The sequence below is a fragment of the Thalassophryne amazonica genome, chromosome 2 (genome assembly GCF_902500255.1).
Source record: "Thalassophryne amazonica chromosome 2, fThaAma1.1, whole genome shotgun sequence".
NCBI classification, from domain to species: domain Eukaryota; kingdom Metazoa; phylum Chordata; class Actinopteri; order Batrachoidiformes; family Batrachoididae; genus Thalassophryne; species Thalassophryne amazonica.
Genome location: NC_047104.1, coordinates 39,587,014 through 40,060,691, shown reverse-complemented (window position 1 = coordinate 40,060,691; position 473,678 = coordinate 39,587,014). Strand labels below are relative to the sequence as shown.

Below are 473,678 nucleotides of genomic sequence, written 5' to 3'. Positions count from 1 at the left end.
CCAAAGCAACAACAAAAAAAAAAACAAACAAAAAACAATCAATAGTAGAAATACAGCATACATGTTTGAAGACGAGTGGGAAGACTAATTCATGTGTCATCCAGCGGAGACATATCAGGAGTATCACTGAAAAGGTGCGGGTTCTGTTATAACAACCAATCATCATTTGCACAAAATTTTGCAAAGTTTTTACAGTTTTGAATCACACTGCTAACAAGAATGTCACGAACATAAGTGTACATGCCATGCTAGTGTCCCAAACGTCCGCGCGCGCTTTACTTTATGGCAGAGCATGAAGGCTGCTCATGTTCTGCTGACATGCGGCTCAGCTCTAAACAATCACCATTCATCCACACTGGTTTCCCAACCATCAAAGGTTTCACGAAGTGCCGATGTCTTGATAGAATTATGACTTGGCAGCACAATGAGCATTGCATGATAATTACAGCTCAGCCAATGACAGGACTTGGTTATGTTGATGGCTATAATTTAGCTTTGTATAAAATGAAATGATCATGACAAAGATCCATGAAAATATGCAATAGGTGACAGGGATGCTAAATGTAGAATGCAGTTTGTCTATGGAGACAGCTCATAGGCTGCGGCAGTGCTCTTGAATGAGGACACAAGAAGTATAGATGTTGGGAGGAGCCAGCTAGCAATGGCAGGACCTTAGATGGAGACTAGCGAGGCAGTGCTCTGTTATTAGACTGTCTACAGCTCTCTGCTGCCAGGTTTTCAGTCTGAAACATAAGAGAGAGGCACTGGAATGGGGATTGTCTTATTGCTTCTGTGTGACTTAGAAAAACTGTGGGAAGGTTTTTGTTTGGGCCAGGGGTGTAGGTTTGCATATGGACCATAGGGACAAGTCACAACCAATATTTTGGGATGGCAAAGTAGTCCCTACCAATATTTAGCATTTTTGTTTATATAACAAAATCATTCACTATTTTTTTGCGAACTCGATACTATAATTTTAGTCGTCACGTTTTGTGTTTTCGACGTGCCAGAATGACAGGGTTACCCATGTTGCAATTTCATTGGCTCACGTTCTTCTCACATGGACGTAAACAAAGCGCATCTCGTGGCAGGCAGTGCTTAATTTGTAAAGTGGGAGGTCCCGGAGCGCAGAGGATGGGTGGCTCCGGTGCAGTGTTGCCAGATGTACGATAATTATCGTATTTGTACGATAGTTTTGCCATCTGTACGATGTACGATCTATAATGGGAAAAAACCCAATATGTACGATAATTTCAGTTGGTTGCCCAAACACGCATCTCTCTCTGACACCCAAGAATCATTTTGTAGGCGTTGCACTCAGGCGGCATCAAAGACACACCACACACAGGGCTGCTGCTGGCTTTGGGCTGCCGGGACAGTCATTTGAAAGCCCGCCCCCTCCCCATACAAAGTAATGAGTTCCCATCCAATCTCTGCAGGACAGGACAGGAAGATTCCCCAACCAACATCTTTTTTTTTTTTTCGAAACTGTATTTCAACAAATGCAATAACAAACGAACAAAACACAAGAGCAAAGAGATATACAAGAAAAAAAAAAAAAAAAAAGTTCAAGTTCCTTATGGAGGTGTCAACATTTTTTCTGTGTTCAACAAAATCTGCACAAGTGGCCATGGCATCGGATGACGACAGCGACCTCGAGGTTGAATTCGACTCTTTCTAGTCTGGTAATTAACACATGTTTGTGTTACTTCACAGTCTGGTAGTGCATTTGCTTGTGCATTTGCGTTCTTTTTGTGCCATAGTTTCCCCATTAATATAATTACTGTTTAAAAATGTGACATAAAATTCTTTGTAAATTTAAAAAAAAAAACGCTAAAATAGCTACGTTGTATACGTTTTGTTTGTGTACGATAATTTCTCCAAAATACGATAATTTTGAGGTTTTGGTACGATAGTTTCATATTTCATATCTGGCAACACTGCTCCGGTGCAGAAAAACAAGAAGGGCGGGGGGGAGGGGTTGCGAACAATGCTGTGCGCCACACTTAAAATAAACTGCACACCCACACAAACACGCACACACACCTTCACAAATGACACTAACATCCTGCCTTTTCCTTAAAAAATACATTTATGTTTGCTGTCTGTCTATGTACTTTTCTGTCACTTTTGCGCTCTTTTTCATACTTTTCCCTCGTTTCAAAAGTCACCGAACGCACTTTACTGTAATATATGCAACATATAGCACACTGTTGGAAAGCACGGGTTCTTGGCTTGCTGTCAGTGTTGAAATTTTTCAGAGTGAGGGCTTACATGAGAACTTACGGTAATGAGAATCAGCGGCGCACTAGTGTGAAACTTCCGTGTTTTTCCTCTGCGTTATGACATCACAGGCTTACGTTTACCGTAATACACCATATATATAATTGGAAATCCCTTTTTTTTGGCAAATTAGGTTGCCAGATACCTACAACTGCATTATTGATGAAGAGAATAAATTATACATCTTGTTTGCAAAAACTTTTTTTTTTTTTTGTTAGCTCCACAAGTATTTTTTTTTTTTGTTGTCTACTGGTGGCAGTAATTAAACCATTACTTAAAAAGCCATCACTTGACCCAGCTATCTTAGCTAATTATAGGCCAATCTCCAACCTTCCTTTTCTCTCAAAAATTCTTGAAAGGGTAGTTGTAAAACAGCTAACTGATCATCTGCAGAGGAATGGTCTATTTGAAGAGTTTCAGTCAGGTTTTAGAATTCATCATAGTACAGAAACAGCATTAGTGAAGGTTACAAATGATCTTCTTATGGCCTCGGACAGTGGACTCATCTCTGTGCTTGTTCTGTTAGACCTCAGTGCTGCTTTTGATACTGTTGACCATAAAATTTTATTACAGAGATTAGAGCATGCCATAGGTATTAAAGGCACTGCGCTGCGGTGGTTTGAATCATATTTGTCTAAGATTACAATTTGTTCATGTAAATGGGGAATCTTCTTCACAGACTAAAGTTAATTATGGAGTTCCACAAGGTTCTGTGCTAGGACCAATTTTATTCACTTTATACATGCTTCCCTTAGGCAGTATTATTAGACGGTATTGCTTAAATTTTCATTGTTACGCAGATGATACCCAGCTTTATCTATCCATGAAGCCAGAGGACACACACCAATTAGCTAAACTGCAGGATTGCCTTACAGACATAAAGACATGGATGACCTCTAATTTCCTGCTTTTAAACTCAGATAAAACTGAAGTTATTGTACTTGGCCCCACAAATCTTAGAAACATGGTGTCTAACCAGATCCTTACTCTGGATGGCATTACCCTGACCTCTAGTAATACTGTGAGAAATCTTGGAGTCATTTTTGATCAGGATATGTCATTCAAAGCGCATATTAAACAAATATGTAGGACTGCTTTTTTGCATTTACGCAATATCTCTAAAATCAGAAAGGTCTTGTCTCAGAGTGATGCTGAAAAACTAATTCATGCATTTATTTCCTCTAGGCTGGACTATTGTAATTCATTATTATCAGGTTGTCCTAAAAGTTCCCTAAAAAGCCTTCAGTTAATTCAAAATGCTGCAGCTAGAGTACTAACGGGGACTAGAAGGAGAGAGCATATCTCACCCATATTGGCCTCTCTTCATTGGCTTCCTGTTAATTCTAGAATAGAATTTAAAATTCTTCTTCTTACTTATAAGGTTTTGAATAATCAGGTCCCATCTTATCTTAGGGACCTCGTAGTACCATATCACCCCAATAGAGCGCTTCGCTCTCAGACTGCAGGCTTACTTGTAGTTCCTAGGGTTTGTAAGAGTAGAATGGGAGGCAGAGCCTTCAGCTTTCAGGCTCCTCTCCTGTGGAACCAGCTCCCAATTCAGATCAGGGAGACAGACACCCTCTCTACTTTTAAGATTAGGCTTAAAACTTTCCTTTTTGCTAAAGCTTATAGTTAGGGCTGGATCAGGTGACCCTGAACCATCCCTTAGTTATGCTGCTATAGACGTAGACTGCTGGGGGGTTCCCATGATGCACTGTTTCTTTCTCTTTTTGCTCTGTATGCACCACTCTGCATTTAATCATTAGTGATCGATCTCTGCTCCCCTCCACAGCATGTCTTTTTCCTGGTTCTCTCCCTCAGCCCCAACCAGTCCCAGCAGAAGACTGCCCCTCCCTGAGCCTGGTTCTGCTGGAGGTTTCTTCCTGTTAAAAGGGAGTTTTTCCTTCCCACTGTAGCCAAGTGCTTGCTCACAGGGGGTCGTTTTGACCGTTGGGGTTTTGCATAATTATTGTATGGCCTTGCCTTACAATATAAAGCGCCTTGGGGCAACTGTTTGTTGTGATTTGGCGCTATATAAAAAAATTGATTGATTGATTGATTGTTCTCTCAGGTGTAGGCCTATAGAATAGATTCGTGATTTTGGGTGCAATTTTGTTATTTAAGCTATTTGTTTGTTTGCCTACACACTTAATATTGTAAATAAAGTCTTAAATTATTCAGCATTATGTCGTCATATGTTATGTATTATGCTGTACTTGTGCGTCTAATGGTATGCGTGGGTTAGGGGGTGATGGTGGTGAGCAGGGGGGCCGGGTGGGGGGGGGGGGGTGGTATTGTCCCTACCAAAGCTGAGACCAAACCTACGCCCTTGGTTTGGGCTCATATTTAAAGACCTTGTTCTGATTTTTATCAGTGAGTCTAACATAGAGTCAAAAGCCTTTTCAAGAAGTGTAGAAGCAGATGACTGAATATGCAGTCACAATGAAGTTTGTAAAGTGTTTAAAAACAACTCAATTGACATTAATCTTGGGAATCTGTGTTTTGTGCTAGAATGCCAAAAACATCGAGTAAGTAATACTGAAACATAGATGGTGTCAAACACAATGAGCTATTTGAGTTCATCCACGACAAATCATTTCACCCCCAACATGGCCCATTTAATGTTCAGTAAAACCACACAGCACATTCACAAAATGCTGATTTTATGTCTGAATGCCTGCAAATCAGCTAAAAGGAAGAGGAAACTCTATGATCATATCTACCACGTTCTTTCATTCACACTCATCTCTCAGGAATTTGGTCAGTTGTAAGCAGGTAAATATCATGTTTCATGAAAGTCCCTGATACCGCCTCTTCCTTCTCCATTTTGCTTCAGTACACATGAGACAACAAAAAGACAACCTGTATTGATGGGTGCCCTTTCTAGGACTTCTCATTAAGATGTTTGATGCAAATGACAGTAGAATAACTTTAATCCTAAAACCAGTTAGTAAGAGAGAGTTAATTCCCTGTAAGCCCATTAGGAAAATCACAGAAATAGCTAGAAAATACTTAATTTTCACAAGCTTATTTTTTGCCTTCAAATGAGTTCAAAGCAAGAAAACAAACATGCAGCTCTACAATCACAGTTCATCACATATCCACTTGTTGACATAATTTATTTTCAACAACTTGCATGTCCTTTATCTTTTAATATGTCTTTTATTCTGATTTAAAGCATTTGTATAAAAGCTGGGACACTGAAAGACTGTCTTCCTGTCCTGACTACTCCTCTTTAAACCAGTTACGTTAACGATTGTTGCCTGGTTTCGTGTTTTTGGCTTCGAGTTGTACTAACCAGTTCTTTTCCTGCAGGAATCCTGCACCACCTAAAGGAGACGTTCACCCACGTCCCCAGCTACGACATGAGTCCAGCCATGCTCAGTATGCTGATTCGAATGATGTTGGCTCAGGCTCAAGAGTGTCTGTTTGAGAAGACTGCCCTGCCTGGGATCAGAAACCAGTTCATCTCCTTGCTCAAAATGGCCCAGGAGGCTGCTAAGGTAGATTTCCAGCCTCTTTAATACTAAAACATGTGATTGACAACTAGTAAGACAGATTTAAAGGACATTCACTGTGATTATCAGTATACTAAGTGGTATGTACAGTAGCTTTCCCTTGAATGCTTACAGCAAAGGTTTTGTAATATCTGCACAGACCACTGTGTCTAAAAGTGGATATCAGCCTGTGCCATCATGAAATGACATTTCTTTGTCCTACCCAACTAAAAAAATAGTTTTCTATGTTCCTAAAACCAACTCTTCTCAATTCAAGCATAGATGATAACATAGTAAGTTGTCATGTGCCCACAGTTTATCTGCCTAAATGAAGCTGAGACTGCCTGACCCAACTAGCTTGTGAAAAGTCTATTAACACCATAGGCCCACTCACTTGCTCAGCTATCACTGTTTACCTATTATAGCTATCGAATATAAATCATATACAAAAGGAATAGTTATTTGGTAGATCACCAGCACAGTCATCTGCTCAGCCTTCACTTCAACCTTCACCCTTTTTTAAGATGAGCACTCCTGATGAGTTCCCTAGGAAGATGACATGGGGAAAAATATCACCTTGTTGCAGAATATTTCTCAGACTTTCTCAGTTGATGCTTCAGAGGGCTCTGGACTATGGACCGCACTGTGGCAGGTTAAACCAGTTTTCTGAGCAGTCAATCATCAACTTTCCCTCTGGGCACAGTTCCGTTTCTGGGCATCTGATGCAATGTCTTTTGTGTCTCTGCAAATCCAGATGATGTAGCTAGCTCTTCCATGCTTACTTCTTCCATTTACCATTCCTGTGGCTTGGCTTGACATAGTAATTTCAAAAGGGATTCCATTCCTAGGCATGAATTGTGTTCCTACAATCATTACCCCTTTTGTTTATATCCACAAAGTCTGTCCTAGCTGCATTCATGTTCCCTGTATAAGGTATAGGGCAGCGCAGTCTTGTTTGGGGTCAGCCACTAAAGGGGTAAAATATGACACATGTGACGTATTTGCTCTACTTCCGGGGTACAAACCACGGCATTTTCAATAGTGTTTTGGGCAAATTACACATAAGCAAAGTGAAAATGCAAAGAAAAAGTAACGATGCGGTGGGAAAGTGGACATGTTTTGCAGTTTGTTTATGATCCGGAGCTCAAATGTGTGCAGGCGGTTTTGCAGGTGAGAGAACGGAGCTACTCTGGTTAGCTGTGTAGGCTAACACTTACCGACACGACATCTCCCACCTCCTCGCCTTTTCTTCTCCACCAGGAACCGGGAAAAAAACTGTTTGCAACTGCTTCGGTGGTTGCATCCGAAAACAAAACCGTACATCATTTATCCGTGTGAAGCTATGTTGTGTATTTATTAAATGGAGGTTCCCGTAAGTGGTCAAATCCTGCGATATCACGGAGGGTTCAAACAAGACTATGGTCTCCTATTGTCTTCCTAAAGCTAACCGGACTTAGCATAAAGCTACCCAACATTAGGAATGAAAAACTTAAGAAAAAAAGGCTTAAGGTTGCTCTTCTAGGGCCACCCAAAGCCAACTAGCTAATATACTCTAGTTAGCATCAAGAACTTGTCATCAACTTATTAAAAGCACAATTAAATAGCTTTAATCAACAATGCAGACAGTTTGCTAACAAGCAAACCCAGCTACCAGCAATCTGTGTGGCCTAATTTTCTTCTAACCTAGCAAGCCAACTAACAAGAAGAATCGGAAATAAACAAGACCAACTAACAGTCTGAAAGTTACTTTGCCAGTACGAACTACAACCCCTGGCAAAAATTATGGAATCACCGGCCTCGGAGGATGTTCATTCAGTTGTTTAATTTTGTAGAAAAAAAGCAGATCACAGACATGACACAAAACTAAAGTCATTTCAAATGGCAACTTTCTGGCTTCAAGAAACACTATAAGAAAACAGGAAAAATAATTGTGGCAGTCAGTAACGGTTACTTTTTTTAGACCAAGCAGAGGGAAAAAATATGGAATCACTCAATTCTGAAGAATAAATTATGGAATCACCCTGTAAATTTTCATCCCCAAAACACCTGCATCAAATCAGATCTGCTCGTTAGTCTGCATCTAAAAAGGAGTGATCACACCTTGGAGAGCTGTTGCACCAAGTGGACTGACATGAATCATGGCTCCAACACGAGAGATGTCAATTGAAACAAAGGAGAGGATTATCAAACTCTTAAAATAGGGTAAATCATCACGCAATGTTGCAAAAGATGTTGGTTGTTCACAGTCAGCTGTGTCTAAACTCTGGACCAAATACAAACAAAATGGGAAGGTTGTTAAAGGCAAACATACTGGTAGACCAAGGAAGACATCAAAATGTCTCAAAAATTGAAAATGCACAACAAAACAAATGAGGAACGAAGGGGAGGAAACTGGAGTCAACGTCTGTGACCGAACTGTAAGAAACCGCCTAAAGGAAATGGGATTTACATACAGAAAAGCTAAACGAAAGCCATCATTAACACCTAAACAGAAAAAATCAAGGTTACAATGGGCTAAGGAAAAGCAATCGTGGACTGTGGATGACTGGATGAAAGTCATATTCAGTGATGAATCTCGAATCTGCATTGGGCAAGGTGATGATGCTGGAACTTTTGTTTGGTGCCGTTCCAATGAGATTTATAAAGATGACTGCCTGAAGAGAACATGTAAATTTCCACAGTCATTGTTGATATGGGACTGCATGTCAGGTAAAGGCACTGGGGAGATGGCTGTCATTACATCATCAATAAATGCACAAGTTTACGTTGATATTTTGGATACTTTTCTTATCCCATCAATTGAAAGGATGTTTGGGGATGATGAAATCATTTTTCAAGATGATAATCCATCTTGCCATAGAGCAAAAACTGTGAAAACATTCCTTGCAAAAAGACACATAGGGTCAATGTCATGGCCTGCAAATAGTCCGGATCTTAATCCAATTGAAAATCTTTGGTGGAAGTTGAAGAAAATGGTCCATGACAAGGCTCCAACCTGCAAAGCTGATCTGGCAACAGCAATCAGAGAAAGTTGGAGCCAGATTGATGAAGAGTACTGTTTGTCACTCATTAAGTCCATGCCTCAGAGACTGCAAGCTGTTATAAAAGCCAGAGGTGGTGCAACAAAATACTAGTGATGTGTTGGAGCGTTCTTTTGTTTTTCATGATTCCATAATTTTTTCCTCAGAACTGAGTGATTCCATATTTTTTTCCCCTCTGCTTGGTCTAAAAAAGTAACCGTTACTGACTGCCATTTGAAATGACATAAGTTTTGTGTCATGTCTGTGATCTGCTTTTTTTATACAAACTTAAACAACTGAATGAACATCCTCCGAGGCCGGTGATTCCATAATTTTTGCCAGGGGTTGTAAGAGTGCTATACTGTATTATGATCATACAATTACAAACATGCCATATAACAAGAACCTACAATAAACAAGTTCCACTAACAGTCTTAAAATTAGTTTGCTAGTTGCTAAAATAACAATTTTAATGAATGAAAAGACTGTTCAGTGAAATTAGCAGTAATGTACTATATTTATTTATTCATTCACTCATGACTGTTACAGTTAGAACCCAAAAGGACTAGGTTGGACTTTGAAATGCAGACAGCCACACTAAGAGGGATAAGGTGCCAATGCAAAAAGGTTTTAATGTTCAACAGTTCAGTGAAAAATATGACAGTGACACAACAACTCCCAATGTGAACGGTTTGAAAAATCCTACAGACAATATGAAAAAAAAATCAAAACGGCTTCAACAGACAAAGTGACCAAATAAATGATGTAGAAATCCAAAAGACGTCTGACACAGTGAAAACAAAACCCATGAGATAATCCAAAAATGCTTCAAAAAGACAACGTGAAAAAATTAACACAGAGAAAATGGCACTACTCAAAATTACCAGCAAGAATGGAAAACTTGGTGTGGAGGTGACGAGAGACAGCGTCACAATAGACCAGCAAGGAAGAAGCAAACTCCTGTGAGTAAAATACAATTCAGCTGATAACAGTGAGCTGTGAGGATACAATGAGGGCGAGGCAGCACGGGGGAACTTAAAGTGAACACGGAAGTCACACGTGAAAACAACCATCCCGAATAAGTGAAAAACAAACATTAAGAAAACATGAAACTCTGGTGAACTGTAATGAACAGAAATATAATAACGCAGGGGGGAAGAAAAAAATGAAAGACGTGAAATACACAGGAGAAAAACCCAACCAGAGCCTGAGGGGCGGAGCTTATGAACCACACACATTCACAGACACACCCATGCATGACGAACAGGTGACAGGAGTCACAACAGTTCAAAACACACACACGCAAGACATGGGAGGGAGAGGATGGCAGACCCACGTATGCTCACATTCACACGTGCACAGAGGACAGAGGAATGACACACACACACACACACACACACACACCACTGACAGCAGGACGACAGGAACACAGACAGATGACATGATTCGCCCACACGAATGACCAAGAGATGGTAACTGCACGCATCCCCCCATCACACACCCACCTCCATACACACTTGGGACAGAGAGACACAATGAGGATCGGTTCCACACGCAGGGACTCAGACATGACAGAAGGCAGATGCACATAAAGAGAACATAAAAACACCGTCAACCGAACTGAACCCCAACTTATGACTATATTATGATCATAAAACTGCTAACATGTTGGTAAACACGTGGGAAGATGAATTCCCTAATGTAATCAAAATAATATGATAAAATTAAAAGAAAACTATATAAAAGTGCAGGTGTCACATAAAATACAAAATGTACATGAAAAATGTTACAAATTCTTATTGCTAATGTAAGGATTTTTTTTTCTTTAAAGTTATGACTGGTATGACTGCTCTTAATCTAAGTGCATATTTAGAGCTCAGTTCTAGCTGGCTGTAGAAAGCAGCAGCAAATTTACAGACTTTATACTCCCATTCCTGGAGATTGGTTATGTTGAAGGACTGATTGGCCCTCTGGTCTCAGTATGGTATCTTTAATGTGAATGCCAAGTAATAATGATACTCCAGACTTGGATTCTTTACTTGGAATTAGATCAGTGCCTGTACATGTCATCTCAGTAACTAAACCCTTATTTTCCTACCAGGTCTCAGACGTCTACAACCAAGTCCACCAGTCCATGATTCAGACACCAGTCAAAGACCATGTGCCGTTGTTCTGGTTCACCATGTCTCAAGTCAAAGCCAACCACTACCGCTCCATGGCTCACTTCTTTGTAGCTTCAGCAATGTTGGACCACCAATGTAAGACATACTTATATTTACAAAGCACAGTCTGCCCAGCAAAAGGCAGAGACTGGAAACTGAGCTCAGTTCCTTGTCCGGTAAATGAGGCCCATAGAGCTGGGGCTTGGATGGAACGGAATAAAACGCAATATGACTTAATACGGTTTTGACCTGTCATTTGATCTTTTTCTCATTCATGTCATATTGTCACCTCTTGATTCTCCTCTTTGCCTTGGGGCACTTTTTGAAGCATCATAGTAACTTCTTGATCTGTCTTTGTCAATCTTTAACAAACTGGGTATATGTCGTTGTTACAGCCAACATCTGCAGCAGTTTTGAAATCGGGATAAAATTTTTGGGCTGTACATAAATTTCATCCCGTTTTGCAAAATCTTTGCTAGTGCGTGATAACTTCTGGGTGTTTGCAATCTTAACAGCTTCAGTCATGTTCAAACATCTGTAAATGGGGTATTCCTAGTGAATATGGCTAGAAGCTTGTGGTTGTGCTCCATCAGGGTTTAAATTTGAAGCAGAAGCAGCATTTGTTCCGGTTCTGGCTGAGGTGCAGCTCTTTACTTTTGTTTTTGAGTGGGTTGCCAGGTCTGCACTTTATAAGTCATTCAGTTGCCATGTTTGCACTTTATAAGCCAGCCTGTTAAGATGCATGCCAGAGTAAACCATTTCATGCTGTTTTTGCACTTTTTTGGATCGTGGGAGATTGTACTAGCATGGTGCCCCTGTGGAATAGGTATTACATGCTGAATGCTTTGACCCTGTAAACAAAGATTCAAATGTCAGTTCAGACTGTTGGTAAGTCTCAGGTGTGCCCATTACAGTTACTCTATTACTGTTACTTTAAGTCCCCTAGTTACTCTCAAGTTAGATAACTAACTTTACTCAATTCCCTGCCTCAAGTAACTTATTACTTCTGTATTCAGCTCAGTGGGATAAGGAGTTGGGCTACCATTATGTAGAAATGGGTTCAATTCCCAGTTACACTATGGTCTATGTTCTTGGAAAAGAGACTTCATCTACATTGTCCCAGTCCACCCAGTTGTAAATGTACCTGCAATGCACTGGTGTCCTGTCCAAGGAGAGACATAGACTCTCATCCGCTTCATGCTACAGAATACAGGGATAAGCACCAGCACCAGTGGGTCTTGGTGTCTATATAGGAGTTACTTCTCAATATTTATTTTTGCCAATCAATGTCTATAACTTTGAAGTTGTCTTTGATCAGTTATCGAAGGCAAGATCTACCCCTTGACCCAGATGTACACCAGAATTTAATTAACTCTTCTTTGTTCCAGTATCAGCCAACAAGTTTCATTGAAATTAGTTAGTGTCGGTGACACCAAAAAATGTGCACAAATACAAGTAATCACTAAAAATGAAATGTTTTTTTTTTTTAAATCCTGAACAATAAAAGCCAAAGTACGCAGGTGAAGGATAAACAACAGCTGTCTGAAGCCTGTGCTCGATTTCAGCCCTCAGCCGCGGTTATATTGTTGCAACATCATCGGGAGAAGAGGACCTGCTGATTCAAGCCCAAATCAATTGTAAACACAGCGGAGGTCGAGCTGTTTTTGTACAGTTTTTTTTTTTTTAGCGTGGAGCTTTTTTTAAGTCCAGTCTGAACGTGTGTCTGAATAAGCTGTGGGGGACACAGCATTATATGTTTGAGGCTTATTCAGATGACAATGAGGGAGATGAAGCCTTGGAGGAAAACCTTCAGTCTGACAACAGTGATGATATTGGCAGAGTTCAGAACACAGAATGGTGATTATAAAATAAAGAAATAAATAATGCAGGCAATTTCGGCATGTAGGTAACTTTTTTTTGCCAGCTCTTTCGTCGTAATCAACTGATTTAAAAAAAAAACAAAAAAAAAAAACAAAACAGTTTTACCATCTGTGACATCAGAAAAAAATGATGAGGAAGTGTAGATTTTTATTTATGATTTTTTTTTTTTTTTTTTTTCTGAGAAACTGGTACATACATTTCAAATCTGAAAAAATATCACAAGGGACTGAAAATAGCAGCTTTTTTTAAATAAATATTGTTTTCTTCTTGAATACAGTTAGTGTACCGTACGCTAGTAGCATAAAGGTGTGTTACACATAACCAAGACGCGTTACGAATGTCATTTTTCTGTCATTCGTGACACATTCCTGACATTCTTAATGTGACTTAACGCATCTGAATGGGTTTCTTAATAGTGCATGTTGGTGCGTGATATTCTTGATATTCGTGGAGCATGTTTTTGCCTGTCAAAAAATCCTCCACGAATGTCACACACCACCCTCATTTCGTCTCATGTCGTGGAGGTCGCAACTGAGCGTATTGATCCATCTTGATGAGTAGTGATCCTTAATAGAATGTGACAACGTTTGTAGTGGTTCCTGTGATGGTTCTTGGAGCCCAAACTGTCACACGTTATTACGAAGTGACACGGAAACTGTCAAGATTTGACAAGACTTGTAACGCGGCCCCACATTTCACTGCGAGCCACGACGAATTAGTTTTCTGTCACGTGCGCACAATTAAACTCTGCTCCAAATATCGTTCCACAGTTCCTGCTGAAGCTCCTCAGGACGCTCCTGCAGGTGTTCCACCTGCTGTTGTAACCGATGAGCGTGAGAACGAGTCCGAGCCAGAGGAGCGAGAGGAGACTCACGTGCAGCCAGACATCTCTCCACCTCCTCCAGTCCGGCGGAGGAAGAAGCGTGCGCACAATTAAACCCTGCTGCACCGGATTCAGTTTGATTGCTGACACCAAGTCGGCTAAAAGTCTAATTTCAGTGCTCTTCAGCGCGTTCCTGCAGGTGTTCCACCTGCTGCATGTGCCTGATGTTTGGGAAAATGCGCGAGACGAGAGCCGCATGAAGCCACACATCTGGCTCTGTCCGTGTCCTCCTCCTCCTCCTCTCTGCACCATTCCATGGCACAGAGCCCAACTATGCATGCAGTCACAAAGTTCTTCTGAAAACTGGAGTGATCTGAATTCAGAACTTAATGCGCTGTTACGCGCAATAGCGCGCAACAACACGGAACACTATTCTTGACCGTGCGTAATGGTTCCTGATAATTCTCCAGCAACACGTGCCATTAATCGTAACGTGTGGTAACAGGTTGCAGCAGTTCCTGAGGACACCTGACGCCTCTGCCCCGAATAATCACATTTGTGATCAGCGGCCAAGAATGTGTACTTCGTGGCATTCGTGACTTTTTCGTCATTATGTGTAAACACAGCATAACACGTTATTATTAAATATTAAAACCATTCACACATGGAGTAAATAATATAGTCTTAACTGTCTGTTTCAGTGAGATCATCTTTATTCTGATAAAAATGTCTGAAAATAATTTAATTTGTTGTCCTGGCTCAAGAAAAATCCATGATGGTTCAAGTCTCTGCTGTACCAATCCAGGACCAACAGTCAACAACAGGTGTAATCCATTAATTGTGTCTGCGACTGATGGTTCGAGTCTCTGCTGTGAATGGATCCTCTTGTTCCACAGTGAGCCGCTTTGCGCTGCAAGTTAAAAGCTTCTCAGTCCCTCATCGGGTCATAACATCTCAATCTTCGTGCGACAAAATATCCCATGATTCACAAAACAATAAAATAATGTGTGAATACTCAGTTTTGCCTCCGTGTCGAAGCTGCAGACACCGTGCATGTGCGCTCGTCAATATAAGTGTTCCACCTGCCAATTAAAGGTATTCTGTCGACGAGAATTAACCGTTCTGACACCGAAAACACCATGCAGTTCCATCCCGAACCACTCGGTGGAAACGGGGCTGACAGTAGTCTGTAAAAATCCATAAATGAATGGGACTATTAAGATAATGGATCCGGCGCTGATATCACTTCCTCCTTCTTCTCCAATGTCGGGACTCACCAGGAAGTTCCTGGTTTTTAGTGCCGCGCAGCTCAAAATCCGAATATTTATCTCTTCAGTAACTGTGCAACAGGAAAAGATAAATTTCAAACTGTTGTTTAATTTCGAGTCTTAAATACTCAAAAAACATTACATATCGTGTCACCTACACTTTAATGTCTTTTGGAGATATCCTGCTGACCAACAAACAAACAGATAAACTGTAACAAAAAAAACCTAATCTCCTCAGTAGATGCAGCTGAACTGTACAATAGGAACCCAGCCCCTTTGTTGTTGTGGTGCAGGTGAATGAATTATTAATTAATTAATAAGCAGAGTTTTGTTCTGAAACAAATCTCAACAGTGCATCTGTTTTTTGCCTATTTATCAGTGACAGTGATGATTGTCATTATGCAGCACTAAATAAGGAACAGCAGTGCCAGGGAAGGAATCTGTTTCTGAACATTGTTGGTAGTCAGGATAAAATATCTGTCTGTCAGATGCTCTGAGCTTCAGTTTGTACTGTACACAGAAACATAATATGGCTGAAGTTGACTAAACATGTGGAGGCAGCTGGAGGTACATCTCACCCACAAAAACACCAAGTAGCTCAGCAGCTGTGGTGATGTGCCGCATACTGTATCACCACCAGTGATGCCGGTAACGCGTTACTTAGTAACGCGTTACTCTAATCTGACCACTTTTTTTAGTAACGAGTAATCTAACGCGTTAATCTTTCCAAATCAGTAATCAGATTAAAGTTACTTCTCCATGTCACTGTGCGTTACTATTATTTTTCATTGTGGGTCGATAGCAGCATTAAACTTGGTCCGTGGGCAGGGGGTCGGGGTTCGACTGAACTGCCCACTTTAAGCGAGCTGTGAGCTTTTCATCCGCGTTTTTTTGCAGCTGCTCGACTCGTCCTCACCTCTTAAAGCGCGGTGATCAGCATACCTGCACTGAGCTTTACAAAGACATTTTTATACTTTTTTTCCTCCTTTATTTAGAATTCTGAGCTGAGCCGCTCTGTATCTGGTCGTTAAAAACAGCTGATCCTCCGCGACGTGTCAACAACTAACACTATTTTCCACTCAAATGCACCTAAACTCTCTTTCTGAGGACCACATGATGTGAAAACGCAATAAAACTTTCTTACCTGTAAATCTGGTCATGTTTTCTGCATAAATAAATGTAATCCATTCTTTGTGCTCAAACGCCAAAGCAGGGGCGAATCCAGATGGAATGGGGGCGTGGGGCAAGGATGTGCCCCCCTCACAACACCCCTAGATTAAAGGTCCAGTTTTGAAGCCGTTTTTTACTACAACTACTAATATTGCTTAAAATAATAATAATTTCGACAAGTAAAATGTTTAGAGAGAATTTAAATGTTAGAAAAATGTTAGAATTTAATAGTTACATTTATAAAAAATGTAGGTTCGAAATTGCAAGTTTTACTGTTACAGTGCTGTCAACAGTTAAATATGAGGTCAAGAAAGAGGTCTTTATTTTACTTTTTATAAAACAAGTATTTATTTTCATTGAAGTCAAGAAAGGGTGACTATAAAGTGAATTTTGGCAAAACAGGTATCATTGTCATGTTGAGGTGGCAGAGGGTTGTTGTCGACAGCTGGGAAAAGTAACTAAAAAAGTAACTAGTAATCTAACTTAGTTACTTTTACAATTGAGTAATCAGTAAAGTAACTAAGTTACTTTTTCAAGGAGTAATCAGTAATTGGATTACTTTTTCAAAGTAACTGTGGCAACACTGATCACCACACATGCTTTATTAAATGCACTTTATTTCTCTTGTTCTTACCACAACCCAGTCATTCTGAACACCTACTGGACCGAGTGTAGTGTTCTTATTTTCATGCACAAGCCCCGCATTAGCTGGGGAAGTGTGAAAGTGCCACGGTACATCTCATTTGAGACATTCTGGAAAACTCAGACTGCTTCTTTAATGTAAATGTTGAGTGCAGTGCAGGCTGTCAGGTGACGAGCCTGAAACACTGGGCGGTTACGTAACGGCTATTTGAGCAGCCACTTTCCCTGTGGTAAAGAGAGGTCATGTTTCCAGGAACTCTGGTAGGAGGCCGAAAGACAACAGAGAGAAGGTTAGAGCGGGGGAACATGAGTGAAAGTACTGTGGCATACCAGGGGCCTCTCAATGCTGTTTGCATAATCAAGTGGCATGATGGGTAAAGTGCATTTGTGAGAGGGCCAGCAACTGACCACCACAAAGATGTTCACTTTAGAAATCATTAAAATAAGTTGATGCAATGATTTTTCTCAGTTTTATGTCAATTTAAATGGAATACATGTGGGGTTCTTTTAAGACCTCTGACCAGGCTGCAAAAGAAATGGCGAAAAAGAATCAGAATAATAAGAAAATATAAATAATCATTAATAAAAATAAACTTGTTCTGTTAAAACAATGCAGGACTACTGTGACTTGAATATTTGTACAAGAAAAAAATTTAAAATTGGAAGCTGTTAAACTGAAAGTGAGATTCACAGGATTATGTGACGGTACGGGTGATTGTTGGAATTTTCACTCTGTGCTGTGAAAGAGAGACGACTGAGAAACGAGGCACAATGGTACAAAAGAACTTTGAATTTGGCAGCTCATTAACAGATTCCTGTGTGAATGAGGAGAATATTGTAATTAACCACAGAACTGTAGAGAGGGGACTCAGCCCAGGAACCCGAATCAGGAACAGATGAAGGTACAAACAGCACTTGGTAAACAATGCTTCCTCTATAGAGCCCATCAGTCAGATGACTTGAAACCGCCTTTTTAGATTTACCAGTTAAACCTGCTCTGCTGTCAACAGAACTATTACGTAAAGGCGACACTTTACAGGAGGTTTTGTGTGCACTTTTATTTTGGTGACCATGTCCATTAAATGATGATATACATCAGATGGTCTCTTAAACCACCCAAAAGAAACATAATAGCTTTCAGTTATTGTTGCATTATAAGTGATCAGTCAGTTTTAATAAGTGCAGTCTTGTAGATATCCATTGTGTAGGATTTTTGTTAGTTTGTTTTTTGTTTTTTAGTAATATGTGAAACTGAAATACGAGGTCTGTCAATAAAGTATAGGTCCTTTTTAATTTTTTTCAAAAACTATATGGATTTCATTCATATGTTTTTACATCAGACATGCTTGAACCCTCGTGCGCATGCGTGAGTTTTTCCACGCCTGTCGGTGACGTCAATCGCCTGTGAGCACTCCTTGTGGGAGGAGTCGTCCAGCCCCTCGTCAGAATTCCTTTGTCTGAGAAGTTGCTGAGAGACTGGCGCTTTGTTTGATCAAAATGTGAGACACATCGAAGTGGACACGGTTCGAAAAATTCAGCTGGTTTTTGGTGAAAATTTTAAACGGCTGATGAGAGATTTTGAAGTGATACTGTCGCTTTAAGGACTTACCACGGAGCGGGATGTCGTTCAGTGCTCCCAGGCGCCATCGTCAGCCTGTTTCAAGCTGAAAACCTCAACATTTCAGGCTGTATTGATCCAGGATGTCGTGAGAGAACAGAGAAGTTTCAGAAGAAGTTGGTTTCAGCGATGCATTACTAAAAAAATATGTGCAATATCATATTTTCGCTTTGTAAAAATGACAGATTTGCCATTAATTTCGATAAACTGTCCAGAATTAGTTGGTTTTAAATGAAACCATGAGTGAAAGGTGCTTTGCACTTCATGTCTCCTGCCCATTGTCTGAGTATTGGCATATTGAAAATAAATGACATTTTTTTCTTCTTTGCAATAGCAGCTGGGAGCTGGTCCGCCCTCTTCTACTGCGGGAGGACTGAGCTTCTGACAGCGGTCTGGTTATTGCAAAACACATGACAGGAATTAACATGTAGGATTTTAGGTTTTACAGATGTTTCTGACCATTAAGCTTTACTCACTATGCCAGAAAAAAAAATGTTAGCAGACTGAAAGTTAGCAAAACTAAATTTTTTAAAGTTAGCTGAAAAGCTAATCTGTTAACAAAAAATATTAGCTTCGCTAATTGGTGGTTAGCGGATTAACGGAACAGTGCCCACCACTGCTTTTGAGTTTCGAAGCTTCTACTGGTTACGTTGTCTGTTTGCTTGACTGTAAAGAAATGCAGACAGTTGTAAAGGTTCTTAATGGCGTTTAAGTGATTTTGGTTGATCAAATGAAGCTTGATTTCAGTTTGCAAAATATCTGAGAAAACTGGGAACAACAAAACAAGTAGCATTTTCCATTTCATCAATCACATTATGCCCCTCGATGGCCTCTTGCTCTTTTTAACATTTAAAAATATTGATTTGTCCTTGATTTATTGTGTTGTCCATGTGTTCAGTGAGTCCCAGTGATGATGAAGACCAGCAGGAGAAGACCTTGTCGCAGGTTTATGATCATCTTCCTGAGGGACATTCGCCTCTGGACATCCTAAAGAATATAAATGAGCGCCAACGTTTTGGTAAGAAGACTGAAAATCATCTGACCCTGCACAACGACTCAGAATCTCAGTGGCTGCTAGCAATCAGGCTTGATGTTTCCTTTCTTTACTAAATATATCATCCTGCTTATCCGGTATTTGTTTAGGTAAAGCTCACATTCGTCGAGCTATCCTGGGTCACGAGGAGGCGCTGAGGCTCTACAGTCTGTGCAATAACTTGGACAAGCTGGAGATCCTGGAGGAGATTTTAAAAGCCAGTCACCAGCGCTCGCTCAACAAATACACAGAAAATAGCGATGAGGATGAGTTCACAGACTATGTGGAAGCGCCTGACATCATTCGTGAGTCTTACGAGGTTTTTAGTGATAGCACTTTCACTGCTAGCGGAAAGGAATGATTGATACTTTTCAGAACAGTTGTCAAGTTTACTCAAGTCTCCTTAAACTGGGGTGACCAAACTTGTTTTTCATGTCCTGTCCTGGCTGACCTGTTTTTTTTTTTTTTAGAAAGTGATGAAAATGTCCTGGTTTTCATTGTTTTTTCATCTTTGAGGATCTTTGAGTAAACTTCAAGTATCATTTGAGTATCTCATTGCCAGGCCGAGTGTCCTGGTTTTCGGTGATCAACATGTGGTCACCCTACCTTAAACTAATGCTGAGGTGGCAACTCTTGTTCCAGTGGTTAACACAGATGACTCATCTGTCATCACAACAAACACATCACAAGTGACTCTAATGCCAAAGAGGACAGTTTTTCTTTTGTATGAGGTGTGTTCCAGGGAACAATAAAAGCCTCCTTGCCATTTTTATACCTTTATTTCCAAGTATGATGTATTGTTGACACTGTCAACCTGTGTCTGTCTCTCCACAGTCACAGCTGTGGTTGTCACAATAAATGCTGACAATGATGCCCCCCCTTCTTTTCACAGCTAAAACCGACCAAAAAGCAGAGATGGAAGTTCCTGTCACCACAAAGGTGAAAGTCACCGACTTTTTCCAGAGGCTGGTATGTGGGTTCCTAACCTTCTTCCACTCACATTATGGTTGTTTTTCATATGATGGTTGGTTCAGATGTCACACAAATTATCTCTGGATTTGTTGTTGTATGTTTGGCTACACCTTGACATCCAGAGGTATTTTTGTTATTTCTGAACACAGCCAACTCCAGGATGAGTTTCCCGGAAGCTTGGGCACATTTGGCCAGCAGGTTAACCAAAGACTCAGTTTCAAGGCTTCCTCGACTTTCATCTAAAGCACGTTTCAATGCTAACTCATAACCATGGATTGAGGTGCTCCATCTTCATGCTGTGGACTCTACCTAGAAGCAAGATAAAAAATTGCCATTGCAGTTTAGCTCTACTGTCATGGGATAATAATCTCTAATGAAGTCAGTATTGATGATTGTAATTGGCTCCAATATTCCTGGTTTAGTCCATGAAATACATTTAACCCCATGGACATTTTAATAAAGTATGATGATACTTATTTAATCACTGTGACTTCAGCTCTCTAGAGATTTTGCCACGATAGTACTGCCATTGTTATTACCCATTGTCCTTTGTAACTAAAGCCACCTTGACACTTGCATAAATTTGATCCCCACACTGGCACGCCATCTTGCGTGCCAGCGAGTAAACTCATCATAAACTGTTGTAAACTGTGCAAGGCCCTGCGTGCAATGACACGGGTGCCAGAAATTTTGAACATTTCAAAATTTTCTTTGCGCACTGGCACAGTGAATCAAATTCATGCAAATGTCAAGGTAGCTTCAGGTTTGAGGGCTCAGTGATGTCTGCTGTTGGCGATGGCTGTGGGGGGGTGTTATCATGCTCCATTGTTCCTATTGTTTTTTAAGGTCATGGTAACGGCTAAGACTGGTGACATAGCTGATTGTTTGCTTTACCAACAAAGATGTGAATCACTTGACATCAGTGTTTCTTGTGTAAAAAACCAAGAAGTTGTAAACTGTGCGCGGCTGCGTGCAAGTGCGCATAGAAAATTTTTAATTGTTCAAAACCTCTGGCACGCATTCCTGCTGTGAGCTACACGTGAACACTGCACAAACTATTCAAACACATTGTCACTGCGAGTCTTTGCGTCAGCGCAGCGCATCACAGTAGAGCTCATCTGAACAATTATGACGAGATGTTCAATCAGTACTAAACATAATTTTTCATGTACTCATGAGTAGGAATGAAAATGCAACTGTTTTACCAAGCCATTACAATATAAATATTATAAATAATTACCTTTGAGACAATTCCAGATGCATTCTCCACGTCATGAAGCACACGAGAAAAGCAGCAGCTGTAGAAAATTCCTCTGTGATTACGGAGCAATTAGAGGTGGTTTCTTCAGCCAAGTTCTGAGACCAAATGATTAATCCGCTGAAATTACTTTGTATAATGCCTTGTCCAGTGGCACAAGGCGCAGCATCCAGCAGAACAAAGCAATTCGCGTTGGCACAACAAATTGCACGGCAGTGCAGAGGTTCAATGCGTGCAAGTGTCAAGGTGCCTTTACGCTGAAGCCTATTGATAAGGCCCTCTGAAACAAGGCCCCAAAATAGGGAGTTTATCATTCCTTTCATCCAGCATTGTTTCTAGAGGAAGAGCAGTTTGGAGTATTAAGGATTTGATGGGTCAGAATTGAAGGACAAACATAACGTGAGAAATCTCTGAATAAGTAAATGGAATAAGTAAGTATTTTTATACAGGCCCTGAGGCCCTTTAGTGCTTTAGGGCCATATTTGAAGCTTCAGGTCCTAGCTACACAAACCCTGGATTATATAGCTTGAAGAGGATGAGAGTTTACGATTCCACCTGGATGGGACGCCAGTCCATTGCAGATTACTTCCCAGCAAGCGTCAGGTCTGTGAGCATGCCTTGGTACAGTGCATCGTGGGACCGATCACACCCTCCCTTGGGTACGAGGTGGCAACCACCGAGGCAGACAGCTGCTCCATACCTACTTCAAAGTAACCATCTACCTGCCCCAGTCAGGTGAAACATTGGAATTCCTTTGTCCTTCTCCAGCCACTACAATTTTCAACACTGAAGCACCCGCATGCTTGATCACTCCCAGAGAAATGCTCTACATGTCCAAAATGTCATAGCTGATGCTCCCTCACCCTTCAAGTGATACTCCTCATCTGCATCGCCCTAGGTAACCGCTGCTTTAACACAGTCATTCCTGCGGCACTCAAGGATCCTTCAAATAAACCAAGTACCAAAGACATCTTCTTGTCTATAAATGGGTACCAGCCAAGACCATACCCTTTGACAGATGGTTGAACTGGGATAATATAGATGAAGTATGTTTTCCAAAGACATAACTGGGCAGAGTCACTGGGAATCAAACATGTTTTGTGGCCCAACTCCTATGCCATCAAGATCTTTGTTACCGACAAATCCACCTCTCTGGTGCGAATTAATGAAGCGGATGTACGTTGCATCCAGAAAGTATTCACAGCGCTTTAATTTTTTTCACATTTTGTTATGTTACAGCCTTATTCCAAAATAGATTAAATTCATTTTGTTCCTCAAAATTCTACACACAATATACAAATAATGAATGTTTATGAGTTCATTGGAACGAATATTTAATGCGGTGAAAGCTGGAACATGTTCCAGCTTTCACCGCATTAAATATTCGTACCATTGAAAGAATTTAAAAACATTCATTTGTTTTATATCATGGCTAAAATAGATCCTTGTCATTTGATATTTTATTAATTTATAAACAACAGAAAAGGGACTTACATTTTGGTGTTCCACTGCTGCTAAAGTCCAAATTGTGACATGTAGTCCAGTGATGCTGTGCACTGACTTCGGATGTCCATTAAAAAAAAGACTTTGTGTAGTTCCTCAGTCCAGCCAAAAATCATGTCAGCTTTTCATCTGAACAGTTCTTCATGCATCCAGACGGTTTACAGCGGAGTTGGGGTGTGTGTGTGTGTGTGTGTGTGTGTGTTACAATAATTAGCAGCATCAGTTAGCTCGTTGTCCCCCGTGCGCGCACACACACACACACACGCAACCGTGTCGGCACTTGTGCATGCGTGTACTACCAAAAAAAGAAGAAAAAAAAATCACATTAGAAATTAGTCCAGCTTTTCATTCTTTCTTCCTGCTAACAACTTCCAGACAGCGCAGTAGATTTGTTTTGTGTGTGCAAGTTCAGTTCATTGGACATGATTTGGAAAGACACACACCTGTCTACATATGAGGTCCCACAGTTGACAGTACATGTCAGAGCACAAACCAAGCATGCAAAGGATTGTCGATTTTCACTCTGTCAGAGTGACAGCATTCCTCTGTGGAGAGAGGAGAACCTTCCAGAAGGACAACCATCTCTGCAGCAATCCACCAGTCAGGCCTCTGTGGTGTGTACCTTGCTTGCTGTACAGGATCTGGACCTGCTGCAGCTCCAATGAGGATTTCTCATAGGCTCGGTCCATGATTTCCTCCAGGGAGGAGAAGCTGGAGGAGATTGGCTCTACACCACCTTGCTCCATGCTGTTCAGCTGTAACACAACACAGGACACTGAGTTGTGTTACAGCTGAGTTCTGAGTTATTTTCATTAGTTACTTCATCCAAACCATCAACATGTCTATTAGACCCCATTCCTACCAGGCTGCTCAAGGAAGCCCTACCATTATTTAATGCTTCGATCTTAAATATGATCAATCTATCTTTGTTAGTTGGCTATGTACCACAGGCTTTTAAGGTGGCAGTAATTAAACCATTACTTAAAAAGCCATCACTTGACCCAGCTATCTTAGCTAATTATAGGCCAATCTCCAACCTTCCTTTTCTCTCAAAAATTCTTGAAAGGGTAGTTGTAAAACAGCTAACTGATCATCTGCAGAGGAATGGTCTATTTGAAGAGTTTCAGTCAGGTTTTAGAATTCATCATAGTACAGAAACAGCATTAGTGAAGGTTACAAATGATCTTCTTATGGCCTCGGACAGTGGACTCATCTCTGTGCTTGTTCTGTTAGACCTCAGTGCTGCTTTTGATACTGTTGACCATAAAATTTTATTACAGAGATTAGAGCATGCCATAGGTATTAAAGGCACTGCGCTGCGGTGGTTTGAATCATATTTGTCTAATAGATTACAATTTGTTCATGTAAATGGGGAATCTTCTTCACAGACTAAAGTTAATTATGGAGTTCCACAAGGTTCTGTGCTAGGACCAATTTTATTCACTTTATACATGCTTCCCTTAGGCAGTATTATTAGACGGTATTGCTTAAATTTTCATTGTTACGCAGATGATACCCAGCTTTATCTATCCATGAAACCAGAGGACACACACCAATTAGCTAAACTGCAGGATTGTCTTACAGACATAAAGACATGGATGACCTCTAATTTCCTGCTTTTAAACTCAGATAAAACTGAAGTTATTGTACTTGGCCCCACAAATCTTAGAAACATGGTGTCTAACCAGATCCTTACTCTGGATGGCATTACCCTGACCTCTAGTAATACTGTGAGAAATCTTGGAGTCATTTTTGATCAGGATATGTCATTCAAAGCCATATTAAACAAATATGTAGGACTCCTTTTTTGCATTTACGCAATATCTCTAAAATTAGAAAGGTCTTGTCTCAGAGTGATGCTGAAAAACTAATTCATGCATTTATTTCCTCTAGGCTGGACTATTGTAATTCATTATTATCAGGTTGTCCTAAAAGTTCCCTAAAAAGCCTTCAGTTAATTCAAAATGCTGCAGCTAGAGTACTAACGGGGACTAGAAGGAGAGAGCATATCTCACCCATATTGGCCTCTCTTCATTGGCTTCCTGTTAATTCTAGAATAGAATTTAAAATTCTCCTTTTTACTTATAAGGTTTTGAATAATCAGGTCCCATCTTATCTTAGGGACCTCGTAGTACCATATTACCCCAATAGAGCGCTTCGCTCTCAGACTGCAGGCTTACTTGTAGTTCCTAGGGTTTGTAAGAGTAGAATGGGAGGCAGAGCCTTCAGCTTTCAGGCTCCTCTCCTGTGGAACCAGCTCCCAATTCAGATCAGGGAGACAGACACTCTCTCTACTTTTAAGATTAGGCTTAAAACTTTCCTTTTTGCTAAAGCTTATAGTTAGGGCTGGATCAGGTGACCCTGAACCATCCCTTAGTTATGCTGCTATAGACGTAGACTGCTGGGGGGTTCCCATGATGCACTGTTTCTTTCTCTTTTTGCTCTGTATGCACCACTCTGCATTTAATCATTAGTGATCGATCTCTGCTCCCCTCCACAGCATGTCTTTTTCCTGGTTCTCTCCCTCAGCCCCAACCAGTCCCAGCAGAAGACTGCCCCTCCCTGAGCCTGGTTCTGCTGGAGGTTTCTTCCTGTTAAAAGGGAGTTTTTCCTTCCCACTGTAGCCAAGTGCTTGCTCACAGGGGGTCGTTTTGACCGTTGGGGTTTTGCATAATTATTGTATGGCCTTGCCTTACAATATAAAGCGCCTTGGGGCAACTGTTTGTTGTGATTTGGCGCTATATAAAAAAAAAAATTGATTGATTGATTGATTGATTGACACGCAACACACAGCACATGGTCAAGACACAGTACAGGGTCAACACGCACAAAACCAATACTCACAGAAAACAAAATGATCACATGGTAAACATGCTATACAGAGGCTAAACACATAGTATCAACATGCTAAGCCGCTGGTGGCCAGTAAGACCGCTGGTGCTCGCATGAGAAATACTGAGTGTGTGTTAAACACACCTTTGGCAATAAATTCACCAAAACTAGCTTAGATTTCTCTAAAGTTAGTTCAGTGGATAAGGAGCTGGATATAGACCCAGATTTGATTCTAGCACAAGCTCTGTCCTTGGCCAAAACACGTAATCTGCATTGCTTCAGCCCCCCCCCCCCCCCCCCGCCCCCCAGCTTCTTTCTGTGAGGCACACAGAAAGAATAATAAGGCTGTAACACAACAAAATGTGGAAAAGTGAAGTGCTGTGAATACTTTCTGGATCCACTACAGGAGGTTTGTATGTCACACAGAATTGATTGTGAGGATTGGTTCAGATATTTCCTTGTCATATGTGTATTACTGGAAGATAAAAGAATAAAGCAGTTGAAAAAGAAACATCAGACCTGTTTGATATCAGCTCTGTGTGATGATAAAGGATTATTAACCAAGCAAGCGAGGCTAACAATTTATTATATGGCTATTATATAAACATGCAAACCTACGGTATCACCCAAAAATGAAAAGTAGTGATGGTTTTGGGCTCGTAGTCGGACCTCTTCGCTTTCTTCACCTCCATGAACTACTTGCTAACAGACAGTCTGATCGTTAGCTGGTAAGTTTTCAATCTGTGTGTTTTTTCCAATGCTGCTTAAAAGGGAAAAACTACAGAGGATCTTCAGACAGCACAAAATCCCAGTTTACTTTAAACCGGTTAACACCTTGAGACAGAAATTAGTTCACCCTAAGGACAGGATCCCTAGTTACAAACAGAGCAATGTAGTGTATTCTATCAGATGTCAGGAAAACTGTAACGAACACTACATAGGTGAGACTAAGCAACCTTTACACAAAAGGCTATACCAGCACCGCAGAGAGGGCACCAGTGGACCTCAGTCTGCAGTTCATCTCCACCTTAAAGACACTAACCACACGTTTGAGGACAAGGAAGTTAAAATATTAGCCAGAGAGAAGAAATGGTTTGAGAGAGGGGTCAAGGAGGCATTCTTCGTGAAACGTTTGAAACCCAGCCTTAACCGGGGAGGGGGTCTGAGACACGCTTTATCCCCTGTTTACAATGGGGCACTCAGGTCAAAGCAGTTTCAGTCTTTTGTTCATGGTAATGAGTCATTCACGTCATCAGCAGAGTCGTCAAGGGAGCCATCAGGAGAGAGACAGCTGCCCTGTCACTAGGAGGGTGCTAACTACAGCACAATAGGTGCTAATTAGAGCTATTGTTTAGTCACCAGCCTATAGCAGTCTGCCTCTCGGTAGGAGGGGTCTGGTTAAGTTTAAAACTCCAGCTTTTGTGACTTCTTGATTATTCTTCTCTACAAGAGTCAAGAGAGAAGTCAGACCACCAGAGCAAGAATTTTAGCTGAGGAAGCTTCTGCGATTTGAAGCGAAACGTCCTCGCGTCAAGCAACCTAGTCCAGTTGAAGATTCAAACTTCTCTACGATGGAAACCACCTGGACAACTGAGAGCCTACACAGAAACAGATGGAAAAGCGCTATATAAATGCAGTCCATTTACCATTTACATTTAATTATCATCTCTGTATTATGATTTGTAGTTGTTTTCTAAGCACAAATGGTAAACATTTAGCTTGAACTGTCCAAAAAAATACAATTCTATGACACATACACAAAAATAAATAAATAAAAACTCATAAAAATGAATCATCACCAATTATACACTTCCCCACGACCCGGTCCCGGATAAGTGGTTGAAGATGACTGAGTGAGTGAGTGAGTGAGTGAGTTATACACTTTCATGGTGGAGTGGAACAGAGAAGGATTTTCTTACAAAGAAAAGGAAAATTTCAGCTATTGGTTTCCAGAAGTCACAAGGAAAACATGGTCCTACTTAGATTTGTTCATTTTTTATCATTACTCTTGTTATGAAAAAAACAATGTAGATTTTAGTCATATTCAGATGGCCTGTTATATGTAAGAACATGTATCCAACAGGATTATCATGCTGGATTTTCAGTTTTCACACACACACACACACACACACACACACACACACACACACACACACACACACACACACACACACACACACACACACACACACACACACACACACACACACACACACACACACAAGTTCTCCTATTTAGAAAGATGAGAGGTCTGTGATTTCCATTATAGGTACACTTCAACTATGAGAGACAAAATGAGAAAAAAAAATCCAGGAAATCACATTGTCAGATTTTTAAAGAATTTATTTGTAAATTATGGTGGAAAATAAGCATTTGGTCAATAACAAAAGTTCAACTCATTACTTTGTAACATAACTTTTGTTGGCAATGACAGAGGTCAAACGTTTCCTGTAAGTCTTCACCAGGTTTGCACACACTGTAGCTGGTATTTTGGCCCATTCCTCCAATGCAGATCTCCTCTAGAGCAGTGATGTTTTGGGGCTGTCACTGGGCAACATGGATTTTCAACTCCCTCAACAAATTTTCTATGGGGTTGAGGTCTGGAGACTGGCTAAGCCACTCCAGGACCTTGACATGCTTTTTACGGAGCCACTCCTTCGTTGCCCGAGTGGTGTGTTTGGGATCATTGTCATGCTGGAAGACCCAGCCACATTGCATCTTTAATGCTCTCACTGAAGGAAGGAGGTTTTGTCTTAAAATCTCATAATACATGGCCCCGTTCATTCTTCCCTTAACACGGATGAGTCATCCTGTCCTCTATGTAGAAAAACAACCCCAAAGCATGATGTTTCCACCCCCATGCTTCACAGTAGATATGGTGTTCTTGGAATGCTACTCAGCATTCTTCTTCCTCCAAACATGATGAGTTGGGTTTTTACCAAAATGTTCTATTTTGGTTTCATCTGACTACATGATATTCTCCCAGTCCTCTTCTGGATCATCCATATGCTTTCTGGCAAACTTCAGATGCGCCTGGACATGTACTGACTTAAGCAGGGGGACACGCCTGGCACTGCAGGATTTGAGTCCCTCTCTGCATAGTGTGTAGCCTTTGTTACTTTGGTCCCAGCTCTCTGCAGGTCATTCATCAGGTCCCTTCATGTAGTTCTGGGATTTTTGTTCACTGTTTTCATGATCATTTTTACCCCACGGAATGATATCTTGCGTGGAGCCCCAGATCGAAGGAGATTATCAATGGTCTTGTATGTCTTCCATTTTCTTACAATTGCTCCCACAGTTGATTTATTCACACCAACCGGCTAGCCTATCGTAGATTCACTCTTCCCAGCCTGGTGCATATCTACAATTTTCTTCCTTGTGTCCTTCAACAGCTCTTTGGTCTTGGCCATGGTTGAGTTTGGAGTCTGACTGTTTGAGGCTGTGGACAGGTGTCTTTTATACAGATAACGAGTTCTATCAGGTGCCATTAATACAGGTAACAGGTGGAGGACAGAAGAGCTTCTTAAAGAAGAAGTTACAGTTCTGTGAGAACCAGACATCTTGCTTGTTTGTAGGTGACCAAATAGTTATTTTCCACCATAATTTACAAATAAATTCTTTAAAAATCCTACAATGCGATTTCCTGGATTTTTTTTCTCATTTTGTCCCTCACAGTTGAAGTGTACCTATGATGAAAATTACAGACCTCTCTCATCTTTCTAAGTAGGAGAACTTGTACAATCAGGGGCTGACTAAATACTTATTTGCCCCACTGTATATCACAGACTCTACCAAACCTACATCCATATTAACCCATAATTCTCTACACTCAGGGCCCGCTGTCATTCTTCTCAGCCAAGCAGCACTGGACTGCACCAAGGACAGTACGGCTTACAACACAAGATAGAGACCTGGGCTTCACCCTGAAAGGAGAACCACCAGTCCAAGTGGTTTCACTGGATCCCCTCTGCCCAGCTGCTGTGAGTTAATCTCTCTATTCCTACCCACTGTTTTCCTCATCTAGTCATAAAAATCAATTTGTGGAGTTATGAAATTTGGTCAGGATATGTAATCCATCACAGCAAACATCATGCGAGGATAAATTTTTGACAAAGGTCAGCCGAAAGTATTTTTCACACTTTGAAGATATCTATCTATAAAACAAGATGTGTGTGTGTGTGTGTGTGTGTGTGTGTGTGTGTGTGTGTGTGTGTGTGTGTGTGTGTGTGTGTGTGTGTGTGTGTGTGGCTCGTATATCTGTCTGACTCTTTGTCAGATCAACCTCAGCTTTTAGATGTGGCTTGTGCATGGCACAATGATGTGCATCCTTTATTCTGAAACTTTTTAGGATTAATTTTCAAAGCCATTATTTTGATTAACATTTTAACATTCGTACTTCCAAGATGCCGTGGCTCACTGACGTTACTGGTAGCAAAGTTGAACAACATCATATAGTTCATGTTGCTCACACCATTTCACAATAAAACATTTAAAGCCAGCATCTCAGCAAATACTTTTATGATGAAACACATGCTGTCAATGTTCCTTGTGACTGAGTTAAGTTGACAACACTGAGGAGACGTTAGCTAAAATCCATTTTTTGATAACATCGTCAAATTTCTTACGATTTGTACAGTGTTTCAGTAACTACAGTGAGGAAAATAAGTATTTGAACACCTTGTGATTTTGCAAGTTCTCCCACTTGGAAATCATAGAGGGGTCTGAAATTTTCATCTCAGGTGCACGTCCACTGTGAGAGACATAATCTAAAAAAAATCCGAAATGACAATGTATTATTTTTCAATAATTTATTTGTATGTTACTGCCGCAAATAAGTATTTGAACACCTGTGAAAATCAATGTTAATATTTGGTACAGTAGCCTTTGTTTGCAATTACAGAGGTCAAATGTTTCCTGTAGTTTTTCACCAGGTTTGCACACACTGCAGCAGGGATTTTGGTCCACTCATCCATACAGATCTTCTCTAAATCTTTCAGGTTTGGAGTTTCAGCTCCCTCCAAAGATTTTTCTATTGAGTTCAGGTCTGGAGACTGGCCAGGCCACTCCAGGACCTTGAAATGCTTCTTACGGAGCCCCTCCTTAGTTGCCCTGGCTGTGTGTTTGGGGTCATTGTCATGCTGGAAGACCCAGCCATGACCCATCTTCAGTGCTCTTACTGAGGGAAGGAGGTTGTTTGCCACAATCTTGCAATACATGACCCCATCCATTCTCCCTTCAATACGGTGCAATCGTCTTGTCCCTTTTGCATAAGAGCACACCCAAAGTATGATGTTTCCATCCCCATGCTTCACAGTTGGGATGGTTTTCGTGGGGTTGTTCTCATCCTCTAAACATGGTAAGTGGAGTTGATTCCAAAAAGCTCTATTCTGGTCTCATCTGACCACATGACCTTCTCCCATGCCTCCTGTGGATCATCCAGATGGTCACAGGTGAACTTCAAACGGGCCTGGACATGTGCTGGCTTGAGCAGGGGGACCTTGCTGCCCTGCAGGATTTTAAACCATGACAGCATCATGTGTTACTAATGTAATCTTTGTGACTGTGGTCCCAGCTGTCTTCAGGTCATTGACCAGGTCCTCCTGTGTAGGTCTGATCTTTCTCAGAATCATCCTTACCCCACAAAGTGAGATCTTGCATGGAATCCCAGACCGAGGGAGACTGACAGTCATCTTGTGTTTCTTCCACTTTCTAATAAATAATCATAACAGTTGTTGTCTTCTACCAAGCTGCTTGCCTGTTGTCCTGTAGTCCATCCCAGCCTTGTGCAGGTCTACAGTTTTGTCCCTGGTGTCCTTAGACAGCTCTTTGTTCTTTTGTATGGTGGACAGGTTGGAGTGTGATTGAGTGTGTGAACAGGTGTCTTTTATACAGGTAACAAGTTCAAACAGGTGCAATTAATACAGGTAAAGAGTGCAGAATAAGAGGGCTTCTTTAAGAAAATGAACAGGTCTGTGTGAGCCAGAATTCTTGCTGGTTGGTTGGTGTTCAAATACTTATTTGCAGCAGTAACATACAAATAAATTATTTTAAAAAAAAAATCATACATTGTGATTTCAGGATTTTTTTTTTCTTTAGATTATGTCTCTCACAGTGGACATGCACCTAAGATGAAAATTTCAGACCCCTCCATGATTTCTAAGTGGGAGAACTTGTAAAATCGCAGGGTGTTCAAATACTTATTTTCCTCACTGTATATAAGCTGATTTTCTCACAATTTGTACATTGTTTCATTAAGTACATAAGCTGAATAAAATCTTATATTTGCTGTGAGTTACTGATTATACTGATTTGCTGTTTTAAATATTCAAAATGTTCTGTTTAATTTTGTCTGACTCTCTTCCAATAACCTGTTTAATTGGAATAATTTTATTTTCATATAATTGACAATAAAACAGATTTTTTAAACAATATGAAATACTATATTAAAATAATAATATAATATAACATAAGTACACCTCTTTGTACATCCCACCTTCAAACACAGCCTCACAGGACTGTCCATGCCAAGTCTACTTAAGCTCACAATTTTCTGTAGGAATACAAACTTCCTATGGGCACTCACTGCACTAGTTTTATTTTAACACAAATATTGTAAAAAAATGAATAACTTGAATAACAAGTGAATAACAACAACAACAAAAAAAAGGTTAAACTATAACTGAAGATCAAATTGACCTATTCCTTAAAAAAAAAATTGTGCTTGTTCCTTGTCCTTTAGAACAGTGGAAGCTTTTCAACATCTACAAAAATATGTAAGAAACTTTGTTAATGTTTGACCTAGTGTAAATATATTTCAAAAGCCAGATACATACTGTGTCTTGGTCATTGTTGCCACTCCATATTTTACAGCAGGATCAGCAGGGAGGGGTTTTGGTTACATACAGAGCCAAATGTTTTGAATTCCCTGAATTGCTTACATATTGAACAAAGGAACATTTGTTTAAATAATTCTTTGAAAGGGCTGAGACTAGCACCAGGCCCCAAGAATCATCATATGCTCTCAACTGTGCAGTCAGAATTTTGGTTCTGCTTCTGAGAACTCTGGTTACAGTACATTGTAGCAATGTGTAGCATGACCTGTCTATGTGACCGTGTCAATCAATGCAATACCGTATCTATTGATATACGAGCTAGCATGCATGCTAACATCACAACAGTAATAAAGCCCCATTTTCACTTTCACAAATATGTGCCCCAGAAGTTGAAGGACTAAATATTTTCTATACTTTACCACATCTTGTAGGGTGTCTTCATTAACCATGGTGGGGTTTCAAGATGTTTGAAAATGGCACCCCCATTTTTAATTATGACACACTTTGGTAATCCCTTGCATTTCTGTGGCACTTGTAACATTGTAGTACACACCATGACATCACCAGGAGGTTGTGCTAAAGTTATGCTACAGTACGCTACAGTTGTATTTGCTACAAGTCCAAGGTGTTACATCGTCAAACTGCATGCCAGATCACATTTGTCAGCAAACCTAGTCTTCATACACTGGTTTGTCACAGTTGAAGACCATGACCTTCTGGGAAGTATACAGTTGTATGTAAAAGTTTGGGCACCCCTGGTAATTTTCATGATTTTCCTTTTATAAATCATTTGTTGTCTGGATCAGACAGTTAAATATATCATATAGCAGACAAACACACTGATATTTGAAAAGTGAAATGAAGTTTCTAGTATTTACATAAAATGTGCAATAATTATTTAAACCTAATTAGGCAGGTGCATAAATTTGGGCACCCTTGTCATTTTATTGATTTGAATACATTTAACACTAATTATTGGAACACATCATTGGTTTGGTAAGCTCATTGACCCTTGACCTCCTTACACAGGTGAATCCAATCATGATAGAGTATTTAAGGTGACCATTTTCAAATGCTTCTCCTCTTTGCATCTCTTCTAATGAGTGGCAACATGGGAGCCTCTAAACAACTCTCAAATGACCTGAAAACAAAGATTGTTCAACATCATGGTTTAGTAGAAGGCTACAAAAAGCTGTCTCAGAGATTTCAGCTGTCAGTTTCCACTGTGAGGAACATAGTGAGGAAATGGAAGACCGCAGGCACAGTAGTGCTCTCATGCTCTTTGGGCAGGCCAAGAAAAATATCAGATAAGCTGAAGCAAAGAATGGTGAGAACAATCATAGTCAATCCACAGACCTGCTCCAAAGACCTATAGCATGATCTTGCTGCATATACAACCCCTGGCAATAATTATGGAATCACGGGCCTCGGAGGATGTTCATTCAGTTGTTTAATTTTGTAGAAAAAAAGCAGATCACAGACATGACACAAAACTAAAGTCATTTCAAATGGCAACTTTCTGGCTTTAAGAAACACTATAAGAAATCAGGAAAAAAAAATTGTGGCAGTCAGTAACGGTTACTTTTTTTAGACCAAGCAGAGGGGAAAAAAAATATGGAATCACTCAGTTCTGAGGAAAAAATTATGGAATCATGAAAAACAAAAGAACGCTCCAACACATCACTAGTATTTTGTTGCACCACCTCTGGCTTTTATAACAGCTTGCAGTCTCTGAGGCATGGACTTAATGAGTGACAAACAGTACTCTTCATCAATCTGGCTCCAACTTTCTCTGATTGCTGTTGCCAGATCAGATTTACAGGTTGGAGCCTTGTCATGGACCATTTTCTTCAACTTCCACCAAAGATTTTCAATTGGATTAAGATCCAGACTATTTGCAGGCCATGACATTGACCCTATGTGTCTTTTTGCAAGGAATGTTTTCACTGTTTTTGCTCTATGGCAAGATGCGTTATCATCTTGAAAAATGATTTCATCATCCCCCAAACATCCTTTCAATTGATGGGATAAGAAAAGTGTCCAAAATATCAACGTAAACTTGTGCATTTATTGATGCACAGGATTGCGAGCTCTTGCTTGCCTCTACTGGTGGTTGGCTCTCACTGCGGTATTGTATCACTTCCTGTTCCGGAGCACAGCGGTGTTTTGCTGTATCTGTTAGCTGTTTAATCTGCGCAGTTAGATTGATCTAGTAACTAGATAACGATTTGTTTCACAGTGTAATCTTCACGTGCCTTAACTAAAGCACTCCCTCTGCTGAATCACCTCTAAATTATTTACACATTATTCACTTTGTGTGTTTTTAGGAATCCGCTAGCTTAGCGCAGCTACTAGCTCTTAGCCGGTTTAGCATGGCGGCTTCTCCTGTCTCTCCTGCACTTTTCTCCTCTGGGTGTGAAATGTTTAGTTATTCCTCGGCCTCCTTTAGCAGTAATGGTACTTGTAATAAGTGTAGCTTATTCGTAGCTTTGGAGGTCAGGCTGGGCGAATTGGAGACTCGGCTCCGCACCGTGGAAAATTCTACAGCTAGCCAGGCCCCTGTAGTCGGTGCGGACCAAGGTAGCTTAGCCGCCGTTAGTTTCCCTCTGGCAGATCCCGAGCAGCCGGGAAAGCAGGCCGACTGTGAGGAGGAAGCGTAGTTCTAAACAGAAGCCCCGTGTACACCGCCAACCCGTTCACATTTCTAACCGTTTTTCCCCACTCGGCGACACACCCGCCGAGGAACAAACTCTGGTTATTGGCGACTCTGTTTTGAGAAATGTGAAGTTAGCGACACCAGCAACCATAGTCAGTTGTCTTCCGGGGGCCAGAGCAGGCGACATTGAAGGAAATTTGAAACTGCTGGTTAAGGCTAAGCGTAAATTTGGTAAGATTGTAATTCACGTCGGCAGTAATGACACCCGGTTACGCCAATCGGAGGTCACTAAAATTAACATTGAATCGGTGTGTAACTTTGCAAAAACAATGTCGGACTCTGTAGTTTTCTCTGGGCCCCTCCCCAATTGGACCGGGAGTGATAATTGGCAAAGCTTCTGGGGAAAACCTGGTCTTGTTAGGAGAGACGGCATCCATTCCACTTTGGATGGAGCAGCTCTCATTTCTAGAAATCTGGCCAATTTTCTTAAATCCTCCAAACCGTGACTATCCAGGGTTGGGACCAGGAAGCAGAGTTGTAGTCTTACACACCTCTCTGCAGCTTCTCTCCCCCTGCCATCCCCTCATTACCCCATCCCCGTAGAGATGGTGCCTGCTCCCAGACCACCAATAACCAGTAAAAATCTATTTAAGCATAAAAATTCAAAAAGAAAAAATAATATAGCACCTTCAACTGCACCACAGACTAAAACAGTTAAATGTGGTCTATTAAACATTAGGTCTCTCTCTTCTAAGTCCCTGTTAGTAAATGATATAATAATTGATCAACATATTGATTTATTCTGCCTTACAGAAACCTGGTTACAGCAGGATGAATATGTTAGTTTAAATGAGTCAACACCCCCGAGTCACACTAACTGCCTGAATGCTTGTAGCACGGGCCGAGGCGGAGGATTAGCAGCAATCTTCTATTCCAGCTTATTAATTAATCAAAAACCCAGACAGAGCTTTAATTCATTTGAAAGCTTGACTCTTAGTCTTGTCCATCCAAATTGGAAGTCCCAAAAACCAGTTTTATTTATTATCTATCGTCCACCTGGTCGTTACTGTGAGTTTCTCTGTGAATTTTCAGACCTTTTGTCTGACTTAGTCCTTAGCTCAGATAAGATAACTATAGTGGGCGATTTTAACATCCACACAGATGCTGAGAATGACAGCCTCAACACTGCATTTAATCTATTATTAGACTCAATTGGCTTTGCTCAAAATGTAAATGAGACCACCCACCACTTTAATCATATCTTAGATCTTGTTCTGACTTATGGTATGGAAATTGAAGACTTAACAGTATTCCCTGAAAACTCCCTTCTGTCTGATTATTTCTTAATAACATTTACATTTACTCTGATGGACTACCCAGCAGTGGGGAATAAGTTTCATTATAAGTGAGATAGAGTATCTCGTCAATAGTTTTACATCCTCATTGAAGACAACTTTGGATGCTGTAGCTCCTCTGAAAAAGAGAGCTTTAAATCAGAAGTGCCTGACTCCGTGGTATAACTCACAAACTCGCAGCTTAAAGCAGATAACCCGTAAGTTGGAGAGGAAATGGCGTCTCACTAATTTAGAAGATCTTCACTTAGCCTAGAAAAAGAGTCTGTTGCTCTATAAAAAAGCCCTCCGTAAAGCTAGGACATCTTACTACTCATCACTAATTGAAGAAAATAAGAACAACCCCAGGTTTCTTTTCAGCACTGTAGCCAGGCTGACAAAGAGTCAGAGCTCTATTGAGCCGAGTATTCCTTTAACTAGTAATGACTTCATGACTTTCTTTGCTAATAAAATTTTAACTATTAGAGAAAAAATTACTCATAACCATCCCAAAGACGTATCGTTATCTTTGGCTGCTTTCAGTGATGCCGGTATTTGGTTAGACTCTTTCTCTCCGATTGTTCTGCCTGAGTTATTTTCATTAGTTACTTCATCCAAACCATCTACATGTCTATTAGACCCCATTCCTACCAGGCTGCTCAAGGAAGCCCTATCATTATTTAATGCTTCGATCTTAAATATGATCAATCTATCTATTAGTTGGCTATGTACCACAGGCTTTTAAGGTGGCAGTAATTAAACCATTACTTAAAAAGCCATCACTTGACCCAGCTATCTTAGCTAATTATAGGCCAATCTCCAACCTTCCTTTTCTCTCAAAAATTCTTGAAAGGGTAGTTGTGAAACAGCTAACTGATTATCTGCAGAGGAATGGTTTATTTGAAGAGTTTCAGTCAGGTTTTAGAATTCATCATAGTACAGAAACAGCATTAGTGAAGGTTACAAATGATCTTCTTATGGCCTCAGACAGTGGACTCATCTCTGTGCTTGTTCTGTTAGACCTCAGTGCTGCTTTTGATACCGTTGACCATAAAATTTTATTACAGAGATTAGAGCATGCCATAGGTATTAAAGGCACTGCGCTGCGGTGGTTTGAATCATATTTATCTAATAGATTACAATTTGTTCATGTAAATGGGGAATCTTCTTCACAGACTAAGGTTAATTATGGAGTTCCACAAGGTTCTGTGCTAGGACCAATTTTATTCACTTTATACATGCTTCCCTTAGGCAGTATTATTAGACGGCATTGCTTAAATTTTCATTGTTACGCAGATGATACCCAGCTTTATCTATCCATGAAGCCAGAGGACACACATCAATTAGCTAAACTGCAGGATTGTCTTACAGACATAAAGACATGGATGACCTCTAATTTCCTGCTTTTAAACTCAGATAAAACTGAAGTTATTGTACTTGGCCCCACAAATCTTAGAAACATGGTGTCTAACCAGATCCTTACTCTGGATGGCATTACCCTGACCTCTAGTAATACTGTGAGAAATCTTGGAGTCATTTTTGATCAGGATATGTCATTCAATGCGCATATTAAACAAATATGTAGGACTGCTTTTTTGCATTTACGCAATATCTCTAAAATTAGAAAGGTCTTGTCTCAGAGTGATGCTGAAAAGCTAATTCATGCATTTATTTCCTCTAGGCTGGACTATTGTAATTCATTATCAGGTTGTCCTAAAAGTTCCCTGAAAAGCCTTCAGTTAATTCAAAATGCTGCAGCTAGAGTAGTAACGGGGACTAGAAGGAGAGAGCATATCTCACCCATATTGGCCTCTCTTCATTGGCTTCCTGTTAATTCTAGAATAGAATTTAAAATTCTTCTTCTTACTTATAAGGTTTTGAATAATCAGGTCACTTGTCTTAGGGACCTCATAGTACCATATCACCCCAATAGAGCGCTTCGCTCTCAGACTGCAGGCTTACTTGTAGTTCCTAGGGTTTGGAAGAGTAGAATGGGAGGCAGAGCCTACAGCTTTCAGGCTCCTCTCCTGTGGAACCAGCTCCCAATTCAGATCAGGGAGACAGACACCCTCTCTACTTTTAAGATTAGGCTTAAAACTTTCCTTTTTGCTAAAGCTTATAGTTAGGGCTGGATCAGGTGACCCTGCACCATCCCTTAGTTATGCTGCTATAGACTTAGACTGCTGGGGGGTTCCCATGATGCACTGAGTGTTTCTTTCTCTTTTTGCTCTGTATGCACCACTCTGCATTTAATCATTAGTGATTGCTCTCTGCTCCCCTCCACAGCATGTCTTTTCCTGGTTCTCTCCCTCAGCCTCAACCAGTCCCAGCAGAAGACTGCCCCTCCCTGAGCCTGGTTCTGCTGGAGGTTTCGTCCTGTTAAAAGGGAGTTTTTCCTTCCCACTGTGGCCAAGTGCTTGCTCACAGGGGGTCGTTTTGACCGTTGGGGTTTTTACGTAATTATTGTATGGCCTTGCCTTACAATATAAAGCGCCTTGGGGCAACTGTTTGTTGTGATTTGGCGCTATATAAATAAAATTGATTGAAATTGATTGATTGATGTAATGACAGCCATCTCCCCAGTGCCTTTACCTGACATGCAGCCCCATATCATCAATGACTGTGGAAATTTACATGTTCTCTTCAGGCAGTCATCTTTATAAATTGGAACGGCACCAAACAAAAGTTCCAGCATCATCACCTTGCCCAATGCAAATTCGAGATTCATCACTGAATATGACTTTCATCCAGTCATCCACAGTCCACGATTGCTTTTCATTAGCCCATTGTAACCTTGATTTTTTTCTGTTTAGGTGTTAATGATGGCTTTCGTTTAGCTTTTCTGTATGTAAATCCCATTTCCTTTAGGCGGTTTCTTACAGTTTGGTCACAGATGTTGACTCCAGTTTCCTCCCATTTGTTCCTCATTTGTTTTGTTGTGCATTTTCGATTTTTGAGACATATTGCTTTAAGTTTTCTATCTTGACGCTTTGATGTCTTCCTTGGTCTGCCAGTATGTTTGCCTTTAACAACCTTCCCATGTTGTTTGTATTTGGTCCAGAGTTTAGACACAGCTGACTGTGAACAACCAACATCTTTTGCAACATTGCGTGATGATTTACTCTCTTTTAAGAGTTTGATAATCCTCTCCTTTGTTTCAATTGACATCTCTCGTGTTGGAGCCATGATTCATGTCAGTCCACTTGGTGCAACAGCTCTCCAAGGTGTGATCACTCCTTTTTAGATGCAGACTAACGAGCAGATCTGATTTGATGCAGGTGTTAGTTTTGGGGATGAAAATTTACAGGGTGATTCCATAATTTATTCCTCAGAATTGAGTGAGTCCATATTTTTTTCCCTCTGCTTGGTCTAAAAAAAGTAACCGTTACTGACTGCCACAATTATTTTTCCTGATTTCTTATAGTGTTTCTTAAAGCCAGAAAGTTGCCATTTGAAATTACTTTAGTTTTGTGTCATGTCTGTGATCTGCTTTTTTTTCTACAAAATTAAACAACTGAATGAACATCCGCCGAGGCCGGTGATTCCATAATTATTGCCAGGGGTTGTATGTGATATATTAAACTGAAATTGCTGATCCAAACAACCAGTGACTTATAAAAGAAAATCATGGAAATCATCAGGGGTGCCCAAATGTTTACATAACAATTGTATCTATGAAAGTAAGTACAGGGCTTCAGTTCAATGCAGAAGATGATGACAAAGCCACTTAAACATGGGAACCCAGTTAAATTTGGTCAGGTTAAAAATCTGACTAAAAAAAGAAAAACATAGGGACCCAGTTTCCTGTACAGGGATTAAGCCTAGTTCTAGATTAATTCACATTTTAATCCAGGATTTATTGAAATATCTTTGTTAGATATGGATTAAAATAGTCTCAGACTTTTCCTAGTCTTGAGTTAAATAATCTCCTGTTTTGAAGAAAGACTAGAGCTTATTCAGGTCTAAATTAAGATTTAAATTAAACCCGGCCAGGGGCAGGTTTAACTTCAGAGTAAAGGCTGAATGCTTCACTGTGCATGGTGAAAATGGATTACCTTGACTACATCAATGACACTGAAGACCATCACCAAGACCAGAATGAAGATTTCTCAGAGACAGAAGTAACCCGCTTTGATGAATTTGATGATACAGATTTCCGTGTCAGTTTTCGTATGTTCAAAGACAATGCATCTGAAATCATTTGTTTGCTTCAGACAAAGCTTTCATGTGACTCGTGAAGGGGAACTCCTATAACTCCTCCCTTCCAAGTATTTATCACCTTGAGGTGAGGAGCAGGTGGAAGTTTCCACCATGAAATAGCAGATTTGTGTGGTGTGGGTGAATCAGCTGTATTCAAAATAGTGCACAAAGTCTGCAAAGTAATATGTGACCAGAGGAAGGATTACATCAAGTTCCCAGATGCTGTTGATCAGACCACGTACAAGATACAGTTCTATGGACATGGGTACTTCCCTGGAGTAATTGGCTGTATTGATAGATGTCATGTTCCCATTAAGTATCCTTCAACTGAAGATGCTGAACTGTCCAGGAATTGTAAAAACTGGTTTTCAATAAATGTACAAGGTGTCTGCACTCCTGATATGCAGTTCTCCAACACTGTTGCCCATTGGAGTGGTTCAACACATGACTCAAGGACTCTTTGTGTGCTCAGTTTGAAGCAGGAGAACACAGTGGACTTCTACTTGGTGACAGTGGTTATGCACAGACACACTTCTTGTTTACTCCTTATCTGCATCCAGTCAGACCTGAGCAGCAACACTACAACAAAGCCCATATCCACACCAGAGCGCTAGCAGAGCGCATATTTGGCATCTGGAAGAAGTTTCCAATGTCTCAGGAATACGTTATGTTTTGAACCAAGAACATACTGTATTGTCATCGTGGCAACAGCAGAGCTTCATAATGACCTCTGACAGCATGGTTGTGTAGACCCACCAACTGAATATTACAATCACCCACATGTGTCCATGCCATGTGTCCATGGCAGAAATAGCCAATGACACAACCGGACACACTTACAGAAATAGCTTTGCTTTGCAGCACTTTTCATTAAAAAAAAAGAAAAGAAAAGAAAGAAACAGAAGAATACATTGAGTGATCCACAAGTGATCTGTTTTTTTCATTTTGCTGTATACATTACATTTTTTGTTTTCTACATCTGTATCTATGTATCATATTTTGGAAATAGTGAAAATGCAGAAAAGAGATGAAGATGGTTAATTTCTGAATACATTTTAGTCGAATGTGACTGCATCATAATGTTTTCAAATAACAAAAGGCACAGAGGGCAGCATTGTTGCACAAAACACTGTCCTGCTGCTGCTGCTTCATGGCCTTCTCCATCTCTTTGATGTCCAACTCAACATGAAAGATTTTCATCTTGAGCTCATGTTCTTTTAAATATTGTAGTTTACGCTCATGGAACTCTAGTGCAAGTTTCTCATGCATAGTCAGTCTTTTCACTCTCGTCATGCTGCCTGAAATGGAGTTACTGGCTGCTGCTGCCACAGATGAAGAGGGCTGATTTTCTCCACTCTGTTCACACTCCTCTGACACCTGATTCAACCTTATGGCATCTTTTTCTGGAAAACAATTCAAATATTAGACATACGACTTCAATAGTAGAGGCCATGACATTTTTTTTATCAGCGTGCAACAGATAGTACTATTAGGGAGTAACCCTGTTGTGTCTGATGATTTGTGGACGTTCATGCTGGATTTTACGGTTGTAAATTGAGTTTTACCGGCGTTGCCGGTAGAACGGATATTTGCAACTGTGACCCAGCATGAATGTCCACAAATCATCAGACACAAGGGGGTTATTCCCATTCTAATCCAATTCCATTGTTTCCACAGTTTATTTTTCTGTCAGTAATTCGGTGGATGAATTGTTGTCAAAGGGTGTGGTCGGCTCATCAAAGCTTACTGTAGCAACAGCGTCTTCATGCCAAACTGGAAATTCTGTGAGCAGACCCACAGCTTTCTCCATCTTGTCAGCTGCATTGAGTTAAATCCACAGTAAATCCATCAATCAATCTAGTTAAATCCATTGAGTCCATGCATTTCGGCATTGTCCTCGCTGCACTAGTTTCTGTCACTCTTAGGTGACAGCGTGATTGTTGACACCTGCACAGCAACGCGGTCAGGCAGAGTAACATCAAATGTGAAATGGTTGTAATATTTTGCCGCCGTCCATGCACTATTTTATAGTCTGAAATCTCACACAATTAACCGATCAGATTCGTAGAAAAATGTAATTGGATTAGAATTAGGATTACCTGCTCAGGAAATATATACATTATATCAAATGAGTATTCAAGTGTTTCCCCACCTGAACTGTCCTTATGATCATCATCTGGGATACCTTCCAAGCGTTGTTGGCTTTCAATTATTCCCGTCAACAAGTCTCCCAGGTCATCGGTCTCTGGTCTAACTGGGCGTCCCCCACCTGTCTTGAAGCGCTCCCTTTGAGCAGTTGCTGTGGTTTTCTTTAACTGCATCTTAATGTTTTTCGTGTGTGTGTGTGTGCGCGCCTCATGAGAAAACATACATGTAATAGTGAGTCATAAGTAAAATCAAGCCGACATAAAATTAAATCTTACCTGAAGTTGTTGGAGGATCTTATTGGTAACATTTTCATTTGAATTATATTCATTTGCAGTCACAGTCCATGTATTTTGTTTTTTCATTTCTGCTGCTGAATCATGTATCTTCGATTGCAGGGTACTTTGAAATTATTTCCTTTAAAAGCATCTTCTCACTTTCACTAAAGTTTTTAGAACGCGCTCTTTTCCCTTTCCTCCATGCTTGATCATTGGTCAAATTCCTGTTACTGTTCCACACACATGCAGCTAAAATTTATACTAGAATTATTCCACCCCAGGTTTTCAGAGCACCCTCACCTTTGTACCATGTGCACATTAGTTAATCTTATTCATCTTCCAACACATGATCTGACTGGTCCTTGATTACCTTAGTCTGAGACTCTGTAGTCTGGAACTAGTAAATCTGAAGTTAAATAACATCTCAGAAAGCAGCTTGATTAATGTGGAGTAAGTTAAACCAGATTAGTCTAGTCCTGGTTTTATTTAAACCCTGTATGGGAAACTGGGCCAAGAAGTACAACATAGCTCTGAAACTTGCATCAAGCCCAAGTGTGACATGAACCTTACTAGCAACTGCAGTGGAGCTACGTACAAGTTGCCCCAGGTCACCATTCTCATTGCTAGTTAATGACGCTCTGTAAAATAATGTTATTGGTTGAGGTTTTATGGCCTTGTTTAAGTGACGAGCAAGATACTCAGCCAAATGCTTTATTACTTGAACCCTCATTTAACAGCTCATTAGAGACTACTGACATCTACTGGTCAAATGATTTACAACACAGTTACTATGACATAAGGTGGAGGCCACAGCAAATTTTCTTTGCACATTTAACACAGCTCACAATTTTTGGAGTCATTCTTGTCAATAGATAGTACTTTGTTCATCTTTTTTGATAAAGATGTATTTTCATGCATGTCTGTATCTTACATTTTTGTTCTATGTATTTATTAAATACAGAATATTATGTAGTATTTGTGAATGGTCGGTTAACGCTGTAATGATTAAAGATATGTTTGCTATCCGAACAGTTTTTTTTGAATGGAAATGGAGAATTGATAATATATGGAATATGTCAAATTCAAACCATACCCAGCCATACAAATGCATGAAAAGTTTTCAAAATGTTTCATCCTTAACATGAAACCCCTTGGATTAATCAGAAATGGGGAGCACTGGTTAATATGGGTCAAGTTATCAGATATAACGAGCTGAGCTCATGTGCACAGATCTTGAATTTAGTCTGCAACAGTTTCAAGTGTTGTGCTTTTGCTACAAATATTTTGCTAAGTAGTTTATCAACTGTAAACCTTTATCTGGGGCAGTCAGATTTAAGAAAAAAAAAAAAAAAACCCTGCTCTTTCTATTGCTCTCTGCTAAAATAATGTTTGTCTTTCTTTTTTCCCAGGCTAACGGCCTGAAAGAGGGTGACTACATTGTTTCTGTAGGCGACACAGACTGTAAATGGATGGGCCTGAGTGAGGTGATGCGGTTGTTGAAGGACGTGGATGAAGAAGGGATTGACATCCAGGTGGTCAGCACAGTGGACAGCAACTCTCCGATGGTATGTCACTGTCTTATTCTTATTGGCCACAGGAGCAATCTGTCTGGTTTCCCAGATGAGACACGAAATGTGATTTTAAACTCAGATGACTAAACTCATTTCTTTTGGCTTTTCCCCTTTTGTTGATTAACTTATTTCAGCAGTGATGTTCATGTCTCTACGTCCTCCGCCTTTGAGTCTGACAGACTTCTGGGAAGCTCTTACGGCGTGAGACGGTCACTGGCCACAGGTGTTTGGCATTGAAGATCCAAGTGTTTAGAATCCTGGTTTGTCCTATCTCGCTGTGAGACTTGGACGCTTACCTAAGGTTGCTTCTGTGACACTAGGTCTCTTCAGAGGGTCCTTGAGTACCATCAGAATGACTGTGTGTCAAATGAATGGTTACGTAAAGAGACAGATGGGTCGTACCACTTGCAGTGTGAGAAGATGTCAGATATGACATTGTGGTCATGTGACGCGTTTCTCTTGGGTTGATTCAGCATGCAGGTGCCTCATTGTTTAGCATCCCACTGGCCAAGGGACGCCCACATTTCACCTGCTTGCAGCAGATGGATGGCTGTGTTTGAGAAGTGGGGATGAACCAGTTGTCGGTCTGGGTGGCTGGCATCCAGGACTGAAGTTGAAAAATAAATTTCATAATCTGGTTATTTAATAACATGGGTGTAAAGCAGTCACAAGAACCTACTTAAATTCTACTTTTCTCTTTCCATGGGTTGATACTGATCCTTCTTCCAATGGCCATCCTAAGTGGCTGTTCAGTTAAATAAATGCTAAAATTTCTGACCTCCAAACTCTAAATACCACCATACATTCCTCTTTTTCTTTTTTTTTTTCTTTTTTTTCCACCAGCCTACAAAGAGTGCCACCTTCTCAGGAAACCTGCCTAAGACTTACTCCATGATTTGCTTGCCCTTGGATGAAGAAGATAAGAACTCCAAATCACGCAAAGTGAGCAAAAAGCCATCTTTCATCAGCTGGGGACTGAAGAACAAGCTGAAGAGTGTGAGCACGCTCAGTCTTCCCACAGCGGAATCCTCTGGCACACTGCCCTGGAACAAACCCTGTCCCACGTTCCCCGTTTCCAGTTCTTACAACGACAGTGCCCTCTACTGAGCTTACTACAGTGGTTTCTTTACAGTATGTATTGAGCCTACTCTGACTACACTACAGTATCAGTCCTGTGCTGTACCCATACTGGACCTGCTATGATGATTGTACAAAATCAGCGCCCCTTGGTTTTCCACTGGAGTACTCATGTATATCACTTGTACGTCACAAGTGCAATGATGATACTTCTATCAGCTATTTTGGAGAGTGGAAGTACCAAAATGTCTACCCCTGTCTGTTGTGGTTGGGTATCTGAAGTGGACTTGATTTTACACCAAACATGTCAGGAAGACTTTCTGGGCCAACCAGTATGCGTACAGCACAGTACAGCTGTACTGCGGAAAAAATACAGCAGTCTTCACTGCAGACTGTAAATGAGTTTTACAAAGAGATCCAGTGATGGTTTCTATGTTACTGTTTTATGGCTTCAACTAATGATTGTGTTCATTATGGATGACTGTCACTCATTCGTTGTATTATTTTATTATTTGAAAACACTTTTTTTTTTAAGTCAATTTCCTCTTCCTCTCACACGCTAAGTACATGCATTCCACTTGCAGACTTTGTCTATCCAGTAGTCCATTTGGAATGATCAAAAGAAAAGTATCAAAGTCAGTCATTTTCCTTGATTATGACTTAAAGGGATTTGATTATCAAAATGGTAATGCTTTATATTAAAGTTCTTCTATTAAGCATCAGTTAATTAGTAATAAAGCTCTTATGACTTCATGGGTGCTTATTATGTGTTAACAAGATATTTACAAGTGTTAATGGCATAATAAGCATGTTTATTTACATAATTAGACATTCATAAAGGCACGTTAACCTTTTGTAAACTCTTTGAGCATATGAACAAAATGCTTCTGAGTTCCTTATAACTGTTTATAATATTCTAGACACATTTATTGAGTTAGTAGATAGAGGTCCTCAGTCATCCTGGTAAGCAATATCTTAAAATTTTATTCTACAGCAACCAAACTTCTTGTTGGTCTTCAAGCTGACCTATTCTCCCCCCCCCCCCCCCTCATCCAAGTAGTTTCTTCCCTTTTTGTATTTTATTTATTGTTATTTTTTTAAATAATTAATTTTTGCAAACTTACCAATCACTTCAGTGTTTTACCATGAAGGGCTTTTTAAGCTTCATTGTGATGAACACAATTAATTATGCACTACTAACATTTAACTAAGCTTCATATAGCTATGGCTCTGAGTAAACAGCTGCACATAATCAACAATAAATGTTTATAAGTTATGAACACTTGTATAGTCTTATTAATGTAATCATGTTAATAGGCATTTTATTACTGATTTTATCATTTTATTTTATTTTATTTTATTAAAGGATGTAGTACAACTGAACTAATGCTTATTGCAAGGCCCTTAATCTAAAGCAGTACCATTGAAATAGTTGCATATTATTTTCCAGTTGATTAATTGATTAATCATTTGAACTCTAAATGTCTAGTAATTAAGAGTTCTTCTGTAGAATATAACTGCCTTTGTTAATGTGCAATTTGAAGGTACTCCTGTTGTGTATGTGAGCTGAGTATATTCGTTTCATGTTTAATATGTGAAGGATTTGATTGTTGCCATAATATCTTTGTGCTTATTGGGTATTGATAAGTTTTAAGGTATGGAAAACGGTTTCTGAGTATGCACATGTAATAAATGTATTTACAGTCTGTTAACAGTGAATTAGGGAAAACGACAGCTGATTTTGTTTGCAGAGTTGATAAATGCAGTGTGCTGTAAACTGCTAAAAACGTATATACACCGTGGTCATGTATTCTCAGTGTTGTATTTGCAAATGTAAATACTGGTATTTTAGTACCAGCTATGTCACAAACCCAAATGCCTTCATGCTTCTGGTGTGCCAGGATTTGCAATTTTGCAATACATTTGTGACTAACCTCAATATTTCACTGACTTCTGGCCTGGATATGTCACTCCTTCAGGCAGTCTGTCCATTTGTAAGCGCAGCACTCCGGTAACATGAATCATGCTGTGGATAACAGTTCATGTGTCTTCAAAGGGAAGAATGTGGACAGACTGATGACACTCCTGAGTAATACCTGGCCGCCGGTCAGTGAACTTTGGTCAAAGCTCACAGGCAAATTTCTAGTCATTGTCTCTACCTGTGTTAAAGTTACATCACATATTTTACTGACACTCTGCAGTGTTGGTCTATTTCTTTTACTGACACTCTGCAGTGTTGGTCTATTTCTTTATCTACAAAGTAGATTCTTGTATTCTAGATTCTTGTACACATTTGATATTTATGTAAAAATGCAGAAAAAAATTGTAGCTATAAGTGGTAGGTTTCAGAACAATTTGTAAATGGTCAAATTGTGAATTTTGCACGTTTGATTTCATGGAATGTATTTTACTCGTACGTATGTATTGGTACATTATTTCTATGTAAACGTATTTTATCATGTAAATGTCAGATTATAAATGGTAACAGAGGAAATGTTACTTGTTGTTTTACATGTAATTGTCATTCATTCTTATTTGTGAAGGAAAATGTCACAATTAGTGCACCGTCTTCGTTTTCTAGAGGCGTCTATAACCTACACGTTGTAGACTTTGAACTTTGTTTTTCTGTACCTGATTTCCTAATGGTTTCAGGAGCATTTTCTTTCTTGCACACTGTGGTACATATTAATTCTGGTGTGACTGATTTATTATGTATTCTTGGTCATGTGAAGAAAAATCAAAATAAAAGAAGGGATAAAACATCTCCAGATCCTTTTTTATGACTGTTATTAACTTGGTGTTTAGAAGTAGAAGGGTAGAACATGTTTTGTAAGTCACTAAACAAAGCCAAGCACACGAAACACTGAACCTGGAAGAGTATCCACTTTGCTGATCTTTCCGAAAGAATGTTTTACATTGTACAGCACGGTGGCTTAGTGCTCAGCACTGTTGCCTCACAACGAGAAGGTCATGGGTTCGATTCCCACCTGTGGCCTTTCTCTGTGGATTTTGCGTGTTCCCCCGAGTTTGCATGAGGTCCCTCTGGGTGCACGGCCTCCTCCCACATCCAGTGACACGTTAGGTGGATTGGAAACTTTAAATTGTCTGTAGGTGTGCGTGCAGTTGTTATATGTGGCCATGCGACAGACTGACATCCTGTCCAGGGTGACCCTTTATTGGACTAAGAGGTTGAAGATGTGTGTGTGTCTGTGTGTGTTTTACGCTGGTCACAAAACTAAAGTGTAAATAAGGTCAGCATCCATTAATCATATGATGTAGCCCCATTTTCTCAACCGATATAGTGAGGAAAATAAGTATTTGAACACCCTGCGATTTTGCAAGTTCTCCCACTTAGAAATCATGGAGGGGTCTGAAATTTTCAACTTAGGTGCATGTCCACTGTGAGAGACATAATCTAAAAAACAAAAATCCGGAAATCACAATGTATGATTTTTTTTTTTTTATTCATTTATATGTTACGGCTGCAAATAAGTATTTGAACACCTACGTACCAACCAGCAAGAATTCTGGCTCACACAGACCTGTTAATTTTTCTTTAAGAAACCCTCTTATTCTGCACTCTTTACCTGTATTAATTGCACCTGTTTGAACTTGTTACCTGTATAAAAGACACTTGTTCACATAATCATACTCCAACCTGTCCACCATAGCCAAGACCAAAGAGCTGTCTAAGGACACCAGGGACAAAACTGTACAAAGCTGGGATGGACTACAGGCAAGCAGCTTGGTAGAAGACAACAACTGTTATGATTATTTATTCGAAAGTGGAAGAAACACAAGATGACTGTCAGTCTCCCTCGGTCTGGGATTCCATGCAAGATCTCACTTTGTGAGGTAAGGATGATTCTGAGAAAGCTCAGAACTACACAGGAGGACCTGGTCAATGACCTGAAGAGAGCTGGGCCCACAGTCGCAAAGATTAGTAACACATGATGCTGTCATGGTTTAAAATCCTGCAGGGCAGCACTCAAGCCAGCACATGTCCAGGCCCGTTTGAAGTTCACCAGTGACCATCTGGATCAGGGGTTGGCAACTTGTTCCAGAAAGGGCCAAGAGGGTGCAGGTTTTCTTTGCAGTCACTGATTCCACCGGGTGATTTCACTGATTATCACTTTGAGCAGATGGAACCAGTTAATCAGTGAAATCACCCGGAGGGTGCAGGCCCTTTCTGGAACAAGTTGCCCACCCCTGACTGGATGATCCAGAGGAGGCATGGGAGAAGGTCATTGGTCAGATGACACCAGAATAGAGCTTTTTGGAATCAACTCCACTTACCATGTTTAGAGGATGAGAACAACCCCAAAAAAACCATCCCAACCATGAAGCATGGGGGTGGAAACATCATACTCTGGGGGTGCTCTTCTGTAAAGGGGATAGGATGACTGCACCGTATTGAAGGGAGGATGGATGGGGTCATGTATTGCGAGATTTTGGCAAACAAGCTCCTTCCCTCAGTAAGAGCATTGAAGATGGGTCATGGCTGGGTCTTCCAGCATGACAATGACCCCAAACACACAGCCATGGCAACTAAGGAGGGGCTCTGTAAGAAGCATTTCAAGGTCCTGGAGTGGCCTGGCCAGTCTCCAGACCTGAACTCAATAGAAAATCTTTGGAGGGAGCTGAAACTCCAAACCTGAAAGATTTGGAGAAGATCTGTATGGAGGAGTGGACCAAAATCCCTGCTGCAGTGTGTGCAAACCTGGTGAAAACTACAGGAAACGTTTGACCTCTGTAACTGTAAACAAAGGCTACTGTACCAAATATTAACATTGATTTTCACAGGTGTTCAAATACTTATTTGCAGCAGTAACATACAAATAAATTATTAAAAAAAATAATACATTGTGATTTCCAGATTTTTTTTTTTAGATTATGCCCCTCACATGCACCTGAAATGAAAATTTCAGACCCCTCCATGATTTCTAAGTGGGAGAACTTGCAAAATCGCAGGGTGTTCAAATACTTATTTTCCTCACTGTCATTTGCATCCATTTTTACCAAAAATGGAGCACAAACTAAAATTGACCTTTGTCACCATTTTGGCCATTTTTACCCAATAACTCAATAACTTTAGTCTGTAGATTATACAAAAACTACAACTTTTTGGAATATATATGATCAGACAAATACTGCGCATCCAGAAAGTATTCACAGTACGTCATTTTTTTCAACATTTTGTTATTTTACAGCCTTATTCCAACACGGAGTAAAATTTTTTCCTCAAAACTTGACTCACAACACCCCATAACAACAACACGAAAAGGTGTTTTTTTTTTTTTATTCTTGCAAATTTATTAAAAAAAAAACTAAGAAATTGCATGTACATAAGTATTCACACCCTTTCCTCAATACTTTGTTGATGCACCTTTGGCAGCAATTACAGCCTCAAGTCTTCTTGAATATGATGCCACAGGCTTGGTGCACCTATCTTTGTGCAGTTTTGTTCAATCCTCTTTGCAACACCTCTCAAACTCCATCATGTTGGATGGGGAGTGTCGGTACCCATGTTGTGTCTGGCCCCGCCATGCCTTGTGCAGTAACTTTTTTGTTCCACCAGATGGCGCCCTTCTGTTTTCTGCCTGTAGTATTTTCTGTTGTCTACTAGATGGGGCTCTTTATGTTGATGATCTACACACCCCTTATGAGTTATGACTGATTACCTGAGACTATTTAACCCTATAAAGCCCACCCTGTGAAATAATTGTCAGAAAATTCAAATTTTTTGAAACAAGAGTCTTTATTGGACCTTTTAATAGTTATCAGTGGTGGGCACAGCTAACCAAAAAGGTAGCTTCCATAACCATCAATCAGAGAACTGAAAAGTTATCTTTCATGGTGATATACTGCAAAAACTATATATATCTTTATTACAGATAACCAATAACTTTCAGTATTGATTCAGACGCGGGCACATCAGATTACACTGCCGGCTTCTGATAAACCAGTTTCACTTTAAGCACTGCAGGGACTGCTGGGTAAATTCAAGGATCACAAACACACAAGAACACATGAAAAATTAATGAAAAAAATAAAAATAAATAAATAAATAAAACCCCAAACACTGTCATCATCTTTCAAAAGGAGTAATAGAACTGACCACCGGGCCACCTACCTGGCTGGTGACTTCTTGCTGAGATTTTACAAAACCTTAACTCCTGGCACCCATAGTCATTTGTTTAGATGCGATGAAGTAATTCAGTGTCCTTTAGATATTTAAATAATTCTTTTTGCATGATGTGTGATGGGTTTCACAACAGATTTCCAAGGGACAAGGGACGGAAACACTGTATCATCCAAAGTGAACCTGAACTACACAACCCACAATGCTCCCTGCGTTGACCGGCCAATCATTATTGGAATAGCTGAACTGTGCCCACGACTGATATTTATACAATAAATATTATTTCCTTTGTACTCCAGTGTCCAGCTCCTGCATATGGGTCCATAGTCTGCTCGGTTCGGTTCCACCCGAACCTCTAACCATGACAGAAGTATCAGGCTATAACATGGACCCAGCGGGAGGCGTCATCCAGCAGGCACTCGCTCAGCAAGGACAATTCCTGGGGAGAATTCAGCAATCTGTAGAAACCATGGGAACCCAGGTCCAGAACCTCTCAGCACAGGTCACGCACTCTTACACCATAGTCTCACAACTTGCTAACCAAATCAGTCAGGCAGATGCACGCATTGCTCAGCACACACAGCTAGCCACGCAACTCTCAGATCCATCCACATGGTCCACTCAGGGAGATACATCCGCACCACAAATAGGTCCTCCGTCTGCGAGCATTTTGTCCACTCCTGAGCCATTCATTTGCCATCCAGAACCATTTGCGGGTTGTGCAGAATCCTGTGTGGCTTTCCAGATGCAATGCTTGCTTGTTTGTTTGCAGCACAGCACCCTTCACAGTATGCTTCCGATAGCAGCTGTATAACTTGCACCACTAATCTGCTGTGCAGAGATGCATGCACTTGGGCGAATGTGCTCAGGGATAGTATATTCCAAGTGTTTAATAACTTTTCTGATTTCTCTCGCGTGTTTCGACTCGTTTTGATCATCCCACTAAGGCCTTGTCAGAGTTGTTCAGAGTTGGACCTAAACAGAACAACTACTCAGTTTACACATACAGAAAGAGACACTGAATTTCTTTGTCCTGTACAGGAGAGGACAAACAAGAAGCTCCTTCAGAAAGAACTGTCGTCCGTCCTAAAGGTCCTGCCCATTTTCCTCTCCTTTTATTGAATATCGTTACATACAGCATATAGGAGTGACAATATCACAAACAATGGAAAGACACAAAGTCTGGTCTGACATTGATATGAAAACTGTTATGGTTTTTGAGCCCTCAGTCTCCTAAGCTTTCCATAACAATGTCCAGCCCTTGAACCATGTTCCAATTACAATGCTCTTCTTCAAGGCTGAACCATTAATCAGAAGTACACATCTGCGATTAGCCAAACATGACCCTAGCCAACCAGTCTGACATTCTAGAAAAACAGTCTGCACATTGAATGGTCAAAGATCATCTGCTCAGTTTGACAGTCTTAATGATCACTTGAACCATTCAGCGTATATGATTGCTTTTGACACTAAGTAATTATTTAAAGGAATAATGGTACATGAACTTTCACACATGCATATACGTATATATGAAAAATAGAGAACAGAATCAAAGACATGATTACAGAGAGTACATCGAAGTGAAGACATTAATATTTGATAATACATATATTGACAATATAGAGAAAAACCCTGTCATTCTTCCCCCCTGTTTATCGAATTTAATATCTACACGCCTAACATCATCGTAGAATCATCAAAAACTTACAAACGGTGTACTTAACCACCAGTATTCCCCGTCGGGACGGGGTGACATAATTCAGTCTCCGATAGCAATCACGCAACACAGTAATGCTCCAGCAATAAGCCATCAACTGTGGTGGAAATCATCCGTTGAGCCATTGATCAAGCAAGAGGAATCATACAACAAATCATAACATGTAGTAAGTCAATTCATTGTTTTCCATCAGATACATACCCGTAGAACACCATTTCTTTGTCAATCGAACAGTCTTAAATTAAATCATGTCATTGAGTTTCAAAATCTTTGATTAATAAATAGTGGATTGGTACGATCCCGATAACCTGCATTATGAATTATTAATCCTCTTTCGTTTTTTTTTTTCTCTTTTCTGTCTCTAAGGTTGAATAATGGTTGTACTGCAGTGTTGTAGTTATTGCCCTATACTTTAGCACCATAAGTCAAATAAGGCTTAATAATAATGTTGTGTGAAGCGCCTTGAGACGAGTTTGTCGTGAATTGGCAAACTCATATAAATTAATAAATCTGAATTTGAAGGCGCAATCAGTGTGCAACACAGAGTATGTAGTGCTTTCTCTTGACTATGTTGGATATGTGCTGTCTAGTTGATCCTGACATCGATGACCACCCCAAACGACTTGTTCTCTCTGACAGGTTCTACATTTACTCCCTGTATGTTTAACTGTATTTGTTCATCCTTTTTATAGTTTCCAAATAACATTATTTTAGTTTTTTAGACCAACTTAGTGACAGTTTGTTCATATCGAACTGAACCAACTCTTCAACTTTATCATCTTCGATCCCAGATCATCTAATAATTGTTACGAATTATCTCCTGGACAAAATAAGTTTGTATCATCTGCAAATTCGCTCTAAACAGATCTGAGACTTTACATAAATCATTGATATACAATATGCATAACTTGTAACTTTGGTGCCTACACAGAACCCTGAGGAACTCCACAAACGACACAAACTCTATGTGTTTATTAATCGCTTCTATTGCACCTTAACCTATATTGACTATCATTAAGCAGGTTGCGTTGTACAATAATCTGTTATTGCAAAGTTTTTCTGCTGTTTTTGAGAAGACATGCATATAGTTAGTAAAGATGCTTGTCACCAAATTTGAATAAATGTATCACTTCCTTCTGGTCTGAATTGTAACATGGTTCATATATTTTTCATACCACCACACAGTAAATGCCACAATCACAGCAGTAATTGTCAAAATCATCTAAGGTTGCGTAATTTGCAGCATGCTCTGGTAGCAAAGCTCTCCATAGCTAAAACAGTATTTTGAACAACCTGTTGCTATGTCTCTCTCTCTCTTTTTTTTTTTTTTTTTTTACTTTTTTTCCCGTCCCCAGGGGCAGGGAGAGAGGGAGAGACAACAGTTCTGGTCTTGAAGATGTCTTCTTTCTTTGGTGACAATTCAAAAAGTTCAGTTTGTCTGGGCTTAGGGGCTGAAGGTAACAGTTCACAGTCTCAGTTCTGTTCAGCAAGGGACTGAGGGAATCTGGAACTCTTTTTATGTTAGTTCCCTTCAGCTGTAGTGCATAAATCTGTACTATCATCAGTATGTGTAAAGCATGTTGCAAGTGGAATTAAAATAATGTGTCATGTACTCTGTCCTGTGCCCTGTTCTTGATGTTTTCTTTAAACACAGGTGCACAGGAATAGAACAGGATTGTCTCCCGTTCTCAAAGATGAAGTTTTGTCTGCTTCTTTTCTCCTGGTCTGGTCACGTCAGTGCTCTTATTTCAAGCCTGTAGTACGTCTGCTTCTAATCCTGGATTATGTGGACAGGATTCTCCTCGGTTGTAGCTGGTTTCTCATCTGCTTCAGGATCCTGGCGCCTGCTTCAATCTCTGGTCTTTGTCTTTGTTCACTCCTGGTCACTCTCTGTCTCTGTTGTGATGCGCTTCCAGCCGTTACTGGCCTATAGGCCATCAGCCGTCACTGTTACACGTCGCTCCCCTTGTCTTGTTCGGGATCTTTCAGGTATCTTTGTCTTTTACAGTGGGATAGATGCACCCAAGATGACCTTTCTGCAATTTTCAGTGGGGGTGGTTAGCAGCACTTGGAATGGACCTTCCCACCTTGGAGATGACCAGTTCTTCCTCTGGTCTTTGTCTTTATCAACACCCAGTTGCCGATCTGGATCTGACCCTCAGGGTCCTGCACAGAAATAGGAGCATCTGGTATCGTGTTAGAATGTATAACATTCTTATGGGACAATCCTCATCTCATGTAATCAACTAATTCCTCATCCTCACTATCAGGCCCAGCTATCTTCTGTAAGTCTGGTATTCTGTAGGGCCTGCTTAAGGCCAGTCGCTAGTTTGCTAGCAGCTTGTCATGAGCTGGGTGTTATATGCATGTACAATTTCACCAAATCAAAAAAAAAAAACAAAAACAATAAACTCAGGTTTTATTTTTTCTTCCACAATGCATTTTCCTGAGCTCACTTTTAATTGTCCCATTTGTTCTTTCCATTAAACCTGCACTTTGAGGATAGTAAGCACAATGTGTTTTTTTCATTTATTTTCAAATGTTCTGTCAAATGTTGGGTGATCTTATTTACAAAATGATTGCCATTATCACTGTACATTGTTTCGGGTAGTCCATGTCTTGGAGTTATGTCTCTACAAAGTATCTTCGCCACTGTTAGAGCATCTGCATGTCTAACAGGGAACACCTCTACCCATTTGCTATATGCTTCAATCAATACTAGGCAATATTTTTTCCTTCACATTGGTTCATTCAATAAAATCCATTTGAAACGGGTATTGAGGTGTTGTAAATTTCCCTCGTTTTGGTCTCTCATTACCCTGTGAATTGTGCTTCGCACAGATTAAACATGCTCCGCAGTAATGCTTTGCATATGCCTGAAATCCAAATGTCACAAAATGATTATTAACCAGTCCAACCATTTCAAAATTGATTGATTGGATGAATGATAAGAATTGATTAACATCGATTAATATGTGCAGGCCAATCTTAATATGACAATTCACTTCCCGACAATGATCCAATATTCCAATTAGATCAATACACCGCCTTACCATGTAGGCATACGGGCAAATCTGACCCCACCATAGTACCCCAGTGCCATCCCCCCATGTCCTAGTGAGTCAGAGCGTCACAGAGACAAGGTCGAGTAATCGTGACTGGGCCTGCCTTAGGTTGTCCCAGGGTTTAAGATGGGATCTTACCCGTCATGGGCTCGCAACCTTCCATACTGGGCAGGGGTTCCAAGGGGTGGGGGAACACCCATTAAGAGGTGTCATGTCAAAACAGTTTTAATTGCACAGAACATTAAACATACAGGATCATTGAAAGTGAATTGAAGTATCTTTTAGCAATTTATCCCAGAACAGATGATTCTATTCTATTAATCCCAGAGTGGATCTGTTGGATTAATCAATGCTTAAACACCAACAATAAACAGAATAAAAATAATGACAGAATCGGATACACAAACAATACTTGGTTTGCAGGAATAACTATGGGTCAGAATGGACGATAATAAAGTGAAAAGTTGTCCAACAATCTCTATCCTTTAAAGCCTAACTTAATCTGCATGTATCAAAAAATAATTATAAGCACTTCATTGGTCATCAATGCTTTATGAAAGCCTGCAGCTTCTTGTTTGATTTGCTGCAGGGGTTAGTTGCATCACTTAAGAGTTCACATTAGTTCAATCAAAACACAGGATGATCAAAATATTGAGTTCTCATTATTTGTTGCTTCTACATTGCTGTCAATTCACCCTCACCAACATTAATGTGTCTAACAGGAGCTCTACATGTTACAATAATCAGCCCAGTTTTACTGTTCACACACTGTACAGCCTTTTGCTCTGCTCTTCGGCTGGAGTGATAAATTACACTTTGTTCCCAAAACAAATCACGCTTCAAGAAATAGAACACTGAATGTATTTGGTAACGCCAATGCAACGTAATACAAAACAACATTAAAGCTGGATTTGATTACATCAAATAACATCTCTCTAAGTAACAGTAACAAACACTTTTAACACTAGTATCAATTACATGTAAACCCCTGTATTTCATGTGTTAAAGCACAACAAAACATTGCTGCAGTGTTTCTCAAATCCTCCCTCAAGTTGTGGGGGTGTGGAGGAGGAGGAGGAGGAGGAGGGAAGTGAGCATTTAGAGCTTCCCTCAGCAGCTGTGTGTGTACACGCTCCTCCTCCAACACCCCAGACCAAGAACAGAATACCACAACTGCTACAACAACCCAACTCTTCTCAAATAAAAACCCAAAAAACGTCCACAGGTCCAAAAAAGACCTGTTACATTACACGCAACATATTATACACACATGTAGACCCGTAGACCTCAACGGAACTATTAAGTACAGTGAACTGATAGGAGACGTTTGTTTTTTTTTTTTTCTTTCACCAACCTTCTGTCAGGTTGTTTGGGACCCGGAGGTCAAGAACCAGGTATGCAATCACAGTCTCACAATCAGTTTTTAATAGTCCTCAGAGAATCTACCACAACCACTGCTCCCTTCTGTCTGTTATGTGCCATCAAAAAATTAGTGGATCAGTCAATCACAATTTTTCAATCTTTTTTAGCAGTATTTAATATGTATACCGGGGAACTAATTCATAGAAATGTTTTATAACCCAAAGTCGTTATTGCCTACATGAGCCTGTTTCCAGACGAGTTCATGAATACCCGCTGGAACTCATTGATCTAAGTGGTCAGTTCCACAGGAGCTCATTCATGATTACTGAAGCAAGATTAGCCAAATACCGCAATGTTCAATTGAAGCAATCAATCTGAATTTTCTTCTCATTTTGTTTTTTTTTTTCCAGACAGAAAAGAATCACCTCACACAAATTTCAAAACAACACACAAAAAATATATCACCCAACAATAAACCAATCATTAATGGAATATAATCTTGATCAGCTTTGCTTTTTTTCCTCCGCGGTGGTCCCAGCCACATGCGCAAACGTGCACGTAAAGAAAAACAGTCTCACCCGTGATCACACTCTGTCACCACCGCTGCAGTCCATATGCCTTCACCCCGGTAAGCGTCGACCCATTAGGGAGGAGACCCGTCACCCAGAAAGGGTCTGCAGGAACTGATTCCCGCGCTGCGGCCGCAGACTCCACGGGCGTTCTCTGTCACGGGCCGACGAGATTCTGGTCTGTTGGCATCCGGCTCCGAAGGACCAAGATGTCAGAGTTGTTCAGAGTTGGACCTGAACAGAACAGCTACTCAGTTTACACATACAGAATGATCATGCAAGAGACACTGAATTTCTTTGTCCTGTACAGGAGAGGACAAACGAGACGCTCCTTCAGAAAGAACTGTCGTCCGTCCTAAAGGTCCCGCCCATTTGCCTCTCCTTTTGTTGAATATCGTTACATACAGCATATAGGAGTGACAATATCACCAAACAATGCAAAGACACAAAGTCTGGTCTTACATTGATATGAAAACTGTTATGGGTTTTTGAGCCCTCAGTCTCCTAAGCTTTCCATAACAATGTCCAGCCCTTGAACCGTGTTCCAGTTACAATGGTCTTCTTCAAGGCTGAACCATTAATCAGAAGTACACATCTGCGATTACCCAAACATGACCATAGCCAACCAGTCTGACATTCTAGAAAACAATCTGCACATTGAATGGTCAAAGATCATCTGCTCACTGTTTGACAGTCTTAATGATCACTTGAACCATTCAGAGTATATGATTGCTTTTGACACCAAGTAATTATTTAAAGGAATAATGGTACATGACTTTCACACATGCATATACGTATATATGAAAAATAGAGAACACAATCAAAGACATGATTACAGAGAGTACATCAAAGTGAAGACATTAATATCTGATAATACATATATTGACAATAGAGAGAAAAACCCTGTCAGCCCACACCGCTGCACAACATCTCTTAGCCCTGCGCCAGGACCGCCGAAGCACGGCGGAGTATTCGGTCGATTTCTGCATTCTGGCTGCGGGGTGGGCTGGGATTTCACTGCGCTGAGGAGTATTTTTGTGAAAGGGAGGCACAGGGAGAAAAGCAGTGGGTCCAATATATCCAGCTCCATTCGGGCTTCTCCCCGTGCTCGGTCAGCGCCGTCTGCTCCCCCCTCCACTGGGACGCCCTGCTCCAGCTCGCCAGCAACCCCTGCTGACGAACCAATGGAACTAGGTAGGGCCAAATTGACCCCAGATCAGCACACTCGGAGACTGGCAGCCGAAGAGTGTCTCTATTGCGGGACTAAAGGACATGTCCGCACCCACTGTCTGGTATGGCCAAAAGACAGGGCTCAATCGTAGATGCTGGGGTACGAATGAGCCAAGCCAAAGTCACGGGTGGGTCATCTGGTCGCACTCAAGTCCCAGCAACGATCCTGTTTGGGACCTCATCAATTTCCTTTTCTGCACTTGTGAAACACCGGAGCCGAGGGCAATTTCCTCAGTGAGCAGGCGCTTGATAAGGCCCGGATCCCACTGTTCCTTTGTTTGAACCACTTTCTGTTGCTTCTCTTGACAGGACCCAGCTCTCCTCCGTGACTCATCAGACCAAACCGATCACTTGATTATTTCTGGAAACCACCGTGAGGTCATTCAGTTCTTTGTCATTCCATCTTCCTCATCTGTTTTGGGACATCCATGGTTTGTTAAGCACAACCCCTGGATAGATTGGCCTTCCCACAGAGTTGCTCAGTGGGGAAATCCTGCTACCATGGGTGTTTACGATCCTCGGTTCCGCCCAGCGTAACCGCTGGTGAGAAAGTCTTTCCTCCACCAGATTTGTCATTAGTTCCACCTGAGTACCATGACCTTGTGGAGGTGTTTAGCAAGTACCGGGCCTTGTCACTCCCTCCGCATCGCCATACGACCTTGCCATAGCTCTCCTTCTGGGCGCTGAGATACCATCCATTCGGCTGTATAATATCTCGCGCCCGGAACGACAGGCTATGGAGACATATATCTGGGACTCACTGGTGGCTGGGCTGATTCAGACTTTGTCATCACCCGAGGGCCACAGGCTTCTTTTTTGTGGAGAAGAAAGACGGCACGTTTCTGTCCATGGCATTGATTTTTGGGGGCTAAACGACATCACAGTTCGCAATTGGTACCCCCGCCCCATTTACTCGATTCAGTGTTCAGTTCTTTTGCATGGGGCTAACCCAATTCACAAATTGGATTCTCAGAAACACTTACACCTGGTCCAGGTACGGGAGGGAGACAAATGGAAGACCACATCAACACCCCCATCGGGCATTTTGAGTATTTGGTGATGCCTTTCGGGCTGACAAACACGCCCGCCACCTTCCATACTCTGGTGAATGACGTCCTCCCATTACTTCCTTAAACCGTTTCATATTCGTCTACCTCAACAATATACTGATATTTTCACCCGATGCCGATTTCAAGCCTTCTTCAAACTCAAACACCTTCTTCTCTACTGCACTAATTCTGACACAGCCAGATCCAGAAAGACAATTGTTTGTGGAGGTAGATGCCTCGGAGTTAGGGATAGGGGCAGTTTTGTCACAAACCAAACCTGACGACAACCGTATGCACCCATGTGCCTTTTTTTTCTCGACACCTTACCCCTGCCGAAAAGAATTACAATGTAGGGAATAAGGAGTTGTTAGCAGTTAAGGAAGTACTTGCAGTGTGGAGAATTAGCTGGAGGGGGCTGGCAGTTCCGTTGTGGTCTGGACTGACCACAAAAACCTTCAATACATCTGATCCGCTAAAACGGTTGAATCCCGCCAGGTCAGGTGGGCACTCTTCTTGCCTAATTTAATTTTACCATTACCTACCAACCAGGGAAACGTAACAGTAACCTGACGCCTTATCAAGAATGTATCAACCTGACTCCACCAACAACATCCCAGAACTCGTATCCATCCTCCCACAGAACTCCATGGTAGGAGCTCTGACCTGGGAGGTTGACAGGAAGGTCCAAGAGGCCTTAAAAAACGCATCCCGATCCCGGTGGGGTCCCCCAGGCTGGATCTTCATGCCTCCCGAGGCCCGCTCTGCAGTCACCCAGTTCCATCACACCTCCAAGCTGTCATGCCACGCTGGCTATCCATAAAACTACTGGCTTAATCCACCGCTGCTACTGGTGGCCTGAGATTCAAGGCAGACCGGTGGAACTTTGTGCTTGCTTGCACTGTGTCTGCCCATGGTAAATCACACCATCAATGCCCTGCAGGAAAACTACAGCCTCTGCTATTACCCGGATCGACCCTGGTCCCACATTGAGTTGACTTTGTGACCTGGAATTCCAACCTCCCAGCAGTTCACCTCCATTCTGACCATTGTGGACCACTTCTCTAAAGTAGCCCACTTTGTACCTCTGGAGAAACTGCCATCAGCCCATAGAGACCACTCGACCTCATGGTCCATAATGTCCTCTGGCTGCATGGCATCCCTTGAGACATTGTGTCTGATAGGGGGCCTCAGTTCTCCAAGTGTGGAGGTGTTTTTGCGAAGCCATCAGAGCCACCCCTAGTTTGTCTTCTGGGTTTCACCCCCGGAACCAGCTGACAAACTGAATGCACTAATCAGGACCTAGAAAGCGTCCTGAGATGTGTGGCAGCTGAACAGTTGGCCGGGCTGGAGCTCCTTCCTTCACTGGGTCAAATATGCCCACAACACTCAGATCTCATCTGCCATCGGTTTATCACCCTTTGAAGCGTCAGTGGACTATCAACCTCCGCTCTTCCCAGAGCAGGAAGAGGAACTCTCTGTCCCCTCAGTACAAGAACACCTGCAGCGATACCGGCAAATATAGAAGCAAGCCCAGTCAGCCCTGAAGGAGACTCAGGAAAGAACCTAGCACCATGCAGACCGGAGCGGCCCCGGCCCCAGACTACCAACCTGGGCAGATGGTCTGGCTCTCATATAAGGACATACCACTCCAGACCGAGTCTCCCAAGCTAACCCCGACGTTATGTCTGGCCTGCCATGCCTTGTGCAGTGATTTTTTGTTTCCACCAAGATGGCGCCCTTCTGTTTTCTGCCTGTAGTATTTTTGTCGTCCACTAGATGGGCTCTTTGTGTTGATCATCTGCACACCCATTATGAGTTATGATTGATTACCTTCACCTTCACCTAAATTCTGGGGTCTTTTAGTGAAGCTTAGGGCTAGTGGCCGGCGATCACCTTAGTATTTCTTCGTGTTTTCTTGTTGATTAATGCTGGCAAATTATACAGTATTTTTTTGTCTTTCTGATGCCTGATTCTGTTTTTTCTCTGTTTAAGGTGCAGCTCCATCCAGAGATGGGAGTTGTGTTTGTGTTTGGCGATCCTCCTGTCTGTGCACAACAGCAATTCTTGTAATTCGTCCGTGAATTGTTCTGTGAATTATTTCTGTAATTTAAGTTTGTAGCATGGCCCAAGCAGGAGGGTCACCCCTTTGAGTCTGGTCTGCTTGAGGTTTCTTCCTCAGAGGGAGTTTTTCTTACCACTGTGCTCTGGGGGTTGGTAAGGTTAGACCTTACCTGTGTGAAGCGCCTTGAGGCAACTCTGTTTGTGATTTGGTGCTATATAAAGGAAATAAATTGAAATTGAATTGAAATTACCCGAGAGACTATTTAAGAACTATGATTTACTTGATCCTTTGCCATATTACTGCTGTGACTTCCATGTCAGTTTGCTCTGTGCCTTGCCTAACAAACTGTTTTGCCAACCCTCTGTCCTCACCCACGCTCCAGACAGAGATCAGAGGATTTATCTTGACAGCCTCACCGCGACCTTGAACACGTCTCCAGCTGTTGTGCTCAGACGCCGACGCGCCCTGCAGCTTATGCTCAGGTAATACCTGCTTAGCTCCTATTCCTACATTTACGCAGACTGCCTTCTCCGCTTGTCCAGAACCACTCTGGTACTACCCTGTGCGTACCTGAACCCTGGTACTGGCTCTCTGCTCCACGCATCCGGCTGTATCTAAAACGCCAATTAAGTCTGCCTTTATCACTGTGAAATCCCACTCTTGGATTCCTTTAAGACAGTGACTGTGTTTGAGAAGAACAATAAAGAACTGCATAAACCTTGATACCAAACAGTTGTGAACGATACTCAGTTGTATCCTGTGCTGCTTAACTGAAGCCATACTCCCCTTGCAGCGCTTGACCTCTGACCTTGGAACACCCTGAACTATGAACAATTTCTAAATTATTACAGACATTATTTTCCCACATTTATATGCGCTCCTGTTTGAACTGTGACTGTTTACTCCAGCGTGTTTTTGTGCGCTCTACTCACCCCTTTGTATTTTCCTCCTTAGCTCCGGGAACCTGAAGCTGTGTCCCACCTGGCCTCAGGACCCTTTCCTTTTGAGTGCCATTATTTCCCTTAAAGGCTGGCTCAGGAACCTGCAGCTCCTTTTTACTGGTAGAGGGTGGGCCACTATCCACATTGCAGGAAAACCCCAGCGCAGCATCTTTTATTTATATTTATACAATAAATATTATTTCCTTTGTCCTCCAGTGTCCAGCTCCTGTATTTGGGTCCATAGTCTGCTTGGTTTGGTTCCACCTTAACCTTGAGCCATGACAGCACAGCCATTTTCAGATCTCTCCAGATATGTTCAATCAGATTCAGGTCTGGGCTCTGGCTGGGTCACTCAAGAATATTCACAGAATTGTTCTGAACACTACTCCTTTGATATCTTGGCTGTGTGCTTAGGGTCATTGCCCTGATGAAAGATGAACCGTCGCCCCAGTCTGAGGTCAAGAGCGCTCTCGAGCAGGTTTTCATCCAGGATGACTCTGTACATTGCTGCTTTCATCTTTTCCTCAATCCTGACTAGTCTCTCAGTTCCTGCTGATGAAAAACATCCCACAGAATGAGGCTGCCACCACCATGCTTCACTGTAGGGATGATGCCCTGCTTCATCCAAGCATGACACCTGGCATTCACACCAAGAGTTCAATCTTTGTCTCATCAGACCACAGAATTTCAGTTTCTCATGGTCAGAGTCTTTCAGGTGTCTTTTGGCAAACTCCAGGTGGGCTGCCATGTGCCTTTTACTGAGGAGTGGCTTCCTTGTGGCCACTCTAGCATACAGGCCTAATTGGTGGGTTGTTGCAGAGATGGTTGTCCTTCTGGAAAGTTCCCCTCTCTCCACAGAGGAATGCCAGAGCTCTGACAGCGTGACCATCCGGTTCTTGGTCACCTTCCTCACTAAGGCCCTTCTCTCCCAAATCACTCAGTTTAGATGTGCAGCCAGTTCTAGGGAAAAGTCCTGGTGGATCTGAACATCTTCCATTTACTGATGAGGCCACTGTGCTCATTGGGACCTTAAAAGCAGCAGAAATGTACCCTGCACCAGATTTGTGCATCAAGACAACCCTGTCTCAGAGGTCTACAGACAATTCCTTTCACTTCCTACTTGGTTTGTGCTCTGACATGCACTGTCAACTGTGGGACCTTATACCAGGGCTGGGCATCTTGTTCCAGAAAGGGCCAAAAGGGTGCAGGTTTCTTTGCAGCCACTGACCACCAGGTGACTTCACTGATTAAAATCACTTTGAGCAGATGGAATCTGTTAATCAGTGAAATCACCTGGTGGAATCAGTGGCTCCAAAGAAAACCTGCACCCTCTTGGCCCTTTCTGGAACAAGTTGCCCACCCCTGCCTTATACAGTGAGGAAAATAAGTATTTGAACACCCTGTGATTTTGCAAGTTCTCCCACTTGGAAAATCATGGAGGGTTCTGAAATTTTCATCTTAGGTGCATGTCCACTGAGACATAATCCAAAAAAAAAAAAAAATCCGAAATCACAATGTATGATTTTTTTTTATTTATTTATTTTTTTTACTAATTTATTTGCATGTTACTGCTGCAAATAAGTATTTCAACACCTGCCAATCAGCAAAAATTCTGGCCCGCAAAGACCTGTTAGTCCGCCTCTTAAAAAGTCCACCTCCACTTATTATTCCAAATTAGCAGCACCTATTTGAGGTCGTTAGCTGCATAAAGACACCTGTCCACCCCACACAATCAGTAAGACTCCAACTACTAACATGGCTAAGACCAAAGGGCTGTCCAAAGACACCAGAGACAAATTGTAGATCTTCACAAGGCTGGAAAGGGCTATGGGGCAATTGCCAAGCAGCTTGGTGAAAAAAGATCAACTGTTGGAGCAATTATTAGAAAATGGAAGAAGCTAAACACGACTGTCAATCTCCCTCGGACTGGGGCTCCATGCAAGATCCCACCTCGCGGCGTATCAGTGATCCTAAGAAAGGTGAGGAATCAGCCCAGAACTGCATTGGAGGAGCTGGTCAATGACCTGAAGAGAGCTGGCACCACTGTTTCAAGGTTACTGTGGGTAATACACTAAGACGTCATGGGTTAAAATCATGCATGGCACGGAAGGTTCCCCTGCTTGAATCTGCTCAAGTCCAGGCCCGTCTTAGTTTGCCCAGGACCATCTGGATGATCCAGAGGAGTCATGAGAGAAAGTATGTGGTCAGATGAGACCAAAATAGAACTTTTTGGTCTTAATTCCACTCACCGTGTTTGGAGAAGAATTGAGTACCATCCCAAAAACACCGTCCCAACTGTGAAGCATGGGGTGGAAGCATCATGCTTTGGGGGTGTTTTTCCTGCACATGGGACAGACGACTGGGGGCCATGTATTGCAAGATTTTGAACAACCTCCTTCCCTCCGAGCATTGAAGATGGGTCGTGGATGGGTCTTCCAACATGACAATGACCCGAAACACACAGCCAGGCTAACCAAGGAGTGGCTCTGTAAGAAGCATATCAAAGTTCTGGAGTGGCCTAGCCAGTCTCCAGACTGAAACCCAATAGAAAATCTTTGGAGGAAACTCAAACTCTGTGTTTCTTAGCGGACAGCCCAGTAACCTGGTTGATCTAGAGAAGATCTGTGTGGAGGAATGAGCCAAAATCCCTGCTGCAGTGTGTGCAAACCTGGTGAAAAAACTACAGGAAACGTTTGACCTCTGTAATTGCAAACAAAGGCTACTGTACCAATATTAACATTGATTTTCACAGGTGTTGAAATACTTATTTGCAGCAGTAACATACAAATAAATTATTTAAAAAATCATACATTGGGCCTCATGTATCAAAGTTGCACACTTGTGGCGTAAATTTACGGTGTAAATTTGAAGTACACCAAAGTTGGCGTGACATGTATCAAGTGCACACCTGCCCATTTCCAGCGTACGCCCGACGTGACCTTGATAAATGCGGCGGGTGAAAACAATCGTAATTATAATAAACACGCCCATAAATATTCAGACTCCGCTTTAGACACACCCTCATTTTACAACATGGAAGCCAGGAAGACGGCAAAGAAAAAGAACTCCACCAATCACGACGCGTGCCAATAGAGCGTCAAAAGCGGCCGTCGTATCAATTGTTTTGTAGTATAATCAAAAAAGTGTTACAGTGGTCCCTCGTTTATCGCGGGAGTTACAATCTAAAATAGCCCGTATTACGCGAAATCCGCGACATAGTCAGCGTTATTTTTTACAATTATTATAGATGTTTTAAGGCTGTAAAACCCCTCACTACACACTTTATACTTTTCTCAATCAGGCATGAACATTTTCTCACTCTTCTCTCGTGTGTAAACACTCTCAAAGTTCAAACCTTAGTAGAAAAATAAGACCAACCTGTTTTCAGGCCCAAACATTTGTTTGAGAAATAAAAATAGAACATTTTCCTATAAATAATTATGATGGCTTGTAGAACTAACCAATTTAATTTTAACGATCAACCTACAAGGTTGGACAAATAAGAAATTATTAATAGTGACTGACCAGTATTTTACAGTTCCTCTGATCGCGCCTCTTCATCCTGACGCCGCGCCTTTTCCACTCACACCTCGCTGCAGGTGTCTTTTTCCGAGTGAAGAACACAGTTATGAGTAGTTGTTGGCGCTCTTTTTTCTTCTGGGCAAGAAGATTCTTATAAACAGACACGCAGAACACAATGCACTGTAAATGCATGCCACAGACTTTACAATTGCAATGTTTCCTTTTGAGCTCCCCAAACGGGTGCACAGGAGGTGCTGTCTGGCAGCTCCCTGTGGCATTCGGCACATGCCAGCAGCAGATGACGTGCCTGACCATGGTGAATTTCCCTCAAATGTGATCAGACTGTTTTGAATGCTGTTTAGACATGGTGAGAATATTTGGAACGCAGATATTTTTCCACCACGTCTGCACCTCAACTTTTTTGAACATGAGCTAAACATTCGGGCCGGCCACAGGAACTTGCCCAACTGTATGGAATGCCCTTAGATTGCATTCAGAGGTTTTTGAATGCAATCTTTTTACCACTCTACCATGGAGAGCATCCTCACATACTGCCTTTGCACATGGCTGCACAGGGACAAACAGGAAAGAGCTCCAGAGGCTTGGGTGCCCTCTACCCACACTGAGGGACCTTCATGGCTCTTACTGTTTCAGGAGAGCCAACACCATCCCAAAGGACTCATCCCACCCTGGCCACTCTCTGTTTGAGCTACTACCATCAGATGGTACAAGCCATTAAAGCAAGTACTACAAACAGATTGAAAAACAGTTTCTACCCAACTGCTGTTAGAGTTTTGAATGCCACTGGAACCAAATAGCCATGTCACATGTTACAATTGAGTGCAATCCACAAATTTGTATATACTTTTCTCTTTATTTTTATATGTGCAATCTCTTTTTTGCTACTGCATCCTTATATTTTATTTGCTCTTTACAGTTATGCCTCACATTCACCCATTCACACACACACCGATGTCAAGGTGCTGCCATGCAAGGTGCTCACCACACACCGGGAGCAACTTGGGCATTAAGGACCTTGCCCAAGTGATTTTCCGGTCAGGCTGGGGTTTGAACGGAGGATCCTGTGGTCACAAGCCCAATGCCTTAACCACTAGGTCATCACCTAGTCATCTAAAATCATATAATGGATTTTGTCTGTTTTATACATATGACAGATTTTGATTATAATGGACAAAATTCTCTCTCTCTCTATATACATATATACAAGTAATCTTATTATATTGTACTTAGTATTCAATGTTACGTGACAAACTAATCCTATTCAGATCTGTCTGTTTACACTCATACAATGACGACGACGTCCCACCCGGGGTGCCAGTGACTTTATTGTGCGGTTCACAATGTAAAACAGAAAACAGAAGCAGCCTTCAGTGAGTATCGGCTTTCTGTGCTGCTATCTTGACCGTCTTCTGCTTAATGACTGAGCTTGCTTCCTGCTACAACAGGATTCCAGCGCCACAAATAATACAGTAACTAATAATCAGAGGTGTCAAGTAACGAAGTACAAATACTTCGTTACTGTACTTAAGTACACTTTTTAGGTATCTGTACTTTACTTCTTATTTTTCTGCCTACTTCTGACTTCTACTCATTACATTTTCACACAAGTATCTGTACTTTCTATTCCTTACATTTTTAAACAACACCTCGTTACTCTTGGCTTCAGTTTAATGTTTATATATATTATATATATAATATATATATATATCTATATATTTCACGTCATGTGCGCCTGTAATCAACTTTTCTGCAGCACGGCTTTGCTTTGAACCGTGAACCCAATCGAAGCAGTGGTTCGCAGATTGAATGCTTCGACCTATTGCTTCGTTTATTCTTTCTTTCGCTTAATTTTCCCCCGCTAAAATCCTAAAGAGCATACTTTTGAGTATTATTTACCTTTTCTACGTTAAACCGACCTGTTATGGTCTTCTGAAACAGCTGATAGATGTATTTTATAACTTAAAAACGGGAGCGACGCTAACGCGTTAGCATGTCTATGGCATTTTCAATGTTAAAAGTTAGCATTAAGCAGTTGCAGCTCTCATCACGTTCGGGTGCATGTTTTCAAATTGTAATATTTCTTAAATTTATTTTTGTTTATAATCAATAATCTAATGATTATTATATATAATTTTAGATAAAGAGGGAAAAAGAACCTGAATAGAAACACAACAGAAAATATAAAAGCAACTAACAATGAACATACATAAATACATACATACATAAATGTTTCCTGTGAACACCTAGTGACTCTTATACCTCCACTTCATCCCTGTCTTATTTAATGATGGTCAAACCATATTTTCAATGTGTTAATTTCTTCAGTGATTTCCTCCAGAACTATCTGCCAAACTAGAAAACTGCTGCATCCTTGTAAGAGCAGAATACTACTGGAATGAATTTGAATAAGGAAAAGTTGTGTTTTTTTTTTCCTTCACTAAATGGATGCTGCACTCACTCCAGTTTATTGTCTGGAATAGTCCCAGATTGCATTTCAGAGCTTCTAGAATTGAAACATTTTCGTGCAGGTGGTGTTGGGATTAATTTTGGGTTTTGGGTCTTGGGCCACATGTAGAACGAATCAGATTTTAAATTAAGCTTTCAATTCATATAGTGGCATCTACCTTTTTTTTTTTAAAGGTTACTTTATACTTTAAGTAGGTTTTGGAGCACATACGTTTTCACTTTTACTTGAGTAGAGGTCAAGTTGATACTTCAACTTTTACCAGTGTTTTTAAACTGCAGTATCTATACTTCTACTTAAGTAACAAATGTGTGTACTTTTACACCACTGCTAATAATGTATTACCGTTAAGCAATAATGCAACCATTACTGTTCTACCGTTAAACACACAATGTACCTACTAAACTGCTCATATTAATCATTCAACATCTCACTTACTGAATTTTTCCTTCCCACTGTGGCCAAGTGCTTGCTCACACAGGGGGTCGTTTTGACCGTTGGGGGTTTTTGTGTAATTATTGTATGGCCTTGCCTTACAATATAAAGCGCCTTTGGGGCAACTGTTTGTTGTGATTTGGCGCTATATAAATAAATTGATTGAAATTGATTGATTGATGTAATGACAGCCATCTCCCCAGTGCCTTTACCTGACATGCAGCCCCATATCATCAATGACTGTGGAAATTTACATGTTCTCTTCAGGCAGTCATCTTTATAAATTGGAACGGCACCAAACAAAAGTTCCAGCATCATCACCTTGCCCAATGCAAATTCGAGATTCATCACTGAATATGACTTTCATCCAGTCATCCACAGTCCACGATTGCTTTTCGTTAGCCCATTGTAACCTTGATTTTTTTCTGTTTAGGTGTTAATGATGGCTTTCGTTTAGCTTTTCTGTATGTAAATCCCATTTCCTTTAGGCGGTTTCTTACAGTTTGGTCACAGATGTTGACTCCAGTTTCCTCCCATTTGTTCCTCATTTGTTTTGTTGTGCATTTTCGATTTTTGAGACATATTGCTTTAAGTTTTCTATCTTGACGCTTTGATGTCTTCCTTGGTCTGCCAGTATGTTTGCCTTTAACAACCTTCCCATGTTGTTTGTATTTGGTCCAGAGTTTAGACACAGCTGACTGTGAACAACCAACATCTTTTGCAACATTGCGTGATGATTTACTCTCTTTTAAGAGTTTGATAATCCTCTCCTTTGTTTCAATTGACATCTCTCGTGTTGGAGCCATGATTCATGTCAGTCCACTTGGTGCAACAGCTCTCCAAGGTGTGATCACTCCTTTTTAGATGCAGACTAACGAGCAGATCTGATTTGATGCAGGTGTTAGTTTTTGGGGATGAAAATTTACAGGGTGATTCCATAATTTATTCCTCAGAATTGAGTGAGTCCATATTTTTTTCCCTCTGCTTGGTCTAAAAAAGTAACCGTTACTGACTGCCACAATTATTTTTCCTGATTTCTTATAGTGTTTCTTAAAGCCAGAAAGTTGCCATTTGAAATTACTTTAGTTTGTGTCATGTCTGTGATCTGCTTTTTTTTCTACAAAATTAAACAACTGAATGAACATCCGCCGAGGCCGGTGATTCCATAATTATTGCCAGGGGTTGTATGTGATATATTAAACTGAAATTGCTGATCCAAACAACCAGTGACTTATAAAGAAAATCATGGAAATCATCAGGGGTGCCCAAATGTTTACATAACAATGTATCTATGAAAGTAAGTACAGGGCTTCAGTTCAATGCAGAAGATGATGACAAAGCCACTTAAACATGGGAACCCAGTTAAATTTGGTCAGGTTAAAAATCTGACTAAAAAAGAAAAACATAGGGACCCAGTTTCCTGTACAGGGATTAAGCCTAGTTCTAGATTAATTCACATTTTAATCCAGGATTTATTGAAATATCTTTGTTAGATATGGATTAAATAGTCTCAGACTTTTCCTAGTCTTGAGTTAAATAATCTCCTGTTTTGAAGAAAGACTAGAGCTTATTCAGGTCTAAATTAAGATTTAAATTAAACCCGGCCAGGGGCAGTTTAACTTCAGAGTAAAGGCTGAATGCTTCACTGTGCATGGTGAAAATGGATTACCTTGACTACATCATGACACTGAAGACCATCACCAAGACCAGAATGAAGATTTCTCAGAGACAGAAGTAACCCGCTTTGATGAATTTGATGATACAGATTTCCGTGTCAGTTTTCGTATGTTCAAAGACAATGCATCTGAAATCATTTGTTTGCTTCAGACAAAGCTTTCATGTGACTCGTGAAGGGGAACTCCTATAACTCCTCCCTTCCAAGTATTTATCACCTTGAGGTGAGGAGCAGGTGGAAGTTTCCACCATGAAATAGCAGATTTGTGTGGTGTGGGTGAATCAGCTGTATTCAAAATAGTGCACAAAGTCTGCAAAGTAATATGTGACCAGAGGAAGGATTACATCAAGTTCCCAGATGCTGTTGATCAGACCACGTACAAGATACAGTTCTATGGACATGGGTACTTCCCTGGAGTAATTGGCTGTATTGATAGATGTCATGTTCCCATTAAGTATCCTTCAACTGAAGATGCTGAACTGTCCAGGAATTGTAAAAACTGGTTTTCAATAAATGTACAAGGTGTCTGCACTCCTGATATGCAGTTCTCCAACACTGTTGCCCATTGGAGTGGTTCAACCATGACTCAAGGACTCTTTGTGTGCTCAGTTTGAAGCAGGAGAACACAGTGGACTTCTACTTGGTGACAGTGGTTATGCACAGACACACTTCTTGTTTACTCCTTATCTGCATCCAGTCAGACCTGAGCAGCAACACTACAACAAAGCCCATATCCACACCAGAGCGCTAGCAGAGCGCATATTTGGCATCTGGAAGAAGTTTCCAATGTCTCAGGAATACGTTATGTTTTGAACCAAGAACATACTGTATTGTCATCGTGGCAACAGCAGAGCTTCATAATGACCTCTGACAGCATGGTTGTGTAGACCCACCAACTGAATATTACAATCACCCACATGTGTCCATGCCATGTGTCCATGGCAGAAATAGCCAATGACACAACCGGACACACTTACAGAAATAGCTTTGCTTTGCAGCACTTTTCATTAAAAAAAAAGAAAAGAAAGAAAGAAACGAAGAATACATTGAGTGATCCACAAGTGATCTGTTTTTTTCATTTTGCTGTATACATTACATTTTTTGTTTTCTACATCTGTATCTATGTATCATATTTTGGAAATAGTGAAAATGCAGAAAAGAGATGAAGATGGTTAATTTCTGAATACATTTTAGTCGAATGTGACTGCATCATAATGTTTTCAAATAACAAAAGGCACAGAGGGCAGCATTGTTGCACAAAACACTGTCCTGCTGCTGCTGCTTCATGGCCTTCTCCATCTCTTTGATGTCCAACTCAACATGAAAGATTTTCATCTTGAGCTCATGTTCTTTTAAATATTGTAGTTTACGCTCATGGAACTCTAGTGCAAGTTTCTCATGCATAGTCAGTCTTTTCACTCTCGTCATGCTGCCTGAAATGGAGTTACTGGCTGCTGCTGCCACAGATGAAGAGGGCTGATTTTCTCCACTCTGTTCACACTCCTCTGACACCTGATTCAACCTTATGGCATCTTTTTCTGGAAAACAATTCAAATATTAGACATACGACTTCAATAGTAGAGGCCATGACATTTTTTTTATCAGCGTGCAACAGATAGTACTATTAGGGAGTAACCCTGTTGTGTCTGATGATTTGTGGACGTTCATGCTGGATTTTACGGTTGTAAATTGAGTTTTACCGGCGTTGCCGGTAGAACGGATATTTGCAACTGTGACCCAGCATGAATGTCCACAAATCATCAGACACAAGGGGGTTATTCCCATTCTAATCCAATTCCATTGTTTCCACAGTTTATTTTCTGTCAGTAATTCGGTGGATGAATTGTTGTCAAAGGGTGTGGTCGGCTCATCAAAGCTTACTGTAGCAACAGCGTCTTCATGCCAAACTGGAAATTCTGTGAGCAGACCCACAGCTTTCTCCATCTTGTCAGCTGCATTGAGTTAAATCCACAGTAAATCCATCAATCAATCTAGTTAAATCCATTGAGTCCATGCATTTCGGCATTGTCCTCGCTGCACTAGTTTCTGTCACTCTTAGGTGACAGCGTGATTGTTGACAACTGCACAGCAACGCGGTCAGGCAGAGTAACTACAAATGTGAAATGGTTGTAAATTTTTGCCGCCGTCCATGCACTATGTTATAGTCTGAAAGCTCACACAATTAACCGATCAGATTCGTAGAAAAATGAATTGGATTAGAATTAGGATTACCTGCTCAGGAAATATATACATTATATCAAATGAGTATTCAAGTGTTTCCCACCTGAACTGTCCTATGATCATCATCTGGGATACCTTCCAAGCGTTGTTGGCTTTCAATTATTCCCGTCAACAAGTCTCCAGGTCATCGGTCTCTGGTCTACTGGCGTCCCCCACCTGTCTTGAAGACGCTCCCTTTGAGCAGTTGCTGTGGTTTCTTTAACTGCATCTTAATGTTTTTTCGTGTGTGTGTGTGTGCGCGCCTCATGAGAAACATACATGTAATAGTGAGTCATAAGTAAAATCAAGCCGACATAAAATTAAATCTTACCGGAAGTTGTTGGGGATCTTATTGGTAACATTTTCATTTGAATTATATTCATTTGCAGTCACAGTCCCATGTATTTGTTTTTTCATTTCTGCTGCTGAATCATGTATCTTCGATTGCAGGGTACTTTGAAATTATTTCCTTTAAAAGCATCTTCTCACTTTCACTAAAGTTTTAGAACGCGCTCTTTTCCCTTTCCTCCATGCTTGATCATTGGTCAAATTCCTGTTACTGTTCCACACCATGCAGCTAAAATTTATACTAGAATTATTCCACCCCAGGTTTTCAGAGCACCCTCACCTTTGTACCATGTGCACATTAGTTAATCTTATTCATCTTCCAACACATGATCTGACTGGTCCTTGATTACCTTAGTCTGAGACTCTGTAGTCTGGAACTAGTAAATCTGAAGTTAAATAACATCTCAGAAAGCAGCTTGATTAATGTGGAGTAAGTTAAACCAGATTAGTCTAGTCCTGGTTTTATTAAACCCTGTATGGGGAAACTGGGCCAAGAAGTACAACATAGCTCTGAAACTTGCATCAAGCCCAAGTGTGACATGAACCTTACTAGCAACTGCAGTGGAGCTACGTACAAGTTGCCCCAGGTCACCATTCTCATTGCTAGTTAATGACGCTCTGTAAAATAATGTTATTGGTTGAGGTTTTATGGCCTTGTTTAAGTGACGAGCAAGATACTCAGCCAAATGCTTTATTACTTGAACCCTCATTTAACAGCTCATTAGAGACTACTGACATCTACTGGTCAAATGATTTACAACACAGTTACTATGACATAAGGTGGAGGCCACAGCAAATTTTCTTTGCACATTTAACACAGCTCACAATTTTGGAGTCATTCTTGTCAATAGATAGTACTTTGTTCATCTTTTTGATAAAGATGTATTTTCATGCATGTCTGTATCTTACATTTTTGTTCTATGTATTTATTAAATACAGAATATTATGTAGTATTTGTGAATGGTCGGTTAACGCTGTAATGATTAAAGATATGTTTGCTATCCGAACAGTTTTTTTGAATGGAAATGGAGAATTGATAATATATGGAATATGTCAAATTCAAACCATACCCAGCCATACAAATGCATGAAAGTTTTCAAAATGTTTCATCCTTAACATGAAACCCCTTGGATTAATCAGAAATGGGGAGCACTGGTTAATATGGGTCAAGTTATCAGATATAACGAGCTGAGCTCATGTGCACAGATCTTGAATTTAGTCTGCAACAGTTTCAAGTGTTGTGCTTTTGCTACAAATATTTTGCTAAGTAGTTTATCAACTGTAACCTTTATCTGGGGCAGTCAGATTTAAGAAAAAAAAAAAAAAAAACCCTGCTCTTTCTATTGCTCTCTGCTAAAATAATGTTTGTCTTTCTTTTTTCCCAGGCTAACGGCCTGAAAGAGGGTGACTACATTGTTTCTGTAGGCGACACAGACTGTAAATGGATGGGCCTGAGTGAGGTGATGCGGTTGTTGAAGGACGTGGATGAAGAAGGGATTGACATCCAGGTGGTCAGCACAGTGGACAGCAACTCTCCGATGGTATGTCACTGTCTTATTCTTATTGGCCACAGGAGCAATCTGTCTGGTTTCCCAGATGAGACACGAAATGTGATTTTAAACTCAGATGACTAAACTCATTTCTTTTGGCTTTTCCCCTTTTGTTGATTAACTTATTTCAGCAGTGATGTTCATGTCTCTACGTCCTCCGCCTTTGAGTCTGACAGACTTCTGGGAAGCTCTTACGGCGTGAGACGGTCACTGGCCACAGGTGTTTGGCATTGAAGATCCAAGTGTTTAGAATCCTGGTTTGTCCTATCTCGCTGTGAGACTTGGACGCTTACCTAAGGTTGCTTCTGTGACACTAGGTCTCTTCAGAGGGTCCTTGAGTACCATCAGAATGACTGTGTGTCAAATGAATGGTTACGTAAAGAGACAGATGGGTCGTACCACTTGCAGTGTGAGAAGATGTCAGATATGACATTGTGGTCATGTGACGCGTTTCTCTTGGGTTGATTCAGCATGCAGGTGCCTCATTGTTTAGCATCCCACTGGCCAAGGGACGCCCACATTTCACCTGCTTGCAGCAGATGGATGGCTGTGTTTGAGAAGTGGGGATGAACCAGTTGTCGGTCTGGGTGGCTGGCATCCAGGACTGAAGTTGAAAAATAAATTTCATAATCTGGTTATTTAATAACATGGGTGTAAAGCAGTCACAAGAACCTACTTAAATTCTACTTTTCTCTTTCCATGGGTTGATACTGATCCTTCTTCCAATGGCCATCCTAAGTGGCTGTTCAGTTAAATAATGCTAAAATTTCTGACCTCCAAACTCTAAATACCACCATACATTCCTCTTTTTCTTTTTTTTTCTTTTTTTTCCACCAGCCTACAAAGAGTGCCACCTTCTCAGGAAACCTGCCTAAGACTTACTCCATGATTTGCTTGCCCTTGGATGAAGAAGATAAGAACTCCAAATCACGCAAAGTGAGCAAAAAGCCATCTTTCATCAGCTGGGGACTGAAGAACAAGCTGAAGAGTGCGAGCACGCTCAGTCTTCCCACAGCGGAATCCTCTGGCACACTGCCCTGGAACAAACCCTGTCCCACGTTCCCCGTTTCCAGTTCTTACAACGACAGTGCCCTCTACTGAGCTTACTACAGTGGTTTCTTTACAGTATGTATTGAGCCTACTCTGACTACACTACAGTATCAGTCCTGTGCTGTACCCATACTGGACCTGCTATGATGATTGTACAAAATCAGCGCCCCTTGGTTTTCCACTGGAGTACTCATGTATATCACTTGTACGTCACAAGTGCAATGATGATACTTCTATCAGCTATTTTGGAGAGTGGAAGTACCAAAATGTCTACCCCTGTCTGTTGTGGTTGGGTATCTGAAGTGGACTTGATTTTACACCAAACATGTCAGGAAGACTTTCTGGCCAACCAGTATGCGTACAGCACAGTACAGCTGTACTGCGGAAAAAATACAGCAGTCTTCACTGCAGACTGTAAATGAGTTTTACAAAGAGATCCAGTGATGGTTTCTATGTTACTGTTTTATGGCTTCAACTAATGATTGTGTTCATTATGGATGACTGTCACTCATTCGTTGTATTATTTTATTATTTGAAAACACTTTTTTTTTTAAGTCAATTTCCTCTTCCTCTCACACGCTAAGTACATGCATTCCACTTGCAGACTTTGTCTATCCAGTAGTCCATTTGGAATGATCAAAAGAAAAGTATCAAAGTCAGTCATTTTCCTTGATTATGACTTAAAGGGATTTGATTATCAAAATGGTAATGCTTTATATTAAAGTTCTTCTATTAAGCATCAGTTAATTAGTAATAAAGCTCTTATGACTTCATGGGTGCTTATTATGTGTTAACAAGATATTACAAGTGTTAATGGCATAATAAGCATGTTTATTTACATAATTAGACATTCATAAAGGCACGTTAACCTTTTGTAAACTCTTTGAGCATATGAACAAAATGCTTCTGAGTTCCTTATAACTGTTTATAATATTCTAGACACATTTATTGAGTTAGTAGATAGAGGTCCTCAGTCATCCTGGTAAGCAATATCTTAAAATTTTATTCTACAGCAACCAAACTTCTTGTTGGTCTTCAAGCTGACCTATTCTCCCCCCCCCCCCCCCCCCCCCCCCCTCATCCAAGTAGTTTCTTCCCTTTTTGTATTTTATTTATTGTTATTTTTTTAAATAATTAATTTTTGCAAACTTACCAATCACTTCAGTGTTTTACCATGAAGGGCTTTTTAAGCTTCATTGTGATGAACACAATTAATTATGCACTACTAACATTTAACTAAGCTTCATATAGCTATGGCTCTGAGTAAACAGCTGCACATAATCAACAATAAATGTTTATAAGTTATGAACACTTGTATAGTCTTATTAATGTAATCATGTTAATAGGCATTTTATTACTGATTTTATCATTTTATTTTATTTTATTTTATTAAAGGATGTAGTACAACTGAACTAATGCTTATTGCAAGGCCCTTAATCTAAAGCAGTACCATTGAAATAGTTGCATATTATTTTCCAGTTGATTAATTGATTAATCATTTGAACTCTAAATGTCTAGTAATTAAGAGTTCTTCTGTAGAATATAACTGCCTTTGTTAATGTGCAATTTGAAGGTACTCCTGTTGTGTATGTGAGCTGAGTATATTCGTTTCATGTTTAATATGTGAAGGATTGATTGTTGCCATAATATCTTTGTGCTTATTGGGTATTGATAAGTTTTTAAGGTATGGAAAACGGTTTCTGAGTATGCACTGTAATAAATGTATTTACAGTCTGTTAACAGTGAATTAGGGAAAACGACAGCTGATTTTGTTTGCCAGAGTTGATAAATGCAGTGTGGCTGTAAACTGCTAAAAACGTATATACACCGTGGTCATGTATTCCAGTGTTGTATTTGCAAATGTAAATACTGGATTTAGTACCAGCTATGTCACAAACCCAATGCCTTCATGCTTCTGGTGTGCCAGGAATTTGCAATTGCAATACATTTGTGACTAACCTCATATTTCACTGACTTCGTGGCTGGATATGTCACTCCTTCAGGCAGGCTGTCCATTTGTAAGCGCAGCACTCCGGTAACTGAATCATGCTGTGGATAACAGTTCGTGTCTTCAAAGGGAAGAATGTGGACAGACTGATGACACTCCTGAGTAATACCTGGCCGCCGGTCAGTGAACTTTGGTCAAAGCTCACAGGCAAATTTCTAGTCATTGTCTCTACCTGTGTTAAAGTTACATCACATATTTTACTGACACTCTGCAGTGTTGGTCTATTTCTTTTACTGACACTCTGCAGTGTTGGTCTATTTCTTATCTACAAAGTAGATTCTTGTATTCTAGATTCTTGTACACATTTGATATTTATGTAAAAATGCAGAAAAAAATTGTAGCTATAAGTGGTAGGTTTCAGAACAATTTGTAAATGGTCAAATTGTGAATTTTGCACGTTTGATTTCATGGAATGTATTTTACTCGTACGTAGGTATTGGTACATTATTTCTATGTAAACGTATTTTATCATGTAAATGTCAGATTATAAATGGTAACAGAGGAAATGTTACTTGTTGTTTTACATGTAATTGTCATTCATTCTTATTTGTGAAGGAAAATGTCACAATTAGTGCACCGTCTTCGTTTTCTAGAGGCGTCTATAACCTACACGTTGTAGACTTTGAACTTTGTTTTTCTGTACCTGATTTCCTAATGGTTTCAGGAGCATTTTCTTTCTTGCACACTGTGGTACATATTAATTCTGGTGTGACTGATTTATTATGTATTCTTGGTCATGTGAAGAAAAATCAAAATAAAAGAAGGGATAAAACATCTCCAGATCCTTTTTTATGACTGTTATTAACTTGGTGTTTAGAAGTAGAAGGGTAGAACATGTTTTGTAAGTCACTAAACAAAGCCAAGCACACGAAACACTGAACCTGGAAGAGTATCCACTTTGCTGATCTTTCCGAAAGAATGTTTACATTGTACAGCACGGTGGCTTAGTGCTCAGCACTGTTGCCTCACAACGAGAAGGTCATGGGTTCGATTCCCACCTGTGGCCTTTCTCTGTGGATTTTGCGTGTTCCCCCGAGTTTGCATGAGGTCCCTCTGGGTGCACGGCTTCCTCCCACATCCAGTGACACGTTAGGTGGATTGGAAACTTTAAATTGTCTGTAGGTGTGCGTGCAGTTGTTATATGTGGCCATGCGACAGACTGACATCCTGTCCAGGGTGACCCTTTATTGGACTAAGAGGTTGAAGATGTGTGTGTGTCTGTGTGTGTTTTACGCTGGTCACAAAACTAAAGTGTAAATAAGGTCAGCATCCATTAATCATATGATGTAGCCCCATTTTCTCAACCGATATAGTGAGGAAAATAAGTATTTGAACACCCTGCGATTTTGCAAGTTCTCCCACTTAGAAATCATGGAGGGGTCTGAAATTTTCAACTTAGGTGCATGTCCACTGTGAGAGACATAATCTAAAAAACAAAATCCGGAAATCACAATGTATGATTTTTTTTTTTTTTATTCATTTATATGTTACGGCTGCAAATAAGTATTTGAACACCTACGTACCAACCAGCAAGAATTCTGGCTCACACAGACCTGTTAATTTTTCTTTAAGAAACCCTCTTATTCTGCACTCTTTACCTGTATTAATTGCACCTGTTTGAACTTGTTACCTGTATAAAAGACACTTGTTCACATAATCATACTCCAACCTGTCCACCATAGCCAAGACCAAAGAGCTGTCTAAGGACACCAGGGACAAAACTGTACAAAGCTGGGATGGACTACAGGCAAGCAGCTTGGTAGAAGACAACAACTGTTATGATTATTTATTCGAAAGTGGAAGAAACACAAGATGACTGTCAGTCTCCCTCGGTCTGGGATTCCATGCAAGATCTCACTTTGTGAGGTAAGGATGATTCTGAGAAAGCTCAGAACTACACAGGAGGACCTGGTCAATGACCTGAAGAGAGCTGGGCCCACAGTCGCAAAGATTAGTAACACATGATGCTGTCATGGTTTAAAATCCTGCAGGGCAGCACTCAAGCCAGCACATGTCCAGGCCCGTTTGAAGTTCACCAGTGACCATCTGGATCAGGGGTTGGCAACTTGTTCCAGAAAGGGCCAAGAGGGTGCAGGTTTTCTTTGCAGTCACTGATTCCACCGGGTGATTTCACTGATTATCACTTTGAGCAGATGGAACCAGTTAATCAGTGAAATCACCCGGAGGGTGCAGGCCCTTTCTGGAACAAGTTGCCCACCCCTGACTGGATGATCCAGAGGAGGCATGGGAGAAGGTCATTGGTCAGATGACACCAGAATGAGCTTTTTGGAATCAACTCCACTTACCATGTTTAGAGGATGAGAACAACCCCAAAAAAACCATCCCAACCATGAAGCATGGGGGTGGAAACATCATACTCTGGGGGTGCTCTTCTGTAAAGGGGATAGGATGACTGCACCGTATTGAAGGGAGGATGGATGGGGTCATGTATTGCGAGATTTTGGCAAACAAGCTCCTTCCCTCAGTAAGAGCATTGAAGATGGGTCATGGCTGGGTCTTCCAGCATGACAATGACCCCAAACACACAGCCATGGCAACTAAGGAGGGGCTCTGTAAGAAGCATTTCAAGGTCCTGGAGTGGCCTGGCCAGTCTCCAGACCTGAACTCAATAGAAAATCTTTGGAGGGAGCTGAAACTCCAAACCTGAAAGATTTGGAGAAGATCTGTATGGAGGAGTGGACCAAAATCCCTGCTGCAGTGTGTGCAAACCTGGTGAAAAACTACAGGAAACGTTTGACCTCTGTAACTGTAAACAAAGGCTACTGTACCAAATATTAACATTGATTTTCACAGGTGTTCAAATACTTATTTGCAGCAGTAACATACAAATAAATTATTAAAAAAAATAATACATTGTGATTTCCAGATTTTTTTTTTTAGATTATGCCCCTCACATGCACCTGAAATGAAAATTTCAGACCCCTCCATGATTTCTAAGTGGGAGAACTTGCAAAATCGCAGGGTGTTCAAATACTTATTTTCCTCACTGTCATTTGCATCCATTTTTACCAAAAATGGAGCACAAACTAAAATTGACCTTTGTCACCATTTTGGCCATTTTTACCCAATAACTCAATAACTTTAGTCTGTAGATTATACAAAACTACAACTTTTTGGAATATATATGATCAGACAAATACTGCGCATCCAGAAAGTATTCACAGTACGTCATTTTTTTCAACATTTGTTATTTTACAGCCTTATTCCAACACGGAGTAAAATTTTTTCCTCAAAACTTGACTCACAACACCCCATAACAACAACACGAAAAGGTGTTTTTTTTTTTTTATTCTTGCAAATTTATTAAAAAAAAAACTAAGAAATTGCATGTACATAAGTATTCACACCTTTCCTCAATACTTTGTTGATGCACCTTTGGCAGCAATTACAGCCTCAAGTCTTCTTGAATATGATGCCACAGGCTTGGTGCACCTATCTTTGTGCAGTTTTGTTCAATCCTCTTTGCAACACCTCTCAAACTCCATCATGTTGGATGGGGAGTGTCGGTACCCATGTTGTGTCTGGCCCCGCCATGCCTTGTGCAGTAACTTTTTTGTTCCACCAGATGGCGCCCTTCTGTTTTCTGCCTGTAGTATTTTCTGTTGTCTACTAGATGGGGCTCTTATGTTGATGATCTACACACCCCTTATGAGTTATGACTGATTACCTGAGACTATTTAACCCTATAAAGCCCACCCTGTGAAATAATTGTCAGAAAATTCAAATTTTTTGAAACAAGAGTCTTTATTGGACCTTTTAATAGTTATCAGTGGTGGGCACAGCTAACCAAAAAGGTAGCTTCCATAACCATCAATCAGAGAACTGAAAAGTTATCTTTCATGGTGATATACTGCAAAAACTATATATATCTTTATTACAGATAACCAATAACTTTCAGTATTGATTCAGACGCGGGCACATCAGATTACACTGCCGGCTTCTGATAAACCAGTTTCACTTTAAGCACTGCAGGGACTGCTGGGTAAATTCAAGGATCACAAACACACAAGAACACATGAAAAATTAATGAAAAAAATAAAAATAAATAAATAAATAAAACCCCAAACACTGTCATCATCTTTCAAAGGAGTAATAGAACTGACCACCGGGCCACCTACCTGGCTGGTGACTTCTTGCTGAGATTTTACAAAACCTTAACTCCTGGCACCCATAGTCATTTGTTTAGATGCGATGAAGTAATTCAGTGTCCTTTAGATATTTAAATAATTCTTTTTGCATGATGTGTGATGGGTTTCACAACAGATTTCCAAGGGACAAGGGACGGAAACACTGTATCATCCAAAGTGAACCTGAACTACACAACCCACAATGCTCCCTGCGTTGACCGGCCAATCATTATTGGAATAGCTGAACTGTGCCCACGACTGATATTTATACAATAAATATTATTTCCTTTGTACTCCAGTGTCCAGCTCCTGCATATGGGTCCATAGTCTGCTCGGTTCGGTTCCACCCGAACCTCTAACCATGACAGAAGTATCAGGCTATAACATGGACCCAGCGGGAGGCGTCATCCAGCAGGCACTCGCTCAGCAAGGACAATTCCTGGGGAGAATTCAGCAATCTGTAGAAACCATGGGAACCCAGGTCCAGAACCTCTCAGCACAGGTCACGCACTCTTACACCATAGTCTCACAGCTTGCTAACCAAATCAGTCAGGCAGATGCACGCATTGCTCAGCACACACAGCTAGCCACGCAACTCTCAGATCCATCCACATGGTCCACTCAGGGAGATACATCCGCACCACAAATAGGTCCTCCGTCTGCGAGCATTTTGTCCACTCCTGAGCCATTCATTTGCCATCCAGAACCATTTGCGGGTTGTGCAGAATCCTGTGTGGCTTTCCAGATGCAATGCTTGCTTGTTTGTTTGCAGCACAGCACCCTTCACAGTATGCTTCCGATAGCAGCTGTATAACTTGCACCACTAATCTGCTGTGCAGAGATGCATGCACTTGGGCGAATGTGCTCAGGGATAGTATATTCCAAGTGTTTAATAACTTTTCTGATTTCTCTCGCGTGTTTCGACTCGTTTTGATCATCCCACTAAGGCCTTGTCAGAATTGTTCAGAGTTGGACCTAAACAGAACAACTACTCAGTTTACACATACAGAAAGAGACACTGAATTTCTTTGTCCTGTACAGGAGAGGACAAACAAGAAGCTCCTTCAGAAAGAACTGTCGTCCGTCCTAAAGGTCCTGCCCATTTTCCTCTCCTTTTATTGAATATCGTTACATACAGCATATAGGAGTGACAATATCACAAACAATGGAAAGACACAAAGTCTGGTCTGACATTGATATGAAAACTGTTATGGTTTTGAGCCCTCAGTCTCCTAAGCTTTCCATAACAATGTCCAGCCCTTGAACCATGTTCCAATTACAATGCTCTTCTTCAAGGCTGAACCATTAATCAGAAGTACACATCTGCGATTAGCCAAACATGACCCTAGCCAACCAGTCTGACATTCTAGAAAAACAGCCTGCACATTGAATGGTCAAAGATCATCTGCTCACTGTTTGACAGTCTTAATGATCACTTGAACCATTCAGCGTATATGATTGCTTTTGACACTAAGTAATTATTTAAAGGAATAATGGTACATGAACTTTCACACATGCATATACGTATATATGAAAAATAGAGAACAGAATCAAAGACATGATTACAGAGAGTACATCGAAGTGAAGACATTAATATTTGATAATACATATATTGACAATATAGAGAAAAACCCTGTCATTCTTCCCCCCTGTTTATCGAATTTAATATCTACACGCCTAACATCATCGTAGAATCATCAAAAACTTACAAACGGTGTACTTAACCACCAGTATTCCCCGTCGGGACGGGGTGACATAATTCAGTCTCCGATAGCAATCACGCAACACAGTAATGCTCCAGCAATAAGCCATCAACTGTGGTGGAAATCATCCGTTGAGCCATTGATCAAGCAAGAGGAATCATACAACAAATCATAACATGTAGTAAGTCAATTCATTGTTTTCCATCAGATACATACCCGTAGAACACCATTTCTTTGTCAATCGAACAGTCTTAAATTAAATCATGTCATTGAGTTTCAAAATCTTTGATTAATAAATAGTGGATTGGTACGATCCCGATAACCTGCATTATGAATTATTAATCCTCTTTCGTTTTTTTTTTCTCTTTTCTGTCTCTAAGGTTGAATAATGGTTGTACTGCAGTGTTGTAGTTATTGCCCTATACTTTAGCACCATAAGTCAAATAAGGCTTAATAATAATGTTGTGTGAAGCGCCTTGAGACGAGTTTGTCGTGAATTGGCAAACTCATATAAATTAATAAATCTGAATTTGAAGGCGCAATCAGTGTGCAACACAGAGTATGTAGTGCTTTCTCTTGACTATGTTGGATATGTGCTGTCTAGTTGATCCTGACATCGATGACCACCCCAAACGACTTGTTCTCTCTGACAGGTTCTACATTTACTCCCTGTATGTTTAACTGTATTTGTTCATCCTTTTTATAGTTTCCAAATAACATTATTTTAGTTTTTTAGACCAACTTAGTGACAGTTTGTTCATATCGAACTGAACCAACTCTTCAACTTTATCATCTTCGATCCCAGATCATCTAATAATTGTTACGAATTATCTCCTGGACAAAATAAGTTTGTATCATCTGCAAATTCGCTCTAAACAGATCTGAGACTTTACATAAATCATTGATATACAATATGCATAACTTGTAACTTTGGTGCCTACACAGAACCCTGAGGAACTCCACAAACGACACAAACTCTATGTGTTTATTAATCGCTTCTATTGCACCTTAACCTATATTGACTATCATTAAGCAGGTTGCGTTGTACAATAATCTGTTATTGCAAAGTTTTTCTGCTGTTTTTGAGAAGACATGCATATAGTTAGTAAAGATGCTTGTCACCAAATTTGAATAAATGTATCACTTCCTTCTGGTCTGAATTGTAACATGGTTCATATATTTTTCATACCACCACACAGTAAATGCCACAATCACAGCAGTAATTGTCAAAATCATCTAAGGTTGCGTAATTTGCAGCATGCTCTGGTAGCAAAGCTCTCCATAGCTAAAACAGTATTTTGAACAACCTGTTGCTATGTCTCTCTCTCTCTTTTTTTTTTTTTTTTTTTACTTTTTTTCCCGTCCCCAGGGGCAGGGAGAGAGGGAGAGACAACAGTTCTGGTCTTGAAGATGTCTTCTTTCTTTGGTGACAATTCAAAAAGTTCAGTTTGTCTGGGCTTAGGGGCTGAAGGTAACAGTTCACAGTCTCAGTTCTGTTCAGCAAGGGACTGAGGGAATCTGGAACTCTTTTTATGTTAGTTCCCTTCAGCTGTAGTGCATAAATCTGTACTATCATCAGTATGTGTAAAGCATGTTGCAAGTGGAATTAAAATAATGTGTCATGTACTCTGTCCTGTGCCCTGTTCTTGATGTTTTCTTTAAACACAGGTGCACAGGAATAGAACAGGATTGTCTCCCGTTCTCAAAGATGAAGTTTTGTCTGCTTCTTTTCTCCTGGTCTGGTCACGTCAGTGCTCTTATTTCAAGCCTGTAGTACGTCTGCTTCTAATCCTGGATTATGTGGACAGGATTCTCCTCGGTTGTAGCTGGTTTCTCATCTGCTTCAGGATCCTGGCGCCTGCTTCAATCTCTGGTCTTTGTCTTTGTTCACTCCTGGTCACTCTCTGTCTCTGTTGTGATGCGCTTCCAGCCGTTACTGGGCCTATAGGCCATCAGCCGTCACTGTTACACGTCGCTCCCCTTGTCTTGTTCGGGATCTTTCAGGTATCTTTGTCTTTTACAGTGGGATAGATGCACCCAAGATGACCTTTCTGCAATTTTCAGTGGGGGTGGTTAGCAGCACTTGGAATGGACCTTCCCACCTTGGAGATGACCAGTTCTTCCTCTGGTCTTTGTCTTTATCAACACCCAGTTGCCGATCTGGATCTGACCCTCAGGGTCCTGCACAGAAATAGGAGCATCTGGTATCGTGTTAGAATGTATAACATTCTTATGGGACAATCCTCATCTCATGTAATCAACTAATTCCTCATCCTCACTATCAGGCCCAGCTATCTTCTGTAAGTCTGGTATTCTGTAGGGCCTGCTTAAGGCCAGTCGCTAGTTTGCTAGCAGCTTGTCATGAGCTGGGTGTTATATGCATGTACAATTTCACCAAATCAAAAAAAAAAACAAAAACAATAAACTCAGGTTTTATTTTTTCTTCCACAATGCATTTTCCTGAGCTCACTTTTAATTGTCCCATTTGTTCTTTCCATTAAACCTGCACTTTGAGGATAGTAAGCACAATGTGTTTTTTCATTTATTTTCAAATGTTCTGTCAAATGTTGGGTGATCTTATTTACAAAATGATTGCCATTATCACTGTACATTGTTTCGGGTAGTCCATGTCTTGGAGTTATGTCTCTACAAAGTATCTTCGCCACTGTTAGAGCATCTGCATGTCTAACAGGGAACACCTCTACCCATTTGCTATATGCTTCAATCAATACTAGGCAATATTTTTTCCTTCACATTGGTTCATTCAATAAAATCCATTTGAAACGGGTATTGAGGTGTTGTAAATTTCCCTCGTTTTGGTCTCTCATTACCCTGTGAATTGTGCTTCGCACAGATTAAACATGCTCCGCAGTAATGCTTTGCATATGCCTGAAATCCAAATGTCACAAAATGATTATTAACCAGTCCAACCATTTCAAAATTGATTGATTGGATGAATGATAAGAATTGATTAACATCGATTAATATGTGCAGGCCAATCTTAATATGACAATTCACTTCCCGACAATGATCCAATATTCCAATTAGATCAATACACCGCCTTACCATGTAGGCATACGGGCAAATCTGACCCCACCATAGTACCCCAGTGCCATCCCCCCATGTCCTAGTGAGTCAGAGCGTCACAGAGACAAGGTCGAGTAATCGTGACTGGGCCTGCCTTAGGTTGTCCCAGGGTTTAAGATGGGATCTTACCCGTCATGGGCTCGCAACCTTCCATACTGGGCAGGGGTTCCAAGGGGTGGGGGAACACCCATTAAGAGGTGTCATGTCAAAACAGTTTTAATTGCACAGAACATTAAACATACAGGATCATTGAAAGTGAATTGAAGTATCTTTTAGCAATTTATCCCAGAATAGATGATTCTATTCTATTAATCCCAGAGTGGATCTGTTGGATTAATCAATGCTTAAACACCAACAATAAACAGAATAAAAATAATGACAGAATCGGATACACAAACAATACTTGGTTTGCAGGAATAACTATGGGTCAGAATGGACGATAATAAAGTGAAAAGTTGTCCAACAATCTCTATCCTTTAAAGCCTAACTTAATCTGCATGTATCAAAAAATAATTAATAAGCACTTCATTGGTCATCAATGCTTTATGAAAGCCTGCAGCTTCTTGTTTGATTTGCTGCAGGGGTTAGTTGCATCACTTAAGAGTTCACATTAGTTCAATCAAAACACAGGATGATCAAAATATTGAGTTCTCATTATTTGTTGCTTCTACATTGCTGTCAATTCACCCTCACCAACATTAATGTGTCTAACAGGAGCTCTACATGTTACAATAATCAGCCCAGTTTTACTGTTCACACACTGTACAGCCTTTTGCTCTGCTCTTCGGCTGGAGTGATAAATTACACTTTGTTCCCAAAACAAATCACGCTTCAAGAAATAGAACACTGAATGTATTTGGTAACGCCAATGCAACGTAATACAAAACAACATTAAAGCTGGATTTGATTACATCAAATAACATCTCTCTAAGTAACAGTAACAAACACTTTTAACACTAGTATCAATTACATGTAAACCCCTGTATTTCATGTGTTAAAGCACAACAAAACATTGCTGCAGTGTTTCTCAAATCCTCCCTCAAGTTGTGGGGGTGTGGAGGAGGAGGAGGAGGAGGAGGGAAGTGAGCATTTAGAGCTTCCCTCAGCAGCTGTGTGTGTACACGCTCCTCCTCCAACACCCCAGACCAAGAACAGAATACCACAACTGCTACAACAACCCAACTCTTCTCAAATAAAAACCCAAAAAACGTCCACAGGTCCAAAAAAGACCTGTTACATTACACGCAACATATTATACACACATGTAGACCCGTAGACCTCAACGGAACTATTAAGTACAGTGAACTGATAGGAGACGTTTGTTTTTTTTTTTTCTTTCACCAACCTTCTGTCAGGTTGTTTGGGACCCGGAGGTCAAGAACCAGGTATGCAATCACAGTCTCACAATCAGTTTTTAATAGTCCTCAGAGAATCTACCACAACCACTGCTCCCTTCTGTCTGTTATGTGCCATCAAAAAATTAGTGGATCAGTCAATCACAATTTTTCAATCTTTTTTAGCAGTATTTAATATGTATACCGGGGAACTGATTCATAGAAATGTTTTATAACCCAAAGTCGTTATTGCCTACATGAGCCTGTTTCCAGACGAGTTCATGAATACCCGCTGGAACTCATTGATCTAAGTGGTCAGTTCCACAGGAGCTCATTCATGATTACTGAAGCAAGATTAGCCAAATACCGCAATGTTCAATTGAAGCAATCAATCTGAATTTTCTTCTCATTTTGTTTTTTTTTTCCAGACAGAAAAGAATCACCTCACACAAATTTCAAAACAACACACAAAAAATATATCACCCAACAATAAACCAATCATTAATGGAATATAATCTTGATCAGCTTTGCTTTTTTTCCTCCGCGGTGGTCCCAGCCACATGCGCAAACGTGCACGTAAAGAAAAACAGTCTCACCCGTGATCACACTCTGTCACCACCGCTGCAGTCCGTATGCCTTCACCCCGGTAAGCGTCGACCCATTAGGGAGGAGACCCGTCACCCAGAAAGGGTCTGCAGGAACTGATTCCCGCGCTGCGGCCGCAGACTCCACGGGCGTTCTCTGTCACGGGCCGACGAGATTCTGGTCTGTTGGCATCCGGCTCCGAAGGACCAAGATGTCAGAGTTGTTCAGAGTTGGACCTGAACAGAACAGCTACTCAGTTTACACATACAGAAATGATCATGCAAGAGACACTGAATTTCTTTGTCCTGTACAGGAGAGGACAAACGAGACGCTCCTTCAGAAAGAACTGTCGTCCGTCCTAAAGGTCCCGCCCATTTGCCTCTCCTTTTGTTGAATATCGTTACATACAGCATATAGGAGTGACAATATCACCAAACAATGCAAAGACACAAAGTCTGGTCTTACATTGATATGAAAACTGTTATGGGTTTTTGAGCCCTCAGTCTCCTAAGCTTTCCATAACAATGTCCAGCCCTTGAACCGTGTTCCAGTTACAATGGTCTTCTTCAAGGCTGAACCATTAATCAGAAGTACACATCTGCGATTACCCAAACATGACCATAGCCAACCAGTCTGACATTCTAGAAAAACAATCTGCACATTGAATGGTCAAAGATCATCTGCTCACTGTTTGACAGTCTTAATGATCACTTGAACCATTCAGAGTATATGATTGCTTTTGACACCAAGTAATTATTTAAAGGAATAATGGTACATGACTTTCACACATGCATATACGTATATATGAAAAATAGAGAACACAATCAAAGACATGATTACAGAGAGTACATCAAAGTGAAGACATTAATATCTGATAATACACATATTGACAATAGAGAGAAAAACCCTGTCAGCCCACACCGCTGCACAACATCTCTTAGCCCTGCGCCAGGACCGCCGAAGCACGGCGGAGTATTCGGTCGATTTCTGCATTCTGGCTGCGGGGTGGGCTGGGATTTCACTGCGCTGAGGAGTATTTTTGTGAAAGGGAGGCACAGGGAGAAAAGCAGTGGGTCCAATATATCCAGCTCCATTCGGGCTTCTCCCCGTGCTCGGTCAGCACCGTCTGCTCCCCCCTCCACTGGGACGCCCTGCTCCAGCTCGCCAGCAACCCCTGCTGACGAACCAATGGAACTAGGTAGGGCCAAATTGACCCCAGATCAGCACACTCGGAGACTGGCAGCCGAAGAGTGTCTCTATTGCGGGACTAAAGGACATGTCCGCACCCACTGTCTGGTATGGCCAAAAGACAGGGCTCAATCGTAGATGCTGGGGTACGAATGAGCCAAGCCAAAGTCACGGGTGGGTCATCTGGTCGCACTCAAGTCCCAGCAACGATCCTGTTTGGGACCTCATCAATTTCCTTTTCTGCACTTGTGAACACCGGAGCCGAGGGCAATTTCCTCAGTGAGCAGGCGCTTGATAAGGCCCGGATCCCCACTGTTCCTTTGTTTGAACCACTTTCTGTTGCTTCTCTTGACAGGACCCAGCTCTCCTCCGTGACTCATCAGACCAAACCGATCACTTTGATTATTTCTGGAAACCACCGTGAGGTCATTCAGTTCTTTGTCATTCCATCTTCCTCATCTGTTTTGGGACATCCATGGTTTGTTAAGCACAACCCCTGGATAGATTGGCCTTCCCACAGAGTTGCTCAGTGGGGAAAATCCTGCTACCATGGGTGTTTACGATCCTCGGTTCCGCCCAGCGTAACCGCTGGTGAGAAAGTCTTTCCTCCACCAGATTTGTCATTAGTTCCACCTGAGTACCATGACCTTGTGGAGGTGTTTAGCAAGTACCGGGCCTTGTCACTCCCTCCGCATCGCCATACGACCTTGCCATAGCTCTCCTTCTGGGCGCTGAGATACCATCCATTCGGCTGTATAATATCTCGCGCCCGGAACGACAGGCTATGGAGACATATATCTGGGACTCACTGGTGGCTGGGCTGATTCAGACTTTGTCATCACCCGCGGGCACAGGCTTCTTTTTTGTGGAGAAGAAAGACGGCACGTTGCGTCCATGCATTGATTTTTGGGGGCTAAACGACATCACAGTTCGCAATTGGTACCCCCGCCCCATTACTCGATTCAGTGTTCAGTTCTTTGCATGGGGCTACCCAATTCACAAAATTGGATCTCAGAAACACTTACCACCTGGTCCAGGTACGGGAGGGAGACAAATGGAAGACCACATTCAACACCCCCATCGGGCATTTTGAGTATTTGGTGATGCCTTTCGGGCTGACAAACACGCCCGCCACCTTCCATACTCTGGTGAATGACGTCCTCCATTACTTCCTTAACCGTTTCATATTCGTCTACCTCAACAATATACTGATATTTTCACCCGATGCCGATTCAGCCTTCTTCAAACTCAAACACCTCTTCTCTACTGCACTAATTCTGACACAGCCAGATCCAGAAAGACAATTGTTTGTGGAGGTAGATGCCTCGGAGTTAGGGATAGGGGCAGTTTTGTCACAAACCAAACCTGACGACAACCGTATGCACCCATGTGCCTTTTTTTTCTCGACACCTTACCCCTGCCGAAAAGAATTACAATGTAGGGAATAAGGAGTTGTTAGCAGTTAAGGAAGTACTTGCAGTGTGGAGACATTAGCTGGAGGGGGCTGCAGTTCCGTTTGTGGTCTGGACTGACCACAAAAACCTTCAATACATCTGATCCGCTAAACGGTTGAATCCCCGCCAGGTCAGGTGGGCACTCTTCTTTGCCTAATTTAATTTTACCATTACCTACCAACCAGGGAAACGTAACAGTAAACCTGACGCCTTATCAAGAATGTATCAACCTGACTCCACCAACAACATCCCAGAACTCGTATCCATCCTCCCACAGAACTCCATGGTAGGAGCTCTGACCTGGGAGGTTGACAGGAAGGTCCAAGAGGCCTTAAAAACGCATCCCGATCCCGGTGGGGTCCCCCAGGCTGGATCTTCATGCCTCCCGAGGCCCGCTCTGCAGTCACCCAGTTCCATCACACCTCCAAGCTGTCATGCCACGCTGGCATCCATAAAACTACTGGCTTAATCCACCGCTGCTACTGGTGGCCTGAGATTCAAGCAGACCGGTGGAACTTTGTGCTTGCTTGCACTGTGTCTGCCCATGGTAAATCACACCATCAATGCCCTGCAGGAAAACTACAGCCTCTGCTATTACCCGGTCGACCCTGGTCCCACATTGAAGTTGACTTTGTGACTGGAATTCCAACCTCCCAGCAGTTCACCTCCATTCTGACCATTGTGGACCACTTCTCTAAAGTAGCCCACTTTGTACCTCTGGAGAAACTGCCATCAGCCCATAGAGACCACTGACCTCATGGTCCATAATGTCCTCTGGCTGCATGGCATCCCTTGAGACATTGTGTCTGATAGGGGGCCTCAGTTCTCCAAGTGTGGAGGTGTTTTTGCGAAGCCATCAGAGCCACCCCTAGTTTGTCTTCTGGGTTTCACCCCGAGACCAGCTGACAAACTGAATGCACTAATCAGGACCTAGAAAGCGTCCTGAGATGTGTGGCAGCTGAACAGTTGGCCGGCTGGAGCTCCTTCCTTCACTGGGTCAAATATGCCCACAACACTCAGATCTCATCTGCCATCGGTTTATCACCCTTTGAAGCGTCAGTGGACTATCAACCTCCGCTCTTCCCAGAGCAGGAAGAGGAACTCTCTGTCCCCTCAGTACAAGAACACCTGCAGCGATACCGGCAAATATAGAAGCAAGCCCAGTCAGCCCTGAAGGAGACTCAGGAAAGAACCTAGCACCATGCAGACCGGAGGCGGCCCCGGCCCCAGACTACCAACCTGGGCAGATGGTCTGGCTCTCATCTAAGGACATACCACTCCAGACCGAGTCTCCCAAGCTAACCCCGACGTTATGTCTGGCCTGCCATGCCTTGTGCAGTGATTTTTTGTTTCCACCAGATGGCGCCCTTCTGTTTTCTGCCTGTAGTATTTTTGTCGTCCACTAGATGGGCTCTTTGTGTTGATCATCTGCACACCCATTATGAGTTATGATTGATTACCTTCACCTTCACCTAAATTCTGGGTCTTTTAGTGAAGCTTAGGGCTAGTGGCCGGCGATCACCTTAGTATTTCTTCTGTTTTTCTTGTTGATTAATGCTGGCAAATTATACAGTATTTTTTTGTCTTTCTGATGCCTGATTCTGTTTTTTCTCTGTTTAAGGTGCAGCTCCATCCAGAGATGGGAGTTGTGTTTGTGTTGGCGATCCTCCTGTCCTGTGCACAACAGCAATTCTTGTATATTCGTCCGTGAATTGTTCTGTGAATTATTTCTGTAATTTAAGTTTGTAGCATGGCCCAAGCAGAGGGTCACCCCTTTGAGTCTGGTCTGCTTGAGGTTTCTTCCTCAGAGGGAGTTTTTCCTTACCACTGTTGCTCTGGGGGTTGGTAAGGTTAGACCTTACCTGTGTGAAGCGCCTTGAGGCAACTCTGTTGTGATTTGGTGCTATATAAAGGAAATAAATTGAAATTGAATTGAAATTACCCGAGAGACTATTTAAGAACTATGATTTAGTTGATCCTTTGCCATATACTGCTGTGACTTCCATGTCAGTTTGCTCTGTGCCTTGCCTAACAAACTGTTTTGCCAACCCTCTGTCCTCACCCACGCTCCAGACAGAGATCAGAGGATTTATTCTTGACAGCCTCACCGCGACCTTGAACACGTCTCCAGCTGTGTGCTCAGACGCCGACGCGCCCTGCAGCTTATGCTCAGGTAATACCTGCTTAGCTCCTATTCCTACATTTACGCAGACTGCCTTCTCCGCTTGTCCAGAACCACTCTGGTACTACCCTGTGCGTACCTGAACCCTGGTACTGGCTCTCTGCTCCACGCATCCTGGCTGTATCTAAAACGCCAATTAAGTCTGCCTTTATCACTGTGAAATCCCACTCTTGGATTCCTTTAAGACAGTGACTGTGTTTGAGAAGAACAATAAAGAACTGCATAAACCTTGATACCAAACAGTTGTGAACGATACTCAGTTGTATCCTGTTGCTGCTTAACTGAAGCCATACTCCCCTTGCAGCGCTTGACCTCTGACCTTGGAACACCCTGAACTATGAACAATTTCTAAATTATTACAGACATTATTTTCCCACATTTTATATGCGCTCCTGTTTGAACTGTGACTGTTTACTCCAGCGTGTTTTTGTGCGCTCTACTCACCCCTTTTGTATTTTCCTCCTTAGCTCCGGGAACCTGAAGCTGTGTCCCACCTGGCCTCAGGACCCTTTCCTTTTGAGTGCCATTATTTCCCTTAAAGGCTGGCTCAGGAACCTGCAGCTCCTTTTTACTGGTAGAGGGTGGGCCACTATCCACATTGCAGGAAAACCCCAGCGCAGCATCTTTTATTTATATTTATACAATAAATATTATTTCCTTTGTCCTCCAGTGTCCAGCTCCTGTATTTGGGTCCATAGTCTGCTTGGTTTGGTTCCACCTTAACCTTGAGCCATGACAGCACAGCCATTTTCAGATCTCTCCAGATATGTTCAATCAGATTCAGGTCTGGGCTCTGGCTGGGTCACTCAAGAATATTCACAGAATTGTTCTGAAACTACTCCTTTGATATCTTGGCTGTGTGCTTAGGGTCATTGCCCTGATGAAAGATGAACCGTCGCCCCAGTCTGAGGTCAAGAGCGCTCTCGAGCAGGTTTTCATCCAGGATGACTCTGTACATTGCTGCTTTCATCTTTTCCTCAATCCTGACTAGTCTCTCAGTTCCTGCTGATGAAAAACATCCCCACAGAATGAGGCTGCCACCACCATGCTTCACTGTAGGGATGATGCCCTGCTTCATCCAAGCATGACACCTGGCATTCACACCAAAGAGTTCAATCTTTGTCTCATCAGACCACAGAATTTCAGTTTCTCATGGTCAGAGTCTTTCAGGTGTCTTTTGGCAAACTCCAGGTGGGCTGCCATGTGCCTTTTACTGAGGAGTGGCTTCCTTGTGGCCACTCTAGCATACAGGCCTAATTGGTGGGTTGTTGCAGAGATGGTTGTCCTTCTGGAAAGTTCCCCTCTCTCCACAGAGGAATGCCAGAGCTCTGACAGCGTGACCATCCGGTTCTTGGTCACCTTCCTCACTAAGGCCCTTCTCTCCCAATCACTCAGTTTAGATGTGCAGCCAGTTCTAGGGAAAAGTCCTGGTGGATCTGAACATCTTCCATTTACTGATGAGGCCACTGTGCTCATTGGGACCTTAAAAGCAGCAGAAATGTACCCTGCACCAGATTTGTGCATCAAGACAACCCTGTCTCAGAGGTCTACAGACAATTCCTTTCACTTCCTACTTGGTTTGTGCTCTGACATGCACTGTCAACTGTGGGACCTTATACCAGGGCTGGGCATCTTGTTCCAGAAAGGGCCAAAAGGGTGCAGGTTTTCTTTGCAGCCACTGACCACCAGGTGACTTCACTGATTAAAATCACTTTGAGCAGATGGAATCTGTTAATCAGTGAAATCACCTGGTGGAATCAGTGAAAACCTGCACCCTCTTGGCCCTTTCTGGAACAAGTTGCCCACCCCTGCCTTATACAGTGAGGAAAATAAGTATTTGAACACCCTGTGATTTTGCAAGTTCTCCCACTTGGAAAATCATGGAGGGTTCTGAAATTTTCATCTTAGGTGCATGTCCACTGAGACATAATCCAAAAAAAAAAAAAAAATCCAGAAATCACAATGTATGATTTTTTTTTATTTATTTATTTTTTTTACTAATTTATTTGCATGTTACTGCTGCAAATAAGTATTTCAACACCTGCCAATCAGCAAAAATTCTGGCCCGCAAAGACCTGTTAGTCCGCCTCTTAAAAAGTCCACCTCCACTTATTATTCCAAATTAGCAGCACCTATTTGAGGTCGTTAGCTGCATAAAGACACCTGTCCACCCCACACAATCAGTAAGACTCCAACTACTAACATGGCTAAGACCAAAGGGCTGTCCAAAGACACCAGAGACAAAATTGTAGATCTTCACAAGGCTGGAAAGGGCTATGGGGCAATTGCCAAGCAGCTTGGTGAAAAAAGATCAACTGTTGGAGCAATTATTAGAAAATGGAAGAAGCTAAACACGACTGTCAATCTCCCTCGGACTGGGGCTCCATGCAAGATCCCACCTCGCGGCGTATCAGTGATCCTAAGAAAGGTGAGGAATCAGCCCAGAACTGCATTGGAGGAGCTGGTCAATGACCTGAAGAGAGCTGGCACCACTGTTTCCAAGGTTACTGTGGGTAATACACTAAGACGTCATGGGTTAAAATCATGCATGGCACGGAAGGTTCCCCTGCTTGAATCTGCTCAAGTCCAGGCCCGTCTTAAGTTTGCCCAGGACCATCTGGATGATCCAGAGGAGTCATGAGAGAAAGTTATGTGGTCAGATGAGACCAAAATAGAACTTTTTGGTCTTAATTCCACTCACCGTGTTTGGAGGAAGAATTGAGTACCATCCCAAAAACACCGTCCCAACTGTGAAGCATGGGGGTGGAAGCATCATGCTTTGGGGGTGTTTTTCCTGCACATGGGACAGGACGACTGGGGCCATGTATTGCAAGATTTTGAACAACCTCCTTCCCTCAGAGCATTGAAGATGGGTCGTGGATGGGTCTTCCAACATGACAATGACCCGAAACACACAGCCAGGATAACCAAGGAGTGGCTCTGTAAGAAGCATATCAAAGTTCTGGAGTGGCCTAGCCAGTCTCCAGACTGAAACCCAATAGAAAATCTTTGGAGGAAACTCAAACTCTGTGTTTCTTAGCGACAGCCCAGTAACCTGGTTGATCTAGAGAAGATCTGTGTGGAGGAATGAGCCAAAATCCCTGCTGCAGTGTGTGCAAACCTGGTGAAAAACTACAGGAAACGTTTGACCTCTGTAATTGCAAACAAAGGCTACTGTACCAAATATTAACATTGATTTTCACAGGTGTTGAAATACTTATTTGCAGCAGTAACATACAAATAAATTATTTAAAAAATCATACATTGGGCCTCATGTATCAAAGTTGCACACTTGTGGCGTAAATTTACGGTGTAAATTTGAAGTACACCAAAGTTGGCGTGACATGTATCAAGCAGTGCACACCTGCCCATTTCCAGCGTACGCCCGACGTGACCTTGATAAATGCGGCGGGTGAAAACAATCGTAATTATAATAAACACGCCCATAAATATTCAGACTCCGCTTTAGACACACCCTCATTTTACAACATGGAAGCCAGGAAGACGGCAAAGAAAAAGAACTCCACCAATCACGACGCGTGCCAATAGAGCGTCAAAAGCGGCCGTCGTATCAATTGTTTTGTAGTATAATCAAAAAAGTGTTACAGTGGTCCCTCGTTTATCGCGGGAGTTACAATCTAAAAATAGCCCGTATTACGCGAAATCCGCGACATAGTCAGCGTTATTTTTTACAATTATTATAGATGTTTTAAGGCTGTAAAACCCCTCACTACACACTTTATACTTTTCTCAATCAGGCATGAACATTTTCTCACTCTTCTCTCGTGTGTAAACACTCTCAAAGTTCAAACCTTAGTAGAAAAATAAGACCAACCTGTTTTCAGGCCCAAACATTTGTTTGAGAAATAAAAATAGAACATTTTCCTATAAATAATTATGATGGCTTGTAGAACTAACCAATTTAATTTTAACGATCAACCTACAAGGTTGGACAAATAAGAAATTATTAATAGTGACTGACCAGTATTTTACAGTTCCTCTGATCGCGCCTCTTCATCCTGACGCCGCGCCTTTTTCCACTCACACCTCGCTGCAGGTGTCTTTTTCCGAGTGAAGAACACAGTTATGAGTAGTTGTTGGCGCTCTTTTTTCTTCTGGGCAAGAAGATTCTTATAAACAGACACGCAGAACACAATGCACTGTAAATGCATGCCACAGACTTTACAATTGCAATGTTTCCTTTTGAGCTCCCCAAACGGGGTGCACAGGAGGTGCTGTCTGGCAGCTCCCTGTGGCATTCGGCACATGCCAGCAGCAGATGACGTGCCTGACCATGGTGAATTTCCCTCAAATGTGATCAGACTGTTTTGAATGCTGTTTAGACATGGTGAGAATATTTGGAACGCAGATATTTTTCCACCACGTCTGCACCTCAACTTTTTTGAACATGAGCTAAACATTCGGGCCGGCCACAGGAACTTGCCCAACTGTATGGAATGCCCTTAGATTGCATTCAGAGGTTTTTGAATGCAATCTTTTTACCACTCTACCATGGAGAGCATCCTCACATACTGCCTTTGCACATGGCTGCACAGGGACAAACAGGAAAGAGCTCCAGAGGCTTGGGTGCCCTCTACCCACACTGAGGGACCTTCATGGCTCTTACTGTTTCAGGAGAGCCAACACCATCCCAAAGGACTCATCCCACCCTGGCCACTCTCTGTTTGAGCTACTACCATCAGATGGTACAAGCCATTAAAGCAAGTACTACAAACAGATTGAAAAACAGTTTCTACCCAACTGCTGTTAGAGTTTTGAATGCCACTGGAACCAAATAGCCATGTCACATGTTACAATTGAGTGCAATCCACAAATTTGTATATACTTTTCTCTTTATTTTTATATGTGCAATCTCTTTTTTGCTACTGCATCCTTATATTTTATTTGCTCTTTACAGTTATGCCTCCCTCACATTCACCCATTCACACACACACCGATGTCAAGGTGCTGCCATGCAAGGTGCTCACCACACACCGGGAGCAACTTGGGCATTAAGGACCTTGCCCAAGTGATTTTCCGGTCAGGCTGGGGTTTGAACGGAGGATCCTGTGGTCACAAGCCCAATGCCTTAACCACTAGGTCATCACCTAGTCATCTAAAATCATATAATGGATTTTGTCTGTTTTATACATATGACAGATTTTGATTATAATGGACAAAATTCTCTCTCTCTCTATATACATATATACAAGTAATCTTATTATATTGTACTTAGTATTCAATGTTACGTGACAAACTAATCCTATTCAGATCTGTCTGTGTTACACTCATACAATGACGACGACGTCCCACCCGGGGTGCCAGTGACTTTATTGTGCGGTTCACAATGTAAAACAGAAAACAGAAGCAGCCTTCAGTGAGTATCGGCTTTCTGTGCTGCTATCTTGACCGTCTTCTGCTTAATGACTGAGCTTGCTTCCTGCTACAACAGGATTCCAGCGCCACAAATAATACAGTAACTAATAATCAGAGGTGTCAAGTAACGAAGTACAAATACTTCGTTACTGTACTTAAGTACACTTTTTAGGTATCTGTACTTTACTTCTTTATTTTTCTGCCTACTTCTGACTTCTACTCATTACATTTTCACACAAGTATCTGTACTTTCTATTCCTTACATTTTTAAAACAAACAGCCTCGTTACTCTTGGCTTCAGTTTAATGTTTATATATATATATATATATATATATATATATATATATATATTTCACGTCATGTGCGCCTGTAATCAACTTTTCTGCAGCACGGCTTTGCTTTGAACCGTGAACCCAATCGAAGCAGTGGTTCGCAGATTGAATGCTTCGACCTATTGCTTCGTTTATTCTTTCTTTCGCTTAATTTTCCCCCGCTAAAATCCTAAAGAGCATACTTTTGAGTATTATTTACCTTTTCTACGTTAAACCGACCTGTTATGGTCTTCTGAAACAGCTGATAGATGTATTTTATAACTTAAAAACGGGAGCGACGCTAACGCGTTAGCATGTCTATGGCATTTTCAATGTTAAAAGTTAGCATTAAGCAGTTGCAGCTCTCATCACGTTCGGGTGCATGTTTTCAAATTGTAATATTTCTTAAATTTATTTTTGTTTATATATCAATAATCTAATGATTATTATATATAATTTTAGATAAAGAGGGAAAAAGAACCTGAATAGAAACACAACAGAAAATATAAAAGCAACTAACAATGAACATACATAAATACATACATACATAAATGTTTCCTGTGAACACCTAGTGACTCTTATACCTCCACTTCATCCCTGTCTTATTTAATGATGGTCAAACCATATTTTCAATGTGTTAATTTCTTCAGTGATTTCCTCCAGAACTATCTGCCAAACTAGAAAACTGCTGCATCCTTGTAAGAGCAGAATACTACTGGAATGAATTTGAATAAGGAAAAGTTGTGTTTTTTTTTTTCCTTCACTAAATGGATGCTGCACTCACTCCAGTTTATTGTCTGGAATAGTCCCAGATTGCATTTCAGAGCTTCTAGAATTGAAACATTTTCGTGCAGGTGGTGTTGGGATTAATTTTGGGTTTTGGGTCTTGGGCCACATGTAGAACGAATCAGATTTTAAATTAAGCTTTCAATTCATATAGTGGCATCTACCTTTTTTTTTTTTAAAGGTTACTTTATACTTTAAGTAGGTTTTGGAGCACATACGTTTTCACTTTTACTTGAGTAGAGGTCAAGTTGATACTTCAACTTTTACCAGTGTTTTTAAACTGCAGTATCTATACTTCTACTTAAGTAACAAATGTGTGTACTTTTGACACCACTGCTAATAATGTATTACCGTTAAGCAAATAATGCAACCATTACTGTTCTACCGTTAAACACAGAATGTACCTACTAAACTGCTCATATTAATCATTCAACATCTCACTTACTGAACACAATATTTAGATGCAGCAGATTTTAAACCTTTTGTAGCAGCTGCTTCCTGTTTGCCATAACCTCTGAGCTTATGATTTATTCACAACAAAAGTACAAGATAAGGCTACTAACATTGTAGCACGGCTCTCAGCCGGCCGCTACGGCAGGCACCACACACACTGTTAGCAGCTGAGGCTAGCAGTAGTTAGCTGCCTTATTCCTGGACGTCGACTACATTCAAAATATATAAATATAGCACCACAACTTACAAATAAACTTAACAGAACTGTAGGGGATGCTTGTGCACTTTGCTCACCTGCAAAACAGAAAATAGAAGCAGCCTTCAGCGAGTATCAGCTTTCTAAGCTGCTATCTTAACCGTCTTCTGCTTAATGACTGAGCTTACTTCCTGCTACAACAGGCTTACAGCGCCAGTCAGCTTCATTACAAAGCCAATACTGCCACCTTCTGACGCAAATGGGTATTGCCCTACGATTACTTCAGGTAAAACAGGTGAGTCTACAAGTGACACAAAGCATTTTAAACTATATTAATGAAACATAAGGGTGGGTGGACCAAATTAATTGCAAGCACTAATAAAGGAATCATACTGGACATAATTTGAACAATTTGAACTAATAACATGTCCAGGGTGCCACATCTGCAAAGAAAGTGCTATGCGAATAGTTCATTTTTAATTATAAAAAAAAAAAAAAAAAAAATGCATAAGGTATGGGTCTACTGTGGAAATAAGGCACAATTTTGTGACTTTCTATTTCTCTCTGATAATACATATTTTTAAGCTATTGTAATGATGTAGTGTTTCCACTCTTATTTTTAATTTTATTTATTTATTTTTGTCTTGGCGAAATAAGATCAATCAGTCAATCAAGGTGCTTTGATTTTATTGACCTAAGAATACAAGCAGTTAAAACCTGAGTAGACAGACAATTATAATAAATATGTTATTACTAACGTCACACCGTGGCTGGAGAAAGTTTCAGTAAACAGAATGACTAAGACGAACTTCGCCCCCTGTTGTCGACAGCGCTGGTTGCTCCGTAGGTCGTTGCTATGTGAATTTAAACACTTCCCTGATTTGTCGTGCAATTCACTTTCAGCCAATCACCACTAAGTTTACAGAGAGGCGCAGTCTGCGAGAGGAAGCGTCTAGTTACTGAATGCCTGTTGCCTTGTCGTTGAATTTTCATTGAGGAATGAAAACTGCTTTTTTGTTTTTGTTTTGCAACATGTCTCGCAGACGGCCTTAAACAGAACGATCTGCCAATCGAAACATAAAAGTTTATGTTTTTTTTAATAAAAGGAGGCACAATGTTTAAATTCAGCTTCAGGAGGAACAAAGACAAAGAGTTTGTAAGTTGACATCTGTTTGAATATGTATATGTCGCGGACATGAACGAGCGAAGCTCTTCAGCATCTCACCATGTCATTTATGTCTAGTGATGGGTTTTGATAAGATTTTATCGATATCGATGCCATTATCTATTCCGCTTATCGATCCGATTCCTCATCGATTCCCTTATCAATAGCTCTTGTGAATTTTCTGTGTACTGAAAGTAGGCTTTACAGGTTTTCTATGTCAACAACATTTTATTGAGTTTTAAAGTAAATAAATATGAAATTGGTCCCTGGATCCTTGATCTCTGGACTTAAAATCTACATGGTGGATCCTTGATCTTTGGACATAAACAGAAATTAACAAAATCTGTAGTTTTTATCAAAATCATTTCCTTTCAGGCATTAATGACATGAATGTTACTCCATACCTCTGAGGTGAGTTCAGCCGGCTGCATGTCAGCATCAGTTTAATTCATAAAGAATGCAGAACGTCTCAAAGAGGTGTCATTTGATTTAAAACGGCGATTTGCTTTGAGGTTATTAATTCCGGCCGGACTCTGCCTTTACTCGAACTTACTCACTCTGGTAAAGTTAGAACGATATTCACAGATTCAAAGTTCACGGTTCAATAGATCTTAAGAGAAACATTGTAGAAAAACAAACACTAGTTTCTAACCTCAGGAAGGTAGACAATGAGCTACAACCTTATTTTTATCCATATGAGCCGTGTATTGAGCTGAAAAATAACACTGATCTGAACGGGCAAACGGCAGAGAAACGGAAGCTTAGGGACCGTCGACAAAGTGCAAACACGAAAAAAGGACTAAAGAAAATTATTGAATAAAGCACTGTAATAAGGAGTGATATCACCAAATTCACTGCACACATCAGTTGTGTTCTGCTCAGTTTGAGAAAACGTCATTGGGAAAAACTTTTCAATAGCATCAATGTTATGGTAAGATGTAATCAAGGTCACTGCAAACAGCAGTGAGGTCCTGCTGGTTATACTGCAGCACTCGGTTTGGAAAAAAGGTAATTAAAATTTTTTTTATGTACTTTATTTATAACTTGTCATTTTAAAAGAAACAGAACACAACACACACACATATCCTTCTGTTCCCCCCACCCACAAAGCCCTCCCACCCCAAAACAAGACAAACAAACTGAAGGGGGGGGGTGGAGATTTTTTTTATTGTTTAATTTTTTTAATAGCATCAATGTCATAAGGTGTCGTGTCACCAAATTCACTGCACACAACAGCAGGGTTCTGCTGATTATACTACAGCACTCACTTTGGAAAAAAGTAATTTTAAAACATTTTAGAAAATTTTTCATTGTTTAAATTTTCAATAGCATCAATGCCATAAGGTGTAGTGACACAAAATTTATTGCACACAGAAGTGGTGTGCTGCTCTTTATACTGCAGAACTGAGTTTGGAAAAAGTAATTTTAAAAAATTTTGGAGATTTTTTTTATTGTTTAATTTTCAGTAGCATCAATATCATAAGGTGTAGTGACGCAAAATTTACTGCACACAACAGTGCCGTCCTGCTGATTATACTACAGCATTCCAAAATTTTTTAAAATTACTTTGTCCTATTTGAGTGCTGTAGCATAATCAGCAGGACACCACTGTTGTGTGTTGTAAATTTTGTGTCACTACACCTTATGACATTGATGCTATTGAAAATTTAAACAATGAAAAAATTTCCAAAATTATTTTAAATCACTTTTTTCTAAAGTGAGCGCTGTAGTATAACCAGCAGCACCACACTGTTGTGTGCAGTAAATTTTCTGTGACTACACCTTATGATATTGATGTTATTGAAAATTAAACAATGAAAAATTCTCCATTTTTTCTTAAATGACATTTTTCCAAACTGAGTGCTGTTGTAACACCAGCAGGGGACCACAGTTGTATTCAGTGAATTTGGTGACACCACACCTTATAACATTCATGCTATTGAAAATTTAAACAATGAAAAATTTTCCAAAAATTTTTAAAATTACTTTTTTCCAAAGTGAGTGCTGTAGTATAATCAGCAGGACACCATTGTTGTGTGCAGTAAATTTTGTGTCACTGATGCTATTGAAAATTTAAACAATGAAAAATTTTCCCAAATTTTTTTAAATTACTTTTTTCCTATTTGAGTGCTGTAGTATAATCAGTAGGACACCGCTGTTGTGTGCAGTGAATTTGGTGACACCACACCTTATGACATTGATGCTGTTGAAATTAAACTTTAAAAACATTCTCCCAAATTTTTTTAAATTATTTTTTCAAACTGAGTTCTGCAGTATAATCAACAGGACACAACTCCAGTGTGCAGTAAAGTTTGTGTCACTACACCTTTTGACATTGATGCTATTGAAAATTTAAACAATGAAAAAAAATCCCCCCCCCCCCCCTTCAGTTTCTATGTCTTGTTTTGGGGTGGGAGGGTTTGGGGGGGGGGGGGACAGAAGCATATGTGTGTGTGTTGTGTTCTGTTTCTTCTAAAATGAAAAGCTATAAATAAAACACAGAAACATTTTTTAAAATTACTTTTTCCCAAAGTGAGTGCTGCAGTATAACCAGCAGGACCCCACTGTTGTTTGCAGTGATTTTGATTATATCTTACCTTTTAACATTGATGCTGTTGAAAATTTAAAAAATAAAAAATTCTCCAAAGTGTTGGGAAAGTGTAGGAACACGGACCCACAACAGGGGGCGCAAATGAACGGACAATGGAGAAAGTCAAATCACAAAGTTTTACTGTTGTGAACTCACACAACAAACACAACAGATTACAAATACAGCAGTAACCGAATTCCAAAGGTGTCGTGTGGGCAGGCTCGACGATAGGAGACGTCTGTCCGAGTCGAACCGGAACCACCCGATTTCCTCTGCCACCGAACCCCGGGGATACTGGAGCCGCCAAGTCCCGAACCCCAGGTGGCCACTGCCTCCGCTCGTCGGATCCGGTACTGCTGGCAAGGAACAGAAACAGTCAGGTGTGGGTGCGGTTGCACCCAGCAACACACAGGGTGGAAACACCACCTCCACCTCTTGTCAGGAAAATACAGGTGAGTGCAGGAATGTGAGTACTTATCCAAAATACAGTCTCCTGCTGTCTTTTCTCTTTCTGTGTAAAGGCAAAAAGTATTTAATGGTCAAAAGATGATCTGTTTGGCTGGATACGTTACCTCCTTGGTAGAGCGATATCTCGGCAATGAGGTGGAGATGCCGTCCTGCTGATATACCTCCCTGTTGATTGATATCAGCTGTCTCGTCTCAGGTGATGGGTGACGGCTGTCACCCTGGCTGCTCCTGTGAGGCGGCAGCGCCCTCTGGTGCCTGGAGCCCGCACTCCAGACAGGGCGCCCTCTGGTGGTGGTGGGCCAGCAGTACCTCCTCTTCAGCGGCCCACACAACAGGACCCCCCCCTCAACGGGCGCCTCCTGGCGCACGACCAGGCTTGTCCGGGTGGCGACGGTAGAAGTCGGCCAGGAGGGCCGGGTCCAGGATGAAGCTCCTCTTCACCCAGGAGCGCTCTTCGGGGCCGTACCCTTCCCAGTCCACCAGATACTGCAAACCCCGGCCCATCCGTCGGACGTCCAGGAGCCGGCGTACAGTCCAAGCCGGCTCGCCGTTGATGATCCGGGCAGGAGGTGGTGCCGGACCCGGAGTGCAGAGGGGTGAGGTGTGATGAGGTTTGATTCTGGAAACATGGAACACTGGATGAATCCGCAGTGAGGCCGGAAGCTGAAGCCTCACTGCGGCAGGATTGATGACCTTGAGAATTTTAAACGGACCAATGTATCGTTCCTGTAGTTTTGGGGAGTCCACTTGTAGGGGAATGTCCTTGGTGGACAACCACACTTCCTGCCCAGGACGATACGTAGGAGCTGGGGTCCGCCGCCGGTCTGCATGGTTCTTCGCCCTCGTCCGGGCCTTCAACAAAGCAGAACGGGCGGCACGCCACACCCGACGGTACTTCCGTAGGTGGGCCTGGACCGAGGGCACACCGACCTCTCCCTCGACCACCGGAAACAACGGGGGCTAATACCCCAAACACACCTCAAAAGGGGAGAGGCCGGTGGCTGATGATACTTGACTGTTGTGGGCGTACTCGATCCAGGCCAGGTGGGTACTCCAGGCCGTCGGGTGCGCGGCTGTCACACAACGTAGGGTCTGCTCCATCTCTTGGTTGGCCCGTTCTGCTTGCCCGTTGGTCTGGGGGTGATACCCGGACGAGAGACTGACCGTGGCCCCCAGTTCCCGGCAGAAGCTCCTCCAGACGTGCGAGGAGAACTGGGGACCGCGATCGGAGACGATGTCTGATGGTATCCCATGCAGACGGACGACGTGGTGGACCAGGAGGTCCGCTGTCTCCTGGGCCGTTGGTAGCTTCGGGAGGGCCACGAAGTGGGCCGCCTTGGAGAATCGGTCCACTATCGTGAGGATGACGGTGTTCCCCTGGGACGGCGGGAGGCCCGTGACAAAATCCAGGCCGATGTGAGACCAGGGGCGATGAGGCACGGGCAGCGGCTGTAGCAATCCCGATGTCTTGCGGTGGTCGGCCTTGCCCCTGGCGCAGGTGGTACAGGCCTGGATGTAACCCCGGACGTCGGCCTCCAGGGACGCCCACCAGAAGCGCTGCCGGACGACTGCCACGGTTCTTCGCACCCCAGGATGACAGGAGAGCTTAGAACCGTGACAGAAGTCCAGAACTGCAGCCCTGGCTTCTGGTGGGACGTAGAGTTTGTTCTTCGGTCCGGGGTCCGGGTCTCGTGTCAGGGCCTCCCGGACGGTCTTCTCCACGTCCCAGGTGAGGGCGGCCACGATAGCGGACTCCGGGATGATGGGATCCGGGGGATCCGACGACTCCGTTTTGACCTCATCTTCATGTACCCGGGACAAGGCATCCGATCTTTGATTTTTGGTCCCGGGATGATAGGTGATCCGGAAGTCAAAACGGCCGAAGAACAGTGACCAGCGGGCTTGCCTGGGATTCAGCCGCTTGGCGGTCCTGATATACTCCAGGTTCCGGTGGTCAGTGAAAACCGTGAATGGCACGGACGTTCCCTCCAACAGATGTCTCCACTCCTCAAGAGCCTCTTTCACCGCAAGGAGCTCTCGATTACCGACGTCATAGTTCCGTTCGGCTGGGGTCAACCTGCGGGAAAAATAGGCACACGGGTGAAGGACCTTATCGGTCTTCCCGCTCTGGGACAGCACGGCTCCTATCCCTGAGTCCGAGGCGTCCACTTCAACCACTAACTGGCGACTAGGATCGGGCTGCACCAGAACAGGTGCAGACGAGAAGCGCCGTTTCAACTCCTTGAACGCGGCTTCGCAACGATCCGGCCAGGTGAAGGGGACTTTTGGTGAGGTCAGGGCTGTCAGGGGGCTAACTACCTGACTGTAGCCCTTAATGAACCTCCTGTAGAAATTAGCAAAGCCTAGGAACTGTTGCAACTTCCTACGGCTTGTGGGTTGGGGCCAGTCTCTCACCGCCGCAACCTTGGCCGGATCAGGAGCGACGGAGTTGGAGGAGATGATGAACCCCAAGAAGGACAAAGACGTGCGGTGGAACTCACACTTCTCGCCCTTCACAAACAGCCGGTTCTCCACCAACCGCTGCAGGACCTGACGTACATGCTGGACATGGGTCTCAGGGTCCGGAGAAAAGATGAGTATATCGTCTAGGTATACGAAGACGAACCGGTGCAGGAAATCCCGCAAGACATCATTAACCAACGCTTGGAAAGTCGCGGGAGCGTTTGTGAGACCGAACGGCATGACCAGGTACTCAAAGTGACCTAAGGGGGTGTTAAATGCCGTCTTCCACTCGTCTCCCTTCCGGATCCGAACCAGGTGGTACGCATTTCTAAGATCGAGCTTGGTGAAAATCTGGGCTCCATGCAGGGGTGTGAACACTGAATCCAACAGGGGCAACGGGTATCGGTTGCGAACCGTGATCTCGTTCAACCCCCTATAATCAATGCATGGACGAAGTCCGCCATCTTTTTTGCCCACAAAAAAGAAACCTGCGCCCATCGGGGAGGTGGAATTCCGGATCAACCCGGCAGCTAACGAGTCCCGGATGTAGGTCTCTATTGATTCGCGCTCAGGCCGTGAGAGGTTGTACAGCCTACTGGACGGGAACTCACTGCCTGGAACCAAATCAATGGCACAATCATACGGACGGTGGGGGGGAAGAGTGAGAGCCAGATCCTTGCTGAACACGTCGACAAGGTCGTGGTACTCCACCGGCACCGTCCCCAGATTGGGCGGGACTCTGACCTCCTCCTTAGCTCGGGAGCCGGGAGGAACCGAGGAACCTAGACACACCCGATGGCAGGTCTCACTCCACTGAACCACTACCCTGGACGGCCAATCAATCCGGGGATTGTGCTTCAACATCCAGGGAAATCCTAAAACCACACGGGAGGTGGCCTGAGTCACAAAAAACTCGATCACCTCCCGGTGATTTCCTGACACCACCAGAGTTACAGGTGGTGTCTTATGCGTGATCGGAGGGAGTAGGGATCCATCTAGTGCCCGAACCTGTACAGGCGAGGTAAGCGCCACCAGAGGGAGCCCTATCTCCCTGGCCCATCTGCTGTCCAACAGATTCCCCTCAGAGCCCGTGTCCACCAGTGCTGGGGCCTTCAGGGTTGAGTCCTCATAAAGGATCGTGACTGGGAGTCGTGTGGCAATGTGGGTGTGTCCCACGTGAATGTCTCGGCCCACCCCTAGCCCAGTCTCTAGGGGCGGGGCGTTGGAGTTTAACCGCTCGGGGCAGTCCCTCATATGGTGCTCTATCGCACCACAAACAAAACAAGCTCTGTGGGCCCGTCTCCTCTGTGCGTCTGGTGCCCTAAATGTTGCCCTACTCGTGTCCATAGCTTCGTCAGCAGGGGGAGCTGTGGCCCCACGGAGCGCAGGGGCCGTGGAGCGTGGGGAAGGCGGAGCGCGGTCGGAACCGGAAGGGAGAGGGACAGCGCGTGCCCGGCCACGCCCTTCATCTCGTTCCCGCCGACGTTCTTCTAACCGGTTGTCTAACCGTATGACAAGATCGATGAGCCCATCTAAATCCCGCGGTTCGTCCTTAGCCACCAGGTGCTCCTTAAGAACCAATGACAGTCCGTTTACAAAGGCGGCGCGGAGGGCAGCGCTATTCCAGCCGGACCTCGCAGCCGCGATGCGGAAGTCGACTGCATAGGCAGCTGCGCTCCGACGCCCCTGTCTCATCGACAGTAGCACAGTTGAAGCGTTTTCTCCTCTATTGGGGTGATCGAACACGGTTCTGAACTCCCTCACAAACCCATCATATGTCTGAAGGAGCCGTGACTTTTGCTCCCAGAGCGCTGTAGCCCAAGCGCGTGCCTCGCCGCGGAGCAGGTTTATTACATAAGCTACCTTGCTAGCATCAGCCGCGTACATAACTGGACGCTGTGCGAAGACGAGCGAACACTGCATAAGGAAATCCGCGCACGTCTCCACACAGCCTCCGTACGGCTCTGGGGGGCTTATGTATGCTTCCGGGGAAGGTGGGAGGGGTCGTTGAACGACCAGTGGAACGTCAATGTTACGCACGGGGTCTACGGGAGGGAGAGCTGCAGCGGCGCCCGGAGGGCGCGCTTCCACCTGCGCGGCGAGAGCCTCCACCCTGCGGTTCAGGAGGACATTCTGCTCAGTCATTAAATCTAACCGAGTCGTGAAAGCGGTGAGGATCCGCTGCAACTCACCGATTACCCCTCCTGCGGACGCCTGCGCGTCCTGTTCTTCCATTGGCCGTTCAACAGCCGGTTGACGCCCCTCGGGATCCATGACGTTGGCCGAGATATCCTGTTGGGAAAGTGTAGGAACACGGACCCACAACAGGGGGCGCAAATGAACGGACAATGGAGAAAGTCAAATCACAAAGTTTTACTGTTGTGAACTCACACAACAAACACAACAGATTACAAATACAGCAGTAACCGAATTCCAAAGGTGTCGTGTGGGCAGGCTCGACGATATGAGACGTCTGTCCGAGTCGAACCGGAACCACCCGATTTCCTCTGCCACCGAACCCCGGGGATACTGGAGCCGCCAAGTCCCGAACCCCAGGTGGCCACTGCCTCCGCTCGTCGGATCCGGTACTGCTGGCAAGGAACAGAAACAGTCAGGTGTGGGTGCGGTTGCACCCAGCAACACACAGGGTGGAAACACCACCTCCACCTCTTGTCAGGAAAATACAGGTGAGTGCAGGAATGTGAGTACTTATCCAAAATACAGTCTCCTGCTGTCTTTTCTCTTTCTGTGTAAAGGCAAAAAGTATTTAATGGTCAAAAGATGATCTGTTTGGCTGGATACGTTACCTCCTTGGTAGAGCGATATCTCGGCAATGAGGTGGAGATGCCGTCCTGCTGATATACCTCCCTGTTGATTGATATCAGCTGTCTCGTCTCAGGTGATGGGTGACGGCTGTCACCCTGGCTGCTCCTGTGAGGCGGCAGCGCCCTCTGGTGCCTGGAGCCCGCACTCCAGACAGGGCGCCCTCTGGTGGTGGTGGGCCAGCAGTACCTCCTCTTCAGCGGCCCACACAACACAAAGTTTTTCACAATGACATTTTCCCACACTGAACTCTGTAGTATCGTAAGCAGAACACCACTAATGTGTGCATTGAATTTGGTGATATCACTCCTTATTACAATGATTTAGTCAATAATTTTCTTTTGTCCTTTTTTCGTGTTTGCACTTTGTCGACGGTCCCTAAGCTTCTGTTTCTCTGCCGCTTGTCCATTCAGATCAGTGTTATTTTCTCAGCTCAGAAGAAGGCTCATATGGATAAAAATAAGGTTGTAGCTCGTTGTCTACCTTCCTGAGGTTGGAAACTAGTGTTGTTTGTTTTTCTACAATGTTTCTCTTAAGATCTTTTGAGCTGTGAACTTTGAATCTGTGAATATCTTTCTAACTTTACTCTGCAGAGAGCGGCGCAGCGTTTGGAGCTGTGCAAACGGAATGAAGGATGATTCTTGTTTCTTGCCTCCAACAAGACAGGAGTCCCAGTTTGTGACTTTAATCCACACAAAAGTGACTCATGATTGACCTTTTAAAATGGCTTTGCAAGGGGTTAAGAAGGGGACTTGCCACTTCTGAAAAGCAGCGAAGCAATGAACCAACGAAGCAGTGGGTCAGAGCACTGCTTCGTTAGTTCAAGCTTCAAGAACACCCGCTGCAGAAGCAGTTGTTTACAGACCCACTGCAGGGTCTGCAATCAACATAGAGGAATTATCATTTTCCTGAAAACACACTCAGAAACAACGGCCGTTCTGAAGGACTGATAAGGGAATTGTTGAGGGCCCCTTCACACATAGTGCGAATTTGGTCGATTTGCACTGAAAGTGCGCATGAAGCAGGAATTGTGTGCAAAACGTGATTGTAGCTGCCTCGTACACCTGTCGCTACAACTATTTGCACACACCAGTGGCTGAAAGACAGAGTGTGCACTGTGCAAGCCCATCGATCCCTCTCGCGGCAGGTGTCGGCCAAATTCCAGGTGACACACACGAACATCCAACACTGCTCCTTTTGACTTAAAAAATGTGTGGCTATTTGCACTAACATGACAACAGTCAGCAGACAATCATTGTTGAGCTGGCAGTAAAGTGCCCCACGACTGTGAAGTTCCCTAGTGCATATGTGGCGTGCCAGAGTGTCGGCTCCCCCACAACACATGTGCATGTGTTTCGTGTGCTCCCCCGCTCCCCCAACATGTGTATGTGTGGTTTGCACACCCCGACCCCCCCAGGCAGGCGAGGCATATCTCATCTGATCACAGAGTGACATCTTTGTCTGTTCACTGACAGGACAGGGGGCATAGCTGGCTGCCCTTAGCTGTTGAGACATCTCTGGTTCTGGACATCACAGTTGCAGCACACGTCCTGTATTTTGATTGACACCCGCATATGTGTGCTTATGTGGAAATACATATCTCTTTTACGATGGGAGGAGAAACGGACCGTCAGTACGTTTGGACATGCAGCAGGCAATCTGAATGTCACATCTGACAGGACTCGCGTGTCGGGCCATGAGGGCTGTGAGCGGTGTGCCGCAGGACCAGGACAACCCAACAGTATGAATGGACTGCATTTATATAGCTGTTTGGTCAGTTATCACAGCGCTTTTTTTCTTTTCTTAGAAAATACATTCATCTGCTTGTTGATTTTAGCCATTTCACGTTCCTGTTACAAGACAGTGATCGTAGTGCAGTGGCAAAGTTTTCATCTGATAATCATAGCGTGCGGGTTCAAATCTGGTGATTGGCATCTTTTTTATTTAAACAGGGTTATTTAACTACGGGGTTTCTGTATTGCATCCCCTTTTATGTATTATTTATATCAACCCAGTGATATTCACTAATTATACAGCTGGTTTTTATTTCATTTTCCTCCACATCAGTGGAGCGATGTGGTGCACCTTGTCCCATGGAACAGAGTGCGAGCAGCTGCAGCAGCTCGCACTCTGTTCCTGCTCGAAAGACACCATCGTGTGCACGAATCGCCGCACTGGCACCATGCATGCCTCCCCGTCAGCACGATGTTTCATGGTGCACTTATACGAGTTATACCACCTTGAGTCACCCTGAGTTGTACATATTCACACTATGTGTGAAGGAGCCCTGAGCAAATAGGCTATTGATGTCGGTGGATCGAATCATTTCGTGCCATTTCTGGTTTGCGGCTTCATCTACCATCGGTTTGTGGCTTTTTATGGCTTTTTACGACAATGCTGGCCAGTTTGTGGCTTTTTCTCCACTGGGGGTAGCCCGACAATGAATATATTATTTGTAAGATATTTCTTGTAGTGTGTAAATTCTCATCCAATCAGAAAGTCAGTACCTACTATGTCATTCACAGCATAAGCATATGATTAACATACCAGTGCAGTGAAACGTGAACAATTACTGGCCACCACTTCAAGTGGGACCATTGCAATGCATTCTGGGTAAAATGTACTGGTCAATAAATGTGTCCTTATTCCTGCAGATTGCAATACTTTATGCTACTGCTGTGGAGAACATGTTAAAATGTCTTAGTTTCTTGTTAAAATTATGTCCGTAGGTGTTTTTGATGTCTAAATTCTGAAACAACATGACACCATAAGTGAGTGGTTGGGTTGGATTATGAGCTTCAAAATGCTGAGCTTCATGCTGATGGAATGCAGTGATGTTGGAATAATCCCAGAAATTTCTCTTGCTTGTTCACAAGAAGCAAACAACCTAGCAATTGGCATTTTTTCAGGAGTCTGACATGTTCTGTGTTTCAATCTTCAAACTAATGTATCACTCCATAAAAATGAAATCTTTTTATTTTATGGAGTGATATATTATTGTTTAAATAACTTCATGTTTTTTTTATAAATTTTTATGGAGTGAGATGTTACGTACATTAGTTTACGTTAGTTTGAAGTTATTTATACTCCATAAAACAAATTTAAACTTTTTTGTGATACGTTAATTTAAATAACTTTTAGCTAGTGTATCACTCCATAAAAGACATGGAAAAACGTTTATGGAGTGATACGTTAGTTTAAATAACTTTGTGTTTTCATATAGTGTTTTTATGGAGTGATGCATTTGTTTACATTACAACCCCAATTCCAATGAAGTTGGGACGTTGTGTGAAATGTAAATAAAAACAGAATACAATGATTTGCAAATCCTCTTCAGTCTATATTCAATTGAATACACCACAAAGACAAGATATTTAATGTTCAAACTGATAGACTTTTTTTGTTGGGAAGGTGTCGTGACACGGACCCACAACAGGGGGCATTAATGAAGGGACAATGGAATAGCCAAAAAGTAACAATTTAATGTTGTGAAGCGCACAACGAAGTACAGACAAATACAAATATTGCGGAATATCAATCAGACACAAGGTGACGTGTGGCAGGCTCGAAGATAGGAGACGTCTGGTGCGAGAAGAGCCGGATCCCACACAGCTTCCACCACCAACGGATCCGAAGAACACCGGAGCCACCAAGCCCTGCGCCACAGGTGGCCACTGTCTTCAGCAGTCAGACCCGGTACTGCTGGCAGAGAACAGAAACAGTTCTTGGATGAGTGTGAGTTCGCACACTCAGTAATCCCACAGTCTGTATACAGTTAGGAGGGAGAACCTCCACCTCCAATAACACACTCAGACAGCTCCTGAGACAACCACTTATCTGGGTGGGGTGGGAGGCGAAGCCGTCGCAGTCCACACCAAACGCCAACTCAGCAGACAAGGAATCAGTCCCAGGAAAACGGCTGCAAGAGAGATCAGACTAATGCTCGATTAAGAGTCAGCAGAGAATTACCTGTATGGTAGAAGATTTCTCGGCGAGGAGGTGGAGTTGCAGTCCGGCCTTTGTAGTGGTGGTGATGAGTGACAGCTGGTGTTGATAGGTGACAGCTGTCACATCCAGCGGCTCCAACGCCCTCTCGTGCTTGGAGCCCACACTCCAAGCAGGGCGCCATCTGGTGGTGGTGGGCCAGCAGTACCTCCTCTTCAGCGGCCCACACAACAGGACCCCCCCCTCAACGGGCGCCTCCTGGCGCCCGACCAGGTTTGTCCGGGTGCCGGGCGTAGAAGTCGGCCAGCAGGGCCGGGTCCAGGATGAAGCTCCTCTTCACCCAGGAGCGTTCCTCGGGGCCATACCACTCCCAGTCCACCAGATACTGGAAGCCCAGACCCTTGCGACGGACGTCCAGAAGCCGACGCACGGTCCATGCCGGCTCCCCGTTGATGATCCGGGCAGGAGGCAGTGCAGGTCCAGGGGTGCAGAGTGGTGAGGTATGGTAAGGCTTGATCAGTGACACGTGAAAAACAGGATGGATCCAGCTTCACTGCGGCCGGGCTGAGGACCTTGGCGATGGGAAATGGTCCGATATACCTGTCTTTCAGTTTCTGGGAGGCACACTTGAAGCGGAATGTCTTTTGTTGACAACCACACCTCCTGCCCGGGCTGGTATGCAGGGGCCGGGGAACGCCGGCGGTCTGCATGGGCCTTGGCCCTCGTCCGGGCCTTCAACAGGGCAGAACGGGCGGTCCGCCACACCCGGCGGCACCTCCTGAGGTGGGCCTGGACCGAGGGCACACCGACCTCTCCCTCCACAAATGGAAACAATGGGGGCTGGTACCCCAAACAGACCTCAAACGGGGAGAGGCCGGTGGCTGACGACACTTGGCTGTTGTGGGCGTACTCGATCCAGGCCAGATGAGTGCTCCAGGCCGTCGGGTGTGCAGAGGTAACGCAGCGGAGGGCCTGCTCCAGCTCCTTGTTGGCCCGCTCTGCCTGTCCATTCGTCTGAGGGTGATACCCGGACGAGAGACTCACGGTGGCCCCCAGTTCCCTGCAGAAACTCCTCCAGACTTGAGAGGAAAACTGAGGGCCACAGTCTGAGACGATGTCCGCTGGTATCCCATGCAGACGCACGACGTGGTGGACCAGGAGGTCTGCTGTCTCCTGGGCCGTAGGGAGCTTCGGGAGGGCCACGACGTGGGCCGCCTTGGAGAACCGGTCCACTATCGTTAAGACGGTGGTGTTGCCCTGGGACGGCGGGAGGCCCGTGACAAAGTCCAGGCCGATGTGGGACCAGGGGCGGTGAGGCACCGGTAGGGGCTGGAGGAGTCCTGAAGCTTTCTTGTGGTCACCCTTGTCCCTGGCACAGGTGGTGCCGGCCTGGACGTAGTCCCAGACGTCGGCCTCCATAGACGCCCACCAGAAGCGCTGCTGGACCACTGCCATGGTCCTGCGCACCCCGGGATGACAGGAGAGCTTAGAACCATGACAGAAGTCCAAAACGGCAGCTCTGGCCTCTGGTGGGACGTACATTTTGTTCCTCGGGCCGGTTCCCGGGTCCGGGTTCTGTGTCAGGGCCTCCCGGACGGTCTTCTCCACGTCCCAGGTGAGAGTGGCCACGACAGTGGACTCGGGGATGATGGTCTCTGGGGGGTCTGACGACTCGGCCTTGGCTTCCTCTTCATGCACCTGGGACAGGGCATCCGATTGTTGGTTCTTGGTCCCGGGGCGGTATGTAATCTGGAAGTCAAAGCGCCCGAAGAACAGTGACCAGCGGGCTTGCCTGGGGTTCAACCGCTTGGCGGTCCGGATGTACTCCAGGTTCCGATGGTCCGTGAAAACCGTGAAGAGCACCGTCGCTCCCTCCAACAGGTGTCTCCACTCCTCAAGAGCCTCCTTCACCGCCAAGAGTTCCCGATTGCCAACGTCATAATTCCTCTCAGCCGGGGTCAATCTGCGGGAAAAATAGGCACAAGGGTGGAGGACCTTATCGGACTCCCTGCTCTGGGACAGTACGGCTCCTATCCCTGAGTCAGAGGCATCCACTTCCACTGTGAACTGGTGAGTAGGATCGGGCTGCACCAGAACTGGTGCAGTCGAGAACCGGCGTTTCAACTCCCTAAACGCGGCTTCGCACCGATCCGACCAGGTGAAGGGGACTTTTGTGGAGGTAGGGCTGTCAGGGGGCTAACCACCTGATTGTAGCCCTTAATGAACCTCCTGTAGAAATTCGCAAAACCGAGGAACTGTTGCAGCTTCCTACGGCTTGTTGGGTGGGGCCAATCTCTCACCGCCGCAACCTTGGCCGGATCAGGGGCGATGGAGTTAGAGGAGATGATGAACCGCAGGAAGAACAAAGAAGTGCGGTGGAACTCGCACTTCTCGCCCTTCACAAACAGCCGGTTCTCCAACAACCGCTGCAGGACCTGACGTACATGCTGGACATGAGTCTCAGGGTCCGGAGAAAAGATGAGTATGTCGTCTAGATACACGAAGACAAACCGATGCAGGAAGTCCCGCAAGACGTCATTAACCAATGTTTGGAACATCGCGGGGGCGTTTGTGAGGCCGAACGGCATGACCAGGTACTCAAAATGACCTAATGGGGTGTTAAATGCCGTCTTCCACTCGTCTCCCTTCCGGATCCGAACCAGGTGGTACGCATTCCTAAGATCAAATTTAGTAAATATTTGGGCTCCATGCAGGGGCGTGAACACCGAATCCAACAGAGGTAAAGGGTATCGGTTGCGAACCGTGATCTCGTTCAGCCCTCTGTAATCGATGCATGGACGGAGTCCGCTGTCCTTCTTACCCACAAAAAAGAAACCCGTGCCCATCGGGGAGGTGGAGTTCCGGATCAACCCGGCAGCTAAGGAGTCCCGGATGTAGGTCTCCATTGATTCACGTTCCGGACGTGAGAGGTTGTACAGCCTGCTGGACGGATACTCAGCGCCCGGGATCAAATCGATGGCGCAATCGTACGGTCGGTGCGGGGGAAGGGCGAGTGCCAGATCTTTGCTGAAGACGTCAGCAAGATCGTGGTACTCACTTGGCACCGCCGTCAGATTGGGGGGAACTTTGACCTCCTCTTTAGCTGTCTCACCGGGTGGAACCGAGGGTCCTAAACACTCCCGGTGGCAGGTTTCGCTCCACTGCATCACAACCCCAGACGGCCAACCAATCCGGGGATTGTGTTTTAACACCCATGGAAAACCCAAAATCACTCGGGAGGTAGAAGGTGTTACATAAAACACAATCTCCTCCCTGTGATTCCCAGACACCACCAAAGTCACTGGCTGTGTCTGGTGTGTGATTAATGGAAGAAGGGTGCCATCTAGTGCCCGTACCTTCACAGGGGAAGGCAGAGCCACCAGAGGGTGCCCTACTTCCTTTGCCCATCTGCTATCCAGCAGATTCCCTTCCGACCCCGTGTCCACAAGTGCTGGGGCGTGAAGGGTTAAATCCTCACTAAGGATTGTGACTGGGATTCGTGCTGATTTACGGGGTTCCCCCGCGTGCGTGTTGTGGCCCACCCTTAGCCCAGTTCCTAAGGACGGGCATTGTAGTTTGACCGTTTGGGACAGTTCCTCTGTATGTGACCACTAGATCCACAGAAAAAACACTCCCCATGGGCCAGCCTCCTTTGTCTGTCATTTGATTTCATTTTGGCCCTGCTCGTGTCCATAGCTTCGTCAGCAGGGGGAGCTGTAGCCACACGGGGCCCTCTGGCTGTGGAGCATGTGGACGATGGCACCCTTTCGGACCCGGAAGGAAGAGGGACGGCCCAAGGGCCGCTGCCGGTGCCTCATCGCCCCTGGTCCCACATCGGCCTGGATTTCGTCACGGGCCTCCCGCCGTCCCAGGGCAACACCACCATCTTCACGATAGTGGACCGATTCTCCAAGGCGGCCCACTTCGTGGCCCTCCCGAAGCTCCCAACAGCCCAGGAGACAGCAGACCTCCTGGTCCACCACGTCGTCCGTCTGCATGGGATACCCTCCGACATCGTCTCTGATCGTGGTCCCCAGTTCTCCTCACACGTCCGGAGGAGCTTCTGCAGGGAACTGGGGGCCACCGTGAGCCTCTCGTCCGGGTACCATCCACAGACGAACGGACAGGCAGAGCGGGCCAACCAGGACTTGGAACAGACCCTCCGCTGCGTCACATCCGCGCACCCGACGGCCTGGAGTAACCATCTGGCCTGGATCGAGTATGCGCATAACAGCCAGGTGTCTTCTGCCACCGGCCTCTCCCCATTTGAGGTGTGTTTGGGGTATCAGCCCCCGTTGTTTCCCGTGGTGGAGGGAGAGGTCGGTGTGCCCTCGGTCCAGGCCCACCTGCGGAAGTGCCGTCGGGTGTGGCGCTCCGCCCGTTCTGCCTTGTTGAAGGCCCAGACGAGGGCGAAGACCCATGCAGACCGCCGGCGATCCCCGGCCCCTGCTTACCAGCCCGGGCAGGAGGTGTGGCTTTCCACGACGGACATCCCCCTCCAGGTGGACTCCCCAAAACTTCAGGACAGGTACATTGGCCCCTTCAGGATCCTCAAAGTCCTCAGTCCTGCCGAAGCTCCAACTCCCGGCTTCACTGCGGATCCATCCAGTTTTCCACATGTCCCGCATCAAACCTCACCACACCTCACCCCTCTGTGCTCCCGGACCGGCGCCGCCTCCTGCTCGGATCGTCAACGGGGAGCCGGCTTGGACGGTGCGCCGGCTCCTGGACGTCCGTCGGATGGGTCGGGGGTTCCAGTACTTGGTGGACTGGGAGGGGTATGGACCCGAAGAACGCTCCTGGGTGAAGAGGAGCTTCATCCTGGATCCAGCCCTCCTGGCCGACTTCTACCGCCGACACCCCGACAAACCTGGTCGGGCGCCAGGAGGCGCCCGTTGAGGGGGGGGTCCTGTTGTGTGGGCCGCCAGAAGAGGAGGTACTGCTGGCCCACCACCAGAGGGCGCCCTGCCTGAAGTGCGGGCTTCAGGCACTCAACATCATCTCACTCCATAAAGACCAGACGTCATCTCCACCTCGTTGCCGAGATATCATACTTCATAGGAGGTACTACTGTCAGCCTTTTTTTGAGATTTATAAATCTGTGATTGTGAGTGTTTGCAGGAGAACCGGTCGTTTTGGTGGAGGCTGTGCATGACGGCGCTCCTTTTCCTCTGAGACCACTGCAACGTGTTGAGTGAGAGGTGGAGGTGGCATTCCCATCGTTGTTGTTACTGGGTGTACACACACCCACACTTGACTGTCTTTGTTCTTCGCCAGCAGTACCAGATCCGACAGTCGGGGACGGTGATCACCTGGGAATTCGGGACTTGGCGGCTCCAGTATTCACCAGGTTCTGGGGCGGCGGAAATCGTGTGGTTCCGGCTCTTCTCAGGACAGACGTCTTCTATCCTCGAGCCTGCCCACACGTCACCTCTGTGTATTGACTGTTATGATATTCTGTGATTGACTGTATGTTCGTTGTGCACATTCACAACATAAAATTGTTATATTTTGGCTCATCTATTGACCGTTCATTTGCGCCCCCTGTTGTGGGTCCGTGTCACTACACTTTCCCAACACAAATCATTGTATTCTGTTTTTATTTACATTTTGCACAATGTCCTAACTTCATTGGAATTGGGGTTGTATTCGCAAAAAAATTTTCCTTCACCTGTCTGGCTAATAATTTCCCCATTTTTTCCCCCCGCCTTCATTCAACCTATAAAGAGCATATTGTGCTTTTTTAAATTATAGATAGCAAGTAAAGAGTATTTAAGCTTACAGATTTCTTGAAATTTTCTATTAGAGAAGTGTTTTGACAGGTCTAATTCCTTATCTTTGATCTCCTTCTCCAAATCTTTAATCCTGGTAACATTCTCCCTTTTCATTTTAGTGGGTTGTGCTTTAAATCCATCCATCCATCCATTTTCTTCCACTTTATCCGGAGTCGGGTCGCGGGGGCAGCAGCTCAAGCAAAGCCGCCCAGACCTCCCGATCCACACACACCTCCCTCAGCTCCTCTGGGGGAACCCCAAGGCGTTCCCAAGCCAGCCGAGAGATGTAATCCTTCCAGCGTGTCCTGGGTCTTCCCCGGGGCCTCCTCCCAATGGGACGTGCCCGGAACACCTCTCCACCGAGGTGTCCAGGGGGCATCCGGAAAAGATACCCGAGCCACCTCAACTGACTCCTTTCGACGTGGAGGAGCAGCGGCTCGACTCCGAGCTTCTCCCGAGTGCTATAAATTTTCCTCTTATGTATGCCTTTGAGGCTTCCCACACAAGTAGTTATTTCTTCAGTACTAATAATAATGATAATAATATCAATAGTAAATAAAAAAGAGAAAGGAGGAAGATAAATATTTTGTGCTTTAAATGTCTGTCTGCAACCATTTGTAATGAAAATGTTACCAATTTTTGGCTCCTTATAATAACCACTTATTACACTGTACCTGCCTGTTTTGAACACATATAACACTCCAGTATAACAGTGCAAACTGAACTTGCACATAGAGTTAAAACAAAAGGTGTTCGGCTGCTATAACTCAACCGAAGTCCGAGTGCTGAACACTCCTTGCTGTTTAAAACAAAGAAAAGAAAAAGAAAGGGAAAGGGTTGACACACATAAGGTCCATGGGATTAACGCCACTCCCATGGAAACCCCTCTGTGTCAGGGAAACCCTTTGATTGGCCTGCACAAGGGTCGCTTCAGTTCAGTACAAAACGCACAGTGTTGTATTGGGTATACTGTAAACTGCACCTCACCTCACTCCGTTCATCTTAGGCCATATCTCCTCCTGATCATTGCCCATTAATGACTTTCTTCGCAGCTTCTACAGTATTGCAACTCACATTTTTCCTCTCCATTTTAAAGTGCAGCGTTGCAGGGAAAGCCAGCGTGTATCTAATGTCAAGTTCATGTAATTTGCTCTTCACCACTGTGAATGCATTCCTCTTCTGCGGAACAGAAATGCACCGTTTTTCCCAGGTGAATCCTTGCCTGCCTTGGCTGCATTAATCACTGCATCCCTCGCAGATTGCCTCAAAAAGCAGATCAGCACCAGTCTTGGAGGTTTATCTGTATTCAGCATGGGTGCCACTTGCCTGTGCACCCTCTCTATCTCCATCTCCCCGCCACTTTCAACACAGAGTCCCTCTACCAGAATCTTTCGGACGCAGTCAAGCAGCATCCCATTAGTGCCAAAGGTTTCCTTTAGTCCCACCAACCTCACGTTACCTCGTCTGCTTTGGTTTTCGAGGGCCTGCACTCGGTTCCACAGTTGTTTTGTCTGTTTATCCTTGCTCCCTTTGTCCTCCAGCGACTGCTCTGACATCTCCTCCAGGTGTGCAATACACTCCTCGGCCTCATCCAGCCTCTCCTGCTTGGCCGTCACCGTATTATTCAGCTCTGCCGTTGTTTGTTTAATCGAGGAAACGTCAGTTTCAACATTCTGCAGCGTTGTTCATCTTTGAATTTTCCGCAAATCGCTTTTCCAAACTATCTGACGTATTAATAGGTGAAAGGGAAGTGTCAGCATCGTCGTGGTCAACATCGTCATGGTCAGCTTTGTGCGCTGGCTTTTCCGGGTAGATGAGCGAGTAGGATTTTTGAAGTACTTCGATGTCACCATGTCTTCTAATCCTTTTCTTGACCAAGAGTATTCTATTTGAGCAATTAAGGTACTCAGTGAGCAGTACATTACTTAAATGTATGTGTTTTTGCAATAATAACTGCAAAAATAGCATGTGCGGGACAGGAGTTGTCCTAACTCGCAGCCATCTTGGATGCTGGACCCACCTGACTCTGGCTGGCTTCAGTTTTCAAGATCCTGATTTGTTCCAGAAGAACCACGTTCTTTTGCTGAACAACAAAAATAAATAAAATGGTAAATGGACTGCATTTATATAGTGCTTTTCCATCTGAATCAGCCACTCAAAGCGCTTTACAATTATGCCTCACATTCACCCCAATGTCAGGGTGCTGCCATACAAGGCGCTGACTACACACCGGGAGCAATAGGGGATTAAAGACCTTGCCCAAGGGCCCTTAGTGATTTTCCAGTCAGGCGGGGATTTGAACCCAGGATCTTCTGGTCTCAAGCCCAACACCTTAACCACTAGACCATCACCATCATATGCATCAATTATTTCAGTTCACATAAATTAAAGAAAATGAGAGGCATAATGGAGGATCTGACACCTGCCTTCAGTTTCTATCAAGCTGCCAAAACTGTTCCCGGCAAGCCCAGCTGTTTTGTATGATATTACATGATTTAAATTGACATGAAAGATTACACAGATGACACAATAAAACAAACGCTTATTTCCATTGTGGTTAGGGTTAAAGCATTTTTGATGAGTATGAGCATGATACAAGTAAAACTCAATATCTGTGCACGTGCTGAAGGAAAATTCTCATTGGCTAACTGACTGTCTTCACGCTCTGTGATTGGCCAGTCACACACAGTGCCCGCCCCTCCCTACACACGTCTCTGCAGCCACTCCTACCTGTCTCTCACTCTCGCAGAGATATACATACACAGACAGGAAGTAATCTCTCTGTACATTGTTATTGTGTTTGTTTTATGTAAAAATGGCAGAAGCTCAGGTCATTTCACTGTTATTTTCAGTGGGAGTTGCTGTGAGCTGCGATTGCTTCCTGGTCATGTTGTTTGGGGAGAAAGTGAAGTTTGCACTTTAACGTCCTGTTTATTGTCCTTTACAACACTGTTTGTTCTCTTTGTTCCAGAGTAATATATACAAGATGTCTGAAATTCGGTTTGCGTTTATTAAATTCCAAGCAGGTTAAACGTAGCAGACACAGATCATTTGAAATATTTGTTTTAGCAAGTTTTCAGACAACAATATGTTTCCAAATAAAAATACAGACAGCGACGGATAGTATTTCAAAAACTCGTATGTTGAGGTTCCACTACAACTGTTGACATTGTTTTGTTTGGACCCGGAAACAGATTTATCACGTGATGCGTGACGTCAGAGCTTAACAACAGGATTAAAATAATCAAGTTATAGCCACTATATGAAGCTATAGGTCTCCATTAGAAGCCTCAAACTCACGGAATGGTAGAACGTACCTGGCAGAACGTCACATTTCGTCAAATTATCTGGTCCCTTAGTTGGTGTTTAAAGGCTCTATAAAAACAATATATTACTTGTTATAATCTGATGAACTAGGTTTATTGATTTTTGTCATTGTTTTGGGGGAATGTACACTATTGTTTGTCTGGTTGTGTTTGGAATTTTTTTTGTTTATTGATTAAGTAGAGAATCTTGAATCTTCAACTGGACTGGGTTGCTTGACGCGAGGACGTTTTGCTTCAAATCGCAGAAACTTCCTCAGCTAAAATTCTTGCTCTGGAAGTCTGACTTCTGTCTGACTCTTGTAGAGAAGAATAAAACAGAAGCCACCAAAAGCTGGAGTTTTCAACCTAACCAGACCCCTCCTACTGAGAGGCAGACTGCTATAGGCTAGTGACTAAACAATAGCTCTAATTAGCAACTATTGTGCTCTAGTTTTCTTCTGTTTTATTCTTCTCTACAAGAGTCAGACAGAAGTCAGACTTCCAGAGCAAGAATTTTAGCTGAGGAAGCTTCTGCGATTTGAAGCGAAACGTCCTCGCGTCAAACAACCCAGTCCGGTCGAAGATTCAAGCTTCTCTACTATGGAAACCACCTGGACAACTGAGAGCCTACACAGAAACGTTTATTGATTAATTTATACTGTTTGTGCTTGGCGTTTGCTGTTGTATGTGTGTGTGTGCGTGTTTGTGTTCGTGTGTGTGTATATATATATATATATATATATATATATATATATATATATATATATATATATATATATATATATATATATATATATATATATATATATATATATGTTTATAAGCTTTTGCTTCTGCCCACACCCTTTTGGACACACAGGTTCACTGTTCACTATTAACTGTTTACTGTTAAATTGTCCTATTTTTGAGTTTTTGTGTGATTGTTGAGTCTGTGTGTCAAACAAATTCATTCATTCATTCATTCATTCAGAACAGTTTGGTAGAACAGAATGGCTTACCAGTTCAGCCTACAGATGGCAGCAGTGTACAACGTTTGTGCTTTGAACATGACAAGGGGACTTTCTGCTTTGTATGACAACATTTTATTACATTATCTTGAGATTGGTTATCAATACACGGAGCTTGGGAGGTAGGGGGCATAGTAAGGTATGTTTACCACTGTGTTACATCACCTTTCTGTCTAACAACACTCAATAAGCATTTGGGAACTGAGGACACTAACTGTTGAAGCTTTGTAGGTGGAATTTCCCATTCTTGCTTGATGTACGACTTCAGTTGTTCAACAGTCCCGGGTCTCCATTGTCATATTTTGCGCTTCATAATGCACCACACATTTTCAGTGGGCGACAGGTCTGGACTGCAGGCAGGCCAGTCTAGTACTCGCACTCTTACTTTGACGCCATGCTGTTGTAATGCAGAATGTGGCTTGGCATTGTCTTGCTGAAATAAGCAGGGACGTCCCTGAAAAAGACGTTGCTTGGATGGCAGCATGTGTTACTCCAAAACCTGGATGTACCTTTCAGCATTGATGGTGCCATCACAGATGTGTAAGTTGCCCATGCCATGGGCACTAACACACCCCCATACCATCACAGATGCTGGCTTTTGAACTTTGCGCTGGTAACAATCTGGATGGTCGTTTTCCTCTTTTGTCCGGAGAACATGGCGTCCATGATTTCCAAAAACATTTTGGATTCATCAGACCACAACACACTTTTCCATTTTGTGTCTGCCCATTTCAAATGAGCTCGGGCCCAGAAAAGGCGGCAGCGTTTCTGGATGTTTTTGATGTATGGCTTTCGCTTTGCATGGTAGAGTTTTAACTTGTATTTGTAGATGTAGCGATGAACTGTGTTAACTGACAATGGTTTTCTGAAGTGTTCCTGAGCCCACACGGTAAGATCCTTTAAAAAATGATGTCGGTTTTTAAAGCATTGCTGCCTGAGGCATCGGAGGTCATGAGAATTCAGTGTTGGTTTTCGGCCTTGCTGCTTACGCATAGAAAGTTCTCCAGATTCTATGAAACTTCTGATTATATGATGGACTGTAGATGATGAAATCCCTAAATTCCTTGCAACTGAATGTTGAGAAACATCGTTCTTAAACTTTTGGACTATTTTTTCACCCAGTTGTTCAAAAAGTGGTGATCCTCGCCCCATCTTTGCTTGTGAACGGCTGAATCTTTTGGGGATGCTGCTTTTATACCCAATCATGACTCTCACCTGTTTCCAATTAGGTGTTCTTTGAGCATTCATCAACCTTCCTAGTCTTTTGTTGCCCCGTCCCAACTTTTTTGAAATGTCTTGCAAGCATCCATTTCAAAATGAGCAAATATTTGCACAAAAACAAAATGTCTATCAGTTTGAACATTAAATATCTTGTCTTTGTGATGGATTTAATTGACTATAGGTTGAAGAGGATTTGCAAATCATTGTATTCTGTTTTTATTTTCATTTTACACAACGTCCCAACTTCATTGGAATTGAGGTTGTATGTTACAAGGCTACAAATACCTCAATCCTCGCAGGTTTTCAAGCAACATACTCGTACATTTTTAATACAATGGTCTTGAACCTAGAATAGAAAATACTTGGTTTTTGGTAAGAAGACAGATAAGACAGATAGTTCTATTCTGTTTGGGAAGCTAACATTAATACACACTTTTGTTTAGAATCAGCATCTGAATCAGAATCGCCGTTATTGTCATTGTAATTTGCATTGCAACAAGATTTGAGTGCAACTCCAAAAGGTGCTTTTCCGAGGTGCGAGTAATTGTTAGCCAAATAGAAGATAATAAAATTTAACAATAAATTATTCAAAGTATATGTACAACTAAATAAAATAAAATGTGGACCAAGTAAAATGTAAAACGAGAATTATATTCAACTGTGGGATAATATTGCACGGGGAATATTGCACATGGTTTACAGATATTGCACAAGAAACTTGAAAAGTGCAGATTAGAGAAGTTTGTTATTGTTCAGTGCAGTGATTGCTCTGGGGAGAAAGCTGTCCCTGAGTCTGTTTGTCCTAGTTTTGATTGACCTATACCGTCGGCCGGAGGGTAGTAGGTCAAACAGGTGGTTGCTGGGGTGTGATGTGTCTTTGCAGATGCTGGCAGCTCTGCTGAGGTAGCGAGAGCTGGCAATGTCCTCCAGGCTGGGCAGAGAGTAGCCAGTGATCCCCTGGGCCGTTTTGATCACCCTCTGCAGTGCTCTCCTGTCTGCTGCTGAGCACCCCCCGTACCACGCTGTGATGCAGTACGTCAGGATGCTCAGTGGTGGCTCTGTAGAACAACACCAGCAACTTCTCTTCCAGATTGTTCCTCCTGAGCACCCTCAGGAAGTGGAGTCGCTGCTGGGCTTTCTTCACCACCACTGTGGTGTTGGCAGTCCAGGAGAGGCTGTCAGAGAGCTGCACTCCAAGGAACCTGATGGAGCTGACCCTTTCCACACAGTCCCCATGAATGTAGAGCGGGGCTGGGTCCGCCCTGCCCTTCCTGAAGTCCAGGATTATTTTTTTTGTTTTTGTGGTGTTCAGCGGCAGGTTGTTAGCTGAACACCATGCTGTCAGTCAATTGACCTCATCTCTGTAATCAGACTCATCCCCCCTGAGATGAGCCCAACCACGGTGGTATCATCCGCAAACTTTATGATGGTGTTTGTGGGATGGGTCGGTGAACAGGAGGGGGCTCAGTACACAGCCTTGAGGAGAGCCTGTGCTGAGTGTGATGGTGGGGGAAAGGTGGGGGCCAAGTTTCACGGACTGTGGGCGGTTTGTGAGGAAGTCCTTGATCCACTGGCAGGTGGGGGTGGGGATGCCCAGATGTGTCAGTTTCTGGATCAGGATCTCCAGGATGATGTGGTTGAAGGCTGAGCTGAAGTCCAGGAAGAGCATCCTCACATAGCTCCCCTGGTGCTCCAGTTGGCTCAGCGCGGTGTGGAGCGCTGTGGAGCGCTGTGGTGATAGCGTCCTCTGTGGAGCAGTTTGCCCTGTAGGCAAATTGGTGGGCATCCAGAGTGGGACACAGACAGGCCCTGATGTGCTGAGAGACCAGTCTTTCAAAGCACTTCATGACCACAGGAGTAAGTGCCACAGGCCTGTAGTCATTTATGCTCTCCACTGCTGACTTCTTTGGGACTGGGATGATGGTGGAAGATTTGAGGCAGAGTGGGATGATGACCTGTGACAGGGTTAGATTAAAGATGCGGATGAAAACTCCAGCCAGTTGGTCAGCGCACGCTTTGAGTACCTTGCCAGGTACACCATCAGGGCCGGCCACCTTCTTCGGGTTCACCGCCTTCAGCACACGTCTCACTTTGTGTTCCTGAAGTGTTAGCGTGCTAGTGCTGGAGGGTGGTGGGTGTTTAGTTGCTGCTAGTCTGTCTGCTTCGAAGCGGGCAAAGAAGTGGTTCAGCTCCTCTGCCAGCGAGGTGTCAGACCTAGCATTTCCTGGGTTGCTGCTTCTGTAGTTGGTTATATGATTTATTCCCTGCCACATCCTTCTGGGGTCATTCACAGCGAAGTGGTCCTCTATCTTTTTCTTGTCCTCTATCTTTTCCCTGATGCCTGTTATGTGTCGGACGCAGCTCGGAGAACCGACCAGCGTTTGAAGGACCCAGTATGAAATAAGCAGAGCACGGTACAAAGGCTAACTGAATTTAATACATAACAGTGATCATAATAATAATAAAAGGTGCGGTCTGGCGTGGTGCGCTCCCAGCAGCGCTAATGGTCCGGAGCCAGAAGCTGTTTCGGACCCAAGGACCCCGCCGACACCCCCCAGGTGGCCGCAACAACCGAGTCTGTGAAAGAAGGAACCATTATGTGAGTCCACACTCTACACACAGAACACTTAAAGGTGTACAAACAGCAAACACTTCCTGGCTTGATTACTGATCAGCTTCCAACCTGCAGGCATGGAACATCTCGTTCACAAATCACCACAGCAGTGGAAGCTGATACATGACTAACATACAGCTCAATACAATAAGGTATGAGGGACACCACATTTACTGACTGTATAACTGTTAGTCACAAAATCCAACGTACCTCAGGAAGTGTGCTGACGAGCGTGAGACCTCACCCTCTCCTCTTTCACAGACCGTGCATCAAACCTGGACATTCTCAGCGTCCGCTGCTGATGAGATGGCTCCCAAGACGACGATCTCACCCGTCTGGTCACAAGGTCGAGTCTCTGGCAAATGCACACTGTGCACTTCAGTCTTAAATGCCAACATACTCCAATCCCTCCAGATGCACCTCAGCTGTGAGTCCTGACGAGTCGCAGGTGATCAGGGTGAAGTCCTAACAGCCTCAGCAACACAGCCACTCAGTCCCAAATGCACGCCACCTGGGAGGAAACCAAATGACAAACAAACCGGCAGCCAGGCCCCCCCAGCCATACAACAGTACCCCACCCTCACGGGAAGCCTCCCGGCGACCACACACACCTGGCCCAGGAGAAACACCCCCCTCCAGGGACCATGGCTGGAAACCACGTCCGCGCTCGTCCTCCAACAGACTGCCCGAACTGGCTGCATATTTGCCCTTGGTTCTAACAGTCTTAGCACAGGTGTGGCCAGGAGTTCCTACACCTGTGCGGTCAGCCTTTAACCAAACGTGTGATTAGTCAAAAACAAAACAACCAAAACATCCCCCCCCCCTCCCCAGGGGACCGTCCCATCAAACCCCAGGGAAGGGGAGAAAGGAAAAACAACCCAAACCCAAGCCTACAAACAAAAATACTTAAACACCCCCCCCCCCCAGAGGACCGTTCCATCAAACCCCAGGGAAGGGGAGAAAAGAAAAACAACCCACATGTAAACACACAAACAAAAATGCCAAAAGACCCCCCCCTCCTCCCCCCCAAACGACACGCAGGGACCAACACCCCCCAGAGGGCCACCCGCCAGCTCCAGGAGTAATAACCACGGCCGAGGTCCCTCTGGGATCCACCGTCACCCATGGGGACTACCAGCGCCCCCCAGAGGACCACTCGTCAACCCCAGGAGACGCCTCCCCACACGACCAATGGACCCAGCCCCGGCCGCCCACGGCTAGATGGACCCAACGCCTTTTCCCCCCCAGAGGACACCACAGTCAAACCCTGAGGGTGGAAACTGGGGGAGGAAAAACAAAACAAAAACCCCAAACCCCCCCCCCCCCCCTCCCCTCCCGGGTGCAGAGGCCACCTGGGAAACGCCCAGCTCAACCTAACTGCACCCCTCCAGCAATGCCGACACTACGGCACCCCCGGCTGGAGTCAGAGGAGAAGAGAGGGCATAACAAAAAACAGAGAAAGACAACCCAAATACCACCCCATCACCCCCCAGGGGACCGTTCCATCTAACCCCGGGGAGGGGGGAAACAAAAAGAAACAAAGAAAAAAAAAAACAGACCAACACACAGTTATTTGGGTCCCCGTCTTTCCTTTTCTTTTTCTTTTTTTGTGTAGCAAAGGCTGCAGGATCACACCCCCAGACAAACAGTGGACAACAAAAAACAAAAACCCACTCAAAAAACACCCACACAAAATGAACCAACACAAAACAAATCAGTGAGGTATACCGTCAAGCTCAACCACATGGAACACACCTGTTCCTACTCAAGAGCTTGACGGTACCGTGATTCAGGCACCACAAGGGGGAACCAGAGTGCTAAAAAATGAAAAACCCCCTTTGGTGACAAAAACAAACGAGCTGCATCCTCGTGCGCAGCTGTGTGCAACAACCAAAATGTGCTCAACTAAATAACGCCGGAGCTGAAACAACAGACGCAGTAGTTACCTTTTATCCGGGGAAACGGGGCTACGACTGTAGCACAGGAAGCCCAGCGACCCGTGCTAACAGAGCTCCGCCGTGCGCGTGAACCCATTACAAACGCACTCTTGCAGCTCCCGTTTAAGCCTCTTATCCGGTCGGAGTGTGACGCGAAGCTGTCGCCAGTCACACTCCACCACGACCCACGGATAAGGCACAAACACAGGACACGGCTGCAAGAGAGCACAAATTAGTATCTAGTAATGGGTTCTCAAACACGCACCTTCCGGGCGGAGAGCCCCGCAACTGATCCGGATAACCACTGAACGTCTGCTGCCGCCTTCCCGGCGCGTTACCGTCTCTGCTACCGCTGGGTCCGTGATGTTTGGCCAGAGACTACTGTTATGTGTCGGACGCAGCTCGGAGAACCGACCAGCGTTTGAAGGACCCAGTATGAAATAAGCAGAGCACGGTACAAAGGCTAACTGAATTTAATACATAACAGTGATCATAATAATAATAAAAGGTGCGGTCTGGCGTGGTGCGCTCCCAGCAGCGCTAATGGTCCGGAGCCAGAAGCTGTTTCGGACCCAAGGACCCCGCCGACACCCCCCAGGTGGCCGCAACAACCGAGTCTGTGAAAGAAGGAACCATTATGTGAGTCCACACTCTACACACAGAACACTTAAAGGTGTACAAACAGCAAACACTTCCTGGCTTGATTACTGATCAGCTTCCAACCTGCAGGCATGGAACATCTCGTTCACAAATCACCACAGCAGTGGAAGCTGATACATGACTAACATACAGCTCAATACAATAAGGTATGAGGGACACCACATTTACTGACTGTATAACTGTTAGTCACAAAATCCAACGTACCTCAGGAAGTGTGCTGACGAGCGTGAGACCTCACCCTCTCCTCTTTCACAGACCGTGCATCAAACCTGGACATTCTCAGCGTCCGCTGCTGATGAGATGGCTCCCAAGACGACGATCTCACCCGTCTGGTCACAAGGTCGAGTCTCTGGCAAATGCACACTGTGCACTTCAGTCTTAAATGCCAACATACTCCAATCCCTCCAGATGCACCTCAGCTGTGAGTCCTGACGAGTCGCAGGTGATCAGGGTGAAGTCCTAACAGCCTCAGCAACACAGCCACTCAGTCCCAAATGCACGCCACCTGGGAGGAAACCAAATGACAAACAAACCGGCAGCCAGGCCCCCCCAGCCATACAACAATGCCTCTTTGTTTACATTTGTTGTTATATGTATTTGTTAATATCGTTATTGTAGGGTTAAATGGCGCTATTGTACTTTATACGCTAGTTACCGGCTTTGTTTAACCTTGTTGGCTAGCAAGGGACGGTTGTGTTTGTTCGTATGAGAGGTGTTCAGGCCACTTGCTCTGCTTCAGTATCTTCTTACTGGTCTTTCAAAAGGCTTCTAATACGTGGTACAGGTAGTGCCAAATTTTGAGTCCACAGTGAAACAGGAAATGTCAAATGCCAAACACTTCCTGGATTGACAGATGAGATCCTGCGCAATCTCGCAGGAAATCAGTGGCAAGTTCACACTGAAACAGGAAGTGCCAAATTTTGAGTCCACAGGAAATGTCAAATGTTGAACATTTCCTGCCATGGGTGAAGCTAGAGCAGAGTCCAGGGTTGCACTGGACTCCCCTGATTGGACACAGATGATTGACATGTCACGGCACCACATGTTTGGTTGAAAAGAGCTGCATTTTTAAATCAGGGAGTCACATTGACTGCTGGGTTCCTCCTGTCCAGTAGTTGCTGCTGTGTACCACAAAAAGTTCTAATCCACCTTAGTAGAAGAAGAAAAATGTTTGCCTCAGACATGAACTGAACAAATTGTTTGAACCATTGACTAATAATGACACCAAAGTTATATTGGTGAGTAAACCGCGTATTTTATGCAAGAAATGAGGTCCAGGTTGTCAAAAGTGGCATTTCTCCTTTAATTCGGGTTGACTTATATATACATGTGTCTCCAGTGATTTTTCAACGAGCAGGCAGCTGTTGAGTAAGTAACCTCTTAATTTCGCTGTCTGAAGGACTTAACTAACCTCTTAATTTTGCTCACTGAGTGTTGCCAGGATGATGCATTTCACTTAAAAATACTCATGCCACGGAGTGTTTCTCAACTGTACTCAAAAGTGTTGTGGTTCTGTCAGTGTTGGGGTTTTAGTCTCTTGTCTCCTCTTTGTCTCTTTTTCTCACATCTGTCCCCAGCTCCTATCTACTCTTATTTCTGCACTCATCTCCTTATGTCCTCACAGTTGATCCCAAAGTATCTACTCATATCTTCTTTCAGCTCTTGTCTCCTTGTTAGGTCATCACATCTTGTCTTTTCACCTTTATCTTGTCAAGTAGTAGTCTCTGCCTTTGTCTATTTCCTTCAGTTTCTAGCAATGTATGGCTGTCTGCTGCCATCTGGTGTTCCCTTTTATTATCTTAAGTTTCAGGTAATATCTGTTTACTGCCATCTGGTGTTCTCTTAAATTCTTTACACATCAGTCTCTAAGTAAGTGCACCTGCTTGAGTGTCCACCTGCAACAATTAAGGCTGGCTATATATTGTGACTCCTGGTTGGCCTTAGTTGTGGGTTCATTGCATGTATGCATTTTTGAATGTTGCTGGTGTTATTGCTGGGTCACTGGAATCCATTTCCTTTTGTGAGTACTCTGCTTCACCCTGCATTTTTGGAAGTCCTGCTTTGGACTGCTATTTCCCAAGTGTTCTCCCCCTTCAAGGAGGAGGCTGTTTTTCCTTCAGTTTCCCAGTCTCCTTGCTATTTTTGTATTTTGCGTTTATCTTTTACATAAGGAGGAAGTTGATGTTGATTTGGGACATTCTGTGTAGTATGTTAAGTTTCCCTTTTTTGATTGTGGACTGTATGCTCTCCTTTGGTGAAGAAGCTATTCCTCAGAACTGTCACTGTTGTTGAACTCAATTGAACTCACCTTTTGATGAAGCTTTCTCCTGTGTTGAACTCACCTTGCACCAAAAGACTATTCTTCAGTTTTTATCTTCTGTGAATTAATAAACTGCTGTTCTTGATCATCTGTCTTCTTGTTTGGCTGACCTGCTATTGGGGTTCAATTTAGTCTGTCCCTATGCCCAACACAAAAGTATTAGAACACCTGGCATTTCACACATTTTAATTTATTTATGCCATTTCAAATACAAATAAATACATCGAAAGTCATCTTCCTTAAACTCAAACTGAACGCAAATACAACTTGATAAAAATTTATTAAAAATATAAAATCCAGCATTCTTGATGAAGTGGTGTAGAGGAGGGTTTTCTTAAAAAAAAAAAACCCTGAATATTCAGCTACAATTTGCCAGAAAGTATCTCTGAGATGCAAGCCTAGATTTTATGTTTTGGTGAAAGAAACTTTTGTATTTCTTCATAATTGATGCAAATTAAATCCAAAACATATTCAGTGACTTGGAAATGTTCATGTTTCCATCCACTTGTCTGAAGAAAATTGCCAATAAAACTGATTATTATTTACAGGTATTATCAAGTTTTAGAGATAAGAGAAAGATAATTTTAGAAAATTTTATTCTTTATATTTTTTGTATTTCTTGTATTTGAAACGGTATTAACAAATTCAAATGTGTGAAATACCAAGTGTTCCAATACTTTTGGAGGGCACTGTATCCTAACCTTATGATGAGTGCAAAATGAGTGATATTATTACTGTTTTGTTTAAAAATGTTTAATTTTCACTGTTGCTGCACTTTGTGTGAAATCATAGTCATATCGTATATCATATTGATATGACAATATTGAGATACAATAATTTTCAACTAGCTGAAAACGTTGAATATTAATTTACATCTACATTAAAAAAAATGCTTAAAGTGGCAGTGGGTTAAGAGGGCTGTAATTAGGGGGGTCTGTGGGGCGAAGACCCCCCCCAGAAGCTGAAAGACAAAAAAGAAAAATATTAGAAAAGGCGGGGGGTCTTGGAGCAGAGCTGAAAGTTTTTAGCCATGCTCATGCTTAGGGATGGGTATTGATAAGATTTTATCGATCCGATTCCCTTATCGATACCGCTTGTGAATTTTGTACTAAAAGTAGGCTTTACAGGTTTTCTATGGAGTTCATTGAGTCTTAAAGTAAATATACGAGGGCTGTCAATAAAGTAACGGCCCTTTTTATTTTTTTCAAAAACTATATGGATTTCATTCATATGTTTTTACGTCAGACATGCTTGAACCCTCGTGCGCATGCGTGAGTTTTTCCACGCCTGTCGGTGACGTCATTCGCCTGTGAGCACTCCTTGTGGGAGGAGTCGTCCAGCCCCTTGTCGGAATTCCTTTGTCTGAGAAGTTGCTGAGAGACTGGCGCGTTGTTTGATCAAAATTTTTTCTAAACCTGTGAGGCACATCGAAGTGGACACGGTTCGAAAAATTAAGCTGGTTTTCAGTGAAAATTTTAACGGCTGATGAGAGATTTTGAGGTGATACTGTCGCTTTAAGGACTTTTCACGGTGCGAGACGTCGCGCTGCACTCTCAGCCGCCGTCGTCAGCCTGTTTCAAGCTGAAAACCTCCACATTTCAGGCTCTATTGATCCAGGACGTCGTGAGAGAACAGAGAAGTTTCAGAAGAAGTCGGTTTCAGCATTTTATCCGGATATTCCACTGTTAAAGGAGATTTTTTTAATGAAAGACGTGCGGACGGGTCCGCGCGTCGGCTCGCAGCTGACGCGGTGCGGCGGCACAGGAAAAACACCTCCATGTTGATAACCATTTGTAAAATCCAGGTGGCTTTTGATGGCTTTCAGTGGAGTGAGTATATGAGAAATTGTTTAACAGCAGGACATGTTCCAACTTGTCCTTAAGGCTTCCAATGGAGGTGTTTTTCCTGTGGCGGAGCGTCGCGGCGGCTGCGAGCCGACGCGCGGACCCGTCCGCACGTCTTTCATTAAAAAAATCTCCTTTAACAGTGGAATATCCGGATAAAATGCTGAAACCGACTTCTTCTGAAACTTCTCTGTTCTCTCACGACGTCCTGGATCAATAGAGCCTGAAATGTGGAGGTTTTCAGCTTGAACAGGCTGACGATGGCGGCTGAGAGCGCAGCGCGACGTCTCGCACCGTGAAAAGTCCTTAAAGCGACAGTATCACCTCAAAATCTCTCATCAGCCGTTAAAATTTTCACTGAAAGCCAGCTTAATTTTTCGAACCGTGTCCACTTCGATGTGTCTCACAGGTTTAGAAAAAATTTTGATCAAACAACGCGCCAGTCTCTCAGCAACTTCTCAGACAAAGGAATTCCGACAAGGGGCTGGACGACTCCTCCCACAAGGAGTGCTCACAGGTGAATGACGTCACCGACAGGCGTGGAAAAACTCACGCATGCGCACGAGGGTTCAAGCATGTCTGACGTAAAAACATATGAATGAAATCCATATAGTTTTTGAAAAAAATAAAAAGGACCGTTACTTTATTGACAGCCCTCGTATATGAAATTGGTCACTGTATCCTTGATCTTTGGACATAAATAAACAAAACAATGTTTCGCTTTGAAGTTATTAATTCCAAATGAACTCTCTCGTTCTAACTTGACTCGGCAGAGAGCCGCGCAGTGTTTGGAGCTGTGTGAACAGAACAGAGGACGATTCTCGTTTCTTTCTCGCAACAAAACAGGAGTCCCAGTTAGTAACTTTAATCTGCACAAAAGTGACTCACAATTGATATATTCAGGGATGAAAGTGGTGGAAAAACAAAAAAAGCTGAAACCCAAAATTACCCCCCAACACCACCTGCACGAAAATGTTTGAATTCTAGAAGCTCTGAAATGCAATCTGGGACTATTCCAGATGATAAACTGCAGTGAGTGCAGCATCCGTTTTGGTGAGAGAGAGAGAGAGAGAGAAAAAAAAAACAACTTATTCAAATTCATTCCAGTAGTATTATGCCTCACATTTACACAAGCGCGCGCACACCAAGAGCCGGTCAGGCTGGGTTTTGAATGGAGGATCCTCTGGTTACAAGCCCAATGCCTTAAGGACTAGGTCATCACCTAGTCATCTAAAAATCATATAATGGATTTTGTCTGTTTTATACATATGACAGATTTTGATTATAATGGACAAAATTCTATCTATCCCTATATATATAATATGTGTGTGTGTGTGTGTATGTACAAGTAATCTTATTATATTGTACTTAGTATTCAATGTTACGTGACAAACTAATCCTATTCAGATCTGTCTGCAAAGAAAGTGCTATGCAAATAGTTCGTTTAATTATCAAAAAAAAAATGCATAAGGTATGGGTCCACTGTGGAAATAAGGCACAATTTTGTGACTTTCTATTTGTCCTGATAATACTTTTTTTTTAAGCTATTGTAATGATGTAGTGTTTCCACTCTTATTTTTAATTTTATTTATTTATTTTTGTCTTGGTGAAATAAGATCAGTCAATCAAGGTGCTTTGTTTTTATTGACCTAAGAATACAAGCAGTTAAAACCTGACTAGACAGACTATTATAATAAATATGTTATTACTAATGTCACACCGTGGCTGGAGAAAAAAGTTTCAGTAAACAGAATGACTTCGACGAACTTCGCCCCCTGTTGTCGACAGCGCTGGTTGCTCGGTGGGACGTTGCTATGTGAATTTAAACACTTCCCCGATTGGTCGTGCAATTCACTTTCAGCCAATCACCAAGTTTACAGAGAGGTGCAGTCTGCGAGAGGAAGCGTCTAGTTACTGAATGCCTGTTGCCTTGTCGTTAAATTTTCACTGAGGAATGAAAACTGCTTTTTTGTTTTTGTTTTGCAACATGTCTCACAGATGGCCTTAAACAGAATGATCAGCCAATCGAAGCATAAAAGGTTTATGTTTGTTTTTTTTATAAAAGGAAGCACAATGTGTAAATTCAGCTTCAGGAGGAACAAAGAGTTTGTAAGTTGACATCTGTTTGAATATGTATACGAGGGCTGTCAATAAAGTATAGGTCCTTTTTATTTTTTTCAAAAACTGTATGGATTTCATTCATATGTTTTTACGTCAGACATGCTTGAACCCTCGTGCGCATGCGTGAGTTTTTCCACGCCTGTCGGTGACGTCGTTCGCCTGTGAGCACTCCTTGTCGGAGGAGTCGTCCAGCCCCTCGTCGGAATTCCTTTGTCTGAGAAGTTGCTGAGAGACTGGCGCTTTGTTTGATCAAAATTTTTTTCTAAACCTGTGAGACACATCGAAGTGGACACGGTTCGAAAAATTAAGCTGGTTTTCGGTGAAAATTTTAACGGCTGATGAGAGATTTTGAGGTGATACTGTCGCTTTAAGGACTTCCCACGGAGCGAGACGTCGTGCAGTGCTCTCAGGTGCCGTCGTCAGCCTGTTTCAAGCTGAAAACCTCCACATTTCAGGCTCTATTGATCCAGGACATCGTGAGAGAACAGAGAAGTTTCAGAAGAAGTTGGTTTCAGCATTTTATCCGGATATTCCACTGTTAAAGATTTTTTTTAATGAAAGACGTGCGGACGCAGCCGGTGCGGTGCGGCGGCACAGGAAAAACACCTCCGTGTTGATAACCATTTGTAAAATCCAGGTGGCTTTTGATGGCTTTCAGTGGAGTGAGTATATGAGAAATTGTTTAACAGCTGGACATGTTCCAACTTGTCCTTAAGGCTTCCAACAGAGGTGTTTTTCCTGTGGCGGAGCGTCGCGGCGGCTGCAGGCCGACACTGCAATCCGTCCGCACGTCTTTCATTAGAAAAAATCTCCTTTAACAGTGGAATATCCAGATAAAATGCTGAAACCGACTTCTTCTGAAACTTCTCTGTTCTCTCACGACGTCCTGGATCAATAGAGCCTGAAATGTGGAGGTTTTCAGCTTGAAACAGGCTGACGACGGCGCCTGAGAGCGCTGCGCGACGTCTCGCACCGTGGGAAGTCCTTAAAGTGACAGTATCACCTCAAAATCTCTCATCAGCCGTTAAAATTTTCACTGAAAACCAGCTTAATTTTTCGAACCGTGTCTCACAGGTTTAGAAAAAATTTTGATCAAACAAAGCGCCAGTCTCTCAGCATCTTCTCAGACAAAGGAATTCTGACGAGGGGCTGGACGACTCCTCCCACAAGGAGTGCTCACAGGCGAATGACGTCACCGACAGGCGTGGAAAAACTCACGCGTGCGCACGAGGGTTCAAGTATGTCTGACGTAAAAACATATGAATGAAATCCATATAGTTTTTGAAAAAAATAAAAAGGACCTATACTTTATTGACAGACCTCGTATGTCGTGGACATAAACGAGCGAAGCTCTTCAGCATCTCACCATGTCATTTAGGTCTAGGGATGGGTTTTGATAAGATTTTATCTATCGATGCCATTATCGATCTGATTCCCTTATCAATAGCTCTTGTGAATTTTCTGTGTACTGAAAGTAGGCTTTACAGGTTTTCTATGTCAACAACATTTTATTGAGTCTTAAAGTAAATAAATATGAAATTGGTCAGTGGATCCTTGATCTCTGGACTTAAATAAAATGTACATGGTGGATCCTTGATCTTTGGACATAAACAGAAATTAACAAAATCTGTAGTTTTTATCAAAATCATTTCCTTTCAGGCATTAATGACATGAATGTTACTCCATACCTCTGAGTTGAGCTCAGCTGGCTGCATGTCAGCATCAGTTTAATTCATAAAGAATGCAGAACGTCTCAAAGAGGTGTCATTTGATTTAAAACAGCGATTTGCTTTGAGGTTATTAATTCCGGCCGGACTCTGCCTTTACTCAAACTTTACTCACTCTGGTAAAGCTAGAACGATATTCACAGATTCAACGTTCACGGTTCAATAGATCTTAAGAGAAACATTGTAGAAAAACAAACACTAGTTTCTAACCTCAGGAAGGTAGACAATGAGCTACAACCTTATTTTTATCCATATGAGCCTTCTTTTGAGCTGAAAAAAAAATAACACTGATCTGAACGGGCAAACGGCAGAAAAACGGAAGCTTAGGGACCGTCGACAAAGTGCAAACACGAAAAAAGGACAAAAGAAAATTATTGAATAAATGATGGTGATATCACTCCTTATTACAAAGTTCACTGCACGCATCCGTGGTGTTCTGCTTATGATACTACAGAGCTCAGTTTGGGAAAACGTCACTGGGAAAAACTTTCCAATAGCGTCAGTGTTATAAGGTAAGATGTAATCAAGGTCACTGCAAACAGCAGTGGGGTCCTGCTGGTTATACTGCAACACTCGGAGGTGTAAGAGTCACTAGGTGTTCACAGGAAACACTTATTTATTTCTGGATGTATTTATTTATGTATGTTCATTGTTAGTTGGCTTTATATTTTCTGTTGTGTTTCTATTCAGGTTCTTTTTCTCTTTCTCTAAAATTGTATATAATAACTAATCATTAGATTATTAATATATAAACAAAAATAAATTGAAAAATATTACAATTTGTGATACATTTGACTCTTTTACAACAAACGCTTATTATACAGAAAACAAATGCACCCGAACGTGATGACAGCTGCAACTGCTTAATGCTAGCTTTAACATTGAAAATGCCATAGACATGCTAACGCGTTAGCATCGCTCCCGTTTTTACGTTATAAAATACATCTATCAACTGTTTCAGAAGACCATAACAGGTCGGTTTAACATAAAAAAGGTAAATAATACTCAGACGTATGCTCGTTAGGGTTTTAGCGGGGGAAAATTAAGATAAAATGAATAAATGAAGTAATAGATCGAAGCACTGCTTCAATCTGTGAACCACTGCTTCGATTGGTTCAAGGTTCAAAGCAAAGCCGCGTTGCTGAAAAGTTGATTACGGACCCGCTGCAGGGTCCGTAATCAATGTAGAGAAATTACAATTTTCCTGACAAACACCCCCAAAAACAACGGCCACTCTGAAGGACCAATAACGGAATTGTTAAGCAAAAAGCTTATTGATGTCGGTGGATCGAATCATTTCTTAACGATACCCATCCCTACTCATGCTCCCTAGAACCGTTTTACTGAAAAGTCTGAAGGCCCTAAATGAAATGGTTAGATTTGAGGAGCATCCAGGCATGTGAGAGGCAAAAAAAAAAAAAAATGCTTAAAAAGGTGGGTGAAGCTGAAAGGTTTTAGCCATGCTAATGCTCCCCTGAAGCATTTACTCCAAAATAAGTCAGAAGGACCTAAATGACATAGTGAGATGCTGAGATTTGTAATGGCAGTCTCATATTAATGTGTTTCATGCGTGTGATCCTCCCTAACAGTTATGTTTGCTTTGTGCAGACTCGTATAGCTCATGGTTTCATCCCTGCTGCCTCCATTGCCCCCAAGCCTGCTGTGCCTCGTACCCCTCCCCCTCGCAGCCCAAACCCCTCACCTGAGAGACACAGGTATCAAACGTTTTCTAACACTTATGGTTTCATTTGCACAGTGTCCTCTACAAACAAACACAAAAACCCACTGCTGAGGCTAAATCAAGGGTAAGGTTCACTGTGTCCATAAGGTGTCTCCATTGGTTTGCCTTTATGTTTTCTGTGTTTGCACTAAAATTCTTTTTTGGATCCTTGTTGCATAATTCAAGACTTGCTCATGTTTGGAAAGTTTAATGAGAGCTCTACGTAATAGCAACTTGATGGTTTAGCTCATGTTACACCTAAGGTTTTTGTCGATGTGTCTTTAAACTTGAAATTGTCCTCAGAAAAGAACCTGTTCCTTATCAGATTTCCATCTTTTAAACTACAGATCAGCCTTGGCAGCAGCCATCTTATCGTCTTCTCTCACTGGACAGCCATGGGCCATCCCACCCACTCGGCCGTGGTCTTTCTCTGAGACTGACCGGTCAGATTCATTTCTATCTGGACCAAACATCTGCCCACCACTTCACACCAGGTAAACCATCTCTGGAAAAGCAGCCCTGATAAATTATAATTGTAATGTTTAAGAAAAGCTCCTCAACGGACACCTCACCTGGGTAATGCGCAGCTGGTCATATGTTTAGGAAGAGCAGTAAAAGCATCTTAAAAGTGCATATTATTCTTTGTCATTACATTTCCTACCTTCCTCTGTGGTATGTGGAGTGACACTGCTGTTTTTATTGCCAGTCAAACATCTGTCACTGTTCTGACAGTGCAGCAGAAGCATCTGACTCAGTAATGGATTTAATACATTCGTGGTTGTTAAAATCCATTTTATGTGACATTTAAGGTGCTCCCCCTCCCCCCAAATTGTCTGTGACTGTAGTCACACTAGGCCAGGGCCCTCCTTCATTGAAAAAAGTCTGGATTTTCACAATTTAAATACTATGTACATTGGTTGCACAGAACACTGGTCAACACAATTTTTCTTGCATAGACTTTTCAATGGATTTTGAGTCATTTGGGGGTGCTGAATCCGAATCTGGTTTTAGTTTTTGTAAATCACATCGCATTTTTGAAATATGAAAACATATTTCACGTATCAAGCTTTGAAGCAAAAGCTGCAGTTTTGCACATCTCTTTGGCGCCATAACCAACATTACGCCTCTTGTTCACATTTTGTGAACCTGGTTTATCCTGGTTTTTCGATTAGTGGTGTCAAACTTGTAAGTGAATGAGCAACTTTTGCGTAAACCATCAATAAGGAACATGCAAAAATGCGATGTGATAGAGGAAATCTGAGCTCAGATTCACATTCAGCACCCCAGAATTAACCTAAATCAGTACTGAGTCCATACAAGAAAAAAAAATTGTTGACCAGTGTAATTACAATGTGTGCAAAAAACAATTTTCATGTTTCTCAAGTAGAAACATAATTAACAGAATCATAGTCAACTGGTGTACATATTTAAGTCATATTTCTTTTTTTTAAGTGTTGTGAAGATAAGAACATTTTTTTTTTTTAGTTCACCCCACACACACACACACACACACACCCACACACACGTACGTACATACATACAACCCCAATTCAAATCAATTTGGGATGTTGTGTAAAATGTAAATAAAAACAGAATACAATGATTTGCAAATCATCTTCAACCTATATTCAATTGAATACACCACAAAGACAAGGTGTTTAATGTTCACACTGATAGACTTTTTTTTGTTTTTGTGCAAATATTTGCTCATTTTGAAATGGATGCCTGCAACACGTTTCAAAAAATCTGGGACGGGGCAACAAAAGACTGGGAAAGTTGATGAATGCTCAAAGAACACCTGTTTGGAACATTCCACATGTGAACAGGTTAATTGGAAACAGGTGAGTGTCATGATTCTGTATAAAAGGAGTATCTCCAGAAGGCTCAGCCTTTCACAAGCAAAGATGGTGCGAGGATCATCACTTTCTGAACAACTACATGAAAAAAATAGTCCGTCCAACAGTTTAAGAACAATGTTTCTCAATGTTCAATTGCAAGGAATTTAGGCATTCCATCATCTACAGTCCATAATATAATCAGAAGATTCAGAGAATCTGGAGAACTTTCTACACATAAAAGGCAAGGCCAATAACCAACACTGAATGCCCGTGACCTTCGATCCCTTAGACAGAACTGCATTAAAAACCGACATCATTGTATAAAGGATCTTACCACATGGGCTCAGGAACATTTCAGAAACCCATTGTAAGTTAACACAGTTTGTCGCTACATCTACAAGTGCAAGGTAAAACTCTACCATGCAAAGCAAAAGCCATACATCAACAACATCCAGAAATGCTGCCACCTTCTCTCGGCCCGAGCTCATTTTAAATGGACAGATGCAAAGTGGAAAAGTGTGCTGTGGTCTCATGACTCCACATTTCAAATTGTTTTTGGAAATCGTGGACTTCGCTTCCTCCGGACAAAAGAGGAAAAAGACCATCCAGATTGTTACCAGCGCAGAGATCAAAAGCCAGCATCTGTGATGGTATGGGGCTGAGTTAGTGTCCATGGCATGGGCAACTTATACATCAATGCTGAAAGGTACATCCAGGTTTTGGAGCAACACATGCTGCCATCTAAGCAACAGCTTTTTCAGGGACATTCACCAACGGTGGATGTGTCCCCTCAATCAGAATGACAAAAATCAGTTAATTGCCAATACTCCTCCGGGTGAGACACCCATTCTGGGAGCTTCCCCTGTTCAAATAATCCCTCTAAAGAATACAATTAAGGAAACAAGTCCAACACGCAATGGAATTGACTCAGTTAAGTCCCAGGCTTGATACAGGAAATCTTTTCTTCTTTTGAGAGCAGCAGTAAAAATAAGTGTGCAACAGTCTCAGTTGTTCACAAAAGTTCTTTAAACAGAGAAGGTCTGGAACGCTGCTTGTGGGGTCCATTTCTGGCCGGTCAGTTCCTCATGGACTAAGGTAGGACCCCAGGATGCAAGGCAGCCAACACAGGAGGATTAGAGATCAACAATAAGGTTTATTTTACCCAGGTGATTATGAGCGGTCAAGAGAAAAATCATGAGAAAAATCCAAAGGGACAACTAAAACAATAAATGCAGTAAGAGTCTTTAGTGGGGAACCCAAAATCTAAAGTGACAGCTAAGACAACAATGCAGCAAAGTCTTAAGTGAAGAAACAAAAGTCCAAAGTGACAACTTAAACAATAATGCAGCTGCAGTCGTCAGTGAAGAAACAAAATCCAGAGTGACCAAAATTAAAAAACTAAGACCGTCTAGGTAGAACTACCACTCAGTGATAATCAAAAACAGTCATCTAAACCACGAAAGAGGACAAACTTACTAGTGTGCCTTAATTGAGAGAATGGCATCAATTCAGAACATGGCGCCATTTTGTTCCCAACTGTGCTGCACTACTGAATGAACCTTTTGTTTTCAACACTTTTTAAAATCATTTAACCACATACAGCAGCACATCCAGGTACAGGTTCTATCAAAATAAATATTAAAATAGATAAGCTATCATATTTACATAAATTTACAATTTATGATTTTATTTCATTAATTTAAAGCCTGATTTATGCTTCTTTGTACCTCTGTTACTGCGCATGTCCACACTGCTCTGGGTTTTTAATGGAAATGCATTGCGATTGGATGGAACATCGTATTCAATGTGAGCAAAAAATCTGTTATACAAAATCCATTATGTACAGTGTTTATTACATGGAAAACAATACAAAAACTTTGGGACTTTTTTGTCCGGTGGCTACGAATATCTGGTTTATATGATGATGTTTTAGGTGAGTTTTGCTGTACGTGGCACTGAACAATAAATTTACCTCTCAAAGCTTTGACTATGATGCCGACTTCCATCCCACACTGCTGACTTTATTTTCCCAAATTTTTCTTCTGTTCAGATCTGAAGGGAATCTGTATATCTTGAAGGCCTTGCTGTGTCTTTGTTTCTCCAAATGCACAGCAACCCAGCATTTTCAATGAATAAATAAATAAAATAGCTGAATTTACATGCAGACAGATTAACGCTATTTTGGAACCAAGATGTCACGTAACTTTTTTTTTTTTCCTCGTCATGTCGCCACTCTCTGTTAAGGTACACTAGAACTTACTACTGCGTAGCACACGTGGAAGTAAACGCAGACACACCCACAAACAAGTACCCTCGGTGCCCAGCACAGAAAAACACACACTAATCCACACAGAACATGTACTTTTGGGAGGACACATGCACGCACCCTTGGGAAGACCAGTGCAGGGAATCACACGCATGCTCACACTCATCCACACCCACAGAACAAGCCAACGAGGGGACAGACTACACAAAAAGACACAAGACACATACTGGAACCAAACCCCAATAACGTGATTTGTACCGTGCCCGAGCACGTTTGATTCCCAGTGTCCTTTTTTTTTTTTTTTACTAGTGCCTGGGCAGGATATGTTTAACCATACCTGGGCCCACTTGTGTCAAGATTCATGGCAGGGACTAACAGTATGCTTTAGTAGGTTTGTTAGTTTCCGAGCATGGACAGCCCGCTTAAAATCCCACCACAGATTTTCAAGAATATTCAGGTCTGGGGACTGAGATGGCCATTCCAGAACATTGTACTTGTTCATCTGCATGAATGCCTTAGTAGAATTTGAGCAGTGTTTAGGGTTGTTGTCTTGTTGAAAGATCCAGCCCGGTCCAACTTCAACTTTGTCATTGATTCATGAACACTGTTCTCAAGAATCTGCTGATATTGACTGGAATCCATGTGACCCCCAACTTTAACAAAATTCCCAGGACCTGCACTGGCCACACAGCCACACAGCATGATGGAACCACCTCCAAATTTTACTTTCAGTAGCAAGTGTTTTTCTTGGAATGCTGTGTTCTTTTTCAGCCATGCATACCGCCCCTTGTTATGTCCAAATAACTCGATTTTAGTTTCATCGGTCCACAGCACCTTATTCCAAAATGATGCTGGCTTGTCCAAATGTACTTTATCATACCTCAAGTGACTTTGTTTGTGGCACGTATGCAGAAAAGGCGTCCTCTGCATTACAGCATCATACAGCATCTCTTTGTGCGAAGTGCGCTGTATAGTTGAACGATGCACAGAGACACTATCTGCAGCAAGATCATGTTGTAGGTCTTTGGAGCAGGTCTGTAGGTTGTCTGACTATTCTCACCATCCTTTGCTTCAGCTTATCTGAGATTTTTCTTGGCCTGCTACCAGACAACCCATAACTTATAAAGGAAAATCATGAACATTATCAGGGGGGCAACCCCTAAAAGAAATGACAGAGTGAAGACAATTGGTGGTCAGGAACCGTCTGTCAAAGTCAAAGGACAAAATGCAACTGTCAATCCCAGCCTCTTGTTTAACAGGATTACATGTGTGTTAAATAACAGTTCTGACATGGAAACATTCTTGACACATGAACTTGCACCACAACCACCTTCACTCTTCAAAGATGGTCAGATGAGAAAGGCAACAAAGAGCACCCTGGGTAACATCTTGAAGTCGTATGGTGCTCAGCATGCCACTGTTCCAGAGACTAGCATCTTTGTTGTGGATGGTGGTCACCTACTTCACAGTGTTGCTTGGCCACAAAATTCCACCTACAGGGAGGTTTGCCAAACATACATTAGCTACATGCTGAAGCCCAAACTTTTGCATACAGCTGTAAGTGAGGAAACGGTAATAAATACACAGTGAGTTGCAAACAGTCGAATAGGAAACAGGTGTGTACATGAACGGGAAGAAAGCCGCAGAAATGAACACTGTCAAGGAATGTCAGAATGACACCAGAAGCGAACAGGAGCTTGACCACAACACAAGCATTGCTAAACACAGTATGACATTGACTGCCTGATATGGAATATCTTTAACTTCCGCAGAGACAGATGGTCAGATGATTTGTCTAGTCAGCTGCATCTGGCATGTGCTGATGAGTCTGAGGAGGAGTTAGAAGAGAAAGAAAAGGATGGAGATGAGAAAGAAGATGATGGTGAGGAGCATGTCTACCAATCTCTGGACAGACAGATAACCTCTTCAGCCCCAGAACCTGTCTATGCCTTTCCGCTCAAACTAAAGGTGAGATTTGACTAAAAAACAGTGGTTACATGAGATCATGTCACACCTGAGGGTTGGTGGGAAGAATCATAGATGTTGGAAGTTCTTCCAAACACTGGAAACAATGTAGTTTAGCGTGAGCCGGTTAAAGCGGCTTCCACCTGTGAATTTCTATGTTGAGGAATAATAATTCCCAATATTCCGTCCAGTTTATCACTGCTCATTTGGGATTCAAACTGCTTACCACCCAGTAATACTCATGGTCATGGTACACTGTGGCCCAAACAGGAAATGCCAAATTTTGAATCCACAGTAAAACAGGAAATGTCAAACACTTCCTGGATCAACACTTCCTGGATTGACAGATGAGATCCCATGGAATCTCATGCAGAAAAGAACTCAGGGAACACAGTGGCAAGTTCACACTGAAACAGGAAATGTCAAATGTTGAACACTTCCTGGCTTGGGTGGAGCTAGAGCGGAGGCCAGGGTTGCACTGGATTCCCCTGAAATCTGACTGGACACAGATGATTGACATGTCATGGGACCACACGTCTGGTTGAAAAGAGCGGCATTTTGAAATCAGCCACATTGACTGCTAGGTTCCCCCTTTCCAGTAGTTGGTGCTGTGTACCACAAAAAGTTCTAATGCACCTTAGTAGAAGAAAATTTTTTGCCTCAGATTTGAACTGAACACGTTGTTTAAATCGTGGACTTCTGATGACACCAAACTTATATTGGTGAGTAAACGACCGTATTTTATGCCAGGCATGAGGTCCAGGTTGTTAAAAAAACATTTCTCCTTTAATTCAGGGGGCTTTATATATACAACCCCTGGCAATAATTATGGAATCACCGGCCTCGGAGGATGTTCATTCAGTTGTTTAATTTTGTAGAAAAAAAGCAGATCACAGACATGACACAAAACTAAAATCATTTCAAATGGCAACTTTCTGGCTTTAAGAAACACTAAGAAATCAGGAAAAATAACTGTGGCAGTCAGTAACGGTTACTTTTTTAGACCAAGCAGAGGGGGAAAAAAATATCGACTCACTCAATTCTGAGGAATAAATTATGGAATCACCCTGTAAATTTTCATCCCCAAAACTAACACCTGCATCAAATCAGATCTGCTCATTAGTCTGCATCTAAAAAGGAGTGATCACACCTTGGAGAGCTGTTGCACCAAGTGGACTGACATGAATCATGGCTCCAACACGAGAGATGTCAATTGAAACAAAGGAGAGGATTATCAAACTCTTAAAAGAGGGTAAGTCATCACGCAATGTTGCAAAAGATGTTGGTTGTTCAGTCAGCTGTGTCTAAACTCTGGACCAAATACATACAACATGGGAAGGTTGTTAAAGGCAAACATACTGGTAGACCAAGGAAGACATCAAAGCGTCAAGACAGAAAACTTAAAGCAATATGTCTCAAAAATCGAAAATGCACAACAAAACAAATGAGGAACGAATGGGAGGAAACTGGAGTCAACGTCTGTGACCGAACTGTAAGAAACCACCTAAAGGAAATGAGATTTACATGGGTGATTCTTTAACTACGGGCACTATTGGCCTTGTAAATGTAATTTCCACCACACCATTGCCTTACAATATAAAGCGCCTTGGGGCAGTTGTTTGTTGTGATTTGGCGCTATATACATGTGCTGTGATGTCACTGTTTATCTCCATAGAAACTACCCAAACAATCTTTCATACAAACTGTTTAAAGGGACATTACAGTGTTGTGGTGGAAATTATGGCAATAGTGGGGGACAACTACATTTTGTTTAAAAAAATCACAACAGTTGTATGACATTGAATACCCCAATTATGTTTTGATTATTTTACTGATATTTTATTCAGAGATATTTTAAAACATTAGAAAAAATGTTTCTTTACCATTCATTTTTATCATTGAAGATCAAAACTCTGGGTGTGGGACAAGCACAAAACGGCAGTATTTGCATATAATGATGCTGAAAAAAGGTGAAAAAGTCATCATAGACTACTAGAACAAAGTTCTTAACACACTTTCATTGTAAAGATAACTATAAAAGTGTGAAATTTCCCCTTTTTTCTGTTTTTCATACAATATGATCAAAGGACATAATAAGTGCCTGTAGTCTAAGAATCACCCACATACAGAAAAGCTAAACGAAAGCCATCATTAACACCTAAACAGAAAAAAACAAGGTTACAATGGGCTAAGGATGGACTGTGGATGGACTGTGGATGACTGGATGAAAGTCATATTCAGTGATGAATCTCAAATCTGCATTTGGCAAGGTGATGATGCTGGAACTTTTGTTTGGTGCCGTTCCAATGAGATTTATAAAGATGACTGCCTGAAGAGAACATGTAAATTTCCACAGTCATTGATGATATGGGGCTGCATGTCAGGTAAAGGCACTGGGGAGATGGCTGTCATTACATCATCAATAAATGCACAAGTTTACATTGATATTTTGGACACTTTTCTTATCCCATCAATTGAAAGGATGTTTGGGGATGATAAAATCATTTTTCAAGATGATAATGCATCTTGCCATAGAGCAAAAACTGTGAAAACATTCCTTGCAAAAAGACACATAGGGTCAATGTCATGGCCTGCAAATAGTCCGGATCTTAATCCAATTGAAAATCTTTGGTGGAAGTTGAAGAAAATGGTCCATGACAAGGCTCCAACCTGCAAAGCTGATCTGGCAACAGCAATCAGAGAAAGTTGGAGCCAGACTGATGAAGAGTACTGTTTGTCACTCATTAAGTCCATGCCTCAGAGACTGCAAGCTGTTCTAAAAGCCATAGGTGGCGCAACAAAATACTAGTGATGTGTTGGAACATTCTTTTGTTTTTCATGATTCCATAATTTTTTTCCTCAGAATTGAGTGATTCCATTTTTTTTTTTTTCCCTCTGCTTGGTCTAAAAAAGTAACCGTTACTGACTGCCACAATTTTTTTTTTTCCTGATTTCTTATAGTGTTTCTTAAAGCCAGAAAGTTGCCATTTGAAATGACTTTAGTTTTGTGTCATGTCTGTGATCTGCTTTTTATCTACAAAATAAACTGCATGAACATCTTCCGAGGCCGGTGATTCCATAATTTTTGCCAGGGGTTTTGTGTGTGTGTGTGTGTGTGTATATATGTATATGTATATATATATATATATGTATGTATGTGTGTGTGTGTGTGTGTGTGTGTGTGTGTGTGTGTGTGTGTGTGTGTGTGTGTGTGTGTTTAAGCTAACAGACAGCAGCCGATTCATGCTCTGTTGGCTTATTAGTGCAGCAGATAACTGAAACAATCCTTCAGATGGTGATTCAAGCATCAAATTCAGCACAAATACACCTTACACTTTTGGAAAAACCAGCTGATCACTTGAATTTTCAATAGGCGGCCAGGTAAGGGTCAATTGAAAAATTACACAGGGGTTGAAATTTAAAAATGCTCCAATCAAATTGAAAACTACACCACATTATTTGTCTGATCATAAAGATTCCAAAAAGGTATAGTTTGGACTATCTATGACTGAATGTTATGGGGTAAAAACAGCAAGAATGGTGACAAAGGTCAATTTCAGTTTGTACAGGGGTCAAAAGTTAAAGTGGCTCCAATTTTGGTTAAAAAGTGATGTCAATTATTGGTTGAGATAATAGGATTAATAAATGGAATAGTTTTGACAGTGCTGAATGCTTGGTCTCCAAAGTAAAGGTGAAACAAGGTCAATGTGCATTTGATTCTGTGACATGTTACCCTGTAACGTGAACTAAGCATGACACATGATGCAAACTTAACTTTGTAAAACCCAATTAACTCAACTAATAATTTGCATCTTTTTTTTTTTTTTTTTTTACCAAAATTGGCGCAACTTTAACTTTTGACTCCTGTACAAACTGCAACTGACCTTTGTCACCATTCTTGCTGCTTTTACCTCATAACTCCATAACATTCAGTCACAAATTGTCCTAACTATACCTATTTGGAATCTTTATGATCAGCCAAATAATGTGGACGGGAGAATCTTTTAATTTTGACTCCTGTGTAATTCTTCAATTGACCCTTACCTGGCTGCCGATTGAAAATTCAAGTGGCCAATCAGTTTTTTCAAGAGTTCATGTCTATGGAGTATTTGTGCCAACTTTGATGCTTGTATCACCATTTGCAGGATTCCGCTCTAAATATTCTCTTATCTGCCGCACTATATATGAAATATAAGATGCTGCTCCTCAGTGTATATGAATTGCCCTCAAAAGCATTGGAACACTTGGTATGTCACACATTTTAATTTGTTTATTCTATTTCAAATACAATTTTTTTTTTTTGGAAAATTATTTTCCTTAAACTCAAACTGAAAGTAAATCTCCACAACTTCATATAAATTAATAATAATTATTAAAAGTTATAAATATAATTATATATTATAATTAAAAGTATAAAATCCAGCTTCCCAATGAAGTGGTATAGAGGAGGATTTTCTTAAAGAAGATCTGAATGTTTACCTACAATTTGACAGAAAGCACATTTCAGATGCAAGCCTAGATTTGATGTTTTGGTCAAAGAAACTTTTGTATTTCTTCATAATTGATGTAAATAAAGTCCAAGACATATAATCTGTGACTTGGAAATTTCCATGTTTCCATCCCCTGACTTGCATAAAGAAAACTGGCAATAAAACTGATTATTGTTTACATGTTTTATCAAGTTTTAGAAATTTGCTTTCAGTTTAAATTTGGGGAAGATAATTTTAGAACTTTTTATTCTTTATATTTTTTGTATTTCTTGTATTTGAAATGGCATAAATAAATTAAAATGTGTGAAATATCAAGTGTTCCAGTACTTTTGGAGGGCACAGTATCCTAACCTTATGATGAGTGCAAAATGAGTGTGGTATTGTTAATGTTGTGTTTAACAATATTTAATTTTCACTGTTGCTGCAGTTTGTGTGAAACAATTTTCATATAGTACTGATATGACAATATTGAGATATGATAATTTGGCCATATTGTGCAACCCTACTGTCAACTTGCTGAAAACGTTTAAATGTAGATGTAAATTAATATTAAAAAAAAAAAAATGCTTAAAATGGTGGGGGTTTAAGAGGGCTGTAATTGGGGGGGGTCAGCTGAAAGGCAAAAAAAGAAAAAAATGTATATAATTGTTTTTTTGTTTTTTATAATCATAAAAGGTTGGATATAAAAAATGTGATGGTGGTGGACCCATAATGATCCTAACATTTACTTTGAATTCTATTTTCTGCAGACTGTGTGAAACCAACATATTTCATGTTTTGTGTGGTCAGCTTTATTTTATTTGTTAATATATATATCCATTCCTACATTTAAGGCCTGCAGCATTTTCCAAGAGAAAAAAAAATGTTGGGGCAGGCAGTTTATTATAAATGTAAGAATTAATCATTTTTCCAGACAGTTTTCTTAAGAAATGTCACAGGATGAAAACATGAACATTTCCAAGTCATTGATTGTTTCTCAGACTTCATTTACATCAATCATTCAGAAACACAAACAGTGTGGTACTTTATGGTAAATCTGTGTCAGGTAGGCAGTTGTCAAAAACTGAATGTCCATGCTGAAAGTAGACAAATGAAGGAAGCCACCAAGACACAATTCTGGAAGAATTTTTGACTTCTGTGGGTGTGAGTGGAGAAACTGGGAATAGTGCAACATTTTTATTTTTATCTTCATCTTACACATAGTCTCAACTTTTTTTCTGATTTGTTGTTTCTGTTGCATTTCTGAAATTCTAAATAAAAGTGTTAACATCAAACACTTACACAGATCTCTGCGGTAATGTGACATCATCGATAGCGCACAAACTACACGTGGGACACCAGCTCCGCACAAGGGCTGCTGAAGCGGTTACACAGAAAGGTGTTTTCACACCACACTTTAAGCTGCACGACAGACTCACAAGTGCCACCGTCCTGTGTCAAGGGGGTCTTATGGACCATAAGAAATGACTGCATCTCAGTTTCCCTCAGTGAGGGAATGAGTCTGACTCATTGCTGTGTAATTATGTTTACATAGTGATTGTCACTACGTAAATATAATTACGCAGCATCTAAAGTGATGTGAAATTAAAGAGTTGTAGTTTATTAGACTTCCGTTTTTCTTTCTTTCCTGGAAGAGTCATGACAATAATCAACACACTGGCAAGATCACATGGTTGACAGTTTGAGATTGGCTGGCATAGTAGTGATCTCTGAAATGATCTTGTGTCAAAGCAACCCAGAGAATGAGGCTCAGGAAATCTGTTGAAATGACATGTTTATCTGCTTTCCAGAAGACAAGTATTCCCCACCTGACTGCGATGTCTGAAGGAAGAGTGCCTTCTCCAGGTAGGAAGTTCTCTTTAAAGAGCGAGAAGTGGACATTGGCAATACTACATAGTGCTATTTTTAATAATGCAATATAATTTTAGCAATGTTGCCTCTGAAGTCATCATGAAGAGAAATTCACCTCTACAACCCCTGGCAAAAATTATGGAATCACCGGCCTCAGAGGATGTTCATTCAGTTGTTTAATTTTGTAGAAAAAAAGCAGATCACAGACATGACACAAAACTAAAGTCATTTCAAATGGCAACTTTCTGGCTTTAAGAAACACTATAAGAAATCAAGAAAAAAAGATTGTGGCAGTCAGTAACGGTTACTTTTTTAGACCAAGCAGAGGAAAAAAAATATGGAATCACTCAATTCTGAGGAAAAAATTATGGAATCACCCTGTAAATTTTCATCCCCCAAATTAACACCTGCATCAAATCAGATCTGCTCATTGACATTGACCCTATGTGTCTTTTTGCAAGGAATGTTTTTGCAGTTTTTGCTCTATGGCAAGATGCATTATCATCTTGAAAAATGATTTCATCATCCCCAAACATCCTTTCAATTGTCCAAAATATCAACATAAACTTGTGCATTTATTGATGATGTAATGACAGCCATCTCCCCAGTGCCTTTACCTGACATGCAGCCCCATATCATCAATGACTGGAAATTTACATGTTCTCTTCAGGCAGTCATCTTTATAAATCTCATTGGAAAGGCACCAAACAAAAGTTCCAGCATCATCACCTTGCCCAATGCAGATTCGAGATTCATCACTGAATATGACTTTCATCCAGTCATCCACAGTCCACAATTGCTTTTCCTTAGCCCATTGTAACCTTGTTTTTTTTCTGTTTAGGTGTTAATGATGCCTTTCGTTTAGCTTTTCTGTATGTAAATCCCATTTCCTTTAGGCGGTTTCTTACAGTTCGATCACAGACGTTGACTCCAGTTTCCTCCCATTCGTTCCTCATTTGTTTTGTTGTACATTTTTCGATTTTTGAGACATATTGCTTTAAGTTTTCTGTCTTGATGCTTTGATGTCTTCCTTGGTCTACCAGTATGTTTGCCTTTAACAGCCTTCCCATGTTGTTTGTATTTGGTACAGAGTTTAGACACAGCTGACTGTGAACAACCAACATCTTTTGCAACATTGCATGATGATTTACTCTCTTTTAAGAGTTTGATAATCCTCTCCTTTGTTTCAATTGACATCTCTCGTGTTGGAGCCATGATTCATGTCAGTCCACTTGGTGCAACAGCTCTCCAAGGTGTCTTCACTCCTTTTTAGATGCAGACTAACAAGCAGATCTGATATGATGCAGCTGTTAGTTTTGGGGATGAAAATTTACAGGGTGATTCCATAATTTTTTCCTCAGAATTGAGTGATTCCATATTTTTTTCCTCTGCTTGGTCTAAAAAAGTAACCGTTACTGACTGCCACAATCTTTTGTTCTTGATTTCTTATAGTGTTTCTTAAAGCCAGAAAGTTGCCCTTTGAAATGACTTTAGTTTTGTGTCATGTCTGTGATCTGCTTTTTTTCTACAAAATTAAACAACTGAATGAACATCCTCCGAGGCCGGTGATTCCATAATTTTTGCCAGGGGTTGTAGAAGAATATTAGTGTTTCATTTCTTCTTTCAAAGATTGTAAATTTTCACTTACAGGACAGATGTACAAGGCAGATGATGATTTGTTTGCATTGTAGAAAACTTGCCATACAACTAATATTCCAGTCAGTCAGTGGGTCTGCAAAATTTGTGAAAGTGACTGTAAAAATCACTGCACATTCAGTTCTGATGTTTTGTGCTCTGTATATCAGTGAAGTGCCTATTTTGGGCCATGTTAGTCATGCATGATGATCATAACATAAAATGCAGACAGGCAGGCTCATCAGTTTGCTTGTGCAGCCTTGTTGCTGGTAGCCTTAAGGCCACTGTTACTTGTTTAGAAATTAAGAATCATTGTACCTTCTGGACTCTAAGTTGCTATTGATTATTAATCATAGCGCTCCAAGAATGCACCATGAAAAGACAAAAAATCCCCATACCATTTTATGTCACTTTTTTTTTTTAACTACTGCAACCTATACTCTGGAAAATACTGCATGCACCAGTCTATAAATCCCATTTATTTTTGAACCATGGTGTTAACTGTTATGTGTGTGTTTCCCTGGGCCTGTCTGTGGCTTGTGTTTTTTGGATTCATGTCCCAATCCTGTCCTTGTTTTCTCATGGTTCTTTTAGTGTGTTGCTCAGGGCCCTGTTTGGTTTCCTACATGTGTGTATACACCCCTGGGCCGTGTCTGTTCTGGTGTATGTGTGAGCATGTGTATATAAATATATCTTTCTTGTGGGTCCTGTTTACAACCCCAATTCCAATGAAGTTGGGACGTTGTGAAATGTAAATAAAAACAGAATACAATGATTTGCAAATCCTCTTCAACCTATATTCCATTGAATACACCCCAAATATTTACTCATTTTGAAATGGATGCCTACAACATGTTTAAAAAAAAAAACTGGGACAGTGGTATGTTTACCTCTGTGTTACATCACCTTTCCTTCTAACAACACTCAATAAGCGTTTGGGAACTGAGGACACTAATTGTGAGTGTCATGATTGCGTATAAAAGGAGCATCCCCAAAAGGCTCAGCTGTTCACAAGCAAAGATGGGGCGAGGACCACCACTTTGTGAACAACTGTGTGAAAAATTAGTCCAGCAGTTTACAAACAATGTTTCTCAATGTTCAATTACAAGGAATTTAGGGATTCCATCATATACAGTCCATAATATAATCAGACGATTCAGAGAATCTGGAGAACTTTCTACACACGTGGCAAGGCCGAAAACCAACATTGTATGCCCGTGACCTTCAATCCCTCAGGCGGCACTGCATTAAAAACCGACATCATTGTTTAAAGGATCTTACCACATGGGCTCAGGAACACTTCAGAAAACCAGTGTCAGTTAACACAGTTCGTTGCTGCATCTACAAGTGCAAGTTAAAACTCTACCATGCAACGCGAAAGCCATACATCAACTATATCCAGAAACACCGCCGCCTTCTCTGGACCCGATCTCATTTGAAATGGACAGACGCAAAGTGGAAAAGTGTGCTGTGGTCTGAGTCCACATTTCAAATTGTTTTTGGAAATCAATGACGTTGTGTCCTCTTGACAAAAGAGGAAAAAGATCATCCAGATTGTTACCAGCGCAAAGTTCAAAACCCAGCGTCTGTGATGGTATGGGGGGTGTAAGTGTCCGTGACATGGGCAACTTACACATCTGTGATGGCACCGTCAATGCTAAAAGGTACATCCAGATTTTGGAGCAACACATGCTGCCATCCAAGCAACATCTTTTTCAGGGACATCCCTGTTTATTTCAGCAAGACATTGCCAAGCCACATTCTGCACCTGTTACAACAGCGTGGCTTCGTAGTAAGAGTGCGGGTACTCGACTGGCCTGCTTGCAATCCAGACCTGTCGCCTATTGAAAAATTAAGCGCAAAATATCACAATGAAGAGTTAGAGTTGAATAAGTTGTTAGAGTTGATTTAACTTTCAAACTTAAGTTCAAACAACTTAATTCATTCAGGTTTTTACAAATTATAACACTTTTTTAAGTTGGTTCAAACATTCTCTTTTTTCAGTGCATTTACAACAGACCAAATCCATTGTTCCCCCAAAATGAGACGTCTGTGATTACATTGATCTTGACTTGTAGCCAGCTGTAAGACCAGAGCTCAGGGACCGTCAAAAAATTACCATGGTGAAAGGAAAATATTCAGGGACCGTCAACACATTACTACAGCGAAAGGAAATGCTTTGATAAAAACTTAATGACGTTACACTCATGGTTTGTAGTGCCACCAAACTCACATCACACATCAGCGACCTCCTTCTGGTTGTACTACAGCACTTTTCTCATGTAATTGTAAAGCACACAGTGGATAGGCAGATTTGCAGGAGATGGAGAAAGATAAAGAGGTGCAGATTGCCACAGTCTGAGCAGATTACTGTTCTTGTATACGGTTTTACCTATCCTTTGCTGTGTTAGTCCCAACTACTGACCATAACTGATATTGAAAAGTACATTTGGGCGTTGTAACGGCATACTTCCTGCTTATCATCCAGAGGTGCCGTTTCTAAATTATCCACATTTTCAATATATTTGAATATTAATTCTAACCCTCAGACAGTTTCTGAATATTTTTTTGGCATTTGTAATACATTTTGGACAGTGACCTCCATCATTATACAACTATTTTATGTAAATGAGTTAGAATTATGTCATTACATTTTTTTATTTACATTATCCCAAAACTAGCTTAATTAAAATGCAACAGTCTATACACTTTTTATTAGAAAATGGACATGCATCAATATGCAAGTATTTTTAATACTTAAAAGTACATTTAAAAGCAGGTAATATTTACTTTTACTTTAGTGTTGTCATTGTCATTCTTCTACTTTTACTCGATTAAATATTTCTTTGGTTATTTGGACTTTTACTTAAGTACTGAGACTCAGTACTTCCTCCACCACTGGTGGGCTGTTAGTGAGCAGATGCTGACAGACAAGTTATTGTACAAGGCACAAAGAACTCAAGAGTATACTGCTTCTTGTCACTACTGATGTCTGTTCAGAGCTAAACATGGGCATGTTTGCCTCATTAAATACTTTTTTTTTTTTTATTTCACTTATATAGCGCCAAATCACAACAAAGTTGCCTCAAGGCATTTCACACAAATAAGGTTGAACCTTACCAACCCCTAGAGCAAGCACACAGGTAACAGTGGTAAGTGTTATGGTTCTGACGAGCGTGGAGGACGAACCCAAAAGCAGGGAGCAGAAAATGATATTAGACAATGGATTTATTTACAGAGGAATTATATACAGAGGAGTAAAGATGTGCAGGGGCGTAGTCTAGCTAAGTGGAGACGGGCCTGCACGGTGGTGGAACCAGGGGATCCGCAGTCCCGGCACTTAGGTACTGGAATGGTGGTTCAGAGCCAGGTGGCTGCCACAAGCTGTCGACGAGGCTGGGAATGAGACACAGATGGGTGAGTGCTGAGCCAGTCACTTCCAGAAGTGGTTCATACAGACAATCAGTGATAACTATCACAGCTGGTCCAGAGATGCAGGCAATTACACATTGATTCAGTTCAGTTTCTTTGAGTTATGTTTTATCAGGAAAAAGTCCACAGTTCCGTTTGCATCAGAGATAACTGATTGCAGCTGGTCCACATACGAGGGTAGGCTGAAACGTTCTAAGGCTCACTATGATGCAGTTAATGCATTAACTGTATCATAGTGAGCCTTAGAACGTTTCAGCCTACCCTCGTAAGCTGGCAGTTTAGACAGCAAGAAATCAGTTCAGTTGTTTTGAATTGTTTTTTGTCACGAAAAGTTCACAGTTCAGTTTGTATCATATTCCAAGCTGAGTTCAGTGTGCAGCGTCTCGTGTGAGCAAAAGGTGAACAAACACTCCGCTTGGCAGAAGCGGAGCATCGGAGCTCATTAACAAGCGGCAGATGAGTCTTGGTAGCAACAGGTTGCATCAGAGATAAGCTGTGGCTCTTTCAGGCTGGTGTGTGGAAACACAGAGAGAGGAAAAAATATCAGCAAGTACAAAATGACCAGTCTTACCATGGAAGGTTTGCAGAGTTTCTGGCAAAGGTGGAATGAGGACCCGGAGTTCATATACTGGTGCTGATGAGATGAGTGTCATGTGTGTCGATCAGCCTGCGGCGCGCCACCTGTGCAGGAGAGGAGGGAGAAGGGAGGAGAGAGGAGCAGCAGCAGGACAGAACAGGCAGCCCTCAACAGTAAGGAAAAAAGTAGACACCATTCCCGTCTCTGGATGGAGCCACACCTCAGAGACAAAACAGAATCAGGCATCGGAAAGATAACAAATAGAGTATAATTTGTCAGCATTGAGCAACAAGAAATACTGAAGTGATTGTTGGCCACTAGCCCTAAGCTTCAATAAAAGACCCAGAATTTAGATAAAGTTGAGGCCGCGACCCACTCCGTTTCTTAATAAAATGAATTTAAAAGGGTAAAAAGCATAGTACCATAATATGCCGGTATGCTAAGCATACGAAAGGGAAAATAAGTGCCCTTAAGTCTGGACTTGAAAGTCTCTACAGATTCTGACTGTTTCATTGACACAGGGAGATCATTCCACAGAACAGGAGCATGATAAGAGAAAGCTCTGTGACCTGCAGTCTTTTTACTCACCCTAGGGACATAAAGTAGTCCTGCACCCTGAGAACGTAGAGCATGGGACGGTACGTAGGTTTTAATTAGATCAGGTAAGTAGGGAGGGGCTAGTCCGTGAACAATTTTATAGGTTAGTAGCAGAACCTTAAACTCTGATCTCACAGGGACTGAAAGCCAGTGAAGAGATGCCAAAATGGGTGTAATGTGGTCAAACTTTCTGCTTCCTGTCAAAAGTCTGGCAGCAGCATTTTGAACCAGTTGCAGACCCCTAATGCTGGACTGCGGTAAACCAAAAAATAGTCCAATCTAGAAGAGACTAACGCATGAATCAGGGTCCCAGCATCAGCCATAGACAGGATGGGACAAATCTTCCCTAGTTTCCGCAGGTGGAAGAAAGCAATCCTCGTAATATCGCTAATGTGGAGGTCAAAGAACAACGTAGGATTAAAAATTACCCCAAGGTTCCTCACTTTGTCAGTGTGATATATGACACACGAATCTAGGCTAAGTGTTAGCTGGTCAGATTGATGCTGATGTCTCACTGGACCAAGAACCATCATTTCAGTCTTATCAGAATTTAAAAGTAGGAAATTGCTAGACATCCAGCTTTTCACCGATGCAAGGCAATCTTCTAAGGATAATACAATATAAATACAATTAAGCATTTTAAACTCTGTACATTTTTTATTTATAATGCAAAAACTGCATTAGTGAATGTAGTGTGATTGCATGAAACAGCAAGAACTTTAAAGTAAACCACTTCTTGTGACCACTGAGACATTTTTGTCTGTTCAGAGCTAAATGTGTGCACATTACCCCCTAAATGTAAATAAATGTTTTAAAACTCATACATTGGAAAAACATCATTAATAGTTTGCCTAGCTGTCGTCTTAGTTGCTGTTCTGGTTGTCTCACATTCAGAACAAGTGATGTAGTGAACAGTATGAAGTTTATATTCCCTCTCTATTCAAGAGCTTGATTTTTCAGTTTTAGCATGATTTTATTACTTTCACTCATTCTCGAAGACTCAGCACAACCTAATTCAGTTAGTCTTGTTCTTGTTTTACGATGATTGGCTTATCTTTATAATCAATTGGTTCGCCGGTTATGATGGTTGGTTCATCCATCTTAATAATATTATACTTTATTGTCCAGGGTGTATCCTGCCTCACACCCTATGACAGCTAGGCTAGACTCCAGTTCCCTGTGACCCTTATTTGGAGAAAGCAAGTATAGAAAATTAATACCCTTAAGGGAAATTGTGTGTTTATGTTTGACCCATCCTAATTACAAACATCTTTAAACAATCTCCTCACACTACAGTAGGTGCAGTGCTGAGCCTTGCCTAGGGACCAATTCCAGATCTTCACACACTGCCCTGGTCACTGGCTATGTAAGGAGCACAAATAGACCATATGGATGGTGTGATCTTGTGGCCATTGATGACAATGGCATATTTTTTCCATATACAAGTTGCTATTCAACATAATTCGTAGGGCCAAAGGTGGAATAAATTGATTAAAAGATGAAAATTTGCACAGAGGTCCAGAAAAGTATGTCCTAAATAACATACTAAAAGTCCCCATGAATTCCATTTCGGGAAAATTTTGAATTCAAGATGGCCTCCAATATGGCTGCCGAGATCGCATTTGGAGCATATGTTCGCAATTATTGATCACACAGACACAAATTAACTTTCTAAAATATGTTTTGAGACACATAGAATAATGCACTAGAACGGTTTACAGGAGTTCAGCAACGCAAAGACCTTCGTTCAAGTAGCCAGTCATGGAACCCAAAGGATCAAGCGACATGTGTGCAGTGGTTTCAAGCACACCCCCTTTTGCTGGATATGAGCCAGACCTTTTGGTATCTCTGTCAACAGGAATCATTACTAACATGACAGAGTGAAGACAACTGGTGATCAGGAAGCATCTGTCAAAGTCAGAGGACAAAATGCAACTGTCAGTCCCAGCCTCTTGTTTAACAGGATTACATGTGTATTAAATAACAGTTCTGACATGGGCACATTCTTGACACATGAGCTTGCCCCACAACCACCTTCACTCTTCAAAGATGGTCAGATGAGAGAGGCAACAAAGAGCACCCTGGGTAACATCTTGAAGTCATATGGTGCTCAGCATGCCACTGTTCCAGAGAATAGCATCTTTGTTGTGGATGGTGGTCACCTACTCCACAGTGTTGCTTGGCCACAAAATTCCACCTACAGGTAGGTTTGCCAAACATACATTAGCTACATGCTAAAACACTTTGGTGTTGTATTTTATGGTACGACTGTAACAGATAAACCAAGAAATGTGAACTGATGCGCAGATCTAAAAAAAAACAAAAACATCATGTTCGATGAAGTATGCCAACAACTACCACCCAGGCAGCTTTTTTGGCAACAGTAACAACAAGAAGAGATTCATCCAGTTTGTGAGCGATGGAATGCTCTCAGCTGGAATTCCGGTGAAGCAAGCTGAGGCGGATGCAGACTTGCTTATCATCTTGACAGCGCTAAACATTGCAGAGCATGAAGACTCACCCACTGTAGTTATTGGAACAGACACGGACCTCCTAGTCATGTACCCCACCAAGCTCTATGATGTGAATGACATTCAGCAAGCCATTGGTAACACTAGCAAACATGTCATGTTTCTGCATGCTGTTACAGGGTGTGATTCGGTGTCTGCCATCCACCATCAAGGGAAACGCAAAACATTCAGTTTGGTTCACAATAAAAAGGAGTTCCAAGATTTGAATACATTCACTAAACCAGTGATTTTCAACCTTTTTTGAGCCGCGGCACCCTTTTTATATTTACAAAATCCTGCGGCACACCACTGTCATGTGTCACGCACCACTAACTCAACTGTCTCTATACGGTGTGTTAGCACATTAGCAACATGTGCGGTACAGATATGACGTAACATAGTATACTATAGTCATGGAGCTGTATATAAGAACTAGAGAACGCAGTCCCATTGCTGCACACTAAACGAAAAGGTCCCTTCATGGACAGCGACATGACGTCTCCTACCCGGGCAAAATATTGATGAAGTACCCGGATGTTAATGCATTTTCAATGGAGATTCGCGACTGAACACACTCAGAAAAATGCTCGCAAAATACGTGTTAAAATGCCATTTTGTCCTGGATATCGAGCCAGTAAAATTAAATTACATTAAATTATGTCAGGAAAGTATTAAACTTACTCTGACACACACACATTCACAAATATTAGTGTTGAAAGTTACACGGATCTGCACTGATAAGCTACGCTGCTGGGCTGAGCTGCTGCTGTGTTCAACGCAGCGCGACTCCTAAAACCATCACAATACATTTATATATATTATATTTTTACATATTTATCCTTTATTGACCGAGTTTCATTCATGAAGTCACCGGTGTGTGTGTGTGTGTGCACATCTCTGTGTGTGTGGCAGCACAGCGCGGGTCATTAATCTCATTATTTTAAGGTGCAAAAAAAAAAAAAACTCCCCAGTCTTGTCGAACAATTTTTAGTCACTAACGACAAGAATTTTAACTAGACATTGGTCTAGCAGTGGAAAATATCAACTAGACATAAGTGAAATTAATGATCCGTGTCATCGGGCGACACAGGTACGGCAGGAAACATACAGCTGTTTATCATCCAAATATGACGGACAAAGTGACAACAATAACCAAAACCACTTACTTATGGAAGGAAATATTGTCTCCCTTGTTCCTCCGTTTGTGACTTTGCCAACATGCGCAGCGTTCCAGCATATTCCACCTGTTTCTTGACGAGACTAAGTGAACTTCTATGCACACAAATCACTAACTTGCCCGGAATTAAAATGGCGATCAGTCCTCCTTGTTGGCACACGGCTCAGTGCTACTGCGCGCTTTGCTGCCATCTACTGGAATAAAAGAGCATTACATCATTTGCCACACTATTACAGCACATACACCCGATAATGGTGATATTTGATAATTGCCCACGGCACCCCTGACGATCAATCACGGCACCCCGGTTGAGAATCACTGCACTAAACCATGCAGTACACATGAAGAAGTGATGTCAACTGGAGAAAAATTCTTGTTGAAACTGTATGGTGCCTCCAGATACGAGTCACTTGATAAATAGCAACACACTGCATACAAGAAAGCGGTTGGTCAAGCTTCTCTTGCATCAACCTTTGAGATTGCAGATCTCTCCCCAAGTAGAGCAGCTGCAAAGTAGCATGTCTATCGCACTTGCCACACTGTTCAGGCGTGGCTTAGTAACTGCTTACAACCAGAAGAGTGAGGTTGGAAGTCACATGATGGTATTCTTGCACCAGTACAACCTGACAAACCAATAGCTCCAGATTCACTCCTAAATGTTATATCTTGTGGTTGCAAGGAAGATGGCTGTGGTCGAATGTCATGTGGATGTAGAAAACTTGGTCTCTTCTGTAGTTCATCCATCCATCCATCCATCCATTTTCTTCCACTTTATCGGGAGTTGGGTCGCGGGGGCAGCAGCTCAAGCAAAGCCGCCCAGACCTCCCGATCCACACACACACCTCCCCCAGCTCCTCCGGGGGAACCCCAAAGCGTTCCCAAGCCAGCTGAGAGATGTAGTCCCTCCAGCGTGTCCTGGGTCTTTCCCGGGGCCTCCTCCCAATGGGACGTGCCCGGAACACCTCTCCAGCGAGGCGTCCATGGGGCATCCGGAAAAGATGCCCGAGCCACCTCAACTGACTCCTTTCGACGTGGAGGAGCAGCGGCTTGACTCCGAGCTCCTCACCCTATCTCTAAGGGAGCGCCCAGCCACCCTGCGGAGGAAACTCATCTCAGCCGCTTGTACTCGCGATCTCGTTCTTTCGGTCATGAGCCAAATCTCATGACCATAGGTGAGGATCGGAATGTAGATTGATCGGTAAATCGAGAGCTTTGCTCCTCTACTCAGCTCTCTCTTCACCACGATGGTCCGATACAGCGACTGCATCACTGTAGATGCTGCACCGATCCGTCTATCGATCTCACGCTCCATCCGTCCCTCACTTGTGAACAAGACCCCAAGATACTTAAACTCCTCCAATTGAGGCAAGGACACTCTACCGACCTGAAGAGGGCAAAGCACCTTTTTCTGGTCGAGAACCATGGCCTCGGATTTGGAGGTGCTGATTTTCATCCCGGACGTTTCACACTCGGCTGCAAACCGCCCTAGTGCACGCTGAAGGTCTTGATTTGACGAAGCCAACAGAACCACATCGTCCGCAAACAGCAGAGACGAGATTCTGTGGTTCCCAAACAGACCCCCTCTACACCCTGGCTGTGCCTAGAAATTCTGTCCATAAAAATAATGAACAGAACCGGTGACAAAGGGCAGCCCTGGTGGAGGCCAACGTGCAATGGAAACAGGTTTGACTTACTACCGGCAATGCGAATCAAGCTCCTGCTGCGGTCGTACAGGGACTGGATAGCCCTTAGCAAAGGACCCCGTACTCCCGGAGCACCCCCCACAGGGTGCCCCGAGGGATACAGTCGAACGCCTTCTCCAGATCCACAAAACACATGTGGACCAGTTGGGCGAACTCCCATGAACCCTCGAGCACCCGATGGCGCGTGTAGAGCTGGTCCAGTGTGCCGCGACCAGGACGAAAACCACACAGCTCCTCCTGAATCCAAGGTTCGACCATTGGTCGAATTCTCCTCTCCAGTACTCTGGAATAGACCTTACCGGGGAGGCTGAGGAGTGTGATCCCCCTATAGTTGGAACACATCCTCCAGTCCCCCTTCTTAAAGAGAGGGACCACCACCCCGGTCTGCCAATCCAGAGGCACTGTCCCAGATCGCCACGCGATGTTGGAGAGGCATGTCAGCCAAGACCGTCCCACAACATCCAGAGACTTAAGGTACTGAGGACGGATTTCATCCACCCCAGGAGCCTTGCCACCGAGGAACTTTCTAACCACCTCGGTGACTTCGGCCTGGGTAATGGATGAGTTCTGTAGTTCAGTGTGTAGTAAATGCAATAGTCTTTCATGCCAAAATACAACTCCAGCTAAATGATGACTTTGATGGTGGACAGCAGGATTAACTTTATGCTGTAAGAAGTAACACTGGCTGTACATTCTAGGTGCAGAGTAGGTAGGCCTAATCAGTTTGAGAACATATACATACTGGGCCTCATGTATCAATGTTGCACACTTGTGGCGTAAATTTACGGCGTAAAGTTGAAATACACCAAAGTTGCCGTGACATGTATCAAGCAGTGCGCACCTGCCCATTTCTGGCATACGCCTGACGTGATCTTGATAAATGCGGCTGGTGGAAACGATCGTAATTATAATAAACATGCCCATAAATATTCAAACTCCGCTTCAGACACACCCTCATTTTACGACATGGAAGCCAGGAAGACGGCAATGAAAAAGAACTCCACCAATCACGACGCTTGCCAATAGAGCGTCAAAAGCGGCCGTCGTATTAATTGTTTTGTAGTATATAATCAATAAAGTGTTACAGTGGTCCCTCATTAATTGCTGGAGTTACGTTCTAAAAAATAGCCTGAAATACGCGAAACCGCGACGTAGTCAGCGTTATTTTTTACAATTATTATAGACGTTTCAAAGCTGGTAAAACCCCTCACTACACAGTTTATACACTTTCTCAATCAGGCATGAACATTTTCTCACTTTTCTCTCGTGTGTAAACACTCTCAAAGTTCAAACCTTAGTAGGAAAATAATACCAAACTGTTTCAGGCCCAAACATTTGTTTGAGAAATAAAAATAGAAAGTTTTCCTATAAATAATTATGATGGCATTTAGAACTAACAAATTAATTTTAACGATCAACGAACGAGGTCGGACACATAAGAAATTATTAATAGTGACTGACCAGTATGTCACAGATTGGGCCTCTGCGTCCTGACGCCGCGCCTTTTCCCACTCACACCTGGCTGCAGGTGTCTGTTTCCGAGTGACAAACACAGTTATGAGTAGTTGTTGGTGCTCTTTTTTCTTCTGGGCGACAAGATTCTTATAAACAGATACACAGAACACTCTAAAAAAAAAAAAAAAGGCATGCAAAATTGGACTAAATACTCCGCGACACTCCGAGGCCATGACAGGTGAACGGCGTTATAGCGAGGGACCACTGTATTCTCTTTTCACATGTCAATAATTCTTGACATGTGGATATTTGCTCGCTCAATTAATAAGACACGCCTAATCTGTCAGATTTCTTTATTTTTTAAATGTACGAGGGCTGTCAATAAAGTATAGGTCCTTTTTATTTTTTCAAAAACTATATGGATTTCATTCATATGTTTTTACGTCAGACATGCTTGAACCCTCGTGCGCATGCGTGGGTTTTTCCACACCTGTCGGTGACATCATCCGCCTGTGTCCGCGCGTCGGGATGCAGCCGGCGCGGTGCGGTGGCACAGGAAAAACACCTCCGTGTTGATAACCATTTGTAAAATCCAGGCGGCTTTTGATGGCTTTCAGTTGAGTGAGTATCTGAGAAATTGTTTAACAGTTGGGCATGTTCCAACTTGTCCTTAAGGCTTCCAACAGAGGTGTTTTTCCTGTGGCGGAGCGTCGCGGCGGCTGCGAGCCGACGCTGCAATCCATCCGCACGTCTTTCATTAAAAAAATCTCCTTTAACAGTGGAATATCTCGATAAAATGCTGAAACCGACTTCTTCTGAAACTTCTCTGTTCTCTCACGATGTCCTGGATCAATAGAGCCTGAAATGTGGAGGTTTTCAGTTTGAAACAGGCTGACGACGGCGCCTGGGAGCGCTGCGCGACGTCCCACTGCGTGGGAAGTCCTTTAAGCGACAGTATCACCTCAAAATCTCTCATCAGCCGTTAAAATTTTCACCGAAAACCAGCTTAATTTTTCGAACCGTGTCCACTTCGATGTGCCTCACAGGTTTAGAAAAAATTTTGATCAAACAAAGCGCCAGTCTCTCAGAAACTTCTCAGACAAAGGAATTCCGACGAGGGGCTGGACGACTCCTCCCACAAGGAGTGCTCACAGGCGAATGACGTCACCGACAGGCGTGGAAAAACTCACGCATGCGCACGAGGGTTCAAGCATGTCTGACGTAAAAACATATGAATGAAATCCATATAGTTTTTGAAAAAAATAAAAAGGACCTATACTTTATTGACAGACCTCGTATTTCTGTATTTATTTTATTGTGACAACCGAATGGAGACGACAAAACCTGGTTGCAGCACGGGCGAATTAATGGAATGACGAAACTACAGTTGTTGTTATCAATTTCATTGTCTAAAACGATCACACCGCATAAAGTTAAGCTCAGCGCTGCTCTGGCTCCAGGCTCGAAGTCTGGAGAAAAGGGTGTGCAGCGCTGTCTTTGCAGTCAGCGCTGTAGCCACGGATCATGCTCCATAACAATCCTGCAAAAATGGGATTTGTATTGATTATTATGTAGTATAATCAGGAAAGTGTTATTTATGTAACATATGCATTGATTTGTATAATGGCACTGTTGATCATCTTCATTTTTATGTGGATTCCAGCGCTGGTTCATTTTGGTGTATAATTTATGCCACCTCTCGACCCGGTGTATATTTTCAGCGCAGCGTACGCCAACGACCACATTGATAAATGCCAAGTAGCGCAGCCGTTTTGGCGTACACCCCATATACGCTCAAATATCACCGTACGCAACGTTGATACATGAGGCCCACTGTGTGCAGTATGAACATTCAGGCAACGTATAACATGTATAGGTTCAAGGTTCAAAAGGTTTATTGTCATATGTACAGTAAGAAACGTATTTCCCTGTGCAATGAAATTCTCTTCTTTGCTGCTCTCACCGGGTGTCTATAATAATAGTCAAAATAGGCATTTAAAAAAAAAAAGCATTAAAAGCATTAAAAGCATTAAGCATTAAAAAGTAAAGTAACAATAAAGGTGCAGTTACAGTATGAAGTGAAATGAAATAATGTGCAAATAGCAAGATTCAAGTATTAACAGTTAACAGTAAAGTAACAGTAAGGTGCAGTAACAGTGTGAAGTGACCCCAGGGGGTCTGCTCAGTCCTTAGCAGCATTCAGCAGTCTGATGGCAGTGGGGTAGAAAGAGTTTTTGAAGCGGGTGGTTTTGCATTTCACACTCCTGAACCTCTGTCCTGAAGGCAGCAGTGTGAACAGTCCGTATTGGGGATGTGTAGGGTCTTTTATGATGGCGGCAGCTCTGTTGTGGACTCTCCGATGGTAGATGCTCTGCAGAGATGGTAGTGGCGTCCTCGTGATCTTTGATGCGGTCTTCACTACTTTCTGCAGGCGTTTACGGTCATTCACCGTTGAGCTGCCATACCACGCAGTAATCGAGGTGGTGAGAATGGACTCAATGATGCAGCTGTAGAAGTTGCTGAGAATCTTGGGTGACATGCCAAATTTCCTCAGCCTCCTCAGGAAGTACAGCCGCTGCTGAGCCTTCTTTACCACCTGTGTGGTGTTAAGTGTCCAAGTGAGGTCACTACTGATGTGGACCCCCAGATATTTAAAGCTGCTCACTCTCTCCACCTCGCGGCCTTGGATAGACAGTGGCTGATGAGGTTCCCTCTCTCCTCATGTCCACTATCATTTCCTTGGTTTTATCTGTGTTCAGGGTGAGGTTGTTGACTCCACACCATGGCACCAGGCCTTCCACCTCCCTCCTGTAAGCTGCTTCGTCTCCGCCGGTGATGCGTCCAATCACAGCAGTGTCGTCAGCAAACTTTATGATGGTGTTGTCGGGGTGAGAGTCGTAGGTGAAGAGGGTGTAGAGAATAGGGCTGAGGACGCAGCCCTGCGGGGTACCGATGTTGGTGGTGATGCTGGCTGAGGTCCTATTCCCAATCTTGACAGACTGTGGTCTGCCAGTCAGAAAGTCCAGAAGCCAGTCACAGAGGGTGGGGTGGAGTCCAAGGGCAGACAATTTGTAGGTGAGTTTGTGAGGGATGACCGTGTTGAAAGCAGAGCTGTAGTCAATGAAAAGTACTCTGATGTAAGAGTCTTTATTTTCCAGGTGGGAGAGGGAGGCGTGCAGGGCGGCGGCAATGGCATCTGAAGTTGACCTGTTGTGCCTGTAAGCGTACTGCAGGGGGTCTGTGATGTCCGGTATGCAGCCCTGAATGTATGACAGTACCACTTTGCAGTATAGCAAGTACAATAGTTTATAGTGTGGTATCTACCTGATATAATATGGATCTTTTTACCTAATTTTGTTGTTCAGTCACCATATCCGTTGTGAAACATGGTTTATGACTAAAATGTAATAAACATGTTTTAAAATCATTTGTGTTCATTTATTTCATTCTTCTTTCTGAAAACGTTGCCAAAATTGATATCGGCGGCCATATTGGATGCCATCTTTAATTCTGAATTTTCCCGGAATGGGATTCATAGGGAATTTTAGTATATTTAGGACACTTTCCTGGACCTCTGTGCAAATTTTCAGCTTGTTATCAATTTATTCCACCTTAAGGCCGTATTTTTGGGCAAAGTCATATCATGAGTTTTGGTGAATGAATGTGCTGGAGAAAAATAAGATCACATGTAATTTATGATTGTGTGTGGTTTACATAAAACCAGCATGACACTGCTTTAACTCTGAAGTTGTACTCATTTATTTCTCTTTTTTATTTAGTTTTTTTTTGTTTGTTTTTTGTTTTTTTTTTTATCTCTCAGAGCTTCCTGAGGAAACCTTTGTTCAGTCTCCGAAGGCCAGCTGTGAATCGTCAAAGAAGAAATCTTCTGTGCCATGTAGGTGAACCTCTGCTGCAGCCACCATTCTGATTTATGTCCGCATCAAGTCTTTGAGATATTGCAAGATTAGAATGTGTAAACAAAACAAACATAAAAAATAGATAAAAGAACATACTGTATGTTGCAATGTTAAAGGAATTGAACAGAAATTAAAAAAAACAAAACAGATCACCAGGGCAAGTATCTCAAGTTTTCCTTAACGCAATGACCATCTCGCTACAAAATTTTAATATCATCCCATTCCCTCTTGAGTTTTAATCTCCACAAACACACACATTCACACTTTGTGGAGTGTCATTGTCCTATTTCAGGAAGACATTGGGCAAGATGTCTTCTGAGTTGCTTTTTAAAGAAATACTCATGTAAGAAGTTGTATTTTTTTTTTTTATGTGGAATTAATTGTTTTTCGATATACACATTGACTTCATGCTGTGTTTAGAATGTGTAATGCTGTTAAAACTGTGCCCATTTTAGCCACTGTACCCAGCCAAGCGACCAGTCATCCTAGGCCACCCAGAAAACATGAACTCCCCATCCGCCCCTCTCCAGAGGCCAACAAAACCCAAGATAATCACTCCGCTCTGGTGCAGGCCCTGCCACAGAAGAATACAAAGACAGTTGAGCAAACTAGGCTTCTGGAAGAGGGACTGCAACACTTAGACCAGAAGATCCACCATAGCCAGTCCTCCTCAAACAGGATAGTCTCTCCAGGTAATGTAGAAAGAAGGAGACACTCATGAAACTTATGATACATACAGAGAGAACAAAGAAAATAAGTGAGTGTCTGAGAGATGTGATGAAGACTGACAGAGAAGAGCAGAAAGATGTTTATGTGACAAAGGTGTTGTGACTGGACCTGGCCCATCAGTGCTGCACTGAACCTGGAGATGGAGAGAACCATTGCATGCTCTGCTGGGAAATCCTCATTAGGTGTACTTATTATTTCTTTTGTTATGCCCCCCACAGTTTGTCTGTCTGTTCATGAATCTTATCATCATTTTTGCACAACTGTTCCAAAACCATTTGGTGGATTTCAGTGCAATGTCACACAGTAGGAGCACACCGTATGAAGTTGTGCATGAAGGAAAATCATTCGTCTGACCTGTTAAAGGGGATATATTTGGACTTATGAGAAAAATAAATTTATACCATGGTCAGTGAGAATTCCATGTCTAACTGGCGTGCATTATTTTTGTGTAATACGCACACGTAGTTCAGCAAGTTAAGTATGTTATAATCACTCCGCTCTGGTCGTCACCATAGCAACGCGCAAATTAGTTGGTGCAGATCAGCTGTGTTTTGACAGGTGAATGACAGAAACGTGATAAAACATGGATTTCCAAGTGAATTTTAATATTTTTGGCCAAAATAAAACGTTTGAGGAATGGAAAGCGGAGGAGAGCAAATGAGAAGAACAGCAAAAGCAATGGCGTAAAGATTTAACATCGGACGAACTGGACAAGATTGAAGACGGGAAAGAAGAGAACGGTTCTATCCTTGCAGGCTGCCGAGTGCTCCGCATCAAAACAGTGAGCGTGGTTTCTGGACCTGTTGCCAGAGTTGGCCACAGCTCCACACAGCAGAGAGGGGGGCGGTGTGAGTGGCCCGCTGCGGAGCGAGCCCACAGACTCGGTAAGCCCATCGGAGACAAAATATCTTGAGACTGGTATAAAATAGTCCCAAATACTCACACATTTTTATCAAGTTCTGTTAACTTAAATATTTGTGTGTTAGCTCACTGTGTGGGACCATGGTATAAGTGGATTAAACAACTCGAAGCCGTGCATTATACGGTTTGAATGCACTTCACGGAGTAACACCACTCTGCTTCGCGTCGTGGTGTTTTAGACTCAGTGTCGTGCATTCAAACCGTATAATGCACGGCTTCTCGTTGTTTAATCCTTACTCATCACATTGACTTGCAACTTCTACTAAACTGTTGAGGATTTCAGTGAAGCTTCACACAGCAGTACCACATCATATAAGCTGTACAAGTTATACAAATAATGAATGTTTGAGTTCAATGGTACGAATATTTCATGAGGTGAAAGATAGAACGTACCAGTTTTCACCGAAAGAATGTAAAAACATTATTTGTTTTATGACAGCTAAAATAGATGCTTGTCATTTGATATTATATTAATTTATAGACAACAGAAAAGGGACTTACATTTTGGTGTGGTGCTTTGACATCAACAGTCCAACGCGAATTTTAAATAGGAATCCAAAATTGTTCTCAGTCAACTTGGAAAACAGTTAGATAGTCCATGATACTTCAAAAGAAAAAAAAAAAAAAAGACTTTGTGTACTTCCTCAGTCCAGCGAAAAATCGTGCTAGAAATTTGTCCACCTCTTCATCCTAACAGCTCTTCGTGGCTCCAGACAGCTTATGGGGCAGTGGATTTGTTTGTTTTGTGTGTATGTGTGTCTATTAGAAGAATTAGCACAGTCAGTTAGCTCATTCAAATTGTCTGTCAGCAAAACAAACTCTGCCATGTTTAGCTAAACGCTGCCCCTACTATTGTGTGCGTGAGCAGGGTTGGCAGCGTACATTGGTACAAAATGTATGGAACTAAATTTGCACGGTAAATGGCAACATATTTGCACACTAAATGCAACGCAACACAAATGGAATGAATAATCTATGTCATGTGACATACAATGCACCAATCAAATGACAAGAATCCAATCAGCCATTATATAAAGGGAAATAATGTCGGTTTGACATCCTCAAGGTGGCATAAGACTGCTGTTCTTTATAATAGCAGTGGTTGTGGTGTGCAATAGCACCAAAATATATAAAACCAAAACTGCACTCTAAATAGAACCAAAATTGCATAGTAAATGGAACAAAATGGCAAATGGTACAAATTATCCATATCACATGACATACAAACCACCAATCAAATGACAGAGATCTATTTAAATAATATATAAACACTTATAGTACATGAAGCAACTAGTGCGGCACAGCAGGAGTATCATTTTATGAGTTGGTTCATAGATCTCTAGTTTTGACCCATTCAATGAACATTTCCGTACAGGGGTGATTCTTTAACTACGGGCACTATTGGCCTTGTAAATGTAATTTCCACCACACCATTGCCTTACAATATAAAGCGCCTTGGGGCAACTGTTTGTTGTGATTTGGCGCTATATACATGTGCTCTGATGTCACTGTTTATCTCCATAGAAACTACCCAAACAATCTTTCATACAAACTGTTTAAAGGGACATTACAGTGTTGTGGTGGAAATTACGGCAATAGTGTGGGACAGCTACATTTTGTTTAAAAAATCACAACAGTTGTATGACATTGAATACCCCAATTATGTTTTGATTATTTTACTGATATTTTATTCAGAGGTATTTTAAAACATTAGAAAAAACGTTTCTTTACCATTCATTTTTATCATTGAAGATCAAAAGTCTGGGTGTGGGACAAGCACAAAATGGCAATATTTGCATATAATGATGCTGAAAAAGTCATCATAGACTACTAGAACAAATTTCTTAACACTTTCATTGTAAAGATAACTATAAAAGTGTGAAATCTCCCCTTTTTTCTGTTTTTCATACAATATGATCAAAGGACATAATAAGTGCCCGTAGTCTAAGAATCGCCCACAGATATTTGATGATTTAAGCCACAGTCACACACCGATAAGACTGGCAGAGATTTGGGAGAGTTGCTGATCGTCTGTCGCAGCTCCTTCAAGAATACTGTCACTGATTGTTTGTTGTTTTGCCAAAAAAAACAAAAAAAAAACAACAAAAGCTAAGTTGAAGACACATGTATCAGACTTATTTTGCGATGGTTGTAAAGGCACTGTTACACACAATATGCCGATTGTGACACTATTGATATGGTATGGTTATGTGTACATGGCACGAATTTGTTAGACTGCCCTCCTTTTTCGGAAGATCGCACGACTGCAGTTGGACTATCTGATCTCAGAAATATCTTCCCCAACTTCCTCCTGTAAAATTTCTTCTCCAGTAACAGCTTTGGATTGTTCTGTAAATTCTGACTTCTTCAGTCTCTTCTCTGTTCCTCTTTTTCCGCTTTGTTGCTCGTGTGCTGCTTTTGTGTGGTGTGGTGTATGATCAGTGTCTTCTATTTGGAAACTTGTTTCTATTTGGAAATGAGTGTGGGAGCTCAGGCTGCACAGGTCAGCACCTTGGACAGCTCCTCCTCATCCTGACAACAGCTGCTCTTACCTGGACATTGCAAAATGTGTGTCACTGCCATGCGCATGCAGTACATGTCTTGCATATGCCAACATACGCGCTTCTGTCCTACTGTGGCACGATCCTTTAAAACTAGTTGCCGATTTTGGAGTGGCAGTAGTCGCAGGGCAGACTTTTGAACATTTTATGTTGTCAAAATACACTCAACAAAAATATAAATGCAACACTTTTGGTTTTGCTCCCATTTTGTATGAGATGAACTCAAAGATCTAAAACTTTTTCCACATACACAATATCACCATTTCCCTCAAATATTGTTCACAAACCAGTCTAAATCTGTGATAGTGAGCACTTCTCCTTTGCTGAGATAATCCATCCCACCTCACAGGTGTGCCATATCAAGATGCTAATTAGACACCATGATTAGTGCACAGGTGTGCCTTAGACTGCCCACAATAAAAGGCCACTCTGAAAGGTGCAGTTTTGTTTTATTGGGGGGGGGGATACCAGTCAGTATCTGGTGTGACCACCATTTGCCTCATGCAGTGCAACACATCTCCTTCGCATAGAGTTGATCAGGTTGTCAATTGTGGCCTGTGGAATGTTGGTCCACTCCTCTTCAATGGCTGTGCGAAGTTGCTGGATATTGGCAGGAACTGGTACACGCTGTCGTATACGCCGGTCCAGAGCATCCCAAACATGCTCAATGGGTGACACGTCCGGTGAGTATGCCGGCCATGCAAGAACTGGGACATTTTCAGCTTCCAAGAATTGTGTACAGATCCTTGCAACATGGGGCTGTGCATTATCCTGCTGCAACATGAGGTGATGTTCTTGGATGTTGGCACAACAATGGGCCTCAGGATCTCGTCACGGTATCTCTGTGCATTCAAAATGCCATCAATAAAATGCACCTGTGTTCTTCGTCCATAACAGACGCCTGCCCATACCATAACCCAGGGGTAGGCAACCTGTTCCAGAAAGAGCCATGAGGGTGAAAGGTTTTCTTTGCAGCCACTGACTCCACCAGGTGATTTTACTGATTAATATCACTTTGAGCAGATGGAATCAGTTAATCAGTGAAATCACCTGGTGGAGTCAGTGGCTGCAAAGAAAACCTGCACCCTCATGGCTTTTTCTGGAACAGGTTGCCTACCCCTGCCATAACCCCACCGCCACCATGGGCCACTCGATCCACAACATTGACATCAGAAAACCGCTCACCCATACAACGCCACACACGCTGTCTGCCATCTGCCCTGAACAGTGTGATCCGGGATTCATCTGTGAAGAGAACACCTCTCCAACGTGCCAAACGCCAGCGAATGTGAGCATTTGCCCACTCAAGTCGGTTACGATGATGAACTGGAGTCAGGTCGAGACCCCGATGAGGACGACGAGCATACAGATGAGCTTCCCTGAGACGGTTTCTGACAGTTTGTGCAGAAATTTTTTGGTTATGCAAACCGATTGTTTCAGCAGCTGTCCGAGTGGCTGGTCTCAGACGATCTTGGAGGTGAACATGCTGGATGTGGAGGTCCTGGGCTGGTGTGGTTACACGTGGTCTGCGGTTGTGAAGCTGGTTGGATGTACTGCCAAATTCTCTGAAATGCCTTTAGAGACGGCTTATGGTAGAGAAATGAACATTCAATACACGAGCAACAGCTCTGGTTGACATTCCTGCTGTCAGCATGCCAATTGCACGCTCCCTCAAATCTTGCGACATCTGGTGCATTGTGCTGTGTGATAAAACTGCACCTTTCAGAGTGGCCTTTTATTGTGGACAGTCTAAGGCACACCTGTGCACTAATCATGGTGTCTAATCAGCATCTTGATATGGCACACCTGTGAGGTGGGATGGATTATCTCAGCAAAGGAGAACTGCTCACTATCACAGATTTAGACTGGTTTGTGACCAATACTTGAGGGAAATGGTGATATTGTGTATGTGGAAAAAGTTTTAGATCTTTGAGTTCATCTCATACAAAATGGGAGCAAAACCAAAAGTGTTGCGTTTATATTTTTGTTGAGTATAGATTAGATTAAATTAGATTAGATAGCATTTTATTAATCTCAACTTAACTCAGCATTTTATTAATCTCAATTTAACTCAGCCACATGGGGTGGGTGTGCAGTCAGTACATTCTGAGTGCCGGTCCCAAGCCCGGATAAAGGAGGAGGGTTGCGTCAGGAAGGGCATCCGGCGTAAAACAAGCCAACCCAACTATGCAGACTCAGAATCGAATTCCCATACCGCATCGGTCGCGGCCCGAGTTAACAACGTCCGCCACCGGTGCTATTGCCCAACAGGGTGCAGGTGGAAATTGGGCTGCTGCTGGGCGAAGATGACGAAGAAGAGGAGGAAAACGTTGCCACGAACAGCGGGAGAAGAAGAAAACTAGAAGGGTGGAAATGAGAGTGGGGACTTTGAATGTTGGTAGTATGACTGGTAAAGGGAGAGAGCTGGCTGATATGATGGAGAGGAGAAAGGTAGACATATTGTGTGTGCAAGAGACCAAGTGGAAGGGAAGTAAGAGCAGGAGCATCGGTGGTGGGTACAAGTTTTTGTACCATGGTGAGGACAGGAAGAGAAATGGTGTTGGGGTCATTTTAAAGGAAGAGTATGTTAAAAGTGTGTTGGAGGTTAAGCGAGTGTCTGACAGGGTGATGAGTGTGAAGTTGGAAATTGAAGGGGTGATGATGAATATCATCAGTACATATGCCCCACAGGTAGGTTGTGAGATGAAGGAGAAAGAAGATTTCTGGAGTGTGTTAGATGAGGTGGTGGAGAGTGTGCCCAAACATGAAAGAGTGGTGATAGGAGCAGACTTCAATGGGCATGTTGGTGAAGGGAACAGAGGTGATGAGGAAGTAATGGGTAGATATGGTATCAAGGATAGGAATGGGGAAGGACAGATGGTAGTTGATTTTGCAAAAAGGATGGAAATGGCTGTGGTGAATACCTACTTCAAGAAAAGGGAGGAGGAAGGTGCACACAGATGGACTACATTCTTTATAGGAGATGCAAGCTAAAAGAAATCACAGACTGTAAGGTGATAGCAGGAGAGAGTGTCACTAGACAGCATAGGATGGTTGTTTGTAGGATGAATTTAGAGGTAAAGAAGAAGAAGAGAGTGAGAGCTCAACAAAGGATCAGATGGTGGAAGCTGAAGGAGGAAGACTGTTGTGTGAAATTTAGCGAGCAGGTGAGAGAAGCACTAGTTGGAGGGGAAGCAGTTTTGGACAACTGGAAAAGTACTGCAGATGTGGTGAGGGAGACAGCTAGGGCAGTACTGGGTATGACATCTGGACAGTGGAAGGAAGACAAGGAGACTTGGTGGTGGAATGAAGAGGTCCAGGAAAGCATAAGGAGAAAGAGGTTGGCGAAAAAGTTTTGGGATAGTCGGAGAGATGAAGAAAGTAGACAGGAGTACAAGGAGATGTGGAGTAAGGCGAGAAGAGAAGTGGCAAAAGCAAAGGAAAAGGCATATTGCGAGCTGTACAAGAAGTTAAATAGTAAGGAAGGAGAAAAGGACTTGTACCGATTGGCCAGACAAAGGGACAGAGCTGGAAAGGATGTGCAGCAGGTTAGGGTGGTAAAAGATGCACATGGTAATGTGCTGACAAGTGAGGAGTGTGTGCTGAGAAGGTGGAGGGAATAGTTTGAAGAGTTGATGAATAAAGAAAATGAGCGAGAGAAAAGGCTGGATGATGTGGTGAGAGTAAATCAGGAAGTAAAAGAGATTAGGAAGGACGAAGTGAGGGCTGCTATGAAGAGGATGAAGAGTGGAAAGGCAGTTGGTCCAGATGACATTCCAATGGAGGCATGGAAATGTCTAGGAGAGATGGCAGTAGAGTTTCTAACCAGATTGTTTAATAAAATCTTGGAAAGTGACAGGATGCCTGAGGAGTGGAGACGAAGTGTGCTGGTTCCTATTTTCAAGAACAAGGGTGATGTGCAGAGCTGCAGTAACTACAGAGGCATAAAGCTGATCAGCCACAGCATGAAGTTATGGGAAAGAGTAGTAGAAGCTAGGCTTAGAAAACAGGTGAAGATCTGTGAGCAGCAATATGGTTTCATGCCGAGAAAGAGCACTATAGATGCAATGTTTGCTCTGAGAATACTGTTGGAAAAGTACAGAGAAGGACAGAAAGAGTTACATTGTGTGTTTGTGGACTTAGAAAAAGCTTATGATAGGCTGCCAAGAGAAGAGTTGTGGCATTGTATGAGGAAGTCTGGAGTGGCAGAGAAGTACGTTAGGGTAGTGCAGGACATGTACAAGAATAGTGTGACAGCGGTGAGATGCGCAGTTGGAATGACAGACTCATTCAAGGTGGAGGTGGGATTACACCAAGGATCAGCTCTGAGTCCTTTCTTGTTTGCAGTGGTGATGGACAGGTTGACAGATGAGATCAGACAGGAGTCCCCATGGACTATGATGTTTGCAGATGACATTGTGATCTGTAGTGAGAGTAGAGAGCAAGTTGAGTCTAGTCTGGAGAAGTGGAGATATGCTTTGGAGAGAAGGGGAATGAAAGTCAGTAGAAGCAAGACTGAGTACATGTGTGTGAATGAGAGGGAGCCCAGTGGAATAGTGCAGTTACAAGGAGTAGAAGTGGTGAAAGTAGATGAGTTTAAATATTTGGGGTCAACTGTTCAAAGTAATGGAGAGTGTGGTAGAGAGGTGAAGAAGAGAGTGCAGGCAGGGTGGAGTGGGTGGAGAAAGGTGGCAGGAGTGATTTGTGACTGAAGAATATCAGCAAGAGTGAAGGGGAAAGTTTACAAAACAGTAGTGAGACCAGCTATGTTGTATGGTTTAGAGACAGTGGCACTAACAAAAAGACAGGAGGCAGAGCTGGAGGTGGCAGAGCTGAAGATGTTGAGATTCTCTTTGGGAGTGACAAGAATGGACAAGATTAGGAATGAACATATCAGAGGGACAGCTCAGGTGGGACGGTTTGGAGACAAAGTCAGAGGACTCCCTCTTCTCCTCCTGCCACCAGGAGGAGGTTCATGGATGTGCTGAGAGAGGACATGCAGGTTCTTGGTGTGACAGAGGAAGATACAGAGGACAGGGTGAGATGGAAACAATTGATCTGCTGTGGCGACCCCTAACGGGAACAGCCGAAAGACAAAGAAGAAGCATTTTATTAATCCCTTGGGAAGACTCCCTCAGGGAAATTGAGGTCCCAGCAGCATTGTATAGCACCACACAGGGTAATATGCTCTGCGACTGATTTTCACCCCTGCGACACATTGCCAACACGCATTTATTCTGTGACAGTCAAGCTGATGTGGGACACTGGAGACATTTTGTCATGAATCTGTGGCAGCGTGATTGTAACCACCAATGTAACAGAGCCTTTATGATTTGAAGGTATTCTTCTTGCTGTTCAAGAATTTTTTTTTCTTAAATAATTTAAAATGATTTATTTATGGAAATTGGTGACCTCATATTCTGTACTTCCAGGCGCCCAGGCAGAACTACAAATGCTAAGACAACAGGCTCAGGAACTGGTGGATGAAAACGATGCCCTCAAAATGACTGTTCATCGTCTGAATGTGGAGCTGAGCCGCTACCAAACCCGATTCAGACCACTATCTAAGCAGGAGGTATTTATTTATTTAATTGTGTCTCACATCCAATGACAGCAGTTAAAATATACTGTTTACAACATATCATTAAATAGCTGTTTCCTCTTTGACTTTGAACTCATCTGGGTCTAAAGCTTCTTGTTTTGGTTTGTTGCACCATCCAATTTGTTAAATTAAATCAGCATCTTTTTTTCTGTGACTGCCTCTTCTGGGGCCTTCTCACTGCTTTTTGTTGCTTACACCAGGGTGCCGTGCTTTCATCTTCAGTTTGCTTTCTGTGTTAGTGACTGTTCTGCATGTTGTCCTCTGAAGTGTAGCAGGTGAAGGACAGTTGTTTAGCATGCAATTAATTCTTAATTGACGACTTTTTCCTCCGCCAAGGAGGTTATGTTTTCGTCGAGTCTGTCTGTCTGTCAGCAGGATAACTCAAAAGGTTTTGAACGGATTTTGATGAAATTTTGTGGAGTGTTTGGAAATGACAAGAGGAACAAGTGATTAAATTTTAGTGGTGATCCGGATCACGATCCGGATCCAGGAATTTTTTAAAGGATTCTTCACCATTGCGGGAATGGGGGAATTTTGACATTCTAGTTTCTAACTCCACAAAAACAAGGCAGAAAGGCTTGAAAAAAATTAGGGTGTAACATAGTCAAATGTTCTATCAAACAACAAAGTTTGGTGATGATCGGATCCGGATTCCGGATCTGGTGATCCAGAATATGCAAAAATATAGGAAAAATAGAAAATGTGTCAGTGTGAGGTGACAAATGAAGCTAGAGATGCACAACTAACACGAAATTGTAGGTGAATCTGTACTGATTCAGTAAAGTGTCATCAGATTTGATGTAGCTTCAAATGTTATGGAGCTAGATCCAGAAGAAAACCGCCATGACCGAAAAATCATTTTTATACAATAACCTTTGAACTAATAAAGACATAAAATTGATTCCAAGTTCTAGTGGTATGTTTTCATGGTCAAGGATGTCAAATATTAAGGAAAGAAAAGTGTATGTATCATAGTTTTGGTTGTAACACTGAATTGTTGTATAGATCACTGTGCCAAGGAGGGAATCTCTTTAGGGTCTTAAAAAATAGTTCTATTTCAGAATTTACTGTTATTTATTTAGAGAAGTGTTTCATAAATGTTTAAAAATTCATATATTTGCAGTTTAGTTGATTAATAAATTGAATTTTGTCTATTTGTTTTTGTCTATAAGCACATGCAATATCAATATCAGTGCTCAGATGACAGTAGCTTCTGGGAAAGGTGCAAGTTGCAATAAACTGTGATGCCAAGCGCTAAGGATACATGCTATCCAGTCACAGCAGATGAAACGTTTTTTTTACTACTGAGCAAACGTCATTGTTAGACTTTTTTAGGTTTAATGATTCCATGGCGTGTAGATGTTATGGCGTCAGTGACCCCATGGCCTTGGTGGAGGTTTGCACTCTCCGAGTGCTTCTAGTCTAGCATAATTTTGTGCTAAATGTTTATAACAAATTATTTCTGGAGTTCTGAATTCTGTGTCAATGAAATGGCAAGGAGGGTATTGTTTTCGTGTGTGTTTCTGTGTATCTCTGGACAAGATGAATCAAAAACAGCTGGACGGATTTCCTTCAAACTTGTTGGGAGTATTACTTGGATAGATATCTAGAGTTGATTAGATTTTGGAGTAATTTGGTCAACGGTCAAGGAAAGCATATTCTGAAAAACACATTTTTTGTATATCTCAACAATCAAGAAGCTTAGATTGATCATACTTGATGGGACTATTACTTGGATTGTTATCTTATACCCCCATCACACATAGCTGGAATCACGCAGACTAGCGTCGGACTTATGAATTGGCGCACATCAGAAAAGTATGCAAAAATGTGCTGACAGCCATCTGCGGAAGTCAACACAGTTGGTCAAAATTGGCTGGCAACCCACAGTGTAATGCATATGTTCAAAACTCTCCAGGCGCCATCGAGATGGGACACCTATCCGATGGCAATCCATGTACTTGACCCCAGACAGGGAAGGCGAAGGAAATGTTATGTAATAACATGTATGTGACACTGTGGCTTGGTGCAGTGACGCACCACAGTTGAACGGGATGTCACCGCTGTAATGCACTTATTATTACACGTACACCTCCTAAAGTCTGTAACAGGTATTATGTGGAAATGTTTGCCCAGCACATGACGACATAAATAAACATGTAACTCACCTCCGGTACCTCACATTCCACAGTGCAGACATCTGGTCAAGTCCCTTTCACCCGGCTGCGCTGCGTGGTGGGAATGTTGATGACAAAAGCATAATCCACCTCTGGTATATATAAATCCCATGTGAAGTGCCACCCAACAACGATAATCCAACTACAGTTGTGTTAAGATGCGTATCAAGTGAAATGGCCACAAAAAATAATTTAAAAAGAGAAAAAAGTCCACTGGCTGAATCTGAAAGTTGCGCACATGTGGGAAGTTGGCGCACTGCCAGCATAGTTCAGCAGCAGTTATGGAGTCCAGCCAGACAAATAGAATCTAGCAGTGCCATCATATACTGATCAAACACCTAAAGGGATTTTTCACCGGACTAACAACAGGCGATCACTGACAGCTGTCAGCCTGTTTGTGCGCTCTCTGGCTGGACGGCTCCTGTGCTTGCGTGTGCCCAACCTGCGCACGGGGAGTGGCTGGTACAACGTCTATGAATACATATACACACAGCTTAGCGAACATTTCGGCCACACACTCGCACACTGCTTTGATCACCTGTTGTGCATATGCAGCTCGTTCAGCTATTGTGGACACGCGCGCAAAGGAGTGGACACACACTCATCACTCAGATCACCCGTTCTAGGCACGTACATGCGCGCACTCCATCATGTGGGACACACACAGAGAGGTCATTTGGTGCTATGTTGCTGTTACCATGAGTGACTTAAGTGTCATGTTGCTGTTACCATGAGTGAAATGGGTAGTGCTTCTAATGTCTTCCACCACGTCTTTGTTTGTCAAATTAAAAGCACCTGCTTACAGCAGCTGGGCGTGCATGCATGCAACTTCAACCACAGAGAAACTGTGGAGAGCTGACATTTGCTGTTTGGTATGCTTATGTATTTTGGGTCAAGGATGAATGCTGCGAAAACAAAACATTGATAGGAGTAATGTTTTTGGAGAAACTATGGATATTAGCTAACAACACTGAATAACAGATAACTACTTTCTGGACTCACATGCTATTCCAGCATGGGGCGGTAAGTCATCTTTATATTAAAAGCGTGAGTGCGGTGAGTGATTTTATGTAGTAAGTTCAATGTAAGTACATAATATAATTGTAAATATGTTAAGAATACATGGACGGCACAAGAAAGTGATAACATTTATTTCTGTTGTGGTCCATTTAAAAATGAAATGACAAAATAGAAGTTAAAATAAAATAATAACAGTTTGTATATGATAACAATAACCTAAACAATTTATAAATACATTAAGACGGTAAATTATAGGGATGTGAATTGTTCAACAACTCATGATTCAATTCGATTCCGATTCTTGGGGTGACGATTCGATTCAGAATTGATTTTCAATTCAAAGAGCTCTGAGAAATAGTTATATTACTTAAAAAATGTTTATGTTTAAGAAAATGCAGCTTTACAAGGTTAATCAAGTGATTCTAGATGTAAATTTACTTATCTGCTTTGCTCGTTCAGAGTTGGCTGGCAGTTTAGCGAAGCGCTGGTCAGTAGTCGGCAGAGACCGCTGCTCCCCTCTTTTAGCTCCGGGTGATGACGTACGTAGCATGTGGGCTTGCGGATTTGAAGTGTTTCCGAAGTACTTGACTTTCATTTTGCAGATTTTGCACATTGCACAGGTCATGTCAAGCTCCTTCTTACGCAGCAAATAATAAAATCCAAAATGCGCTGGTGCTGGCTGAATTAGCTCTTCGTCCGCCATGCTAAGCTAAGCTACAGCCACTGAACTCTGCAGCTCACGAGTGTTTGAAGCACACCGGACCCCCCCCCCCCTCGCGGGAACACTGTAGTAGGGAAGCCGTTGCCTGACAAACACTACACACAGCGAGTAAGCAAAAAAAGTTTTAAAAAAATGCTTTTTAAAAATCGATTCTTGAACATTTTGGATTGATTCAGAATCGTAATAAATAAGAATCACGATTCGGACGTGAATCTATTTTTACGACACCCCTAATAAATTAACATTAGAAAATTACATAATTATCAGGAAATTGAAGGGTTGAGTTCCTCTTCTAAAAATGTTTGGGGTCTAATGGTCCAGTCACATGGCACTTAATGAAGGGCATTGAAGCCCAAATAAAACAAGAAATCTGGACTTTCGTTGACTTTCGTTCCTGCAGCTGGCGCTTTGTCAGGATTTTTAAACTGTAGAAAAATTTGAACAAATGCCGCCGAAAACTTCAATCTGTCCATATTTCATTTTGCTGTCGTTCTTGATGGTTTCTTCTCATTTGCTTAGTTTTTGTAACGTTACAGTTTAGTTTGACTGACCAGCTGAATGTTTTCACACAGTACAAAAGCCGGTTTGTGAGCGCTTTTATGGAGGAGCTGCAGCTCCTCTGTGGCAGAGCTGGTATGTGGTGTGGGGTTTCTGCTGCTGCATGTGATGTGGCGATTGCATGCCGTGGTGCTGGCCGGCCAGGAAGAATTTGTCGGCCTCTCCGTTAGCGCACGGCAGACCATGATTGTGGTGTTGGTCAGTGCTGTGCGCACATGAGGAGAAAGTTGTTGCACAAAAAGTCCGGCCGGAGCTGCAGCATTCTGTCCATGAACTCTGAAGGGCTTGCTGTCCTCCAACCCATGCAGAACCTTCTGGCCCTGTCAGCGTCTGACAGTTCAAACTTTTGAGGAAGTGATCCTTGATCACTGTGTATTTGTTCGCAGGCGGGGGCTTTGCAGGAGCACGATCAGCCTCGTTTTGTTGTGTGGGCCGCCAGAAGAGGAGGTACTGCTGGCCCACCACCAGAGGGCACCCTGCCTGAAGTGCGGGCTTCAGGCACGAGAGGGCGCTGCCGCCACGGACACAGCCGGGGGTAACAGCTGTCACTCATTATCTTTTGACAGCTGTCACCCATCTACACTTCATCATCCCACTCCATAAAGACCGGACGTCATCTCCACCTCGTTGCCGAGATATCGTCTACCTTAGGAGGTAACCTTCTCAGCCTGCATATCCAGATAAGTGGTTACTCAGACACTGCACGAGTGTGTTAGAGGTGGAGGTGGAATTCCCACCGTTGTTGTTACTGGGTGTTCACACACCCACATCTGATTGTCTCTGCTCCTCGCCAGCAGTACCAGATCTGACACGCGGAGACAGTAGCCACCTGGGGTGTTCGGGATTTGGCGGCTCCAGTATTCTCCAGGTTCGGTGGCGGAGGAAATCGTGTGGTTCCGGTTCTTCTCAGGACAGACGTCCTCTATCCTCGAGCCTGCCCACACGTCACCTTTGCTAATTGACTATTGTACATATTCTGTAATCTGCTGTGTTTGGTTGTGCTTTTCACAACAGTAAAGTGTTCATATTTGACTCTTTCATTGTCCGTTCATTTACGCCCCCTGTTGTGGGTCCGTGTCACTACACTTTCACAACAGGATATCTCGGCCAGCGTCATGGACTCCGAGGGGCGTCACCCAGCCATTGAACGGCCAATGGGAGAGCAGGGTGCACAGGCGTCTGCAGGAGGCGTGATTGGTGAGTTGCAGCACATCCTCACCGCCTTTACGGCTCGGTTGGATCAGATGACCGAGCAAAACATCCTCCTGAACCGCAGGGTGGAGGCTCTCTCCGCACAGGTGGCAGCGAGCGCTCAGGGCGCTGCTGCAGCTCCTCCTCCTGCCGACCCTGTGCAAGATATGAATGTACCAGTGGTCGTTCAACAACCCCTCCCACCATCCCCTGAAGCATACATAAGACCCCCAGAGCCGTACGGAGGTTGTGTGGAGACGTGCGCGGACTTTCTCATGCAGTGTTCGCTCGTCTTTGCACAACGTCCCATCATGTACGCGTCTGATGCTAGTAAAGTAGCTTATGTAATTTATCTGCTTCGAGGAGAGGCACGCGCTTGGGCTACGGCGCTTTGGGAGCAAAATTCACGGCTCCTTCATACGTACACTGGGTTTGTGAGGGAGTTCAAAACCGTGTTTGACCACCCTAACAGGGGAGAGACCGCTTCAACTGTGCTGCTGTCAATGAGACAGGGACGCCGGCGCGCAGCCGCTTATGCAGTCGACTTCCGCATTGCGGCTGCGAGGTCCGGCTGGAATAACGCTGCGCTCCGCTCCGCCTTCATAAACGGACTGTCGTCGGTCCTGAAGGAGCACCTGGTGGCCAAGGACGAACCGTGGGATTTGGATGGACTTATTGATCTCGTTATACGGTTAGACAGTCGGTTAGAGGAACGCCGTCGGGAGCGAGACGAAGGACGTGGCCGGGCACGCGCCATCCCTCTCCCTTCCGGGTCTGAAAAGGTTCCGCCCTCCCCACGCTCCACAGCCGCAGCGCTCCGTGGGGCAACAGCACCCCCTGCTGGTGTTGCTAGGGAAACGCGCAGGGCCAATATAAGATCAAATGACAAAATGAGGAGGCTGGTCCACGGGGAGTGTTTTTTCTGCAGCTCAAAGGAGCATATTCAGAGAAACTGCCCCAAACGGCCAAAACGACAACACTCGCCTTTAGAGACTGGGCTAAAGGGGGGTCATAACATGCACGTGGGACACACACGTATTGCCACACGACTCCCAGTTACAATCCTGAGTGGGGATTTAACCCTTCAAGCCCCAGCACTGGTGGACACGGGGTCAGAAGGGAATCTGCTGGATAGCAGATGGGCTAGGGAAGCAGGGCTCCCTCTGGTGGCGCTTCCTTCACCATTGCAGGTGCGGGCACTAGATGGCACCCTTCTCCCTTTAATCACGCACAAGACACAACCAGTAACTCTGGTAGTGTCTGGGAATCATCGGGAGGAGATCGAGTTTTTTGTGACTCCTTCTACCTCCCGCATGATTTTGGGCTTCCCTTGGATGTTGAAACACAATCCCCGGATTGATTGGCCGTCTGGGGTGGTGGTTCAGTGGAGCGAAACCTGCCATCGGGTGTGTTTAGGATCCTCGGTTCCTCCCGGTTTACAGGCTAAGGAGGAGGTCAAAGTCCCTCCCAATCTAACAGCGGTGCCGGTTGAGTACCACGATCTTGCTGACGTCTTCAGCAAGGATCTGGCACTCACCCTTCCTCCGCACCGTCCGTACGATTGTGCCATTGATTTGATACCAGGCGTGGAGTTCCCGTCCAGCAGGCTGTACAACCTCTCACGACCTGAACGCGAATCAATGGAGACCTACATCCGGGACTCATTAGCTGCCGGGTTGATCCGAAATTCCACCTCCCCGATGGGTGCAGGTTTCTTTTTTGTGGGCAAGAAAGATGGCGGACTCCGTCCATGCATCGATTACAGGGGGCTGAATGAGATTACGGTTCGCAATCAATACCCGTTGCCCTTGTTGGATTCCGTGTTCACCCCCCTGCATGGAGCCAAAATCTTTACAAAATTGGATCTTCGGAATGCGTATCACCTGGTTCGGGTCCGGAAGGGAGACGAATGGAAGACGGCATTTAACACCCCGTTAGGTCACTTTGAGTACCTGGTCATGCCGTTCGGCCTCACTAACGCCCCCGCAACGTTCCAAGCTTTGGTAAACGATGTCTTGCGGGACTTCCTGCACCGATTCATCTTCGTATATCTGGACGATATTCTCATCTTTTCCCCGGACCCTGAGACTCATGTCCAGCATGTACGTCAGGTCCTGCAGCGGTTGTTGGAGAACCGGCTGTTTGTGAAGGGCGAGAAGTGTGAGTTTCACCGCACTTCTTTGTCCTTCCTGGGGTTTATCATCTCCTCTAACTCCGTCGCCCCTGATCCGGCCAAGGTTGCGGCGGTGAGAGATTGGCCCCATCCTACAAGCTGGAGGAAGCTGCAACAGTTCCTCGGCTTTGCAAATTTCTACAGGAGGTTCATAAAGGGCTATAGCCAGGTAGTTAGCCCCCTGACAGCCCTGACCTCTCCTAAAGTCCCCTTCACCTGGTCGGATCGGTGCGAAGCCGCATTCAAGGAGTCGAAACGACAGTTCTCGACTGCACCAGTGCTGGTGCAGCCCGACCTTGGCCGCCAGTTTGTGGTCGAAGTGGACGCCTCTGACTCAGGGATAGGAGCCGTGCTATCCCAGAGCGGAGAGACCGATAAGGTCCTTCACCCGTGTGCCTATTTTTCCCGCAGGTTGACCCCAGCTGAATGGAACTATGACGTCGGCAATCGAGAACTCCTTACGGTGAAAGAGGCTCTTGAGGAGTGGAGACACCTGTTGGAGGGAGCATCTGTGCCGTTCACGGTTTTCACTGACCATCGGAACCTGGAGTATATCAGGACCGCCAGGCGGCTGAACCCCAGGCAAGCCCGCTGGTCACTGTTCTTCGGGCGTTTTGACTTCCGGATCACCTACCGCCCCGGGACCAAGAACCAGAGATCGGATGCCTTGTGCATGAAGATGAAGTCAAGACTGAGCTGTCGGATCCACTGGAGCCCATCATTCCGGAGTCCACTATCATGGCCACCCTCACCTGGGACGTGGAGAAGACCATCCGGGAGGCCCTGGCACGGAGCCCGGACCCCGGAACAGGGCCGAAGAACAGACTCTACGTCCCACCAGAGGCAAGAGCTGCTGTCTTGGATTTCTGTCACGGTTCTAAGCTCTCCTGTCATCCGGGGGTGCGAAGGACCGTGGCAGTGGTCCGGCAGCGCTTCTGGTGGGCGTCCCTGGAGGCCGACGTCCGGGAATATATCCAGGCCTGCACCACCTGTGCCATGGGCAAGGCAGACCACCAGAAGGCACAGGGACTTCTTCAGCTACTTCCTGTGCCTCATCACCCCTGGTCCCACATCGGTCTGGATTTTGTCACGGGCCTCCCGCCGTCCCAGGGCATGACAACCATCTTCACAATAGTGGACCGATTCTCCAAGGCGGCCCACTTCGTGGCCCTCCCGAAGCTCCCCACGGCCCAGGAGACTGCAAACCTCCTGGTCCACCACATCGTCCGTCTGCATGGGATACCTACCGACATCGTCTCTGATCGTGGTCCCCAGTTTTCCTCACACGTCTGGAGGAGCTTCTGCCGGGAACTGGGGGCCACTGTGAGCCTCTCATCCGGGTATCACCCGCAGACCAATGGACAGGCAGAACGGGCCAATCAGGAATTGGAGCAAGCCCTGCGCTGTGTGACGTCCGCCCACCCGACGGCCTGGAGTGAACATCTGGCCTGGATCGAGTACGCACATAACAGCCAGGTGTCCTCTGCCACCGGCCTCTCCCCATTTGAGGTGTGTTTGGGGTATCAGCCCCCGTTGTTTCCCGTGGTGGAGGGAGAGGTCGGTGTGCCCTCGGTCCAGGCCCACCTGCGGAAGTGCCGTCGGGTGTGGCGCTCCGCCCGTTCTGCCTTGTTAAAGTCCCGGACGAGGGCGAAGACCCATGCAGACCGCCGGCGGTCCCCGGCCCCTGCTTACCAGCCCGGGCAGGAGGTGTGGCTATCCACAAAGGACATCCCCCTCCAGGTGGACTCTCCAAAGCTCAAGGACAGGTACATTGGACCGTATGAAATCCTCAAAATCCTCAGTCCTGCCGCAGTGAAGCTTCGACTCCACCCGGTTTTTCACGTGTCAAGAATCAAACCCCACCACACCTCACCCCTCTGTGCTCCCGGACCGGCGCCGCCTCCTGCCCGGATCATCGACGGGGAGCCGGCTTGGACAGTGTGCCGGCTCCTGGACGTCCGTCGGATGGGCCGGGGGTTCCAGTATTTGATGGACTGGGAGGGGTATGGACCCGAAGAACGCTCCTGGGTGAAGAGGAGCTTCATCCTGGACCCGGCCCTCCTGGCCGATTTCTACCGCCGTCACCCGGACAAGCCTGGTCGGGCGCCAGGAGGCGCCCTTTGAGGGGGGGGTCCTGTTGTGTGGGCCGCCAGAAGAGGAGGTACTGCTGGCCCACCACTAGAGGGCGCCCTGCCTGAAGTGCGGGCTTCAGGCACGAGAGGGCGCTGCCGCCACGGACACAGCCGGGGGTGACAGCTGTCACTCATTATCTCTTGACAGCTGTCACCCATCTACACTTCATCATCCCACTCCATAAAGACCGGACGTCATCTCCACCTCGTTGCCGAGATATCGTCTACCTTAGGAGGTAACCTTCTCAGCCTGCATATCCAGATAAGTGGTTACTCAGACACTGCACGAGTGTGTGTTAGAGGTGGAGGTGGAATTCCCACCGTTGTTGTTACTGGGTGTTCACACACCCACATCTGATTGTCTCTGCTCCTCGCCAGCAGTACCAGATCTGACACGCGGAGACAGTGGCCACCTGGGGTGTTCGGGATTTGGCGGCTCCAGTATTCTCCAGGTTCGGTGGCGGAGGAAATCGTGTGGTTCCGGTTCTTCTCAGGACAGACGTCCTCTATCCTCGAGCCTGCCCACACGTCACCTTTGCTAATTGACTATTGTACATATTCTGTAATCTGCTGTGTTTGGTTGTGCTTTTCACAACAGTAAAGTGTTCATATTTGACTCTTTCATTGTCCGTTCATTTACGCCCCCTGTTGTGGGTCCGTGTCACTACACTTTCACAACACGTTTGTTTCCATGGAGCTGACGGCCGACACGCTCGTTGATGGCTGTGTATTTCAGAAACACCAGGGACACCAGGGTATTGAAGAAAAAGGCAGAGAAACAGACAGCGTCTCTCTCTCTCTCTCTCTCTCTCTCTCTCTCATTTGGCATCTTTGCAGTGTGTATCATTTTGGTGCCGTATTTCGCGTGTGTGGTTGTGGTGTTTTTTTTTTGTTTGTTTGTTTGTTTTTTTAACTGGAGCAAGACAGAGCGCGCAGCGTGTCATCAGAGTCTGAACCAGACAGTGAGGATTCTGACGATGAAGGCGATGATCCCGCTATTGTTCTGGACAAGGAACTACAGCAGGTGGATCCACCGAAGTGCACACAGATCTCTACAGTGGGTTGGATCACGTGCTTCTGTTTGTCCTGGAATGCAGAGATGCAGACACACACTGCTCCAGCTGTGGCTCCAGGCACATTTAAAGCATGGAGATCAACGGTAACTTCAGTTTTGTTTTGTTCCTCTTTCGTTCCTTTTGCTCTCTTGATTCGCAGGCTATTCCGTGATAAAGCTCGTTCGCCCACCTTTTCTCACCGATTTGTGTCATTTTTACTTTTTAAATAATTAATTAGAATTTTATATCAAAGATATGCCATAAATCCCTCACCGGAATTATTCAAAGATCATATGGGTGTACAATCAGAAATTAGCGATAGCGATCAAAGAACTGGAGTTGACGGTTTTAACATGACTAATGTAGAAAGTGGGATGAATGCACATGGAACTGGGCAATCGAAGACAGACAGAGACGGGATTGATGACCTTAGACACAGGAAACAGGCCCACGAACCTAGGAGCGAATTTCCCGGCACCCCGCGGAGTGGTAAATGCCGAGTCGACAACCAGACCTTTAGGCCTGCCGTGTAGGCAGGGGCAGAAGGCCGCTTACGGTCAGCTGCCAACTTATACATGGTGGAAGATTGGCTAAGGGCGCAACAAGCCTGCTCCCGGATTCGCCAGCACTGAGTGATCAAGGTGAGGGCGGACGGAACTGGGGACCGAAGGTTGTGGATGAGAATAAAGAGGGCTGATGACCAAAGACTATATGAAATGGAGAATAACTGGATGAGGCAGAAGGTAAGCTATTGTGTGCTAATTCAATCCAAGCTAACTGTGATGGCCAGGTAGACAGGTGTTGCGAACACAAAATCCTAAGCCCCTTTTCCAACTCCTGATTAAAACATTCAGTCTGATTGTTAGCTTGTTGTTGATAGGAGATGACAAAGTCAAAACGACTGAAAAATATAGCCCACTGGGCCTGACGAGTGTTAAGACATTTTGTTGTTCTTAAATACGCTAAATTCTTATGGTCAGTATACACTATAAATGGCATTTGTGCCCCCTCCACCCAGTGACGCCACTTCTCCGAGGCTACTTTGACTGCTAGCAGTTCGCGGTCGCCGATGCAGTAATTGCGCCCTGTGGAAGACAACTTGCGGGACAGAAAAGCACAGGGATGTAGCCTTTTGTTAGAGGGATTCATTTGAGACAGGATTGCCCCCACACCGACGTCAGAAGCATCGACTTCAACCACGAACTGCCGAGCGGGGTCAGAAAGGAGTAGCACGGGGGCTGCCATAAAGCGTTGTTTTAGGACCTTGAAGGCTTCGTCACATTCTGGTGTCCACTTGAACGCCTGTCGGGTGGAGTGGGAGTATGTGTTTAAGGTTTTGAGGAAGTTCGGATTTGGTGATAAATTTGTTTCTTGGATTCACCTCCTATATGCATCTCCCAAAGCTCGTGTCCATACCAATGATATATTCTTCGATTATTTTCCTCTTGGATGTGGAACACACTAAGGTTGTCTGTTATTGCCTTTGCTCTTTGTTATTGCGAGTGAGCCTCTTTCCAATACATTGTGTTCTTCTTCTTCATTTAGTGGCATTTTTTGAAATGGGATTGAACACAAATTGTCTTTATATGCGGGCAATCTGTTGTTATATTATCAAATCCTGTTAATTCTATCCCCATGGTCTTGAGTATTTTAAATAATTTCAGCTCCTTTTCAGGCTATAAATTTAATTTAATGCTTTCCCATAAATACTGCTGCTTGTGGTCTTCAACAGTCTGACTTACCTGTTTAAACTTAGTCTGACAGGATTTAAGTATCTTGGTATAAATGTGACACATTCTTTATCTGGCCTTGCTACAGCTAATTTCTCTCCTCTTATTACAAAAATAACTGTTGTGAAAGTGTAGGAACACGGACCCACAACAGGGGGCGCAAATGAACGGACAATGGAGGAAGTCAAATAACAACACTTTACTGTTGTGAATAAGCACAACAAACACAACGGATTACAACAATAGACAAAGAAGTCAATTCACAAAAATGTGTCACGTGGGCAGGCTCGAAGATAAGAGACGTCTGTCCAAAGCAGAACCGGAACCACACGATTTCCTCCGCCACCGAACCCCGGGAATACTGGAGCCGCCAAGTCCCGAACTCCCAGGTGGCCACTGCCTCCGCGTGTCGGATCTGGTACTGCTGGCGAGGAACAAAAACAGTTAAATGTGGGTGCGTTTGCACCCAGCAACCCGTATGGCGGGAAAACCACCTCCGCCTCTCGTTGGAAGAATGTCTGCTATTTAACGCACAAAAGTAACAAAGGGTTAATGTCAAAAAAGACAACACAGTCGGCTGAGTACGGTACCTTCTAGGTAGAGCGATATCTCGGCAAAGAGGTGGAGATGTCGTCCTGCTGATATACCACTGCTGATCAGATGATTGGTGACAGCTGTCGTAGGCGATAAGTGACAGCTGTCACCCCGGCTGCTCCTGTGAGGCGGCAGCGCCCTCTGGTGCCTGGAGTCCGCACTCCAGACAGGGCGCCCTCTGGTGGTGGTGGGCCAGCAGTACCTCCTCTTCAGCGGCCCACACAACAATAACTTCTGATATTCAGAGGTGGCATAATCTTCCTCTCTCTCGGGTAGAATTAATGTTGTCAAGATGAATATATTACCAAAATTTCTTTTTTTTTTATTTCAGTCTATTCCTCTTTTTCGGCCAAAAATCTTTTTTGATTCCTTGGACAAATTAATTTGTAGTTTAATTTGGAATGGGAAACCTCCTGGAGTTCACAAAACATTACTGCAAAGATGTAAACTCAGTGGGGGATTTGCATTGCCCAATTTTCAGTCATATTACTGGGCTGCTCACATACAAAAACTTTCTTATTGGTTAAAATTGTCTACTTCTCCATAGTTCTGCATATTTGAACTATCATCTTGTATTGGGTCTTCATTACCTGGTCTAATTTTTTTCTTCTTTGCCTATTAAACCCTTGTTGTATGCTAATAATCAAGTTGTTCTTAATACATAAAAAATCTGGTTTCAGTTAAGACGTCGGTTTAAATTTATAGCTGCCTCTTCTTTGTGCCCTTTAACCAACAATCATTTCTTTCCTCTGTCTCTTTCAGATCCATCATTTTCAGTTTGGTATGATAGGGGCATAAACAAATAAGAAATCTATACATATCTGGGCTATTTGATAGTTTTGCTAACTTATCTTCCAAATATAATTTACCTGGTATGCATCTGTTTCGTTATTTACAAATTCTGAATTTTGTTTCTAAAAGTTTCCCAAATTTTCCCTCTGCACGTCCTGAACAGCTCTGGGAAAAATGCTCTCACATTATCCACATCAGAACGTCAGTTTAGTGTATAAAATTGTTCATAATCTGGCACCACAGCCTCTGAAATTGTTTGTAAAATCGTGTGATGAAGCAGGACGGAGAACAACACGTTCCTCCTCTAGAGGAGATTGTTTTGTGAATTTTAGGACCTCAACATTTGGACAAAACTGCTTCTCTGTCAGAGCTGTAGGGATGTGGAACTCTATACCTTTGACTGTTCGAGAGACACTCTGCAACAGTTTAAATTTTACATAAAGAAATGGTTGAAAGATGGTCAGATTTGTGAACATTAATTGATTATTGACAGTGTCTTGGAAAACTGTATATTAATTGTGAGTAATCCGTTGCTGGTTTTTGTTGTTGGTGCTTGTGGGGGTTGTATCGATTTTTATATTTTGTAGTATTTTGTACATTGTGACCTGCTGTTTCTTGCTTCTGCCCGGGGACAGCAGATGAAAATTAGCTTGTAGCTAAAATCTGGTCTGTGCAACACATTTGTTGTGCAATGTTCCTGTCAAATAAATAAATAAATAGAAAGGACTGATATCAAAGATTTATAATTTCATTTTAACCTTAAGTACGGATTCAAGTGTCAAAAAAAGCATGGGATAAAGAGTTGGGAATACAACTGAGCTAGGAAGAAACCATTGAAAGAATAAAATCTTCCTCTTGTGCTCATCTTAGCCTAATTCAATTTAAAGTTGTACATAGGGTTCATTTCTCCAAATCTAGGCTCTCTGAGATATACCCTGATATTGTGGATGTATGCAATAAATGTAAATGCTCTCCATGTCATCTTGGCCACATGTTCTTTTTCTGTCCTTCATTATATAATTTCTGGTCAAGTTACTTCTCAGTCATTTCTTCTGTTCTCTAGGTAAATCTGCAGCCTTGTCCGCTCGTTGCTATATTTGGTATTCCTGATTCCTCTTTAGTATTCAATTCTGCTAAAAAGGACATTATTGCTTTTACATCTTTAATTGCAAGACGTTCCTTATTGTTACATTGGAAATCTGATGAATGTCCCTCAATTTCCTTGTGGCTTAAAGACATGATGTTTTTTCCAAAACTTGAGAAAATTAAATACACTTTAAGAGGATGTACACAAATGTTGTACAATAAGTGGCAGTGTTTTATTTCTTATTTTTCAACTTTGGAGGTTTTGCCCAACTGAATGTACCTAACACTCTCTTTACATTTCACATTTGTTGTGTATATGTGTGCATATACATTCGTATGCAAAAGTTTGGGCACCCCTCATAATTTTCATGATTTTCCTTTATAAATCATTGGTTGTCTGGATCAGAAATTTCAATTAAATATATCATAAAGCAGACGAACACAGATATTTGAGAAGTGAAATGAAGTTTCTAGTATTTACAGAAAGTGTGCAATAATTATTTAAACAAAATTTGGCAGGTGCATAAATTTGGGCACCCTTGTCATTTTATTGATTTGAATATATTTAGCAGTAATTATTGGAAGACAAAATTGGTTTGGTAAGCTCATTGACCCTTGACCTCCTTACACAGGTGAATTCAGTCATGAGAAAGGGTAGATGGGGGTGTAGGGTGTAGATGATGGAATCCCTAAATTCCTTGCAACATAGTTCTTAAACTGTTGGACTTTTTTTTTTTTTTTCACACAGTTGCGCACAAAGTGGTGATCCTCACCGCGTCTTTGCTTGTGAATGGCTGAGCCTTTTGGGGATGCTCCTTTTATACCCAATCATGACACTCATCTGTTTCCAATTAGGTGTTCTTTTAGCATTCATCAACTTTCCCAGCCTTTTTTTGCCCCGTTCCAACTTTTTTGAAATGTGTTGCAGGCATCCATTTCAAAATGACCAAATATTTGCACAAAAACAACAAAGTTTATCAGTTTGAACATTAAATATCTTGTCTTTGTGGAGTATTAAATTGAATATAAGTTGAAGAGGATTTGCAAATCATTGTATTCTGTTTTTATTTACATTTTACATGTCTCAACTTCATTGGCATTGGGGTTGTAAAGAGTGGCAACATGGGAGCCTCTAAACAACTCTCAAATTACCTGAAAACAAAGATTGTTCAACATCATGGTTAGGGATGGGTATTGATAAGATTTTATCGATTTTGACACATTATCGATTCCACTTATTGATCCAGTTCCTTATTGATACCTCTTCTGAATTTTCTGTGTACTACAAGTAGGCTTTACAGGTTTTTTATGTCAACAATATTTTATTGAGTCTTAAAGTAAATAAATCTGAAATTGGTCACTGGATCCTTGATCTCTGCACATAAATAGACATGAACAAAATCTGTAGTTTTTGTCAAAAGTATTTCCTTACAGACATTAATGGCATTAAAGTTTCTCCATATGTCTGAGCTGAACTCAGACAGCTGCTGGAGTCGGCAGGTCTGCAGCCATACAGTCTCGGGCTGCTACATGTCAGTGCAGGACATCCCGATTTGGGAGGAAAGAAACATTTTGATCGATTGCAGTTTATTGTTTACATTACAACATTTGAAAAGAGGTGTCATTTGATTTAAAGTTATTAATTCCGACCAGTCTCTAGACTCAGTAGAGAGCGGCGCAGCATTTGGAGCAACGGAACAGAGGACGATTCTAGTTTCTTGTCTTAATTTTTCGTTTACCAAATACATGTATGGTCCCTCTTCACCATCGGATCCTAGACACACACTACCAACCTTATATAGTTCAGGGTTATCCAGTCTCCACCGTGGCATTTGCAGAGAGGAGTACAAGGCAGACTATACTAGCCACATTTATCACTTCAATTACCACCCGTGGGGCAGGAAGAGCCAAACATGCTACTGGAACATATGCTCTGTGCTCTAAATTCTCTTCAATTGGAGGATGCTTGGGGCAATTAGCTTGGTATAATTTATCCTGCATCATGATGTAGTTTGCATGAAGGATATGAGGTTGCAAGGCAGCATGAGTTGAAGGTAGCATCTCTCCCTTCATATTCAATGGAACCTACAAACCTACAAAATGACTCTAATTTTGTAAAATGGTATTAGTATATAGTGGCAGTAGGTGTATTTTTAGTTGTGAAGGCACTGAAATGGCAGTGACCCCCCCCCATGACAGGGGTCAGGGGTCAGAAAATTTGAAATTTGTCAGACTGAGTGGGCTAAGTTTGACATTTGGTAGTCCAGGTTGACAAAAGAATAAAATATGTGCTTTACATGTGATTAGAATGACATTGCTATTTAGTAGCTGCCCAGTACGACAGAAAATGTGCTGAACAGAAAAATACGCCCCCTTTTGGTGATGATATTTCTCCATCTAGGACTGTTATAATAAAGTAATTTTCCTGCCCACAAATGTGTGGGCTGATAGCGACACTGTCATAGATGTTCTGAGAGATTTGTATTGTTTTGTGCAGGTGGACATTAAGTATTTTTCACCTTTGCTCTTGGCCTATGAAGACCGGATGAGTGAGAAGGATGCACTTCTTCAAGCCACTGAGGTAAAGCTTATGTGAATGAGTTTTTCCTTAACTATTGACCTGATCTTTTTTCCCAATGGAAATGTGACATGGACCATAATAAAGACATAAGCAGTAAAATCAGTGGTTAATCAGCATTTAACACAAATTTATGTGACATCTTGACTATAGGCCTGAAGGAAAACCCAGATTTTTTTTTTTTCCTGATGCTATGGATTTTCCATTAAGGAATGCTGAACTCATTTACATTTTGTAGCCAAAGTTAGTTCAAAGGATGCTGACGCTGCTGCACTTTAGATGCAGTCATTTGTCCAAGTATGGTTCTAAGTTCAGCAGTTCTTTATTAATTTAGCTGTACAACCCCAATTCCAATGAAGTTAGGACGTTGTGTAAAACGTAAATAAAAACTGAATACAATGATTTGAAAATCCTCTTCAACCTATATTCAATTGAATACACCACAAAGACAAGATATTTAATGTTCAAACTGATAGACTTTTTTGTTTTTGTACAAATATTTGCTAATTTTGAAATGGATGCCTGCAACACGTTTCAAAAAAGTTGGGACAGTGACAACAAAAGACTGGGAAAGTTGATGAATGCTCAAGAACACCTAATTGGAAACAGGCGAGTGTCATGATTGGGTATAAAAGGAGCATCCCCAAAAGGCTCAGCCATTCACAAGCAAAGATGGGGTGAGGATCACCACTTTGTGAGCAACTGTGTGAAAAAAAATAGTCCAACAGTTTAAGAACTGTTTCTCAACATTCAGTTGCAAGGAATTTATGGATTCCATCATCAGAAGTCTATAATATAATCAGAAGATTCACAGAATCTGGAGAACTTTCTACACGTAAGCGGCACAGACGAAACCCAACATTGAATGCCCGTGACCTTCAATCCCTCAGGCGGCACTGCAAAACTGACATCATTGTGTAAAGGATCTTACCATGTGGGCTCAGGAACACTTCAGAAAACCATTGTCAGTTAACACAGTTCGTTGCTGCATCTACAAGTGCAAGTTAAAACTACCATGCAAAGCGAAAGCCATACATCAACAAGTGGTAAACATACCACTGTCCCAGCTTTTTTTGAAACGTGTTACAGGCATCCATTTCAAAATGAGCAAATATTTGCACAAAATCATTAAAGTCTATCAGTTTGAACATTAAATATCTTGTCTTTGTGGTGTATTCAATTGAATATAGGTTGAAGAGGATTTGCAAATCATTGTATTCTGTTTTTATTTACATTTTACACAATGTGCCAACTTCATTGGAATTGGGGTTGTACTGACACTGTGCACTCTGGACTGTGTCTGAGCACGTTATGCCCCCAAAGTCCAGTTTGTTAGATTACTGTGAGTGCTCTGGTCCATGGCTGGGGTTGGTACACGGGCGCTTGTTTGGCCCGACTTGCAGAGGTGGTCTATGGCATGGTACTGCTGGATTTGGCCACAGTTGTATGCAGTGTGGTCACAAGCAACTCCATTGCACAGAACTCCATCATATCACTGAAGTGACTCTTAAATTTGACACTTACTAGTAATACAATTATTATTATTACTACTGAGATTATACAGTCTTCAGTGTAACAACATTTGGGATAAAACAGGTCTGGTTTCTTACCTTATTTATGTGAATCATGGTCAGCAGAGCAAAGCTGCTAAATATATCCTCATCTGCTGCCTCTATTACAATCTTATCATCAAATCAAATCAATTTTATTTATATAGCGCCAAATCACAACAAACAGTTGCCCCAAGGCGCTTTATATTGTAAGGCAAAGCCATACAATAATTATGGAAAAACCCCAACGGTCAAAACAACCCCCTGTGAGCAAGCACTTGGCGACAGTGGGAAGGAAAAACTCCCTTTTAACAGGAAGAAACCTCCAGCAGAACCAGGCTCAGGGAGGGGCAGTCTTCTGCTGGGACTGGTTGGGGCTGAGGGAGAGAACCAGGAAAAAGACATGCTGTGGAGGGGAGCAGAGATCAATCACTAATGATTAAATGCAGAGTGGTGCATACAGAGCAAAAAGAGAAAGAAACACTCAGTGCATCATGGGAACCCCCCAGCAGTCTAAGTCTATAGCAGCATAACTAAGGGATGGTTCAGGGTCACCTGATCCAGCCCTAACTATAAGCTTTAGCAAAAAGGAAAGTTTTAAGCCTAATCTTAAAAGTAGAGAGGGTGTCTGTCTCCCTGATCTGAATTGGGAGCTGGTTCCACAGGAGAGGAGCCTGAAAGCTGAAGGCTCTGCCTCCCATTCTACTCTTACAAACCCTAGGAACTACAAGTAAGCCTGCAGTCTGAGAGCAAAGCGCTCTATTGGGGTGATATGGTACTATGAAGTCCTTAAGATAAGATCATGCATGTAGTATGACTGATTGTTAAATTGCTTACTGCATGATTCATTCAGACGGGACAGGTTTTATATGGGGCGGTGGCATGATGTTTTTGCTACATTGAAATGTGCCATACAAACTGTACACATGCTATCCAGCATTTTAGTGCCTTTTATCTTCTGCAAAACGATCCAGGTTATATGAATTTTGTGTGAACACAAGTGTCTGTGTAAAAGGGGTTTTCCAGCATTTTTCTCAAGCAGCGTGTAAATAGGGATTTGTAAAACACACTGTGCATCATTGGATCACCTTGTGGTGTGCATAACACGCATTAATGTGAAGTTCATGTTCAGTTTCATCTGTATCCAGATGAAAAATAAAATCCAAACCCAGTGGCACAGGACAGGTTTGTTTGTGCCTGTTTGAGATTTGTTCAAACCACCTGCTCTGCATTGCTGCAGATCTCTGCAGAGCACATACAGCCCATTAAAAAAATTTTTCACTGACAGATAACTTGAAGCTAGATAATAAAAAGTGACTGTAGTGATTAATCTATTCTTTCAGAGTTGAGCGCAAAGAAAAATGCATAGTAGCCTTGTCTTTTTTTAATGAGAAGTGATGAGCATGCCTCTGGCCTATTTATTGAGGAACTACTCAGATCCAAATTATATTGAGCTTGCTTATCCCGTCTTATTCGGTCATAATAAATATTACATAGACTGCATGCTGGACTTTTACTGGAGGCTATTTTATCTGCATAGTTGAGTCGCTTCTGTCTTCGGGGTAATTATAATGCTCCATTGGATGTAGCAAAACCAGCCATACCCAAAGTTCACACTAGAACCAATATGTCAGTGATGTTGTTGCATAATCGAAATGCCTGTCCCCTTAATCCACACAAACTCTGATGTCTGTTCTTTCAACATTCCAGGCAGCTGACTTGCATAGTATGACAAATATCAAGCATGTACAAAATTATTAAACAGACCAACGAAAGGAAATAAGAGTTCTTTTTTCCATTATACAGAAATATTTCCTGAGCTGCATGAGTCCTGTATTTATTTATTTATTTATGCTGAAGATTTTCATGCTGAAGCTGAAAATTGCCTGTCTTCACTAAAAATCTGCACTGCTTTTGCAAAGGTCGATCCACTGTGTTGGATGTACTTACATACAGTATGTGTTGTTGTCTGTTTGCCATAGGAGGAGGTGAAGAGGTTGCGTGTTCAGCTGGAGAAGGTGATCACAGAAAGTAAGAGACTCCACGGTGAAATTGACAAGACTGGAGGAGGTGTTAACCAGAAGGATTGGTAAGTAGAAATATACGGTGTGATTATGTGTGCAGCAGTTCAGCAGTGTCAACACTTGCCAGTGAAATACCTGTTGTTCTACATCACTGCTTATCTGTCTCTAGTCTATTTCTAAAGGCTACATTGTATGGAGCAGTAAAATAAAGTTCCAGTTGTATTCCTATTTCTTTAATTCAAACTACAGTGTTTCAAGATGACTTATTTATAGGCTGCTGATCATGAATGTGACGATTTGGGGCAGAGGCATCAAGTGTCCTCAGGAACTGCTGCAACCTGTTACCACATGATTAATGGCACGTGTTGCTGGAGAATTATGAGGAACCATTAACAGGACCATTATGCATGGTCAAGAATAATGTTCTGTATTGTTGCGTGCTGTGCGGGTAACAGCGCATTAGGTTCTGTCACATTGTGAATGAGGCGCATTGTCTCCAAACACACACCCATATGCATCCAACCGTCAGTTGCTGAACAATTCAGATCGCCCCAGTTTGCTCCTCAAAATCCACAGCAGAAGAACTTTGTGACTGCATGCTTATTTGAGCTCTGTGCTGTGGAGTGGCACAGAGAGGAGGAGGAGATGGAGAGAGCCAGATGTGTGGCTCCACGTTGTGGATCGAGTGGCCCATGGTGGCCATGGGCTTATGGTATGGGCAGGAGTATGTTAAGGACAATGAACACAGGTGCATTTTATTGATTACCGTGATGAGATCATGAGGCCCATTGTTGTGCCATTCATTCACAACCATCACCTCGTTTTTGCAGCATGATAATGCATGGCCCCATGTTGCAAGGATCTGTACACAATTCCTGGAAGCTGAAAACATCCCAGTTCTTCAATGGCCAACATACTCACCGGACATGTCACCCATTGAGCATGTTTGGGATGCCCTTAATCGGCGTATATGACAGTGTGTTCCAGTTCTTGCCAATATCCAGCAACTTTGCACAGCCATTGAAGAGGAGTGGACCAGCAGGCCACAGTCAACAACCTGATCAACTCTGTGTGAAGGAGATGTTACACTGCGTGAGGCAAATGGTGGTCACACCAGATACTGACTGGTTTTCTGACCAGTCAGTCAAATGTTTTAAGATCTTTGAGTTCAGCTCATAAAAAATAGGAGCAAAAACAACAGTGCTGTGTTCATATTTTTGTTCAGTGTATGTACAATGCCAAGTAAAGGAATTTATAATTACAAAACCATGCTACTTGTTACTTACACAAATGAAGAAGTAAAAAGTTCAAAGGAAAAAAGAAGGAAATAGAAAACGTTTTAGCACACTTGCAGATGATGATGCAGCACAAAAGTGTCTCTAAGTGGCTCCAAAATGAGAGTGGGTGTGTGCAGGATGAAGTAATTAGCTTGGGTGACTTCCAGCTGCTGTCTGGTTTCAGCCAATCGGTGCGGGAGAAGGCTTGCATAAAAGCGAGTGGGGAGCACCTGTGTGTCTCTTGCTTGCTGGAGGTTGGGCTTGTGACATGATGTGGCATCTCTTTCTTCCATGTTCCTGTGGTGACAGAGGCTTATGGGAGTGTTATTGCCAGCGGCACACGGCGTATCGCTCTTTGTCAGTCACTGACTGCGGCCGGGCAGCGTTGATGTTCCTCCCCACGTCGCGTGCGTGACTGAGTTGCTGGAGGAAACTACTGCTGCTTCGCTTTGCTTCACTTTGTTTCCCCCTGTTTTGTTTTGTCAATCCTGGTTGGTTTTGTTTCATCGTGTTATCTTTGTTTTATGATCACACTGATGGTGCGTCTGGTGGTGCGCTGTGGCACCCCTTTTGAAGTTTGCTGACATGGTCCACATTGGCACATTGACTGTTCCTGTCTGTTGTGGCCACCGGGTGTGTGTTCTGCAGGGGGAGTGAATCAGCCACCTGCAGCCCGATGCTCAACCTGGAGTCTGGCATAAATGTTTTACAGAAAATTTGTATTCTATTCTATTCAGCCATTAGGTTTTTCTGTGTTTAGTTTATATGTCGAATATATTTTGACAGTGTGTTGTGTTTTGCTTTTTAATAAAAGAAAGCAAGTTGTAAATAATAAATTCAATTCTGTGATTTTTGAACTGCTCCTCAGTCTCTCATTTGTGAACGAGCCTGCGTGCTTTACAACTGAATTGTTTAATTGATGAGTTCCCTGAGTGAATTTCCCAGGGTGGTGGCAGAAGATTTACTGTTACAGTGGGGCCAAAAAGTATTTAGTCAGCCCCTGATTGTGCAGGTTCTCCTACTTAGAAAGATGAGGGAGGTCTGTAATTTTCATCATACATACACTTCAATGATGAGAGACAAAATGAGAAAAAACAAAATCCAGAAAATCACTTTGTAGGATTTTTAAAAAATTTATTTGTAAATTATGGTGAAAAATAAGTATTTGGTCACCCACAAACAAGTAAAATTTCTGGCTCTCACAGACCTGTAACTTCTTTAAAAGTTTTTCTGTGCTCCACCCGTTACCTGCATTACTGGCACCTTTTAGAACTCGTTATCTGTATGAAAGACACCTGTCCACAGCCTCAAACAGTCAGACTCCAAACTCAACCATGGCCAAGACCGAAGAGCTGTCGAAGGACACCAGGAAGAAAATTGTAGATGTGAACCAGGCTGGGAAGAGTGAATCTACAATAGTCAAGCAGGTTGGTGTGAATAAATCAACTGTGGGATCAACTGTGAGAAAACGGAAGGCATACAGAACCATTGATAATCTCCCTCAGTCTGGGGCGCCACACAAGATGTCATCCCATGGGGTAAAAATGATCATGAGAACGATCAACAAAAATTCCAGCACTACACGGAGGGAGTTGATGAATGACCTGCAGAGAGCTGGGACCAAAGTAACAAAGGCTACACACTACGCAGAGAGGGACTCAAATCCTGCAGTGCCAGGCGTGTCCCCCTGCTTAAGGCAGTACATGTCCAGGCCCGTCTGAAGTTTGCCAGAGAGCATATGGATGATCAGAAGAGGATTGGGAGAATATCATGTAGTCAGATGAAACCAAAATAGAACATTTTGGTAAAAACTCACCTCGTCATGTTTGGATGAAAAAGAATGCTGAGTTGCATCCCAAGAACACCATATCTACTGTGAAGCATGGGGGTGGAAACATCATGCTTTGGGCTGTTTTTCTGCAAAGTGGACAGGATGACTGATCTGTGCTAAGGGAAGAATGAACGTGGCCATGATCGTGAGATTTAAGCCAAAACCTCCTTCCATCAGTGAGAGCATTGAAGATGCAACGTGGCTGGGTCTTCCAGCATGACAGTGATCCAAAACACAAAGCTCAGGCAACAAGGTCCTGGAGTGGCCAAGCCAGTCTCCAGACCTCAACCCCATAGAAAATTTGTTGAGGGAGTTGAAAGTATGTGTTGCCCAGTGACAGCCCCAAAACATCACTGCTCTGGAGGAGATCTGCATGGAGGAATGGGCCAAAATACCAGCTACAGTGTGTGCAAACCTGGTGAAGACTTACAGGAAACGTTTGACCTATGTCATTGCCAACAAAGATTATGTTACAAAGTATTGAGTTGAATTTTTGTAATTGACCAAATACTTATTTTCCACCATAATTTACAAATAAATTCTTTAAAAATCCTACAATGTGATTTCCTGGATTTTTTTTTTCTCATTTTGTCTCTTAGTTGAAGTGTACCTATGATGAAATTTACAGATTTCTCTCATCTTTCTAAGTAGAAGAACTTGCACAATCAGGAGCTGACTAAATACTTTTTTACCCCACTGTATAACCATCATCATATTATTGTCGCATTATCTATTCTGCAATATTTGGAGTTGGTAGGTTTTCTTATTTTCTTAATAACCATAAAATACGCTTCATTCTGCCACACAAGCAGCAGGTTCTTCCTGTTAAAAGCAACAGGCACAAGTCATTTCATAAGGAGCTGATATTCTCCCGAAATGAATTGTCTCCATGTGTATGTTGCATTTTTGGTGATAAGCTTTCAGGTTTTTAAGTTATTTGGTGTTCTATATTAGAAAGTTATGCTGACACAGTTTTGTTTTCAAATGACTCATAATTTCCCCCTCTAGCTGCCACCTTATCGCGGTGGGGGAGTTTGCATACCCGGATGATCCTAGGAGCTATGTTGTCGGGGGCTTTGTGCCCCTTGTAGGGTTTCCCAAGGCAAACAGGTCCTAGGTGACGGGTCAGACTAAGGGCAATTCAGAAGCTCCCATGACCAGTAAAAACTCAAGGACCGAGACGTCGCTCGGTATGGCAGAGTCGGGGGCCCACCTGGAGCCAGGCCTGGGGTTGGCGCACGAGTGCCTGGTGCTTGGGCCGTAGCTCATGGGGCCCGGCCGGGCTCAGCCCGAAAGAGCGAGGTGGGCCTGCCCTCCTGTGGGTTCACCACCTGCAGAGGGGGCCATGGGGGTTGGGTGCAGAGAGGATTGGGTGGCGGTTGAGGGCAAGTGGCCCGGCGGCCGGTCCACGCTCACAGCCCCTGGCTGTTGGGATGTGGAATGTCACCTCGCTGGGGGGTAAGGAGCCTGAGCTTGTGATATGGGGGGGTTGAGAGATACTGACTAGAGATAGTTGGGCTCACCTTCACGCACAGCTTGGGCTCTGGTACCCAACTCTTGGAGAGGGGCTGGACACTGCACTTTTCTGGTGTTGCCCATGGGGAGAAGCGGAGAGCTGGGGTTGCATTGCTTATTGCTCCCCAGCTCAGTCGCCATGTGTTGGAGTTCACTCCTGTGAATGAAAGGGTCGCGTCCCTACGCCTTCGGGTCGGGGACAGGTCTCTCACTGTTGTCTTGGCCTACGGGCTGAGTGGCAGTGCAGAGTACCCGACCTTCTTGGAGTCCCTGAGAGGGGTAATATGTAGCGCTCCAACTGGGGACTCCATTGTTCTCCTGGGGGATTTCAATGCCTATGTGGACGGTGACACTGAGACCTGGGGGGTGATCGGGAAGCACAGCCTCCCCGATCTGAACCCGAGTGGTGTCCAGTTGTTGGACTTCTGTGCTAGTCACAGTTTGTCTATCACAAACACCATGTTCGAGCACATGGCACCAGGACACCCTGAGCCAGAGGTCGATGATCGACTTTGTAGTCATATCATCTGAACTTCGGCCATGTGTCTCGGACACTTGAGTGAAGAGAGGGGCTGAGCTGTCGACCGATCACCACCTGGTGGTGAGTTGGATCCGCTGTGAGGGGAGGAAGCCGGTCAGCCCTGGCAGGCCCAAACGTATCGTGAGGGTCTGCTGGGAATGACTGGCGGAACCCTCTGTCAGCGAGGTCTTCAACTCCCACCTCCGGGAGAGCTTCTCCCAGATCCCAGGGGAGGTTGGAGACATGGAGTCCGAGTGGACCATGTTCTCCACCTCCATTACGGCCGCTCGTAGCTGTGGTCACAAGGTCTCTGGTGCCTGTCGTTGCACAGCCCGTGCGGTCGCAGAGGCAAAAACCTGGGTCTGGGAGGAGTTCGGGGAGGCCATGGAGGAGGACTGTTGGTCGGTCTCGAAGAAATTCTGGCAAGCCGTCCGACGCCTCAGGAGGCAGAAGCAGCTCTCCACCAGCACTGTTTACGGTGGAGAGCTGTTGACCCTGACTGGGGATGTTGTCGGGCGGTGGAAGGAATACTTCGAAGAGCTCCTCAATCCCATCGTCATGTCTCAGAGGCGGACTCGTCCATTACCCAGGCCGAAGTCACCGAGGTGGTTAGAAAGCTCCTCTGTGGCAAGGCTCCTGGGGTGGATGAAATCCGTCCTGAGTACCTTAAGTCTCTGGATGTTGTGGGACTGTCTTGGCTGACACGCCTCTGCAACATCGCGTGGCGGTCGGGGACAGTGCCTCTGGATTGGCAGATCGGGGTGGTGGTCCCTCTGTTTAAGAAGGGGGACCGCAGGGTGTGTTCCAACTACAGGGGGATCGCACTCCTCAGCCTCCCTGGTAAGGTCTATTCCAGAGTACTGGAGAGGTGAATTCGACCGATCGTTGAACCTCGGATTCAGGAGGAGCAGTGTGGTTTTCGTCCTGGTCATGGCACACTGGACCAGCTCTACACGCTCCATCGGGTGCTCGAGGGTTCGTGGGAGTTCGCCCAACCAGTCCACATGTGCTTTGTGGATCTGGAGAAAGCGTTTGACCGTGTCCCTTGGGGCACCCTGTGGGGGGTGCTCTGGGAGTACGGGGTCCGCGGTCCTTTGCTAAGGGCTATCCGGTCCCTGTATGACCGCAGCAGGAGCTTGGTTCGCATTGCCGGTAGTAAGTCAAACCTGTTTCCAGTGAAGGTTGGCCTCTGCCAGGGCTGCCCTTTGTCACCGGTTCTGTTCATTATCTTTATGGACAGAATTTCTAGGCGCAGCCAGGGTGTAGAGGGGGTCTGGTTTGGGAACCACAGTATCTCGTCTCTGCTGTTTGCGGATGATGTGGTTCTGTTGGCTTCATCAAATCAGGACCTTCAGCGTGCACTGGGGCGGTTTGCAGCCGCGTGTGAAGCGTCCAGGATGAAAATCAGCACCTCCAAATCTGGGGCCATTGTTCTCGACCGGAAAAAGGTGCTTTTCCCTCTTCAGGTCGGTGGAGTGTCCTTGCCTCAAGTGGAGTTTAAGTATCTCGGGGTCTTGTTCACGAGGGAGGGACGGATGGAGCGTGAGATCGACAGATGCATCGGTGCAGCATCTGCAGTGATGCGGACGCTGTATTGGACCGTCGTGGTGAAGAGAGAGCTGAGTAGGGAAGCAAATCTGTCAATTTACTGATCGATCTACGTTCCGATCCTCATCTTTGGTCATGAGATTTGGCTCATGACCGAAAGAACGAGATCGCGAGTACAAGCGACCGAGATGAGTTTCCTCCACAGGGTGGCTGGGCGCTCCCTTAGAGATAGGGTGAGGAGCTCGGAGTCGAGCTGCTGCTCCTCCACGTCGAAAGGAGCCAGTTGAGGTGGCTCGGGCATTTTTTCCGGATGCCTTGCTGGACGCCTCGCTGGATGCCTTGCTGGAGAGGTGTTCCGGGCATGTCCCTTCGGGAGCATGCCCCGGGGAAGACCCAGGACACGCTGGAGGGACTGCGTCTCTCGGCTGGCTGGGGAAGGCCTTGGGGTTCCCCTGGAGGAGCTGGGGGAGGTGTGTGTGGATCGGGAGGTCTGGGCGGCTTTGCTTGAGCTGCTGCCCCCGTGACCTGACTCAAGATAAGCGGAAGAAAATGGATGGATGGATGGATGACTCATAATCAGCTTGATGTCACTCTGTTTATGTCTCTGTCTAGTCATGAACTACACCAACAGGCCATTTTGGTTTTGCAAGAGAATCAGGCACTGACTGATCAGCTGTCAGCTCAGCAGGTCCAGGACAAAGCCAAGGACCTCCAACACCAATCTGAAGGTACTGAACAGAGACAGTGGTTAAAAGGAATTGTTGGAATGTTCCATGACGCATGTCCAAATGTCCTCAGACTACTTAATGTTAGAGACTGGATTTGACCTGACTGCTTTATGTACAGTCATGACGCATGCCCAAACGTCATCGTCAACTGTACGCAGCAGATGTTTTAGAGAGCTGCTAGATAATTCTTAGCACTGCATGTTTTTCCACAATAAATCCCTGGACGCAGTGGTCCAGTTTTTTCAAACATACCTGTTAAACATACAGACCATTTGCAAGTACGAACTCGGTGGTTCCTTACAGCAAACATTTAACATATAACAGTTACATAACTGAGTTTCTGCTCAACACAACAACATTACTTTCACACACAAAACAGTTTTATGTATGGATTAAAAATAAGCTTTAATCAATGCTATTTTTTCTTTTTATGTGGGAAAACAGCGGTGAGTTTGCAGAAATGAACTTGAATCTAGATGAACAGTAACTATGTGGAAAATCGCAGAATAAACACTGTCGTCTAAGACCTTAATAAATGTGATAATTATATCATAATTAATAAGCGCTCCATCATTCATTCATTCAGTACAAATAATTAAAAATAAAATTAAATTCAGGGCTTTTCGTTTATTCACATAGACAAGGGTTTTACCGTTAGCTGTTGTTGATATGGCTTCTCTTTGCTCCAATTGTTGTAATCACACATTGTTCCCAAAACAAACCAATAAGACGCCGCTGCAGTTTTCACTCGAGCAGTGGTGTGTGTGTGTGTGTGTGTGGGCGGGTGAAAATTTGAAGCTCCCCTCAGGATTTGTGCGTGTGCATGGGTACGCTTCTCCCCTAACACCTTCGAGATCCGTCCTCTGCTCATGGTCCGAGAAAAACTTTTGGACACAAAGTTTCACTGTTTACATCACAAATTCAGCAAAGACTCAAAAACTCAACTAGACTCAAAAACCTTCAGCAACTTTGACAAAATATTTCACAACTCAAAAAGCACTCTGAGCTCACAATAGTGAAGCGTTTGTTTAAGGATATGAAGATGACTCTCTCATTCCCAAAATCACAGCTGCTTGTGCTATATTAAAATAAGCAAAACAAACCTGTTTTTTCCACTATTCTGGTGTGTAATAGTTATCCCAGTTATATGTTCATTTGACTTATCCCCCCTTTACCTTTTACAGAAGTATTTTTTTTTTTATTGTCAGCGATGCATCAATGACACCAAAACAAATTCTTTGTATGTGAGAACTTACTTGGCAATAAATCTGATTCTGATTTTGAATAGTGGCAGGGCTCTCCCTCAGTTTAGGGTGTTCTTTCTCTCTCTGTTTTCTTGGGTAATTATGTATTTTTTCACATTGCTGTGATTTTTTGGAGCTTTTCCGGTCCATAAGCACAGGCAGTCTGCGAGTTCTTCAGTCTGCAGACAGGCTGCATGTGAAGGTCAATCCCAGCCTGTGAGAAATGGCTGTGGAGCTGCACTGATAAATCAACTGTGCAGCCTGCTGGAGGAAAAAAACTCAGAATAAAGACATTTTTGAATAGTTAAACATGTTTCACTTCAAAAGTATTTGCCTTGAGTTACTTCGTTAATCGTTTTAGCCCTAATGCATATATGTAAATATGTGTACCAAAAAATGAGGATTTCCAAGAGTCTACTTCAACTGTTGAGTGCACTTCAGTTTTCACCGTTAGGTTTCTGCCCACCGGCTGCTTTGACTGTATGAAAATGCCTTCATTCATTTGTGACTTCTCATTCGTACAACAGGACAAACAGATTATACAATTTTACGATGTATCGGAATTTTAGAAGAAACGCCGTCTGCAGGGACTTTTCAACCCGGGGGCTTTAGGGGCGTCTGAATGCACCGTCACCACGGCCTCCAACCCACGGCATGTTGGCTGACTAACCAGTGAATGTTCTATTCATATCAACCAGGGAATTTTGCATAAATGCATCTGCAGGGCCTCCAACCCAGAATTTAGGGTGACCACAAACCTCTCAACGTTGTCAAGAAGTTCCTGTTCCCCTGGGCCTCCAACCCAAACTAACTAGTTAATATTCTATAATATCAACCAGGGGTCTTTGGTAGACATGTTTATGCAGGGCCTCCAACCCAAGTACTTTAGGGGATGCACAACCTTGTGACCCAGGGCCTCCAACCCACGGCACACCGGCTGGCAACAATATTGACTCTTCTTCATTCAGTGAAGGTTCGACTCAAAAATTCTCTTCAACATCATTCTGTCAATTTTCATACCAGAATCATAACTGTGCATTCATCTAACACTAGACTTCAGTTTTACGAGCCTAAGCCTGGGCAGAAATTTGAGAAAAGGTTTTCTGCTTACCTTAGGTTATGGCTGTGGAGTCCATTGTCAGAGAATCAACCATCAGATTTGATAAAAACGCAGTGGATTTGGTCGAATTTCGTTCAAAACAACATCCAGGTCACTGTGCCACTTTTGTTGGGGTTTTTCTGTCTGCTGAACATCACCCAGTAGTTTTATGTGGTGAGCAAACTCAGACTGTCAAGAGGTGGACGTAAAAACCAGATGCTGTATTGAGACATGCCTCCCCTAATGAGCAGAGCCACTAAGAGAGCGCTGGGGTCTAGAGGCAGGCGTCACATGCAACACTGCAAACAAGAGCCCTGGCATTAGGACTAAGCTGCTCTTTATTCCTCCTCAGGACCTGCCCCTAGGTGGGCAGTCTTTTCCTTGCTGTGTGTATCAGTGGAGCTATGTGATTGGCTGCAAAATACTGGTGCGTCAACGTGGTAAGCGGGTGACGTAATCACATTGTTTAGGCACCATGTATTATATCAAAACTTTGTGATGAATGTGTTTGTGTCAGCATGAAAAGCAGTAACATTCCATGGTGTCAAGGTTTGTCCCAGACAGATATGAAGCACTTGGTTTTATCAGTTTAGACTGCAAGCAAATGACGACATTTGGGCATGCGTCATGACTGTTCGTAAAGCAGTCAGGTCAAATCCAGTCTGTAACATTAAGTGGTCTGAGGACATTTGGACATGCGTCATGGAACATTCCAACAGAGGATAGGGTAAAAACTTAGAAAAAATTTTGGGCATTCATATGATATGAGGGGCAATTGAGAAGTTTTGAGCCTGACTTATAAAAAGTAGGGTGTGGTTCTCCATCTTTTGTATTCTGAGAAACCAACATTTCTCAACATTGCACCCAGTGAGTAAAAACTTCACACGTTCTCCAGAAAAAAGTCCTAAATTTTGTGTAATTCTTGTAGGCCACCACAGTCTCATTTGAGGGCGGGCGCTAAAGGGGTAAAATATGATGTAATTTCTCTACTTCCGGGGGAAAAACCACAGCATTTTCAATGGGTTATTGGGCAAATTACATGCAAACAAAGTGAAAATGCAAAGAAAAAGTGACGATATGGTGGGAGAATGGACATGTGTCTGTTTATAACCCTAAGCACAAACATGTTGAGGTGATTTTGCAGCCGAGAGAACAGAGTTACTCTGGTTAGCTGTGTTGGCTAACACTTACCGAGACGACGTCTCCCATCTGCCTCGTCCTCTCTTCTCCGCTGCGAACTGAAAAAATAAAACTTTTCGTGACTGCATTGGTGATTGCAGACGAAAACATAACAGTACACCATTTTTCCGTGTGAACTTATGCTGTGTATATATTGCACAACGGACTGGAGGTCCCCATAAGTGGTCAAATCTTGGGATATCATGCAGGGTTCAGATGAGACTGCAGTGCCCTATAGCAGTGTTTTTCAACCTTTTTTGAGTCGCGGCACCCTTTTTATATTTAAAAAATCCTGCGGCACACCACCAACTAAAAGAATATTATAATGCTATTACCTCTGGTTTTGCGCAAAACCCAATTATCGCAATAGAAAATCGATACAGAAAACATCGCATTTCGAAAATCCTCAAGCATTTTGCGTGCGCTCTGATCTCAAGTAGGGCTGTCACGATTAGAAATTTCTGGAGACGATTAATTGTCAGACAAATAATTGCGATTGACGAATATATTGTCTATTTTTTTTTCTTTTTTTTCCCCTTCTTTATATTCTACTATTGTAGTATAATTACACAACTCTGGAAGAACTTTGGCTTCTGTGAGTGGAGAAACTGGGAATGGTGCAACATTTTTATTTTTATCTTCATTTTACATACAGTCCCAACTTTTTCTGATTTGTGGTTGTTTCTGTTGCATTTCTGAAATTGTTTCTCCTCATCAGTCACGTTTTGTGCTTAAACACTGCATTAAGCTCAAGACTGAACAAATAAATACCTTTGGAAAATAACAGCTGTTAAAGTTCAGAGTTCTCACCTGCTTTTTGTGATCTGTGCGTCTGAACATTTTTTTTTGTGTGTATCTCAGTTCATTCATATATTCTCATTTTTTAAATATGTTTTTAAAGATATTTGACCGTTTATTTCATCTCATGATCTCATAAATTCAGCATACAACGCGCACATGGTGTGAACAGGACGGTAACGGCAGAATCACACCTTTAGAGAAAGTTCAGAGAGAAGTAAAAGCTTCACGTTTTCGTTTTGTTAACATGTTCACTCCATTTAAAATCCTCTCTCTGCTCCGCGCTCGCTGCGCACTGAACGTGTCGCGCCTGCATTCAGGAATCTCCCTCACCCACCCCCTCCCCTCCCTCACCCACCCCCTCCCCTCCCTCGCAGTCTGCAGCCTGTTAACTCCGCGCGCGTGCACACACAGGCACAGACACACACACCGACAGCTCCGCATTTTAGACGGCTTTTGAAGGAGACGGCACTGTTTTAATTGGCCGTCAGCCTCCTTGTTATTGTCCCGCCTTAAGACGAGAGCGAGGCTGCAGCACAATGACGTCAGATTCTGAGTCGTTTTATGCTTTGTGGATAAAATAAATAATTCACGTTAATCGCGAATATGAAAAATAATCGCGAATATGAAAAATACCCACGGCACCCCTGACGATCGATCACGGCACCCTAGGGTGCCGCGGCACCCCGGTTGAGAATCACTGCCCTATAGTGTTGTCTGTCATCTCTCTCTCATGTGTAGTATCAAAAGTGACCAAGCAGTTGATGCTGTTGGAGGTAGAAAAGCAGCGAATGCAGGGGGAGATAGAAGAGAGCAGCAGGAAGATGCAGAAGAGTTTAATGGAGGTGCAGGCCTTGCAGACCCGCCTAAAAGATGTCATCACGTGGGATGAACACTGTAACATTACTGACAAGCTCAAATGGTACATCAGCACCTACTCAAATAGCTCAATGGAGAGAGCAACACGGTACAAACAAAATGCAAACAATGATGTGCAATTTTCTTTTTGTTCTCAGTCAACTGGAGCAGCAGGAAATCGCCAAGAGGAAGGAGACAGAGGAACTGCTTCTACGTGTGTCCAGCCTGCAAGAAGAAAGCAGACATCTGGCTGCAGAGAAAGCCAACCTGAGTGCTCACATCACCAGATTAGAGACTGAGCTGGAGCTTTCCAGAGTAGAAAACAGGTAGTAATGATACAACACTAACTACTGCTTTCTATCAACACATGGATAGTTATAGGCCCTGGCAAAATCATTGCTATCTTACCTTCCACTTTTTCTGCATTTGTTTTCAAGCCTGCTGACTGTTATCAGAAGCTTAATTATTTATAACTGCATGTGTGTCTGTGTGACAGTTAACAAAATATACTAAAAATTACATGAGGAATTTTTGCCAAATTTTGTATCTTATTTTAGGATAAACCCATTCACTTTTAAGGTTCAAGAGTCAAAATCAAGGTTATTTTTTTTACCTATCCAAATAGGGACTTTTTCTAAGGCATGTAACTCATGAACCAGAATCATTGAATAGGATATGTGACCTTTAAAAATGTACCATTGCTTTTCACCTTAATTGGCCTTGAATGTCACTCAACCTTTGATCGCGTATTGTAGCTAAATGCTGGCAGATATGCCCAAAGGTATGAATAAAAAGTCATATGTGGTCTTTTTTATATACCATTGCTTTTGACCCTTGTAGTGGCATAATGGTGCCAGATAGGCCAGTGGTTACTATTTCTTTAATATGCAGCTTCTAATTTTAATTTGTGTGACCTTGAAAATATTGAAGGTCAGACCCAGATTGCTGTAATGAAGCAAAATAAAATGGTACAGTATTCCTATGATGGCGGGGCTTTCTACTCACTGCAGTGTTGCTATCTAGTCTTCAACGTTCTGTCAGTCCATAACATATATCCATAACATATATCTCAGTCATATAACATGTGCCACTGGACCTCATGCTTAATCAAATACACCCCTTCCATGTTATTTTGTTGCTCTCCTGCTGCATCCAGCCGCATTGTCCACCTCTTCTACTCCTTTGCCCTACAGTAGCCCAATTTCTGCCCACATCCTGTTTTACAACAGCAACACCGGTCGCGGTCGTTGTTAACCCAGGCCTTGACCAGTCTGGTATAGAAATCTGATTTTTGTTCTGCATGTACAGTAGTGTTCAGAATAATAGTAGTGCTATGTGACTAAAAAGATTAATCCAGGTTTTGAGTATATTTCTTATTGTTACATGGGAAACAAGGTACCAGTAGTTTCAGTAGATTCTCACAAATCCAACAAGACCAAGCATTCATGATATGCACACTCTTAAGGCTATGAAATTGGACTATTAGTAAAAAAAAAGTAGAAAAGGGGGGTGTTCACAATAATAGTAGCATCTGCTGTTGATGCTACAAACTCAAAACTATTATGTTCAAACTGCCTTTTTAGCAATCCTGTGAATCACTAAACTAGTATTTAGTTGTATAACCACAGTTTTTCACGATTTCTTCACATCTGCGAGGCATTAATGTTGTACCATAGTAGTATAGTATAGTACCATAGTAGGAGAAACATGCCCATATCATGATGCTTCACTGTCTTCACTGTGAACTGTGGCTTGAATTCAGAGTTTGGGGGTCGTCTCACAAACTGTCTGCAGCCCTTGGACCCAAAAAGAACAATCTTACTCTCATCAGTCCACAAAATATTCCTCCATTTCTCTTTAGGCCAGTTGATGTGTTCTTTGACAAATTGTAACTTCTTCTGCACATGTGTTTTATTTAACAGAGGGACTTTGCGGGGGATTCTTGCAAATAAATTAGCTTCACACAGGCGTCTTCTAACTGTCACAGCACTTACAGGTAACTCCAGACTGTCCTTGATCATCCTGGAGTTGATCAATGGGTGAGCCTTTGCCATTCTGGTTATTCTTCTATCCATTTTGATGTTTGTTTTCTGTTTTCTTCCACGCGTCTCTGTTTTTTTTGTCCATTTTAAAATATTGGAGATCATTGTAGATGAACAGCCTATATTTTTTTGCACCTGCGTATAAGTTTTCCCCTCTCCAATCAACTTTTTAATCAAACTACGCTGTTCTTCTGAACAATGTCTTGAACGTCCCATTTTCCTCAGGCTTTCAAAGAGAAAAGCATGTTCAACAGGTGCTGGCTTCATCCTTACATAGGGGACACCTGATTCACACCTGTTTGTTCCAGAAAATTGACGAACTCACTGACTCAATGCCACACTAATATTATTGTGAACACCCCCTTTTCTACTTTTTTTTTTTACTAATAGCCCAATTTCATAGCCTTAAGAGTGTGCATATCATGAATGCTTGGTCTTATTGGATTTGTGAGAATCTACTGAATCTACTGGTACCTTGTTTCCCATGTAACAATAAGAAATATACTCAAAACCTGGATTAATCTTAGTCACATAGCACTGCTATTATTCTGAACACTACTGTATGGTTGGCACAGTTTCCGTCAGATGCCCTTCCTGACGCAACTCTACTCATTTACCGGGGTTTGGAATGGGTTCTTGGAACGCACTGGCTGTACATCCATGTGGCTGAGTTCCTTCCATAAAATCTTTATAAGCTTATAAATGCTCCTCCTACTTTGTCCTGAAGTTGTGCATGACACTGCAAGCTGCAGAAGCATTGAACTCGCACTATTGTCTTACATTTTAAACTCTGCTCCCTTGACCCCATTTATAAGCTTTGACTGTATCCTTTTGAGGAAAGAATTGTATTGTCACTCCCCAATGTGTTTTTGTGTAGATGTAGAGTATGGTGCATCTGGAAAGTATTCACAACACTTCACTTTTTCCGCATGTTGTTATGTTACAGCCTTATTCCAAAATGGATGAAATTCCTTTTTTTTCCCCCTCAAAATATTCACACAATTACCCCATAATGACAATGTGAAATTGAGATTTTGCAAATAAAAAAAAAAACCTAAGAAATCACATGTACATAAGTATTCACAGCCTTTGCCATGAATCTCAAAATTGAGCTCAGGTACATCCTTTTCCACTGATCATCCTTGAGATGTTTCTACAACTTAATTGGAGTCCATCTGGGGAAATTCAGTTGATTGGACATGATTTGGTAAGACACATACCTGTCTACAAAAAAAGTTCCACAGTTGACAGTGCATGTTGGCACATTCATGATAAAAGAAATTGTCTTTAGACCTCCAAGACAGGAGTGACTTGGGTCACAAATCTGGGGAAGGGTACAGAAACATTTCTGCTGTTTTGAATGTCTCAGTGAGCACAGTGGCCTCCATCAGCCATAAATGGAAGAAGTTCAGATCCACCAGGACTCTTCCTATAGAGCTGGCTGCCCATCTGAACTGAGCCATTGGGGCAGAAAGGTCTTAGTCAGGGAGGTGACCAAGAACCTGATGGTCACTCTGTCAGAGCTCCAGCATTCTTCTGTGGAGAGAGGAGAACCTTCCAGCAGGACAACCATCTCTACAGCAGTCCACCAATCAGACCTATATGGTAGAGTGGCCAGACGGAAGTCACTCCTTAGTAAAAGGCACATGGCAGCCCCGCCTGGACTTTACCAAAAGGCACCTGAAGGACTCTCAGACCATGAGAAGCAGAGTTCTATGTTGTGATGAGACAAAGTTTGAACTTTTAGGTGTGTTTGCCAGGCGCCATGTTTGGAGGAAACCAGGCATCATCCCTAAGCACACAGCCAAGATATTAAAGGAGTGGCTTCAGGGCAACTCTGTGAATGTCCTTGAGTGGCCCAGCCAGAGCCAAGACCTGAATCTGACTGAACATCTCTGGAAAGATCTGAAAATGACTGTGCAATGATGCTCCCCATCCAACCTGATGGAGCTTGAGAGGTGCTGCAAAGAGGAATGAGCAAAACTGCCCAAAGATAGGACGGGACGAATCTTCGCTATATTTCGCAAATGGAAGAAAGCGGTCCTAGTAATGTCTCTAATGTGGAGGTCAAAAGACAACATAGGATCAAAAATTACCCCAAGATTCCTCACTTTATCCGTATGATGTATAACGCACGAACCTAAGCTAAGTGCTAGCTGATTAAGTTGATGCCGATACCTCGCTGGACCAAGAACCATCACTTCAGTCTTATCAGAATTTAAAAAGTAGGAAGTTACTAGACATCCAACTTCTCACTGATGCAAGGCAATCTTCCAAAGATTTTATGTGACTGAGATTACCAGCAGTTATCGGCATGTACAATTGGGTGTCATCAGCATAGCAATGAAAGGCAATCCCAAAAAGCCGCAGTATATTCCCAAGGGGTGCTACATAAAGGGAAAGCAGGGGGCATAAAACGGATCCCTGCGGAACCCCAAACTTCATATCCCTAAGATCAGAAGAAGTGCCATTGCACATCACACAGTAAGAACGACTGGACAGGTATGACATCAACCATGCAAGGGCAGTTCCTGTAATCCCAAAAATGATTCTCCAGCCTGTCGAGTAAAATATGATGATCCACAGTATCAAACGCAGCACCAAGGTCCAACAGCACCAAGACTTGTGGTATTTGAGTCCATTGCTCGCAAAAGGTCATTCACAACTTTAGTAAGTGCTGTTTCTGTTGAGTGATATTTTCTAAATGCGGACTGCAATGGCTCAAAAGACAAATTCTCAGTGAGGTAGTCCATGAGCTGTTGCGAAACCACTTTTTACAGGATTTTAGAACAAAATGATAGATTTGATATCGGTCTATAGTTTTTCAATACACTATGGTCAAGATTGGATTTCTTAAGTAATGGTTTAATCACTGCAGACTTCAAACATTTAGGAACAGATCCAGAAGTTAATGAGATATTTATAATTTCCAGCACTGTCGGTCCAAGAATGGGCCACAGGTCCTTAAACAGTTTTGTTGGTATGGGATCAGATAAGCAGGCTGTGCTTTTAGTAGACATCATGAGCTTCGTCAGCACGCCTCGCGAGATACCATCAAAATCTGTAAATCTGGGTAACACCTCAGTGGGACCATCCACCTCCATAGCAGTATGCGGTGGTTGGACCAAGGCCTGCTGAGATATGCTCAACCTAATATCCTCAGTTTTCTTCTTGAAATAGTCCAAGAAGTCCTGTGCTGAAAGGGAGAGTGAATAACAGGTGGCCGTCCATTAATGAGAAATGCTACAGTTTCAAACAAAAACTTTGAGTTATGCTTGTTGTTACTGATCAAATCAGAATAATAGGTCCGCTTTGTAGCCAGGAGTGCATGCTTATAATCTAAGATAGGATCACGCCATGCGAGGTGGAACACCTCTAATTTGGAACTACGCCATTTCCGTTCCATACCTCTAGCCTTCTGCCTAAGGTCACGCAAGTAACCATTGAACCAAGGCGACTGTGCCTTGGTAAGGTGTGGCCTTAAAAGAGGAGGTGCAGCCTTATCCAGTGTAGCCTTGAGCGCTGAATTCAAGCCATCCGTAAGACTTTCCACTGACTGAACATTCTCCAACCCTGAAGCCAAATTTTCAGGCAGTTTAGCTTCGAGTTCAGTAATAGTTGAGGGATTAATGCGTCGCTGCAGAAGTAGATAAGGCTTTCAGTCCACTAAAGGTGACAACGTAAATGTAAACCTCATAAATGAATGGTCAGAGCTTTCTCTCACTTTTGAACAGACCTATGAATAAACAAAAAACAACTTTCTTGTTTATTTTATTTTGTCATTACCACAGTGCAATGTTTTGCTGTGCAACTCTGCATGTGAAATCTCAGTTATTCGTGTTCTTTCCTTGAGTTTTCAAGCAAATATGCACTGAACAAAAGTACTTGGCTGTCATCATTGCATTGCTGACAGATCTTTAACATTTTGCTATCTTAAGATAGTCCTGAAAGGTCTTCCAGTATTATCTTTGAAAATGAAAATCGATGACATGAGAAACACAAACGAGAAGTCTTTCAACAATTTTATGTGCATCCTTTGTAGTGCTGTGCCACACGGCATTATGGCAAAGATAAATCACATATTAGGCCTGGGCTGAGGATAACAGTTTTTCTCCACTGCATCACCTTTTTTATTGTTAAACCATCTTTGTATTCTTCTCCCTGTAGACTTGAAGTAATTTGCGGGCTTTCTCATTCTGTGGTATGAAGATTGTCAAAAGGTGTTTAACACCGACAATGTTTCATCATCTCTTCTATATAACTGTCTTCTGCCCTCTCTTCTCATATCTGTGTCCCATTTTCTTTTCATTTTCTTTCTTCTTGTATCCTATGTTTCTTTATTGTCTTTCTTCTTGTCCTTCCCATTTCCTCATTGAGCTTTCCTTTTCCTGTCTTTTCTATCTCCATCTTTTCCACTGCTTTTATACCTTCTGTCTTCACTTTTACTTGTCTATCCTACAGAAAAGCTGAGAGGAGGTTGAGTGAACTGAAGCGACAGAAGGAAGTGTGTGCTTTGAAGGAGGAAAATACTCGACATTACCTGAGCGAGGTCGTTTCTGTGGCTGAGTACATTTCCCAGGAGAGAGACCAGCTTTTACACATGGTACTAATGACACTGCTGACACTGTAGCAAGGTTTAATGTTGCACATTGTACTTCTGTCACCCCCGATTTACCACGGGGCTCGTTTATAAAACTTTGTGTGGAATTATGACTAAAACTGTGTGTACGCACAAATGTGCATACATGTGTACTCCTTTAAACAGAGTTATAACTCTGCATACACATGATCCTCATTTATAAATCTCAGTCATTGTTAATTGCCTGCCTCTAGCCATGAATGAGAATTGAGTGCTATTTTGGTATTTATATTAATTATTAAGTTGCTTGGCTGAGATCCAGTGGTGGGTGCAGCTAACCTAAAAGTTAGCTTTGATAGCCAATAGCCTGCTAAGTTTTATTATATGAATGTAGCTTTGTCCTTGTGGGAAATCACTGTAGAATTCTGTAGAGCAGGGGTAGGCAACCTGTTCCAGAAAGAGCCATGAGGGTGCAGGTTTTCTTTGCAGCCACTGACTCCACCAGGTGATTTTACTGGAACAGGTTGCCTACCCCTGCTGTAGAGTCTACTGAAGGGCCCAGTTTGTGAATTTTGACCACAGACTTGTTGTGACCCCCTTAAGGATTCAGTTGAAGTTTTGTAGGCTACTGCCTGCTCAGTGCCCAAGATTAAATCTGGCCAGACTTCAACATCAGGCTGTTTCTCAGGAATTTGCATGCAATTTGGCTGGAGGACTTGTAGATATGGACACAATGGGTGAGCTGAATAAATTGTGGTAGTTTCCTCGGCGGACAGACCCTGAAAGTTGATGAGGATTCTGTTGGAGCCACCAGAGTCCATAGGAGGATGTTATGATGGAGCCGATTAAACCAAGATAGGACCCAAAAAGCAGGGAGCTGTGATTGAAAGCAAAATGGCAATTTATGCTCAGTGGCCGCCCACCGAGCTGACAGGTGACTGGAATGCTGGGAACAAAGAGACAGAGATTGGTCAGAGAACGAGGCAAGAGCAATTTCAACTCTCTCAATGTCCCATGTGAAGACACCCACTACTAGGTCTGTGGGCAGGATACGATATGGATGAGAGGGCTGGTCTGCGGGATTGAACTGTTGAGAAAGTGCATTGGGTTTTGCAAACTTAGAACTGGTCGGTAGGCAATGTTGAAGTTAAACCTTCCAAAAAAGAGCTACCACCTGGCCTGTCTGGAGTTCAGACGTTTTGCTGACTGGATGTATACTAAGTTTTTATGGTCTGTCCATACGATGAATGGTACTGCAGTACCTTCCAGCCAGTGTCTCCACACCTCTAGTGCCTCCTTGACTGCCAGGAGTTCCCGGTTACCCATGTCATAGTTCCGCTCTGTGGGAGACAGATGCTGGGAGAAGAAATCACATGGATAGAGATGATTGTCACCCTAAGTTTGCTGGGACACGACAGGCTCTGATCCCGATGTCTGAGGCATCAACCTCCACGACGAACTGGCGGTCCGGGTCCAGTTGGATTAAAATGGGAGCTGAGGAGAAATGGCCTTTAAGTGTATTGAAGGCATTTTCTGCTTCTGTGGACCAAGTGAAGGGTACTTTTGGTGATGTTAGCTTTGTGAAAGAGGCTTTGACATGCAACCACTTCTCCAGACAGAGAACCAGACAGACATGATGAGTGTGTTCAGTGAGGTTATTGGAAAAGATGAGGATATCGTCTGGCTAGACAAACACAAACCAGTTGAGGAAGTCACACACAACATCATTGACCAGGGCCTGGGATGTGGTGGGAGTGCTGGTGAGACCAAAGGGCATGACAAGATATTTAAAGTGGCTGAGAGGGGTGTTAAACATGGTCTTCCACTCATCACCTTCCTTGACTCAGACCAGATGATAAGAGCAACTTTATTTATCCTGAAGGAAATTATTTCACCAAAGTACAGAAACAGTAAACAGTGAACAATGTTTTTTTGATTTACAATAAGTACAACAAATTTACTCTGAATAACTGAATAATCGAATAGCTCTGTTTGTTATGTATTCAATCTGCAGAAGGGAGAGGAATTATACAGTCGATTGCCACAGGTAGGAAAGACCTCCTGTGGCGTTCTGTGGTGCACTTCGGTGGTCTTAGTCTATGGCTGAAGGTGCTCTGACAGGACGTCAGTGTGGCATGCAGGGGGTGGGAGGTGTTGTCCAGGATGCTGTGCACTTTCCTCAACATCCTCCTCTCTAACATCTCCACCACAGACTCCAGCTCAACCCCCAGGACAGAGCCAGCTCTCCCGATGAGCTGCCTTCAGCCTGCTGCCCCAGCACACTACAGCGTAGAAGATGACGCTGGAGACTACGGTGATGAAACATCTGCAACATATTTCTGCCGACATTGAAAGATCTGAGCCTTCTGAGGAAATACAGTCGGCTCTGACCCTTCTTATACACAGAATCTGTGTTTACAGTCCAGTCCAGTTTGTTGTCTATATGGGCAGCGAGGTACTTATAGTAGTCTGCAATGTCCACCTCAGCTCCGTTGATGGTAACTGGGTAGATACGGGTCTTCCATCTTCTGAAGTCCACCAACAGCTCCCTCATCTTAGATATGTTGAGTTGCAGGTGGTTGATTTCACACCACTCCACAAACCTGTCCACCACAATCATGTACCCAGCCTCCTGGTCCCTGCCAGTACAACCCACAATGGCAGAGTTGTCCAAAAACTTCTGCAGGTGGCAGGACTGTGACCAGAACCTGAAGTCTGAGGTGTAGAGTGTGAACAGGAAGGGAGACAGGACCGTGCTGCTCTTGATGTAATGTCCCGAAGCCCCACATACTGTGGGTGATCTGTGAGGTAGTTGGTAATCCAGGCCACCAGTGGAGCCTCCACCTTTGTGCCTTGTAGCTTGTCACTGAGCAGGTCAGGCAGGATGATGTTGAACGCACTGGAAAAGAGTACATGACTCTCATGTACTCCTTTAAACCGAGTTATAACTCTGTGCATACACATGGTCCTCATTTATACATCTCATAACTGGACGGATTTACCAGGTACAGCTCCATCCAGAGATGAGTGTGGTATTTGTGCTGGAGACCCTCCTGTCCTGTGCACCAACAGCATTTCCTGTATATTCGTTTTGTGAATTGTTCTGTAATTTATGTCTGTAGCATGGCCCAAGCAGAGGGTCACCCCTTTGAGTCTGGTCTGCATGAGGTTTCTTCCTCAGATGGAGTTTTTCCTTACCGCTGCTGCTCTGGGTGTTAGTAAGGTTAGACCTTACTTGTGTGAAACGCCTTGAGGCAACTCTGTTGTTATTTGGCGCTATATAAATGAAAATAAATTGAAATTGAAAATTGACTCTCACAGTGCTGCCTGCCTCCTCCAGATGTGAGTAAAGCTGCTTTGACACTTGCACGACTTTGATCCGCGCACTTGCACGCACTCTACTGTGCAGGAGAGTAAAATCGTTGCAAACTGTCGTAAACCGTTGTAAACTGTGCGTGGCTTTGTGAAAGTGCACAAAGAAAGTTTTGAAATGTTCAAAATCTGTCATGCATTAATTACGTGAACTTCACATGAACATTGTGCAGACAATTAAAAAGCACTGTGTGTGACTACGAGTGATTGCGTCAGTGCACCGCATCACAGCACAGCTCATCTGAATGATTATAACGAGATGGTAAATCTATCATAAACATAATTTTACAGCTGCTTATAAGAAGGAATTATAGGTTATTACAATATAAACATTACAAATAATTACCTTTTAGACTGTTCTAAATGTGTTCTCCACCTCATGAAGCGCAGGAAAGTGAGAGATAAAAAAAACTGCAGATGAAACAGTCCTCTGTGATTCTGGAAGCGTTTAGAGGTGTTTTCAACAGCCAAACTGAGAGAAACTTATTAATCCACTACAAAATAATTATTTTATGTAGGCAGCGGCCAGCGCCCAAAGCATGACATCCAACTGCAGTGGTGGGCACAGCTAACCAAAAAGTTAGCTTTGATAACCACTAATCTGCTAACTGAAAAGTTAACTTTTATAATGCTAAACCGATAAACCGCAAACAAATTAGTGGAAGTTACAGCTAACTGCTAACTTTTAGTACTGTCTGCTACTGATAAGCCAGTTTGCCAGTTTTGAGTTTAAGCACCGCCGAGGCTTCTGAGTGAAATTAAAAGCGATCACAAAACCAAAAATGAAGAACGAGCCAGAGAAGTGATCGAAAGAGACATTTGAATTTCCCATAATGCTTTTCGGCACATGTGTCTGTTAAGGGCCCTGTCCCACTGGGGAGAAGATTAATTGTGCATGAATTGAGTACACAAAGTACAGGCGTTTGTTGTTGTCCGCAACAAAAATGGCCAAAAATGACAAGTGTTCCAGTATGAATTACGGATATATTAATAATATATAGCGAATATATGATGAACAATCACGGTTATATAACGCATGTAGTGAGGAAACTGATCCGACACATTGAGATTATCACGGCAGTATTACGGGTGTATCCGGTTGTTAAGTGTGACGTAACGCATCATGTGATTTTCAACTTACAGCTCCAAACGAAAAAGGCGCGCTGTCATTAACATTGAGAACTGCACTGAGACAATCTGATCAGGCTGCATTTACACCGTTGCAGACGGACAAGAGCATTAACATTGCAACATAAAACTCTTTGTATGTTGTGCCTAAAACTCTCCTGGATATAGTAACTGTGTCATGATTTGTACCTGTGCTTTAGGTTTTTATGGGTTTCTCGGTGCTGGGTTTTTTCCTGCCTGCTCTTTTTCTGTCCCTATCTCTCTTGTCTGTGTCTCTTGGTGCTTGGTGGTGGGCGTTGCACTCGGTTTTGGCCACACCCATTTCTAGATCTTTCCATACACCTGTTTCTAATCTGCATCTCATCACCTGGGTGGATTTATGTCCCACTGGTGGCACAACTCCTTCGCCAGATCGTTGCGCCTTGTGCCTTCGCTTCCAGCCTTGTATTCATGTCTCCTAGTCCTGCTACCACGTTGTGTTTCGACCACCTGCCTGTTTGTATTGACCACGCCTTAAGCCTGATGTTTTTGATCTGTTTGCTTGTTTTGGACTGCCTTGCCGTGTACCGGACCCCACTGAATCCTTCAGTAAACGCCTTTGCGAACCATAGCTACGTTGTTGAGTCCTGCAATTGTGTCCAGACATTTCTGTCCACTATTCCTGATAAACTGGGTTTTTAGACGTTGTTACTGCGTTTGTTTTATGTAAAAATGACAGACGCTCAGGTTGTTTCTCCATTGTTTTCAATGGGAGTTGCTGCGAGCTGCAATCACTTCCTGTTCTTGTCGTTCGGGGAGGAAGTGAACTTTGCACTTTAACGTCCTGTTTTTTGTAATAAATATTTTTTTATTAACAAACAGACATGTATATTTTACCTGTGCATAATAAAATATGTAAAGTAAAAGGAAAAAAAAAGTTTTATGACCATAGAACCAGATGACTGCGGTTAACGGAGGTGGAGGCGAAGAAGGGAGGGACAGAGGTTTGCGCACAATATAAACACAAACCAAACTTAAACTGTAAATCCTTAAAAGGTTCAAACAGACGTAACTTTAATTGTAAACTTGGAGGTCTTTGGACCCAGAAACAGATTTATCACGTGATGCGTTATGTCAGCGCTTAACAACCGGATTATGAATGCATTGCGCACGTGTTGCGCGTGCACGGCATCTGCATTGCGGTCATAAAAGAAGCGCACTCGGGCCATCGGCATCACTATTCACACCAACAATACAGCCTCTGGAGCATTTGCTGGACTTGGAGAAGATGATCAGAGTTTGTTCATGTTGTCATGCGAGGGATAACTGTTCATCAGCTTGTGGAGCGGGAGGGGGGAAGCGCTCGAGGTGTGAGATGGTGTTTTTTTTTTTTTCTTTTTTTTTTTTTTTGAGAGTGTCACAGAAAACACTTCAGCGTGAGTTGTGGCTATAAACAGCAACTCCTCCTTTTGTTGGTGTTAAATAAGTCCTGGATTGCAGCAGCTATTAGCTACGTCTTTGTGGATCTACACAGCCGGACCGGCACTACTGGCAGGTATGTCGCTTTCTGCCACATATAGTATTTTGGGTTTACGTGACGTGTTTGTTATGCGTTCACAGATTGTCTGCAAATCAGCTGCAAAGCAGATGTAATAAAAACGCTTTATTTGTGGCCAATTTGTATGCATTCGCTTCAACATATTTTAGTTTGTGATGTGGACATGATGGGCACGCAATATATCTGTTTTACACACTGTCCCGGTCCGCTGCCAAGCCGCAAATCCCCGTCAGTTGCGGATATCAGTGGTTAACGGTAGATATACAACGCATAGAGTGAGTATGTATTGTGTATGAATTGAGTATGTATGGAGTATGTAAGGCGGATATTATCCGCATCCAGATTTTTGAACAGCTCAAAAATCCTGACTACGGACATGCGTGCCTCTGCAGATGATCACAGGCGTGTTCGGATGACGGCCGACTCATACAGGCATGTTACACGGATATTGCGGATGTTTGGCGAATATGGGCCAATTTTGTGCACAATCCATATGCAAATCGTCCTAAACGCCAGTGGGACAGGGCCCTAAAGCTCAAACCTTCAGAATTTAGCACATTCCTTCAAAAGATGTCATATATGTAATATTTTCTCTCTGTAAAAATGACAGAGGTACCATTAATATTGATAAACTGCCCGAAATTAGTTATTTATGAGTAAAACCATAAGTGAAAAGTGCTTTGCGTTTCATGTGTCCTGCCTGCTGTCTGCTTTTTTGCATATGGAATGTAAATGACTGTTTTTCTGCTGTGGGAGGACTGAGCTCACAGCCATCTGACGATTGCAAAACACACAACAGGTAGGTACTAACCAGCCCAGTCTCATGTTTTTTTTTCGTGCTCCTGTCACAAAATTATTCAAATTTTAGTCATGAGCTCACAGCCATCTGACAATTGCAAAACACACAACAGGTGTTTTTTTGTTTTTTTTTCGTACTCCTGTCACAAAATTATTCTAATTTTTGTCATGGGGTTTTTTTTAACTCACTATTACTACTCCTACTCCCAACCCTAACTATAACAACCCCAGCCCCCCCGGCTTCACTTTTAATTTCGTGCAGCCATCACGGAATGTATTAGAATGAATTTGTGTTGCCGTGGTGAAAAAGGCGCTTTTTGTGACAATAATCACGAACCAATAGATTAATGTATATTTCATGCTGCTGAATCACGACTTGCCGTGAGACCAGGTTGGTACTAACATGTATGATTTTGACCGTAAAGTTTTATTTATTATGCCAGCAAAAAATGTCGGTGGAACTAAATTTAGCACAAGCTAAGTGGTCTGGTGATGGTTTTCAAAATTAGCTGAAGAGCTAGTCTGCTAACAAAAAAGTTAGCTTTGCTAATTATCAGTTAGCAGATTAGTGGAACTGTGCCCACCGCTGTCTAACTGGGAACACTGCGGGTGGCATTATTACAACGAAGTGCGAGAGAGTGCGGAGCCAAAATGCATGCAAGTGTCAAGGTACCTTAAGCTTTGTGCAGCATGAAGATGATGGCATCCTCCACTCCCCTGTTCAGCTGGCATGCAACTGCAGGGGTTCCAGCAATGATTCCACGACTGTGTGGAGGTGCCTCAGGACGAGCCTCTCCTGTGACTTCATAATATGAAATGTTAGGGCCACAGGTCTGTAGTCATTAAGTGTGTTGGGATTCTTTTTCTTGGGAACAGGGACCAGACATGAGGTTTTCCAATGCTCAGGAACAACCATCTGGCTCAGGCTCAAGTTGCAGATGTGCTGGAAAATCCCACACAGCTGGAAAGCACATCCCTTCAGCACTCTGGGGCTGAGGCCGTCAGGACCGCAGCCTTTCCTGGGCACAGGCGACTAAATTCTTTTCTCACATCCTCAGCAGTGATGGTGATGGGAGGCGTCGAGGAGAATGAGGTTGTAGTGGAGGGAGGGTGAGAGGGGGCAGGTTAGTGGGAGGAGGGAGGTGGTAATAATTGGGGTGTGAGGTGAGTGCACATAGGGAGCAATGAGAGGATCTGGGGGAAGGGTGGGAAGACTCCATGTTATCAGACCTGTTGAAGAACAGGTTTAGCTCATTGGTCTCATGTAGGTCTCCTTCCATCATCTGGTCAGCCTTCTTGTAGACTATCAACTTTCTGTTTTTTCAGCGTTTATCTTTGAGCCAAAATACATACATAAGTATACCAAACGGCAAATGTCAGCTCTCCCCGGTTTTTGCACGATCAAAGTCATATACACACTCATTCACACAGAGGCCACTTGGCCATTATAATATATATGAAATAAATATATACATGAAAATATTTATAATAATCTAATTAATGCATTTACTCTGGCTTGACCTCCTGCTCCTCCATCTGCTTGAGGTGATGTTTTTTGTCTTCATGTGATGTGTCAATTTTACTTATTTTATTAGTATATACTAGCCGATTATCTGCCCCAGGGCAGCTTTGATTCAGAGACTGTCATGAAAACATCACCTTCACCCACAAAGCTATCACCTCACACCGATCCCGCATTCCAGAGAACTGTTAGGCCGTGAATGAAGGTGCCTCAAGAAGAGACATCTGTGGTTACTACTACTACTACTACTACTACTATGCTACTGCTACTTAAAATAGAGGTAAAAAGGTGAAAGGAAAAAAGTGTCTCTCCCTTTTGCTACTACCTCTACTACTACTACTACTACTACTACTACTACTACTACTACTAAAGTGCTTAACAGCACATCACTCCCTGTATGTCAACGTGTATGTGTGCCAAATTTGGCTCAATTCTGAGCTACTGTTTGGACAGGAGAGGGACACATGTACACTTGTCTTAGTAGATACTTTAGCAGGAACAAATGTATGATCTTAAGGTTTACAAATGTTTTTGACTCTTAACCTTTATTCAGAAATATGTTACTTAAGGCTGATTTTAAGTTAGCAGAACTAAATTTAGTGGAAGGTAGTTGTGCGCCTTATTGTTTGTTGGATTTTTCAGCTAACTTTGAAAACAACAACAAAGAAAAAAACAAGGAAAAAAAGCTATGCTAATATGATTAACTGAACTGTGTCCAGGTCTACCACATTATGGGATTTTTTTTGTTATTACCCAAGGCCAAAATATGGCCATCAGGTATTGTGAAGGCCTTGCGTCCATCCGTCCGTCTGTCCATCTGTCTGTGCTCAGTATAAGTCCAGTCCTATTAGTCAGTGTCTTAAATTAGTAACACTAACATTAATAAATTAGTAACACAAACAACACTGTTGTTAGCTTTACTAAGAACTGAACCTCAGTAACATTTAAAACCACAAAAGCTCGAACTCCCATGGTGCATTGCAGCAGAATATCCATTGTTTACTGGTAAGCTTAAATTGCTAATTTCTCCAAAAATATTTGTCCTATCAACTTTCCGTTTTCGCAGCGTTCATCCTTGACCAGTGGTGGGCACACTTCCAATAATCCGATAACCAGTAATTATTGAAGATAAAGTTTTCATTATCGGATTATCTTTTCAGATAACTTTATAAACCATTATCGGACTAATTATCTCCCGATGATTTGACCTTTGACGTGGTAAACAAAGGTCAACACATGCAGTTCTACCCTCTGCAAACAGTTGAGAGCTGTTTCTATAAGAAACCACTGTATCCTTTGCAAGCACAGGAGAACTGGTCACTAAAAAAAGAAACATTTCTTTTAATACCATACTGATATGTGGCCAATATCACCCAAGTCATCCAGAGGCATACATTTTTAATTTATGGTTCAAATTTTAACCAAACTTATTTTGGACAAGTTATTTAAATTAATGTCACTTCTGAAGTTTTATAAAGTGAAAATATCAGATATATGTTTTAGTTTTAAAGTAATGCGCTAATTTTTAAGGTTTTAGTGTGGGCATGCTGTGCCCAGCAGTGCATTATGGGTAAGATAGGGTAATCTCAGTACGGTAATCTCAGTACATTCACGACAGGAGAATGCATTTGAGACACTCTGATGTGGACAACAGCATTAAACTCTAGTGCCTAAAACTCTTGTGAATATATTCTCTGGGTTTATAGACTTTGTTTTTGTGGTTGCTTTTATTAAATTCCACGCATCTTAAACATAGCAAGTAGCAACACAGATTATCTGGAATCTTGTTTTGGCATGTTTTCAAGGTCTCTACTGCCATCTACTGGCCAGTAGTGTTCATGGCAGTGCTCAGATGCTGAGCAGACACTGTACCACAGAACCACACAGTGTAAAAGTTCAGAGCGCCTGATTTATGCTCTCACACACATTGTACGTTCAGAAACCACACGTCGGACTCGACTTAAATGTAAACAAGCTTTTTTTCAAACTTAATTTACAAAAACTCTTGGGAGACATCAAAGTTTAAAAAAACAAAACAAAAAAGATTACAAGACAGCTATGCGGTGTTTGCACAGGCACAAGAATATCAAACAGGTTTGATTTTCATCTGACCATACGATCACCGATCAGGAGGTGGTTAAACGCAGCTTGTTACTCCATGTATACTAAATGATGCAGGACGCATGATTAACCTGAAACTCGGTGCGATCCAACAAATTCTCACACGAATGAAAAATCAGCTGGAAAAGGGCCAAAACTCGCACTGGCACCAGTAGTTGGCAGTGTCCTATTTATTTTGATACCGGTTATATCAGACGGTTATCTAATTACAACTTGGCTTTTTTTTTTTTTTTTGAAATGCCTTTTTTTTTACAAATAAAAAATGGCATATTTTACAAAAGGACATTTATCTGTACACATCAACAACACACGACACACCTCACATTAATGTGTTGGTTTACATAGAATGAATCAACCAATCAGTGTAGCAGAGGCACATTTTACCCAGAATGCCATCTGTCTGTGTTTGTTACAAAACTTCAGAATTAGTGCATTATTCAACATTAAAAGATATATGTTATATCTTAACTTTGAACAAATGACAGAATTGACATTAATGGAGTTATTCTATCAGTATTCATTTTATTTATACACCAAACCATAACTCAGCACTGCTTTATTTGCCAAGACCTCGGCCTGATGGCAGTGCTGTGATTGAGTTGAGCTTTCTGGCTCTTTTCATTTGCGTCTGTGCTGGAAGCCATGTAGTAAACTGGAACTTCCAGCAGGTAGCAGGATGCTCACTTGTCACTTTTGATGCTTCCAGAAGTGATCCTGATGTTAAAGCTCAAAATCAGCATGTTAGTAGTTGCAACTATACCAGAGACAATGCTGTAATTTATGGGTTATCTGTAACTTCTGATACATTTTTGGGTGGTTTATTGTTTTATCTTTATCAAAGATAACTTTTCAGTTATCTGATTATCTATTATCGAAGTTAATTTTTTGGTTATCTGTGCCCACCACTGTCCTTGACCCAAGATACATATGCATACCAAACAGCAAATGTCAGCTCTACCCAGTATGTACGTGATGGAAGCCATAGACATGCACGCATACACACAGAGGCCACTTGGCTATTATAATGTAGATGCTCATACGGCCGAGGGTATTTTAGCATTGTTATATTTTTGCCCAAGGCCAAAATATGGCCATCGGGTATTGTGAAGACTTTGCATCCATCCGTCTGTCTGTCTGTGCTCAGAATAAGTCCAGTCTTATTACTGCCAGGGTCTTCAAATTCACAGGGAACATTCTTGGGACACAGACCTTGGACAAGTTCAAAGATGGCTAACCTTGACCTATTTTAAAAAGCTTCCTGTTGTTATGCTCATATGGCCGAGGGTATTTTAGCATTGCATTATATTTGAACTCACAGAAGACAGATGATTTTTTTTTTTCTTTTGTCCTCTTCAGTGTTCAGTGGTTCTCCATGAATGAATCAAAACTGCATGATATCAAAGATCTCTGAGCTGATTCAGGTTGGCTTGTGGCTTTATTTGTTAATTTTTGTTGTGAATGGTAACATGCTGGTATGATGTATTCTGATAATTGCACAGTGTGTGTGACAACAGTTGCTTTAATAGAATTGGTCTGAAATTATTAAACTGAGAAAAAGGAATAAAAATGTTGAAATAAAATCTTTCTCAAAATGAAAAAAAACCCCCAAATTATGCACTTAGTGCATTTTCTCTTTTACATGTGGTGTACAAAACTCTTCTGAAGGAACATGACATTTGCAAATCAAATGCACATCTTTCTTATTAATTATACCTCCTTCAAACCAATTTCATCAAGAAGACAGGTCCATTTTACTAATTAGACCTTGGCTATTAGTGAAAGTGCTTGTGGACTGATGTGTCCATTCTGGTCATGTCCTGCATGCCTGCTGTCCTCTATCAAACCCTCACAGTCTCTGAGTGCTTAATGGATTACAAAGGATGTATTCCCACTGTAATTCCTGTTTTTTTCCCTGAATGACTGCATAACACTTAGGAAAGACAGGCTGCTAAGAACATTTTAAACCTCTCCAAAAAGTTCATTAAAGACAAATGGTTTCCAAACCATTTAGATGGAACTGTGCTGAGTCAGTCATAATGAGGTGACCTACCAATTGCCTTCTTTCATTCTAATTAATAATAGATTAATAATAATAGTGGACACACTGGAGGTCATGCAATTTTACAGTCATGTCTGCTGTTCTTTTAAAGTAAAAAATCTTACAACAGCTGCAACCTTGAGGAACCTATGACTGCTGTTTTAAAATCAACACAATAATGAGCAGACACGTTTCTCTTAATCCTGTTAAAATGGGCCATTCACAGCAGTGTTTCTACCTCATTCTTTTAAAAATGGAACACACAAAGGAATATTTGTTTGAAATTTGTTTGCAGTAGCCCCAGTATTTTTTATCTGTCCTAGCATCCATCCTTTTCCATTTGCTTGTGCTTATGTTGACCAGTAACGCTCTCCTGTTCTACATTCACAGGCTGCAACTCTTCAGCAGGACAAGCAGAGATTTATTGGTCAACTCCTGAAAGGCACGGTTCGTTTGGGAAAACTACAGGAAGAGGTCAAAGTAGGTTTCCCTAACCACAGATGTTAGATTCAGGCATTAAACTCTCTTTAAAGGCCATTTCCACATGTGGCTAAATTTGATAGTACTGTTTGTGTGTTATCTGGCCACAGTTCCAACTACTAATAGCACTACTTTGCCGAATGATAAGAAAAACATTTCTTGCTTGAAAGCAGAAAGTGAAGCAGAGAGATAGAACCTGGTAAACACTGTCTTCACATTAACCATAAATTACAGTTTTTGACATTATCTGTATATCACATAAGAGTTGGAAGCAAATATGAGCTTATAGTTTATTTTAGAATTTATTATGTTGTTTGAGGAATATGTATTGACTTATTTTTGGTTGTGTGAAGTACACAGCCATGCATGCAGCACACATCAGATGTTTCAGTCATCAACATTTCAGACTAGAACATTCTGGCCTATGTTGTGGTTTGGTAGAGGATGCCAACAGATAACAACAACAGGAGGTAGGTAAAAACAGGTTTATTGTTCACACTGATATAACACATAGTTCAAGTAGCTGGCAGCAGGCTTGGGCAAAAACAGGCAGAAGGCCCACGGGTGATCAGTCCAATGGGCAACAGTCTTACAATGGGAGGCAGCACAGGGTTATATAAAAACAGGCAATAGGTAAACATGGAAGAAACTGGAACATAGAATGGCACCCAAAGGTCTGTAACAAAAACTACAAAAAGCACTGTGAATTATAACGCGAGAGAGCAAGATGAGCCTATACAATCTGGCTACGAGGAATGCTCTTTGCAGTGTACTTTCCCAATATGATCTTTGCCTTTATTGTTTTCAAAAAGTGTTCCGTAAACACAGCACTGTTTCAAGATTTACCTACGTCTGCACAAAAACAACCAAAAATGCTGTAGTACATATGCCATGCCTGTATGTGTCGCTGTAATCCTTTCACAAAAACTGAGAACGTGTAAGAGCTGACTGGTGTAAGTGCTCATCATTGTAGCAGCAGAAGCTAAAGCTACATGACAAAGTGGTACGCTAATAATAATAATAAGTATCGTGTTGCCTGTGGGGATGCACAGGCTCTAGATTGGGTAGTGTTTATAAAATAGCTAGCTCACGTTTTTCAACGGTGGTAGCAAATTAAGCACAGCCTGGATAATGACTTGGAATGGTATGTTAGTCCAGAATGTTTTTAGAAACTTAGACCTCAACAACTTTTACAAGAGGAACTCAACCCTTTTATTTTCTGTTAATTATGTAATTTTTAATGTTAATTTACTGTCTTAATCTATTCATAAATTGTTTAGGTTGTTGTTATCATATACACATGATTATTATTATTATCATTGTTATTTTGGTGGCATTCATCCTTGACCCAGAATCCATAAACATGCCAAACAGCAATGATTAGCTGTGTTGTCTTTGTCCCTGATCGAAGTTGCTTGTATGCATGCATGCACGGCTATTTGTCTTTACCACATGAAGGTGCTTCTAATTTCAGACACAAACAGGGTGGAGATCAAATACATATTGCACTCATGGTGTCAGCAACATGAGACTGAATGCACTCATGGTAACGGCAACATAACTTTAGTGACTAAACCAGTTGAACCACAAAATCACAATAAATCAGTAACAGTAACAACACTACACAACGGCACAACATCCATTGTTAATTGGTTAGCTAAAATTTCAAATTTTTCCCAAAATATTAATTCTATCAACTTTTCATTTTGGCAGCATTCATCCTTGACCCAAAATACGTAAGCATACCAAACAACAAATCTCAGTTTTTGTGTGATCGAAGCCATACACACACATGCACACATGCGCAGAGCCCACTTAGCTTTTATAATGTAGATAATAAAGTAGATGGTCCACATAAATACAGAGGTGCAGTATAACATCTACAGACCCTATATTTCTTTTCAGTGAAGTCCCAACATGATCATTCATACAGTTCCAACTTACACTATTTCATATATTAAAACCATTCACACACTGAGTCGATATAAACTCGTAATCTTACCTGTTGCGTTGCTTCAACCGGATTCATCATCGCAACTTGATGAAACCTCCACATAAGACTCCCTTTTTCGGATGACGTCATCTGGAAATACTTTAATTCCTTATCGTGGAAATTACTTGTGAATACAGTAAAACTCGCCTAATCTGTCATTTTATAAACTGGATACTCATACTCACCAGAAAAGCAAAAGTCTCATTGCTTTTGTATGGTTTTCCATGTAATAAACATTGTATATGCCAGATTTAGTATAATGGATTTTCGCTCACATTGAAAAAAAATGTCCTGTCTGTCTGCAATGCAATAAAAACCCGTAACATGTACTGGACAGAGTATGGATGTACCTAGTAACAGAAAATTAAAACACAGAATTAAAGTTCAGCACTGACACTTGCCGATTTATATTTATTTTTTCAAATGGAAGGGACCCACAATTTGTGCACCTCCTACATCGGATACTGCAAAAGGCTGTGATCAGTCTTACGTTTTCACTTCTTTCTGTCCCGTCATATTTTAAAAGTTTTTGCAGTGCGCAGCTGAATACACCAGCAATTCATGGAGGAAATTGTACACCTTATCTTGGATTTGGAGGTTGTAGAAAGAAGAGCTCATTGAGGGACAAATTCTCCAGGAAATCCGTTTAAAAAATCCCCAATTTTTTTTTTTAAGAGCAATTTTTGACCCAGTCATTACATGAGGCAGGTCCCAATTCAAGATTTCCTGTAGATTGTTTGGCACCTCCTGACTGTAACCAGTGGTGGGCACAGATAACCAAAAAATGAACTTCGATAACAGATAATCAGATAACTGAAAAGTTATCTTTGATAAAGACAAAACGATAAACCACACAAAAATGTATCGGAAGTTACAGATAACCGATAAATTACAGTATTGTCTCTGGTACACTTGTAACTACTAACAAGCTGATTTTGAGTTTTAACACCACGATCGCTTCTGAAAGAATCAAAAGCGACAACAGACCCAAACAATGAGTCAGCACTGTCTTTGTCTTCATCTTACCCCCTGCTGGAGTTACCTTTGTGCTGTGCACAGACACAAGCTGAGAGGAACCACAAAACTCACCTCTATTCAATCACAACGCTGTCGTCAGGTGGAGGTCTTGGAAAATAAAGCAATGCTGAGTTATGGTTTGGCGTATAAATAAAATGAATACTGATAGAATAACTCTATTAATGTCAATTCTGTCATTTGTACAGAGTTAAAATATAACATATCTTTTAGTGTTGAATAATGCACTAATTCTGAAATTTTGTAACAAACACAGATCGCAAAGGATTCTGGGTAAAATGTGCCTCCGCTAAACACTGATTGGTTGAGTCATTCATTATGTAAACCAAGACGTTAATGTGACATGTCATGTGTTGGTGTTTACAGATAAATGTGCTTTTGTAAAATATTCCTTTTTTTTTTTTTGTAAAAACAGGCATTTTCAAAAAACAAACAAACAAAAAAAAAGCCAAGTTGTAATTAGATAACCGTCTGATATAACCTGTGTCAAAATAAATAGAACGCTGCCATGATCTACTGGTGCCAGTGCAAGTTTTGGCCCTTTTTCAGTTGATTTTTCATTGGTGCGAGAATTTTTTGGATCACACCGAGTTTCAGGTTAATCGCGAGTCCTGCATCGTTTAGTATACATGGAGTAACGAGCTGCGTTTAACATCTCACGACCACCTCTCGCACTGTGCCTGTACAAACACCGCAAACCTGTTTTGTAATGTTTTGTTTTTTTTGTTGTTGTTTTTTTTTACTTTGATGTCTCCCATCGAGAGTTTTTGTAAATTAAGTTTGAAAAAAAAACACCTCCTGTTTACGTTTTGCTTCTGGAAACACGAGTCCGACATGTGGTTTTTGAACGTACGTGTGTGAGAACATAAATTGTGCACTCTAAACTTTTGCACCGTGGAGTTCTGCGGTACAGTTTGAGCTGGAACTGAGTACAGTGATTGAAAATATCAGCCCAGCTTGAATACTGCCATGAACACTACTGGCCAGTAGATGGCAGTAGAGACTTGCCAAAACAAAATTCCAGATAATCTGTGTCTGCTGCTACTCTGCTACATTTAAGATGCGTGGAATTTAATAAACACAAACACAATGGTTGTCCATTCGGCTGCTCTCGTTTTTGTTTTCGGGGTCGCCTTAGCGGATACAACCAGATCCGCATTGATATAAACCCAGAGAATATATTCACAAGAGTTTTAGGCACTAGAGTTTAATGCTGTTATCCGTGGAGCCTGATCAGAGTGTCTCAAATGCATTTTTCATGTTGTGAACGTACTGACATTATCCTATACCTATAATGCACCTGGAAACAGCATGTCCACACTAAAACCTTAAAAATTAGTGCATTACTTTAAAACTAAAACATATATCTGATATTTTCACTTCATAAAACTTTAGACGTAACGTTAATTTAAATAACTTGTCCAAAATTAGTTTGGTTAAAATTTGAACCATAAGTTAAAAATATATGCCTCTGGATGACTTGGGTGATATTGCCGTCGAATTAGTATGGGGTTAAAATTATTTATTTATTTATTTATTTTTTGGTGATCAGTTTTCCTTTGCCTGCAGAGGATAGAGCAGTTTCTTCCAGAAGCAGCTCACCTTTTTTTTGCAGAGGGTAGAACTACACATCTGCTACGAAACATTTAACAGTTTGGTGCTCGACTGATATTAAATTTTCAGTCTGCGAAGCAAGAGCGCAAAAGGGACGAAAGAGGAACTTAACAAAACCGAAGCTCATGATCTCGACGTTTTAACGAAACGCTCCTGGAGCCACAGCTACAGTGTGTGTCTGCATCTCTGCATTCCAGGACTTTGCGCTGGGTCCTGGAGAAACTGCAAACAGAATCTGTGGAGATCTGTGTGCATGTTGGCGGACCACCTGCACCTCGTCCAGAACAAAAGAGGGACCATCTCCATCATTATCAGAATCCACACGGTCTGTCAACACGCTGCGTGCTCCGTCTTCCTCCAATTAAAAAAAAAAAGAAAAAAAAAAGAAAAAAGTGTGCCGTAGTCACTGCTGTATCACAGTATTATGTTCTAAGCCATATATATTGATTTATAACAGAAAACTGTCAAAAGGGAGAATAAATATAAATATAAGTGTAAAGATGATTGAATATGTCAGAGCAGTAAATTAATCAGTGTGTGTGAACGCGCGCATTGACTCACATGTGTGGTTATTCCACCAGCTGATCACTGATCCACAACGTGAATTCTTCCTTCCAGAACAGCTCTTTATATAATCATTTTGATTCAACTACCCGTTGCCACATGTACAGAAGGACTGGATTATTATTTCTACGCTCATATTGTTATATTTAATACAAAATAATAAGCGCACGCAGCAGCTCCTGTTGCCGCTGATGCTGCATTCAAGTACCGTCAGAAATTACACAACTTTTTCATTGTTTCAAATTCAACAGTTGCTTGTGGCAAAATAATTAATTCTATCCACACAAAAGATTAATTCTGGCCTATGTAAGGTGCCTGAGCCCCTTGAAGCTGCCCCCCCACACAGATAAAAAAAATCCAAGCAAGCAGGCTGAGTTAAGCAAAGGTTAAACGATGCCAACGACAGTCAACGAAAGTCCAGATTTCTTGTTTCGTCAGGACTTCGTCACCCTTCGTTAAGTGCCGTGTGACTGGGCCTTAAGGCTATGAAATTGGGCGATTAGTAAAAAAAAAGTAGAAAAGGGGGTGTTCGCAATAATAGTAGCATCTGCTGTCGACGCTACAAACTCAAAACTATTATGTTCAAACTGCTTTTTTAGCAATCCTGTGAATCACTGAACTAGTATTTAGTTGTATAACCACAGTTTTTCATGATGTCTTCACATCTGCGAGGCATTAATTTTGTTGGTTTGGAACCAAGATTTTGCTCATTTACTAGTGTGCTTGGGGTCATTGTCTTGTTCAAACACCCATTTCAAGGGCATGTCCTCTTCAGCATAAGGCAACATGACCTCTTCAAGTATTTTGACATATCCAAACTGATCCATGATACCTCGTATGCGGTATATAGGCCCAACACCATAGTAGGAGAAACATGCCCATATCATGATGCTTGCACCACCATGCTTCACTGTCTTCACTGTGAACTGTGGCTTGAATTCAGAGTTTGGGGGTCGTCTCACAAACTGTCTGCGGCCCTTGGACTCAAAAATAACAATTTTACTCTCATCAGTCCACAAAATATTCCTCCATTTTTCTTTAGGCCAGTTGATGTGTTCTTTGGCAAATTGTAACCTCTTCTGCACGTCTTTTATTTAATGGAGGGACTGTGCGGGGGATTCTTGCAAATAAATTATCTTCACACAGGCGTCTTCTGTCACAGCACTTACAGGTAACTCCAGACTGTCTTTGATCATCCTGGAGCTGATCAATGGGTGAGCCTTTGCCATTCTGTTTATTCTTCTATCCATTTTGATGGTTGTTTTCCATTTTCTTCCACGCGTCTCTGGTCTTTTTGTCTATTTTAAAGCATTGGAGATCATTGTAGATGAACAGCCTATCATTTTTTGCACCTGCGTATAGGTTTTCCCCTCTCCAATCAACTTTTTAATCAAACTACGCTGTTCTTCTGAACAATGTCTTGAATGTCCCATTTTCCTCAGGCTTTCAAAGAGAAAAGCATGTTCAACAGGTGCTGGCTTCATCCTTAAATAGGGGACACCTGATTCACACCTGTTTGTTCCCCAAAATTGACGAACTCACTGACTGAATGCCACACTACTATTATTGTGAACACCCCCTTTTCTACTTTTTTTTTTACTAATAGCCCAATTTAATAGCCTTAAGAGTGTGCATATCATGAATGCTTGGTCTTGTTACACTACTGTAAATGTTTTATTATTGCTGTTAACAGCTCTCCCTGCATCCCACAATCAAGTTTTATGTCTCTTTTTTCAGAACAACCTGTGCTTTCAGACTATATGTTTGTTGTGTTTTATAAGTGTAATAAAGGTTTACAATCAAAAATAGGCAAGGAAAAAATAAAGCAAAATAATTTTCCACACACATTTATTCAACACACACAGCAAACTATAATAAACAACTGTTTTGACACTTTATAAAGGTAATTTGAGGTTTTGTGTGAAAGGCTGTTCAACAGAAATGTTCAAACAATAAACCCAAACGCACATTTTGAACAATATGTACAAAATGGTCTATTGGAATCTGCTTGGGACTCCGACGAGGGCGGTCGCTTCTCCTCCACTCTCCCTTGTCTCTATTCTCTGCCTTTAACCTTCAAGTCCCTACTTCATCAGACTGTGAATTCCTCAAATTATATTGGATTCTGGATCTATTGGACTACTATTGGATTAACCATGGAATTGATCAGCTGGTCTCGCTATTGACACCATTTTTCTACAAGAAGGTCAAGCCCGGGGATCCTACCTGCCCAGATGGAACGTATCCTGCGGGTTATGTCCTCGACTCCTGGGGTTCTTGGCTTGTTGCATGCTTGGCGCCTTTCTCCATTGAGGACGTTGAGGATTTATTCATTTTTGGTCTCATGATAGCAGGGCTGGTACTTTTTGGCTTATGTGCTACCCTGATCTACCAGAAAATTGGCAAGATGATGGCATCAAGAACCACAGCCCCTCGCTTGTCCGTCATGATTAACGAGGTTGCAAGGCAGTGCATTCTCAGACTGCGATGACTCTTGAACTCGGATGCAAATTGGATGACATCTTGGAGCAGATGCGTGCCTTGCAGTTGCAGTTGAATATTTCAGAGGCCGGTGAATATTCTTAATTCATAATTGGGATTTGGTTGTGCAGGTGGAACTGTTAAAAAGTGTTTTTCACTGCTGTAACCTTACAGGCTTATCAAGCCTGAAGGTCAAATTGCCCGACTGTTTTTCCTCCAGAGGGATTTGTTTCGGCCTGGGGAACATTGGCTGTTTCTTATCTCATCTCACAAAGACAATAAACTGCTTTTCACAGGACTGAAGCATGTTCTATTCCCTCCCCCCCACCCCTCCTTCCCCCATCAACACCCCCCCTTTCCAGCGCCTGCTACGTCACTCCTTCCCCCTTCGGCGGGGGCGATGCAGTTTTTGCTGCAGCCCACATTCCCCCCAAGCTGATGGCAGCGCATCTCATGGTTGCTGTGTGGCCTTCACCCACTTGCCTCAATTCGGATAACAGACTTCTTCAAACTTAGTGCACATAAACAATGTCAAATGTGTATGTGTTGCCTTTAATTCTGATGTGTGCCATTATTATGGTAAACAAGTAATAATTGTGGACTAATTGCTGTCTGAGGTAACTGGAGTGTAAACGTAATTTCTCCACTGTGAGATCAATAAAGTATATCTAATCTAATCTAATGCGTTTTGTTGTCCATTGATATGGTAAACAGTACTTTACGCAGAGAAAGCAACAGAGTTATCCAGTAACATTCACATGCAAACTAGTGGAGCAATCCTGATAGTTACACCCTCTTTGTTTGGGCATGTGAGATTGTCATCAGAGACTCTCCATCTGCTCCTGCTGTCACTGATCGCTGTGCGTAATGGCGCAGGGAGCACTGAGTATGTACTAATAGTATGTACTCATTGGAGCACTCAGGGGGCTATTCAGATGGGCCAACTAGTAACATATCACTCCTGAAAACAATCTTTGGCTTTTCACGTGAGGTAAATCTGCCCTACGATTGGATTTTGGAAAACCATATGATGGTGAACCAATTCTGATTGGACACTCACATTGCGCACGTCATCACACAGCTTCTATGAGGAGTAGAAAGATGGCCGATGGCTGGCTCAAAAGTATGCAGAGTTAACTTTTCAGCAAAAAAAGAGTAAGTTTCTATCTCATATCATTAAAAAGGTATTTATAATTTAGTAAAGCTTGGTCTTAGCCTTTGTATACAACGGCGTCAGCCCCAGAGGGTTAAAGAAGTCCCTCAATGTTTTTCTGCTCTGGGGTGCTGGTGCTGGTGAAAAAATAACTTATTTTAAAAGCTGAAAGTCTTCTCTGCAATTACTTTATCAGCTTCACAGCGTTCCATTTCTTTACGATTAGTGCTCATCACAGCCATCTGTCGTCTCTTCAGTACTGTGTTTGCGATGAAAATAAATCCAGTTAATGATCCACCAAGACAAAAAAAAGTAATGTTAAATTACATTTTTAACAACATGTAATTCATTGTGAGTGTCTGAGGTTAGAGAGGTGGAGCTATGACACCATTGTTTCAGGAAAGCTGCATATTGCTCATCCAGGCAAAAATGCAAAGGTGCCATTTTTAGATTCCTCCACTCACGGACCCAGTTTCAAAAAGTGTAGTTTTTGGCCACCAAAAATGCCGTTTCTGTGTGGATGAAATGCCATTAAGATACAAAACTTATGCGGATACACCTGAACCTGCTTCCGTGTTGGACAGAGCCTAAATAGACCACCAACCATCAACAGTCAAATGCAGAATTACAGGGACTCATGAAACTCATCTAAAAATGTTAAAATCTTTTATTCCCTCTGCTATTCATCTCTTAAACTCTTTGTAGGGTTTTATATATATATTAAATGGTTGTGATGACACTGTATCCATGGTATTTTATTTTTTATTTTTGGCTAACTTATTTTCTGTGTATTTTTTTTGTATTGGGTGGTTACTGTCTTTTGTGTGCCAGTATGCAAGCTGCTGAAACTAATTGCCCCTGGTGGGATGAATAAAGTCGTTTAAGTCCGAAAGATCAGAAACAGGAATTGAAGTATACAAAATGGAACACGGAAGAAACATCAAAGTAAATATAAAATGGAACACGGAAAAAACATCAAAGTAAAAGTGCCAGAGAATATCTGCCACAGGGGGAAATTAGCCAGATAACACAGAGAATAACAATAACTGGTGGAGAATATTGCCAGAGACAGAGTAACACAGAGAATAATACCAGAAACAGAACGTGTGTACAAACAGAACTCAAAGAAAGGAGTACAGGGAAAGCCCTCAAAATACATGAACTGTTTTAATTAAATAACACATACCATTAAGCTGAATTTAATAAATGGGTTACCCATAAATTAGTAACCACTAAATGAGAATTTATGGGTTACGAATAAATTAATAATTCATAACTGATCTGAAAAGAAGACTATGGTCCAGATTAATGCTTATCTAATAAGGTGAGGTCTGTTGTTCTAGTAGGTAAATGGTTATAATTCATTCAGATTACAGTGCATCTGGAAAGTATTCAGCGCTTCACCTTTCCCACATTTTGTTATGTTACAACTGTATTCCAAAATGGAGTAGATTCATTGGTAACACTTTATATTAACTGCACACTGTAAAGCATTAGTAAAGCATTTATAAAGTGTAAGTAAATGCTTAAATAACTACTTGTAAAACATTTACAAAGCATTAGTTTTTATTAGCTACTCATTGGTAAGAACATAGATGGCTTAATAAAAATGTCTTTATAAAACATTTATAAATGATTTTTTTAAATTCTCTATAAACCATTTAAGAAAAGTTGATCATTAATAGTTCATCATTTACAAATGTAAAATCAGACACTATATATTTACAAATCAGATTTTTGTCTTTACATTTTTTCCTCACAAATTATTAAGCCTTTACTCAGCATTAATAAACCATTAGTTGATGCTCAATGTATCAGTTATAACATTTGTAAAGATTGCAGTAACTACTTTTCCTTATTACTCAATACTTTATGTATTATTTGTTAATACTGTACAAAGCTTATCTCTTTTCCCATCACTATAAGTATGCAGTTTTAAAGACTTCTTTGAGTATACGAATAAGCCTTAACTGAGAATTAGTTAAGCATTTGTAATATCCTTGTGGTGATTAAATTTGCATTTTTAACTCATTTGTAGATGCTAATTACATATTATACTCAGAGTCACCAACAGTTGACCAATTCACTTTTATATGTCCATTTATAAATGCTTATCAATGCATTAGTAAAGTTAAAAATACTATTATAAAGCCTTTACAAGCTGTTAGTAAAGTATTTGGTGTGAGCTCAACTAAAGTGATGGATAAATTTACATTATAACTCATTTGTAGATGGTATTTATGTGTTACACAGAGTCATCAACAGTTGACTAGTTCACTTTTATATATCCATTCATAAATACTTATCAATGCATATTTTGTTTTGAAGAATTGATACGGCGGTATTAGATGAGGAGTGCGGGTTCATTTGTAAAGTGATGTTCGGTTAGGAGGTGGTGTCGATTTGCGAGCACTGCCATTAATTGCTAACTGATAGCTAAACGTGGGTTCAGAATGGGTCACCATTAGCCGCTAAGCGATAGGGGCTAATTGGCTAACTGGTCTTAAAAAACTAACGAGGTTTTACATCCGATGATATAAATTCACATTGATCAAGCGGATAGACTCTCAGACGGAAACAAAGTGTCTGCTTGATGATTTTCAACCTTAGAATATGTTAAGCAGTTAGATTTGGTATGACGACGCTTTGCCAGTGCAGCTTTAGCCTAGCTTTCGCTAGCACTTATGCGCATAGCCAATTAACCATCGTTTTCATTGAGGTGCCCGCTGGAAGTGTGCGTGAGAAGGCCAGTGATAAAGCAACATTAGTCCATGCAGTCAGAAAAATGGTTAAAACCAGTTTTTCATTTTAATCTTTCTCCTCGGACCTTTGTCTTCAATGAGAACAAAAACAGGAAGTGTCATAGGACATCTTCCTCGCCATTTTCCTTTGTTGAACAATTGTGAGCTGCTGCCATTTGTCAGTGAGGTAAGTAAAATCACATCTTATTTGGTTTAAAAACAATAGGTTTATATTCCTAGAAATGATTGGGTGCTTAAAATTAAGAAATGTAATTAATAAAACATAAAATAAATAAACAATTGGATGCTAAAAATTAAAATTAAGAAATTGAATAAGATAAAAATAAGGACTAATAAATAATAAATAAATAAATAAAAATAATAATATTAATAATAAAATAAAAAAGATGGCACTAGGAAAACGCTCAATATGAGGACCTCCTTAAGCGGAAGTACAGTATTTGAGAGAGCTAAAACGGAAAAGAGGAAAGAATTAGAGAGCAGAGAGCAGGTAGCAGCTAAAAGAACAGAAGAGGAATGTGATGAACAAATAATAGGTGCAGAGAGAAGTTGTTATTGTTGAATTCTTAAATGGTTTATAGAGAATTTAAAAAACATTTACAAATGTTTTATAAAGACATTACATATTTTGTTATTAATAATTATTAAGCCATCTGTTTATGTTCTGACCAATGAGAAGCTAATAAAAAATAATTTATTGATATTAGCAAATTATCATTAAATTTGTCTAAAACTAAATTAATGTTATTTGGAAATTATAAAAAAGACATACAAATTCAGTTAACTATACAAGGGGTAAACATAGAACATGTCAAAGAGAATAAGTTTTTAGGTGTCATTACTGATGAAAGAATTAATTGCAAAGCTCATATTCAGCATGTTCAAAAGAAGGTATTAAAGAGTATTGCAGTATTAAATAAAGCAAAGCATGTTCTTGATTGCAGAGCACTACATACTTTGTATTGTTCATTGGTTTCACCCTAGCTGACTTACTGTGCTGAAGTATGGGGCAATAATTATAAAACTACATTGCAACCATTATTCATTCTTCAAAAAAGAGAATTAAGAACAATTCATAATGCAGGTTATCGAGACCACACCAACCCATTGTTCATTAAATCTCAAATATTAAAACTTTATCATACGATTTTATTCAAGAGTGTTTAATTAATGTACAAAGTGAAAAATAAACAAGTGCCCTTTAGAATTCAAGAATTTTTTACTGAGAGAGAGGGAAAATATAATTTACGGCGCTTGTATCATTTTAAAATTGCTGGTGCTTGGACGACCAGGAAAGGTTTCTGTGTCTCCATGTCTGGCCCTAGAATATGGAATAACCTGATGGAGGAACTCAAATGATGTCCAAATGTCAATCAGTTTAAAAATCAATATAAAGACATGATGTTTTCAAGATATGTATCTGCTGAAGAAGGTTGAGTTTTGTGTGTTGCCAATTGTAAATGTAAATTTGTAAATGTAAATTTGTTAGGTAGCCATCGGATTGTGTCCTTTAAGCTGAAGAGATTGAAGTGGTTGAAAACGGGAGTGGGAATAGGTGGATTTTTTTTACTTCCCCCAACTCCTTTTGGACTAAATAATTTTATTTTTGGTTAAAGGGGTAGGCGTTAAGGTCCAACCCCTATCAAGGAGAGTGGTTCTGGAGTCGAGGCTGTGTGTGGACACAAGGCCCACCAGATCTAACTGATATCGCTCCACCTCCCGCACAAGCTCCGGCTCCTTCCCCCACAGTGATGTGACGTTCCACACACCCAGATTTAGCCACTGCCACCTGGGTCTGGTCCGTCGAGGCCCTCGACTTTCACTGCCACTCAAAGGACAGCACACACGACACCAGCGGGTCCCCCTGTGGGTGGTGAGCCCACAGGTTGGAGATGGAAGGTCCACATTGTCTTTTCGGGCTGTGCCCCACTGGGCTCCGTGGCAAGCTCATCCACCAGGCACTCGCTGATGGGCTCTACATCCAGGCTTGGCTCCAGATGAGGGCCCCGGGCTTCCTCCGGGCCGGGTCGCATTTCCTCTACCTCGTTCTATCATGGTTTCTTGTGAACCATTCTTAGTCTGGCCTCTCGCCTGAGTCCAATTTGCCATGGGAGACCCTACCAGGAGCACAAAGGCTCCAGACAACACAGCTCTCAGGTTCATAGCGGCACACAATCCTCTCCACCACGATAAGGTGATGGTTCCCGGAGAGGCAGCTGCGGGTGTGGGAGGTGTTCGGAGCAACCATGGAGAAGGACTTTCAATCAGCACCAACGTGCTTCTGGTGGACCGTGAGGCACCTCAGGAGGGGAAAACGGGGAACCATCTAAGCTGTCTACAGTAAGGATGGGACTTTGTTGACCTCAACTGAGAATGTAATCCGGCGCTGGAAGGAACACTTTGAGGAACTCCTGCATCAGACCGGAGCGTCCTCTATAGTAGGGGCAGAGCTGGAAGCTGATGAAGGATTTTCATAAATTTCCCTGGTAGAAGTCACTGAGGTAATCAAACAACTCCGCAGTTGCAAGGCCCGGGGGTTGATGAGATCTGTCCAGAAAGGCTGAAAGCTCTGGGTGTGGAGGGATTGTCATGGATGAGATATCTCATCAAAATTGCATTGAGGTCTGGGACAGTGCCTAAGGACTGGGGTGGTGGTCCCCATATTTAAAAAGGGGGACCAGAGAGTGTGTGTCAATTACAGGAGCATCACACTACTCAGCCTCCCTGGTAAAGTCTACTCCAGGGTGCTGGAAGGGAGGGTTCGGACAATAGTTGAATGTCTGTTTGAAGAGGAACAATGCGGGTTCCGTCCTGGTCGTGGAACAATAGACCAGCTCTTTACTCTCACAAGGATCCTGGAGATTGCCTAGGAGTATGCCCACCCAGTCTACATGTGTTTTGTGGACTTGGAGAAGGCGTATGATCAGGTACCCCGGGAGATACTGTGGGAGGTGCTGCGGGAGTATGGAGTGAGGGGGTGCCTTCTCAGGGCCATCCAATCTCTGTACTTGCAAAGCGAGAGCTGTGTTCGGGTGCTCGGCAGTAAGTTGGACTCGTTTCCAGTGGAGGTTGGCCTCTGCCAGGGCTGCACCTTGTCACCAATCCTGTTTGTGATATTCATGGACAGGATATTGAGGCGTAGTCAGGGGGAGGATAGTTTCTGGTTTGGTGGGCTCAGGGTCTCATCACTGCTTTTTGCAGATGATGTGGTCCTGTTGGCTTCATCGGCCGATGACCTCCAACACTCACTGGATCGGTTCGCAGCCGAGTGTGAAGCGGCTGGGATGAGGATGAGCACATCTAAATCTGAGGCCATGGTTCTCAGCAGGAAACCATTGGATTGCCTACTGTGGGTAGGGAATACGACCTTGCTCCATGTCAAGGAGTTCAAGTACCTGGGGGTCTTGTTCACGAGTGAGGGGACGATGGAGCGTGAGATTGGCCGGAGAATCGGCGCAGCAGGGTTGGTATTGCATTCGCTCTACCGTACTGTGACGAAAAGGGAGCTAACCCAAAAGGTGAAGCTCTCGATCTACTGGTCAATCTTTGTTCCTACTCTCACCTATGGTCATGAAGGTTGGTTCATGACCGAAAGAACTAGATGGCTGGTACAAGCAGCCGAAATGGGCTTCCTCAGGAGGGTGTCTGGCGTCTCCCTTAGAGATAGGGTAAGAAGTTCGGTCATCCGTGGGGAGCTCGGAGTAGAGTCGCTGCTCCTTCGCGTTGAAACGAGCCAGCTGAGGTGGTTCGGGCATCTGGTAAGGATGCCTTCTGGGTGCCTCCTTAGGGAGGTGTTCCAGGCATGTCCATCTGGGAGGAGACCCCGGGGAAGACCCAGGACTAGGTGGAGAGATTATATCTTCACACTGGCCTGGGAACTCCTCAGAATCCCCCAGTCAGAGGTGGTCAATGTGGCACGGGAAAGGGAAGTCTGGGGTCCCCTGCTGGAGCTGTTGCCCCCGTGACCCGAACCCGGAAAAGCGGTTGAAGATGAGTGATGAGTGAGTGGGGGTAGGCGATAATAAGCTTTGCTTCTCCCTATACCCTTTCAGACACACAGATGCCCTTTCAGGCGCACGGATGCATTGTTAATCCTTTTTGTTTTTTGTTGTTTTGGACTATGTGTGCTGAATAAATTTATTCATTCATTCATTCATAATTTGTGAGGAAACAATGTAAAGACAATAAAAATATGATTTGTAAAGTATTTTTATCACTAATGAATAGTGCCTGTTTTACGTTTGTAAAGATGAACTATTAATAATCAACCTTTCTTGAATGGTTTATAGAGAATTTAAAAAATCATTTATAAATATTTTATAAAGACATTATGTATTTTGTTATTAATAATTATTAAGCCATCTATGTTATTGGTTATGTTCTTACCAGTGAGGAGATAATAAAAAAGAATGCTTTGTGAATGTTTTACAAGTAGTTATTTAAGCATTTACTTACACTTTATAAATGCTTTACTAATGCTTTATAGTGTGCCGTTAATATAAAGTGTTACCGATTCATTTCATCAAACTTTTACTCACAACATTATTTATTAAAAATAAAAAATAAGAAATCACATGTAAATAAGTATTCACAGCCTTTGCTCAATACTTTGTTGATGCACCTTTGGCAGCAATTACAACCTCAAGTCTTCTTGAATATCAATCAATCAATCAATTTAATTTATATAGCGCCAAATCACAACAAACAGTTGCCCCAAGGCGCTTTATATTGTAAGGCAAGGTCATACAATAATTACGTAAAAAACCCCAACGGTCAAAACAACCCCCTGTGAGCAAGCACTTGGCGACAGTGGGAAGGAAAAACTCCCTTTTAACAGGAAGAAACCTCCAGCAGAACCAGGCTCAGGGAGGGGCAGTCTTCTGCTGGGACTGGTTGGGGCTGAGGGAGAGAACCAGGAAAAAGACATGCTGTGGAGGGGAGCAGACATCAATCACTAATGATTAAATGCAGAGTGGTGCATACAGAGCAAAAAGAGAAAGAAACACTCAGTGCATCATGGGAACCCCCCAGCAGTCTAAGTCTATAGCAGCATAACTAAGGGATGTTCAGGGTCACCTGATCCAGCCCTAACTATAAGCTTTAGCAAAAAGAAAAGTTTTAAGCCTAATCTTAAAAGTAGAGAGGGTGTCTGTCTCCCTGATCTGAATTGGGAGCTGGTTCCACAGGAGAGGAGCCTGAAAGCTGAAGGCTCTGCCTCCCATTCTACTCTTACAAACCCTAGGAACTACAAGTAAGCCTGCAGTCTGAGAGCGAAGCGCTCTATTGGGGTGATATGGTACTACGAGGTCCCTAAGATAAGATGGGACCTGATTATTCAAAACCTTATAAGTAAGAAGAAGAATTTTAAATTCTATTCTAGAATTAACAGGAAGCCAATGAAGAGAGGCCAGTATGGGTGAGATATGATCTCTCCTTCTAGTCCCTGTTAGTACTCTAGCTGCAGCATTTTGAATTAACTGAAGGCTTTTCAGGGAACTTTTAGGACAACCTGATAATAATGAATTACAATAGTCCAGCCTAGAGAAAATAAATGCATGAATTAGTTTCTAATTTTAGAGATATTGCGTAAATGCAAAAAAGCAGTCCTACATATTTGTTTAATATGCGCATTGAATGACATATCCTGATCAAAAATGACTCCAAGATTTCTCACAGTATTACTAGAGGTCAGGGTAATGCCATCCAGAGTAAGGATCTGGTTATACACCATGTTTCTAAGATTTGTGGGGCCAAGTACAATAACTTCAGTTTTATCTGAGTTTAAAAGCAGGAAATTAGAGGTCATCCATGTCTTTATGTCTGTAAGACAATCCTGCAGTTTAGCTAATTGGTGTGTGTCCTCTGGCTTCATGGATAGATAAAGCTGGGTATCATCTGCGTAACAATGAAAATTTAAGCAATGCCATCTAATAATACTGCCAAAGGGAAGCATGTATAAAGTGAATAAAATTGGTCCTAGCACAGAACCTTGTGGAACTCCATAATTAACCTTAGTCTGTGAAGAAGATTCCCCATTTACATGAACAAATTGTAATCTATTAGATAAATATGATTCAAACCACCGCAGCGCAGTGCCTTTAATACCTTTGGCATGCTCTAATCTCTGTAATAAAATTTTATGGTCAACGGTATCAAAAGCAGCACTGAGGTCTAACAGAACAAGCACAGAGATGAGTCCACTGTCTGAGGCCATAAGAAGATCATTTGTAACCTTCACTAATGCTGTTTCTGTACTATGATGAATTCTAAAACCTGACTGAAACTCTTCAAATAGACCATTCCTCTGCAGATGATCAGTTAGCTGTTTTACAACTACCCTTTCAAGAATTTTTGAGAGAAAAGGAAGGTTGGAGATTGGCCTATAATTAGCTAAGATAGCTGGGTCAAGTGATGGCTTTTTAAGTAATGGTTTAATTACTGCCACCTTAAAAGCCTGTGGTACATAGCCAACTAATAAAGATAGATTGATCATATTTAAGATCGAAGCATTAAATAATGGTAGGGCTTCCTTGAGCAGCCTGGTAGGAATGTGGTCTAATAGACATGTTGATGGTTTGGATGAAGTAACTAATTAAAATAACTCAGACAGAACAATCGGAGAGAAAGAGTCTAACCAAATACCGGCATCACTGAAAGCAGCCAAAGATAACGATACGTCTTTGGGATGGTTATGAGTAATTTTTTCTCTAATAGTTAAAATTTTATTAGCAAAAAAAGTCATGAAGTCATTACTAGTTAAAGTTAAAGGAATACTCGGCTCAATAGAGCTCTGACTCTTTGTCAGCCTGGCTACAGTGCTGAAAAGAAACCTGGGGTTGTTCTTATTTTCTTCAATTAGTGATTAGTAAGATGTCCTAGCTTTACGGAGGGCTTTTTTATAGAGCAACAGACTCTTTTTCCAGGCTAAGTGAAGATCTTCTAAATTAGTGAGACGCCATTTCCTCTCCAACTTACGGGTTATCTGCTTTAAGCTGCGAGTTTGTGAGTTATACCACAGAGTCAGGCACTTCTGATTTAAAGCTCTCTTTTTCAGAGGAGCTACAGCATCCAAAGTTGTCTTCAATGAGGATGTAAAACTATTGACGAGATACTCTATCTTACTTACAGAGTTTAGGTAGCTACTCTGCACTGTGTTGGTATATGGCATTAGAGAACATAAAGAAGGAATCATATCCTTAAACCTAGTTACAGTGCTTTCTGAAAGACTTCTAGTGTAATGAAACTTATTCCCCACTGCTGGGTAGTCCATCAGAGTAAATGTAAATGTTATTAAGAAATGATCAGACAGAAGGGAGTTTTCAGGGAATACTGTTAAGTCTTCAATTTCCATACCATAAGTCAGAACAAGATCTAAGATATGATTAAAGTGGTGGGTGGACTCATTTACATTTTGAGCAAAGCCAATTGAGTCTAATAATAGATTAAATGCAGTGTTGAGGCTGTCATTCTCAGCATCTGTGTGGATGTTAAAATCGCCCACTATAATTATCTGAGCTAAGCACTAAGTCAGACAAAAGGTCTGAAAATTCACAGAGAAACTCACAGTAACGACCAGGTGGACGATAGATAGAGTCAAGCTTTCAAATGAATTAAAGCTCTGTCTGGGTTTTTGATTAATTAATAAGCTGGAATGGAAGATTGCTGCTAATCCTCCGCCTCGGCCCGTGCTACGAGCATTCTGGCAGTTAGTGTGACTCGGGGGTATTGACTCATTTAAACTAACATATTCATCCTGCTGTAACCAGGTTTCTGTAAGGCAGAATAAATCAATATGTTGATCAATTATTATATCATTTACTAACAGGGACTTAGAAGAGAGAGACCTAATGTTTAATAGACCACTTTTAACTGTTTTAGTCTGTGGTGCAGTTGAAGGTGCTATATTATTTTTTCTTTTTTCATTTCATTCATGGTGCACCTATCTTTAGGCAGTTTTGTCCATTCCTCTTTGCAGCACCTCTCAAGCTCCATCAGGTTGGATGGGGAGCGTCATTGCACAGCCATTTTCAGATCTCTCCAGAGATGTTCAATCAGATTCAGGTCTGGCCTCTGGCTAGGACTCTCAAGAACATTGACATAGTTGTCCTGAAGCCACTCCTTTGATATCTTGGCTGTGTGCTTAGGGTCATTATCCTGCTGAAAGATGAACAGTTACCCCAGTCTGAAGTCAAGAGCGCTGTGGTTCAGGTTTTCATCCAGGATGTCTCTGTACTTTGCTGCATTCATCTTTCCCTCAATCCTGACTAGTCTCTCAGTTCCTGCTGCTGAAAAACATCCCCACAGCATGATGCTGCCACCTCCATGCTTCACTGTAGGGATGGTGCCTGGTTTCCTCCAAAATAACACCTGGTGTTCACGCCAGAGTTCAATCTTTGTCACAAAAAACAAAGAAACAAAATTCTCTGGAATTTTGTTTCTCATGTTGTTCAACATGCTGAAATGACCAGATCACTCCAAAGTGAACGCTGTGGTGATGCGGGACCGTCGTGTGACTGTCCGAGAAATTGCGGAAGAGGTGGACATCAGCACTTTTTCGGTACATTCCACTGTAGAACATTTCCACTGTAGAAGACAGAAGATTTGCCCATGAAAAGAGTGGCTGTGAAATTCATGCTGCTTCTGATGGCGGAGCAAAAGCGACTTCGTGTTGAAGTCTCACAGGACTTGCTGTGACATGCCCACCTCTTCCACAATTTCTCGGATAGTCACACGACTGAAAAGCCACCGAAAGCCGTCTCAATCATCCGAATGGTTTCCACTTGGCTGTCGCCCAGTTTCTGGCAAAATTTGATGCGGTGCTGCTCCAGTCGTTCCGTCTTTTTCCTTGAAATGAAAATCCGCCGAGCGCACTACACATGTCCTCACACAAAGGCTGCTTACCAGAAAATGATGCAATCGACAGGCATGAAAAAGTTCACACATGCGCACGAAGGTTCAAGGTTTGCTCATGCAATCACACGTGATTCAAATCCATCAAGTTTTTGCAAAAAATAAAAAGGTCCGATACTTTTCTAACAGACCTCGTAGATGCAGTGGCAGTGCATTCCCCAGTTTGGGAGCCACAACCTCAAATGCACAGTCGCCTTGACCTTGGTACAGCCAATAGCTTCTGGTCTGAGGACCTCAGAGACCTTCTTGTTACATAACGGTGCAAGGGTCCACTGATGTAGAGTGGCATTTGATCATGCAGAGCTCTAAAAGTCATCACCAATATTTTAAGTTGCAGTCTGAACTGAATGGGGAGCTAATGCAAAGAGAACAGAATGGGTGTTATGTAAGACCTCTTAGATGACCTTGTAAGAAGTCTTGCAGCAGCATTCTGGACCATTTGTAAGCAATCCAGAGAAGACTTACTGAGGCTAGGGAACAGCGAATTACAGTGATCAAGATGTGATGAAATAAAAGCAATGCATGATCATTTCCAGCTCAGTTTGAGATACAATGTTTCTAAGATGGGCAATGTTCTGTAAATGGAAAAAGCATGATTGGGTAACATGTTAAAATTGAGAGCCTGGTCAAATGTAACATCCAGATTTGTCACTGCTGAGTGAAGAGAAGAGGATAGAGCCAAGGTTTTTAATCACCGAGGGAACAAACTGCTCAGCGGCACAAACAAGAACTTTAGTTTTTGTTGTAATAAGTGACAGATAAGTTAATAGCAGCTATCCAGTTTTTTATGACATCAACACAGTTTTGAAGGACAGATACCTTAGTAACATATATACACACAGTATATTGCATGTGCAATTTACACTCCTTTGTAAGTCAGCATCCAGTTGATGGCATCTTCATCAGCTTGATGCAATCCCTGAAGTTCAGCACCATATTTTGTAAAGGGACAGCTATTCGTGATCGCCTTGTTGAATGATATGTTCCAGCTTTCACCTCATGAAATATTTGTACCATTACAAGAATGTAAAAACATTCATTATTTCTTTTATATAACGGCAAAAATAGATCCTTGTCATTTGACATTTTATTAATTTATAAACAACAGAAAAGGGACTTACATTTTGGTGTTCCACTGCTGCTAAAGTCCAAATGTGATGTGTAGTCCAGTGAGTGATGCTGTGCACTGATTTCGGACTTCCATTAAAAAAAAAAAAAAAGACTTTGTGTAGTTCCTCAGTCCAGCCAAAAATCACGTCAGCTTTTCATGCATCCAGAGGGCTTACAGTGGAGTGGAGTGGAGTGGAGTGGAGTGTGTGTGTGTGTGTGTGTGTGTGTGTTAGCACAACAATGCTTGTTAGTGTAACACATCTTCATCTTGCATCACCCAAAAATAATACAAATACTGTAATTTGAATTTATTCATTCATTCATTCATTTTCTGAGCTTGCTTTGTTCAGTTAATGGTCACAGAGGCCATCACAACAGTGGACTGCATTTGGATAGCATTTTTTCATCTATATCAGAAGCTCACAGCGCTTAATGCCTCACATTCACTCATTCACACACACTCATACGCCGATATCAGTGTCCTGCCATGCAAAGTGCTCATTACACACCAGGAGCAACTTGGGGACTGAGGACATTGCCCAAGGGTCCTTCGTGGTTTTCCGGCCAGATGGGGGTTTGAGCCAAGGATCCTCCAGTGTCAAGCCCACTGCTTAACCACTAGACCATCACCTCACAGTTTCTGGGCGTGAGGTAGGGTACACCCTGGAGAGGCCGCCAGACTACCACACATATAGACACACAAATACATTCACACACTATAACTTGAATTAACTTCAATTTCATTAAATGATTATATATTTTCATTCCGGTGATAACTTTTAATTTATTGAAGTATCACAGTTAGTAACTCCTTTCGGCTGCTCCCTTGTTTGCACTCGGGGTCGCCACAGTAAATCCAAGGTGGATCTGCATGTTGAATTGGCACAAGTTTTATGCCGGATGCCCTTCCTGACGCAACTCCACATTACATGGAGAAATGTGGCAAGGGTGGGATTTGAACCCACCCCTGCTATTGAAGTATCACAGTTAAGGAAAAAAATAACCTGTGTAAAACAAAACAATAACACAAAAGCCTTTTCTGATTTTTTTTTTTTTTTTTTTAATATGCAGTAGGTTTAAATTTGGGTGAACAAAAATGTACTGTGGTTACCAAATTTAGGGATTTATTGGACCGTGGGGCCAGTGCTTGAAAATATTGGAATCTGGCTCTGCTAGCTTACTGTATTAATGATAGTGACGTTATCAATGTGGCAGAAATCTAAACATCTTCACAATATTTAATTTAATTTAATCTCTTTAGTTTATGTTTTTAGAACCATGTACAGTCAAACCAGACAAGCACCCCCCCCCCCCCCAACATGACAACATTTCTGAATTCACACATTGTTGACTGATGTGTGTGAGTGTGTGTGTGTGTGTGTGTGTGTGTGTGTGTGTGTGTGTGTGTGTGTGTGTGTGTGTGTGTGTGTGTGTGTGTGTGTGTGTGTCTCATATATGGGACAACATGGTGCTTAAGTGGTGAGCACTGCTGCCTCACAGCAAGAAGGTCCCAGGTTTACTTGACACCTGGTGCTTTCTGTGTGAAGTCTGCCTGGGTTTCCTTCAGGTGCTCTGGCTCCCATCCACTTCTAAAGGCTTACAGGTTTCATGAACTGGTGACTCTACATTGACCATGGGTATGAGTGAGATTGTGAATGTGTTGGTCTGTCTACATGTGTCCCTGTAATAGACTGGTGGCCTCTCAATATGTATCACCATAACAACGATTCAGTGAGAAAGATGCATGTGTCCATGAGTGGTGATCAGACCTCTGATGGAGGTTAGATGGACATGTTGGCTGTGTGAGGCAAGTGGTTATTCCCTCTGTTTTGGTCTTCTCCATTCTACTCCCTCATTTCATTGGAAACCAGAGGTTGGACAAACACCCTGAGGCTGATTTGTTCTGCTGGCAGGGTGCTGCAGTGGTTATATTATAGGGAGATAATGCATGGAGCAGTGATTTTACATTTACACCTGCATATTTTGCTTCAGTAGCTCAACTCAAGATGTTTAATTTTAATATGAGAGGCTATCATGACTTTAGCCTGTTTTGCTTGTGAAGTGTAATAGATTGTGGCATGTTTGTGGATCATCGAATGGATTAGAAATCTCACCATTGTAGTTTGGAAAACTTGGGGCCCCCAAACAGCATCGTGCATAGGACCCCCACAAATCTAGAAACAGCATTGCCTGAAAATCTAAAGAAGCTTAATGAAATCAGAAAAAGTGAATGATTGCTTATGATGCACGAGTGGCTTGCACAGCTCACAGCTGCACATCGTCTCCTCGGACAGTGCAAGGTCAGCTTTTGTCACACCTTGCATTTTTTTTTCAGGTTAGTTGTGCACCCTCTGACACCACTCAGTTGGACCTGGTGATACTTCCCACAGGGAAATACGAAGCCTACAGAGAGTTGCACTTGTCAGTTTCTTGATATCTCAGTCACACCACTCTCAAATGGTACATGGTGCTATAATGGATGTTGTGAATGCATGCACTGTCTGTATGTATCTATTAGAGGTGTACCGATCGATCGGGCACCGATCATTATCGGCCGATCACGCCTTGATCGGTTTGATCGGTGATCGGCAAAATGCGCCAATCAAAAGGACCGATCACAAGAGTGCAGGCAGTAGCACAGGGAGCGCTTGGTCCTGTCATGACACGCCCAGCCAAGAGCATGTGTAGTTTCAAAATGGCTTCACCGGTCTGGACTTTTTTTGCGGTGTCAAAAATAGACAATAAATTTGCTATTTGCAACACTTGCAACTAGGGATGGGTATCGAAAACCGGTTCCTGTCAGGTATCGTTAAGAAATGATTCGATCCACTGACATCAATAAGCTTTGTGCTTAATGATTCTGTTATTGGTCCTTCAGAGTGGCCGTTGTTTTGGGGGGTGTTTGTCAGGAAAATGATAATTTCTCTACATTGATTACAGACCCTGCAGCAGGTCCATGATCAACTTTTCTGCAGCGCGGCTTTGCTCTGAACCTTGAACCAATCCAAGCAGTGGTTCGCAGATTGAAGCATTGCTTCGATCTGTTGCTTCGTTTATAGTTTCTTTCTTATGCTTAATTTTCCCCCGCTAAAACCCTAAAGAGCATACGTCTGTGAGTATTATTTACCTTTTCTATGTTAAACTGACCTGTTATGGTCTTCCGAAACAGTTGATAGATGTATTTTATAACTTAAAAACGGGAGCGATGCTAACGCGTTAGCGTGTCTATGGCATTTTCAATGTTAAAAGTTAGCATTACGCATTTGCAGCTGTCATCACGTTCGGGTGCATTTGTTTTCAAATTGTAATATTTCTTAAATTTATTTTTGTTTATATATTAATAATGTAATGCTTATTATATACGATTTTAGAGAAAGAGACAAAGAACCTGAATAGAAACACAACAGAAAATATAAAAGCAACTAACAATGAACATACATAAATAAATAAATACATTTTTTTTCTTTCTATACATTGGAATATTCTCAAATCGTTTCTAAGGGCCCCTTCACACATAGTGTGAATTTGGTTGAAGTGCGCATGAAGCAGGAATCGTATGCAAACGTGTAAATTCGTAGCTGCCTCGAACGCCTCGTACACCTGTTGCTACAACTGTTTAGGCTGAAAGACAGAGTGTGCGCTGTGCGAACCCATCGAACCCTCTCGCAGCAGGTGTTGGTCAAATTCCAGCTGACACACACGAACATCTAACACCGCTTGTGTTGCACTTACAAAATGTGTGGCCATTCGCACTATCATCATGGCAGCAGTCAGCAGACGATCACTGTCGAGCTGGATGTGAAATTTATCTAAGTGCCCCATGAGTGTGGCTTTCCAAAACAGCAACACACATGTGAGGTGCCAGAGTGTCGGCTCCCCCTGCACACACATATGGCGTGCATGTGTTGCGCTCCCCCCCCATCCGTAAACATGGTTCCAGGCGGGGGGCACTTACATGAGCTGCTGATATATGGATGTACAGATGGTGTGTTGGTGTGTGGGCTGACCTGACAGGGGGTGTGTCCACCCATAGCACGCACATTGACAGGCTGCCCCAGGTAACAATAGACCATCAGATCATAACATGCACAGTGGGTTACCCACGTGAGCTCTTTTCCACATGGACACGCACGCTGGGCTGGCTGGACACATCGGACTGGAAGATGTGGACATAACAGCGCACTGCTTCATTAATGTCATTTCATGACTGTGTGTCTATGACCATGGGTCATCTACAGAGGAACAGATGGTTTGTACTTGATAAGAGGGTGTTTTTTATGGTGTGTTGTTTAATTTTTTAAATACGTCCATCTCTTTGTTTATTTCAGGCATTTTCCCGCACTGTTTACAGGCCAGCGACGGTAGCTCAGTGGTAAAGTTTTGAGCTGGTAATCAGTAAAGTGCAGGTACGAATCCCATGGGTGGTGTGTATTTTTTTAGTTGTTTTGTTTTTGTTTTCCACAGCAGCAGCGTGATGTGGCTCCACAGGTACCAGCTGGTTTTTATTTTTTATCTATTCCACAGCAGCAGCGCGATGTGGTTACACATGCTCCAGTTGCTCGCACTGTGTTCATGCACAAGCGTGCACAACACCTTCGCAGCAGGATCGTGCACACCTGTCCGTCGGAGCGACGTTTTTGTGGTTTGCTAATTCAAACTGTTTTGTGCTATTTTGCCGTAATTCAATTCAATCTTCACTATGTGTGAAGGGGCCCTTAGTAAGGAAAGAAGTTCATGTCTACAGCAGAAAAACGGCTTCATCAGATGAAAAAATGATGTTCAGTGCTTAATTTTTAGATTTACTTCACACAAAACTTTCTCATCATTGTCAACACCATCCATGCCAACTCGAACTGGCGGATCAGTCTTACCCAGCATATTTCAGGCCTGTAGTCAATGGCATCTACTTGCACTAGTCAAGGCCATTTGCCCTCTCTTACAGGTTTCATCACCGATACCCTAGTGTCATCACCTATGATCTGAACAACCTGGTTTCATGGCAAGTCGTGATTCAGCAGCACGAAATATACATTAATGTATTGGTTCATGATATTGTGACGAAAAATGCCTCATTTTCGTTACGGCAGCACAAATTCATTCTAATTCATTCCGTGATCGCTCCATGAAATTAAAAGTGAAGTGGGGGGTTGGGGTGGTTAAGGTTAGGGTTGGGGGAAGGAGTAGGGTTAGTAATAGTGAGTTTAAAAAAAAAAAAAAAACTGTCATGAAAATTTGACTCATTTCGTGATGAGATGACGAAAAAAAGGTGAGACTGGGCTGATCTGAATCACCTCACCAGCGAAGGTTCACCCATCAAACCTTACAAGAACCCAGTCACCAACTTTCAAACCATTCTTTTGGGGGGCAGCCTGTGGGTATAATACAGAAACCAGTGGTTCATTGTCTATGTCTGTATGAAACAAGTTGCATATTGAACCATCTGTACACCTAATAGCATGAACTTCGCTGATACCAGGGGTATCCACAACACCAGACCACAGATTCTCCCACTCAACGAACTCAGATATTTCAAACTGGAGAACGTGCATAACCTTTACCTGAGGCATACATTTCTGGGCTACATCACTAAAATCTTTGGCAGACTGCACAATGGTGGCATTGGGAGCTTTGCTTATCACTTTTCTCCTGACATTTAACTTGGCTGCCCGACCGATGCTATCAACAACACCTTTCCCGTGAGAAGTAGCAAAGTACTTCCATATAACTGCACACTGATACCTGCTGGAAAGTTCAGCAACCAATTCAATCATGAATCTATTCTTAAACTCTGATGACGTGCCACCTGTGTAAATGATCAATTTATCATTGAAGGAAAAAAGTTCCATGAAATAACAGAGCACATGCTCATTATTTCATTGGGCACCAAATTGAAAAGATGATCAATTGAATGAGTATCGAAGACAGGTAAAATCAGCAAAATATTTCTTAATAACCTGTAATTGGAATTGGAAACAGAAGCAAAACTGAATGAGAATTAAGAGCATGTACTGTTCTCAAAGGCTCAAAATGAATGTTTTCTGCTATGTATGTACTGGGCTGGGAATATGTAAATCTGAAAATGGCTTCTTTCCTATCATGTCCAGGATTCCTTCCAACAGCAAGTCCTCCACTAAAATTTAGAATTAATCTCTGTGAAGCCAAATAGAGGTTGACTGGACATCAGGTTCAAAGTCATTTGAAAATAAATTGTGCAAAAGTCACCAAAAGGGCATGTTAATTGTTGATGAACACTTCAAATCCATAAACAAATGTTTAAAAGTGTGAAATCATTTCTAGAAAATAAAGGAAACTTTGCTCATTTCAGACGTGTAACACACATAACATTTTTTTGTAACACGTTTTTTGTAACACACGTGTTGTATTTCACCTGATAAAGTTCTCTGTGGTCAAATTTTCTTAATTCCAATTCTGTATCCAAATAGTACTGATGTCATACAATAAAATTATTGAGAACTCCAGAAAATATCACTGCTCATGTCACAGTACTTTCACTGTTTTGAAAATTTTGTCATTTCTTTAAATCGTCTGAATGTAACACACGTAACGCTATTTAAACCATGCCGGTAAAAATGGTGAAGACTAGAATTTTTTTCACATGCTAAATTGTTCAGTATAGTAGTGTTCAGAATAATAGTAGTGCTAGGTGACTAAAAAGATTAATCCAGGTTTTGAGTATATTTCTTATTGTTACATGGGAAACAAGGTACCAGTAGATTCAGTAGTGTTTTCCTTGCGTTCCTCTCCGGAGGAGGCACTTTAGAAGGCGCGGAAAGCGGAGCTGTCTGTTGGTGAAACTTAAGTTTTACCTGGCAGCCTTCACTAGAGGGTCTGATCCTCGCCGCCTCTGTGATGGACGATATTTTTTGGCGTGGGAGCACGCGCTGCGCACGAGAGGCTGCTGGATTCGTCCTGTTCCTGAACTGATGACCGGACCAGCTCCGCTAAAGCTGTGCCCGTTTGTGCCGCAGCTTCCCGCTGCTGCCTCTCGCCGGGCTGCGGAGGTTTTATGCCGGTGCTGTCGTCTGCGGGCTCTCAGACGCGGCGTTTCACCTGAGCTCCTCCGGCCGTTGTAACACGCTGCGTCACTGGCTGCTGAGGAGCAGAACATCCGCATGACCTCATTAAAACCTGCTGATCCCACCGAGATCCTTAGTTTGGGTCTCATTAACATCAGATCATTGTCTCTGAAGTCATTGCTGGTGAATGACTTAATTGTGGATCATCGTCTGGATATGCTTGGATTATGTGAAACCTGGATTAAATCCACAGCTGTCCTTCCTCTGAATGAGGCCTGCCCACCGGAGTACACTTTTAGTAACGTTTCACGTGATGTGAAGAAAGGCGGGGGGTGTTGCTTTTATTTATAAATCCAGGTTTACTTTAGTAATTGTTGGGGGTCAGAAATATAATTCATTTGAGTATCTGATTCTCCGTTATGCCCATGATGCTAAGTACTGTCAGGGTCATAAAACTGGAAATCAGCTATGTTATATTGTCACTGTCTACAGGCCTCCTGGCCCATATTCTGATTTTTTAGATGAATTTGGAACGTTCATCTCTAGTCTTTCAACTAGTGTAGACAACATTTTGATTATTGGTGACTTTAACATTCATATAAATAAGCTCTCTGATCCCCTCGGTAAATCATTTATGGAAATCATGGATGCATTAGGATTTCAGCAGTTCGTTCATGGTTCAACGCATATCAGTGGTAATACTCTGGATTTGGTTCTTGCACGTGGCCTTGCTGTCACAAATATCGACATCCTGCCTCTTGCATCAGCGGTCTCTGACCACTCGCTTATTAGGTTTACAATTACGCTGCCGCGTTTAGTGGAGCAACAACCTTGCCTATCATTGCGGCGACAAATTAAACCTTCAACTTTGACTGAACTCGAAGCAAGACTACCTGAAATCCTAACTTCAAGCTTGATGAAATTTCAGTCAGTAGACAGTCTTGCAGATAGCCTGAATTTAGTGCTAAAAACCACACTTGATAAGATTGCGCCTCCTCTATTAAAGCCACGCCTTCCCAAAGCACAGACACCCTGGTTCAATAGTTATTTGCGTGACCTTAGGAAGAAGGCTAGAGGGTTGGAATGGAAATGGCGTAGTTCCAAACTAGAGGTGTTTCAACTTGCGTGGCGTGAAGCTATTTTAGATTATAAGCATGCTTTATTGGCTACGAAGCAGGCGTATTATTCTGAATTGATCAACAAAAACAAGCATAACTCAAAGTTCTTGTTTGATACGGTGGCATTTCTTATTCATGGACAGCCACCTGTTGGTCGTTCTCCTTTTTCAGCACAGGACTTTCTGGACTATTTCAAAAAGAAAATAGAAGATATTAGGTTGAGCACATCTCAGCATATTTTGGTTGAATCATTGTATCCAGCTACTGAGCTGGGGACTACTACTGAGGTGCTACCTAGATTCACGGAATTTAACAGTATCTCACAAGGTGTGCTGACGAAACTCGTGATGTCTACTAGAAGCACAACTTGTTTATTTGATCCTATACCAACAAAATTGTTTAAGGATCTTTGGCCCATTCTTGGGCCGACTGTGCTGGAAATTGTTAACCTTTCTTTAAACTCTGGATCTGTTCCAAATTGTTTTAAATTTGCAGTGGTTAAACCACTACTCAAGAAATCTAATCTTGATCCTGGTGAATTGAAAAATTATAGGCCGATATCAAATCTATCATTCTGCTCTAAAATTCTGGAAAAGGTGGTTTCACGGCAGCTTGTGGACTATCTTACTGAGAATGACCTTTTTGAGCCACTGCAGTCTGCTTTTAGAAGACATCACTCCACAGAAACAGCACTTATTAAAGTTGTTAATGATCTTCTGCGAGCAATGGACTCAGATACTACTACAGCATTGGTGTTGTTGGATCTCAGTGCTGCATTTGACACAGTTGATCATCATATTCTACTTGATAGGCTAGAAAACTGTTTCAGGATTACTGGAACTGCTCTTGTGTGGCTGACGTCTTATCTGTCTGGTCGTTCCCATTGTGTTTTGTGCAATGACACTACCTCTGACTTTAAGGGCATGACGTTCAGGGTTCCGCAGAGATCTGTTCTGGGTCCCTTGCTTTTTTCCCTGTATATGGCACCCCTTGGGAACATTTTGTGGCGTTTCGGGGTTGCTTTTCATTGTTATGCTGATGATACTCAGTTGTATATGCCGATAGCTGCTGGAAATCCTGTCCACATAAAATCTTTACAGGACTGTCTTGCAGCAGTGAGAAGTTGGATGTCTAGCAACTTTCTACTTTTGAACTCTGATAAGACTGAAATGATGGTTCTTGGCCCAGCAAGACATCGGCACCAATTTGATCAGCTGGTGCTTAGCCTAGGTTCATGTGTTATACATCATACTGACAAAGTGAGGAACCTTGGGGTAATCTTTGATCCTACGTTGTCCTTTGACCTCCACATTAGGGACATTACGAGAACTGCGTTCTTTCATCTGAGAAATATAGCAAAGATTCGCCCCATCCTGTCTATGGCTGATGCTGAGACTCTGATTCATGCATTTGTCTCTTCTAGATTGGATTATTGTAATGCTTTATTTTCTGGTCTGCCGCAGTCTAGCATTCGAGGACTTCAGTTGGTGCAGAATTCTGCTGCCAGAATTTTGACACAAAGTAGAAGGTTTGACCACATTACTCCCATTCTGGCATCCCTTCATTGGCTACCGGTTTCCGCCAGATTGGATTTTAAAGTTTTATTGTTGGTTTATAAAATTGTTCATGGACTGGCGCCTTCCTACTTGGCGGACTTGGTTAAGCCCTACGTACCTGCGAGGCCTTTGCGTTCGCAGGGCACAGGGCTTTTGTGTGTTCCGAGGATGAACAAAAAGTCTGTGGGGTATAGAGCCTTCTCCTACCGTGGTCCGGCTCTTTGGAATGATCTACCTGCTGTTATTCGGCAGTCTGACACGGTGGAGATTTTTAAATCAAGACTGAAGACCCACTTTTTTAGACTGTCTTATCATAAATTTTTTAATCTGTGTTTGCTTTGTAATTTCTTTTTATTCTACTGTGTTTTATTTTTTAACTGTGCTTTTCTTGCTTTTAATTTTGAATTTAGATTAATTTGTGTTGTTGTGAATTATGTGAAGCGCCTTGGTGCGACTTTGTCGTGATTTGGCGCTATATAAATTAATAAATTAAATTAAGTAGATTCTCACAAATCCAACAAGACCAAGCATTCATGATATGCACACTCTTAAGGCTATGAAATTGGGCTATTAGTAAAAAAAGTAGAAAAGGGGGTGTTCACAATAATAGTTGCATCTGCTGTTGATGCTACAAACTCAAAACTGTTATGTTCAAACTGCATTTTTAGCAATCCTGTGATTCACTAAACTAGTATGTAGTTGTATAACCACAGTTTTTCATGATTTCTTCACGTCTGCGAGGAATTAATTTTGTTGGTTTGGAACCAAGATTTTGCTCATTTACTAGTGTGCTTGGGGTCATTGTCTTGTCGAAACACCCATTTCAAGGGCATGTCCTCTTCAGCATAAGGCAACATGACCTCTTCAAGTATTTTGACATATCCAAACTGATCCATGATACCTGGTATGCGATATATAGGCCCAACACCATAGTAGGAGAAACATGCCCATATCATGATGCTTGCACCACCATGCTTCACTGTCTTCACTGTGGACTGTGGCTTGAATTCAGAGTTTGGGGGTTGTCTCACAAACTGTCTGTGGCCCTTGGACCCATAAAGAACAAGTTTACTCTCATCAGTCCACAACATATTCCTCCATTTCTCTTTAGGCCAGTTGATGTGTTCTTTGGCAAATTGTAACCTCTCCTGCATGTCTTTTATTTAACAGAGGGACTTTGCGGGGGATTCTTGCAAATAAATTTGCTTCACACAGGCGTCTTCTAACTGTCACAGCACTTACAGGTAACTCCAGACTGTCTTTGATCATCCTGGAGCTGATCAGTGGGAGAGCCTTTGCCCTTCTGGTTATTCTTCTATCCATTTTGATGGTTGTTTTCGGTTTTCTTCCACGCATCTGTTTTTTTTTTTGTTTTTTTTTGTCCATTTTAAAGCATTGGAGATCATTGTAGATGAACAGCCTATAATTTTTTGCACCTGTGTATAAGTTTTTCCCCTCTCACCTGATTCACACCTGTTTGTTCCACAAAACTGACGAACTCACTGACTGAATGCAACACTACTGTTATTGTGAACACCCCCTTTTGTACTTTTTTTTACTAATAGCCCAATTTCATAGCCTTAAGAGTGTGCACACATTTGTGAAAATCTACTGAATCTACTGGTACCTTGTTTCCCATGTAACAATAAGAAATATACTCAAAACCTGGATTAATCTTTTTAGTCACATAGCACTAGTATTATTCTGAACACTACTGTATCAGTAAGAAAAGTGCACATTAACATGACAATAATTTAGCTACAGAGAGCCAACGTGTCAGAGAAAACATGGTCTTTATTCCAGGCTCTGGTTTGGTACATATGTGATCCATCAGTGAAGCAGAGGTACAATCAGGAGCAGGCGGTTGAGCAGGGGTCAGAGGCATGAGCAAACAGTCATCTGGGATGAGGCAAGAGGCATGGTCGAGGAAAACAGAGCAGAGATACGATACACGGCAAGGCAAAAATCAGGACTGACAAAGAGAGCTGGAATGTGTACAAGACAACAAACTGCCGCTGGTGTAGTGACTGGGAGGAGATTAAATAAGCAGGGGTTAACAAGGTGCACGTGAGGAGAAGGATCTAGAAAGGGGGTGTGGTTTCTGGACAAAGATTATGGATGGGGCAACATAGTGAGGAAGTGAGTGTGCAAAGTGGAGTGAAGTAATAGACAAAGATGCATGAGATTGTGCAAGAGCAGGAGTGAAAGGAAACACAAAGCAGACAGTCAAAGTGAGGGAAACAACGTGATGGCAGGTGCAAGTCGTGGAGTGAACATAATTAACAGGGTGTGAGGACTAACAGGGAACAATGAACAGGCTAAACATAAGACAGAATAAAACACAGAACTGGGCAATAGAACAGGAAACACATGATCAAATACTAAAGCAGAACAACCAGAAAAACAGAGACTACGTGATTACGGATATCAAATCCAACATTAAAGCACAAAAGAAAATATAACGGATGAAAACAAAATAAAAGATAAACAATGAAAACATAAACTGACTGAACAAAGCCAGAACAGAAAGAAAGGCAGAAGTAAACAGTATCAAAGAAAACAAAATGACACGTAAATCATAACAGAATAAATCATGATGAAAATAAACAACTAATAACTCAAAGCTGAAAAGAACAAAAAGGGGGGCAAAAGGGCTCAACGCCCTAATCAGGCCAAAATCATGACAGAGTTGAATAAAGTGAGTCTGAACTGTAACACACGTAACGTGGAATGGGCCTATATAAAAAGCGAAGTGGCCTCTGTGTACGTGTATGTGTGCGTGATTTTATTTAGTAAGTTCAGTGTAAGTACATAATATAATTGTAAACATGTTAAAAATACATGGATGACACAAGAAAGTGAAAACACTTATTTCCATTGTGGTCCATTTATAAATCAAATGATACAATAGAAGTAATAATAAAATATAACAATAATAACAATAATTATTAAATAATTACAGATAGATAGATTTTATTGTCATTACAAGTGCAACGAAATTATCTTCACACCCAATCACCTCAGACAATAATACAGCAATTAATCCACAATTATTACTAGTTGAACGTAATAATGGCACACATCAGAACAGTGGTGGCTCCAGAGATATTTTCTGCAGGTGCTCTGGGGGAGCTTGGCATTTTTATGAATGTGCTATGGGCTCATGTGTCGCGATGGGTCTCTGCTAAACCTCTGCCACAAGGTGCTGGAACAGACTGGTTTAAGACGAGACATGTGGAAGACAGGATGGATCCTGAGGGTCCCAGGCAATTTGAGCCTAACAGCTGCAGGGTTGACAATCTTCTCGATAACAAACAGACCCAGGAATCGAGGAACCAGCTTCTTGGTAGCTGCCTTAAGAGGCACATCCTTGGCAGATAACCAGACCTTCTGGCCAGGCCGGGAGTGGGGAGCCGGGGCATGATGCCGGTCTGCATGGTGAATAGTCCTCTCCCTCGTCCAGAGAAGGGCAGAGTGGGCGGTCTGCCAGACATGTTGACAACGCCACAGATGGACCTGGACTGAAGGCACTGAGAGGTTCAATTCCTGAGCAGGGAACAGAGGCAGTTGATAACCCCCAGAACACTCAAACAGCATTAGGCCGGTGGCCGAGCTCACCTGGGAATTATGTGCATATTCTACCCATGGCAGGTGAGTACTCCAGGAAGATGGGTGGGAGGATGTGACACAGTGAAGGGCAGCTTCCAATTCCTGGTTAGCCCGCTCCACCTGCCTGTTGGTCTGGGGATGGAATCCAGATGAAAGACTGACTGAAGCCCCCAAGGCCACGCAGAAGGCCTTCCAGACCTGAGATGTAAACTGGGGGCCTTGATCCGACACGATGTCCAGGGGGATGCCACGCAGCCGGAACACATGGTGGACCAGGAGGTTTGCAGTCTCCAGCGCCGAGGGTAACTTGGGCAGGGCCAGTAAGTGTGCTGCCTTTGAAAACCGGTCCAGGATGGGGAGGATGACTGTATTTCCGTTTGAGGGAGGCAATCCGGTAATGAAATCCAGGCAGATGTGGGACCATGGTCGATCAGGTGTGGGAAGCGGATGAAGAAGACCAGATGGCTGTTGATGAGAAGATTTATTTCGGGCGCAGATGGTGCAGGCGTTGACAAATTCACGGGTATCTGCTTGGAGAGATGGCCACCAGAAATGCTGCTGAACAAGGTGTATGGTTCTATGAATGCCGGGATGACAGGAGAATTTAGAGGAATGAACGAATTGAAGGACATCAGATCTGGCTGAGGGAGGCACAAATAGGCAGCCGGGAGGTCCCCCTCCAGGGTCAGGATGAGTTCTCTGGGCCTCCCGGATGACTCGCTCAATGTCCCAGGAGAGGACGCCTACAACCATGTGGCTGGGAAGGATGCAGTCTGGTGTAGGGGAATAGTCCTCAGGAGCAAACTGGTGGGACAAGGTGTCAGATTTTACATTTTTGGAACCAGGTCTGTAGGCGAGGGTGAAGTTAAAACGGCCAAAAAATAAGGACCACCTGACCTGTCTGGAATTGAGTCTCTTAGCATTTTGAATGTAAGCCAGGTTTTTATGATCAGTCCAAACAACAAATGGAATTGACATACCTTCCAGCCAGTGTCTCCACTCCACCAGCGCCTCCTTCACGGTCAAGAGTTCCCGGTCACCAACATCGTAGTTGCACTCAGCAGGAGAGAGCCGCCAGGAGAAAAAAGCACAATGGTGCAATAGGTTGTCGCCCTCAGCCCGCTGGAGAAGAACAGCCCCGATCCCGATGTCGGAGGCATCGACCTCCACGCCGAACTGGCAGTCCGGATCGGGTTGAATGAGGACAGGAGCTTTGGTAAACCTACATTTAAGGGACTGAAAAGCTCGTTCGGCTGCCGTGGCCCACTGAAAACTGGACTTAGAAGAAGTGAGTTTATGGATGACTAAAGTTACGTAAGAAGCGACAGTAAAAATTAGCAAATCCTAGGAACTGTTGAAGTTGTTTGCAATTAGAGGGAGTTGGCCATTTCACTGCGGCAGAGACTTTGGCTGGATCTGGTCTAATCTGATTGTGTTCAAATATGAATCCTAGGAAGGACACAGAGGTCTGATGGAAGGCACATTTCTCGGCTTTGACGAAGAGGCTATTCTCAAGGAGACGTTTTAACACTAGACGGCCATGTTGAATGTGTTCTGGCAGGTTCTTAGAAAAGATTGAATGTCGTCTAAGTAGACAAAAACAAAATGTTTAAGAAAATCATGGAGGACATCGTTAACCAAGGCTTGAAAGACGGCGGGAGCATTAGTGAGACCAAAGGGCACAACGAGATTTTCAAAATGCCCTAAGGGTGTGTTAAACGCAGTCTTCCACTCATCTCACTCTTTGATACGGACTCGGTGGTAAGCATTTCTAAGATCAAGTTTGGAAAAGATGGCTACTCCCTGCAGAGAGTCAAATGCGGAGTCTAATAGAGGCAAAGGATACCGGTTACGAACAGTTATGGCATTTAACCCACGGAAATCAATACAGGGATGGAGGGTCCCGTCCTTGTTCCCCACAAAAAAGAAGCCTGTCCCTAAGGGCGAGGAGGAGGGATGAATAAGATCTGCTGCCAGGGAGTCTTGTATATACTGTTGTGTGGGCCGCCAGAAGAGGAGGTACTGCTGGCCCACCACCAGAGGGCGCCCTGCCTGTAGTGCGGGCTTCAGGCACGAGAGGGCGCTGCCGCCACGGACACAGCCGGGGGTGACAATTGTCACTCATTATCTCATGACAGCTGTCACCCATCTACACTTCGTCTTACTACTCCATAAAACCCGGACATCATCTCCACCTCATTGCGGAGATATCATCTACCTGTGAAGGTAATTCTCTGCTGTACTGAAAACTGTGTCATAGTCTGAACTCTATTTGCAGCCGCTTTCCTGTTGTGAGCCTTATCTGCTGGATTGGTGTTTGGTGTGAACAGCGACGGCTTCGTTTCATACCCCAACCAGATAAGTGGTTAACAGGAGCTGCACGAGTGTGTGATTAGGGGTGGAGGTGACTTTCCACCTTCTGACTGTTTTGGTTACTGGGTGTGCACACACCCACATCTCACTGTTTGTGCTCCTCGCCAGCAGTACCAGATCCGACAGTCGGGGACGGTGATCACCTGGGAATTCGGGACTTGGCGGCTCCAGTATTCACCAGGTTCGGTGGCGGCGGAAATCGTGTGGTTCCGGCTCTTCTCAGGACAGACGTCTTCTATCCTCGAGCCTGCCCACACGTCACCTTTGTGTATTGACTACTATCATATTCTGAGATTGTCTGTGTATTCGTTGTGCACATTCACAACATTAAATTGTTACCTTTTGGCTCATCTATTGACCGTTCATTTGCGCCCCTGTTGTGGGTCCGTGTCACTACACTTTCCCCAACAGGATATCTCGGCCAACGTCATGGATCCCGAGGGGCGTCAACCATCTGTTGGACAGCCAATGGAAGAGCAGGGTGCGCAGGCGTCGGCTGGAGGCATGATTGGTGAGTTGCAGCACATCCTCACCGCCTTTACCGCTCGGCTGGACCTGATGACCGAGCAACACATCATCCTTAATCGCAGGATGGAAGCTCTCACCGCGCAGGTGGAAGCGCACGCTCAGGGCGCTGCTGCAGCTCCTCCTCCTGCCGACCCGGTGCCGAATGCAGACATTCCACTGGTCATTCAACGACCCCCCCCACCATCCCCTGAAGCATACATAAGCCCCCCAGAGCCATATGGAGGTTGTGTGGAGACGTGAGCGGACTTTCTTATGCAGTGTTCGCTCGTCTTTGCACAACGTCCCGTGATGTACGCGTCTGACACCAGCAAGGTGGCTTACGTGATTAATTTGCTTCGAGGCAAGGCACGCGCTTGGGCTACAGCGCTTTGGGAACAGAGTTCACGGCTCCTCGCCTCTTATACTGGGTTTGTGAGGGAGCTCAGAACTGTTTTTGATCACCCTAACAGAGGCGAAGCCGCGTCTACCGTGCTGCTGTCAATGAGACAGGGGCGCCGGAGCGCAGCCGAATATGCAGTCGACTTCCGCATCACGGCTGCGAGATCCGGCTGGAATATGACTGCGCTCCGCGCCACCTTCATAAACAGACTGTCGTTGGTCCTGAAGGAGCACCTGGTGGCTAAGGAGGAACCGCGGGATTTGGCTGAGTTTATCAATTTGGTTATACGATTGGACAATCGGTTAGAAGAACGCCGACGGGAGCGAGGCGAAGGGCGTGGTCAGGCACAAGCCGTCCCTCTTCCTCCCGGGTCCGAAAGAGAGCCATCTTCCCCACGCTCCACAGCCACAGTGCTCCGTGTGGCTACAGCTCCCCCTGCTGACGGTGCTAGGGACACGAGCAGGGCCACATTCAGACAGAGGAGGCTGGTCCGTGGGGAGTGTTTTGTCTGCGGCTCGAGTGAGTATCAGCAGAGAGACTGCCTCAAACGGTCAAAACACAAACGCCTGGGCTGAGGGGGGGTCAAAACATTCACGTGGGTCATACACACCTGTCAATACGACTCCCAGTTAAACTCCTGAGCGGGGATTTAACCCTTCAATCCCCAGCACTGGTGGACACGGGGTCAGAAGGGAATCTGCTGGATAGCAGATGGGCAAGGGAGGTAGGGCTCCCTCTGGTGGCGCTTTCTTCGCAAGTGAGGGTGCGAGCACTAGATGGCACTCTTCTCCCTTTTATCACACACAAGACACTACCTGTAACCCTGGTAGTGTCTAGGAATCACCGGGAGGAGATTGAGTTTTTTGTAACTCCTTCTACCTCCCGCGTGATTTTGGGCTTCCCATGGATGATTAAACACAATCCCCGGATTGATTGGCCGTCTGGGGTTGTGACTCAGTGGAGCGAAACCTGCCACCGGAAGTGTTTAGGATCCTCGGTTCCTCCCGGTGTAAATGCTAATGAGGAGGTTAAAGTCCCTCCCAATCTGACGGCGGTGCCAGTTGAGTACCACGACCTTGCTGACGTCTTCAGCAAGGATCTGGCGCTCACCCTTCCCCCGCACCGTCCGTACGATTGTGCCATTGATTTGGTCCCGGGCGCTGAGTACCCGTCCAGCAGGCTGTACAACCTCTCACGTCCTGAGCGCGAATCAATGAAGACCTACATCCGGGACTCATTAGCTGCCAGGCTGATCCGGAATTCCACCTCCCCGATGGGTGCAGGTTTCTTTTTTGTGGGCAAGAAAGATGGCGGACTCCGTCCATGCATTGATTACAGGGGGCTGAACGACATAACGGTTCGTAATCGATACCCTTTACCCCTGTTGGATTCAGTGTTCACGCCCCTGCATGGAGCCCAAATTTTCACCAAACTGGACCTTAGGAATGCATATCACCTGGTTTGGATCCGGAAGGGAGACGAAAGGAAGACGGCATTTAACACCCCGTTAGGTCATTTTGAGTACCTGGTCATGCCGTTCGGCCTCACTAACGCCCCCGCAACGTTCCAAGCTTTGGTTAATGACGTCTTGCGGGACTTCCTGCACCGATTCGTCTTCGTATATCTGGATGACATACTCATCTTTTCCCCGGACCCTGAGACTCATGTCCAGCATGTACGTCAGGTCCTGCAGCGGTTGTTGGAGAACCGGCTGTTTGTGAAGGGCGAGAAGTGTGAGTTTCACCGCACCTCTTTGTCCTTCCTGGGGTTCATCTCCTCCAACTCTGTCGCCCCTGATCCGGCCAAGGTTGCGGCGGTGAGAGATTGGCCCCAACCAACAAGCCGTAGGAAGCTGCAACAGTTCCTCGGCTTCGCAGATTTCTACAGGAGGTTTATTAAGGGCTACAGTCAGGTAGTTAGCCCCCTGACAGCCCTGACCTCTCCAAAGTCCCCTTCACCTGGTCGGATCGGTGCGAAGCCGCGTTCAAGGAGTTGAAACGCCGGTCTGCACCAGTTCTGGTGCAGCCCGACCCTAGCCGCCAGTTCGTGGTTGAAGTGGACGCCTCTGACTCAGGGATAGGAGCCATGCTATCCCAGAGCGGAGAGACCGATAAGGTTCTTCACCCGTGTGCCTACTTTTCTCGCAGGTTGACCCCAGCTGAATGGAACTATGACGTCGGCAATCGAGAACTCCTTGCGGTGAAAGAGGCTCTTGAGGAGTGGAGACACCTGTTGGAGCGAGCGTCTGTGCCGTTCACGGTTTTCACTGACCATCGGAACCTGGAGTATATCAGGACCGCCAAGCGGCTGAACCCCAGGCAAGCCCGCTGGTCACTGTTCTTCGGGCGATTTGACTTCCGAATCACCTACCGCCCCGGGACCAAGAACCAGAGATCGGATGCCTTGTCCCGGGTGCATGAAGATGAGGTCAAAACTGAGCTGTCGGATCCACCGGAGCCCATCATTCCGGAGTCCACTGTCGTGGCCACCCTCACCTGGGACGTGGAGAAGACCGTCCGGGAGGCCCTGGCACGGAGCCCGGCCCCGGAACTGGACCAAAGAACCATTTATACGTCCCACCAGAGGCCAGAGCTGCAGTCTTGGACTTCTGTCACGGGTCCAAGCTCTCCTGTCATCCAGGGGTGCGTAGGACCGTGGCAGTTGTCCGGCAGCGCTTCTGGTGGGCGTCCATGGAGGCCGACGTCCGGGAGTATGTCCAGGCCTGCACCACCTGTGCCAGGGGCAAGGCAGACCACAAAAGGTCCCAAGGACTTCTCCAGCCGCTTCCTGTGCCTCATCGCCCCTGGTCCCATATTGGCCTGGATTTCGTCATGGGCCTCCCGCCGTCCCAGGGCAACACCACCATCCTCACGATAGTGGACCGATTCTCCAAGGCAGCCCACTTCGTGGCCCTCCTGAAGCTCCCAACGGCCCAGGAGACAGCAGACCTCCTGGTCCACCACGTCGTCCGTCTGCATGGGATACCAACTGACGTAGTCTCGGATTGTGGTCCCCAGTTTTCCTCTCAAGTCTGGAGGAGTTTCTGCAGAGAACTGGGGGCCACCGTGAGCCTCTCGTCCGGGTACCACCCACAGAAGAACGGACAGGCAGAACGGGCCAACCAAGAGTTGGAACAGACCCTCCGCTGTGTGACATCCGCGCACCCGATGACCTGGAGTAACCATCTGGCCTGGATCGAGTATGCACATAACAGCCAGGTGTCTTCTGCCACCGGCCTCTCCCCATTTGAGGTGTGTCTGGGGTACCAGCCCCCATTGTTTCCCGTGGTGGAGGGAGAGGTCGGTGTGCCCTCGGTCCAGGCCCACCTGCGGAGGTGCCGTCGGGTGTGGCGCACCGCCCATTCTGCCTTGTTAAAGGCCCGGATGAGGGCTAAAGCCCATGCAGACCGCGAGCGGTCCCCGGCCCCTGCATACCAGCCCGGGCAGGAGGTGTGGTTATCAACCAAGGACATTCCCCTGCAGGTGGACTCCCCCAAACTGATGGACAGGTTCATTGGACCATTCAAGATCGTCAAAATCCTCAGTCCTGCTGCAGTGAAGCTCCAGCTCCCGGCTTCACTGCGGATCCACCCTGTTTTTCATGTCTCCCGGATTAAACCACACCTCACCTCACCCCTCTGTGCTCCCGGTCTGGCACTGCCTCCTGCCCGGATCATTGATGGGGAGCCGGCTTGGACAGTGCGCCGGCTCCTGGACGTCCGTCTAATGGGCCGGGGGTTCCAGTATTTGGTGGACTGGGAGGGGTATGGACCCGAAGCACGCTCCTGGGTGAAGAGGAGCTTCATCCTGGACCCGGGCCTCCTGGCTGATTTCTACCGCCGACACCCGGATAAACCTGGTCGGGCACCAGGAGGCGCCTGTTGAGGGGGGGGGTCCTGTTGTGTGGGCCTCCAGAAGAGGAGGTACTGCTGGCCCACCACCAGAGGGCGCCCTGCCTGAAGTGCGGGCTTCAGGCACGAGAAGGCGCTGCCGCCACGGGCACAGCCGGGGGTGACAGCTGTCACTCATTATCTCATGACAGCTGTCACCATCTACACTTCATCTTACTACTCCATAAAACCCGGACGTCATCTCCACCTCATTGCCGAGATATCATCTACCTGTGAAGGTAATTCTCTGCTGTACTGAAAACTGTGTCATAGTCTGAACTCTTTTGCAGCCGCTTTCCTGTTGTGAGCCTTATCTGCTGGATTTGCGTTTGGTGTGAACAGCGACGGCTTCGCTTCATACCCCAACCAGATAAGTGGTTAACAGGAGCTGCACGAGTGTGTGATTAGGGGTGGAGGTGACTTTCCACCTTCTGACTGTTTTGGTTACTGGGTGTGCACACACCCACATCTCACTGTTTGTGCTCCTCGCCAGCAGTACCAGATCCGACAGTCGGGGACGGTGATCACCTGGGAATTCGGGACTTGGCGGCTCCAGTATTCACCAGGTTCGGTGGCGGCAGAAATCGTGTGGTTCCGGCTCTTCTCAGGACAGACGTCTTCTATCCTCGAGCCTGCCCACACGTCACCTTTGTGTATTGACTGCTATCAGATTCTGAGATTGTCTGTGTATTCGTTGTGCACATTCACAACATTAAATTGTTACCTTTTGGCTCATCTATTGACCGTTCATTTGCACCCCCTGTTGTGGGTCCATGTCACTACACTTTCCCCAACATATACTGCTCCATCGCTTCCCTCTCCAGGCGTGACAGATTGTACAGGCGGCTGGAAGGAAGCTCCGCGCCCGGAAGCAAATCGATGGCGCAGTCATACGGTCGATGAGGAGGCAATGATAGCGCACGGCTCTTACTAAAGACGTCTTGGAGGTCAAGGTACTTATTCGGAACTATAGAGAGGTCTATGGGAGGAATGAATGACTACCTGGACTTCTGCATGGGTGGAACTGACGAACGGAGTCAACGGAGTTGACAAGCTTCGCTCCACCGGGAAATGGACCCGGTCGGCCAATCAACGTCCGGATTGTGTAAGAATAACCAGGGTTGCCCTAAAACAATTGGTGGAGTGGATGTGTAAACAAAAAATTGAATTGACTCACGATGATTACCAGAAACTAGGAATGAGACAGGAACAGTCTGATGAGTTATCACGGGGAGAGGAGTGCCGTTAAGTGCCAAAACCTGGTTAGGGGAGGGTAATTTAATCACAGGAATGGTGGCCTGGTTTATCATGCTAGGATCCAAGAAATTGGCATCAGCACCAGAATCTAAAAGGGCCTGGAGTTTTAATGACTGATTGGAAAAGAACAGTGTGACCGGGATTTGGGTACGTGAAGCGTTGCCCACTACAAAACGAGAGCGGCTCACCAAGGCTGGGATGGACTACAGGACAACAGGCAAGCAGCTTGGTAGAAGTCAACAACTGTTATGATTATTTATTAGAAATTGGACCAAACACAAGATGACTGTCAATCTCCCTCGGTCAGGGATTCCAAGCAAGATCTCACTTTGTGGGGTAAGGATGATTCTGAGAAAGCTCAGAACTACACAAGAGGACCTGGTCAATGACCTGAAGAGAGCTGGGACCACAGTCACAAAGATTACATTAGTAACACATGATGTTGTCATGGTTTAAAATCCTGCGGGGCAGCAAGGTCCCCCTGCTCAAGCCAGCACATATCCAGGTCCATTTGAAGTTCACCAGTGACCATCTGGATGATCCAGAGGAGGCATGGGAGAAGGTCATCTGGTCAGATGAGACCAGAATAGAGCTTTTTGGAATCAACTCCACTTACCATGTTTTTAGAGGATGAGAACAACCCCAAGAAAACTATCCCAACTGTGAAGCATGGGGGTGGAAACATCATACTCTGGGGGTGCTCTTCTGCAAAGGGGACAGGACGACTGCACCGTATTGAAGGGAGGATGGATGGGGTCATGTATTGTGAGATTTTGGCAAACAACCTCCTTCCCTCAGTAAGAGCATTGAAGATGGGTCATGGCTGGGTCTTCCAGCATGACAATGACCCCAAACACACAGCCAGGGCAACTATGGAGGGGCTCCGTAAGAAGCATTTCAAGGTCTTGGTGTGGCTTGGCCAGCCTCCAGACCTGCACTCAATAGAAAATCTTTGGAGGGAGCTGAAACTCCAAGGCTGAATCTCAATTCTACCCCTTGGCCCTTCCTCTTACCCCTTCCCCTCCGTTTTGCACGGGCACGAGAGACAGAGGGGTGTCTCAATTCTCTTTTTGGAGCGAGGTGGAGGGGAAGGCGGAGGGCTTCAAACCCCTCCGTTTGGAGTGAATCTGAATGCACACTCCGTTTGGAGGGTAGGAGGAGGTTAGTGCTGTCTCCGAAAAAACAAACATGGCGCCGAAAGAGCCGTAGAAATGAAGTGGCTTTCATTACAAATTACGCTGTTTAGAAAGTTATAACTTGCCAAAAAACTTTACAGACAGTTGCCTATGACAGCAACGTGTATGCTGCTGGATGCATGTTGCGTATATTGTCGTTCTGAGGAATATCGTAACTTCGCTCATGTGCTGAGGGTTATAATGCACATACACGCGAACCCTACGATAAGACACTTTTATATCTCACAATGGAGAAAATCATGATAAAGGATAAGCATGTTCATATGTTCATGTTTGTATGTTCATAAATCTTCCTGCTGTTGGATTTCAAGGTCTGTAACATCTGTGTATTTTGTAAACAAACAGGGAGCCCCGAGCACACTCGTCTCCTAATAAGCTTTCAGGCAGAAAATGAGAAGTTTCATCAGTGGGAGTAAGTTGGAAAATATATACACACATGTATATGTGTAACACGTAACCTGATGTCCTAATAGACTGCTATTATTTGTCAAGGAAATTTCTAAAGGAAATAGGGCTGGATGCAAAAAAATGGGAGAATTTGAAAAAGAAGTATAAGGTTAACAGAACAGAACTAGATGCAGCCCATAACATACATACAGGTGCTGGTCATATAATTAGAATTACATGAAAAAGTTGATTTATTTCAGTCATTCCATTAAAAAAAGTGAAACTTGTATACATTCATTGCACACAGACTGATTTCAAGTGTTTATTTTAATTACTAATTAATTAATTAATTAATTACTAATCAATCAATGATTAATCAAACAGTCTTAATTATTACTATTATTGATTATTATTCATATCAATCAATTACTAATTAATTAATTATTAATACTATTATTATTATTATTGTTATAAATTACAAATTAATTACATTAATTAACATGACATGATTGCGATGCGTCGAGAAATCTGCGACTTCTGTTTCTTTGCATTTACACAGAAAGGCGAGAAATAAAAAGAGCAAACAGGCTACTGCAACAAGTTGCGTTTCGGTTGCCATGTTAACAAATAGTGAAGATGGCAGTTTGACACGGGCAGTTTTTTTTTCTCCTAAGGCGGAGGGGTGTCTCAATTCATAGGGCTAGAGCAGGGGTGGCCAAGTTCGGTCCTCGAGAGCCACCTTCCTGACACTCTTAGTTGTCTCCCTGCTCCAACACACCTGAATCCAATGAAAGAGTCGTTAGCAGACTTTTAATGAGCCTTTCATTGGATTCAGGTGTGTTGGAGCAGGGAGACAACTAAGAGTGTCAGGAAGGTGGCTCTCGAGGACCGAACTTGGCCACCCCTGGGCTAGAGTCATACCCCTTCGCCTTACCCCTTGTTTTAAAGGGGTAGGCATAGGGGTAGGGGTAGGGCGAAGGGGAAGGGGTACAAAAGAGAATTGAGATTGGGGGCAAACCTGAAAGATTTGGAGAAGATCTGTATGGATGAGTGGACCAAAATCCCTGCTGCAGTGTGTGCAAACCTGGTGAGAAACTACAGGAAACGTTTGACTTCTGTAATTGCAAAGAAAGGCTACTGTATCAAATATTAACATTGATTTTCACAAGTGTTCAAATACTTATTTGTAGCAGTAACATACAAATAAATTATTAAAAAAATCATACATTGTGATTTCCGGATGTTTTTTTTTAGATTATGTCTCTCACAGTGGACATGCACCTAAGATGAACATTTCAGACCCCTCCATGATTTCTAAGTGGGAGAACTTGCAAAATCGCAGGGTGTTCAAATACTTATTTTCCTCACTGTAACAATAATAGTGTGTGTATATGATAACAAGAACCTAGACAATTTATAAATACTTTAAGACAGTAAATTAACATTAAAAAATTATGTAATTAACCACAAATAAAGGGGTGAGTTCTTCCTCTAAAACTGCTGAGGTCTAAGGTTCTAAAAACATTCTGGACTTACACGCTTTCCAACTCATTGTAGAAACTTTACATAATTTATTACCACCCTTGAAAAATGTCAGCTACCTATTTTATAAACACGACCCAATCTAGAGTCTATGGATCTCCACAGGCAACACGCTAGTTTGCATTTATTTGCTTAATGTTACCAAAGTCAACAATGGCCATGCCAACAAAATTTGGCAACAGAAATGCAAGTGTGTACACAGAAGCTTAAGCAGCGCTTACACTTTGCCGATGTTCATGCTGGGTTTTCCCGAGCAGCACCTCAGAGCAGCTTGTGTGTTCTGAGGGATGTCGCCATGGCGCGAAGATCAGCACAGCTGAGGAAATCTCATTTAAACTCATGCCAGGTCACTTCACATTCAGCTGAGTTTATGCACATAAGCATCCATTTTTTCATCCTGAGCATAGAAAGATTTCACCCTAAGATATCAGGCCTTGGGGATGGAGTGTGAGCTGCGCGTTCCTGCTCCATTTTGGAATCAGGCTGTAACATAACAAGATGTGGAAAAAGTGAAGCACTGTGAATACTTTCCGGATGCACCGTTGAAGCCTCTGCAGCAATTGATAGATTTGCTTTGATTTACCTGACAGCCACTTGTTCGTGAAAATAAAGCAATGTGTTTTCTGCTCTCTTTCTCCTTGTGGTTTTTGCTGCAAGATACTGATTTGCACTGAAATGATTTATACCAGCAAGTCCATAAAGTTATATTGTATACAATCAAGGACAATAATCATTTTCAGGTGTTCATGAAAATCAAACATGAGCAGAATCTTAAGATGTGCAGGAAAAATGACACAAACATGAAACAAAATAAGCTCTGTTGAGCTTCCCCAGTTATTCTGTGTCTGTGGTGGCCGCATGATAACACATTGTTCTCGTGTTTATTTGAACCACACTTGGTTGGTTTCCAGTGCTGCAGCTATTCATCGTTTTTGGTTGAGCAACACCGTTTATGTTAGAATATTTGAAGAGGTACAGAAGAAAGAGATGGGGTCAAAGTAGTTACAAAAACAGTCCACCAAGGCCACTGAGTCGCCGTGCTTTCATCTCAGTTCAAAAACACAGATAAAAAAGTAATAAAAAGCAAAGTGCAGTAAATGACCTTCAGCCTTTAAATGGAGAGCAGCTACGTTAAACAGAGCCACATATCTGTTGTGTTCATCAGCACAAATCTGAAATGTTTAGCAGATTATTTTGTTTGTACTTGCTACATTTTCTTGCTCACACTGATCAAAGGAGAAGTGTTTACGTCAAGCTTTTGCTTTTTTAAAATGCCCCTGTATAATTTTTTTAAATACTGTAACAGTGATGTATTAAATATAATGAATTTTGCTTTCACTGAAAGCATATGGATTATTTGCTAAGTGGGTGCTGTAACGAGAGGCCAAAATGTGTCCACATTATTCATGTGCAGTTAAAATGAACGCCACCATCTGCTTGAAAAACCTGACAATGTTGAATATTTTGTGATGTGCAGACACAAATAGAGCTAGACTGCATGACCTATATCGCTTAAGGTCAGCGTGAGAGGATTTAAAGTGGATTTCTCCAATCCTTTCCTCAGCCTTCTTATTATTAATGCCTTGTAGGCCCTATCTTATCTTCCTTATACAAAGCATCACACAGCACAATGGGAATGTCATTGCTACTTGACGTATTCACGCCAAGTGCTGTCTTCATCTCCCTCACCCTCTCTCACCTCCTCACTCATTCTAAAAGCCTCCATCTGGTACTGTGTAGTTACTAACCACCGGAGTCAATGATGGTCTTTGTGTTACATGGTGATAATGCGGTGTGTATCCATTTTAGCGGCTATACTAAAATACGAAATGGGGCAAAATGGAGCCATGAAATGGGGGTAAAAAGTAGCGAAATTGAGCAGACTGACCCAGACTGGCTCCAAATATGATTAAATATGATTCACTTAATTACTTTTATTTAATTATTTTTAAGCGAAATGGAGCGAAATGGGGACTGATAATCACGAAATGATAATTACCCCCATTTTGTGATTATCAGTCCCAGTTCCGTCCCATTTTTCTCCATTTCGTCCATTTCGTATTTTAGTATGGCCCCCATTTTAGTACTCATTAATATTACGAAGCAGAAACAATTAAACAAACAGCATTTGTAAAATAATTCTTCATTTATTACACTGTCTGGTAGCTTCTGTAATCATGTGTGTGGCACAATGCTGCAATTATTAGATCCACAGAAAAACACATCTGAAGAAAGAAGGACTGGGTCTACAGACAGGGACAATAATGACAAGTAAAATAAATATCAAATTAAAGGAAACAAATGCACATACAGTAAAAAAATGTCTTTTACAGAGTTAACATTCAGGGTAAACGTAGGGATACCGAAAATGAATATCCCCGCTACCCACTCCTAAAATTATACATTTATATGAAAAATATCATTGTCTAAATTTCTTCAGTATGGTGTAACTGAAAGTTGCCATCATTTATCTGCAGTCAGGTCCATAAGTATTTGGACAGAGAAGCAATTTTATTTTAAATTTTGGTCTGTGTTCCATGCTACAATTGAGTTGCAATGTCTGAATATGTGCTTGAATTGTAGACTTTCATTTTCAGTAAAAAAAAAAACAATTCAATAATTCTAACTACTCAGGAATGACAGCCATGTTTATACATAGCCCCTTCATTTTCAGAGGCCATACATACTTGCACAGATGAAACATGACGATTATTTTAAATACAAATCCCTTTGCGACGAGAAGCATTACGACACAAAGAAAACAGACCAAAACATGGCCCTCATCTCCAAAGTGCCTTCTTGCAAAGTGGCATCAGATAAACATAAAATTTCATGTATTCATTTGAAGAAAGACTTTTTGTCATGAAGCTGTCTAACTGGTGCTACAAAAACACAAAGCTTGTACGAAGCATATTTTCTCCAACCACAGCCATGGGAGCCTATAACTCCTTCACAGTTGTCATTTGCATTTCAGTGGCTTCCCTCATTAGTTTCCTTGCACAGTCCAGTCTGGCTATGCCAGTCTAGTAAATGAAGTACAGGATATATTCAATGAGTTGGAAAATTCATGTATTATTCCATAACGTGTCTTACACAAACTTGCGATAAAAGTGATTATGAATGTATTAACAATAATCCATATTCCTAGGTTTTGGAGACTCCGAGGCATGTACCCTTTTAAATGTAGTGAGTAAATAGATAAAGGAATGAATGAATGAATTAATGCATCCCCCAGTTTGATAATGTGGTAACTTAAAAACAAATGCTATAACCACATAGCTCACCTATAAAGATAACAAACCTTTTTGTATGTGGTGAACTTTGATGCACCGGATTCATCTAAAGAGGAGTTTGTTTTGTCAATGTAATATCCCATAGATCAGTGATTTTCAACCTTTTTTGAGCCACGGCACCCTTTTTATATTTACAAAATCCTGCGGCACACTACTGTCATGTGTCACGTGTCACTAACTCGACTGTCTCTACACGGTGCGTTAGCACGTTAGCAACACGTGCGGTACAGATATGACATAACATAGTATACTATAGTCATGGAGCTGTATATAAGAACTAGAGAACGCAGTCCCATTGCTGCACACTAAACGAAAACGTCCCTTCATGGACAGCGACATGACGTCTCCTAACCAGGCAAAATATTGACGAAGTACCCGGATGTTAATGCATTTTCAATGAAGATTCGCGACTGAACACACTCAGAAAAATGCTCGCAAAATACGTGTTAAAATGCCATTTTGTCCTGGATATCGAGCCAGTAAAATTAAATTACATTAAATTATGTCAGGAAAGTATTAAACTTACTCTGACACACACACACATTCACAAATATTAGTGTTGAAAGTTACGTGGATCTGCGCTGATAAGCTATACTGCTCGGCTGAGCTGCTGCTGTTCAACGCAGCGCGGCTCCTAAAACCATTACAATACATTTATATATATTATATTTTTACACAATTATCCTTTATTGACTGAGTTTCATTCATGAAGTCAGCGGTGTGTGTGTGCACATCTCTGTGTGTGTGGCAGCACAGCGCGGGTCATTAATCTCATTATTTTAAGGTGCAAAAAAAACTCCCCAGTCTTGTCAAACAATTTTTAGTCACTAACGACAAGAATTTTAACTAGACATTGGTCTAGTAGTAGAAAATATCAACTAGACATAAGTGAAATTAATGATCCGTGTCATCGGGCAACACAGGTACGGCAGGAGACATACAGCTGTTTATCATCCAAATATCACGGTCAAAGTGACAACAATAACCAAAATCACTTACTTATGGAAGGAAATATTGTCTCCCTTGTTCCTCTGTTTGTGACTTTGCCAACATGCGCAGCTTTCCGGCATATTCCACCTGTTTCTTGATGAGACTAAGTGAACTTATATGCACACAAATCACTAACTTGCCCGGAATTAAAATGGTGATCACGCCTCTTTGTCGGCACACAGCTCAGCGCTACTGCGCGCTTTGCTGCCATCTACTGGAACAAAAGAGCATTACACCATTTGCCACACTATTACAGCACATACACCCGATAATGGTGATATTTGATAATTGCCCACGGCACCCCTGACGATCAATCACGGCACCCTAGGGTGCCGCGGCACCCCGGTTGAGAATCACTGCCATAGATGTGTCCGCCACCTGCTGGATCATTTGTGGATGCTGGGTTGACCATGGATTAATTGCAGCTGTGCTCCTTAGTCCATAAGACAGTTTTTCTACAGAGAAATGTAATAAATCAGAGAGGTAAATTATTATTTTCAGATAGTTTTACAGTGGTTTGCTAAGGTTCGACCTTACTTATGCGTTTCACCTGAGGCGGTGGTGTTGTGATTTGGTGCTTTAATTTTGTTATTTTTAATTCAGTTATTTATGATTCACGGCAACTTGGTGCCCATTTTTTAATTATGTACAGCACTTCGATCGACTGCTGTAATTTTAACCAGCCCAGTCTCACGTTTTTTTGGGGGTTTTTTTGCGCTCCCGCCACAAAATGATTAAAATTTTCGTGGCGGGGTTTTTTTTTTTTAAACTCACTATTACTAACCCTACTCCTACCTCCAACCCTAACCTTAACCATAACCTAACCCTACTCCTTCCCCCAACCCTAACATAACCATAATTTTGTGCAGCCATCACAGAATGAATTAGAATGAATTTGTGCTGCCGTGATGAAAATGAGGTGCTTTTCATCACAATATCACAAATCAATAGATTAATGTATATTTCGAGCTGCTCAATCACGACTTGCCGTGAGACTGGGTTGTTTCAAACGTGCTTTAGAAATAAGAGTTGAGTTGAGTTGGTTCCATTGTGAAAATCAAATAATAGTCATACTTCCACAAAAGCCAGCAGACAGGAATTTGTATGAATTTAGCCACAACAGAAAAAGAAAGGAAAGGAGATTGCCATGCAGGGTACACAGTAATCTGTGAGTGAGAGTTCTAATGCACAGAAATGCACTAAAATAGAAATATAAACATTTAACGTTTGAGAGCAGTTGGTTTCATTGTAAAATTCAAATAACATGGGAAGAAATCCACACAACCCCAGAGGAAGGGTTAGACTCCCTTAGTTGCTCCCGGTGTGCAGTTGAGCACCTTACACGGCAGCACCCTGACATCAGTATGTGTGTGTGTGTCTGTGGATAGGTGAATGCAAGGCATCATTGTAAAGTGCTTTGAGCTCTTGATTCAGATGGAAAAGGCTATATAAATGCAGTCCATGTGCCATCTGTACTGTCATTTCAACTCCAGTGTGGTGCCATACAAATGCAAAATTACAAAAACGGTCACTGTCCTAATACAACAACCCTTGGCAATAATTATGGAATCACTGGCCTCGGAGGATGTTCATTCAGTTGTTTAATTTTGTAGAAAAAAAGCAGATGACAGACATGACACAAAACTAAAGTCATTTCAAATGGCAACTTTCTGGCTTTAAGAAACACTATAAGAAATCAGGAAAAATAATTGTGGCAGTCAGTAACGGTTACTTTTTTAGACCAAGCAGAGGGAAAAAAATATGGACTCACTCAATTCTGAGGAATAAATTATGGAATCACCCTGTAAATTTTCATCCCCAAAACTAACACCTGCATCAAATCAGATCTGCTCGTTAGTCTGCATCTAAAAAGGAGTGATCACACCTTGGAGAGCTGTTGCACCAAGTGGACTGACATGAATCATGGCTCCAACATGAGAGATGTCAGTTGAAACAAAGGAGAGGATTATCAAACTCTTAAAAGAGGGTAAATCATCACGCAATGTTGCAAAAGATATTGGTTGTTCACAGTCAGCTGTGTCTAAACTCTGGACCAAATACAAACAACATGGGAAGGTTGTTAAAGGCAAACATACTGGTAGACCAAGGAAGACATCAAAGTGTCAAGACAGAAAACTTAAAGCAATATGTCTCAAAAATCGAAAATGCACAACAAAACAAATGAGGAAGGAATGGGATGAAACTGGAGTCAACGTCTGTGACCGAACTGTAAGAAACCGCCTAAAGGAAATGGGATTTACATACAGAAAAGCTAAACGAAAGCCATCATTAACACCTAAACAGAAAAAAAGAAGGTTACAATGGGCTAAGGAGAAGCAATCGTGGACTGTGGATGACTGGATGAAAGTCATATTCAGTGATGAATCTCGAATCTGCATTGGGCAAGGTGATGATGCTGGAACTTTTGTTTGGTGCCATTCCAATGAGATTTATAAAGATGACTGCCTGAAGAGAACATGTAAATTTCCACAGTCATTGATGATATGGGGCTGCATGTCAGGTAAAGGCACTGGGGAGATGGCTGTCATTACATCATCAATAAATGCACAAGTTTACGTTGATATTTTTGACACTTTTCTTATCCCATCAATTGAAAGGATGTTTGGGGATGATGAAATCATTTTTCAAGATGATAATGCATCTTGCCATAGAGCAAAAACTGTGAAAACATTCCTTGCAAAAAGACACATAGGGTCAATGTCATGGCCTGCAAATAGTCCGGATCTTAATCCAATTGAAAATCTTTGATGGAAGTTGAAGAAAATGGTCCATGACAAGGCTCCAACCTGCAAAGCTGATCTGGCAGCAGCAATCAGAGAAAGTTGGAGCCAGATTGATGAAGAGTAGTGTTTGTCACTCATTAAGTCCATGTCTCAGAGACTGCAAGCTGTTATAAAAGCCAGAGGTGGTGCAACAAAATACTAGTGATGTGTTGGAGCGTTGTTTTGTTTTTCCTCAGAATTGAGTGATTCCATATTTTTTTCCCTCTGCTTGGTCTAAAAAAGTAACTGTTACTGACTGCCACATTTTTTTTTCCTGATTTCTTATAGTGTTTCTTAAAGCCAGAAAGTTGCCATTTGAAATGACTTTAGTTTTGTGTCATGTCTGTGATCTGCTTTTTTTTTTTACAAAATTAAACAACTGAATGAACATCCTCCGAGGCCGGTGATTCCATAATTTTTGCCAGGGGTTGTACTTATGGACCTGACTGTGTATTTGCAGAGATGGTTCTGACATCACTCCTGAGAAGATAAATACACGATTAATAAAATACTCCTGCCCTCACCTTGCTAGTAGGTAACATGCATTAAATCTCAGCTTAAGCTTAAAGATATTTTATGTTTTGTAGCCTTAGAATCGCATTCATGGATTCTTCATATGCATCAGTTCACACTCTGATGATGCTTTAATTGCTACCGACAGAAGGCCCTAATTCTTGGAACTGGATAAATGATGCTCTTATCATGCTGTATATTGTTTATTGGAGACCAAAATAAGCAACAGAGTGCATCCTCTTGAATTTACTGGCAGTTTTCATGGTCTCTTCAAGCTGTGGATGTAAAGTGAGGCTTATCTTCAGCCTCAAGCTCTGCTTCCACAGCAAAACTTTGTGTTTCACTTCCCCATGAGGACTGAATTACTGTGAAGCTTGGAAGTGACGTCTGTCCTGTCCTCATATCCTGCACTTAGTGGTCCTAACTTGATTCAGCATAGTTGTTCCTGTCTTTTGTAGCAGCTGCTGTATTTTCCAGACTATATTTTGCACCAGATTGAGTCACATCTCTACAAAAATGCGTGATGAAGAGGGGGGAAAAAAACATGTATGTCACATCGGTCTATAAGCTGCATTCATTTTTGAAACATGGTGCTACCATTTCATGAAACAAAAAAGCAAAATTAACCTAATCTGTACATTAATTATTTATAACACAAACAGCATGTTAGCAAACAGAGCTAATGGGTTAATTAATGTTATTGTATGAGGCACAATGGACGCAGAGTAAACTGAGTAAAAGAAAGTGCCCTGCTTCATGGACCACTTCAGTGCAGAGCTAAACGTGCGCACTAAATGTATTTAGTGCACACAATTAAATGTAATTCAGCTTTTTAAAATGTCTGATTATAAAGTTAGACTTACCTTAGCCTAGCCATCCTCCTCTGTTTTAGTTGTGACTGTCCCACAAAGTGCATTCATACCTTCTTGTTGTTTTACGGTGGTTGGTATCCAGGTTAATGGTGCGTTTCACTTTATGCTCGAAGGGGGATCAAACATTACCTCAGTATGCAGGAACAGCTTTTAGTTGTCATGCATGTAAACTGCCATCTTGTGGCTGCAGATGATAATGCAGTATAGTTTGACAAGTTGCGGGACAAGCCAAACAAGTTTTAAAAAGTGTGACATAGTTTGGAAATTAAGCTATGTCAAACCAATACTTAAACAACTTTGAGTTTTTGAAGAGGATCATGCACAGTGCTAAAACACAACAGGTATGACCATATATACTGTAAATGCAGTCCAAATGCGTCATTTCAACTCCAGTGTGGTACCATATTTTCAGTATATTCAACCACATTCGAAATGTGCCTTGTTTCCAAATAAATCTCCCTTTGGCTAAAGTGCTGCATTAAATGACACAGATTATTGCATTTGGCCATATATTAAGGAAAGAACAAAAAAAAAAAAAATTGACAGAAGACAGCCCAGAATTAGTGTCATCTTATTTGTTTGTTTTTTTAAACACAAATTATGTAATTAGAAGCATCAACTTGAATTGAAATAAGCTACCAAGTAAACTCAAATAAAACATGAAAGTTCCTGTAACAGGTGAAAGCCACGATGAATATTCACTGTTAGTTTGATCACCCACAAGAGTTACAGACATTTGTGTTTGGAGGCAGTGTGGATAATTAATGTCATCGAGTGGTGATGTTACAAATTTCATTATGCTATCACTAGTCATGATTTGTTTTCTCTTCATGTTTTCACATTTGTTGATGGGGATTCACGCTCTCTGGCGTTCTCTTGTGATAAACAATATGTGTGGTTCTCCATTTCACAAAAAATAAGCATTCCTAAGCTTATTGGCCTGCACTGATATCAAGTCAGTGCCATTACAGTGCCAAAGATACCATTACATCAACATGGTGGTGCAGCATGGCAGCTTCAATGGGGGGGGGGGGGGCGCTCCCATATAGATATATGAATTAATGAACAGATTGCTAAGAATGATATATAATGCAAATAAACACCCCTAAAACCTACATATGGTAGCTTTAAGCGCTGTCATTTTGTAAAGGAAACATTAGACATCTGCTTTCACATTAGATGTCACAGCAGGGGTTGCTATGGATATCTCATTTAAGAACAATACACATTAGAACAATGAAAATCACAGAACTTAAATCTTCCCAGCCTGAACGTGCCTAATAAATCATGTTTTTTAGCTATGCATGGCTGGGGTTTACTGGATAAGGGTTGAGAACCTGAGCTATGGCACATCTGATACCTTTCTACATGAGCTGAGTTTATTTTTTTCTTCCCAGAGCTATAGTTTGTCTAGATCTGTCATTCCAGTGGTATCCTATCAACCCCTGGTGGAGCAGTCACACATGCCCTGGCACAGGCACTGACAGAATCCATAGACGAGGCAAACTGTGAGGCTTGATGGCACAAGGCTAACACATACAATACCCAGAGTCACTTTCTGGATCACCAGCAGGTAGATTCCTAGAGGCAGAGAGCCAAAGTATAAGAAACCTAGCAGCCAGACTAGAATCCGAGGGACATGATTGCAGAACTTGGACAGAGGATCTTGATCAGCTGCTCCATTTGACCCCAGTGATACAGAGTCCAGACTCTGCTCAGCATAGATGTCAGAGCTGCCATTGCGGCTCGGCGAATGCTGTGAGTCTCTTTGCACTTCCATAATTGTGATGACCAAGCAGTTGGAGTCACGCGAAGGGCTGGAAGAGAGACTTTTTGGAGACAGAACCACCTCCCTGTTGTGGTCTGAGCTCCAGGATTTGTCTGACGTTGCCAAATGGGACATGATGTTAGCATCATCAGGCAAACCTGACACCTCGTACTCTGTAACCTCAGTTTGGTGTCGGCAAAATGGACAGGTGATGCATCCTGCACTGTCAGCAATGTCCAGGATCTTAACGAGGCAGCGTGCACAGACCCGGTGCAGGCAGTCCAGGATCTTGGGCTTTCGGATGTGAGCATTGTAGCGCTGGTAACAGATTTTGCAGTCTAGTTCCTCTGGTGGAGGACTTTCTTTCCCCTCCAGCTCCACCTGAGAACAGCTCATGTTCAACTCATGTTCTGTGAAGGAAGATGGAGGGAGAAACAGGTGAAGAAAGATATATAGAAAGAGTGATGTACTTGATCATTAACTCCTGATTTTTGGAGGTAAACATGCAGTCCTTTTCCTTTCATTTTCTAACTGGCAACATTACTTGTTGAAGACAGCAGGCGTAAGCTGAATTACTGCTACTGAATGGCACGTTCATCTTTGTCTGCATCATGTCACACTTCTGTATAAATTAAATCAACCACTGCTGTATGAATGAAATCAACCACTGAGGTGCCACTGCTTGTTTACTTCAGGTTGTCTAGACGTATTTGACAGCCGTCAGTCTCAGGCACACTAAAGGACCACGCTGAGGTCATCTGGCCACCTGAGGAGGTACAACTGGTGTACAGCAGAAAATAGACACAGGTGTTTTAGTACGTATTGTCCTTGATAAAAGGACGATGAGATTCATTTGGCTATTGCGATAATGTAAGATGTCTATTTGGGTCATGGTCCTTCATTTCCACATTTGTTTTCTTTGGCAGTTTCATGTCAAGTATATAACTTTTGTTGTGTGGTTCTTTAGGGGTTCACTATGGTTCCTGTAGAAACACAGGATTACGTACACATACTGCCTCTGCAATCCTAGCACAGGATTTTGAGGTTTGACTGCAGCAGCCACATTGGTCGGTCCCCTGTAGCCTGTTCGCCCTTCATGCCTTGCCAGGCTTGTCCTGGGTGCTTTGTTAAATATTTGAGCCCAGCTGAGACTGCAACTCATTCCTTGTTGTTTTTGCTTTTCGGAGCTAACAGCGAAATCTGTTATATAGTGCATGGAAAATACAAACAGAGCTCAAGGCTATTGAGGCAGGCTCTCTTTAAGGTTAAAACCATATTAAAACCACATTAGAACCCTTTACACATGCTCATACAAGTAAAAGTGCATTCAGGTAAGATTTACTGTCTTTACTGTGTAGGCACTGGCGTTTGTTTTTTCACTGCAGTTGTTTGTTCTTACTTTACACCACTTACACCTATGTGATCATTTACAAGTCCTCCTCCCCTCAGGAATATGCTATTTAAAGAAAAGCTGATCAGTCATTCATTTACAACCATGAAATATAGATTGAATAGGTGAATGTTGCTCAGCAAACCTCTCTGTAACTGACTAACCATTAAATGTTTCAACCTGCAGTCTGTTGCATTAAAAGGCCTTTTGGAGTATGTCATAAAGGTGTCACAATAAGAAACCCTTGCCAGATTGAGCCCAACAGTAACACTGCACAATTGTTCTTAAAACTCTCAAGTAAATGTGGTGCACAAAGGACTTGAAGTTAGAGTTGGATGAAGAGGAGTATTTAATACAAAAAAGGCCTAAAGGGGTACAGTCCTGCTACAGATACTAGGTTACCATCTGTCATGAACCAGTGTGGCAGCTTGGTGGGTTCAGTCTAAAAATGGAACCGCTGTCTTAATGATATACACTCAATAAAAATATAAACGCAACACTTTTGGTTTTGCTCCCATTTTGTATGAGATGAACTCAAAGATCTAAAACTTTTTCCACATACACAATATCACCATTTCCCTCAAATATTGTTCACAAACCAGTCTAAATCTGTGATAGTGAGCACATCTCCTTTGCTGAGATAATCCATCCCACCTCACAGGTGTGCCATATCAAGATGCTGATTAGACACCATGATTAGTGCACAGGTGTGCCTTAGACTGTCCACAATAAAAGGCCACTCTGAAAGGTGCAGTTTTATCACACAGCACAATGCCACAGATGTCGCAAGATTTGAGGGAGCGTGCAATTGGCATGCTGACAGCAGGAATGTCAACCAGAGCTGTTGCTCGTGTATTGAATGTTCATTTCTCTACCATAAGCTGTCTCTAAAGGCGTTTCAGAGAATTTGGCAGTACATCCAACCAGCCTCACAACCGCAGACCATGTGTAACCACACCAGCCCAGGACCTCCACATCCAGCATGTTCACCTCCAAGATCGTCTGAGACCAGCCACTCGGACAGCTGCTGAAACAATCGGTTTGCATAACCAAAGAATTTCTGCACAAACTGTCAGAAACCGTCTCAGGGAAGCTCATCTGCATGCTCCTCGTCCTCATCGGGGTCTCGACCTGACTCCAGTTCGTCGTCGTAACCGACTTGAGTGGGCAAATGCTCACATTTGCTGGCGTTTGGCACGTTGGAGAGGTGTTCTCTTCACGGATGAATCCCGGTTCACACTGTTCAGGGCAGATGGCAGACAGCGTGTGTGGTGTCGTGTGGGTGAGCGGTTTTCTGATGTCAATGTTGTGGATCGAGTGGCCCATGGTGGCAGTGGGGTAATGGTATGGGCAGGCGTCTGTTATGGACAAAGAACACAGGTGCATTTTATTGATGGCATTTTGAATGCACAGAGATACCGTGACGAGATCCTGAGGCCCATTGTTGTGCCACATCCAAGAACATCACCTCATGTTGCAGCAGGATAATGCGCGGCCGCATGTCGCAAGGATCTGTACACAATTCTTGGAAGCTGAAAATGTCCCAGTTCTTGCATGGCCGGCATACTCACCGGACATGTCACCCATTGAGCATGTTTGGGATGCTCTGGACCGGCGTATATGACAGCGTGTACCAGTTCCTGCCAATATCCAGCAACTTCGCACAGCCATTGAAGAGGAGTGGACCAACATTCCACAGGCCACAATTGACAACCTGATCAACTCTATGTGAAGGAGATGTGTTGCACTGCATGAGGCAAATGGTGGTCACACCAGATACTGACTGGTATCCCCCCGCCAATAAAACAAAACTGCACCTTTCAGAGTGGCCTTTTATTGTGGGCAGTCTAAGGCACACCTGTGCACTAATCATGGTGTCTAATCAGCATCTTGGTGTGGCACACCTGTGAGGTGGGATGGATTATCTCAGCAAAGGAGAAGTGCTCACTATCACAGATTTAGACTGGTTTGTGAACAATATTTGAGGGAAATGGTGATATTGTGTATGTGGAAAAAGTTTTAGATCTTTGAGTTCATCTCATACAAAATGGGAGCAAAACCAAAAGTGTTGCGTTTATATTTTTGTTGAGTGTATATACGAGGTCTGTCAATAAAGTATAGGTCCTTTTTATTTTTTTCAAAAACTATATGGATTTCATTCATATGTTTTTACGTCAGACATGCTTGAACCCTAGTGCGCATGCGTGAGTTTTTCCACGCCTGTCGGTGACGTCATTCGCCTGTGAGCACTCCTTGTGGGAGGAGTCGTCCAGCCCCTCGTTGGAATTCCTTTGTCTGAGAAGTTGCTGAGAGACTGGCGCTTTGTTTGATCAAAATTTTTTCTAAACCTGTGAGGCACATCGAAGTGGACACGGTTCGAAAAATTAACCTGGTTTTGGTGAAAATTTTAACGGCTGATGAGAGATTTTGAGGTGATACTGTCGCTTTAAGGACTTCCCACGCAGTGGGACGTCACGCAGCGCTCCCAGGCGCCGTCGTCAGCCTGTTTCAAGCTGAAAACCTCCACATTTCAGGCTCTATTGATCCAGGATGTCGTGAGAGAATAGAGAAGTTTCAGAAGAAGTCGGTTTCAGCATTTTATCCAGATATTCCACTGTTAAAGGAGATTTTTTTAATGAAAGACATGGGGACGGGTCCGTGTGGACGGGTCCGCGCGTCGGGACGCAGCCGGCGCGGTGCGGCGGCACAGGAAAAACACCTCCGTGTTGATAACCATTTGTAAAATCCAGGCGGCTTTTGATGGCTTTCAGTGGAGTGAGTATCTGAGAAATTGTTTAACAGTTGGGCATGTTCCAACTTGTCCTTAAGGCTTCCAACAGAGGTGTTTTTCCTGTGGCGGGACGTTGCGGCGGCTGCGAGCTGACGCTGCAATCCGTCTGCACGTCTTTCATTAAAAAAATCTCCTTTAACAGTGGAATATTCAGATAAAATGCTGAAACCGACTTCTTCTGAAACTTCTCTGTTCTCTCACGACATCCTGGATCAATAGAGCCTGAAATGTGGAGGTTTTCAGCTTGAAACAGGCTGACGACGGCGCCTGGGAGCGCTGTGCGACGTCCCACTGCGTGGGAAGTCCTTAAAGCGACAGTATCGCCTCAAAATCTCTCATCAACCGTTAAAATTTTCACCGAAAACCAGCTTAATTTTTCGAACCGTGTCCACTTCGATGTGCCTCACAGGTTTAGAAAAAATTTTGATCAAACAAAGCACCAGTCTCTCAGCAACTTCTCAGACAAAGGAATTCCGACGAGGGGCTGGACGACTCATCCCACAAGGAGTGCTCACAGGCGGATGACGTCACCGACAGGCGTGGAAAAACTCACGCATGCGCACGAGGGTTCAAGCATGTCTGACGTAAAAACATATGAATGAAATCCATATAGTTTTTGAAAAAATTAAAAAGGACCTATACTTTATTGACAGCCCTCGTATATATATATATATATATATATATATATATAGCAAAACTGATTTTGACGTTGTACTAGTGCAATACCTGACCTATACACCCAACACTGAAACTGTATGGTGCACAATCAAAGGAACAAACTCTAGTGTACTGATCGGTGTGTGTTATCATAGTACATCAAGCACTGAGATAGAAGGAAAAAGCCCTACATGACTTAATCGCCAAGACCTGTGATGCAAACAAAGATCTTCTGATCTGTGGAGATTTCAACCACAGAACTATTGACTGGGAAACATTGCACTCTCAGTCACAGGGACAGGCATTCCTAGATCTCACAATGGACTGTTTTCTGGAGCAGAAAGTGAAGAATCCTACTAGAGGAGAGAATATTCTGGATTTGGTAAATATTTGGTACATGCCTTCTTGCTCTCAGTTGGGACGGTTGCATTTTTCTTTCCTCCTCCCTCCCCAACTTTCCTGCTACTGTAGCGTGTTTGTCTGTGAGGCTGCCAGCCCTGCTCCTCTGGAAACAGCAAAATGGATCTAATCAAGTCTCTGAACGCAATTGACACTATTTTTTCTACAAGACACCCGGGAGCGGAGGACCCGACCTGTCCTGCCGGGACACGTGGCAGGTTACGTGATGGACAGCTGGTGGAGGTGGCAAGTCATGTGCCTGTACACGCTGTCTGTGGAGGACGCTGAAGATGTTTACTTATTTGGAGCTGTGGTGACTGGGTTTCTGCTGTGTGGAGCGGCCATAGCACTGGTTTACCGGAAAATTAAGAAGGTGGAGGCGGCATTAATTGGCCCGTCCAGGCTGCCCCACATGATCAGTTTGATTGGAAGGGCAGTGTCAGCTCAGTCGGCGGGTGTTAACCGCACGTTGGAATCCATCTCGGTGAGAATGGCGGCACTGGAAAACCGCTTTGATCGTCAGTAATGACCACATCTCTTCTCCTCTATTCAGATGTATTTGGGAGCCACTCTGAAGTTTCAGACAGTGGAATCATTCAGGCGTCTGTTAATCTGGATATCTATTTGGTTTCCAAACACCAGCTGCCCTTCAAGGCCGCTGGGATAAAATCCTCTCCCCAAAGAACACTCCTGATGCCTCGCTCCTCGTCTTACCCCGCCTCTCTTGTCTTTCCCTCTCCCAGTCCTGTGATGTTGACTGTGGGACCTTGGACTCTGGTGGACTGATTCAGGACTAGGATCCCCCCCAAGATGGACAGATAAGGCCTCTTGATGGCGCCAAGGGCGGCCTGCGGGCTGTCTGTCTGAACACTGGACACATTCAAGTCTCGGCTGTCGTCTGCTGTGATTGTTTACTGTTGTTTACTATTTTTCTGTGACTGTTTTCTGTGCTTATGGGTTTTTTTTTTTGCTTCAGTGGTGCTGCTCAACACAGCAGCAATGGAGTTTTTTTATTTCCCAAACTTTCCTTGTGTGTGCTTTTATGTACCGGACCGGCTTATGTGTGTTGTTGTTTGTTAAGTGTGTCATGAAGCCGGTCAAGGTTTGCTCAGCCCTGCTCGTGACTCAGGGCAGGGACATACATTTAGAGCTGGGTCCCCCGGGCGCCGTAAAGGCAACCTCTGCTCCTAACTGGCAATTAGGATGGGTTAAATGCAGTAAACACATTTCATTGTGCAGGGAACATGTTCCTATGTGCATATGACAATAAACTCCTTTGAATCCTTTGAATTGAATCCTTTGAATCCTTGAAGAAAAGGCGGAAGCCAAACAGTAAACCTCTCTGGTGGAACTGGAAAGTGCAGAAAGCTAGGAAGAACAAGCTGAAATTATGGGAAAGACAGAGAGTCTAATCTGTATCAGGATTATCTAGCATACAAGAAGGCATTGAATAAAGCAACCAAGGAAGTGAAGAAAGCCAAGAAAGAGTTTGAGAAGAAACTAGCCAGGAATATAAAGACTGACCCCAAAGCCTTCTATAAGTATGCTAGAGGGAAGATGGCAGTAAAGGACAGGGTTGGCCCCCTGGAAAATGAGAGAGGTGAAACTGTGTCTGATGATAAGGAAGCTGCTGACCTGCTCAATGTCTTTTTCTCATCAGACGAGCCTGAGCCCTACCTTCATTTACCCAGCCCTGCGGCTTGAGGCTTACCTTCATTCACCCAGCCCTGTAGCCCGAGGCCTACTTTGTGCAGGTTCTTTGGGAGCAGAGGCAGAAATTCTTGAAGAGAAGGGGAATCCTCTGAATTGTCCTCTAGGTCCCCTTCGCCTTCCATTCGTGGGATTTTTTTTTTTTTTTTTCTGTGTTGACATTGGACATCTGCAGGTTTCTTTCACAGGGCACCCCTTCTTCATGGTTGTGTCTGACGTTACCCTGTGATGTCTTTCCTCGAATAGCGGTGTGAAAAACCTGGACTGGATCTCTGCGATACACCGGAGCTGGAATATTTCTTGTTATTCCTGGTAGTTTTAAATATATAATGGCACCGAGCCGTTTTGTTTTTGTTCTTGCTGCAATTTTTGGACGATTTTTTGTACAGTAGCACTGGATTATATAATGGATCCAGAAACTCTTTTTCACGTTTTCAACCTTTATAATACAGCAGAATGGGGAACCTCTGGGTGTGAGCAGGGTTTCCCAGGTGCCATACAGTGCCCCGTACTGTTTTTTTCAGTCACAGTTCAGCGGGTCCAGCTATCCAGTGTTATGATTCTTCAGGAGAACTTCATTATTTTGGACAGGGTTTTTTATAATTATTTATCCAATGTACATAACTCTGCACACAGGACTTATAGAAGCTCATTTAAGCAGAGATTGCTGATTGTTTATTGTTGTTCATGTCTGGTAATGTACAGCCTAATCCTGGCCCTGGCTTTGATACAGCTGCAGATTTAAAGCAAGATCTGGTCTTGGCTTTCTCCATCTTAATGTAAGAAGCTTGGTTAACAAAATGGACTTAATCCGAATCTGGGCACATTCTACAGATGTGGATGTTATGATTCTATCTGAAACTTGGCTTAATAAATCTGTTACAGATAAGGATATTCATATCAATGGGTACAAGGTTTTTAGGGCAGATCGACCCAGGCGCGGTGGAGGTGTTGCAATTTTTATCAAAAATAGGTTCCATGTGAATGTATTGGTCTCAAAGTCTGTAGTAAAGCAGTATGAATTTTTAGCACTGGACATTGAGGTATCTAAAAACTTGCACTTAACTGTTGTTGGCTGTCACAGGATGCCATCAGCTCACAGTACTGCTCTCATTTCCTTAATACAGCTTTTGTCAGAGCTGAAATTCAGTGAAATTGTTGTTGCTTGGGATTTTAATCTGAACTGGTTGCAACCAGTATCCAATGAGTTTAGAGCCCACTGTGATGCACTGAATCTTTCTCAAATTGTTGGCAGTCCCACAAGACCAAACTCCAAAAATCCAGAAAAATCTACCTTAATCGACTTAGTTTTGACTAACGTTCCACATAAATATACTCCTGCTTCAGTATTTTCGAATGACTTGAGTGATCATTGTGTCATTGCAATTGCAAGAGATATAAAAATACCTAAAACAAAGCCTCGCATTATTATAAAGCGCGATATGAAACATTTCTCAGAGCAGAGTTTCTACCACAATTTGTACAGTTTTGATTGGGATAGGATTTATTTGATTGCTGATGTTGAAATGCCTGGAAGTATTTTTATGATGGTTTTAACAGCATTGTTAATAAGCTTGCACCTTTTAGAAAGTTTAGAGTGAAAGGACGAAACAATCCTTGGTTCACACCTAATTTATCCAGTCTGTTACATGATCGTAATCTGGCTTGGGCTGAAGCCAGAAAAACAAACACTGAGAAGGACTGGCTCAAGTTCAGACACCTACGGAATTCATGTACAGTTGCCATCAGAAATGCTAAAGCAGATTATTTCCTCACTCAAACGACACAAAACCTTCAAAACCCAATGAAGTTTTAGAAGACAATTAAATCTATTAATCAAACTAATGAATGCGCTGAGCTCCCATCTTGTATTGTAACAGACACTCAAAAAATTTACGATAAAGCAGAGATGTTGGATTGTTTTAACAAACACTTTGTAGCGTCGGGTTCCTTGTTCGATTCACTTCATAGTACTCACAGAAACTTAGTAGACTTAAGTGTAGATTCTCGTGTTGCTATAACTCAACCTTTTAGTTTCGCCCCTTTCACAGTCAGTGAGGTACATAAAGCCCTCAAAGACTTAAACATCTCGAAATCTCCAGGACCTGACAACCTTGAGCCCTATTTCCTAAAAATTGCAGCTGACTTTATAGCCTCACCTTTGACTCACCTCTTCAACCTCATTCTGGCCACAAATGAAATTCCATCAATTTGGAAATCGGCTTTTGTTCTCCCTCTGTTAAAAGGTGGTGATCCAACACTTTTGAGTAATTACAGACCAATATCTAAATTATTCGCCTTGGTCAAACTTGTTGTGTGGGCCGCTGAAGAGGAGGTACTGCTGGCCCCCCACCACAAGATGGCGCCCTGCTTGAAGTGCGGGCTTCAAGCACAAGAGGGCGTCGGAGCGACCAGGAGTGACAGCTGTCACTCATCATCCGTACCAGCTGTCACTCATCCACTACTCATCACCACCACCATAAAGGCCGGACTGCAACTCCACCTCCCCGCCGAGAAATCAACTACCAATCAGGTAACTTTCTCTGCTGACTCAAAACATTGAGTAATAATCTGTACTTCTTTGCAGCCGTTTTCCTGTGGTTTGTCCTTATCTGTGGGATTGGCGTTTGGTGTGATCAGCGACGGCTTCGCTTCACACTCCAACCAGATAAGTGGTTAGACAGGAGCTGCACGAGTGTGTGATGGAGGTGGAGGTTCTCCCTCCTTCTGAATACAGACTGTGGGATTACTGAGGTGTGCGCCTCACACTCATCTGGACTGTCTCTGTTCTCTGCCAGCAGTACCGGGTCTGACTGCTGAAGACAGCGGCCACCTGGGCGCAGGGCTTGGCGGCTCCGGTGGTTTCTTCAGCTCCGTGTGGCGGTGGAAAGCGTGTTGGATCCGGCTGGTTTCTCGTCGCCAGGCGTCTTCTATCGTCGAGCCTGCCACACGTCACCTGGTGTATGATTGACAGTCACTGTATTGTTATTGTCTGTACGTCGTTGTGTGATTCACAACATTAAATTGTTACTTTTTGGCTTATCCATTGTCCGTTCATTAATGCCCCCTGTTGTGGGTCCGTGTCACGACACTTTCACAACAGGATTTCTCGGCCAGCGTCATGGATCCCGAGGGGCGTCAACCATTGCTTGAACAGCCAATGGGAGAGCGAGGTGCACAGGCGCCAGCAGGAGGCGTGTTGGGTGAGCTGCAGCACATCTTAACCGCCTTTACCGCTCGGTTGGACTTAGTTACCGAGCAGAGCAGTGTTCTCAATCGTAGGATGGAGGCTCTCACCGCCCAGGTGGAAGCTCGTGCTCAGGGCGCTGCTGCAGCACCTCCTCCTGCTGACCGTGTGCCAGAAACAGACATTCCGCTGGTCGTTCAACGAACCCCCCCACCTTCCCCTGAAGCATACAGAAGTCCTCCGGAGCCGTACGGAGGCTGTGTGGAGACGTGCGCGGACTTCTTGATGCAGTGCTCGCTCGTTTTTTCACAGCGTCCCGTCATGTACGCAGCAGACGCCAGCCGGGTGGCTTATGTGATCAATTTTCTTCGAGGAGAGGCAAATACTTGTGAGGGAGTTCCGACAGGTGTTCGACCACCCTCATAGAGGCGAGACCGCTTCAAGTGTGCTGCTGTCGATACGGCAGGGGCGTCGGAGCGCAGCGAAGTATGCAGTCGACTTCCGCATCGCGGCAGCGCGAGCCGGCTGGAATGCTGTTGCGCTCCGCGCCGCCTTTGTAAACGGACTGTCTCTGGTCCTTAAGGAGCACCTGGTGGCAAAGGACGAGCCGCGGGATTTAGATGGGCTTATCGACCTGGTTATACGGTTAGACAACCGATTAACGGAACACCGACGGGAACGAGACGAGGGGCGTGGCCAGGCACAAGCCGTCCCTCTTCCTCCCGGGTCCGAAAGGAAGCCGACTTCCCCACGCTCCACTGCCAGGGCTCTCCACGTGACAACAGCTCCCCCTGCTGACGTTGCTATGGAAACGTGCAGGGCCAAAAAACGATCAGATCAGAGACAAAGGAGGCTGATCCGTGGAGAGTGTTTTCTCTGCAGCTCTACCGAGCACATACAGAGAGAATGCCCCAAACGGTCAAAACAACAGCACTCGTCCTTAGAGACTGGGCTAAGGGTGGGTCACAACACCCACGTGGGGAAACCCCGACGATCTGCACGAATCCCAGTCACGATCCTGAGTGGGGATCTAACCCTTCACGCCCCAGCACTGGTGGACACGGGGTCGGAGGGGAATCTGCTGGATAGCAGATGGGCAAAGGAGGTTGGGCTCCCTCTAGTGGCCTTACCGTCACCGTTGTCGGTGCGGGCGCTAGATGGCACCCTTCTTCCACTAATCACACACCAGACACAGCCAGTGACATTGGTGGTGTCTGGGAATCACAGGGAGGAGATAGTGTTTTATGTAACACCTTCTACCTCCCGAGTGATTTTGGGTTTTCCATGGGTGTTAAAACACAATCCCCGGATTGATTGGCCGTCTGGGGTTGTGGTTCAGTGGAGCGAAACCTGCCACCGGGAGTGTTTAGGATCCTCGGTTCCACCCGGTGTGACAGCTAAGGAGGAGGTTTTAGTCCCCCCCAGTCTGGCGGCGGTGCCAGCCGAGTACCACGACCTTGCTGACGTCTTCAGCAAGGATCTGGCACTCACGCTGCCCCCGCACCGTCTGTACGATTGTGCCATTGATTTGATACCGGGCGCTGAGTACCCGTCCAGCAGGCTGTACAACCTCTCACGTCCGGAACGCGAATCAATGGAGACCTACATCTGGGACTCGTTAGCAGGAACTTAGCCGGAATTCCACCTCCCCGATGGGTGCTGGTTTCTTTTTTGTGGGCAAGAAGGACGGCAGACTCCGTCCATGCATTGATTACAGAGGGCTGAACGAGATCACGGTTCGCAACCGATACCCGTTACCTCTGTTGGATTCAGTGTTCACGCCCCTGCATGGAGCCCAAATTTTCACGAAATTGGATCTTAGGAATGCTTATCACCTGGTTCAGATCCGGGAGGGAGACGAGTGGAAGACGGCATTTAACACCCCGTTAGGTCACTTTGAGTACCTGGTCATGCCGTTCGGCCTCACCAATGCGCCCGCGACGTTCCAAGCATTGGTTAATGACGTCTTGCGGGACTTCCTGCATCGGTTTGTCTTCGTATATCTAGACGATATACTCATCTTTTCTCCGGATCCTGAGACCCATGTCAATCATGTACGTCAGGTCCTACAGCGGTTGTTGGAGAACCGGCTGTTTGTGAAGGGCGAGAAGTGTGAGTTCCACCGCACGTCTTTGTCCTTCTTGGGGTTCATCATCTCCTCCAACTCCGTCGCCCCTGATCCGGCCAAGGTTGCGGCGGTGAGAGATTGGCCCCAACCAACGAACTGTAGGAAACTACAACAGTTCCTCGGTTTTGCAAATTTCTACCGGAGGTTCATCAAGGGCTACAGTCAGGTAGTTAGCCCCCTGACAGCCCTGACCTCCACAAAAGTCCCCTTCACCTGGTCGGATCGGTGCGAAGCCGCGTTTAGGGAGTTGAAACGCCGGTTCTCGACTTCACCGGTTCTGGTGCAGCCCGATCCCAAGCGCCAGTTTGTTGTTGAAGTGGATGCCTCTGACTCAGGGATAGGAGCCGTGCTGTCCCAGAGCGGGGAGTCCGACAAGGTTCTCCATCCATGTGCCTACTTTTCCCGCAGGTTGACCCCAGCTGAACGGAACTATGACGTCGGCAATCGGGAACTTCTTGCAGTGAAGGAGGCTCTTGAGGAGTGGAGACACCTGTTGGAGGGAGCATCGGTACCATTTACGGTTTTCACGGACCATCGGAACCTGGAGTACATCCGGACCGCGAAGCGTCTGAACCCCAGGCAAGCCCGCTGGTCGCTGTTCTTCGGGCGTTTTGACTTCCGGATCACCCTACCGCCCCGGGACAAAGAACCAACGATCTGACGCCCTGTCCCGGGTGCACGAAGAGGAGGTCAAGACCGAGCTGTCAGACCCCCTGAAACCATCATCCCCGAGTCCACTGTCGTGGCCGCCCTTACCTGGGACGGTGGAGAAGACCGTCCGGGAGGCCCTGACACGGAGCCCGGACCCGGGGACAGGTCCGAAGGACAAACTGTACGTCCCACCAGAGGCCAGGGCTGCGGTCCTTGACTTCTGTCACGGTTCCAAGCTCTCCTGTCACCCAGGGGGTGTGAAGGACCATGGCAGTGGTCCGGCAGCGCTTCTGGTTGGGCGTCTATGGAAGCCGACGTCCGGGAGTATGTCAGGCCTGCACCACCTGTGCCAGGGGCAAAGCTGACCATCACAAGGCCCAAGGCCTCCTCCAGCCTCTACCTGCGCCTCGTCGCCCCTGGTCTCATATCGGCCTGGACTTTGTCACGGGCCTCCCGCCGTCCCAGGGCAACACCACCATCTTAACGATAGTGGACCGGTTCTCCAAGGTGGCCCACTTCGTGGCCCTCCCGAAGCTCCCCGACGGCCCAGGAGACTGCAGACCTCCTGGTCCACCACATCGTGCGTCTGCATGGGATTCCATCAGACATTGTCTCGGATCGTGGTCCTCAGTCTCCTCCCAGGTCTGGAGGAGTTTTCTGCAGGGAACTGGGGGCCACCGTCAGTCTCTCGTCTGGGTACCACCCCCAGACGAACGGGCAGGCAGAGCGGACTAACCAGGAACTGGAGCAGCCCTCCGCTGCGTGACCTCCACGCACCCGACGGCTGGAGTGACCATCTGCCTGGATCGAGTACGCTCATATACCAAGTCTCATCTGCCACCGGCCTCTCCCCGTTTGAGGTGTGTTTGGGGTACCAGCCCCCATTGTTTCCACTGGTGGAGGGAGAGGTCGGGGTGTCCTCGGTCCAGGCCCATCTGAGGAAGTGCCGTCGGGTGTGGCGTACCGCCCGCTCTGCCCTGCTCAGAGCCCGGACGAGGGCTAAGGCCCATGCAGACCGCCGGCGTTCCCCGGCCCCTGCATACCAGCCCGGGCAGGAGGTTTGGCTATCCACTAAGGACATCCCCCTGCAGGTGGAATCCCACAAACTTAAGGACAGGTACATCGACCATTTCCCATACTCAAAGTCCTCAGTCCGGCCACAGTGAAGCTGAAGCTGCCAGCTTCACTGCGGATACACCCCGTGTTTCATGTGTCAAGACTCAAGCCCTGCCATACCTCACCACTGTGTGCCCCGGGACCAGCGCCGCCTCCTGCCCGGATCATCGACGGGGAGCCCGCGTGGACGGTACGCCGGCTCCTGGACGTCCGTCGAAAGGGCCTGGGGTTCCAGTATCTGGTGGACTGGGAGGGTTATGGCCCCGAAGAGCGCTCCTGGGTGAAGAGGAGCTTCATCCTGGACCCGGCCCTCCTGGCCGACTTCTACACCCATCACCCGGACAGCAGCTGGTTGAGGGGGGGGGGGTCCTGTTGTGTGGGCCGCTGAAGAGGAGGTACTGCTGGCCTACCACCACAAGATGGCGCCCTGCCTGAAGTGCGGGCTTCAAGCACGAGAGGGCTTCGGAGCGACCAGGAGTGACAGCTGTCACTCATCATCCATACCAGCTGTCACTCATTCCACTACTCATCACCACCACCATAAAGGCCGGACTGCAACTCCACCTCCCCGCCGAGAAATCAACTACCAAATCAGGTAACTTTCTTCTGCTGACTCAAAACATTGAGTAATAATCTGTACTTTCTTTGCAGCCGTTTTCCTGTGTGTGTCCTTATCTGTGGGATTGGCGTTTGGTGTGATCAGCGACGGGCTTCGCTTCACACTCCAACCAGATAAGTGGTTAGACAGAGCTGCACGAGGTGTGTGATTGGAGGTGGAGGTTCTCCCTCCTTTACTGATACAGGACTGGGGATTACTGAGTGTGGGCGACCTCACACTCATCTGGACTGTCTCTGTTCTCTGCCAGCAGTACCGGGTCTGACTGCTGAAGACAGCGGCCACCTGGGGGCGCAGGGCTTGGCGGCTCCGGTGTTCTTCAGCTCCGTTGGCGGTGGAAGCTGTGTGGATCCGGCTTTTTCCTCTCACAGGCGTCTTCTATCGTCGAGCCTTGCCCACACGTCACCTGGTTGTATGATTGACAGTCACTGTATTGTTATTGTCTGTACGTCGTTGTGTGATTCACAACATTAAATTGTTACTTTTGGCTATCCATTGTCCGTTCATTAACGCCCCCTGTTGTGGGTCCGTGTCACGACACTTTCACAACAAAACTACTGGAGTCACTCATCATATTCAAGTTAAAGAATTTCTCTCTGACAATAATATCTGATTTTTCAGTCTGGTTTTAGGAAGCAACATAGCACAACCACTGCTGCTTTAAAAAGTAGTTAGTGACATCATTACCACCCTGGACAGTATACATTGTGCAGCTCTGTTCATAGATCTCACAAAAGCGTTTTGATACAGTTGATCATACGATACTGGAACATAGGCTCACTGCATGCAGATTTTCAAATCAGACAGTTAAAATGGTTTCACAACTACCTTTCAGGCACGGACTCATGGTGAAGATAGATGGATTCACATCACAAACACTCACCATCACCAGGGTGTACCACAGGGATCAGTATTAGGACCTCTACTATTCATTCTCTACAGTAATAACATAAATCAGAATATTTAAATGCACATTCACATTTTTACGCCGATGACACAATCATCTACAGCTCGGCACATTCACCCGCTCAAGCCATCAATCATTTACAATCAGCTTCAAAATATCTTCTTAATTAAAACTTATCTTAAACTCAGACAAAACAAAAGGTCATTGTTGTTTCAAACACCAAATCCAACCCTCAAATCCTGCACAAATCACCACCTTGCAGGGAATTCAAATAGAACTTGTTAAACAATACAATATCTTGGAATTTGGATTGACAATACACTTCATTTGCACATCATATTAATCTGCTTGTAAATCGACTCAGAATCAGGTTGGGTTGTTCTTTTTTTCGAATTCGGACTTGTGTGTCCTTTGAGGCCCAGAGGAGGCTTGTTCACCACTTTATGCAATATTGGACTACGGCGATGCATTGTACATGCACTCATCAGCTTCAGAGTCTGAGAGCTCTTGATGCTGTCTATCATGGAGCTCTGAGGTTCATCACTGGCCTCAGAGCTCTTACACATCATTGTATTCTTTATGCTCGTGTTGGTTGGTCCTCCCTGGCGTTTCGCAGGCTTAGGCATTGTATTTACTCATCTATAAATGTTTACTTGGTCAGCTTCCTGGTTACTTAAGGATGTAATTTCCGGAAATGCACTGGTTCCTATCAACTTTGTTCTGCCGACCATTTTTATTGTCAGTCCCAAAGGTCCCGTCAGAACTGGGAAAGAAGGGCTTTCAGTTGCTGCACCCTCTGCATGGACCTTTTACAGAATGACTTAAAACTGAGGGATCTGGTCTCCTTAGAATCGTTTTAAAGGACTTTTAAATGACAGAGATGCTGGCACATTGACTTGTAATTGTTTTAACTGATTTTTTTTTTTTTTGTAAAAATGTGTTGTTTTTTGAACTTTTATACTGAAACTTTTCTATTGGCTGATAATTTGTTTATTCTGTATGTGTGGTAGAATGCTGAAATTGATACGTAACCTTGCTGCCTGTCTTGGACAGGACGCTCTTGTAAAAGAGATTTTAATATCAATGAGACTTTTTCCTGGTTTAAATAAGGTAATAATAATAATAATACATAATAACAAATTGGATGTGGAGCCTGGCTAACTGGTAGAAAGCAGAGGGTTTGTGGTGAACGGTCAGTCCCCTCAGACTGGGTTGATGTATCCAGTGGTTGTCCCACAAGGCTCGGTGCTAGGGCCGCCCCTCTTCATCATTTACATCAATGATATTGAAGAGGGAGTAAATCAGTGACCTACTAAAGTTTGCTGACGACATAAAATTTTCAGAAATGTTGCCACTGTAGAACAGGCCTTCACCCTGCAGGAGGACTTACACAAGCTCTATGGACTGGAGCCTTGAATGGCAGATGCTCTTACAGTGGCAAATGTAAATGTCTTCACATGGGTCATGGCAACCCCAGATATGATTATTTTATGTGCAATGACTTGACAGAGTGTGCAGAAGAGGAGAAAGATTTGGGAGTCCTCATACATGAGAGTCTCAGTCCCAGCAAACATGTGGCAGCCATTGTGAAGACTGCAAACAGAGTACTCGGTATAATATGGAGGACCTACGAAGACAAAAGCAAGGAGAACATGCTCAGACTTTATAAGTCACTGGTCAGGCTGCATTTGGAGTATTGTGTGCAGGCATAGAGGCCTTACTTTCAGAAGGATATAGATAACAACAACAATAACAACAAGAAAGTGCAGTGCAGAGCCACAAAGATAAGTAACCTCCAGGAAAAGGACTATGATACCAGACTGGAAGAGACAGGCCTGATATCATTAGAAATGAGTAGACTTAGAGCAGACCTTATTGAAGTGTTCAAGATTGTAAATGGACTGGAAGACATAGATCCAGATGTCTTGTTTGAATTTAGGAGAGGTCACCAAGGTACTAGGGGTCACTGTCACAAAATGTTCAAGCAAAAGTCTAATCTCCTTCTTAGAAAGTACTTTTTCACACAACGCATTGTAGAAGAGTGGAACAGTTTACCAGACAGAGCCACATATGCCACATGAGTAAAGAGTCAGATTGATCCATTATTCAGGAAAAGGAGGGGGCTTAGCATAAGTCAGCGCAGACTTCCTGCCCCCCTATTGACTGCCGTACGAGACGACAACTTCGTCTACGAGGTGTAGACAGTGGATTCAAGGTAAATTCAAGAAAAATTGATGTAACAATTTTTATTTCAACTTTCAACTGAGTTAATGCCACAAGACATCTCGAGTTAAGTTGAAATAAGTTTAGTTAAGTTGAAATAACTTAAAAAATTCTATGCAAATTATTCCATCACTTTTCTCATTGAGACAGCGGTTCATTTTTTAGAGTATTAAATTGTGAAGCCCGATGTCAAATGAGTGAAACATAAAAATAGAGGCTTTATTACAGTTGTTTTCCCAATTGCTAAAACACATTTCTTGAAACCTACACCATTTTTCTCAAAACCTTAACACAAATCCAAAAATTCAAACTACATTCACAAAACCCTAGACTCTTCCATCATTGAAGATGATCTGTGATCAAAACCAAACAATGTGTTCAGATCATACACACAGCAAGCAAAAATATATTCACCAAAGAACATTCGTTGGACACACTACATAAAATAACTTAGGACACAGCATCCAGGGCATGTAGGTAACTGGAAATGATGTAAAAGTATTCAGCAAAAAATGATTGTAGTCAATGTCATATCTACCTTCAGCAATGTCACAATAAAAAATATTAAAACAAAATAAAATCACATCAAACACATCACTGCCCAAAGTCACCGAAATTCATTTTCCTACGCGATGTCTTTGTGTCTGGTCCAGCCAGTGGACTTCATCCACATTACAGGCAATATTTTCCCCTGCCAGGCAAAGGGGGAAAACCTCCTCTGGTGTGCTGAACCCAACCTTGATAAAACTCCAGTCACATCATCACAGATCAGTTCCACTGCCTCCAATAAAGTTGCCCTGATGTAGGGCTGTCGGTCATTGACCTTCCACTGCCACGCAGAGAAAAACTCCTCTACTGGATTCAGAAAGGGACTGTAAAGTGGAAAGGAAACCTTTATGAAGTGCTGGTTGTTGGTGAACCACTCACATATCAGGACAACACAGTAAACGCCCACATTGTCCCAAACTATGGCAGCATGGTGGCTTAGTGGTTAGCACTCCCTTATTGCAAGAAGGCCATGTGATCAATTCCCGCTTGTGTCCTTTCTGTGTGGAGTTTGCATGTTCTCCCCATGTTTGTATGGGTTTCCTCCGGGTGCTCCGGTTTCCTCCCACATTTAAAGGACATTTCACACATTTTTAACATCCCAGTTAGCAACACAACATCAAAGTATTCATGATTTTATTTTTATTATGTTTTATTGGAATGTATATAGAAGATATACCTTACTGAATTTTCATGATTGTAAGTTTCTCCATGAATTTCTGCTGAAGGCAGAGCTGCATTTGGATGTTATGCGCGTGCGCGTATCAGAACCTCATAGCACGTGGACCTGGACATTATTCTCTGGATGGCTATCTGTAGCTGAGGACTAGTGGAACTTGAAATGATCTCTGGCTGTCAATCTAGCGAGGACTAGTGGACCCTTTCCTTGGCTGGCGATTCACGTGCGCATGATGTGATGGTGCGTGGAGGCGTTGTGACATATTTTATTTGGGAATCTTTACAACAGGGTGGTTGTGGGCATGTTAATTTTTTCATCTTTTGCTTTTGTTCCTTTCAGTGTAGCTTTCAATGAAAGGAATTTTTTATTTTACTTTGAGAATCTACACAGAGACCTGATATCACATCTGTCTAATTAGATGTGAGCACATCTGTACAATCACACAGATATAAATAATATATATATATATTATATATATATATATATATATATATTTATTTATTTATTATTTTCACAGTTACATGCAACACTTATAAACAATGATGTCAGGTTCTGCCCCACCTGGGGCTCGTATCTGGGGTTGTCCTCCGTTTATGTCCAGGTTTCCTCATTGTTCAACTGTTTTATATTTTACTTGATTGTAATTTAGTCATTTAAGTTATGGTTTGGTTCTGTTTATCTCTTTTCTTTGGTAATACTTTTGTCAATGGTTTTATTTTCTGTTTGTCAGTTATTTCCTGTTCATCATCCTTAGTCCTGTGTCCAGTTTCCATTCTGCTTTTGTTTTTCACCATTGTATAATCATTAGTTTTATCTCCTGTTTGCTTTTCTTTTGTTTTATGTTGCACTATCTGTTTATTGTTACTTTTGTCACATGTGAGTTCTGTTCTAGTTTGTCTTAGTATTTATTTTTATGTTGATTCCCTTTTCAGTTCTTGCATTTGGTTCCTGGTTTTATTTCCTTGGTATTAGATCTTTATTATTTCTTATTTATTAGGTCTGGGGTTTTGTTCACCTTTGGCTTTGGTATTTTATTTAGATCACTGTGGCTTTAGGTTCATCTTTTAGTTGGGTCCTGTTCACTTTGCTTTTTGTCTTACTGCACTCTCTTGTCTGGTGTTCAGGGTTTGGTAGGGGTGTGTCTTCTCCCTTTTGTTTGTCACACCCCCTTCCAGATTGTTCTCCCAGACCCGTGTCTTGTTCCCCTAATCACCACCTGCCTATTTAAGCCTTTTGAGTTCACCACTTTCCTGCCAGTTCATTGTGATTTCTTGTCCACATTCCAGCCTTTGTCTTTGCAGTGTTTTGCCTTGCCGTGTTTGACCGTGTTTTGTTTTTGACCTCGCTCCTGCCTCAGCCCCTGTATTTTGTCTCCTGGTATTTTGGAACTGTGCTTGTTTTTTGACCACACCTCTGCTTGACTCCTGCCTGTACCACAGACTCCCTGACTGCCTTCCTTTTGTACCATACCCCAGCCAGATAAACCTCAGGGCTGCCGTGACTGCATCAAAATGAACAGTTATCACTTAAAAAATGAGTCATTATAACACGACATCACACTTGTGTAAACTTTGGAATTAATTTGTGCCTCAGTTCTTAATGTTAATGTAGCAGCTACATTCCATTCAAGTGTGCGCTGGGACACTTCTAATAGTCACGTCACCACTGTCGGAAACATACGAGTACTCACAAGTACTTTGTTTCAGAAGTCTCCGTAACTGTTTGTTGGTAATGCCGTATACTTTGAAACCGGTCACGGAAGTGCACAATTTAATCCAGGTGGATCATCGGATGGTCACTAATAGCCTAAATCTTAATTGTTATGACTTTGGTGCAACATGTCCTTTAAAGACATGCAGTTTAGGTGAATTGGAAACTTTATAAATTGCCCAGGTCTCCCTTACAAAAGAGATCTCAAGCTCAATGGGACTAACCTGGTTAAATAAAGGTTAAATTAAATATACAGCATGCATTGCTGCTGATCCTGTTGCCGGAATATCATCAGTAATGATTGTTCCTGGTCCCCTTTATCCTCATCCACCACCTCTCACATGAATTCTCCCCCCTCTGTCTCTCTGTATGTTTCTGTCCATGGTAGATGAATGCACGTGTGCCACCTGTGCACTCTGAACTGACTTTTATTCTGCCCAGTTTGTCTGGTCACCTCATTAGAAACGTATGTGTGTTCAGTTGTGAGTTGTGTGTAAAAGCTGACAGCTGTGTTGGAGTTGTGTTCACATTTTGCTGCCTGCGTTTACAATTTTGCAGCACAAGTGTGATGGTGTGTTTAGTGAATGAGAATGCGTTTAGAGTTTTGCAAAAAGTCTACATAAGATCTGCAAAATGTGTCTAAATAGGTGAAAACTGCTTAAGATTTTGCCAAAAGGCTTGCTTAATACAAGAAATGAGTTTAGGCCACTGTGAATTTTGTTCAGGGAATGGAGTTTAGTGTTTTAGCAATTCATAAAAACTGTAACAAACTCAACAATGAAATAAGACAAATGAGTAATCATATAAAATAAAGCTGAAGCCTATAGACAAAACACTGTAAGCAAGGTGACAATGAATGAAATGTACCTCACGACTCAAGCTAAAATACCAAGTTAAATAATAATGTTGTGTATCAAAAGTCCAAACTACAACATCCAGCTTGTCCAACACAGGTCTAAACTGTGCCATGAACAGTCTTAGTGATGGAACTCAGCTACATGGGGTGTTCAGTCAGTACATTCTGAGTGCTGGTCCCAAGCCTGGATAAATGAGGAGAGTAGAAGGAGGCAGGACATTAACCTTAAAGTTTGTGAAATCTTAGCCACATGGGGTGTGCAGCCAGTACACTCTGAGTGCCTGTCGCAAGCCTTGAAAATCAGTAGGTTTGCGTCAGGAAGCGCATCTGCCATAAAACAAGGCCAAAAAAAAAATCATGCAGCGTTAGTGTCTGACAGGGTGATGTGTGAAGTTGGAAATTGAAGGATTGATGATGAATATCATCAGTGTATCAGAATATCATATGCCCCACAGGTAGGTTGCGAGTTAGATGAGGTGGTGGAGAGTGTGCTCAAACATGAAGGAAGTGGTGATAGGAGCAGACTTCAATGGGCACGTTGGTGAAGCAAACAGGGGTGATGAAGAAGTAATGGGTAGATATGGTATCAAGGACAGGAATGCGGAAGAGCAGATGGGTGTTAATTTTGCAAGAAGGATGGAAATAGCTGTGGTGAATACCTACTTTATGAAAAGGGAGGAGCACGGTGTGACATATAAGAGTGGAGGAATGTGCACACAGGATGTGTAGCAGGTTAGGGTGGTAAAAGATGCAAATGGTAATGTGCTGACAAGCGAGAAGAGTGTGTTGAGAAGGTGAAGGGAATACTTTGAGGAGCTGATGAATGAAGAAAATGAGAGAGAGAAAAGGCTGGATAATGTCGAGATAGTAATTCAGAAAGGGCAGGATATTAGTAAGGATGAAGTGAGGGCAGCTATGCAGAGGATGAAGAGTGGAAAGGCAGTTGGTCCAGATGGCATTCCTGTGGAGGCATGGAGATGTCTAAGAGAGATGGCAGTGGAGTTTCTAACCAGATTGTTTAATTAAAATCTTGGAAAGTGAGAGGATGCCTGAGGAATGGACACGAAGTGTGCTGGTTACTATTTTTAAGAACAAGGGTGATGTGCAGAGCTGCAGTAACTACGGAGGCATAAAGTTGATCAGCCACAGCATGAAGTTGTGGGAAAGAGTAGAAGAAGTTACACTTAGAAAACAGGTGACGATCTGTGAGCAGCAATATTGTTTCATGCTGAGAAAGTGCACTACAGATGCAATGTTGGCTCTGAGAATACTGATGGAGAAGTATAGAAGACATGCAGGTTAGGTGAATTGGAAACTTTAGAACTGTCCAGGTCTCCCTTGTAAATGAGGTCTCGATCTCAGTGTGATTAACCTGGTTAAATAAATAGAAAGGCCAGAAGGATTTAAGTTGTGTGCTGTTGGATTTAGAGAAAGGTTATGACAAGGTGCCAAGAGAAGAGTCATGGTATTGTATGAGGAAGTCTTAAATGGCAGAGAAGTATGTGAGGGTAGTGCAGGACATGTACAAGGATAGCGTGACAGCGGTGAGATGCACAGTAGGAATGACACTCATTCAAGGTGGATGTGGGATTACGGCAAGGATCAGCTGTGAGTCCTTTCTTGTTTGCAGTGGTGATGGGCAGGTTGACGGATTTGATCAGACAGGAGTCTCCATGGAGTATGATGTTTGCAGATGACATTGTGATCTGCAATGAGACTAGAGAGCAAGTTGAATCTACTTTGGAAAGGTGGAGATATGCTCTGGAGAGAAGGGTAATGTCCCCCATAGTCCTCTCATGAATCTCAGATGTTATTAACTGCAGCGAGTACATTCAGAGGGTCTCACGACACCAGGGATGGCTCTGGGAGCAAACTAGGAGAAGCTTTGTCACCTTGCCAACTTTGAAAGTTTCAAAGAGTGCCACTCAGCAAATGTCCCGTGAAATCAAGTGATTTCCCAATCAAGTGATTTCCCTCGCAATTGCCGTTCACAGGTTTTCACAGTCCAGTGAGATAGTACTCTAAGCAAACTCTCTGTTGGTTTTAGAGAATAAAAATAAAGCTGCTAGAATGGCCCAGACAATCACATGACTTGATTCCAATAAAACTCTGTGGAAAGAAGAACTAAAGATCAGTGTTCATAGAAGAGGTCCACAGAACCTTCAAGATTTGAAGACTGTTTGTTTTTGCGGGAGAATTGTCCAAAATCACACCTGAGCAATGCATGCAACTAGTTTCTCCATACAGGAGGCATCTTGAAGTTGTCATTACCAACAAAGGCTTTTGTATTGTCAGGCTGAGCGGAGGCGAGGCACAGACAGAGGCTGGACACAAATGCAGGCTCTCAAACAGGACGTATGAGTAAAAAGATGGTCTTACAGGAAGGCAGTCCGTGGAGCAAAGGTACCAGGCAGGGGTGAGACAGAGGACGTGGTCATAAACAAGCAGGGTTTAGTACCCAAGCAAACTAGGTTATCAGAGCTGAGGCTAAAGGCAGGATCCGGTAAACAGAGGAGAGTCAAAAAACGACTACGCAAAACAGGACTGTGACAGAGTGCTGGTAAGTGATCAAAATCAACAAACGAGGAATGAGGGAGTGAACAAACAGTTTAAATAGGGAAGGCAGTGACAGGCAAACAAGATGCACGTGAGGACAAAGGATCTGGAAAGGGGGGGCGTGGCTGACAGATGAGGAACAGGTGCAAGAGAGTGAGAAAAGAAAAAACGCAATGCAGAAAAACCAAGAGAACTAAGCGACTGGAAAATTAACGGTGGAAAATGTGACGTGCTTAAGGCAGAACGTAATTAAAGTGAGCAAAACAAAAGGCTAAAAATCTAGGAACTATTGTGACTAATCTACAAAGCGGGAAACTAGGAGATCAATAATAAACAAAACTGGAACAGAACTGACAATGAATAAAGTATAAAAATAAAATAATGCAATGACCGATAATTAGAAGACAATACAAAATAACTAATAAACAGAGAATGCAATAAATCACAAACAGAACATAATCAGATACCAAACACTGAAGATAAATAAAAAGCAAAACCAGAGAATACATAATTACAACTGAAAATAACCAATACATAAATGACGAACAAAATAAAAGGTAACCCAGAACAAAACTAGTGACTACAGCAAACAGAATGAAAAGCAATAAATGACTGAACTGAAAATCCAATACAGAGAACCTGTTGTGTGGGCCGCCAGAAGAGGAGGTACTGCTGGCCCACCACCAGAGGGCGCCCTGTCTGGAGTGCGGGCTCCAGGCACCAGAGGGCGCAGCTGCCTCACAGGAGCAGCCAGGGTGACAGCTGTCACGCATCACCTGCAACAGCTGTTACCAATCATCCGATCAGCAGGGGTACATCAGCAGGACGACGTCTCCACCTCTTTGCCGAGATATCGTTCTACCAGGAAGGTAACATTCTCAGCTGACTGTGTAACAGTAACCTTTTTGTGACTTTTGTGCGTTGTATAAGCAGACTCCTTTTCCAACGAGAGGTGGAGGTAGTTTTCCTGCCGTGCGGATTGCTGGGTGCAAACGCGCCCACATTTAATTGTTTTTTGTTCCTCGCCAGCAGTACCAGGTCCGACACGCGGAGGCAGTGGCCACCTGGGAGTTCGGGACTTGGCGGCTCCAGTATTCCCGGGGTCTGGTGGCAGAGGAAATCGTGTGGTTCCGGCTCTGCTTTGGACAGACGTCTCCTATCTTCGAGCCTGCCCACACGACACCTTTTGTGATTTGGCTTTTTTGTCTATTGTTGTGATCTGTTGTATTTGTTGTGCCCATTCACAACAGTAAAGTGTTGTTATTTGACTTCCTCCATTGTCTGTTCATTTGTGCCCCCTGTTGTGGGTCCGTGTACCTACACTTTCCCAACAGAACCAAGGATACAATAAAGAACCAAAACCAGGGACCACAGAACAATACGTGAACCAGAATAATCAGAACCAAACTAGAATGAACATAATCAAGGAGCCAAAATAAAACAACTATAAAGTCAAGATCAAAGCAAACGGAACAAAAAGACAAGGGGACAAAATACCAACTGGGACCCAACCAGGACAGAGACATGACATGTATGAAGTATGAAATTTCAGTAAGCGTGTTCAATATTTTTCCCTGTCATTCCATTTTATTTCACATAGTTTAATTTCTGTACTTATTTGTTTTGATTTCTTTCTAAGTGTGGATTACTTGGGTTGTTCCCGACATCTGGTGAAAATTTCATGTCAGTTGGACCTTTAGAAATATATTTACTGAGAAAGATGGTGAGGTGTTCAACACTTGTTTTACCCAGTCAGGGACAAAAAAAGAAAAGGTTGGTCTCTGTAGCTAGTTTCCTCTTTCATGACAACTGCACAGGGTTGGGGTGGGGGAGGAAGGGGTAATTTTTTTTTATAACTCATTAGGGGAGGTGATGTTCTAGTGGTTAAGAGTTGGGCTTTGGACCAGAGGATCCTCGGTTCAAATCCCAGCATGAACATAAAATCACTAAGGGCGCTTGGGCAAGGTCCTTAATCCCCTAGTTGCTCCCAGTGTGTAGTGGGCACCTTCCATGGCAGCAGCCTCACATCAGTGTGAATGTGAGGCATTGATGTGAAAAGCTTCTTGAGCATCTTTTGCAGATGGAAAACAACTGCATAAATGCAGTCCATTTACCATTACTTTTAAGATATTTAAAGCTGTAACTCCAAACTACAGGGTACTGTTAGCAGAGCTAGCGGCACAACTAGCTGGTTTGGACTCGACTGTTTCTGTTCTTTCTGAACTTTTTTTTTTATTTTTTTTTTTACAAATATCTGAGATAATGTAGCTCATTGTACAGTTAACTGTACAATTGGACCATCTAAGAAATTGGGCCTCCATTATTTCTGTGAAGTGAAATTTTAGTGTTACGAGCACTCTTAGCCCTGATTAGCAGGTATTGGTAGTTTGGTGACATTAGGTCTACTAATGGTGCTGTTGTTACTGAGACAATATGGCCATCATACAGTAGTGTTCAGAATAATAGTAGTGCTATGCGACTAAAAAGATTAATCCAGGTTTTGAGTATATTTCCTATTGTTACATGGGAAACAAGATATCAGTAGATTCAGTAGATTCTCACAAATCCAACAAGACCAAGCATTCATGATATGCACAGTCTTAAGGCTATGAAATTGGGCTATTAGTAAAAAAAAGTAGAAAAGGGGTTTTCACAATAATAGTAATGTGGTATTTACTCAGTGAGTTTGTCAATTTTGTGGAACAAACAGGTGTGAATCAGGTGTCCCCTATTTAAGGATGAAGCCAGCACCTGTTCAACATGCTTTTCTCTTCGATTTGAACTTCAAAACTGCCCTTCAGAAAACCTATGGGTAACGTCACAGAGCATTTGCCAATGTATACAGAGTCTGTGTTCTGGATCCAAAGCATTTTTGTGAAGCAGCGGTTGTGACAATCTACAGCACCAAGACATCCTTCAAAAACTGACCTGGTCTGGGGAGTAGTGTGTACTTTTGTCCCTGAATCTCCACCATAACTGCTCATCCTGTTTTGCATTGTAGATGACCCTGAGCCCTCAAAGGAGGTGCAGCCAACAAGATCATAACTCCATGTGGGAAATCAGTAGTGTGTCACCATACTTTAAACTCCAAACTCCCAGTAGCAAGTCGATATCTTAAAAGCAAGAGGTGCTTTCATCAACATGTTGCAAAAGACTACTTTGATCACCAAAATAAAACGTGTTATCAGTATTCTGGAAGCAGACCTCCAGAAGCTCCTTTGCTCTCTGACAGTCAGACCTCTCCACCAGTCGATGCTTTGCATTAGAACTCTCTCAAACAAGATCAAATGCTTGTGTGAAGGAACTAAGATGGAACGGATTATTATGTGAATGCAAAAGGTGCATAGTGTTGATATTTGGCATATGAATTCTGACATCATCACAGGGACATGCTGAGCTCAGCACAAGGAGGAGTGATGATAATATCCTTTGTCCTGCTAATTTACACTGTGAGCCTGGAGATGGATACTAAGCTGGTGCATTGTGACATATGAAGTGCTGCGTGCACACCAGCAGTACTTGTGGTTTCTTATATTGTATATTAGAACAGTGATGACTTATACACACCACTTTGCAAACATTATTGTTATCTCAAGTTTGATAGCATTATCAGCTCCTCAGCTGTATGTCTACATAAGATGTTTCCTGCACCATTTTAGCCAGTACTCCCTGACAATTAAATACTGGAATACCTTGATAAAATGTTTATAGTATTTGCAGAGCAAGTGTGTAGATAAATGACATCTGAGTATGTTTGGGTAGGGATGGTAGTGGGGATAATCTTTAGGGGATAATTAAACACCTCAGTCACTTACTGTAAAATGGTATAAACAGCTGCTGCCAGGCCATTTGCATGTGTTTAATCACACGTTGTCCAAATAAGTTTGCTTATAATTCATCACCATCATTCAAACAAAAGCAACAAATAATCATTCTGTTTCTCACTGTACTCCTCTTTGTCCACGTGCCACATCACAAAACCAGGACTAAACATACTGTAGGATCTATATGTATTTGGACCGTGAGAGTTTTTGTAATTTTGCTTCTTCACAGTGAAGATGAAATGAGTGATGCAATCAAGATGTGACTGAAGTCTGGACTTTCGGTATTCAGTGTTGTTTTTTTGTTTTTTTTTGTGGTCACAGAGAGCTGGGTGAACAAGCAGGACTGCTGCATTTAATGACTCTGGAACACAGGTGAACAGCAGCCTGACACACAGATGCGCACACCGACCGGTGTTGTGCCAAAGTAGTTATTCCTGTCAGAATTTGTATCCCCTGGTGCGGGAGCGTGCAGTCACTCAGTGCAGCGTCTTTTTTTGGACTGTGTTAAAACATTTGACATCTTGAATGGATGAAAGTTGAAAGTTTGAGTTTGAGTGTCATTTTGGACCAAACCCATGCCTAAACGTGCACCAGTGTCACGTTACGTGGCGCTATATGGATCATATGTGGCTAGATGTGGATCATATGCGGCGACATGAGCCATTCGAGGCTGGACGGGGTTCAAATGACAGGTCGGTTGTGGCTCACTAGAGGCTGATACCTGGCACATGTGAGGTACAGAGAGGCACATAGAGGCGCCTTAGTAGCGGATATGTGACAGCTTAAAACATGGATCATTCTTCAAATAATCGCTGACACACCCATGCGTGGCTCATTATTCATGGCTTATTATTTGTTGGGACCGAATAATAAGCAAATAGTTACTCCTCTCTGAAACTGAATATCTTTTGGTTGTGGACAAAACAACATATTTGATGGTGTCATCTTGGGCTTTAAGAAACACTGATCAATATTTTTGTCCATTTTCTGACATTTTATAAACCAGTCATCGAATGGATTAATCCAGAAATAATAAACAGATAAACAGCTTAATTAATAATGAAAATAATTGTTAATTGCAGCTCTAATGAGTATGTTAAGATTTTCTTTTCTTTTTCTGTCTCAGGAAAAGGTAAAGCTGTGTGCGAGATTTTATTCCATATTTTTTTCCAAGACAGCCTTTTTACATTTTGGCACTTCATATTATTTATATGTAAAATTTTGTAACATAAATACTTTTTGATCAAATATTTGAATGTAGGGTTTAAAGCTTTTGGAAGAATTTATGATAATGATTTAATGGTAAATTAGCCAAAGCTAATTAGAAAATAATTCAGTAGACTAATAAAAATAATTGTTCAGTTTATTGATTAAGCAGGGGTGGTGGACAAATGGTTTGTGCGCTTGGTTTATGTGTGGAAGGTTCCCAGTTTCCACCCCTGCCACATTTCATTACAAAAATCATTGTCAGTTGCAGCACTATGTAATAGCCAGGATTCTTCGGAAATGAAACTCGCTGAATATGTCTTGGCGCTCATTGATATCAATCATTAATAAATATAAACATTATGGTGCTGTTAAATAAACTGATGGTGCAGGGTGCAAGGAGGACTCCGGTGAGGGAAGACGCCCATGAAAACTCTGAAGACCTTACAAGCTTCTGTGGCTGTGATTGGATTACTCCAAGAAAAACTCTAAGAAAACAGTGATTATATTCGACAGTTGTCTCATGTAAAAAGTGTAAGATGGTGAATGGACTGCATTTCCATCTGATACAGAGTCTGGAGCACTTTATAGTGATGCCTCACATTCACCCATTCAGATGCTGATGCCAGGCTGCCGCCATGCATTTGCTCAACTTCACGTCAGGAGCAAGATGGGGATTAAGGACTTTCCTCATGGAAACCTAAGTAATATTTGCTGTGACATCTCAGAATTGGATTGCGGGTCCTGAGGTTATAAGCCTGCCTCTCTATGCTCTGACCTGACCTGAAATTGCTGTGTTGAATAAAATATGAAAATCATCTAATCTTTTAATACAGCAACAGTTTTTCACTGCATTGCTGTAAAATGTTCATATCTACTCTGAATGTCAAGTATTTTGTGGTTACTGTGTGGAGAAGGTCAAGCGGCCTCATGGGTTGCAGCTGACAGGAGGCTGTATTTGTTTCCCATATTGTTCTGCTCAGCTTGCTGTGAGGGCTAAATGTCACCACTTTAGCGGGGCTGGTGTAGGCGTTCTGTTGCCTCCTGAGATGGCAGATAAAGATTCAGCGCATGCCTAGAAGACATTTTGCTTCCTATATAATAGTTCTCTGTTAGAAATTACCAGTTTCAAACACTGCTGATGAGGTCTGGAAACTGGCTTGTTGGAGTGAGAACTGTTGACTGATCTATAAGGCATTAAGCACCCTCCTAGCTAAGCTGGCTTTTTCCCTTTCCAGGTGCCCAGTATATTACAAAGAGAGTAGCTCAGTTTGAGACAAATTAGTAGAATTTGCTTTAGCACAAGGTTGGTGTACCCTTCTGCCAATGTTTTTCCAAAAATTGTGTTACAAGGGGATCCAAATTAAATAAAAATGTGAAACTCAGAATAAGGCTACAAATGATACGATGCAAAAGACACAAGAGGGAGTGTCTCTTTTCCACTCTACCATGAGACTGTGATTCGTGAAGGAAAGGTCTGAGAACATGCACGTGTTGCCACATCCACCACACCATGGAGCTGTCTTGGGGTCATGGATGCAACCACCCAGGCAGAGAGTCAGCCAATTCCCACTTCTCAAAAGTAACTATCTGTGTTCCACAGCCATGTGAAAGGTGGGTGTCCTTCTGTAGTCACTGGGGTCCTCAACACTGAGGGTGCTGGAACATTCATTCATTCATTTTCATGTGTGCTTACTCTAATCAAGGCCTATCCCAGCAGTCATAGGGTGTAAGGCGGGGTACACCCTGCAAAGGACACCAGTCTTATCACAGTTCCACATACAGACAGACAAACACATTCACACCCCCACGCACACCTACAGTCAATTTCAAGTTTCCAGTTCATCTAACCTACATGTCTTTGGATGTGGGAGGAAGCCGGAGCACCCAGAGGGAAACCACACAAACACAGGGAGCATGCAAACTCCACACCGAAAGGCCACAGGTGGGAAGCGATCCCATGACCTTCTTGCTGTGAGGCAACAGTGCTAACCACTAAGCCGCTGTGCCACTTAGGTGCTGGAACACCCCCAGAAAACTGCACCACATGGTCATAATTGTTGTAGCTGTTATTCCATTAGGATGCAAGTGATACTCCTCGTTTTACGTAGTCTCTAATTGCAGGAAACACACGCAATATGCAGCCAATCTAAAAAAATATGCCAGCAGTGTGTGACTAACACAAACACCAACAAGTTAAACAATCGCTAGCGTGCTGCCTTTGGTGATCTGGATTTGGGAAGTGTTTATAAAATAGGTAGCTGACATTTTTCAAACTAAGCAAAGCGTGTGTAATGAGTTGGAATGGAGTGTCAATCCAGAATGTTTTTAGGACCTTAGACCTCAACAGTTTTTAGAAGAGGAAATCAACCCTTTTATTTCCTGTTAATAATGTTATTTTTTGTTAATTTACTGTCTTAGTGTATTTAGAAATTGTTTAGGTTCTTGTTATCATATACACACTATTATAATTATATCAGTATTAGTATTATTATTATTACTTCTATTTTGTCATTTGATTTTTAAATGGACCTCAATGGAAATAAGTGTTTTCACTTTGTTGTGTCATCCATATATTTTAAACATATTTACAATTATATTATGTACTTACATTGAACTTACTCAATAAAATCATGCACACACTCACGCTTTTAATATAAAGATGATTTACCACCCCCTGCTGAAATGACATGTTAGTCCAGAATCTCATTAGCAATGCAAGCTAATATCCATAGTTTCTCCAAAAATATCAGTCCTATCAATGTTCCGTTTTGGCACTGTTCATTCTTGACCAAAAATCCATAAGCATACAAAACAGCAAATGCCAGCTGTCCCCAGGTGCACACACTCAGTTTTTTTTTTGTTTTTGTTTTTTTCAGTTTTATTTGTTATTATCTATCGTCCACCTGGTCGTTACTGTGAGTTTCTCTGTGAATTTTCAGACCTTTTGTCTGACTTAGTGCTTAGCTCAGATAAGATAATTATAGTGGGCGATTTTAACATCCACACAGATGCTGAGAATGACAGCCTCAACACTGCATTTAATCTATTATTAGACTCTATTGGCTTTGCTCAAAAAGTAAATGAGTCCACCCACCACTTTAATCATATCTTAGATCTTGTTCTGACTTATGGTATGGAAATAGAAGACTTAACAGTATTCCCTGATAACTCCCTTCTGTCTGATCATTTCTTAATAACATTTACATTTACTCTGATGGACTACCCAGCAGTGGGGAATAAGTTTCATTACACTAGAAGTCTTTCAGAAAGCGCTGTAACTAGGTTTAAGGATATGATTCCTTCTTTATGTTCTCTAATGCCATATACCAACACAGTGCAGAGTAGCTACATAAACTCTGTAAGGGAGATAGAGTATCTCGTCAATAGTTTTACATCCTCATTGAAGACAACTTTGGATGCTGTAGCTCCTCTGAAAAAGAGAGCTTTAAATCAGAAGTGTCTGACTCCGTGGTATAACTCACAAACTCGTAGCTTAAAGCATATAACCCGTAAGTTGGAGAGGAAATGGCGTCTCACTAATTTAGAAGATCTTCACTTAGCCTGGAAAAAGAGTCTGTTGCTCTATAAAAAAGCCCTTCGTAAAGCTAGGACATCTTTCTACTCATCACTAATTGAAGAAAATAAGAACAACCCCAGGTTTCTTTTCAGCACTGTAGCCAGGCTGACAAAGAGTCAGAGCTCTATTGAGCTGAGTATTCCATTAACTTTAACTAGTAATGACTTCATGACTTTCTTTGCTAACAAAATTTTAACTATTAGAGAAAAAATTACTCATAACCATCCCAAAGACGTATCGTTATCTTTGGCTGCTTTCAGTGATGCCGGTATTTGGTTAGACTCTTTCTCTCCGATTGTTCTGTCTGAGTTATTCTCATTAGTTACTTCATCCAAACCATCAACATGTTTATTAGACCCCATTCCTACCAGGCTGCTCAAGGAAGCCCTACCATTATTTAATGCTTCGATCTTAAATATGATCAATCTATCTTTGTTAGTTGGCTATGTACCACAGGCTTTTAAGGTGGCAGTAATTAAACCATTACTTAAAAAGCCATCACTTGACCCAGCTATCTTAGCTAATTATAGGCCAATCTCTAACCTTCCTTTTCTCTCAAAAATTCTTGAAAGGGTAGTTGTAAAACAGCTAACTGATCATCTGCAGAGGAATGGTCTATTTGAAGAGTTTCAGTCAGGTTTTAGAATTCATCATAGTACAGAAACAGCATTAGTGAAGGTTACAAATGATCTTCTTATGGCCTCGGACAGTGGACTCATCTCTGTGCTTGTTCTGTTAGATCTCAGTGCTGCTTTTGATACTGTTGACCATAAAATTTTATTACAGAGATTAGAGCATGCCATAGGTATTAAAGGCACTGCGCTGCGGTGGTTTGAATCATATTTGTCTAATAGATTACAATTTGTTCATGTAAATGGGGAATCTTCTTCACAGACTAAAGTTAATTATGGAGTTCCACAAGGTTCTGTGCTAGGACCAATTTTATTCACTTTATACATGCTTCCCTTAGGCAGTATTATTAGACGGTATTGCTTAAATTTTCATTGTTACGCAGATGATACCCAGCTTTATCTATCCATGAAGCCAGAGGACACACACCAATTAGCTAAACTGCAGGATTGTCTTACAGACATAAAGACATGGATGACCTCTAATTTCCTGCTTTTAAACTCAGATAAAACTGAAGTTATTGTACTTGGCCCCACAAATCTTAGAAACATGGTGTCTAACCAGATCCTTACTCTGGATGGCATTACCCTGACCTCTAGTAATACTGTGAGAAATCTTGGAGTCATTTTTGATCAGGATATGTCATTCAAAGTGCATATTAAACAAATATGTAGGACTGCTTTTTTGCATTTACGCAATATCTCTAAAATCAGAAAGGTCTTGTCTCAGAGTGATGCTGAAAAACTAATTCATGCATTTATTTCCTCTAGGCTGGACTATTGTAATTCATTATTATCAGGTTGTCCTAAAAGTTCCCTAAAAAGCCTTCAGTTAATTCAAAATGCTGCAGCTAGAGTACTGACGGGGACTAGAAGGAGAGAGCATATCTCACCCATATTGGCCTCTCTTCATTGGCTTCCTGTTAATTCTAGAATAGAATTTAAAATTCTTCTTCTTACTTATAAGGTTTTGAATAATCAGGTCCCATCTTATCTTAGGGACCTCGTAGTACCATATTACCCCAATAGAGCGCTTCGCTCTCAGACTGCAGGCTTACTTGTAGTTCCTAGGGTTTGTAAGAGTAGAATGGGAGGCAGAGCCTTCAGCTTTCAGGCTCCTCTCCTGTGGAACCAGCTCCCAATTCAGATCAGGGAGACAGACACCCTCTCTACTTTTAAGATTAGGCTTAAAACTTTCCTTTTTGCTAAAGCTTATAGTTAGGGCTGGATCAGGTGACCCTGAACCATCCCTTAGTTATGCTGCTATAGACGTAGACTGCTGGGGGGTTCCCATGATGCACTGTTTCTTTTTCTTTTTGCTCTGTATGCACCACTCTGCATTTAATCATTAGTGATCGATCTCTGCTCCCCTCCACAGCATGTCTTTTTCCTGGTTCTCTCCCTCAGCCCCAACCAGTCCCAGCAGAAGACTGCCCCTCCCTGAGCCTGGTTCTGCTGGAGGTTTCTTCCTGTTAAAAGGGAGTTTTTCCTTCCCACTGTAGCCAAGTGCTTGCTCACAGGGGGTCGTTTTGACCGTTGGGGTTTTACATAATTATTGTATGGCCTTGCCTTGCAATATGGAGCGCCTTGGGGCAACTGTTTGTTGTGATTTGGCGCTATATAAAAAAAAAAATTGATTGATTGATTGATTGATTGATTTTCCTGTATTCTGCTGCAAGCACGTGCTTTTAATTTTTACACATACACAAAGGGAGACAGTGGCGGAAGACATCAAAAGCAATACTCTTCACTCATGGCAATGACAACATGACACTTAACTAAACTGACTAAACCAGTTAAACTACAAAAACTGAATAAATCAGTAACACTAACAACACTGTTAAACTAACATGAACCACAATAACAGCATTTGAAACCCCAAACTTCCATGGTGCATTGCAGCAGTATGTTCATGGTTTACTGGTTAGTTAAATTGTGAATTTTACCAAAAATATTAGTCCTATCAACTTTCTGTTTTTGCAGTGTTCATCCTTGATCCAAAATACATAAGCAATGTCAGCTATCCCCGGTTTCTAACCTCTCCCTCCATACTCCCGCAGCACCTCCCACAGTATCTCCTGGGGTACCCGATATACACCTTCCTCAAGTCCACAAAACACATGTAGACTGGATGGGCATTGTCCCAGACCTCCTCCAAGGGCTTTGTGAGAGTGAAGAGCTGGTTGGTTGTACCACGGCCAGGATGGAACCTGTATTGTTCCTTTTCAATCCAAGGTTCAACTATCGGCCAAACCCTCCTTTCCAGCACCCTGGAGGGAGGCTAAGTAATGTGATGCCTCTGTAATTGGCACACACTCTCTGGTCCCCATTTTAAATATGGGGAACACCACCCCAGTTTGCCACTCCTTAGGCACTGTCCCATACCTCAGTGCAATGTTGAAGAGATGGCTCATCCAAGACATTCTCTCCCCACACAAAGACCTGAACACTTCTGGATGGATCTTATCAATCTCCGGGGCCTTGCCACTGCAGAGTTGTTTGACTACCTCAGTGACATCCACCAGGGAAATTTATGATGACCCCCCATCATCATCAATCACCATCAGCTTAAACATCTTATGGTGAGTTAATTTAAAGTGATTTAGAAGTAAATATTATTGTGATCTGTGATCCATTTATATTGAGATGTTCTGAATATGTTGGTCTATTTACACTCCGATTCAGTAGATGGCAGTGTTCTCTGCAGTTTGATGGAGGGGGGGTAGAGGAGGAAGTGATGAGAGCAGGTCATTTGAATTTCCCCTAATGCATTTTGGCACGTCTGTTTAACGTAAAAACTTCAGAATTTATGCATTACTTTAAAACTAAAACATATAGCTAATATTTTCACTTCGTAACTTCGACAGAGGTGACATTAATTTCTATAACTTGTCTGGAATTTGTTTAAAAATTTAATCATGAGTCAAAACTGCCTTGCTCTGCATGACTCCTTGTGACGCATCTGCAAGTCTGTATGGCTGTGAAAATAAATAATCTTTTTTTCCCTCTCCCCTTTTTTCTCTGTCTAGTCACCAGGCTTCTTACATGGAAGCGCTGGCTCGTTGTTGTGTGTGATTGCCTTTGAATTTATTCAGAAGTATCACTAGCTGCCAGTGTACTGGAGTCAATACTAAAAGTTATTGGTTTAGCTTTTAGCTGTAACTTCTGCTAATTTTTTAGGGATCTATTGGGTTAGCTTTATAAAAGTTAACTTTTCAGTTAGTGGATTAACTGTTATCGTAGCTAACTTTTTGGTTAGCTGTGCCCACCACTGTCAACAACTTATAAAACCTCATAATATAAGATGTGTGACAAACTGAAGACCATATAACAGAAACTAGATTGCTGCTGGTATAAACCTACTTGAAAACATAATACACATTTAGATTAACCAAAAATTCACATCTGCCCAGCTGATAGTGTACGCTGTATAAAGACTTTCTCTCTTTCAGTTATGCCTTGCATGATGGGGCATTTTGGAGCTTGGCATGCACTTTGAGTTTTCAAGTTGAGTCAAGGTGGGAAGACTATTTTTTAGAAGGCACCGCTTGACTGATTTTGAACAAGGGAACACTATTTGGATTTACCAAACCACAGCAGGTATCACACATGAAACCTCTGTTCCAGCTGAGGGCCTCCTCAGTATGACAAATACAAAAACAAACAAAAACACAGTATGTACATCTGTACCTACAGTTCAAAATTCAAATCAAAATATGCTGCTGAGCTGCTTGATTTTGCACAATTTTACAAACACTAACTTTTGCACAGATGCTTTTGTTTCTTTGTTCTGAGGTCTCTCTGTCTCTCTCATTCTGCATGTCTCTCTAATCACACATCTTGGCCCACACCAGCGCTGTTTACTTACAGCGTTTAGTGTCTATAAATGAAAGCCAGCTCGATCAGTCAGAACCCTCGTCCCACTATGATTGAACCATGTGACTCTTCTTGATAAAAGATCAGCTTATCTAGCAAATGTGATCTACTCTGACCACGTCTAAATAATGTAACAGAATTAATTTGGTTGACCTAATATATAGTGAAAGTGGTAGCAGGTTGAGGACATTTGTCAGACATCTTTCTCCCTGACTTTGCTGCTGACTCATTCTGCACCTGGAGACGGTGAAATAAGTAATAACGTCATGAAGCTTGAAACTCTACCAAAGAGATTTGTCTCAAAGCCGAGTGTAATGATGCTCCTGAAGTACTTGTATATTACCCAGTACAATGACTGGTTGTACCTTGTGCCAAGTCAAAAGAAAGACTTGTCAGCTCTGCTGGATCATGTGCGAAAATCAAAGTACTCGTGGTGCAGACAATGGAAATAACTACCACTGTGACAGCATAAATACCATATGATGAGGCTAATATAATGGAAGAAGATTTACACGTGCAGTAACAATTGTGGGCTCGCAGTAGAGGGCAGTGCTCAACATGTGGTATATAATTACAGGGTTGTAAATTATATACTCAGAAACATGCTTGTGTGTAGTTTCACATGCTCAGCTGATGTCAGATGTTTATTCAGTTCTTACTGCACCCCCTGCGTACAGGCTAACTATGCAGAGGCAGCCCACACTATAGTGGCAATCATGTTTCTCAGTGTGACTAAGGTATTCAATTCACAACATACAATCATGACAGAGTCTGGAAGAACTCATTCATCCACAACTGGAGAAATGATTGCTGATCATGATAAACTGGAACTAACAACATTTCAATACACTGACCATGATCTACTGGACTTGGAAAATGGCATAGACCTGGAAAATAATTTCTTCTTTAATATCAACGATGAATACTATTACTAAACAGAGGACCAGTAAGACCAGATCATTAAATCAGATAGTAAATTGTCAGTAATCCATTTTAATAGTTGATAATATCAAAGAATATTTAAGTCAGTTCACAAAACAATTCAATGTAATTGCCATATAGTGCAGCAGATAACTAAAAAAATCATTCAAATGGTGATGCAAGCAACATATTTGGCACAAATACACTTCAGACATTACCTCTTTGAAAAGGAAAGGTGTCCACTTGAATTGTCAATCAGCGGCCAGGTCGGAGTCAATTGATTACACAGGGTTAAAATTAGAAGATGCTCCAATCATATTGAAAACTATACCACATTATTTGTCTGATCCCAGAGATTCCAAAAAGGTATAGTTTGGACTGTCTGTGACTGAATATTATGGAGTTATGGGAGTAAAAACAGGGAGAATGGTGACAAATGTCAATTTCAGTATATACAGGAGTCAAAAGTTAAAGTTGATGCAAATTATTGATTGAGTTAATAGAGTTTTGAAAAGGAATAGTTTGCATCATGTGTCATGCTTAGTTATGTTACAGGGTAGCATATGTCACATGTCATCTAATGGAATCCACTGGACGTCGACATTGTTTAACCTTTACTTTGCAGACCAAGCACTCAAGACAGTCAAACTACTAGGTCAACCAACAATTTGCACCACTTTTTACCAAAACTGGGGCAACTTTATCCTTTGACCCCTGTACAAACTGAAATTGATCTTTGTCACCATTCTTGCTGTCTTTAAGCCCATAACTCCATAGAATTCAGTCATAGATGGTCCAACCTATACCTTTTTGAAATCTTTATGATCAGACAAATAATAATACAATAACATGCTTTTGGAGGGCGGTATGCTGTCCATGCCGTCGCCCACAATGACAGATATTCGCCCTCGTCTAACTCGGGTGAATATCCGTCATTTTGGGCGACTGGGCATGGACGTTGGGCCTCTGAAAATGCATACCGCACGACAAATGCATGTTATTGCATTATTATCACTTACTGAGATACACAACACGTAACGCGTACATAAAAAGTTGGCTCACTTTAACTTTTGTGGTGTTGGCTGGCGCGCGCTGCTCTCCAAATTCGGCAGTGCATCCTCATCAAGCTGGCTGCTTTGGCTGGTGTTCATTGTCGCACTATCCATGAGAAAATCTTACGCAATATCCATATTGGGACACACACACAATTCTCGCCTTTTTATCTTTTCCTCTGCAGACAGTTCTTGGGCTGCGTGCTATGACATCATTTGTTTACGCACAGCGGGCGGGTATAGCCAGGTAGCGTCGACGTAAATCTATGCTACCGGCCTAGCAACGCCTCGGTAAAGTGATAAAAATGATTGCCATTTTTGAATTTAGACCCCTGTGTAATTCTTCAAATGACCCCTACCTGGCTGCCTATTGAAAATTCCACATTTTTCCAAAATTCTAGAAAAACTCTTCACTAACAGATGAGACATATTCATAGAAAAACATAAACTACTTTTGGACAGTCAATACGGATACAGATCAAACAACTCAACTACACTGGCAATAACTGAATCAATTGAGGAAGTCACAAGAGCAATAGATAACAAAAAGTATGCAATGGGAGTATTCATTGATCTTAAAAACCTTTTGACACAATCCATCGTAGCATATTAATCAATAAATTGCAACGGTATGGGATTCGGGGGGTAGTATTACACTGGGTGAGATGTTACCTTGGAAGTAGGAAACAATTTATGAAGATGCTTGGACATTGCTTGTAGCACCCCCTAGGGGTCAGTGCTGGGTCCGAAATGGCTTACTCTTTATATAAATGATATTTCTGAGGTATCAAAAACGTTTAAAGATTTAAAGGAACTGCTAGTGACAGTCACTACAGAAATGTGTAAATTAAAGAGGTGGTACGATAGGAACAAATTATCATTAAACTTAGTAAGCCTAAAATCATGTTATTTGGCAACTGTAATAAGGAGACTCAAGAGCACGTACAAATTGATGATGTGGATATAGAAAGAGTTCATGAAACTAATACCCCCATCACACATAGCCGGAATCACGCAGCATGGCGTTGGAATTATGAATTGCCGCACATCCGAAAAGTGTCGGATTTCAGTTCCAAAACGCTCTGACATCCGTCTGCAAAACTCGACACAGTTGGTCAAAATCGGCCAACGGCCCCAAGTGTGATGCACATGTTCAAAACTCTCCAGGCACCATTGAGATGGGACACCTATCCGACGGCGATCCATGTATAATCTGACGACCATCTGACTGCAATTTACATATTCTGACGGCATCAAAACAGCATTTGAAACAACCTGATCGCGGTTGATTGAGCTCTGAGATCGATCGGTCACAGCAAACCCTGCCGACATGTTGTGCCACATTTGTACACCTCCACTGGACCCCGGCCAGGGAGGGCAAAGGAAATGTTATGTAATAACATGTATGTGGCACTGTGTGCGCGTCAGAGGCTCGCTGCAGCGCTGCAACGCAGCTGAATGGGATGTCACCACTGTAACACATGTATTATTACACATAAACGTCCTAAAGTCTGTAGCAGGTATGATGTGGAAATGTTTGCCCAGCACATGATGACATAAATAAACATGTAACTCACCTCCGGTACCCCAGTTCTACAACGCAGACAGCTGGTCAAGTCACTTTCACCCGGCTGCGCTGTGTGCTGGTGACGTCGATCAGATGACAAATACATATTCCACCTCTGGTATGAATAAATCCCATGTGAAGTGCTCTCCCACAACGATAATCCAAGTACAGTTGTTAAGATGCGTATCAAGTGAAATAGCTACAAAAAAGAGTTTAAAAAAAGAGAAAGTTCACTTGCTGCTGTTGTGTGGGCCGCTGAAGAGGAGGTACTGCTGGCCCACCACCACCAGAGGGCACCCTGCCTGGAGTGCGGGCTCCAGGCACCAGAGGGCGCTGCCGCCTCACAGGAGCAGCCGGGGTGACAGCTGACACTCATCACCTATGACAGCTGTCACCACTCATCGGATCAGCATCGGTATAACAGCAGACGTGCGCGGATTTTCTTATGCAGTGTTCGCTCGTCTTCGCACAACGTCCTGTCATGTACGCGACTGAGGCTAGCAAGATAGCTTATGTAATAAACCTGCTTCGCGGTAAGGCACGCGCTTGGGCTACAGCGCTCTGGGAGCAGAATTCACGGCTCCTTCAGACATATGATGGGTTTGTGAGGGAGTTCAGAACAGTGTTCGATCACCCAAATAGAGGAGAGACCGCTTCAGCTGTGCTGCTGTCAATGAGACAGGGGCGTCGGAGCGCAGCTGCCTATGCAGTCGACTTCCGCATTGCGGCTGCGAGGTCCAGCTGGAATAGCACTGCCCTCTGCGCCGCCTTTATAAACGGACTGTCGTTGGTTCTAAAGGAGCACCTGGTGGCTAAGGACGAACCGCGGGATTTAGATGGGCTTATTGATCTTGTTATACGATTAGACAATCGGTTCGAAGAACGCCGTTGGGAACAAGACGAAGGGCGTGGCCGGGCACGCGCCGTCCCTCTCCCTTCCGGTTCCGACCGCATTCCGCCCTCCCCACGCTCCACGGCCCCTACACTCCGTGTGGTTACAGCTCCCCCTGCTGACGAAGCTATGGACACGAGCAGGGCCACATTTAGGGCACCAGATAGACAGAGGAGGCTGGCCCGCGGAGCGTGCTTTGTTTGTGGCTCGATAGAGCATCAGGTAAGAGACTGCCCCGAGCGGTTAAAACACCAACGCCCGCCCCTAGAAACTGGGCTAGGGTGGGCCAAGACATTCACGTGGGACACACCCACATTGCCACACGACTCCCAGTTACAATCCTTTATGAGGATTTAACCCTGAAGGCCCCAGCACTGGTGGACACAGGCTCTGAAGGGAATCTGTTAGACAGCAGATGGGCCAGGGAGATAGGGCTCCCTCTGGTGGCGCTTACCTCGCCGGTGCAGGTGCGGGCACTAGATGGCTCCCTACTCCCTCCAATCACACATAAGACACCTCCAGTAACTCTGGTGGTGTCAGGAAATCACTGGGAGGAGATCGAGTTTTTTGTGACTCCTGCTACCTCCCGTGTGGTTTTAGGGTTCCCCTGGATGTTAAAACACAATCCCTGGATCGATTGGCCGTCCGGGGTAGTGGTTCAGTGGAGCGAGACCTGCCATCGGGTATGCTTAGGTTCCTCGGTTCCTCCCGGTTCCCAGGCTAAGGAGGAGGTCAGAGTCCCGCCCAATCTAGGGACGGTGCCGGTGGAGTACCATGACCTTGGGGATGTGTTCAGTAAGGATCTGGCGCTCACCCTTCCCCCCCACCGTCCGTACGATTGTGCCATTGATTTGGTTCCAGGCGTTGAGTTCCCGTCCAGCAGGCTGTACAACCTCTCACGACCTGAGCGCGAATCAATGGAGACCTACATCCGGGACTCTTTAGCTGCCGGGTTGATCCGGAATTCCACTTCCCCGATGGGTGCAGGTTTCTTTTTCGTGGGAAAAAAAGATGGCAGACTACGTCCATGCATTGATTACAGGGGGCTGAACGAAATCACGGTTCGTAACCGATACCCATTGCCCTTGCTGGATTCTGTGTTCACGCCCCTGCATGGAGCCCAAATGTTCACCAAGCTCGATCTCAGGAATGCGTATCACCTGGTTCGGATCCGGAAGGGAGACGAGTGGAAGACGGCATTTAACACCCCGTTAGGTCACTTTGAGTACCTGGTCATGCCGTTCGGTCTTACAAACGCCCCCGCGACGTTCCAAGCATTGGTTAATGATGTCTTGCGGGATTTCCTGCACCGATTCGTCTTCGTATATCTGGACGATATACTCATCTTTTCTCCGGATCCTGAGACCCATGTCCGGCATGTACGTCAGGTCCTGCAGCGGTTATTAGAGAACCGGCTGTTTGTGAAGGGCGAGAAGTGCGAGTTTCACCGCACTTCTATGTCCTTCCTGGGGTTTATCATCTCCCCTAACTCCGTCGCTCCTGATCCGGCCAAGGTCGCGGCGGTGAGAGACTGGCCCCAACCCACAAGCCGTAGGAAGCTGCAACAGTTCCTCAGCTTTGCTAATTTCTACAGGAGGTTCATTAAGGGCTACAGTCAGGTAGTTAGCCCCCTGACAGCCCTGACCTCACCAAAAGTCCCCTTCACCTGGTCGGATCGTTGTGATGCTGCGTTCAAGGAGTTGAAACGGCGTTTCTCGTCTGCACCCGTTCTGGTGCAGCCCGATCCTAGTCGCCAGTTAGTGGTTGAAGTGGACGCCTCGGACTCAGGGATAGGAGCTGTGCTTTCCCAGAGCGGGAAGACCGATAAGGTCCTTCACCCGTGTGCCTATTTTTCCCGCAGGTTGACCCCGGCCGAACGGAACTATGACGTCGGCAATCGAGAACTCCTTGCGGTGAAAGAGGCTCTTGAAGAGTGGAGACATCTGTTGGAGGGAACGTCCGTGCCATTCACGGTTTTCACTGACCACCGGAACCTGGAGTATATCAGGACCGCCAAGCGGTTGAACCCCAGGCAAGCCCGCTGGTCACTGTTCTTCGGCCGTTTTGACTTCCGGATCACCTACCGTCCCGGGACCAAAAACCAGAGATCGGATGCCTTGTCCCGGGTACATGAAGAAGAAGTCAAAGCGGAGTTGTCGGATCCACCGGAACCCATCATCCCGGAGTCCACTATCGTGGCCACCCTTACCTGGGACGTAGAGAGAACCGTCCGGGAGGCCCTGGCACGAAGCCCGGACCCTGGAACTGGGCCGAAGAACAGACTATACGTCCCACCAGAAGCTAGGGCTGCAGTCCTGGACTTCTGTCACGGCTCTAAGCTCTCCTGTCATCCAGGGGTGCGAAGAACCGTGGCAGTTCTCCGGCAGCGCTTCTGGTGGGCGTCCCTAGAGGCCGACGTCCGGGATTATATCCAGGCCTGCACCACCTGCGCCAGGGGCAAGGCTGATCATCGCAAGGCTTCGGGACTGCTCCAGCCGCTGCCCGTGCCCCATCGCCCCTGGTCCCACATCGGCCTGGATTTTGTCACGGGCCTCCCGCCGTCCCAGGGCAACACCACCATCCTCACGATAGTGGACCGATTCTCCAAGGCGGCCCACTTCGTGGCCCTCCCGAAGCTCCCGACGGCCCAGGAGACAGCGGACCTCCTGGTTCACCACGTCGTCCGGCTGCATGGGATCCCAACAGACATCGCCTCCGATCGCGGTCCCCAGTTCTCCTCGCAAGTCTGGAGGAGCTTCTGCCGGGAACTGGGGGCCACGGTGAGTCTCTCATCCGGGTATCATCCCCAGACCAACGGGCAAGCAGAACGGGCCAATCAGGAGGTGGAGCAGGCCCTGCATTGCGTGACAGCCGCGCACCCGGCGGCCTGGAGTACCCATCTGGCCTGGATCGAGTATGCCCATAACAGCCAGGTGTCATCAGCCACCGGCCTCTCCCCTTTCGAGGTATGTCTGGGTTCCAACCTCCTTTGTTTCCGGTGGTTGAGGGAGAGGTCGGTGTGCCCTCGGTCCAGGCCCACCTACGGAAGTGCCGTCGGGTGTGGCGTGCCGCCCGTTCTGCCTTGCTGAGGGCCCGGATGAGGACGAAGGCCCATGCAGACCGTCGGCGAACCCCGGCCCCTACGTACCGGCCTGGGCAGGCAGTGTGGTTGTCTACTAAGGACATTCCCCTTCAAGTGGACTCCCCTAAACTGCAGGACCGGTATATCGGTCCGTTTAAAATCATCAAGGTACTCAGTCCAGCTGCAGTGAGGCTTCAGCTTCCGGCCTCACTGCGGATCCATCCTGTTTTCCACGTGTCCCGGATCAAGCCCCATCACACCTCACCCCTTTGTACTCCGGGTCCGGCACCACCTCCTGCCCGGATCATCGACGGCGAGCCGGCTTGGACTGTGCGCCGGCTCTTAGATGTCCGCAGGATGGGCCGGGGCTTCCAGTATTTGGTGGACTGGGAGGGGTACGGACCTGAAGAACGCTCCTGGGTGAAGAGGAGCTTCATCCTGGACCCGGCCCTCCTGGCCGACTTCTACCGCCGCCACCCGGACAAGCCTGGTCGGGCGCCAGGAGGCGCCCGTTGAGGGGGGGGTCCTGTTGTGTGGGCCGCTGAAGAGGAGGTACTGCTGGCCCACCACCACCAGAGGGCACCCTGCCTGGAGTGCGGGCTCCAGGCACCAGAGGGCGCTGCCGCCTCACAGGAGCAGCCGGGGTGACAGCTGACATTCCGTCATGTGAGACATCCACCGATGAGAGGTCAGTTTAGCGCTGGGAATGTGAGGACAAGCGGAGATTTGATTGTGTGGGTGAGTGAGTGAGTGAGTGAGTGACAGCATGGGTTGTCTGCAATATGTTTGGGATGCATCCTGCAGGTGTGCACAAGGCACTCCAGATGTGTTCGAACCACGGCTGACCACGCCTCTTTTCCCCCCGACTGCGTCTGCAATATTTGCCGTGTCAGAATGGTTCCTCCACATTCTTGCTATGTGTGACGGGGGCTTAAGTTTCTTGGTGTAATAATAGATGATAAAATAAACTGGAAACCTCACTCCAAACATGTACAAAACAAGAGCACTCAGAGATTTCCAACATTCACCAATCCAGATCACCTCCAAAATTCAGTGGAGTCTTGCGAGCCTTAATATCTCTCTGTGGTGCAAATTTGGTGAGAATCCATGAAGTAGTTTTGGCGTAATCCTTCAAAGCCTATATAAAGTGAAACTTGATACAGAATCAGGATCTGGATCACCTCCAAAATTTAATGAAGTCTTCTTGGTCTAATATGTATCTGTGGTGAAAATTTCGTCAAAATCTGTGCAGTAGTTTTGACATAATCTTCCTAACAGACAGACAGACAAATAAATAAACTAAATTCCGATGATTTTGTTCTGTCCTTGGCGGACATGATAAACTGTCAAGAAGTATATCAGTACTCAGGAAGGCCAAATACATTCTGGACCACAAATCACTTCACATTTTCTCCTGTTCACTGGGTTTTACCATATTTAAATTACAGTGCAGAGGTTTGGGACTTCTGCACAGTATTTATAAATGCACTTATAAATGTACACTACATTCACTATCGATACCACAAAAAAGAGCCATAAGGATAATTCATAATGCCAGTTACAAAGATCATACAACTTCACTATTCTTAAAATCAAAACATTAAAATTCAGTGACCTGGTTCATTTTCAAACAGCACAAATCATGTAAAAAGCAGCAAATAATCTATTTCCCAGAAATATTCAAAAATTGTATTTTTAAAAGAAATGGGAATTATAATCTGAGGGGGGAGTATAAACTAAAACATCTACGGGTTCATACAGCATTAAGAAAGTTTTGTGTTGTGAAAGTGTAGGAACACGGACCCACAACAGGGGGCGCAAATGAACGGACAATGGAGGAATCAAATAACACTGTTTTTACTGTTGTGAAAAAGGCACAACAAATACAACCGATTACAATATGGAGATCGAGTCTAATTACAACGGTGTCGTGTGGGCAGGCTCGACGATAGGAGACGTCTGTCCAAGTCGAACCGGAACCAACCTGATTTCATCTGCCACCGAACCCCGGGAATACTGGAGCCGCCAAGTCCCGAATTCCCAGGTGGCCACTGCCTCCGCTTGTCGGATCCGGTACTGCTGGCAGGAAACAGAAACAGTCAGGTGTGGATGCGGCTGCACCCAGCAACACGGAGGGTGGAGAGTCCACCTCCACCTCTCGTCAACAACAATCAAGAAATGTAGGAAGGTGAGTACTTATCCAAACGCTGTCTGGTAGTCAGCTGTCCTACAGATAATCACAAGAACACAATTAAAGTCACACGTATGTGTTTGTTACCTCTTTGGTAAGGTGATATCTCGGCAAATGAGGTGGAGATGCCGTCCTGCTGATATACATCCTTATTGATTGGGATCAGCTGTCTCCAGTGATGGGTGACAGCTGTCATCCTGGCTGCTCCCGTAAGGCGGCAGCGCCCTCCGGTGCCTGGAGCCCGCACTCCAGGCAGGGCGCCCTCTAGTGGTGGTGGGCCAGCAGTGCCTCCTTTTCAGCGGCCCACACAACAGGACCCCCCCCTCAACGGGCGCCTCCTGGCGCATGACCGGGTTTGTCAGGGTGGCGACGGTAGAAGTCGGCCAGGAGGGCCGGGTCCAGGATGAAGCCCTTCTTCACCCAGGAGCGTTCTTCGGGGCCGTACCCCTCCCAGTCCACCAGATACTGAAAACCCCGGCCCATCCGTCGGACGTCGAGGAGCCGGCGCACGGTCCAAGCCGGCTCTCCGTCGATGATCCAGGCAGGAGGTGGCGCCGGACCCGGAGTGCAGAGGGGTGAGGTGTGATGGGGTTTAATCCTGGAGACGTGGAATACTGGATGAATCCGCAGTGAGGCCGGAAGCTGGAGCCTCACTGCGGCGGGATTGATGACTTTGAGTATCTTGTACGGGCCGATGTATCGTTCTTGCAGTTTTGGGGAGTCCACTTGAAGGGGAATGTCCTTGGTGGACAACCACACTTCCTGCCCAGGACGATACGTGGGAGCCGGGGCCCGCCGCCGGTCTGCATGGTTCTTCGCCCTCGTCCGGGCCCTTAACAAAGCAGAATGGGCGGCACGCCACACCCGACGGCACTTCCGTAGGTGGGCCTGGACCGAGGGCACACCGACCTCCCCCTCAACCACCGGAAACAACGGGGGTTGATACCCCAAGCACACCTCGAAAGGGGAGAGGCCGGTGGCTGATGACACTTGGCTGTTGTGGGCGTACTCGATCCAGGCCAGGTGGGTACTCCAGGCCGTCGGGTGCGCGGCTGTCACACAGCGTAGGGTCTGCTCCATCTCCTGGTTGGCCCGTTCTGCTTGTCCGTTGGTCTGGGGGTGATACCCGGATGAGAGACTGACCGTGGCCCCCAGTTCCCGGCAAAAGCTCCTCCAAACATGCGAGGAGAACTGGGGACCGCGATCGGAGACGATGTCTGATGGTATCCCATGCAGACGGACGACGTGGTGGACTAGGAGGTCCGCTGTCTCCTGGGCCGTTGGTAGCTTCGGGAGGGCCACGAAGTGGGCCGCCTTGGAGAATCGGTCCACTATCGTGAGGATGACGGTGTTTCCCTGGGACGGCGGGAGACCCGTGACAAAATCCAGGCCGATGTGAGACCAGGGGCGATGAGGCACGGGCAGCGGCTGTAGCAATCCCGATGTCTTGCGGTGGTCGGCCTTGCCCCTGGCGCAGGTGGTACAGGCCTGGATGTAACCCCGGACGTCGGCCTCCAGGGACGCCCACCAGAAGCGCTGCCGGACGACTGCCACGGTTCTTCGCACCCCAGGATGACAGGAGAGCTTAGAACCGTGACAGAAGTCCAGAACTGCAGCCCTGGCTTCTGGTGGGACATAGAGTTTGTTCTTCGGTCCGGTTCCAGGGTCCGGGTCTCGTGTCAGGGCCTCCCGGACGGTCTTCTCCACGTCCCAGGTGAGGGCGGCCACGATAGCGGACTCCGGGATGATGGGATCCGGGGGATCCGATGACTCCGTTTTGACCTCATCTTCATGTACCCGGGACAAAGCATCCGATCTTTGATTTTTGGTCCCGGGACGGTAGGTGATCCGGAAGTCAAAACGGCCGAAGAACAGTGACCAGCGGGCTTGCCTGGGATTCAGCCGCTTGGCGGTCCTGATATACTCCAGGTTCCGGTGGTCAGTGAAAACCGTGAATGGCACGGACGTTCCCTCCAACAGATGTCTCCACTCCTCAAGAGCCTCTTTCACCGCAAGGAGCTCTCGATTGCCCACGTCATAGTTCCGTTCGGCTGGGGTCAACCTGCGGGAAAAATAGGCACACGGGTGAAGGACCTTATCGGTCTTCCCGCTCTGGGACAGCACGGCTCCTATCCCTGAGTCCGAGGCGTCCACTTCAACCACTAACTGGCGACTAGGATCGGGCTGCACCAGAACAGGTGCAGACGAGAAGCGCCATTTCAACTCCTTGAACGCGGCATCGCAACGATCCGACCAGGTGAAGGGGACTTTTGGTGAGGTCAGGGCTGTCAGGGGGCTAACTACCTGACTGTAGCCCTTAATGAACCTCCTGTAGAAATTAGCAAAGCCTAGGAACTGTTGCAACTTCCTACGGCTTGTGGGTTGGGGCCAGTCTCTCACCGCCGCAACCTTGGCCGGATCAGGAGCGACGGAGTTGGAGGAGATGATGAACCCCAGGAAGGACAAAGACGTGCGGTGGAACTCACACTTCTCGCCCTTCACAAACAGCCGGTTCTCCAACAACCGCTGCAGGACCTGACGTACATGCCGGACATGAGTCTCAGGATCCGGAGAAAAGATGAGTATATCATCTAGATATACGAACACGAACCGGTGCAGGAAATCCCGCAAGACATCATTAACTAATGCTTGGAACGTCGCGGGGGCGTTTGTGAGGCCGAACGGCATGACCAGGTACTCAAAGTGACCTAAGGGGGTGTTAAATGCCGTCTTCCACTCGTCTCCCTTCCTGATCCGAACCAGGTGATACGCGTTTCTAAGATCGAGCTTGGTGAAGATTTGGGCTCCATGCAGGGGTGTGAACACCGAATCCAACAGGGGCAACGGGTATCGGTTGCGAACCGTGATCTCGTTCAGCCCCCTATAATCAATGCATGGACGAAGTCCGCCGTCTTTTTTACCCACAAAAAAGAAACCTGCGCCCATCGGGGAGGTGGAATTCCGGATCAACCCGGCAGCTAATGAGTCCCGGATGTAGGTCTCCATTGATTCGCGCTCAGGCCGTGAGAGGTTGTACAGCCTACTGGACGGGAACTCACTGCCCGGAACCAAATCAATGGCACAATCATACGGACGGTGGGGGGGAAGTGTGAGAGCCAGATCCTTGCTGAACACGTCGACAAGGTCGTGGTACTCCACCGGCACCGTCCCCAGATTGGGCGGGACTCTGACCTCCTCCTTAGCTTGGGAGCCGGGAGGAACCGAGGAACCTAGACACACCCGATGGCAGGTCTCGCTCCACTGAACCACTACCCCGGACAGCCAATCAATCCGGGGATTGTGCTTCAACATCCAGGGAAATCCTAAAACCACACAGGAGGTGGCCTGAGTCACAAAAAACTCGATCACCTCCCGGTGATTTCCTGACACCACCAGAGTTACAGGTGGTGTCTTATGCGTGATCGGAGGGAGTAGGGAGCCATCTAGTGCCCGAACCTGTACGGGCGAGGTAAGCACCACCAGAGGGAGCCCTATCTCCCTGGCCCATCTGCTGTCCAGCAGATTCCCCTCAGAGCCCGTGTCCACCAGTGCTGGGGCCTTCAGGGTTGAGTCCTCATAAAGGATCGTAACTGGGAGTCGTGTGGCAATGTGGGTGTGTCCCACGTGAATGTCTCGGCCCACCCCTAGCCCAGTTTCTAGGGGCGGGCGTTGGAGTTTAACCGCTCGGGGCAGTCTTTCATATGGTGCTCTATTGCACCACAAACAAAACAAGGTCCGTGGGCCCGTCTCCTCTGTGCATCTGGTGCCCTAAATGTTGCCCTACTCGTGTCCATAGCTTCGTCAGTAGGGGGAGCTGTGGCCCCACGGAGCGCAGGGGCTGTGGAGCGTGGGGAAGGCGGAGCGCGGTCGGAACCGGAAGGGAGAGGGACGGCGCGTGCCCGGCCACGCCCTTCGTCTCGTTCCCGCCGACGTTCTTCTAACCGGTTGTCTAACCGTATGACAAGATCGATGAGCCCATCTAAATCCCGCGGTTCGTCCTTAGCCACCATGTGCTCCTTCGTCCTTAGCCACCAGGTGCTCCTTAAGAACCAAAGACAGTCCGTTTACAAAGGCAGCGCGGAGGGCAGTGCTATTCCAGCCGGACCTCGCAGCCGCAATGCGGAAGTCGACTGCATAGGCAGCTGCGCTCCGACGCCCCTGTCTCATTGACAGTAGCACGGTTGAAGCGGTTTCGCCTCTATTAGGGTGATCGAACACGGTTCTGAGCTCCCTTACAAACCCATCATATGTCAGAAGGAGCCGTGAAGTCTGCTCCCAGAGCGCTGTAGCCCAAGCGCGTGCCTCACCGCGAAGCAGGTTTATTACATAAGCTACTTTACTAGCATCAGTCGCGTACATGACGGGACGCTGTGCGAAGACGAGCGAGCACTGCATAAGAAAATCCGCGCACGTCTCCACACAGCCTCCGTACGGCTCTGGGGGGCTTATGTATGCTTCCGGGGAAGGTGGGAGGGGTCGTTGAACAACCAGTGCAACGTCTATGTTACGTACAGGGTCTACGGGAGGGAGAGCCGCAGCGGCGCCCGGAGGGCGCGCTTCCACCTGCGCGGCGAGAGCCTCCACCCTGCGGTTCAGGAGGACGTTCTGCTCCGTCATTAAATCTAACCGAGTCGTGAAAGCGGTGAGGATCCGCTGCAACTCACCAATTACCCCTCCTGCGGACGCCTGCGCGTCCTGTTCTTCCATTGGCCGTTCAACAGCCGGTTGACGCCCCTCGGGATCCATGACGTTGGCCGAGATATCCTGTTGTGAAAGTGTAGGAACACGGACCCACAACAGGGGGCGCAAATGAACGGACAATGGAGGAATCAAATAACACTGTTTTTACTGTTGTGAAAAAGGCACAACAAATACAACCGATTACAATATGGAGATCGAGTCTAATTACAACGGTGTCGTGTGGGCAGGCTCGACGATAGGAGACATCTGTCCAAGTCGAACCGGAACCAACCCGATTTCCTCTGCCACCGAACCCCGGGAATACTGGAGCCGCCAAGTCCCGAATTCCCAGGTGGCCACTGCCTCCGCTCATCGGATCCGGTACTGCTGGCAGGAAACAGAAACAGTCAGGTGTGGATGCGGCTGCACCCAGCAACACGGAGGGTGGAGAGTCCACCTCCACCTCTCGTCAACAACAATCAAGAAATGTAGGAAGGTGAGTACTTATCCAAACGCTGTCTGGTAGTCAGCTGTCCTACAGATAATCACAAGAACACAATTAAAGTCACACGTATGTGTAGGCTGAGTTTGTTACCTCTTTGGTAAGGCGATATCCCGGAAAATGAGGTGGAGATGCCGTCCTGCTGATATACCTCCTTATTGATTGGGATCAGCTGTCTCCAGTGATGGGTGACAGCTGTCATCCTGGCTGCTCCCGTAAGGCGGCAGCGCCCTCCGGTGCCTGGAGCCCGCACTCCAGGCAGGGCGCCCTCTAGTGGTGGTGGGCCAGCAGTACCTCCTCTTCAGCGGCCCACACAACAGTTTTGTATGTCAATATGTGGACGGACGCTGTGGAACGGGTTGGGTGTGGAGCTCCAGCTGTGTCCAAGCATGACCCAGTTCAAACGGTGGTTTTCATAAGGTACAGGGACAATGAAGGGCTTTGATGGTCACCAGTTCTTTCCATTAATTACCAATTAATATCCATTAATTACTTACATTTATTTATTTAATTATTGTTTTCTTTTTTTGTCTGTAAATGTGCACATATGTAAATATGTATCATCATGAGATGTTAGTAGATATTTGCATACATCTAATTGCAAATTTGTTTAAAACAGTATTTTGAAATCAAATGATGATTAAGAAAAGGACTTAGATAGTACAAGAAATAGGATTGAATAAGGTTATGCTCCACCTACTCCCTTTCGGACACATTATATTGACATTGTTCTTTTGTTTTGTGTTTTTGTTTTTGTGATTTGTTGCTTTTCTATGTTTGTTGTTTGTTTCTTCTTTGTTTTTCATGTCTGAAATAAAACTTTCAATCAGTCAATCACTCATGGTAAGAATGTATGGTGTCCCTGATATATAGTATCCATTGAGTAGCCTTTCCCAACTAGTGATCCACTGGCCACTGGTGGTTTATGAGCTACCCCCAGTGGTCCATGAGTATACTGGTAAAATGTCATTACCCGAGGCCATCAAATATGGCCATTGGGTATTATGAAGGCTTTTTGTCCATTCGTCCATCTGTCTGTGCTCAGAATAAGTCCAGCCCTTTTACTGCCAAAGTCTTCAAATTCACAGGGAACATTCTTGGGACACAGACCTTGGACAAGTTCAAAGATTGCTAACCTTGACCTATTTTAAGAGGTTAAAAAGTCACATTCTGTTTCAATCTGTTCATTTTTTTTTGTTTTGTTTTTTTGTTGGTGTTGTTTGTTTGTTTGTTTGTTTGTTTGTTTTTTTGAGTGATGGGGGTGACAGCCAAACAGATTAGAGCTGCGCCGTGATATCAGTGACAGGTCTGTGTAAAATCACTTCTTTTATGTAGCAAGAAATAAACATTTGTAAAACTGAAAACACTGTTTTTGGAATGTAATAACACCTCTGGTTTCGCCAATGTTACCGTGATGATATCACAAGCTGGTTTAGCTAACTGCAAAACTCAGTTTTGTTTGTGTGCTAATATAACATCTTTGTCATTTATTATGTAATAGGTAGCGAGACATAAACACTTCTAAAACTGAAAACGCTGTTTTTGGAACCTAATAACACATCTGGAGCTAAATTGCAGAAGTTGGCATGCATGCTAACTTTCGCTGACTCAAAGCTATCATTCAATACAGTTAAATTTTTTCTCATTAATGCCTGCAAATGCACAGAGAGTGACCTACAAATATTACTTGATGTGCACAACATCCACTCTTGTCAAAAGCTCATGTGAACACACACACATGGTGTTAACCCCCAAAACGTGAATCAGCGGCAAATCATGAATTATCTGCAAACTGTTAATTGCAAAATGTGAATAGAGAAAAAGTATTTCCCAAGACATGAACGCGGGTCTCACAAAACATGAGCGCAGGTCTCAGAAAACGAGAATATCGTTTCAGTTCATGATATATATGGTTTTTTTTTTTTCGTTTTTTTTTTCAGTTTAAGTTGTTTATGGATTTCAGTTTACAGATCAATTACTGCAGGAAATCTTGATTGCAAACCCTATCACCGCAAAAATGATTGTTTTTTTATTTTCTTTTGGGCGGGGGGGTGGTGTCACTACAACCGTTGAGGTGGGGATGTGATCTGAGCAACTCTTGCTTCTGGTGTGACACGCCTAGTCCCGCTGGGTGTGTCCCACTCCGAGGACAGTGTCAGGTGAGGAGTTTGACTGGGGTGGTCCAACTGTCAACTCAGAGAGGACAGAAACCTCCCCCTCCAGTAAACGGCTCAATAATCTTAAGAGAAATGTTGTAGAAAACAAACAACACTAGTTTCTACCTTCAGGAAGATAGACAATGAGCTACAACCTTGTTTTTATCCATATGAGCCATCCTCTGAACTGGAAAAATAATATTGACTTGAACGAGCAAATAGCGGAGAAATGGAAGTGTAGGGACCGTCTACAAAGTGCAAAAACAAGACACCAAAAAAATATTCAATAAATTCAGGTGTGGTGTCACCAAACTCAAAATTAAATTTTATGGAATTAGTGAATTTTCTTGCTCATTTTATGACTTATTTTAATGATTAAAAAAAAAATCACAAAAATTACATTTTTGCACATTTTTCCAAAGTGAGTGCTGTAGTTTAACCAGTAGGACCCCACTGATGTATGCAGAAAATTTCTTGTCACTCCACTGTATAACATTGACACCCTTGAAAATTTAAACAATAAAAAATTGTCCAAAGTTTTTCACAATGACATTTTTCTGCTTAAAACATGCATGCACAGTGGAGGCAGGGCGGGCCAATTTTTAGGGGTAGACCGTTCGGTCTGCAACACCGGATTACAGATTTTGTGTCATTCAAATTTAACATTGAAAACCCCATTTAATGAATACTTTACAAACATGCCCCAATCACTCTCATATTTGAAAGTGAGGTGCAGACTGGCACTCGCTATCACCTGACAAAGTTTGATCCAGATCTGATCTGGATTGTGGATTTTGTGGACACACACACACACACACACACACACACACACACACCTTCAACCGCTGTAGGTCGCGGGGGGCTGGAGCCTATCCCAGCAGTCACAGAGCATGAGGCAGTGTACACCCAGGACAGGACGCCAGTCTGTTGTTGCAGGGCCACAAACAGACAAACAAACACAGTCACACGCACACCTACGGACAACTGAAAGATTCCAATCCACCTAAACCGCATGTCATGGTTCCAATCCACCTAACCGGCATGTCCTGTTTCCTCCCACATCCACATGTGGGAGCACCCGGAGGAAACCCACGCAAACACGGGGAGAACATGCAAACTCCACACAGAAAGGCGACAGGCGGGAATTGAACCCATGAGGCAACCACTGTGCTAACCACTAAGCCACTGCGCTGCCCGGATTTTGTGGACATCTGAATTTAATATTAAAAAGCGAATTTGGTGTACATTTTGCTTTATATCTCAATCAAAAGTGCCTTAATCACTCTTATTTGTGACAATGAGGTACTTAGTGGGAAAAAGTCTTTGTTGTAAGATCATCTAGGTCAACCCCTGTTCAATGAAATATATCATTATTGACTTTCAAGAGAAACCATATAATATATTTCATTATTTTATAAATATTTCTTATTTAATTTTGATCTTGTGGAGATAACACTTTATTGACTTGAAAGAGAAACCGATTCACCTAACCCATGCAAACTCCACACACAAAGGCCACAGGTGGGAATCGATCCAGTGCCCTTCTTGCTGTGAGGCAACAGTGCTAACCACTAATCCACAGGTGCTGCCTTAGTGATTAGAAGCTAATGTTATTGTACAAGGCACAGAGAACTCCAGTAAACTGTTTATTTACAACCCCTGGCAAAAATTATGGAATCATCGGCCTTGGAGGATGTTCATTCAGTTGTTTAATTTTGTAGAAAAAAAGCAGATCACAGACATGACACAAAACTAAAGTCATTTCAAATGGCAACTCTCTGGCTTTAAGAAACACTATAAGAAATCAGGAAAAAAAAAATTGTGGCAGTCAGTAACGGTTACTTTTTTAGACCAAGCAGAGGGAAAAAAATATGGAATCACTCAATTCTGAGGAAAAAATTATGGAATCATGAAAAACAAAAGAACGCTCCAACACATCACTAGTATTTTGTTGCACCACCTCTGGCTTTTATAACAGCTTGCAGTCTCTGAGGCATGGACTTAATGAGTGACAAACAGTACTCTTCATCAGTCTGGCTCCAGCTTTCTCTGATTGCTGTTGCCAGATCAGCTTTGCAGGTTGGAGCCTTGTCATGGACCATTTTCTTCAACTTCCACCAAAGATTTTCAATTGGTTTTCAATTGATCCGGACTATTTGCAGGCCATGACATTGACCCTATGTGTCTTTTTGCAAGGAATGTTTTCACAGTTTTTGCTCTATGGCAAGATGCATTATCATCTTGAAAAATGATTTCATCATCCCCAAACATCCGTTCAATTGATGGGATAAGAAAAGTGTCCAAAATATCAATGTAAACTTGTGCATTTATTGATGATTCAATTCAATTCAATTCAATCGATCAATTTTTTTATATAGCGCCAAATCACAACAAACAGTTGCCCCAAGGCGCTTTATATTGTAAGGCAAGGCCATACAATAATTATGTAACACCCCAACTGTCAAAACGACCCCCTGTGAGCAAGCACTTGGCTACAGTGGGAAGGAAAAACTCCCTTTTAACAGGAAGAAACCTCCAGCAGAACCAGGCTCAGGGAGGGGCAGTCTTCTGCTGGGACTGGTTGGGGCTGAGGGAGAGAACCAGGAAAAAGACATGCTGTGGAGGACAGCAGAGATCGATCACTAATGATTAAATGCAGAGTGGTGCATACAGAGCAAAAAGAGAAAGAAACAGTGCATCATGGGAACCCCCCAGCAGTCTACGTCTATAGCAGCATAACTAAGGGATGGTTGATCCAGCCCTAACTATAAGCTTTAGCAAAAAGGAAAGTTTTAAGCCTAATCTTAAAAGTAGAGAGGGTGTCTGTCTCCCTGATCTGAATTGGGAGCTGGTTCCACAGGAGAGGAGCCTGAAAGCTGAAGGCTCTGCCTCCCATTCTACTCTTACAAACCCTAGGAACTACAAGTAAGCCTGCAGTCTGAGAGCGAAGCGCTCTATTGGGGTGATATGGTACTACGAGGTCCCTAAGATAAGATGGGACCTGATTATTCAAAACCTTATAAGTAAGAAGAAGAATTTTAAATTCTATTCTAGAATTAACAGGAAGCCAATGAAGAGAGGCCAATATGGGTGAGATATGCTCTCTCCTTCTAGGCCCCGTCAGTACTCTAGCTGCAGCATTTTGAATTAACTGAAGGCTTTTTAGGGAACTTTTAGGACAACCTGATAATAATGAATTACAATAGTCCAGCCTAGAGGAAATAAATGCATGAATTAGTTTTTCAGCATCACTCTGAGACAAGACCTTTCTGATTTTTGAGATATTGCGTAAATGCAAAAAAGCAGTCCTACATATTTGTTTAATATGTGCTTTGAATGACATATCCTGATCAAAAATGACTCCAAGATTTCTCACAGTATTACTAGAGGTCAGGGTAATGCCATCCAGAGTAAGGATCTGGTTAGACACCATGTTTCTAAGATTTGTGGGGCCAAGTACAATAACTTCAGTTTTATCTGAGTTTAAAAGCAGGAAATTAGAGGTCATCCATGTCTTTATGTCTGTAAGACAATCCTGCAGTTTAGCTAATTGGTGTGTGTCCTCTGGCTTCATGGATAGATAAAGCTGGGTATCATCTGCGTAACAATGAAAATTTAAGCAATACCGTCTAATAATACTGCCTAAGGGAAGCATGTATAAAGTGAATAAAATTGGTCCTAGCACAGAACCTTGTGGAACTCCATAATTAACTTTAGTCCGTGAAGAAGATTCCCCATTTACATGAACAAATTGTAATCTATTAGACAAATATGATTCAAACCACCGCAGCGCAGTGCCTTTAATACCTATGGCATGCTCTAATCTCTGTAATAAAATTTTATGGTCAACAGTATCAAAAGCAGCACTGAGGTCTAACAGAACAAGCACAGAGATGAGTCCACTGTCCGAGGCCATAAGAAGATCATTTGTAACCTTCACTAATGCTGTTTCTGTACTATGATGAATTCTAAAACCTGACTGAAACTCTTCAAATAGACCATTCCTCTGCAGATGATCAGTTAGCTGTTTTACAACTACCCTTTCAAGAATTTTTGAGAGAAAAGGAAGGTTGGAGATGATGTAATGACAGCCATCTCCCCAGTGCCTTTACCTGACATGCAGCCCCATATCATCAATGACTGTGGAAATTTACATGTTCTCTTCAGGCAGTCATCTTTATAAATCTCATTGGAACGGCACCAAACAAAAGTTCCAGCATCATCACCTTGCCCAATGCAGATTCGAGATTCATCACTGAATATGACTTTCATCCAGTCATCCACAGTCCATGATTGCTTTTCCTTAGCCCACTGTAACCTTGTTTTTTTCTGTTTAGGTGTTAATGATGGCTTTCGTTTAGCTTTTCTGTATGTAAATCCCATTTCCTTTAGGCAGTTTCTTACAGTTCGGTCACAGACGTTGACTCCAGTTTCCTCCCATTCGTTCCTCATTTGTTTTGTTGTGCATTTTCAATTTTTGAGACATATTGCTTTAAGTTTTCTGTCTTGATGCTTTGACGTCTTCCTTGGTCTACCAGTATGTTTGCCTTTAACAACCTTCCCATGTTTGTATTTGGTCCAGAGTTTAGACACAGCTGACTGTGAACAACCAACATATTTTGCAACATTGCGTGATGATTTACCCTCTTTTAAGAGTTTGATAATCCTCTCCTTTGTTTCAATTGACATCTCTCGTGTTGGAGCCATGATTCATGTCAGTCCACTTGGTGCAACAGCTCTCCAAAGTGTGATCACTCCTTTTTAGATGCAGACTAACGAGCATATCTGATTTGATGCAGGTGTTAGTTTTGGGGATGAAAATTTGCAGCGTGATTCCATAATTTATTCCTCAGAATTGAGTGAGTCCATATTTTTTTTCCCTCTGCTTGGTCTAAAAAAGTAACCGTTACTGACTGCCACAGTTATTTTTCCTGATTTCTTATAGTGTTTCTTAAAGCCTGAAAGTCGCCATTTGAAATGAATTTAGTTTTGTGTCATGTCTGTGATCTGCTTTTTTTCTACAAAATTAAACAAATGAATGAACATCCTCCGAGGCCGGTGATTCCATAATTATTGCCAGGGGTTGTATACATACATCTTCACCTGCATATCCAGGATCGGGTCGGAGGGGCAACAGCTCCAGCAGGGGACCCCAACTTTCCCTTTCCTGGGACACATTAACCACATCTGAGTGGGGGATCCCGAGGCATTCCCAGGCCAGTATGGAGATATAATCTCTCCACCTAGTCCTGGGTTTTCCCCGAGGTCTCCTTCCAGTTGGACATGCCTGGAACACCTCCCAAGGCAGGCGCCCGGGGGGCATCCTTACCAGACGCCTGAACCACCTCAGCTGGCTCCTTTAAATTCAACAAAGCAGCAGCCCTATTGTTGCTCTTCTTGTTGTCTCACACAGTCCCAACATGCCTGGTGCCAAGTAGTATGAAACTTATATTCCCTCTTTTTATTCCAATCAATCAATCAATTTTTTTTTTATATAGCGCCAAATCACAACAAACAGTTGCCCCAAGGCACTTTATATTGTAAGGCAAGGCCATACAATAATTATGTAAAACCCCAACGGTCAAAACGACCCCCTGTGAGCAAGCACTTGGCTACAGTGGGAAGGAAAAACTCCCTTTTAACAGGAAGAAACCTCCAGCAGAACCAGGCTCAGGGAGGGGCAGTTTTCTGCTGGGACTGGTTGGGGCTGAGGGAGAGAACCAGGAAAAAGACATGCTGTGGAGGGGAGCAGAGATCGATCACTAATGATTAAATGCAGAGTGGTGCATACAGAGCAAAAAGAGAAAGAAACAGTGCATCATGGGAACCCCCCAGCAGTCTAAGTCTATAGCAGCATAACTAAGGGATGGTTCAGGGTCACCTGATCCAGCCCTAACTATAAGCTTTAGCAAAAAGGAAAGTTGTTCCAGAGCATAATCTTTCGGTTTCAGAGCATGGTTTATTAAATTTATTTGTTCTACAACCCCTGGCAAAAATTATGGAATCACCGGCCTCGGAGGATGTCCATTCAGTTGTTTAATTTTGTAGCAAAAAAGGAGATCACAGACATGACACAAAACTAAAGTCATTTCAAATGGCAACTTTCTGGCTTTAAGAAACACTATAAGAAATCAAGAAAAAAAATTGTGGCAGTCAGTAACGGTTACTTTTTTAGACCAAGCAGAGGGAAAGAAATATGGAATCACTCAATTCTGAGGAATAAATTATGGAATCACCCTGTAAATTTTCATCCCCAAAACTAACACCTGCATCAAATCAGATCTGCTCGTTAGTCTGCATCTAAAAAGGAGTGATCACACTTTGGAGAGCTGTTGCACCAAGTGGACTGACATGAATCATGGCTCCAACACGAGAGATGTCAACTGAAACAAAGGAGAGGATTATCAAACTCTTAAAAGAGGGTAAATTATCTCGCAATGTTGCAAAAGATGTTGGTTGTTCACAGTCAGCTGTGTCTAAACTCTGGACCAAATACAAACAACATGGGAAGGTTGTTAAAGGCAAACATACTGGTAGACCAAGGAAGACATCAAAGCGTCAAGACAGAAAACTTAAAGCAATATGTCTCAAAAATCGAAAATGCACAACAAAACAAATGAGGAACGAATGGGAGGAAACTGGAGTCAACGTCTGTGACCGAATTGTAAGAAACCGCCTAAAGGAAATGGGATTTACATACAGAAAAGCTAAACGAAAGCCATTATTAACACCTAAACAGAAAAAAACAAGGTTACAATGGGCTAAGGAAAAGCAATCGTGGACTGTGGATGACTGGATGAAAGTCATATTCAGTGATGAATCTCGAATCTGCATTGGGCAAGGTGATGATGCTGGAACTTTTGTTTGGTGCCATTCCAATGAGATTTATAAAGATGACTGCCTGAAGAGAACATGTAAATTTCCATAGTCATTGATGATATGGGGCTGCATGTCAGGTAAAGGCACTGAGGAGATGGCTGTCATTACATCATCAATAAATGCACAAGTTTACGTTGATATTTTGGACACTTTTCTTATCCCATCAATTGAAAGGATGTTTGGGGATGATGAAATCATTTTTCAAGATGATAATGCATCTTGCCAGCAAAAACTGTGAAAACATTCCTTGCAAAAAGACACATAGGGTCAATGTCATGGCCTGCAAATAGTCCGGATCTTAATCCAATTGAAAATCTTTGGTGGAAGTTGAAGAAAATGGTCCATGACAAGGCTCCAACCTGCAAAGCTGATCTGGCAACAGCAATCAGAGAAAGTTGGAGCCAGATTGATGAAGAGTACTGTTTGTCACTTATTAAGTCCATGCCTCAGAGACTGCAAGCTGTTATAAAAGCCAGAGGTGGTGCAACAAAATACTAGTGATGTGTTGGAGCGTTCTTTTGTTTTTCATGATTCCATAATTTCTTCATCAGAATTGAGTGATTCCATATTTTTTTCCCTGTGCTTGGTCTAAAAAAGTAACCGTTACTGACTGCCACAATTTTTTTTTCCTGATTTCTTATAGTGTTTCTTAAAGCCAGAAAGTTGCCATTTGACATGACTTTAGTTTTGTGTCATGTCTGTGATCTGCTTTTTTTCTACAAAATTAAACAACTGAATGAACAACCTCTGAGGCCGGTGATTCCATAATTTTTGCCAGGGGTTGTATAAGACACAGACCATTTCTCATTCAGATTTCCTCTTTTTGTCTTGCTCTACCGCAATTGGCATCAAGGTTAGTGGCGCCAATTGCTGATGCATGATGGTCAATAAACTGAAGCATCACAGAATCACACCAACAGCCAGAAGGTGTGCTGCTGGAGGTCGGGATACAAGACTGGCCTGGCTGATGTTATATATTAAAACTCTGATAAAGAATAGCTTATTACTATGCAGAGGACTTTGTATTTTTATCACTTTGTAAGTGTTTGTAACATAACTGTTAGACTGGCCTAAACGGTGGGTCACGTCTCTGAGTTTGGTCTGCTTTTGGGTTCTTCCCCAAAAATGCCAGAGGGAGTATATTCCTAAACTACTGACAACCAAGTACCTGCTCTGGGTGGTTGGCAAGGTTAACACTTACCCATGTGAAGCGCCTTGGGGCAGCGTTGTTGTGATTTAGCACTATGTAAATAAATTGAATTGCTCTACCACCTTCTGCTCTAGAGTGTGAATCACAGTATCTCATTTACTGCAGAGGAGCAGTTTGTCAGACATCAAGAAAATGTCATCTTGTGTCTATAGTTGACAGTGCATTATTTTTCATATGCAAGATGCTTCAGAGTATAAGTGTGAACCTCCCAAACTAATTAAAAAACAGGAATCATAGTATGGAAAATACAGTACTTTAAATTACACACCTGTAAAATATACAGCTTTGTGTTTATTTAAAAAATGCAACCAAGGACAAATGTAGAAAATCAAGATAATATGTATTAAAATTATATTATTTCCAAGACAAACATAGGAACCTAATCCCCAACCTACAGATCCTTGAAGATGTAATTTATTCATCCATTATTGGTATTTACAAATATTTATTGTTTTCAAGCACAATCTGTTGATTTTCTTTTTACTATGGTTTCCTGTTACTGGACTATCATTTTAGTCATACTAAAATTAGATGACTGGGGGGGGGAGACAAGTATCGTATTTGCATGTTCCATGACCATTTCATCATGTTGATTTTTAGTGGTGTACTAAAATGAACTGAAACCAGTGCAGAAGGTTCCAGGTTCAAATCCCACCCCTGCCACATTTCTCCATGTAATGTGGAGTTGTGTCAGGAAGGGCATCCAGCATAAAACCTATGCCAATTCAACATGCAGATCCACCTTGGATTTGCTGTGGCGACCCCAAGTGCAAACAAGGGAGCAGCTGAAGGGACTTACTTTTTACTAAAATTAACTGAAACTAACACAGGAATGGCAGCAAAAAAGTTTGTAACTTCATCATTCCAGTTACTGTATTTTCCGGAATATAAGATGACGTTTTTTCCTAGTTTGGGAGGTCCTGCGACTTACAGTACACTCCAGTGCGTCTTTTATACCGAATTATTCGTTATAATAACTATTTTGTAGGACTATCCCAGGAATCAAAGCACTAAACAAAATAAACACAAATAATAAAAGAATGAATGCCAGTAATAATAAGTACACTGCAACAATGCACAAAAATCCCAAATTAAGTAGCTGATAATACAGAAAAGGGGTGCGACCTTTCCTCTGGTGGGTGCAACGAGTGTAACCTCTAGAATCATTGTACATTTTGTGTTCAGTAAGGTCTTTTAATGCAACTTTGTGTGTATGTCGGGGGAGCAGCTGAATCTTATTGACTTATTGACTGTGATTATGATTGGTTTGTTGAGGGAAAAATGGACTTCTTTTCTGTACAGATGCATCCTGTTTAGGCACACCTTGCTGATGCCTTGATTTGTAATCATAATTAATAGACTGAAATTAAAGAGTGAAGTGAGGCTCTTCAGAAGTCCAACCTCATCGTATCAAATCTATTGCCTGTCGCCTGTAAAATCCATGATCAGTGGACGTGAATCAAAGCCCCTTATTTGTTTTACCTTTAATCAAGCAGCTAGAGACAGATCCTATGTGCGAGAGCACACCCTCACGTAAAAATACATTCTTTTAAAAATGTGTTTTTCTCCTCATAGGCTCCAACTGCAGTGCACAGAGCAGCAGCACATAAATGGACTTACTTTTCCTCTCCCTTGTTTGCTCTCTTAAAAATATTGGACCATCTGATGCTAAGCTTTTGTAAAACTGGCAACATGTTATAGGCAACATGTTATACGACTACGTGATTGCTGCCCTGAATAGATCTTTATTGCTGTAATCACATCAACAGCTACTTATCTGTTGAACCAACAACTTACATGTAAGTCTGCACCAAAATCTTTTTGCTGACCAGCACACACTTCTTTTTTTTTTTCTTTTTTTTTTTGTAATTCTGCTGGAAGTGCGGATGCACTTGTGTCAGCCTTTCTGCAGACGTCTGTATGCGTGTGCCGTTCCTCACCTTGTCCCAATCTGTGCAACTTCCCCTCCTCCACTCCAGTCTTCTCCGCACTGTCTCTCATGTAAAGGCACCTCCTTCATAACAGCACTCCACATCTCATTCCTATGTGCGTGCGCTCGTGTTGTGCAGGTGTACCGGAGCCAGGCGTCATCTAGGCTGGCAGCATTGGAGGAGGCAACGGAGGGGAGGACAGCTTCGTACCAGAGGGAGATCCTTCACCTGCAGAGGCTGCTGAGAGAAAGACAGGAGGCTGAGGAGAGACTGCTGCAGTCCAAACGGTAGGAGGGGAGAGAGGAGGAGAGAGAGGGAGGAGAAATTGTGAGCAGAAAAAGACAACATGGTGAGAAGATGGAGAAATGTGAAGGGAGACCTTATTTGACTTGAAAAGGGAGGAGACTGCATTAATCTGTAAACAGAAACAAAAGGTGAATGAATAACGGAACGCGTCAGGCCAAAGCTAGCACGAGGCTGCAGAGTGTGCATGTGTGGCGCATCAATGCACACCAGCTACAGATGCGAGGCAGAGAGTTGTTTGGCTACAAATCATACAGCAACATACAAAAAAAGCACTGTGTTCCTGCTTCTCAGCAGCTGTGACAGTCCTGAATGATTCAGATTTTTTGAACTGTGATCTGAGCCTTTTCTGACATCTGAAGGCAACAAGTTCTTCAGACATAAGGTGGAGGAGAAATGAATGTTTCCCAATGAGACACAGCAGCTCCAAAGTACAATAAAAATCTGCCAGTTGATAGAGGGCAGTCAGGACGGTGCCCCCCCCCCACGTCAGATCTTTTTGATGTCAAAAATTTAAAGAAAGGAATCAAATAAAAACTTTTTGATACAATGTAATCAATACCCTGACTGAGTGATCTGTGAGTGATGTGCACTATGTAAATTATGTTATTAGTGTTAAAGTTGTCGTTCGCTGATACAGGGATAAGCATATCTCCCCGTGTTACTTGTCAGAAGTAATCATGTTGAGACCAAGCTCAAAATCTGTCAAGATATGATGTTAGGACACATCATCAGTGATGTTACCTGGGGTCATCAAGTGTTTCAAACATCACAAACCCTCACCCAAGTGACCCCAAACGGGTTGATCACACCACAGCAGCAACCCACACATTTACCTCTTCAACCAGAGCCACTGGTACAACCCCAATTCCAATGAGACTGAGACGTGTGTACAATGTAAATAAAAACAGAATACAATGATTTGCAAATCCTCTTCAACCTATATTCAGTTGACTACACCACAAAGACAACATATTTAATGTTCAAACTGATAAACTTTATTGTTTTTTTTTTAAATATTTGCTCATTTTCAAATGGCTACCTGCAACACGTTTCAAAAAAGCTGGGACATTGATATGTTTACCACGGTGTTACATCACCTTTCCTTCTAACAACACTCAATAAGCTTTTGGGAACTGAGGACACTAATTGTTGAAGCTTTGTAGGTGGAATTCTTTCCCATACTTGCTTGATGTACGACTTCAGTTGTTCAACAGTCCGGGGTCTCTGTTGTCGTATTTTGTAATTCATAATGCACCACACATTTTCAATGGGCGACAGGTCTGGACTGCAGGCAGGCCAGTCTAGCACCCTCACTCTTTTACTACGAAGCCACACTGTTGTAACACGTGCAGAATGTGGCTTGGCATTGTCTTGCTGAAATGAGCAGGGACGTCCCTAAAAAGACATTGCTTCAATGGCAGCATGTGTTGCTCCAAAACCTGGATGTACCTTTCAGCATTGATGGTGCAATCGCAGATGTGTAAGTTGCCCATGCCATGGGCACTAACACACCCCCATACCATCACAGATGCTGGCTTTTGAACTTTGCGCTGGTAACAATCTGGATGGTCTTTTTCCTCTTTTGTCCGGAGGACATGGCGTCCATGATTTCCAAAAACAATTTGAAATGTGGACTCATCAGACCACAGCACACGTTTCCACTTTGCATCTGTCCATTTCAAATGAGCTCAGGCCCAGAGAAGGCAGCGGCATTTCTGGATGTTGTTGATGTATGGCTTTCAATTGCATGGCAGAGTTTTAACTTGCAATTGTAGATGTAGCGATGAACTGTGTTAACTGAAAATGGTTTTCTGAAGTGTTCCTGAGCCCACACGGTAAGATCCTGTACACAATGATGGTTTTTAATGCAGTGCTGTCTGAGGGATCGAAGGTTACGGGCATTCAGTGTTGGTTTTCAGCCTTCTCTGAATCTTCTGATTATTTTATGGACTGTAGATGATGGAATCCCTAAATTCCTTGCAATTGAACATTGAGAAACATCGTTCTTAAACTGTTGGACTATTTTTTCAAGCAGATGTTCACAAAGTTGTGATCCTCACCCCATCTTTGCTTTTGAACAGCTGAGCCTTTTGGGGATGCTCCTTTTATACCCAGTCATGACACTCACAGTTAGTGTCCTCAGTTCCCAAACGCTTATTGAGTTTTGTTAGAAGGAAAGGTGATGTAGTGAACCCACCCTCCTGTGGGTTCACCACCTGCAGAGGGGGCCATGGGGATTGGGTGCAGAGAGGATTGGGTGGTGGTCGAGGGCGGGTGGCCCGGCGGCCCGGTCCATGCTCACAGCCCCTGGATGTTGGGATGTGGAATGTCACCTCGCTAGGGGGGAAGGAGCCTGAGCTTGTGCGGGAGGTTGAGAGATACCAACTAGAGATAGTCAGGCTCACCTCCACGCACAGCTTAGGCTCTGGTACCCAACTCCTGGAGAGGGGCTGGATGCTTCATTTTTCTGGCGTTGCCCACGGGGAGAGGCAGAGAGATGGGGTCACATTGCTTATTGCTCCCCAGCTCAGTCGCCATGTGTTGGAGTTCACTCCAGTGAACGAGAGGGTCGCGTCCCTACACCTTCGGGTCGGGGACAGGTCTCTCACTGTTGTCTCGGCCTATGGGCCGAACAGCAGTGCAGAGTACCCGACCTTCCTTGAGTCCCTGGGAGGGGTACTAGATAGCGCTCCGACTGGGGACTCCATTGTTCTCCTGGGGGAATTCGGCGCCCACGTGGGCGGCGACAGTGAAACCTGGAGGGGGGTGATCGGGAAGCACGGCCTCCCCGATCTGAACCCGAGTGGTGTTCAGTTGTTGGACTTCTGTGCTAGTCACAGTTTGTCCATCACAAACACGATGTTCGAGCACAAGGGTGTCCATAAGTGCACGTGGCACCAGGACACCATCAGCCGAGGTCGATGATTGACTTTGTAGTCGTATCATCTGACCTTTGGCCACGTGTCTCAGACACTCGAGTGAAGAGAGGGGCAGAGCTGTCGACCGATCACCACCTGGTGGTGAGTTGCATCCGCTGGGAGGGGAGGAAGCCGGTCAGACCTGGCAGGCCCAAACGTATCATGAGGGTCTGCTGGGAACGACTGGCGGAACCCTTTGTCAGCGAGGTCTTCAACTCCCACCTCCGGGAGAACTTCTCCCAGATCCCGGGGGAGGTTGGAGACATGGAGTCCGAGTGGACCATGTTCTCCACCTCCATTGTCAATGCGGCCACTCGTAGCTGTGGTCGCAAGGTCTCTGGTGCCTGTCGCGGCAGCAATCCCCGAACCCAGTGGTGGACACCGGAAGTAAGGGATGCCGTCAAACTGAAGAAGGAGTCCTACTTATCTTTGTTGGTAGGTGGGACCCCAGAGGCAGCTGACAGGTACTGGCAGGCCAAGCGTGCTGCAGCCCGTGCGGTCGCAGAGGCAAAAACTCGGGTCTGGGAGGAGTTTGGGGAGGCAATGGAGGAGGACTATCGGTCGGCCTCGAAGAGATTCTGGCAAACCGTCCGACACCTCAGGAGGCGGAAGCAGCTCTCCACCAGCACTGTTTACGGTGCGGGTGGGGAGCTGTTGACCCTGACTGGGGATGTTGTCGGGCGGTGAAAGGAGTACTTCAAGGATCTCCTCAATCCCATCGTCACGTCTTCCGAAGAGGAAGCAGAGACTGGGGACTCAGAGGCGGACTCATCCATTACCCAGGCCGAAGTCACCGAGGTGGTTAGAAAGCTCCTCGGTGGCAAGGCTCCTGGGGTGGATGAAATCCGTCCTGAGTACCTTAAGTCTCTGGATGTTGTGGGACTGTTTTGGCTGACACGCCTCTGCAACATCACGTGGCGATCGGGGACAGTGCCTCTGGATTGGCAGACCAGGGTGGTGGTCCCTCTGTTTAAGAAGGGGGACCGGAGGGTGTGTTCCAACTATAGTGGGATCACACTCCTCAGCCTCCCCTTTAAGGTCTATTCCAGAGTACTGGAGAGGAGAATTCGACCGATGGTCGAACCTCGGATTCAGGAGGAGCAGTGTGGTTTTTGTCCTGGTCGCGGCACACTGGACCAGCTCTACACGCTCCATCGGGTGCTCGAGGGTTCATGGGAGTTCGCCCAACCAGTCCACATATGTTTTGTGGATCTGGAGAAGGCGTTCGACCGTGTCCCTCGGGGCACCCTGTGTGGAGTGCTCCGGGAGTACGGGGTCCGGGGTCCTTTGCTAAGGGGCTATCCGGTCACTGTACGACCGCAACAGGAGCTTGGTTCGCATTGCCGGTAGTAAGTCAAACCTGTTTCCAGTGCACGTTGTCACCGGTTCATTATTTTTATGGACAGAATTTCTAGGCACAGCCAGGGTGTAGAGGGGGTCTGGTTTGGGAACCACAGAATCTCGTCTCTGCTTTTTATGGATGATGTGGTTCTGTTGGCTTCGTGGTATAGTTAGCTCTCCTTCATGTCTCTCCTGTGATTCCCTGGGCTGTATATACTTTGCAAAGGGATTGACCTGCAAACCCCACACACCCAACCTCCATTGAATAGAATAGTCTTTATTGTTATTGTACGCAGGGGCTACAACGAAATTGGGGGTGCTCCTGCAGAGCTACTGTACACCACAAAAAACAAGACATCTAATACACCAAAAAATTGTTTAAATATGAAATATGTACTGTATACTAAAGGTGGAAGAAGGTATGTTGGGTTGTTTGTTGTCCCGGGGGGGGGGGGGGGGGGGGGTGAATGAGTGTGTGTGTGTGTGTGTGTGTGTGTGTGTGTGTGTGTGTGTGTGTGTGTGTGTGTGTGTGTGTGTGTGTGTGTGTGTGTGTGTGTGTGTCTGTCCGTGGGTGTTTGAAGTACGTATGGCCCAGGAGCATTAGCTGTTTGTCAGCCTCCTGGTGTGGGATTTTATTGACCTGCATCTCCTGGAGGGCAACAGGTCAAACAGGGGGTAGGCAGAGTGTGAGGGGTCTGCTGTGATGGCCTAGGTTTTTCCAAGACAGCAGGATGTAGTGATGTTTTCCAGGCTGGGCAGAGGGCAGCTGTGGATCTTTCGGGCAGTGTTTATGACCCTCTGCACCACCTTCTTGTCCTCAGCTGTGGAACCTGTGTAACACACATCCAGACAGTATTTCAGGATGCTCTCCATTGAGGACTGATAGAAGGCCAGCAGCAGCTTCATGTCCAGGCTGTTCTTCCTGAGGACACACAGGGAGTGTAGCCACTGCTGAGCCTTCTTAACCAGAGCCCTGATGTTGGAGGTCCAGGTGTGGTCTGTGGCCATGTGGGTGCCCAGAAACCTAAGGAGGTGACAGTTTCCACCTGTTTTCCATTTATGAGGAGGGGGATGGGGTGGTCCTGTCTATTCTTCCTGAAGTCCATGATGAGTTCTTTTGTCTTATGAACATTCAGGGTCGGGTTGTTCTCTGAGCACCAAAGTGACAGTTCCTCCACCTTGGCCCTGTATACTGTCTTGTCCCCATCGCAAATGAGTCCAACCACTGTGGTGTGATGCGCATATTTTATAATGCGGTTGGTTGGGTGGGTTGGAGAGCAATCATAGGTGTACAGGGTGTATAGTAGAGAGCTCAGAATGCAGCCTTGAGGGGAACCAGTGCTGAATGTGGAGGAGTGGTGGGTGCCGAGTCTCACAGACTATGGGCGGCTCATCAGAAAGTTTTTGATCCAATTAGAGGTGGGGAGGGGGTTCTGTATTTTCAGCAGTTTGGTGATGAGAATGTATGATATGATGGTGTTAAACGCTGAGCTGTAGTCCATGAAAAGCATCCTCACATAGCTCTTCTTATTCTCCAGGTGACTCAGCGCTGCGTTGAGAGTGAGGGTGATGGTGTCCTCCGGTTTGCTCTGTAAGGAAACTGGTGGGGATCGAGGGAGAGAGGGAGGCAGTCTCTGATGTGCTGGGAGACTGATCGCTCCAGGCACTTCATGATTATAGACGTCAGGGCAATGGGTCTGTAGTCTTTCAGGCTGTCTAGTAGTAGTGGAGGCCTTCTGACATGTGGGAACGGCGGCATGTGTCAGGGAGAGGTTGAAGAGTTTGATGAGATTACCTGCCAGTTGGTCTGCACATGCTTTAATCACCACCCCAAGTTCCGTCAGGGCCAGCAGCTTTCATGGGTTCACTGTTCTTAGGGTTTTCCTCACCTCATACTCCTGGAGAGAGACAGGTAAGGTGCTGGAACCAGGGGGAGGCAGTGACTGCAGGTGTGTGGTGGTGGTCTTGAACTGGGAAAAGGATCTGTTTAGCTCCTCTGCAAGTGTGCTGCTAATGCTGGAGGATGTTGGAGAGTGGTTACCTGTGTAGTTTGTTCGGGCCTGGATGCCCCTTCACATCTGACATGGGTTAGTGCCCATCGGGTAAACCTCTATTTCCATTTTGCAGGAGTCCTTAGCCTGGCCTGATGCCCCTCCTGGGGTCAGCTCTGGCGGTGCTGTACAGAGCTCTGTGTCCGTCCTGAAGGCCGAGTTACAAGCAGTGAGCAGGGTCTGGACTTCCTTTGTCATACAGGGCTTTCTGTTTGGAAAGACCCGGATGCATCTGTCCTCAGTGATGTATTCTATACAGCAGCTGATGTAGAAGACAAAAGACTCTGTGTGTCTTCAAAAATGCTCCACTCTGTGCGGGCAAGCAGTCCTGCAGCTGGGTGAGGGCATTTCCAGGCCAGGCTTTGATGGTCTGGTTGGCTGGTTTTGTTTGCCTCCTTAGGGGGGGGTGTAGGCTGGGAAGATGAGCAGAGAGAGGTGGACTGAATGTTGAAGTTGGGGGAGGGGGCGGTCTCTCTGTAGGCATGCTTTATATTAGAATAAACATGATCAAGTGTGTTTTCTCCCCTAGTTTCACATTTGATGTGGAATTTGGGGAAAACATTGAGGCATGCTTTATTAAAATCCCCAGCAATGATGTGCACGCCATCCGGATGAGCCCTCTGTTGTTTAGACACCATGATCTGAAGCAGGCCGAGTGTCGTGCTAACGTTAGCATTGAGGGATATGTTAACAGCAGTCACAATGGCTACCTTTAGCTTCCATGGCAGGTATAGGGGTCGGCACTGGTCTCTAGGTCCCGGGAGCAGTGGTTGTCTATTCTTCTGCTGTTTGAGCACCAGTCGTCAAGCACGTAAATACAGAGCCCCCCTCCTTTGCTCTGACTGGAGGCTTTGGTCTGGTCAGAGCAGTGAATGGTGCAGCCTGCTAGCTTCATTGTGTCGTCAGGGATATGATAGAACAGCCATGATTTGCTGACAATTAAGTCCTACCTGCACCAGCATATCCCTGTCCAACATCTCCAGCCTTTCCTCTGGCAGTTCTTCTTCAGTTCATCATATTTGATGCTTTTCCAGTCATTAGCCTCCTCAACACATCTTTTTTCTTCTTTCAGCCGCTCCTATTAGGGGTCGCCACAACAGAACAATCTTTTCTATCTCATCCTGTCCTCTGCATCTTCCTCTGTCACTCCAAACACCTGCATATCCTCCATAACCACATCCATAAACCTCCTCTTCGGCCTCCCTCTTCTCCGCTTACCTAGTGGCTCCATCCTCAGCATCCTTCTCCCTATATACCCTGGGTCCCTCTTCACATGTCCAAACCATCTCAATCTCGCCTCTCTGACTTTGTCTCCAAACCACCCCACATGAGTTGTCCCATTGATATGTTAATTCTTAATCCTGTCCATCCTCGTCACTACCAGCTTTCCCTCCTGTCTTTTTGTTAGTGCCACCGTCTCTAAGCGGTAGAACATACCTGGTCTCACTACTATCTTGTAGACTTTCCGCTTCACTCTTGCAGATATTCTTCTGTCACAAATCACTCCTGCCACCTTTCTCCACCCACTCCACCCTGCCTGCACTCTCTTCTTCACCTCTCTACCACACTTTCCATTACTTTGGACAGTTGACCCCAAGTATTTAAACCCATCTATTTTTACAATCTCTACTCCTTATAACCACACTTTTCCACTGGACTCTCTCTCATTCACATGCATGTACTCAGTCATGCTCCAATTGACTTTCATTCCCCTTCTCTCCAGTGCAGGGCTGCCCAAGTTCGGTCCTCGAGAGCTACCTTCCTGACACTCTTAATTGTCTCCCTGCTCCAACACACCTGAATCCAATGAAAGACTCATTAACAGGCTTTTAATGAGCCTTTCATTGGATTCAGGTGTGTTGGAGTAAGGGGGACAACTAAGAGTGTCAGGGAGGTAGATCTCGAGGACCGAACTTGGGCACCCCTGCTCCAGTGCGTTTCTCCACATCTCCAAGTTACACTCAACCTGCTCTATACTCTCACTGCTGATCACAATATCATCTGCAAACATCATAGTCCATGGAGACTCCTGTCTGATCTCATCTGCCAACCTGTCCATCCTTGGTGTAATCCCACCTCCACGTTGAATGAGTCTGTCATTCCTACTGCACATCTCACTGCTGTCACACTATCCTTGTACATGTTCTGCACTACCATCACATACTTTTCTGCCACTCCAGACTTCCTCATACAATACTCAGGGTTTAAAGTTCTCTGTCACTACAATGGATTTCCATCAGTAGGGTTGTCAAAAGGCATTTCTGAGCTCAATGAAGATCTGATTAGAATGTAAAATAAAAAACTGAGGGAGGGGGTCTTATTAGGCTAATTCTGATTCAGTTGCTCCACTTTTGGACAGGAACAGAGGAGTGGTTCGGCAGCAACTTCTGTGACTGAGCAGCCCTTTTTCAGTTCCACTCTGCTCACCTCAGGATGGAGAAGGGGCTAGAAAAGGTGCCCTAAAAATAGTCTGTTCCATCCTCCCCTGGCTGGGTTACTGTGCCCAGCAGGATCACCGATACTGCGGTCGAAAAACCTACAAGATGAATTTTGGAACATGGAATGTACACACCCTGTTAGATGATACTGGAAACTCTGACTGTCCAGAGAGGAGAACTGCTTTTGTATCCAGAGAACTAAGCTGTTTTGATATTGACATCGCTGCTCTGCAGGGAACGAGAAGAGCCAGATCGGAGCAGCTAAAGGAAGTTGGTGGAGGCTATACCTTCTTCTGGCAGGGCAGGCCTGAAGGGCAGCCAAAGTTCCATAGCATCGGCTTTGCTATCAAAAACGACGTGATCAAGCACCTTACCGAGCTCCCACAGGGAATAAATGAACGTATTATGACCTGACGCTTACTTCTGTCCAATAACCAGTAAGCTTTCATCATCTGTGCTTATGCCCCTACATTAGATGCTGAAGATGAAGCAAAATAAGTCTTCTATTCAACCTTTGACTCAATTCTGACCAACACCCACAAAGATAACCATGTTGTTCTCCTTGGTGACTTTAATGCGAGGGTTTGCAGGGATAATGAGCTCTGGAAGGGTACAATTGCCAAAGATGGTGTTGGAAAATGTAATTCCAACGGATTGCTGTTATTCACCTTGTGCGCCGAGCACCAGCTTCATTACCAACACTCTAGCCTCTACATTCTAGCCTCTACAATATCCTTGAGTCTCATGCACCAATCAAAACAAGAACAGTTACATTTTCCAAGTCAGCCCCCTGGTACACCACAGAGCTTCGCAAAATGAAAACCGCTGGCCGTGCCCTGGAGCGGAAATACACCTCCAGTGGCTTACAAGTATTCAAACAGGCCTATCGTGATCATCAAAAATCATACACCAGAGCACTCGCCATAGCCAGGTCCCAATATTTCTCACTAAAAATCTCAAACAGCACTGGAAACTCCAAGCAGCTATTTTCAGCAATAAATTCTCTGCTTAAACCTCCCACACACGGACATGCCGACAGCAGTATAGATCAATGCAATAGGTTTATGGACTTTTTCACAAATAAGGTGGCATCAATCCGGTCAGCCCTCCCTGCTACAGCCCCATCTCTCTCTGACATCACTCTCTCAACTCCACTCAACAGTTTTTCTGACTTTTCAGGCGTCCCTCAGATAGAGGTGGAGAGGATCATAAAAAGCATGAGGCCATCAACTGTTTGCTGGATCCTCTCCCCACAGCACTATTAAAATCTCACATTACAGCCATCAGTCCATTAATCACAGCAATAATTAACCAGTCATTACACTCCGGTCAGGTTCCTTCAGCTCTCAAAACTGCTGTCATTCGCCCCCATCTGAAAAAGCCCTCACTCAACCCCGAAATCCTGGCCCACTACAGACCCATTTCAAACCTGCCGTTCCTTTCCAAAGTCCTGGAAAAAGTTGTAGCAGCCCAAATCCACAGTCATCTTCACACCCATAATGTGTATGAAAAATTTCAGTCCGGTTTCTGATCAGCTCACAGTACAGAGACAGCCCTGGTCCGCGTCATGAACGATTTGCTTATGACTGCGGACCAGGGCTCACCATTGCTCCTCTTATTACTGGATTTGTCATCTGCTTTTGACACCGTGGACCACACCATCCTACTCCATCGCATCCAGTCTACAGTTGGACTTTCTGGGACCACACTCAACTGGTTCGGGTCATACCTCACGGGCAAGACAGAGTTCTTGACCCTAGGACAGTCCAAATCATCACCTCATACAGTTAGTTGCGGAGTGCCTCAAGGGTCGGTCCTCGGGCCGACCCTTTTCACCATCTACATGCTCCCGCTTGGTCAGATAATCAGTAAACATAAGGTTTCTTTCCATTGTTATGCCGATGACACACAGCTGTATATAAAAATGGACTCCATTTCCACCACAGTTCTGCCATCTGCACTTCACTGTTGCCTGGAGGAGATAGGGGCATGGATGGCTGATAACTTTCTTCAACTGAACAGCAGCAAAACAGAAGCCATCCTTATTGGTACCCCTCACCAAACCCAGTCATTCTCGAACCTAAACAGTATCTCGATCTTTTACCATAACATTTCCTTGTCCTCATCCATTACAAACCTTGGTGTCAGATTTGATTCACATCTTATATTCGACTCCCACATCCGTCATCTCTGCAAGGTCTCTTTCCTCCACCTTAAAAATATTGCAAAACTCCGCCCGTCCCTTTGCCAACCTGACGCAGAGAAGTTGGTCTATGCCTCTGTCTCCTCCAGATTGGACTACTGCAATGCCCTCCTCGTCGGGATCCCTGGTAAAAGTCTCCAAAAGCTGCAGCACATTCAGAACTGTGCTGCCCGGGTCCTGACGAGGAGGCGCAAATATGATCACATCACTCCAGTCCTCAGATCCCTTCACTGGCTGCCCATTCAAGAAAGAATTCAGTACAAATTCTGTCTCCTTACCCACCTGTGCATACATGGAACTGCCCCTGCCTACCTCAGTGAACTCCTCACGCCACACACCGCCCCAAGAACCCTCCGCTCCACCACGTCCACCTACTGCCTGCACCAGCCCAGATCCAAGCTCTCTACCATGGGAGACGGGGCCTTTCAGGTAGTCGCCCCACGGCTCTGGAATGCCCTTCCAGAGACCCTGAGGGCCCCACAGAGTGTGGGGGCATTTAAAAAAGGTCTCAAGACATTTTTATTTAAAAAGGCCTTTTAAAATGTTAAAATTTTTAAAATGTTATGATTTTATCTGTGTGGTTATGTTTTATGAATATTTTATTGTTTCTGACTCTGTATATTGCTTGTTTTTAGACCTTGTTCTGTAGCACTTTGAGATTCTATGGAATGTAAAGTGCGTTATAAATAAAATGTATTATTATTATTATTATTATTATTATTCCATCAGAGGAACAAGTTCAAGGCAACTTGGCAGCATGCCAAATCATTGGCATTTAATTGACTATGCCATAGACCGCACCTACACCCTGAGTGAGGTCAGAATTACAAAGGCGATGGTAAGTGCTGATGACTGCTAGACTCACCATCGACTCATCCGAGCTGTCATGTCCCTCAAGTTACAGCCAAAAAACGGAATATGGCAAAGCTGGCGCGCTGAAGGTTTGATATTGTGAAACTCGACAACCCAGAAAAATGTGAACTTTTTTTCAGCTATCACTTCGCCAAACTCTTACTTCTGCTGTTGGCGACCTTAAGGCAGTGATAATCTCCTGCTGTGAGAAATCCATTGGGTCTTGGTCTCGGAAACATCAAGACTGGTTTGATGAAAATGACCGCGGGGTCACAGAGCTAATACGTATCTGACAAGAGGAAAGCTTTTACTGATTGGCAGTGCGATTCCACAAATAAGAGCAAAAAAAAACCTATCATGACATTAAAGCTGGAGTCCGGAGGCAAATTTGTCGTTTAAAGGATGAGTGGTGGGCAAATAAAGCAAATGAGATTCAAAGCCTTGCTGACAAAGGACACACCCGCAGCTTATTTAATGCCATTAAGACGATCTATGGTCTTAGCACGTATGGCACAGTAGCAGACAAAGATAATAATGGAACTCTCTTGAAAGATGCTAGCAGCATTAACCGTCACTGGATGGGACACTTCCGTGAGATCCTGAACCACGGCTCCTCTGTTGACGAGGCTGTTTGTGATGACATTCAGCATCTACCTATAAACCAGTAGCTTGGGAGTGAACACAGGCCCTCTGAGATATGAACCGCTATTGCACAGATGAAAAACGGCAAAGCTCCAGGCACCGATGGAATTCCTGCAGAGACATTTAAGCACAGAGGAACTGAATTCAAACGCTGCATCTATAAGCTCACCCTCCTCATCTGGAAAAGTGAGGAACTACTGTCGGACCTGCGAGACACTTACTGTCAAAGTCTTTAAGAAAGGAGACAAATCAGAATGCAGAAATTATCGTGGTATCTCACTGCTGGCCATCACAGGCAAAATAATCTCACAAGTCTTGACGAACCGTCACCAACCACATGCCGAAACATTCCTCCCAAGGTCGCAATGTGGTTTCCGTGCTCACACAGGAGCCACTGACATGATCTTTACAGCTCGGCTCCTTCAAAACAAAATGTCACGAGCAGCACCAACCACTCTACATGGCCTTTATCAATCTATCTAAGGCCTTTGACTCTGTCAACCATGAGGCCTTGCGGAGAATCCTAGCCAAATATGGCTGTCCTGAGAATTTCATCGCCATTCTCAATCTTCTCCATGATGGCATGGTTAGAAGAGTCCTTGACAACTGCTCCAATATTGAACCCTTTGAAGTGCGAACCAGTGTTAAACAAGGCTGTGTGATTGCACCCACACTTTTCTCAATTTTTATATCATCAATCTTTCAGATAATGAAAGACAACCTTCCTGAAGGAATAGCAATCACCTATCATCTGGATGGGGGCCTATTCAATCTAAGAAGGCTAAAACCAAGACCAGTGCAACTTCCATTATCGAACTTCAATATGCTGACAACAACTGCGTCTGCGCCACATCACAAGAGAACCTTCAGGCTATTCTGAATGCGTTTGGGAAAGCATACCAATGGCTGGGCCTGTCTGTAAATGTGAAAAGACTGAGGTTCTTTTCCAACCTTCGCCAGGTGAAGCGAATGCCCACCCTTCCTTTAAGATCAATGAGTCTGCCCTGGGAAATGTCAAATCTTTCCTATATCTGGGCAGTTTTGTTTCTGCCAAAGCAAACATCGATGATGAGATCCAGCATCGCTTTCGCGCCACCAGTGCCTTTGGATGAATGCATGAGAGGGTATTTGAGGAGAGAGGTATACCGACACCAAGGTGAAGATCTACAAAGCCATCGTGTTAACATCCCTCCTCTATGGCTTGGAAACCTGGACCACCTACAGGCGCCACTTTAAACCCCTCGAGAAGTACCATCAGCTCTGCCAGCGCTGCATTCTAGATATTAGCTGGATGAAACACCGGACCAACAACATTGTACTAGAGGAAGTTGACAGCAGAAGCATAGATGCCATGATAATTCAAAACCAACTCTGCTGGACAGAGCATGTCGACAGAATGGATGAAATGCGCCTCCCCAAGCAAATTCACTATGGCGAGCTCAGCTTTGCAGCAAGATCAATAGGAGGGCAGAGGAAGCATTTTAAAGGCAATCTTAAGGCCAATATGAAAGATCTAATATAAGCGCAGACAATTGGGAAGAGCTTGCCTCAGATCGGTCGTGATGGAGAAGAGTAACCCATGAGGGGGTCACCTCCTTCGAGCTTGCAAGACAACGCAGGCAAGAGGAGAAGAGACAAAATCGTAAGGAGCATGAAAAGACAACTCTTCCAGCTACCTCCTCATTCATGTGTTCAGTGTGCCAGCAACCTTGCACCTCCCATATTGGCCTCATGAGCCACCGTAGGGTGCACAAGTCATCTCAGCCCTATTGCTTTTATACAGTCTTACTCACAATGGACAATCTTACATGCTCGCGAGGGGTTCCAGATGGTGATGAGCTCAATGCAGATCTGATGAGAATTTAAAAGAAAAAAATGGGGGGAGGGTGTTGTGAAAGTGTAGGAACACGGACCCACAACAGGGGGCGTAAATGAACGGGCAATGGATAAGCCAAAACAGTAACAATTTAATGTTATGACGTGCACAACGGAATACACACAATAACAGGTTTAGAAATACAGTCAATTATACGTTGAGTGACGTGTGGGCAGGCTCGAGGATAGGAGATGTCCGTCCAAAAATGAGCCAGATCCCACACGGCTTCCACCGCCAACGGATCTGAAGAACATCGGAGCCGCCAAGTCCTGGGTCCCCAGGTGGCCACCGTCTCCAGCTGTCAGACCTGGTACTGCTGGCAGAGAACAGAAACAGTACAGATGAGTGAGTACGCACACTCAGTAATCCCTCAGTCTGTGTTCCTTAGGGAGGGAGAACCTCCACCTCCAATAACACACTCGTGCAGCTCCTGTTTAACCACTTATCTGGTTGGGGTGTGAGGCGAAGCCGTCGCTATTCACACCAAACACCAATCCAGCAGACAAGGAAACACCACAGGAAAACGGCTGCAAAAGAGATCAGACTATGACTCAGTTTAGATTCAGCAGAGAAATTACCTCTATGGTAGCTGATTTCTCGGCGGGGAGGTGGAGTTGCAGTCCGGCCTTTATGGTGATGGTGATGAGTCGTGGATGAGTGACAGCTGGTGCTGATGATGAGTGACAGCTGTCACTCCCGGTTACTCCGACGCCCTCTTGTGCTTGAAGCCCGCACTTCAAGCAGGGCGCCATCTGGTGGTGGTGGGCCAGCAGTACCTCCTCTTCAGCGGCCCACACAACAGAGGGGTCTTATTAGGCCGTTAATTATGATATGCAGATTCACCAAACAGCTGGCTGAAGTACTGTTATAAGACCTTCATTACGTGCACTGGTGATCCCATCCCTTTACTTAAGACATATCAGCATTTGATGCGAGTCCGTTGTTTTGTGCAGTGGCTCTGAGTTGAAAATGCAGTTGTCTCTCTCTGTCTCAGAGCATGGTGACGCCATAGCGAGCAAAGAGCAGCACACCTGCAGTGATTATGACAGAGACATTTTTATACTTTTTTTTTCTTTCAAACTCTGTGCCACTCTGTGGGTGTCCTCATTGTGGTTCAACTAAAAACCACTTAAGAATCGTGACTTGTTAACAACAAATACTAATGCTCTTTTTTCCAATTACGCCTAAAAACCCTTCTGTTAATGGCATAACGTAAACAGCGCTGATTAAAACCATCTTACCTCTCAATTAGGTTGTGCTTTCCACATAATCCACAACTTCTCCATTCCACCCTCTCAAAGACTTCAAGCCAGGAGCCAATCCAGATGGAAAGATAGTGTTTTGTGTGTGTGTGGGGGGGGGGGGCGGGTTCTCCCACTACACCTCTAGATTAAAGGTCCACTTTTAAAGACATGTTTCATATTCTTAAATACTGTTACTACTACTACTGTTACTACTACTACTACTAAACGTTTTACTACAGTTCTGCACTAAGTTTAATTAATAAACCATATAAAAAATGTTCTTAATTTAACTTTTCTCCATAACTAAAGTGGGATGTGAAGCAATATTAAAGGATTATTAACTGAGCAGTGGAGGTTAATAATCACTATATATATATATTTATATATATTTATATAAACACACAAAGTTATGGTATTACCCAAATATGAAACCTGTTCTCTTCACCTCTCTGAAGCACTTGCTAACAGATGGTCCAGTTGTTAGCTTGTAAGCTTTCAATATTTGTGTTTTTTCCGGTGCTGTTTAGATATTTATGGAGTATGTTCATGCCCGACTTGGTTTTTCTTACTGTGTTTTTAGCTTTCTGGTTTGTAATGAATGTGATACACATTCCAGACCGATTGTCATGGTAACTGGTCTGATATAGGAAAATATCAGACTGGAAACCAAGCAATCAGAGTGCACATAAGTTTTTTTTTGCGTATGTCAAGGCTCCGGCATTACTGTGTCAGTTTTGTGTTCTAGCTTTCAAATCAGGTCAGGTAGGATGAGGGAAGCCAAAAATATTAAAGTGATTATGGCTCTTGGGGCTACTAATCTTATCAAAGAAACATGTAGGTTGTGATATCAATTTGGCATAAAGGAAAGATAAGGTGAAAATGTGCAAAAGACATCTGCTTGAGGCTGGCTACCACCAGCTACTCTCTGGACTGTGCACCCCGCTGCTTCATTCAGTGCAAGTCATCGGCATAATTGACAAGTAGAAGCTTGCAAAAAAGTCTTGCAAGAAGTTTCTTTTGTTTAGCCTAAGAGATTTTAATTGGTAACGAATTAAGTAAAAGCTATTGAGAACGCTGCCCCCCTTAAAAGTATTTCCATCCATCCATCCATTTCTTCTGCTTTATCCGGAGTCGGGTCACGGGGGCAGCAGCTTAAGCAAAGCCGCCCAGACCCCCTGATCCACACACACCTCCCCAGCTCCTCCGGGGAACCCCAAGGCGTTCCCAAGCCAGCCGAGAGATATTGTTGTGTGGCTGCCAGAAGAGGAGGTACTGCGGGCCCACCAACAGAGGGCGCCCTGCCTGAAGTGCGGGCTTCAGGCACGAGAGGGCGCTGCCGCCATGGACACAGCCGGGAGTGACAGCTGTTACTCATTACTTCCTGACAGCTGTCACTCATTCTTCATCACCTCACTCCATAAAACCCAGACGTCATCTCCACCTCATCGCCGAGATATCGTACTTCATTGAAGGTAATATCCTCAGCCGTTTTGTGTTACAATATATCTGTATATTGTGAGTGTTTGCAGGAGTACCGGTTCCTCTATCTGTGGAAGCTGAGTGAGTGCAGGACGGCACTCTTTTCCCCTGAGGAATCACTGCGGTACTCATCACATATTGAGTGAGAGGTGGAGGTGGCATTCCCACCGTTGTTGTTACTGGGTGTACACACACCCACACTTGACTGTCTCGCCAGCAGTACCAGATCCGACAGTCGGAGACGGTGATCACCTGGGAATTCGGGACTTGGCGGCTCCAGTATTCACCAGGTTCGGTGGTGGCAGAAATCGTGTGGTTCCGGCCCTTCTCAGGACAGACGTCTTCTATCCTCGAGCCTGCCCACACGTCACCTTTGTAATTTGACTGTAATCATATTCTGAGATTGTCTGTATATTCGTTGTGCACATTTCACAACATTAAATTGTTACTTTTTGGCTCATCTATTGACCGTTCATTTGCGCCCCCTGTTGTGGGTCCGTGTCACTACACTTTCACAACAGATATAGTCCCTCCAGCATGTCCTGGGTCTTCCCCGGGGCCTCCTCCCAGTGGGACGTGCCCAGAACACCTCTCCAGCGAGGCGTCCAGGGGGCATCTGGAAAAGATACCCGAGCCACCTCAACTGACTCCTTTCGACGTGGAGGAGCAGCGGCTCGGAGTCGAAATCAGGATAAAATAGATAAAATGTATTTATCTTGAAGCATTTAAATATTGTGTAGGTTACAGCCTTTCTATAATATGATGTTGGATTAGAAAAGAGCAGCAGTGGTTAGTGAATGATCTCATCTTGTTCAGCAGGAGAACTGTGGTATTTTCTTAGCTGTCTCCACCTCATTTTACAACCCCAATTCCAATGAAGTTGGGACATTGTGTAAAATGGAAATAAAAACAGAATACAGTGATTTGCAAATCCTCTTCAACCTATACTCTATTGAATACACTACAAAGACAAGATATTTAATGTTCTTACTGATAGACTTTATTGTTTTTGAGCAAATATTTGCTCATTTTGAAATGCCTACAACACGTTTTAAAAAAGCTGGGACAGTGGTATGTTTACCACTGTGTTACATCACCCGTTTGGGAACCGAGGACACTAATTGTTGAAGCTTTGTAGGTGGGATTCTTTCCCATTCATCTTGATGTACGACTTCAGTTGTTCAACAGTCCGGGGTCTCCATTGTCGTATTTTGCGCTTCATAATGTGCCACACATTTTCAATGGGCGACAGGTCTGGACTGCAGGCAGGCCAGTCTAGTACCCGAACTCTTTAACTTCAAAGTCACGCTGTTGTAACATGTGCAGAATGTTGCTTGGCACTGTCTTGCTGAAATAAGCAGGGACATCCCTGAAAACGACGTTGCTTGGATGGCAGCACTTGTTGCTCCAAAACCTGGATGTACCTTTCTGCATTGATGGTGCCATCACAGATGAGTAAGTTGCCCATGCCATGGACACTAATACACCCCCATACCATCACAGATGCTGGCTTTTGAACTTTGCGCTGGTAACAATCTGGATGGTCTTTTTCCTCTTTTGTCCGGAGGACACAACGTCCATGATTTCCAAAAACAATTTGAAACGTGGACTCATCAGACCACAGCACACTTTTCCACTTTACGTCTGTCCATTTCAAATGAGCTCGGGCCCAGAGAAGGCGGTGGCGTTTCTGGGTGTTGTTGATGTATGGTTTTCACTTTGCATGGTAGAGTTTTAACTTGCACTTGTACATGTAGCAACGAACTGTGTTAACTGACAATAGTTTTCTGAAGTGTTCCTGAGCCCACATGGTAAGATCCTTTACACAATGATGTCAGTTTTTAATGCAGTGCTGCCTGAGGGATTGAAGGTCATGCGCATTCAATGTTGGTTTTCGGCCTTGCAGCTTACGTGTAGAAAGTTCTCCAGATTCTCTGAATCTTCTGATTATATTACGGACTGTAGATGATGGATTCCCTAAATTTCTTGCAATTGAACATTGAGAAACATCGTTCTTAAACTGTTGGACTATTTTCTCACGCACTTGGTCACAAAGTGGTGATCCTTGCCCCATCTTTGCTTGTGAACAGCTGAGCTTTTTGGGGATGCTCCTTTTATATCCAATCATGACACTCACCTGTTTCCAATCAACCTGTTCACCTGTGGAATGTTCCAGACAGGTGTTCTTTGAGCATTCATCAATTTTCCCAGTCTTTTGCCCCAACTTTTTTGAAACGTGTTGCAGGCATCCATTTCAAAATGAGAAAATATTTGCACAAAAACAAAAAAGTCAGTTTGAACATTAAATATCTTGTCTTTGTGGTGTATTCAATTGAATATAGGTTGAAGAGGATTTGCACATCATTGTATTCTGTTTTTATTTACATTTCACACAACATCCCAGCTTCATTGGAATTGGGGGTGTACCTTAAATGCAGTCCATTAAATCCTAGGACACGATCACAAAATGGCTTCTATGAAAAGGTCGATGGTGAACAGTTTATGATTTGGCCATAAAAAAATTTCAGATAGATTTTATTTTATTTCTTTCTTTTGCTTTAATACCTGCAGTACGACAACTCTTCTCTTGGCACCCTGTCATAAGCTTTCTCAAAATCCACAAACACACAATGTAACTCTTGGCCTTCTCTATACTCAGCACTCTCAGGACAAAGCGATAAAGCTCCACTCAGTTTGCTGCCAGAGTCATTGCTGGTGTTGTATGACCCTCTAAATGTACTAGCTGCGATTTCCAACATGAGAGATTCATAAAAGAACTGTGGGTGGCAGGGGGCTTTCATTCCCATGCTCTCCAGAGGATATCTGCACCATTCCAGGCTAGATTGAACCTGCAATCTACTCTCACTGCAGATCACGTCATCTACAAACATCATAGTACATGGAAACTCCTGTCTGATTTAATCTATCAACCTGTCCATCACCACTGCGAACAAGAAAGGACTCAGAGCTGATCCTTGGTGTAATCCCACCTTCACCACGAATGAGTCTGTCATTCCTACTACGCATCTTACCGCTGTCATGCTAAGCTTCCTCATACAATACCATGACTCTTCTTGTCATAACCTTTCTCTAAATCCACCAACACACAATGTAAATCCTTCTGGCCTTCTCTATTTATTTAACCTTTATTTAACCAGGTTAATCACATTGAGATCGAGACCTCTTTTACAAGGGAGACCTGGACAGTTATAAAGTTTCCAATTCATCGAACTTGCATGTCTTCAATACTTCTCCATCAGTATTCTCAGAGCAGACATTGCATCTGTAGTGCTCTTTCTCGGCATAAAACCATATTTCTGCTCACAGATTGTCACCTGTTTTATAAGGGTAGCTTCTTCTATTTTTCCCCATAATTCCATGCTGTGGCTGATCAACTTTATGCCTCTGTAGTTACTGCATCTCTGCACATTACCCTTGTTCTTAAAAATAGGAACCAGCACACTTTGTGTCTACTCCTCACGCAAGATTTTATTCAACAATGTGGTTAGGAATTCCACTGCCATCTCTCCAAGACATTCCCATGTCTCCACTAGAATGTCATCTGGACTGACTACCTTTCCGCTCTTCATCCTCTGCATAGCTGCCCTCACTTCATCCTAGTCTCTGCACTTTCTGATTTACTCTGTCCATGTCATCCAGCCTTTTCTCTCACTGTTTTTCTTCATTCAATAGCTCCTCAAAATATTCCCTGTACCTTCCCAAAACACCCTCTTTGCTTGTCAGCACTTTACCATCTGTATCCTTTACCACCCTAACCTGCTGTACATCCTTTCCAGCTCGGTCCCTTTGTCTGGCCATTCGGTACAAGTCCTTTTCTACTTCCTTACTGTTCAACGTCTTGTACAGCTCACTATATGCCTTTTCCTTAGCTTTTGCAACTTCTCTTCACACCATGTTTCCTTGTACTCTTGTCTATTGTCTTCATCTCTCTGACTGTCTCAGTTCTTTTTCAGCAACTTCCTTCTCCTTGAACTTCCCTGGACATCTTTGTTCTGCCTCCAAGTCTCCTTGTCTTCCTTCCACTGTCCTTCCACTGTCCAGATATCTTCCTTCCACTGTCCAGATGTCTCACCCAGTATCTTCCTAGCTGTCTTCCTCACCACATCTGCAGTTCTTTTCCACTTGTCCAAAATTGTCCAAAGTCTCTCTCACATGCTTACTGAATTTCACACAACAGTCTTCCTCCTTCATCTTCCACCATTTGATCCTTTGTTGAGCTCTCACTCTCTTCCTCACCTCTAAAGTCATTCGACAAACCATCATCCTATGCTGTCAACCTACACTCTCTCCTGCAACCACCTTATAGTCTCCAATTTCTTTTATCTTGCATCTCCTACAAAGAATATAGTCCACCTGTGTACACCTTCCTTCACTCTTATAGGTCACCCTGTGCTCCACCCTTCTCTTAAAGTAGGTTTTCACCGCAGCCATCCTTTTTGCAAAATCAGGTACTAACTGCCCTTCCACATTCCTGTCCTTGATACCATATCTACCTATTACTTCCTCATCACTTCTGTTTCCTTCACCAACATGCCCATTGAGGTCCACTCCAATCACCACTCTTCCATGCTTGCGCACAGTCTCCACCACCTCATCTACCTCAAGCCAGAAATCCTCTTTCTCCTTTGTCTCACAACCTACCTGTGGGGCATATGCACTGATGATTTTCGTCATCACACTTCAGTTTCCAACTTCACACTCATCACCCTGTCAGACACTCACTTAACCTCCAACAAACCCTTCCTTTAAAATGGCCAAACACCATTTCTCTTCCTATCCACACTATGATACAACAACTTGAACCCACCGCCTATGCCCCTGCTCTTACTTCCCTTGCACTTGGTCTCTTGCACACACAATATGTTTACCTTTCTCCTCTCCATCATGTTAGCCAGCTCTCTCCTTTTACCAGTCATACTGCCATCATGCTGACTCTCATTTCCACCCTTTTAATATTCCTCCTCTCCCGCTGTCTCTGGACACATTTTCCACTTCTTCTTCTTCTGCCAGCAACCCTGTTGGGCAATGGCACCGTTGGCAGTCGTTGTTAACTCAGGCCTCGAGCTGTCCTGCATGGTCCATGGGCTGTATGGTCGAGTCGCCAGAAGAAAGCCATTACTGCGCAAGTGCCACAAAGTATTCCGCTCACAATATGCCAAACAGCACAGAGAAAAAAGTCATTTGGAGTGATGAGACCAAAATTGAACTTTTTGGCCACAATCATAAACGTTACATTTGGAGAGGAGTCATCAAGGCCTATGATGAAAGGTACACCATGCCTACTGTGAAACATGGAGGTAAATCACTAATGTTTTGGGGATGTGTGAGCTACAAAGGTACAGGAAACCTGGTCAAAATTGATGGCAGGATGAATGAAGCATGTTATCAGAAAATCATTTCGGAAAAGTTGCACTCTTCAGCCCGGAAGCTGCACGGGATGTACTTCCAATATGACAATGATCCAAAATACAAGGCCAAGTCCACTTGCCATTGGCTACAGCAGAATAAAGTGAAGGTTCTGGAATGGACATCTCAGTCTCCTTACCTCAGTATCATTGAACCAGTCTGAGGAGATCTCAAATGTGCAGTTCATGCAACACAGCCCAAGAATTTACGGGAAATGGAGGCTTTTTGCCGAGAAGAATGGGCGGCTTGACCATCAGAGAATGTAAAGAGCCTCATCCAAAACTACCACAAAAGACTCCAAGCTGTCATTGATGTTGAAGGGGCAATACACAGTATTAAGACCTGTGGTATGTAAACTTTTGATCAGGGTCATTTGGGTAGTTTCTGTTGTCATTATGATTTACAAAGAGTAAACACAGTTGTGTTACAATAAATGGCTTCACACAACCACCAGTCAAGAGTGAAAGGAAACTTTTTGTGTTTTATTATTCATATTCTCTGAAAAATGACCAAAAAAGAAGAAAATTCTGCCATGTAAACTTTTGAGCACAGCTGTACCTGCATGCTCATTTAGTAACAGTGACCAATGCGGATTGTATCTATCAAATGCACAAAATAATGAGTATTGTCAATTTTGCACTTTTGCTGTCATGACTACTATATGTAATTTGGGCTTTGTCCACCTGAGAGTGCAAAACTGTGGGAGGAAACATGCAAATAAGTGAAATTTGTACACACAACCAAGGGCGCAATTTAGAACTAGAAATTGGGGGGGACAAAGTGCGAGGCCTGCAGGGCCGAAGCCCATAGGCCGGGGGTCTGGGGGCTGCTTTAGGCCCCCAGAAGCCAACGGTTTCTAGATAAGCTCAGATGCATTCTGAACATCCAGAACAGTAATTTTAATGTTTTGAGACCATAAAGTGGACACCATTTGACTTATGCAATTTGAAACTGTGGATATAAGTACTTTATTCTGAGAATAGCCAGCATTAATTTTATTAACATCCTGGTGTAAATAAGGTATCACCACATGTGTATAACTCAAAAAGAATGATAGGTTGTGTTTTCATTAAAAAACAACTGCAATGTGGTAAAATGTATTCATAAATATGAAAGAACAGGCTCTTAATAATTATTAACTATCGCATACTGTATTTTTTCTCAAGATTTGTTTTTGCATAAGTTTGAAAAAACAACAGATCATAAGTTTAGGATAAATTACTTATCATGAATTTAATTTTCGAAGTGGCACTAATGACAACACTCATACTGAACATAATTTCGCTTGCATAGACTGATTTTGGAGATCAAGCAATAATTGCAGATGGGCTTTCTGAGGTCCCAGATAGCTTTTCTGATTTCCTTTTCTAACTTTCAGAATTTAGTAAATTAGCATATGGTCCATTGATACTTATGTGTAGACACTAGTCCCGAGAGGCAACTATTTTTGGTTTCAAATCTGGGCAAATACAGTCCCAGAAAATTCAGAATGTGACAAACAAGAAACAGGTGTTGTAAACAAGTCAATGCTGCTAAAAATACAAACTTGCAGAAACAAAGATACTATTCTGACATGGTTTTGCACATAAGACTGATATGGTTTGCACATAAGACTGGCATAGCATGTTTCAAGTACACACATATATGTCAGAAGGTGGGGGGGACATACCATATTCTGTCCCCCTGGTTGAAAAGGTTGGGGGGACATGTCCCCCCCATCCCCCACCAAATTGCAGCCATGCACACAACACAATTTATCAAAGTCAAAAGGTATTTTAACACATGCTGATAGCCTTTAGATTTTGCAAGTTTGAAACCTTGGCATTACCTGATTGCACTTGATTGCTGTTCTAATACAGAGGCTGCACAGAATAAAGAAAAAAATCATTCATTGTAAATGTATTTAAGTTGTGCTTGTTTGTTTCAGAATAAATGTCTCCATGTGTAACAGATAAACCAAAAACAGACACACATGTTAGTCTGTGAGACATCATGGCTGTGCGCAAAGGACTCACAGCGCTTGAACACGCTCATGTGCGTGCTATTACAACAAATGAACTTGTAAAAGCGGTCTCCTCTTTCGAACATTTGGTTCTTGTTTTGCCAGTGGTGTTTTGCAGTCTGGTGGGTAGTCGCGGTGCATTGTACAGCTGGATCACATTGTGATTGTGCACTGCTTTATTGGAGTGAAATGGATGGAGCAGGAGCTGAATTTCTCACATAGATTGTTTTCTTTCTTTCTTTCTTTCTTTCTTTTTTTTTGCCTGTTCACAAACACAGTTATGTGTCTGTGTGCCAGGAAGCCCAAAGTGCAAACTCCATGTACTCCTGATCTCCCATTATCAGAAAATAACAGAACGGGTCACAGCAAGAAATAATTTAAAAGAAGGCTACATCTAGATTTGAGGAAATTTAGAAACTACACTAAGTGTAATCAGTTTTAAAAATCTATTTGACAACCTGGAGAAATAACAGTTGTAAATACATTGACCAAGCAGCTTATTAGGTTCACCTGTTCAATTTCTTGTTAAAAAATAGAGGCACTGATTACTGCATCACAGCTATGCTGGGATGGGTATGTCCGACATATGTCTGACTCCAGACTCCCGAAAATGATTTTCTATGGCGAACTTACTGATGGAAAGAGGAGGCAAGGAGAGCAAAAACTTTGCTTCAAAGATGTTCAGAAGAGACACCTGAAGAACACAGGAATTAGTCCTGACACATGGGAGCAAGCTGCTGACGTCAAGAACACCTGGAGAGCATTGGTGAGGAGGTCAGTCACAAGTATTGAGGAGAAACGGCTCAAGGAATACCAACAAGCCCATGAAAGACGACACACAATTGCAACATCATCAGGACATGCATGTAATGCTTCTGGACGGCTCTGTCATAATTGAAACTGACTGCTGAAGAAGAAGAACAAATAGCTAATCAACCAATCACATGGCAGCAACTCAATGCATTTGGGGATCTAGACGTGGTGAAGACGACTTTCTGAATTTCAAACTGAGCATCAGAATGGAGAAGAAATGGAATGGAACTGGTGTCAGAGCTAGTAATGCGGGACTTCATCTTCTGTATATTAATCTTCTCTATATTGGCTGTGACAACCGGTTCTGTTCATCACCTTTATGGACAGAATTTCTAGGCGCAGTCAGGGTGTAGAAGGGGTCTGGTTTGGGAACCACAGAATCTCACCTCTGCCGTTTGCGGATGATGTGGTCCTGTTGGCTTCATCAAACCATGACCTTCAGCGTTCACTGGGGCGGTTTGCAGCCGAGTGTGAAGCATCTGGGATGAAAATCAGCACCTCCAAATCCGAGACCATGGTTCTTGACCAGAAAAAGGTGCCTTGCCCTCTTCAGGTCGGTGGGGTGTCCTTGCCTCAAGTGGAGGAGTTTAAGTATATCGGGGTCTTGTTCATGAGTGAGGGACGGATGGAGCATGAGATCGACAGACGGATCGGTGCAGCATCTGCAGTGATGCGGTTGCTGTATCGGACCGTCGTGGTGAAGAGAGAGCTGAGCAGGGGGGCAAAGCTCTCGATTTACCGATCGATCTACGTTCCGACCCTCACCTACGGTCATGAGATTTGGCTCATGACCGAAAGAACAAGATCGCGAGTAGAAGCGGCCAAGATGAGTTTCCTCCGCAGGGTGGCTGGGCGCTCCCTTAGAGATAGGGTGAGGAGCTCGGTCACTTGGGAGGAGCTCGGAGTCGAGCCGCTGCTCCTCCAAGTTGAAAGGAGCCAGCTGAGTGGCTCGGGCATCTTTCCGGATGCCCCCTGGACGCCTCGCTGGAGAGGTGTTCTGGGCACATCCCATCGGGAGGAGGCCCCGAGGAAGACTCAGGACACGCTGGAGGGACTACGTCTCTTGGCTGGCTTGGGAACACCTCGGGGTTCCCCCGGAGGAGCTGGGGGAGGTGTGTATGGATCAGGAGGTCTGTGCGGCTTTGCTTGACCTGCTGCCCCCGCGACCCAACCTCAGATAAGCGGAAGAAAATGGATGGATGGATGGATATTGGCTGTGACCTCTGACCTTAATGGTTGACTGATCCAAACCAGAATCGATCACTTCTTTTCATCCATAGGTTCAACGTAACTGCAGGTTTGTTCAAAGTGAGATTCAGTGTTTTATGATATCTTGCTAACATACATGCTAATATAGTTACACGGAGACCAAGATGATCAGAAGCGTGTACACCTGTGGTGTCATCGTGAACTGTAACACTGGCCTCTATATGAGAGCATTTATGTGAGACACACAAGAGTTGAGAAATCATTGCCCTGCCTGCCGGTGAATAAATGTGATATTTTTTGCACCCTACTTGAGTTGTTGTATGTTTTTGGGCAGAGTTCATTTAAATATGTATGTATTGCTGTCAACCAACAAACAACCTAAGAAAATGTCACTGGCAGAGTTGTCCCTCCTGAAATGATGTAGCACTTTTGCTTTATTCCTCTGTTAGTCTGTTTTTAGCTCCATGTCTGGGCCTGCTGCCTGCAGCTATCAAATGAAAGCTAATCACATTGTTAGAAGATCCAGTCCTGTTCTACCCTGAGGGCAACCTAAGGACAAATCACACACACACACACACACACACACACACACACACACACACACACACACACACACACACACACACACACACACACACACACACATTCATATCACACCTATGTACTCAACAAAACCACACCATGAAACTGCACACCCAGTCCTGGAGATCAGGGGTCTGTGAATATATTTGAATAATGGCCAAATTTCTCAGCAACAAAGGCTGAACCCAAGCAGTGCATTTCCAAAAACTACTTTTTTTTTTTTTTTTTTTGACAAACTCTAGTTGTGTTTTTCCATTTGCTGCAGTTGGTGTGTTGTTTGTGCATCTGTAAGCTGGAAGTCACATCTGAAATAAACTTTTTAGACTTGGAGCTGCAAAGTATAGCTTGCAAAAAAAGCTAAACAAAATAAACAGAAATGGGCAAACCTGATTTTAGTCCAAACAAATGGGTGCAAAAGCCTGACAAACGTGTGCGTTTAACACATTTAACAAAGCAGGAAGGACAGTGTTTATCTTTCTGTTCAGTTTGGCTTCAGGTGACACCGATGTAAACATGCCTTCTTTCCACTGAATAGAAGACACCAACAACAGGAAGGTGGACAAGTGTCTTTAATACGCTGTGTGTGAATGTGATGATTCCTGCTGGACGCCGTTCGTTCGCATGTTGGTGAGGCGCTGTGGCCTGGAGACGCAGAGCTTTACGTCAAGACTGATTTAAATTCTGACAGTCTGACTTCAAGGACGAATACGTTGGGTAAAGATTAATTCCTGGTTGTACTCCTGGCCTGATGCATACCCTGCATGCTCCCCACCAGTGATGCCGGTAACGCGTTACTATTATTTTTCATTGTGGGTCGATAGCAGCATTAAACTTGGTCTGTGGGCAGGAGGTCGGGGTTCGACTGAACTGCCCACTTTCAGTGAGCTGTGAGCTTTTCATCCGCGTTTTTTTTGCAGCTGCTCGACTCGTCCTCACCTCTTAAAGCGCGGTGATCAGCACACCTGTACTGAGCTTTACAAAGACATTTTTATACTTTTTCCCCTCCTTTATTTAGAATTCTGAGCTGAGCCGCTCCGTATCGTCTCGTTAAAAACAGCTGATCCTCCGCGACGCGTCAACAACTAACACTATTTTCCACTCAAATGCACCTAAACTCTCTTTCTGAGGACCACATGATGTGAAAACGCAATAAAACTTTCTTACCTGTAAATCTGGTCATGTTTTCTGCATAAATAAATGTTATCCATTCTTTGTGCTCAAACGCCAAAGCAGGGGCGAATCTAGATGGAATGGGGGCGTGGGGCAAGGATGTGCCCCCCACAACACCCCTAGATTAAAGGTCCAGTTTTGAAGCCGTTTTTTTTACTACAACTACTAATATTGCTTAAAATAATAATAATTTTGACAAGTAAAATGTTTAGAGAGAATTTAAATGTTAGAAAAATGTTAGAATTTAATAGTTACATTTATAAACAATGTGGGTTTGAAATTGCAAGTTTTACTGTTACAGTGCTGTCAACAGTTAAATATGAGGTCAAGAAAGAGGTCTTTATTTTACTTTTTATAAAACAAGTATTTATTTTCATTGAAGTCAAGAAAGGGTGACTATAAAGTGAGTTTTGGCAAAACAGGTATCATTGTCATGTTGACGTGGGTTGTTGTCGGCAGCTGGGGAAAGTAACTAAAAAAGTAACTAGTAATCTAACTTAGTTACTTTTACAATTGAGTAATCAGTAAAGTAACTAAGTTACTTTTTCAAGGAGTAATCAGCAATCAGTAATTGGATTACTTTTTCAAAGTAACTGTGGCAACACTGCTCCCCACACCACAAAATAACTGTACAAGTAAATATATGTACACTATGTCTGTATAGGTGTTTTTGACTGTGAGCCTATCACATTTGTCATAGGGCATGAGGCAGAGTACAACCTGGGCAGGACTCCAGCCTGTCACAGGGCCAAACACCTACGCAGACCTACGGACAATTTAAAGTTTCCAATTGGTTGATTTAGAAATTACAGCAAAATACCATATATTTAAACATATGCCTAATACATTTTTTCATGGGATTTCAGGGATAACACAAAAAAGTCAAGAGTTATTTCCATTGTGGTCCTTACAAAATAGGCAGCAAAGATTAATAAAATCTAGATAGATTAAAAATAAAAGAGTAAAATAAATTCAATGAAAAACAAAAACTAAAAAGCAAAACAGAGAAGCAGTTAAGACATATTTACACAAATTTACCTAACCTTTACCAAACCTTATCCACCAAACCTGCATGTCTTTGGATGTGTGAGGAAGCCAGAACACCTGGAGAGAACCCACACAAACACGGGAGAACATACAAACTCCACACAGAATGGCCACAGGTGGGAATCGATCCCATGATCTTCTTGCTGTTCTGTGCTGCCCTTATTCATACCATTCAATCACTAATATTTTTCTGATCAGCATTTGCTTTTAATCAGTCAGGCTCCTGGGTTATTGATATATATACGAGGTCTATTAGAAAAGTATCCGACCTTATTATTTTTTTCAAAATCCATATGGATTTGAATCACGTGTGATTACATCAGACATGCTTGAACCCTCGTGGGCATGCAAGAGTTTTTTCACGCCTGTTGGTTACGTCATTCGCCTGTGGGCAGTCTTTGAGTGAGGAGTGGCCCACCCTCTCGTCGATTTTTTCATTGTTTAGGAATGGCTCAGAGACTGCTGCTTTGTTTGATCAAATTTTTTTCAAAACTGTAAGGCACAACTGAGTGGACACCATTCGATAAATTCAGCTGGTTTTCGGTAAAAATTTTAACGGCTGATGAGAGATTTTGGTCTGGTAGTGTCGCTTTAAGGACGGCCCACGCGCCTGACGGCGATCTGCGCTTCGAGGCGGCAGCGTCTTGCCGTTTCAAGTTGAAAACTTCCACATTTCAGGCTCTGTTGACCCAGGAAGTCGTCAGAGAACAGAGAACTTTCAGAAGAAGTCGGCATGAGGACATTCCATTGTTAACGGACATTTTGTAATGAAAGAACATGCGGGCAGAGTCGCATGTCGGGCTGGACCCGACTGCGGGGGGTCGCGACAGGAAAAACACCTCCGTTGGAAACCTTAACGGGCAAGTTGGAACATGCCCAAGCTGTTAAACAATTTCTCAGTTACTCACTTGTTGAAAGCCATCAAAAGCCACCTGAATTTTACAAATGGTTTTCAACACGGAGGTGTTTTTCATGTCGCGGCGCACACAGATTCGCTGAGTCGTCACGGAAACGACTCGGCGAATTTGCATGCATGTCTTTCATTAAAAAATGTCCTTAAACAGTGAAATGTTGGCATAAAGTCCTCATGCCGGCCTCTTCTGAATGTTCTCTGTTCTCTCACGACGTCCTGGGTGAATTAAGCCTTAAATTAGGATGTTTTCAGGTCGAAACAGGCCGACGACGGTGCCTGGAAGCGCTGCACGACGTCCCGCTGCGTGGGAAGTCCTTACAGCGACAGAAACACCCCATAATCTCTCATCAGCCGTTAAACTTTTCACCGAAAACCAGCTTAATTTCTCGAATAGTGTTCACTCGGATATTCCTCACAGGTCCAGAAAAAATTTTGGTAAAGCAAACGCGCGCCGTCGCGAGCAGCGTGTGAAACAAAGGAATTCAGCCGATGCAGGGCTGGACCACATCTCACTCAAGGCCTGCCCACAGGGAAATGACGCACCCCACACGTGTGAAAAAACTCACGCATGCGAACGAGGGTTCAAGCATGATTGGTGTACTCGCACGTCATTCAAATTCATATAGTTAAAAAAATATAAAAGGGTCGGTTTATTATCTATAGACCTCGTATATATATATATAAATATAGGAGTTTTTTTTGTTTTTTGACTATGTTTTCCTTGATCTTTAACCAAACGACTCCAACATCTAACCACTTATCTCCTCCTTTTCTCTCAAAAATTCTTGAAAGGGTAGTTGTAAAACAGCTAACTGATCATCTGCAGAGGAATGGTCTATTTGAAGAGTTTCAGTCAGGTTTTAGAATTCCTCATAGTAAAGAAACAGCATTATGTAAGGTTACAAATGATCTTCTTATGGCCTCAGACAGTGGACTCATCTCTGTGCTTGTTCTGTTAGACCTCAGTGCTGCTTTGAAACTGTTGACCATAAATTTTATTACAGGACATTAGAGCATTGCCATAGGTATTAAGGCACTGCGCTGCGGTGGTTTGAATCATATTTATCTAATAGATTACAATTTGTTCATATAAATGGGGAATCTTCTTCACAGACTAAGGTTAATTATGGAGTTCCACAAGGTTCTGTGCTAGGACCAATTTTATTCACTTTATACATGTTCTCCTTAGGCAGTATTATTAGACGGCATTGCTTAAATTTTCATTGTTACGCAGATGATACCCAGCTTTATCTATCCATGAAGCCAGAGGACACACACCAATTAGCTAAACTGCAGGATTGTCTTACAGACATAAAGACATGGATGACCTCTAATTTCCTGCTTTTAAACTCAGATAAAACTAAAGTTATTGTACTTGGCCCCACAAATCTTAGAAACTTGGTGTCTAACCAGATCCTTACTCTGGATGGCATTACCCTGACCTCTAGTAAGAGGTGAGAAATCTTGGAGTCATTTTTGATCAGGATATGTCATTCAATGCGCATATTAAACAAATATGTAGGACTGCTTTTTTGCATTTGCGCAATATCTCTAAAATTAGAAAGGTCTTGTCTCAGAGTGATGCTGAAAAACTAATTCATGCATTTATTTCCTCTAGTCTGGACTATTGTAATTCATTATTATCAGGTTGTCCTAAAAGTTCCCTGAAAAGCCTTCAGTTAATTCAAAATGCTGCAGCTAGAGTACTGACAGGGACTAGAAGGAGAGAGCATATCTCACCCATATTGGCCTCTCTTCATTGGCTTCCTGTTAATTCTAGAATAGAATTTAAAATTCTTTTTCTTACTTATAAGGTTTTGAATAATCAGGTCCCATCTTATCTTAGGGACCTCATAGTACCATATCACCCCAATAGAGCGCTTCGCTCTCAGACTGCAGGCTTACTTGTAGTTCCTAGGGTTTTTAAGAGTAGAATGGGAGGCAGAGCCTTCAGCTTTCAGGCTCCTCTCCTGTGGAACCAGCTCCCAATTCGGACAGGGAGACAGACACCCTCTCTACTTTTAAGATTAGGCTTAAAACTTTCCTTTTTGCTAAAGCTTATAGTTAGGGCTGGATCAGGTGACCCTGAACCATCCCTTAGTTATGCTGCTATAGACTTAGACTGCTGGGGGGTTCCCATGATGCACTGAGTGTTTCTTTCTCTTTTTGCTCTGTATGCACCACTCTGCATTTAATCATTAGTGATTGATTTCTGCTCCCCTCCACAGCATGTCTTTTTCCTGGTTCTCTCCCTCAGCCCCAACCAGTCCCAGCAGAACACTGCCCCTCCCTGAGCCTGGTTCTGCTGGAGGTTTCTTCCTGTTAAAAGGGAGTTTTTCCTTCCTACTGTTGCCAAGTGCTTGCTCACAGGGGGTCGTTTTGACCGTTGGGGTTTTTCCATAATTATTGTATGGCCTTGCCTTACAATATAAAGCGCCTTGGGGCAACTGTTTGTTGTGATTTGGTGCTATATAAATAAAATTGATTTGATTTTGATTTGATTTATCCAAATAGTATTTGTCCAAATAGTATTTCCAACAAGTTTGATCCTCTAGGATTCTTGGTTGTTGAAATAAAAAGAAAAGGTGTTTTTTTCGACCATTTTTGTTGACCTTTACCTCTACCTTGACCAACTTCTCCAAAATCTATTCTCACCTCTCGATATCTCGCTAAGTAAGATTCCCACCTTGTGAAGGAAATACATCCTGCCATTTTTGAGTTATCTTTGTCCACAGATGAAGCACACACACACACCAATGAAACAATACCCTGCTGTTGCCGCTTTGCCAATGTGAGGGTAAAAATGGGTTCCATTTGCAAACATCTTTATATCACTGGACTACTGCCTAAAGTGAGTGAATTGCTTTGACCTACTTCATGCCGTTTTGTTGATAGATGTCTCACGCAGCTGGTCACCATGCAGATAAGGTCCAGCTGGAGACATGATTTAAAGTGTTTATAATAAAGGTCAGTTGCTGGCAATGGCATTTGGTTGCTATAAATCCAACTACAGTATATATTGGAGAAAAAAAACAGTTTCTTTAATATTCTTTGCAAACTGGGCGACAAAAGGCATCAAAATCGCAAAGTAAAATCACTGAGTCCAGTTCATGAATGTTCATTCTGTGTCGCTGATGTGTATATTGTCAGCAAGGCTGATGTGATCTGCCATGCACAGCTCTGCAGTGCCCCATCGAACATATTATGAGGTACATATAACTCTCCATAAACCCTAACTTGTGCATCAGGTCGGTTATTTGTAGTTTCATCTGATTACAGTTATGTGACAAGCAGTCATACATTACTGTGATATGCATCTACAATATTACTGGCTCACAGTCATAAACATAGAAATATTAAAGGGTGCATGCCATGTTCCTCATCTCAGTGTTTCTCTCTCTTATCCTTATAGCGTAATCTCTGCTATTTAAGACAAGGAAAATATGCCAAAAAGAGAAAGCTGGTTAAAAGCTCCTTCCTTCTGAAAACTCATCAGACGTGGTGTAAATTAGTAACAACACCTGAAAATCAGTTTTGATTTTACAATACTGAAGTACTTCCAAATAATGGCAGCAGTGGTAGACGAACTCAAAAAACGGTCAGATGTATGAAATTATGTAGAGTGAAGATAAAAAAAAACCTAACTTTAATGACTATGCCACCTTGAAAAACAGGTGACAGGTTTATTTTGTGTTATGACTAAAACTCGCCTATAACTAAATAAATGAATACTTGCAACCCCTTTGCACCCTGCACCGTACTTTGTGCTCAGATTACACACCCCATACATAGAAAGTGGAATTGGACCCGCCCGTAATGCACTTGCGCAATGCACCATACATAATCAAGATAGAGCCCTAACAGTCTGTATGCAAAGCCACAGTACAAGTATAATGCAGATACACCTTTTTTTTTGTCTACACATGGTTGAATCCCAGTTACTGAAAAATTCTGTTTGTAAGCATGACCTTTTCTACCACGGTAAGTCATTAATTCCCTTGTTTGTATATGAATAACTGCCACTTCCACTCTGTCAGTCACTCAATAAAAAAGAGCAAAGAACAGCAATAATGCCCTCAAAACACCTGCAACAGTGACAGAGGAGTGATCCTGGTGCTCTTCACAGCACCCATAGTGCCACTAATTATTAATCAGTCCCACATATAACTGTAAACCTTCATTTGCAAGTTCAACATCATCAGAGCAGCAGTCCCCAAATATATCAGCTGAACTGGCTGTTTGTTAAATCAGCATTTCATCACAAACTTTTTGTTGGCATTTGCATTGTTTTCATCGTCAGAAACTTACTTTTATATGTATTGTTTCCATTATCTGCCCTCTGGTGTCCTCCTTTTGAACCAAGGCACCAATCATCCCCTTGAAGTCAAAGCTGTTACCTCCACAGGGTGTGTTCTTTTTGTTTAATTCTGTTTTCCCTCTGATCCGCTGCTTTGTATTCGTCCCACGTAGCAGCAGCAGTGCTGATAGGCAGCAGTTGGCTGCTGCCAGCAGAGTTTTTCGGGGAAACTGCTCTGCCAGCAGCTCAGGAGGGATTGAGCCTTCAGATCACTTGTTTTTCTTGTCCCCCTGAAAGGTGTTCTGTCTTCTGTACATTCAACCTAAAAACAAAACAAAATAGACCATTGAAATGTCTGCTACATGTAAGAAGGGAAAAAAAGTTTTTGCGTTTGATTTTCATTAAGAATCATTTTGCCTTATGACTCTATCCCTAAAGTGCAGAAGAAGGTTCAGAGCAGTAATTGAAATGCATCCTGTCATCAGTGTAAAGTTCTTACAATGGGTTTGAATGAGTATTTAACCAGGGTTAATTTGTGTTTATTTCTAAACGTTATCTGCTCTAAGTCTATAACTCTCATTCTGCATCTCCCACCCCGTTTTCTGGCCTGTTGATAGTGTGGCTGCTGCAGATATAGACTCTTATTTTATGGTCATCACATACACTCACTTGCAGCCACATGCATAATGAATGCAAAAGCTCATGAATATAAATAAACATTTTCATTCTCAATATCCATCACTTGCCCATCAGTTTCAGGAATCGTTTTGAGTCTGCTGCAGTGGAACAGGGAGGATCATTGATGATCCCATGTATCTTTTTTGTTGCGTCTGTCTTGGTAGCTGCCATTATACACAAGATGAAGTCATACAGTGGCCACGTGCCAACCAAGTCTCTTATTACAGTCATTAAAGTTAGCATTAAAAAATGTGTTTGACCCGCAGTGTTGCTGTTGTTGTCCTTATTATTACCATTATTATTATTATTATTATTATTATTTTATTATATTAGTGGTAGTAGTACTAGTAGTAGTATACCAGATTGGTGGTAAGAGGCATCCCTGGCGGAGTCTCATCACCCTCTAGGAATAGGTCTGATGCGATGCCAAGATTGTGGACATAGCTCCTGCTTTCATGTAATGCAAATTGCAGCAGTCCTTTTACCTCATATTCCCATAAGGGCACCCACAAGTCTGGTTGGGCAGTCTTAATGTCCTTGTCATGGATCTGGCATGTCCTTGTCCTTTTTGTGACTTTCATGACAGTACACAGGATTTCAAGATGCTGTCAGGGATAGGGATGGGTATTGATAAAATTTTATCGATATTGATACCATTATCGATTCCCCTTATCGATCCGATTCCTTATCGATATCTCTTGTGAATTTTCTGTGTACTAAAAGTAGGCTTTACAGGTTTTCTATGTCAACAACATTTTATTGAGTTTTAAAGTAACTAAATTGTTGGGAAAGTGTAGGAACACGGACCCACAACAGGGGGCGCAAATGAACGGACAATGGAGTAAGTCAAAATAACAACGCTTTACTGTTGTGAATGTGCACAACGAATACAACCAATTACAGAAATGGACAAAAGTCAATACACAAAGGTGTCGTGTGGGCAGGCTCGAAGATAGGAGACGCCTCTCCAAGGTAAGACCGGAACCACACGGCTTCCTCCGCCACAGGACCCCGGGAATACTGGAGCCGCCAAGTCCCGAACTCCCAGGTGGCCACTGCCTCCGCGTGTCGGACCTGGTACTGCTGGCGAGGGAAAAAGAACAGTTAGATGGGGGCGCGTTTGCACCCAGAACTCCGAACGGCAGGAAAGGTACCTCCACCTCTCGTTGGAACAGTAAACCAATGACTAGCTCAGTCAAAACTGTGTACTCAGTAGGCTTTGATATGTTACCTCTCTGGTAGAAACGATATCTCGGCAATGAGGTGGAGATGCCGTCCTGCTGATATACCCCACTGATGATTGCCGTCAGCTGTCTCAGGTGATGGGTGACAGCTGTCACCGAGGCTGCTCCCGTGAGGCGGCGGCGCCCTCTGGTGCCTGGAGCCCGCACTCCAGGCAGGGCGCCCTCTGGTGATGGTGGGCCAGCAGTACCTCCTCTTCAGCGGCCCACACAACATAAATATGAAGTTGGTCACTGGATCCTTGATCTATGGACATAAATAGAACTAAACAAAATCTGTAGTTTTTGTCAAAAGCATTTCCTTCCAGACATTATTGGTATGAATGTCTTTCCATACATCTGAGCTGAGCTCTTGCAGCTGGCTGTGCTGCACATCTACATGTAATTCATAAAGAATGCAGGACATCACATTCTGGGAGAAAAAAAAAACATTTTAGTCCATTGAGGTTTGTCTGTATTACAACGTTTGGAAAGAGGTGTCATTTTATTTAAAGCGGCAATTCGTTTTGAAGTTATTAATTCCGAACGGACTCTGTCTCGGCAGAGAGCCACGTAGCATTTGAAGCTGTGTGAATGGAACGGAAGACGATTCTCGTTTCTTGACTGCAACAAGACAAGAGTCACAGTTAGTGACTTTAATCCACACAAAAATGGCTCATGATTAACATATTTTAATGGCTTTGAGGGGGGTTAAGAAGTGGACTTGCCGCTTCTGAAGAGCAGCGAATCAAAGAACCAAGGATTCAGCGGATACTGCTTCATTGGTTCATGCTTCAAAGTGGAGCCGCGCTGCAGAAGCGGTTGATTACAGAGCCACTGCAGGGTTTGCAGTCAACATAGAGAGAAATGATCATTTTCCCGACAAACACACTCAAAAACAACGGCAGCTCTAAAGGATCGATAAGGGAAACATTAAGCAAAAAGGCTATTGATGTCGGTGGATCGAATCATTTCTTAACGATACCCAAAAAGAACTGGTTCTCAATACATAACCTGAGTCAGGGACTGGAGGGTGTCGGATTTGGTGACCTTAGAATTTCATTTCTGCTTTTTGCAGTTGATGTGGTTCTGTTGACTTCATCAGACAGGGACCTCCGATGTTGTAAACCAGAGAGGAAAACAGGTTAAACTCAACTGGCAATGAGACAGAGTTAAAAGTAAAAGGTTTATTAAAGAGTTGAATGCTAGATCTCTGAAAGGAGCATAGGAAGTTGAGGTGCTGGAAATGTTGGAAAGTCAGGACTGGGTGTAAGCCAATGGAGCCAAAGGGCAGTGTCAGCTCAGTCGGCGGGTGTTAACCACGCGTTGGGAACCATCTCTGGTAGGATCGCTGCACTGGAAAACCGCATTGATCGTCAGTAATGACCACATCTCCTCTCCTAATTCAGATGTATTGGAAGCCACTTGTCTCAGACTGTGGAATCTTTCAGGCATCTGCTAATCTGGATTTTCATTCGGCTTCCCAAAACACAGCTGCACTTCAAGGCCGCTGTGATAAAAACCTCCTGGAGAAGAACAATGCTCATGCCTCACCCCTCCGGTCTTCCCCTGCCCTCAGCTTCTCCAGCTCTGACGTTGACTGTGGACAGTGGACTGTTCAGGGCTGGCCCTCCCTTCCTCCCTCCAGAACGGACGAGCAAGGCCATTGATGGCGCCTAAAGGCGGCCTCCGGGTGTTCTGTCTGATAACTGGACTCTTTCAAATCTCGGTCGTCGTCTCTCGTCCTGTGTCTGTGTGTGATCATGTTCATTGTGTTGATGGGTTTTTTCCTGCATTGCTGCTGCATGATTCAATGCAGCAGTAATGAAGGTTTTTCTTTCCCAAGTCTTCCTTGTGTGTGCTTTTTTATATGTGTTCATGTACCGGGCCGGCTTATGTGTGTGTTTGTGTGCGTCGTTTGTCGTCATGAGGCCGGTCATGGTTTGCTCAGCCCTGCTGTTGACCTAAGGCAGGACATACATCTGGAGCTGGTACCCGGGCGCCTAAAGGCGACTTCTGCTCCGAACTGGCAATTAGGATGGGTTAAATGCAGTAAACACATTTCCTTGTGCAGGGAACATGTTCCTTTGTGCATATGACAATAAAATTCTTTTGAATCCTTGAATCCTGATGGTGATCTTTAGATGATGACCGAAAGAACATCACAGATACAAGCAGTGGAAATGAGGTTCCTCTGTCAGATATGTGGGCTTACACTCCAGGACATGGTGAGAGGTTTGAATATCTGGGAGGGAGTCAGAGTAGAGCCGCTGTTTCTTTGTATCAAAAGGAGTCAGTGGAGGTGATTTGGGCATCCTTAGGGTGGACTTCCAGGCACATCCAACGGGGAGGATGTTCTGGGGAAGAGTCAGGACACTCTGGAAGGATTACACTTCGAGCTGGTTTGGAAAGGCAGAGAGATCCCCCAAAAGAATTAAAGGACTTGGTCAAGATAAGAAACTATGGGGTGACCTGTTCGGTCTGCTTCCACCACACCCTGGACCTAGATAAGTCAACCTTGCTGCCCTGCAGGATTTTAAACCATGACAGCATCATGTGTTACTAATGTAATCTTTGTGACTGTGGTCCTAGCTCTCTTCAGGTCATTGACCAGGTCCTCCTGTGTAGTTCTGATCTTTCTCAGAATCATCCTTACCCTGCAAAGTCAGATCTTGCATGGAATCCCAGACCAAGGGAGATTGACAGTCATCTTGTGTTTCTTCCCCTTTCTAATAAATAATCATAACAGTTGTTGTCTTCTACCAAGCTGCTTGCCTGTTGTCCTGTAGTCCATGCCAGCCTTGTGCAGGTCTACAGTTTGTCCCTGGTGTCCTTAGACAGCTCTTTGGTCTTGGCTATGGTGGATAGGTTGGAGTGTGATTGATTGAGTGTGTGAACAGGTGTCTTTTATACAGGTAAGAAGTTCAGACAGGTGCAATTAATACAGGTAAAGAGTGCAGGATAAGAGGGCTTCTTAAAGAAAAATTAACAGGTCTGTCTGAGCCAGAATTCTTGCTGGTTGGTAGGTGTTCAAATACAACCCCTGGCAATAAATATGGAATCACCGGCCTCGGAAGATGTTCATTCAGTTGTTTAATTTTGTAGAAAAAAGCAGATCACAGACATGACACAAAACTAAAGTCATTTCAAATGGCAACTTTCTGGCTTTAAGAAACACTATAAGAAATCAGGAAAAATAATTGTGGCAGTCAGTAACGGTTACTTTTTTAGACCAAACAGAGGGAAAAAATATGGACTCACTCAATTCTGAGGAATAAATTATGGAATCACCCTGGAAATTTTCATCCCCAAAACTAACACCTGCATCAAATCAGATGTGCTCGTTAGTCTGCATCTAAAAAGGAGTGATCACACCTTGGAGAGCTGTTGCACCAAGTGGACTGACATGAATCATGGCTCCAACACGAGAGATGTCACTTGAAACAAAGGAGAGGATTATCAAACTCTTAAAAGAGGGTAAATCATCACGCAAGGCAAAAGATGTTGGTTGTTCACAGTCAGCTGTCTAAACTCTGGACCAAATACAAACAACATGGGAAGGTTGTTAAAGGCAAACATACTGGTAGACCAAGGAAGACATCAAAGCGTCAAGACAGAAAACCTAAAGCAATATGACTCAAAAATCGAAAATGCACAACAAAACAAATGAGGAACGAATGGGAGGAAACTGGAGTCAACGTCTGTGACCGAATTGTAAGAAACCGCCTAAAGGAAATGGGATTTACATACAGAAAAGCTAAACGAAAGCCATTATTAACACCTAAACAGAAAAAAACAAGGTTACAATGGGCTAAGGAAAAGCAATCGTGGACTGTGGATGACTGGATGAAAGTCATATTCAGTGATGAATCTCGAATCTGCATTGGGCAAGGTGATGATGCTGGAACTTTTGTTTGGTGCCATTCCAGTGAGATTTATAAAGATGACTGCCTGAAGAGAACATGTAAATTTCCACAGTCATTGATGATATGGGGCTACATGTCAGGTAAAGGCACTGGGGAGATGGCTGTCATTACATCATCAATAAATGCACAAGTTTACGTTGATATTTTGGACACTTTTCTTATCCCATCAATTGAAAGGATGTTTGGGGATGATGAAATCATTTTTCAAGATGATAATGCATCTTGCCAGCAAAAACTGTGAAAACATTCCTTGCAAAAAAGACACATAGGGTCAATGTCATGGCCTGCAAATAGTCCGGATCTTAATCCAATTGAAAATCTTTGGTGGAAGTTGAAGAAAATGGTCCATGACAAGGCTCCAACCTGCAAAGCTGATCTGGCAACAGCAATCAGAGAAAGTTGGAGCCAGATTGATGAAGAGTACTGTTTGTCACTCATTACGTCCATGCCTCAGAGACTGCAAGCTGTTATAAAAGCCAGAGGTGGTGCAACAAAATACTAGTGATGTGTTGGAGCGTTCTTTTGTTTTTCATGATTCCATAATTTCTTCATCAGAATTGAGTGATTCCATATTTTTTTCCCTGTGCTTGGTCTAAAAAAGTAACTGTTACTGACTGCCACAATTTTTTTTTTCCTGATTTCTTATAGTGTTTCTTAAAGCCAGAAAGTTGCCATTTGACATGACTTTAGTTTTGTGTCACGTCTGTGATCTGCTTTTTTTCTACAAAATTAAACAACTGAATGAACATCCTCTGAGGCCGGTGATTCCATAATTTTTGCAAGGGGTTGTACTTATTTGCATGCATTAATTTATACAAATAAATTATTAAAAAATCATACACTGTGATTTCAGGATTTTTTTTTGTATGTCTCTCACAGTGGACATGCACCTAAGATGAAAATTTCAGACCCCTCCATGATTTCTAAGTGGGAGAACTTGCAAAATCGCAGGGTGTTGAAATACTTATTTTCCTCACTGTATATATATATATATATATATATATATATATGTGTGTGTGTGTGTGTTCTCCACTCAGATTGCAATAGCCAATCACAGATTAGCCTTTCTGTCTTAGATTAGCCTTTCTTTTACCTGTACTTTGGCATGCTTGGCGCCAGAAAGTTATGTTGGATCCAAAGGGATCCAAAAAGGCTAGGACCAAAAGTTATATTGGATCAGTTCCCACTGACCAATAGCGTTAGAGCTTACTGCCAACAGCTAGCCAATCAGAGCGCGGTATACAATTATTCATGAGATGACATCACTAATGACGTAGCGGAGGTCAGGAACTTGCTGACAGACGCTGGTTGAAAAAATGGCAACAAACATGTCAACAGCAGAAAATTGTCTGCCAGCGAGGTTTGTTGAGTTCACAGAGGAGGAACTGGTGGAAATATTGAACTCCAAGGATGCCAAAAACACTAAGAAGGTAGACAAGCACGTTGCTGACGTTTTAGAAGCATTCATATGCTGTTCACAACAAAATAAATTGATCTAATTTACTTGACTCTTTGTTTGCTTAATTTGGGAGGGGGTGGAGAACATAACAATTATTGTTATATTGTAATTATTTTTATAATTATTGTTATTGTTATAACGCCTCGTCCAATATAACTTTTCTTCATCCAATATTTCTCTATGTTGGACTCCTTACCATCCATTATGTTTATAATATATATATATATATATATATATATATATATATATATATATATATATATATATATATATATATATATATATATATATATATATATATATATATATATAAGTACATATGCATATATATAAACATGATTGGAATTGAAAAAGAGATAGGAGCATCTTATTTACAATATGTGAAGTGGAGTTTAGATGTGGTATGGTGACATTAGTGCAGGGATTTGTAAACGAGTTGTTATTGAACGTGATTTGTGGACATATCATTGCATGTGGTTATTTCACAGTGTTATTGTACAGTCTGACAGCAGCAGGGAGGAACAACAGGCAGTATCATTCCTTCTTGTGCTGAGGGTGCCTTAGCCTGTCACTGAACGAGCTGTTCATCTCCACTACAGTCCAGTGCAGAGGGTGAGAGGAGTTGTCCATGATGGATTTGAACTTGGCTTTGAAGTTTATAGAACAGATGTGATCTTGTGTCATGAAGTCCTTCAAGCTATCCCAGACTTGTCAAATAATAAAGCCACTGGGGTAGATGGTGTCTCAGGTGAGCACTTAAAGTTTGCAAGTGTGAGGTTAGCTCCTTTGCTCTCCATATGCTTTACAGCTTTTCTTGCACATGGATTTCTGCCTGACTCTATGCTAACTGTCTTGCTAGTCCCTGTTATTAAAGATACAGCTGGGAAAATAGGCAGTTCAGAAAAATATAGGCCAGCATTGTGTCCAAAATTGTTGAAAAAAATTTGCTGGACAAGATATCAAAATTTGTGGCATTATCAGACAGCCAATTTGGCTTTAAAGCTAAGCTTGGCATATATATATGGTCTCAAAGAAATCATTATAAAATACAAAAAGCCTCTAAAGCCCTTGACTGAGTAAACCACAGAAAACTATTTATGAAAATTCATTCAGAGGGGTGTACTTAAATGTATTGTTAGAATATTATCATGTTGGTATGCTCAGCAAAAGATGCTAGTTAAATGGCGAAATAGCGTGTCTGCACCTTTTAGGGTGGGTAATGGGGTAATTTGTATTTGGATGATCTCTCCACCAGACTTAAAGCTTGTAGCACCGGATGTATAGTTGGTGACCTTGTTCTAAATCATCTTAAGTATGCAGATGACCTGGTGGTTTTTAGTCCAAGCACTGCCGGGCTGCAACAGCTACTTAACATCTGTTCCCACTATGGTTTACAACATGACATCAAATACAATGCTTTAAAAAGTATGGTAATGATTTTTAGAGCTAAGGAGGGCAGAGATACAAGATTTCCTGTCTTTTATCTGTCAAATACTGTGCTTAATGTAACTGATAAAATAAAATATCTTGGCCATGTAGTCACAGAGGATTTGTTTGATGACGATGATATAAATAGACAATGTAGACCATTATTTGCTCAGGCAAATACCCTGGCATGCAGATTTGGACCCTGTACAGATAGGGTGAAAATAATGCTGTTTAAATCTTACTGTGCGCCTCTGTACATAGCGCATCTTTGGTCCAACTATAAAAAGGGAAGCTTGCAAAGGCTGCAGGTAGCCTACAATGATGCTTTTTGTGTGCTTATGAGGTGGCTGAGATGGACCAGTGCGAGTGAGATTTTTCTCTTGGCGAGAGTAAACACACTGGAAATCACACTGAGGAAATATATGTACAATTTTATCTGTCGATTAAAAGACTCTGTAAATCAAGTTGTCGTGTCCCTGGTTGACATTCGCTGGAATGTCATTCGTTATCAGTCCAGTATGTGGAAACACTGGTACAGCTGTCTATTTAAAAAAAAACATTCTTAATCATTATTTATTTATTTATTTATTTTTTGTATTATGGTTGTCTGGTGGGCTTTGAGTCTGTAATCAAGTTGAATTGAACTGAATTGAATTGAATTGAATATAGCAGAGGGAAAAAAGGGACTCGTATTTTCCTGGAAGGATTATTAAAGTCTGACTGTTGGAATTGTGACAGACAGTGAAGGTGAAATTATTAAATCCTGAAATGCTGCAGTTTGCTGAAACTGTTCTTCCAACAAAGTTGTACTATGGTATAATACAGAGGCGATTTCTCTAAGACTGCAAGGCAAGCTCAGCTTCCCCTAAAATGTAAAAAATTAAAAGGTCAAATATGTACGGTGGTGTAACATTTCATTGACTACAAATGTGTTAGAACACATTAATTTCGAAGACGGGTTCATTCGGAATCAGTTACTTACACAAATCGACTGTCTCGATTTTGTTAATTTTTCATACATTCCCATAGAGTCAGTGCATTTGCCCGTAGAAGCTGAGCATCCATTCACTTCAATGGGACTGCGTGGAACTGTTTTTTTCATTGCCTTGAAACTCTACGGTCTTAGGGTCTTTGGGGATGAATGGAGCTGTGGGCGGGCCTGTATGCTGAGCTTCCACTTGATGATTGGAGGATCAGTTGAAAGGCTGAATCCCATTTTGATTGACAGCTATTTTGAGATATACACCGTCATGTATACCCCCATTACACATAGCCAGAATGAAGCCACATGGCGTCAGAATGACGATTAGGCACACATCCAAAAAGTGTCTAGTTGAAGTTCCAAAACATTCTGACAGCCATCTGCGAGAGTCCACACAGTTGGTCAAAATTGGCCAGCAGCCCCAAGTGTGATGTTGTTCAAAACCCTCTGGTCCATGTGCAATCTGAGGACCATCTGACTGAAATTTATATATTCTGATGGCAGAAAAACAGGATCTAAAACGATCGAGATGGCTCTGGCACAGCAAAGCCTGCCGGTATACCTGCATGTGCCACATATAATAATGTCCCCCCGGTGTGCAAAGGAACTGTTGATATGTATGTGGCATGCTTCATCATGTACAGTGAATGTGAACAGCAGCTATCAAACTGAAAGCACTGTGCCCTAATGCGCGCAAGCTGCGGCAAATCTGAACAGGCTGTTATACAATAGGCCTTCCAGTACAGATATTTTTCTCCATCATATCTGTATACACCACGGACAGCTGTGCCTCTCTGTGGTCTCATGCGCAGTAAAGCATCATTGCACACGTCAAGCTCAGAGCTGAACAGATCTCACCACTGTAATATATAACTCTAACTCTGTTGGTGATATAACATGGAACTGTTGTGCCAGGCTGTGGCACCATTAATAAACATGAATCTCAGCTCCGACAATGGCCCAGGAGTGTTTCACAGCACAGTGTGGACGTGGAGCCGGGACCGCAGCCTTTGGTTAACTGTTATGTTTGGACACGGGTTAGAGGAGCGAACCAGCGTCTGACAAGGACCCAGCGCTAAATAAACAGAGAGCGGTTCCAAAGAACATAACAGATTTATTTCAAGTGCAATGTATAAACAAAAAGTGAATTAACGGCCTGGCGGGGTGGAGGACGACGCGCTCTTCCTAGCGCCCAAGGGATTGGAGCCCGACAGTTCTGGAGCCAGAAATTCCCGCTGGCACCCCCCCAGGTGGTTAATGAGTCGGACAGAGCCTGTTAAGGATGAGAGGCGAGGTAAGTCAACACTGTTCACACAAATACTGTTCAGGGTTCACATCATCAGCAAACACATTCAGGTTCTAATTCAGACTCAAATTACAGAAACAGCTCTCACAGCCCGTGGAGGACCATCAATCCGCACGCCACGGCTGTGAAGAGCGAGTTTACACAATTATCAGAGTAGCTCAAATATAGCTGCGTACAAAACGCCAAATTACTATTGTTAATTACTCAAAGTCATTCACAGCTTTAGTTACCTCTGAAGTGTGCTGATGGAGCATATCCCTCACCCATCTCCTTAACAGGCACGGTGCGTCAAACCTGGAGCGATCCTCAGCGTCACAATTTTGGACAAACGGTCGTCACACAGAAGTAACAAGGTTGAGTCCCCAGCACCTTACACAGAGCAGTCATGGCTTAAATGTAGTACATCATTAGGATATCTACTTCAGATGGAAGTCCTTTGGAACTGCACGTGAACTGCTGATCAGGATATCCACTTCAGCTGGTAGTCCTTTAGCCCCGCACGTGAACTGCTCATCAGGTGCATCCACTTCAGCTGGTAGTCCTTTAGCTCTGCACGTGAACTGCTCATCAGGTGCATCCTCTTCAGCTGGTAGTCCTTTAGATCTGCACATGAACTGCTCATCAGGTGCATGGGGTTGGCGTGATGACAGTGGAGGGTGAGAGACGCTTCATCCATCATCACAGCTTCAGACACGCCCCCCACAAACCACCTGCAGTGCACACAAAACACACAAACAGTATCTTGGCCAGCCAAACCCCCCCAACACATAACAGTTAACATCCTCTCACTCTGCTGCTGTGTGCTGTAATCAACCATGCAAAAATAAATCCCATGTGATAATCCAACCATCATGGTGTCCAGAGTTGCTTTGTGCTGCTGAAGTGAGCAAAAACATTAAAAAAGAAATTAAAGTTCCCTGGAAAGGCTGCATGCATCGGACAGCATGGCCCACTGCCAGCAGTGTCCAGTAGCTGGCAACGGTGCACACTTAGCTGCTCATTCAGCCGTTGTGACCACACACACAAACACCCAGCGATCATGTCATCAGTCCAGCACCTCTGCTCTAAGCACACATGCATACGCATGTGAGGTCACTAGCGCTGGGAAGTGGAGGACGAGTGCAGATGTGATTGCATGGGTGGGTGAGTTACCACACCATGCCGGCTTTGACACATATGGCATGAGTCCAGTCCATACGTTGGTTGTACTCTGATGTTCAGTACCAGCAGGGACTGTGCAAAGTGAAGAACACAGCGCTCCCTTCCACTCCAGTCCCGTGTTTGTCATCCAGACATTTGAACATCGGGCAGTCTTTAGTGCCTTTGATGGCCGTCTGACAGCAGTCTGTGTCATCTACCTGTTGTCTACATACGCTTTGGATGCCATCGTGTTGGTGTGGACGAGGTGATCCGGATGCGTTCTGACGCTGGTGACCACGCCTCTTTTCCTCCTGACTGGATCCAATTATGACAATATTTGCCGTGTCGGCCTGGTTCCTGCACATTCTTGCTATGTGTGGCGGGGGCTTTAGTCATTGGGAACTCATTGCCATTACGGATTTTGCAAGTGAAGTCGAAAGACAAGCTGGTATTTCTTTGGCAAAAACACTTGAACATGTCCATTGTTCATTTCTTATGCTGCAAATAAAACACACTCATAGTATTTCCTTGTTTCAGTTTAACCTAATGTGTGTTGTGGTAGTGGAAATTGGGTTTTTGCCAACATGCTCTGGTTAGCATGTTTGCTGATAAAACTACCAGTTAATGCCGTTTCTCGCATGTTATGTGGTTTACATTAATTGCTGTTACTGTTCTTTATGTCTTTTATGAAATCTTCTGAGTTACCGTTTTAACCTGAAGTATTTGTTTTGCCACATCGTAATTGTGAGTGTTAGAATGACCTTCCATTGGCATGCGTACAGTGTCAGTGTTTAATCATAAAGGGCGTGGTCTCAGTGTCATGCTGTGTTTGGGGGCATGAGAGCAGCCATTAAACTGAGGTCATCTTTCAGTCTGAATTATTGTTACATAACAACCCACTCATCTAATACAATAATTTCAACATTTTGTTTTTCAAGTTTAATGTTATTTCATTAGTTTGTTCAATCAATCATTCTTACTGTTGGTTAGGTCGGAGTAAACTAGGCAGCTAGCAAGGTGCACACACAATGGCAGACAATGCTAATATTGTCGACCTGATTTTATCAAATCCATTTGACAAAATCAAAACTTAGAATTAAACAGCGGGGCAGATCAACACCTATGATTGATTTGGTGCAAAAAGTAGGGAAAAGTAACAGGTCTTTTCAGCTCTCCTGGTGTGACAAAGTTAGCTGGCTGACTGGAAGTGCTGTGACAAAGAAAATATACTTTTGGCCACGTCTGTTGTGTGGGCCGCCAGAAGAGGAGGTACTGCTGGCCCACCACCAGAGGGCACCCTGCCTGAAGTGCGGGCTTCAGGCACGAGAGGGCGCTGCCGCCACGGACACAGCCGGGAGTGACAGCTGTTACTCATTACTTCCTGACAGCTGTCACTCATTCTTCATCATCTCACTCCATAAAACCCAGACGTCATCTCCACCTCATCGCCGAGATATCGTACTTCTATGGAGGTAATGTCCTCAGCCATTTGTGTTTACCTATAATCTGTACATTGTGAGTGTTTGCAGGCGTACCGGTCCCTTGTTTTGTGGAGGCTGAGTGAGTGCAGGACGGCACTCTTTTCCTCTGAGGGATCACTGCAAACTCATCAGCATATTGAGTGAGAGGTGGAGGTGGCATTCCCACCGTTGTTGTTACGGGGTGTACACACACCCACACTTGACTGTCTTTGTTCTTTGCCGGCAGTACCAGATCCGACAGTCGGGGACGGTGATCACCTGGGAATTCGGGACTTGGCGGCTCCAGTATTCACCAGGTTCGGTGGCGGCGGAAATCGTGTGGTTCCGGCTCTTCTCAGGACAGACGTCTTCTATCTTCGAGCCTGCCCACATGTCACCTTTGTGGATTGACTGTTATCATATTCTGAGATTGTCTGTGTATTCGTTGTGCACCTTCACAACATTAAATTGTTACTTTTTGGCTCATCTATTGACCGTTCATTTGTGCCCCCTCTTGTGGGTCCGTGTCACTACACTTTCACAACAACGTCTTTTGATGAAACCATCTCAGGGATGTCTTGTCTGGTCAAAACTGAGTTTTGGGTATCTGTTTAACTTTGCCCAGGCATATAAAAGGCATGAAAAGAGCAATGAACCCATGAGTCCATGTGCCATTCAGAGGACACTGGTCAAGTCCCTGGAAAAAAGATGTCTACTTGGCACAGTAGGGTCACTGACCATTTTTTGAAAAGGAACACAGGGCAGAATTTATTTATAAACAAATTTACAAATTTTATGATCGAAGCCGACAATGAGCTTCCCTTCTTAGAAAGACCAGCAGCCGCCACAGGTATAATAGTATTATAGCAGCTGCTGAGCCTTTCTTCATTGTTCAGACTACAGATGTGAAGAATAATCTATTACACTTTGCTTTTTATAGGTGTAAGGATTTATTTAGGATTCAGTGTGAGTATTTTTTAAGAAATCAATCAGTTTGATTACAATGGGTCAGTGTGGAGCAGATATGTAATTACACTTCATCTTTGTAAGTAGTGATACCAGTTATTGAGTCGTGAGCAATTGTTTTATGGCAACAAGGTTTATTGGATTTTTTTTCATCAGTATGATTTAGTATATTGATTGTGTGTTATGCAATTTAAAACATTCATATATTATTCACTACAGCAGTATAAAATCATATAAACTGTAATTATCATATCAGCAAGTCCTACAGTTCATTATAGTGAATTTAAATTAACTTATTTTCAAGGACAGAGAACATTAATTTGTATTTCTGTAAATAAAATGTAATCAACATTAACCACATAGCTAACATTGTTCCTAAATGCTAGATGAGATAAATGAACAGACTGACTAATTGCACAAGCTCTAATTGGATTTCACCCTTAAAATGTTAATGAATGAAAGATTTGTGTTCTGTTTATTGACAGCTGCACAGTTTGCACTTGTTCCTTTTTGTATTTAGGTGTTGATCAATGAGAAAGTAGTTCCAGTATAAGACCAATCTGTGATATCAAACCATAGTGAAATAGCTATTATACAAATATCTATATATTAAAAGCCAAGTGGCCTCTGTAGCTTTGATCATGGAGAAACTAGTGAGAGCTGACATTTGCTGGTTGGTATGCTTATGTATACCAAATGGCAAGGATCAAGGGTCAAGCATGAACGCAGCAAAAAGGGAAAGTTGATAGGACTAATATTTTTGGAGAAATTAGTGATATTAGTGAACAACAGTGAACAATGGACATTGATAATTAAATTCTGGACTCACACACCATTCCAGCAGGGGGCGGTGAATTATCCATACATTAAAAGCCAAGTATCCTCTGTGCATATGTGTAACTTCAATCACAGAGAAATTAGGGAGAGCTGACATTTGCCGGTTGGTGTGGTTATGTATTTGGGGTCAAAGATAAACAACACCACCAAAACGTAACATTGATAGGACTAATATTTTGGGGGAAACTACAGATTTTAGCTAACAACACTGAACAATGGACCTTGATAATTACATTCTGGTGTCACACACCAATTCAGCAGGGGGTGGTAAATAATCTATATTTTAAAAGGGAAGTGGCATCTGTGTGCATGTATGTGTGTGTGTGTGTGTGTACCTACCTTCGATCATGAAGAAACTGAGGAGAGCTCATATTTTGCTGTTTAATATATTATGTGTTTTGGGTCAGTTTTGAACACCACCACCAAAATGGAACATTGATAGGACAAATATTTTTGGAGAAACTACAGATATTAGCTAGCAACACTGAACAATGGACATTGATAATTTCATGCTGGACTCACACGCCATTCCAGCAGGGGGCGGTAAATCATTTATATGTTAAAAGTGAAATGGCATCTGTACATACGTGTGTGCATGCGTGATTTCATTTAGTATGTTCAATGTAAGTACATAATATAGTTGTAAGTACATTAAAAATATATGGATGATACAAGAAAGTGAAAGCACTTATTTCCATTGTGGTCCATTTACAAATCAAATGACAAAATAGAAGTAGTAGTAATAATAAATAATAAATCATAAATAAATAATAATTGTGTGTATATGATAACAAGAACCTAAACAATTTATAAATATATTAAGACAGTAAATTTGTCATGAGCTGCCCCGTGTCTGGGTTTTCATCTTGGTTTTGCCTGTGTCCATGTCCCGAGTCTTTGTTCCCGTCTTTGATTTTCAGTTTAGGATTACTTTAGTCATTGGTTTTATTTTGTGTTTTTACCACTGTAGTCATTGCTTGTAATTTCTGTTTCTTATACTTTTGCCACATGTTAGTTCTGTTCTAGTTTCAAACCTTGGCCTTTAATTCTCTTGTTGATCACTGTTCAGTTCTCACCTTTGTTTTCCTGGTTTATATATATAAGCGTATCTTTGGTCCAACTATAAAAAGGGAAGCTTGCAAAGGCTGCAGGTAGCCTACAATGATGCTTTTTGTGTGCTTACGAAGTGGCTGAGATGGACCAGTGCGAGTGAGATGTTTCTCTTGGTGAGAGTAAACACACTGCAAACAATTGTGTACAATTTTATCTGTCGATTAAAAGACTCTGTAAATCCAGTTGTCGTGTCCCTGGTTGACATTCGCTGGAATGTCATTTGTTATCAGTCCAGTATGTGGTACAGTTGTCTGTTTTAAAAAAGACATTCTTAATCATTATAATTGATTTTTTTTTTTTTTTTTTTTTTGTATAATTGTCGTTGTCTGGTTGTCTGGTTGTCTGGTGGGCTTTGAGTCTGTAATCAAGTTGAATGGAACTGAATTGAATTGAATTGAATATAGCAGAGGGAAAAAAGAGACTCATATATTTTCCTGGAAGGATTATTAAAGTCTGACTATTGGAATTGTGACAGACAGTGAAGGTGAAATTATTAAATCCTGAGATGGCTGCAGTTTGCTGAAACTGTTCTTCCAACAAAGTTGTACTATAGTATAATACAGAGGCGATTTCTCTAAGACTGCAAGGGAAGCTAAGCTTCCCCTAAAATGTCAAAAATTAAAAGGTTAAATATGTACGGTGGTGTAACATTTCATTGACTACAAATGTGTTAGAACACATTAATTTCGAAGACGGGTTCATTCAGAATCAGTTACTTACACAAATCGACTGTCTCGATTTTGTTAATTTTTCATACATTCCCATAGAGTCAGTGCATTTGCCCGTAGAAGCTGAGCGTCCATTCACTTCAGTGGGACTGTGTGGAACTGTTTTTTTCATTGCCTCGAAACTCTACTGTCTCAGGGTCTTTGGGGATGAATGGAACTGTGGACGGGCCTGGATGCTGAGCTTCCGCATGATGATTGGAGGATCAGTTGAAAGGCTGAATCCCATTTTGATTGACAGCTATTTTGAGATATACACCGTCATGTATACCCCCATTATCGTCATGTACAGTGAAAATGAACAGCAGCTATCAAACTGAAAGCACTGTGCCCTAATGCGCGCAAGCTGCAGCAATTCTGAACACGCTGTTATACAATAGGCCTTCCAGTACAGATATTTTTCTCCATCATATCTGTATACACCACGGGCAGCTGTGCCTCTCTGTGGTCTCATGCGCAGTAAAGCATCATTGTACACGTCAAGCTCACAGCTGAACGGATCTCACCACTGTAATATACAACTCTAACTCTGTTGGTGATATAACATGGAACTGTTGTGACAGGCTGTGGCACCATTAATAAACATGAATCTCAGCTCCAACAATGGCCCAGGAGTGTTTAGCAGCACAGTGTGGACGTGGAGCCGGGACCGCAGCCTTTGGTTAACATCTTCTCACTCTGCTGCTGTGTGCTGTACGCAACCACGCAAAAATAAATCCAATGTGATAATCCAACCATCACGGTGTCCAGAGTTGCTTTGTGCTGCTGAAGTGAGCAAAAACATAAAAAAAGAAATTAAAGTTCCCTGGAAAGGCTGCATCTGATGCATCAGACAGCATGGCCCACTGCCCAGTGTGTCCAGTAGCTGGCAACGGTGCGCACTTAGCTGCTCCTTCAGCCGTTGTGACCACACACACAAACACCCAGTGATCATGTCATCAGTCTAGCACCTCTGCTCTAAGCACACATGCATACGCATGTGAAGTCACTAGCGCTGGGAAGTGGAGGACGAGTGCAGATGTGATTGCATGGGTGGGTGAGTGAGTGCACCATGCCGGTTTTGACACATATGGCATGAGTCCAGTCCATACGTTGGTTGTACTCTGATGTTCAGTACCAGCAGAGACTGTGCAAAGTGAGGAACACAGCGCTCCCTTGCACTCCAGTCCCGTGTTTGTCATCCAGACATTTGAACATCGGGCAGTCTTTAGCGCCTTTGATGGCCGTCTGACAGCAGTCTGTGTCATCTACCTGTTGTCTACATGCGCCTGTTCAGTTCTCACCTTTGTTTTCCTGCTTCATATATATATATATATATATATATATACTCAACAAAAATATAAACGCAACACTTTTGGTTTTGCTCCCATTTTGTATGAGATGAACTCAAAGATCTAAAACTTTTTCCACATACACAATATCACCATTTCCCTCAAATATTGGCCACAAACCAGTCTAAATCTGTGACAGTGAGCACTTCTCCTTTGCTGAGATAATCCATCCCACCTCACAGGTGTGCCATATCAAGATGCTGATTAGACACCATGATTAGTGCACAGGTGTGCCTTAGACTGTCCACAATAAAAGGCCACTCTGAAAGGTGCAGTTTTGTTTTATGGGGGGGGGGGGGGGGATACCAGTCAGTATCTGGTGTGACCACCATTTGCCTCATGCAGTGCAACACATCTCCTTCGCATAGAGTTGATCAGGTTGTCAATTGTGGCCTGTGGAATGTTGGTCCACTCCTCTTCAGTTGCTGGATATTGGCAGGAACTGGTACACGCTGTCGTATACGCCGGTCCAGAGCATCCCAAACATGCTCAATGGGTGACATGTCCGGTGAGTATGCCGGCCATGCAAGAACTGGGACATTTTCAGCTTCCAAGAATTGTGTACAGATCCTTGCAACATGGGGCCGTGCATTATCCTGCTGCAACATGAGGTGATGTTCTTGGATGTATGGCACAACAATGGGCCTCAAGATCTCATCACGGTATCTCTGTGCATTCAAAATGCCATCAATAAAATGCACCTGTGTTCTTCGTCCATAACAGACGTCTGCCCATACCATAACCCCACCGCCACCATGGGCCACTCGATCCACAACATTGACATCAGAAAACCGCTCACCCACACAACGCCACACACGCTGTCTGCCATCTGCCCTGGACAGTGTGAACCGGGATTCATCCGTGAAGAGAACACCTCTCCAATGTGCCAAACGCCAGTGAATGTGAGCATTTGCCCACTCAAGTCGGTTACGACGACGAACTGGAGTCAGGTCGAGACCCCGATGAGGACGACGAGCATGCAGATGAGCTTCCCTGAGACGGTTTCTGACAGTTTGTGCAGAAATTCTTTGGTTATGCAAACCGATTGTTTCAGCAGCTGTCCGAGTGGCTGGTCTCAGACAATCTTGGAGGTGAACATGCTGGATGTGGAGGTCCTGGGCTGGTGTGGTTACACGTGGTCTGCGGTTGTGAGGCTGGTTGGATGTACTGCCAAATTCTCTGAAACACCTTTGGAGACGGCTTATGGTAGAGAAATGAACATTCAATACACGAGCAACAGCTCTGGTTGACATTCCTGCCGTCAGCATGCCAATTGCATGATACTTCAAATCTTGCAACATCTGTGGCATTGTGCTGTGTGATAAAACTGCACCTTTCAGAGTGGCCTTTTATTGTGGGCAGTCTAGGGCACACCTGTGCACTAATCATGGTGTCTAATCAGCATCTTGATATGGCACACCTGTGAGGTGGGAAGGATTATCTCAGCAAAGGAGAAGTGCTCACTGTCACAGATTTAGACTGGTTTGTGAACAATATTTGAGGGAAATGGTGATATTGTGTATGTGGAAAAAGTTTGAGATCTTTGAGTTCATCTCATACAAAATGGGAGCAAAACCAAAAGTGTTGCGTTTATATTTTTGTTGAGTATATATATATATATATATATATATATATATATATACTTTACTGCACTCTCTTACACCTGTTTGCTTCTTCTTTGTCTTTCTTCCTCACCTCTATTTCTGTCTGCTTTGAGTTTATTTTACTGCACTCTCTTGCTCCTGCTTGCCTCATCTTTGTCTTCTTCCTGAACTTTCTCACACACCTGTAATCACTTTCCTTAATCACTTCCTGTTATTTAAGCCTTGCATTTTTTTCTGTTCTTTGCCAGTTCTTGGAACTTACGCCTCGTGCCACAGCCCTCATTGCAGTCTTTTTTCTTGCTCTTCTTTTCCCTTGTTACCTGTTCAGCCGTTAATGACCTTGCTTGTTTTTTTACTCTAATTTTGCCTTGACTCTGATAACCTGGCTACCCTGTGCATCTGAACTTAGCTTATTTTTGATCACGCCTCAGCGTCACGTCTGCCGATGAACTTTGCCACGTTGATTGATTACTTGTGTACCATACCTGTGCCTGTTTTTTGAAGATTAAGCCATCAAGATGTCTATTAGACCCCATTCCTACCAGGCTGCTCAAGGAAGTCCTACCATTAATTAATGCTTCGATCTTAAATATGATCAATCTATCTTTATTAGTTGGCTATGTACCACAGGCTTTTAAGGTGGCAGTAATTAAACCATTACTTAAAAAGCCATCACTTGACCCAGCTATCTTAGCTAATTATAGGCCAATCTCCAACCTTCCTTTTCTCTCAAAAATTCTTGAAAGGGTAGTTGTAAAACAGATAACTGATCATCTGCAGAGGAATGGTCTATTTGAAGAGTTTCAGTCAGGTTTTAGAATTCATCATAGTACAGAAACAGCATTAGTGAAGGTTACAAATGATCTTCTTATGGCCTTGGACAGTGGACTCATCTCTGTGCTTGTTCTGTTAGACCTCAGTGCTGCTTTTGATACTGTTGACCATAAAATTTTATTACAGAGATTAGAGCATGCCATAGGTATTAAAGGCACTGCGCTGCGGTGGTTTGAATCATATTTGTCTAATAGATTACAATTTGTTCATGTAAATGGGGAATCTTCTTCACAGACTAAAGTTAATTATGGAGTTCCACAAGGTTCTGTGCTAGGACCAATTTTATTCACTTTATACATGCTTCCCTTAGGCAGTATTATTAGACGGTATTGCTTAAATTTTCATTGTTACGCAGATGATACCCAGCTTTATCTATCCATGAAGCCAGAGGACACACACCAATTAGCTAAACTGCAGGATTGTCTTACAGACATAAAGACATGGATGACCTCTAATTTCCTGCTTTTAAACTCAGATAAATCTGAAGTTATTGTACTTGGCCCCACAAATCTTAGAAACATGGTGTCTAACCAGATCCTTACTCTGGATGGCATTACCCTGACCTCTAGTAATACTGTGAGAAATCTTGGAGTCATTTTTGATCAGGATATGTCATTCAAAGCGCATATTAAACAAATATGTAGGACTGCTTTTTTGCATTTACGCAATATCTCTAAAATCAGAAAGGTCTTGTCTCAGAGTGATGCTGAAAAACTAATTCATGCATTTATTTCCTCTAGGCTGGACTATTGTAATTCATTATTATCAGGTTGTCCTAAAAGTTCCCTAAAAAGCCTTCAGTTAATTCAAAATGCTGCAGCTTGAGTACTGACGGGACTAGAAGGAGAGAGCATATCTCACCCATATTGGCCTCTCTTCATTGGCTTCCTGTTAATTCTAGAATAGAATTTAAAATTCTTCTTCTTATTTATAAGGTTTTGAATAATCAGGTCCCATCTTATCTTAGGGACCTCGTAGTACCATATCACCCCAATAGAGCGCTTCGCTCTCAGACTGCAGGCTTACTTGTAGTTCCTAGGGTTTGTAAGAGTAGAATGGGAGGCAGAGCCTTCAGCTTTCAGGCTCCTCTCCTGTGGAACCAGCTCCCAATTCAGATCAGGGAGACAGACACCCTCTCTACTTTTAAGATTAGGCTTAAAACTTTCCTTTTTGCTAAAGCTTATAGTTAGGGCTGGATCAGGTGACCCTAAACCATCCCTTAGTTATGCTGCTATAGACGTAGACTGCTGGGGGGTTCCCATGATGCACTGTTTCTTTCTCTTTTTGCTCTGTATGCACCACTCTGCATTTAATCATTAGTGATCGATCTCTGCTCCCCTCCACAGCATGTCTTTTTCCTGGTTCTCTCCCTCAGCCCCAACCAGTCCCAGCAGAAGACTGCCCCTCCCTGAGCCTGGTTCTGCTGGAGGTTTCTTCCTGTTAAAAGGGAGTTTTTCCTTCCCACTGTAGCCAAGTGCTTGCTCACAGGGGGTCGTTTTGACCGTTGGGGTTTTACATAATTATTGTATGGCCTTGCCTTACAATATAAAGCGCCTTGGGGCAACTGTTTGTTGTGATTTGGCGCTATATAAAAAAATTGATTGATTGATTGATCCCTTAGTTATGCTGCTATAGACTTAGACTGCTGGGGGGTTCCCATGATGCACTGAGTGTTTCTTTCTCTTTTTGCTCTGTATGCACCACTCTGCATTTAATCATTAGTGATTGATCTCTGCTCCCCTCCACAGCATGTCTTTGTCCTGGTTCTCTCCCTCAGCCCCAACCAGTCACAGCAGAAGACTGCCCCTCCCTGAGCCTGGTTCTGCTGGAGGTTTCTTCCTGTTAAAAGGGAGTTTTTCCTTCCCACTGTCGCCAAGTGCTTGCTCACAAGGGGTCGTTTTGACCGTTGGGGTTTTTCCATAAATATTGTATGGCTTTGCCTTACAATAGCGCCTTGAGGCAACTGTTTGTTGTGATTTGGCACTATATAAATAAAATTGATTTGATTTGATTTGATATTACTCCACCTCCCATGTCTGTGAGTCTGCAGTCTGTGTCCAGAATTCTGTTTGCTCCACGCCATGAATCCTGACAAAATTAACATTAAAAAATGCATAATTAACAGGACACAAAAGGGTTGAGTTCTTCCCCTAAAAACTGTTGATGACTAAGGTCTAAGGGCCCTGTCCCACTGGAGAGAGGATTAATTGCGCATGAATTGAGTACACAAAGTACGGGCGTTCATTGTCGTCAGCAACAAAAATGGCCAAAAATGACAAATGTCCCAGTATGAATTATGGATATATTAATAATATGTAGCGAATATATGATGAACAATCACAGTTGTATAACGCGTGTAGTGAGGAAATGGATCAGACGCATTGCGATTATCACGGCAGTATTACTGGTATATTATGATGCATCACGCATGTGTTGCACATGCACGGCATCTGCATTGTGGTCATAAATGAAGCACACTCGGGCCGTCGGCATCACTATTCACACCAACAATACAGCCTCTGGAGCATTTGCTGGACTTGGACAAGTTGATTGGAGTAAAGAAGCAGTGAACAGGGCAAGTGGTGATGTCAGCGGATCGCATCAAAGCACAGCTCGTCTGAATGATTATAACAAGAAGTTAAATCTGTTGTAAACATAGGAATAAATACTATAACAGCTGCAGACAAGAAGGAAAAAACACGCCACTGTTTTATCAAGCCTTGACAATGTAAACAAGTCAAATAATTACCTTTTTAGACGGCTCAAAATGCTTTCTGCAGCTGGAGCACGCGCCCTCGAACGGCCCAGCTGCAGCTTCCTTTTTAGACGGCTCAAAATGCTTTCTGCAGCTGGAGCACGCACCCTCGAACGGCCCAGCTGCAGCTTCCTCTGTGATTCAGGATGTGATTAGAGCCATTTTCAACAGGCAGTTTGCAGAATAAAATGATTAATCTGCCACAAAATAATTATTTTATATACGCAGCATCCAGCGCAGAGCGCGTGGCAGCTGGTAGAACAAAGAACGGCGTCCAGTTGTGAACACAGCGCATCTGATTTGCATCCGCCGCAAATCAGATGCAAAGCAGACGTAATAAAAACATTTTATTCGTGGCCAATCTGTATGCAGTCGCTACAACTTATTTTAGTTTGTGATGTGGACATGATGGGCACGCAAAATATGAGTTTTACACACTGTCCCAGTCCGCTGCCAAGCCGTAAAACCCTGTCAGTTGCGGATATCAGCAGATGATGGCGAATATACAGCGCATAGATTATGTATTGTGTAAGTATTGAGTATGTAAGGCGGATGTCATCCGCAGCCAAAATTTTGTGCAGCTCAAAAATCCTGGTAACGGAGAAACGTGCCTCTGCGGATAATTGCAGACGTGTGCGGGTGTCGGCCGACTCATACAAGCATGTTTCACGCATATTGCGGATGTTAAGCGAATATGAGCCAATTTTGTGCGTAATCCATACGCAAATCCTCCTAAACACCAGTGGGACCGGGCCCTAAGGTTGTAAAACAATTCTGGACTCACTCACCATTCCAACTCATTATAGAAACTGCATAATTTATTATCATCCTTGAATAATGTCACCTACCTACTTTATAAACACTACCCAATCTAGAACCCGTGGATCCCCACGGGCAATGCGCTCATGAATGTTTATGACTGCAGTGGTAAGACTGTTTGCATGAGTTGAAAGAAGGAATATGCCATTCGATGAGTAATAAGCCGAGTTGAATGGCATGTTCCATCTTTCAGTGAGCCAAAAGATAACCAAAAAAATAAAATAACAGAAACCATTTATTTGTTTTATTGATATCAAAATTAAAGAGGTGCACAAAACAGATGGGAGAAAGATGCACACTAGTGATGTCACAAATGCAATTGGATAAATAATGAATACCAAGTGACATAGAATCCACTAATCAAATGACAAGGATCTATCAAGTGAGCACATCTGATCACTGCTAAACTCGTCTGGAAAAGCTTTGTTGGGTTGATTTTGTGGTGCACAGTGTAAAGTGCATATCGCATGTATATTTGGCTTGTGGCCTATCTCCACTTTTATATTGACAGGGAGCATAAAATAAGTGCAAATTAGGGCACAAATGGGTTGTATTTGTTCTATTAATTTTCCATGGGTGTATTTTGGCATAACACTAAATAAACCAATGGGATTGTTCTCTGTCTTCTCTTTTAAGAGCCAGAGAGCGCTATGGAGACAGTAGATTCAATTGAGAGGTTTTCTTTTGAATTAGTGGATCTGCACCCAACATTTCAAAAAGCAAGAGTGGAGAATGGCCAACAAAGCTCTCTAAAGGGGAAGAAGTGAAGCACTAAGATAAAGTGTTCTATAATGAGTCAGTGTTTACTTTTGTTTTATTAAATTTGTGCTCATTGTGAGCAAAGCAGTGTCATGCGTATCTGAATGTTGTGCCATATAATTATCAGAAATGCACTGTTCTCAACTTTAGACTACATGTTTGATGGACTGTAGCAGAATGGCTTATTACTACCTCCCAATAGTTCCAACACTACACTGGTCCTCACCTCATTTTAAGACCAGCACACCCATGGGTGCACAATTGAACGCAGCTCTGTTTGGGTGCTCAGTGTGAAAGTGATAACAATAGCAATAAATAGCAGGGACACTTGCGATGGGCTGTGTACTGGTTTCTGGAACGCTGAGGTTGACTCTTTCTGATGGGGAAGCAACAAAACAGCCTGTCCTCACTCAAAGGGTCATATTACATGAGAACACTGATGGACAAGTTTGGATGTTTTCTCATCATTACAATACAGTTTTCATTGTTCCATAGAAGAAATAGTATTGTTCAAGATGGACCTAGAAATTACAAAAATAATGTGCCTGGCTAATTGTAGAGGCTAGCACTGCCATCAAAGCCACATTTAGGGATTGTATATCGATATACACAAATTTGGCAGGGTTTGAATATTTGTCTGGTTTTCTGTTTGATTTTCTTTGGTTTGTTTTGTTACTTTTCTGTTTTGCTGTGCTTGTTTTTCTGTGTGTTCTTTCTCTTGCTGGGTTTTTCTGCTTGGGTCTGTCTGTCACTGTCTCTCTTGGTGATGGGTGTTTCTCTCTCTCTTTGGCCACACCCTTGTTCTGGTGCTTTCCATGCACACCTTTTCCTCATTTGCTGATTATCACCTGGGGTTATATAAGCTCACTGTGTGTGTTTGCTAGTTGCCAGTTTGCCGTGCCTTGTGCCTTCATTCCAGCTCTGTACCTGCGTTCCATAGTCCTGCCTGCCTCATTGTGTGTTCTTGACCTCCAGCCTGTTGCCTCAACCACACTGATTGCCTGATGATTTTTGTACTGCTGCTTTTTCTTGACTGCCTACTCATGTACTGACCATTGCTATCCACTCAAGTAAAGCCTTTTTTACAACCAGAGCTGTTTCGAGCTGTGCATTTGTGTCCAGCAATTCATGAGCATTCAGCCTAATAAAATTACAGTAGATTTGTTTTCCTCATTGGTTTATGTTGTTCCATTAAATGACACAACATTCTTTTAATTTAACTCCTCACAACTATTTGTTAAAAGGTGTATTCTTGTTCCAAATGACCAAATTGACTTTATGTTGAAAACTAGTTATTACAGAGTAGCTTTATTTTTGTGATATATTGCAAAATTACAGCTAATTTAATTGTTGGTGAAGTATTCTGTAGGGGATTCGCAAAGTTCAAGCTATATTTGATGGAAAATGGGAACTTGGAATTTCTAACTTACAACTTGGAAAATACATCTAATAAAGCCATGATAAAATGTTGGTGTCCCTACTGACTGAATTTAGCAAACCAAGTAAAATGCTGTACGTACCTGTAACCAGTGTTGGGCACAGATAACCAAAAAAATTAACTTTGATAACAGATAATCAGATAACTAAAAAGTTATCTTTGGTAAAGATAAAACGATAAACCACCCAAAAGTGTATCGGACGTTACAGACAAAGATAAATTCCAATATTGTCTCTGGTACATTTGCAACTACTGATAAATTGAATTTGAGTTTTAACGCCGCAATGGCTTCTACTAGATTTAAAAGTGACAACAGACCCAAACAATGAGACCACACTTTTGTCTTTGAACAACCTGCTCCTGCTGGAAGCTCTTGTTTACTACACAGCTTCCAGCACAGAGGCACTCTGAGAGCAGCCATAAAGCCCAGCTCTCTGCCAATCACAGCGCTCCAGTCAGGCGGCGGTCTTGAAAAATAAAGTCATGCTGACTTATGGTTTTGATTTATAAATAACATTAATACCGATAGAATAATCTCTACAAGAGTCAAGACAGAAGTCAGACTACCAGAGCAAGAATTTTAGCTGAGGAAGCTTCTGTGATTTGAGGTGAAACGTCCTCACATCAAGCAACCCAGTCCAGTCGAAGATTCAAGCTTCTGTACTATGGAAACCACCTGGACAACTGAGAGCCTACACAGAAACCGATAGAATAACTCCATTAATGTCAATTCTGTCATTTGTACAAAGGTAAAATATAACATATATCTTTTAATGTTGAATAATGCACTAATTCTGAGGTTTTGTAACAAACACAGACAGATTGCAAAGGATTCTAGGTAAAAGTGCCTCTGCTAAACACTCATTGGTTCAGTTTTATTATGTTATTATGTTTGCGTTTTATTATGTTGTAAAACGTGCACTCAGTACTGTCTACATAAATGTTGGCTTTACACTGTGCGAGTTTTGGCCCTTTTGCAGATGATTTTTCATTTGTGAAGAATTTTTTAGACCGAGTTTCAGGTTAATCATGCATCCTGCATCGTGTAGTGTACATGGAGTAACAAGCTGCGTTTAACATCTGACGACCACCTCCTGATCGCCGATTGTATGGTCGAATGAAAATCAAACCTGTTTGATATTATTCTGGTCAGCCATCGTGAGGGTATCCTGCTGCTGAAGAGCTACAAGCATCCAACCGCTTGCACTGTGCCTGTGCAAACACTGCAGAGCTGTCTTGTAATGTTTTGTTTTTTTTTTTTGCTGTTGTTTTGTTTTGTTTTTAAACTTAATTTGTAAAAAAAAAAAAAAAAAAAAAAAGCCATTTGCAAAGCCAAAAAGTTGATTTGACAATCATCTGATATAACCGGGGTCAAAATAAATAGAACACTGCCATCTACTGGTGCCAAGATGCTTAGTACTTAGGGCGAATACTGCCATGAACACTACTGGCCAGTAGATGGCAGTAGAGGCCTTGAAAACTTGCCAAAACAAAATTCCAGATAATCTGTGTCTGCTACATTTAAAATGCATGGAATTTAACAAACGCAAATACAATAACAATGTCTATAAACCCAGAGAATATATTCACGAGAGTTTTAGGCACTAGAGTTTAATGCTGTTGTCCATGGAGCCTGAACAGAGTGTCTGAAATGCATTTGTCCTGTTGTGAAAGTACTGAGATTACATAATCCTACCCATAATGCACTGCTGGGCACAGCATGCGCTCACAAAACCTTAAAATGAGCACATTACTTTAAAACTAAAACATATATCTGATAGTTTCACTTTATAAAACTTCAGACATGACAGTAATTTAATTTTAAATAACTTGTCCAAAATTAGTTTGGTTCAAATTTGAACCATAAGTTAAAAATGTATGCCTCTGGATGACTTAGGTGATATTGCCAGTATATCAGTATGATGTTAAAGGAAATGATTTTTTTTTGTGTGTGTGACCAGTTCTCCTTTGTCTGCAGAGGATAGATGTTTTTCATAGAAGCATCGCTCTTCTGTTTGCAGAGGGTAAAACTGTACATCTGTTACAAAACTTTTAACAGGTAGGTGCTGAACTGATTTTAAATTTTAAAAATGCTTGTCGCTGTTCAGCTTTGTTTACTTAATCGGAAGATAATTGGTCCGATATTGGTTTTTAAAGTTATCTAAAAAGATAATCCGATAATGAAAACATTATCTTTGATAATTATCTGTTATCAGATTATCGGAACTGTACCCACCACTGCCTGTAACTAAAGTTTGTATTGACAGCTGACACATCAGACCTGTGTGTGTTGTGTTGTATTTTCTTATCTGTCCAGCAGATAGCCACTAAATCGTTTGTGTGAAATAAGTCTGTTTTTTATCCTGATTTCTGGTCATCTATGTTAACCAGCTATGATTTTTTTTTTTTTTTTTTGCTTCAATTTAATTAATTAATTAATTAAAAGAATTGGGGGGGGGCATAGTTAGTCCCAATTGAAGGTTTACCTTTTTTTTTTTACATCTCCATGATGATATCATGAACATTTGTTGCATAGCAGTGCTACTCAATCCTCCAACAACTTAAGACCCCCCAAATCATCTGTGACATCATGGAAAATGTGTCATGGTTTATTTTCACTGTACTTAACCCACATGGGACAAAATTCAAACTTTTTTTTCATACAAGGCAATTTTTTATTTTTATTTTGGTGACATAGATCATGAGTTCTTTATGTAAATGCTAAGAAAGAAGAAAAACACATCAGTGCTGACAAAAATACTTTTTTTAACTAAAAAGTATTTTTAGTAAAACAAAATGAAAAGGGTCTGCATCTTTTCTGTGTGTGTTGTCACTGTATTTTAAGCCACATGGGACACATTTCAAAATTGTTTTCAAATGAGGCAATTTTATTTTTTATTTATTTTGTTATCATATTGGTGATATAAGATTATGAATTCTTTACAGAGCCATTGTGGTGCAGAAGAAAATCCTTTTTGTGACTTAAATCTTAAAAAATCAAAAGGGAATACAGTTAAAGTCAGTGGTCATTATGATTAACCCTGAGATTTAGCTGCTTTTACCCTGACCGCTTTGAACCACAATGTAAAGCTTTGTTCATCCTCTTTAAACCAGCAGGCTGCACACAGATTAGTCTGTAATACACGGTTCTTCAGCCTGCCATCTTATTTTAGATACACATACAGCACATCCTGTTATTTTGTCCTGTGCCACTGTTGCTGGGAAGCTGCATTGCAGCCTTCGCCGTAATGATCAGCTAACCATTTCCAGACAGCGCGGCTGATTGCTTTAGTTGCTGACATGTATGAGGTGACGTGTTCCCGCGTATGACGGGGTGCTTTAATGCATCACTGTTTTGACTAATAACAGGGCACAGAAGTAATTACCTGTTGTCTCCTCAGAGTACTAATTCTTTTCTATCATTTGTCGATCTAGCTTTCTGTACAATAGGAAATCGTTAGTTCATTCGTCACGCATACTCATTTTTTAAAATTTATTTCCATATTAAATGAAGGTAAAGTCTACAAAAGGCATTGAAGATATCTGATTAGGACATTTTCGTATTTTATGTAAAGTATGTACATTGTTTCTGCTCTTTAGTTTTAAAGACAAAAATAACATTGAGACTGTGATTTCAGTGCTGTTCTGCTGTCTTCATTGGCCAGTTTTTATTGATCAAGCTTTAGAGAAACATGTTTAGACAATTTTTTGAAGCTCTTTTTATAAGCAAATACACATACACACACACACACACACACACGCAGATGTCTGTTCAATAATACAGTTCCTGTGCGATCAAGCTGGCAGGTTCATCGAAAGCACATGGAGAGGGTGCATGCACAACAGAAAGACAGCCCACGAGTCAACCATGTCCATGTGGGAAGTAGTAGTCTGGTTAACCACATGAACAGGCAGAGGGTCAGAACACGGTCATCAATCATATCAGGCAAGCAGTCCAATAATCGGCGAGCATGGTTCAAGAAACACAAGGAGGCTTCATAGGTCCGCAACAGGAAATCAGATACAGGAAAGACAGCAAGACAATCTGGCATTGGAGTGTAGGGCTATGAACAGGTACACAGTGTGTGACTCATTGAATGAGGAAATGAGCGTGCATGTGAACCAGAAGCCTGAGTACCTGTAAACAGGAAGTAAAACAAAGAAACGTACAAGGTACAAATGCATCTATATATTAAAAACCAAGTGGCCTCTGTATGTATATGCATGCGTACATGTGTGTGTATGACTTCGATCACGGAGAAACTGGGTAGAGCTGACATTTACCATTTGGTATGCTTATGTATTTTGGGTCAAGGATGAATACCGCAAAAACGGAAAGTGATAGGACTAATATTTTTGGAGAAATTAGGGATATTAGGTAACAACACTGAACAATGGACACTGATAATTAAATTATGGACTCACGCAATACCTGCAGGAGGCAGCAAATCATCTATATATTAAAAGCCAAGTGGCCTCTGTGTGCGTGTGTGCGTGTGTGTGTGTGTGTGTAACGTAGATCGTGGAGAAACTGGGGAGAGCTGACATTTGGCATTTGGTTTGCTTATGTATTTTGGGTCAAGGATGAATGCCACAAAATGGAATGTAGATAAGACTAATATTTCTGGAGAAATTAGGGATATTAGGTAACAACAGTGAACAGTGGACATTGATATCACTATTAATCAGTCCCTGGTAACCAGACAACCTCTGAACAAAGAAAATATCTCAACCTTGCCAGTTGTAAAACATGATATCAACTAAATGACTAAATGTGCCAAATAATAAATACAATTATTCACAAAACTTTCTCATTTTAATTTCCTGCACTTTTTAATATCATTATAGTAACTGCATATTTTATTGCCACCCTTGAAAAATGTCAGCTACCTATTTTATAAACACTACCCAATCTAGAGCCCGTGGATCCCAACTAGTCCAGCAGCTTAACTCCAATATGTATAAGAATCGTTCAGTTTGTGATAAAAGCATGAAATTTGGTACACATAGAGCCAAAGGCATATTGAAAAGATCTGGAAATGGAGGCATCATGAATTTTCAACATGGCGCCCATGGCAGCTATTTTTCAAAATGGCTGCCAGAAACAACAGTTTTCTTATGAGTGATGGATATAATGTGACATTGTACACAGAATTCGATTAATTAATTACCATAAGTGCTTGCTAATGTGTTTTTTTGGATTAGACATTTTCATTAAAAATTCAAAATGGTCTCCATTGTTTCCAGACTGGTTAGATACGGATAAACTCTGTGTCGAATTATACATTTTTCGTGATGCATAATTTGAATTAGCAAATGTAGAATTTCTGAAAAGCTTTGTTCTATCTCACAAGACATATATTAAGTGAGGCCAAATCTAGGGTCTATCACAAGGAAGACTATTCACACTCGCCTTCACAGAAGCAGAGGGCAGTGCATTGTAACTGAGCTTTTTTGCACTTGCAATGCCCAACACAACCCTTCTTACATTTGCAAGAGACAAGTTCATAACTGGAGTGGCCTGCATCTGGTAGGCATGTCCAGAAGGGTTCATAGTCTCCCTCAGATGTCTTTGACCAACCCCATTTGCACGGTGAAGGTAGTTCTGGTGTTGACACCAGCACTTGACCCCACATGTGACCTCCTTGGTATACTGCTCTCTTGACATGCTCTTCCAGGGCATCCTTGGTCGGAGGGATTGATTCTGCATTGTGCGTCTTGGCGAATAACTTCCTTCTTGCCGTATCTATTTCTGTGCATGTGCTAGTTCGGTCATAGAGTAGGATAACAAACCTCTCAATTGTGGCCATTACCTCTTGTGGTATCTCAGTTGGGGCTGAAGACAGTTTCAACAGGGCATACGTAAGCTCAGGAAACACAGTCCATACAGCCCATGCAGTCTTTTTCCCATGGCCAACAAAGCTTGACACAGTGTCGCAACCCGTCACTGCATGGAACAGTGGTAGTGCACGTGCTTTCTCAGGTCGTAGCCCTGCTGCAATTTCATGGGCTGCTAAGTATCGGAAACTCTTTCCAGTTCCGAAAGCCAACCAAAGCTCGTCTTCTGGTTGTAGAGTTTGAGCCACTGCCACAGCTAGCACCACAACATCAGTATCTACTGTTTTAATCATGATCTTATGATGGCCATTTCTGGCTACATGGACTACATGTAATAACATGCAACTGTCGGCTTCCTCATGCGAACAAGGAGCAATCGAAGACCTATCTGGGAGTGGTGGCTTGCTAAGGACTTCTATGTCACTAGTGATAACAAGCTGTCTGTCCTCCTGCGGTAATGATGTGAGAAGAGCTTTTGAGAGAAAGGCAAACAATTCTGTCTTATTGCTGTCAACTCTGAGAAAGTTTGGCCAGTTCCTGGGAATGGGTGCATCACCTACCACACGTCTCTGAATCCCAGTTCCACGCTTTGCTCTTGTAGCAGCTTTGAGAGAATCAGACAAGTAGCGGTCCCACACCAGATCAAGCCTGGACACACTTTCAAGTTTTCTGGTCAGATATGGAATGAAGATCACATGGGCATAGTCGTTGAAGGTTTTTACTGAACTTGGTTTCAGCATCTGGATGATGGCTGCCCCATCTACAATGGTACAGGTAACCTTTGGACTTTCTGAGTATGCACTGTGAACTTTTTCCAGGCATGGAAGCAGATCACTCTTCTGTCCCAGGTGGAGACCTCCCCCATCAGACATCGCTGGTGGACACAGTTGGTTCTCGTGTCGAAAGAATTCATCTAAGTTTCCATCCCTGGTCTGGCAAGCAATAAATAGTCTTGAAAAGAGCGCCATATCCTGTTTGAGAGAAACCAATTTCTGTTTTGGTTTTGATACTGTCCTTCTGGTTGAAGTACCGAACACCTGCAGCTTATTTCTTGGTATGGTGTCATCCACTGGTTTTATTCTCTCAACAATGCGTTGTTTTGTGAAAGCGTCAAATTTTTGCTCTCCTGTCTGTTTCACCTTTCTAACTGCCTCAGCAGCTGAAAGTCCAGCAAGTTCCTCTGAGTGGAGCACAACCAAGTCCTTACTTTCCTCTTCAAATTATTACCTTCAAGACCTTCCAGGTTAACCTTTCTGGCACGATTATAGAGACCTGCTAGGCATCTGGAGTGATACTTAGCTTCAATTGCCACCATGTCCCCAGCACTAAGTCATCCAAGTAATTCTGTGTCTTGAAGCAGGGTTGCAGCAGCACGCATCCGATTGTCTACTTGAAATGTTGCAGCCTCGTGAAGGCCTTCATTGCCAGCAGGCTGTCTGCAGAAGAAACAGATGTCCTGTCTCATTTCAGGAGTCCGACTTGGTTGGGATCTTCTGAGTTTGGATTCTGACTGTTGATCAGGACTTTCACTGCATGCTCGCTTTTTTGCCCTTTTCAGCATGGTTTCATTGTACTTCAGCCTGCATGTATGATGATATTGAGCTTTGTTCACAACCATGGCTGCTTCAATACCATGACCCTCATCCAGTCTTCCAATAGGAAATGTTGTAGGGAGCTGGCCAAGTTCATTGAACTGGAATAAATGCTCTGCAAGTGAAGTATATCCACTCCCCTTGTCTTCTCGCTTAGACTGCAAAGGACATCTCAATGCCTCTGTTGTGTGCTCTTAGCAAATAATACAGAGCTTCCAGTCAGTCTTGGCTGCGCAAGAAGTTGATGGTCCTTGACCATCAAAATTCACAAGTTGTAATTTCTTTGACATTTTCTCAACAAAAAAAAATATGTTTGCAGTAAAGGCCGAGGGTTTATCCTTTTACCACTGTTTACTACCAGGGACAACAGTAACATGTGTGTATGGGATACAACTAGGTTCGGACAAGAAAATTGCCCTACACCTAGCCAGATCGTTCATCCAATGCCATTTCATTCCTGTGCAATCTGTACACCATCCGGGTAACAATATGAAAGTCATATAAAGCCCCATTACCCTTGGCTCAGCTCTCCCGTGGTGGCACATCCTGTCCATTCAGGTGCGGCTATCTAACTACATCTAAATTAATAAACTATTAAGTAGATGTGGGGCTAACATTAGACAGCATTTAGGAAACTAAACTACACTACCACTAAACTATCACTACAACCAGCACATTACAGAAAATATGGCATTATTAAGACTAGAGGAGTGTATTTAGCTGGCACTGAACCCCATGCTGAGTTTCACAGCAGTGGTGTCGCCAGTGTGCCCTGGCTGTGCTTTGACATCCACTCTATTACATTTCTATTCATTGAATGGTTCAGTTCTTGCAGATATGGGGATTTTTACTTTATTGTTCAACATTTTAATTCCAATAAAATGTATAATAGCTCTATTTACATGCAATTATACATTTTATTGTGGGCCATATGGCTGCCATTTTGAGAGAAACAGTGGTCATGTTCAGTTGTGAGGTAGAAGGATGCTTCTGGCCAATTTTAAGTTCAGAATTTGAATTCTGCATCATAAACCATTACTGATTTGACACCGAGATCATACATATCAGACCGTCATACAAGTGACGGCTGCCATCTTGGGAAATGGTGGCCATCTTGAATATGAAATGACAACTTTTCAATTATCCTATAGACATTTACCAAGTACAGTATATGGTAAATATGTCTAAAATATCATATTATGTCCGTCACTCAAGGCATTGCTGGTGGCCATTTTGAAAAATGGCTGCCATGGGCGCCATGTTGAAAATTCATAATGCCTCAATATCCAAATCTTTTCGGTATGCCTTTGGCTATATGTGTACCAAATTTCATGCTTTTATTACAAACTGAACGATTGTTTTGGTTATCTGCTGCACTAAACAGGCAATGCACTAGTCATAATAAAAGCACCTCGTGAAATGACAAAATGTGAACAATGACAACTAACTTCTTAAGGGCAAGAAAATGAAAGGCAAGCTATTTTCTATAACATGTTTGAAATTATAACTTGGTTGATGATAACTGACCATTGTTGCCATAATAGCTAGTTGATGTTTAATAGTAGTAGTAGTAGTAGCAATGTGGTTCTTTTTCAGCTACTTTAAGCACAATCTCATCATATTTCAGTGCATCCGGAAAGTATTCACATCTGCTTCACCTTTTCCACATTTTGTTATGTTACAGCCTTATTTCAAAATAAAGTAACTTCATTTTTTTTCTCTCAAAAATCTACTCACAACACCCCATAATGACAACATGAAAAAACGTTTTTTGAAATTTTTGCCACAAGAACATGTGGTCCCAGTCCACATAGAGTTAAATACACTCTATTATAGAGTGAAATCAGCTCTACCATCTTGTCAAATCAAGTTCAACTCCAATAAGAGTCATTCATGGCATGGTAGAGTTGATTTTACACTGTGATAGAGTTGATTTAGTACTGTGCTAGAGTATATTTAACTCTGTTTGGATTGGAACTGTTCCATACCAATGAACTTGGGCTTGAGGACTGTATAGGTTGTAGCTCTGGTATTGATATCTGCCCAGGGGTGCCGGTAAGGAACACAGCCAGGATGCTGTAATAACTTTAGGCTCCTTTAATCATTGGCATACAGCAGCTCTCTACCTTTGCACTGTAAGTGTGTATGTGGTCTATAAAAAGGGACCTAAATACAATTAGAAGTACACTCTGTTAAGTTCTGATACAATTATTCATTATAGCTACAGCTACAACATTCACATAGGAGGACTAAATTCTAATAAACTACTGTTAACACTTATCACACCTGAGCATAACAAAGACTACACAGCTAACACTGCACTGGTTATTACTAGCATTAGCATGTAGCTCTGACTGCTAAATGGTCTCAAATACAGCAGAACAAAGAGCAAATAGTATGAAACCCAAACTATGCATTGCTTATACAGTGACAAACACATGACAATTGTTCATACAGCTCTTATGATATTAAACTTACGTTTGTCAGCTACGCACACATACAGCTGCCAATGTGGCTATACAACCCCAATTCCAGTGAAGTTGTGATGTTGTGTAAAATGTAAATTAAAAATGGAATACAATGATTTGCAAATGCTCTTTAACCTATATTTAATTTAATACACCACAAAGACAAGATATTTAATGTTCAAACTGATAAACTTTATTGTTTTTGTGTAAATATTTGCTCATTTTGAAATGGATGCCTGCAACACATTTAAAAAAAGTTGGGACAGGGCAACAAAAGACTGGGAAAGTTGATGAATGCTCAAAGAACACCGAATTGGAAACAGGTGAGTGTCATGATTGGGTATAAAAGGAGCATCCCCAAAAGGCTCAGCCTTTCACAACCAAACATGGGGTGAGGATCACCACTTTGTGAACAACTGCTTGAAAAAATAGTCCAACAGTTTAAGAACAATGTTTCTCAATGTTCAGTTGCAAGTAATTTAGGGATTCCATCATCTACAGTCCATAATATAATCAGAAGATTCAGAGAGTCTGGAGAACTTTGTACACACAAGGGGCAAGGCCGAAAACCAACATTGAATGCCCATGACCTTCGATCCCTCAGGTGGTACTGCATGAAAAACCAACATCACTGTGTAAAGGATCTTACTGCGTGGGCTCAGGAACACTTCAGAAAACCATTGTCATAACACAGTTCATCGCTATATCTACAAGTGCAAGTTAAAACTCTACCATGCAAAGCGAAAGCCATGCATCAACAACATCCAGAAACGTCGCTGCCTTCTCTGGGCACAGGCTCATTTGAAATGGACAGACGCAAAGTGGAAAAGTGTGCTGTTGTCTGATGAGTCCACATTTCAAAGTGTTTTTGGGAATCATGCATGTGTAGTCCTCCGGACAAAGGAAGAAACAGACCATCCAGAATGTTACCAGTGCAAAGTTCAAAAACCAGCATCTGTGATGTATGGGGGTGTGTCAGTGCCCATGGCGTGGGCAACTTACACATCTATGATGGCACCATCAATGCTGAAAGGTACATCCATCATGCAATAAGGTGTACAGACAATTTCTTCGACTTCATGCTTGACGTGTGCTCTGATATGCACTGTCAACTGTGGGACCTTATATGTACACAGGTGTGTGTCTTTCCAAATCATGTCCGATCAACTTAATTTACCCCAGGTGGACTCCAATTAAGCTGTATAAACATCTGAAGGATGATCAGTGGAAACAGGATGCACCTGAGCTCAATTATGAGCTTCATGGCAAAGGTTGTGAATGTGGTTTCTTAGGTTTTTAATTTTGTTTAATTTTTTTATAAAGTTGAAAAAAAAAATCTTTTTTCACATTGTCATTATGGGGTATTGTGTGTAGAATTTTGAGGAAAAAAAATTAATTTCATCCATTTTGGCATTTTGGCTGTAACATAAATTATGGAAAAAGTACAGCGCTGTCAATACTTTCCGGGTGCATGGTAAAGAAACGTTGGTTTGTATTTTTATTTATGTCTCATGATTCTGAAGCTCCATGAAATAATGTTATACTATTATGATGCTTGGGTTATTTTTGTTTTGACAAAGACCTTATGAGCAGAAACTGATTGGAATTAAAAAACAGATCGGGATTAACCACAGCCTGAAAACCAGTCAGAACAATTAACATTACTATTCTTGTGGGATCTGAAAACAGTGGAACGCCCTGTGTGAGTCCAGTCGTCACAACCTTATTTAGAAACATTCCCCGGTGAAATTGTTTGAGGAGGAAGTGCTCCTGTGCTTCAGCTAAAACATCTTACCGGATGTGGAACCGAGTGCTGCAGCCAGTGGGATTTAAAGCCCTCAAACACACTGATTTGAAACAGGAGTCTGATTCGACAGGAGTACAAGGAGATGCAGCGTAAGGTGAAAAGAGAAGTGGCAAAAACTAAGGAAAAGGCATTTAGTAAGCTGTACAAGAAGTTGAATAGTGAGGGAGAAAAGGACTTGTACTGATTGGCTAGACAATGGGACAGAGCTGGAAGGATGTGCAGCAGGTTAAGGTGGTAAAAGATGCAGATGGTAATGTGCTGACAAGTGGGGAGAGTGTGTTGAGAAACTGGAGGAAATATTTTGAGGAGCTGATGAATGAAGAAAATGAGAGAGAAAAAGCTGGATGATGTGGAGAGAGTAAATCAGGAAGTACAAGGGATTAGTAAGGATGAAGTGAGGGCAGATATGAAGAGGATGAAGAGTGGAAAGGCAGTTGGTCCAGATGACATTCCAGTGGAGGCATGGAAATGTCTTGGAGAGATGGCAGTGGAGTTTCGAACCAGATTGTTTCATAAAATCTTGGAAAGTGGAAGCATGCCTGAGGAGTGGAGACAAAGTGTGCTGGTTCCTATTTTTAAGAATCAGGGTGATGTGTAGAGCTGCAGTAATTACAGAAGTATAAAGTTGATTAACCACAGCATGAAGTTTTGGGAACTAGTAGAAGAAGCTAGACTTATAAAACAGGTGAAGATCTGTGAGCAGCAATATGGTTTCATGCCGAGAAGGAGCACTACAGATCCAATGTTTGCTCTGAGAATACTGATGGGGTGAATGGGGTGAGGGAGGACATGCAGGTGGTTGGTGTGACAGAGGAAGATACAGAGGACAGGCTGAGACGGAAACGATTGATCTGCTTTGGTGACCCCTCACATTCACCCTGATGTCAGGGTGCTGACATACAACGTACTCACTACCAGTGATGCCGGTAACGCGTTACTCTAATCTGACCACTTTTTTTTAGTAACGAGTAATCTAACGCATTAATCTTTCCAAATCAGTAATCAGATTAAACTTACTTCTCCAAGTCACTGTGCGTTACTATTATTTTTGCATTGTGGGTCGATAGCAGCATTAAACTTGGTCCGTGGGCAGGAGGTCGGGGTTCGACTGAACTGCCCACTTTAAGCGAGCTGTGAGCTTTTCATCCACGGTATTTTGCAGCACCTACAACTCATCCTCACCTTAAAGGCAACAACAGCACATGTGCACTGAGCTTTACAAAGACATTTTTATGCTTTTTTTCTCCTTTATTTAGAATTCTGAGCTGAGCCGCTCGTATCTGCTGCTAAAAACAGCTGATCCTCCGCGACACGTCAACAACTAACACTATTTTCCACTCAGATGCACCTAAACTCTCTTTCTGAGGACCACATGATGTGAAAACGCAATAAAACTTTCTTACCTGTAAATCTGGTCATGTTTTCTGCATAAATAAATGTTATCCATTCTTTGTGCTCAAACGCCAAAGCAGGGGCGAATCCAGATGGAATGGGGGCGTGGGGCAAGGATGTGCTCCCACCCCCACAACACCCCTACATGAAACCGTTTTTTAGTACAACTACTAATACTACTTATAATAATAATAATAATTTTGACAAGTAAACAGTGTAGGTTAGAAATTGCAAGTTTTACTGTTACAGTGCTGTCAACAGTTAAATATGAGGTCAAGAAAGAGGTCTTTATTTTACTTTTTATAAAACAAGTATTTATTTTCATTGAAGTCAAGAAAGGGTGAATATAAAGTGAGTTTTGGCAAAACAAGTATCATTGTCATGTTGAGGTGGCAGAGGGTTGCTGTCAGCAGCTGGAGAAAGTAACTAAAAAGTAACTAGTAATCTAACTTAGTTACTTTTCCAATTGAGTAATCAGTAAAGTAACTAAGTTACTTTTTCAAGGAGTAATCAGTAATCAGTAATTGGATTACTTTATCAAAGTAACTGTGGCAACACTGCTCACTACAAAACGGGAACAACTAGGGGATTAAGGACCTTGCCCAAGGGCCCTTAGTAATTTTCCAGTCAGGCTAGGATTTGAACCAAGGATCTTCTGGTCTCAAGCCCAACACTAGAACATCACCTCTCCCCCAAGATGTGTCAGTTATTTGTTTGTCCACACGATGTCAGTTTGTAGATTACACCTCAGTGTGAGATCTGTAGACTGATTTCTCTTTGCTATCACATTGATTATGACTGAATTGACATAAACAGTGATCTACAACAACAAAATGTCCAAATTGAGCAACAAATTTAGATAAATTAAGAATACAGTCCAAATTAAAAAAAATCTTATTTAAAATAAAAACAGAATAGAGTAATATTCTAAAAGGAAACATGAAAAATCTTTTCAGATTTTCTTTGATGTGTTAATTTGGTATTCAGTCAGAGTCACACCGTGACTGGCTAATTGATAACGGCTGCTTCATTCATGTTTCTCTGTCAGCATCTCATACAGCAGCTTTTATCTTTGACATTCTTCCTTTGTGACATCTGTAATTGCTACACACACCTCTTGATAGGCATTCAGAGACCTGATTGAGGAGACATCTGTAAAAATTAGTGGAATATGACACACGCTATTTAAATCTGAAGTGGACCAAGACCTCCACTGTGGTGTTTGGTGTTTGCAGTAAATCTGCTTTACTGTTCCATATTAGATCATATATGCTGGATGGAGGAAAAAGGCCTGATACAACTCACTTTCCTGCAATCCTCCAGATGATGATGGCACTGGCCAGGCATTCTTTGTTTATAGAATAGAATAGTGCCTTTATTGTCATTATACATATTTACAGCAAAATTTGTCTTCTGCATTTAACCCATCCTAATTACAGTGAGACACAATCCAACCACTAGGACCAGTGAGCTGCCACAGTCCGGCGCCCGGGGACCAACTCCAGATGTAGAGTCGCTGCTTTGGTCAGGGGCAGAGAAAGGAGCAGATCCTAAATAAGCATGTTTTGATTGTGGGAGGAAACGGGAGCACCGGGAGGAAACCCACGCAGACACAGGAAGAACATGCAAACTCCACACAGAAAGGACGGGAAGTGATCCCACAACCTTCTTGCTGTGAGGCACCAGTGCTAACCACTAAGACACTGTGCCACCGCATTAGTATGGGGAGTTCTTCATCACCCAAGTTATTTTTAAGCCTGACTAAGATTTGGAGTTTTTATGAAATTCAGTGTTATAATTAATCAAATTCACTTAATTTTGAACATATATCTGCTTTAATCTAATTTGTCAATCGTGTCAGATTCCGGCCCAGATCTGGGTTTTGATTCCATTTTTTGCTCTTTCTTTCACTCACCGTCTGACCCAGCTTTGATTTATTAGTTGTTTTATTTTTGTCACATATTTATTCTCTGTTCTGTTCTGCTTTGCCACTTTATTTCTTTACTTTTTATTCTTTAGCCATAGTTCAGTTCTATTCTTGTTTTGTTCAGCCAGTTAGTGTTTTCTTTGTTTATCATTAGTTCATCACTTATTTTGTTCTTCTCATTTGTGATATTATCAGTTATGCTGTAGTATTGGGTTTTGTTTTCTGTGCTCATATAGTCTCTGTTTAGAGTTGTTTGTTTCTTAGTCTGTTCCAGTTTAGTTTTGTTTTAGTGTTTATTTTCTTATTGTTCTTTGATCACTTCCTGTGTAGTCGTTCTTCTGTACTTATTATCTGGTGGTTCACATTTCAGTTCTTATGTTCATGCTCACTTTGTTGCTTTTCATAGCTGTATTGTATTCTCTCGTCGGTTTCTGATTTATCTTTGTTCACTATTTTTTCGTTACTCCATGCTCCTCTTCTGCACTGCAATAGGGAATAATCTTACTGTAGAGAAGTCTTTTGTGTTATCAGGACATAGTAAACAGCCACTAAAGACAACTTTGATGTGGTGCATTTGTGGACAGTTATGGTCAAAATTGTATATCTGGGAATGGAGCGTAACCAACTCACCAAACTAAACCACCAAACCTATTGAACCCTACAGATATTCAAGTTCCATAAAAACTAACACACTAATAACAAAGACACAGAAAAGACTGAATTATCCCAAATCCATAGAACATTTTCATTGTGAGTAATTCGACTTTGAAAGAGATGTTTCAAGATTTGTACAGGCTGAGAAATGTCTGGAGATTTCCCTGTGAGTCCTCCTGTGGTGTAGCTCAGCGTGTGTTCAGCCCATGGTGACGTGTGAGGAAGCAGCAGCAGCACGGTGACCGTCACATGCAGGGAATCACATCATTATTTAAAGACTGTCTCACCACCACACGTTTCACAGAATTTCTGCATTTTGTGTCGTTGCTCATCATTTGTTCTCACTTCAGATTGTCAGCCAAACCTCTTACTTTCTGAAATGCTATTTTTGATGACAGGCAGACATACTGTGTTAGGGACATGAGGAAAGCTAAAATGTTTCTCGTCTTTTCTCCCTTCTGCTCCAGGGAAGTGGAGGAGGAATTGGAGGTTGTGTGGCAGGCTGCAGTCAGAGAGAACCAACAAATGAGGGAGATTATTTTAGACTTGCGGCCGAGCAGAGACTTCCACAAGTGGCCGTCTCAGGCTCCAGATGGATCCAAGCAGCATCAGCCAAATGGTTCAGGACCTCCTCTCATCACCTCTGAACACTGTCTCCTCAGTCCTGACCTCCACAAAAGATACACAGCTAAATCTGACCCCGATCAGAAAAGTGACTCTTCAGATGAGAAGTATAAACACGGGCTGGATTTCTACTGTTAAACCTTGTTGCAGAATTAACCAGCAGGTGTGCACGCACAGGAATGTGTTAGCCTGCTGCTACCCTTATTTGTCAGCTTATATTTGCTTTCCAGATAAAACTGCTGTCCTCAGATCAACCTGACACTACCTGTCAGGATCAGCAACCGTGAGAAAAACCTATTTTTGTAAGACCTCCACAGAAGTTTTAAGTGACCTGTGTCCACTAGGCATGTGAATCTTGTCACTGACAATGATTCAGTATGTACCTCGATACACTACCAGTGATACGATAAATATAGCGATACATAATGATACTGACGATACGACGCAATACGATTCACCCCTGTTCCCGATTCAATGTGATTTGATATGTAGTTGATGGCGATATGATGCCATTTGGTGCGATACGATTATTTGCTGGGTATTAAGATTTTAACGATATCGATGCCATTATCGATTCCGCTTATCGATCCAATTCTTTATCTATTACGTTATCAATACCTCTTGTGAATTTTCTGTTTACTAAAAGTAGGCTTTACTGGTTTTCTATGTCAACAACATTTTATTGATTCTTAAAGTAAATAAATATGACATTGGTCACTGGATCCTTGATCTCTGGACATAAATAATAATCAATAAATCTTTACATGGTCACTGGATCCTTGATGTACATGATGGATTCTTGAGCTCTGGACAGAAATAGAAATGAACAAAATCTGTAGTTTTGTTAAAAGCATTTCCTTTCAGATATTAATGGCACAAATGTAATTCCATAGACTCTGAGCTGAGCTCTTGTAGCTGGCTGCGCTGCACATCAGGATGCAATTCATAAAGAACGCAGGACGTCTCATTTTGGGAAAAGAAAGAAAATATGGTTTTAGTCAGTTGTAGTTTATTGTTTGTAACGTTTGGAAAGAGTTATTTGATTTAAAATGGCGATTCACTCTGAAGTTATTAATTCAGACTGAAATCTGCGCGGCTCTTTGGAGCAGTGCACTTAGTCCCACAAAACAGAGGATATTATTATTATTATGATTATTATGATTATTATTATTATTAATAATAATCATAATAATATTATTATTCCAATTACCTGATAGACAACTTAAGTTTACGCACCGGCTGGTGCTCAAGCCAGAGAACCATCGCGTAAAACTCCGGTGTGGAACGGAGGACGATTCTTGTTTCTTGCCCGCAACAGGACAAGAGTCCCGGTTCATGACTTTAATCCACACAAAGCTGACTCATGATTGACATCTTGAAATGGCTTTGAGATGGGTTAATGAAGACATCGCAGCCCTGCTGCTGGAAGCAAAGCAGAGAACCAGTGAACAGTGGGTTGAAGTGCTGCTTCAGGATTCAAGCAGACCCGCTGCATTTTGCAATCAACGTAGAGAAATTCTAATTTTCCAAATAAACACCCTCAAAAACAACAGCCACTGCGGTGTTCCGAACTGAAGGACCGATAAGGGAATCGTTAAGCAAAACGGCTTTTGATGTCATCATTTTTCTTGTGGTAGAAATGTGCTTTCTGGCTTTCGTCCGTGGTGCATTCAGTGTGCATCGGAAAAAAATTGATACAAGCAGGCAGCGAGCGATCCATCGCGATTTCACCTATCAGTTGACTCGATGCACACTTAATGAATTGGTGCACTCGCATCGTACATGTTTGTATCCACGTACTGATTCATATCGATGAATCTCCACATGCCTAGTGTCCATAGTTTGCTACTACAGCTTTCTTAGTTTGAAATCTGAGTTTCTCACAAGCACAGATGAGTTACATTTATTGCATCACAAACATGAACAGACCAGTCACAGCCTGGTATGCAAATGTACATCAAGCCTGGTGGGTGGGACTCGAAGATTAGCTGCATTTTTCAGTGACATAGCAGAAAACGTGCAAGCTTCTTCTTTTTTTTATTATTATTATTATTAAGGATACTTGTGGGAAGAAACCCAATATATATAGATTTTTTTTTAAATGTCATATAGGTATTTTTACCTTGACTAAGTTCATGTTACACAATGTTGTCATGTAAGTCATGCAGTCTCAGTAAACTGTAAAACACAAAAATTTACAAACACAAATTTTTCTACTGTAGCCAAATATTCCTGATCTATTTGATCAGATGACATTTCATTACTGGTGTGATTCCCAGAGATATATGTAAGTCATTACAATTGTTGTTGTTCTTGTTGTTGTGTTATATATACAGTGAGGAAAATAAGTATTTGAACACCCTGCGGTTTTGCAAGTTCTCCCACTTAGAAATCATGGAGGGCTCTGAAATTTTCATCTTAGGTGCATGTCCTCTGTGAGAGATAATCTAAAAAAAAAAAAAAAAAATCCGGAAATCACAATGTATGATTTTTTTAATAATTTATTTGTATCTGCTGCAAATAAATATTTGAACAACTACCAACCAGCAAGAATTCTGGCTCTCAGATCTGTTAATTTTTCATTAAGAAGCCCTCTTATTCTGCACTCATTACCTGTATTAATTGCACCTGTTTGAACTTGTTACCTGTATAAAAGACACCTGTTCACACACTCAGTCAATCACACTCCAACCTGTCCACCATAGCCAAGACCAAAGAGCTGTCTAAGGACACCAGGGACAAAACTGTAGACCTGCACAAGGCTGGGATGGACAACAGGACAACAGGCAAGCAGCTTGGTAGAAGACAACAAATGTTATGATTATTTATTAGAAAGTGGAAGAAACACAAAATGACTGTCTGTCTCCCTCGGTCTGGGATTCCATGCAAGATCTCACTTTGTGGGGTAAGGATGATTCTGAGAAAGCTCAGAACTACACAGGAGGAACTGGTCAATGACCTGAAGAGAGCTGGGACCACAGTCATAAAGATTACATTAGTAACACATGATGCTGTCATGGTTTAAAATCCTGCAGGGCAGCAAGGTCCCCCTGTTCAAGCCAGCACATGTCCAGGCCCATTTGAAGCTCACCAGTGACCATCTGGATGATCCAGAGGAGGCATGGGAGAAGGTCATGTGGTCAGATGAGACCAGAATAGAGCTTTTTGGAATCAACTCCACTTACCATGTTTAGAGGATGAGAACAACCCCAAGAAAACCATCCCAACCGTGAAGCATGGGGGTGGAAACATCATACTCTGGGGGTGCTCTTCTGCAAAGGGGACAGGACGACTGCACCGTATTGAAGGGAGGATGGATGGAGTCATGTATTGCGAGATTTTGGCAACTAGCCTCCTTCCCTCAGTAAGAGCATTGAAGATGGGTCATGGCTGGGTCTTCCAGCATGACGACGACCCCAAACACACAGCCAGGGCAACTAAGGAGGGGCTCCATAAGAAGCATTTCAAGGTCCTGGAGTGGCCTGGCCAGTCTCCAGACCTGAACTCAATAGAAAATCTTTGGAGGGAGCTGAAACTCCAAACCTCTAAGATCTAGAAAGATCTGTATGGAGGAGTGGACCAAAATCCCTGCTGCAGTGTTTGAAAACCTGGTGAAAAACTACAGGAAATGTTTGACCTCTGTAATTGCAAACAAAGGCTACTGTACCAAATATTAACAATGATTTTCACAGGTGTTCAAATACTTATTTGCAGCAGTAACATACAAATAAATTATTTAAAAAATTATACATTGTGATTTCCGGATTTTTTTTTTTTTTTTAAGATTATGTCTCTCACAGTGGACATGCACCCAAGATGAAAATTTCAGACTCCTCCATGATTTCTAAGTGGGAGAACTATATATATATATATATGAATCTCAGGGCTTTGCAGAATTATTTTGGACGAAGCCTTAACATGTTAAAATAAATTTTACTTGATTGGGGCTTTGTGTCTTACAGTTTTTTTCTGAATGCTTAAACACTTACAATGATTCTTATAGCACAATTTCTAAATCTATTAATATTTATCACAAAACCCCTCAGTGAGCACAAACACTGCTATGCACTCAGTTTGCAATTCTGTAACACATACTTTGCATATGTGTAAATACATATGTGTAAATACAAGGTTGGGTAGGATTACTTTGAGATGTAATCCAAAAGTAATCAGATTACAAGTAATCCAAATGTATGTACATGCATACATGTAATCCACTGTATAGCACTTTTTTTGCGGAACTGCAAACACAACTCACTGCTTTACACTCAATTTCCAGATGATCTCCACACTCCTATCACATTTATGGCTATTATTTACACTAACAGTGAGGCCACATTGTCACATGTGAAAACTATTTTAGATCATTAGTTAACTTTGCAATCAGCCTGAGCACTATAAATAATCCACAGGTAAGCTGTCAGTGTGGAGAACAATGGAAGGAGAAGGAAGACTAAGAAGAGTGAGAATTAGAGGAGGGCAAGGAAGAAGACAAGGAGGTGAAGAAGCAGGAGGACAGGGACATGAATTTAGAGGAAGAGGATGAGGAAGAGGACGAGAAGGTGAAGAAGCATGAGGAAGGGGAAGGAGTAAGAGTAAGAAATAGAATAACTGATGTCATCAGAGCTAGGACAGTGGACCATGTAATCAACCATGACATGACCCTGAGGGATGCTGGCCAACAGGTTCAGCCTAACCTGAGCCGCTACATTGTAGCAAGTGTCATAAGAACATTTCTGTTATGTGTCGACGCGGGTTGAGGAGCGGACCTGCGTCTGACGGAACCCAGCGCCAAAATAACCAGAAAGCGGTTCCAAAAACAAAACATTTATTCCCCTTTCGTGCAATAATTGTGTACAACATAAAAGTACGTTTATCTGGCGGAGTGAAGGACGGCGCGCTCTCCAGTGCCTAAAGGGATCGAAGCCCGGCGCTTCTGGACTCACGTTCACCGCCAAACACCCCCCAGGTGGACACGACAAACCGACTCTGCGAAGGATAGAAAAGGTGAGGTAAGTCAGCAGCCACAACCAATATCCTTCAAAGGCACACACTATCAGCAACACATTCAGGTCTGAATTTAAGCTTTAAGTAAATGAGCAGCTTCTCACAACAGGTGGAGGATCATCAGTCCGCACGCCACGGCAGTGAGAAGCAAACTGCACAACTCTTATCAATATTCACATATACTGCGTAACAAAATACCAAATTACTGTTAACACTTATTCAGACAATTAGTCACCTCTGATGTGTGCTGACAGCATGTGTCCCTCACCCGTCCTCCTTCACAGGCACGATGTGTCAAACCCAGGCGCGGTCCTCAGCGTCTCACAAACGAACATCACAAGGTCGAGTTCCCGGCATTTCTGCTTGAATCACACATGGCTTAAATGCAGAACGCCATCTCATTATCTGCTTCAGCTGAAAGTCTTTAAGGTTGCACGTGAGCACCATCCACAGGTGCTGCACATCACGTTGATGAGGGTGAAGGACTCTTCTGCCAGCACCTTCTCCACAGACAATAAATCAGTTTGCATACCACCTGGAGAGCAAAGAAAAGAACACCAAAATGCCCAGCCAAACCCCCCCAACACACAACAATTTCGAAATGAGAATCGGTTCGTACAGCCTCTTCACACTGTTATAGTAGTGTCACATTCTAATGAGAAAAAAAAAAAAACAATACATGTAAAACAAGTGAAATTGTTACTTTACAGAACTGTTAGATGACCAGTAGCTGGGGGCAGAGGAAGAATATTCACTGAAGAACAAGAGACCCACATAGTCAATATGGTGATAACAAACAACTCTATAAGGCTACGAGAAATACAGCAGCACATAAGGAGGATGACAGAGGATGACACTACGTTCCAAAGCATAAATAATGTGAGCATCTCTGTATTATCTCATGTACTTGCACACAACAGAATCAGGATGAAACAGATCCTTTTTGAAAGAAACCGTGAATGCGTAAAAAAAACAACTGCGATATGAATTTGTGCAAGTCAGCTGTAGTATCATTGGTACTGAATATGGAAGTGCATACTGTAGTGCTGTGCACGGGCCTGCTGTGCTGCATTTTTGTCTTTTCCAGAGAGTGATGGAGACAGAGGCAGATGTCATGGGTCATGAGTTGATTTTTGTGGATGAGGCAGGTTTTAACCTCACTAAAACGAGAAGACGTGGCAGGAACATCACTGGACACCGTGCCATAATCAATGTCCCAGGACAACGTGGTGGAAACTGTGTGCAGCTATAAGTCAAAGATGTTGTTCACCATCATGCAACCCTGGGCCCATATAACACTGCACACATTATTACATTCCTGGACACCCTACATGACATACTAACGTTCAGAGACCAGAGCAGACCAGGTACGTTATCATATGGGACAATGTTAGTTTCCATAGGGCTGCTTTGGGCCACAACTGGCTTACAGATCAGCCACTCTTCAATGTACTCAACCTCCCCCTTACTCTCCATTCTTGAATCCCATTGAAGAGTTCTTCTCTGCCTGGCGCTGGAAGGTCTATGACCGTCACCCCTATCAACACATGGCCCTTTTTACAAGCAGTGGAGGAGACATTCATGTTGGGAAAGTGTAGTGACACGGACCCACAACAGGGGGCGTAAATGAACGGACAATGAAAGAGTCGAATATGAACACTTTACTGTTGTGAATGAGCACAACCACAACACAGAGGAATGTGAAATTTTGCAAACAGTCAATCACAAGGGTGACGTGTGGGCAGGCTCGAGGATAGAAGACGTCTGTCCTGAGATGAACCGGAACACACGATTTCCTCCGCCACCGAACCCGGAGAATACTGGAGCCGCCAAGTCCCGAGTCCCCAGGTGGCCACTGTCTTCGAAGGTCGGACCTGGTACTGCTGGCAGGGAGCAGAGACAATAAGATATGGGTGTGTGCACACCCAGTAACAACAACGATGGAGAGTCCACCTCCACCTCTAACACACACTCGTGCAGCTCCTGTCTCAGTACTTATCTGGTGGGGAAGTAAAGCGAAGCTGTCGCCGGTCGCGCCAATCCCCAGATAACACTCCGCAGGAAAACAGCTTCAAAAACGAGTTCACTAAACAAAGTTAATATGACAAAGATCAAGGCTGAGAACGTTACCTTAACGGTTCGACGATATCTCGGCAATGAGGTGGAGATGACGTCCGGGTTTTATGGAGTGAGATGATGAAGCATGGATGGGTGACAGCTGTCAAGAGATAATGAGTGACAGCTGTCACCCCCGGCTGTGTCCATGGCGGCAGCGCCCTCTCGTGCCTGAAGCCCGCACTTCAGGCAGGGCGCCCTCTGGTGGTGGGCCAGCAGTACCTCCTCTTCTGGCGGCCCACACAACAGGACCCCCCCTCAACCAGGTTTATCGGGGTGTCGACGGTAGAAATGGGCCAGGAGGGCCGGATCCAGGATGAAGCTCCTCTTCACCCAGGAGCGTTCTTCGGGTCCATACCCCTCCCAGTCCACCAGATATTGGAACCCCCGGCCCATTCGACGGACGTCCAGGAGCTGGCGCACTGTCCAGGCCGGCTCCCCGTCAATGATCCGGGCAGGAGGCGGCGCCGGACCGGGAGCACAGAGGGGTGAGGTGTGGTGTGGTTTGATCCTGGAGATGTGGAATACCGGGTGGATCCGCAGTGCAGTTTTGACCTCGTCTTCGTGTACCCGGGACAAGGCATCCGATCTCTGGTTCTTGGTCTCGGGGCGATAGGTGATCCGGAAGTCAAAACGCCCGAAGAACAGTGACCAGCGGGCTTGCCTGGGGTTCAGCCACTTGGCGGTCCTGATATACTCCAGGTTCCGATGGTCAGTGAAAACCGTGAACGGCACAGATGCTCCCTCCAACAGGTGTCTCCACTCCTCAAGAGCCTCTTTCACCGCAAGGAGTTCTCGATTGCCGACGTCATAGTTCCGATCAGCCGGGGTCAACCTGCGAGAAAAGTAGGCACACGGGTGAAGAACCTTATCGGTCTCTCCGCTCTGGGATAGCACGGCTCCTATCCCTGAGTCAGAGGCGTCCACTTCAACCACAAACTGGCGGCTAGGGTCGGGCTGCACCAAAACTGGTGCAGTAGAGAACCGTCGTTTCAACTCCTTGAACGCGGCTTTGCACCGATCCGACCAGGTGAAGGGGACTTTTGGAGAGGTCAGGGCTGTCAGGGGGCTAACTACCTGACTAGCCCTTAATGAACCTCCTATAGAAATTAGAGAAGCCGAGGAACTGTTGCAGCTTCCTACGGCTTGTTGGTTGGGGCCAATCTCTCACCGCCGCAACCTTGGCCGGATCAGGGGCGACGGAGTTAGAGGAGATGATAAACCCCAGGAAGGACAAAGAAGTGCGGTGAAACTCGCACTTCTCGCCCTTCACAAACAACCGGTTCTCCAACAACTGCTGCAGGACCTGACGTACATGCTGGACATGAGTCTCAGGATCCGGAGAAAAGATGAGAATATCGTCCAGATATACGAAGACGAATCGGTGCAGGAAGTCCCGCAAGACGTCGTTAACCAAGGCTTGGAACGTCGCGGGGGCGTTGGTGAGGCCGAACGGCATGACCAGGTACTCAAAGTGACCTAACGGGGTGTTAAATGCCGTCTTCCACTCGTCTCCCTTCCGGATCCGAACCAGGTGATACACATTCCTAAGATCCAGCTTAGTAAAGATTTTGGCTCCATGCAGGGGGGTGAACACGGAATCTAACAACGGCAACGGGTATCGGCTGCGAACCGTAATCTCGTTCAGCCCCCTGTAATCAATGCATGGATGGAGTCCGCCATCTTTCTTGCCCACAAAAAAGAAACCTGCACCCATTGGGGAGGTGGAGGTCCGGATCAGCCCGGCAGCTAATGAGTCCCGGATGTAGGTCTCCATTGATTCGCGCTCAGGTCGTGAGAGGTTGTACAGCCTGCTGGATGGGAACTCAACGCCTGGAATCAAATCAATGGCACAATCGTACGGACGGTGCGGGGGAAGGGTGAGTGCCAGATCCTTGCTGAAGACGTCAGCAAGATCGTGGTACTCAACCGGCACCGCCGTCAGATTGGGAGGAACTTTGACCTCCTCCTTAGCATGTAAACCGGGAGGAACCGAGGATCCTAAACACACCCGATGGCAGGTTTCGCTCCACTGAACCACCACCCCAGACGGCCAATCAATCCGGGGATTGTGTTTCAACATCCACAGGAAGCCCAAAATCATGCGGGAGGTAGAAGGAGTCACAAAAAACTCGATCTCCTCCCGATGATTTCCAGACACCACCAGAGTTACTGGTTGTGTCTTGTGTGTGATTAAAGGGAGAAGGGTGCCATCTAGTGCCCGCACCTGCAATGGTGAAGGGAGCGCCACCAGAGGGAGCCCTACCTCCCTTGCCCATCTGCTGTCCAGCAGATTCCCTTCTGACCCCGTGTCCACCAGTGCTGGGGCTTGAAGGGTTAAATCCCCGCTTAGGATTGTAACTGGGAGTCGTGTGGAAATATGTGTATGTCCCACGTGAATGTCTTGGCCCCCCCTTAGCCCAGTTTCTAGGGGCGGGCGTTGGTGTTTAACCGCTTGGGGCAGTCTCTCTGCATGTGCTCATTTGAACCGCAGATAAAACACTCCCTGCGGGCCAGCCTCCGCTGTCTGATAGGTGGTCTAAATGTGGCCCTGCTCGTGTCCATAGCTTCGTCAGCAGGGGGAGCTGTAGCCACACGGAGCGTTGAGGCTGTGGAGCGTGGGGAGGGCGGAACCTTTTCGAACCCGGAAGGGAGAGGGACGGCGCGTGCCCGACCACGTCCTTCGTCTCGCTCCCGACGGCGTTCCTCCAACCGATTGTCTAACCGTATAACGAGATCGATAAGCCCATCTAAATCCCGCAGTTCTTCCTTAGCTACTAGGTGCTCCTTCAGGACCGACGACAGTCCGTTTATGAAGGCGGCGCGGAGCGCAACGTTATTCCAGCCGGACCTCGCAGCCGCGATGCGGAAGTCGACTGCATATTCGGCTGCGCTCCGGCGCCCCTGTCGCATTGACAGCAGCACTGTTGAAGCAGTCTCTCCTCTGTTAGGGTGATCAAACACTGTTCTGAACTCCCCCACAAACCCAGTATAAGTGGTAAGGAGCCGGTAACCCAGTAACGATGGAGAGTCCACCTCCACCTCTAACACACACTCGTGCAGCTCCTGTCTCAGTACTTATCTGGTGGGGAAGTAAAGCGAAGCTGTCGCCGGTCGCGCCAATCCCCAGATAACACTCCGCAGGAAAACAGCTTCAAAAACGAGTTCACTAAACAAAGTTAATATGACAAAGATCAAGGCTGAGAACGTTACCTTAACGGTTCGACGATATCTCGGCAATGAGGTGGAGATGACGTCCGGGTTTTATGGAGTGAGATGATGAAGCATGGATGGGTGACAGCTGTCACTCATTATCTCTTGACAGCTGTCACCCATCCCCGGCTGTGTCCGTGGCGGCAGCACCCTCTCGTGCCTGAAGCCCGCACTTCAGGTAGGGCACCCTCTGGTGGTGGGCTAGCAGTACCTCCTCTTCTGGCGGCCCACACAACAATTCAAGGATATTGACCAGGCAGGATACGACACTCCAGGAGATATTTTCCCCAGTGGCTTGGACTAGAAGACCTTGCATGTGATATTGATGAACTCTTGTGGCCCGACCCCGAGAGAATACAAGACTGATTTTTTTTTTCTCTCAGTGATATTGTATGGGGTTTTTTTTGTGCTTTGACTTGAAAAAAAACCCACTTTGCATTTCTTTTGTTGTGTGTAATTAAACAACCACACTTGACATTTGGATCTCTGTGTGTGACAAAAGTATGACCTCAAATTGATTCATTTTGATACTTCTGCACAGAGAAAGCAAAAGCCAGATGTGTTTTCCATTCATACTTTCAGTGTGTAATTGGCGCATTGTGTGCTTACTAATATGATGGTTTGTGTTAACTGTTTAGTATTAAATATATATATATATATATATATATATATATATATATATATATATATATATATATATATATATATATATATATATACACGAGGTCTGTGAGAAAACTATCCAACCTTTTTATTTTTTTCAAAAACTATATGGATTTGAATCATGTGCGCTTGCATCAGACATGTTTGAACCTTCGTGCGCATGCGTGAGTTTTTTCACGCCTGTCGGTTGCATCATTCGCCTGTGGGCAGGCTTTGAGTGAGCACTGGTCCACCCCCCCTCCTTGGATTTTTATTGTTTAGGAATGGCGGAGCGACTGTCGCTTTGTTCCATGAAAATTTTTTCAGAAACTCTGCCAGACAGCCAGATGGAAACCATGTGGATGATTCAGATGGCTTTTGGTGAAGATTGTATCGGTATCACACGGATTAAGGACCATTAAAACTGGATTAAAACGGACCACAGCGGCGGAGGGCGCACCGCGCCCCGAGCGGCCATCGACAGGCTGGAGCGAGCAGATCACTTCCAAATTTAAGGCTCTGTTGATGCAGGACGTCATGTGACTACCAGAGAAGTTTCACAAGAGGTCGGGATCAGCACTTTATCGGCACATTCCACTGTTAAAGGAGATTTTGTAATGAAAGACGTGCGGACGGATTCGCGCGTCGGGACGCAGCTGCTCATGGCGCTGGACAAACAACACCTCCGTGTTGGAAACCATTCGTAAGATTCAGACGGCTTTCGGTGGCTTTTCAGTCGAGTGAGTATCCGAGAAATTGTTTAACAGCTGGGCATGTTCCAACTTCTCCTGTGAGACTTCCAACACGGGATGAGCGGCCGCATCCCGACGTGAATCCGTCCGCACGTCTTTCATTACAAAATCTCCTTTAACAGTGGAATGTGCCGATAAAGTGCTAATCCCAACCTCTTCTGAAACTTCTCTGCTAGTCACACGACGTCCTGCATCAACAGAGCTTTAAATTTAGAAGTGATCTGCTCGTTCCAGCCTGTCGATGGCCGCTCGGGGCGCGGTGCGCCCTCCGCCACTGTGGCCCGTTTTTAATCCAGTTTTAATGGTCCTTAATCTGTGTAATACCGATAGAATCTTCACCGAAAGCCATCTGAATCTTCCAAATGGTTTCCATCTGGCTATCTGGCAGAGTTTCTGAAAAAAGTTTCATGGAACAAAGCGGCAGTCGCTCCGCCATTCCTAAACAATAAAAATCCGATGAGGGGGGGTGGACCAGTGCTCACTCAAAGCCTGCCCACAGGCGAATGATGCAACCGACAGTCGTGAAAAAACTCACGCATGCGCACGAAGGTTCAAACTTGTCTGATGCAAGCGCACATGATTCAAATCCATATAGTTTTTGAAAAAAAAAAATAAAAAGGTCGGATACTTTTCTAACAGACCTCGTGTATATATATATATATATATATATATATATATATATACACACAATTTTTACAAAGGTTTGAAGAGTTAAGCAAGATTTATTAGCTTTAGCAAGAGACCTACAATGTTTTGCTGATTTGGTGGTGTAAGGTTTTTATATTTGTGTGTAGAGTTTTGCAAAAATAGGCAATAGTTATAAAAAAATGTGCTTAAGCCATCAGAAAAAAATGTAAAACATTGGTGCCATCTGTATAGGAACTTTTGCATCATTCCATGTAGGAGCTCATCCTCTTTATACATACTGATCCTGTATCATCAAACGGGCTGTTAAACTGGTCTGTATTTACTGGTTGTTTACCTGCAAACTGGTTTGTTTCCTGTTTGTAAGTACAAACTACTCAGGGGCAGAAAACAGCAGCTGTGCTGAAGCTCCTGATGTGATGTGTTTGAATATCAGACAAATCTTTAGGAATGTAAATAAACCGTATTGATGATGCATGTCTGCATGTATGAATTTATCAATCAAAATCACATTTTAGTTATTTTTGCAGCAGAGATACTGTTACTGATATTTAAAGGGCCTTTTTTTAATTTTTATTTTTACAATAATTTGCAATGAAATTGTTGATGTAAAAACATGTTTTTAACCATAGAAATGCACCCGTGGAGACAAATTATTAATTAACAGGTACACAACAAAATAAGTTCAGAAACACAACAGCTGCCTTTCCCCTACTTAAGGGCTCCATGACACTGAAAATTTTGATGAATACAGCGTGGACGTGGTCAGAATGGAAAAAGGGGATGTTTTCAAGTCCATACTTTGTCTGATTATATCCCTGCCATGTTCACACAGCGTCAAAAATGTTCCTCCTAACATCTAACCACACACATGATCACTGGCATAACGTGCAGTATGTACTTACAACATTCTTACTGCGAACAATCACACATGCCACACTTACCACATTCTCATTGCATCCATCCTGTCCTTACCAATATTTTGCCACATGCTGAGATTTTTCATTCATTCTGCAAGTTTTCTTGTGTCCGCATGTAGGTTCAATGATAAACAGAAAAACAGGTCCCCTGCCAAATGCACCATCTCTATTTAAACACACGCAAGAATATGCTCTGTGCAGACAAGCAGGTATAGGTGGGTGTCTTTTTATGACACTTTTAGTTTTCCTTTTTGTTTGTCACGGGTGTGTATTTACATATTCTTACCACAGTTTTCATTTTATTTCTTTTTTTTTTTTTTTTTTTAAGGTTTGGGACAACTCATTAAGTGAATTTGTCTTACAGGTGCATTTGCTTTAATAAAGCAGACTAAAAAACTTTTTTTTCCCCTTTCAACCAATAAGAGCAAAAATTGCCATTTTTCAGACTTCGATTTATTGCAGAAAACCTTTTCAATAACCTTGTCTCTAATTTTGCAAAAAGATGGGTGCCAACAGGCAAGAAAATGTCATTGTCCTTGAATCACTGTAAGGACCCCCTAAAAGGGCTGAAATGACATTTTGCACACTTCTCAGTTTATTTCAAAGAAACTGTTCAATAAGTTTTCTATCATTCTGCATATAGACTCCTTGAGGATTGTCAACCTACACAAAGATTTCATTGATCTTGAATCTTTTTAAAGGCCCCCATTGCCCCCAGAAGGTTAATAAATAAATAAGACATTTAAAGCTCGCCATCTCAGAAACTATTTAATAGGGATGTCCCAATCCTGATACCAATAAGAGTCAAAAAGTAAGGAACAACTGATAAATAAAACATGTTTTCAAAGTCATCATAAAACTGTAATGGCATAATTAAGTATTCATATCGGTACTCAGTATCGCAGAATAACCAAATGTATGTACTTGTACTCAGTGGTGGGCACAGTTCCGATAATCCGATAACAGATAATTATCGAAGATAATATTTTCATTATCGGATTATCTTTTTAGATAACTTTAAAAACCATTAGATAACGTAGTAAACAAAGCTGAACAGCAAACATTTTTAAAATTTAAAATCAGTTGAACACCTACCTGATAAAAGTTTCCTAACAGATGTATAGTTCCACCCTCTGCAAACAGAAGAGAGCTACTTTACGAAGAACTACTCTACCCTCTGCAGACAAAGAAGAACTGGTCACACACACAAAAAAAAAAAAATCACTTCCTTTAACACCATACTGATACGCTGGCAATATCACCCAAGTCATCCAGAGGCATACATTTTTAACTTATGGTTCACATTTTAACCAAACTAATTTTGAACAAGTTATTTAAAATTACTGTCATGTCTGAAGTTTTATAAAGTGAAAATATCAGATATATGTTTTAGTTTTAAAGTAATGTGCTAATTTTTAAGGTTTTAGTGTGGACATGCTGTGCCCAGCAGCGCAATATGGGTAATCTCAGTATGTTCATGACAGGACAGATGCATTTCAGACACTCTGTTCAGGCTCCACGAACAACAGCATTAAACTCTAGTGCCTAAAACTCTCGTGAATATATTCTCTGGGTTTATAGACGTTATTGTATTTGCGTTTGTTAAATTCCACGCATCTTAAATGTAGCAGACATGGATTATCTGGAATTTTGTTTTGGCAAGTTTTCACGGTCTCTACTGCCATCTACTGGCCAGTAGTGTTCATGGCAGTTCATGGCAGTATTCGTCCTGAAGATGAGCAGACACTGTATACTTTTAATCACAAGTTAAGTTTTTTCAAATTTACAAAAACTCTCGATGGGAGACATCAAAGTTTAAAAACAAAAACGACAAAAAAAAAAAAATTACAAGACAGCTCTGTGGTGTTTGCACATGCACAGTACGAGCGGTTGCACGCTTGTAGGTCTTCAGCAGCAGCAGGATGATGGCCGACCAGAATAATATCAAACAGGTTTGATTTTCATTCGACCATACGATCTGCGATCAGGAGGTGGTCGTGAGATGTTAAACGCAGCTTGTTACTCCATGTACACTACACGATGCAGGACGCACGATTAACCTGAAACTTGGTCCAAAAATTTCTCGCACAAATGAAAAATCATCTGAAAAAGGGCCAAAACTGGCACAGTGTAAAGCCAACATTTATGTGTCAAGACAATAGTGAGTGCACATTTTACAACATCATGAAACGTGCTCACATCTTAAAACTAATAATAAAAATAAAACTATTAAAATGAGCGCACATTCTCTCCACATGCCCCTGTAGTCGGTGCAGACCAAGGTAGCTTAGCCGCCGTTAGTTCCCCTCCGGCAGATCCCGAGCAGCCGGGAAAGCAGGCTGACTGGGTGACTGTGAGGAGGAAACGTAGTCCTAAACAGAAGCCCCGTGTACACCGCCAACCCGTTCACATCTCTAACCATTTTTCCCCACTCAGCGACACACCCACCGAGGAACAAACTCTGGTTATTGGCGACTCTGTTTTGAGAAATGTGAAGTTAGCGACACCAGCAACCATAGTCAATTGTCTTCCAGGGGCCAGAGCAGGCGACATTGAAGGAAATTTGAAACTGCTGGCTAAGGCTAAGCGTAAATTTGGTAAGATTGTAATTCACGTTGGCAGTAATGACACCCGGTTACGCCAATCGGAGGTCACTAAATTTAATATTGAATCGGTGTGTAACTTTGCAAAAACAATGTCGGACTCTGTAGTTTTCTCTGGGCCCCTCCCCAATCGGACCGGGAGTGACATGTTTAGCCGCATGTTCTCCCTGAATTGCTGGCTGTCTGAGTGGTGTCCAAAAAATGAGGTGGGCTTCATAGATAATTGGCAAAGCTTCTGGGGAAAACCTGGTCTTGTTAGGAGAGACGGCATCCATCCCACTTTGGATGGAGCAGCTCTCATTTCTAGAAATCTGGCCAATTTTCTTAAATCCTCCAAACCGTGACTATCCAGGGTTGGGACCAGGAAGCAGAGTTGTGGTCTTACACACCTCTCTGCAGCTTCTCTCCCCCTGCCATCCCCTCATTACCCCATCCCTGTAGAGACGGTGCCTGCTCCCAGACCACCAATAACCAGCAAAAATCTATTTAAGCATAAAAATTCAAAAAGAAAAATAATATAGCACCTTCAACTGCACCACAGACTAAAACAGTTAAATGTGGTCTATTAAACATTAGATCTCTCTCTTCAAAGTCCCTGTTAGTAAATGATATAATAATTGATCAACATATTGATTTAATCTGCCTTACAGAAACCTGGTTACAGCAGGATGAATATGTTAGTTTAAATGAGTCAACACCCCCGAGTCACACTAACTGCCAGAACGCTTGTAGCACAGGCCGAGGCGGAGGATTGGCAGCAATCTTCCACTCCAGCTTATTAATTAATCAAAAACCCAGACAGAGCTTTAATTCATAAGAAAGCTTGTCTCTTAGTCTTGTCCATCCAATTTGGAAGTCCCAAAAACCAGTTTTGTTTGTTGTTATCTATCGTCCACCTGGTCGTTACTGTGAGTTTCTCTGTGAATTTTCAGACCTTTTGTCTGATTTAGTGCTTAGCTCAGACCAGATAATTATAGTGGGCGATTTTAACATCCACACAGATGCTGAGAATGACAGCCTCAGCACTGCATTTAATCTATTGTTAGACTTGATTGGCTTGCTCAAAATGTAAATGAGTCCACCCACCACTTTAATCATACCTTAGATCTTGTTCTGACTTATGGTATGAAAATTGAAGACTTAACAGTATTCCCTGAAAACCTCCTTCTGTCTGATCATTTCTTAATAATATTTACATTTACTCTGATGGACTACCCAGCAGTGGGGAATAAGTTTCATTACAGTAGAAGTCTTTCAGAAAGCGCTGTAACTAGGTTTAAGGATATGATTCATTCTTTATGTTCTCCAATGCCATATACCAACACAGGCAGAGTAGCTACCTAAACTCTGTGAGTGAGATAGATTATCTTGTCAGTAGTTTTATATCCTCATTGAGGACAACTTTGGATGCTGTAGCTCCTCTGAAAAAGAGAGCCTTAAATCAGAAGTGCCTGACTCCGTGGTATAACTCACAAACTCGCAGCTTAAAGCAGATGGCCCGTAAGTTGGAGAGGAAATGACATCTCACTAATTTAGAAGATCTTCACTTAGCCTGGAAAAAGAGTCTGTTGCTCTATAAAAAAAAGCCCTCCGTAAAGCTAGGACATCTTACTACTCATCACTAATTGAAGAAAATAAGAACAACCCCAGGTTTCTTTTCAGCACTGTAGCCAGGCTGACAAAGAGTCAGAGTTCTATTGAGCCGAGTATTCCTTTAACTTTAACTAGTAATGACTTCATGACTTTCTTTGCTAATAAAATTTTAACTATTAGAGAAAAAATTACTCATAACCATCCCAAAGACATATCGTTCTCTTTGGTTGCTTTCAGTGATGCCGGTATTTGGTTAGACTCTTTCTCTCTGATTGTTCTGTCTGAGTTATTTTCATTAGTTACTTCCTCCAAACCATCAACATGTCTGTTAGACCCCATTCCTACCAGGCTGCTCAAGGAAGCCCTACCATTAATTAATGCTTCGATCTTAAATATGATCAATCTGTCTTTATTAGTTGGCTATGTACCACAGGCTTTTAAGGTGGCAGTAATTAAACCATTACTTAAAAAAGCCATCACTTGACCCAGCTATCTTAGCTAATTATAGGCCAATCTCCAACCTTCCTTTTCTCTCAAAAATTCTTGAAAGGGTAGTTGTAAAACAGCTAACTGATCATCTGCAGAGGAATGGTCTGTTTGAAGAGTTTCAGTCAGGGTTTAGAATTCATCATATTACAGAAACAGCATTAGTGAAGGTTACAAATGAATCTTCTTATGGCCCTCAGACAGTGGACTCATCTCTGTGCTTGTTCTGTTAGACCTCAGTGCTGCTTTTGATACTGTTGACCATAAATTTTTAATTACAGAGATTAGAGCATGCCATAGGTATTAAAGGCACTGCGCTGCGGTGGTTTGAATCATATTTATCTAATAGATTACAATTTGTTCATGTAAATGGGGAATCTTCTTCACAGACTAAGGTTAATTATGGAGTTCCACAAGGTTCTGTGCTAGGGACCAATTTTATTCACTTTATACATGCTTCCCTTAGGCAGAATTATTAGGACAGCATTGCTTAAATTTCATTGTTACGCAGAGATACCCAGCTTTATCTATCCATGAAGCCAGAGGACACACACCAATTAGCTAAACTGCAGGATTGTCTTACAGACATAAAGAGATGGATGACCTCTAATTTCCTGCTTTTAAACTCAGATAAAACTGAAGTTATTGTACTTGGCCTCACAAATCTTAGAAACATGGTGTCTAACCAGATCCTTACTGTGGATGGCATTACCCTGACCTCTAGTAATACTGTGAGAAATCTTGGAGTCATTTTTGATCAGGATATGTCATTCAATGTGCATATTAAACAAATATGTAGGACTGCTTTTTTGCATTTGCGCAATATCTCTAAAATTAGAAAGATCTTGTCTCAGAGTGATGCTGAAAAACTAATTCATGCATTTATTTCCTCTAGGCTGGACTATTGTAATTCATTATTATCAGGTTGTCCTAAAGTTCCCTGAAAAGCCTTCAGTTAATTCAAAATGCTGCAGCTAGAGTACTGACAGGGACTAGAAGGAGAGAGCATATCTCACCCATATTGACCTCTCTCATTGGCTTCCTGTTAATTCTAGAATAGAATTAACAGGAATTCTTCTTACTATAGGTTTTGAATAATCAGGTCCCATCATATCTTAGGGACCTCATCGTACCATATCACCCCAATAGAGCGCTTCACTCTCAGACTGCAGGCTTACTTGTAGTAGAATGGGAGGCAGAGCCTTCAGCTTTCAGGCTCCTCTCCTGTGGAACCAGCTCCCAATTTGGATCAGGGAGACAGACACCCTCTCTAATCTTAAGATTAGGCTTAAAACTTTCCTTTTTGCCAAAGCTTATAGTTAGGGCTGGATCAGGTGACCCTGAACCATCCCTTAGTTATGCTGCTATAGACTTAGACTGCTGGGGGGTTCCCATGATGCATTGAGTGTTTCTTTCTCTTTTTGCTCTGTATGCACCACTCTGCATTTAATCATTAGTGATTGATCTCTGCTCTCTTCCACAGCATGTCTTTTTCCTGATTCTCTCCCCTCAGCCCCAACCAGTCCCAGCAGAAGACTGCTCCTCCCTGAGCCTAGTTCTGCTGGAGGTTTCTTCCTGTTAAAAGGGAGTTTTTCCTTCCCACTGTCGCCAAGTGCTTGCTCACAAGGGGTCGTTTTGACCATTGGGGTTTTTCCGTAATTATTGTATGGCTTTGCCTTACAATATAAAGCGCCTTGGGGCAACTGTTTGTTGTGATTTGGCGCTATATAAATAAAATTGATTTGATTTGATTTGACATGCAAACATGTTGCGATGACACTTCCAGGGCTCCGTAAAAATGCCTGTTTTTACAAATAAAAAATGGAACATTTTACAAAAGCACATTTATCTGTAAACACCAACACACGACACACGTCACATTAACGTGTTGGTTTACATAATGAATGACTGAACCAATCAGTGTTTAGCAGAGGCACTTTTACCCAGAATCCTTTGTAATCTGTCTGTGTTGTTACAAAACCTCAGAATTAGTGCATTATTCAACATTAAAAGATATGTTCTATTTTACCTTTGTACAAATGACAGAATTGACATTAATAGAGTTATTCTATTGGTATTAATGTTATTTATAATCAAAACCATAAGTCAGCACTGCTTTATTTTCCAAGACCTCTCCTGACCGGAGCATTGTGATTGATGATGTTTAAAGACAGAAGTGTGGGCTTATTGTTTCGGTTTGTTGTCGCGTTTGATGCTACCAGAAGCAATTGTGGTGTTAAACTCAAATTCAGTTTATTAGTAGTTGCAAATGTGCCAGAGACAATACTGGAAGTTATCGGTTATCTGTAACTTACGATACATTTGTGGGTGGTTTATCGTTTTATCTTTATCAAAGATAACTTTTCAGTTATCTGATTATCTGTTATCGAAGTTAATTTTTTGGTTATCTGTGCCCACCACTGCTGGTATCGAGCATAGTAAGCAGGCTGAGCGAATCCAACACTGTATGGCTGCATATGGGGCCATTATTGTAGCAAAAGTATTTGTAAATGTTTGTTTTGACCTGTGTGTATGTAACCAGATCCACAAATATGTTAAAAAAATCTATTTGTGTGTATTTCAATGAGTGATTGTGTAACCAGATCCACAAATGTGTAAAACAATCCGTGTGTATTGGCTGTGTTCTTACACATGACTTTTGCTACACTCCTGCCACGTTAGATCTGTAAATGTGTGCAGCGATTTGTGTGTGTGTAGAGACACTGGTCTGTGCTGCCGTGGCTATTCAGCTTCACACCACCAGGGGGAGCAAGCACCAATGATATTGATCACCCCTCCCGTTTTAAGCCTGGCCACCACCATACTGTCAAGTGCCCCACTAGCTCAGGCAGTGGACGCTCTTGTTTTGGCCGAACAACGATATACAGTTTCTGAATATTCTGTGTTAGTACGTGCCAGCGACCGATGGGCTTGATGAATTCCTGCGCAAAAAGTAGTTCCCAGATAATTATGATATATTCCTGTGAGATATTTACCAGTAATAAAATTATAAAGATAACTGAAGGTTTAAGAGTGGTCGTAATAAATATTTACAAAACTTAATGTTTTGGAGCACCTTCATCTGTTATCGCTCAAGCACATTATAAACATTAACACAATGGAGTTTGATACGGAAGAGTTCAGAAATACAATTAACTTTGCGTTCAAGTCAGAACAAGAAGCTGCACTGACAAAGATCTATCTCCAACGAGAGCGCCACACTGAGCAGTGTGGGCCACCACTTCCAAGTTGGATGCAATGCATTCTGGGTAAAATGTACTGATAAATGTGTCCTTATTCTGCAGATTGGTGTTTTGTACAACTGCTGTGGTGAACATGTTGACGTTTTTTTCAAGCTTGTTAAAATTATGTTCGTAGGTGTTTCTGATGTCTAAATTATGAAAACATGACATCATAAGTGAGTGATTAGGTTGTTTAATGTCCTACAAAATGCCGAGCTTCATGATGTTGGAATAATCCCAGAAATTTCTCCTATTTCTTCACAAAAGGAGACAATTTAACAATTGAAATTTTTTTCTGGAGTCTGACTTGTACATTTCAAGCTTCAAACTAACGTATCACTCCATAAAAAAGTTTAAATTTCTTTTATGGAGTGATACATTATCTTAAAGTTATTTAAATTAACGTGATATGTTAGTTTACGTTAGTTTAAATAACTTTAAACTAACGTATCACTCCATAAAAAACACTATATGAAAACACAAAGTTATTTAAACTAACGTATCTGTCAGGAACTGGGCCCGGTCAGGGCACTAAGCCCTTGATTTTCCTCTTTTCATGGTTTCCGTCTGCTTCAACATTGATTTATCAGTAATTTTCATCATGAGTTATTCTGTCATGTTTTTCTTGTCACTTTGTTCTTTTTGTTATGATTCACTAGTTATTTCATTTTCATCATAGTTGTCCTCAGTTTCATCAATCATTAACAATTATTTTCTGTTCTGTTTTGATTTGTCACTTTGTTTTCTGTTACTTTTTACTTTGGCCTTTCATTCTGTTCTAGTTGTCAGTCATTGTTTATTTAGTTATCACTTGTTCCTCTTAGTTATATCTGTTGTACTGTTATGTCAGGATTTGTTTTGGTTATGGTTTGTTCACTGCTTCTTCTTATGGTTGGTATTACTGCCTAGTTTTCTTTAGTCAGTTTTTGTTTAATGTCATTTTAGTATTTTGCTCCGTCTTGTATTGTAGTCCATGTTGCCAGTTCTTGTTTAATTCAATTCAATTCAATTTTATTTATATAGCACCAAATCACAACAAACAGTTGCCCCAAGGCGCTTTATATTGTAAGGCAAGGCCATACAATAATTACGTAAAAACCCCAAAGGTCAAAACGACCCCCTGTGAGCAAGCACTTGGCGACAGTGGGAAGGAAAAACTCTCTTTTAACAGGAAGAAACCTCCAGCAGAACCAGGCTCAGGGAGGGGCAGTCTTCTGCTGGGACTGGTTGGGGCTGAGGGAGTTTAGTCTAGTCCATGTTCCTGTTTGACTCCTATTCAGTTGTAGCTCAGTTTTGTTTTTGCCTCTTGTTCCTACTTCACATCCTGCACCTGCTTTCATGTCCTTGTCTCATGCCCAGTTATTTATGTTCACTTCACATCCTGCACCTGTCATGTTTTTCTCTCACTTTAACTCTGTCTGCTTTGTCTTCTTTCACTCACGCTGTGTGCACCTGTTCACATATCTTTGTCTTTTCTTCACTCCACCTTAAGTTGTCCTCCCTCACTGTCTTGCACAATGAAGTATCTTCGTTCACTAGCCACGCCTCCTTCTTGATTGTTCCTCACGTGCACCTAGTTAACTCCTGTCCTATTTAGTCTCCACCCAGCCACCATACCCTTGCTCGTTTGTTGTCTTTGCACACTTACCAGCTCTGTATCTAGTCCTGTTTTTGCCGTGTATCCAGATCCTGCTTTGTGTTTTTTGACTTTGCCTTGCCCATGATGTCTGTGTCTGCTCGTGCCTTTGAACCCTGCTTGCCCATGACTGCGTTTTTGCCTGACCCTGTTTGTACTTCTGCCTCGCCGACTGATCACTTGTGTGCCGAACCAGAGCCAGAATTAAAGACCACGATTTCTTCTTCATCCAGTAGTCCGAGAGTTTGCATTTTGGGTCCAAACACTTCGGAAGCCTGGCACCCGCCGGGCGTGACAGTATCACTCCATTAAAAAAAAAGTTTTAATTTTAATACATCAGTTTAAAGATTTTGTGAGGAAACAGGAAAAAATTTCTGGGGTTATTCCAACATCACTAAAACCTAAAAACATGAAACTCAGCATTTTGAAGCACATTAAACAACCCGACCACTCACTTATGATGTCATGACATCAAAAGCACGTACGGACATAATTTGAACAAGCTCTAAGAAACTTCAACATGTTCACCACAACAGTATGTAACGTGTGGTGTAGTGGTGCTGGCTGTAGTTAGCCATGGACAGGTGCTGCTGGATAGCAAAAGAGCATGACTTGTAGTTGTAGATTTCCACAAAATACCAGTTTATTTACCAAAAGAAAAAGAGAAGTTGCCAGCTTTACCACAAGTTACTGGAGGTTGCACAGCGGTCCGAGTACACACGGCCGAGTCCATGACATGAGAGCGAAGAAGGAGAAAAATGACCATTATCTATGGTAAAACACAGGGGGGCCCTCTTGAGGCGTAATACTGTAATACCATGGTAATGACTATTAAAATGGACTGTTACATAGTCCCCCCTAGTGAGAAAAGGCTGTCCCCAGCCGTACACAGCTGAAGATGCACTATACCACACCTACTAGCATCCTGTACATAGAGCATAGTTAAGGTTGGACAACACTCAGGGCAAAGAGAATGTACCAAAAACAAAATGAAAATACATTAGGCAAGATAAAAATAGAAATATGTACCGTGGAAATCTTTTTTTTTTTTTTTAAACACGAACCACCGCTCACTGAAGAGCGCTTAACATGGGCTGAGTAGCATTAACAACATCTACTCCCTGAAACATTGAAATGCAGTGAAACAATGCAACAGAGGGAAATAGTTATTCCACCTAAACAAGTCACTTCAGATCAAGTCTGTCAGTGTGAAAAACATTTGTCCATTTTTTGTCATGCCAACCAGATGTGATCCTGGGGCACCGTCTGGGCCTGAGGTTGTAATGTCCAGTAGAAACCAGGTCTGGGCTAGAACTGAGCAAAAGACCATTGGGATCAGTGTCCACGTCGGTATTTGAGTCAGCGTCCGGTAAATCAAAGGGAATTGGGTCAGTGTCAGTGTCTGTGGGTGGGGCCTGAGGGGCAAAAGAATCATTGTCCATAACCTCAGGGGTCCCACTCACAACAGGAGAGGAAATAGAGTGTCCTTTGGAGGAGAGAAAGTCCCAAGTATGGAATGGGTGCATATTCACAACATGATAAACACCAGCATTAACACCAGAGTCCACTCGTGCGAGTCTGTAGTTAACATCACTGAGCTTTTGAGATACGCACAGAGGACCTTCAAACAGCGGTGCAAGTTTAGCAGCAAAGTTAGACTGAGCATCAGACCTGGGGTGCATCTTAACCCTAACGAGGTCACTGACATTAAATGTGGCATGTCGACATCTCAAGTCATAGTAGTGTTTTTGTCTGTCATGACTATAGTCAAGAGCTGCTCTCGCATGATCATGAGCTTCCTGCAAGTAGGCTCTGAGAGTCTCAGGGTAAGGTACACCTGGCTCGTCAACACCGTCACTGGAGGGTTGTGTGATGAGGTCAAGTGGGGTGTCCAACTCACGACCATAAAGCATCATGGAGGGACTCAGTCCAGTACTGTCATGTGGGGCGGTATGTAGAGCAAAGCAAATCTGGGGGAGGTACCTGTCCCATGAAGTGTGCTTGTCACCTACATAAGCACGTATGGCAGTTTTCAGAGTCCGGTTGACACGTTCAGTAGCGTTTGTCTGAGGGTGGTAAGCCGTAGTGAGTCTGTGTACAGAGCCTAAGGCTGATACAACATGTTCGAAAAGTTCACTCACAAAAGGAGACCCTCTGTCAGAAATCAAGTAAGTGGGTGCACCATGTCTGGCAAAAAATGTCAGAAATGAATTTACCAGCTGCAACCTGAGATGTAGCTTCTTTCACAGCGCTTGCTTCATTCCACTTAGTCATGTAGTCAACAAACACGATCAGGTAAGCATTACCAGCTGGGATGCGGGGTAGAGGGCCAACAAAATCTATGCCTACATACTCCCAGGGTTTCTGAGGTACAATGGGAACCATAAGACCTGAAGGTTTTCTCTGACTAGGCTTAGTGAACTGGCAGACTGAGCATGAGGTTACATAGCGTTTGACATCACCAGCCATTTTGGACCAGAGAAACCTGAAGCGCAGCCTAGCTAAGGTCTTAGAAACACCAAGATGACCTGCAGTGGGGTGGTCATGGTAATACTCAAGCAAGGTGCCTCTACTAGACGTAGGGGCAAACAGTTTCAGCTCTTTCAAAGGGTGCAAAGCGCATTTGGACTTAGAATCTTTACAATACATCAAAGAGTCGTGCACAACATAATGAAACAGATTTTCACTCTCTGAGTTGATCAGTGAGTCTGCTTCAATGTCTCTGAGTAGCGGGCCTGTGACAGGATCGTCTAACTGTAACTGTCTCAACTGCAAACGGTCAGAAAGCATCACAGGGGGCAGGGCACGAATGTCCAAACTGCCAATCACAGCATGCTCAGGCAAGAGATCTGTTGGGCTGTCACAAGTCAGAGGTAAGGGGTCACGTGACAGCGCATCTGGCACTTTGTTGTTTGTGCCTGGTTTGTGCACAATCGTGAAATCAAAGTCTTGAAGGCGAAGTGACCAACGGGCAAGCCGACCAGTGGGGTTTGGACGAGACATCAGCCATTTAAGACTGCTGTGGCCAGTGTAGATAGTAACATGCATACCTTCAAAATATGGGCGAAAGTGCTCCAGGGCCCATATCACAGCAAGGCACTCCTTTTCTGAAGTGCAGTAGGGGAGTTCAGCTTTGTGAAGGGAGCGACTAGCGAAGGCAACAGCATACTCACGACCTTTGTCATCCTTTTGCATTAATGCAGCACTAAGACCAATGCCACAAGCATCAGTGTGAATGAAAAAGGGATGCTTGAAGTCAGGAAATGACAGGACAGGGGCTGATGTGACATGGTCTTTCAAAACGTCCATGGCTCTTTGGCAGTTGTCATCCCAGCAGAAAGTGGCATCCTTTCTTGTCAGAGCATGAAGAGGTTCAGCATGATGGGCGTAATCCTGAATGAAGCAACGATAATAGCCAGTCAGGCCGAGGAACTGACGGACGTGTTTCACCGAGGTGGGGGTGTTAAACTCCTTAACCGCCTTAACTTTGTCCGGATCCGGTTTAACCCCTGATGAGGAGATACGGTAGCCAAGGAAGGTGAACTCTTTGAGGCAGAACTGGCACTTACTGAGCTTCACTGACAGGCCAGCATCTCGGAATCTGTCCAGCACTTCTTTAAGATCTGCCAAGTGCTGTTCAGAGGTGGGTGAGGCAACAACAATGTCATCGAGGTAGACTGCGCATGTTTTATAAATGAGGCCGGCAAGTACAGAGTTCATGAGTCTTTGAAAAGTCGCAGGTGCATTGCAGAGTCCAAAAGGTAGCACCCGAAACTGAAAGAGGCCACAGTGTGAAATGAAGGCAGTTTTTGGCTTAGAGTCTGTTGTGTGGGCCGCTGAAGAGGAGGTACTGCTGGCCCACCACCACCAGAGGGCGCCCTGCTTGGAGTGCGGGCTCCAAGCACGAGAGGGCGCCAGACCCAGAAGAAGTGACAGCTGTCACTCATCCTCTGCACCAGCTGTCACTCGTTCATCATCACCACCATAAAAGCCGGACTGCAACTCCACCTCCCCGCCGAGAAATCGACTACCATTACCAAGGTAATTTCTCTGTGAACTTAAGACTGTGTATCTGTCTAAACTCTTCTTTGCAGCCGTTTTCCTGTCGGTGAGACTCGTCTGTGGAGGTGGCGTTTGAGGTGTTCAGCGACGGCTTCGCAACACCTCCCACCCAGATAAGTGCTCAAACAGGAGCTGCACGAGTGTGTGCTTGGAGGTGGAGGCGCTTCCTCCCTCGTTAACTGTGGATTTACTGAGTGTGCGGACTCACACTCACTCATCATATTTCTGCTTTCTGCCAGCAGTACCAGGGTCGACAGCCGAAGACAGAGGCCACCTGGGGACTCGGGACTTGGCGGCTCCGGTGTTCTTCAGACCGTTGGTGGTGGAAGCCGTGTGGGACGCAGCTTCTCTCTCGTCGGGGGTTTTCTATCTTCGAGCCTGCCCACACGTCACCTGGTGTTAAATTGACTGTGCAGATTACAGTACGTTTCGTTGTGTATTATCGCAACATTAAATTGTTACCTTTTTGGCTTATTCATTGTCCGTTCATTTGCGCCCCCTGTTGTGGGTCCGTGCTACGACACCTTCCCAACAGAGTCCTCTGCAACAGCAACTTGCCAATAACCTCGTGCCAAGTCCAGTGTTGAGACGAACTTACCTCTAGCCAAGAAGTCTAAAGACTCATCTATTCGAGGTAAGGGATAGGAGTCCTTTTGAGTAACTTGGTTGAGACCTCGGAAGTCTACACAAAACCGTGGGTCAGTAGTGGCTCTGTTGACGATGACCACGGGAGCAGCCCAGGGGCTTGTGGAAGGTTTGATGATATTGTCTTTAAGCATCTGCTGCACCTGTTCTTCAATCACACGCTTCTTTGTAGGTGACGAGCGATAGGGTGGCCGATTCACAGGCGTAGCATTACCAGTCTTTATGACATGCTCGGCAAGAGATGTTTGACCAAGATGACCGTCAAACATGGGGCCAAAGCTGGTGAGCAGATTGAGCAAAGTGTCTTTGTTGTCCTCTGAGAGGCTGGCTTCAGACACTTTTGAGTGAAGGTTTGAGTTTAGTAAGTCCATTGACATTACTGTTTCCGCTGAACGCGAGTAATTATTTTGGCAATCCTCCTCTTCATCTGAAAGGGGGCAAGGAATATCATCAATGTAGACTGTCCTTGTGGGAATGTGGATAGACACTGAAGCTCTGGACATAAAATCCATTCCCAGGATGAAAGGAGAAGACAACTTTGGTATTACTGCAAAACGCTGGTAAAGGTTCTTGTTCATGAATCCAATGTTGAGCCAAGTGACACCCTCAGGGATGCAAGGAGCGTTATTGGCGAGGTTGACTGCAGGGCCAATCCACTCACTTGTTTTGTTGGGGTAGGTGCCATTGACTTGAATGAGATCTGCTCTTACTGCTGAGAGGGAAGCACCAGTGTCAAGAGTAGCCTCCACAGATGTAGTGTTGAAGTTAACTTTTGTTCTCAGAGGAGTTTTCCAGTGGGCTTTGGAAAAATTGTCCTCCAAGTGTCCGAGAATTGGACCATCTTGGGGTGTTGTAGGTGAATGAGGCTCTGTAAGCGGCTGGAGGGAGGTTGGCAGCATCCACAAAAACACTGGGATCACTAAAAAACGTATATGTGAGGCAAAAGAATCCTTTTTTAGGATCCCAAAACTTGATTGAGGTCCAGAGAAAACAATGTTTGGGCGCCAGTTGTAACGTGTGGTGGTGCGGGCTGTAGTTAGCCATGGACAGGTGCTGCTGGATAGCAAAAGGGCACGACTTGTAGTTGTAGATTTCCACAAAATACCAGTTTATTTACCAAAAGAAAAAGAGAAGTTGCCAGCTTTACCACAAGTTACTGGAGGTTGCACAGCGGCCCGAGTACACACAGCCGAGTCCATGACATGAGAGCGAAGAAGGAGAAAAAGGATCATTATCTATGGTAAAACACAGGGGCGCCCTCTTGAGGCGTAATACTGTAATACCATGGTAATGACTATTAAAATGGACTGTTACAAGTAGCATAAAGCACTGCAATCTGCAGGAATAAGGACACATTTATTTATCAGTACATTTTACCCAGAATGCATTGCATTGGTCCAACTTGAAGTGGTGGCCAAGCTTGAAACAGGAGGATATCATTGGTGCTTGCTTCCCCTGGTGGTATGAAGCTGAATAACCACAGCAGCACAGACAAGTCTCTACACACCCTTCTCAGCGTGCCTGCTATTTTGGCATTGTGGGATAGCTCACTGGACTACTTTCGACTGACCCAGTGCTGAATTTGCAGACATGAGAAGATGCTGCTGGATGAGTGTATTGACTTACAATCATTTAGCCGTAAAAATATACAAGATACACAAGTTCTTGTGCCAAATATACACCTTATGTTTTTGTTACCCATGAAAACGCACTGTCATCGCAAATACAGCATTGTTTTGGAACTATTTTTGTGCAGGAACTCATCAAGCACATCAGCCACGGGCGCGTACTAACGTAAAATATACAAAAACTGTATACTTGTTCTGCCAAAACGAGAGTGTCAGGAGTGTAGCAAAAGTCACGTGTAAGAACAGCCAATACACACACGCATATTGTTTTACACATTTGTGGATCTGGTTACACATGCACAAATTAAAATACACACACACAGATTTTTTTTTTTTTTTTTTTTTTACACAATTGTGGATTGAAATACACATTTTCAAATACTTTTGCTACAATAATGGCCCCAAAGCTGCAGACCTGCTGACTCCCTCCTCATAACATTCTTAACAAAGCTATAGCTTTCAATGAGAGTCTGGATTCTGGTTGATGGTATTTTGGACCATTCTTCTTTACAAAACATCTCAGGTTTGTTAGTTTCTAAGCATGGACAGCCTGCTTAAAATCACACCACAGATTTTCAATAATATTCAGGTCTGGGGATTCTGGCCATTCCAGAACGTTGTACTTGTTCCTCTGCGTGAATGCCTTAGCAGATTTTGAGCAGTGTTTAGGGTCACTGTCTTGTTGAAAAATCCAGCCCCAGCGCAACTTCAACTTTGTCACTGATTCTTGAACATTATTCTCAAGAATCTGCTGATATTGACTGGAATCCATGTGACCCTCAACTTTAACAAGATTCCCAGTACCAGCACTGGCCACACAGCCACACAGCATGATGGAACCACCTCCACATTTTACTGTAGGTAGCAAGCATTTTTCTTGGAATGCTGTGTTCTTTTTCTGCCATGCATACCACTCCTTGTTATGTCCAAATAACACAATTTTAGCTTCATCAGTCCACAGCACCTTATTCCAAAATGAAGCTGGCTTGTCCAAATATGCTTTAGCATACCTCAAGCTACTCTGTTTGTGGTGTGTACGCAGAAAAGACTTCCTCTGCATTACTCTCTCATCCAGCATCTCCTTGTGCAAAGTGCGCTGTATAGCTGAACGATGCACAGACACACTATCTGCAGCAAGATCATGTTTTTAGGTCTTTGGAGCAGGTCTGTGGGTTGACTATGACTGTTCTCACCAACCTTCACTTCAGCTTATCTGAGATTTTTCTTGGTCTGCCACTTCATGCCTTAACTAGTACTGTGCCTGTGTATTCCATTTCCTCACTGTGTTCCTCACAGTGGGAACTGACAGCTGAAATCTCTGAGATAGCTTTTTGTATCCTTCTCCTAAACCATGATGTTGAACAATCTTTGTTTTCAGGTCATTTGAGAGTTGTTTAGAGGCTCTCATGTTGCCACTCATTAGACGAGATGCAAAGAGGCAAAACATTTGTAAATGGCCACCTTAAATACCCTTTCTCATGATTGGATTCACCTGTGTAAGGAGGTCAAGGGTCCACGAGCTTACCAAACCAATTTTGTGTTCCAATAATTAGTGTTAAATGTATTCAAATAAATAACATGACATGGGTGCCAAAATATATGCACTTGTCTAATTTTGTTTAAATAATTATTGCACACCTTCTTTAAATACTAGAAACTTCATTTCACTTCTCAAATATCAGTGTGTTCGTCTGCTATGATATATTTAACTGAAATTTCTGATCCAGACAACAAATGACATATAAAGGAAAATCATGAAAATTATCAGGGGTGCCCAAACTTTTGCATACAACTGTACGAGTGCGCATGAGTGGGAAAGCCTATAGCACTTCCGGGTTAACGATCAAGTATTATTATTTATCTTTATAGGAGCTGCTTCACGCTTGACCACTTCGCAGCGTGCAGATGGAGGAGCTGCAGATGGGCGCAATAGCAACAATGAGCAAAGTTAAAAATGTGTTTAAAATAAGCTAGTTGATGGAGCTCCAGAAGGAGTAGATGTGCTCATACTAGATATTAAAAATTTAATTTGGTACAGTTGTCTTGCTTGCTTTATTAAAGCGCAGTTCCAGAAATATTTGACGCCACTTCTAGAGGCAAAAGATTTGAAACGCTTTAAAAATGGATTGAGCTATTTATTTTGGCTGGGGGTACATTGCAAACAAATGGGTACAGTACACTTAAGTGTAGAAAAAATAATTCTGGTGGTAGTAATGGGTGTACAATAAATAATATTTAGTGTTGTGTGACATCTCCTGCCCCACACAAATATTTCTGAAACTACCAATTGTTTATTTTCTTAACATCAATCCCAAATATTATGTACCAGCTTTCACGTAGTGGCCTTCGACTTTATCAACCTGTTTGAGCACATGGCTAAGATACACACTGCCTGCATCTTCTGACTGACTGTAGTATGCAGTCATTGCTGCAAGATGGGCTTCTGGGAAGGCTGCGGGACTACTTTAGAGGTTTCCCAAATGTAAACAAGAAGACCTCCAAAGCCACACGCATGTATCAGTGAGAGAGTAAGTAATCATAATTTTGTTGAAATTTTTGCCATTCGTGTGACTTAAAACATTGTCAAATTAATACACGGAAAGTCATGCGTTGTTTTGCAGTGCATTTATTCGTTTGTTGTGGGACTACTTTAGGTGTAGTGATCGCTTCTTGGTGATGAGGGCAGAATGTGGATGCGCACAGAAAATTAAAAGTCTTAATGGTGGTTCGGCCTAACCGAGAGAGACCACTTCAGCTTCTGAGAAGTGGTGAGTGGTAGAGGATGGGCTAAGATACTGACATTGGATTGTTTATACCACACAAGGAAGCAAAATCTATTTGTAACATATGATATAGGATTTCCATCAATCTAGTTCTGCAGATATTTCCTCAAGGTTATATAAAGCTTGGCCCCAGCTTTCAGTGCAATGCTACAATAAGGTTCAAGAGCATCCACACAGGAACATCCATAACCTTGCAAGAACATACCTAACTCGTTCTCCTAGAGTTATCCTCATGTTTTTGTAACATTCCCATTATTTAGTAATCAAGAAAACCATCCATAAGAATGTTCTGCAAACATTTTACGTAATGTTCTAGGAACATTTTTTGTTACCTAGGATGAGCCAAATTTAACTCCAAAGGAAGTTAGCTACCAGCCTGTGACGTCACCATGCTAATATCCACAAAATAACTTCAGAGGTGTTACTATGTTCCAATAACACCATTTTTGGTTTTAGGAGTGTTTATTTCTCGCTAGCTTTTACAACCCCAATTCCAATGAAGTTGGGACGTTGTGTAAAATGTAAATAAAAAGAGAATACAATGATTTGTAAATACTCTTCAACCCATATTCAATTGAATACACCACAAAGACAAGATATTTAATGTTCAAACTGATAAACTTTATTGTTTTTTTTGCAAATATTTGCTCATTTTGAAATGGATCCTGCAACACATTTCAAAAAAGCTGGGACAGTGATATGTTTACCACTGTGTTACATCACCTTTCCTTCTAACAACACCCAATAAGCATATGGGAACTGAGGACACTAATTGTTGAAGCTTTGTAGGTGGAATTCTTTCCCATTCTTGCTTGATGTACGACTTATGTTGGTCAACAGTCCTTGGTCTCTGTTGTCATATTTTGCGCTTCATAATGCACCACACATTTTCAGTGGGGGACAGGTCTGGACTGCAGGCAGGCCAGTCTAGTACCCGCACTCTTTTACTACGAAGCCATGCTGTTGTAACACGTGCAGAATGTGGCTTGCCATTGTCTTGCTGAAATAAGCAGGGACTTCCCTAAAAAAGACATTGCTTGGGTGGCAGCATGTGTTGCTCCAAAACCTGGATGTACCTTTAAGCACTGATGGTACCATCACAGATGTGTAAGTTGTCCATGCCATGGGCACTAACACACCCCCATACCATCACAGATTTGGCTTTTGAACTTTGCACTGGTAACAATCTGGATGGTTTTTTTCCTCTTTTGTCCGGAGGACATGACTTCCAAAAACAATTTGAAATATGGACTCATCAGACCACAGCACACCTTTCCACTTTGTGGCTGTCCATTTCAAATGAGCTTGGGCCCAGAGAAGGCGGCGGTGTTTCTGGATGTTGTTGATGTTTGGCTTTGACTTTGCATGGTAGAGTTTATCTTGCTCTTGTAGATGTAGCGACGAACTGTGTTAACTGACAATGGTTTTCTGAAGTGTTCCTGAGCTCACGTGGTAAGATCCTTTACACAATGATGTTGGTTTTTAATGCAATGCCGCCTGAGGGATCGAAGGTCACGGGCATTCATGTTGGTTTTCAGCCTCTTACGTGTAGAAAGCTCTCCAGATTCTCTGAATCTTCTGATTATATTATGGACTGTAGATGATAGAATCCCTAAATTCCTTCCTTCCTTCCTGAATGTTGAGAAACATTGTTCTTAAACTGTTGGACTATTTTTTCATGCAGCTGTTCAAAAAGTGGTGATTCTCACCCCATCTTTGCTTATGAACGGCTGAGACATTTGTGGATGCTGCTTTCATACCCAATCATGACACTCACCTGTTTCCAATTAGATGTTCTTTGAGCATTCATCAACTTTCCCATGCTTTTGTTGCCCCGTCCCGACTTTTTTGAAACATGTTGCAGGCATCCATTTCAAAATGAGCAAATATTTGCACAAAAGCAACAGAATTTATCAGTTTGAATGTTAAATATCTTGTCTTTGTTGTGTATTCAATTGAATATTAGTTGAAGAGGATTTTCAAATCATTGTATTCTGTTTTTATTGACATTTTACACAACGTCCCAACTTTATTGGAATTGGGGTTGTATTACAGCGGTGAGATCTGTTCAGCTCTGAGCCTCTGACGTGTGGTGTGACAGCATGCGCACCTGCCCGCCAGCCGCCATGGTGTTGCAGATCTGATGGGCACAATATTTCACATTATTTATGTCGCCCATGGGGAGGAATATTATCCATACTGTAAGGTCCTTCAATGTTGGTTTTCGGCCTTGCCACTTATGTGTAGAAAGTTGTCCAGACTCTCTGAATCTTCTGATTATATTATGGACTGTAGATGATGGAATCCCAAAATTCCTTGCAACTGAACATTGAGAAACATTGTTCTTAAACTGTTGGACTTTTTTTTTCACGCAGTTGTTCACAAAGTGGTGATCCTCACCCCATCTTTGCTTGTGTATAGCTGAGCCTTTTGGGGATGCTACTTTTATACCCATTCATGACACTCACAATTAGTGTCCTCAGTTCCCAAATGCTTATTGAATGTTGCTAGAAGGAAAGGTGATGTAACACAGTGGTAAACATACCACTGTCCCAGCTTTTTTGAAAGGTGTTGCAGGCATCCATTTCAAAATGAGCAAATATTTGCACAAAAACAATAAAGTTTATCAGTTTGAACATTAAATATCTTGTCTTTGTGGTGTATTCAATTGAATATAGGTTGAAGAAGATTTGCAAATCACTGTATTCTGTTTTTATTTACATTTCACATAACGTCCCAACTGCATTGGAATTGAGGTTGTACATAATATATGAGAAACACATATATAAACACATAAAATGAAGGAGTGTTGGAAACACCAGCCATTGACGTCACTGGACACCTCTACTCTGATTGGCTGTCACGCCTGCCACTCAAAAATAAAGCAGAACAGATTCAAACAAAATGTGACATTTTAACCTCTTAAAATATGTCAAGGCTAGCCATCTTCAAACTTGTCCAAGGTCTGTGTCCCAAGAATGTTCCCGGTGAATTTGAAGCCTGTGGCAGTAATATATGGAGTTACATTTGTCTCATTAATACTTGCAAATCCACAGAGGGTGATTTACAAATATTCCTTGATTTGTACATGTGCTTTGTGATCCACAAACACAAATTTCTTTGTAACTTGTGTGTTGGGTTTTACAAATAAATGTTTATTTGAAAATATATCATTTTTCATTTGTAAAAAAGGCATTTGCAAAACTGAAAATTCTGTTTGTGAAGTGTGATTCAGCGCATTTATCATGTTGCTCAGTTATGCAACACTGAGACATTCTGAGCGCAAAACGTCTCAGAGTTTCACAAATATATGTCACTATTCACATTTCCATCCAGTAGATGGCAATGTTGTTTGATACATTTTGAGGGGCAGGGGGTGTTGTGCCGAATTCAGCACACCTGCTGTGAAAAGCACCCCTTTGTGGGAACGTGCATTTGCAGCTCGTTGCTTTAAACTCACATTTAACTGCACAGATACACAGTTTGCACCGACAAAATCGTTTTCAAATCAATATGATTCTTATTGCCTTCTCTCCAGACACGTGGAAGTGAAGAGAATATGTTCATGTTTACGAGTAATATGTAAAATGAAAAAATAAGTTAAAAGGTTATATTTATCCAGTGAATTGTACAATAAAGTTATTTTCCTTTTAACTTCACCAGTTTTAGATTTTTTTTTTTTTTAATCAAAATCAGTCAGCAGCCAGCCATGCCTCACCTTGGATTGCACAATGACTCGGCTAACTGCTGGAATGGGAAGTGGCTATTCGCTCAGCGGCTGGGCACCAACAGTCAAAGTTTGCTATTCGCCCGGCTGCTGTCTCTCTCTGGCTGGTGTGAGGACTTCAGCACTCCCCTCACATCGGATGAGTCACAGAGCCATCCATCCACACTGCCGAACAATCTCTGAAAGAAGCTCCTCTCAGTAGAAGCCCGTCAGTCTTCTGTGCTGAATTCGGCACAACACCCCCCGCCCGTCATTTCGTAATGTTTTACCCCCATTTTGTTCTTATCAGTCCCCATTTCACCCCTTTTCGCTAAAAAATTAAATAAAAGTACTTAAATGAATCATATTTGGAGTCAGTCTGCTCCATTTTGTAACGTTCTACCCCCATTTTGTTGTTATCAGTCCCCATTTCACCCCATTTGGCTATAAATCGGTCACTCTTGATGTGTCTCACCTGCCGCTCAGTAATTAGTTTGGTATTATTAGTCACACGAGTTCAGTTCTTCTCTGCCGGTCAGTTGTGTCTGTTTGGAATTGCGCTGTTGTCAAGTTTTAAGTTACTTCTCTGTCTTGGTTTAGGCAGTTGTTTTTGGTTATCACTTTGTTTTGTTCCACCTTGACTGTCTTTGTGTTTGAATTTGGTCACTGTGGATTTTTGTCTCTCTACTAAAGGCTCCTGCTGCATTTATTCTTTTTGATGTCACCTTAGATTTTTGGTCACATCGCTACTACTACTACTCTTGTTGCATTTTTTGTCATTGGACTGTGTTTCACTCAAACTTTCATTATCACCTGGGGAATAAAACCCTTTGTACAACCCCTGGCAAAAATTATGGAATCACCGGCCTCGGAGGATGTTCATTCAGTTGTTTAATTAGGTAGAAAAAAAAAAGCAGATCACAGACATGACACAAAACTAAAGTCATTTCAAATGTCAACTTTCTGGCTTTAAGAAACACTATAAGAAATCAAGAAAAAAAGATTGTGGCAGTCAGTAACGGTTACTTTTTTAGACCAAGCAGAGGAAAAAAATATGGAATCACTCAATTCTGAGGAATAAATAATGGAATCACCTTGTAAAATTTTCATCCCCAAAACTAACACGTGCATCAAATCACATCTGCTCATTGACATTGACCCTATGTGTCTTTTTGCAAGGAATGTTTTCACAGTTTTTGCTCTATGGCAAGATGCATTATCATCTTGAAAAATTATTCCATCATCCCCAAACATCCTTTCAATTGTCCAAAATATCAACGTAAACTTGTGCATTTATTGATGATGTAATGACAGCCATCTCCCCAGTGCCTTTACCTGACATGCAGCCCCATATCATCAATGACTGTGGAAATTTACATGTTCTCTTCAGGCAGTCATCTTTATAAATCTCATTGGAATGGCACCAAAAAAAGTTCCAGCATCATCACCTTGCCCAATGCAGATTCGAGATTCATCACTGAATATGACTTTCATCCACAGATTCGAGATTCATCACTGAATATGACTTTCATCCAGTCATCCACAGTCCACGATTGCTTTTCTTTAGCCCAGTGTAACCTTGTTTTTTTCTGTTTAGGTGTTAATGATGGCTTTCGTTTAGCTTTTCTGTATGTAAATCCCATTTCCTTTAGGCGGTTTCTTACAGTTCGGTCACAGACGTTGACTCCAGTTTCCTCCCATTCGTTCCTCATTTGTTTTGTTGTGCATTTTTTGATTTTTGAGACATATTGCTTTAAGTTTTCTGTCTTGATGCTTTGATGTCTTCCTTGGTCTACCAGTATGTTTGCCTTTAACAACCTTCCCATGTTGTTTGTATTTGGTCCAGAGTTTAGACACAGCTGACTGTGAACAACCAACATCTTTTGCAACATTGAGTGATGATTTACCCTCTTTTAAGAGTTTGATAATCCTCTCCTTTGTTTCAATTGACATCTCTCATGTTGGAGCCATGATTCATGTCAGTCCACTTGGTGCAACAGCTCTCCAAAGTGTGATCACTCCTTTTTAGATGCAGACTAACGAGCAGATCTGATATGATGCAGGTGTTAGTTTTGGAGATGAAAATTTACAGGGTGAATCCATAATTTATTCCTCAGAATTGAGTGAGTCCATATTTTTTTCCTCTGCTTGGTCTAAAAACGTAACCGTTACTGACTGCCACAATTGTTTTTTCTTGAGTTCTTATAGTGTTTCTTAAAGCCAGAAAGTTGCCATTTGAAATGACTTTAGTTTGTGTCATGTCTGTGATCTGCTTTTTTTCTACAAAATTAAACAACTGAATGAACATCCTCCGAGGCCGGTGATTCCATAATTTTTGCCAGGGGTTGTAGTTACATTCATCCTTCTGTGTCGGCTGCCTTGCATTCTAGGGTCCAACTTTAGTCTGTGAGTGGATTAAATCACAACACACCCTCTCTCTCAACAAAGACTTTTTGTAAGTTATCTGGTAGCCCTTTGTTTCTGTACATTAACTGAGCTGCTTGAAATTTGACCAAATATGTCAGTTTTGCCAGGAGTTAATTAATAATGAATTAGTGTGATCATAGTAATCCGCCTTATGCACCATCCTGATGACTTTTTTCTGAAGCATGCATAACCATCAGAGTGAAGACCTGTAGGTGTTACCCCAAACTTCTGCACAGTAATTTAGATATGGCAGAATCCGAGAACAATACAGAATGTACAGTGCTTTACAATTCAGAAGGTGTTTTACTTTATTAAGGTTAAGATGTTGGGCTTGAGACCAGAAGAACCTCGGTTCAAATCCCCGCCTGACTGGAAGATCACTAAGGGCCCTTGGGCAAGGTCCTTAATCCCCTATTGCTCCCGGTGTGTTGTGAGCGCTTTGTATGGCAGGGTGAATGTGAGGCATAACTGTAAAGCGCTTTGAGCGTCTGATGCAGATGGAAAAGTGCTAAATAAATGCAGTCCATTTACCATTTACCCATTAATAATTGAGATGGTTCTAGAGAGTTTAGTCTGAACATATTTAATGTGAGGTTTCCAGCAGGTTTTTGTGATTAGTCATCACATCCAGAAATGTAACTTCCTTTATTCTTTCCACATTCACACCATCTATTTTAAATTGCATTTCACTATTTCCTTTATAATTTCTGAATAGCATACAGTTAGTTTTATCCATATTTAAGGACAGTTTGTTCATATCAAACCACTGAGCTGCTATAAATTCTTACTTGTACAAAAATATTTGTATCATCTGCCAACAGAACAAACTTTAGTATTTTTGAATTCTTACATAAGTCATTTATATAGAGGATAAACAGTTTTTGTCCTAATACTGACCCCTGGGGAACACCACAAACAATGTCCAAGCAAAATGACTAATCACCCATTTTCACAAATTGTTGCCCATTATTTATATAGCTCTTTGTCCACTTAAGAACCACCCCACAAACACCATAATGCTCTAGTTTCTTAATTATTATTTTGTGATCAATTGTGTCAATTTTTTTAAATTAATAAATACCCCTGTCGCAAACTTTTTATCTGTAGAGCTAGTGATCTTTATTAATTCCAGGACTGCCAATCCTGTGGATCTTTGTGTTCTGAATCACTATTGACTTTCTGAAAGTAGTTTATGTTAATCAATGAATTTATTCAATTCATTAGCAGTTTTGGTAAAATTTTGGAAAATTGTGAGAGTAAAGAAACAGGCCTGTAATTTGTGAATTGGTGTCTGTCCCTAGTTTTATATCATGGTATGACATTTGTTATTTTCATTTTGATTGGAAAGTTACCAGTTTGGAATGACAGGTTACAGATGTGAGTCAGTGGTTTAACAATTGCACCAATTGTTCAGTCAGTGGAACTTTTGTTTTTATGTTTATTAACAACAGCTATCATTTCTCTCTCTTCTACTAACCTTATTATTATTATTATTAACCTTAGTATTACCTTGAAATATTTTTTTCTTTTAAGGAATGTAAATTAAATTAAAAATGGTGTGGATTTTTTTTTCAGCGTAATGAATTTAGAAATAACTAATGATATGATTTGATGATATACATATTTTATTTGCTTTGAAACCTAAGATACAGAGTGGCAATCTGAACTGTCTGAGGATTTATGTACTGTAAAAAAGTAGTCAAACATCCATTGTGTTGTGTCCACTGATTTATGTAGTCTGTAATGAAGACATAACCTGGGTTAATTTCAGCATTAAAAATAACATGTATATCTTTGCATTGACATAACCTGCAATGGACCAGTGTCCCCTCCAGGTGGTGTCTTAGAGCCTCATTCT

General features: G+C 43.0%; 4 protein-coding genes and 2 long non-coding RNA genes across 10 annotated transcripts in view; 3 read left to right on the top strand and 3 right to left on the bottom strand.

Annotated features, from left to right (window-relative positions):
• Positions 1 to 48,817, top strand: part of rhpn2 (rhophilin, Rho GTPase binding protein 2) — a 116,920-nt gene extending 68,103 nt beyond the window's left edge. The window contains exons 8-15 of one of the 3 annotated variants that reach the window (XM_034185262.1): positions 5,599 to 5,786; positions 10,902 to 11,058; positions 19,263 to 19,382; positions 19,508 to 19,702; positions 20,290 to 20,336; positions 29,796 to 29,942; positions 44,815 to 44,970; positions 45,820 to 48,817. In XM_034185262.1, coding sequence (XP_034041153.1) covers positions 5,599 to 5,786; positions 10,902 to 11,058; positions 19,263 to 19,382; positions 19,508 to 19,702; positions 20,290 to 20,336; positions 29,796 to 29,942; positions 44,815 to 44,970; positions 45,820 to 46,083 — 1,274 coding nt within the window. In that variant the 3' untranslated portion in view covers positions 46,084 to 48,817. Of the gene's footprint in view, positions 1 to 5,598; positions 5,787 to 10,901; positions 11,059 to 19,262; positions 19,383 to 19,507; positions 19,703 to 20,289; positions 20,367 to 29,795; positions 29,943 to 44,814; positions 44,971 to 45,819 lie in introns of all 3 variants that reach the window. The other 2 variants (XM_034185246.1, XM_034185253.1) reach the window with 2 other exon arrangements.
• A 27,406-nt stretch (positions 48,818 to 76,223) lies between these two features.
• Positions 76,224 to 77,603, top strand: LOC117523660 (rhophilin-2-like). Its single transcript, XM_034185238.1, has 2 exons — positions 76,224 to 76,416; positions 77,263 to 77,603. Exons 1-2 carry the CDS (start codon positions 76,237 to 76,239, stop codon positions 77,524 to 77,526), a joined length of 444 nt encoding a protein of 147 aa, XP_034041129.1. The 5' UTR covers positions 76,224 to 76,236; the 3' UTR covers positions 77,527 to 77,603.
• A 9,300-nt stretch (positions 77,604 to 86,903) lies between these two features.
• Positions 86,904 to 102,451, bottom strand: LOC117502062. The gene is made up of 3 exons (XR_004558168.1): positions 102,385 to 102,451; positions 90,352 to 90,576; positions 86,904 to 87,515 (listed from the first exon to the last, which is right to left on the bottom strand). It is a non-coding gene; the product is annotated as an uncharacterized LOC117502062 (long non-coding RNA).
• A 775-nt stretch (positions 102,452 to 103,226) lies between these two features.
• cep89 (centrosomal protein 89) lies at positions 103,227 to 434,395 on the top strand. 3 transcript variants are annotated; one of them, XM_034185204.1, is made up of 17 exons: positions 103,227 to 103,442; positions 141,879 to 141,985; positions 142,338 to 142,484; positions 147,867 to 148,062; positions 154,343 to 154,394; positions 171,307 to 171,381; positions 171,859 to 172,095; positions 181,047 to 181,189; positions 198,943 to 199,026; positions 202,556 to 202,662; positions 209,901 to 210,016; positions 215,078 to 215,258; positions 215,353 to 215,520; positions 221,698 to 221,839; positions 234,722 to 234,811; positions 355,962 to 356,110; positions 433,559 to 434,395. In XM_034185204.1, exons 1-17 carry the CDS (start codon positions 103,374 to 103,376, stop codon positions 433,851 to 433,853), a joined length of 2,358 nt encoding a protein of 785 aa, XP_034041095.1. In that variant the 5' UTR covers positions 103,227 to 103,373; the 3' UTR covers positions 433,854 to 434,395. The 3 variants fall into 3 exon arrangements, with proteins under 3 accessions (XP_034041095.1, XP_034041087.1, XP_034041101.1); XM_034185196.1 differs by having other exon boundaries at positions 154,340 to 154,394; XM_034185210.1 differs by lacking the exon at positions 103,227 to 103,442 and adding an exon at positions 138,496 to 138,531.
• zgc:165481 (uncharacterized protein LOC100073327 homolog) lies at positions 290,564 to 356,046 on the bottom strand. The gene is made up of 2 exons (XM_034185220.1): positions 355,833 to 356,046; positions 290,564 to 291,933 (listed from the first exon to the last, which is right to left on the bottom strand). Exons 1-2 carry the CDS (start codon positions 355,891 to 355,893, stop codon positions 291,194 to 291,196), a joined length of 801 nt encoding a protein of 266 aa, XP_034041111.1. The 5' UTR covers positions 355,894 to 356,046; the 3' UTR covers positions 290,564 to 291,193.
• On the bottom strand, positions 400,477 to 408,131 carry LOC117523654. The gene is made up of 3 exons (XR_004564569.1): positions 408,042 to 408,131; positions 407,070 to 407,075; positions 400,477 to 400,503 (listed from the first exon to the last, which is right to left on the bottom strand). It is a non-coding gene; the product is annotated as an uncharacterized LOC117523654 (long non-coding RNA).
• Positions 434,396 to 473,678: the final 39,283 nt, after the last annotated feature.

What these genes read in the sequence shown, in the direction of transcription:
- LOC117523660 (XM_034185238.1), top strand. Translation starts at nt 76,237, where the DNA reads ATGTTTGTCTTTCTTTTTTCCCAGGCTAACGGCCTGAAAGAGGGTGAC. An exon ending in TGGACAGCAACTCTCCGATG is followed by an intron (nt 76,417 to 77,262) that starts GTATGTCACTGT and finishes TTTTTCCACCAG; the next exon opens with CCTACAAAGAGTGCCACCTT.
- zgc:165481 (XM_034185220.1), bottom strand. Translation starts at nt 355,893, where the DNA reads ATGAGAGACAGTGCGGAGAAGACTGGAGTGGAGGAGGGGAAGTTGCAC. An exon ending in GTTGCACAGATTGGGACAAG is followed by an intron (nt 291,934 to 355,832) that starts GTGAGGAACGGC and finishes CTTCCTTCACAG; the next exon opens with AACATGAGTTGAACATGAGC.
- cep89 (XM_034185196.1), top strand. Translation starts at nt 103,374, where the DNA reads ATGTTTTTTTTAATAAAAGGAGGCACAATGTTTAAATTCAGCTTCAGG. An exon ending in GGAACAAAGACAAAGAGTTT is followed by an intron (nt 103,443 to 141,878) that starts GTAAGTTGACAT and finishes TGCTTTGTGCAG; the next exon opens with ACTCGTATAGCTCATGGTTT. An exon ending in GGTGTTAACCAGAAGGATTG is followed by an intron (nt 202,663 to 209,900) that starts GTAAGTAGAAAT and finishes GTCTCTGTCTAG; the next exon opens with TCATGAACTACACCAACAGG.